Raw genomic sequence first — 502,500 nt, 5'->3', positions numbered from 1 at the left:
TATATATATATATATATATATATATATATATATATATATATATATATATATATATGTATATATATATATATATATGTGTGTATATATATATATATATATATATATATATATATATATATGTATGTATATATATATATATATATATATATATATATATATATATATTTGTGTGTGTGTGTGTGTGTGTGTGTGTGTGTGTGTGTGTGTGTGTGTGTGTGTGTGTGACGGGACTGAAGAGGATAAGGATCTCAAAATAAGGATTCAGACTGGATCAATGAATTATGTCTGAAAGTCTTAAAATGACACATAATGAAAGGGAATAGATATAAAATGACAAACTGATGCCATGACGCTAACCTACGAGCACCTGAAGTGACCTGACTCAACGGTTCTTCAACTCTTTCAGCCACGATACCCCCTGGCTCAACCCAAGTCAACCTCACACCCCCTCTCCAATATTAATACTTTTTTCACATTAAATTTCCTGCAAAAAGAAGGAAGAAAATGGCTACAAAGAATTACCACAGACTACACGTCTTATTTTTTCCCAGGATGATTTTCTGGATACCCCCCAAGGGCCTGTTTCTATACACCTGGCCTACGTGAACTTGAAGCAGCCTAAATTGACCTAAGTTGACCTAGGTGTGTGTGAATTAATGGAAGAGCTGAAATGAAGAGGAATGAAGGCAGGGAACACATGGGGAAGGGAATGACAGGCGTGGGGGAGAAGGGAGATGAAAAATATAAAGGGAGATAAGAACAGAAAGGGAGGAATCGGGAGAGATAGGGCGAAGAAAGGGAGCGTGGGTAGGGGTAGGGGGGGGAAGAGGGGAGAGGGGGAAGGAGAGAGATAAGGAGAATGAGATAGGACGCAAATGAGGACAGGTACACAAAGAGAGAGAGAGAGAGAGAGAGAGAGAGAGAGACACACACACACACACACACACACACACACACACACACACACACACACACACAAACAAGGGATGAAAGAACGAAAGAAAGGAGACGGGAAAACTGTGAGGCAGGAAGTAAAGAAGAGAACAGGAGGAAGGAAGGAAGGAAGTGTATGGAGGAAGGGAGGGAGGGAGGAAGGGGGGGAGGAAGGAAGGAAGGAAGGAAGGGAAGAAAGAAGGAAGGGAAGAAGGAAGGAAGGGAAGAAGGAAGGAAGGAAGGAAGGAAGGAAGGGAAGAAGGAAGGAAGGAAGGAAGGAAGGAAGGGAAGAAAGAAGGAAGGAAGGAAGGAAAGAAGGAAGGAAGGGAAGAAAGAAGGAAGGGAAGAAGGAAGGAAGGGAAGAAAGAAGGAAGGGAAGAAGGAAGGAAGGGAAGAAAGAAGGAAGGGAAAAAGGAAGGAAGGAAGGAAAGAAGGAAGGAAGGGAAGAAAGAAGGAAGGGAGGAAGGAAGGAAGGAAAGAAAATGGAAGCAAGAGGTGCGGGAAAGAGGGAATGTCACGGAAGGACAGGGAGGGGAGGGAGGGGAGGGGAGAGAGGGGAGGGAAGAGCAAGTGTGTCAAGGAAAGGAGGTCACGGGGGGCTGGGGGAGGGGAGGGAAGGAAATATGTAATGGAAGTTAGAAAAGATAGACGAAGGGAAAGGGGGAGGAAGGGGGAGGAGGAAGAAAGAGGGGAGAGGGAAGGGAAGGAGAAGAAAATGGGAGGATGAAAGAGAAAAGACAGGGAAGGGAGGGAGAAGAGGAGAAGAAAAAGGAAGGGTGAAAGAGAGAAGATACAATAGGGAGGGAGAAGAGGAGAGGAAAAGAAGGAAGAGAAAGAAAGGTGAATGGTGGAAGGAAGTCAAAGAAGGAAGGGGAGCTACAAAAGGGAGAGGAAAGGAAACTGGAAAAGGAAGGGAGGGGGAAGTTAATAAGGGCAGAGAGAGAAGGGGGAGGCAAGGAGGAGGGAGGGGCGAAAAAGAAGGGGAGAGAGGAGAGAAAGGAGGAAGGGAGTTAAGAAAGGGAAAAAAAGAAAAGGAGAGTGAAAGGGAAGTGAGAGAGGGAAGGAGGGAGAGGGATGGAGAGAGGGTATATAAGGAACAATCAAGAGAAGGAATAAGGAAGAGGAAAGAGAAACAGGAAAGAGGAAACAGAAGGAAGGAAGGAAGGAAGGAGGGAAGGAAGGCAAGAATTGGGAAGAAACAGGAGGAGGAAGACCGAGGCACATTTTAATTTATTGGAGGGAAATTAGGAGGGAAAACAGAAGGGAGGGGAAAGAAGAATGGAAAGCACAAAGGGAAGGAAGCCAGGAAAGAAGGGAGGGAGAGAGGGGAAGCGAGGGAGGGAGGGAAGGGAGAAAAGGAAGAACCAGGAAGAACCAGGAAAGAAGGGAGAGACAGGAATGGAGAGGCGATGGGCAGCCGTGTCAGAGGTAACGTTATCTTATGGGAAGGAGGGAAGTAATGATGGAAGGAAGCAAGCAAGCAAGCAAGCATGCAAGCAAACAACAAGGAAGGAAGGAAGGAAGGAAGGAAGAATGGAAGCAAAGAAGGAAATGGAGAATTAACGGAAGGAAAGATGAGTTAAAGAAAGGCAGGATGGGTTAAAGAAAGGCAGGATGAAAGAAAGAATGGAGGGAGGAAAAGACGTAAAGGAAGAGGGAAGGACGGAAGTGAGGAAGACGAGACAGGAAGGGAGCAATAGACGTAGAGGGAAAGGAAGGATGGAAAAGAAGGAAACAAGAAAGGACAAGGGGAAGAAGACAGAGCTGAAGGAAGGCACAGAAGGAAACAGAGGGAGAGGGATATAAAATAAGGCAGGAAGAGAAAGTAGGAGGGAAGGAAAGGAGGGAGAGAGAAGTGAAGTAAGGTGGAGCGATATGGAGGGAGGAAAGGATGCAAAGGTAAAATGGAGGGATGAAGGGAGGAAAGGAAGGGCAGGTAAAGTGGAGGGATGGAGGGAGGAAAGAAACAGCATGTAAGGTGGAAGGATGGAGGGAGGAAAGGAAGGGTAGGTAAGGTGGAGGGATGGAGGGAGGAAAGAAACAGCATGTAAGGTGGAAGGATGGAGGGAGGAAAGGAAGGGTAGGTAAGGTGGAGGGATGGAGAGAGGAAAAGAAGGGTAGGTAAGGTGGAGGGATGGAGGGAGGAAAGGAAGGGCAGGTAAGGTGGAGGGATGGAGGGAGGAAAGGAAGGGCAGGTAAGGTGGAGGGATGGAGGGAGGAAAGGAAGGGCAGGTAAGGTGGAGGGATGGAGGGAGGAAAGGAAGGGCAGGTAAGGTGGAGAGATGGAAGGAGGGATGGAAAAGCATTTAAGGTGGATGGATGGAGGGAGGAAAGGAAGGGCAGGTAAGGTGGAAGGATGGAGGGAGGAAAGGAAGGGCAGGTAAGGTGGAGGGATGGAGGGAGGAAAGGAAGGGCAGGTAAGGTGGATGGATGAAGGGAGGAAAGGAAGGGCAGGTAAGGTGGATGGATGGAAAGAGGAAAGGAAGGGCAGGTAAGGTGGATGGATGAAGGGAGGAAAGGAAGGGCAGGTAAGGTGGAGGGATGAAGGAAGGAAAGGAAGGGAAGGTAAGGTGGATGGATGGAGGGAGGAAAGGAAGGGCAGGTAAGGTGGAGGGACGGAGGGAGGAAAGGAAGGGCAGGTAAGGTGGATGGATGGAGGGAGGAAAGGAAGGGCAGGTAAGGTGGGGGCAGGTGTGATGAGGGAAGGTGAGGGGCAGTGTCAGTATAATGTTATCTCATCCCCACCTCAGCCTACGACCGCCCTACCTGTCAAGAGTCATCACCTGGCTGGGGGGGAGGGGAGGGTAAGATGGTGGGGTGGTGGGGTAAGATGGTGGGGTGGAGGAAGAGAGTTATTATGGTGGGATGGTGGGGAAGGTGTAAAATGGTGAGTGGATGGGGACGGGTTACATGATGTGGTGGAGGGGAGGGGTAAGATGGAGGAAAAGATGCAAGATGTAGGAAAGGGGAACTAAGAGAAAGTAAAGGAGGTGGAGGGGACAGGACCAAGAAAAGGAGGGATAGGAAGGAAGAGGAGAGGTAAGAGGGGCTGGACTGGCGGAAGAGAAATTTAAGGTGGTGTGTGGAAAGCAAGGGGTGAAGGAAGGAAGGAAGACAGGAAGAAGCAAGGTGGGGGGGGAAATATACAGGGAAGATAACGAGGAAGGAAAATTGAGAATAAGAATGAAGGAAGAAGGAACAGTTAGTAGAAGAGGAAAGGAGGGAAGAAGGGATGGAAAATAAAGGAGAAACAAAGAGGAAGAAGCAATGAGGGAAGAAGGGAGAGATGTAGAGATATAAGGTCGAGGGAAGGGGTGCCGAATTGTGACGAGAAAGGAAGGAAAAAGGAAACATGAGAAAGGCAATACGCGACGGGGAATGACAGACGAAGATAAAAGGGACGTGGGAATCGAGTGAAGAAAGACTGGAAGAAAGAAAGACTGGAAGAATGGACGAAGAAAGACTGGAAGAAAGGAAGATAGACTGGAAGACACAAAGATAAAAGACTGGAAAAAAGGAAGGGAGAATAGAAGACAGAAATGAGGGAGGCAGGCAGATATGAGAGATATATTTATAAGAAGGGAAAGGGGAAAAAGCAGGATAGAAACAAGGAAAGAATATAAACAGACTAGGATGATATTGGTATGGGATGGAGGGAAAAGACGGGATGGAAGAGTGGGGAGGAAGAGGGAAGACAGATATGTTAAGGGGAAGGAAGAGAGGAAGACAAGATGAGCGAGAGACACAAGGAAGATGAAGAGATAAAGACGAGACCTGAATGGGAAGGAAGAAGGAAGGGCGAACACCAGGAAGGAAGGGGAGGTAGCAGAAATAACTCAGATTTTGTGTGACAGAAAGGGAAAAAACAGGAAAAACTTGGAAGGTAAGCAAGTGAAGAAGAGTGTGGGAAGAAGGCGACGTTATTATGAGAAGGAAGGAAGAAGGGAAGAAAGGAAGGAAGGCAGGAAGGAAGGTGGGAGGAGGGAGGGAAGGAGCGCAGAAATTGAAGAGACGTGATAGGAGATTGTGTGTGTGTGTGTGTGTGTGTGTGTGTGTGTGTGTGTGTGTGTGTGTGTGTGTGTGTGTGTGTGTGTGTGTGTGTGTGTGTGTGTGTGTGTGTGTGTGTGTAAATAATAACAACTCCCCTTCACTCCTTCCTTCACTCTGTGCTTACCTTACAAAAACCCCTTCAAATATATGCTGATTTAGCCTATACATGAAAACCTGTGATACATACGGTATTGAACGAAGCTTTTGAAAGAGGACTGACAAACATAAAGGGCAGTCAATAATACATTCTCTTCACAAAGTACTCAGTTATTCAAAGCAAAGAAGATATAACATTATTTTATTATATTTAGCACAACTGGACCCTCGACTTGGCGTTACACTGCACGAAAAATCTGGTCTCTCTCTCTCTCTCTATCTATCTATCTATCTCTAGGCCCTGATATAACCCTCTCATGGTCGCTATATCTATAATTTCGTTCCAGCTAAAGGCAGACGATTTTATTCAGCTGTGAGTGACTTATTCTTACTCCTACCAGACGATTTTCCTCAAGACAGTCTCCTTGTAGTGAAGGGGAGAAGGAAGGCTATTATAACCCCTCAATACAGAAATACCTCTCTGATGTTAAGTATAAGAAGACAGTAGCAGGAAAGGTAACACAGTAAAATAAAAATGGATGATGATGATGATGATGATGATGATGATGATGATGATGATAATGATGATGACGATGATGATGATGATGATAGTAATAATAATAATAATAGGCCTAATAATAATACGATAAAAATAATAATAATGATAATAATAGGCCTAATAATAATAATAAATAATAATAATAATAATAATAAATAAGAGACATCACCGTGCTGAAAAGGTGACCTAAGAGAGGTAAGGAACACAGCAAAACAAACAAACTTATTCGCGTCCTCTCGCCAGTAAAATCTGACCTAGCGGAATGAAGAGTGCACTTGTGGGAAGGAGAGTGCTCTGAAAGAAGGGAGAGTGAGCAGAATGCGTGAGTGAGTCAGCAGAAGGAAAGGAGAGTCAGCAGAAAGGAGAATGCGATGAAAGAAAGAAAAGTCAGCAGGAAGAAAGGAGAGTCAGCGGAGAGAAAGGATAAACAGAAAGAAACGGATCAGCAGAAAGAAAGGAGAGTAAACAGAACGGAAGGAGAATCAGCAAAAAGAAGGAGAGTCAGAAAAAAAGGAGTGCGCAGAAAGAAAAGTCAGCATAAAGAAAGGAGTCAGCAGAAAGGAAAGAGAGTCAGCAGAAAGAAAGGAGTCAGCAGAAAGAAAGGAGAGTCAGCAGAAAGAGTCAGCAGAAAGAAAGGAGTCAGCAGAATGAAAGGAGAGTCAGCAGAATGAAAGGAGAGTGCGCAGGAAGGAGAGACAGCAGAATGAAAGGAGAGTGCTCTGGATGGAAGAATGCGCAGTGGGGAAGAAAATATGCATGGAAGGGAAGGAGAGAAAGTGAATGCACAGATAAGAAAGAGGATGGGAGTGTGCACGGAAGAGGAGGGATGGATAGCGCACAGGAGGGAAGTAGAGAAGGAGAGTGCACAGAAGGAAGGAGAGTGCACAGAGAGGAAGCAGCAAGGGAGTGCACAAAAGGGAAGGAAAGTGCTCGGACGACAGGAAGGAGGAAAGGAGAATGCACAAGAAAAAGTGTACAGAAAGTGTGCACAGACCAGGAAGGGGTGCGCTGAAGTAGAAAAGGGAAACGGAGGAGGAGGAGGAGGGAACACTGACGAAAAAGGTATAGGGAGAGGGGAAGGAGAACGAGAGAGAAGGTAGAAGGAAAGAATAAAAGACAGGGTGGGAAGGACAGAGAGACCGCAATGAAGAAAGACAAGAATAAATAAGTGAAGGAGAGGGGAAGGAGGGAGTATAAAGGAAAGCAAACAACAACAGCCCTAACAATCCTTTCAAGGCTGTTTGTTAAAGAAGATTATGATATACTTTTTATGAGTCGTAAGCAAGAACGTCCCCCCCTACCCACCAATCCCTCCAGCCCAGGCCAGCAGTAAAAGCTAAGCAGGACCGCCTAACAGCAGAGAAAAAGTCATGGAAATTTCATAGGATAGAATGAACTGGAAACTGTATTCTTCGCTACCTTAATCTGTAGGAGAAAAATAGTAGTAACTGCATATGTTGTGGTGTTACTGTACCCTCCCTGATCTGAATAAGAGGAAAACAGTCACATAGATTTTGGTGTTTTGCATCCATGAATGTGTTAGCTGGGGAGAAGCCAAATACTTATACAGAAAGACTTTTAAATATTATTACAGTATCGCAGTCTGCCACATTCCCGGGCAACTTGTTCTCTATGTTTACAATACTACCGAAGAAAATGCTTTGCCTTATTTGAGCGGACACGTTTGCTGATAATTATTAGGCCTACCCCTGATGTAATTCAACCAGTTTATTTTTCATATACTGTACTTCTTAGTGTTATATTACCATGTCCTGTGTGTGTGTGTGTGTGTGTGTGTGTGTGTGTGTGTGTGTGTGTGTGTGTGTGTGTGTGTGTGTGTGTGTGTGTGTGTGTGTGTGTGTGTGTGTGTGTGTGTGTGTGTGTGTGTGTGTGTGTGCGCGCGCGCGCGCTTCAATAAACTGAGGACTGTTCCTTATATGGTTTGTTCCATGGGTATATAATGCGAGTACTTCTGTCATCCTTCACTGTACTCCTTATTTTCCACATCCTTTAAGTAATATCGTGACCAAAACTGAACACAGTACTCACGGTGTGGCCATAATAAGACTGTACAAAGCGGGGTTGACACTCTCTGATTTGAATTCGAATACTTTGCTCATGAACTCACACTCTACTTGGTGTTTTCATTCGTTATTATTCCCAAATCCATTTTTTGGCTTAACATTCTCAAGGCGCCTGGTGTCTTGTGATCAGAACGTCCAAACTGGTATGACAGACAGGTTCAATTCCCCAACAGGTGACTTAAGGCTTTTCGGCCCTGTAATGATACCAAAAGGGGCACGCTGGTCATGTACACTAAGATATACTGGACTAACTACCTTTGCCTCGGGCCCCTACACCTCGAAGTGGGCTTAAACAGGATTGGCTCTTAAATTGAATACTATTTGTAGTGCATTATTTTTACTCATAATTCTTATTTTTCTTTTTTCTGTGTTCGACTTTTGGCATAGACTTAACAACTTGTTCCCCAAATCCCAGAGTCCTCCTACATTACATACACCTTCACTTGTCACCATTTCGGCGCTAACACCCACCATCCATACCGAACACATGCTAAGGCTGTCTCATAAAGGACTGGTGTATTGGTATGGGCGGGGTGGGGGGGAAAGGGGTTATAACATGTCGGCGACTCCTACAAAAGATCAGTAAAGTCTGCTTTCAACTAAATTAAATCCTTAAACTGTTCCCTGCCGCAGCCGAGATTCGAACCCGCGTCCAATGGAACAGCAGACAACCTCTATACTGAGTGGGCGGTGAGAACAGCAGACTACCTCTAGACTGAGTGGGCGGTGGGAACAGCAGACTACCTCTAGACTGAGTGGGCGGTGGGAAAAGCAGACTACCTCTAGACTGAGTGGGCGGTGGGAACAGCAGACTACCTCTAGACTGAGTGGGCGGTGGGAACAGCAGACTACCTCTAGACTGAGTGGGCGGTGGAAACAGCAGACTACCTCTAGACTGAGTGGGCGGTGGGAACAGCAGACTACCTCTAGACTGAGTGGGCGGTGGGAACAGCAGACTACCTCTAGACTGAGTCGACCACCGCCTCCCCCAAGACGTTTGAGTCCCATTGAACAGTTTATCATGCTCTCTCTGAATGATTAATCGTTGTATGGTGTGTTGGCGCTATGGTCGATTTTTGTATCATCAGATTTAGATATTTAGCAACACAAGCACTCACCAACACCACCGGTATAAATAACGAAAAGAACAGGACCCAAAACTGAACCTTACGCGTATGTCAATTCGCTTGTAACACTTAACCAATCCGGTCTTTTCCTATCAACCCCTTGAATCCTGTGGCGTTAGTTTTATTCTTTCTTCCTACAGACAATTTATTCACCTTTAGCATGGCCTCTCGTACGGAGTGGTTCAATGAAGGCCATATGTATCTAAAATCCTCCGGCTCATCAGTATCCCAAGCTGACAAAAAAAAATCGTCTGGTGATAGCAAGAATATAAGAATTTGTTACCGGACTGAAGGGGTTAATTATAAGTCTTTCCTTACGTTCCTTGAGACAATCATCGTTACTCTTAGCTAACTGTTATTTAAAACATGAAATTTAAGATTCCTGAGATGTCTTTTGCGGGATCTATGCGTTCTGGAATGCGTGAAAAAAAAAAAAAAAAAAAAAAGTTAAGAAGAGGGTGGAAAAACGATTGATAGTTCCGGAATCCAAAGTGTAAGTGTGAGATGAAACTGTTTTGTTCTGTGTGTTTATGGTTTCCAGCAAATTCCATTCTACTATTTTTTTAATAATGCGGTTACTCTTGCTTGTTTCAAAAATTAGTTACACTGCCACTCTAATAATGTGTTGAAAATCTGAGTTGAAGGAAGGGAGGGAGAGAGGGAAGTAAGAAAGAAAGGCAGGGCGGTAGGAAGGTTGTAGGGAGCAGGGTTGGACAGAGTGAGTGAGATGAGACAAGCCTAGTGATGGAGGGAAGGTGAGTGACACGTGTAGCCTGCCAACCCACGTCTATACGTCTGTCACTAGCTTCCTCTCAACCCTCTCCCCATTCCCCTCCTCTCTCTCTCTCTCTCTCTCTCACACACACACACACACACACACACACACACACACCTTCCCTCACTACAGATCATTCTAAAATAGATAAGCCAAATCGCAAGATCAAAACTATAAAAATTTTGTAAGTCCTGAGGGTGTTATTCTTATCCCTTCAGCCCCAGCATATCATATATTGCTCTTGCTATCTACAAACGATTTTATTCAGCAAGAGAATTTTTTCCCATGTAGAGGGATCAGATATAACCATTTATTTTATCCCTTCGCTACGAGGCTGTTCGATGCTGAGTAAAATCGTCTCGAGGCAGCATGATCAACACAAGACGCCATGGTTGTGAAGCAGTTAAACAGGAAAAAGTCATCTGGCAATAGAAAGAATAAGGTAAAAAAAATTATATAAACAAATGATGACTAAAGAACTACCTAATAAAACACAGTAACATTGTGCACCCTCACCCCACTATAGTCAGCCCTAAAAGTTTTCTGTCACGCTCCCGGTTGCTACGACACTGGTTTCTCTTCGAACCTCCTCCACCCAGAGATAAATGCTGCGGCCTGACCACTCCCAGTAAGCTGTGGAGTGGAAGGGAAAAAAATAAAAATAGGGCCAACGGCGTGAGAGGTACAAGCACATGGATACTGTACATTATTCATTTTCATTCATTCATTGCCAGACGCCATGTATCCCAAACGGGGTGGCCAACGGCTTAGAGCTAATTGTTTTACAGGGAGGGGCACTAATCCTCCACCAACCCCACCTGACACGTAGGGATGCCAACAGCATCTGGTGTTCCCAGGCGGTCACCCATCCAAGTACTAACCAGACCCAACGTTGCTTAACTTCGCTGATCGGACGGGAAGCGGTGTACTCAACGTGGTATGGCCGTACATTATAAACATTCATATATACATCCACATACATACATACACACACATATACACACACATATACACAGGTACGTAAATGCATCCTGTTCGTACACGATATATGCATACAAATATCCGTACGTACATGCATGCGTACATACATACATACACATGAGATTGTTATCGCTCACTTAATTACCTGCACTTCCACCTGTCCCTTGTCTCACCCTGCCTGCCCCACCATGACTCATCCCCTGCCTGTCTCACCCTGTCTACCCTCTGCCTCTTTACCTCATCACTACCTCATTCCCCTCCTCCTGCCTCATCCCCTCCGCCTACTGCCTCATCCCCTCCGCCTACTGCCTCATTCCCCTCTCCTGCCTCCTGACTCTTTCCCTTCCCCTGCTCCTGCCTCACTTCCCTCCCTTGCCTCATCTCCCCCCCCCCTCCTGCCTAACTTTTCTCCTCCTCCTTCACTCTCCTCCTCCTACCCCACTCTCCCCTTCCTACTTCACCTCCCTCCTCCTGCCTCACCTTTCACCCCTGCCTCACCTCTCCTGGCACCACTCACTCACCGACTCCCCACACACGAGGTCACAGGCCCTTGATATACCCGACGCGATACAGAATTAATAATATTCCGGTAAGAACATCAGTGAAGGTCTGGGGTCACATTTAACACCTGCGACCCCCTTACATCTGCATAAATTTATTCTTGTTATCTCCACATGATTTTCTTTCAACTAGGAGACTTTGGGAACTGGTGTGGATAGACAGAGCATTCATTAACCCTCTGAATCTGTGACACCTCTTCCTTAGCGATTTATTTTTTGGATACGGCAGGTTCCTATCCTTCTGTACGTCACTTCTGCAGAGTACGGCGATACTGGAAGGATTTATGTAACACAGAGGAAGGTAGTCAGGTGAAATAAGCAAAATAAGTCACTTAGGAGAAGGTGTCAGGGAGCTTCCTCAATCAACGAAAATATGGGTCTGGTAGATACGCCTCTCGTGCTGATGGGGTTTATTAAGACTTCATCAAACCTCTCCAATTCCCCAAAAAGTCTGGCCAAAGGTGAATATAATTTTTACGAGATGGCAAAAATGAAAAGAAAAAAGACATCCCCGGACTCACTGGGTTAACCCCTTCACTACGAGAGATCCTTCGTAAGTTGAATTAGAATCGTCTGGAGGTAGTGTAAAATGAGAAATACGTCATCATAGTGAAGCGGTTTATTTCACTCCTAAGACTCTATGTGCCAGCTGTTATCAAAGTCCCAAACTATACAAGAGATTAGACTTTCTCAAAATTACATACAGCTAACTATACAAGAGATCAGACTTTCTCACTTATATATAGTTGATAATGGCTGGAATTCCCTGGCTCAGACTTCAGGTGTAAGAGATGCATGGGAGATTATATAGTTTCTTTATAAACCTGTTCATTTACAAGTAAGTCTCCTAAAGCGTAACACACAGACTGCAGAAAAAGAGTACAGTCAACCCACATGGTGCTCCTGAGATAGCGAGCAAAAATAATCACTCATCATTAAGGCGAAGAAGAAATTATCGTCATCATCATCATCAATCATTATCAACACTACCACCACCACTAACGTCATTATCCTCATCAGTTATTATTATCATCATCATCATCATCATCATCATCGTCATCAATCATTATCATCATCGTCATCAATTATTATCATCATCATCATCTTTATCATGACCTTATTCCCACCTGATGACGGGATGAGACAGGATCCAGAAATATGTACATGAGATAAAATTGTGTGTACTATATCCTCTGAAGACAGATGAGACAATAATAAACCAAGAGAATTTACCAGCAATACTAAACAAGATCACACAGAGACAATGGCTGTGCGTAAGATGGTGAAAACAGAATATTGTGAGAGCGTACGAGGACAGGAAGATGCACGGAGCGCCTCATCTTCTCCTACCCATCACATCCTCTCCCCTACTTCCTTCCTTCCCCCTCCTCCTTCTCTTCCTCCTCCTCCTCTTCTTTTCTTGTTCTTCCTCCTCCTCCTCCTCTGCCACCAAGCCCTCAGTATTAAGAAATGGAAAGAAAGAAAATCACACATAGCAGTACCAGGACACACATCGACCGTATACAACATAACACACAGTACTGTCGTCAATGGCTCTTTACTCCTTCCGTAGTTGGTTTTGTTCCCTCTACCGCCACACGACTGGACTCAACTGACGAGACTGAGGAGAGGGAGAGCGAGAACGAGCTGAGGGGTAAAGAGGAATGACCTATACGTGAGGGAATAAACTACCTGGTACCAACAAGAGTAACAACACAAATCAATACCCCATCTACTCTAACCTGGCCGAAAAGTGACACCCCCCCCATCTTGAATGCTAAGTTGTAACAGGCGATGAACACCAAAAACATAATGCTAGTCACGAAGAAGTGCTATGGGTATGATACAGAGCTAGGCCAAGTTAAGGTGAAAGGAGTGTACGTGATGAAAGTGTCGGTGTTAAACCAGCCCGTCTCTCCCACCTCACGTATTGAACACACTATCCGCAACCCCTTCAGTACTATCACGTCTCTCTCTCTCCCTCTCTCTCTCACACACACACACACCTAACATACTGAACACACCACCTTGTGCAACCATCACATCTCTCTCTCTCTCTCCTAACATACTGAACACACCACAAGTCACCCTTTCTCCAACCATCTCTCTCTCTCCTTACATATTGAACACGCCACCAGTCACCCTTTCTCCAACCATCGCTCTCTCTCTCTCTCTCTCTCTCTCTCACACACACACACACACACACACACACACACACACACACAAACACCTAACATACTGAACACACCACCTTCTGCAACCACCATATCTCTCTCTCTCTCTCTCATACTTTCATGTGTGGGAATGAAGAAAAAAGCAACAGAGCAGAAACAAGAACGAAAGGAAGAGGAAGAGACGAAAACATAAAATACTGAAAGAGTAAGACAAGGATAGCAAAGAAAAATGGACGAACAAAGAAGACGAGAAGGAGGAGAAAGAGGAAGATGCAACAGAGGAAGAGAGAGAGAGAGGGAGAGGGAGAGAGAGAGAGGAGGAGGAGGAGGAGAGTGGAGAGGAAAGAAAAATGAGGAAAGTACGCGAAACAGGAAGCGGAAGAGAGAGGAGGGAGAAAGAGGAGAGAATTTAAAGGGGAGGTAAGCACTACGGGAGGGGAGGGGAGGGAAGACGGAGGGCTGGAGGGAGGGAGGGAAGGAGAAGTGAGCAGGCAGGGAGATTAAGAGAGAGAGAGAGAGAGTCACTACACACAATAACCAGCTAATACTAACAAAACCAAGCGGAGAATTGCCCGAGGGGGGGGGGGAATTTCATGGATGGAAGGAATTTATCTCTAAGCAAAAAAAAAAAAAAAATTATTATTATTATAACAAGTCGCTGCCAAGTACTGGCATGCAATACAAAGTGCCCTACCGGATGATAAGCATACATATGTACTGTGTATACAATGTGGGTGTGACAGCAAAACGTATGTACAGCCATTCAGTGATCTCCCCAGACAACACTGAGCGGACACGAATGTACTGTAGCTATGGCTGTTATGTATGACAGCACCCGACCTCGTCTAAGCCCCACGTGTGACCTTGACAGGGAGTAGACGGCTGGTTGTTGCGCGCGACACACCGTCATGGTATGGGAAACAATTATGTGGAGCTATATCAAAATCTGTCCATGCATGTGCAAGTTAAGAAGCGGACAAGAAATTCGGACGGACTGACGGACTGACGGAACGGCGCAAACCTACTGTATACTCCCCGACTACTACTGCTACCACTACTACGACTAATAATAATAATAATAATAATAATAAAGTACAGTATATAATTAGTGCGTGTTCCTTGTTCTGACTTGTGAATATGTCTCTGCACGCAACAAACTTCTCTGAACGTAAACTTTGCAGTGCTTGATGGTGCTGGAAGGAATTTTGATAAGAAGGGGAGAGAAAAGGAGAGCCTCTTGGATAAAGGAACAAGGAGTACAGGGAGATAAATTTATACAGTATACTCTTCCTCCATCTGACACCATAAGAGGAGTAAAAATGGGTATGGGCTGCGGAAAAGAAGAAAAAGAAGGACAAGGAGAAAATGGGAGGAGAAGAAGACCCAGAGTAAACGGAGTGGCCCAGAAGATACGGAGTGAGAGGAAGAGACAGACAGGGAATAAGATGAAAAGATGACACTGGCAGATTTGCTGGAAGTGAATGGAACAAGGAAAGAATTTATATATCTGAGTGGAGAGAGTTGGGAGAAGCCTGTAGTCCACTGGCCCAGGCTGTTCATGATGATGATGATGATGATGGTTACTACTACTACTACTACTGCCACATAAAACCCAGGCAATAAGGGTATCGGCTGAGTACTATGGCCACTCAGGAGGGGAGAGTAACATGGAAGGAAAGAAAGGCAGAGAAAAAACAGGATAGGAAAATGGAGAGAAAGGAAAGATGTTAGTGTGAGGCAGATGGGGAGTAAAGATTAAGGGCAGATAATGAAAGGGTAAATGAGGAGACAGAGAGACACGGGAGGAGAGGGGGGGAAGAGGAGAGGTAGGGTGAGGTGGAGACTGTGGTGGTGGGGACTGGGGAGAAGTAGCTGAGATGGTGGTGGTATTGGTGCGATGCAGTGATTGTACTACTACTACTACTACTAGTAGTAGTAGTAGTAGCAGTGGTGGTGGTGGTGGTGGTGGTGCTGGTGGTACTTGTCAGATGTGGTTGACGGTGATGGTGATGTGGTGGTATTTATAGGATGTAGTAGGTGGTGGTGGTGGTATTAGTGAGCTGTAGCGGTGGTGGTGGATGCTGTTGTAGTTGCTGTGGTAGTGGTGGTGAGAGGTGGTACTGGGTGGTGTTGTTGGTGGTGGTGACAGTAAAAGGGAGTACAAAGGCAAACTGCAACAGCCTTAGTGGTCCTTTCGAGGCAAAAAGATGAGTGATTGCGGAGGGGCAGGGGGTGTGGTGAGAGGAGTGGTGATAGGGGTGTGGTGAGAGAGGGTGTGGTAAGAGGGGGTGTGGTAAGAGGGGGTGTGGTGAGAGGAGATATGGTGAGAAGGGATGTGGTGAGAAGGGGTGTGGTGAGAGGAGACGTGGTGAGAGAGGGTGTGGTGAGAAAGGGTGCGGTGAGAGGGGGAGTGGTGAGAGGGGATGGGGTGAGAGTGGGTGTGGTGAGAGGGGGAGTGGTGAGAGGGAGTGTGGTGAGAGGGAGTGGAGGTGAGAGGGGATGGGGTGCGACGGGGTGTGGTGAGGAAGTGTGGTGAGAGGGGGAGTGGTGAGAGGGGATGGGGTGAGAGGGGATGGGGTGAGTGGGGGTGTGGTGAGAGGGGGTGTGGTGAGAGGGGGAGTGGTGAGAGGGGGTGGGGTGAGAGGGGGTGTGGTGAGAGGGAGTGTAGTGAGGGGATGGGAGTGAGGGAGTGTGGTGAGAGGGAGTGGAGGTGAGAGGGGGTGTGGTGAGTGAGAGGGGGTGTGGTGAGTGAGAGGGGGTGTGGTGAGTGAGAGGGAGTGTGGTGAGAGGGAGTGCGGTGAGAGGGAGTGCGGTGTGAGGGGGTTTGGTGAGAGGGGATGTGGTACAATGTGTGGTGAGAGGGGGTGCGGTGTGAGGGGGGTGTAGTGAGACGGGGTGTGGTGAGAGAGGGTGGAGGTGAGAGGGGGTGTGGTGAGAGGGCGTGGAGGTGAGAGGGGGTGGGAGTGAGAGTGGGTGTGGTGAGAGGGGGTGGGAGTGAGAGTGGGTGTGGCGAGAGGGGATGGGGGTGAGAGGGGGTGGGGGTGAGAGGGAGTGTGGTGAGAAGGGGTGTGGTGAGGAGTGTGGTGAGAGGGGGTGTGGTGAGAGAGGGTGTGGTGAGATGGGGTGGGGGTGAGGGGGGATGTGGTGAGATGGGGTGTGGGTGAGGGGGTGTGGTGAGTGGGTATGGTGAGAGAGGTTGGGGTGAGAGGGGTTGGGGTGAGAGGGGGTGGGAGTATGAGGGGTGTGGTAAGGAGTGTGGTGAGAGTGGGTGTGGTGAGGAGTGTGGTGAGAAGGGGTGAGGATGAGAGGGGGTGAGGGTGAGAGGGGGATGGGGATGACAGGGGGATGGGGATGACAGGGGGGTGGGGGATGTGAGAGGAGTGAGAGAATATAAGCTGTGAGGGGCAGGGCTGGGTCACGTTTTGAGAGAGAGAGAGAGAGAGAGAGAGAGAGAAATCATCTGGTTAGGAAAAAAATCGTCTTCATGGTTTAATCTTAACTCTTTCACCCTAAGGACGGTATAGATTCCAATCCTACTTATCCCAGACGATTATATTCAGCTTAGGAAAACCCACTGGTATTGAAGGGGTTTAGGAAGTCTATTATCCAACCCCTCTAGTCCCTCCTAAGCTGAGTAAAATCGTCCGGAGAGAATATGGATAAAAACAGAAGAGAAGTGAGGTTGATGGGTACAAGGAAAGGCGGAAAATGGAAGAGAAACTGTGAAGAAGGGAAGGGAAAAAGTGGGAAGGGAAGACATGGAATAGGAAGGAAAAAGAAGGGAAGGGTAGGGAAGGGAAGAGAAAGGAAGGGATGGGAAGGGATGGGATGGGATGGGAAGGGATGGGGAAAATAGGAAGGGAAGGGAAGGGAAGGTAAGGTAAGGGAAGGGAAGGGAAGGGAAGGGAAGGGAAGAGATGAGATGAGATGAGATGGGATGGGATGAGATGGGAAGGGAAGGGAGGGGGAGGGAAGGCAAGGGAAGGAGAAATAAGTGATAAAAATGGAGAATTAGGAGAGAACAGGATATAGAAATGAAAGTGAGGGGTGAATGGAGGGGAAATGAGGGAGAGGGGAAAACTCTGAGAAATCTTGGGAGGGAGGGAGGGAGGGAGAGAGAGAGAGAGAGAGAGAGAGAGAGAGAGACCTGGGGAAGAGGAAGGGGAGACATTCAGGATAGCTGGGAAGGCAAAGAGGGGGAAGAGAGAAAGAGGTGGGAGATAAGGAAAGAAAGAGGGAAGGAGAGACGACCGGAAAGAAGTAAAGGAGAGTGAGGGGAGGAGAGGGATGGCAAGGAGGGGAAAAAGAGGTAGGGAAAATATGATGAGGGGGACAGAGTTTGTGGGATGAGGAGAGGAAGAGAGGAGGATTACGAGAGAGAGAGAGGTGAGGGGAAGGGTATGTAGGCTATGACTGAGAGGGATGAGGGATGATGGGAGGAGGAGGAGGAGGAGGTTGAGAATCCATAAGAGAGAGGTAGGGGCGGGGAGGAAGAGGAACAGGGGAGACGGGAAGGCTAAGAGGGAGAGGAATGAAAGAGGAGGTAGGGAATATACAAGTGAGATGGGGAGCGGGAAGAGGAGAAGGGAGAGGTAGGACGACGGAGTTGAGAGAGAGAGAGAGAGAGAGAGAGAGAGAGCAAAGAGGGAGGGGGAGGGGAGGGAGGCTAAGACAATAAAGGGAAGGGGTCGGTATGTGAAGGAGGGAGAAAGAGGGGAGAAAGAGAGACGAGGGGATGGGTAGGAAGGCTAAGACAGAGAGTGTTAGAGGGGAAGGGAGACAGGAGAGGAAGGGAGGGGTTAGTGGGGAGAAGCGGGATGGGGAGGTGGGAATGCCTAGAGAGAGAGAGAGAGAGAGAGAGACTGTGCGAGGCGTTGGGAAGAGAGCCTAAGGGTGACACTCCCCTCTCCCTCTTCCTCTCCCTCTCGCTCTTCCTCTCCCACCACGTCTCCCTCTCCCTCTCGCACCCCGTCTCCCCCTCCCCCTGGCCTCCATTATTCCAGAGGCCACCAAGAACACGACACCCCCTTCCAAACTTTAATACCACACCTTGCCGGAAGTCCACCATACCGGAATAAACTACCACCACCCAGCCCACTACACCATCATACCACTTAGATGCAATACCAGTGTCACCAGCCTTACAATTACCAGCTGGAATTATCGGTTAGATGTGAAGCTTGGACTTTGCTGGAAGGACATAAGTAGTGGGTGAGAAGAGATGAAGCGAGTTATCTGAGAGAAGCGTGTGGAGTTATGTGGATGGACAGATGAGGAAGTTTGGAAGTGTTGTGGTGCTGATGTAGATGTGCTGGCCACTGAGAGAGAATGAAGACAGAGATAGATTAAGAAAATGGATGGCAGTGACAGGAGGGAAAGGGGGAGAGGTAGACCGAGGATGAGGTGAAGAGGCGGCACTTGTGACAAAGACTGTCCGTATTTTTCAAATGCCCGTTAGAAAGGGGAAAGTGAGGAATGAACGGAACAAAAACAGCAAGAAATAACATGTGAAATCGCATTAACATTTTCAATCCAGTATTATACTGACGAGCATGCTACTGGCATTGACACCATATATACCTGAGTATATTGCGACAGGTAGACCAAAAAAACTGTGGTCTGTCTCCCCATTATTTCTACGGATTTTATATATATATATATATATATATATATATATATATATATATATATATATATATATATATTCACACACACAAGTATATGCTCATTTCCTGACTTCGCATCCTGTGGTGAGTGGCCCCGATGAAAGGACCCTCATGCGTCCTGCCCCTACACGGTAACGAGCCCTCTTCCCACAACATACCACCTTCCTTTACACACGCTGACACCATATCTCCTATCTCCTGCTCCTCGAACCCACCTCACTCAAACAGTGAGAGCTCTTGAAATAAGTTAACTTAGGTGTGCCAGTGAAGTGACGTGGAGACAGATGAGCAAATGAATGGAATTATGATGAATTTGGTGGAGGTGTTGTGGGGAAAGAAAAAAAAAAAAACACTGAGGTGGTTTGGCCACCTAGCGCGCTTGGAGTGAGAGAGACTGAAGACCAACTCAACGTTTTTTTTTACTTTTCCGCACCCATCTCATACCACAATCCCCACGAATCCTTTCGTTTGTCTACCCATTCCTCTACGTCACTCATAGGTATTGCCAAGTTAACTTATTTCAATAACTCTCACTCTTCGTCCCCTCAAGAATCGTTCATGTTTGATTACTGCACATCAGTGCTGGAACTACTGTCATGCAATGTGTACTCCACTCTCTCACTTAAATTCCTTTATCTCGTCAGTGCTCTTAATATTCCTGACAACTTCTTTCTTTGCTGCACCTTTTTTCGATTCATTTTCCATAAAACAGTCTCTTGACAACACTGCTTAAATACATGAACACCCGCACATCTTCATTTCGATTTCATCCAGTATCAGCTTACAGTACAGTTTGTTATTATCTCTCAAACACTATGAATATGCTTTTCTCTACATTCAACTTGTTTTTTCACACACACTACAACAGTTTTCTGCCAGACTCCAGCTTCACTTCCATTTCTGGTATTAGCGTTGCATCATCCGCAAAACATTAGAACAGATAATTCCACATCATTACTGCCTCTCTTAAAGAACACTCCCCTACCATGTGCGCTCGCCTTCACCTCTTCTACTCCATCTACATAAAAACAAGTAGGTGACATGACGACTCTTTTTCAGTCTATTAATATGCTGAATCTCCCACAACACACCATTCGCTTTCACAAATGCTACTGCTCCATCATACGTACTCTGGACAGCGCTGAGCAATCTCCCATCTATACCCATACGCGCCCCAGTCCCCTTCACAGTGCCTGACGATCTACTGCGTCACATGCCTGCTTCAAATCCATACCGTAAATACTACAAATGTTATTGAAGCTGATGGTGCAGCTTGTAATGCAAATGCATGTTCATTTTTACTGCCCTGATCTGACGTTTCCCTTTATACTGTGAGACCTGGACGAAAATGACTGAAAATTTCTTGCCAAGGGTGTATAAGACGAGACGATAATCGCCGTACCTGATCTATTTAGTTTCTTCCGGACTGCTGACCCATTTTCAGTGAGAGGCGTAATTTGGAAATTACTGTTATACAAAAGCGATATTTTCCGTATGAAGAAACAACAAAAGCTAAGTAAACTGGACGAAATAATTCGCAATGAAGATGATAGATTGTAACTTTGTCTACACCAGGGGTTCCCAACCTGGGGTAAATTACCCCAAGTGGGGTAATTTGGTCTTTTGTGAAGGGTAATGGGGGAGGTAACAAAAAAAAAAAAAAAAAAAAAAATCTAAAAATCATACCAGTTATGATAGACTTTCAGACCTATACTAAAATTCAGAGATGAATGTTTAAAGTCATGTTTATTTGGTATCAGTGTTAATAATAAAAATAAATTACTCCTTGCAATAACTCTCTTGGTTTTAGCCTAACCTTTAAGTCCTATATTCAAACTAAAATCTAGGCATCAAAATGTTAAGCAGCTAAAATGCAATTGTGGAAACATAAGCAATGAGGGGTAATGAGTGAAGGGAGGTGTGGAAAATGGGGTAATGGGTAAATAAAGGTTGGGAACCCCTGGTCTACACTGTTCTGTTCTTTATATCACGTACACGACTAAGGCCACGAAATGAACAAAACCAGTCTGGCACTGTTTTACGGAGAAATGAGCAGTAGCAGCATTGGATGAAATTATTACCACAAACTAATATTCATTTCAAAGATGCAAACAGATTCTGCCTGACTGGAACCCTATTCCGGTATGAATCTTGCCAGTACAGACAATGTAAGCGAGTTTAATTTCCTGCACAGAAGAGATCACCATACTGTAAAATCACAACCCACCAGCAACAACTTTAGGCCACACCTCACCATCCACCTGATCTCTGGATCGCATTTATAAATTCTACTAGAGTAACGCTGTTTAAACTGCTAGAATATTTTGTTTTCATTTTACAGACACCAGACACAGCACGGTCGAATCTGGGTGACTATCAAAGTAAAATAGAAAAAAAAAAATGAATACGTAGCCACCTGGTATGGAGGCTTGTTTATGATAGAAATTGGTCAGGAGACGTTATAAATGCCACCACTTGTGCCCGGCTGGCATTAGGAAGAGAACTATGGATGATAAAACTTAACATTCTGATAAACTACAACACGTTTTCTCACCTGAGCGACGCCACCTTAAATAACTGAGTCGTTCCCAATAGGACTGAGGCTGCGTTATACGATTTTCACTTTAACTTGACCCAAAATTTCGTCCATTGCAGCTTATATCACGTAGAGACAATGACACGGCTCTACATTCTTTCTACGGCACTTTTATGTGACATGCAATATTTTCTGTTAATCTGCTGTTACAAGTCAGCATTAAGGATGAACAGACGGCAATCTTAGGCCAAGATAGTGTAAAAGCAGTGTAGTGTCTACCCATCTAAGCATCGCTGCACTTACGCACTCACACACCAACACTTTTTAAATGTGTCGTAGATTTAGAGCATATCCTCCGTACGATACTTTCATCTCTTCACTTCCTATGGCGCCAACTCATCAGAATTACATGTTTTTGTATTTTACTGTGTGTGTGTGTGTGTGTGTGTGTGTGTGTGTGTGTTGAGGAAGCGTATGTCTGAATATACAGAAAGAGGGGGAGTGTTGCTAGAACTGAAGTTAGATTGAGGAGGAATAATGAAGTTACATGAAGTAAAATAGCAGATCATGAATGGATACAGCACACCCGTATGGTTTCACATCTACGTACTTTATCGTGCTTAAACAGTGCAAGAGACTGCTTATTTATACTTTAACTTTACACTCATACACCTACCACACAGCTTACACCTAAATTATAGTAACTGTAAAAAAAAAAAAAAAAAAAAATACGATTTCTGATACTAATTCTCACACTCATTTGAAAGCAGTTAAACGTTATAGACTTGTTTTAGATAGCTAACCGTGATAGATACTCATTTGAAAGTAGTTACTCGTTATAGACATGTTTGATATACTTGGTCGTTATGGCGAATTGTTTACCGTTAAAATAAATGAAAAAATGGATATGGACTCAGGTTTCAGCTACCACAACCATCGTACGACAAGTTCTCCATATCTATCTCCTACGTCCGCCACTCCGCTATCTCCCGGGATATCCGTAGTTTCGGGAGGGCTCATTGCTTACTACACACACACACACACACAGTGAAAGGCCACTCATGAGACGTATTTATTAGATGTGTCCCCTTCATTCCGGTGACCTGTTTTTATTTATTTATTTATTCATTTTTTCACTGCCTTCATACGGTTTCACTTAGAAGACTTATCGTACTGAAGGGTTAGATACAGCCTTCATTACCCTATACCGAGATCATTCCTGAGTTGAATAAAATCGTCTGAAGGAAGTAGTTAAGATCCATGACGCCATTTTAGGATATAAATTACTATCAATATATAATTCTGTGTTGTATTTTTCACATTATTTACGCTAGATTCGCTGTTTACGCTAGACTGGCTGTGAAGTGTTTGGTAGCTTTCAACCCCTTGCAACCCCAGTGGCGCATTTTTATATCTCATTCTCGTTGCTACCAGACACCTTCACGTAATTTAGGAGAGGCCATTGGTAAAGCAAGAGTTAATGGAAATAGTCTACATGCTCCAGTTCGAGAAGACTATCCAATGGTGAAAATAATCGTCCGGAGAATGCAAGGATAACATGAGAAATAGTGTCACTGGATTAAAGTATTAAACACACACACACACACACACACACACACACACACACACACTGGCAACTTCGGGTGTAAAATGTTAGGCAATAGGGACCTGGGTTGGAAATTCGACTGATGCTTCTGTTCAAGGGGAAGACTGGGACTAGGCAAAGAATAACCGTTTCCCTTAATCTCCCACGTGTTGTCGATAGGCACAAATACATATCTCCGCCCTGCTCACCCACCAGAACAATTAGGGATCTGGATGTAACTACGATTGTTGCGGATCGTGTTGAAGGGAATGACTGAGACTTGAAAAAAAGCAAGAAAAAAAATACTTTGACTTGGGTTCCTCGTGCAGCTGATATGCTAAATTTACCCATTTTTCTTTGCCATAACATTACCTATACTCGTTTCACCTTTACTTGGCCCAAATTGTCGTCCTTTAGCAGCCTATTTCATGCAGCTCAGGGACAAAACTAGACAGTGCTAAGACTCGACATTCTTTCCACAACACTTCTTCCTGACTAGCATCGTTTTCTATGTACTGCTAAAACTCAAGACGTGAAGATGGGGAGATGGGAATTTTTGGCCAAGTTAAAGTAAAGTAAAAGGAGCATAGTATTAATAGTAACTGTGGTTTGAATATTATTAACATTCTATCATTAACCCATTAACCCTTTTAATAAGATGTCTGTTATAATTATTGCTACCAACGGGCGATTTTATTTACCTTGCCAGATTTTTCGGACTGAAGGACACAGATGCAGCTTTCATTAATCCCTTCAATTAAAAAACAACTGTACGTTAATTAAAATCGTCTGATGTTAGAATAAACCAAAAAAAAAACAAAATATCCGTCACCACAATGAAGAGATTGATCAGCCCTTCACCACGATGACGTCCTTATTCATTTTTAATAGTCCTGCTGTCACCATGATATTTTTACTCAAGTTGGGAAGGCTGTCGCAGTGTAGGGGTTGTGAAGGCTGTATATCACTCCTTATTTTGAAGTGGACACCAAGTTAACCCTTTCAGTTCGATGTTCTACTTCACTATCTTCGTGATCTCTCGAGGCCCATTTTTACTAAGCTTGTAGTGAAGGAGCCAATGAATGTTTTATCTAACTCTTCCAGGCTGAAAATTCCTCCGAGGCAGAGTAAAATCATCTGAAACTATGATGAATTAGAGGGGCACTCAGTGAAGAGCATCTCTCCGAAAAGGACAACGAAATATCCAAACCACTCTTCAGGGTTAGGGTTTTTCATAATTGATTAGGGTTTCACAAAAGCGTTTTCCGGATCCAGAATCTGTAGTACAATCTGGATCGGTCACAAAAGTTAATCGATTGTTCCCCTGGATATGGGCTATCTACCCATCAAATTTGGTCCAAAAGTATCTTTAGATTTTTGAGTACCGGTAATCCTGCTGACAGACAAACTAACAAACAAACAGAGGTGAAAACATTCTCTTCTTGTCGGAGAGAATAAACAATAAAAATAAGCCATCGGACTGAAGTGGTTAGAAGTGTGTACGTGGCAGCAATAAATTATAAAAATGTAATCAAACTGAAAGGGCTAATCGTTCACGCACTTTTCCAAGGCGGAAGAACTATACCGGTACTCTATTTTTAACGAGGAAATATTACCGTCTCATCCCCTTCACTTCTGAGGTGAAACAACAGATGAACACCAGAATACGATGCTAGTCACAAAGAAGTGCTAAGGAAGGGATGTGAGGCAGCAGCACTTTCTCCTCCAGCAGCTAAGCTACGGAAAATAAGCCGCCACAGGTTGAAAATATCCACCTAGTTAGAGTGACTGAACAATGTAAACATACAGTGTGGCGTGTTTACCCTTGAGAGGCAACAGAGAAATCAGCGCCATAATGAATACTCTAAACCCTTGCAATCCGATGGCATACGGTTGGGAGGTTAAATGATCTCCAGTGTTTTTCTGTCCACACAATATCTCAAAAAGTTGCGACGAAATTATGTGCAAGGGGTAGCCTATTGGTCAAGGATTAACCCCTTTACTATTGCAGATGCTGGCAAAAATCGTCTGGCGGTGGTTTGAATAAAATGAACAAAATACGCCGTGGAATAGGATGCATTAAAATGATCCTCATTTCCATCCAGTAATGAGAATGAATGGCTATGTAGGCAAGTACCACAATAACAACGCCTGCTCGTCAAAGGAAGAGAGTGCGTGTGTGTCTGTGTGTGCCTGTGCATGTGCATGAGCGCCCGTGTGTCTGTGTGTGCATCCGTGTTTGTCTGTGTGCGTGTGTACATGTGCATGTCCGCGTGAGTGTGCGTGTGTGTGGGATCGATGGTCTGCAACAAGCGTGACTAATTTGACGCTGGAATGTTGTAAAGCTCGACTGCCCTCGCTTAGCCCCCCCCCCCAAAAGGAGGCACAGGCACACCTCATCCCGCTCAGCACGCCCCCTCCCCCCAGGCAGGCGCAGGCACATCCCCCCGCTTGCCCCTCCCTCAAACCATGCACAGGCACACTTCGCCCCACAAACATGAACAGTCAAGCACACCTCAGCCCGCTCAGGTCCCCTTCCCCACAAGCAGGCACACGTACACCTCAGCCCGCTCAGCACACCGCCCCCCCCCCCTCCAGGCAGGCACAGGCACACCTCACCAAATCGTTTTTTCCCCCTTCAATCTCACAATCTATTTTTCACTACTTTTGCTGCAGACAGACTATTTTATTTAACAAAAACTTTTATTCTTTCTTTCCAATGACACACCTCACAGATCCTCACACATCCCACCCTCACGCACCTCACTCACCTTACCCCTTTACACCTTACTCTCAACAGCTGATCACTCACCTCACCTCTCCAAACATCACTTTATCTTCGTCCCTCTCCACTTTAGTTTCAATGGCCATCAACAGGTACATTAACCTACTGCAGTTTAAACACTTCAGTCCCATCGCTTGTATTTCATTCTTGTCATCTTGTAGTTATTCAGGAAAGCTCTCTCGTACTGAATGGGTTAATGATGGCTAAATTTAACTCATCCTGCTCAAAAAATCTCCCCTAGCCTGAGTAAAATCTTCTGGTCCAATTTTTTCGAGTAATGGTGCCCTAAACCCTACACTAGGCTGGCTTTTTTTTTTTTTTCCCCCTTGCTCCTACCAGACGATTTTATTCAACTTCGCAGCGTAGTAAAAATACCAGGTTGTATCTCCCTTTACTACAAGGTGTGTTTCCCACGATAAATAATACCTTTTGAAGGTACCTAGATTAAAATAGCAAGGCCGACATCGAGTTGAACGGGTTAACATCCAGTAACTAGCCGGGGCAGGAACACAACATCTCTTTCATGTGTCAGCTTAACTCCCTCACTACGGTGTTGTATGATGAATTTAAGCCAGCTAATTCATAACCATTGTACGCAACGTCGGTGGGGCTTTTCACTATGGAGAGGTTAGAAATAGGCTTCATTAACCACTTCAGTTTAAATGATCTTTCCTAAGCTTAGTAACATTGCTGATTGGTAGTAATAACAAGCACGGCAAAACTGTAGCCCCATTCCTCAGCAGGGCACTCTACAAAACCTACAGGCTCACAGTAAACGCAAATGATACTATAGGCTGCTCTAAAACGAAATCCGCGACAACAGCACAGTTAGCCCTTAAGCTGTTTTCTGTGTGGTTGCTAAGTAATGTTTTTCGTTAGAACCATCTTCCTTTTCCACATCTTTTGACAATAAACTACGACCAGCCCACCCACACTTCGCTGTGGGGTGAGGAAAGTATAAAAGACGTCCTCTGGTTGAAGGGGTACTGACACACACACACACACACACACACACACACACACACACACACACACACGGTTGAGCTGACTCTTTATAATGTCAGCTCAACTTAAATAGCCACGAATATCGACCGCGGCAAGTCTAAACAACACATTACCTACTTACATACTTACACCTGTGATGAAAACAAACCTTGAGCCCTAATCGTTTCACAAGGCACACGGTTAATTGGAGTGCCCGGTGATTATTATTATTATTATTATTATTATTATCATCATTATTATTACTATTCTGCCCTAATTTTATGCTTGTTTTGTTAGCTCTATACATGTAGGATATAATAGTGCCGTGTGATTACTAATGCATATTGCCAGATTTTTTTTCCTAGTTCCTGTTCCGCGAGAAATTTTTAAAACCACTGAATTCTAAGGCGTATTTTTTCCATTTTATTCATAATTTTTTCATTTTATTCATGCTATCTCCAGACGCCTCTCTTCACCCCAGGAGAAAGGAGATTTAGAACAATAAGGTATAGCAAAATCCTCCAGTAATCCCTTTGCTGGTAAATGTCTCCTCTAAATGAAATAAAAGTGTGTGGATGTAACTAGAATATAAAAAATGTACTCGTCGTAAAGGGGTTAAAATTTTCACTTTGTCGGTGTGTCTCAAACATTGATATTCAGCTTCACAGGGCGTATTCCCCCCCTCCCTCCCGAACTAGCCACTATGGGGGTAGAGAGAGAGAGAGTAACTTACCCTACTAACCTACACATGCCATCCAGCCCATCCTACCTACACCTCCATCGTTACCCACACTCTGGCACTCACATACTAGGAAGCAACACTAACACTCTCAGTTTCATTAAATCTTATTCTCAACATACAACTATCTTCTTCAACTCAGGGAAGCGCAAATCAGACTTTACCCAGGTCCACTCTGATTACCTCTTGTTGGTCATATTCCTGTGCTTTAACTGGTGATTATATACAACCTGGAAAAAAATACTGAACTAATGTGTTAATGGAGGCTCTATGTAACCTCTTCAGTTCGAGAAATCAATCTTACAATTCATAAAATCGCCCGTAGATATCTAACATATAAACAATAAAATAAAAATAAAAATAAGTCACTGGAATAAAGGTGTTACGGTGCTATGTTGTGAGACTGAAAGTGTTAAGGGGTTATAAATATTTCCCCCCCCCCCTCATCACGATGCTCTCTCTCTCTTCAAAGATTTATTTAGTCTAAAAGACAACTTGGATTATTGAGGTTTGACAATTTTTTGCTATTCACTACAATGACGCCCCTTACACAATTCTTACTAACACACACACACACACACACACACACACACACACACACACACACACACACACACACACACACACGAACACATCAGTCCCTTCTCTTATCAATTCCTTCCTTCATCAATCCCTTCCCTCATCAATCCCATCCCTCATCAATCCCATCCCTCATCAATTCCATCCCTCATCAATCCTATCCTTCATCAATCCCATCCCTCATCAACCCCTTCCATCATCAATCCCTTCACTACTGACAGGTTCACAACAATAGCACACAAGGTAGTCGGTCTGAAGGGCTATTAAAAATGTTCTATACGTCGGCTGTAAAATGAGTGATGTGGACACGAGTGCTCTATAATTTGTGTTAGTTTACCTGGAAAAATAAACACAACACTTCACAACACCGCAAATATAACACCACACAACACTATACTACACACAACACAAGAGATGATCACACCACACAACGCAGCACAGCACAACACAGGACCACACCACACAACGCAGCCTTACACAACACTACACTATAGGACGTTACACTGCAACACACACAACACAAACACATCTCTATCACGTTGAATTTATTATGATGTTTATGTGGCGAGCGTATTTTTAACCAGCTATTAATACTGTAGCCACTTATTGCGCTGGTTTATTGCCAATATCTGTTATTTACCATTACACCTCCTCATACCCCCACACCCTACTCTCTCTCTCTCTCTCTCTCTCTCTCTCTCTCTCTCCTCCATATATAACTGATTTTCTTTGGCTGATCCAGGTTTGTTTTGGTATGTTTCAAGACTGTCACTAGGACCATCAATGTATCACAAATTATTTTTGTCAACATTCACGAAATTCAGTGGCTGATGTTAATGAGTTTAGCAGCAAGCCTCAAATACTATGAAGTAGTTACACTAAATTTATATATTAAGGATATACAGGGCACGGCAAGCATACATACTGTACATACATATATATATATATATATATATATATATATATATATATATATATATATATATATATATATATATATATATATATATACTATGTACTGTATACACATACATACATACACAAATACATACATACATATGAATGTAACACAGAATAAGGTGTCACATTCCACACAGTAATAAAAATGTCTCACTGAACGCACACACGGCAAAGAAAGGGTGAATAATACTGGTTAGTGGAAATAAAGACAGGGTCACATTGTAGCTATAACTTGTTTTACAGTGTTGTTGGCTGCTGTAATAAACACATGCTTTACTCTGAACTAAATTGCCAAGTAGCAGCAGAGCTCTCAAAATTTCAACAAAACACTTTCCAAGATCCGCCAGAATGTGTGTGTGTGTGTGTGTGTGTGTGTGTGTGTGTGTGTGTGTGTGTGTGTGTGTTTTGTGTGTGTGTTTTGTGTGTGTGTGTTTTGTGTGTGTGTGTGTTTTGTGTGTGTGTGTGTGTGTGTGTGTGTGTGTGTGTGTGTGTGTGTGTGTGTGTGTGTGTGTGTGTGTGTGTGTGTGTGTGTGTGTGTGTGTGTGTGTGTGTGTTTTGTGTGTGTGTTTTGTGTGTGTGTGTGTGTGTGTTTTGTGTGTGTGTTTTGTGTGTGTGTGTGTGTGTGTTTTGTGTGTGTGTGTGTGTTTGTGTGTGTGTGTGTGTGTGTGTGTGTGTGTGTGTGTGTGTGTGTGTGTGTGTGTGTGTGTGTATGTGTGTGTGTGTGTGTGTGTGTGTGTGCACTGACCTAGCAACAGCCAGACGACTTAATTCCGTAAAGTGTGTGGCCACGAACAAATCGCCTCATCATCCAGTCCTCTGCCATCAGGAGGTCCTTCCCCCATCCCACACGACTCTCACTCACCCCTACGCCGTCCCCACACCTTCATTATTTTAGTCTCTGTGTATCTAACGAAACTCACCAGGAAATTGCATATTTATATTACTAAGCGTTCTATGGACTAACTTGCAATCTGTCATGAACCTGTATTATTCAAAATTACCAATAAAACACAGATGGATATATAGACAGATAGACAGATAAAGAGACAGATAGACAGATATAGTAGATAAAGATACTGGAGGTAGGAAGAACAAAGTGAAAAGTACGTAATGGGAGGGAAGAGGTTGAACCATTAACAGTATTTTCTTTGACGTGTAAATAACCAATAACTCTTGACTTTCAGGTGTAAATAACCAATAACCCTTAACTTTCAGAGGTGTCAATAACCAATAACCTTAACACAACCACATTACGGCCTCGTCCATAACCAGTTCCATATTTACTAACTTTCTTGAGCTTGTGTGTACGACTGCTTGTTTATACGTATCCCTTCACGCATACGGCAACGATAATTATACACCACACAGTAACCAAATACGCTACACAGTGACCACACACGCTTCACAGTGACCATACACATTACAGCCAAACTACAGTGAATATTACACCAAAAAATACAAGGACAAAACTACTTAAAATTATTGTAGGCTATTTTCGATGATTTTAGGTTGCTGTGGAGACCTGTTCATGGTGTACATCTGTTAAAGGTACTACTGTCAAGATTATGAGGCTTCCATATTTGAATAAAATTGTCTGGCCTTCGCTGAGGAAAATGCTTGAGTTGTCCAGTTCATGAAGAGGCTTAAAAAATTGATAAATGGGTACCCAGAGAGAGAGAGAGAGAGAGAGAGAGAGAGAGATCCATATTCTTGTCAGTTAAGGAAGCTCCCTAGCACCTCTTCCTTAGCGATTTATATTTTGGATATGGCTGGTTAATATCCTTTTGTCCGTTACTTATGCAGTGTATGGCGATGTCTGAAGGATTTCTATTACACAGTATAGGACCGGAGGGTGAAATGAGCAAAACAAGTCGCTCGGGAAAAGGTGTTACGGTGCTTCCTTAACTGACGACCACACGGGCCTGAATTGCTCAGTCCAAAAATTTAAAGCGTGACCAGTTGCCAATCCCTGAGTCGCATTGTACAAGCAGTAAACTCTAACCATCCCCTACTCACTAAACCACAAGACTATACTCCTTTTACTCTAACTTGGCCCAGGTTGTCGTCCTTCAGCAGTTTATTTCACACAGCTCAGGGGCAGAAAAAAGACAACACTGTGGCTCTACATCCTTTTCACAGCACTTCTTCGTGACTAGTATCATGTCCTAGTGTTAATCTACTGTTACAACTCGGCACTAAAGGGAGAGACACGGCAATTTTAGGCCAAGTTAGGGTAAAATGATTATAGTAAAGAGATCCTAGTGCAGAATATTTCCTTGGCAATGTTATAATACACCAATGCACACTATTTCCCCGGCAACAGTGCAATACATCAACACAATATTACCCCGGCAACAGTGTAATACATCAACACAATATTACCCCGGCAACAGTGCAATACATCAACACAATATTACCCCAGCAACAGTGTAATACATCAACACAATATTACCCCGGCAACAGTGCAATACATCAACACAATATTACCCCAGCAACAGTGTAATACATCAACACAATATTACCCCGGCAACAGTGTAATACATCAACACAATATTACCCCAGCAACAGTGCAATACATCAACACAATATTACCCCGGCAACAGTGCAATACATCAACACAATATTACCCCAGCAACAGTGTAATACATCAACACAATATTACCCCGGCAACAGTGCAACACATTAACACAATATTACCCCAGCAACAGTGTAATACATCAACACAATATTACCCCGGCAACAGTGTAATACATCAGCACAATATTACCCCAGCAACAGTGTAATACATCAACACAATATTACCACGGCAACAGTGCAACACATTAACACACTATTACCCCAGCAACAGTGTAATACATCAACACAATATTACCCCGGCACCAGTGTAATACATCAGCACAATATTACCCCGGCAACAGTGCAACACATTAACACAATTACCCCGCAACAGTGCAACACATAAACACAATATTACCCCGGCAACAGTGCAACACATAAATACAATATTACCCTGGCAACAGTGCAATACATTAACACAATTACCCCGCAACAGTGCAATATATCAACACAATATTACCACAGCAACTGCAACACTCGTGCAATAACACACAATATTACCCTGGCAACAGTGCAATACCAGGTGCAAATAGAGATGGCGGTAAGGTCATTAGGGCGCGACACTATCAGTCAGGGGGTGCAAGGCGCCTCCCCCCCGGCACCATGTAAACAAACTTAATGTGCTCTCATGGAAGCTTTGTCAGGCCGTCAAGTGGCGCTATCTTGATGCCGCCGCCTTATCAGTCAAACGGGGTAATTTGATGCACTACCGCTACGCTCACAATGTACGCCCTAATTACATGCACGCTACATCATAGTACAAGTTACGCCACGGGCCTTGCTTGGATAATTAGGGGCCTTGAAAGTTGCTCTGTACAGCCAGAATGTCCTTGCCCAATTTATGCTTGTTGCCTGATTTTCTGCGCTAAATACATACTCTTACAGTGCATTCACTAATTACATGCTGTGTAGCTACAAGTTATAGTACAAACGTTACCGTACTTGGATAATCATAGTAGGTTGCTCAGTAGTTTTCTATTTCCTTCGTTACGTTAAGACAAAATTATATATAATACGTAAAAGCCAATTCACTGCAGAAAGAAAGAGGGTAATAATCTTACTGTAGAACAAGCACAGCAAAACTGTAAAGCCCCACTCCACAGCAGGAGACCGCCAGGGGTCGGCCCACTGTGGGGACGGCCGTCTGGGGTCCGGTGGGTAGGGGTAGGGGCTCTACCTAAACATAGTCTGGCTGGAAGCGTACTATTATGAAAAATTTTATGTTCCTAGGTTAATATATATATATATATATATATATATATATATAAAACCATGCATACCGGCGTTGCCCGAGTCTCCTAGCTCCCTCTCCCTTGGGGAGCAGCCTCTGGGGGTCCTACCCTGCCTAAAACCTGGTCTGGATGGAGGTCTAAGAGTGTACGGGTATAAAAATTGTTCCTAGGTTAAAAACTGGCATTGCTCCCCCATCCCTTAAGGAGGGGGGGGGGGTTATAAACTTGGTTTGGATGGAAATATACAAGTATTCAGAACGTCATTTTCTAGGTGGGAAAAAAAATCTGGTAAGGCATACAGTACCATCGTTGTCCGAAACCCCTAGGGCCGTCCCTTCATATGGAGTAGCCGTCGGTGATCACACTGCCTAATACTTGGTCTTGTTTGAGGTCTACCACGGTGCATGATTTCGCTTTCCTAGGTAAAATGATTATTACCGAACAAGCCGGCACTGACTGGGACACCCTGGGACTGTCCCCCCGTGGAGGGGGGGGGTGTCTCAAGTGTCCCACGTCCTGGTGAAGGTCTACCACTGTGTAAAAGTTCGATATCCTAGGACATCCTAGACGCTCCCTGATTTTTCACCAAAAACACCGACGAATTAGTTAACACCGTCATAAAGAACATTCGCCTAAGCAAGAACATGGTTTTATTCAACAACTTAACTAAGCAGTTTCCTCTGGACCACCGATAATCAGCCAAACTCCCCGACCGGGTTAATGTATGGCCCGGCCTGCACTACGGGTGCAGGAAATCTTTAACGAACGAACGAACGAGCTCCCTGTTTGCCAGAAAACGCGTTCTGTTAGAACAACCTTCTCTTCCTCCATTCTGGAGAAATATAAACTGTGCATTGCTCACTCTTTGGAGTAGGAAAACTAATAATACAATACTGTTTGAAATATGGGAGATTTAAAGTAAAGCCTGATGCTGACATTATGGAAACTGGAAGATATTTGATATATTCTGCCGGGCAATGTTTTTTTCCAGCTGGATACAACAGTCTAACAGCAGCCAAAGTACCGTACAATACCTAAATTACCGGTTCGTCGTACCGTATAAAGGGTTAATACTAAGTTGAGCTACTGTAAATACCTGTAATTAGGTTTTGGAAAAATCCCACCAATCTGGTCAGTTTCAATGTTTATTACATAAGGGGTAAGGCAAAAAAAAAATCTGCACCCAAATTTTCACACACATGCCTCAAGCTGATCTGCCATTCTGAAATTTTGTGTGCAGGTAGCTGAGGCCAAGACGATTAGATCAGAGCATAGTCGAGCCAATTCGTGTGAGTCCAGCCATATCAAACATTTGTTGTATCTAAATCTGTTTGATGAAAAGTGGCATGAATTTACCCAAGACTCCATGACTGATGAATTACTGTCGTTTATCGTTTGTCAAAGCAAGACAAAAACAGGTGACGGTGAAACTGAAGGATATATTTTTGACTGCAGAGTGGCCTTTTTTTTTTTTTTTTTTTAACACCATAACCCTCAAAAATTTAAGCTAGTGCCACGCAGGATCACGTCACTGTTGAAGGAAAAGAGTTAAGGTTTTTCGCGTTAAGTACCTTGAGAACAACGCCAAATTCCACGTTCCTACCTTCAAGGCAAACGACTTTACCTCGCTGTATAAACTGCTATAATATCAACACCAGATTAATACAGAGCAATTTGTACAGCGTCAATAGGTTTCCCCGCTGTGTTCTAGTTGGTACAGGAGGCTTTGTACTACTTGTGCTTACGTTACTGAGGCAAAAATGTTAGTAGTACACAAGGATGCATTAAAGTGTAAGAATCACAATAAAATTCCCACCGAAAATGTACCGATACTACCACGAAGTCTCCCATACACAAGACTACGGGCCTCCATGTTTTCACTTCTGTGCCCCTCCTCTTACCGGAAGTGTGTCGTGGATGCCGGTACCTCCCCCCCTCTGAACACCAGCACCCCTTTATCCCCCCCTCCCTTTGGACACCAGCACCCCTTTACCCCCCCTCCCTTTGGACACCAGCACCCCTTTACCCCCCCTCCCTTTGGACACCAGCACCCCTTTACCCCCCCTCCCTTTGAACACCAGCACCCCTTTACCCCCCCTTCCTTTGGACACCAGCACCCCTTTACCCCCCTCCCTTTGGACACCAGCACCCCTTTACCCCCCCTCCCTTTGGACACCAGCACCCCTTTACCCCCCTCCCTTTGGACACCAGCACCCCTTTACCCCCCTCCCTTTGGACATCAGCACCCCTTTACCCTCCTTCCTTTGGACACCAGCACCCCTTTACAAGCCCCTCCTGAGTGACAATAATACTTTTCACAAATAATACACACCAAACCCCAGGCCTTAAAAATGTTGACCCGTGTTACCCATACTTTCCCACATACACACCAACCTCAGCCACACACACACACACACACACACACACACACACACACACACACTAAAAATAAAATATACAAGTACTCTCCTCCCTCCCTCTCTGCTCTCTTATTTATTTCCAACTTGTCACTATTCGACGATTTTATTCAGCTTAGTAGAAATTGTTCTGACTGAAGGGATTGAACCTGCCTCGTTCAACATCTCTGCTTCGGTGACATCATAATCTGAACAAAATCGCAGGGGGGGGGGAACAAAACAACCACAGACGCCACTGGACTGAAGGGGTTCACGAGTACGATGCATGTCAGTGAATGGAGACCTGCCTTGACCCTCGCCATCATCACAACCACGCCAGAGTGAATGTCAGTGCTAAACAATACTGCTTCGAAAAATTACAAAAACGTATGGAAACTTGTTCATGTATATAAAAGAAAGATTATTTTTTTTACACTGGTGATCTTTTGTAATACTTTGTTACTACTACACTACTTTATTCAATTTAGAAAAGACTTACTGAATGATTGGGATACAGTCATCAGTAACCCCACCACTGCAAGGGGTCAGTACACAGGATCGCCAGATGGTAGCATGAAAACAAGCACGAAAGCAGGCCTACAAAACGCGGGAGCTTCAGGGAGCTTTGATGAATGCCTTTGATGTGGGGTGGTGTGGAGGGGTGATTTTGTGTAACTGTGTGGTGTGAGAGGGTGGTGTGGTGTATGTGAGAAGGTAGTGTGATGTGGTGTGGTGTGGCGTGTGGGAAGGTGTGCAGGTGTGGTGTGGTGTGGTGTTACAGGGTGGTGTGGTGTGGTGTGTGTGGGGGTGGTGTGATGTGGTGTGTGAAAGGGTGGTGTGATGTGGTGTGTGAGAAGGTGGTGTGATGTGGTGTGTGAGAGGGTGGTGTCGTGTGGTGTGTGAGAGGGTGATGTGGTGTGGTGTGTGAGGGGATGGTGTGGTGTGGTGTGTGAGGGGATGGTGTGGTGTGGTGTGTGAGGGGATGGTGTGGTGTGGTGTGTGAGAGGGTGGTGTGTGAGAGGGTGGTGTGAGTAGGTGTGACGTAGGTAAGGTAAGTATAATAAAACCAGTAGGCCTACCCTCACTAATTCATTAAGTACCAGTAGCCTATGCGCGCACGCACACACACACACACACACACACACACACACACACAGGAAAAAACAGCTAAATCTCTCTCTCCCTCTCCCTCTCTTGCTTGTCGACATTGCTGCTTGTAACTACTCTCTTCCCCCACCCCCTCACCCTCCTCCCCACCTCAACACTTTCCCCCCTCCCCTCCCCCAAACCTTCCTCACATCACTCCCACACCTTCCTACCTCTCCCCACCCCCACACCTTCCTATCCCTCCCCTCCCCTACCCCTTCCTCCTCTCTTCTCCCCACCCTCACACCTTCCTACCCCGCATCTTCCTGTCCTCTCCTCCCCTCCCCATCCCAACCCCACACATTCATTCCCCTCCCCTCCCCTTTCCTCTCCTATACTTTCCTCCCCCTCCACGCTCCCTCATCTTCCTCCCCTCCCCATTACTATTCCTTTCCCCATCCCCACCCCAACATCTTGCTCCCTTTCTCTCCCCTGCCACACACCTTCCTCCCCCTCTCCAACACATCTTCCCTCTCCAACACTTTCCTCCCCAACCTCAACCCTTCCTCACCTCCTCCACCCCCAACACTCTTTCCCCTGTCTGAGACCTCCCCCCCCCCACATCCTCTTCCTCCCCTCTCTCACGCCTCCCTCCCCACCCTCACACCATCTAATTAATCTCCCCTCCTTTCTCTCCTTACTCCTCCCCTCCTCCCAGATTACTCCTCCCTCCCTCCCTCTCCCCTGTTTACCCCTCCCTCCCTCTTTCTGTTTACCCCTCCCTCCCTCTTTCTGTTTACCCCTCCCTCCCTCTTTCTGTTTACCCCTCCCTCCCTCTTTCTGTTTACCCCTCCCTCCCTCTTTCTGTTTACCCCTCCCTCCCTCTTTCTGTTTACCCCTCCCTCCCTCTTTCTGTTTACCCCTCCCTCCCTCTCCCCTGTTTACCCCTCCCTCCCTCTTTCTGTTTACCCCTCCCTCCCTCTCTTCCCTTTACTCCTCCCTTCCTCCCTCACTTTCCCCTGTTTACTCCTCCCTCCCTCCCTCCTGTTTACTCCCTCCCTCCCTCTCTCCTGTCTACCCCTCCCTCCCTTCCTCCTGTCTACTCCTCCCCCCCTCCCTTCCTCCTGTCTACTCCTCCCTCCCTCCCTCCCTTCCTCCTGTTTACTCCTCTCTCCCTCCCTTCCTCCTGTTTACTCCCCCCCCTCTCTCTCTCCTGTTAACTCCTCCCTCCCTTCCCCTCCCCTCTTTACTCCTCCCTCCCTTCCCCTCCCCTCTTTATTCCTCCCTCCCTCTCTCTCCTGTTTACTCCTCCCTCCATCCTTTTGTTTACTCCTCCCTTCCTATTCTCAACCACTGAGCTACACTGTTTGAGAGAGAGAGAGAGAGAGAGAATTATTTTTACCAGAAGACGCCATACTTTACTCCATCTCCAAACACTTTTATTTAACTTAAGATCAATATTTCTAGAATAGGAAGTTACAGTAGATACAGCCTTTCCAGTCCTCGTCACCATTACGGGGCTTCCCTTACATGAATTAAATCGCTTGTTGGTAAAAAATACGCATTATATGAAGACGTTATTGTGGTGAAGGGGTTAAGGGACAATATGGAAAAATAAATCGCTGAGGAAAAGGTCTTAAGATGTCGCCTAAGTCTCCTAGAATAAGGTATTAAGTTCGTAGGGTAACGGCGTGAGAGGAGAAGAGAGGGAAAGGGAGAAGTGAGGAGAGAGAGCAGTGAGAGGAGAGGAGAAGAGAGGAGAGGAAAGGAGACGAGAGGAGATAGTGAGAGGAGAGGAGAGAATCAGTGGAAGGAGAGGAGGCAGTGAGAGGAGAGGAGGCAGTGAGAGGAGGAGGCAGTGAGAGGAGAGGAGGCAGTGAGAGGAGGAGGCAGTGAGAGGAGGAGGCAGAGAAGAGAGGAGGCAGTGAGAGGAGAGGAGGCAGTGAGAGGAGACGAGGCAGTGAGAGGAGACGAGGCAGTGAGAGGAGGAGGCAGAGAGGAGAGGAGGCAGTGAGAGGAGAGAAGGCAGTGAGAGGAGAGAAGGCAGTGAGAGGAGAGAAGGCAGTGAGAGGTGAGAAGGCAGTGAGAGGAGAGGAGGCAGTGAGAGGTGAGAAGGCAGTGAGAGGAGAGAAGGCAGTGAGAGGAGAGAAGGCAGTGAGAGGAGAGAAGGCAGTGAGAGGTGAGAAGGCAGTGAGAGGAGAGAAGGCAGTGAGAGGAGAGGAGGCAGTGAGAGGAAAGGAGGCAGTGAGAGGTGAGAAGGCAGTGAGAGGTGAGGAGGCAGTGAGAGGTGAGAAGGCAGTGAGAGGAAAGGAGGCAGTGAGAGGTGAGAAGGCAGTGAGAGGTGAGAAGGCAGTGAGAGGAAAGGAGGCAGTGAGAGGTGAGGAGGCAGTGAGAGGTGAGGAGGCAGTGAAAGGTGAGGAGAGGACGCAGTGAGAGGAGAGAAGGCAGTGAGAGGTGAGAAGGCAGTGAGAGGTGAGGAGAGGAGGCAGTGAGAGGTGAGGAGAGGAGGCAGTGAGAGGTGAGGAGAGGAGGCAGTGAGAGGTGAGGAGAGGAGGCAGTGAGAGGAGAGAAGGCAGTGAGAGGTGAGGAGAGAAGGCAGTGAGAGGTGAGGAGAGGAGGCAGTGAGAGGTGAGGAGGCAGTGAGAGATGAGGAGAGGAGGCAGTGAGAGGAGAGGAGGCAGTGAGAGGTGAGGAGAGGAGGCAGTGAGAGGAGAGGAGGCAGTGAGAGGTGAGGAGAGGAGGCAGTGAGAGGTGAGGAGAGGAGGCAGTGAGAGGAGAGGAGGCAGTGAGAGGTGAGGAGAGGAGGCAGTGAGAGGTGAGGAGGCAGTGAGAGAAGAGGAGGCAGTGAGAGGAGAGGAGGCAGTGACAGGAGAGGAGGCAGTGAGAGGAAAGGAGGCACTGAGAGGAGAGGAGGCACTGAGAGGAGAGGAGGCACTGAGAGGAGAGGAGGCAGTGAGAGGAGAGGAGGCAGTGAGAGGAGAGGAGGCAGTGAGAGGAGAGGAGGCAGTGAGAGGAGAGGAGAGGAGGCAGTGAGAGGAGAGGAGAGGAGGCAGTGAGAGGAGAGGAGGCAGTGAGAGGAGAGGAGAGGAGGCAGTGAGAGGAGAGGAGAGGAGGCAGTGAGAGGAGAGGAGAGGAGGCAGTGAGAGGACAGGAGAGGAGGCAGTGAGAGGACAGGAGAGGAGGCAGTGAGAGGACAGGAGAGGAGGCAGTGAGAGGAGAGGAGAGGAGGCAGTGAGAGGAGAGGAGAGGAGGCAGTGAGAGGAGAGGAGAGGAGGCAGTGAGAGGAGAGGAGAGGAGGCAGTGAGAGGAGAGGAGAGGAGGCAGTGAGAGGAGAGGAGAGGAGGCAGTGAGAGGAGAGGAGAGGAGGCAGTGAGAGGAGATGAGAGGAGGCAGTGAGAGGAGAGGAGAGGATAGGAGGCAGTGAGAGGAGAGGAGAGGAGGCAGTGAGAGGAGAGGAGAGGAGAGGAGGCAGTGAGAGGAGAGGAGAGGAGGCAGTGAGAGGAGAGGAGAGGAGGCAGTGAGAGGAGAGGAGAGGAGGCAGTGAGAGGAGAGGAGAGGAGGCAGTGAGAGGAGAGGAGAGGAGGCAGTGAGAGGAGAGGAGAGGAGGCAGTGAGAGGAGAGGAGAGGAGGCAGTGAGAGGAGAGGAGAGGAGGCAGTGAGAGGAGAGGAGAGGAGGCAGTGAGAGGAGAGGAGAGGAGGCAGTGAGAGGAGAGGAGAGGAGGCAGTGAGAGGAGAGGAGGAGGCAATGAATAACAGAAAAGGCAGTGGAAGGAGAGAGGGCAGTGAGAGGAGAGGAGGCACTGACAGGAAAGGAGAGGAGAAGAGGTAGTGAGAGGAGAGGCTGGTGTGTGAGGGTGGGAGGCAGTGTGTGGCCGTTACCATTAAGTTTACCCCACCACTGACTCCGGCAAGAACAGCATTATGCAAACTGTTTACCCCAGAACACATTTATAGAGGCACACCCACAGCTTACTGCCCTCGCTTGCAACTAGGATGGCGCTGGCTTTGCTCACGTTAGGGTGGCTTAGGTTGGGCTTGAAATACAGTACTGGTGTAGGGGTTTATCTCTTCTCTGACACTGCATCCTGTGAGTGTGAGGGATGGCTTTAAAACAGGATCTCCATGCGTTTCTGTCTTTACCCAGCAACGACCCTTCTTCCTCCCACACTTCCCCCCCTCCCTATATAGCCTCCTCTCACACTGCACCTTTCCACGTCATTCTCAGTCTCCCCCTCCTCCTCCTCGTCCCAGCCACCCAGCTCTCTGCCCCTCCATTCACTCCACATGACCATTTGCTGCTTAACTGTCCCCCAAACTCTTTACAAATTCCCTCCACTCTTTTCTCTTCCCTCTTTTTAAATATTCCATTCTCTCTTCATTCGTTCCGTGTGGCTCCTTAACTGCTCCTTGCACACTCTTTTCTGCACATCCTCTGCTGCTACTCACTTGAAATAAGATAGTACCGAGAAGCACCCTCATCTGTGTGGCGCTCGAACCCACCTCGCCACTGCAGGCATAAAAGATATGTAGCCGTCATTTTAATATGACTTTTCACATCCACACACCCCGACCGACAGAAGTGTGTGTGGGAGTGAATTTATGCTCTTGCGGTCACGATGATTGATAAGTCTTGCACATATTAACGAGAGAGAGAGAGAGAGAAATAAAAATAAATCGCCTGAGGAAGTTAACCCCCTTCATCCCAGTCTCCAGTTAATTATATCACTGATTTACTCAGGCCATTTCTTGACAACTAAATCCAGCCTTACGGAGACCTCTTGAAATGAAAGAGTATAGGACGGCTATAACATCTATCCTCTCCAGGCCTAACACACTCTTCAAAGGTGAATAAACTTGTAAAAGGATAAAAAAAAGAGTTACAAAGATCACAGCAGCAACATTCCACATCAGCAGCACCCATCTGTGTCCACCATACTCTGTGTCTCTGGTTCGCTACACGTATGGGATCCACTAACATCCAGACAATCGAAGCCCCTGTAGTATCGACTCTGGGATTAGTTTTCCACGAACGAGCAGGAAAGGAGAGAACAGAATTATTACTTGTCTCTTGTTAAAAAGAAGAAAAAATGCTACGGCGCGCGGGGCGACTTATGATCTAAGTTTGTGAAACCAAGGCCAGATATCTAGGCTGCCTTGAATGAACGGATGTAGCAAGTGAGGCAAGGACAGAGATAACAGTATTGTGGTACTTACAGACACCCTGAGTGGCACACAGCCTTGCAAACATACCTGAAGAAACAAATAGAACAGGCATTAGAGGACATGATACCAGTCACACACACACACACACACACACACACACACACACACACACACACACACACACACACACACACACAATTATAGAGTATAATATTTCTGTAGGTATATACAAGTATTGATTTATTATAAAGAAATTATATACATTATAAATTATACACTGGGTACCCCTTACATAATGCTCCTCTTTCATTCCAGCAGGTGCTTTCTCGTGCGGTGTGGGGACAGCGTTATTAATGTCTAACTTGTGTCATAATTAATTTCTTACTCCCACTTCCACATCCACACCCACATCGGCAGACTGAGACGTCCCCACAACACATAATGATAACATCAGGTAAGTGGCTAGTCAAGCGCTATTAACGGGCCTCCCACTATACCTAAATTCAGAGGATGACATGAAAGAAAGAGGTGGTAAATGCAAAGAAGAAAAATTATCCGCTGTGGGATCGATACAGGAGACGTGAGAGTGACGAGGCGGCTGCAAGATACAAACAAGCTCAAAACGAATATATATAAACAGGAGATACGAACAAACTAATTCTAAGAGGGACATAGTAGTCGAGAAGCTGAAATACGTACGGTAACTTCTTTTATAACCCCGTCAATAGCAAGAGAATATATGACAAAAATGAAAGAACAGCAGGTAAAAGTGTGAATAAAAAAAAATAAAAAAAAAAGTTAACATGGAGCAACACCCGCGTCCTACAAATGATTTAAAAGGCCGAACATTTTTTTACTCTGCCTTGCGCCCTTGACCTTCGCCCATTCTCAGAACTGAATTAGCTGCGCCATCATTGCCTTACACTGAACCCTTCCCAAGTGTGGTGTAAATTGGGCAAAAACCGCTTAAGTTGACCTTGCCATAGATCTTGACCTGTGATACTATTAAAAAAAAAAAAAAAAAAAAAAAAAGCCGATCCTCAACCCTTCCACCAAGTTTTGTCTAAATCAGATCTAAGCCGCATTAGTATTAGTTCACACACACACACACACACACACACACACACACACACACACACCACAGTCTGTATGACCTTCCCCTCACCAGACAGTCTGGACGTTGATGAAGAGCCGGGAGAACGATTTCTCTCTCTCTCTCTCTCTCTCTCTCTCTCTCTCTCTCTCTCTCTCTCTCTCTCTCTCTCCACGGTGTGCGTGTGCCTATATCTCTCTATAAATAATCATGCCTGCGTGCGCGCACACACAAACACACTCTATAGGCCTAAATATGTATTGGTATGTATATGGCTCAGTTATATGATATAGCTGTATGGAAGAGTAAACGATCCACTACCCTCAAAGACGATGCAACCACAATACAAAATCTTAATAATTACCCTCTTCACTTCGGTCCAAGCTATTTGGATCTTATTCTTACTATTTTCAGATGTTTTTATTCAGTAGAGGAGAAACTTCGAAATAGAAGGATAATATTATGGCTGTTACTAACCTCTCCACTTTATGAGGTAGGCAACATCATCTGCTGGCAGCCTTAGTGCAATGAAACAAAGGCCAGGTAATGAAATATATGTCACGGTAGAGAGGACGTTAACGAGTGATACTTTCCTTCCAAAATTATCATACTCTAGGCCGGAATATGTCTGCCATTCATCTATCCACGTATATTTTCAATTTTGTATATCCGAGCACCACGGTCCACATTCGCCTACAAACTGATCATATCTCTCCTAACTATGGCTTCTTTTCGGAGGACGGACAAGGAGTACATAGCAACTGTCTCTTGATCTTTCAGCTTAAAGAATTCTTAAGAGAGGAAATTTGTCAGACGTTATTTTGTTTTGCAGGAGTGACAAGGAAACGAGAATGGGGAGTCGTCTCATATCTATTGCTCTCTCTCAAAATAAATAAATAAATAAATATAATGAAAAATAAAAGCTGAATTAAGTCAGAAAGCTCACTGTACGTCTGTCTGTGAATCCGAGCCCTTCCATCTTCGGCTGGAGGGACTGACGATGGTGGTTTGTATGGCGAGGGACAGAGTATGAAACTTCTCTTTTACTGTCGCTATTTCAGTCTCCTCCACCACATGCAACAACTACCCAATAACTAAAGGACCAGAAAAAAAAAAAAAAAAAAAAAAAAAAACAATTGTGTTCGTATTCTCGCCAGCTTAGCCGACTTCAAAACACCCCTTCCTGAGTGATATATTTTGTACTTTTCTCCCTAATATTCTGTTGCATATTATGTACCTGTATCATTTTAACCGACACACACCTCATTAAATACAAATGAATGTTAACGTACAATATATTCAAATAAACTGGTAAGGGTTATATTTCAAGGCATGACAGGGACTTAGAAAAAAACTGATTGTCTGTCTTACCTACAGCCAAAGGACGTGTTTCTCATTATCATTGCTCTCTACACGTACTTATTTTTCAGTTACAGGTGATTACCCGCTATGGGATCAATGAAGGATATATTTGACTGTCTTCTTTAACCTGAGAAAAATCGTCTGGAGGTGGCAAGAAACAGAAAATGAGGACCCCTGGCTGAAGTGCAGTGAATACTTGATGGGCATAAAATTACTGTACTGTACTGTATGCCATTTTCTTCTTTTCCATGTTAGTTGAAATGTGGCTTGAAGTGTCCCTAGAGTTAGGCTACGTTCCAACCATATTTCTCTCTCTCTCTCTCATCAACTACATCATATAAAAAGTCGGTGATCTACTATCTAGCTCTACCTCTCTGTAAATACTGGATAGAGCAGTAATGTGTGTGTGTGTGTGTGTGTGTGTGTGTGTGTGTGTGTGTGTGTGTGTGAGAGAGAGAGAGAGAGAGATTTGAAGCCAAGTTAAAGCGAGAAGAGTACAGTCAGCTCTCGCCTCTGCCATATCCTCATCATCGTACGGGGCTCTCAACCTCCTCTTTATTTATTCTGAAAACCACACCTTTATTTCTCTCACGTTTACCTGTATAGAGATTTTTATGATGCATATTATTTAACCTCTGAACTCTTATTACTATTTCTTTATTCCAATTACCTTTACAAAATTTTTGTGAAAATTTGATATGAAAAACGATGTGAAAATTTTGATGTGAAAAATTTTATGTAAAAATTTTGATATGAAAATTTGATGTAAAAAATTATGTGAAAAATTGATGAGAAAAATTTGATGTGAAAATTTTGATGAGAATATTGGTGAAAATTTCTGGCGCGAAAAATTTCTGATAGAGGAACAGCTGTTAGTAACCCCATGAGTCCCTATGGTCCTTCTGAAGCTGCATCAAATGGTGTGGTGGCAGCAGCAATACGCAAAGAGGTCCTCGGGATGAAGGCGTTAATTAAGCTCAAGAATATTTAGATGCACTGAAGTAACATCGGTGAGAGATGTGCTTGTGACTCTTTTATGATGTCGCGATGGGCCTAAAGCCTTGTACACACCGAGATACAAAGTCTAGAGACAGTCGAGCGACTATGTATCTCTACTGTTGCGAGACAATCCAGATGCAGACGGGCGACAGTCCAGAGACACACTGGAGACAAGGCAACTTTGTCTCTGGATTGTCTAGAGACTGTTGCGAGACGGTCGCCAGACATTTCTGCTACTTTCTCGTTGGACTGTTGCTAGACAATTGAGAGGCAGAGGCATATATATATATATATATATATATATATATATATATATATATATATATATATATATATATATATATATATATATATATATATATATATATATATATATATATATATATATATATATATATATATATATATACACACAGAGAAAGAAAGAAAGAGAGAGAGAGAGAGAGAGAGATAATGAATAATTGCCAAAACCAACAGTGGAATCACTCCATCCATCCTTCATTCAGTCCTATGTTGCCCAATGAGGAGCGTAGGAGCCCGGGGCTAGGCAAGTTGGTCCTGATATTTAAGATGAGTGACCAGCCTCACTCATCCCTGAGTGGCATTACGTGAGCAATAAACCCCAACCACCCCTTGGATATAAACCTTCACCGGCTCAATCCGATTGGAATGCCGTAATTACCCACTAAAGGACTAGGCACCAAAATTTGGTTATATGGTTACCACTCAGCGTATTAAATTGTTTCCTGGTGTACAGGAAACCATTTGGCTTGTCACTCAGTGCTGAGTCACCCACAGGTAGAAGTAAGAGGAAAGAATGAAGGAAAGACAAAAGAGGGAGTGTAAAGTATCCCGTAGGCAGAAGGACGAGGAAACAATGAAGGAAAGAAAGACAAGAGGATGGAAGAAAAGAAGGATCGAGGAGGGGAAAGCGTAGAAACCCAAGAGCAGCACTACATCGAGTGAGTGGATGGCGAGCGCCCCTACTTACCACTAGTGGAATCACTAAAGCTAATCATTATGTCATGACTGAACCATATACGTACACATAATTTTTCAACGACGTATGTAAAACGTGTAAATATTCCATAATTATTATTATGACAGACCCATATACATACAGTATAATCTTTCAACGATGATGTATAACTTTTATGCAAAATTAGAGTATATAAATATACTCTAATTATTCAGGACAGAACCATATACACATAATTATTCAATGTATGTACAACTTTTATGCATAAATAATGTTAAAATATGTGAATACTGACGCCTCACAACAGGAGGCGTGCATGCGTAAATGCGAACCTAAAAAAAAAAAAAAAAAAAAAAAAAAAAACCGTCATCTGTTGCCAAGTCCCTCCGCACCGAGCAACTTGTATCTTTATCTCTTTTCTATCGCTACTTTAATGGTCACTGCTCCTCTGAACTGTCTGCTTGCATTCCTCCACCTCTACGACGGGCGCGTAGCACCCGTCTGGCAGCAAACTCTCATCCTTTTTCTGTCCAACTATCTAATGCAAGAGTTAACCGTTACTCCCAGTCTTTCATTTATGCACCAGGTCAGCTCTGGAACTGTCTCCCTCTGTCTGTATTTCCTGCTGCCTATGATCTCCAGTCTTTCAAACGCAGTGTGTCCAGACATCTCAAAGTGATCGGATCTTGAATTTGGCTCTATATTGTATTTTGTTTTTCTCTTGGAGGGAACTGTTACTGCGGGCTCATGGCCTTTGGTTCCTTCTTCCTCGCATAAAAAAAAAAAAAAATCTAGTGGGAGACAAGATACAACCGAAATTTTGTCTCTGGACTGTCGCGCGACTGTCAGGCGACAGATTTAGATTTTCCTGAGACAGTCGCGCAACAGTCTAGTGACATTGTCGCGCGACTTTTGCTGGATAAAGTATCTTGGTGTGTACGTGACCCAGAGAATGTCTAGCGACTGTTGCGAGAAAAATTTAGATTTTTCTGAGACAGATGCGAGACAGTCCAGAGACCACGTTGAGCGACTTTGTATCTTGGTGTGTACAAGGCTTAAGAGTACTGAACGAGTATAAGACAGGCAGAGCAAGGAAAACACTATGGATCTCTGAGTTAACATATTAGATCACAAGACAAGGATAACATGAAAGGAGCCTCACACCCGCCTACTACACCCGTCTCCCAATACTGACAGGAACAAGCCAGAAGGAGCAAATGCAGTTTAGAAATTGGCCAGGACTTTAAGTAAGGGTGAATATAAAGAAGAAAACTACACATTACCCTAACACCTGAAGAAAGGCTCACCAACCCCTTCTTGCTGCCTCCAGACGATTTTCACATAGCTTAAGAGTGACGTTACGGACAAGAGAATTTACAGAGGCATTGGTAAACCTCTTAAACCGTCTGATGGTACCATGGATATAAGGTAAAACAAATTCTGGAGCTGAAGGGTTAACCACTTCACTACGATGATGTACCGGTGTTGGATTAGTGTATGTTTGGAACCTCCCGATGATCTGATTCACCCCAGAAAATGATCTCTCGCATTTAAGCAGGTAATTATGATGGTTACGACTAATTCTCCCGTTTGAAAAATAACGAATGGAAAAGGAGTCCTGGGATTGAAGATGCTAATGCTACACTACTTTGATGTCACGCTGCCCCCCCTGTAACTAGTAAAAGTATTAGCTAGGATTTACACCTATGAACTGCACGACGGCAACCAAGATAATCATTAAATTCTTCTCTTAATTTTGCCCCTAAATTACGACCCGATGTAGTCTGTGTACAACCAGGACAAGGAGGAGACGGACTGAGCTCACTAGTCTGACCGGCTCGACAGGTAAAATCAGGATCTCTCAGCAACGAGACGGATGCGCTAACCAGCACACCTCTGGCACCCCCACGCGCACGTCGAGAGAGAGAGAGAGAGAGAGAGAGAGAGAGAGAGCGGACGGGGGTGGGGGGTGCAACGCTCTCTACTACGTTATTATTTGTTGGGCGAGGTTTATCCCCCCCCCCTTGTCCCAGTTCACCCAGTATTACAACTGGGGACCTGGATGTAAAATTAGACTGTTGCGGGTCATTTTATAAGGGTAGATTGGAAGCGGGTTATAAGGGTAGACTGGGAAAGGGTTATAAGGGTAGACTGGGAAAGGGTTATAAGGGTAGATTGGAAACGAGTAATAATATAAGGGTAGATTGGGTAAGGGTCGTTATAAGGGTAGGCTGAGAGTCGTCTACCTAGCTAACCCTCATGTAGCCGTAGACAGTTATAAATCTAACTCCCTTTTTCTTCTTTTATTCTATTATCTTATACTGTATACCGAATAGTGTTTATAAATGGGCAGGAAATTGTCGTTCTATCGGACCACTTATGAAAGAAATAGGTAGGAAAATGCTAGGATGCCGTTGCTAGAGAGAGAGAGAGAGAGAGAGAGAGAGAGAAACTGGGAATAAACCAAGGGATGTGAAAAGAAATGAACTGGAGATGAAGAGAAAAGGAAAATAAAGAAAAAGCAAAGAAGGAGATAGAAAATGAAAGGAAAAGGAGGTGAGGAGACACTGTAAGAAGGATGACATAAAAACCACCCGGGGACACGAATCAATTTTAGCTACCTTCCACTCGATCAAGAAAGAAGTCAGCCAAACAGTTAAATAAAACCACTAGACCCGTTATGCTTGACTTTCTCCAATTAAAAAAAAAAACAAAAAAAACAAAACAAAGACTCCTAATACATCGTCACCTAGAATTTAACCACCCCTTCAAATAAAGCTGTTGAAGCCATTACCGTACGTTGACACCCAGCCATAACGGACGCCTCTCAGAATACCAGGACATATTTCATCCATCAATTCATATTCAGTTTGGAGAAAATTATTCAGATTTGAGAGTATGCAGACAGACTGGACCCAACAACGTTTTCCGCTCAATTGAACACGACCGCCGCCCTGGGATGTTTTTAGGGAGGTGAGGTTACCGCGCTAAAGCCTTCAATGACTGTTTAAACAAAATCACAGACGTCACATTTTAAAAAGGCACAGTAGGCAATATGCTCATGTACAACTTCCAACTCACCACCTCTTCATTACGAGGACGTCATCTGTATTTTAAATCGTGTTATCTCCAAACGATTTCCTTCAGCTTGCCTCTCCAAACTAGAAGATTTAGATGTATCCTTCATTACTCCTTCATTACGAGAGGGTTCCCTAAGTTGGATGAAATAGGTGATAGGCAGGGTAAAATTAAAATACATTATCGTGCTAAAATTCAGTAGTTCATAAAATTTGTACTAATGATTATTTTGTGCATTATAATGGAAACACATTGCCTCTACAAAAGCATAAAACACTAATGTGAAAGTCTACGTAGAAACTTTCAGGTTAGCCTACATCAAACGAATATCATCGAGCAACAAACCGGTACCGAGAGCCTGAGTATTATTGCAAACAGAATCTTTGTTCATGTTTTGTCTCTAGGCACATTTGGCAGTGAACCCGGTGGACTACAGGGTGAAGCTGCCCTTCTCCTACAGTCCACGATCCTCCTTTCTGGGGACAGGGAAAGAAGTGAGAGGCATTTGTATAACCAGGTTGTTCCGTTGTCAGGTTATATCGGTGCTACCGTATGAAGGCGTCCCTCTAAGCCTAACAGAATCGCTAACGGATTCCTTGATAAACATTCCCCAAGATGAAGTGCGAGGGACTTGGCACGCTGGAGCCAGAGGAGAAGTTTTCGTCCGTCCGCGTCCTACAGGCCGAAGTTATGGACCGATTTTGACGGCTGATGTTACCAACAAGTCCTCTCCAAATGACGGTGTGCCCTCGTGGGAGTGGTCGACACGCCCAGAGAACGTCCAAGGTCACAGTGACTAAAACCAAGGTCAAGGCCACAGCGCTTGCGTCTTTATTTACAAGAGTACTGATATAGTATTATCATTCGGAAGGGCGTTCAGAATACAGTAATTTACTCCCTCATCGCAATTTTTATACAACCCACCAATAATTAATCAATGAATAAAAAATATATATGCGCCTCTGTCGCTACCTCATTAAGTGGCAGGAAGGTAGATTGGGAGGGGGGGAGGGAGGGATGGAGAGAGGCAGGCAGGTAGCTACGTGTGGAAGTAGGGTGGACACGTAGGTAGGCAGACAGGGAGGTACGTAGGAACGTCGGCAGGGAGTTTGGAATGAAGGTCGGTAGGCAGGGAGACAAAGAGGCAGGTAGGCTGGTAGGAAGATGGGTAAGCAGGCAGACAGGGATGGAGGAAGGAGAGGAAACAGGCAGGGAGGAGGTTATGCAGGTAAACTGGAAGGAAGACAGGCAAAGAGGCCCATTAGGTAAGCAGGCAGACAGGGAGGGAGGGAGGAAGGGAAATAGGCAGGGAGGAGGTTATGCAGGTAAACAGGGAGGGAGGAAGGAAAGGAAACAGACAGGGAGGAGGTTATGCAGGTAAGCAGGAATGAAGAGAGGCAGAGAGGCTCATTAGATAGAAAGGTAAGTAAGGAGGTTGGTAAGAAGGAAAATGAAAGAAGTGCAGTTTAATCTTTTATATGTTAAAGGATTAACTTACAAAATACCTCCCAGTGACGGAATTACATAGTCTAAAAGAGTTGATTACAGAACCTGAGATGAATGCATAATAATCCCATGTACACGGCAGAAATTTATACGAGATTTCGTCTTCGGGACCCTAGCGTACCAACACAAATATAGTATGAAGTAGTTTTCTGAAATATAGTATGAAGTAGTTTTCTGTTTACCATGATTTTTTCTGAGTGGCATTTGCCACAGAAAATATTTTTCTCCCTCTGTCTTTGTTAGATATTGGCCAGCTCATGCTGCCCTTGTTGTTAAATGCGTTTTCTTACTTGGTTTCTTGTTTAATTGTTTCAGACACTTCTACCCTTCAGAATTAACCGATACCGACCAAACTTGGAAACAATGACCAGCCTAGATCTAGTTGTGTCTGCAAGGCTTTGGTTGCTAGGCAACTACTTGCCTAGAACGGCCGAAAAACCGCTTTTTTCGTACTTTTCACATTCTGATATGTAGACGCATTACTAAAGGCCGTAGAAAGCTCTGACTTCTTAAGACGTAATATTGAGGTCATTCCCTATTGGAAGTGTGTCATCCATTTCCCCCTCTCTCCTCTGGTTTTCGAGTGGCAACCCTGAGAAGACTGGCCTCAGCGACCCTAGCAACCAGAACCGGTTTTCAAAAATGCCTCCCTTGTTCCCCAGTGGCACGATGGAACTGAGTGAAACTTTGCATGCTTTTAGACACTGACTAATATTACAACTTTCTATGGTACACCTATGTGCTACATCGGCCAGGTCAGGGGTCAAAAGGTCAACAAATGCGAAAACGGTGAAAACAGCTAAAATCACGACTATGCTAGCGACTTCACTTTTATCTCCTGCTCCCTAGACATGGTGGTTTGGGCATATGGAGAGAATGGATAATGAGCGATTGGTGAAAAAGATAACTAGATCTGATGTGAGAGGTGTAAGACTGAGAGGAAGACCACGAATAGGATGGATGGACAGTGTGAAGAGAGCGCTGGATGCGAGAGGGATGTCTGTTGAGCAAGGAAGAGTGGCTGTGCGTGACAGAAATAAATGGAGAGAAATTGTGAATGAATAAGTGATGACGCAGCCCTGAGGGGATATTCTCCCGCATTTGGTCTGATCAGCTAGTCAGGTCAGGTGCGGGTACGGGGATGGGTCTGTTATGATGTGGCAGGGGTAAACCAGTTCTGCTGTCGGGCCCTGCTGTGGATGTCACTGCTTGCATTGCGCAGTTGACCCTTGTGCGGTGTGATGCGGTGAGGATCTGTCCGTTCTCCCCTTTGGGGCTAAGATGCGAATGAATGTGTTTGAATGGATGAGTAAATGGAGAGTGAGTCGTCCTGTCTCGGCTACCTCCCTTTCCTTGGGGGAAGCAGCCTAGGTATATAGATAGATAGATTCCGTGTTCACATTCATTTCCCATCCATTTCCTAGAAATGGTACTCTTCCCTCACATTGTTTCATTTCCCACCCTTTTCCCAGTCTTTGCACTTCTCCTCCTTCACTTTGTTTCACTTCGCACCATCTTCGTACACCTGGCACTTCTTTCTCACCTTGAATTTCCATAGCTAGTGTTCAGTTTCATATCCCACTTAGCAATTTTTTCCTTTAGCCAGTGTTCAGTCTCATTTCCGCCTTCTCCTAGACCTAGCTTTTTTTTTTTTTTTTTTTTTTTTTTTTTTGACCACCATACTTCACTTCCCGCCCTTTTCCTTCAGCTGGCACTTCTCACCTTGTTTTTCCTCCCCCACCCCAACTCGTCCCTCCCATCACTCCATTTCCGCTTTCCACCTCTCTTCTCATGTAATTTGACGTGCGTATCAAAGACGCTCCTCCTTCCTTTCCTGGTCTGTCCCTGTGAAACTGACTGCACAAACACACACACACACACACACACACACACACACACACACACACACACACACACAGGGGGGGATTAGATTTAAAAATATATATATATATATATATATATATATATATATATATATATATATATATATATATATATATATATATATATAAGGTTTGCTTTTCATAATTAAGGTAATCGATAAGATCAATTTTCTCTTCTCTCCCCTGACACTCAGATAATATTAATAAATGTCTTTCGTAAGTAAACAAACAGTGTAACTCCCCAATCCAAGTGCTGGGGCTCCTCTGGTCTTTTTCGTACCCGCCATTTACTATTCAAACATCATTATCAAATATCCAGTGATAAAAATAAACTTCGTGACTTATTTAACGGAGAGAAATGCCAGATTCCATTTTCAGGGCTTTCAGGGTGAGGGCTGGGTTGAATTTCCTCTCACCAACAGCCTCGTGATGCAGAATTCCCTCAGTGTAGAATGGCCGATTTCCTATACAGTTTTCCCGCCTCCCATTCCGTTATCGAGACATTCTTCGCTTTCGTTTCCATACAAAAGCATCGATCGCTGTGTAGAAAAGTATCTGTGCGTCGGAAAAGGAAGCAGTTTACAGATTTTCACAGTCTTTTTCACTACTCGGGCCAATCTGTGTGTGTGTGTGTGTGTGTGTGTGTGTGTGTGTGTGTGTGTGTGTGTGTGTGTGTGTGTGTGTGTGTATCAATATCACACAAACGGGTACTTATGGACTAGGTTTGGCGGGTAATACATCTACAGTAGGTATAAGCTGTTTGACTCAAACTTCCTTTAAACGTCAAGCCATTTCTCCTTTTCGCAGAGTTGACCTGGAACTCCAATGCCTATTCAATATATCCTGGAATCTAATTGCTGGAACACTTATTGGCGTACTTGCTACAGCTTTTTAACATTTCGAATATAAATGGAAAAAGGTAATTTCTCTCTTCCGGGGATAAAGTAAGCCTTTGTGACTGTTTCCCTCGCCGCTTCACCTGGGCGGCAAGGATTCTGTTGCCTAAGGTTCAATCCCACATTTCATCATGTGGGACCACCACACAAAATACCTCACCTATACCACTACTTCACTGTTGTCCCGTACACTACTCGTCCTTAATACTGCAACTATGACACCTCTTGTTTATCTTACTAGCTCTGATCCCAGTACTTCTTCTTCCCTGGAAACAGCCTCTATTCTCAAGTTATTACAACTCAAGAACTTTTTGACAATCATTCCAACTACTAACAATCTCTCTCTCTCTCATAATTCTTCCCCCTTCCCCTCCTCCTCAACATTCCACGCCAGGAACGTTTAGCCACCAAATGCAACCCTCTATCCTACAGTCCAGGACCCGTATTCATAAACTTTCCTAATCCTAGGTTGTGTATAAGACTGCTTACATATGTTTGTCTTCACTCATATCAAACTAAACACTTCACAGTAAACTAAGAGTGATTGTTTAAGAGAAAAAAAGGAAAACAAAGCGATCTACGAAAATAACTACTGTGGAGACTTGTTTACAGTAAAAACTGCTAGATGCCTTTGTAAATACGTCCTTGTAATTAAGAACAGTACAATGTAACCTAGACTTGCACTTCTGAAAAAATACAATAAAATAAATATGTACGACCATCACGTATCTCCGTCCAGCATTTGGCTAAGTTACCCGGTATGCTAACAAGTCTCTCCCACCCTTGAGGAGGACGATTTCGAGACTGCCGAACGGAGACATAGGCATATACCGGGTAAAGCAAACATCAATCGTAGTATATCTCCCCTTTCAGACATTTAAGCACCATAATAATTTCATGACACTGAACTGGCCGCTTCCTTAGTCGCTGCCTCTTCCTTACCACGTTAACCAACCAAACCTCCCTCCTCATTTTCCACTTCTACAGCCACTTATAGCGATGATAAAGGCAAGCGCACGAACTAAGCATATAAACATACATACATACATCATCTAAGTGGGCGTCTACACGTGTACTGGAACAAGTGCTGGAAACATGTAAAAACACAATAACGAACAAGATGCAAACATGCTGGAAACAGCGGCGTCCAGATCATGTTGGCAACATCATGATGAAGTCTCGGCTGCCTCGTATGGACACATCCTATCACCTCAGCTGCCTGTATGTATGAAGCTGCACTGTAACATGTTTGCATACATCTGTTCCAATACTGCTGCATACAGGTACCCAAACATGTTGCCAGCTGTGCTGTCAACACATGTTCGTGTACACGTGTGGACGCACTAATCCTGTGTTGTCCCATGTGGTGCATAGGAGGACGGGGACTAGGCAAGTTGGTCCTGACATTTAAGATGAGAGTGACCAGCCTCACTCATCCTTGAGTTGGCAGTACGTGAGCAATAACCCCAACCATCCCTCGGATATAAACCAACTCAGGCTCAATCCGGTTGGAGCGCCTTAATTACCCATTAAACCACCAGGCGCCATAGTCTGGTTATATGGTTACCACCCACCGTAGTAAATGGCTTCCTGGTGTACAGGAAACAATTTGGCTTGCCACTCAGTGTAGAGTCACTCGTAGATAAAAGGAAGAGGAAAGAATGAAGGAAGGAAAGACAGACGAGGAAGGAAGGAAAGAAGGAAGGGAGAAAGGAAAGGGCAGCCACCAGAGAGCAGCACTACATCTAGTGGATGGTGAGCGCCCCCACCTACCACTACGAACTAAACATTAACATTATTAGAACGGTTACCATATTGTCCTTAAGTGAGCCCCATACCTCTCCAAATTAGCTGTCGGTTGAGAGGTAAACAAATTACCTGAAAGCGGAGTGGACCTAAGATATACAGGAAGATTTCTATCTCATGCCGAATCTCATGTGTGGCATTGTTGCTAGGTTGACAATAAAAAAAAAAAATGCCTGCACAAAATACAATAAACGCACAGGTAATTCTCAACTCCTTCACAACGATGGCATTCCATTTATTACTCTTGCTATCCCAACATTTTATGAAACTATGGAAAAACATTTCGAGCTGAAGTGGTTAAACATACCCCTCATTAACGTGTACAGTACGAGAGGTCTCCGATGTTGAATTCAATCGTCTGACGGTAGTGATTAAAATTTGAAATACATGATCATTACAGTAGTTCCTTTACAGTCTCGAGCTGTCAACACCTAATGAGATTCGAATAAATTATACCGGTAGTGGGTTTGTTTTTATCTGATGGATCTTAGCCACGTCCATAACTTTGATTCTTGGTCGCATCTGCATCACCTTCAACGAGACCCGGTTATAAGATAGGCATACGTCTCCTTGGTTACTAGTCAAAACAACTTCAAACTGACCACACTGCTATCAACTGAGCTGAAAGGGATTAGGGATCTCTGTCAGGTTAGAACAAATGTGCTATAACCAGCATGTTTCCAGAGAATTGAAAGAACTATCTCCCTTCACTTGTTTGGAACCCCAGAAACGTAAAAGGAATCAGACTGTACACAGCTAAAATCCTGTTATGGTAGTGTATATCACAAACTCCCTGTCTTGATATCATGCCTCACTACTGAAGATGCTGGAGGAAAAATCGAGCCATAAACCGGAGCCTCACGAATCACTGGCTCCAGCTGGCCGCGCCGAAAACGATATTAGGCTATAAAATGACTACCACATTTATCTTCCCAACAGCGACCCCATATCTTTCCCTTCCCGCTGGACCTGACCTAAACCTTTATTATTACTGCTCACTTAGGTCTTCTTTTTATCTACCACCCTTAGATATAATACCAGTGAAGCTTCGAAAGGCTCAATCAACTCAGCTTAGCGGAAAATTTCATCTTTTTGCTGCAATTTCACGTAGCTCAATGACAGAAGATAATATTACTGCTCTACGTCATTTCCATTGCACTTCGTCATGACCTGTACAGTATTCGAGTGTTTATCTCGTTACACCTCACCATTAAACTGTACGATAAATTGAAATAGAAAAAGTAACGTGAAGAAAGAAAAGCAACTCAAAATGCTAACCTGGCCTAAAACCTACAGTATTACTGGCTGATCATGTATTTACCTATCAGCATTACGCATGGTTACGGCGAAGTTTCGAAAATGCTACAAAAGCTTAGGAGACGGTGACATACGGAACAAGTTTATTTTCGCTGCTACCTAACGATTTAATTCAGCTTAGGATGGATCTCACATTAAAAGTGAAGGCTACATCAAATCCCTCCACTTCGAAAACCCCTAAGCTGAATCAAATCTTTTGGTGGCGGCAATATATTGATATATACATCACAATGAAGTGGTTCGGTACTGACTTAGGTCTCCCCCAGTCATTTAAGATTCGGCGTCCTTTCACTGTCAAACCAAATTACGGTAACTCTTGAAATACAATCCATCCACACCTGCCTCTCGCGTAGCTTGGAAAGTGAGCTTAATGGAATGGTTATTCTTGAAGCCAACTTAAGTACTAAATCCTTCAGGCTGATAACGTCTTTACTACCTTCGTGCTGCCTCTGGGCATCGTTTAGCTTGGGACAGACTTCCGAATCGGAGGCGTTTGAAAAAAACCTTCATTACCCACTTCACTAAGGGGTGCTCCCTTAGGCTGAATAAAATCGTCCATCAGTGGCAATAATATATGTACTGTCTTTGGCTGAGGGTGTTAAATATGCTCCGGTGGCAAACCTACAACCTCTCACTCTACCAGATGTTAATAATATGCTTACATGATTACCTCTCGCTTTAATCTGTTCCTGCCACTGAGATGTAACCCATCTGAACTGACAACCCGTACAGAGACTGATTATTAAACGCTTATGTCCCCACTCACCAAGTTATATTAACTGCCAACGTTACTGTGACTGCTATAATCCTTAATAATTCGGTAATAAATTATTACTGTACATAACACCAACCAGAATTACTATTATTTCACTATCGATTTGTTTTATCTACCGTTTCTAAAAACATTTTAAAAATTCTGTAACCCACTAAGTAATGTGCTGAAAAAGGATGTTTACCTCCGTCCTACATGCAAGGTCAATTGGGGTAAAAGAAAAAGGTAAAATGATAATACTGTCGTCTCATATAAACCACAAAAGGAAGGCTATATTACAACAGTTTGAGGGGTAGAACTGGTGTAGAGATTGCCCTGCCAACAGTACAGATGATGGGATGGTTTAAAGAGAGTGAAGGGTAGGCAGGAGACATGGCTGGTGTGCGCAGGGCAGTGGGGGGCAGGCAGGCAAGCAGGCACGCGGACAAACACACATACACAGGCATCCACTAAACTCCATACCAGTTTCGTTGATGGAGTGGTGTTGGAGGAGTGTTGGAGGGAGGCGGAGGAGAAGCGGAGGCACGTAGAGGCTCCCAGGCGCGGGTACAAGCCAACACTGCGCAGGAACAAGTCGACAGGCACACAGGGGGGAAGATGGGACGAAGAAAGTGAGACTTGGCTCTCTCTGGCTACCATGTTGGGGAGAGGGCACGGTCCCACGCCCCCATGGTCTTACCTGGAGGGGCGGGCAGCGAGAGTGTGGGCAGCGTGGGCGTGCGGGCGGACTAGCGGGCGTGACGGGACCACTAGCGGGTTAAGGGAAGGAGGGCATGAGGGAGGGCTACCACGGTCTACTGACGACTGACTCCTCGCGCCGCCCTCACCGCGATCAATGTCCCGCGCAGCCGCTACAGCCCCCTCCCCTCCTCCCTTCCCTCCCGTCCCCTTCCCTGTCCTACACTCCTTTCCTCCACTTCACACTCCACTCGCCTCACTCCACTCAACACATAACTCGCTCCACTCACCACTCCACATACTCCGCCACATACTAACCTCGGAAGTGTTTCCCTCACAGTGTGCATCCAAGGAGAACACCAAGAAGTTACTAATTTATTATGTTTCATGAAAAATAAACGTAATATATCGCCTATCAACGTTTCATTCTTATAAGCTTATTTTTCCCCGTTTACTTGGCGCGATAGTAACACCACGTCATTTATAGGGCCGTATTCTTTTTGAAACAAGGCACTGTGACACTTTTTCCAACCGATTCTGCATTTTACACTATGATATCCTATTGCATGCTACCAACCAGAATTATGTCGTTATCAAAAATATATCAATAACATACAGGGTTATTAAGTCATCTGCAACATAAATCGCTATGGAGGAAATGCTAGGAGGTTCCTCTGAGCCAAGAAGATACGGCTCTCCCTCGACCCGGTAAATTTTCAAATGACATCTTTCAGATACAACCGATGTAGTCGTGCTAAACTCATCTGACAAGTGAGATCATGCCAACTAGGTAATGAAACAAATACGAATGGTTATAGGAGGCCATAAATATGCTTCGTTTTGTGCAACTACAGCTGTTCACAAACGACCTGTATTAAAGCCTCAGTAATCGCTTTCATCTCTTGTACAACCTTTTCACTGACAGGCTAGTGGCAGCATTAACCCTCTCATATTGGTGTTCTGTCTAGTAATTATTCTAGGTAACCCCAGAGGTTTTATTCAGCGAGTCACCCGAGTGTTGATACCGTCACCATTAACCCTGTCATGGAGGAAGCAACTGTAGCACTGCCCTCCAGCTAACCCTAAACGATTTTATTCAGCCAAATGATTCATAAAAGCCTGAGTGTTAACCATATAGCTACTGGAAAAAAACAAAATACCTGCTGCCAACTTACATGCCAAGGAACGTACTACACCTGCTTTTGGAGATTTTGCAACACATATCATTTTTGTATTTATTCTGTACATTAAACCTCGCAATCCTGGCCGGGTGAATGACCCCGACGTGATCATCAGTGACAGTAAACATAACCCATACTTGCAAGGGTGAGTTTTGTTTACAGGCCTCAATATCCTCTTATTGGTTACTGACGCAAACTGTCAGTGTTAAAACGATATAAATAACAAAGAAGAGACAGGAAGGAGCACTCAGGGAGGGAATGCAACATCCGCACCCGACATAATTACTATTTAAGGGCCGAATATTTGACCCTGTGACTCTGACCTATTGTTCTTAAAATCGAATCCCTCCGTCCTTGTCTTACCCTCAAGCCTTCCATCAACTTTACTCTAAATCGGATCAAAGCTTTTCAAGCTGACAGTACCATGTAACCCAGACTCTTTACCTTGCTCTGTACTCCTGTCCTTTAAGTGAGAATTCTTACAATCGAATCCTATTGTCCTCGCCTTACCCTTAAGCTTTCCATCAAGTTGGGCCTATATAGGATCAGAACTGTTTGTGCTGACCTTACCCTGTGAACCTGACCGCTGATAGTTCTTAAAATCGGATTCCTTCGCCCTTGCCTTACCTTCAATCATTTCACCAAGTTTGGCCTAAATCGAACAAAAACTGTGTTAACCGTGCCATGTGATCCTGACATCTGATCTTGCCCTGTGATTCTAGCCTTCGAGTGATTTTCCTAAAAATCGAATCATTTCATCCTTACCTTACCTTACACCCACCTCCCCAAATTGGCCTGTATCAGATAAAACCTGTTTAAGTTGACCTTTCCATGTGACCTTGACCTTTGGCCTATTGTTGAAAAGGTAAACCTTTTGGCCAACCTTCAACCCTTCCACCAAGTGTGACTGAAATTGGATTAAAACTCAGAAATGTTTTCTTCACACACACACACACACACACACACACACACACACACACACACACACACACACACACACACACAATGTTGAGTAAAACAACATCCCTCTCTCTTCACGAGCGCGGGTGTGAATACTCAACTGCAAAAGGCAGAAAATAAACCGCTGACGAAATGGCTTTACGAAATCTTACAAGTTACTTAAAACAAGATCTAACCTGTGTGGCTTTGTACCCTCCTTTGCGCGTCACATTTGTTTTCCTTGGCACGTATTTTGCTTCACAGAGTTCATAACACCTCTTCCTTGCCGAATTATTCTTCCTACTACACCTTGACATCCTCCGGCTCTTACAGCTACTGAGCCAGGTAAAACTGACCGCGTTGGCCTCAATAAAACACTGGAGAAGATGCCACCATGAGAAGGTTAAGATTTTCAACTATGATGCTGATGAATAAATGGCAAAGGAAGAAATGCTACGAAGTCTCCTACGTGGCAACGAGATTACGACTTAATATCATCATCACAGTCATCACCATCACCATCATCATCGTCATCATCTTGCTCCCAGTGTAAACCAAGGGCTGGGAAAAACCTAGGGTGAAGAAAAGTCGAAAACTATCATCGGAGTCCCTCGCTATCATCGGAGTCCCTCATGGCCTTTGGTTCCTTCTTCCTCGCATTAAAAAAAAAAAAAAAAAAAAAAAAAAAACTCGGCCACACCTCAGTTCTCGCAACTTCATCTTATAAGCAAAACCATGTACACACTAACGCCTGATAAAGTACCTCTCGAAACAAGTGTAAGACAGAGACATCCCTCTGACTGCCAAGTGACATGAGTTGTGCATTCCTTGTCATGTCAGTCCCCACGTATATCTCATCCACCCACTTCCATCTCTCTCTCTCTCTCCTGACTTTGATGTATATGTTTTACCAAAGAACATCCATCAGGTCTCACAATTTCTTACCCTATCCTATCGACACAGCTCATAGTTATTTCTACTCTAGACCTTTCATAACTCATGCCTTGGCCGTGTACGTAGTCAGGGGGAAAAGCTCGTCTATATTTCCACTGCGTTTACTTCATGCAGTAAGTAAAGATATGTCCCTTAAGATTCTCCCTGACGCACCATGTCTGGGAAAATCATGTATGGGCAGAGAGCATACCACGCCACTCCCAGCTTAGGAATATTAGCCAGGAGAGGAAGATATGAAAGAAAAGGTGAAACATTTACCGAACTTTTGTCCCCGAATGTGAATACTGTTCAACACTAAAGCTCCTATGACTCACTGTCAGAGAATGAAATTAGTTGCCTATTGCTGTAATAGACTCCTACAGTTCTCCTTATCATAAGATGGTAATTTTCGCTTGAATAAAATAATGTAGCTTTAACTGGAATAGAAAACTGGAGTTGTCTCGATCATGAGCGGGTTGAATGAGCAGTAAAATATTACGACAGCCTCATGCTGTACTATATTGGTGCAACCCTTGTACTGAGTGTCGTGTCTTACATCTCACAAGGGTTACCTTTCCTCCCGCTATTTTCCACTTCCCTTTCTAACTTCTGCCCATCAGTGCATCAAGACACTGAAAATCAAGCACTACTTTAAATCTCAATATTTCCCACTACATCGCATCATGTCACTGCCTCTGTCAACAACCATCATTTCACACTTCATACACATTCGCAGCTTTACCTATTAGTCCAGCTGCGCAATGTGGTTTGCACAGTCTGGATGTGTCTCTACACTGGTCTTTCAAGAATGGCATATTTTCTGTTTAGTATAAGGCGGCGGCAATATGACGTTTCCACTCTCTGGTGAAGAGCTCATCTTCTGTGCATTAAGTGACTGTGGTTTTAAACAGCAAAGAAAAATATATGAAACCGTAGGATATGTAGCAAACTGGAACATCAAGTTGTGCACATCACGTCTGTTCGCACAGACAGGTTACAACTCACTTCACCTGCACACACCCAAAACAGGGTGTTGGAGCCACTTCGCTCAGTTAGGCTGCCAATCAAAACTGAGTGTGTACAGACTCTTAGATACATTTGCAAAGTTCTGAACCAGGCTAAGTTGCCATTCATAGTTAGCGAGTAACACTGCATCAGTTGCGTACATCAAAAATATTTAATATATCATCATCCCTTAACATTTCAACTCTTGTTTGAACCTCTCTGAACACTATTTATTCACTATTTATATACTGTATACACATAAATAAATTACCTATTTATCTATGTATCTATCTGTATACATATTATATAAACCATGGGAACATAACACAGCCTTGCCTCACTCCATCCCTGATACTGAAACACTTACTGTACTCAAACATCTGACAATCACTGACAATAAAACACTGTAAGTAGGCACCTCCGGCAGTCTTTTTTTTTTTTTCTCAGGAAGATGGGGGAAAGAAGAGAGCAGAGGGAAGGAATAATAAGAAAGAGGAAGGAAGGGGGAGTAGACAGCTGGTGGGCTAACCACCATGCTTCTGTTTTGTTTGATTATGGTGTTATTTTGGCATACATATGTATACCTACGTATACATATATAAACCTATAGTGTGTGAGTGTGTGTGTGTGTGTGTGTGTGTGTGTGTGTGTGTGTGTGTGTGTGTGTGTGTGTGTGTGTGTGTGTGTGTGTGTGTGTGTGTGTGTGTGTGTGTGTGTGTGTGAGTTGAACTAGCTAGCTAGGTGAGGGTTTGGTTGGGTTGTTTGGGTTTAGGTCGTTATTAGGTGGTTTATCGTCTTAGGAGATTGAGTAGTATGGGTAAAAATCGGTGAGTCACTTGTCAATTATAGTTGAGGTTGGGTAGATAAGGGTATAGTTTGGGTATCTAGGTTAGGGTGGTGGACTACTTAGTGATTTTAAGTCTTAATATATGGGGAGAGGGTCCCTTGTTATTACAGATAGACTAGACTATTTTTAGTCGTAATATATGGGGTGTGGGTCCCTTGTTATTACGGATAGACTGCTAGGGAACCATCTGTGAAAATTAAAGTTGTTTTCTTCGATGTTATTTCTCAACAAATTGTAAATATTACTGCTATAGGTTTCATCCCCCCCCCCCCCCGGATTTTCTTAGCTTGTTTATGAAGTCTAATGTTTAGGGGTAAAGTTTTGGTAGTTTGATGTACTTGCTCGGTGTTGAGTGTATAGGGATAGTATTGGTTTGTGGCGAATCTAAGGGCCTTGTTTTGGACTACCTGTAACTATTTTAGTTGGTTTTTGCTAAGTGTATGTGTAGGTATGGGGGGATATTCTAGTATTGGCAGTACTAATGCTTTCACGAGGTGTACTTTAATTTTAGTTGGCATGTCTTTGAATCGATATAAGCGACCAAGGGCTCCTAATGCCTTTTGTTCTCTGTCTTTTGTACTGGAAAGGTACCCTCTACAGCTGAATTTGAAGCCTAACATTTTACCTTCTTCCTTAAATTCCGTGATTTCTTCGTTAATAGTGAGGGGTTCTTTTTTGGTATTTCCTAGTTGTATTACGGTAAATTTATTAATATTGGTCCGGATTTTCCATTGGGCTTCATGTGTATTGATTTTTTCTGCCTCGTTTTTTGTTCTAATATTCATTATGTTTCTGGATGGGCCTGGGTAGTGTGTGATTTCTGTGATATCATCGGCAAAGCTGATATTGATGCCGTGTGTTGATGGAGGGGTATCGTTTGTGTAAATAGTGAATAAGGTTGGGGATAATACACTTCCTTGAGGAACTCTACAATTTAGGTTGAAGGTAGGGCCTAAATGGTTGTTTATTTTAATTTTTGCTTTCCTATCATCAAGGAAGTCGCAAAGTAGTTTTTCTGTGGTTGGTGGAGGACTGAGTCTAAGTATTTTATATTTTAGCCCAAGATGCCATACCCTGTCAAAGGCTTTAGAAATGTCCCTACGAACTACTTGGCATTGGCCTTTGTTTGCTTTATAGACTGATACGGTATGTGTTCGGTGGCGATGGCAACTGCATGAGTTGTACCTCTATTAAATCTAAAACCATATTGATGTTCATGGTAGAGGTTATTGTATTCTACGTGAGATCTAAGTCTTTTGTTAATAATATTCTCGAGAAATTTACCGGGAACTTCTAATAGTGATATTGGTCTACAATTTACGACCTGATGGGGGTTATTTTTCTTTTTAGGTATAAGTTTCAGGGTGGCACTTTTAAATTTATCGGAAAATAGCCTGCAGAAACGGCGGCGTTGAAGATTTGGGCTAGTTTAATTTTAGCAATACTGGGTAGATTAGTCAGAATTGTTTTATTAAAACCAGTTTCTCCTGGGCATGTCTTTTTCATTTGACTAATGATTGCGGTAATTTCTGCTTCAGTAATAGGGGTGGTGGATATGGTTTCTGAGTCTAGTCTGGAAGGGTCAGCAATATGACAGGGTGATAGCCTGTCAAGATTAGTGTTGAGGATTCTCTGATATTGAGGTCTTGTATGTCATGATCTTGGTCCTTGTTTTTCCTCTGGAATATAGATTCCCAGTATTGTCTGTGTACAGCCTCTTTTCCATGGGGGAAGTGTTGTCTGGAACCGTTTGAGTCTAGAATATAGTGAGGGTCAGGATTATGGTTGCCAGAGAGAGCTTTGATTTTTCTCCAAAATGTAGAGGGATCTTTATAAGTGTTGGCTGTATTGTTGATGACGTTGGCCCAATGTGTGTTTTGTTCTGTGATGAGAGTGGTATGGAGTAGTGTCTGGAGTGATTTGTATCGACTGTAGTGTGCTGGTGTCCATCCGTGTGTTTGGGAGTGTGTTCTGAGGGCACTGAACTGGTTAATTATGTTTTGTGTCTCCCTGCTGAGTCTGGGGTGTGGTTGGTCTCTAAGTGGTAGTGGGGATGTTAATGTGTACAGCCATGTGAATTTTTGAATACCAGTTGTCTAGAGCCAGGTCTGTTTCTTCTAGTGTACGTTTGTTTACATTAGGGAAGTTTAAAAATGACGTATATAATTCTTCTTTGAATCTTTCCCAATTTACCAGGGCAAAGTTAGGTCTAGGTTGGGCTGGAACATGAATGGGTGTAGTAGAGATGGTGGATATTACTGGGGTACGGTCACTAGTAGTGAGGGGGCCAGGTGTGAAGAGTCTGTTATGGTATGTGTTATGATCACTTAGTGCTATGTCTGGGGTAGTGCTAGAGCTGTGGGAATGAAAAGCGGGAAAATGAGGGCCTAAGTGTTTCAATGTGGTGTCTGAAATGAGTCTAGCAAGTTGTGTACCTACGATGTTTGTGTTTCTATTACCCAGAAGATGGTGTTTTGCATTTAGATCCCCTATTAGGTAAACAGGAATGTTTCTTTTAAAAAGATTAAGGAAAACTGGGGTAGGTAAATAAAGCCGGCTGGAAGGAAGATAAACAGTGGCTATTATGATTTTACCGGTGTGTTGGAATTTCTGCAGCAATCATGTCTGAAATTAAATGGTCTAGTATTTTGTGAGTTATGTTGTTCTTTATGGCTATAGCTGAGCCATCCATTGGTCGGTTATATGAGTTTCTTTTGTGGGTGGTGTATCCTGGGATTTTTAGTGTAGAGTGTGCTGAAATTCCATGGCTGTTTATTAGTATTATGTCAGGATCAATGGTTCTGTAGGTTTTTATGAGGTCTAGGTTTCTACCTGACCAGTTGAATACATTATGTTGCAGGATTTTCATTTTTGGATCTTTGTGATCTATTATTGTGAGGTAGGGTGGTTTTGTTACGGTTTTCTAGGCTGTGTAGGAGGAATTTCTCTTCCTCATTATTGGCCATTCTGATGAAGTCTTGAATATTATTGTATTTTTCAGAGATGGCTCTGATCTCCTCCAATGCTGCATCTTGTTGTAGTGTTTTTTGTTGCTTTTTTACCATGGCTTTGTTCTCTTTGCAACCTCTAGTTATTTCTCTGATGTAAATTTTCTTGGGTTTCCATATGGATGGCAGTAATATCACCTCTGTTTGTCTGCTTCGTTTTTTTCTTTTTCTAGGAAGTCTAGTTCTTATTCTGATGAATCATTTTCCTGGATGTCTACGGCGGTAGCACCCTCTAACATGTTGGTGTTTGAGGTAAGGGATTCTGTTGTGTGGAGTGATAACGATTCTAAAGGGTGTAATGTGGGTGTGGGGACTGTGATGTGGTCCTCGTTTGCTGTAGAGGTGGTATCTATCGTTGTGAGTGATGCTTGTTGAGGAGGGGGAGGTGAGGGAGTGGTGTTAGCAAGAGTGTTTACAGATGGGAGGGTGAGACGGTTGGTAGCTATTGATGGTAGGAGTGCTTGCATGATTTTTCCTGAGGGGGGGTTAGAAGGCAGTTATATATTAGGGGGACTATTGAGTTTACAGCTTTCTTCAAAGGTTGAATTGAAGCTGCCTGTATTAGCAAGTTCAGTAAGATAAGCATTCATAATGAGCACCATGTACTTAGACATGTTGGTGTTCTGATACAGGGTACTGGTAAAGCTGTAGTTATGGATTTGGGGGGAGCTGTTGGGATTAGATTGGCGAGTAGCCTGAGCATAGGTGATGCCAGGGAGGGTTGCGAAGTCCTGGGGGATGGCCATTTTGTTTCCTTTCTCTTCTGGCATTTGATGGCCAAAGTGCGATGATGCTCTCCACAATTTATACATTTTTTTCTTGGAAAGGTACAGTTTTTCAAGATATGCTCTGTGGAGCAGCACTCGAGTATATTTTAAAGTCTTTTGGTTTGGGGCAGTTTTTAGTGTTGTGTGAATCTAGAGCATAACATTTAAAGCAGGGAGAGATGTTGACATACTTTTCTGCCTCAATTTGTTGACTATTAATGCATAAGTGATATAGTTTGATGCCCTCCAGAGCCTTCTGAGCCATTTTGATGTCGTCATATTGTACTTTGAGAAGGTTGTTCTTGCCAAATTTTATCTTTATGACCTTGGCCCAGGTATTGTTCCTCATAATTTCTGTGGCTATTTCTTCTTCAGAATGGCAGTAAATTATATCATCAATTTTGGAGCAGATAATTCTCCGTTGGCCTTGACTTCGGGAGGGAGAACTGCTGTAAATCCATGTTGCTCTAGAGGTGTTTTTAATTTGTCTGAGATTAGTTCATCAGAGTCAAATTCAGAGGGGGTAGACACTATAATAGCTTCCCTGGAAGAGTGGATAGCGTTGATCTTGATGTTGAAGGGAGCTACTAACTCAAGGAGTTTTAGCTTGGTTGCACTGTCCTGAGGGGACTGGTGGTTGATCTTAACTTTTCCCATTATGCAAGGAGTGTATATAAACTTAAAGGTGGTCCATCCTACCTAAAAAATTCTGGGCTTGGTAAACCTAAGCTCCTACCCCCCCCTCTAAAGGGAGTGAACACTTGTAAGTTCAAAGGAGCACTCAGAATTCCAATTCCTAACAGAGAAAAACCCACCCTGGCGTCAGCTAAACCACCCCCTAACGGGGCTCCCTCGTACTTATAGCCACGGGGTTCAGCGTCGCTTTCACCAGGGCATCTACTGGACGGGCCTAACGGGACCGAAGATCAGTGAAGTGTCAATTCAGGCGTTAATGGAATAAATGGGAAAAAATGGGGAAAGTGATTCCCAAACTATTGAATGTGATGAAGATCCAGCAAATAGACTGCTAGAGGAATATGGCAGGTCTCACCTAAAAATCAGCCATGGTGGGCGGGCTGACAAACGGACAGGCTAACGGCAGTGGCCACAAAATGGAGTCCGAGAGAGAGCAGCGTCTGCACGGTACGAGACCCCGAGATGAGATCGAGATCAGATCTGTCAGCCAGATCAATGCCAGTTGATCGAGATGAGGCGGTCGACTTGGTGGCACTTGCCACCACCAATTCTCCTGTGTACTTCCATGTGCTCTTATATGATCGCAAACTGTTGAGATTACCTCGACAACATATACAGACTTAATCACAACCATAACCACTACAAAACAATTACTTATTATCCTACACTCCAAAAGCTGTCATACCAATATCCATGCACTAAGCAATGTGTGTGTGTGTGTGTGTGTGTGTGTGTGTGTGTGTGTGTGTGTGTGTGTGTGTGTGTGCGGGGGGGGGGCAAAAACTTGACGTTCTCAGAGGATCAGATAATAGGTATGACAAATTACCTGGTAGAAAACTGCTGTTCTACTTGTGGAAATATGGTCTTCAAACAGTGCATAGGAATACCCATGGGAACAGATCCAGCCCCATCCATGGAAAATCTATACTTATATAGTTATGAATTCAGGTGGATGGAACGAATGTCAAATGTTCAATATTCAGTAGCAAAGAAATTTAACAAAACTAGACGATTCATTGATGATCTAATATCCTTAAACAATGATGGAGAAATGAATGCAAAGACAAAAGAAATATATCTGGAAGCACTAGTATTAAATAAAGAAAACACCGACCACTGCCAAGCAAGCTTTTTGGAAATTAATATCAAAATAGAAAACAAAGTTATATCAACAAAACACTATGATAGAGATTATTATAAGCTTGAAACTGTATCATAGCCAAATTTGTCGGGAAACATACCTAGAGTTCCAGCGTACGTGTAGCTACGGGTAGCAAAGGCAAGTACAAATTTGGAAAACTTTACTCAAAGAATCCAACAGATCACAAGAAAATTCCTCAGTCAAGGATTTTTCAAAACAATTACGTAAGACATTAAAGAAAACGTATCATCGTCACTATAACTCCTTCAAACACCTGAAAGGAGAAATAAATAGTTTTACAAGAGAAATATTTGATTCTGCTACGGATACAATAGTATCCCAGGGCCGTCGACGGGCAGAGTGCTCATAGGATCCCCCCTGGCTCTGTGGCAGATTAAAACCGACTACAACAAAAATCAATTATACCTACCAATTTGGACTCAACTGGATGCTACTCAATCGACCATAACAACAACAAACTATTCCTCTAAAAAACAACGACCAGTTGCACCTACCAATTGAGACTCAAACTGGATGCGACTTAATCAACGATGACAACAAACCATTCCTACCAAACCGAACACCACTGGAAATGGCATACTTGTCCTATCTTTTCATGTGTGTGTGTGTGTGTGTGTGTGTGTGTGTGTGTGTGTGTAAGGGGGGAGGGAGTCACTTCTCCAGTGCCCGACAGTGGTATTCCTGGTCCTGCGGCTCAGTTGTCTTTCAGGACTCGTAAAACACAGCCTGAACGCGTATAGCAGATTTGTTCATCCATGTCAAGCGTGTGCAAACTGGTCGCTGCAGTAAACACAACTTATACTAGTACTCCTACACCGCATATACTTAAAAGCCTACGTTCCGTAATGTTCCTTTTACCTTATCACGCTTTTTCAGTAACCACTTATCGTAAACCCTTGCAGTCCTCACATGGTTTCTCCATTACCTGAAACAGATTTGATCCCAATCGTCCCTACCACGCCGGTGTCGTATGCACAGAGTGACTTATGCTGGAAGTCACCGTTCCGCTCAGTGCGCATGCGCCGAGTGGCCGTTTAGCTTCTATTTTGAAAGCATCCGCATGTTATCTCAATTTTTGTGCCATTTATCAACAACACTGTATGAAATACATGTGTCAGGAAGATGGATGTCTTATCGACCTGTATGTAACCATAGGTAGATATATGGATAAATATAAAGATATACCGGTATATGTATGTTGCAGGCAGATTGTGAAATTAGTCATTTCGTGAATTAAGATTAGTTTAGTTTAGGTTTATTTAGGTTAGGTTGATCTAGGATAAGGTTAGGTTAGGTTAACTTAGGCTTAACAGAGAAGGGAACGGTAACTTCCAGCAAAAAGTCACTCGTGCATATGACACCGGATACAGCCCTGTTCTTCACTCACCAAACCCCTTAATGTTTATCTTTTCTGTCGCTGTATAATACGTACAATATTCAACAAACTTTTTCCATGATCGTTTTGTGCTCATTTTTCACATTCACCTTTGTGTAATGCCTTTTTACTCCACAGGTACAATGCCATTCTTACGGTCTTTCAAACTTATTTTGGTACATTTTTAGGACCAACGTTTTTTTTTTAATGAAAATTTGTTTGTGTTCCAGTGCAAAATAGTGTTTTACTTAATTCTGATCTTCATTCTTTTGGGAAAATTCCCCCTTTGGAAATTTCAGTAAGAATTCCGAAAGTGGGTTTATCCGCCCAAATCAAGATTAATTAAAAACACACTATTTTGCATTATACTAACCCAACCTAACCTAAACTAACCTAACCCAACCCAACCCAAGCTAACCTAACCCAACCCACCTAACCTAATCCAACACAACCTAACCTAATTTGACCTGACCTACCTTTAAGGGTGTAGAATTGTTCCTTTATAATCGGAAACGGTGAATTTGCACTGGATCTTCCCCTTACTCTTCCGACTTTTCCTCCACCGGCCGCAGTAGGCCTACCACTGATGTCTACCTTCCCGATCTTTGTAGGGCAAATTACTCTTTACACTGTACTTCACTTGGCAAAACCCCGTGTTTTCTTAGTAGTTCAATAGATGCTTCGTTATTACTGTGGTAGTCCTTGACAATCTGCCAGTAATCCTTGCAACAACTGATACAAGCTTGGAAATCAACAACATGTTCTTCACTACCGGAGGCCATGACTATGACTGACTTTCAAATCTTGGGCGTCCCTGCGTCACCCACAAATACTTTAAGGTGATTGGCTGGTTTTACTTACGACTGTTGTGACTGGCTGGTTTCAAAAGTCCCTGCTGCTCAGGAACGTCTGATTGGCTGTTTTTAATACACACGAAAGTACCAGCCGAGTACACTCGAGTCCAGCCGACATAGACCGAGTGCACACGCCTGCACCAGCCAGTATGGCGCAACGTTCATCCGCTATTACTGTAGGCATTAGCCTAACCTGTCACTACATGACTACTCTTACAAAATTCTCTCCCCAGCTCAAACTAGGCTTAAAAGGTAAGTCTTAGTTAGAATAATTCAGGGACGTAATATAATGAAATTCGGTAGTTGGTTACTTCTAATGTAATACCCTTATTTTCGTAAATATTTCAAGAAGTCTTTCCAATGAACTTAATTTCTGTAAATGTTTACGTCTGTCACTGAAACACTCTCAAGCACTACACTACATGCCTGTTGATTTATACGTTGAGAAGTGTACATAAAACAACACTATGGCTTACTTAAACTACGTGTGTAGGACGCTGCTGTGTGCTGTGTGGTACGCACATTCATGAAAAATACTTTATAGGTTAGCACTGCAACCATTCCAGCGTTGTACCAGTCTATGCATTGCTATATACCACTATGACCGCTGGGCAACCATGAAAAACAGCCAATGTGAGTTACTTTAGAACAAAATGAATGGTCCTGATTTCCAGACTTTTGATCAACTCCCTGTCGCAGCAGTGATCTTGGGTTCGCAGGAAAGACAAGGAGGGTCTAGCATCCCCTTGTGTCTCTTATTCATGTACAAATAGATCTTAGTTACAATAGAAAAAAAAATATTGCGAACTATTTTGTTATGCAGGAGGAACAGTGTCCCAAATCTTCCCGTGTCTCTTGTCCTTCCGGAAAAAAAAAAAAAAAAAAAAAATACTGACGACTCGGAAGAAAATTTGATTATCCGGGTTACTGTCAAGGACGGAACAAAGCCGGCAGAACAAGGTCAGTGCGGCACACAAAATAAATAAATAAAGATAAAAAATAAACAGGTTGCACCCATTTTACCTGACTTTGAGAAACAATGATCAGCAACTAGACCTACTTTGATAAATATAAGAAACAAATCGGCAACGGTCACTGAATGAGTTACATATCTCGTGATGACTGTAGTGTCAATAAAAAGAATTACTGTTTACACTCAATGCTTTCAAACTGTTTTTCATTAGGTAACTTGTAAACAATCCTGGATGTTGAATTAATTAACACCACCTTCGGACGATTTTTAAATTACCGTGTGCTGAATCCATGAGAAGCTTCTTTTCTCAGCTTGTGTGTATGAGAAAGAGAGAGACAGCGAGAGAGAGAGAGAGAGGGAGAGGAGGGGGGGGTCTCAAACAGTTTTCTTTGTAATCGATTTTAACCAAACTTGGGGATGGGTTTGAGGTCAGCCAAGGTGATGACTTACTGCTTATGGGAACAACAGGTCAGTGGTAAAGATCGCAGGGTTAGGTCAAGGTTTGACTGAGGAAGGTCAGCTTCGGCAATTTTCATCCAATTTAGACCACATTTGTTGGAAGAACTGAGGGTACGGCAAGAACGAAGGAATTTCAATTTCAGAACAATTAGTGTAAGGCCAAGGTTAACAGGGCGAGTCAAACTTCTACTCTTGTATCTGTGTGCGAACTGTGTAACTAAAATAGTTTTGATGTGCTTTAGCCCAAACTTGGTGGAAGGGCTGCGAACAATGAATGAAGGTTACAATAAGTCCAGATCAATTTAAACGGCTTTTACCCGACACTGACCGATCTTGGAGGAAGCGTCCAGGGTACGGCAAGGATGAAGGGATCTGATTTTGAGAACTATCAGTCAGAGGTCAAAATCAAGGGGCTGGGGAGAAAAGTCAGGATTACACAGCACGGTCAACTTAAACAGTTTTGATCAGGTTTGGGCGAAACTTGCTGAAAGTGTTGAGGGTCAGGCAAAATGAAGTAATTCTTTTTTTAAAAGTCAGTCGAAGGTCAAAGCGACAGGGTGAAGTTAAATGTTGGACACGGGCGTTGCATTCTCAGTGTTCCATCTTTTAGTGACTCTGAAAAAGCCAGTTGTAGTGATGGGGACAGTAACAACGTCCATTAACCCACTTTTAACCTGGTTTTTATCCCAAAGTTGAAAAAAATTGAAAGTAGCAAGGATATATTTATAATGTCATCGGACTGAAATGATTAATCAATAGACTTCTTTACTCCAGGATACTGCATCTTCCGCGGATCTCAGCATTTCTTTATCCTATCCCATGTACGCATCGCACATTTATTTTGTAAGATATATTTACACTGCTCTCAATCAACACTGCATACTGGCGATATACTGTGTCTCAGCTCCCTTCCCATCCCCGAAAGGCGGATGGTGGACTGTAGAAAAACAACTTCAGTCTGATTCCACCGGGTTCACGTCAAGATAAGCCTTGAACAACCACTACAACAGCAGCTATGTCTCGCACTATTTGTTCCTGAACGAATCATCACAATGTTATATCCATTCAGTCGTCTTGCAACCCGTTAACCCAGTTTCCGGTGATGCCTACACAGCAACAAACACATTTCTCCGTGTGCTGCCCTAATCACCACTTCCTTTACAAATTTCTCTCTTTATGTCGTTCCAATAATAATAATAATAATAATGATAATAGTAATAATAATAAACTTTTCATCTTCAAATCTTATTAATTTACTAGCACATCACGGTGTGTAGCCTACTCTCATCAGCCATCACTACATTAATCTGCATTTATATTCAATGTCGCTCACAAACATTTGTAAACTGAGCCAGTGTGCAGAATTTCCACTCACAATTAATTCATAAACAGATGAGCAGTGCTGCATCATTTGCATATTTAAGATTTGAAATGTTTCATCACTCACCATCCCTCACTATCTTCACTTGTTTGCTTTCTTTTTATAATTACCATAATAACCTTCTCTCTCTCTCTCTCTCTCTCTCTCTCTCTCTCTCTCTCTCTCTCTATTTATATATATATATATATATATATATATATATATATATCCAACTGTCGTAGTGTCATCATAAAACGTTACAACATTCAGCAGCTTTCCTTCCACACCATATAATCGGAAAAACCTAACACCTTCGATCATCCCTACCTCTTCATCTTGTCACAGGTTTTCACCAGATCCATAATGAGTAACCAGTTCATTTGAGCAAGCTTTCTTCACAATCTACCGTACTGCAAGTATTTCATCCAAACATCTGCTATCATATCGAAAACTACCCTTTTCACCATCCAACAGCTGCTACCAGTAGTATACGTCATTCCTCAACCGTGACTCTTTCCTAGACCTTACAATATTTGACAAAAATTTTCCATGATAAATTTCGTACTTCCTTTGATCACATTTACTTTTATTAAAGGATACAAAGAGGCTTTTCCGACACCAATGGTACAACTCTACCCATCCAGACTTTTTATAATTACCGGCATGCATTTCATTGCATTCCCTCCACTACACTTTATAATTTCTGCATATGTCACTTCCAACACCTTCTGCCTTCCTATTCCTCGACTCTCCATCAAATTTTCCGCATCAGCAACTATAACCTTCGTGGACAGTACATTCATTCTTACTGCACCGTTGATCTCTCATCATTCACATTTTTCAGTTTTTAATAATAACATATCCATCTCTCCTTTATTCCTCTGTCATTTGTAACCATCCTTTCATTTTAAATCTGTTCATCCAACATCCATCCTTATTTGGCCCACCAGAAGCGTAAGGGCTTGGGGATGGGACATTTAATCTAGACATTAACCCTTTCAATACTTTTTTTTTTTTTCTTTTTTTTCAGATTATCTTTACTACCACCAGTCGATTTTTATCAAACATTGGAAGGGATTTAATCCCCGAGCTAGGCAACTATGGCCCTATAGCTCCGCTTGGTTACAGGTGCGCGCTACCACTCCCGGCACGGCAGTCCCGGGAGAGGCTCGAACTCACGACCCCCCGGCCTCGAGCTCGATGCTCTACCTCTGAGCCACCGTGCCCCTTAAACATTGGAAGGATTGCAATTACCGAAGGCAGTAAGGCTATGAGTAATCCATCCAGTTCAAAAAGTGTCCTCTAAAATGAATAAAATCGTATGGAAACGGGAAGAATAAACTACAGAATACGTCACAGGACTGAAGGGGTTAAAGGCGAGAATGAACAGTCGCCATAATTGAGCGGTGTTTTGTATTAATCACTAAACCCCAACCATTCTTCGGACTTGAACCCTTACGCGCCATATCTGATTGAAGCACCTATGCCCACTAAACCAACAGGCGTCCAGATTATCCGATTTTCGTTATAATTTTGTGGAGGAGGCACCGAGAGACGCAAGTTCCATTAACTTGTAAAGTCACTGTAGGTTGTAATACTCTTGGAAGAGGAGACTTGCTAGCGTTTCTTCCTCAGTGTCTTATTTTGCCAATGACACATTAGTATTGCCCTTTTTGTCGTGAATTATCTGCCGTATATTAGTATGGTCTGCATCAGTAACATATAAGGCTAATAACCTCTCTCAAGGTCAAATAATAATAATAATAATAATAATAATAATAACTCCAGTACTCTCTTCCAGCAGTCGATTTTTTTTTTTTTCCCTGAGAGTCATAGGAGTACGAAAGAACGAATGTGTAATGTTTGTTGTTATGGTCCCAGGCTTGCTTGACGTGAACCCAGTGGACTGTGGCCTTAAGCTGTCCTCCTGCAATCCACCATCCTTCTTTCGAGGGATGGGGAGGGCGCTGAGGGACGTTTGTATAACTGGGCAGTGGAGCCTCTTGGTTTAATGAAATATCCTCGGCCAACAAGAATATAGCTCAATATCCATGTTAATATATTCCTGTATTTGATGCATATATCCATACTGAAGCTATAACTGTTTGCCTTTTCGTCCTTAACCCTCTGTCAGTTCCCTTACTCAAGTTAAGGACTAGGGGAAAAAAAAAAAAAAGTGTCTAATTTCTCCTTCACTACAATGACTGCTTATTTTTACCAGGCCACCACAAAACGATTTAATTCTATTTTGGAAGGATTTCTTGTAGTGAAATGTGTAATGAGGTTTATATCTAATCCCTCCAGTTTTAAAAGCCTTAAAAAAAAAAAAAAAATGGTGGTAGAAAGTGAACTATAACAATCACACCAAAACTGTGCAGCCCCACTCCATAGCATGTGACTCAATGAAACCTAGAGACTTAGAGCAAACACAGATAATATTACAGGAAGCTCTAAAAAGATGCGTATAATAATAATAAATTTAATTCTAAAACAGTTTTCTGTAACGGGACACTCTCCGTCGCGTTGCTAGACAAAGCTTTCTCTCAAAACCTCCTCTATCCTCCTCATCTCCCTGGAAAAAGGATGCGCCTTGCCCCATTCCTCGCACATGCTGTGGAATGACGGAAGAGAGTAATCCTAATGAAACAATGAATCAATCATAAGGTCTCCAGGAACAACAGCATGAAGACGTTTACTCTTGACTCAGATGGCGAAGTCTGGCATGAGCCGAGTAGGCATTCGAAGGGAAAAGCATGACGTAGCTGTGACGTCTACCCATCCACTACCTCCACTCTTCTACCCTCCCTCCCCCTTCCCCCCTTCCTCGCCTCCCTCCTCCCTCTCCCCCGCCCTCCCCCTCGCTCTCTCTCACACTCTAACATGCATCATACATACGAAATGCAGCCATGCACATGTTACCTTTCAATAGTGGCAGATAACTAGAAAGTACATGCTAAGTATGGTAGGGTGGTTTATGCAAACGACTGTGATCGCTGTTCAAGCGTGTTTGGCCGTTTCTTAAGTGGTGTATGATTTTTGTTGTGGAATTATATATCAAATGAATATTTTATACGACCCTCTTTTCCACAGGTTACGTTGGAGGTTTGATGGGATGGGGCAGCTGAGGCTTGGTCATTTACATGAGGTTGGGTAGGGGTAGGAAAGGGGTAAGGGTGAGAATAGGGCGGGGATTCACGAATAATGTAGGGTACACGTACGTAAAAGGATATGCAACTGGATTTTATATAATTAATAAATCAAAACATCAGGAGGGGAGGGTCGATAGGAATAGGGAAACGATGGTTATGGGCATGTGTTGGTCAATGTAGCCAATGATAGCAAGCAGAGATATGATGGGTGGACATTTAAGCGAACAACTGGGCGTAAGTTTTAATCCTCATCACTACTGAGGAACAAATCGTCCTCGTCATCGCTCTCGATGGTGATGATGACGGGATCCACACCGTCACGTATATTATCCGAGAACCAGTATCCGTCCTCGAAGGGTCTGGATCGTCTTATCGCACCTGCCCACACCTCCTTTGTTGTAGCCTGGCCTGCAGATCTGCCTGGGTGAACTGTTGTAACGAGGAGCGCACACGTCATTTCATATAGGCCCACACCTGCTCGATGGCAGTGAGCTTAGGATGAGCGGGTGGCAGGTGGACGACCTCATGACCCCATGCGTGATTGATGTTGTGAATCGTGTACTGCAGTTCTGGCCGGTTCTGCTTGCAGATCACCAGCAGCGCAGGGCGTGTGGTGGGGATGGTATCCTGCAGCACTCCAGCCATTTCACAAACTACGCTTTGTTGGTGGCAGTGGTGGGGCGGCGACTCTCCTCCGTCAGCTGGCAATGATAAGGTACATTGTCCATCACCGGCACCGGTGGCTCAGCCAGCGGAGGAACAGGTTGCTGTTCATTTCGCCATGGTAGTTGCTGCTTTTGTTTTTGGCAGGGAAGCACAAGAATGCATTATCCACAAAATTTCGATGTGCCACCTGCTACTACCACAAAGCGCTCCCCTTCTCCAGGCAGCACCTGACGGCTGTAGGTGGCGCTGGTGGCAGGCTGTGAGGTGTCCACCCAGTCCTTGCTCTGGTGCATCCTGGTGGCGAATCACGTCTCATCCACGTAAACCACCTGTCTCCCCTTCTCCCGATGTCACTGTGCCTGATGCTGTCAGACACTAAGCGTATTCTTCACATCACATCTTCACCTCATATCCTGGCTGGCACATGAGGGTCAATGAAATGCGGGTGCTCAGGATTGCCTGGAATCTGTTCCTTGACATGATTTTCTTAAAGATGGGGGTGAACAACAAGGGGGCAGTGGAGCAATAATTTTCCAGATTTGTCTTCTTATTTACCCCCACCAGTACCACAACCATTAAAACAAAAAAAAATTCTGGGACAGTTAGAGGATTCCATTAAAAAATATGTGAATGCTTTGCTGCAACTTTCCCAATGACACGGAAAGCCTGATAGGCATTTGTAACCTCGACAATGTCTGTCACAAGACTAACTGGCATGAAGTTATAGAAAAAAAAAAAAAAAAAAAAACTCCTTCCACACTGACTCCCTTGTAAGTGACGCCTCTAAGCAACTTGCATTTGCATCATCAGTAAATGGATGGAGTTTGGGAGTGAAGGAACTCCCATCCTTCCACTCCCACGTCTCATACTGTCTTCATCAGGCGGCGGGGGTGCAGGTGCTGATGAAACAGAGGCAGGTGTACCAGGAAGCAGTGTGGTGGTTGGTGGTGTGGCAGTAGGTGTAGCAGGTGTGGCGGCAGTCATAGTTCCAGGTTGACCTTTGACCTGAGGCTGACGCGCACAAAGGAACTGTTTCCCCTTCCCTGTCCCTTTCCTCATTTGAAGGGTAGAAGAGAGGGGGGATGGCCAGCTGTAGACAGTGGCAAGGAGGGAGGGCAGGACTGGGGTGAGGGTGAGAAGGGAGAGGAGCTAATCGCTCCAATCCCCGAGGGCCCCGCAAACATCAGGTAGCTGGCACCACTCACACTAACCCTAGCTCATTTCCCTCTGCCTGGCATTGATAACCAGTGCTTCACTACAACCTCTCCTTCCACTGCTTCTTCTGCATCACTACTCTTCTCATACAGGCAATGACAAGCTCCTGATGATGGAGTAACACTCGTTGCACTAGCACTGCAAATGGCATGATATGTGGGTTTGCGTGATGTGGGAACTACAGTACTGACTTGTCCCTATTTGAGCTAGATTCATCAGATAACATAGTCACGGTCTATAACACTGTCGTCGATCGCTGATGCATCACTATCAGTTATTTCATCACTTGGAAGTTCATCCAACTTCGACTGAAAGTCGGGAGTATGCAAAAGATCCTTATCAGCATGGCACGACATAGTGACACTCGAGTTTATTGGGAGACTAAGGACACGGGGACCAGTGATTCCAGCGAAGCCTCGACCCCCTCCTGTTCATGGGAGGGGAGGAGGGGTGTCTACCTTCTCATTTTCTGTCATACAACTGGGGCTGACTCAAATAATTTCACACAAACGTGCACAAAACTGTGTCGGTATATAAACGGACTCAGCATTTGGGCTACTATGAGTTAGTCCATATATATACAGACTCCGCATTTTGGAACACTATAGGTTTGTCCGTATAAATACGGACATGGCATGGAATGGGTTATCATTTTTTAAAATTCCATTTTAAGCCAAACTTTGAAGAAGAATTGGGGATCTCATTGTGATCACTTACGTAGTCATATCCCAAGGTCAGATGAAGAAGACCTGAAGAAGATGCAGATTTACAACCAGATCTAGAGTGCCTGCAGCAGAGTACAGTGCAACCATCTTGGAATGAGGTTTCAAGGTTCAGCCCTGTGACCATGAGCTGCTGGAGTCAGTGGGACCTTCTTCATTTCAACGACGGACTACTGGAACGTCAGTGGGAGACACCCAATAGCCTCAACAAGTATTGGCAAAGAAAATGAGGTCTGGGATCTCAGATGAGTCTCATAACCAGATCACTAGTGGGCACCTGGGAGTGAAGAAAACTCAAAGTTGGCTGCGACAGAAGTTCTACTGGACTGGCATGTGGCAGGTGTTGAAGAGTGCTGTCGGGCCTTTGATGTATGCTGTGCCAAGGCCGTCTTAATATACAGGCCCGGAGGAGAGACTGATGACGTCACAGGCGGTGGCCACAAATTCCCTCTGCCTTTGCCTCTCATGCGTACACATTTAATATTTGATTACTTATATATGGCGATTATTATTTATTTTTGATTATTAGTGTTAATACTAATATTAGTTATTATTATTTATTATTATGACAAACATTAAAAATTACGGTTCCCGAATTTAAGGCCTAAAACACTGTAAAGACTAGATGTGTTCAGATGCAAATTTTATACGATATGAGGATACCTGTCTGTGTAAAGATTATTTATCACTGTACAAACTGAAAGTAACTGTTTTACTTGCACGATAAAATAATACACACAAATCCGGGTTGGCAACAACGTCGTTGGCCCACCTTTTGTGCACCTGGATTTTGAATAAGCCCACTTGAATAAACCCAATATTATGTCTACTGTTTTTAATCCATCTATTAACATAAAATCCGCATGAATTCCCGGGGAATTTGAAAAATAAGGTGTAAATAACCTACACAAAGGTAAAAAACTGAATTGCTGAAGAAAGCAGAAACAGAACACCAAAGGAAGAAAATATAGACACCATATGTACATACATAATCAACCAATATTGTATAGGTTAAGCTTCTGGCTACCACTGCATTGCATCGCATATATAATGTGCCTTTTTTTCTTAGGCTAGGTATAGGTAAATATAGCTATATAATTATATAAGCATATTGCTATATAACTATATTCCAATCATCGGTAATGTTTTTTTTTTCTCTCCTCTCCTTGTTAGGTAAGATTAGATTAGTTTATTATCCATCTAACAGCTTCTGCCATAAAACAGTGCAACAACTTTACCTAACTGTAATGGAGACTAAATTAATTTTACACAAAATAATGGGTATTAGTTTAGAGACTTGCCCAACAGCAATTTTACCGAACTGATATTTGTCATTTAAACAATAAGTTTCTTGTATCATATTTTCATTTCTATTTATGCTCTAACCGGCGCAAATCTCTTCAAGTCCCTCTCCTCAAACTATGGGAAACATGAGTATCAATAAAATAGACCTCGGCCTGGCTAAAATTCATATATAGCTAACAATTCTTGTCATCATTTAGGCATAAGATTTAGGCAAAGGCATTACACTTGGCTTTGGGCAGACCCATACACATTTCTTGGCCTAGATAGGCCTATGCACATTTTTCCTGGCCTGGGCTTGGCCTATGCACATTTTTCATGGCATGAGCTAGGCCTATACATTTCTTCCTGCCTAGACAAGGCCCATAAATGTTTTTGCTTGGCCTGGGCTGGGCTTATAAATGTTTCTTCTTACCCTAGGCTAGGCCTATAGTTTTCGGTTGATATCCTTGTTACCTAGATATATCACTGAATACATAGAATTAAAAAAATAAATCAAGCTACCAGTGAGTAGCCTAGGTTATTTTATATGAAATGAAGGCATCAGTAACCAAATTAACATCTCAATACGACTGTGATCCACCAAAATATATTATGCACAGTTAATAAAGAACACTGAGAAACTTAGGCTGTTGTAATTTCGTTGCCTAACGTATTACGAGAACCAAGATATCCACTGTTGACAGTCCGATACCTCTAATTTCTCATTTAAAATGCTTTCAGGTAATAGCAATGATGCTTGTCATGCATTCTAGTATGGCTATACATATTTAATAATACGTGTATGGCTTACCGTGAACGAAATCCAGATGGGAGAGAGGAAAAATTTGAAATAAGTGGGTGAATTGCAGGTGTGCCTCACTGTTTATAACGTGGCGGGCGGCCTGGCGGAATAATACAATGGCCACCGATTGTGACGTCACAGTCAGATATTGGCGGGAGACCCGGGCCTGTTCAAATCAAGACGGCCTTGGCTGTGCCAAGAAGGGACCCAAGAAATGTAGTTGTACCCCTGTTCTGTTGTACCAGGTCGGAGCACCGATGGAAAGAGTCACGGTGGACGTTGCTGGACATCTGGCACTCACTGAAAGAGGAAGCCATTATATATGTGTCGCCATGGACTGTTTCACAAAGTGGCCAAAAGCCTATGCCATTCCCGATCAAGAGGCCGCTACTGTGGCTCAGGCGTTGGCTGACGAGTTTTTCTGTCGTTCTGGGATGCCACAATAGCTAGCTTCTGTACATTCAGACCAGGGTACAAACTTCGAGTCTATTGGGTTCCGTGTGTGCTGCAAGTTACTGGATATCAAGAAGACCAAGACGACCCAACTAAGGCATGAGTCAGATGACATGGTGAAGTTCAACTGGACCTTGGGAAAAGAACTGGCCAAGTACTGCACAGAGGGACAAACAGACTGGGACCAGAAATTACCTGCGTTGCTGATGGCATATTGGTCTGCATCCCACGAGTCTACCGGCTACACCCCTGCAAAACTGATGCTGGTCCATGAGATATGTTAACCCGTTGACTTGTTAACGGGAAGACTACCTGGTGAAGAGCTGCCTACAGACACCTCTAGCTATCTTTGAGAAAGGCTGACTGAGGTACATCATCAAGTATGAAGAGCTCTTCAGTTTTCAGGAGAGGTGATGAAGTGCAATTATGATGCCAAAGCAAGTGAGGTGAGCTTCAAGGATGGTGACAGCGTTTGGTAATACAATCCTCGATGGAAGAAGGGACAGTCACCGAGGGGTCAGAGCCTGTGGGACAGGTCTTACGCTGCATTGGACCGCCTATCAGGCATAACGTACCGGATTCGGGGAGGCAGGAATTCTCGCCCAAAGGTGGTACACAAGAATCGTCTGTGGCAGTACCATGGGCCAGACCAGTACGGCTGGGATGTATCCGAGGAATCATGCTCACCCTCAGCCAAGGATGTTGAGGAGGGCCACGAAGTACAAGAGGATGGTGACAGTTTCCCAAGGGAAGAAGTGAATCAGGAAGAGGACCATTAAGACTTTCCAGGAGTGGACTGTGCTGAGGAACAGGGATGTTGTCAGAGGCTGCATAGGAGAAGACCTGAGAAGTTGAAGGATTATTTTGTGTAGAATTAAATATTTTGTTTGGTTTCAGGATTATGTTTGTATACATTGCGTAGTTTTGTCAGGACGACAAGGGACTAGGGAGCAGGTAGTGTTGAGAAGCGGGTTTTGCTAGATAGGAAGTACTGGAAGGTTCTCAGTATTTCTTGTATTTTTCATTACATGTCAGAGTTGCCAGTTAGCCTGCTATTTGTGAAGAGGTATTTTGTAAAGGTATGCATTAAATTTTGTGCCCTTATTCTCATTAATGTTTTATTTACATGATTGTTTAATTATGTAATTTTATCTCAATTTCTATGCAAAGCATTGAGTGTTATGTAATGTAAGAAAACTCTGGCATGTTTTGGTTGTCTCCGAGTTGGTAACTGTTGCTCCTTCAAGAGTGTACAAGAACTCTGGAGAAGCAAGGAAGGCCATTTAAGGAGGAGGAAGAGCCTTGGGCAGTCAGTTTCCATTCAGTTCAGTGTCAGTGCAGATTGTACAGCTCCGGTACTTGTGAAAACAGTGAAGTTGGCAAGAACTGTGTAATTATTTGAAAAATAAAGACAGCGAACTTAAGGAGCCAATATTTATTTACCAAGTCTGCACCAATTTTGTTGAAGCACACCGAAAGGCTGACCTTAGAAAGAACAACTCATTGGACAACGTCCTTCCTATACTGAACTACTGCTGTTGGAGCCTGTGACAGTGTGGGACGCGAGTGTAACAATAACAAAAATTGTACAGGTGTGTGTGTGTGTGTGCGTTCCACTGCAAGATCGTGCAAGCAGAGTAAAGGAAGAGTTCTGAGCAAATGTGGAAGCATGCATGGAAAAGTCTGAGAGGAATGAGAGAGCGTTCTTGGTTGGAGGTATGAATGGAAGTGTAGGGAATGTGAAGGTGGGTGGAACAGCTGGTTAGTGGGTTTGTAGGTGCAGAAGTGGATGAGGATGGCAGTGCTCTAGTGGCCATTTGTGCGGTGACGGGGTTGGTAATAGGCAATACTCTCTTTATGCACAAAATGATCCACAGGTATACATAGTGAATGATGAGAAGGGTGGGTGGTAAACTGAAAGAACAGAAGGCAGTGATTGTTTATGTGTGTGTGTGGATGACAGAATGAGAAGGTATGTAATGAATGCAAGAGCATACAGAGGCTGAGGGAGTGGACCTTCTGACTACCTCTTGGTGGTGGTGAAAGTCAGGGTTCAAGTACAATGGATGAATACAAGAAGGGAAGGACAGGAGGAAGTAGTCCATACAAGGAGGGTAGAAAAGTTGAAAAAGGATGGAAAAAAGGCATAATATAGGACAGAAGTGGAGGAGCGATTGGGTAATTATTATTTGGAGCAGATGGGGGAGGTGGAAGGTGTGTTCATGATATTCACAGAAAAAATCTATGCAGCATGTGAGGTGGTGCGAAGGGTGAAGAGAAGACGAAAGGGGATGCAAGGAACAGCATGGTGGAATGAAGAGGTGAGACAAGTTGTGGTGCAAAAGATGAAAGCATATAGTGAGTGAATGGGAAGCAGAGACAGGAAGGAAGATGAGAGACGGAAGAGAGAGTTATATGCAGAGAAGATGAGAGAGGTGAAAAGATTAGCGAGGGGGAGTAAGAAGAAAGTGGATGAGGAATTTGGAAGGAATTCGAATGTAAATTGGAGGGAATGTAAGAAAATGTTCTGGAAGGAGGGAATGAGAGTTAGACAGGGTGATAAAGAAGTTAGTAGGGAGTGAAAGATTAAAATGGTAGATTGATGGTGGAGAAGGGAGAAAAGGTGAGCAGATGGAGAGAACACTTTAAGTAACTGTTACACATAGAGAATGAAAGTAATGCGAGTATAAGTGGCTGGGGAATTGCTGGGAGAAGGAGGGAGGTGAGAAGGGAGGGAGAGATCAGTAGGATGGAAGTAATGAAAATAATGAAGGTCAAAATGGGGAAAACCCCAGGAAGTGATGAAGTGTGAGGTGAAATGATGAAGCGTGGGGAAAAGATAGTAGTTGAATGGATATGGAAGATGTGCAGATTGGCCAGGGAAGAAAGGTAGAGTCCTGGAGGATTGAAGTCAGGCATCCCTGTACAAAGGGAATGGGGAAAAAGAAATGTGTGGTATCATAGGGGCATTTGTCTTCTTAATGTAATAGGAAAAGTGTATGGTAGGATACTTATTGACAGAGTTAGGGAAATAACAGAGGAATTAGTTGGAGAAGAACAGGAGGTTTTAGGAAGGGAAAAGATTGTGTAGATCAGATATTCATTCTTAAGTCTTTAGTGGAAAAGTTTCTAGAGAAGGAAAAGAAGTGGTATGCGGCCCTCGTGGATTTGAAAAAAGCATATGACAGAGTGACAAGGAATGTGGAAAATATTCAGAACATATGGAGTAAATGGGAGGTTGATGAATGCCGTGAAGAGTATTATGACGGTGATAAGGCTGCAGTGCGTGTGGATAGTGAACTGGGTAAATTTTTCTATTTGAAGGTTGGGTTGAAACAGAGATGTGTCGTCTCCATGGCTGTTCAGTCTGTACATGGAAGGGCTTATAAAAGAGATACTAGGTAGTGCAGAAAATGTTGGAGTGGCCCTAGCGAGAGAGGGTAGTGTTTCGAAACTCCCTGTACTATTGTTTGCAGATGATACTGTGTTGTTAAGTAAAGACGAAAAGGAGCTGCAAGGCTTGGAGGATAAGTTTGAGAGAGTGTGTAAGAAACGGAATTTAAAGGTGAATGTAGGGAAGAGTAGGCTAAAGTTATGGTCTTCGAGTGAGGTGAAGTCAGTGAATGTATTGTGAGACTGGATGATGAGGAAATGGGAAATGTGAGTACGTTTAAGTACTTGGGTAGTGTGATGAGTAAGGATGGAAGTTTGGAGGGTAGTGCTTGAAAGGGTACAAGGAAGAAAGGTTGTTGGTTCCTCGAAGGCAGTGATAAGAAACAGGGAAGTGAGCATGGAAGTGAAAAAAGTTATTACATGACAGTATTGAAATACCATCTCTGACGGATGGAAGTGGAGCTTGGACGTAGCTGGAGGGACAAGTCAAGAATGAGAGCGGTGGAAATGAGTTATTTGAGAGGAACCTGTGAGTCACATGGAGAGACAGACTGACAAACGAGGATGTGAAGGAGCGTTGTGGTGTGGATGTGGATGTGATAGGAAGCACTAGGAGAAACACATCGAAGTGGTTTGGCCATGTGGAGAGGATGGAGAGTGAGAGACTGACGAGGAGAGTGTATGTGAGGTGGAGGGGAAGAGAGGGAGGGGAAGGCCAATGATGAGATGGAGGGATGGAGTGGAGAGGTATATGAGAGACGGGTGTGAACTGGGAACAGGGGAGTGAAATGGAGGGGGACAGGGTGAGGTAGAGGCGATTTCTTTGTGGCCACCCCACATAAGGGATTAAAGCGTCTGGCAATAGATAGATAGATAGATTATTATTATTATTATTATTATTATTATTGTTGTTGTTGTTGTTGCTGTTGTTGTTACGCAGCGTATTCTGGGTCCAACTCCTTGTTCTCGGATACGGGCACGGACTTGGGTTCTTTTGTTCAGGACCGGGCTAGAGCATGCAAACAAGGGATCGGGCTCAAACACAGACTAGCCACTCTTACACGTATATTACCTTACAAACAAATACAGTGGACTTTACACAAAGAGTACATGAGGCAACACTATATATGGGCACAAGTATAGTGTATCTCGCAACACCATGTATCAAACGGGGACAAGTATTCCACAGAGTTATGGCACTATAAGTTATCACAGGTATCACACAGGGGTCGTGACATTACAACTGGGGCACAAGTATTACACAGGGGTGTGAAGTACAGCATTACACAGAATGTAACACGAAGGGTCAATAATGCTATGGAGGGGTCATAAGTGTTACACAGGGGTCGTGACCTTACAACCGGGGCACAAGTATTATACACGGGTGTGGGGCACATAGTATGTAACGCACAGGGTCAATGATATTATGGACAGGGTACAAATACTAGACAGGGTATATACCACTGAGCTCTATAATATGTAGAGGCTTTCTCATGGCTAACAGAGCGTAACTGATGTAGCCGCCGCCAGGGCGGCGCTGGTGTAGCGGCAGGCATGTTACACCTCGCCTGATCCCCACGGTTTTTGAACTGTGTTCGCTGGGTTTTTGAAAGCAGCCGATGATTCCGCAATATATAGTGCCATGGTCAGCTGTGCAGCTTCTGGATGCAAAAATGGATACAGGAATTCATCAGAGAGAGATGGCATTATATTTCACAAGTAATAAACACATCTTGTTGCTAATTCTGTAAGATTATTGCCCCCTGGGGTGGCGTGGGAAGATTCTTTCCCGGTATCCCTGCATGAATGAGGCCACTAAAACGGGCCCATTTATCTCCTGTCTTTCTCTCCATGTCCTCTTCTCTTCTGCTCACACTCTCTTGTAGATATTTCCATGTTTCTTCCGGCCTTTATCAATCTAGACATTCGGTTTCATGACATGGATAGTGCCATAAAGAGTAAGCTCTGCACTGCAGCAACCTATGACGTTGAAGAGAGTGGGGCGGAGGGACGTTGGTTACAAGATTGTGACAACGTGAGTTAACTTTTACCTGGTCGTGGTGTAGTGGTATGCTGCCTGGCTCTCACCTGAGAGTCCCGGGTTCGATTCCCGGCATATCGGTAATTTCTCTGATAACCTATGACGTTGTTTTTTCCTCAGTGGCTAAATGTACCCGATATAATTCGTTGATGTAGGCAAAAAAAAATATATATATATATAATCCATATATGTTTTTGTATTATAAGCAAAAAGTCTCTTTTTTTAATAATCACTGCTTAGTGGAAATGAAGTATTTGAATTTGAATTTGTGTCGGTGTTTCAATATGGCCATCAAAATCACACGCCCGCAGCAGAGATAGCCTCTCCGTATTATAGAGCTCAGTGGTATATACACACAGAGTCCGTGATACTATAAGGGGGTCATAAGTATTACACAGGGGAACGACATTGGACGGGGAGAATAGAGTTCACTCAGGGTTTATAGCACTGTGGATGGGACACAGGTGTTGCACAGAGTCATTAACACCACTGGTGGGGCGCTGAGACTACGTCGCAGGTAGGTACAGGTAACGGCCCGGTGTGGGATGAGGGCCGTCAGGGGTGCGCTCCCGATAGGAGTGCTGGTCTCGGGTGGAGCACCACTCCCAGTGTAAGCTGGAGGGCAATGTGGTGGGTGGCCCTTTCCTGGCGGGGGCCCTAGGAATGTGGTGGCCCTGGGGACTGGGGCCAAACAGGGCTAAGAGGCGTGCTGCATGGCACCTACCCTTGGCTGTGGTGGGAGTCCTGGAGGAGGGTCTGGGCTGGTCTGGGCCTGGGGTTGGCTGTGGGGTGCCCCTCAAAGTATGAGGGCTGCGGTCCCGCCGGGAGGGGAAGGCCGTCAGGGGTTGGATGCGGCCGTTTGCCCTTGGAAAGTCCGTCAGCTGCTGGGGACATCGGGGACTGGGTTGCAGGGACAGGACACCCAGACTCACAACAGGTCCGCTCCAGACACTCTCCAACAGGAGTCCTGTTGGGGAGCAATCTCCGCCCTTTGTAGAGGAGGGGGAGCAGGAGGGGCATCTCGCTCGGCCTCTGGAGGGACAGGCTGAGCCAGAGACTGTACCCTCATAGGAAGCCTATGGGGTAGTGGAGGAGACACGACAGGTGGTCTGTCCCGCAGCCTGGCTGGTCCGATGGACTCTACCAGAACTCCACTCTGGGGCAGTGGAAGGAGGTCCGGTGGACTTCCCTTCCACCTGGCAGGTCCAATGGACTTTACCCAGGCTCCCTCACGGGGTAGTGGACGAAGGAGATCCAGTGAACTCTCCCTTGGTCCGATAGGTCCAATGGACTCTGTTGGAAGACCACTCGTCCCGGGGACAACAGGAGAAGGAAGTCCGGTGGACTTTCTGGCTCCCACAGCAAGTCCGATGGACTCTACCACTCTCCTGCTGCCAGGGGAAAGTTGCAGCTGGGGGACGACCGGTGGTCTCTCCCCCGGTAGCAGGTCCTTGGGACTGCAGGTGAAGATCATCTGGCTGATGGTCCGAGTCACCTGCTCCCAAAGGTGGGTGGCGGAAGGAGATCCGGTGGACGCTCCTTCTACAGCAGGTCCAATGGACTCTACTGTGCCGCTGCTCCCCTGGGGAAAAATAGGGCTTTGAGGACCGGTGGTCTCTCTACTTCTTTTAGTGGCAGGTCCGGTGGACTCTGCTACTGAGGGCCTATTTGTGACTGTATTGGAGCAAGTCCCATCCCGAGTCTGGTGAGTGTTGTCCTTGTCAGAGGGTAATGCACCTATAGTCTGACAGATCGAAACGTAGGGTTTTGGTGGAGTCACCCCCTCCCTGCACTGTTGCCACGTTTCCGAGCTGACCTCTCCATCAGCGATGACCTTGACACTGTTTCCCTCTTGTGATCTCCGTTTTTCTAATACCCCATATACCCCTGCCACCAACACCCCCTATACCCCTACCCCCAACAACACCCCCATCAACAACACCCGCTATACCTCCACCACCAACACCTCCTATAAATATAGACCCCCACCATCAACACCTGTATAATAATTAGCCGTTGATAATTGCTATACTTTTATTGAGAGCATACATTCTACCCTATTGCTCAAACTCCCTAATCTTACAATCCCATCTGTCTTAATCCTTCCCACTGCCTTCGTTCCTAAATCCCTTAATTGATCTATTTTTAACCTAAGTGTCCCCACACCTTTTAAACCATTTACCTCTCTGTCACTATTCTCCACCATATGTATCAACTTGTATTATATTGTGTATAGAACTTTCATACTGTATGCTGTACTACTGTATAATGTATAAGAATACCCACTGTTTAGTGGAAATAAAGTTTTATTATTATTATTATTATTTCTCTCTCTCTCTCTCTCTCGCTAGATTTTGTTATGTGTCATCCATGGTTTTTTACTTCCATTTTTATGTATGGATTATAATTTTGACTTTATTTCCGCACCACCCTTGAGGTAAAAGTCACGGCGCGTTTTTTATAGAGGTTTCCCCAATAGGCCTAAATCCTGTAGGGTGTTGGTGACCTCCCACAGCGTACACACAAACACGTGTCGCGTGAGTGCTGCCACCCCAGAGCTGTTTGATATATTTATTTTAATTATGAAAGGATCGCCTCTTCCCACTTTTATCCCTTCAAATTTTCTTGCAATTATACTTGCTAAATTAATTAGCAATGTTAGAAGTGTTGGGGAAGTAAATAATAATTAGAATATTTTTAGAGCAACACTGCCAAATTTTTATGCCACGTTTCTCTATTATCGTATAATATAGTATGCAGAATAGTTTTATTCTTCCTTGATACATGTCAGCACTTTCATTACAGTTATATTAGTATGAGTTATGTTTATGTATCATTCCTACTACACAAACCACAGGCGTTATACATCGTAGGGTTAGGAAACATGGCAATAGTGTAGGGAGGGGGTGACTCCACCCAAACCCTATGTTACGAGGAGGAACACTATAGCTGATGAACTTCCCGTGGGTCTGGATGGGTGGAAGAGGGGCATAAGGTAGCTAGGGAATGGGCCGGTGTACTGCGGGACACCTGTAAGCCTCGCCGTGGCCTCCTCTTGGGGTGGGTGTCACCTCCCTGTGTCCTCCTCTTGGGGTGGTGGTGTCGGGGTCACTCCGTCGGGTGGGTATTTCAAATATTATTATTATTATTATTATTATTTACATCACCACCACTGCCAATCCTGCCGCCACTGCCAGTTTGGTGCAACAACTATCATCTTCACTGATGCAGTGCCACCTTCCAATGACCCATTACCACGCAGAGATACGCAGGCTCGGATGGTGTGTGTGTGTTCTTACCTAATTGTTCTTACCTAATTGTATCTTTACAGGAATGAGTCAAGCTCGTACTGTTCCGTGTCTTAAACCATATTTATCGTACATATCCTTAAATTTGCGAATTGTTTTGGCATACACTATTTCATTCGGTAGTGCATTCCACTGGTCAATTGCTCTGTTTTGGGAAACTGAATTTCCTTACGTCTTTATCACCTCTCTTCTTATGCAGTTTTTTGCAGTGTCCTCTTGCTGATGCTCCCCCTTAGGTTAAGTAATCATTTATGTCTATTTCCTCCTTCCCTGATATGCATTTATATAGCAATATCATGTCACCTCTTTTCCTTCTCTCCTGTAGTGTTGGTAGATTCAGTTTATTTAGTCTTTCTTCGTAGCTTAGATCCCTTAAGCTTGGTATCCATCTTGTAGCGGCCCTTTGAACTTTTTCAATCTTGTCTATGTGTTTTTTGAGATAAGAACTCCAGACTACTGATGCATACTCCAGGGTTGGTCTGATGAATGATGTTATTATCCTTCTTAGCATGTCTTCATTTATGTATGTGAATGCTGTTCTCATATTTGCAAGCAGTGTATACGTGTTCCGTACCTTCTCACTGATGTGGTCAGCCGGAGATAGTCTGATATTGATAATCACACCTAGGTCCTTCTCTCTTTCTGATGTGTGTAGGGTTTTATTTCCTAACGTATAAATCCAATCAGGTCTTTTTCCACTTTTACCAAACTTGATTACATGACACTTGTCCACATTAAATTCCATTTGCCATGTATTACTCCATTCATGAAGTTTATTTAATTCTTCTTGTAGCTCTTTACAAGAGTCTGTTAAGTAATTCTCCTTTGTATTTTTGCATCATCTGCAAACATACTTAGATAGCTTTCATTTCCAGTGTTACTGTCTATATCATTTATATACACTAAAAACATGATTGGTGCCAGCACTGAGCCCTGTGGTACACCACTAGTCACTTCTTTCCATGATGAGTAATTTCCCCTTAGTACTGTTCTCATTTCTCTTTTTATGAGAAAATCTTGCATCCAACAATACAGTTTGCCTCGAATTCCTCCTTGATGGTACAGTTTCCATAAAAGTCTTTGGTGTGGTAGTGTGTCAAATGCTTTCTTGACATCTAAATAGATACTGTCCACCCATCCTTCTCTTTCCTGTATTGTGTCTGTTACTCTGTCATAGTAGCTCAACAGATTAGTAACACATGATTTTCCTTTTCTGAAACCAAACTGTCTTTCTGTTATCATATTGTGATCTTCTAGATGATTTACCCAAGCTTTTCTTATAAGCTTTTCCAATACCTTGCTTACAACACTGGTCAGTGATACTGTTCGGTAGTTGAGTGGATTTTGTCTATTCCCTTTCTTGAATAAGGGGACTATGTTTGCTTTCTTCCAAATATCAGGTAGTTTACCTTGACTCAAAGGATTTCTTGAAAATTAAAAATAATGGTTCACTTAACTCCCTTGCACATTCTCGTAGCACCCAACATGAAATTTCATCAGGACCATTTGCTTTTCCTCTGTCTAATTTACTTAACTCCTCCTGTATTACTTTTTCTGATATTTGTATATCTGGTAGTACGTGTAGACATGCATGTTCCTCATAGTCCCTCTCAAAATTTTTTTCTTCTGTAAAAACTGATTGGAAATTCTTATATAGCGCTTCACAAATATCTTTCTCTTGTGTATAGGTGATTCCCTCGTCCGTAATGGATTGTATTATATCTTCTACTTTGGTTTTGCTTCTGATGTAACTGTAAAATAGCTTCGGTTGATCACTACTTTTATTTATGATATCCTCCTCAAACTGTTTTTGGGATTCCCTCCTTATTCTTGTATAATCGTTTCTTGCCTGTTTGTAATTATTATACGCCCTTTCACTATTGTGTCTTCTGTATCTATTCCACAACAAATCTCTTTTTTCTTTTGATTTTTTACATTCTGTATTGAACCATTTCTTTATTTTCTTTTCTGCTTCTTTGTGCTGTGGGATGTACTTCTGGACTCCTATTTCATAAAATTCAGAGAATTTTTTATATACAGCATTTAAATCTTGTCCTCTAAGCTCCTTTTCCCAATCAATTTCTAAGAAGTACTTCTTTAGGTCAGAGAAAATGAACCAAGTACAGTACAGGCCATTTTGTGTGTGTGTGTGTGTGTGTGTGTGTGTGTGCCACCCCTTCCCCCCTATTTTCAGCAGACTCATGATTGCATATAAAAAAGAAAGTCATAGCTTTTTCGTCATCAGATAAGCGATTCATTGCATACCAGTTCAACGTATAACAAGTGATATTCCCCCGAGCTAGACCTTCACAATTATAGCCATGCTAGGGTGACGTGAGAGCTCTACCTCTCCTAGCTAGGCAGCTACCCGGGCGTGGCGCGAACTCTCAACCTCGCGGTTTCGGGTCAAGCGCTCTACCACTGAGCCACCTGCTCCCCAATGTATATCAAGGGTCTGCTGTACTGGGGGAGGGGGGCAGGTACCTGTATATCTATCTATACTCTATAGCCAGATGCCACAGTCCCATAAGGTGTGGCCATTTATCTTTTATAGTTGTTTTATGAGGAGAGGGAATTAACCCCCAGCCTACCCACTTGTTGACATGTAGGGAACAAAGGCGGGCAGGCGGTAGCGATAGCCGTATTGGCCGAAAACAGTACCGTTGGTAGTGATTGCGTTACAACTTCAGAAAAGTACTGGTAGTAGCAATGTTGGTACTTCCTAGCGGTACTTTTTTATAAACTATGTGAGTCTTCCCTTACCAACCCTATACAAAAATCTTTGTATGAGAATAGTTAGGGCTTAAAGGTTTAAATAAAAACTTTAAAAAAGTATTACATCTTATATTACAAAATTTGTTACTCACCAGTGCACCACTTTCCACATATTCCTTTTTACAACCTCTGTATTTCTGTTCTATTATTTATTTCCTATCACAAATACACGCATTTCAAAGTGATCATCGCTTAATCCTGCTCGTTTTGGTTTCAGGAAGTCTTTTCCTATCGAGAACAGTCGCTCAACTGCAGCACTGGAGGGAGAGGGAGCGAGGGAGGAGGAGGAAAAGAAGGGGAAGATGGAGAAGAGTGTAATGGGCGAGAAGAGGAGACGCAGACGCTGAGGTAGCAGGAAAAAAAGGGAAGAGAATGGGAACAGGAGGCTCAGGAGCAAAAAGGGACCGGAGAAGGAGAAGGGGAGGGCGAGAATAAGGTCGATGGCAAAAGGGAGAGTGGTGAGAAGGAGGGAAGAGGAAGACGAATGGGATAGGACATACGAGTAAATTAAAGAGGGAGAGAAATTGGTAACACTGGGTGTTATGCAGCGTATTCTGACCCTGACTCCTTGGGTTCAGATACAGTCCGGGCCTTGGGTTCTTTGTTCTCGACCGGGCCAGAGTATGCAGACAATGAGGTGAGGCTCAAACACAAACTGATCAAATGCACACGTGTATTAAGCGAGGAACAAAATACAAAAATTACAGACAACGATATACACAACAGTGCATGACCAATCCTACACAGTCCAAATATATGAAACAATAGAGTAACATAGGTCACACTTACATTAACTATCACCACGGTACAATACACATATGACACTTACTGTACAGTACACTGGATATGTCTCGTTAGAACACACGTAAGGGTGAGGGCACAATAGAACCTGTAACCCAGTCTATCTCAGCATGAACACATACGCGTGACATGGACAGGGATATTATCTCACTTCACAGTACACTCGCGTGACGACGCAACGTTATATCACTCATAGTACACTCGCGTGACATAGACGGGATATAGGCTGCCTTAAACTGCACTCGCGTGACATGAGTGTGAGGGTAGGCTATATCATTTGTAATACACTCGCGTGACATGGACGGGAGGTGACACCATTTCACAGTATTCTCCCGTAGCAGGAACGCACCAAAATATTACTCTCAGGACACTCGCGTGACATAGGCCTAGATGGGATATCACCATGGGATACGGTATATTGCACACAATAGCCTACGAGGTGGGGACACAACTCTTGTACATCTGCTGGGTTAATTGTGTATTGCAGGAGGGGAAGGGGAGACACACACGAGACAGCCAGGATTGGTGACCCTGTACCAATGATAGTACTCAACACAGACTCTCCCCTGGGTTCTCAATTTAGTACATGCTGAGGCCGGGATATCACTTAGGGTAACGGGGGGGAAATCACTTTCCACAGGGGTGTATACCAACACAAGGGGGGTGGAACACTGACAGGGGGCATAGGCACAGTTCAGAGCACTTGTACTTACAGGTACAGGCGATGAGTGTTGCTGGGACGCACCTGGACCCACTAAGCTGGCAGCCGCAGATGGCAGCCGGGAGTATGGGGGGGGGGGGGCCGTCAGGAGTGCATTCCCGATGGGAGTCACTATCGGGGTCGCCTGGAGTCCAGGTGGAGCTGAAGGGTAGAGTGATGTGCAGCCCTTTTCTGGTGGGGGCCCTCGGAGAATGGTGGCCCTCGGGACTAGGGCTGAACATGGCCAGGAGGCGCGCAGCACGGTCCCTGCCCTTAGTCGTGGTGGGCGTCCTAAGGGCGGACCTGACCAGGTCCGAGCCAAGGGTTGACCGCAGGACTATCGTCACCTCCCTGGAGCTGCGGTCTCGCCTATGGAGGGGGCCGTCAGGGGATAGCTGCAGCCGCCTGCACTATGGGAAGTCCGGCAGCTGCAATGGGTGTCAGGGGTGGCTCGCTAGCGCCTGGAACTGTGGTCTCGCCTAGGGGAGGAGGCCATCAAGGGGGGTCTGCGCCCACACACTCTGGGGGAGTCCGTCAGCGGCTGTAGGCGACGAAGGTGATGCCGCAGCGACAAAATGCCTGGCCTTGAAGTGGTCTCGCCCTGTCTGGTCTCTGGCGGGGTTCCTGTGGGGGATCAGGAGGGGAGGGGAGAGGGGCACCTCGCTCTGCCACAGAAAGGGTGGGCTAAGCAAGAGGCATTGCCCTTGAAGGGAACCTCCGGAGTCACGGAGGAAGAACGACCAGTGTTCTGCTCCACTACTTGGCGGGTCTGATGGTCCCTGCCGGAGCTCCGTGCCAGGGCGCAAGAGGGAGGTCCGGAGGACCCCCCTTCGGCCAGGCAGATCCGGTGGATACTGCCTAGGCTCCTGCCCAGGGTAGCAGCCGAAGGAGATCTGGTGGACACTCCATCGGGTGACCGCTCGTCCTGGGGACGACCAGAGGGAGAGGCCTGTAGGGTCTCCTGGCGGGCGCTGTAGGTCCGGTGGACACTGCCTTCCTACCGTCAGGGAATGGTGCAGCTGGGAGACGACCGGTGGTCTGCCCTCCAAGGGTAGATCCAGTGGATGCTACCCCTGGGCCCACCACCCTCCTGGGGAGTACCAGCGAAGATCGTGTGGGTGATGTGCCGACATGCTGGCTCCCGGAGGTGGGTGGCAGAAGGAGGAGAACCGTTGGTCAATCCTCCTACAGTAGATCCAGAGGACACCACTGTGCTGCTGCTCCCCTGGGGTAAAGTAGGACGCAGGGCTCCAGTGGAGTCCCCTCCTCTTCTAGAGGCAGATCCGGTGGACACTGCATCCGAGGGTCTACTTGGGACTTGACTGTTGCAAGTCCCACCCCGATCCTGGCGAATGCTTGGTCCGTCGGAGTGTAACGCACTCACACTGAATACTGGCTGGTGGTCCGGCTGCATGGAAGAGGGGTGTCGGGTCATGGGGGATGTATGTTGTTTCTGCTCGGAGTGCGGAAATACCTTCCAATTGTCTCCTTGTGGGGTGGGGGTTACCTCCCTATGCCCTCCTCCTTGAGTGGTGGTGTCGGGCTCGCTCTCCCAAGCAGGTATTTCACTGGGAGGGAGCGGGGAATGTGAAAGGTATGGGCCTGATGGAAGGGGGAGAGAGAGATAGGTATGAAAAAAGGAAGCAAAAATAAAAGGTAGAGGAAAGGAGAAGTGAGAGTGCAATGGGAGATGGTGCAAAAACGGTCTGGGGAGAGTAAAAAGGGGGGGGGGGAGAGGAAAAGAATGGAAGAGGCTGGGACAGAAATGGGGGGAGGAAAACGGAAAGGAAAGGGCAGAGATGGGTCGTGACTGAAACCGGGATGCAGTGTGTGATGGGGGGGGGGGAAGGAAGAGGAAAAAGCGGGAGACGCAAAAGTGGGGGTATGGGAGCAGTAGTAGTGGTAGTAGTAGTAGTTGTTGTTGTAGTAGTGGTAGTAGTAGTAGTTGTTGTTGTAGTAGTAGTAGTAGTAGTAATGATGATAATAATAATAATATTAATAATAATATTAATAATAATAATAATCATCATCATCATCATCATAATAATAATAATAGTAGTAATAGTAGTACAAGAAGCAGCAGCAGCAATAGTCGTTATTTTTGTTGCTGTTACTGTTCCCCCAAGTCGCATATGAATGTGAAACAAATAGAATGCAGACTGAAGCTGCCCATCTGCGATTCACCATCCTATCTTCGGAGGACAGGGAGGGAGCTGAGGGACGTTTGTGTAACTAGACAACTCTGTACCACCACATGAAGAGGAGTAAAAATGGTGTAAAAATGAAGTGGGAAAGAGAAATAGTGAGGCGTAGGAGAGGGACAGTGGGATAGAGTATAAGAGGAAAACATAGAGCGGACAGAAAAGGCAGTGAAAAAGGGACAGGGAGAGGAAAAATGGGAGAGGGATGACTGTGAGGATGAGGGGATTAATCCCAGAGCTAGATCTCATCAGATCATATAGCCCTGCTAGGGTTACAGGAGCGCGCTACCCCTCCCAGCACAGCAGCCACCAGGCGGGGCGTGAACTTGCAACCTCACGATTACGAGCCCAACACCCTACCACCGAGCTATCGCGCTACCCGACTGTGGAAGGAATATGAGAACAGGAGATGGATCAAAGTGAGGGTGGGAGAGGAATGAATGTGAGGGTGGGAGAGGAATGAATGTGAGGGTGGGAGGGGGATGAAAGTGAGGGTGGGAGAGGGATGAAAGTGAGGATGGGAGAGGATGAAAGGGAGGTTGGGCCAGGGGTGAGAGTGAGAGTGGGAGAGGGATGAAAGTGAGGGTGGGAGAGGGATGAAAGTGAGAGTGGGAGAGGGATGAAAGTGAGGGTGGGAGAGGGATGAAGGTGAGGGTGGGAGAGGGATGAAAGTGAGCGTGGGAGAGGGAGGAAAGTGAAGGTAGGAGAGAGATGAAAGTGAGGGTGGGAGGGGGATGATATTGAGGGTGGGAGAGGGATGTAAGTGAGGGTGGGAAAGGAAGAGGGATGGGAGAGAGGGAGGGATGAAGGAGAGGAAGGGGGGAGAGAGAAGCAAAGAGAAGACGAGGAAAACAGTGAGTAGGAGAGGGACGTGGAAGAGAGGTGAAAGGAATGGAAGTGGAAGAATAATAAAGAGGGAATCATCAAGGAAATGGAATAATAACATAAATAGGGAATCATCATCATCTAATCATGTGTCGCCCCAAGAGGAGGGAAAGAGCCCCGGGCTAAGCGAGTTGGTCCTGACATTTAAGATGAGAATGACCTGCCACATTCATCCCTGAGTGGTATTACATGAGCAATAAACCCCAAACACCTCTTCGATATACACCGACACAGGCTCAATCTGGATGGAGTGCCTTTGTTACCCAATAAGCCACCAGGCTCCATAGTTTGGTTATATGGTTACCACCCAGCCTAGTTAATAGTTTCCTGGTGTAAAGGAAACTATGTAGCTTGTCACTCAGTGTAAAGTCACATGTAGACAGAAGGAAGAGGAAAGAAGGGCATAAGAGGAAGGAAGGAAGAGAGGAAAGGGCAGCCACCAAAGAGCAGCACTACATCGAGTGAGTGGATGTTGAGTTCCTCCACCTACCACTATAAAGATGGAATTGATCAGGAAAACACAGCAGGAAAGGGAGAGAGAGAGAGAGGAATAATCAGTGTCAAACTTCACAAGATAACTGTCTCTTCTCAGAACTCAAAATTCGCTGCAAATTAATGAGGCTGTTAGAGAGCAAATATAACAATTTTAAAAAGAAGTCTAAATTTTTTCTTCTGTGCATTTTCTAAAATTGCACAATCTCACCACAAAGTACCACTTATCGCTACCACTAAGGAAATGACTAAAGTACTTGCGGTACCAGTAGTAGTACCAACCCATAAAAGTATTGTTGGCATTAATAGCGGTACTAAAAATGCACCACCGGTACTTGTACTGGCAGTACTGCCCACCTTTGGTAGGGAACACATATGGGTTGGTTATATGGTAACCGCCCAGTGTTGTACAGTCACTACTCGTTTTACGATCGGGTTAAGTCAGGTCATACTTTATCGTATACCGATTTTATTGTAAATCGAGAGATTGAAACACGTTATAAAAGGGGTGTTACGTCAACTCAGCTTCCCAAAGTCATCTACCCAAGACTGAAATAAAAATGACAACCCACCTTAATCACTTCCTGTGTCGGTCCAAGTCGTCTCCAAGACCATAACAAACACTATCACACCAATACAGGTGGCGTTACTCACATACAGCAAATTGTTGCAACAACACAACAATCACACTTGCGTAACATTGGCCCTGTGCTACACAATGTATAGGCCTACTGTAGTACAATGCTTGGCTGGGAGGTGACAATAGCAGGGGGGGGGGGGGCACACGTGAACGAGTGGAAAAGACAGGGCTTTGAAGGGATGGCGGGACCGCAACTGAACCAAAACAATGCTCTGCATGCTGGGGCCACTATCTTGTCAGAGACAAGTGACTGCTGCCTTGCGTGTGCCTGGCACTTCGTACAAAATTTTCTGAGGGCAATATTGTTATGGCAGGAAATTCATCGGAAATGGGATTTTGGGGTGGAACTTTTCTGTTATCGCTGTAGCGAATTATTGTAAACCAAATCAACGTAAAACGAGTAGTGACTGCATATGGTTTCCTGACTTACAGGAAACCATTAGGCTTGTCAAAGTAAAACCACCTGAAAAGAAAAAAAAAAAGCGTGAAAAGGTGACAGGAGAGATGGAAGAAATAGGAAGGACGGAGGGAGGACACAGAAAAAGAATAATAAAGGTGATGGAAGAATTAGGCAGCACAACATCATGTGAGTGGATACTAATATTATACGTACAATTAAAACAGGCCATTAAATTGTCTGATCAACCATACTACATTTTATTTCCTTAGAAATACAGTATGCTATAATCTTTGGTCTGTTATGTTAGTGAAATCAATCTTCATTCTTCTCTGGTGGAGGTCCACATGGCTGTACCATTTTCTCCATCATGCTGAAACGAACCCTGGCTTTGGTTTCATTTTCTCCAATAGCTATCATGTTCAGCATGTCAAAGTGACCCATGTAAGAGGCATAGGTGTCCCTCTGTTGGTTGACGCACCACTCAAATTGTGCTGTGTCTGCATGACCTGCAATAATGTTGCATGTATTCATTACACCTGATTATCATCAATAATTATATTATACTGTGGTTATTACATCCAAATACTGTATAGTATACATAAATTGTATTTGTTAGCATAATAAGTTTTCTTTGGAAGGGATTACTTTTGTAGGCTCAAAGACTTTTTTTTTTTTTTTTTTTTTTTTTTATGTGACCGACTCTGGGCATAGGCTTCACAGCCGGCTTTCAAGGCCCAGTAGTCCACCTATACGTACCGCACACCTCTACATGTCACCACTTCGGCGCTAACACCCACCGTCCCTATTGAATACATGCAAGGGCTGTCTCATACAGGACTGGTGTATTGGTATTAGCGGGGGTATTTTTATGTCATGTCGGCATGTCTTCTGGTAGATCAGTAAAGCCTGATTTAATGAAATTCAAATCCTTAAACTGTTCCCTGCCCCAGCGGGATCTGAACTCGTATCCGTTAGGACTGCAGACCAACTCTCTACCGATTGGGCCACCACCTTTTAAAAATAAATATATAAATATAAATACATAAATAAAGATACTTTCAATGTACAGAGGGGCCTGTGGCACCCAATACAGTACATTAAAATGTAAATGACTAATCCTGTCTCTTAAGGAAAAAACAACAGCATTGCTGGCTTTCATCCTTCGGTTCTTTCTTCTCTCCACTAAAATCTATTAATCTATTCATCTGTCAATAGCTAGATGCCTTAATCCCCTAAGGAGTGGCCAGAAACAAATCACCTCCACGTCACCCTGACCCCTGCCATTTCGCTGCCCTCTCACCAGCTCACACTGCCCTCTCTCATATACCTCTCCACTGCATCCCTCCATCTCATCCTTGGTATCCCCCTCCCTCCCCCCCCTCCAACTCACTCATATTCACTCTCCCCGTTTGTCTCTCGCTTTCCATCCTCTTCATATGACCAAACCACCTCAGTGTATTTCTCCTAACACTTTCTATCACATCCACATCCACACCACAATGCTCTTTCACTTCCTCATTGTCAGTCTGTCACTCCATGTATCTCCAAATGCTCCTCTCAAATAATCCATTTCCACTGCTCTCACTCTTGACTTGTGTCCTTCCAACAAGGTCCAAGCTTCATTTCCATATGTTAGAATTGGTATCACAATACAGTACCATCATGCAGCAACTTTTTTACTTCCATGCTCATTTCCCTATTTCTTATCACTGTTTTCAAAGAACCAGCAACCTTTCTTCCCTGTTGTACCCTTTCGAGCACTTATCCTCTAAACTTCCATCTTTACTCATCACAATACCAAAATACTGAAATGCACTCACATTTTCATTTCCTCACTATCAAGCCTCACTGTGTATTCAGTAACTTCATTTCTCTCGAAGACCACAAAATAAATACAGTACAGTACATGAATAAATGAATAAATAAATATTTATTTAACATTCATATACAGTATACAGCAAATCCTTGCTCTAACTGACAGATTGAAGAAATGGCAGTCTGGTAACTAACTGTCCATTAGTTCCAAATGTAGCCAAAAGTCTCAACATGGTAGACCCTCGATTTAACGGACCTCAGTAGACTGGATATCGGACTTAATAGAAATTACGAAGGCAACCGGATTCCCGTCAACTATAACAAACAATGTCCATTATATGAGGTGCAATAGGTAGCAATACATGTGTTTCTTATCCATTTTACCGCGACCTGCCCTGCAGTTGCCCTCTCCCCATCGTGACTGCTGAGTTGGAATGACAGACTATCATAATACTCTACTACAGGTTATCCCTTAATTCACGCGAACTTTTTTCACGCGATTTCGGTTATCCACGAATTTTTCGTACAATAATTAAAACAAAATTATAGTATTCAAATAAGTAATTTCAATATACAAGAGAAATAAATAAAATATAAAAAATGCCTACCTGCTGTCCGTGTGCACACATATATGTATGTGTGTGTCTGTATGTGTGTGTGGGAGCCTGGGAGATCGGTCTACCACGCACCACACAGTCAGTTTGAATCCGACGGTCGAACCATGCATGACTTGCAAATCGTTATTTGTGGCTTATTTTTCTGCCTTCCAGTAATTGCTTGCCTTGTCTGTCAACATGGGGCATAAGCATAGTGCTAGTGATGCATGTGGTAACACACCAAAACTGACTCGTAAAGTGATGTTGCTGACAGAGAAAGTTAAAGTGTTGGACAAACTTCAGGGAGGAATGTCGGCGACAATCCTCCATCAGGACGATTCCCCGTCATTTATTTACATACCAGTTTATTTAGAAAGTACAGTACACTAGTTTTTTACTTATATGAGTTATAAAATCCCCCTGAAAATTAGTTATTAAAGTATTAATTAATCAATAATAAGTATATTAATAGAATGACGGGGAATTGTCCATGTTTTGATGGTGAATTGACTTGATGGTGAATTGTCTCAGAACCGTATGTTTGGGGTGAGTCAACTGTTCATACAATAAAGAAGGAGAACGTAGCATACAGGAGACAGTGAGGGCTAGTGCACCAGACTGCTAAAGTGTCTCCACCTACACCTGTGAATTGTCTTGTAACCGCATGTTTGGGGTGAATGAGTCAACTGTTCATACAACAAAGAAGGCAGAATGTAGCATACGGGAGGCAGTGAGGGCTAGTGCACCAGACTGCTGAAGTGTCTCCACCTACGCCTGTGCTTGTCAGGTTTCAGTTTTAAATTTGTTACATTTTTGTTGTTTTTAATACTTTATGCTAGTTTATAAGGTGTATGTAGTGCATAAACAGTATTATTCAGATGTAATATACGTATAGACATGCGTAATTATGTGCACACAAGGGCAAGGGCAGAACATATACGCGAATTTACCACATACGCGAAGGGTCTGGGAAGCTAACCCTCGCGTGAATTAAGGGCTTACCTGTAGTCATGAAGATAAGTTATGACTATCTCTATCTAAAGCTATGACTATCTCTATCTATTGCCAAACGCCTTAATCCCGTAAGGGGTGGCCACAAACAAATCGCTCATGTCACCCTGTCCCCTGCCATTTCATTGCCCTGCTCCCAGCTCACACCTCCCTCTCTCATATACCTCTCCACTTCATCCCTCCATTTCATACTTGGCCTCCCCCTCCCTCTCGCCCCCTCCACCTCACTGGCATACATTCGCCTCATCAGTCTCTCATTCTCCATCCTCTCCACATGGCCAAACCACCTCAAGCTGTTTCTCCTAACACTTCCTATCACATCCACATCCACACCACAATGCTCCTTCACTTCCTCATTTGTCAGTCTGTCTCTCCATATGACTCCACATGCCCCTCTTAAATAACTTATTTCCACTGCTCTCACTCTTGACTTCTGTCCCTCGAACAAGGTCCAAGCTCCACTTCCATATGTTAGAGTTGGTATCACAATACTGTCATGTAGTAGCTTTTGCACTTCTATGCTCACTTCGCTGTTTCTTATCACTGCTTTCAAGGAACCAGCAACTTTTCTTCCTTGTTGTACCATTTCAAGCACTTCACCCTCTAAACTTCCATCCTTACTAATCACAATACCCAAGTACTTAAATGCACTCACATTCTCCATTTCCAACTCATCCAACCTCACCGTACATTCACTGACTTCGCTTCTCTCGAAAACCAAAACTTTACTTTTCCCTACATTCACCTTTAGATTCTGTTTCTTACACACTCTCCCAAACTCATTCACCAAGCCTTGCAGCTCTCCTACGTCTTCATTTAACAACACTGTATTATCTGCAAACAGGGAGCTTCCAAACACTGCCCTCTCTCACTATGGCCGCTCCAACATCCACTGCCATACCTTGTATCTCTTTTATTACCCCATCCATATACAGATTGAACAACCAAGGAGACATGACACATTCTTGTTTCAATCCAACCTTCAAACAGAAAAATTCACTCAGTTCACTATCCACACGCACTGCAGCCTTAGCACCCTCATACATACTCTTCACAGCCTTCAACAACTTCTTATCTACTCCATATATTCTTAATACTTTCCACAATCCTTGCCTATCCACCATGTCATATGCTTTCTACAAATCCATGAAGGCCACATACAACTTCTTTCCCTTCTCTAGAAACTTTTCCACTAAAGATCTAAGAATGAATATTTGATCTACACAACCTCTTCCCTTCCTAAAACCTCCCTGTTCTTCTCCAATTAATTCCTCTGTTATTTCCCTAACTCTGTCAATAAGTATCCTACCATACACTTTTCCTATTACAATAAGAAGACAAATGCCCATATGATTAGCACATACTTCTTTTTCCCCTTTTCCTTTGTACAGGGGAATAATTATACCAGACTTCCAATCCTCAGGAACTCTACCTTCCTCCCAGGCCAATCTGCACATCTTCCACATCCACTCTACTACTATCTCTTCCCCATGCTTCAGCATTTCACCACACACTCCATCAATTCCTGGGGCTTTTCGCACTTTAACTTTCTTCATTGCTTCCACAACTTCTATCCTACTGATTTCCTCTCTTCTCACATCCCTCCTTCTCCCAGCCATTACCCAGCCACTTATAGTTCTTCAGTGGACATTTATGCCAGGAGGAGGTTGGTGATAGCTAATACCCTCTTCAGGCACAAAGTGATCCACAGGTATACATGGCGAGTGATGAGAAGGGTGGGTGGTGAACTGAATGAACGGAAGGCAATGATTGATTATGTGTGTGTGCATGAAAGGCTGAGAAGGTGTGTGATAGATGCAAGAGTATATAGAGGCTGGGGGAGTGGACTTTCATAACATCACTTGGCGGTGGTCAGAATTAAAGTCCAAATAAAATGAAGAAACAGAAGGAGGAAAGGACAGGAGGGAGAAGTACATTAAAGGAGAGTAGAAAAGTTACAAGAGGACAGAAAAATGGCAGAATATAAGAGGGAAGTGGAGGAGTGACTGGGTAAATATAGATTGGAGTAGATGGGGGACATGGAAGGTGTGTGCAAGATATTCATAGAAGAAATCTGTGCAGCATGTGAGGTGGTGTGTGGGGTGAAGAGAAAACGAAAGGGGGTGCAGGAAACAGCATGGTGGACTGAAGACGTGTGAGAGGTTGTGACAAAAAAGAAGAAAGCATACAGGGAGTGGATGAGAAACAGGCATGGAAGAGGCTGAGACGGAAGAGAGTTATATGCAGAGAGGAAGAAAGAGGTGAAAAGATTAGTAAGAGAGAGTCTGAAGTGAGTGGATGAGGAATTTGGAAGGAACTTTAGTGTAAAGTGGAGAGAATGTAAGAAAATGTTCCGGAAAGAGGTAAACAAAGTTAGACAGGGTGCCACAGAAGTTAGCTGGGAAGTGAAAGATAAATATGGTTGATTACTAGTGGAGAAGGAAGAAAAAGTGAGCAGATGGAGAGAACACTTTAAGGAACTGTTGAACATATATATATATATATATATATATATATATATATAATATATATATATATATATATATATATATATATATATATATATATATATATATATACCTGTATATCTATCTTTCTATCTATATATTATGTGGTAGGTGGGGGTGCTCACCATCCACTCACTCGATGTAGTGCTGCTCTCGGGTGTCTGCCCTTTCCTCTCCTCCAATTTTCTTTCATTTTATCCTCTTCTGTCTTTCCTTCTTTTCGTTCTTTCCTCATCCTTCTGCCTACAAGTGACTTTACACTCCTTCTTCTGTCTTTCTTTCCTTCATTCTTTCCTCTCCCTTCTACTTGTGGGTGACTCTACACTGAGTGACAAGGCAAATGGTTTCCTGTACACCAGGAAACCATTTACTATGCTGGGTGGTAACCATATAACCAAATTTTGGCACTTGGTGGTTTAGTGGGTAATTACAGCACTCCAATCGAATTGAGCTGTCAAGGCTTATTTCCAAGGGGTGGTTGGGGTTTACTGCTTACATAATGCCACTCAGGAATGTATGAGGCTGGTCACTCTCATCTTAAATGTCAGGACCAACTTGCCTAGCCCCAGGCTCTTGCACTCCTCATGGGGCAAAGCAGGATTGGATGATGAATGAATGAATGAATTACAGTATATATATATATACACAGTAAATCCTCATTTTTTGTGGCTTGGATGTTCCGCCAAAACCTCGCGAACCGTGAAATGTCGAATTGTGAAGTTAAGAAGCAATGGGAAAAATAAAGGTGTGTTCCGGAGGGACACATACCGACCCTATCAGAAAGTACTAGAACACCAAATAGGCTCTACCCAAAATTAAATGAAGAGTGTTTGTTACTGATGAAACAGCGTAATACAATATACATATGCCTGAAAAGACATTACAACTGTTATAAAGAGCTGCAACACCAAAAATCCTTACCAGAAATAAAGTGAAGGCTGGTTTGAGTGGCAAATGACGGTGTGTTGAGAGTGGATGGGCTAGTTCCCGATGTCACTAACCAAGGAAAAGCTGCTACTTTTCACCAGATTACTTATTTTTCAGTATCAAAGTAGGTCAACTAAACCCGTCATTTTATGTGCCCTCTTTGTCATTAAAAGACAGGGAGAAATTATAAGAAGTTTAATTTACTCACTGCTACAAGGAAGAGAGGCTGTAATATAGTCAAACAGAATAAAAAATTGGTGGGCTGAAGCTACCATCTCTGTATTGGTACGGTTATTATTCTTTCCTTCCATAAATACAGATAAGCTATATTTTACATCCATTTCAGGTATTTGTCCAACAAAACAAAAATAAATAGTGTTATGAGAAACATGTAACGATTCTTTGTTAACCCGTAAAGTACACAATTTGCTCAGCAGGTCTGTCCCTCCAGCCGCAAAACAGGGTCGATTTTTCGACTGTCATCAAGGTAAAAATTTTTCTTCCACATTTCAAGAGACTGCATTTACACACCTGAAAATGTATGTTTCAGCCAGACTGACCAAATAGTTATAGCACAATCACTCATCAAAGATGCAAAAAAGTTATCAATCACCCATGGGTGAAAATAGAAAACGTACAGTAAATGCATTATTTACGGAAAATAATTACCGGTATATATACATAACTAATGTCAATGTGAAGTGTTCCCTAGGCATGAAATGTCAGTCTGGTATACGCCCATAGCAACAAAACAAGCCAGCCGAAAAGTGGAGGTGAAGCTTGTGTGGCTGGAGGGGGAAGGAGGATGGAGAGATAGGGGAGGAGGGATAGGGGAGGAGGGAGGGGGGAGGAGGGAGAGGGGAGAAGGGTTGCTATGCACACACACCGCTGTAGGGGGTATGTTGGGGTATGGTTGGTTGGGAGGGGACAATGTGGAGATGACGCAATGGGGCTGAGGGAGGTAAAGTGACAGTGGTGGGGGGGGGGGGTTCCTTCTCCCCCACCTTAGGAGGCCAATCACACCATACCAACCCAGACACTCTAGCTCTCATTGGTCTGATCCCATATACGTCACCAAAGGGGCAGAGTTACTCTCCCCCAGTTTTTTGTGTGTCTTTATCAATCGTGCAGGAGAGGCTGGCGTGTCAAATTACACAAAAGACGTGTTAAGTGGGGTTGGTGGAGGATTAGTGCCCATCCCTGTAAAACAATTAACTCTAAGCCCTTGACCACCCCGTTTGGGATACATGGCGTCTGGCAATGAATGAATGAATGAATGATCGTGCGGCATAGGTCTTTAAGGGTTAAGAAATAGTAGCACGACACGGCTGAAGATCGTACCTTAAGATCACAAACAATAACGAACTCACGTGTGTCTACTGCCCAGCTGGACCTGCTGTGTATTCACGACACAGCTGAAGATCATACGTTACGATCATAAACAATAACAAACTCACATGTGTCTACTGCCCCGTTGGACCTGCTGTATAAAGATCATGGGAAACTGTTGCTGTTGCAGTGAAAAATGGACATTGCCTAGACTAAGCATTGGTACGCATCATCTGCTGAGTGTCGGCTGCCGGCTGGGAGCATCGAATTGTGGGAAAATTCGTGAATTGTGAAACAACTCAGAAACTTTTTCTTGCACGAAAAACGAGGCATCGAAGTACAACGTGTCCAAATACGAGGACTTACTGTACATACACATATATAATATATACATATATACACAGTAGGTACCCACAGTATGCGAGTATATGGGCAACAGCGGATGCCGCATACTAGGAATTCGTGTACTCTGAATACATAAACTTATGGGAAAAATTACATATGGATGGCACCCCCCTTCATGGGCAACCCTTAGAGACTCCTTTCAGGCCTAAGTATTGTACTGTACAGGGAAACTATCTAAGACATATTACCTAAGATAAAGTAAACCAACAAGATTATGGCTTTACTAAGTCAGCAAGGATATGGCTTAACTAAACCAACAAGAATATGGTGGCTCACCTTAACCCAAAAGGGCAACAGGTGAATTGTCTCCTGCACCACTTGGTTTCGAGACAATGTGGCATCAAGTCAATTCGCCGTCACAACAATAACAAGACAATTTGCCACCATTAATGAAGACAGCTATGGGTGATGCTAGAATAATTCAAAGGCGACTACAGCGAGGAAGAAACAAGTTAATTTAACCACCAGTGATAAAGAGTAGATACTTGTCTATGAGCCATTTCCTGGGGAGGATCAAGAAGATGATGCAGTGTCTGAGGTGTTAGAAATAGACTTTGAGGGGTTTATGAACGAAGCGAGTGCATTAGCTAGTGCAAGTGTCGAAAGTGCTGGTGATAAGAGTGGTGAGGAAGGTGGTGTGTCGAGTGGTGCAGGAGAGAATTCGCCATCAAGTCAATTCACCATCAGACAATTCCCTATCAAAACATGGACGATTCCCTGTCAGGACAATTCGCACCCTGGACAATTCCCCGTCATTCTATAAATACAGTATACTTATTATTAATTAATTAATACTTTAATAACCATCAAAGTCTATGTTCAATAGCGTAGGTTTTGGATATTATTTATTAGCTGCACCTTTAGTCAATACAGTATTGACTAAAGGTGCACTACTAAATAATATCCAAAGCCTATGTTATTGCTATTGAACGCTGACTTTTACAGATCCCCCTGAAATATAGTTATTAAAGTATTGATTAATTAATAATAAGTATACTGACGGGGACTCGTCCATGTTTTGACGGGGAATTGTCTGATGGCGAATAGACTTGACGGCAAATTGTCCCGGAACCCTAGCATGCAACTCCTGCACCACTCAACACACCACCTTCCTCACCATTCTAGTCACCAGCACTTTCGACACTTTCACTAGCTAATGCACTCACTTCATTCATAAACCCTTCAAAGTCTATTTCTGACACCTCAGACACTGCATCATCCTCTTGATTCTCCCCAGGAAATGGCTCATGGACAAGTATCCACTCTCCATCACTGGTGGTTGGCGCTTCTTGGGGTGGCAATGTCGCGTGCTCTGGGTAACCCCGGATTTGGGCCACTCCTCGCTGCCCGTCTCACTTACGAGTTCAATTCGCGAACTAATAAAAAACACACTAAAATTTGAAAAAAATAGGTCCTCGCGTACAATGAGGATCGCGTACTCTGAACTCGCGTACTGTGGGTGTGGCCTGTGCATATATATATATATATATATATATATATATATATAGTATATACAGTGTGTATATATATATATATATATATCGTTTCGTTTCGTTTTTAAAGGCTCCAACATGCTTGCATGTGTCAGCCTTGGTCACCTAATGGCGGCTCTCCACGCTGCACGATCCATTGCAGCCTCCCTGTTCAGTCCCTTAACCCTAAGGTCACACTTAATGACCTCGTCCCATGTCTTTCTCGGTCTACCCCTCATAACCCCACCCCCAATATTAACACTTCTCACCTTCCTCACCCAATTATCATCCCCCATCCTCTCCATATGTCCAAACCACCTCAATCTACCTCTCCTCATCACAACACCAATACACTCCAGTCCCATCCTACCTCTCAACTCTTCCATTGTAAACCCAGCCCCTCCAGGCCTTGGACGCAGGGACGCACTGCACATCCACCTAATCATTGTCATTTCTGTACGTCTGAGCCGGCGAATGTCTTCCTCCTTCACTGCCCAGGTCTCACTGCCATACAGCATTACACTCCTAACACATGCTGCATACAAAGACCCCTTAGCACATAGGGAGAGCCCTCTCAATGTCAGGAGAGGCAAGAGCTCCCTAAACTTCTTCCAACCACTTCTCACCCTAGCCACAGAGCTAGCTCCAGCCCCACCTCCAGCACAAAACTTGTCTCCCAAATAACAAAACTCTTCCACACACTCAAGAGATTCACCAGCAAGTTCAATCCTTTCACGTCTGACGATCTCCACCTGCTCACCCCGGCACGCCGTACACATAAAATCAGCATTATCTCGCAGTCTACCTCTGATACCACTACATCTCTTATGCACCCACTTATCACACACACCGCATAAGATGGAATTACTTCCACGCCCTTGTGGCAAACTGCACATGGCCACTCTCCCTCGTCTTTGACAGTACCGCCACCAACCCTAGATATCATCACTTTTGTTTTATCTGCATTTACCCTTAAACCCTTTTCCCCCATACCATCTCTCCACTTCCTAAACCTTTCCTCCACCTCCCTTTCATTCTCTGCGATCAACACCAAATCATCAGCATACAACAACTCCCACGGGAGTCCGTTTCTAAAGTCACGTGAAAGGGCTTCAAGTACCATGATAAACAACATGGGACTCAAGACTGACCCCTGATGCACACCAACATTCACGGAAAACTCATCACTCAAATCTCCATTCACTCTCACCTGGGTGTGAGCACCCACATACATGGCCATAACCACCCTAACCAGCCACTCCTCCAAGCCAAGCTTTCTCATTGCCCACTTCACCACCTCTCTAGGGACTCTGTCAAAGGCCTTTTCCAAATCAACAAAAACAAAATAAAGATCCCTTCTCCTACCAATATATTTTTCCTGAAGCTGTCGAACAATGAATATGGCATCAGTGGTCCCCCTACCTGGCATAAACCCAAATTGCATCTCATCAATATTCACTCTTTCTCTAATCATACCTTCTAAAACTCTCTCCATTACCTTCATTATCTGATCTAAAAGCTTTATACCTCTATAATTTCCTCTTTCCAGGGCATCACCCTTCCCTTTATACACATTTACAATTACACTCTTCAGCCAATCATCTGGGACAACACACTCATAAATAATCCTATTTATCAGGTCAGTGACTAAACTCACCCCTATATCGCCTGAGGCCTTCAACATTTCGGCAGTCAACCCAGACACACCTGCTGCCTTCCCCACCCTCATCCTGCCTATTGCCTCACTCACAGTAGCAGTATCAATCAAAGGCCAAGGGCCAGACACTGGATCTGCTGGCTCCAAACCTTCCCTGTCCCAGTCAAACTCCTCATTCAACAACCGGTTATAATGCTCTCTCCATGCATCTTTAATATCCTCACTGTTCACCACTACCCTTCCTTCATCATTCTTCACACACTGCTCACCTATGATATCCTGATTATCCCTCTTCACCTGACCTGCCACCCTAAATATATTTTTCCTTTCCCCATGATTTAGGTTATCAAGTAATTGTCTCTGTGACTCAGACTTTGCCCTGTATACCTCTCTCCTAGCCCTACGCTTGGCAGCCAAATATTCCTCTTTGCTACCACCCTTCTTCCATTCCCAGAAAAGCCTTCTTTTCTCCTTAATTGCAGCTTCTACACCCTCATCCCACCACCAAGTTACTTTATGTCTTGGTGGTCCTCTTGTCCAGCCGCATGTTACATCAGTAACTCTCAAGAAATTGTTCTTGAGGGCTCTGTACTGTTCATTAACACCTCTGTCTACAGCTCCCTGTTCAGCCACCACTCTCCTCAACTCGCTATAGGAGGCATCCCTTACTACTTGGTTTTTCAGCTTCCATATTTTCCTCCTAGGTACATAAGTCCTCTTTTTCATCACTTGTTCTTTAAGCACCATATCACAAATCAATAGTTTGTGCTGCTGCACACACTCCTCACTTCCTAAAACTTTAACATCCCTCACTAACCTTCTATCGGCCCTCCTAACCAGAAAATAATCTATCTGACTGCTATTTCCCCCAGACTCATACGTAATTAACCTACTGTCTCTTTTCCTAAAATATGTGTTGCACACAATCATGCCCGTTGCCTCCCCAAACTCGAGTATCCTTTCCCCTTCTGCATTCCTTAGACCATATGCACATCCCCCATGCACTCCTTCATAACCTTGTGCTGCTTCACCTACATGACCATTTAAGTCCCCTCCCAAAATCACTATCTCATCATCCCGCATACCACCCACTACACGTATTAAATCATCCCAAAATCTATCTTTCTCTGATTCATCCAATCCTGCCTGTGGAGCATATGCCGATATAATCACAGCCATCTTTCTTCCCAACAGAATTTTCACTACCAATATCCTATCGCTTACTCTCAAAACATTCATAACATATTCCACCCATTTCTCCGCAACCATCACACCAACACCTCCATATCCGTCTGTCCCCCCCTGCCAAAACAACTTATAGCAACAGTCCTTCCCAACAATCTTTCTGGCTGATCCACCCCTGTACCGGACTTCCTGCAAACACGCCACATATACATATATATATATATATATATATATATATATATATATATACTGTATACATATACACCATACAGATAGATAGATAGATAGATAGGGAGAAAGGCAGATACAGATATAGTAAACTCTCAAGAATCCAGCGCAATTCAGCCAACCCCTATGCTAAATAAGGCAAAATGCCAGATATTGCATTGTGCCTCCCATCGGCTCAACATCTGACGTCGAGCCAGGGACTGTTTTACTATCCTCCTCCACCCTATATCCTAAACTCTTTCCTACAATAGTACCCACTAGTAAAAGATTAAAATCAAGCATAAAATACAATACTGATGCAGTACACACATGTGCACTAATTTCTGCTCAGGGAAGAGGGGAGGGGGAGGATGAAACAAGCTCCACCCGCTTCTACCCCAGCTCCAAACCCTCCCGCATAATCCAACCCCCCCCCCCACCTGTCATTCTTAACTGGCAGTTACATGTCAAGCTGACTTCATACTTAAAACTCTTGGCCACCCTAAACACCAGGATATGTAAAAATATATAATCGTTTCGGTTTTAAAGGCTCCAACATGCTTGCATGCATTGGCCTTGGTCACCTTATGACAGCTCTCCATGCCGCTCAATCTCTGGCAGCTTCCCTATTCATTCCATTATCCCTGAGGTCATGCTTAATACCTTCATCCCATGTCTTTTTCAGACTGCCTCTCACAACCCTACCCTTAATATTAACACTACTTACTTTCTGCATCAAATTATCATCCCCCATCCTCTCCACATGCCCAACCCATCTCAGTCTGCCTCTCCTCATCACAACACCAAAACAATCCAGTCCCATCCTACTGCTCAACTCTTCCACCGTAAACCTAGCCCCCTCAGGCCTCGCACACGGGGACACATTGCACATCCACCTAATCATTGTCATTTCTGTACATTTGTGCCTGCAAATATCCTCTTCCTTTACTGCTCAGGTCTCACTACCATACAGCAATACACTCCTAACACATACTGCATACAAAGATCTAATATACAAAGATATAACCAACATGCTGTGTGTGTGTGTGCGTGCATGCGTGCGTGTGTGTGTGTGTGTGTGAACAAAATAAACAGCGAGCCCAACTCATGAAGCCTGTGGTGGCCATTGTTTATGATACTGTCTTAGTCTCAGTTTTATAATGCAGTGATACGAAACAGGAAAGTGAGCATGGAAGTGAAAAAGCTACTACATGACAGTATTGTGATATCAACTCTAACATATGGAAGTGAAGCTTGGACCTTGTTGGAGGGACAGAAGTCAAGAGTGAGTGCAGTGGAAATGAGTTATTTGAGAGGAGTGTTATGGTGTGGATGTGGATGTGATAGGAAGCATTAGGAGAAACACATTAAGGTGGTTTGGCCATGTGGAGAGGATGGAGAGTGAGAGACTGATGAGGAGAGTGTAAGTTAGGTGGAGGGGGGGAAATGGAGGGGGAGGGCAAAGATGAGATGGAGGGATAGAGTGGAGAGGTATATGAGAGAGAGGGGTGTAAGCTGGAAGCTGGGCAGTGAAATGGCGGGGGACACAGCACATGGAGGCGATTTGTTTGTGGCCACCCCTTACGGGATTAAGGCGTCTGGCAATAGACAGATAGAAAGAATTTCTTGGTGTAGGGTGTTGACAGTTATATTATATAGTATTTTTATTTTTGCATGTTCTAATATTTTATGTTTGTGTAATATTAGTGTGACCAGGAAATTAAAGTGTGAAGTCAGATTGAGATGTAACTGCCACTTAAGAATGATGGGTGGAGGGGGGTCATTGGGTTCAGGTATGCGGGAGGGTTGGGAGCCTGCACAGAGACGGGTGGAGCTCATTTCGTCCACCCTCCTCCCCTCTTCCCTGAGTATACAGGGGTAGGAAGGGGACTCCCCTGAACAGAAATTAGTGCTCATGCGTGTACATGCAGTATGGTGATACAGTACATAATACAATCATTATCATACTCACCTACTGTTGGCACTGTCACAAAAGCCAAAAAGTCAGTCATCACAGACAACTAGGGTACCTTTCACAAAGCTACAGCAATGAGTGAGGAACAGGGAGGGTGATGGTTGGCTTGGCATGTCGGGTGGGCTGCTTTGCAATGCATTGTGATTGGCTGATGTGTGTTGCTGTGCTGTGGGGTCTACCTGTGGGCTGGTCGGGTCCTGTATCTGAGCCAGATGATACACAATACTGCTGAAAAATGCATAGTACTGCCGACTGCTTCTCATTTTGGCGCTGGGTATTGTTTTAACAAAGTCGAGCAAACAGCACTGGATACTGCGCTGGGCCGGATATTGTGACAATGAATAATTGAGGGTTTACTGTATACCGTATAGATACAGACAGACTAATATACAAGGTCTGTCTGAAAAGAAAATGAACTTTTCAAAAAACAAATTTATTGCTTTCCTCTCAACTTATTAAGATTTGTGTCCTTCAAAATATTCCCCTCCACTGCTCATACGGCATTCCCGATGTTTTTTTTCCAGTTCTGGAACGCACCCTGGAATGTGTTTTCTGTGATGGTGCACAGTTCTTGCAACAAATTTTCTCCTAACTCTTTTCTTGTCTGATGTCAAGGACTTTTCAAGGTTGGGGGGGGAGGGGAGTCCAAAGGGGGCACATCTGGAGAGTAAGGCAACTGAGGGACAACAGTTGTCTCATGCTTTGCCAAAAAGTCAAGAACAGGGAGCAATATGTGAGAAGGTATCATGGTGCAGCATCCCAGTTTTGTTTGTCCATGCCTCAGGCCTCTTCCTTCTCATTGTCTCCTTCAAACACTTCAGGATATCCAAGTAAAACTCTTTACTGACTGTCTGACCACAGGGAACAAACTCATGATGAATGACCCCCTTCCAATAAAAAAAAGGTGATCAACATCACTTTCACATCTGAATGACTCTGATGTGCTTTTTTTGGTCATGGTGATGTTCTTAATACCTTTCATGTGGAAGGTATTAAGAATATATGGAGTGGAGGGGAAACTGTTGAGTGCTGTGAAGAGTATGTATGAAGGAGATAGGGTTACGGTGCGAGTGGATGGTAAGCTGAGTGAGTTCTTTGATCTCAATGTGGGACTGAAACAGGGTTGTGTGATGTCTCCATGGCTGTTTAATATATACATGGATGGGGCTGTAGAGGAGGTGCAAGGTAGGGCAGTGGATGAGGGGGTGGCTCTAATAAATGAGGGTGAGATTTGGAAGATTCCAGTGTTGCTGTTTGCTAATGATACAGTATTGTTGAGTGAAGATGAATGGGAGTTGCAAGGTTTGGTGAATGAATTTGGGACAGTGTGTAGGAAGAGAAATCTGAAAGTTAATGTAAACATGAGTAAAGTTATGGTGTTTGAGAGGAATGAAGTCACAGAGTGTACAGTGAGGTTGGATGGTGAGGATATGGAGAATGTGAGTGCATTCAAGTAGTTGGGTAGTGTGATGAGTAAGGGCGGAACGTTGGGGGATGAAGTGCATGAAAAGGTACAGCAGGGAAGGAAGGTTGTTGGTTCATTGAAAGCAGTGATGAGAAACAGGGAGGTGAGTATGGAAGTTAAGAAGTCACTGCATGACAGTATTGTGATCCCTACCCTGACGTACGGAAGCGAGGTGTGGACCTTGCAAGAGGGGAACAAGTCAAGGGTGAGGGCAGTGGAAAAGAGTTACTTGAGAGGAGCATGTGGAGTGACATGGATGGTCAGGTTGATGAATGAAGAAGTGAAGGAACGTTGTGGGGTGGATGTGGATGTGGTTGAGAAGATTAGGAGAAATACACCAAGGTGGTTTGGAGATGTGAAGAGAATGGAGAATGAAAGACTGACTAGGAGGGTGTATGTAGGTAAGGTGGAGGGAGGGAGGGAGAGGGAGGGGTAGACCGAGGATGAGGTGGAGGGATGGAGTTGAGAGGTATATGAGGGAGGGGGGAGTGAGTTGGGGGGAGGGTAGTCAAATGGTGGGTGACAGAGCGACTCGGTGGCGTTTTGTCTGCGGCCACCCTTTGCAGGATTAGGGCGTCAGGCTATAGATAGATAGATAGATGTTCCATCCTGCTGCAATGACTGTCTTTTCATACCCATCACCTGTTATGACATGTTTCATAAAGTTTTCATCAACATTCAAACAATCAAACAGTTCCTGACTGACTCTGACAGTTCTCTTTTGGTTCATCTGTCAACAGACGCAACACAAATTTTGCGGCACCACAATGCATCTTTTATTTTTCAGTTTTAATAATGTGGCACAAGCATTTACAGATGCTTACTTCTTCAGAAACTTCATGTCCAGTCAGGCAAAGATTTTCATGGATTACAGCGCACACTTTCTCAAGGTGACTGTCGTCCATTGATGTGGAAGGCTGTCTAAATTTGGGATTATCTTCAGTGGATGTTCTTCCCGATTTGAACCACTGGAATCACTTGTGACATTGCATACAGCTCAAACAGTCCTCCCCATAAGCCTGTTGCAACATCTGAAAAGTCTTCTTAAAAGGTTTTACCAATCTGAAACAGTTTCACACAAAAACATTGCTCTTCAAGATCCTTCATTGTTCAACTTGAACCATATCCCCAAGTGAACTAAACACACATTGCTCTTCAAGATCCTTCATTGTTTAACTTAAAACATATCACCATGTGAACTAAACACATGTTCACTCAAGAATGTGTACCTCAATAACTACATGACCTTACATGATGCAGCTAGTGTTAGACTACAGCTCAAAGTCACCACTACACAGCACTTCTGACATAAGTACACTGCTCCAGCTCATTAGCGTGCTATTTAAAAAGTTTGTCTTCTTTTTGGACAAACCTTGTAAATACAGACAGACAGATATAGATAACTAGGGTGATAGACAGACAGACAGAGATATACATACAGTATAACCTAAAATAACAGTGTATACATCAACCCATTAAACGATACAATCATGAGCAAAAGTTCACTGAAAGTCTTCTGCCAGCACTGTGTCCTGCCTTCAATATTCTTCACTCCTTTCCAAACAACAGAGTATCTCCTGATACACTTTTGTTGTGATTTGTATTGCTATCACATAAAAATCTAATAATCTTTTTTGTGCTTTGTATTGCTATGACATGGAAATGGTTTATGTGACAGCTTCTACCATCACAGCTGGCAGAGAAGTGTTGGTTTCATGCCTGGACGCATGATATAAAGTACTACCTACCTGTACCAATGTATTTGGACTGCAAGTGCTCTAGCTGTGAGTGAATGTTGTAACGATCCCCCATCTTTCACTCCTGTCGTCTGAAAAAAATAAAAATAAAATAATAATAATAATAATAATCATGACATCTGCAAAGTGTACCACAATAAACCTCATTAAAAATTTTATGCAACTACTGACTGCTGTTGCTGAAGTTGCTTAAACCCAGTCTGACTGGCTAAATACACCTGTCGACCACAGGTATGCAACTGCTTGTGTGGGTCCATCCAATAGGTACAGTACAGTTCAGTACACATACAATGTAGGGATCCAGCACTCCCTTGTGGTAAACAGTGCCTCACTGGGGTCAGACCAGGGTCCTTCCCTTAGCAAGGTGCAAAGAAATTAAATATGAGATGGTTTGGCTCCCAAGTGGATGCCACAGCCAATCCACCCTGAGTGCACAGAACCTTCACATATGGGCATCACTTACTGCTTATAAGTCATATAAATAAAGTCATTCACAACATGGTACTATATATGCTGTATACATAAAGCACTACGTACAAGTAGTATGCTTAATTTCATGTCCTAACCTAAACTAAGGCAATGTCAGCACTGAATCTGAAAGCTGGCTAAGCCAATTTTCAGTCATACCAAGCACTGTCATTAACTGATGCCAAGGATGAGCTAAAATTAAACTGCATATAAAATCATATGAAAATTCCTAAGATTTTGTGAAAGTAAGAGCCATTAATACTCTTCTTCCCCGAGATATTCCCCTGGCTTGTTGATAAGCCAGTGTTCCACAGGGTAAGCAGAGATGCTGTCTTCTGTGGTGCAACACATTTTCACTGCATTCAAAAAGTTGCTTTTATTTGTTTATTGCCTACCTAACTTTCTGTTTGAATGACTGGGCTTCTCCTTTCTTGGATTACTTTTATGCTCATTTATAAGGCTACTTATGCTCTTTAAGTGTGTTGATTAGATTATTCCTGACATACACATTCAACATTTTGTGAGAAAATTCAAGTAAATTAGTTAGGCGAGTATAAGTAAGTCAGTAATGTGAGTATAAGTGGTTGGGGAATGGATGGGAGAAGGAGGGATGTGAGAAGAGAGGAAGAAATCAGTAGAGCAGAAGTTGTGGAAGCAATGAAGAAAGTTAAAATGCGGAAAGCCCCAGGAATTGATGGAGTGTGTGGTGAAATGCTGCAGCATGGTGGAGAGATAGTAGTAGAATGGATATGGAAGATGTGCAGATTGGCCTGGGAGGAAGGTAGAGTCCAGGAGGATTGGAAGTCAGGTATAATTATTCCCCTGTACAAAGGAAAAGGGGAAAAAGATGTGTGTGGTAATCACAGGGGCATTTGTCTTTTTAGTGTAATCGGAAAAGTATAAGTAAGGATACTTAATGACAGAGTTAGGGAAATAACAGAGGAATTAGATGGAGAAGAACAGGGAGGTGTTAGAAACAGAAGAAGTTGTGTATATCAGATATTCATTCTTAAATCTTTAATGGAAAAGTTTCTCGAGAAGGGAAAGAAGTTGTATGTGGCCTTCATGATTTGGAGAAAGCATATGACAGGGTGGATAGACATAGACTGTGGAAAGTATTAAGAATATATGGAGTACAGTGGGGCACCAATTTTCGCGCCTAATTGGGTCCAAAAATATTGCGCGAAAGTGGAATTAGCGAAAGTTGGGGCATTGTCTTTATGGTAAAAAGGCTAATTGGTTCCCGGTTATCCTAAAGTAACATCAGATTTTCATTTTCACTTGCAATGCAGTACATCAAATCACTATTGTACATTGCATTGTGAGATACAAACAATAAAAACTGTACAGTACACATTATATGAGGAGAAACATACCACAGAGACCAGGTTACTCTCTTTTAGCCTTGGCCTTTCCTCCCGACTTTGAATGTCCCGGCCACTTTTTATCACCACCACTGCCTCCCGGCCCTCCCCCCACACCACCAGGCTCTCCCCCCACACCACCAGGCCCTTTCCCCACACTACCAGGTATAGTAGAGGCCACTGAACCGTGAGAATCCAACACAATGGAGCTAGCACGCTCGTACACAATGGCGGGAATGGGTGGACAGAATGTTGACATGACGTCATTCAAGATGGCGGTGGGTTGCGGGGGGGCGATGCAGGAAATTCAAAGTTCAAAATATTGTCCCAAACCCAAAATTTGTGCGCGAAAATCGATTTTTTTCAAGCGAAAGTGGAAGTTAGGGAATATTTGGTGCATGCCGCGAAAGTGGATTCCGCGAATCCTGCTGTAGCGAAAGTTGGTGCACTACTGTATATGGGAAATTGTTGAATGCCGTGAAGTGTATGTATGAGGGTGCAAAGGCTGCAGTGCGTGTGGACAGTGAACTGAGTGAATTTTTCTGTTTGAAGGTCGGATTGAAACATAGATGTGTCATGTCTCCATGGTTGTTCAATCTGTATATGGTTGGGGTTAAGGTATGGTAGTGGATGTTGGAGCAGCCTAATGAGAGAGAGCAGTGTTTGGAAACTCCCTGTACTGTAGTTTGCAGACGACTGAGTTGTTAAGTGAAGAAAGAGGGGAGCCGCAAGGCTTGGTGGATGAGTTTGGGATAGTGTGTAAGAAACGGAATCTTAGGGTGAATGTAGAAAAGAGTAAAGTTATGGTCTTTGAGAGAAATGAAGTCACTGAATGTATAGTGAGGTTGGATGAGGAGGAAATGGAAAATGTGAGTGCATTTAAGTTCTTGGGTTGTGTGATGAGTAAGGATGGAAGTTTAGAGGGTGAAGTGCTTGAAGGGGTACAACAAGGAAGAAGGATTGCTGGTTCCTTGAAACCAGTGATAAGAAACAGGGAAGTGAGCACAGAAGTGAAAAAGTTATGGCATGACATTATTGTGACACCAAGCCTAACATATGGAAGTGAAGTTTACAAGTTGTTGGAAGGACAGATGTCAAGAGTGAGAGCTGTGGAAATCAGTTATTTGAGAGGAGCGTATGGAGTCACATGGACAGACAGACTGACAAATGAGGAAGTGAAGGAGCGATGTGGTGTGGATGTGATAAGAAGCAAAAGGAGAAACACACTGAGGTGGTTTGGCCATGTGGAGAGGATGGAAAGTGAGAGACTGACAAGGAGAGTGTATGTGAGTAAGGTGGAGGGAGGGAGAGGGAGGGGAAGGCCAAGGATGAGATGGAGGGATGGAGTGGAGAGGTATATGAGAGAGGGGTGCGTGAGCTGGGAGCAGGGCAGCGAAATGGCAGGGGACAGGGTGACATGGAGGCGATTTGTTTGTGGGCACCCCTTACGGGACTAACGTGTCTGGGTATGAATAGACAGGTACTGGTAGACAGTTAGGTATGATCTATGTCATCTGAAACCATGCAGGGAGTCCATAATCTGGTCATGATTTTCTAGATGTTCGACTATCCTGTCTACAATCATTCCTTCTAAGAGTTTTACTGTGGTAGAGGTCAGGTTAATTGGATAGAGGTCAGGTTAACCGGACGGTAATTTTGAAGACATTCCTGATCCTCTCACTTAAAGATTGGGGTCACATCTGCTAGCTTCCTGACTTCTGGTACTTCCCCTGTTTCCAGCAACTTGATGACTTCTGCAAGGAAATGAGCTACCTGGTCATGCATATCTTTACAAATTCTTGGAAGGATTTTATCTAGACCAGGTGACTTGTAAATATTTAGCTCATCAATTCTTCCTGCCTCCTCCTCCAGTGTAAATCTGATGATGATGAAATCTTCACTCTCATGGGCCAGTACTGGTTGTGATATGCCATGAGTATCTTCTAATGTAAACACCAAAGGAAAATAGTTATTTAAAGCGTCTGCCATATTTAAGCCTGATTTTTACATAACACCTGACTGATCCTGAAAGGTTTCCTACTGTTTACATGGCTGAAGAACTCTTTAGGACTCTCTTTCCATTATGATGTCACCCTGATTTCTTCATTTCTTTTGGTCAGCTTTATCAAAGATATCATTCTTTTACATAGTCTTGATGGACTCCAAATCATTCTTTTCCTAGCTACTTTTGGCCTTCTTGTGTGCAGTCTTTGTCATTGCTGTGGCTATTTCATTACTAAACCATTTTGTTTGAAATAATCTTGGCTCTGTGGCCTTACAGGGTATACCCACACCTCCTTTGTAAATGTGCTAAGTACTGTACATAATGTCATCTGTGATGGATGTTAACACAAGAGAAATTTATCTGAATTCCTACACTTAACTATGAACTTTCAGTATTAATTTCAGTAAAATTCCAAAAATTTACCAAATTTGTTTTGTTCACCTGTGTTGAATAATCTCTTGAAGTTATATGTCCCAAATGTAAGAGGTTTGTCCAAAAAGAAACCAAACTTTTAAAACAGCACACTACATAGCCGGCATAAAGCGACCGCAGTGGAAGTGTTGTATGGTAGCAACTTTGAGCTTGAGTCTAACACTAGTCGGATCAATCCACATCATTTAGTCACGGAGGTACACGCACTTGGGTGAATGTGTTTACTGCACCTGGGAAATTTTCTTCTAGCTCTTCTGTCGTCTGAAATCGGTGCCCTTTAAGGGTTGATTTCAACTTTGGGAGGGGGAGGGGGGGGAGGAAAGTCTGCAGGGCACAAATCTAGAGAGTAGGACAGCTTGGAGAAGATAGTTATCTCTTGTTTAACCAAAAAGTCATAGATAAGGAGCAAAGAGTGAGCAGGTGCATGGTCATGGTATAGCATCCAGGTTTTGTTTGTCCACGCCTCAGGCCTCCTCCTTCGCACTGCCTCCCTCAAACACCTCAGAACATCCAAGTAAAATTCTATATTGAATGTCTGACCATGTGGAACAAACGAATGTTGAATGATGCCCTTGCATTAAAAATAAAAGATGATCAACAGCACCTTCACAGCTGTGCAACTCTGATGTGCGTTTTGGTCATGGTGACAGTGTTCCAACCCACTGCAATGACTGCCTTTTTGTTTCAACATCGTAGCTGTACACACACGTTTCATCACCTGGTATGACAATTTTCAGGAAGTCTTCATAAGCATTTGAACAATCAAACAGCTCATGACTGACTCTAACATGGTTCTTTTTTTTTGCTCGTCTGTCTGCAGATGTGGCACAAATTTTAAAGCAACACAATGCATCTTCTGTTTTTCTGTCAAAATCATGTGGCATGAACTTTTACAGATGCCCACTTCTTTGGAAACTTCATGGACAGTCAGGCGACGACCTTCACCGATCACGGCGTGCACTTTCGCAACATGATTGTTATCTCCTGACGTGGAAGGCCTTCCAGATTTGGGATCGTCTTCAAAGAAAGTTATTCCTGATTTGAACTGCTGGAGCCACTTGTGAAATTGTGTAAAGCTCAAACAATCCTCCTAATTAGCCTCTTGCAACAGATGAAATGGCTCCATAACAGTTTTTCCCAATTTGAAACAGAATTTCAAGCAAACACATTGGTCACTGAGATCCTTCAATGTTCAACTTGCAACAAATTGCCAAGTGCACTAAACACACCCTCACTCAAGTGCATGTACCTCGATGACTAAGTGACTTGGCGTGATGTGGTCAGTGTTAGACTAAAGCTCAAAGTCGCTGCTACACAGCGCTCCCATTGTGATCATTTATGCCAGCTAGTTGGTGTGCTATTTAATGTGTGTGTGTGTGTGTGTGTGTGTGTGTGTGTGTGTGTGTGTGTGTGTGTGTGTGTGTGTGTGTGTGTACGCGAGACTCTAGGAATAGGCTTCACAGCCTGCTCCCAAGGCCCAGTAGTTTTACTACATACCATACACCTCTACATTTCTTGGACGGATCTCATACCTCTGTCCCACACTGGAGAAGCAAAATCAAAGGTAGGACAAATATCACCAACAATCTCATGAGAGCTACTGATTTAGTGTGTTAAAGGACAAGTGGTCCTCCTAGACTTAAGAAAACATTGTGGTGGGATGAGGGTGTAGGAGTCGCAGTTAAGGAGAAAAGAAGACTTTTCCAGGAATGGAAAGGTGGTGGAAACAGACAGGAATACTTGGTTGCCAAATGCAGGGCTAGAAAGGAGGTATACAGGGCAAAATCTGAGTCTCAGAAACTTTTGCTGGATAATCTAAATAGCACTAAAAAGAATAATATGTTATATAAAGTGGCAAATCACATGAAAGGGGAAACTGGGATATCACACGAGCAGCGTGTGATGAAAGACTGAAGGAAAGGTAGTGCTGGATTGTGAGGGTGTTACAGACACCTGGAGAGAGCAATATAACCGTTTGCTGAATGTGGAGTTTGACTGGAACAGGGAAGGTTTGGGGTCAACAGATCAAGTGTTTGTCCTTGGCTTTTGATTGATGTTGCTACTGTATGCAGGCCAACAGGCAGGGTGCTGCTGGGGAAGGTAGCAGGTGTGTCCGAGTTGACTGCTGGAATGCTGAAGACCTCGGGGGACATTGGAGTGAGTTTAGTTATTGATCTGATTAGTCTATCTATCTATTTATAGCCAGGCGCCATAATCCTGTAAGGAATGGCCATATGTCTTGAGTTATTTGTTTTACAGGAAGGGGCACTAAACCTCTGCCAATCCACTTGTTAACACATAGGGAACACAGATGGGTACAAACATTTACTGTATATGAATGTATTGTCCCATGTGGCTGGCTGGAGAATGTGGCTGTTAGATAAAAACATCCTTCCATCCATCATCCAGACCTATGTTGCTCCAAGAGGAGCATGGGTGCCCAGAACTAGGCAACTTGGTCCTGACATTTACAGCTACATCTAGGAAGTCTGCTAAATTAGGTACTGCCTAGATAGCCTGGAAAAATTTATGACTTTTACCACACATAATGCAATCACACATGGAGGTTCACTGATATAAAAAAAAAAAAAAAAAAAGCAATCCTTTCACCAACTCAGGTAATAATGATGATGACAGAAATAACAAAGTTTTAGAAGCACTCCAATCTATCAGGGCACAGATTTACAAACAAACTTATGATAAATCATCTCTCATAAATAAGATATGATTAGATATTTTGCAGGAAGAACAAGAGACATGTGAAGATCATGCACTCTCCTCACCTTGCCTTTACTATAAACTAAATATGTATGTTATGACTGAGATTTGATCCTATGCTTATTTTTTAATTCAGACCCTAGAATAAAACCACCAACAAGCTATCACAGGACACTGGTTATAAGTACCCGTGCTGGCACCTAGATGCCGAGATTCCCTTGTTACAATCTGCATACAATACCGGTAACTACATATGACAGATGTAAATCATCAATAGTCAGTCAACAGCTATACAAGAACAGTCTGGTAAACATTAAAAAATGTACATAAAACAATATAATTCACATGATTACCCATCTATTAAATATTAAATTACAGGAATAACAATATTGCACTATATCACGGTAAACAACACAAAAAAAAACCTGGCTAGATAGTAAATATATATAGTACATTACCTATCACTAATTTTAAAAGATCTGTAAATATACAATTACCTGGCCTGATACCATGTTTCCTTGGACTTTTTGTGTAAATATATTTTTTACTTAACATGCAATATACTTTTGTGTTATTTAAAAACTGAAGGATCCATATGAGGCCCCCCTCCACTGGGGGAACAGGGAAGTACGGTACCCCTGTCCCTCAGTTAGTAACGTCACTGCGTCTCAGTGCTGGCTACTAATTTTGTTAATTATAGAGGGATGACTCATCAATACACCTCTGCTTGAGGAAGAAGCATTGGGTTTTAGGTAAAACTGCAGGAGAGCTCCCATGCATAAAAGTACTTTTTCTCATCATCATCATCATCATATGGACCTCCTTTCCCACCCTAGGGCAGGGTGAGGAGTAGCAATGTCCAGACAGCACAAACTTGCCCAATCCAAATAGGCCACACTGCCATTCACTCATCATTCAAGCCCACGGAATCCTGGCTGTCCCGGATACGCCAAAAACATTCACCACATTCTGCAGCTTCACACAAACGTATCCGATTGAGTAAATCCGGACGCTGCCATGCTCACAAGGGGTGCCAAAATCCCTGATCATGCACTTCTCCTCACAACATTCATCCAGCCAGCTCAGTCTCTTGTCAGTTCCCTACCCTCACCGACTTCCAAACCTCTCTTCCTCGACCACTCTTCCACCATATCTCTCCACCTTCTCCTTGGCCTACCTCGCCTCCTCCCTCCTTCAAATTCGCTCAGGTATACCTTTTCACCACTCTATTGTTATCCATTCTTTCCACATGACCATACCATCTCAGGACACTCTCTTCGATTCTGGTGTCCACCAACTTCCTCACTCCACACCTGTCACGAATCACATTATTTAGCATCCTATCCACCCTCTGTACTCCACATACATTCCTCAGCAGTCCCATCTTCACTGCTCTTACTCTTGACTTTTCATTTTCATGCCACACCATAGTCTCGCATCCATATGTTAAAAATGGCACTAACACTCCCTCATGTAAGCCTCGTGCTGCTGCGACACTCAAGCCTCTGTTTCTTATCAAGGCCTACATTGCACCAGCTACTTTTCTTCCTTGTGTCACTCTACTTTCAACTTCTTTTCCACATTTTCCTCTCTTTTCAGTCACTGTACCCAAGTATTTGAACTCTCTCACCAATTCCAGTCTCTCTCCATTCACTGTAACACCACACTGGGAGTCACCTTCTCTCTCAATAACCATCACTTTACTCTTCTCTACATTTACTCTCAAGGCACAACACTCACAGACATCAGCAAAACTCTGCACTAGCTTATCAAGTTCTTGTTCAGTACTTGCAAGCAGTACTACATCACCAGCATACAACAAATCTGAGATATTCCATCTATCACCACTAATTACCAACGCCATCCCTCTCTCCATTACTCGTGTTTTTACTTCTTTCATCATCCCAACCATATATATATTGAACAACCATGGGGACATCACACAACCTTGTCGCATGCCCACAACGATCGTGAACCATTCACTTAGATGCCCACTAACCCTTACACATGCTTCGCAACCATCATAAAAACTCTTGACAGCACCTAACAGCTTACCCTCTACACCATACTGTCACGAATCAAATTCGCGACATTTCCCTTTTGTGAGAAGCCACGAACTATTAGTAGAAAACTCACTGTTTATCGTTCAGTTAACCGCTCATTCGGACGGAAGCTCTGTCAAATCAATTTTGCATTGTCATACGTGATCGTCTTTGTGTGAGACATTAGTGCTTCCGCTGAGCGATTTGTTTTGGGCGCGTTTCGCTCACTCGACCGTTAAAAAATGCGGCCTACTGCTCCCTTTGTCTTTCCCACGACTTACTCAGTCGAGCGTTTGTGGTGACGGAGAGGGGTTCTGTGCTCGAGAAGTGAGAGAGAGAGGTCAGCTGCACCCACACTCCACTATGGTCCTTTCACCGCAAGAAGTCCGTTCAGGGTGGGGCCCACCTGGTGAATCACCTCTAGCAATGCTGCCAAATCAACCGTAGTACATGCCTCTCTCTCTCTTATTTCCTATCTATGTGCTATTTGAAATTGTTTTTTATATTCTGTATATAGTAAAGGAAGCTATATAATACACTGAGTATCACTTTTTAGAATTATAACAACGATTTGAATGAATTCTATGACACGTGGCAGTGCTTTTTCCCATGTTGCCACGCCGTAGAATTGCCAATTTGACCACCAATTATCGAATTATCACCTACCCCCATCCCACCTGTTTCTCTCTCCCTCTCTCTCTCTATCTCTCTCTCTCTCTCTCTCTCTCTCGTCAATATAACAGAAATTTCAGATGACGAAGAAAATTATGATTAAAGATCAGAGAGAGGATTAGGCCGACAGGGGAAACCTCTTAAAAATAAAACGCGCCTAGACTTTTACCTCATAAGTGGTGTGGGAAAAAAATTGGAAATAAATAATATATATACAATATATATACAGTAATCACTCCAATATCCGACGTAATAGAGCCATAGGTAGGTCCGGATATTGGTTCTGTCTGGATATTGGGCCATGGACCCTAACTCAGAGAAACACCTATACAATTCCCTCTGGACATGCATAGCACCTATTTAAGACCCAAATCACACCAATAAGGCACATAAATGACAGAAATAAATGCAAAAGAAACATAAAATGAGGGTTTAGAAGTAGGTTCATACAATAATAAACATTCTGGTGACTGGCTCCTAGACTGGTACTTATGGACCCTAACCTAGCCTAACTCAGAAAAACACCTTCCTACTGCACATGCATAGCTCCTAACACCTTATTCACACCAAGAAAGGACATTAAAGAGTGAAATGAGGTAAGTATAGTATGGAAAAAAGTACAGTATGAAACATTCTTATGTCCGGATAGTGGGGGCTCTCCCTATGTGCTAAGGGGTCTTTGTATGCAGCATGTGTTAGGAGTGTAATGCTGTATGGCAGTGAGACCTGGGCAGTGAAGGAGGAAGACATTCGCCGGCTCAGACGTACAGAAATGACAATGATTAGGTGGATGTGCAGTGCGTCCCTGCGTCCAAGGCCTGGAGGGGCTGGGTTTACAATGGAAGAGTTGAGAGGTAGGATGGGACTGGAGTGTATTGGTGTTGTGATGAGGAGAGGTAGATTGAGGTGGTTTGGACATGTGGAGAGGATGGGGGATGATAGTTGGGTGAGGAAGGTGAGAAGTGTTAATATTGGGGGTGGGGTTATGAGGGGTAGACCGAGAAAGACATGGGACGAGGTCATTAAGTGTGACCTTAGGGTTAAGGGACTGAACAGGGAGGCTGCAATGGATCGTGCAGCATGGAGAGCCGCCATTAGGTGACCAAGGCCGACACATGCAAGCATGTTGGAGCCTTTAAAAACGAAAACGAAAACGAAAACGAATATAAATATATATATAGAGAGAGAGAGAGAGAGAGAGAGAGAAACAGGTGTGATGGGGGTAGGTAGTGATAATCCGATAATTGGTGGTCAAATTGGCAACGTCGCACTCGGGGGAATTCCAAATTCTGCCACACCCTGAACGGACATCTTGCGGTGAAAGGACCATAGTACAGTCTCCAGACTCCCACCTTAGTTGGTGATACATCGCATTCATCGACCAGTATTTCCTTTTTGTATTTCCCTAGTCTTAAGAGTTTAATTAAGGTGTTTTTCCTAGGCGTAAGAATTTAGCTCGTGAGTGAGTGAGTGAGTGAGATCTCATTAATATGATTTTGAATTGTAACGTTAAATTTATTTTGTAATCAATAAATTTAACAGTTCTTTTTCTTGAGCTTAATGTAAAGTAAACTCTTGTTTCATTTCTCCATAATTAAGCTTATTTCCCATATAGCTCCTAGCTTGCATAAACGTTTTGCTATTCATAACTGGTACTTAGGCCAGTTTTGTGTATTAAGCTTAAAATCCGTTGTGCCACCTAGGAGTTAACCCTTTAACCGCGGGTATTGTTTTGGTCTGACTGTCCTCTCCCGCGGGGGTTTCAGCCAAATGTAAACAAACCTTTAAACCTTAATAACTCTGCACAGAATAAAGCTAGAGAAAAAAATAAAGTACCATTAGAAAGTACTAACCTTCAGCTTTCCATTGATGTAGGTTTCATGACTTTGTTGACTTTCACAGGACGGGCAGTGCCGTTAGAAGTGAGGGGTGTAAAATCACTATTTTTCGCTCACACACCATTACCAAATGCCAACCTCATTCTAATAATAATACTATAAACATATGTGAACACTGCACATACGATAAACACCCACTCTGTGTTCAATGAGGCAGGTAAAAGGCACTGTAATTACCCGCACTTCACTGCCACATCAGCAGTGTTGTAATCACTATTTTTCGCTCACACACCATTACCAAATGCCAACCTCATTCTGATAATAATACTATAAACATATATGAACACTGCACATACGATAAACACCCACTCTGTGTTCACTGAGGCAGGTAAAAGGCACTGTAATTGCCCACACTTCACTGCCACATCAGCGGTGTTGTAATCACTATTTTTCGCTCACACACCATTACCAAATGCCAATCACATTCTGATAATAATACTGTAAACATATATGAACACTGCACATACGATAAACACCCACTCTGTGTTCACTGAGACAGGTAAAAGGCACTGTAATTGCCTGCACTTCACTGCCACATCAGCATGTGTTGTCACTCACACAGCTGGACAGATACTGATGCGTGCTTGGTCAGGGGTGGGGTGGGGAGCCCAGAGGGTAGGAGGTGGGGCCCCAGGGGGGGGGAAGAGGGAGGTGGGGGTCGGCTGGAGTGAAAGAACTTAATAGCTACTCTCCCTTGAAACAATTGGCGCACGGAAAAAACGCGGGGTATTCAAAATATTCACAAACATTCGAGAATGACACCCGCGGTTTGGTCCAGTTTTTGCAACGTCATTCTGGAATGACACCTGCGGTTAAAGGGTTAAGCATCAGCAAGAACCTGATACTATTATTAGTATTAGTTATTTATTGTCAGGGGTGAAGTAACTTTCTCCAGAGGCTAACAGTACTAATTCAGCATTTGTGAGTAATTAGTCTCTGCTGTGTACTGTCGAGAAAGTTTATAAATTCTCGTTCTTAGAGAATCGTTGCTTGATTTAGCAAGACAATCATTTTCCCTGCTCTTTAATCTATCTATCTATCTATATACCTAGGCTGCTTTCCCCAAGGAAAGGGAGGTAGCCGAGACAGGACGACTCACTCTCCATTTACTCATCCATTCAAACACATTCATTCGCATCTTAGCCCCAAAGGGGAGAACGGACAGATCCTCACCGCATCACACCGCACAAGGGTCAACTGCGCAATGCAAGCAGTGACATCCACAGCAGGGCCCGACAGCAGAACTGGTTTACCCCTGCCACATCATAACAGACCCATCCCCTTACCCGCACCTGACCTTATTATCAATTAAATATTATTATCAATTAAATAATAATTTACCATTATATTTTAAAAACCCCGTGATATCATAAAAAACCCCGTGACAATTGGCGACCTCATTCCAGGATATTAACTCCTAGCTCTAAAGCTATTCACGAGATAGTACTCACTCGTTCATATTTAGGAATTTATCATTAAAGTTTATAGGCACAAGCTTACTGGTGTTTACCGTTAATTTAGCAGGTGAATTTTTGTTTTATCAATCCATAGAGTACTTAACTCTATTTAGTTTATTCTTGGTAACGCCAGACGATTTTATTCGCTCCTGGGAAGTCGCCGTACCCATTGTGTTTATTATTGAGTCTTCCCAGTCATTTGCATTTTTGCTCTAATCTTTGCCAGTTAACTAGATAAGACTGGTCACCACTAGCTTGTGTCTGTATTCTTTATTTGTGTTATTAGCATTCGTTTGCAAAGCAGTCAGTACTCAGTTTCGGTTTGCTTAGTAAATTAGCGCCATGGCTACCACTGTATTTTTACAGGAAGCCAAAGAAATGGGTCTTTTGGACCCAACCGAAATTAAAGAGTATATACTCTCACAGCATAATCAGGAGCAGCAGCGCGAGAATGATGCCCGTGAAGAGCGTAAGATTCAGTGCAAATACAAGCGAGAACAGCGTGAGGAACGCGAAAAGGAGCGCGAACACGAGCAGAAACAACGCGAGCTCGAGTTAGAAAAAGAGCGACAACAGCGCGAACAAGAGCAAAAACAGCGCGAACTCGACTTAGAACACATGCGGGAACAACGTGAATATGAACGTGCCGAACGTGAGGCACGAGAAAAACATGAACTTGAAATGCTGAAGCTCAAGCGAGATTCCTTGGCTTCAGATACATCTGGTGCAGTTGGTCAAAGCTCCACGAGCGTTCTCCCTGCACATGTCCTGGCGACCCCACGCATCAAGCTTCCTTCATACAAGGAAAGCGAGCGAATCGAGCCGTACATAGCTCGTTTTGAGGACATGGCAGACATGTATCAACTGGATGAGGCAGCTAAGCGGATCTAATTTCTTAGTTTATTTGAGGGCCCTGCCCTCGATATTCTCCACAGAATTCGTGGAGACAATCTCACGTATGAGATGATGAAAGCTGCACTCATTAAGGCGTATGGTCTCACAGTAGACGACGCCAAAGTTCAGTTCATGCGAGCTCGTCTCCAAGACAAGGAGACAGCTGTTCAGTTCCTTGATCGTCTCACAGCTTACTTAAATGAGTGGATGGAGAAAGATGAAACTCCTTCCACGCGTGAGGGGATAATTGACCTTATGATGCGTACACAGCTAGAAAGGTCATGGCCTGCTGAGCTCATAGCACAGCTTAAGATCTGCCAGGTGAAAGATGCCAGCTAAATGGCAGAAAAGGCTGACGCATTCTTTACTGCATACGGGTATCAAACTCGTAAGCAAAACACCTGGAACAGAAAACCTGATAAATCTGGGAAATCGTCTCAGACTGAATCCCAGCACCAAGGCCGTTCTCAGAGTAATGGCCAAGGTCCAACCAAACCGCAGAAGGACCAGGGGCAAAACACTCAGAAACCTGAGTGGAAGAGGTACAACAAGTACCCTAACCAGCAGCAGTATCAGCCACGCAATCGACCGTCGGGACAAACTTTTTCATCACCAGCTCAAAAGAGGCAGGAAGCGAATGCAGCCTTCATTCCTCAGCAGCAGCATGGTGGCCACGTCCCTACCAGTATGGGTACTCCCCCACAGTTCGCTAGTCCCACAGTGACAGTGAACCCCCCTCCACAGATGGCCAATGTTCCATCTTCCCAACATAATCCTCAAGGCACAATGTTTGCCGCATCAGTTCAGCAGCCTCATGAGTGGCTAGCTGCTTCCTCCACAGGCCCTCCCACAGGTGACAGTACCTTCCTTGTTCAGCAAGGGTTTGTGGGAGACATTCCTGTGAAGGTCCTGAGAGATAATGGTTCCTCAGGTTGCTCTGTCAAGCAGAGTCTAGTTCGGCATGAGCAGTACACAGGTCGACAGATCCATGCAAACCTTATTGATGGATCAGTGAGATTGTTCCCTGAGGCACGTATCCAGGTGGCATCTCCATTTTATACTGGTACGACACTTGCAGTTGTCATGCCAGAACATCTATTTGACCTCATCATTGGCAATATTCACGGAGTCAAGGATAGTTGCTCCGATGATGACGCTACTCAGACTTCAGCTGCTACGGTAACACGAGCCATGGCTGAGGCTCCAGACTGTGTCACCCCAGTGATCACTGAATCGTCGCAAGATCTGATGTGTAGTCAACTTGTTGTGCAAGAACAACATTCTGACCTGACACTTGCTGCCGTGCGGAACAAACAAAAGGGTCGAGTGATTAAGTATTCACGGGGAGGTCGAGCCAAGTTCCTTCGCAAACAAGGACGGCTCTACCGTGAGTCACAAACACCCGAGGGCGAGGTTCGACAGCAGTTTGTCGTCCCCGCCAAGTACCGCCAAGCAGTGTTAGAATGGGGTCATTGTTCAGCCTCAGGAGGTCACATGGGCAAAAGGAAGACCCAGGGCCGTATCCGAGCTGACTTTTTCTGGCCAGGGATGGGACGAGACATAGATAGTTTTGTCCGTTCCTGTAGTGTGTGTCAAAGTAACACCACTAATCAGGGACATGTCCTTCCTGTGCCGTTCATAACCACACCCGTAATCTCTGAGACAGTTGAGAGACAGGGTAGTGGTGAAGTGGGTGCAGACCTGACGTCTCGCCCATTGGCCCCATAGGACACAGTATGTCCAGGGCCTGTACATACATATTATGTACCGTAAGTTAAGGGGGAAGTTTGAGAGAGAATTCCGCAGAGGCGACTCGAGGCTATGGAAGACCTGAGTTTGCACAAGGATTCTCAGCTCCCCGATACTAATATAAGTACTGTAGGTTAAGGGGGAAGATCGAGAGAGAACTCCGCAGAGGCCACTCGAGGCCAAGGAAGACCCGAGTTTGCACAAGGATTCTCAGCTCCCCGATACTAATATAAGTACTGTAGGTTAAGGGAGAAGTGAGAACTCCGCAGAGGCGACTCGAGGCTATGGAAGACCCGAGTTTGCACAAGGATTCTCAGCTCCCCGATATTAATATAAGTACTGTAGGTTAAGGCACAGGTTGAGGACCATGTGCAGTTCGAGGCTATGGAAGACCCGAGTTTGCCCAGGGATTCTCAACTTGCCGACCATAATTGTGTGCTATAATTAATGGCGACCTCGAATGTACGTCGTAGCACTGACTGCTAGGCAGAGAGAGTAATTGTAACATAATAAAATTTTGTCTCATTGACACTTTTGATGCTCCACCTCAATTGATTTTGCAGGTACAGCAATGGGCGTAGCAGTTTTGCTGTGCGGGCCAGCTGATCATCTGCCGCACGCTGCCGCCTCTTCTCCTCTGCCTTCGTCGTCGCCATATTATTATTTACTGTGTTATTTTACACGTAGGTACAGTTACACTACAACTGTCACACCTACATCGTGTATTACATACACCACGCTACACAACAATTAGTTGTCAGTGTAAATGTAGCGAATTTTCGCTCAGTTTGACCTGAGTACAGGATTTTCACTGTCGTCACAGAGTTTTTCCCTCAAACTTGCTTCTATTAACGTAAATACGAGTTTTTTTTCGTTCACTGGCGACTGCGACTTTCTCCTGTAGCAGGATAGCACACACACCACAGTGTGAATCTTGTGTGACTGAGTTAGGATGTGTACATATATATATATATCCACAAATTTTTTCCCATAAGGAAAAAATTTAATTTTGTAGGGGCGTAATATCACGAATCAAATTCGCGACATTTCCCTTTTGTGAGAAGCCACGAACTATTAGTGGAAAACTCACTGTTTATCGTTCAGTTAACCGCTCATTCGGACGGAAGCGCTGTCAAATCAATTTTGCATTGTCATACGTGATCGTCTCTGTGTGAGACATTAGCGCTTCCGCTGAGCGATTTGTTTTGGGCGCGTTTTGCTCACTCGACCGTTAAAAAATGCGGCCTACTGCTCCCTTTGTCTTTCCCACGACTTACTCAGTCGAGCGTTTGTGGTGACGGAGAGGGGTTCTGTGCTCCAGAAGTGAGAGAGAGAGGTCAGCAGCACCCAGACTCCACTAGTACAGTCTCCAGACTCCCACCTTAGTTGGTGATACATCGCATTCATCGACCAATATTTCCTTTTTGTATTTCCCTAGTCTTAAGAGTTTAATTAAGGTGTTTTTCCTAGGCGTAAGAATTTAGCTCGTAAGTGAGTGAGTGAGTGCGATCTCATTAATTTGATTTTGAATTGTAACGTTAAATTTATTTTGTAATCAATAAATTTAACAGTTCTTTTTCTTGAGCTTAATGTAAAGTAAACTCTTGTTTCATTTCTCCATAATTAAGCTTATTTCCCATATAGCTCCTAGCTTGCATAAACGTTTTGCTATTCATAACTGGTACTTAGGCCAGTTTTGTGTATTAAGCTTAAAATCCGTTGTGCCACCTAGGAGTTAAGCATCAGCAAGAACCTGATATTATTATTAGTATTAGTTACTTATTGTCAGGGGTGAAGTAACTTTCTCCAGAGGCTAACAGTACTAATTCAGCATTTGTGAGTAATTAGTCTCTGCTGTGTACTGTCGAGAAAGTTTATAAATTCTCGTTCTTAGAGAATCGTTGCTTGATTTAGCAAGACAATCATTGTCCCTGCTCTTTAATATTATTGAATATTATTATCAATTAAATAATAATTTACCATTATATTTTAAAAACCCCGTGATATCATAAAAAACCCCGTGACACATACATGTGCAAAACTTTCCACAATCCCTCTTTGTCTACTTTGTCGTATGCTTTTTCCGGATCCATGAATGCCATAAACACCTTATGGTCCTTCTCACAAGCCTTCTCTGCTATCTGTCTCACTGCAAATACTTGATCCACACATTCTCTGCCATGCCTGAAGCCACCCTGTTCATCACTCACTAGGACTTCTGATATCTCTCTTACTTTCTTACCTTCCCTACCACACTCAATAAACTTATGCCATGATAATTCTTGCACTCACTTCGCTCACCATTATTTTTGTACAAGGGTACAATCACAGCCTTTTTCCACTCTGCAGGCATAGTTTCACTCATCCATGCCTTCTTATTTATCTCCAACAAGCACTTCATTCGACTCTCTCCACTATACTTAAGCATCTCTGCATACACCTCATCAACCCCAGCTGCCTTCCCATTTTTCAGCCGTTTCAGAGCACTCTTCACCTGTGCGAGTGTCACGTCTCCTGGCACTGCATTCCTTCTCTGCACCCCCCCGAAACCAATCATGTTTACAGCAGCTCTGCTCTCTCTATTCTCATTCATCAGGCTTTCAAAATATTCTTTCCATCTGGTCCTTACTTCATCTCCAGGGGTTAATAACCTACCACCTGCATCGTTCACACCATCACATTTCTTTCCACTTTCACTTCTACATTCCTGCACCTCTTTCCAGAATAACTTCCTATTATCAGAGTAGAGTAGTTCGCATTCATTTTTCTTCCCAGATCACCATTTACCTCCTCCTTTTTCCACTTCACTAGTCTCTTTACCTGCTTCTTGCTCTCGATATACTCAGTTCTTATTTCAACTGAACCCCTATCCTGTAACCACATTAGCCACTTCTTCCTCTTTCCCTCCACCACTCTCTTAACCTCCTCATCCCACCATGCTGTACCCTTCTTTTTTGTTGATACTCTTGCCACACCACACATCACTCTAACATTCCTAACTAAGCAATCCCTATATGCATTCCACAGGCTGTTCAGATCCAATTCATTGTTTCTAACTCTTGTCCTCTACTTTGGTCCTGTACTCATCTGCCATTTCTTTGATCCTCAGCTTCTCAACTTTTAGTCTTTCTCCCTGACTGCTCCTCTCTCTCTTGATCCACCTCGCTCCTCTCAGCTTGATCTTGCATACCACGATCATATGATCTGACAGACCTCCACATCGTCCTCTCTCAGCCCTTGTATCAGCAACCATTCCCATCATCGACCTCTCTACGAGCACGTAATCAATCAGGCTTCTTTCAACACAATCCCCGTTTCCTCTATACCATGTATATTTATGTGCATCTTTATGTTTGAAATACAAATTACAAATGCACAACCTCCTATCCTGACACATATCCTTTAGTCGATTCCCATTATCATTTTCTCCTGGTACTCCATAACAACCCATTATGTCATCCTCAGGACCAGTGCCTACTCTTCCATTCATATCCCCCACCACAATCATTTTATAGCTCCTGGGCATTTCTCCCACTACTTCATCCAGCTCATCCCAAAACCTGTCTTTCTTTCTCTCACTCCTGTCCTCACACAGTGCATATGCTACAACCACTGCCACTTTCACCTCAAACTTGAACCTGACCGGTACATACACCTCGAGCTGACACATTTGTAGTCTCTCACTCCACTCTGCCACCCTCATTCAGTTCAGTTGATAGGTGAGGAGTATTGCCTTTTCATCGGCACTCCTCTTGTCAATTCATTTTTCTAGTTTATTACTTTCTTGTATTTAGCTCGTGTTTTGCTCGTCTTTTTTTTTTCTTTTTTTATTCTTTGCTATTTGTTAACGTATTCCTCTTTCTTTCCTTAATTTCTCTCTTTTCCTCCATATATGATATAAATAGTCTTTTGTTCTTCCTATATTTTCATCAACAAAGCAACTCCTTCCTTGCATCTTCCTCTCCCATTCATTCCTAATCTTACACATTTCACACCCTCCCACTCCTCCACTTCGCACCCTTTCAATTTCGTTTCACTCAATGCCATCACAGCATACCGTGCACTCTTGAACACATTCACCACTTCCACCCTCTTGCTCTCCTCATTCACACCTCTCACATGCCACATGGCCACGCACGTCTGCCCATTTGGTTGGGGCCCTGGGCAGGTATTGGGCACTCCAAGGCTCTCTGAAATGACTGCCATGATCAAGTGATTTTGGATAGGGGAATCTGGGGGACACTTAACCCTGCCAGAAACCCCAGTTATATGGTTACCACCCAGCATAGTAAATGGTTTCCTGGGTACAGGAAACCAATTGGCTTGTCACTCAGTGTAGAGCTCATATGGCATCACTCTACATTGAGTGAGTGGATGATGTAATTATCATTGTGATACCTTTAGAAACTTTTGGAAATGCAAAATTTTTTAAGTTATCAACTGTACAACTGCCAGTTTTACATGCACACTGTGGCAAATGGTCACCCACCAGGTTGGACTTTCAGGCTGATTCAGCTCCAATGTCAGTCTGTCAATAATTAGTCCCTACTAACCTAACCTAATTCAGCCAAACCTAATTTACCCTAACCTAGCCTACCTGCATGATCTGGGGAAAAATGAGTTTTGGGTCTGAACTGGCCCAATGCCCTCTATAAAATGCTACTGCTAATGTCAACATAACAAACTTCATGCCCTTGAGTAACATGCTATTTTCACTGACTTTGGGTGTCATGAAAGAATTATACAATCTTGTGTAACATAAATGGTATTTCTGTAGACTCTGGGTAAATGAATTTACAATTACGAAAGATAATGTCATAAAATTTTCAGTAAATTTTTAGTTTTGGACATCTCGGGATTTCAAAGAGCAAACAATGTTTTTCTGGTGGTTTCCAATGTGATTTGAACAATTTTGACTTTCATTTCTATAAAAAAAATCACTAGTTTTTGTGATTTTCCTCCAATCCCACCTAGGGGTTTTGCTAGGGGAAAATCACAAAAACTAGCAATTTCCAATAGGGTACATATAAAGGTCAAAATTTTTAAAATACATAAAAACCATTGGAAAAATAGAGTCTGCATGTCTAGCCTAAATCCCTGACCTAGCCTAACCTAACCTTCCCCCGTTAAGGAAAGTACCCTTAAAAATCAGACATTTGATAATTATACTTTTTTCTCTTTTTTGTTTTCAGACTGGGGGTGCTATGGCCACAAAATCAGATAAGGTTATTATCTTTGAAGCGACACAGATTTTTACAGTTTTTACAGATCACCTGAACTGCTAGAACACCACGAAGACTTAAAAACTCAATACTGTAGCTTCCAATTTGTCTGCATAATCTCTGCAATATTTGGCAAATAATTAGAAGTAATCACTCTCACACTCGGAGCACAAAGACGCCATCCTGATACTGAAATTAAAAATCAGGAGCGAAATGACAGCCAGTTACGCTGACCTATGATTGGTGGGGATGAAAACAAAAGCGCCAATCAGCTGCTACAAAAAAAGAAGAAAAGAAAAAAAAGTGGTCTGTCATTGTGCATGTCAGGCACTAGCGCATGCCTACTACAGTCGTTCTATTTTATCAAGGCAGTTTGGGTCGGGCTCTCTGGGACCTCACTCTGTTAGCTCTGTTGCCACATTGTCACCACACACGTGCACTCTCTCTCTCTCTCTCTCTCTCATATTATATATTAACTACTACTAATTGTATTTTCTTAATTTTTTCTCGTTTTCGACTTTTTTTCCACACCACCCAAGGTAAAAGTCTATAGGTGCGTTTTTTTTTTTTTTTTTTTTTTTTTCTTCTTCTTAAATAGCTTCCATGGCGGGAGACTGACCGAGTATGACCCACTCACGCAGGGCTGTCCCTCGTGTCACCACCTGACAACATCTCAAAGACATCGCTGACAAGTCTTATGAGATGTATACTATACTACAGCTTTTTTATTGAATTACATCTATACAGAGTGTTTAAAATTCATTTATAAGTAGTTACTAGCTTAAAATAGGAGAGTGAGAGAGAGAGAGGTGAACACAAATAATTACACGTGTGTCGGCGGCGATGTGACGACAGAGCTAACAATGTGAGGTCCCAGAGAGCCCGACCCAAACTGCCTTGATAAAATAGAACGACTATAGTGACTATTAATGAACATACAAATGCACAGGAGCTCTCTCACGGCATGTCGAAGATCTTGACAGGCTAACTTCTGAAATGCGGAAAAAATTTGTAAATTCATTTATGACGCCATTATTCACTACCGACTGCGTGTCCAACGTTCAAAATACTCGATCCAGGTAAGATCTCAAGATTAGGGAGGGTTACTATTTGAAATTCCCTACGTCCAAAACTAATTCCAAATTTTCATCATATGTTAGTGGGAGCTCTCCTGTAGTTTGACCGCATTTTATTTATACCTACATTGTGACCTGTGCGTACAACGTTATAGTTACGAAAATTTAAGTTAGGTTTGGAAAAATAGGCACTGATAGGTGTAATTTCGTAAAACAATGGCGTTCTAAGATGACGTCCATCCGTCTTCATGCACCACAAGATACTGTTCGTAAACATATTTGTCTCTGTTGGTGGAATGTAATTCCGAAATAATACCACTGGCATTATCACAAACACCCAGCAATTTTCCCTACCTAACGCAAACCTATCAGGAACTGTTCAATTCCCATTACCAAATTATTATTCAGTAGAACTTTGGAAAACCGCGTCCTCCTCAGCCGAAATCGGCGTCGTTTGTTTTGGTTACCTCGGTGGTTCTTCATAAAATCTACAGGTGTGAAGAATAATAAATTACGGAGTCTTTATATACAAAAAAAAAAAAAAATGCACATTTAATTATCAAAGGAGTTATGGAGTTATGTTCTACTTTAGTGCTTAATTACCATTGATTAAGAACCAGCAGCCCGTCTTTATGCAATCTACAGGGGTGCTGCAGCTGCCAATCAGCTGAGTGGAAATCGGAGGAATTCTGTTGAAATAATCACTATGGCCTCTCTGATTGCTCGATCTCTGGTACAGAGCACCCGTCGTGGTGTGCAGGTTACCTCGGTCAGGTTCGCTGCCAAAGGAAGTGAGTATTGTGGATCATAACTGTGTAGAGAATGTTCTCGGTTAAGGCCGGTGGAAGACAGTGCATTGTTTTGCTTGCACTTGTTTATGTAATTTCGGCTGGTGTAACTGATGATTGATGTTTATTATAACTCTTGATGACTCATACAATCCAGAGCATTCTGCATATTGTGCGTTGACACCCTAGTGCGATTTTGCTTGATGGCAAGCTTTCTGTGTAGTACAAAGTATTATAGACTATCTTGCTATTTTAGCTTGCGTCAATTTTGATTATGTAGTATGTAGATCTACCGCATGAAGAGAGGTGTAAAGCCCTTGGCCTGCAGACATTGGAAGACTGAAGGAAAAGGGGGGACATGATCAAGGTGTTGCACCAGGTTCTTCAAATTTAGTGGCACCAGGGGTAAATTTTTACAAGACAATACACCCCCCAGGTAGTGCAATATATTTTTCTGGTAGTTTTTGATGTGATTCAAGTGTTTCTGACCTTCATTTTTGTCGGAAATGCCTCATTTTCCCTCTTTTCCAATCATGAACTTTGATTGGACAAGTAGGTGAAAATAAGCATTTTCTGAAGAAAATGAAAAAACAACTGAACTCGCATCAAAAACCACCAGAAAAATATACTGCACCACCCGTTAACGTAATCGAAGACCAAACGAAACAAAACCAACCTAACGTAACCTTACTGAACACAGTAAAACTAACCAAACCTAACCCAACATACCTAACTTATCCTAGGGGAGTACTTAATGTAACTTCACCAAACACACTAAACCTAACCATACCTAACCTATCCAAGGGGAATACTACTACTTCTTAGGTTGAAGGGTAGAGAAGTAATGAAGCTTATACACCCTCCCCTGGTGGAGGTGGTACACCAGGAAGTGGGGCCTTGCATCGATGACTATGCACTGGTGATCAAGCAGGATCTTGAAGCAAGCGGGGGAGGCTCATCTCAGCAGCGGGGATCACAAGCGACAAATTTGACCTGTGACGCGGAGGAACCACACCATGAGGCGCAGCATCTTGGCTTTGAGGTCCTCCGGTAGCCCAACACCTGCTAGCAGAATAGGGAGCGTGAAGTCATGAACACCAGAGGCAATCAAGGCTGAACATAGGAAGGTTCTGGCAGAGAAGAATCTTAGGTACCAAAAGACAAAGTGGAGGATGGTCTCGTCTGTGTCACCACACCATGGACATGAAGGAGTAGGGGAGAGGCCTATCCTGTGCAGGTGTACATTGAGGGCAGTGTGGCCAAGCCGTAGTCGGACCAATGCAGTGTCCAGGTCACGAATGGGGGAGCAAGCCCAAGGTTGTGGGGTGGATGTAGAGCGATATGCAGAGAGGCTAGTGTTGCGGAGTAAATCAGGGATGGCAGCGTTCCATGAGTTGAAGAGGTTGCAAAAGGTGTGTGATGAGAAGGAGGAAAAGTCAAGAGGACAGGATTCAATGTCTGTCATGTCATGTGCCATTGTGGCTGCAGCATCAACTACGGTATTTCCATGGACGCCAGGGTGAGAAGGGACCCACTGAAAATGTATTGTAAAACCTTGATCATGGAGAAAAAGAAAAACAGAGTGACTGTCGAAGACAAGTTTGTGATGAGAGGATGGGCGCCTGGAGCACAGTAGGGCAAGGGAAGACTGAGAATCGGAAGAAATGACAACTTTCAGGGGGGGAAATGAATCTCTGACAAATTCCAAGGCGCCCAGGATGGCAAAAAGCTCAGCAGCAAGGATAGGGTGAAGCCTGTCTAGTTTCCACGTTTTTCACAGAGAAAGGCAAGGGACAAAGATTGCTGCTGTCGTGGAGGGAGGGGAGGGGACATGAGAGCTCCTAGGGGAATATGTTAACATAACCTCACCAAACACACCAAACCTAACCCAACATACCTAACCTATCCTAGGGGAATGCTTACCCTAGAGATATGATTGTCTAGGACGAGGGTCATCAGGCAATAACATCGTGGTTCCAGAACCTTTGAATCCAGTGGTTTATGAATAATGTAATCTGCCAAGCCAGAAGGTGTGTGTTGTCCAAAAAAGTTCCTTTGTAGTCAGACACACAAAAACTACACTGTACCCGTTTCTAGGTTTTTGCGTACTTTTTGTACCGACCACAGTATCACTGATGTCAGTCTTTTCTAAATTTACATGGTTCCTGACAGTCTCGGCAACAAACTCCCGAAGGTAATACACTGTCTCTTCTAAGAAACACAATAGCCTCCTCAGAGTCCGAGTGGAAACGCTTAATCACTCGTAAATAATCAATATCACACCCGGGACGCACAGGACGTCTTTCTTCTTCGGAGGCCATAGCGAGAAGGATTTGAATTTTCCATCCAGAATGAATCAAAGACTGCGCTTCAAATTCATTGGTAGAATACCATCACGTGACCTAAAATGGGCTTATAAGTGGGTGATACAGATCTAAAAGACGTATGCGCAGTTGAAGGGAAGAGAAACACACGTACGAACTTACGCGTTTTTTACCCGGAGTGGCCGAGTGAAGGTCCAAGGTAGTTTTTAATTTTAAATTAAATTCACACTCTCTGAAAATATCAGTTTCAGAATGGGGTTATGGGGGTTCATTATGATCCTTAGGGACTATACTATAAGTTAATGGTGCTAAAATTCCTGAACTGCGTATTGTCCACTTGTAAAATAATACCGCACTGGCCTGAGGGGGCACAGTTTCAGACTGGCTGTGCCAGACCACTGGAGAACCACACTCAAGGGAAATTGGTTTTCAGTACGTACACTACACGAGTGGAACCAGTTACCAGAAGTAGTAACTGCACCATCTATAGTCATCTTTAAATCTAGATATGACAAACATAAAAGGTTATGAGCAATGGAAGGCTGGCACAATAAATTAGAGGTGGGGACCCCACTAACCAATACTAGGTAAGCAATACTAGGTACGGTAGTGGATATTATTTTACAAGTTGCCAATATGCAGTTTAAGGATATTAACACCATAAATGCATAGTATATTACATGAGAATGCTAATGAACCCCCATAACCCCATCCGGAAATCAATATATACAGACATAATGAGTTTAATTAAAATTTCCTAAAAAGCCATACCTTGGATGTTGACTCTGACAGTCCATGTAAAAAATGCGTGTGTTCGTACGTGTGTTTATCCCTCCGTCGACTGCACGTGCGTCTGCTAGGTCTGTTTCTCCCATTCATGGGCATTATTGTACCAGTCAGTTTGAAGCGCGGTCTTTGATATTTTCTGGGTGGAAAATTCAAATCCTTCTCGCTCTGGCTTCCGATGAGGTAGGACGTAATCTGAGCATCGGGTGTAATATTGATCATTTGTGCGTTATTAAACGTTTCCACTCAGAACCGGAGGAAGCTGTTGAGTTATTGAGAACACATGGTGTATTTTTTCTGGTAGTTTTTGATGACATTTAAGTGATTTTGACCTTCATTTTTGTCAGAAATGCTTCATTTTGCCTCTTTTTCCAATCATGAACTTTGACTGGATGAAGGTGAAATGAAGCATTTTCCTCAGAAAGCAAAGGCAAAAATCACTCATTTTGCATCAAAAACCACCAGAAAAATATACTGCACAACCTGGACGTCGTATCTCTAAAGTAATCATTCCGCTGCAGCACTTTAGGTTTGGCTAGTTTAAGCCTGTTCGGTTATATTAACTGGTTATGCAGTATATTTTTGCAGTTTTTTTTTTTTTTTTTGTGATTTCAATTATTTTTGCCTTTGTTTCCTGTCGGTTAGGTTAGGTTAGGTTTGGTTAGTTTAGGTCTGTTTGGTTAGATGAACCGGTTGTGCAGTATACTGGTATTTTTGTGGTGGTTTTTGATGCGATTTGAGTGATTTTTGCTTTCGTTTTCTGTCAGTTAGGTGAGGTCTTTGGTTAGGTTAGTTTATGTCTGTTTGGTTAGGTTAACTGGTTGTGCAGTATATTTTTCTGGTGGTTTTTGATCCGATTTTAGTGATTTTTGTCTTCGTTTTCTGTCGAAAATGCTTCATTTTCACATCATCCAGTCAAAGTTCATGATTGGAAAGGAGGCAAAATGAAGCATTTCCGACAAAAATGAAGGTCAAAATCACTCAAATGTCATCAAAAACTGCCAGAAAAACAGCACAACCTGGGGGGTGTATTGGCAACTTGTAAAAATATACCTGACAGTGACGTGGTATTTCCAGATTTCCTATTGGAATGAAGTATTGACAGGATCCTTTTTTTTATAGATTAGCATACTGTTATGTAGTAAGAATTTTTAAAGCATTTATAAAAATGTAAATAGAAGGTTCCATTATTGTACCTAATATATACTGTATCTTATATTTTACAGAATATGAAGTGATCTAATTTAATCGCCAAGCGCCATTTTACTAACTTGTATGATATTTAAATGGATGTCTCCTGTGTGATGTACCGGTATATAAATATTTGCTTTATGATCTCACCTACCTTCGCCATCTCATGTTCCTGTGACAATTGTGCCATGTTTAACAAACTCTCAATGCACAATAGTTTTGGAACAAGTTTTATGCAATGCACGTTTTAGTTTGGTAGGGGGATGAATATAGTTTTGAATGGTGAGTTGCTTGAGGAGGTAGAGTGTTTTAAATATCTAAGGTCACATGTTGCTGTGGATGGAAGAATAGATGCAGAAGTGAAGTTTAGAATAAATGAAGTAGGAAAGGTGCTGGGAGGAATGAAAAAAGTGTTTAGGTGTCGTTCGCTTAGAATGGATGTAAAGAGAAGGTTGTATGAGGGTGTTGTGGTACCGACTGCGTTATATGGGGCTGAAACATGGAATATGGGTGTAGCAGAGAGGAAAAGTTTGAATGTAATGGAGATGAGGTGTCTGAGGAGTATGTGTGGAGTGACGCATATGGATCGAGTGCAAAATGATGAAGTGCGAAGGAGAACTGGAGTTGTTCGGGAGATGGCTGGCAGAGTTGAGCAGAGGGTGTTGCGATGGTTTGGGCTTATGGAGAGAATGGATAATGAGCGATTGGTGAAAAAGATAACTAGATCTGATGTGAGAGGTGTAAGGCTGAGAGGAAGACCACGAATAGGATGGATGGACATTGTGAAGAGAGCACTGGATGTGAGAGGGATGTCTGTTGAGGAAGGAAGAGTGGCTGTGCGTGACAGAAATAAATGGAGAGAAATTGTGAATGAATAAGTGATGACGCAGCCCTGGGGGGATATTCTCCCGCATTTGGTCTGATCAGCTAGTCAGGTCAGGTGCGGGTAAGGGGATGGGTCTGTTATGATGTGGCAGGGGTAAACCAGCTCTGCTGTCGGGCCCTGCCGCGGATGTCACTGATTGCATTGCGCAGTTGACCCTGGTGTGGTGCGGTGAGGATCTGTCCATTCTCCCCTTGGGGCTAAGATGCAAATGAATGTGTTTGAATGGATGAGTAAGTGGAGAGTGTGTCGTCCTGTCTCGGCTACCTCCCTTTCTGGGGGAAGCAGCCTAGGTATATAGATAGATAGATAGACATTTTAGTTTGCACACTGTTAAGCAGGTTATATCTAATTATTGGGAGGTCTGGGGGCTAAGCCCCGCAGTTAGGCTTCCACTGCTAATTGGGGGTGTCTAGGGGCAAAGCCCCCCCCAATTAAGTGACATGTTTTTCTAGATAGGTATCTGCTGAAATGTAATTGTGTACATAGGAGTATGTTTGGTGCATTGGTGTGTCCAGCATGATTGGCAGTAAACACCCTGTTGCAGGTGCCATTCAGGTGGCTTTCTTTAATACCACAAATTATATAACTATATTTTGCATGTTCTCTTTTTCTTTAGTTGGAAATTAAATGTTAATTACCTGCATTGTGTCTAATACTAAAATTATTTTGGTTAAGAATGTTATTGGTTTGAAGAAAACAGCATGAATCCCTGTGTCACTGTCATTCATATTTACCAAATTTTGTTACCTGTGGTGTATGCACAGGGGTAAATGTATGCTTTAAGCAATAGAAAACCTTATCATTTCAGTGCATATTCCTCCAGTTTGTTTTCTGTATATTTCTGACTGTTTTCAGGTTGGCTATTGACCTTTTCTTGATGAATTTCTTTTCCCTGTTATCATCATCACGTTCCTTAAGCCATACCTACAATTGTTTGTTTCTGGTGTAATGGAAGAATCTTACTCATCATACTCAAAGGTGGACTTAGTTTTCCATTCCTAACTGGAGGTTAGGTCAAGTTATAAGGTACAGTTAAGCTAGGTACACTTAGGTTAGGACAGTCCATTCCATCATTATATACACTGACAAATCACACAACAGCTGCAACAGTGCATCATAAATAAAAACAACAGAGTAACAGATTTAACCCGAGGCATTCCGATAACATGGATATGTTGCAGCGTTTTGTCATGGTGAATCCTGATAACATATCCATACATTTTGCAATTGCAAGGTCCATCATTTCCACAATATTCAAATTTTGCGCGTGATTTTTGGTACTTAGACGTGGGACAGCATCCTCTACCTGCCGCCAGATGGGGACACTGGCTTACACCATGTGACCCCCACACACACACACACACACACACACACACACACACCATTGTCTCAGCAATTCACCTGTTACCAGTGACCTGGCCACTAAAGACATGTTGTACCATGGTATGAAATTCAAAGTGAGAGTAGTTCCCCAACTGATGACGATGTGAAAGACAAACATTACATGGCGCCAGAGGAAGAAACAAGCAGAAGTGATGAGGAGGTAACATCGCCAAGGAAGGTGTGGTATGTTGATGTGTTCAATGAGTGAAACAACGCTTATATCGCCTATGTTATTTTGTGAAAACCAGTATATTCTTGTACTACATATAAATTTGTACCAAATGAACAAATATCTACCTATTCTGAGTGGTTTGCAACAGTTGCCCTACCATAGAAAACACAACACTCGCAGCGTGGCTTCAGAGAACACAGCACCAGGTGTTTAAAGGGTCACCTGTTTAGGCCACTTCTAAGCTCAGGTGAGCACTTTTTTGGTCATTTTCCAATGTTTCTCACAAAAAGCTAGGCTGAGGTTTGAGCCAAAAAAAAAAAGGTTTTCCATAATCTGCTGGGATGGAGGGGGGTCACTGGTGAAAAATCGGTCGGAACGCAGTGGGTTAACATGAAACGTTTGTATAATTATGGCGAAAATGTTTAAATTGGAAAGAAAAGGGAACTGTACTTTGTTTTTGTTGCTTTGGAGAGGGCCTTTGACAGAGTTCCTAGAGAGGTGGGGAGGTGGGCAATGAAAAAGCTTGGGATTGAGGAGTGGCTGGTTAGGGATGCTATGGCCATTATGTGGGTGCTCACACACAAGTAATGGTGAATGGAGATTTGAGTGATGAGTTTTCCATGAATGTTGGTGTGCATCGGGGGTCAGTCTTGATCCCCTTGTTGTTTAGCATGGTACTTGAAGCCCTCTCACGTGACTTCAGAAATGGACTCCCATGGGAGATGTTGTACAGTAAAATTCCAATTATTTGGTAGATCCGATATTTAGGCAGTTTTGAGAAATAGTCCCATTTACAAAAGTCTTTGATTGTTTGGCAAATGATTGGAATCATCTTGGCAGTCCAAGAAGTGTTATCTGTGACTTGTAGGCCTACTGTTTCATTACATTTTTATATGTTCGCTATTTTCTATATTTTTCATATTCAGGTATAGTACTGTATTAATTACAATATTTGCACCTTATCATTCAGTAGAGTAACTACCCCCCCAAATTAGTGAGGGTCACATTCCAAACCTTCTCGCTAATTTTGGAAATTCGCTATTTCTTGACACTGTCCTGAAAATGACATTTGTGCTGTAATTGAGTTGCCCATGAACCACTGAAACTGTAATGCATTAGCTACCCATAAATAAACATTGCTTGTTAAATCTGTTTCCCCTGTTGTTTTTAGCCGTGTAGCTATGACAGCTCTTGTTTGATTCCACAGCATAATGGTGGTATGAACTGTACTAAGTGTTTAACTAAACCTAACCTAACCGAGTTTAACTGTACCTAATAATTTACCCAAACCTAACCTAACCTAAAGTCAGAAAAATACATAAAATAAACTGGAGGAATATGAATTGGTATTATAAGGTCTTTCTGATGAAAGTTAAACATACATTTAGCACTGATTCTTTTCTTCGTTTTTGTGTTTAATGTGAGAGTATTGATGGAAACAGTAATGTATTCCATTAACCTCTTAATAACCCCTGGTGCTGAACAACCCTTTACAGGCTGAATTTGATCAGAGCACTGAACCCACTAAACCAGCTGGCATCATTTGGTTGTCCCCCAACATAGTATATAAATTGTGTCATAGTTTACAGGAAATCATTTGACTTGTCATTCACAGACCCACCCCTAAATCAGCACAACATTGAGTGGATGGTGGGTACCACCACATATAACAAATACCATTTTGCAAATTATTGTTTAAACACTTGTGAAAAAGACCTTATGACAGTAGCCATAAAATATTCTAGTTTCCCTGCTCTTCTGGAGTTTTTTCTTTGCTGAGTAAAATGTCAGTTGCCAGAATAAACATGAACCTAATTTGGCTTATGGTAATGAGTGTTGATTCTAGGTTGTCATTACAATTATGACTGCTAGACGTTGCTTTTATCATCATTCAGAACTCCATTCTCAGCTGAAAGTAGGGTCCAGAGAGCCAGAAAAAACCTGATAGTGGTACTAATCAGAATTTGCCCAACTGAATAGGCCACACTTCACTCACCATTCAAACCCCTGGATTCAAGGCTAAGTCTAGACTTATTCCACACGTAGTGTTATGTTTGCCTACCCAACAGTCAATCCGATGACTGTCATATTAAAGAGGTGTGCCAAACCCTGGTCATACACTTGTCTGCACAAAATTCATCCAGCCAACTTGATCCCTTGTCAGTTCCCTAGCATCATCAGCTTGCATCCTTCTGCCTTACACTCATTTGCCATATCTATCCACTTTCTTTTTGGCCCACTGAGCTTCCTCCCACCTTTAAATTTGCCCAGAGATTCACTTCTCACCTCTCTATTCACATCCATTCTTTCCATATGCCCATACCATCTAAGTGCACACTCCATGACTGTAGTGTACAGTATATCCTTCAGTGCTGGGCAGGTGCGCAAACACTTGCGCAAAGCGCAATTGCGCACCCTTGCGCTCCAGTGAATATCGTTTGTGCATTGCGCACCGCATGAGACCATGTGCAATATTGCGCTTGCACACATGAAAAGGCAGGTGCGCAAGTGCAAACTTGGTTGCGCCTGCACAACTAAATTTGCACTTGCGCACCTGCCCTGTGGATTGCGCACTGCGCAATCCAAGGGACACGTGGTCTTACAAGGGACTCGTGGTCTTGGAAGCTTCCCGCATGGTTGGACAATGGATGGGGGAGGCTCGGGTGGGTCGCGAGGGTGGGTTGGTGGGGGGAGGCGGGAGGGAAGGAGGGTAATAGCATAAAATGCTTCAACAGAGATAATGTATCTTAATATTTTTTAAATAATTATTAGTAGTAAATAATAATAAATATACTGTACATTATTTATTAAGAGTAGCATATGCAATTCCTTAAAAAAATCATGAAAACATATTATTTAAATCAAATATGTTTTCATGATTTATTTTTTGTAAGGAATTACATATGCTATTGTATATCTGTATTGATTTATTAAATAAATTGTCTTGCAAATATGCAGATAAAAGCAAAACTGGCAACATCACAGCCTTTGTTTCCCTGTCCCACTCCGCACCTCATTCACTCTGTTTGAACTTCCACAAGTTAACAAGTAACGACGCCTTGTTCCAGTCTTACCGCCTTAGTCACTTAGTGTGCAGAGTGAATCATTTTATTACACTGGATATGCACAGTCGAGGTCTGAGTTACAGGAAAATGAAAATAATAATAAAATAATAAAAATTAAAAATAATAGAATATAATAATAATAAATCTAAAGGTGAATGTAGGGAAGAGTAAAGTTATGCTCTTGGAGAGAAGTGATGCCAGTGAATGTACAGTGAGGTTGGATGAGGAGGGAATGGAAAATGTGTGTTTAAGTGCTTGGGTAGTGTGATGAGTTGATGACTGATGAGCAAGGATGGAAGTTTAGAGGGTGAAGTGCTTGAAAGGGTACAACAAGGAAGAAAGGTTCCTGGTTCCCTGAAAGTAGTGATAAGAAACAGGGAAGTGAGCATGGAAGTGAAAAAGTTACTACATGACAGTAATGTGCGATACCAACTCTAATGTATGGAAGTGAAGCTTGTTGGAGGGACAGAAGTCAAGAGTGAGAGCTGTGGAAACAAATGAGTTACTTGAGAGGAGCATGTGGAGTTACATGGAGAGACAGACAAATGAAATGAGGAAGTGAAGGATCGTTGTAGTGTGGATCTGGATGTGAGAAAGCGTTAGGAGAAACACATTGAGGTGGTTTGGCCATGTGGAGAGGATGGCGAGTGAGAGACTGATGAGGAGAGTGTATGTGAGTGAAGTGGAGGGGGGGAGAGGGAGGGGGAGGCCAAGGATGAGATGGAAGGATGGAGTGGAGAAGTATATGAGAGAGAGGGGTGTGAGCTGGGAGCAGGGCAGTGAAATGGCGGGGGACAAGGTGACTTGGAGGCGATTTGTTGCTTGTTTGTGGCCAGTTGCCACCCCTTCGGGATTAAAGCGTCTGGCACTGGCAATAGATAGAATAATAATAAATAAAAGTATGCTAATTTATTTAAATATCCCAATATATATTTTACAGTAATTCCCACAAATATATGCAAATGATTTGCGTTAGCGCTTTGCGACATTGTGCAAGCTAAATATTAGATTGCGCATTGCGCAAATTACAAATAATAGAAAATAATAATAATAATAAATAAAAGTGAGTATGCTATTTTATTTATATATCTCAATATTTTACAGTAATTCCCACAAATATACGCAAATGGTTTGCGCCTGTGCAAGGTTGTGAACCGTGGATTTCGCGTCGCGCTTCCGCAAGGTCCTTCTTCGTTTGCGCTGCCCACCACTGATATCCATATTCCACATTTTTCACAGGTCTCATTATTTTTTATCATAACCTCTCTTTGCACTCAACACACATTCTTCAGCAGCCTCATATGCACTGCTCTTATGCTTTCCACACCGTAGTCTGTCAAGGAACTGAAATCGTTTGATAAACTGCATACATATAGCAAAATAGGCCCATGGTAAGGAAAGGATTTTGTTATATCAGATACATAATGCATGCCATTACTTCAGCTTCAGCAGCAAAAGAGCATCATATGTAGATCATGTAGCAGTAGAATACCACGTATAGTAGTACAGCTGTAATAAATTGATGTTATAACGTGTTTTATTTTAATCTGCACAGTGATGGCAGATCCTGTGGAGCATGCCACGGGTCTGGAGAAGCAGGAGTTGATGGCCAAAGCTGCTGGGAATGAAGTAAGTAATTTCTGTTGTCATTTTTTTTTAAATACAGGTATACCCCAGTTTAACAATGCAAGTGGTTAAGTAAAAGCACATCGTTAGGCGGAGTAGATTTAACATGTAAAGTGTATAGGGATGTGTTTTTGAGCCTTGGGTCCCCCCCCCCCCTCCCAAGCCTAGTCCCAAACCCACCCAAATGAGTCCAAAAACAAGTTTAAAACCAATCAAATGGCCTTACAGTTGTAAAAGAAGCTAACCTAAGCCTAACACCTGTAAGTCGCTAAAACCAACAAATAAAATCTGAAAATCATCAAATACTGTATAAGTCTGGAATAAAATTACTAAAGTGTACCCCAAAATGACAATGTTCACCCCACCTATGGCTAAAACTTGTTAATCTAAGTCTCAAAACAGTTTATAAAACAACCTAAACATGCAGTTTGTCAAAAATATAATCAAAATCGGTAAAATAAATAAAAACATCATTAAACTGGGGTTTGGTCATATTTAGGCAGGGGATGGTGGTATTTCTACCCCCATCACTAAGCTGCGATATCACATCTAGGGGTATCGTATATCGAGGTACAGTGTACAGTTTTCTCACTTCTAACGAGTCAGCGGGTGGTGTGCTTGGTGAAATATGGCACCACTGTGTTTGTTTACATCATAGTAATAGTAGGTGAATGGGCAGACGCGGCAGAGCTTTCCCTCCGCTACAGTATCTAGTACCCACAGAAACAATGTTGTGTCAAGTCACACTCTGTCTACAAATACAAGTGTTTACCAAATACAAGTGTTTACCACATATGTATAGTGGAAGGTAGAGAGAAAAACCAATTGTAATGCCATTGGCTCCCATTGTTTCTCTGACAGATGACTGTGAGGTGAGGTGGAACGGAGGGGAGGGGGAACAGGTGGTGGGGACGCATGTATCGAAACTTTGTCGTGTTTCGTTTAGAAAGATAAAGGGTGTGATTATACAGATGTTCTGAGGTAATCTGTAGCTCCGTATGCATTGACGTGTATTGGATGTTGGAGTCTAAAGCTCATCATACAATGTGGTGAACAACTAGTTGAGCATAAATGTTAGAAGGTGTGATGTCTGGTGTCTTGAAACCTGGTTCACCTGAGACTAGTGAGTGTGCGACTCAACTGCTGTAACATTTTTGTGGCTGAACCATGGTGGCCATAAATGATTCATGATTATTCATGTGACACAACAGTCATGCCATGTTGTGCATCATCCAGTCTGTTCTATTGTGAGGAAAAGCAGTCATTGTATTCGCAAACCATGGTATAAGTAGATGTCCTGTTGCATAGGATTATAGCTACTTGAGTGTTAGACAGTTATTGGCTTGTGCGAAAATGTGCAATCATCATACTGATGGATCATGCGGAGGTAATGAGATACTGTATTTGCATAATGAATGCATAGCTTGTATTATAATAATTAAAATAAAGGTGTTAGTGGTGTTCAGTCCAAAAATGATGTCACTTTCTTCGAGGTTCTGTTTCATTAGTCTGTATAGTTGACCCAACATCCACAAACATTTACCATCGCCTATTGTACTCTCTTTAATACATTCATACATTAGTTTTCATACACGTATTACATATTCAGGCCCTCCTTAGCTCCAGACGCATTACTGTATACTATTTAATTGTGTCAACACTCTCACACTGTTCATCCAGAGGGAGCACTATTCCCATTACCATGCATGTCTGTTCGTTGTCTGCCATTATAACACAAGGTTTTAGTATGTGGCCTCGGCTACACAAAACATATCGGTGGCATGGTGTTGCTGGGAGAGTGTAAAATTGCGTATAGTCTACGTGTGTTTGTGCAGGGAGTCTTGTAATACACTTCACCGACTTATTCACACTCCTGGCAAAATAGCAGCCAAAGTCGTGGTTTTGGTGACTATACTGACTGACCATTGAACACTCTTTCACCTCCCAGCAGTCTGAATGAGGTCCTGTTTTCAATTAACAGCAACATCAAGTAATAAAGTGAACAATGCAATTTTATATATGTAAAGTAAGGAGTGTTTGATGCACAGTGTCATCATACAGGCATATATAGTATAACACAACTAAGGATAAGTTGGACCTATGGTAGGATAAAGGTTGAGTGCTGCTGGAGCGTCCAAGTAAACGTAACCAACACTGGTGCACCAGCACTTGGATGGTAAAGCCCAAGCACCTCGCTTTAGGAAAAATACCCCTGGTTTCTGAAGCTACAACACGTCATCCATTAGATTTACACAAGGCTGCAATCTCGTCGTAGTGATGTGATATAATAAGGAAGTCAATATCAGGTCTCGTTACCCATTAAACGAGGAAGGTCCAGAATTTGTGTGTGTGTGAGGGAGAGAGAGAGGGAGAAATAGCATCTCTCTCTCTCTCTCCTTATGTTTTATATATATATATATCTATATCTATCTATCTACATATATATATATATATATATATATATACAGGTAACTCGCACGGAACACGTGGGTTTCGTTCCTACCGTGCCGTGTTAGGTGCGAAATCGCGTACAGTATATTTAAACTACTCCGTATTTTGCTCCCTAGACCCCCCAAATGTGTTGTTTTGCTGTTATCAGTCACTGGTAATCACTAGAAAGCACTTTAAGTGGTTAGAAGGTTTATTTAATGTTATAACTCACAAATACAGTACTCCAGAGCAAAACTTCAACACACAAATACTGTACGTAAACACAAGGAAACATTCCGACGCCGATCATAGGTAATCATATAAATCAGGTTAACTGGTACCAGTGCTTTAACTTACAAGTACATAAGGAGAACAGTACATATTTAACTTAGAAGTGCAGTACTGTGATATCGAATGATTTCAGTACATAATGTGTTAAAAAAAAAAAAAAAAAAAAAAAAAATTATGAATACATTTTCACCATTTTGATATATATTTATGGTAGTTTCGAGTTATTTTTTACTTTATCGTTGTGTCCATGCTTGGAAAAGGGAGCGAAAGAATTGAATTTTCAGTCCTAAATGAGAAAACTGCACGTCCTCCAAGGCTAGACTCTGCCACAGGAGAATAAAGTGGAGGGTCAGTCCGATTAGCAATAAGGAAGTTGTGTCACAACTTCCAGCTCCCGCACCACGAGAATGGCTAAAAATAGAATCGTAATGCAGTTTCAGAACTAACAATAAGTCTAATTATTACGAATACAGATACAAAGCAGAAATAAATACGTTTACAGACGGGGAAAACGTACTTCTTCCGTCATAACATGTTCATCTTTCTCTATCATTTTACTTTCATCTTTATCATTTTACCTTGTTATTTTCGCAATATATATTGCTGTCTCGTAAACAGGGTGGTTGTTTGTGTTTTGCAAGGGAGGAAAAAGATTGTATTTTCTGTCTGGGTCGAGATAATGGGTGTACCTATGCGTGGTTAGGCATGGCCACGAGCGAAAAAATCGTACACCCACTCATCACGATAGCAGGTGGTGAACTGACAGATGATACATGAGAGGGTGAAGTCAAGATCAGTCTCATGTCCCAGATTTTCGTTCACTTCCCGAAAGTTTATTCACAGTTTTCTACAAGTTGCATTGCATCAAATGATCCAAACCATTACAGCAAACCTGAGCAAATAGGTAAAGATACCAAGACAAAAATGTAGTTTTCTTTTATTATAAGTCTTTAACGAACAAACAAAAAAGGCAATATTCCGACGCCGATCATGGGTAATCATATAAATCAGGTTAACTGGTTACAAGGCTTTATTTAATGCTTTAATTGCTTACAAGTACATACCAGAACAGTAAATATTTAACTTACAAATACAGTACTGTAGAAAAGCAGTACAGTAAGAGTTTAACGAACAAACAAAAAAGGCAATATTCCGACGCCGATCATGGGTAATCATATAATTCGGGTTAACTGGTTACAAGGCTTTATTTAATGATTTAACTTTATTTAAGTGCTTACAAGTACAGTACATACGAGAACAGTAAATATTTAACTTACAAATACTGTACAGTATTGTGGAAAAAACGAACAAATAAAAAAGGCAATATTATGACGCCTATCAGGTAAACTGGTTATAAGACTTTATTTCTTGCTTTAACGTTATTTAATAGTACTTTAAGTTGCACATAAACTTACCAGAACAGTACAGTACTGTAAATATTTAACTTACAAATACTGTGCTACTGTACTCGGGAATGTCTCACTCACTGAATAATTTCCTGCCTAGATCGTCACGTAATCAAAACAAACCGCGCGCTGCGGTGACGTTCGAGGATTTGATCTTTCAAAGGCCTCTCCTGCGTTAATTTGTAGTTTTCATAATGGTTTTTTAATCTTACATTGTCTTATATGTATCCCAGCCCTTACCGTGTATAATTGCAAGCGCGTTCCGTGAGATCTTGTTCCGTGCGAGTTACCTGTATATATTTTATATATCCATCCATCATCCAATTCTACGCTGCCCCATGAGGAGCGTAGAAGCCCGGGGCTAGGTGATTTGGTCCTGACATTTAAGATGAGAGTGACCAACCTCACTCATCCCTGAGTGGCATTACATGACCAATAACCCCAACCACTCCTTGGTTATTAACCTTCACCGGCTCAGTCCGATTGGAGTTCTGTAATTACCCACTAAACCACCAGGCGCCATAATTTGGTTATATAGTTACCACCCAGCTTAGTAAATGGTTTCCTGGTGTACAGGAGACCATTAGGCTTGTCACTCAGTGTAGAGTCACCCATAGGCAGAAGGAAGAGGAAAGGATGAACAAAAGAAAGACAAAAGAGGGAGTGTGTGTGTGTATATATATATATATGACAGTGTGGGCATAACAAGTCTCCTTGTTTACAGACTGTTTGAGAGAGAGAGAGAGAGAGGTCTGTTTCTCTCCTTTTCCCTATATATATATATATATATATATATATATATATATATATATACAGTACAATCCCAGTTAACCGGGTGGCTTGGGGAATTTACCTTCCCGGTTACAGATTTTTCCCGTATTTCTGATTTTCAAGTCAAATCTATACAAAGGCTATCACAGCAGTAAATACAGTTCAGGTACTCACCAGTCACATTAGGGGTTACACTAAGAGATTCCGCCTGAAAAACTGCTTTGTAAACACACACCATGGTCATAACGCACGTGTGCAATGGCTAGCAACTAGCAGTACTGCAAATTACACCATTCCATTGTTTACCGAATTACTGTATTCATTATATGTACTGTACTCATAAAAAGTGAAAAATAAAATATAGAAATAAAAGCTTGAACATTTATTAGTGAACTGATGATGTGTTGAGACTGCACTGTAGAATTATCACAACACCTGTGCCCCCACGTGAGTTTGTTTACGTTTCCGACTGTTCTTCTTCTTCCCTTCCTGACCTCCATCACTCCACCCCTCACCCGAAACTCAGCTGTTTTGCAGAAAATTAAATAAATGATGTACGTATGAAATGCAGGCATATTATTTATTTATTTTTCTTCCAACAAAGTAAACTTTCATTCCTATTAACATTTATATTCAGCCATTAGTATTTTATAATGTTCGCCTTTTTCAAGTCTGTTGCATATGTCCAGCTTCTTTTTCAAGGTAAGCACGATACGCTTACGTTTAGTTTGCACTTTAGGCATTTTGGAGTGTACAAATTACCGTCTATCAGAGGAACAATAGCAAGAGACCTTGTTTACTGTCTGGTGGCAAAACGCAGACTGGTGATTTTTGGAAGGTGTGGAGGATGACTGAATTCAAGTAGGGGAAAGAGAGGGAGAGGAGGGGTGGTTAAGAGGATTTGCTAGGGATTTACATCAGCCGGAAATGCCTTCACCTCGCTTTGTCTGACTTCCCCCAGCCTTGTGTGACACAAACGGCGGTTTGGCGGTCCATTCAAATTGGCGCACAGTTATAACTTACTGACATTTTTAACAGCCATTGAATTTTCCCGTTGTTCTGAGTATTCCGTTTGTCTGGATACCGGATTGCTGGGATTGTACTGTATATATATATATCAAACACACACACACACACACACACACAAATTCTGGCCCTTGTATAAAGGGTAACGAAACCTGATACTGACTTCTTTATCATATCACTATGATGAGATTGCAGCCTTATCAATGGTCTTGTGTAAATCTACTGGATGACGTGTTGTAGCTTCAGAAACCAGGGGTATTTTTCCTAAAGCGAGGTGCTTGGGCTTTACCATCCAAGTGTTGGTTACGTTTACTTGGACGCTCCAGCAGCACTCAACCTTTATCCTACCATAGGTCCAACTTATCCTTAGTTGTGTTATACTATATATGCCTGTATGATGACACTGTGCATCAAACATTCCTTACTTTACATATATAAAATTGCATTGTTCACTTTATTACTTGATGTTGCTGTTAATTGAAAACAGGACCTCATTCAGACTGCTGGGAGGTGAAAGAGTGTTCAATGGTCAGTCAGTATAGTCACCAAAACCACGACTTTGGCTGCTATTTTGCTAGAAGTGTGAATAAGTCGGGGAAGTGTATTACAAGACTCCCTGCACAAACACACGTAGACTATACGCAATTTTACACTCTCCCAGCAACACCATGCCACCGACATGTTTTGTGTAGCCGTGGCCACATACTAAAACCTTGTGTTATAATGGCAGACAACGAACAGACATGCATGGTAATGGGAATAGTGCTCCCTCTGGATGAACAGTGTGTGAGTGTTGACACGATTAAATAATATAATGCGTCTGGAGCTAAGGAGGGCCTGAATGTGTAATATGTGTATGAAAACTAATGTATGAATGTATTAAAAAGAGTATAATATACGATGATCAATGTGTATGGATGTTGTGTCACAACTATCCAGACTAATGAAACAGCCCCTCGAAGAAAGCGGCATCATTTCTGGACTGGACATATTATTTCAATAATTATAATACAACATATGCATTCATTATGCAAATACAGTATCTCATTACCTCCGCATGATCCATCAGTATGATGACTGCACAACATTTTCGCACAACAGGCCAATAGCCGTCTAAGACTCAAAGTAGCTATAATCCTATGCAACAGGGCACCTACTTATACCATGATTTGCGAACATAATGATTGTTTTTCCTCACAATAAAACAGACTGGATGATGCATAACATGGCATGACCGTTGTGTCACATGCATAATCGTGAATCATTTATGGCCACCATGGTTCAGCCACAAAAATGTTACAGTAGTTGAGTCGCACACTCATTGGTCTAGGGTGAACCACGTTTCGAGACATCAGACATCACACCTTCTAACATTTATGCTCAACTACAGTTGTTCACCACATTGTATGACGAGCTTTAAGACTCCAACATTCATCCAATACATGTCATTGCATACGGAGCTACAGATTACCTCAGAACATCTGTATAATCACACCCTTCATCTTTCTAAACGAAACACGACAAAGTTACGATACATGCGTCCCCACCACCTGTCCCCCCCTCCCCTCCGTTCCACCTCACCTCACAGTCATCTCCTGTTAGAGAAACAATGGGAGCCAATGGCATTACTATTTGTTTTTCTCTCTAACTTCCACTATACATATGTGGTAAACACTTGTATCTGTAGACAGTGTGACGACACAACACTGTTTCTGTGGGTACTAGATACTGTAGCGGAGGGGAAGCTCTGCCGGGTCTGCCCGTTCACTTAATATTACTGCGATGTAAACAAACACAGTGGTGCCACATTTCACCAAGCACACCACCTGTTGTACTCGTCAGAAGTGGAGGTAACTATACCCGAATGTATGTCTGTAATACAGTTGTTAATGTGCCATCAGGAATGTAAGGGTCCAGGGATAAGTTACTCCTTACTTTTAACATTTCAGCACCAAGAAATGTCTCCTTCCTTTTTCTTTTCCATTCCTGTGTGTGTGTGTGTGTGTGTGTGTGTGTGTGTGTGTGTGTGTGTGTGTGTGTAGTAATCCCTCGAATATCAGTTGTATAATAGAGTCATGGTTGTTCAGTCTGTATAGCTATGGATAGGATTATAAAAGAGATACACTACAAGGTAGGGCAGTGGATGTTGGAGTGGCCCTAATGAGAGAGGACAGTGTTTGGAAACTCCCTGTACTGTTGTTTGCAGATAATACTATGTTGTTAAGTGAAGACAAAGGGGAGCCACAAGGCTTGGTGGATGAGTTTGGGAGTGTGTGTAAGAAATGGAATCTAAAGGTGAATGTAGGGAAGAGTAAAGTTATGGTTTTTGAGAGAAGTCAAATCTATGAATGTACAGTGAGGTTGGATGAGGACGATGAGGAAAACGTGAGTGCGTTTAAGTCATTGGGTACTGTGATGAGTAAGGATGGAAGTTTGGAGGGTGAAGTGCTTGAAAGGGTACAGAAAGGAAGAAAGGTTGCTGGTTCCTTGATAACAGTAAAGGTTTTTTTTGCACTGAATTGGGCTTTGTGTATCGAAGTGTGTAAAATTCAGCATGTACTGTGTATAATGAGATGACTATCTATCTATCTATTGCCAGACGCCTCAATCCCGTACTGGGTGGCCACAAACAAATTGCCTCCACGTCACCCTGTCTCCCGCCATTTCACTGCCCTGCTTCCAACTCACACTCCCCTCTCTCATACAGTATACCTCTCCACCCCATCCCTTCATCTCATCCTCGGCCTCCCCTTCCCTCTCCCCCCCTCCACCTCACATACACTCTCCTCATCAGTCTCTCACCCTCCATCCTCTCCACATGGCCAAACCACCTCAGTGTGTTCCTCCTAATGCTTCCTGTCACATCCACATCCACACCACAACACTCCTTAATATCCTCATTTGTTAGCCTGTCTCTCAGTGTGACTCCACAGGCTCCACTGCTCTCATTCTTGACTTGTGTCCTTCCAACAACGTCCAAGCTTCACTTCCATACATTAGAGTTGGTATCACAGTACTGTCATGTAGTAACTTTTTCACTTCCATGCTCACTTCCCTGTTTCTTATAACTGCCTTCAAGGAACCGGCAACCTTTCTTCCTTGTTGTACCCGTTCAAGCACTTCACCCTCCAAACTTCCATCCTTACTCATCACACTACCCAAGTACTTAAACGTACTCACATTCTCCATTTCCTCCTCATCCAACCTCACTGTACATTCACTGACTTAACCTCTCTCAAAGACCATCACTCAACTCTTCCCTGCACCCACCCCCAGATTCCACCTCCCACACACTCCCCCAAACTCATCCACGAAGCCCTGCAGCTCCCCTTCATCCTCACCCAACAACACAGTATCATCTACAAACAACAGTACAGGGAGTTTCCAAACACTACCGTCTCTAACCAGGGCCACTCCAACATCCACCCCATCCATACACAGATTGAACAGACATGCAGACTGTCAGACATGACACATCCTTGCCCCAACCCAACCCTCAAAGAGAAAAATTCACTCAGCTCACCATCCACACGCACTGCCGCCCCAGCACCATCACACATACTCCCCACAGCACCCAATAACCTCTTATCCACTCCACATATTCCCAACACTTTCCACAATACCCGACCATCCACCCTGCCACATGCTTTCCCCAAACCCACGAAAGCCACACACAACCTCCTTCCCCTCTCTAGAAACTCCTCCACCAAAGATCCAAGAACGAACATCTGATATACCCAACCTCTCCCCTTCCCAAAGCCTCCCTGTTCCTCTCCAACCAACTCCCCCGTTCCCTTCCCAACTCTGTCAACAAGCATCCCACCACACACCCCTACCACCACACTAAGAAGACAAACGCCCTATGATTACCACACACTTCCCCCTCCCCTCCTCCTTTGTACAAGGGAACAACTACACCCGACTGCCAATCCTCCGGGACTCCACCCCCCTCCCAGGCCAATCTGCACATCCACTCCACCACCATCCTCCCCCCCCCTCCACGCTTCAGCACCTCACCACACACTCCACCAACTCGCGGGGCTTTTCCCAATTTGACCCTCTTTACTGCCTCCACAACCCCCACCCCACTGATTTCCTCCTGTCTTCTCACCTCCCTAAGTTTGCCAACTATTTTAGAGCTAGGGAGAGAGTGATCAGTTGCTGTTTCCTGAGTGGCATTATCTAACAAATACCAACAATCCATCAGATGTAAACTCATATGAGCCAGTTGTGTTTGGAGTACCTTTACCCACTAGATTACTAGGGATCCAACTGCTTTCCCTTAAGTGGCAGGAGGCTACATGAACAACAGTCTTAATAGTCCCTGTGATGAAAACTCTGATGAGCCACATCTTGGTGGGGTACCTTAACCAATAGGAGCCCCCACAAACTCCTGAAAGTTGCCAGTGTTTGCCGAATCACTAAATAGCGTGGGGTCACTTCCTGCTCAGAGTTGGTGTACCTTCCTTTAAAAAAATTCCTATTGGGATTATTACTCATGCATAAAGCTTTATACCAGTATTATTTTCATCTTAGATATCTTACTGATATTCTAAACGAGATTTACTCTGAAAAGTTCTCCATAGAGTTTACTAAAAGGCATTAAAGCTTATTGAGTGTCTTTGCATTCAGCACATTTTTATCAAGTGTTATGAATTGCAGTTGTTGGAAAAATTTATCATACAGTTTCCAAAGATCGTAATCTTTCATTTGGCAAATCCTGACATGATTCTATCCATTATACACTTAGTAATGGTAAGAATAGACGAGTTGTCGGTTCTGGGTAAACATGGCCAGTGCACTCTGCCATGTACTGAAAAACTTACAGTATATGTATCTTTTAATTTAATTTATCATTTGCACTGAACAAGACGTGATAACTTTAATTCTTTGCGGCTGGAGGGAAGGAGCCGCCATGTTGGCGATGACGTCAGCATTCACACTGCAGACGACGCTCCAATCCATCACACGTTACTTTACCAATAACAGAGATGATAGTTGTACCTACATGGCCACCGTAGATCCAAACTACCCCCTTCAGGTATGTTGTGAAGGAATATTTTTTATGGTGTAAATAGGTTGTACCTGTTAGGTAAGTAAATTGTGGTGAAATCGTCCAGACGTAGCTTACAGTACAGCTACACCATTCCCGAACGGTGCTCGTACCTCATGAGGTGGAAAGTGTTAAATGTATGCCGTACAGTATCAGTCGTATGAGTTTATGATGGTATTATGCTCATATTTAATATCTGACCTCTTCATTATTAGTTTTCTGAAGGAAAAAAAAAAAAAAACACAGTTTCAGTGACTCAACTACAGTACCTCAGGGGAGTGTGATGAAATACCAAATTGGCGGTCATTTACCGAATCATCACCGAACTGGCACTTTTTAATTGGTAAGTGTTATAGATTTTATCACCATAGAGGTTCATACTCACCTAATTATTCGAAATCTGGTCAAATTTTTCTACTTAATTTTACCTTTTAAAAAATCCGGATTCACAGCGAAAACACGCTAAAATTAGTGAAAGTGTTTCTCCTTTAGCTGAACAGCTTGCCTTGGCAGACTTCTGCTTTGTATAATTATTAATTTAACATACAAATGCACTTATTTGCACTTTAAATCAGTATCTGTGCAAAACAGAAGTCTGTCAAGGCATGTTGGCGATCTAAAGTAGAAACACCTGCTAACCTTAGCACGTTTTCACTCTGACTCCTAATATTCAATTAATAATTAAATAAAGCATAGGTTTTTTTACTGAATTTAAGATAATTAGGTGTGTACGAACCTATCTGGTGGAGAATATAATATTTTCACAACAGTAAAGACTGCATTCCAGCACTGGGAACTTCTGATGATCAGCCAGCCACCACAGCACTGGGAACTTCTGATGATCAGCCAGCCACCACTGTTTCCGTTTATTGTTATTGGCTGGTATACAGAGGAATAATTTCCCTACTGTGCTTTTGTCAGTGCACTTACACATTGGAACGAAACATTAGCAATTATTCCTCTTGTCACTGGACATTCTTAGAGGTCAGAAATAAACACAGTGTATCCTGGCTAAACGTTAACAAAGCAGACTATGCTGCCTCAGTGTGAGTAATGACATCACGACCAATCACCGGCCGTTTCAGTGTCACGTGATTTTTCGGCTACTTTATCTATTATTTTTTCATATTTCTGCACGTTTTTATTGGAAATAATGGTTGACATAGTTATTTTCTGAGTATCTTTTACCCATACAAGTATCTAACTTCAAAAAAATTTTGACCGGAAACTCATCTATTGTAGGCCTACTCCCGAAATCTTACGTGGCCGAGATCAGCGACCTGAATTTTTAAAGGTGTGGTATTCCTCTTTCTTTGAGAAAACGTCTCATTTCTGCTAAAATCTATTTTTCCACATATATTTTAGCTGCGCAGTTGACCACGGCCCTATATTTTCCGGATTTATCGGCTGATTTCAAAAGATGCGAGCATCAGGTGTGGTGTATACTGTACACATCATCAGTGCCACCCTGGACCCCTGGCGGTAGGCACACAAACTACGCCATGCTGCCCATGAGAAAGCGCCTCCATATGAGTGCAGTGAGTTCATACAATCTTCGATTGTTTAAATACCATATTTCCTTCATTTGCTATGTAAGATACAATTTTGTTATACCCATTTACCATTTTTTCCTTACAAATGTACATTCGTCACTTAAAAACACGACAGTGATCAATACTCGGGCAACATAATGTTCGTATGTAGGCTGTCCCTAAACTGAGATGGACGCAACCTTCCGTTTCTTTTATATTTTGATAAAGAAGTCATTTTTTCTCCAGTATTATATGTAGATAAATCAATAAATATCCTGTTTTCAGTAAAGTAACAAAAATTGTATAACAGAGAGTAATTCAAGTTGACCCCACTGTTGCACTTTACATTAAGTTAGCTGGCGAGAGGTGGCATCTTTTTCCAGTTTGTGGGGGCTACCATTAGACTGCTGTGGGGAAAATGGAGCTTATGCGTTGTGTGACATGTTTCCTTGTCTGTACTGTATTGTGGTCTTGAAGGCACTTAGAGATTTTGTTCCTTGGATTGAGGGTATGAATGGTAATTAATGGCCAGGGTTATTTGCTGTATTATTGTAGTCCTCTGCACATAAATGTGTATAGTAATGATCTTTGTACTTTTGATTTCAGAATCCCTTTGACATGCGGGTGTACAAGCGCGTAAGTGGTGACAAAAGCAACCCAACAGTTGTTACTTCCTTTTACGAGAAGCGACTGGTTGGCTGTGTCTGTGAGGAGGATGCCACCTGTATCAACTGGATGTGGTTAGAGAAGGGGGAAACAAAGAGGTGTGAGTGTGGTTATTGGTTCCAGCTAGCAGATGCTAAACCAATGGTCTAACTAAAGTATTTTGTTATGTATTTACAGTGAGAATAAGGTGTTTGAAGTTACAGTTTAGATTCATGGTGCAGTTGACTACCATTCCTAACCAGCAGAACCCTATTATTGTACATAATCTCCTGTGCTGTTCAGGGAAACACTGATTTCAGTGAGGTTTGGAAAAACTGTGGCCCCCATAAATTCTGTGGTTTCCCTTCTTAGATATATGTATTTATAAATGTGGTAAATAAAAGATTCAATAAAAGTTGTTTTTTACTAACTACAGAGATTTATTTCGTTAACTGACCTGTTCAAATTTTAATTTTATTCCCTGCTATTTAATCAAGTGTGAGGATTACATAAGCTACTTCTGTTTTTTCATTTTTCTGTCATCCCTTCAGTGATCATATCCTTCTGATGTACCACTGATAATGCTGTATTCCTTTCAGTGATAACTGTCAAAGTGGTACTCTGATGAACCTGTTTTCATTGCACTTGCACACTGCAAGTCATGATTATACATACTGTATTAATAATGGTGTTACAGTAAACCCTCAGTAATACATACGTACATCATCTAATCCTGTATTGCTTCATGAGGAATGTAAGAGCCTGGGACTAGCAAGCTGGTCCTAGCATTTAAGATTAGAGTGACCAGCCTCACACATCCCTGAGTTGCATTATGTGAGCAATAAACCCCAACCACCTGTTGGATGTAAACCTGTACTTAATTACCCACTAAACCACCAGATGTCACAGTTTGGGTACATATTTACCACTCAGCATAGTAAGCAGTTTCCTGGTGTACAGGAAACCATTTAGCTTGTCACTCACTGTACAGTCACCCACAGAAAGAAGAAAAAGGAAAGAAAGACAGAAGAGGAAGGAAGAGAGGAAAGGGCCATCACTCGAGAGCAGCATTACATCGAGTGAGTGGGTGGTGAGTGCCACCACCTACCCTTGGTAATATCAGACTTATTTGGGGGAAGAGGCTGACAGTTTTCATATATATATATATAAGTAATCCCTCCACTATCAGATGTAATAAAGCCAAAGGCATGTCTGGAAAGTGGTCCCATCCGGAAAGTGGGCCCCTGGCACCTGGACTGGTACTTAAGGACCCTAACCCAGCCTAACTTTGAAAGCCACCTAAATAACTCCCTACCGGACATGCATAACACCTATTTAAACCTATTTATGACCTTATTCACACCAATAATGGACATAAAGCATGAAATAAATGAAAAGGAACCAAAGAATGAGGAATTAGAAGTGACTGTACCTCAGCCAGGGTACTTACAGCATGTCTGTGGCCGCCTTCTCTTGGGTTTTGGCAGTGGTGAAAATGCTCTTCAAGCAATTACAGTAATCCAGTGTTGTGCTGCACTTACAGTAATTCTTTGCACTGTGAGTTATAACTGTTTAACACTGCACAATGTTAACTGCACCATGCCAGTTTTAACTGCCAGTTTGCACTCCACAGTTAATCCTTTGCACTCTAAATTCCAATTTCTTAACATTGCACAACTGTAAATTCCCGTGTGGTCTAGTGGCGAGGTATTGCAGTTTATTCACTGTTTATTCACAAAAAATGAGCACATGTGGCTTCCATTGTGATAAGCATCTACTCGTGATCAAAGTTAGGCAGTAACTGTTGGGAGTGTTGTGACGGGGAAACAGAGTTGCCAGATCACAACAGCCACATTAACAAACTCCTCAATTTTCATTACCAAATTTAACTTTACCAAAGTCGTAAAGCTAGCATTTATTCTTCACTAATTATATATACAAGTGTAAATAAATGTAATCACTCTCCTTATAATTAACAGCATGTTGATTATTTTCACACTATGTAGGCTAGCAGATTAATCAGAGAGAGCAGACAATCCACCATCTCCATCCTGTGTATCCTCATACATGTGAAAAATCCGTTTGGTAATCCATTATTCTGATTCGTTACTAAATGAATTTTTCATTATGAAATTGGTCCACATTTGGTAATGAAAATTACCAAATGGCAACCCTGACAGGGGAGGGAGGAAGGAAGGGGTGAAGGGTCCGTGGTGTAACAGCTGTTCGGCGTCGTGTGGCAATTTCAAATTAGGGTGGGGAAAAAAACGGATTTTGGGGGGATTTTTTTCTTTTTTTGGCAACTTTTGGGTTCCAAAGGTCCAGGCCCAATGTCCGGTAAGTGGGGTGTCCGGAAAAAGGGCATCTGGATAATACAGAGATTGAGATATATATATATATACAGTACAATCCCTGCTATCCGGTATCCAGACAAACTGAATACTCAGATAAACGGGAAAATTCAAGGGCTGGTAAAAATGTCAGTGTTATAACTGTGCGCCAATTTGAATTGACCGCCAAACCGCCATTTTATCGTGTCACGGGAGGCTGGGTGAAGTCGGACTGCGTGAGGTGAAGGCATTTCTGGCTAATATAAATCCCTAGTAAATCCTCTTAACCAGCCCTCCACTTCCCTTTTTCCCCTACTTGAATGCAGTCATCCTCCACAATTTCCACAAATCACCAGACTGCTTTTTACCACCAGACAGTAAACAAGCTCTCTTGCTGTTGTGTTGCTCTGATGGACGGTAATTTCAACACTCCAAAATGCCTAAAGAGCAAACTAAACGTATGCCTGTCGTGCTTACCTTGAAACAGAAGCTGGACATATGCAACAGATTTGAAAAAGGCGAACATTATAAAACACTGATGACTGAATATAATGTAGGAAATTTAACGATTTATGATATCAAGGCCTAGGCATCCAAGCTTAATGAATTATTCATGAAAAGCGAGACAAGTAAGTCCATTGAAAAAAGGCATACTCTTCATCATTCGAGTGGTTTTGCTTAGAAAGATCTAGGGGAGCACCTATTTCTGGTCCTCTTATAAAAGAAAAAGCAGGAGTTTCACAGTAAATAAATAGACAAGTCGAGTGTGATTTCAGTATTGGATGGTTAAAATGTTTCAAAGACAGGCATGGAATTTGTAAACCAGACATCTCGGGAGAGAGCAAATCAACAAACAGCAAATGCCGGTGTTTTTATTCCTAACGGACCGACTCTAACTTGCACCACATAAATTCATCTTAGAACGCATGTGTGCTGGCAGAGATGAAAAAAAAATGTTAATAGGAATGAAGGTTTACTTTGTTGGAAGAAAAAAAAAAAATATGCTTGCACTTATGTAAATCATGTACTGTATTTTATTTTGTGCAAAACAGCTGATTGGCGGGTGAAGGGTGGAATGGTGGCGGTCAGTCTGGGCCGGGATCGTAAACAAAACTCACGTGGGGACACAGGCGTCGTGATAAATCACCAATAAATATTCAGGATTTTATTTCTTTAGTTTTCCATTTTTATGAGTACAGTACATACAACAAATTATTTGGTAGTTATGAGAATGGACTTGTGCACTTTGCAGAACTGCAAAGCATGGCATACACATGCATTATGACCATGGTGTGTGTTTACGAGGCAATTTTTCAAGTGGAATCTCTTAGTGTGCCCCCTGATGTGAGTGGTGAGTAACTGAATTGTATTTACTGCTGTGATACTTATCGCCTTTCTATAGATTTGAATAGCAGAATTACGGGAAGAATCTGTAACCGGGAAGGTAAATTCCCCAAGCCGCCCGGTTAACTGGGATTGTACTGTATATATAGATATATATATATATATATATATACATCATCATCCATCATCCAATCCTACATTGCCCCACGAGGGGCGTAGGAACCTGGGGCTAGGGAAGTTGGTCCTGACTTTTAAGATGAAAGTGACCAACCTCACTCATCCCTGAGTGGCATTAAGTGAGCAATAAACCCCAACCACCCCCTGGATATAAACCTTCATCGGCTCAATCTGACTGGAGCGCTGTATTTACCCACTAAACCACCAGGTGCCAAAAACATGGTTATATGGCCACCACCTAGCATAGTAAATGGTTTCCTGGTGTACAGGAAACCATTAGGCTTGTCACTCAGTGTAGAGTCACCTACAGGCAGAAGGACGAGGAAAGAATGAAGGAAAGAAAGACAAAGTGGATGGAAGGAAAGAAGGCTGGAGGAGAGGAGAGGGCAGACACCCGAGAGCAGCACTACATGAAGTGGGTGGATGGTGAGCGCCCTCGCCTACCACAATATATATAATATATACATATATATATATATATATATATATATATATATATATATATACATTGTCTATCTATCTATTGCCAGATGCCTCAATCCCGCTTGGGGTGGCCACAAACAAATCGCCTCCATGTCGCCCTGTCCACCGCTATTTCACTGCCCTGCTCCCAACTCACACCCCCCTCTCCCATATACCTCTCCACCCTAACCCTCCATCTCATCCTCGGCCTCCCCCTCCCTCTTCCCCCCTCCACCTCACTCACATACACTCTCTTCGTCAGTCTTTCACCCTCCATCCTCTCCACACGGCCAAACCATGTCAGTGTGTTCCTCATAACGCTTCCTATCACATCCACATCCACACCACAACGCTCCTTTATATCCTCATTCGTCAGCCTGTCTCTCCACGTGACTCCACAGGCTCCTCTTAAATAACTCATTTCCATTGCTTTCACTCTTGACTTCTGTCCTTCCAACAACGTCCAAGCTTCACTTCCATACGTTAGAGTTGGTATCACAATACTGTCATGTGGTAACTTTTTCACTTCCATGCTCACTTCCCTGTTTCTTATCACTGCTTTCAAAGAACCAGCAACCTTTCTTCCCTGTTGTACCCTTTCAAGCACTTCACCCTCCAAACTTCCATCCTTACTCATCACACTACCCAAGTACTTAAACGTACTCACATTTTCCAATTCCTCACCATCCAACCTCGCTGTACATTCACTGACTTCACCTCTCTCAAAGACCATCCCTTTACTCTTCCCTACATTCACCTTTAGATTCCGTTTCTTACTCTCCCAAACTCATCCACCAAGCCTTGCAGCTCCCCTTCGTCTTCACTCAACAACACAGTATCATCTGCAAACAGTACAGGGAGTTTCCAAACACTATCCTCTCTCACCAGGGCCACTCCAACATCCACTACCCTACCTTGTACCTATTTTATTACCCCATCCATGTTCAAATTGAACAACCATGGAGACATGACACATCCCTGTTTCAACCAAACTTTCAAAGAGAAAAATTCACTTAGTTCACCATCCACACGCACTGCAGCCTTAGCACCATCATACATACTCTTCACAGCATTCAACAACTTCCCATCTACTCCATATATTCTTAATACTTTCCACAATCCTTGTCTATCCACCCTGTCATATGCTTTCTCCAAATCCATGAAAGCCACATACAACTTCTTTCCCTTCTCTAGAAACTTTTCCACTAAAGATCTAAGAATGAATATCTGATCTACACAACCTCTTCCCTTCGGAAAGCCTCCCTGTTCTTCTCCAACTAAATCCTCTGTTCTTTCTCTAACTCTGTCAATAAGTATCCTACCATACACTTTTCCTATTATACTAAGAAGACAAATGCCCCTATGATTACCACATACTTCTTTTTCCCCTTTTCCTTTGTACAAGGGAATAATTATACCTGACTTCCAATCCTCCGGAACTCTACCTTCCTCCCAGGCCAATCTGCACATCTTCCACATCCATTCTACTACTATCTCTCCCCCATGCTTCAGCATTTCACCACACACACCATCAATTCCTGGGGCTTTCCCCAATTTAACTTTCTACATTGCTTCAACAACTTCTATCCTACTGATTTCTTCCAGTCTTCTCACCTCCCTCCTCCCAGCCATTCCCCAGCCACTTATACTCACATTACTTCCATCCTCTATGTTCAACAATTCCTTAAAGTGTTCTCTCCATCTCCTCACATTTTCTCCCTTCTCCACTAGTAATCTACCATTTTTATCTTTCACTCCCCTGCTAACCTCACTTCCATCCTGTCTTACTCTGTTCACCTCTTTCCAGAACATTTTCTTACAGTCCCTCCACTTTACATTCAAATTCCTTCCAAATTCCTCATCCACTCTCTTCTTACTCTCTCTTACTAATCTTTTCACCTCTCTCTTTCTTTCTACATATAACTCTCTCTTCTGCCTCTCAACTTCTTCCACGCCCCTATTTCTCATCCATTCATTGTATGCTTTCTTCTTTTGTGCCACAGCCTGTCTCACCTCTTCAGTCCACCACGCTGTTCCTTGCACCCCCCTCCGTCTTCTCTTCCTGCCACACACCACATCACATGCTGCACATATATCTTTTGTAAATATCCTGCACACACCTTCCACGTCCCCCATCTGCTCCAATTCATATTTGCCCAATCGTTCCTCCACTTCTCTCTTATACTCTGCCTTTTTCTCATCTTCTTGTAACCTTTCCACTCTCCTTGCAACTACTCCTTCCTCTCGTCTTCCCTTCTTCTATTTCTCCATCTTACTTGGATCCTAATTCTGGCCACCACCAAGTAGTGGTCAGAATGTCCACTCCCCCAGCCTCTATATCTTGCATCCATTACACATCTTTGCATCCTTTCATCCACACACACATAATCAATCATTGCTTTCCTTTCATTCAGTTCACCACCCACCCTTCTCATCACTCGCCATGTATACCTGTGGATCATTTTATGCCTGAAGAGGGTATTGGCTATCACCAACCCCCTCCCAGCACAAATGTCCACTAATGCACTGCCATTCTCATTTATCTAAGCGGGCACATCCCACTCACCAACTATTCCATCCACCTTCACATTTTGTACTTTACCATTCATATCACCGATCAAAAACACTCTCTCATTCCTTCCAAACTATTCCATGCACACTTCCACATTTGTCCAGAACTCTTCTCTCACTCTGCTAGCACGATCTTGCGTTGGCACATACACACACAGAATCGCCCACATTTGTATTCCAACTTTCAACCTTACCCACGCAATCCTTGACCCAAGTGATCCATACTGTCTTATGCTCTTCTTCCATCTTTTACTCACAATTATACATACTCCTTCCTTTGCCCTCTCATTCTCACCTACTCCTGCACATATACCCCATCCATACTCCCATTCTCTCACACTTTCTCCTCTCCATTTTGTTTGTTATTCCACATATATCCACTTTCGCACCCTCAAGCATCTGGACAATCTCCCTCTCTTTCACCTCATCATTCGTTCCTCTTACATATATATATATATATATATATATATATACAGTATATAAATCATCATCGTCATCCGGGCCTCCATACTCCTCTCCCACCCTAGGGCAGGCTGTGGAGTAACAACGTCCATACAGCCCAAATTTCCCCCAATACAATGGGCCACACTTCTATTCACTCATCATTCAAGCCCCTGGAATCCTGGCTTTATTGGATATGCCAAAAATTTTTACCATGTTCTGTAGCTTCACGTAAATGTATCTGATAGAGTCAGTCTGGATACTGCCACGTTAAAAAGGGGTGCCAGATCCCTGATCAATGTGCATCTCCTCACAACATTCATCCAGCCAGCTCGATCTGTTGTCAGTTCCCTAGCCTCACCGACTTGCAAACCTCTCTTCCTTACACACTCATCCACCATATCCTTCCACCTTCTCCTTGGCCGACTTTGCCTCCTTCCTTCTTCAGATTTGCCCAGATATACCTTTTTCACCACTACATTGTTATCCATTCTCTCCACATGACCATACAATCTCAGTACACTCTCTTTGATTCTGGTGTCCACAGACTTCCTCACTCCACATCTTTCACGAATCACATTATTTCGTATCCTATCCACTCCGCACTCCACATACATTCCTCAGCAGTCCCATCTCCACTGCTGTTACTCTTGACTTTCCGTTTTCATGCCACAGTGTCTCACTTCCATATGTTAAAGTTAGTACTAACACTCCTTCATGTAAGCCTCGTGCAGCTGCAACACTCAAGCCTCTTTCTTTTCAAGGCCTTCATTGCACCAGCTACTTTTCTTCCTTGTGTCACTCTACTTTCCACTTCTTTTGCACATTTTTCTCTCTTTTCAATCACTATACCCAGGTACTTGAACTCTCTCACCAATTCGTCTCTCCATTCACTGTAACATTGCACTGGGAGTCACTTTCTCAATAGCCATCACTTAACTCTTTTCTGCATTTACTGGAGGCTCCCTGGTCCAGCATTGATTGAAGAAGTTTATTTGATGAAGTTTGTAAGCTCAAGTGTCAACAAAACTCACATTTAACACATTAATAATCATTCTTATATACAGTACATGATGATGATGGGAGGCATTATACTTCGTCTTCGCTTAGAGATAGTTGCTTCGTCACAAATCAGCTCATAGCGGTTTCACAAATGATTGTATTATGCCCAAGCAGACACAAGGCCGATCACCCTCCCATTTTTTGTGCCTGTTATTATGTGTAATACATGCATTGACTGACTGCTTGATTGTGTACCTGTGAAAAATGGGGGCAAATGGGGAAAAGTGGGGTGAGAAGGGGGACTTTGGGTGAATGTCCAGAACCAAATTCCATTTTTCCCATAAGTTTAGTTATTTCTATGGTGCGGGATTGTTCCAGAACCAATTACCCGCGCCTTAGACGACTTGACTGTGTGTGTGTGTGTGTGTGTGTATATATATATATATATATATATATATATATATATATATATATACTGTATTGTATATACATATATATATGAAATACCACCCGTGACGAAACACCACCAGAATGTCATGCCCCCCACCCCAGGGGGAGACCACGGAGGCGCTTCGAGGGCGCGCGCACTACCCAGGCAGTATGAGCCTATGTCCCCTACTACCTTGCACCATTATTCCCTGCAACAGACCCAACCAGGAGTACTCAGTGCGAGGGCATTACCCTCCAGCCAGACCAGCCCTCGCCAGGTTAGGGGTGGGGCTGAATATTTAGTCCCAGACAGCGCCCGAGTGACGGCCACTAGCCACACAAGTGGAGAGATGGCCACTAGCTGCATCTGCCCCCCCCTCTGCAGGGACCAGTGATGGCCACTAGCTGCTCCCCTCCTGCAGCTGCCACAGGGAGCGAGACCTTGGTGACGGTCATTAGCTGCACCAGCAGGCAGGTGACGACCACTAGCCGCACTGTGTCTGCCATCCCCTCTCCTCCCAGGACCTCAGTGACGGCCATTAACTGCACCAGTGAGCAGGTGACGGCCACTAGCTGCACTCAGCTTACAATCCACCTGAACAAGGCCCTGGCAATGGACACTAGCCGCGCTGGAGGATGGGCAATGGACACTAGCCGCACCTCCCCTTACAGGACCTCAGTGATGGCCACTAGCCACACCTAGGAACAGGTGACAGCCATTAGCCGCACCTCGCCCTCAGTCCTACCACGAAGTCGGGCCCCGGTGACGGCCATTAGCCGCACTGATGGAAGAGGGACGGCCACAAGCCAACCGACCCCTGTTGCCCTTGGGACCTGAAGGCAGCCACTAGCCGCATCAGGGAGAGACCACCTACCATCCTTTTCTCACCCCCTGTGACTTCCCTTCAGAGGACGTCCCTTGCTCAGCCCATCCTTCTTGTGGCCAAGTGGGATGCCCCTCCTGTTCTCCCCACAGAGGCAGCCCCTAGCAGGAACTACCCTGTCTGGAGGAGGTCTGGCAAGGCCCCGTTGTGACCCCGGGAATGAAAGCAGTCCAGCCGGCGCCAAGGCAAGACCACCTGCTGTTGGATTCCTGGAGGAAAGGACGCTGCAGCCCACACCTGACGGTGACCCAACGAGGGAGACCCCCAGTCCTCGAACTCCCTGAGGCGCCCCTAGAACTCCTGGGCGCGACCTCCCCAGCTCCAAAGGACGACGACTCTCTCTCCAGGGTGGGCGCAGACAAGCGCGCCTGCCCTCCCTATTTGGTCGCAGCCCTAGGAACCAAACGCCCCACTGAGGCCCCACCAGAGAAGGGTCTCTCTCCTCGCTGCCCAGCAGCCCACTCCAGATGACGCAGACCCTGAGGACAGTCCCGTATCCTCTGAGGGAAGACACACCTGACCGACACATGTAAGAACCCAGGATTTCAGCAGCCCTGTATAAACCCTTCTGTCCCAAGACTGACTTTGTACTCAGTGTATTGTGTCTGTCATATCTACATTGTTTCTAGTGGTTGGTGAATTTAAGATACATGTGTAAGGTTGTTTGACCAGAGTTTTTATGCCCTGTTCCTCTTGTAGCATATTCCAGTTCCGGTCTCAAAAGAGAACCCTGGCACCCCGGCTCAACAGCTAGTGTTCTTGGGGCAAGGAGTTGACCTAAAAGCACCTAGAATAACAATATATACATATATATACAGTACATCCCCACAATATGCGAGGACCTATTTTTTTTAAATTTTCATTTAAGTGAATTTTTTATTAGTGCGCGAATTGAACTCCTTGTAAGCGAGACAGACAGCGAAGAGTGGCCCAAATCCGGAGTTTCCCTGAGTATATGATGTTGCCCCCCCCAAGAAGAGATAACAGGTAAAGGTCTATCTATCTATCTATCTATCTATCTATTGCCAGATGCCATCATCCTGTAGGGGATGGCCATTTGACTTTGATTTATTGGTTTTACGGGGAGGGGCACTAATCCTCCACCAACCCACTTGTTGACACGTAGGGAGCACATACGGGTTGGTTATATTGTTACCACTCAATGTTGTAAATGGTTTCTTGGCTTACAGGAAACCATTTGGCTTGGCACTCAATGTAAAGTCACCTGTAAAGGAAAGAAGAGCAATAAGAAGTGATAGGAAAGATGGGAGATATAGGAAGAGAGGAGGGCAGGCTCAGAAAAAGAATGATAAAAGCTAAGGAAGAAGTAGGCAGCACTACATCAAGTGAGCGGATGATGGTCACCACCACCTAACACCAATGATTTACCTAGTAAAGCCATGATCTTGTAGGTTTATCTTAGGTAATATGTCTTAGATAGTTTCCCTGTATAGTACAATACTTAGGTCTGAAAGGCATCTCAAGGGTTGCCCATGAAGGGGGCTGCCACCCATATGTAATTTTTCCCATAAGTTTATGTATTCACAGTACGCGAATTCCTAGTACGCGACGTCCTCTGCCACCTATATAGGCACATAATAGCATACTAGGGGGAAGTAGTGTATATATATATATATATATATATATATTATACAGTATACATACAATATTAGCAAGAAATTACTGAGGAGATTATTCACTGTAAGGCTTCATATGCACACCAAAAAGAAACATTCGCAAAAATGAGGCCCAACGCTATAAGTCTGGAGGTGAATCAGGGAGCAAAAGCATGACTATGACATTCGCTGTAAAGAGGTATAAGTAAAAATTTCAACGTACGCTACTTTAAGGTTGTAGGGTATAGTACGGCCTGTATCTAAATATTTTTACTCTATATAAGTGTATTAACCCCTAAAGTACACAATTCGCTCAGCAGGTTTGTCCCTCCAGCCGCTAAACAGGGTTGATTTTTTTACTTCCACCAAGGTAAAAAATTTTCTAATACATTTCAAGAGACTGAATTTACACACCTGAAAATGTATGTTTCTGCCAGATTGACCAAATGGTTATCGAACAATTGCCCGTCAAAGACGCAAAAAAGTTATCAATCCCCCATGGGCGAAAATAGAAAATGTACAGAAAATGCATTATTTACAGTAAATAATTATATATACACAGCTAATGTCAATGAGAAGTGTTCCCTAGGCATGAAATGTCAGTGTGGTATACGCCCATAACAACAAAACAAGCCAGGCGAAAAGTGAAGGTGGAGTGTGTATGACTGGAGGGGGGAGGACGATGGAGGGATAGGGGAGGAGGGAGAGGGGAGAAGGGTTGCTATGCACACACACTGCTGTAGGGGGTATGTTAGGGTATGGTTCGTTGGGAGGGGACAATGTGGAGATGACGCAATGGGGCTGAGGGAGATAAAGTGACAGTGGGGGGGATTCCTTCTCCCCCACCTTAGGAGGCCAATCACGCCATACCACCCCAGACACTCTAGCTCTCATTGGTCTGATCCCATATACGTCACCAAAGGGGCGGAGTTACCCTCCCCCAGTTTTTGTATGTCTTTATAGATTGTACGAGATAGGCTAGCGTGTCAAATTACGCAAAAGCACGATCGTGCAGCATCGGTCTTGAGGGGTTAATAAAGTTGTATAAATAAAGTGGTAGGAAAGAAAATGAAAACATTCAAGGACCTAGCAGCTTTTGTCCAGGACTTTCAAGCTAAAACAAATTCATACTTGCCGCTATGCTTGGAGAAAGCTTATGACAAAATAGATAGGCAAGGTATGTGGAAGGTATTAAGAGTATATGGAGTGGATGAGAAATTGTTGAATGCTGTGAAGAGTATGTACGAAGGAGCTAGGGCTACGGTGCGAGTGGATGGTGAGCTGAATGAGTTCTTTGATCTCAATGTGGGACTGAAACAGGGTTGTGTGATGTCTCCATGGCTGTTTAATATATACCTGGATGGGGTTGTAAAGGAGGTGCAGGGTAGGGCAGTGGATGTGGGGGTGGCTCTAATAAATGAGGGTGAGATCTGGAAGATTCCGGTGTTGCTGTTTGCTGATGATACAGTATTGTTGAGTGAAGATGAATGGGAGTTGCAAGGTTTGGTGAATGAATTTGGGACAGTGTGTAGGAGGAGGAAGCTGAAAGTTAATGTAAACAAAAGTAAAGTTATGGTGTTTGAGAGGAATGAAGTCACAGAATGTACAGCAAGGTTGGATGGTGAGGATATGGAAAGTGTGGGTGCATTCAAGTATTTGGGTAGTGTGATGAGTAAGGATGGAACTTTGAGGGATGAAGTGCATGAAAGGGTACAGCAGGGAAGGAAGGTTGTTGGTGCACTGAAAGCAGTGATGAGAAATAGGGAGGTGAGTATGGAAGTTAAGAAATCACCGCATGATAGTATTGTGATCCCTACCCTGACGTATGGAAGCGAGGCGTGGACCTTGCAAGAGGGGAACAAGTCAAGAGTGAGAGCAGTGGAAATGAGTTACTTGAGAGGAGCATGTGAAGTGACATGGAGGGACAGGTTGACGAATGAAGAAGGAACGTTGTGGGGTGGATGTGGATGTGGTTGAGAAGTTTAGGAGAAATAAACTGAGGTGGTTTATACATGTGGAGAGAATGGACAATGAAAGACTGACTACGAGGGTGTATGTAGGTGAGGTGGAGGGAGGGAGAGGGAGGGGTAGACTGAGGATGAGGTGGAGGGATGGAGTTGAGAGGTATATGAGGGAGGGGGGGGAGAGTTGGGGGGGAGGGTAGTCAAATGGTGTGTGACAGAGTGACTTGGAGGCGTTTTGTCTGCACCCACCCTTTGCAGGATTAGGGTGTCGGGCTATAGATAGATAGATAGATGCTATGCTGGTATAGTGAGGTCTTGGTTGGGTTTTCATTTTCTTTCCTCCTGTTACTATACATTAAAAACGTACTATTATAACCATTAGCCATCTCTCTCTCTCTCTCTCTCTCTCTCTCTCTCTATGCATAGAGAGAGAGAGAGAGAGAGCCAAATTCAAGATCCGATCATTTCGAGATGCCTGGACACTGTGTTTGAAAGACTGGAGATGATAGGAAGCAGGAAATACAGACAGAGGGAGACAGTTCCAGAGTTGACCTGTTGCATACAGGAAGGACTGGGAGTAACGGTTAACTCTTGCATTAGAGAGTTGGACAGAAAAGGGATGAGAGTTTGCTGCTACACAGGTGCTACGTGTCCGTCATAGAGGTGGAGGAATGCAAGCAGACAGTTCAGAGGAGCAGTGACCAGTGAAGTAGCGACAGAAAAGAGATAAAGAAACAACAGTGCGGCGAAGAGACAGAGGTTGAAGGGAATCAGTAAGAGGAGGAAGTTAATGAGACAAAAAGCGTTTGACTCCACCCTATTGAGAAGAGCTGTATGTCGGGAACCTCCTCACACATGCGAGTTGTACTCCACACAGGGGCGGATAAAACCCGTGTATAGAGTCAACAATTGTGCAGGGGTAAAGAAGGAACGGAGTCGGCTTAGCACACCTAATCACTTGGAAGCAGATTTCACAAGTGATGTAATATGATCTTTCCAAGATAAGTTCCGAGTGAATGAAACCCCAAGCATGTTCAAGGATGATACCGGATTAAACTGAATATTATTAAACATTAGTGGGTATTCCTGTGGAAGATTTTGTCGGGTTGATAGGTGTAAGAACTGATTCTTTGATGCATTAAAAACAACAAAATTATTTTTACCTCAGTCAGAGATACGAGCCAGGTCAGACATTAGGAGTGCCATAGCCTCATTCCTTGTTTGCTGAAGTAACTGTTGAGATGGACATTGTGGGAACCAAATGGAAACGTGAAGGGTGGAATCATCAGCGTACGAGTGGATAGGGTTAGATGTACAGTTTAGAAGGTCATTGATGAATAAAAGGAAGAGAGTTGGTGATAGGACAGAGCCCTGAGGAACACCACTGTTGATAGATCTAGGAGAAGAACGATGGCCGTCTACAACAGCGGGTATAGAATGACCAGAAAGGAAGCTATAGATGAGGGCACAGATAGAAGGTTAGAAACCATAAAAGGGCAGTTTGGAAATTAAAGATTTATGCCAAACCTGCGCACTCCTGCTGCATGATTGGTTGGTTTCAGTTTCATAACTGATGTATCATATTTACAAAAAACAATTGTATGTTATATTCCAATTCTCATAAATGCTGTTTTGCATTGTCATTGTACTATACAAACAGACATGAAACGAGTATGTACAGTATCTGTGTTTCACCCAAACTGACAATGAATCTGAGGCAGTTGAATTTGAACTGAAATATTTATTGTTGAAAAAGGTACAGAGTTGTTGCATCTCCAATAAATAAATAAATATACTGTATATACCTACCGATATGCAGTATATACTTACGGATAATATGGGTGAAGGTATCGAAGCAATGGAATAGGTGTGATCCATAATAAAGTATTGCGAGACAAGACAACTTGTTTTTCCCGCCTGGCCGTCTCTCGTGTGCCCTCCTCCTCTGTAGGGACTGTTCCATTTGCCTTCCCACTTCCACCACATTACCATTGACAAAACCTCTAATTTACTTAGAATGGTACTATTGTCTAATGTAACAAGTGCCTAAGTATTAAGATATCTTTTATTTGCATTTACCCAGCCAAATGCATTAATTTTTAAAAAAATATAAGGAGATGCAACAACTCTGTACCTTTTACAACAATAAATAATTCAAATTCAACTTCCTCAAATTCATTGACTGTTTGGGTGAAGCACAGATTCTGTACATACTCGTTTCATGTCTGTTTGTATAGTACAATGACTACAAAACAGCATTTATGAGAATTGGATTATGAAGTATAATTATTTTTTGCAAATATGATACTTCAGGTATGAAATTGAAACCAACCAATCATGTGGCAGGAGTGCGCAGGTGCCACATTCATGAAAGTGGACCATCAGCTGGAAAAAAATAAGAGTATGGGGGACCTGAAGGAACCTCTGTTCCAAGTGTCTCTAAGGACTGCCACCAAGTCTATACACCAGAATCAGGGGGGATACCTGGGAGGTGAGTTTACATCTACAGTAATCCCCCCAATATCCGATGTAATAGAGCCAAAGGCATGTCCGGAAAGTGGTCCTGTCCGGATATTGGGCCCCAGCCTCCTGGACTTGTACTTATGGACCCTAACTCAGAAAAACACTATACAACTCCCTCTGGACATGCACTGCACCTATTTAAGACCCAAATCACACCAATAAGGGACATAAAAGACTGAAATAAATGCAAAAGAACCATAAAATGAGGTTTTAGAGGTGAGTTTATACAATATTAAACATTTTGGATACTTACAACAAGTCCCTGGCTCCTGGACTGGTAGTTATGGACCCTAACCTAGCCTTACTCAGAAAAACACCTCCCTACTGCACATGCATAGCACCTAAGACACTATTCACATCAATAAGGGACATAAAAGAGTGAAAATGATGTGTTAGAGGTAAGTATGGAAAATACAGTACAATATGAAACATTCTGGGTACTTACAACAAGTCCCTGGCCATCTCGATGAATAACCCGCCTCCTCTCAGACTCTGACAGTAAGAAGGAGTTCCTGAAACACTTGCAGTACACTGTTCATGAAGTCTTGCACTGAACTTAGTCATTTGCAATCAGAATTCCATTCTCTTAACACTGTGTACTCTTGTCTTACTTGCGCTCCATTGTACCTTAATGAAATAAGTGTTGCACTCTGCACTTAAAGTCTTTCCACTCATAAAACCATATTCTAAACGTAACACACTCTGGTTAATTTACGTTACACTGAAAGTCAATTAAATCTTTGTCTTTTCACTCAGAATTCTAATTCCTTAACACTATGCACTGTTTTTTTTCACTGCACAACACTGTAAATTCCCGTGTGGTCTAGTGGAGAAGTTCTAGGCGTCTAATCACTGTCAGAGTCTGAGAGTAGCTCTTGCAGGTGACCTAGGGGTGCGTCGCTGGGTCGTGGTGATGGCGTACCCACTGCAGACGACTCTGAAGAGATGCACAAACTCACATCAAGTGGTAACTCCACCGTGCCTGATGTGCTGGGCTGTGGCTCGGAGCATGAGGGTCTGTCTTGGGGAGCCAAAGGAGTGGAGCCAGGGCTGGGCACAGCAGGGTTCACGGGCCTGAAAAAGCTGTCAATGGTTGATTGATGCAAGGAACGATGATTTTGATGATTAATGATGCGCTGCCTGAAAGCGCGCACTTCCTCCACAAGTCCCAAGGGCCCCATCTCCCTGTCGCAGTCCGGGTGCTCCAGGTAGTCCAGAACGAACTCTAGGTGTTCCCGGAGTGCGCTCAGCTTGGGGATGGCAAGAGTAGTGTCATGCTGAGAGGACTCCACATCATCGTCATCGTCCTCGTCGGAATCTTCAAGCTGGGTACTGACACCCGCAACTGAAGATGCGATATCGATATCAATGTCTGATACCCAGGATCACCCTCGTCATCATCCAACCACTCACGCACTTCGTCCACATCAACATCGTCTCCGTGCGCACGTGGACGTGCATGGAAGTCATCCACGTCAAAACCTAGGAAATCGTGCTCCACATCCGTTCCGAGAAGCAGAAGAGACCAACCATTTTCTAGAGTCTTGACAGGGATTTCCTTCCATGCACTAGCCCAGCTGTAAATGGCAGACTTGATGTTGTAGCGGCGAAGGTTTTCCAAAGTCTGCTGTCCTCGTGTGTCCCATCCCTCCCTGAGCTTGTCCTCGTCCTTGAGAACAACCATCACCTCGTCCAGGAACTTCTGTCGGTACAGCCTCTTCGTTGCCATGATCACTCCTTGGTCCATTGGTTGGATGAGAGCAGTAGTATTAGGTGGCAGAAACATGCACCTAACACGGCCATTCTCAGCCACCAAGTCCTTGTCGCACAGGTGGGCAGGTGCATTGTCGAGGAGAAGGAGGGCCTTTACCTGGTTGCGTGGGATTCCCAGTTTCTCTGTCTGGTAATGGATGACCACCTTGACGAAATGGTGGTGGAACCAGTCTTTGAAGATCTGGGCAGTGAACCATGCCTTCAAGGAATGGTACCAGATGACAGGAAGGACATCCATTACCCCACAAAGACACTGAGTCTGTTTTGTACGGCCAACAATAACGGGCTTAAGCCGGTGCATGCCGTTAGCATTGGCACAACACAAAGCAGATATCCGTTGCTTGCAGAGCTTGCGGCTAGGTACACGCTTCTCCGTCTCCTTGGCTAGAGTGTTCGTAGGCAAAGAGCAATAGAATAAGCCAGTTTCGTCAGCATTGTAGACTTGACTGAGAGTGAGGCCCTCCCTGTCGATCAAGCGCTTCACCTTGTGCCGAAACTTGTCTACTCCATCCTCATTGGCGTCCAAAGCTTCGCCATGAGACTTACGGTTGATAAGGCCATGTCGTAACTTGAACGCGAAGAGCCAACCTTCGGATGCCTTGAAGTCTAGGGCATCGTGAAGCCTTGCAAACTTCTCAGCAGCAGCCTTCAGCTCTGTGCCACGCACCATCACACCAGCAGCACATTGCTGTCGATACCAAATCAACGAGGAGCGGTTGACTTCTGCATGCTTGGGAGTAAACATCACCTTCCTCTCCACGTTGCGTTTGCTTTTCGACGAGAAGTCAGCCATGTACTGCATGAGTTTGTCTCGGGATCTCTCGATATCAAACAAAGTAGATCGGGCCAGGTTTAATTCACAAAGGATGCGTGAGGAAGACCATCCCGCATCCACCTTGTCCAATATCTCCCTCTTCTTCTCCAGAGTCAAAACCACTCTCTTCCTCTTCTCATGTGGCGGGGCCATCATCATACACACTAACAAGAGGCACGAGAGCAGCAGGAGAGCCTGCGGCAGGTAAGGCACCACCACAAAAGCGAGCACGTGGGCGGCCATGACGACGAGCGTGCTCACACAACAAGAGATGGGCGCTAAGTGGGGAGGATGCAGGGGCACTCTAGCAGACGTCGGCGGAACGACGCACCAAAACACAGCTGGCCCGTGCCGCGTGCACCAAAAGGGAGAGACTATGGCTCTAGTTCCGAAGGTGGGGACAGATGTTAGTGTGCGTTGTTCCCAAAGTGGGATATCAGGGAGGTTAGAAGGGACCTGAGAAAATCAGGACAGCCAGTTGGTTTATTGTTGTTGCCAGGATCTCCTTTCCAGGTGTAGGGGGAAGGGGACTGAAGGGTTGTGTAAGAGAGAACACAATGGATGGGGTCACTCCGGGGGTCATAGTATCTTGCAGTGGTCAGTCTTGGTCAGGAATACGTCGTGGCTTTTCCGGTGTTGAACTGTGTCGAGCCAGCTCAGTAGTGGAGGAGGGATGTCGTGGTTGTTCTGAAGCTGCACTGTGTCGAGCCAGTTCTGTGAGTAAGGAGTGACGTCATGGCTGCTCTGCAACAGAACTGCGTTGAGCCAGTTCAGTAGGTGAAGAGGAATGTCATAGCCACTCTGGAGCTGAACCACGTCGAGTAAGTTCAGTAGGTGAGGAGGAATGTCATGGCTGCTCTGGAACTTTATTGCGTCGAGCTGGTTCAGTAGGGACATCACGTAGGTCTCAGCTCAGGATACATCGTGGTCATTCAGTAGCAGAACTGTGTCGAGCCAGTTCTGGTGAGACGTTGCATTGAGCCAACTTCTGGTCAGAGAAATATTGAGCCTTCCTTGGAATACCGCCTCGAGCCAGTGCTAGACTGATGAGCACTGACTGTTCGCAGTACTTGGGACTCTGGCTGCGATGATTGGGTTGCAACTCGGGGCAAGAGAGGCACCCAGTGGCAGCATAAACATGGTCTTTACACCTTTCTTGCTCTGTCGCTCGCATGGCAGTTATTCTGGTAGTGGAGCAAAGCTGCCTCCCATCCCTGAGACAATCTTCTGTGGTGGTAGCTGGAGTGGGAACTGCGGTAGGTAGCCCCATCCCAGGCATTTCAAAAACCACTGGCACTTTTTTTTTTTTTTTAATAATTATAGGATATTCATTGCTGATTACCACATCTTTGTTATATACTTCGTCCTGCGTACATATCCCAACCATTCTAATCCTTTTTTAGAGATTCAGCTTCGTCAACTTCCCTGTCTCTTTCTCATACCCTCTGCCACCTTGGGATATCTTTATTAGACCAAGATCATTACATTACTGCACTGTATAGAACCGCACATTATACATTAAGTAAAAACTCCTCCTCCGGAGGCTGTGGCTCCTACTTCTGTGGTCTCATGCAGTACAGTACAGTCATCCCTTGGTTTCTGCATATAATTCAGTGCCACACATGTCATGTGATAACAAAAACTCACAATAACGAAGACCCAGAACCTATGGGATTTATCCTAATGGGTTCCAGGCACCCAAGATCCAACCTCATTTTTCACTTTTACAACAATTTAGACCCACTAAATGAATCCATGTTATGGTAAATACCACAAACATACATAGGCATGGTTAGGTTAATATAAGTTATGAGAAAGCCACAGTAAGGAAGAATATTTAATCTGTTGCTGAGTACACATACCTTTTCATACCCTCAACCTGCCACTCACCTTGCCCCTAACTGTAGACTTCATGTAAATGTATGGTTTAGCTTAAGCAGCTGAAAGACCATTCCAATTCCTACAGTTTGTTTTCATATTATTCTGATTACAGTATATTTATGGTGGTAAATGACTGCTTCATGGTCATTTTATTTCACTATTGCTTTTATCTATGTTGTTTTCCTAAAGTATTGTTTCTTCAGTGTAATGGCAGACACTTACTTAAAGCTACTTAACTGTACCAAAATTCATCTGGTTTTCCATTTCATCATGTCTGGTTACATTACCATTGGTTAATTTGGGCAAGGGTTAGTTATTTTTGGTTAGGTTAAGTTAGATAATAATTTCTGTCAGGTAAGGTTAGGTTATGAATATGTATGGTTAGGGGAGGGTAGTCAAATGGTGGGTGACAGAGTGACTTGGAGGCGTTTTGTCTGCAGCCACCCTTTGTGGGATTAGGGCGTCGGGCTACAGATAGATAGACAGATAGATAGGACAGTAATAATGAATTTTTGTTCATTTGAATAGGTTTGAGTAAGACTGCCATTATGCCTGGGAAACAAACTCAAGTGATTAAGAACAAACACTGATAAGAACTGGGAAAACAAAATCCGCAGTAAACAATCATTTACCAGCGTGAAAATGATTAGACAAACTAGAAAACAACCAGGGAGATGAGGAAGTGTATCAACATGACGTTTCAGCGGCTCAAACTAATGAGGAAGTCTGTGACTGTGACCTGGGTGAGCAATGGGCTTGGTCATAACCAAAAGTTGGTCATATCATCAACATTTGTATACCGCAACTGTGCTTTCAAAATCATTTCAGTGGTTTATCCATAGTTTTTTTTTTTTTTTTTTAAATTATGCACATCAGTGTTTAACAGGATGATGAGGAAATGGAAAATGTGTGTGCATTTAAGTACTTGGGTAGTGTGATGAGTTCTAAGGATGGAAGTTTGGAGGATGAAGTGCTTGAAAGGGTACAAGCAAGAAAGGTTGCTGGTTCTTTGAATGCAGCAATAAGAAATAGGGAAATGTGCATGGAAGTAAAGAAGTTACTGCATGATAGTACTATTGTGATACCAACTCTAACATATGGACATGAAGCTTGGACCTTGTAGGAAGGACACAAGTCAAGAGTGAGAGCCATGGAAATGAGTTATTTGAGAGGAACATGTGGGGTGTGCCTGCTGAGATAGATGAGAATGGCAGTGCGTTAGTGGACATTTGTGCTGGGAGGGGGTTGGTGATAGCCAATACCCTCTTCAGGCATAAAATGATCCACAAGTACACATGGCGAGTGATGAGAAGGGTGAGTGGTGAACTGAATGAAAGGAAGGCAATGATTGATTATGTGTATATGGATGAAAGGATGCGAAGATGTGTAATGGATGCAAGAGCTTATAGAGGTTGGGGGAGTGGACTTTCTGACCACTAATTGGTGGTGGCCAGAATTAGGATCCAAGTAAGATGGGGGAATAGAAGAAGGGAAAGACGAGAGGAAGGAGTAGTTGCAAGGAGAGTGGAAAGGTTACAAGAGGATGAGAAAAAGGCAGAGTATAAGAGAGAAGTGGAGGAACGATTGGGCAAATATGAATTGGAGCAGATGGGGGACGTGGAAGGTGGGTGCAGGATATTTACAGAAGAAATATGTGCAGCATGTGATGTGGTGTGTGGGAGAAAGAGAAGACGGAGGGGGGTGCAAGGAACAGCGTGGTGGACTGAAGAGGTGAGACAGGCTGCGGCACAAAAGAAGAAAGCATACAATGAATGGATGAGAAATAGGGGCGTGGAAGAAGTTGAGAGGTGGAAGAGAGAGTGATATGTAGAAAGAAAGAGAGAGGTAAAAAGATTAGTAAGAGAGAGTAAGAAGAGAGTGGATGAGGAATTTGGAAGGAATTTGAGTGTAAAGTGGAGGGACTGTAAGAAAATGTTCTGGAAAGAGGTGAAGAGAGTAAGACAGAATGGAAGTGAGGTTAGCAGGGAAGTGAAAGATAAAAATGGTAGATTACTAGTGGAGAAGGGAGAAAAAGTGAGCAGATGGAGAGAACATTTTAAGGAATTGTTGGACATAGAGGATGGAAGTAATGCGAGTATAAGTGGCTGGGGAATGGCTGGGAGAAGGAGGGAGGTGAGAAGACAGGAAGAAATCAGTAGGATAGAAGTTGTGGAAGCAATGAAGAAAGTTAAATTGGGGAAAGCCCCAGGAACTGATGAAGTGTGTGGTGAAATGCTGAAGCATGGGGGAGAGATAGTAGTAGAATGGATGTGGAAGATGTGTAGATTGGCCTGGGAGGAAGGTAGAGTCCCGGAGGATTGGAAGTCAGATATAATTATTCCCTTGTACAAAGGAAAAGGGGAAAAAGAAGTGTGGTAATCATAGGGGCATTTGTCTTCTTAGTATAATAGGAAAAGTGTATGGTAGGATACTTATTGACAGAGTTAGAGAAAGAACAGAGGAAGTAGTTGGAGAAGAACAGGGAGGCTTTAGGAAGGGAAGAGGTGGTGTAGATCAGATATTCATTCTTAGATCTTTAGTAGAAAAGTTTCTAGAGAAGGGAAAGAAGTTGTATGCGGCTTTCATGGATTTGGAAAAAGCATATGACAGGGTGGATAGACAAGGATTGTGGAATAGACAAGGATTAAGAATATATGGAGTAGATGGGAAGTAGCTGAATGCTGCGAAGAATATGTACAATGGTGCTAAGGCTGCAGTGCGTGTGGATGGTGAACTAAGTGAATTTTTCTCTTTGAAGCTTGGGTTGAAACAGGGATGTGTCATGTCTCCATTGATGTTCAATCTGTACATGGATGGGGTAATAAAAGAGGTACAAGGTAGGGTAGTGGATGTTGGAGTGGCCCTGGTGAGAAAGGATAGTGTTTGTAAACTCCCTGTACTGTTGTTTGCAGATGATACTGTGTTGTTGAGTGAAGACGAAGGGGAGCTGCAAGGCTTGGTGGATGAGTTTGGGAAAGTGTGTAAGAAACGGAATCTAAAGGTGAATGTAGGGAAGAGTAAAGTGATGGTCTTTGAGAGAGGTGAAGTCAGTGAATGTACAGCGAGGCTGGATGAGGAGGAAATGGAAAATGTGAGTACATTTAAGTACTTGGGTAGTGTGATGAGTAAGGATGGAGGTTTTGAGGGTGAAGTGCGTGAAAGGGTACAGCAGGGAAGAAAGGTTGCTGGTTCTTTGAAAGCTGTGATAAGAAACAGGGAAGTGAGCATGGAAGTGAAAAAGTTACTACAAGACAGTATTGTGATACTAACTCTAACGTATGGAAGTGAAGCTTGGACATTGTTGGAAGGAGAGAAGTCAAGAGTGAGAGCAGCGGAAATGAGTTATTTAAGAGGAGCCTGTGGAGTCACATGGAGAGACAGGCTGACGAATGAGGATATAAAGGAACGTTGTGGTGTGGATGTGGATGTGATAGGAAGCATTATGAGGAACACACTGAGGTGGTTTGGCCGTGTGGAGAGGATGGAGGGTGTAAGACTGACGACGAGAGTGTATGTGAGTGAGGTGGAGGGGGGAAGAGGGAGGGGGAGGCTGAGGATGAGATGGAGGGATGGGGTGGAGAGGTATATGAGAGAGGGGGGGGGGTGAGTTGGGAGCAGGGCAGTGAAATGGCAGGGGACAGGGCGACATGGAGGCGATTTGTTTGTGGCCACCCCAAACGGGATTGAGGTGTCTGGCAATAGATAGATAGATAGGTAGATAGATAGACAGATATATATATATATATATATATATTAGGGAAAGAGTTCAAATACCTGGGTACAGTGATAGAAAAGAGAGGATATGTGCAAAAGAAGTGGAAAGTTGAGTGACAGAAGGAAGGAAAGTAGCTGGTGCAATGAAGGCTTTGATAAGAAACAGAGGCTGGAGTGTTGCAGCTGCACGAGGTTTACATGAAGGAGTGTTAGTGCCAACTTTAACATATGGATATGAGACTATTGTGTGGCATGAAAATGAAAAGTCAAGAATGAGAGTAGTGGAGATGAGACTTGTGAGGAAAGTATATGGAGTAAAGAGAGTGGATAGAAGAAGAAATAATGTGATTCATGAAAGATGTGGAGTGAGGAAGTCTGTGGACACCAGAATCGAAGAGAGTGTACTGAGATGGTATGGTCATGTGGAGAAAATGGATAACAATAAAGTGGTGAAAAGGGTATATCTGAGCGAACTTGAAGGAGGGAGGACGCGAGGTAGGCCAAGGAGAAGTTGGAGGGATATGATGGATGAATGTGTGAGGAAGAGAGGTTTGGAAGTCGATGAGGCCAGGGGACTGACAAGAGATCGAGCTGGCTGGATGAATATTGTGAGGAGATGCACATGATCTGGGATTTGGCACCTCTTTTTAATGTGACAGCGTCTGGATTGACTCTATCGGATACGTTTATGTGAAGCTACTGTATGTGGTGAATGTTTTGGGCGTATCAGACAGAGCCAGGATTCCGGGGGCTTGAATGGCGAGTGAATGGAAGCGTGGCCCATTGGATTGGGCATATTTGGGCTGTCTAGATGCTGCTACTCCTCATCCTGCCCTAGGGTGGGAAAAGAGGTCCGGATGATGATGATGATGATGATGATATATCTCTCTCTCTCTCTCTCTCTATATATATATATATATACAATAAAAGTCTTACAATCCAAATGGCAGGGGACAGAGGGTCTTTTGGACTAGTTTTTTTTTTTTACTATTGGAAGGGACCTCTGAAAAGATTAGAAATGTGCACATGATCATTAAATATCACTTAAAATAATATGGGTTATTGATTTACTCACCGAAAATGTATTGAACTGTACAGTAGGATCTCACCAATAATGACTTCAACAATAACGTTTTCGGCAATAATGGTAGGTTAGAACAGATACCCAGTTTCTATAATAACGTTTGGATTCACTTGAATAACGGTTGTGTCGTGAATGCCAAGTTGTTCTACCGCAAATATGTCCATGACAAGATGAGGAATGAGACAAACAAACAAGAAGAGATGAAGGAAATCACCAAAAATGTAAGCAGTAGTGAGAAGGAGATGGAGAATCCTCCCCTCACCACCTCCCCTGACTTGCCCGCCACTGTCCCCTCCACCTCCACTGCCCTACCTGACTCACAATCTGCCTCCCCCTCCACCTCCACAGTCCCAGATGACTCACCTGCTTCACCTGGCATACCTTCAACCCCCAACATAGTGACTGTTGCTGCATTCTGGAAGAAATATAACATTCAACAGGCCGTAAATTTCTTCGTCAATGCCTGGAATAATACAACATTGGCAACCATTAAACATGCCTGGTCAGCACTCCAGCCACAACTCAAGTCTGCTCAGACAGAGAGAGAGCGGCCATCAGTATTAATGACAAATGATTGGACTTGTAAATCAGATTTCATGAAAATACCAAAAACAGTATCACGATTGAGTGAATGCCTGCCATCAGTCACTCATCACTCACTCTCTTTCACAAAGCTAGCCAGCCGAGGAAGAACAACAGAGAAGGGTTGGGTAGATGATGACACTGATGACATTGGGGACTTTCCTGAAGATTTTGACTTTATGGTGTTTGATGAAGTGTTGATGGAAGTGGGTGACCCTGGTGTGAGAGGCAGGAGTGGGGACGAGGCCAGCAAAGGGTCAGGGGGTACGCTGCAGTAGCGTCCATGTGCAAACCTTGAAACAATCATCATACCAAATACCTCAAAACTCCTTTAAGGTGAGTTTTATATTACTCATGATGATTTAATAACTAATCTTATTATTTCAGCAAAAAAAAAGTAATGACAGGAGGCCTCCAGGTGGGAAAAGTGAATAAAAGTCCTGGAGTTGCAGCACCAATAAACTCTTTATACATGTATTTTAATGTCACGCAAATAACGTTTTCATTCATAACGGCATTTTTCTGGCACCAACTAGACGTTATTGGCGAGATCCTACTGTAGATGAATAGTTGCAAGCAGGTACATCCACATCAAAGGGCAAATCCAAGCCAGATAAATCCTTAGATAAAGCCAGAAAAAGCAGAAAAAACCCCAGAAAATTTGGAAAAGTTTCACCTTGAAACATTCAGAGTATTGGGATATTCGGATTATTGGTGGTCGCATTGGAGAACTTTTACTGTATATATATATATATATATATATACAAATATATATATATATATATATATATATATATATATATATATATATACATATATAAAAATAAAATAATTTGGTTTTACGCCAGGTATCCCCAAAGGGCTAAGGCGTTGCCCCCGGGTAGAGGACTTTTGGATTGGAGCGTGTAGCATTTTATGACCGGATGCCCTTCCTGATGTCTACCAATGACCCTTGGGTGGATTCGATCCTCCGACCCTTAGGTCAGAGCAGAGCGCTCTAACCCACTGAGCCACGGCTGATATATATATATATATATATATATATAAACAGCTATGCAGCACTTAGCATCCACGATATGTTCTAAAAAATAAGATGTTAACCCTATCAGGTTTCTGGGCCAGGCAGACTATGTCTGTGGTCGAGTCAGCAGCTCTCGCACTCACCTACATCTTCGCGCCGCAATATTTTTCTTTGATTGCTTTGCATAAATGCACTTTTCATGACTGACTGTTTGTTTTGGTGTCACTTTAAAGCTGAACAGTTGTACTTTATTGTAGTATATTAAAAAAAAAAAAAAATGAAAAGTCAAAATGATGAGTTGAAGTTAGACTAAATCCAAAAATTTTATACCTTGCTGTAGAAAAATATTTGCCAAGAATAAAGTAATAAAGAGACAATGCCAAGAGTCAGATCAGCTCTGCAGTACCCGCCACACATAGAGCAACCATTCTGTGACGTCGCGTTCGAGTCTGTTATGAAGCATAAACATGATTTATGGTGCATATTTCACATAAGTATCATCAAATGACACATAAACATGTCATTGGAATCCCTGAGGTTGGATTTGAAATGACACGAAAATGCATCATTGGAATCTCAAATGGTTGAGTGATCTGGACATTAACCCCTAAAGTACTACGCTCGTCAATCGAGCTTTCTGCGCAATTTCTTAAAAGGACGAGCAACGCCGATCGTACAACATCCACAAAAAACTGGCGGCAGCTGGCTCCACCCCAGCTGTGATGTAGGTTTTTTTTTTTTTTTTTTTTTTTTTTTTTTTAAATAACAGAACGGAGGAAGGAAAAACAAATGAGTAAAAAAAAAAATAATCCATACACCAGATTACTGGTGTCCTCTGTTCATAAAATATCTGTAACAGTTAGACTTGAACAGTTGTGGGTTGAAATTTGGAGGAAAACAACTCTGGGGAAGCGAGTTCCAGAGAGATGCAGTTCGGGGAATGAAAGAATTCTGATAGGTAGAAGTTCTGCAATATGGCTGAGTGACTTTCCAGTCATGAGCACTACCAGATGCCCGTGTAGCATGAGGGAAGGCATGGAGAGGTGGCACCATGGACGCAACTTCGTCTGAGCATTTGCCAAAAAAATATCTGTAAAATAATGCAAGGGAGGCAACATCCTTCTTACTTGCAGGGGAGGTAGTTTATATGTAATGGCAGGGTTGTTAATGATTCTAACAGCTTTGCTCTGAATTTTGTCTAGTTGTCTTAATGCAGCCTCTCCACAACCATTCCACAAGGGTGAGCAATATTCAAGCTGAGAGCGCACATGACTCTTATAAATTACAGCTAACTGCTCATCGGCGAAGAAGTTACGGACTCTGTACAATAATCCAAGTTTCTTTGACGCAGTTTTAGCAAGTGATCTGACATGAGAGGTCCAGCTGAGGGCACTGTTAAGTGAGACGCCAAGAATTTCAATACTTTTGGAGATGGGAATATTAGTAACACTGAAGGTAATGTATGAATCTGGCAATATCTGTCTATTAGTAAATGGTATATATTTAGTTTTACTAGCATTAAAAGAGACAAGGTTGTTTTGTCCCCATTCATTGATTGTAGATAGATCTTGATTTATGGCGATGGCTGTACTGAGTTGAGAGGTGGAGATATTAGACTTTGTAAATGGATGTCTGAGTGTGAATGAACTATGTAGTGTTGAGTCATGTGCATATGAGTGAATAGGATTATAGGTGACAGATAAGAGATCATTAATATGAACCAGAAATAGGGTTGGCACCAGAACTGATCCCTGCGGCACGCCGGCGTTAACTGAGTGGAACTTGGCTTCTAACCAATTAGAACTAAGTGTTGGACACACCGGAGGGGGGTCCCAGGCCCATACCCAGGCAGTGGGGGATGTACCCCCCACCTCCCTCTCGCCATGTCTCTCTACCCCACTTCCTTGTTACTACCCCACCTACCACCATTCTTACCACCACCACCACCGCTCCTCCTGCATCCCCCTCATGTCCCCCCCCCCATCATCTGGGGGGAAGGTATTTCTTCCCTATCCTCCCTCCATGTCCCTGTAATCCACTGGGGCCCTTCCTTTGTGTCTGGTGGTGGTCTCCTCCCTCCATGTCCCTGTACTCCACTGGGACCCTTCCCTTGTGTCTTGTGGTGGTCTCCTTCCATCCCTCCATCCCAATACACCCCCTCCTGGCCTTACCACCTCCCACCACCCCCTAGCACGCAATATCTTTACCTCCCAGGCCTCAAATATTTTGTGTATTTTTTATGCTCTATGGCGCGTGTTTTTGAATCATTACCTGTAATTTATTCGTGTCTTTGCATACAGATATGCACACCACAGTTATTTTAGCTGCCTTTATTTGACACCCACTTGAAAAAGAAATTTTATTTTATGCCGACACATGCATGCATGTTGGAGCCTTCAAAAACAAAGTGAAACGAAAACTAGCTCGATTTGACAACTCAGAGGGGAGGGGAGGGGGGAGAGAAGGTTAGGCGAGGGGAGGGGAGGGAAGGAGAGGAGGGGAGGGAAGGGAAGGGGAGGGAGGAGACTGGAGGTATGGGGTGGGGAGAGGAGGGGAGGATAATTTTTACTATTTATCATATTTTTCTTAGGGGGGGGGGCAGTTCATGACCATTTTCCCTAGCTAGATTTGACAGCTCAGCAGGGAGGGGAAAGGGGGAGAGGAGGTTAGGTGAGGGGAGAGGAGGGGAAGGAAGGGAAGGGAAGGGAAGGGGAGGGAGGGGATTGGAGGTATGGGGAGAGGAGAGGAGAGGAGGGGAGGATAATTTTTACTCTTTATCATATTTATTTGGGGTGTCTGTCACCATTTTATTTTTCCTAAGCACATTACAATGGTTTATAACATCTGTACACACCAAAAAAAAATTTATTTTGGTGATTTTTGTACGTATTTTTGTGAAGAAAACAGGTGTGAGCGGCATATTTTCTTTCTCGCTGGGGCCGTGACAGGTAACTATTATCAACTTTGATAGGCCACAGCTTGGTAACTACTGGGTCTAGAAGGGTGGGGTTTGCATTTCAGGTGTGTAAATTCAAGCTCTATAAATTGGGCATAAAACTTTTAACCTTTGACAGTCGAAAAATAGACCTGTTTTTATGTCCTGGGGGGTAGTCGAAGCTGGAGAATTGCATACCCTAGGGGTTAAGCGACCACCATAACTTGTGCACTGAATATTGTATACAGTACTGTATACTACTGGGCAGCCAGCTGGCCTCTCCAGTCACACACTGGTAACAGAACTTAATCCACCAGCTGAGCAAAAATGGCCTATATATACAGGTAAAGTATATGGTGTATACTGAACTGTGCTGTAAATTATTTTAAAAGTACAGTACAGTATAAAAAGGCCCAAATTAAGACAGTAATACAATATGTAATTTTTATGTAAATCTGATGCAAGGATACACAAGAACACACGAAAACGGCAGTAAACATGCGACTAGATACGGCTGCCTGTGGCTGGTGTTGATGACAGTTATACGGTAAACTTTATACTGCTTGTTAGTAAACTTTTTACTGCTTTTATGAAAGAAGGGAAAAAAAGAAAAATATTAAGACATACAAACAGTATTAGAGTATATCTGTATAGGTTATACATGCGTATCGTACAGCCGGCAGTGTAATGGCTTTGTTTTGGGATGATGGTTGGCCATCACACACGAACACTGATTTGCGCCTGCATACACTTGCTATGTCCTGTTCTTCAGATTTATTTATTTTTTCTATTATATTCTTATGGGTCCCCAGAGATTTAAGCAAATGGATGCTGTGTGGCAGGACGTTAAGCAATGCATGACTATATACACACACACACACACATATATATATATATATATATATATATATATATATATATTTTTTTATGTGACCGACTCTGGGCATAGGCTTCACAGCCTGCTTTCAAGGCCCAGTAGTCCTCCTACGTACCGCACACCTCTACATGTCACCACTTCGACGCTAACACCCACCATCCATACTGAATACATGCTAGGGCTGTCTCATACAGGACTAGTGTATTGGTATATATATATATATATATATATATATATATACAGTATATACTGTATATGTGTATATATTATTCGCTTATGAAAACTAAATTAACTGTCATCACCCAGTCTCTTTCTCTTTTTGCTCTCTTGCTCCTCTGAGGTGACCAGAACAACACCAGGAGATTTACCAGAACTTGTATCTCTTATGCCAGCCACAGTCACCTGCAATTACAGAAACGATATTACATTAACTCTGAGTCCAATTCTTTTTTCATCATATTCTTGCTACATGACAATTTTATTCAGCTGTGGACAGACTTTTCAAACTGGAAAAGCTTGATATATACTCTACCCCTGATAAACCTTATGTATACATGAGCTCTTCCCTTAGTTAATGAAAATTACTCCACAGCAGCAAGAGTAAACTAAACAAAATGTCACCTGGATTCAAGTGATTTAAGTGTATGATAGTGTATGAAAGCTTAAAAACAGAGTGAAATATCAAGGGGAAAGAATGAGTAAATAAATTGTTGTTACCAGCCTGCATCTAACATTGGTGGACTCAATCTGTAAAATGCATTACTATGTTTCTTTTTCCTCTCCTTCCAGCTGTGTGAAAAATTAAACAAATAAACTTCATTTAATACGAGTTTCACCCTCTTCCTATCATGGAGAACATGATGAAGTCTAAGTACTCTGATATAAAAGCAATATCACTAAGTGTTTACTCATAATGGAGGTAAGTTTATTTTATTTTTTTTTGTTCATTTGTATATAAAGTCTCCAACTTGCTTGTACGTGTTGGCCTTCATCACGTAATGGCAACTCTCCACACTGATTGATCTCTGATGGCCTCTCTGTTCGGTCCCTTATCCCTGAGGTCACACTGTATGACCTCATCCCAAGTCTTCTTTATTTGGGGAGTCTGCCTCTCACAGCTCTGCCATCAACATTCATAACCTTCACCTTCTGTACCCAGTAGGAGCCCCCACAAACTCCTGAAAGTTGCCAGTGTTCGCCGGATCACTAAGTAGTGTGGGATCACTATCCGCTCAGAGTAGGTGTACCTTCCTATACAAAAATTCCTATTGAGATTATTTCTCATGCATAAAGCATTATACCAGTATTATTTTCATCTTAGATATTTTACTGATGTTTTAAAAGGGATTTACCCTGAAAAGTCCTCCACAGAGTTTACTAAACGCCATTAAAGCTTACTGTGTGATTTTGCATTCAGCACATTTTTATCAACTGTTATGAATCTCAGTTGTTGGAAAAATTTATCGTACAGTTTCCAAAGATCGTAATCTTTCATTTGGCAAATCCTGACATGATCCTATCCATTTTACACTTAATAATAGTAAGAATTGTACGGCCGAAATCTTACGTGGCCAAGATCAGTGACCCGAATTTTTAAGGGCATGGTTTTCCTCTTGCTTTGAGAAAACGTCTCAGTTCTGCTACAGTCTATTTTTCGACATGTACTTTAGCTGCGCAGTTTACCACGTCGCTATATTTTCCGTATTTATTGGCTGATTTCAAAAGGCGCGAGCGTCAGGTGTGGTGTATACACATCATCAGAACCGCCCTGGGCCCCTGGTGGCGGGCACACAAACTATGCCACCCTACCCATGAGAAAGCGCCTCCGTATGAGCTGAGTGAGTTCATACAATCTTCGAATGTTTAAGCACCATATTTCCACCATTTGCTATGTATGATACAGTTTCGTTATAACCATTTACCATTTTTCCTTACAAATGTACATTCACTACTTAAAAACATGACATTGATTAATACTCAGGCAACATAATACTCGCATGTAGGCTGTCCCTAAACTGAGATGGACGCAACCTTCCGTTTCTATTATATTTTGATAAAGAAGCCATTTTTTCTCCAGTATTATATGTAGATAAATCAATTAATATCCTATTTTCAGTAAAGTAACACAAAAATTGTATAACAGAGGGTAATTCAAGTTGACCCCACTTTTGCACTTTACATTAAGTTATCTGGCAAGAGGTGGCATCTTTTTCCAATTTGTGGGGGCTCCCGTTGCCACCCTCCATCCTCTCCACATGCCCTCACCATCCCAAGCTACTCCTTCTCATCATGACACTGATATATTCAAGTTTCATCCTTCCTCTCAACTCTTCACTCACAATCCCAACTCTTTCAGGCGTATTATTCAAGGATGCACTAGACATCCATCTAATCATCATCTCTGCATGCCTAGGTCTATGAACATCCTCCTCCTTCACTGCCAAAGTCTCACTACTACTCTAAATCAGTGCTGCCAACCTCTAAAATTTCTTCATCCTACGCAGACACTGAAAATGCCCTACATTTCACTTCATCACCCTACGGCTCAGGATGAAAATATTACTCTATAAGTTGGTAGTTTATATATATATATATATATACATATATGCGCATATATAAGTAATCCCTCTAATATCCGAATGCCCAATATCCGAACATCCCCACTAACCGGACATAATCGTCCTGCGATCCAATATTCCCAAAATGGGCCAAAAACCGCAAAAAATTTGAAAAAAATCTGACTTTTTTCCCTCCAGTAATTTGAAATTGCCACCTGGTGCCAAACAGCTGTTACACCATGGTCCCTTCACCCCTTCCTTCCTCCCCCCTCTCCCCTCCCCTGTCAGGGTTGCCATTTGGTATTTTTCATTACCAAGTGTGGGCCAATTTGGTAATGAAAAATTCGTTTGGTAATGAATCAGAATAATGCATTACCAAATGGATTTTTCACATGTATGAGGATACACAGGATGGAGATGGTGGATTGTTTGCTCTCTCTGATTAATCTTCTATCCTACATAGCGTGAAAATAATCAACATGGTGTTAATTATAAGGAGAGTGATTACATGTATTTCCACTTGTATATATAATTAGTGAAGAATAAATGCTAGCTTTACGAATTTGGTAATAAAAATTTAAATTTGGTAATGAAAGTTGAGGAGATTGGTAATGTGGCCATTGCAATCTGGCAACTCTGTTACCCTGCCATCATCAACAGTCACAGCCAAACTCCGATCGAGAGCAGATGCTCATAGCAGTGCAAGCCACAGGTGCTTGTTTTTTGTGAATAAACAGTGAATAAACTGCAATACCTCGCCACTAGAACACACGGGAATTTACAGTGTTGTGCAGTGTTAAGAAATTAGAATTTAGAGTGCAGAGGATTAATTGTGGACTGCAAACTGGCAGTTCAAACCAGTCCAGGAGCCAGGGACTTGTAAGTACCCAGAATGTTTAATATTGTATAAACTCACCTCTAAAACCTCATTTTATGGTTCTTTTGCTTTTATTTCAGTCTTTTATGTCCCTTATTGGTGTGATTTGGATCTTAAATGGGTGCAATGCATGTCCAGAGGGAGTTGTATAGGTGTTTTTCTGAGTTAGGGTCCATAAGTACAAGTCCAGGAGGCTGGGGCCCAATATCCGGACAGGATCACTATCCGGACATGCCTTTGGCTCTATTACGTCGGATATTGGAGGGATTACTTATAAATATATATATATATATATATATATATATACAGGTAAGCCCTTAATTCACGCGAACTTTTTTCACGCGATTTCAGTTATCCATGAATTTTTCGTACAATAATTCAAACATAAAATTATAGTATTCAAATAAATAATTTTAATATACAAGAGAAATAAATAAAATATAAAAATGCCTACCTGCTGCCCGTGTGCATACATGTATGTGTGTGTGTGTGTATGTGGGAGGTCGGTCTACCACGCACCACACAGTCAGTTTGAATCCGACGGTCAAACCATGCGTGACTCACGAATCGTTATTTGTGGCTTAATTTTCGGCCTTCCAGTGATTGCTTGCCTTGTCTGCCACCATGGGGCCTAAGCGTAGTGCTAGTACCGTAACACACCAAAACAGACTTGTAAAGTGATGTTGCTGACAGAGAAAGTTAAAGTGTTGGACAAACTTAAGGGAGGAATGTCGGCGACAATTCTCTGTCAGGACGATTCCCAGTCATTTATTTACATACCAGTTTATTTAGCAAGTACAGTACACTAGTTTTTTACTTATATGAGTTATAAAATCCCCCTGAAAATTAGTTATTAAAGTATTAATTAATCAATAATAAGTATATTTATAGAATGACAGGGAATCGTCCATGTTTTGATGGTGAATTGACTTCATGGTGAATTGTCTCTGAACCGTGTGTTTGGGGTGAGTCAACTGTTCTTACAATAAAGAAGGCAGAACGTAGCATACGGGAGGCAGTGAGGGCTGGTGAACCAGACTGTGATAAAGTGTCTCCACCTACGCCTGTTAACTGGCTTGGAACCGTATGTTTGGGGTGAATGAGTCAACTGTTTGGACAATAAAGAAGGCAGAATGTAGCATATGGGAGGCAGTGAGGGCTTGTGCACCAGACTGCTCAAGCGTTTCCACCTATGCCTGTGCTTGTCAGGTTTCAGTGTTAAATTTCTTACATTTTTGTTGTTTTTCATACTTCATGCTAGTTTATAAGGTGTATGTAGTGCATAAACAGTATTATTAAGATGTAATATACTTAGTAGACATGCGTAACTATGTGCACACAAGGGCAGAACGTATACGCGAATTTACCACATACGCGAAGGGTCTGGGAACGTAAACCTCGCGTGAATTAAGGGCTTACCTGTACGTGTATATATATATATATATATATATATATATATATATATATATATATATATATGTATATATATACAAACACACACATACAGGGTGTCCCCAAAAAATGTAATCACTCTTTGACTGCCCATTACTCACGCAATTTTTTTTGTTTCTGGTGCAACTAACTTGAAATAATGGCAGACGTACGACTAACTTTTGACGAAAGAAAATTTGTCGTAAAGTGCTACTGGAAGTAAGCTTCAAACTTATCTCTGATGCGAGCAACAGTGCACCGCGTTGGTGAATATCTGTGAAACTGTCTTCTGAATTGTCTTTGCACTTTCGTGACGTTTTCATACTTCCAGTAGCACTTTATGACAAATTTTCTTTCTTCAAAAGTTAGTCATACGTCTGCCATTATTTCACGTTAGTTGCACCTGAAACAAACAAAAACTGTATTGGTAATGGGCAGTCAAAGAGTGAGTACATTTTTTGGGGACACCCTGTATATATACAGTACCCTCGCGTCCAGTACAGTATTTTTGTCAAACAGTACTGCTGTATTGGACTAAATACGTACTGGACAAACAACAGACCTTACGGGGAAAATGAATACTGTCAGACAGGCCTTGAAAAGGTCCCCCCAAAATTCAACATTTTGACACAACTAAGATTTTACCAACCTTTAAGGTGAGTGGTGATGGGCTTGAGGGGGAAGGGGGAGGGGTTTCCAAGGCTGTAGCAGGTCCTACTGACCCCCTGGAGGACAGCCTTCAGGATCTTCAGGAGGCCTCTCTGCCTCAACCTCCTTTATAGTCACACACTGGCACATCGTCATTTTCATCATCAGGGGGAAGTGCAATATTGCAATTTGACTGGCATACGTCACAAGTCACGAGGAAAGCGTACTGGACTGGCGCGGCAGTATGAGGGAAAAGTTCCTCGGTTTTGGCCATCGTCCCGCACCCGGGCGGGTAATAGTATTGGACACAACAAGACAATACTAGAGAAGAACTCCTCGGATTTGGCCCACTTTGCATGGCTGATCCGTACTAGCCCAACAAATCAGTATTTCAGTAATAAATTATTTTATTTTTTTGCCAAACGTACTGGACGAAAATAGTACTGGACAAATGCGTACTGGACGGGAGAGTACTGAATATATATGATGGCATACAGCTATTATGGTTTTTGTTTAGTGCAGGACTAGACCAACACCTTATCTTCCTGTAAAAATAATTTTAAAATGTAGTGAGTGTGTGCACTGAAATACCAGCCGTGGCAACTGGGGACACAACACCACCCCCAGGAGGTGACTACGGAGGGGTTCCAAGGGCACATGCACCATCCATGCAATATGGGCATACGTCCAATACAGCCACTGCCCCTTCTCCACGGAGCATGCCTGACACAAACACCGCACGTTACCCTCCTGCTGAGCCAGCCCTCACCAGGATCGGGATGGAGCTGAGAAATCAGTTCCTGGCAGCACCCCAGTGACGGCCTGTAGCCGCACAGCAAAAAAGACGGCCTATAGCTGAGCAGGGACTGTGATGGCCTGTAGCCGTGCCACATTGGAGACAGCCTATAGCTGCTCCAGTGCTGCCCACCCCCCCTCCCCCTGACGGCCTGCAGCCGCACTCGGGGAGAGAAAGGTACCCCTCCCTCTGCTTCTGCAGTTGCCTTGAGGAGCACAACACCGGTGACGGCCTGTAACTGCACCAGTAGACAGGAGATGGCCCGTAGCTGTTCCCCGCCTACACGTCGCTCCTCATACAGGACTCCGGCGACAGCCTGTAACTGCACCAGTAGACAGGAGACGGCCTGTAGCCACACTTCGTCCACAGTCCCATCAGGAAGTTGGGCCCCGGTGACGCCCGGTAGCCGCACCGACAGGGAAGGGACGGTCTGCAGCCACTCCACTCGTTACCCACAGGACCTCGGTGACGGCCTGTAGCCGCGCCAGGGAGAGACGCCTAACAAGTCTTTCACCCCCTGTGACTTCGCAACCTGAGGGCGACCCTTGCTCAACCTGCCTCTCCTGTGGCCAAGTGGGTCGTACCTCCAGCTTTCCCAACAGAGGCAGCCCCCAGAAGGAGAACCTCTGCCTAGGGGACTTGTGGAGAGGCCCTGTGTTGTCCCCGGGAGTGCACACCATCCAACCAGCGCCCAAGGGAGACAAGAACCTGCTGGACTCCAGCCAGAGGCGACGCCGCAGTATTACCTTGACAGCGGCCTGACAGGAGAGAGGCTGCAGATGACATATCCTCGATGGCACCCCCAGATCCTCGAAGTGCGACCTCTCTGGTCCTAGGTGACGACCACTTCCTCCCCAAGGCAGGCGCCAACAGGAGCGCCTGCTTGAGTTGTTCAGCTCCAGCCCAAAGGGCCAGACTCCACTACCCAGCCCCGCCAGTGAGGGGCCCTTCACCATGCCCGACCGCAGTCCACGACGGGCGACGACACCCCTGCGGATAGTCCCGTGGCCCTTGAAGGAAGGGACACCTGACAGGACTCTGCCAACACCTGCAAGTCCCAGGCCCACTCCGCCCAGCCAGAGTCCTCGCCCCTCTCCCGCCATACAGTGACTGCTCCAGCAAGTGTGAACATAGTGACCGTACCTTAAACAGTGAAGACCGCGAGTGCTGAAGGCAGTGTTCTAGTAGTTACACCTGAGACGGTGCATACCTGCCAATCTACAGTGTCTAAAATAATGCTCTACCACTACACAATGTTTAACAGGATGCTAGTACCAAGATTGTGTGATACGCAGCCCTAGACTAAAATTGTGTACAAATCCAACTCAGTTATTACACAGTGTCTGTCCTACATCCTCGTGATTGCAAGTATCCTGCGAGATACGTACATCATACCCGCCAGTCCGAGTCCTGTCTAACACTCCCTGACATTGTACAGTGTATCGTGTATTTCTGTTCGTACTGTTCTGGAGAATATAGTAATAAACGTGTAAGGTCGTTGCCCAGAGTTTTTATGCCCTGTTCCTCTCGTGGTGTATCCTAGCTCCGGTCTAGACAAAGGACCTGGCTATACCATAGGTGTTTCTAGGATGGGAGGCCGGCCTAAAAACAACTAGCATAACATGCACTGTGTGAGCACCCCCGTCTTGGGGAAGTCAGCTAGGTATATGTATATGTATATGTATGTGGGCAAGCAGCTGATGTGGTGTCAGCTGCCAGATTCACTCATTAGTCATCATTTAACCAGTTTTTCTAGAGGGTAAGAGAGAATATTAAAAACTACTACCCTTTTTGAACATATTTCCTTTCCGTTTACGTATATAATTTACCTTTTGCTGCAAAGTAAATATAACTATAGTAGCCGCAGCGAGAAATGAACGCTGTGGTGGGGCAGGCGGGATGACCTGGGATTCCCCCACTGTTGCCATATTCACATGTCACCGACCAAAGAGGTAGGATGTCACCGACCATCGGCCACCGCTGCAGCCCCGCTCCATGATCCTTACCCTGTGTCTCTGGCTTTCTCTTTCTCTCTCGGTTTCTATATAAACTGGTGTATTTCCGAAACTAATTATGAAATTATTATGACTTTTGTTCCACACCACCACTGAGGTAAAAATCAAGGAGAGTTTTCTGTATAAAGGTTTCCCCCCCCCTTGTCTGAGGGCAGGTCAGTTCTGGCGAGTGTATAATTATAGGTCAGGCGGAGGTATCGGCAAGGCCGCACTCCCCCGCTCATATGCCACATTTAGGAGGGGGGGGGGGGAACCTTTATACAGAAAACTCTCCTTGATTTTTACCTCAGTGGTGGTGTGGAACAAAAGTCATAATAATTTCATAATTAGTTTCGGAAATACACCAGTTTATATAGAAACCGAGAGAGAAAGAGAAAGCCAGAGACACAGGGTAAGGATCATGGAGCAGGGCTGCAGCGGTGGCCGATGGTCGGTGACATCCTACCTCTATGGTCGGTGACATGTGAATATGGCAACAGTGGGGGAATCCCAGGTCATCCTGCCTGCCCCACCACAGCGTTCATTTCTCGCTGCGGCTACTATAATACCAAAAATTCAAAATTACCCTACGTTTTGCTCAGTTTCTGTAAAATTGCCCTACGACCCTACAATCCATGATATGCTGCTTAACCCTTCACCTGCGGGGATGGCTGGACCGCACTGTGCCCCTCCCACAGGGATAGCAGGAAATCTAGACAATACATGATAAATTAGCTACTTCCAGGTCAATGGAAGTATCACATAGCCTTTTCCCTTTTTTTTCATATATTGTTTAGTATGAGAATAGGTCATAAGAGACATTTCAATGGGTAATGAACAGGGAAAATTAGCAACCAAGTGCACATGGGGTGTTGCCAGGTGATAAATTAGCTACTTCATGGCCAATGGCAGTAACAAGTAGCCTGTTCCCTTTTTTTAAAATATATTTTTTAGTATGAGAATATGGCATACTGTAGGGCACATTTCAATAGAAAAAGCGAATGGAAAAAACCTGCCAGGAGTTGTGTTGCACAGCCAGGCTGCAGCTAGGCGGGGGAGGCAGTAAAGGAGGGGAGGTGGGGAGGCGAGGCAAACACAGAAAAATGGCTAAATTGGTAACACTGGATGTGAGTACTAGCGGTATTAGCAGTGCTACCTATAGCTACACACTGGCAGTACTGACAGATGATACAAGACTGAACCTGAAAGCCTGGGAGATTTAAAAAATCCCCCGATCACAGAAGTGACGCTCCGCGGGATGGTACTTGTGTAACGAGTGTCACAGTAGTGACGGCCCGCAGGTAAGGGGTTAATCGCCCTACGGTTGGCAACACTGCTCTAAATAGCATTACACTGCTAACACATGCTCCATATAAAGACTCCTTAGAACCACGGGAGGGGTGCAACTAAATACAGAATCAGCAGCCATTTACTGAACTGGCACTTTTAATTGGAAAATATTATCATTTTTATGAACACACAGGCTCATACACACCTAATTATCAGAAATCCGGTCAAAATTTTGTTTCATTTAACTATTAATAAAAAATAAAAATCAGGACTTAGAGCACCGACGCGCTAAGGTTAGTGGATGTTTCACCTTCGGTTTGTCATATCATCTTGACTGATTTCTATTTTGCATAAAAATTGAAAATTAATGCATCTGCAGACATATTTTAACATATATCATCAGGCTGGTAATTATCCATTCTTATTATCAAATATAAAATTTTCCAAATTTCCGGGGGAAGGTGTCGGCCATATTCTCAGCAGTAGTGCAATCTCTGGAATATTTTCTTGTGTCTGGAATAAATTCTGACATTTAAGCAGATGATGTTCTTTGTATTATTTTGAGAGTTTATGTTACAAAAACTGTACTACAAGCAGGTAAAGATAGTACACTTAGTGTTGGTTGTGAGACAGGTAGAGAAACTCAAACTTTGTTCTTTGGAGTCTCCAGAGACTTGTCACACCTAACGTCCTCTCTCTCTCTCTCTCTTAGAAATATACATGTTGATGCATCCTTCAATACCTGTGGCAATTTATTAGATCATAAGTAAATCACCATTTTTCCCGGTGGGTATCACTGTGGTAATGGCACTTTCATTTTGACATTTACAACTTGCTGTCAGACCTCTTGAGCCAAACCTGACAAGCATAACAGACAGGCACGATATATATACTGTACTGTGTATATATATATATATATATACAGTATATATATATATATATATATATATATATATGTGTATACAGTATATATATAAATCATCTATCTATCTATCTATCCAGATGCCATAATCCCGTAAGGAGTGGCCACTGGCCTTTGAGTTATTTGTTTTAAGGGGAGGGGAACTAATGTATATATATATATATATATATATATATATATATATATATATATATATATATACAGGTACATATATATATATATATATATATAACGGCCATGCCACGTTGAGTACACCGCTTCCCGTCCGATCAGCGAAGTTAAGCAACGTTGGGTCTGGTTAGTACTTGGATGGGTGACCGCCTGGGAACACCAGATGCTGTTGGCATCCCTACGTGTCAAGTGGGGTTGGTGGAGGATTAGTGTCCCTCCCTGTAAAACAATTAACTCTAAGCGCTTGACCACCCCGTTTGGGATACATGGCGTCTGGCAATGGATGGATGGATGGATATATATATATATGTATATATATAAAAACTACTACCTTTTTTTAACATATTTCCTTTCCGTTTATATAATTTACCTTTTGCTGCAAAGTAAATATAACTCATACCAAAAATTCAGAATTACCCTACGTTTTGCTCAGTTTCTGTAAAATTGCCCTACGACCCTACAATATATATATATATAGATATATATATATATATATATATATATATATATATATATATATATATATATATATATATACAGTAATCACTCCAATATCCGGAGTAATAGAGCCATCGGTAGGTTCGGTAATTGGTTTTGTCTGGATATTGGGCCCCAGCTTATGGACTTGTACTTATGGACCCTAACTCAGAGAAACACCTATACAACTCCCTCTGGACATGCATAGCACCTATTTAACACCCAAATCACACCAATAAGGCACATAAATGACTGAAATAAATGCAAAAGAAACATAAAATGAGGGTTTAGAAGTATGTTCATACATTAATAAACATTCTGGTATTTATGGACCCTAACCTAGCCTAACTCTGAAAAACACATTCCTACTGCACATGCATGAGGTAAGTATAGTATGGAAAAAAGTACAGTATGAAACATTCTGGCTACTTACAGCAAGTCCCTGGCCACCTCGATGAATAACCGCCTCCTCTCGGACTCTGACAGTAAGAACGATTTTCTGAAGCACTTGCACTACACTCTTCCTGAAGTCTTGCACTGAACTTAGTCAATAACACACAGAAGTCCGTTCTCTTCACAGTGTTCACTTTAGTCCAAATAATCTTCCATTTTAATTTAGTGTTGCACATTAACTTTTCCCAAGTTTTTTTTATTTTCCAAAGCCAAAACAAAGAAGGTTAGTTACGTTAAATTTCTTTTCTACTGAGTCTTTTCTCTCACTTGAAAACCTTAACACAACACACCGTTTTTTTCACTGCACAACACTCAAAATTCCCGTGTGGTCTAGTGGAGAAGTTCTTGCTGTTTATTCACTGTCAGAGTCCGAGAGTATCACTGGCAGGCAACCAAGGGGTGCATCGCTGGGTCGTGGTGATGGCGTATCGACTGCAGAAGACTCTGAGGAAAGCCGCAAACTCACGTCGAGGGGTGACTCCACTGTAGCTGATGTGCTGGGCTGTGGCTCGGAGCATGAGGGCCTGTCTTGGGGAGGCAACGGAGTGGAGCCAGGGCTTGGCACAGCGGGGGTCACGGGCCTGAAAAAACTGTCAATCGTTGACTGATGCAAGGACCGACGATTCTGGCGATTGATGATGCGCTGCCTGAAAGCACGCACTTCCTCCACGAGTACCAAGGGCCCCATCTCCCTGTCGCAGTCTGGGTGTTCCAGGTAGTCTAGGATGAACTCTAGATGTTCCCGGAGTGCTCAGCTTGGGGATGGCTGGAGTAGTGTCCTGCTGAGAGGAGTCCGCATCATCATCGCCTTCGTTGTCGGAATCTTCAAGTTCGGGACTGACACCAGCAACCGAAGACGCGATCTCGATATCAGACAACGTCTGATACCCAGGATCGCCCTCGTCGTCGTCCAACCACTCACGTACATCGTCCACATCAACAACGTCGCCGTGCGTACGTAGCCGTGCATGGAAATCATCCACGTCAAAGCCCAGAAAATCATACTCCACATCTGTTCCGAGAAGCAGACGAGACCAACCATTTTCAAGAGTTTTCACAGGGACTTCCTTCCATGCACTAGCCCAGTTGTACAGCGCAGACTCGATGTTGTAGCGGCGAAGGTTTTCCAAAGTCCGCTTGCCTCAAGTGTCACGTCCTTCCCTGCGCTCGTCCTCGTCCTCGAGAATAACCATCACCTCGTCCAGGAACTTCCGCCGGTACAGGCGCTTTGTTGCCACGATCACTCCTTGGTCCATGGGTTGAATGAGAGCAGTCGTATTAGGTGGCAGAAACATGCACCTAATACGGCCATTCTCAGCAACCAAGTCCTTGTCGCACGGGTGGGCAGGTGCATTGTCGAGGAGAAGGAGAGCCTTTACCTGGTCGCGAGGGATTCCCACTGTCTTCGTCTGGTACTGGATGACCTCCTTGACGAAGTGACGGTGAAACCAGTCTTTGAAAATCACAGCTGTGAACCATGCTTTCAAAGAATGGTGCCATACGACAGGAAGGACATCCATCACCCCACGAAGGCACCGAGGCTGCTTTGCACGGCCAACAACAACGGGCTTAAGCCGGTGCATGCCGTTAGCACTGGCACAACACAAAGCAGATATCCGTTCCTTAGAAAGCTTGCGGCCAGGTACACGCTTCTCCGTCTCCTCAGCTAGAGTGTTCGTTGGCAGCGAGCGATAGAATAGGCCAGTTTCGTCTGCGTTATAGACTTGACCGAGAGTGAGGCCCTCCCTGTCGATCAAGCCTTTCACCTTGTGCCGAAACTCGTCAACTCCATCCTCATTAGCGTCCAATGCTTCGCCATGTGTTTTACGGTTAGTAAGGCCATGTCGCAACTTGAACGCGAAGAGCCAACCCTCGGAGGCCTTGAAGTCTAGGGCGTCGTGAAGCCTTGCAAACTTCTCAGCAGCAGCCTTCAGCTCCGTTCCACGTACCATCACACCAGCTGCACGTTGCTGTCGGTACCAAATCAACGTGGAGCGGTCGATTTCTGCAAACTTGGGGGTAAACATAACCTTCCTTTCCATGTTGCGTTTCCTTCTTGACGAGAAGTCAGCCGTGTACTGCATGAGTTTGTCTCGGGAACGTTTGATATCGAACAAAGACGACCGGGCCAGGTTATACTCGCGGAGAATGCGTGAAGAAGACCAACCCGCATCAACTTTCTCCAATATCTCCCTCTTCTTTTCCAGAGTCAACACCACTCTCTTCCTTTTCTCAGGTGGCGGGGCCATCATCACACACACTAAGAGGAGGGCCGAGAGCAGCAGGAGGCCTTGCAGCAAGTATGGCACCACCACAAAAGCGAGCACGTGGGCAGCCATTGCGAAGAGCGTAGGTCCAGTCGCGGTGAGAGACAGGCGGGAAGTGGGGAGGATGCAGCGGCGCTCTATCGGACGTCGGAGGAATGACGAACCAAAAGAATGCTCTCTCGCGGCGTGCGCGGCAAGTTCGAATTACGGACGGCAAAAAATCATTTTTTTTTTTTTTTTTGGGTTTTCAGACCATTTTGGGAATGTTGGATCCCAGGACGATAAGGTCCGGGTAGTGGGGATGTTCGGTTATTGGGCGTCCGGATATTAGAGTGATTACTGTATATATATATATATATATATATATATATATATATATATATATATATATATATATATATATATATATAAAGCAGCCCCCCGCGAAAGGCAAATTCCGCGGATACTCAAGTCATCATCACAATATGGCATATTATTTCCACATAAGCTAAGCACATTCCTGAAAAAATTAAAACATACTTTAAAATATTCATTCATTGCCAGAGGCCATGTATCCCAAACGGGGTGGCCACGGGCTTAGAGTTAATTGTTTTACAGGGAGGGGCACTAATCCTCCACCAACCCCACTTGACACGTAGGGAGAACGTTATGCCAACAGCATCTGGTGTTCCCAGGCGGTCACCCATCCAAGTACTAACCAGACCCAACGTTGCTTATACAAATACATATTAACACTCACCAAAAGACTGTGTGTTCTCTTCATAACCTTCGTACAATGATGACAATTACTGTATGACAATGATGATTGCTGTACAGATGACGATGACTGCTGTATGATGTCGACGATGATTGTAGTGCAGTTCCTACAGTGCCTGTGTGGTGAGGCGATGCGATGTGTGGCGGCACTATAGATAAGCTGTGAGTGTTGTCTGACCCTTCTGACAGGATGCCAGATAACACCTTACACTCTCTATTTGGCCTAGAAGGATTGCGTTTATCCTTTACTTGTTTCTTGGGAGTCATTTTTCACTTACACAATGAAAGTACAGCAGAGTTGTAAACATGAGAAGGGCGATGACAACGTAATTAGTGAACTGACTGGCATTTACAATAAGACTGGTGGAGTGGCGGGAATGCCTGTGGGGACGGGTATACTAACTGTAATGACAAAAGATAAGCACAATGCATGCCAATTTCAAATTAAGTTACAGTGTATAATCAGTATTAAAATAAGTTTGATCCGCAGAAACTTAAATCCACTGATGCAAATTCCTCAGATAACAAGGGCCTATCTATCTACTGCCAGACGCCTCAATCCTGTACGGGATGGCCACAAACAAATTGCCTCCATGTCACCCTGTCCCCCGCCATTTCACTATCCTGCTCCCAGCTCACATCCCTCTTTCTCATATACCTCTCCACTCCATCCCTCCATCTCATCCTTGGCCACCCTCTCCCCCTCCACCTTACTCACATACAGTCTCCTCATTAGTCTCTCACTCTCCATCCTCTCCACATGGCCAAACCACCTCAATGTGTTTCTCCTAACGCTTCCTATCACATCTATATTCACACCACAACAATCCTTCACTTCTTCATTTGTCAATCTGTCTCTCCATGTGACTCCACATGCTCCTCTCAAATAACTCATTTCCACAGCTCTCACTCTTTACTTGTGTCCCTCCAACAAGGTCTAAGCTTCGCTTCCATACGTTAGAGTTGGTATATCAATACTGTCATGTAATAACTTTTTGACTTCCATGCTCACTTCCCTGTTTTCTTATCACTACTTTCAAGGTACCAGCAACCTTTCTTCATTGTTGTACCCTTTCAAGCACTTCACCCTCTAAACTTCCATCCTTACTCATCACACTACCCAAGTACTTAAATGCACTCACATTCTCCATTTCCTCCTCATCCAACCTTGTACATTCACTGACTTCACCTCTCTCGAAGATCATAACTTTACTCTTCCCTACATTCACCTTTAGATTCTGTTTCTTACACACTCTCCCAAACTCATCCACCAAGCCTTGCAGCTCCCCTACGTCTTCACATAACAACACAATATCATCTGCAAACAACAATACAGGGAGCTTCCAAACACTGCCCTCTTTCATTAGGGCAACTCGAACATCCAATACCCTACCTTGTATCTCCCTTATAACCCATCCATATACAAACTGAACAACCATGGAGACATGACACATCCCTGTTTCAATCCAACTTTCGAATAGAAAAATTCACTCAGTTTACTATCCACATGCACTGCAGCCTTAGCACCCTCATACATACTCTTCATGGCACTCAACAACTTCCCTTCTACTCCACATATTCTTAATACTTTCCACAATCCTTGTCTATCCACCCTGTCATATGCTTTCTCCAAATCCATGAAGGCTGCATACAACTTCTTTCTCTTCTCTAGAAACTTTTCCACTAGAGATCTAAGAATGAATATCTGATCTACATGACATCTTTCCTCCCTAAAACCTCCTTAATTCCTCTATTATTTCCCTAACTCTGTCAATAAGTATCCTACCATACACTTTTCCTATTACACTAAGAAGACAAATGCCCATATGATCAGCACATACTTCTTTTTCCCCTTTTCCTTTGTACAGGGGAATAATTATACCTGACTTCCAATCCTGCGGGACTCTACCTTCCTCCCAGGCCAATCTGCACATCTTCCACATCCATTCTACTACTCTCTCTCCCCCATGTTTCAGCATTTCACCACACACTCCATCAATTCCTGGGGCCTTCCCCATTTTAACTTTCTTCATCGCTTCCACAACTTCTAGCCTACTGATTTCTTTCTCTCTTCTCACATCCCTCCGTCACCTGGCCGTTCCTCATCCACTTATACTCGCATCACTTTCATTCTCTATGTTCAACAATTCGTTCAAGTGTTCTCTCCATCTACTCACTTTTTCTCCCTTCACCACTAGTAATCTACCATTTTTATCTTTCACTCCCCATCTAACTTCTTTGGGACCCTGTCTAACTCTCTCTACCTCTTTCCAAAACATTTTTCTTACATTCCCTCCAGTTTACACTAAAATTCCTTCCAAATTCCTCATCCTCTCTCTTCTTACTCTCTCTTACTAATCTTTTCACCTCTCTCTTCCTCTCTACATACAACTCTCTCTTCCATCTCTCAACTTCTTCCATCCTCCTGTTTCTCATCCACTCATTATATGCTTTCTTCTTTTGTGCCACAGCCTGTCTCACCTCTTCATTCTACCATGCTGTTCCCTGCACCCCCCTTTCATCTTCTCTTCACCCCACATACCACCTCACACGTTGCACAGATTTCGTTTCGTTTTCGTTTCGTTTTTAAAGGCTCCAACATGCTTGCATGTGTTGGCCTTGGTCACCTAATGGCGGCTCTCCACGCTGCACGATCCATTGCAGCCTCCCTGTTCAGTCCCTTAACCCTAAGGTCACACTTAATGACCTCGTCCCATGTCTTTCTCGGTCTACCCCTCACAACCCCACCCCCAATATTAACACTTCTCACCTTCCTCACTCAATTATCATCCCCCATCCTCTCCACATGTCCAAACCACCTCAATCTACCTCTCCTCATCACAACACCAATACACTCCAGTTCCATCCTACCTCTCAACTCTTCCATTGTAAACCCAACACCTCCAGGCCTTGGACGCAGGGACGCACTGCACATCCACCTAATCATTGTCATTTCAGTACGTCTGAGCCGGCGAATGTCTTCCTCCTTCACTGCCCAGGTCTCACTACCATACAGCATTACACTCCTAACACATGCTGCATACAAAGACCCCTTAGCACGTAGGGAGAGCCCTCTCAATGTCAGGAGAGGCAAGAGCTCCCTGAACTTCTTCCAACCACTTCTCACCCTAGCCACAGAGCTAGCTCCAGCCCCACCTCCAGCACACAACATGTCTCCCAAATAACAAAGCTCTTCCACACACTCAAGAGATTCACCAGCAAGTTCAATCCTTTCACGTCTGACGATCTCCACCTGCTCACCCCGGCACGCCGTACACATAAAATCAGCATTATCTCGCAGTCTACCTCTGATACCACTACATCTGTTATGCACCCATTTATCACACACACTGCACAAGATGGAATTACTTCCCACGCCCTTGTGGCAAACTGCACATGGCCACTCTCCCTCGTCTTTGACAGTACCGCCACCAACCCTAGATATCATCAATTTTGTTTTATCTGCATTTACCCTTAAACCCTTTTGCCCCACACACAACTTCCACGTCCTCCCAACTACTCCAATCCATATTAACCCAATTGCTCCTCCACTTCCCTCTTATATTCTGCCCTTTTTCCATCCTCTTGTAACCTTTCTACCCTCCTTGTATGAGTTACTTCCTTCTGTCCTTCCCTTCTTCTATTTCTGCATTTCACCACCACCCAGTGGCAGTCAAAGAGTCCACTCCCCCATCCTCTATATACTCTTGCATCCCTTACACACCTTCTCATCCTTTCATCCACACATACATAATCAATCATTGCCTTCCGTTCATTCAGGTCAATATCCACCCTTCTCGTCAACTGCCACATATACCTGTAGATCATTTTGTGCCTGGAGGGTATTGGCTATCACCAACCACCTCCCAGCACAAATGTCCACTAAAGCACTTCCATTCTCATCCTCTGCAGGCACAACCCACTCACCAACTACTCCATCCACCTTCACACTCCCTACTTTTCCATCCATATCTCCAATCAAAAACACTCTCTCGTTCCTTTCAAACTTTTCCATGCACACTTCCACATTTGTCCAGAACTCTTCTCTCATTCTGCTTGCACAATCTTGCACTGGCGCATACACATACACAATCGCCCACATTTGTAGTCCAACTTTCAATCTTACCCACACAATCCTTGAGCCAACTGATCCATACTCTCTTATACTCTCCTTCTATCTGTTACTAACTGTTACAAGGGTCTACTGTATACTGTGTACACAGATGTGTATATATATATATAAGTAATCCCTCCACTATCCAACGTAATAGAGCCAAAGGCATGTCCGGAAAGTGGTCCTGTCCGGGTAGTGGGCACCAGCCTCCTGGACTGGTACTTATGGACCCTAACCAGCCTAACTTTGAAGGCCACCTAAATAACTCCCTACCGGACATGCATAACACCTATTTAAGACCCTATTCACACCAATAATGGACATAAAGCATGAAATAAATGAAAAGGAACCAAAGAATGAGGAATCAGAAGTGACTGTACCTCAGCCAGGGTACTTACATCACGTTTGTGGCTGCCTTTCTAAGGTTTTGGCAGTGGTGAAAACGCTCTTGAAGCACGTACAGTAATCCAGTGTTGTGCTGCACTTAATTCTTTGCACTGTGAGTTATAATTGTTTAACACTGCACATTGTTCTTAACTGCACCACTGCAGTTTTAACCGCCAGTTTAAACTGCCAATTTGCACTCCAAAGTTGATCCATTGCACTCTAAGTTCAAATATCTTAACACTGCACAACACTGTAAATTCCCATGTGGTCTAGAGGCGAGGTATTGCAGTATATTCACTGTTTATTCACAAAAAACGAGTACGTGTGGCTTCCAGTGCGATAAGCATCTATTCACAATCGAAGTTAGGGAGTAACTGTTGATGTCGGAGAAACAGAGTTGCCAGATCGCAACGGCCACATTACCAATCTCCTCAACTTTCATTACCAAATTTAACTTTTCATCACCAAATTCGTAAAGCTAGCATTTATTCTTCGCTAATTATATATACAAGTGGAAATACATGTAGCAGATTAATTAGGGAGAGCAAACAATCCACCACCTCCATCCTGTGTATCCTCATACGTGTGAAAAATCCGTTTGGTAATGCATTATTCTGATTCATTACCAAACGAATTTTTCATTACCAAATAGGCCCACATTTGGTAATGAAAAATAACAAACGGCAACCCTGACAGGGAAGGGGGAAGGGGGGAGGAAGGAAGGGGTGAAGGGGCCATGGTGTAAGCAGCTGTTTGGCGCTGTGCGGTAATTTCAAATTACGGGTGGGAAAAAATTAGGATTTTTTGAGGATTTTTTTCTTTTTTTGGCCATTTTTCAGTTCCGATGGTCCAGGCCCACAATGTCCGGTAAGTGGGCATCCGGAATGTACAGGGATTACTGTATGTATAAATGTATGTATATATATATATATATATATATATATATATATATATATGGTGGTAGGTGGTGGCGACCATCATCCACTCACTTGATGTAGTGCTGCCTACTTCTTCCTTAGCCTTTATCATTCTTTTTCTGTGCCTCCCCTCCTCTCTTCCTATTTCTCCCATCTTTCCTGTCACTTCTTATTGCTTTTCTTTCCTTTACAGGTGGCTTTACATTGAGTGACAAGCCAAATGGTTTCCTGTAAGCCAGGAAACCATTTACAACGCTGGGTGGTAACCATATAAGCAAACCATACGTGCTCCCTACATGTGAACAAGTGGGTTGGTGGAGGGTTAGTGCCCCTCCCCTTAAAACAAATAACTCAAAGTCAAATGACCACCCCTTAAGGGATTATGGTGTCTGGCAATAGATAGATAGATGGACAGATATATATATATATATATATATACAGTAACCCCTCCAATATCCAGATCAATAGAGCCATCGGTAGGTTTGGATATTGGTTTCGTCCGGATATTGGGCCCAAGCTTATGGACTTGTACTTATGGACCCTAACTCAGAGAAACACCTATACAACTCCCTCCGGACATGCATAGCACCTATTTAACACCCAGATCACACCAATAAGGCACATAAATGACAGAAATAAATGCAAAAGAAACATAAAATGTGGGTTTAGAAGTATGTTCATACATTAATAAACATTCTGGTACTTATGGATTCTAACCGAACCTAACTCTGAAAAACACATTCCTACTGCACATGCATGAGGTAAGTATAGTATGGAAAGAAGTACAGTATGACACATTCTGGTAAGTATAGTATGGAAAAAAGTACAATATGAAACATTCTGGTAAATATAGTATGGAAAATAGTACAACATGAAACATTCTGGCTACTTACAGCAAGTCCCTGGCCACCTCGATGAATAACCGCCTCCTCTCGGACTCAGACAGTAAGAACGATTTCCTGAAGCACTTGCACTACACTCTTCCTGAAGTCTTGCACTGAACTTAGTCACTAACACACAGAAGTCCGTTCTTTTCACAGTGTTCACTTTAGTCCAAATAATGTTCCATTTTACTTTAAGTGTTGCACATTAACTTTTCCCAAGTTTTTTTAATTTTCCAAAGCCAAAACAAAGAAGGTTAGTTTTGTTAAATTTCTTTTCTACTGAGTCTTTTCTCCCAACTTGAAAACCTTAACACAACACACCGTTTTTTTCACTGCACAACACTCAAAATTCCCGTGTGGTCTAGTGGAGAAGTTCTTGCTGTTTATTCACTGTCAGAGTCCGAGAGTATCACTGGCAGGCGACCAAGGGGTGCATCGGTGGGTCGTGGTGATGGCGTACCGACTACAGAAGACTCTGAAGATAGCCGCAAACTCACATCAAGCGGTGACTCCACTGTAGCTGATGTGCTGGGCTGTGGCTCGGAGCATGAGGGCCTGTCTTGGGGAGGCAACGGAGTGGAACCAGGGCTTGGCACAGCGGGGGTCACGGGCCTGAAAAAACTGTCAATCGTTGACTGACGCAAGGACCGACGATTCTGGCGATTGATGATGCGCTGCCGGAAAGCACGCACTTCCTCCACGAGTCCCAAGGGCTCCATCTCCCTGTCGCAGTCCGGGTGTTCCAGGTAGTCTAGGACGAACTCTAGATGTTCCCGGAGTGCGCTCAGCTTGGGGATGGCTGGAGTAGTGTCCTGCTGAGAGGAGTCCGCATCATCATCGCCTTCGTCGTCGGAATCTTCAAGTTCGGGACTGACACCAGCAACCGAAGACGCGATCTCGATATCAGACAACGTCTGATACCCAGGATCGCCCTTGTCGTCGTCCAATCACTCACGAACATCGTCCACATCAACATCGTCGCCGTGCGTACGTAGCCGTGCATGGAAGTCATCCACGTCAAACCCTAGGAAATCGTACTCCACATCTGTTCCGAGAAGCAGACGAGACCAACCATTTTCAAGAGTTTTCACAGGGAATTCCTTCCATGCACTAGCCCAGTTGTACAGCGCAGACTTGATGTTGTGGCGGCGAAGGTTTTCCAAAGTCTGCTTGCCTCGAGTGTCACGTCCTTCCCTGCGCTCGTCCTCGTCCTCGAGGACAACCATCACCTCGTCCAGGAGCTTCCGACGGTACAGGCGCTTTGTTGCCACGATCACTCCTTGGTCCATTGGTTGAATGAGAGCAGTCGTATTAGGTGGCAGAAACATGCACCTAATACGGCCATTTTCAGCAACCAAGTCCTTGTCGCACTGGTGGGCAGGTGCATTGTCGAGGAGAAGGAGAGCCTTTACCTGGTCGCGAGGAATTCCCAGTGTCTTCGTCTGGTAATGGATGACCTCCTTGACAAAGTGATGGTGAAACCAGTCTTTGAAAATCACAGCTGTGAACCATGCTTTCAAAGAATGGTACCATACGACAGGAAGGACATCCATCACCCCATGAAGGCACCGAGGCTGCTTTGCACGGCCAACAATAACGGGCTTAAGCCGGTGCATGCCGTTAGCATTGGCACAACACAAAGCAGATATCTGTTCCTTAGAAAGCTTGCGACCAGGTACACGCTTCTCCATCTCATCGGCTAGAGTGTTCGTTGGCACCGAGCGATAGAATAGGCCAGTTTCGTCAGCGTTATAGACTTGACCGAGAGTGAGGCCCTCCCTGTCGATCAAGCCTTTCACCTTGTGCCGAAACTCGTCCACTCCATCCTCGTTAGCGTCCAATGCTTCGCCATGTGCTTTACGGTTAGTAAGGCCATGTCGTAACTTGAACGCGAAGAGCCAACCCTCGGATGCCTTGAAGTCAAGGGCGTCGTGAAGCCTTGCAAACTTCTCAGCTGCAGCCTTCAGCTCCGTTCCACGTACCATCACACCAGCTGCACGTTGCTGTCGATACCAAATCAACGTGGAGCGGTCGATCTCTGCATACTTGGGGGTAAACATAACCTTCCTCTCCACGTTGCGTTTGCTTCTCGACGAGAAGTCAGCCGTGTGCTGCATGAGCTTGTCTCGGGAACGCTTGATATCGAACAAAGTCGACCGGGCCAGGTTGAACTCGCGGAGAATGCGTGAGGAAGACCAACCCGCATCAACCTTCTCCAATATCTCCCGTTTCTTCTCCAGAGTCAACACCACTCTCTTCCTTTTCTCAGGAGGCGGGGCCATCATCAAACACACTAAGAGTAGGGCAGAGAGCAGCAGGAGGCCTTGCAGCAAGTACGGCACCACCACAAAAGCGAGCACGTGGGCAGCCATTGCGAACAGCGTAGGTCTTGTCGCGGTGAGAGACAGGCGGGAAGTGGGGAGGATGCAGCGGCGCTCTATCGGACGTCGGAGGAATGACGAACCAAAACAATGCTCTCACGCGGCGCGCGCGCGGCAACTTCAAATTACGGACGGCAAAAAAAAAAAAAAAATCGATTTTTTTTTTTTTTTTTTTTTTTTTTTTTTTGTGTATGTTTGATCCCAGGACGATAAGGTTCGGTTAGTGGGGATGTTCGGTTATTGGGCGTCCAGATATTAGAGTCATTACTGTATATATATATATATATATATATATACAGTACATCCCCCTAGTACGTGAGCATATGGGCGGCAGAGGACGTCGCGTACTAGGAATTCGTGTACTGTGAATACATAAACTTATAGGAAAAATTACATACAGGTGCCACCCCCCTTCATGGGCAACCCTTGAGACACCTTTCAGACCTAAGTATTGTACTATACAGGGAAACTACCTAAGACATATTACCTAAGATAAAGTAAAGCAACAAGATTATGGCTTTACTAGGTAAATCAACAAGGATATGGCTTAACTAAACCAACAAGAATAAGGCTGCTTACCTTTACCCAAGAGGACAACAGGCGTGATGGAGGTAAGAAGAGGATCCGAGGCAGGATGAGGCACCTAGCGTGCATCTCCTGCATCATCCACCACACCACCTTCCTCACCACTTTCATCACCAGCTCTTTCGATACTTTCACTAGCTAATGCACTCACTTCGTTCATAAACCTTTCAAAGTCTATTTCTGACACCTCAGGCATCGAATCAGTCTCTTGATCCTCCTTAGGCTATGGCTCTTCTGATGTTGAAGGGAGTGATTCCTCACTTTGTTCAAGCCGAAGGTAATGGGTGATGAGTGTTTGCTTGCGTCTGTTTACTTCCTGGTTGTACTTGTCGGTGTAGTAGCGGAAGGTTTGTCCAGTGAAGACATCACCTCCTCCACTCACAACTGAGAGCGTTCGATGTCCTTGAATTCTTCCTTGAATTTATCAAGGGCACATAGTACCCGGCTGATCTCCATCGTGAACAAATCTTCACTCTCCATCACTGGTGTTGCTGGCTTTTCTGCTGCGATCTCCTGCTCTGCATTGGCCCTATCCACTCACTGCACGATTTCCTGGAGATCCTGCTCTGCTGCTGCCGAATGTAAACCCCTGATCTCCTCCAGCAAGATGGCCTGAAACCCAGGCACAGCTTGCGCACTTGTGAGAGTGGCTGCCTTGGCAGTAGCCAGGGACTGAAAGTCGCTTCCCAGTGCAATTTCACACAGGTGCGGTACGAGGAGATGCCAAGCATGGTTAATTGTTGCAGTGGTTATATCTCCCCAAGAGGACAGCAAGAGTGTGATGGCATCCTTGAGGTTGAATGACCGCCAAAAAGCCATAATAGTCTTCTCAGGAGTTGAAGTTGGTTGTATGGGTGCTGTGCGTGGTGAGGGTGAAGCGGGTGGCGAGTCCAAACCATCCTCGGCATCCATGACATCACTCCCAACTGTGTTCAAGGCAAGAATTGCCTGCAGGTCCTCACAGCTGTTGGTCTTGCTGCGGAGGTGATCGGTGGTATAGCTGCTTGACCGTTGCAATCATCTCCTGGTCTAGCGGCTGGATGAGAGAGGTCGTTCTTGGGGGCAGAAAAACGATCTTGCATTCCTTGCTGAGGTCTGCTAGCCAGGTTGGATGACTTGGGGCATTATCAAGGAAGAGAAGCACCTTGAAGGGGATGCCAAGTTCCTGTTATTTTGCCTTGGCATCAGGGATGAAATGCCGCAACAGCCACTCAGAAATGATGCTACTTGTCATCCAACCATTGGAGTTGCCATACCAATATACCCCGCTGTCATATATGCAGTGCAGATTCTTGTAACATCTGGAGTGTGCTGCAGTATACACCACAACAGGCTGCATCTTGTGCGAGCCTGATAAGTTCACGACAAACATGGCTGTTATCCTGCTCTTGTCGATTTTTCTGCCCCGGGCCTGGCGCTGGTGCTTACTAATATAAGTACACTTCGGCATAGCCTTGTAGTATACGGCTGTTTCATCAATGTTATAAATTTGGTCCCTGCTGTAGCCGCCCTCGTTGATTATCCCCTTTAGGATGGCTGGATGATCCCTGGCCGCCATTTCATCCGCTGATGCACGCTCCCCCATGAGGCAAATGTGACATAGCTCCTTCCTCTTCGGAAAGTGGCAAAGCCATCCCATGGAGGCTTTAAATGGTTTCTTTACAGCAAGCTTCAGAGCTGCAGCTTTGTAGAAAATCTTGGCCTGGTCCCTGATGTAGCGCCCGTTCAGTGGAATTCCTTCCTTCTCCTTCCTCAGGATAAATGTAGCCAGGTACCGCTCCTTAAGAATTATAGCCTGGTTGGTCAGCCTGCTTCTCCCATCCAATGCCGCCGTCCCATATGTCTTCACAGTCTTCTTTATGGCCTCCCTGTTAGCCCATATAGTTTGCACGGACGATTCTGCCAAGCCTAGTTCCTTGCCAATGGCCGTGTTACCCTTCCCACTCTCCTTCCTAATGACTTGCATCTTCATGGCATGGGTGATGTACTTCTTCCTGGAGGAGGGGGCTGACATCCTGGTTCACAGAAAAAATAGCCTCAGAGTACACGAGGACGTATCTGGAACAGCGAGTGTACCCTCTTTGCACGTGTGTTTCCTCCGCTGGGACTCTCACCTCACCACCCTCCAAGTGGTGCATATGGGCATCACGTGAAGAGCGAACAGCATCAACGTCACAAGGTGGGCGGAGTGTAAGGAACCATTGTCGCTTCTTGGGGGGGCAATGTCGGGTACCTGGGGTAACCCCAGATTTGGGGCCACTCTTCGCCCCCCCTCTCGCTTACAAGAAGTTCAATTTGTGTACTTTAAAAAAAAAAAAAAAAAAAAAAAAAAGGTCCTCGCGTATAACGGGGATCACATACTCGGACCTCGCATACTGTGGGGATATACTATACAGTATATATATACAGTAATCTCTCCACTATCCGACGTAATAGAGCCAAAGGCATGTCTGGAAAGTGGTCCTGTCCGGATAGTGGTCACCTGCCTACTGGACTGGTACTTCAGGGCCCCTAATCCAGCCTAACTTTGAAAGCCACCTAAATAACTGCCTACCGGACATTCATAGCACCTATTTAAGACCCTATTCACACCAATAATGGACATAAAGCATGAAATAAATGAAAAGGAACCCAAGAATGAGGAATTAGAAGTGACTGTACCACAGCCAGGGTATTTACAGCATGTCTATGGCCACCTTCTTAAGGCTTTGGCAGTGGTGAAAATGCTCTTGAAGCATGTACAGCAATCCAGTGTTGTGGTGCACTTACGGTAATTCTTTACACTGTGAGTTATAACTGTTTAACACTGCACATTGTTGACTGCACCATGCCAGTTTTAACCACCAATTTCAACGGCCAGGTTTGCAATCAATCAATCAATCAGTCATTTCCTGTGGCACCCTCGGGGATGCATAGGGCCTCGATGAACTCACACCACCACATCCTATCTTGTGCTAACTCCTCAAGATCTCCCCAACACTCATCTCCAGCTTCCCGTCTCATTGTCCTCACCCACGTCTCTTTTGGCCTTCCTCTACCTCTCCTACCAAGTGCCACCCACCCTGGTGTACCTCGTACTATTCCCTGTCTCCTATACACATGTCCTAGCCACTTCCATCGTGAGAATCTAACATATTCATCGATCGGCTGCACTCCCGTTATTTCTCTAATTCTACTATTTGGTATCCTTTCCCACCACTTAACTCCTAATATTCTTCTAAGTGCTTTATTTTCAAACACCAAGAATTTATTCTCCATAGTCACTGTGCTGTACCAAGACTCGTGTCCATAAATTAAGATACTCCCAACCATTACCTTATAAAGTTTGATTTTTGTATGCACAGAAAAATTTTTATTATTCCAAATATTTTTAAGCATTCCCATTGCCTGATTAGCCTTCTTTAACCTTTCCTCGAATTCAAAGTTCAAAGAACCATCCTTGGCTAAATAGGTACCTAAATATATAAACCTATCAACTTGCTTTACAACCATACCTCCAATTACACATTCCTGCGCATTTTCCATATTCATATTGATTATTTCAGTTTTTCCACAATTAATAACCAAACCCACCTTGCGACCTTCACTCACCAAACAGTCCAACACTCTCTGCATCTCTCCTGGCCCATCACAAATCAAAACTATATCATCTGCATAATCTAAATCCAAAAGTTTCTTGTTCTCTCCCCAAAGTATACCTGCACCGGTTTCTGTTCCAACGCGTTTCATAATGTAATCAATGACCAATATAAATAGTAAAGGCGATAGAACACCACCTTGAATTACTCCGGACTTGACTTCAAACGAATCACTCGGACAACCATCAACCATCACTTTACAAAATGTGTCCTCATGCATGTTCATAATGACCCTCACAAACTCCTCTGGTATTCCATAATGTCTCATGATCTTCCCCATAGTCTCTCTCGAAACACTATCAAAAGCCTTTTCAAAATCAACAAAACAAAGACTTAACGGTACTCTCATTTCATTAACTTGCTGCATCAAATGCCTAACTATAAAGATCTGATCATTGCAACCACGTCCCTTTCTAAAACCAGCCTGTTCATCCCTCAGAATACCCTCAACCACCAGCTCCAACCTATTTAACAACACTCTACTGAAAACTTTCAAAGCTATCGGTGACAAAGAGATTCCCCTTCAATTACCACATTCACTCAGGTCTCCCTTCTTCGGAACTTTAACAATTACACCATTCTTCCAAACTGATGGTACTAACCCCGTCACCCATATCTTATTGAATAGCTTGGTCAAGATCATTATTAATCTATCCCCCTCCACTTTAAACATTTCCGGAAATAAACCATCCTCCCCTGGTGCCTTATTATTCTTTAACTGTTTTACTGCTTTCTCCACTTCTGCAAGCCTCAACTCTCCTGTTTCTATATTTAAATCTTCCTGAGTAGACGGTATATCCTCTTCTGGTGGTATTGGTCTATTAAGAACTGTCTCAAAATGCTCTTTCCATCTATTTTTAATATCTCCATCTTTGGTCAATAAATTTCCTTCCCTGTCTCTAACTGGTATTTCCTTGCGTTTACCTGCATTACCACTCAGTTCTCTAATCGATTCAAATGCTATTCTTTGACTCTGTCCATCATTTTTGTTTATTAAGATTTCAGTCTCTGCAACCTTTTCATCCACACATCTTCTTTTATCTCTCCTAGCTAACCTTCTTACTTCTGAATTCAAACTCCAGTACGCAGCTCTTGCTAATTCAATCTCTCGTTCATCAACGCATTGCATCTCGCTCCTCAATTTAGCCTCACCTCTCTTTTTTATCATATCCCACGTTTCCTTTGATATCCATTTCTTTCTCCTGAATCTATGTCTCCTTCCAATCGTACATTCAGCAGTCTCATGCAAAACTTTGTTCACATCCTCCCACATCTCATCTACACTTCTCTCCCCCTCTTCCAACGTTTCCAACACCAAAAACCTATTTCTGCATTCTAATCTGAATTCCTCCTTTTCTTCTCCTTCCCTTCTAAGCTTAACAATATCGTATCTACCAACACCAGATTTTTCCTTCTTCTGATTTTTAAGTTTAAACCTTATTTTTGCAATGCTGAGTTGATGGTCACTACCAATATCCGCTCCCCGTTTAATATGAACATCTAGCAGAGAAGTTCTATGCCTCCTACTGATTGCGATGTGATCAATCTGATTTTTATATTTTCCACACGGCGACACCCAAGTTGTCTTGTGTATATTGCAATGCTGAAAGAGTGTGCCCCCGATGACTAAGTCATTTGCTAGACAGAAGCTTCCAAACCTCACTCCGTTTTCACTCATCCTACAACCAACTCCCATCTTACCCATACATACCTCAAATCCCTCATTTGAACAGCCCATTACTGCATTAAAGTCTCCAACACAGATCAAAACATCATGTCTAGGTACCCTTCCTACTCCTTCTTGCAACTTTTCATAAAATGTGTCTTTCCTTTCATCGAGTGCATCATTAGTAGGTGCATAACACACAAACAGACTGATGTTGCCATGATTTGATTTAAACCGTGCGTATAACAATCGCTCATCTATAGGATCCCACTCACATAAAGCCTTATATTTGCCTTACAACCCAGCAACAATCCTACTCCCTGATAAAGCATTCCGTCCTGTCGGCCAGATATCAATAAACGTATACCATCCTCCAAATCCAACTTATCGACTCCAGTTAATCTAGTTTCTGTCGGAGCACAAGTATCAAGTCCGTAATTTTGAAAAACCTTCACTAACTCATCGATTTTACCGTCATGATTTAGCGTTCTCACATTCCAGTTACCAATTTTAATTGTATTTTTTGCATTAACAAAGGAATTAGATTGTAATTGAGGTAACCGTGAGATTCTTAGCACCCCCTGCCCATTTAAGGGCTGCACGGGACTGGGGGCCATTATTGTTCTTTCAGAGTCCATCAAGGTTTCTTTGGCTAACTTCCTGAACACCTCGCCATTGTGTTGCAGTCGCAGTAGGCAGCTAACTTGCCTGATTGCCCACACCCGAAAGACCCAGCTATGCTGTAGCCAGTCACGTGCCGGCATGCTTCCCAGCCATTTCACTCTCAAGGAGTTCCTCTGCCTGAGAAAGCAACCACCCCCCTGCTCCCGAGGGCTTTTGATCTGTGTAGGTAGAGGGCGATCACTCCCTCACTAGCCATATACAGTGTATATACAGCGTATAGGCTACACTCACCAGGTTTGCACTCCACAGTTAATCCTTTGCGCTCTATATTCTAATTTCTTAACACTGCACAACACTGTAAATTCCCGTGTGTTCTAGTGGTGAGGTATTGCAGTAATTCACGGGGGGGGGGGAAAAAAAAAAAAAAAAAGTATGTTTGGCATCCACTATGATAAACATACACTCACCATCGAAGTTAAGCAGTCACTGTTGTTGATGGGGAAACACAGTTGCCAGATTGCAACAGCCACATTACCAAACCCCTCGATTTTCATTACCAAATTTAACTCTTCATTACCAAATTCGTAAAGCTAGCATTTATTCTTCACTAATTATATATACAAGTGGAAATACATGTATTCACTCTCCTTATAATTAACAGCATATTGATTATTTTCATGCTATGTAGGCTTGCAGATTAATCAGAGAGAGCAGACAATCCACCATCACGTGTATCCTCATACACGTGAAAAATCCATTTGGTAATGTATTATTCTGATTCATTACCAAACGAATTTTTCATTACCAAATTGGCCCACATTTGGTAATGAAAAATACCAAATGGCAACCCTGACAGGGGAGGGGGGAGGGGGGAGGGGGGAGGGGGGAGGGAGGAGGGAGGAGGAAGGAAGGGGTGAAGGGGCCATGGTGTACCAGCTGCTTGGCACCACGCGGCAATTTCAAATTATCGGGGGGGAAAAAAGTTGGATTTTTTTTAAATTTTTTGCGATTTCTGGGCAATTTTGGGAATATAGGTCCCTGGACCAAAATGTCCGGTGAGTGGGGTGTCTGGAAAGTGGGTGTCCGGATAGTATAGGGATTACTTATATATACAGTAACCCCTCCAATATCCGGATCAATAGAGCCATAGGCAGGTCCGGATAGTGGTCCTGTCCGGATATTGGGCCCCAGCTTATGGACTAGTACTTACGGACCCTAACTCTGAAAAACACCTATACAACTCCCTCTGGACATGCATAGCACCTATTTAAGACCCAAATCACACCAATAAGGGACATAAAAGACTGAAATAAATGCAAAAGAACCATAAAATGAGGTTTTAGAGGTGAGTTTATACAATATTAAACATTCTGGGTACTTACAAGTCCCTTGGTCTTGGACTGGTTTGAACCGCCAGTTTGCAGTCCACAGTTATTCCTCTGCACTCTAAATTCTAATTTCTTAACACTGCACAACACTGTAAATTCCTGTGTGTTCTAGTGGCAAGGTATTGCAGTTTATTCACTGTTTATTCACAAAAAACAAGCACCTGTGGCTTGCACTGTTATGAGTATCTGCTCTCCATCGGAGTTAAGCTGTGACTGTTGATGTTGGTGGGGTAACAGAGTTGCCAGATCGCAACAGCCACATTACCAATCTCCTCAACTTTCATTGTCAAATATAACTTTTCATTACCAAATTCGTAAAGCTAGCATATATTCTTCACTAATTATATATACAAGTGGAAATACATGTAATCACTCTCCTTATAACTAACACCATGTTGATTATTTTCACACTATGTAGGGTAGCAGATTAATCAGAGAGAGCAAACAATCCACCATCTCCATCCTGTGTATCCTCATACATGTGAAAAATCCATTTGGTAATGCATTATTCTAATGCATTACCAAACGAATTTTTCATTACCAAATTGGCCCACACTTGGTAATGAAAAATACCAAATGGCAACCTGACAGGGGAGGGGGCAGGGGGAGGAAGGAAGGGGTGAAGGGACCATGGTGTAACAGCTGTTTGGCGCCAGGCGGGAATTTCAAATTATGGGAGGGAAAAAAAGTCAGATTTTTTCGAATTTTTTGCGGTTTTTGGCCCATTTTGGGAATATTGGATCCCAGGAGGATTATGTCCGGTTAGTGGGGATGTTCGGATATTGGGCGTTCGGATATTAGAGGGATTACTGTATATATATATATATATATATATAATATTATATTATATATATATATATATATATATATATATATATATATATATATATTATATTATATATATATATATATATATATATATATATATATATATATACAGTAAACCCTCATTATATGATGGGGTTCCGTTCCTGAAAACCCCATCGTAAAGCAATCCATCGTATAGCAATCCCATTATAACATGGAGTCAATGGGATACGTTCCCAGACCTGCCTAAATTCTCACATACACACACCTTAGCACTCACATACATGAAATATCCTTATGTTTAAACATTTAAAGTAACACATTAATAGTGAATAAAGAGAAAAAAGCATGAAAACTACAGTATACAGTAGATCTTACCTTTACTGAAGCAAGCAACGGTTGTTTATGTGGTTCCCAGATAATTCGCCGTGAAGTCGACAATTCATCGTCATAATATGGACGTTCCTCGTCAGGACAATTCCCCGTCATTCTATAAATATACTTATTACTGATTAACTGATACTTTAATAACTAATTCTCAGGGGGATCTATCAAAGTCTATTTTCATTCAATAGCACTGGCTTTGGATATCATTTGTAAGTTGTACTTTTAGACAATATTTAACTTGTTTCTACCTTGCTGTAGTTGACTTTGAATTATGTTCTAGCATCACCCACAGCTGTTTTCATTAATTTCCATTGGTACTACAACATCCAGGGTATATTTTAAAACGACTTTGAAGAGGTACAAGTACAGTACTAAAAAACTAGTGTACTTCCTAAATAAATTGATGTGAAAATATACGACAGGGAATCATCCTGACGATGAAAAGTCCCGATGGCGAATTGTCTTGTTATTGTTGTGATGGCGAAATATCCCGAAACATTTATATAGACGTACCATGAAGATTATTTGTATAATTCCAAAGTATGTCGATCGTTCACTTAAGGTAATTAGGCATTTATATAAATGCCAATGTCTTGTATGTAGCCTTAAGCGATGATGAAGGATCGATCATAAATCAGCTGATTTACGTTTCAATATATTATTATTTTTCATTTAATGCCCATGATTTGATGCCATATTTTACATTTACTATATAAACAATAAACCACCATCACTTTTATAACTTACATAATTAAAAAACTAGTGTACTTGCTAAATAAACTGATACGTAAATAAATGATGGGGAATCGTCCTGACGGCGAATTGTCCCGACTCGGCCTCACAGTCACAGGGACTCACAGCCCTCACTCATCAATGTCAGAACTGCCTGGCTGGGCAGGGCTAGCTAATGAGGCTGGACCGGTGGACAAGTGTGTGTGGTCTAATGCCGACAGTGTGAGGACGTTTTTGTTGCGTTTGCACATTCTCTGTTCACTGAGCCGCGGATGATCCATCGTTGTTGCAAATCATTCCCATTGTATAGTGGGCATAGGATACTAAAATTTTGACACTGTATAAGCGAAATATCATACAAAGAGGCATCGTATAATGAGGGTTTACTGTATATATACAGTATAAATATATATATATATATATATATATATACAGTATACACAGTATATGTGTGTGTGTGTGTGTGTGTGTGTGTGTGTGTGTGTGTGTGTTTTGAATAGGATTTAAGTAATTTCATTATAATCTCAGCTCAAGCATCTTTAACTGAGAAATGAAGCATAGTCAAGGCAATTAACTGAAGTACATATTAAGTTTAAATTAGTAGTGTTAATCTGTTTTGTATACAAGTATACATAATTTTGAAATATTAAAATTGGTCATTTTTGGATGGAAAAGCAGTACTTTACTTTCAAATATCTATCTCTATCTCTCTCTCTCTCTCTCTATATATATATATACACAGTATTACCTCGATATAACGGACTTCAATAGACCGGAATTCGCTTTTATCAGACTCGAGGAGCTACCGGACTAAATTCCTATATACAGTATCGGAAAATGTCCGATTAAGCCAGATGCAGTTTGGACTGCTCGACCACTTCAGCTATGTTCACCAAAATAAGGGAAATAAAAGACATGTTTATCAGAGTACAGCACAGTATTATTATATTTATTATACCACTTGATTAATGTAGAGAAGGTATAGTACAGTACAGTACCATAATGGTGGTCAAGAGTTTGAAAACCATTGGTGCAATCAGGACTAATGCCTGATGTATCGGAAAAAGTCTGGATTAGCAGGGGGAATTCCGGGTGTCGCTTTTATCGGAATTTTGCTTTTTTCGGAATCGTTTAGGCCCCAATTAGTCCGTTATAGTGAGGTCTTACTGTATATATATATATATATATATACAGTAACCTCTCAAGTAACGCGAGGGTTAGGTTCCTGGAGAGGTCGCATAAGTTAAAAACGCGTTAAACATAATTTTCCCATGTGAAACAATGGTAATATTGGGGGTTACGTTCTTGGACTCTGGGAAAGTCTACCCATTTGGGGAGTTATGCTACTCTAAACTTAAAAAATACTCCCTCCAATATCCGAACACCCCCCCCCCCCCACTAACCGGACATAATCGTCCTGCGATCCAATATTCCCAAAATGGGCCAAAAACCGCAAAAAATTCGAAAAAAATCTGACTTTTTTCCCCACCCGTAATTTGAAATTGCCGCCTGGCGCCGAACAGGTGTTACACCATAGTCCCTTCACCCCTTCCTTCCTCCCCCCTCCCCCCTCCCCTGTCAGGGTTGCCATTTGGTATTTTTCATTACCAAGTGTGGGCCAATTTGGTAATGAAAAATTCGTTTGGTAATGAATCAGAATAATGCATTACCAAATGGATTTTTCACATGTATGAGGATACACAGGATGGAGATGGTGGATTGTTTGCTCTCTCTGATTAATCTGCTACCCTACATAGCGTGAAAATAATCAACATGCTGTTAATTATAAGGAGAGTGATTACATGTATTTCCACTTGTATATATAATTAGTGAAGAATAAATGCTAGCTTTACGAATCTGGTAATGAAAAGTTAAATTTGGTAATGAAAGCTCAGCAGATTGGTAATGTGGCCGTTGCGATCTGGCAACTCTGTTACCCCGCCATCATCAACAGTCACAGTCTAACTCCGATCGAGAGCAGATGCTCATAGCAAAGCAAGCCACAGGTGCTTGTTTTTTGTGAATAAACAGTGAATAAACTAAAATACCTCGCCACTAGAACACACAGGAATTTACAGTGTTGTGCAGTGTTAAGAAATTAGAATTTAGAGTGCAGAGGATTAACTGTGGACTGCAAACTGGCAGTTCAAACCAGTCCAGGAGCCAGGGACTTGTAAGTACCCAGAATGTTTAATATTGTATAAACTCACCTCTAAAACCTCATTTTATGGTTCTTTTGCATTTATTTCAGTCTTTTATGTCCCTTATTGGTGTGATTTGGGTCTAAAATAGGTGCAATGCATGTCCAGAGGGAGTTGTATAGGTGTTTCTCTGAGTTAGGGTCCATAAGTACAAGTCCATAGGCTGGGGCCCCATATCCGGACAGGACCACTATCCGGACCTGCCTATGGCTCTATTACGTCGGATATTGGAGGGATTACTGTATTAATTTGAAAGAAAATCCACGTAAAAAATAAAAACAGTATATCTGGGGAGAAATAAACAACATTTGAGCCCTTGTTGGGCCGAAGTGTTGTTTACTTCTCCCCAAATATGTACTGTACATACTGTTTTTGTTTTTTACGTGGATTCTCTTTCATGGCAATGTGAAAGTTCCTCAACATTATTAATGCATTAGTAGGTCATAAAAACACTACAGTAAAAGCAACATTTTCATTACAATAAGTAGGTCACAAACAATAACAACACACTGCCTCACTTCATCTATGCATCACTTATCGTCAGCTGCTGTCCCTCCTCACCCCGGCTACCCCACCTCCTGCTGCTCCCCACCCTAAATTTGTTGTCCCTCCTCGCTCTGCTGTCCTTCCTCTTCCTCTGACTCCCATGCTACTGGTGATGAAGATAACTCCCTTTAGTTTTGTGTCTTCTTCATAAAGAACTGCTCTATCTTGGTCTGAGTGGTTTTCTTCTTTCTGTTCTGCAGTATCATGTTGTAACAATTTAGATCTACCACCACTTTCCTGGCGAAATTTTGTCCGAAAATGAGCCAAATTGCTCAGAATGGGGCCAAACTTCATTTTTGAATATTATAGTTCGAATAAAACCAGTGTAAGCAACAGGCAAATAAAAAATTGTACAGTATTTATGCATAAACTGCCACAAACGATCTATCAGCTCGGGACTGTCCAAGGAATGCACGGCTAATTTGAAACTATCATGTACATGTGAAGTCGCGTTAAATCGAGAAACCCTTGTTAGTTAAACATGTCTCCTTTACTATTTGCTCGTGTTAGAACAAAAACGCAATTTTTAAACTCGCGTTAGTTGAGAGGTTACTGTGTATATATATATATATATATATATATATATATATATAAGCAACGTTGGGTCTGGTTAGTACTTGGATGGGTGACCGCCTGGGAACACCAGATGCTGTTGGCATCCCTACATCAAGTGGGGTTGGTGGAGGATTAGTGCCCCTCCCTGTAAAACAATTAACTCTAAGCCCTTGGCCACCCTGTCTGGGATACATGGCGTCTGGCAATGAATGAATGAATATATATATATATATATATATATATACACAGTACAGTCAAGTTGCCCAAGGTGCGGGTAATTGGTTCTGGAACAATCCCGTGCCACAGAAAACTGTGCCATAGAAAAAACTAAACTTATGGGAAAAATGGAATTTAGCTCTGGACGTTCGCCGAAAGTCCCCCTTCTCACCCCACTTTTCCCCATTTGCCCCCACTTTACACAGGTACACAATCAAGCAATCAGTCAATGTACCGTATTTCGCGGCATGTAAGACGCAGCATTGTGAAAGACGCACCCTAATTCTGGCAGGGCAGTTCTGTGAAAAAAAAGTTTGCCCCAACCAAGACTGCAGTAAGGTTTCTTGATAAGAGCCATTACCACACAGATACACACTCACCTTTCAGAATCTATTCATTACTGATCATCAGCCTTTGGTTTCTTTTTTTTTTATATACAAAGAATGGTACAGGAAGAGAAAACAATGCCCCTTCTTGACAAAACGTAACTGATATGAGCCACTATCACTTAGATACACATTCACCTTTCAGAATCTATTCAGTACTGCTCATCATCCTTTAGTTTCTTCTTTTATGTACAAAGAATTATACAAGAAAAGAGAAAAGAAAACAAAACCCCGTCTTAACAAAACGTGACTTCAAACCACAAGGCCATCTCAACTTTGTTGATAAATATGTATCAGTAAACTGATATAAACACTGTTTTTAATATTTTATGAATTTAAAACCACAAATGAAGTCAATAAATTCTATTCTTTCATTCAATGACGAAAACATGAAGTACAATGAATGTTCACATCAGTTCATTTATCCTAAAAGAACCCCGTCATATTCCACACCTGTTACGGAATTTCCTCAAATTGCCTTGACTCAAGCACAATATCAGACTACTACCATCATTAATCATGCACTCTAACTAACCTGTAATTACCTCCACAAATAATATAAAAAGGTAGCACTAGTAAATGCACAAATTACAATGTTTCACAACCAAAGTTCAATATAGCAAGGCTGCTTGGGAACAGGATAGACAGCTGTTTTTACTCTCTTCTCTCAGTATCACTCCATCACTGTCAGCTATGTTTGCCTTGCAGCATCAACAATTAAAAATGCATGCTTCACTGATCATAATTTACTATAAACATTCATTTCAAAACATACTAAGTATGGTGAAAACATCCATTGTTACACCTTAGTAACACTGCTGCCTCCCAGTCGCTAGACAGCAGTCTCTACCCCTTCCTCTCAGTATCACTTCCTCACTGTCTGCGATGTTTTCCTTGCAGCATCAACAGTTAAAAATACGTTCTTCACTGATCACAATTTACTAAAAACAGACATTCATCTCAAAACATGTCGAGAATGGTGAAACTATCCCTTAGCAACACTGCTGCATACCAAGCGCTAGACAACTGTCTCTACCCTCTTCTCCCAGTATCACTCCCTTACTGTCAGCTGTTTTCCTTGCAGCATCAACAATTAAAAATGCATATTTCTCTTATCAGAATTTGCTAAAAATAGACATCCATCTCAAAACATTCGAGTACTGTGAAAACATCCATTTGTGGTCTTAACACTGCTGCCTCCTAGTCACTATGGTACACACACACACGCACACATGTACACACCACATGCAACATTCGCTCGCCTCTGAAACATTTACATCAGTCAGTTTTGGAGTACCCAGTGGCTTTATTATATGCCAAACACATCAAAATGTATTTGGTTGTTCAATATAAATATCATCACTTAAGGACATGAAACATCTCAAACAATTTATTCATCCAAACATCATCAGTGCAAGACTAAAGGTGTACAGCACCATTGATCCTAAATTTTCCTTGGTTGCATCTGTCATGATCACCTAAAACTTATATTCACTTCATATTACTGACATGGTGAAAATTTCACTCGTCTTCAAATCCTGAGAATTCATCACTACTTTCCCCAAGTCCTGAAGCATCACTGGAAGTCATCATCACTGTTTCACTGTCACTCTCATACAGTAAATGGTCCTCAGTACCATCCACTGAATTGCTTATACCACACTTCATACGACTTTAACTTGGCACTCGTTTTAACTGAGCACAGGCGATATTCACACTTGGGGCATTTGATACAGCCCACATTAACCTCCTCAGTACATGTTTCCTGAACTGAATAAAATCATATGGCGAGCATGAATAAACTACTGTACCCTATAAAATACATTGCTGGGCTGAAGGGATTATAATAAGCGGATTATCAGTTCCCTAGCCTGACTCTTCCCACTCTTACTTCCTTAACTAAACCCACACCAAACTCTCACCTACACCTTAGGATTCTGGTCGTTTCGGCCGTAACGTCCAAAATGGCAAACGACTTTACAACCTAACCTAACCTAACCTAACCAATTTGGACGTTACGGCCTAAATGATCGCCATTGCCGATCATGAGAGCTTTGCTTAAGCAGCAGAGATGCAGAGAGTGAACGTTGTCAATCATTCTGATCGCTTCGTCTGCTAAGAATACAGCAGAAATGGCGGACTCTGATATGAATGCCCGTCAGGAACGCTATTTCAGATATTGTATCAGTTATGTTACTCAGTGAATTTTATCCTATTTTCATAACAAAATACTGTAATTGGGTGTGCCCTGAGTTGCATAGACATTGCTGAAGTACTTCACTTGGTTGAAAAAGTGAAGCTGTAACTTCAGGCAGTATTGTTTAACGTTACAACTGTTTTTCCTGTTTTTCGCTATTGGTATAATAAGACTGTTCACTTTTATGATACTCTTGTCAGGCATGAAACAAAATGTCACTAAGAGAAGCCAACCATGTGAGGGTGATTGAATTTCCATATGCGACAAAAATCAATTCTGATGACTTGTCAGGTTCGCTTGCCAGCATCTCTCCAGTATGACTGCTTTGCTAGTTAGTAAGTGGATGCCAAGCAAAGTGGTTATGATTGCCTTTCAGAAGGTTAGCAGACAGTTCACCAGTGAGCATGCTAGCTTGCTAGAGTAGGGTGTACGCTAGACGCTAACCTGTTAAGTTGCTAAACTGCTAAACCCCTTGACGGTATTGGCCAGTTGAGCTGAAAACAAACAGTGAATGCTTTGTATTCTTGATCTTGCGTGTTTCAATATCTGCTGCATATATACACTCACAAAATGTCACAAAAGTAACTGACCTAATTAGGGTTACTGAATTTCCATACGTGACGAAAGTCTGTTTTGATGACTTGGCAGTTTCACTAGCCAGCATCTCTCCAGTATGATTGCTTTGCTAGTTAGTGAATGGATGGCAAGCAAAGTGGTCATGATTGCCTTTCAGAAGGTTAGCAGACAGTTCACCAGTGATCGTTTACGTTAGCTTGCTGGAATAATGTGGATGCTAAACTGCTAAACCGCTAAATATCTTCACAATGTTAACCAGTTGAGCTGTAAACAAACCCGCGAAAGTTTTGTGTGTTTCTGATCTCGAGTGTTTCTTAAATCTGCTGCATATACACACTAGTGTATATTATTTTTAAAAATCAAATCAAATCTGCATACTGTAGAAAACTCCTGTGGTTGCTAAGCAGTGAGATGATCATCTTTATGAGTTTCTTCTCAATGGAGCCAAACTAACCTGCCTCAGTCTAGCGTGCAGGACGCATGGGGGTATTTTAATGTAACTTTGAGACAAAAAAGTGCGTCTTACATGCCGCAAAATACGGTATGTATTACACGTAACAACGGGCACAAAAAACGGGAGGGTGATCAGCCTTGTGTCTCCTTGGGCACAATACAGTCCAGAGAGAGAGAGAGAGAGAGAAAGAGAGATCACAGACAGATAGACTGATAGATATGTATATATACTGTACATAATTATGTTGGACTAATTTATACCAAAATTCGCTACTTTTGAGGCCTGTTTCCGCTACTTTTGGTCACAAGAATCTGGCAACCCTGGCATGTAAGTGGTAGATTACCCATGAGGATGAAGTAAGGACAAGGTGGAAAGAATATTTTGAAAGCCTGATGAATGGAAACAGGGAAAGCAGAGCCACTGTAAACATGATTGGTTGTGAGGGTGTGCAGAGAATGAATGCAGTGATAGGAAACATGACACTTGCACAAATGAAGAATGCTGTGAAACAGCTGGAAAATGGGAAAGCAGCTGGGGTTGATGAGGTGTATGCAGAAATGATTAAGTGTAGTGGAAAGAGTGGAATGGAATGCTTGCTGGAGTTATGTAGGAAGGCATGGATGAGTGGAACTGTGCCAGAAGAGTGGAAAAAGGCTGTAATTGTATTCCTGTACCAAAATAAAGGTGAGTGAGGTGAGTGCAAGAATTATTGTGGCATAAGTTTATTGAGAGAGGTGAAGTCAGTGAATGTACAGCGAGGTTGGATGGTGAGGAATTGGAAAATGTGAGTACGTTTAAGTACTTGGGTAGTGTGATGAGTAAGGATGGAGGTTTGGAGGGTGAAGTGCTTGAAAGGGTACAGCAGGGAAGAAAGGCTGCTGGTTCTTTGAAAGCAGTGATAAGAAACAGGGAGGTGAGCATGGAAGTGAAAAAGTTACTACATGACAGTATTGTGATACCAACTCTAACGTACGGAAGTGAAGCTTGGACGTTGTTGGAAGGACACAAGTCAAGAGTGAGAGCAGTGGAAATGAGTTATTTAAGAGGAGCCTGTGGAGTCACATGGAGAGAGGCTGACGAATGAGGATATAAAGGAGCGTTGTGGTGTTGATGTGGATGTGATAGGAAGCGTTATGAGGAACATACTGAGGTGGTTTGGCCATGTGGAGAGGATGGAGGGTGAAAGACTGACGAAGAGAGTGTATGTGAGTGAGGTGGAGGGGGAAAGAGGGAGGGGGAGGCCGAGGATGAGATGGAGGGATGGGGTGGAGAGGCATATGAGAGAGGGGGGTGTGAGTTGGGAGCAGGGGAATGAAATGGCGGGGGACAGGGCAACTTGGAGGCGATTTGTTTGTGGCCACCCCAAACGGGATTGAGGCGTCTGGCAATAGATAGATAGATAGATAAGTTTATTGACTGTGACAGGGAAGGTATATGGAAGAATTATTACAAAGAAAGTAGGAAAGATACCAGAAGTCCTGGTGAGTGATGAACAGAGTGGCTTTAGGAGTGGCAGAGGATATGTGGATCAAATATTTAAAGTGAGACAGATGGTGGAGAAGGCTTGTGAGATGGACTATAATAAGGTGTTTATGGCATTTATGGATCTGGAAAAAGAATATGACAAAGCAGACAGAGAAGGATTGAGAAAGATTTTGTGCATGTGCAATGTAGATGGTAAGCTGCTAGGTACCATTTGCAGTTTTTATGACAATAGCGAGGCACGTTTAAGGGCAAATGGGCATCTAAGTGAATGGGTCACGATCAGTGTGGGCATGCAACAAGGTTGTGTGATATTCCCATGGTTGTTCAATATATGTATGGATGGGGTGACGAGAGAAGCAAAAACATGAGTAACCGAGAGGGGGATGGCTTTGGTCATGAACTGTCATGGATGAAATATCTAAAATTTCTTGTATGCTGACGATGCAGTACTACTTGCAAATACTGAACAAGAATTCGGTAGACTAGTGCAGAGTTTTGCTGATGTCTGCGAGTGTCGTGTCTTGAGAGTAAATGTAGAAAAAAGTAAAGTGACAGGTATTGAGAGAGAAGGTGACTCCCAGTGTGATGTTACAGTGAAAGGAGAGAGACTGGAATTGGTGCGAGAGTTCAAATACCTGGGTACAGTGATAGAAAAGAGAGGAAAATGTTCAAAAGAAGTGGAAAGTAGAGTGACACAAAGAAGGAAAGTAGCTGGTGGAATAAAGGCCTTGATAAGAAACGGGTTTGAGTGTTGCAGCTGCACGAGGCTTAGATGAAGGAGTGTTAGGGCCAGCTCTAACATATGGATGTGAGACTATGGTGTGGCATGAGAATATCAAGAGTGAGAACAGTGGAGATGGGACTGGTGAGGAATGTATGTGGAGTACAGACAGTGGATCAGATATGAAATAATGTTATTTGTGAAAGATGTGGAGTGAGGAGGTCTGTGGACACCAGAATCGAAGAGTGTCCTGAGATGGTATGGTCATGTGGAGAGAATGGGTCACAATAAAGTGGTGAAAAAGGTATTTCTGCTTGAATTTGAAGGAGAGAGGAGGCGAGGTAGGCCAAGGAGATGGTGGAAGGATATGGTGGATAAATGTGTGAGGAAGAGAGGTTTGGAAGTCGGTGGGGCTGGGGGACTGACAAAGAGATCGATCTGGCTGGATGAATATTGTGAGGAGAAACGCATGAGCAGGGATTTGGCACCCTTTTTTAACGTGACTCTATCGTATATGTTTATGTGAAGCTACAGTATGTGGTGAATATTTTTGGCATATCAGATAGAGCCAGGATTCCTGGGGCTTGAATGGTAAGTGAATGGAAGTGTGGCCCATTGGACTGGGCAAATTTAGGCTGTCTGGACTTAGCTACTCCTCACCCTGCCCTAGGGTGGGAAAGGAGGTCCAGATGATGATGATGATGATGATGATGATGATGATGATGATGATGATGATGATATGTACAAAGATATACAGTAAAACCTCGATATGACGGACTTCAATAGACCAGAATTCACTTTTATCGGAATCGAGGAGCTACCAGACCAAATTCTTATATGCCAGAAAAAGTCTGATAAAGCCAGAAGCAGTCCAGACTGCCTGACCACTTCAGCTATGTTCACCACAATAAGGTAAATAAAAGACATGTTTATCAGTGTACAGTACAGTACAGTTTTATATATTATACCATCTGATTACTGTAATGAAGGTATAATACAGTACAGTACTGCAATGGTAATGAAAACAGTTTAAAAACCGTTAGTGTGATCCAGACTGATGTCTGATAAATTGGAAAAAGTCCTGGATAGCAGGGGAAAGTCCGGATGTCGCTTTTATCGGAATTTCGCTTTTTTCGGGATGCGTTGGGCCCCAATTAGTCAGTTATAGTGAGGTCTTACTGTATACCAATATGTGTAGCCCAGATTTTGACTGAAAATAGGTTTAACTCCCCTGCCTCACAGTGTTGCATAAGGCCTCCTACTGGGCTTTTGGTCTACACCACTCTCATAAAATTATCTCCCAGGCATTATGGTCATCATCCACTTCCTACCTATACACTTGATTAAAATAAAAATCACAAATACAGTAACTACATACTTCATATGTACCTAAACTGTACTGTACCTGGAAATTCACCGAGGATTGCTTTTTGTGCGGTGCCTTCATTAGTGTGGCAACCCTAGTATGGCCAGCCCAGTGAAGTGACAGTCTAAGTGTGGGACAATGACCCCATGTCTCTCCCAGTGCTGCAACCACCTGAGATGACCCTGTGTTCTCTATCTTGGTTGTCATTTGGTTGGTCACAACTACCTGGAAATGTGAAGTACGGTAAATGATTATAAAGCTTCATTGGATATGAGCAATCACAAACCTGTGGTGGCATTATTAGACATGCCAAAGATATGAGATAAATGCATTCTGAAGCATGTGAAAATATACCATACAAACAGGGACTTAAGGATCTGCAGTAAACTGTGAGATGATGGTAATGTGAGATTAAATACTGTACCTTTTTTTTTTTTTTAATAACAGAACAGAGGAAAGAAAAACAAATCAATAAAAAAAAAAAAAATCCATACACCAGATTACTGGCATCCTCCATTCATAAAATATCTGGTAACAGCTAGACTTGAACAGCTGAAGGCTGAAGTTTGGGGGGAACCAACGCCGGGAAGCGAGTTCCAGAGAGATGCAGTTCGGGGAATAAAAGAATTCTGATAGCCAGAAGTTCTGCAATATGGCTGTGTGGCATTCCAGTCATCAGCTGAAGGACCAGAGAGAAGTGCTAAATGATCTGAAAGCATGGTAACTGAAGCTGCACCATTAATCAAGGAAGAGTACTATAAGAATGAAGGGTGACCATTGTTAACCCTTTGAGATGCAAATGACTATTTCGATCGTCATTTCAAATCCAACCTCAGAGATTCGGATGATGCTTTTAATCGTCATTTTCAGAAACTTTTGTAAAATATTCACCATAAATCGTATTTACGCATCATAACAAAAAGGCTCGAGCATGATGTCACGGAATGGTTGCACTATGTGTGGCGGAACTGCACAGCTGGTCTGACTCATGGCTTTGTTTCTTTATAACTTTATTCTTGGTGGAAATAGGGGCGTGGAAGAAGTTGAGAGGCAGAAGAGAGAGTTATATGTAGAAAGAAAGAGAGAGGTGAAAAGATTAGTAAGAGAGAGTATGAAGAGAGTGGATGAGGAATTTGGAAGGAATTTGAGTGTAAAGTGGAGGGACTGTAAGAAAATGTTCTGGAAAGAGGTGAAAAGAGTAAGACAGGGTGGAAGTGAAGTTAGCAGGGGAGTGAAAGATAAAAATGGTAGATTACTAGTGGAGAAGGGAGAAAAAGTGAGCAGATGGAGAGAACACTTTAACAAATTGTTGAACATAGAGGATGGAAGTAATGCGAGTATAAGTGGCTGGGGAATGGCTGGGAGAAGGAGGGAGGTGAGAAGACAGGAAGAAATCAGTAGGATAGAAGTTGTGGAAGCAATGAAGAAAGTTAAATCGGGGAAAGCCCCAGGAATTGATGGAGTGTGTGGTGAAATGCTGAAGCATGGGGGAGAGATAGTAGTAGAATGGATGTGGAAGATGTGCAGATTGGCCTGGGAGGAAGGTAGAGTCCCAGAGGATTGGAAGTCAGGTATAATTATTCCCTTGTACAAAGGAAAAGGGAAAAAGAAGTGTGTGGTAATCATAGGGGCATTTGTCTTCTTAGTATAATAGGAAAAGTGTATGGTAGGATACTTATTGACAGAGTTAGAGAAAGAACAGAGAAATTAGTTGGAGAAGAACAGGGAGGCTTTAGGAAGGGAAGAAGTTGTGGAGATCAGATATTCATTCTTAGATCTTTAGTGGAAAAGTTTCTAGAGAAGTGAAAGAAGTTGTATGCGGCTTTCATGGATTTGGAGAAAGCATATGACAGGGTGGATAGACAAGGATTGTGGAAAGTGTTAAGAATATATGGAGTAGATGGGAAGTTGTTGAATGCTGTGAAGAGTATGTACGATGGTGCGAAGGCTGCAGTGCGTGTGGATGGTGAATTAAGTGAATTTTTCTCTTTGAAAGTTGGGTTGAAACAGGGATGTGTCATGTCTCCATGGATGTTCAATCTGTACATGGATGGGGTAATAAAAGAGGTACAAGGTAGGGTAGTGGATGTTGGAGTGGCCCTGGTGAGAGAGGATAGTGTTTGGAAACTCCCTGAACTGTTGTTTGCAGATGATACTGTATTGTTGAGTGAAGATGAAGGGGAGCTGCAAGGCTTGGTGGATGAGTTTGGGAGAGTAAGAAATGGAATCTAAAGGTGAATGTAGGGAAGAGTAAAGTGATGGTCTTTGAGAGAGGTGAAGTCAGTGAATGTACAGCGAGGTTGGATGGTGAGGAATTGGAAAATGTGAGTAAATTTAAGTACTTGGGTAGTGTGATGAGTAAGGATGGAGGTTTGGAGGGTGAAGTGCTTGAAAGGGTACAGCAGGGAAGATGGGTTGCTGGTTCTTTGAAAGCAGTGATAAGAAACAGGGAAGTGAGCATGGAAGTGAAAAAGTTACCACATGACAGTATTGTGATACCAACTCTAATGTATGGAAGTGAAGCTTGGACATTGTTGGAAGGACACAAGTCAAGAGTGAGAGCAGTGGAAATGAGTTATTTAAGAGGAGCCTGTGGAGTCACATGGAGAGACAGGCTGACGAATGAGGATATAAAGGAGCGTTGTGGTGTGGATGTGGATGTGATAGGAAGCGTTAGGAGGAACACACTGAGGTGGTTTGGCCATGTGGAGAGGATGGAGGGTGAAAGACTGACGAAGAGAGTGTATGTGAGTGAGGTGGAGGGGGGAAGAGGGAGGAGGAGGCCAGGGATGAGATGGAGGGATGGGGTGGAGAGGTATATGAGAGAGGGGGGGGTGTGAGTTGGGAGCAGGGCAGTAAAATGGCGGGGGACAGGGCGACTTGGAGGCGATTTGTTTGTGGCCACCCCAAACGGGATTGAAGCGTCTGGCAATAGATAGATAGATATTTTTCTACAGCGAGGTATAAATTTTTTTTTTTTTTGCCTAACTTCAACTCGTCACTTTGACTTTTTATTTTCTTTGTTTTCCTTTTATGAACACACTATGATAAAGTACAACTATTCAGATTCAAAATAACACCACAACCAGCATCCTATCATAAAAAGTGTATTTATACTGACCGATCAAAGAAAAACATTGCCAAGCAAATATGCGGCAGAGACCAAAATAAAATTGTGCATCTCTTTCCTTTTGCTTTACTGCACAATGAAATGCAAAAATTACTATAATCTATATATCATTGTAAAGGTAATTTATTGTATATTTGCATGGTTTAAACCAAATTTACATATCTTCACTCATTATTTTTTTGCTGAATATTTTTCTACGGCAAGGTACAGTATAAAATTTGTGCTTTTTGCCTAACTTCAACTTATCATTTGACATTTTATTTTCTTTGTTCTCCTTTTTTGAACATACTACAGTAAAGTACAACTATTCAGCTTTAAAATGACACCAAAACCAACATTCTATCATGAAAAGTGTATTTACACAGAGCGATCAAAGTAAAATATCGGGCAGCAAAGATGTGGGACAGCATGAGTGACCGACTCTTGCACAGACATAATCTGCCTGGCCCAGAAACCTGATAGGGTTAATTTGCTTCATTTTGTAGGGGAAATCTTACATACAGCAGTAATACAAATGGATGAAAAGGACACTGAAAGTAGGACCATAATATGTTTAAGAAGCAGGCAGCTGTATGGATGGAGTATTTGTATATGAATAATATGGCAAAAACTTCTGCAATCAGCATTTATAAACTAAGAGAAAGATGCAGCTAATGAAAAAGGACCACCTGTACAGATTATAGATAGCGATATGATACCTGGTGAACAAAATTAGTACAGGTAATCATGTAGGCATTAATGCCATATGTACTACTTATAGATATGTAATAATTAAAGGCACTAGCATATATCTCATAGCACAATAGGCACCACTTGTACAACATACATGTCTGTGCTCAGATAAAGACATACACATCCTCTAGCCAGAATGCATACACAGAATATATAGTAAACACTTTCCAGATGACAGAGAATCCCATTATGCAGCAAACACGAAGGGTAATTACCGTATTTCGCGGCATGTAAGACGCAGCATTGTGAAAGATGCACCCTAATTCTGGCAGGGCAGTTCTGTGAAAAAAAAGTTTGCCCCAACCAAGACTGCAGTAAGGTTTCTTGATAAGAGCCATTACCACACAGATACACACTCACCTTTCATAATCTATTCATTACTGATCATCAGCCTTTGGTTTCTTTTTTTTATATACAAAGAATGGTACAGGAAAAGAAAACAATGCCCCTTCTTGACAAAACGTAACTGATATGAGCCACTATCACTTAGATACACACTCACCTTTCAGAATCTATTCAGTACTGCTCAACATCCTTTAGTTTCTTCTTTTATGTACGAAGAATTATACAGAAAAAGAGAAAAGAAAACAAAACCCCGTCTTAACAAAACGTGACTTCAAACCACTTTGTTGATAAATATGTATCAGTAAACTGATATAAACACTGTTTTTAATATTTTATGAATTTAAAACCACAAATGAAGTCAATAAACTCTGTTCTTTCATTCACTGACGAAAACATAAAGTACAATGAATGTTCACATCAGTTCATTTATCCTAAAAGAACCCCGTCATATTCCACACCTGTTACGGAATTTCCTCACATTGCCTTGACTCAAGCACAATATCAGACTACTACCATCATTAATCGTGCACTCTAACTAACCTGTAATTACCTCCACAAATAATATAAAAAGGTAGCACTTGTAAATACACAAATTACAATGTTTCACAACCAAAGTTCAATATAGCAAGGCTGCTTGGGAACAGAATAGACAGCTGTTTTTACTCTTCTCTCAGTATCACTCTTTCACTGTCAGCTATGTTTGCCTTGCAGCATCAACAATTAAAAATGCATGCTTCACTGATCATAATTTATTATAAACATTCATTTCAAAACATACTGAGTATGGTGAAAACATCCATTGTTACACCTTAGTAACACTGCTGCCTCCCAGTCGCTAGACAGCAGTCTCTACCCCTTCCTCTCAGTATCACTTCCTCACTGTCTGCGATGTTTCCCTTGCGGCATCAACAGTTAAAAATACGTTCTTCACTGATCACAATTTACTAAAAACAGACATTCATCTCAAATCATGTCGAGAATGGTGAAACTATCCCTTAGCAACACTGCAGCATACCAAGCGCTAAACAACTGTCTCTACCCTCTTCTCCCAGTATCACTCCCTTACTGTCAGCTGTTTTCCTTGCAGCATCAACAATTAAAAATGCATATTTCTCTTATCAGAATTTGCTAAAAACAGACATCCATCTCAAAACATTTGAGTACTGTGAAAACATCCATTTGAGGTCTTAACACTGCTGCCTCCTAGTCACTATGGTACACAAACACACGCACACATGTGCACACCACATGCAACATTCGCTCGCCTCTGAAACATTTACATCATTCAGTTTTGGAGTACCCAGTGGCTTTATTATATGCCAAACACATCAAAATGTATTTGGTTGTTCAATATAAATATCATCACTTAAGGACATGAAACATCTCAAACTATTTATTCATCCAAACATCATCAGTGCAAGACTAAAGGTGTACAGCACCATTGATCCTAAATTTTCCTTGGTTGCATCTGTCATGGTCACCTAAAACTTATATTCACTTCATATTACTGACATGGTGAAAATTTCACTCGTCTTCAAATCCTGAGAATTCATCACTACTTTCCCCAAGTCCTGAAGCATCACTGGAAGTCATCACCACGGTCATCATCACTGTTTCACTGTCACTGTCATACACACACTTCATACAACTTTAACTTGGCAATCGTTTTAACTGAGCACAGGCGATATTCAGACTTGGGGCATTTGATACAGCTCACATTAACCTCCTCAGTACATGTTTGCTGAACTGAATAAAATCATATGGCGAGCATGAATAAACTATACCCTATAAAGTACATTGCAGGGCTGAAGGGATTATAATAAGCGGATTATCAGTTCCCTAGCCTGACTCTTCCCACTCCTACTTCCTTAACTACACCCACACCAAACTCTCACCCATACCTTAGGATTCTGGTCGTTTCGGCCGTAACGTCCAAAATGGCAAACGACTTTACAACCTAACCTAACCTAACCTAACCAATTTGGACGTTACGGCCTAAATGATCGCCATTGCCGATCATGAGAGCTTTACTTAGGCAGCAGAGATGCTTCGTCTGCTTAGAATACAGCAGAAATGGCGGACGCTGATATGAATGCCCGTCAGGAACGCTATTTCAGATATTGTATCAGTTATGCTACTCAGTGAATTTTATCCTATTTTCATAACAAAATACTGTAATTGGGTGTGCCCTGAGTTGCATAGACATTGCTGAAGTACTTCACTTGGCTGAAAAAGTGAAGCTGTAACTTCAGGCAGTACTGTTTAACGTTACAACTGTTTTTCCTGTTTTTCGCTATTGGTATAATAAGACTGTTCACTTCTATGATACTCTTGTCAGGCATGAAACAAAATGTCACTAAGAGAAGCCAACCATATGAGGGTGACTGAATTTCCATATGCGACAAAAATCAATTCTGATGACTTGTCAGGTTCGCTTGCCAGCATCTCTCCAGTATGACTGCTTTGCTAGTTAGTAAGTGGATGGCAAGCAAAGTGGTTATGATTGCCTTTCAGAAGGTTAGCAGACAGTTCACCAGTGAGCATGCTAGCTTGCTAGAGTAGGGTGTACGCTAGACGCTAACCTGCTAAGTTGCTAAACCGCTAAACCCCTTGACGGTATTGGCCAGTTGAGCTGAAAACAAACAGTGAATGATTTGTGTTCTTGAACTTGCGTGTTTTAATATCTGCTGCATATATACACTCACAAAATGTCACAAAAGTAACTGACCTAATTAGGGTTACTGAATTTCCATACGTGACGAAAGTCTGTTTTGATGACTTGGCAGTTTCACTAGCCAGCATCTCTCCAGTATGATTGCTTTGCTAGTTAGTGAATGGATGGCAAGCAAAGTGGTCATGATTGCCTTTCAGAAGGTTAGCAGACAGTTCACCAGTGATCATGTACGTTAGCTTGCTGGAATAGTGTGGATGCTAAACTGCTAAACCGCTAAATATCTTCACGATGTTAGCCAGTTGAGCTGTAAACAAACCCGCGAAAGTTTTGTGTGTTTCTGATCTCGCGTGTTTCTTAAATCTGCTGCATATACACACTAGTGTATATTATTTTAACAAATCAAATCAAATCTGCATACTGTAGAAAACTCCTGTGGTTGCTAAGCAGTGAGATGATCATCTTTATGAGTTTCTTCTCAATGGAACCAAACTAACCTGCCTCAGTCTAGCGTGCAGGACGCATGGGGATATTTTAATGAAACTTTGAGACAAAAAAGTGCGTCTTACATGCCGCGAAATATGGTAGTGAAAGCCAGTTAGCCCATGTGGCGGAAAAATACTAGACATTACACCTATCCCCACCAAGCAGTATATATTCCTGGAAGTCAAGTATAGGAGTCAGATAGCCAGAGAGAAGGACACAAGGCAGAAGGAAGCATAGGAGATAGGGCAGTATAGGAGGTTAGCCGTCATGGTACGTTACTCTGTCCAGCACACCAACGATAACTGTGTCACAATAAAGCCCCGTAATTCAAGAGTGTCTATCCCTCACCTATGATACAAGAGAGACAGAGGGGCAGGAGAGACGGAGAAAATACCTAAACTCACAACAAGCTATCCAATGCCTCACAAATTTATATTGGTAGCATGATTCCCCATATCATCCACATTATCGACACTGCTGTTTATCTATCTACCAGGCTACCTTCATACCTCCCTACCTTATCCTATTGAAAATCAGGGTTAAGTGTGGGGCAAAAATGTTTACCATTTTCCATAGATGAGGGCAGCTTTAGAGACAATGTGCAATCATTAAAAAAAAAAAAAAAAAAAAAAAAAAAAACCCTGCTTCCATATAATGCAGTAGTGTTTGGTGAATACAAAGACAGAGATAATTTGGAACAACTGCCTGGAACAAAACTCAATGCACACTTGATACAAAAAATTATCAAGCAGGATGAGTTCAATTAATACGATACTGTACCCTAAATGATCATTACAACTCATGATGCTCCTAGGTCATTAATCCACAGTTGTCTGAATGTGCACCAGCCAACAGTACTGAATAGGAATGATTAATTGATATACATGGTATCTTTCAGAAATAAAAAATAAAGTTTATTAATGTGGGGTAGAGTCACCAGGGACTTTGCAATACCCATCATCTGTGGTCTCAGCTTGTTTCACACAATGCGTGCACATACACTGTACTGTTTCTACTGACTGTACAGAGGAAAGAACAGTTTTGACAGGGACAGAGACCACATACATGATTAAATAGGGGGAGGCAGTAGCTCAGTCGGTAGAGAGGTGGCCTGCAATCTTACCAGACCCAGGTTCAAATCCCCACTGGGGCAGGGAACAGTTTAAGGATTTGAATTTAATAAAAACAGACTTTACTGATTTACTAGAAGACCCGCCGACATGTCGTAAAAATACCCCTGCTAATACCAATACACCAGTCCTGTATGAGACAGCCCTAGCATGTATTCAATATGGACGGTGGGTGTTAATGAAGAAGTGGTGACATGTAGAGGTGTATGGTAGGTAGGAGAACTACTGAGCCTTGGGAGCAGGCTGTGAAGCCTATGCCCAGAGTCGGACACACACACAAAAGAGCTGGATGTGTAAAACATACACTCTTGTACTACTATTTTGTGAAGAATGCATAGAAAATTGCAGCAGGGTTAAAAGGTATAAGCAATGGTGACAGTGAATCTGGCAGAAATGTAGGTAACACTACAATGATGTGACAACTTCACTGCCTGACAGGTCCTTAATAATGTACAGTATGTATATAAGTGTGTGTGTGTGTGTGTGTGTGTGTGTGTGTGTGTGTGTGTGTGTGTGTGTGTTTTCTTACCTAACTGTATTTTTACAGGAAAGAATCAAGCTCGTACTGTCCCATGTATTAATCCATTTTTATCATACATATCCTTAACCCTTTGAGATTCTGATGACGCAATTTTGCTTCATCATAAATCCAATCACTGAGATTCTGATGACTCGAATTCCAGTCATACAAAACAATATTTATATTTTTTTTGCATGTTTTCCATGCCCTATCTGGCCTTGTTCCACATACACTATCCTGTTTATCCTTTTCCAACTACAGTGAGTCTTTGCTATATGAAAGAGATAGGGACCAAAAATTCGAAATTTCGTATATCGGAACGATTTTCCCCACTGAAATATACATATAAATGGGGGGATGCGTCCCAGGACCCCCTCGGACCCCCACCTAAACTTTACCCCCCTTATTAAGAAGTAACAAATACCTGTATACAATTGTAGAGAAGGAGGTGGCCATATTCTTGTACATCTTTTTCTTCATCACAGTCCCAACAGTGGAAACAGCAAGGCCTAAAGCACACCCAATCTCTGAGACTCCCTGCCCCTCCTCATGGGGTCTTATAATTTCCAATTTCCTTTCCAGAATTAGAGTACGGTGCTGCTGCTTCTTTGCAGCGGGCTCCCCCAGTGATGGAGATAATGCAAGGCGCTTGGGAGGCATGGCAAAACAATACGAAAAGGTGAAGGGCTGCGAAAATATCCTCACATACAGCAAAGCTGTGAGGAGAGGAGGGACGTGGACTAAACTGAGAAGCGCGCGAAAATTTGTTTACCAGAGAGGGGTTAGTTTGTTTTCCTCAGCAAGCGAGCACAGCGCTATGCACCGCGCCCATTTTGAATTTTTCATACGGTATTCCATTAACCCCTTCATAGCTGCCGGCCTTGAACAACACTTCACTGTTTCAGTGTCAGTGATGTTGAGTTAGGGCGTTATAAAAAACTGCAAACAATTACGAGAAGGGAACGAAGGTCACTGGTGTGTTTACATGACCCTACTCTACCATCCCATCAGTCAGGCGTTCTCTTCACTCCAGATGTATTTGCTGATGTTTACATGCTTATATTACATGCGCCCTAATTTTGAGTAAGTTTCTTTCAGCAAGAAAACATAATTTACCACCCTCAAAATAGTCAGAAAAATATAGAAGACACTCTAGAGGAATATGAACTGAATTGGTAAGGTCTTTAGGCTGTATGCTTACATGAAAAATTATGGGTTTTACAATTTTAAGAGATGATATGGAACAAAAATGTTTGCTAATCAGAAACAAAATTACTTTTTCGTCCCACATGTTCTCGTAGGTTAGCATTCAGTTCCACATTCTTCGTTCGGTATCACTCTTCCCAATATATCTCGGACCGACTGAGCACAGTTATTTCTGCTCCTTAGAGTTAGTGTACATTTACTGCTCATTCTTTTGTTTGTTCTTATGTGTATGTGTGAAAGAGAGAGGACTGATACAAACAACAATGTATTTCATTATCACTTTCATAGCTGCTGGCCCTGAACAACGCCTTACTGTACTGGTGTCAGTGATGTTGAGTTAGGGTGAGCTATAAAAAACTGAGAGCAATTATGGGAAGAGAATGAGGGTCACTGGTGTGTTTACACGACCCTACTCTACCACCTCAAGCAGTCTGGCGTTCACAGTTCACTTCGTCCCAGATGTTTTCGCCAATGTTTATATGCTGATGTAACACTCATCCTAATTTTATTCATTCTTGCACGAATCATAGAAAATCACAGGATGGGTTTAAGGGAAAAAATAATAATAAAAAAAAGAAAAGCCAGGTGTGCCAGATGAAAAAATGGTCCCAAGGCCGACCACAGGAGCACGCAAATATCTGAACCCACAGCCAATGAAGGGGCTAAACATACGTTTTACTTTAAGCAGTAAAAGCACCTACCAAATCAGTTCTTCCTGATAGTCTGTTAAATTTCTCAGATTATTTCTGGGTTGGTAAATACAGTAAACGTTTCTTATTAAATCGGTTTCCCCGTCATTCTTAGCTGTTCTGGTGTGACAACTCTTGTTTATTTTGTTAACATAATGGAGGAAAGAACTGTTCTTCCCTAAGTGTTTAACTAAACCTGGCTTAAATAAGCATATCTGTACCTAATAATTTCAACCTAACCTAACCTCCAGTTGAGAAATAGGGAAATGATATCCACGTTTGTGCACGATGAGTTTCTCCCACTGCGCTGGAAACGATCGTAGGAGAAAGTGACGATAATAACTGAGAGGAAATTTTTCAGCAAGAAAAAGTAATTTGCCCAAATGAAAGTTGTCATAAAATTACAGAAACAAGCTGGAGGATTATGAATTGAAATGGTAAAGTCTTTCTGCTGCTTCAAGTGTACAATGAAAGACACAAGTATCTTCCCAAAGTCTGACGAATATAGCGTGGAAAAATTGAACCATTTGAAACATGCAATAGTAGGAACAGGGTTTTCATTGTATTTTGCCTGGTGTAAATTTTCTTCAGACTGAACTGGGATTATAGCTGTGTTTTTCATTGTACATTTACCGGTAAATAAATCAATCTAACAGTACTTGTGTTTTTTTCCCACCAGATTAATCGTGATTTCAGACTATTCAGGCACTTCTTCACACCATATAGTCTGGATAATCGGGCTATCTTTGTATTTCCTTTCGTATCGAGTATCGATTTTCGTATCATCAAGACAGATATTTTCGTATCGTGGAATTTGTCCTATATTAATCGCTTTCATACCATCGAAAGTTCGTACTTCGGGTTTTCATATTTCGTGGTTCACTGTATTTGTTTTCACAGCGATGACTACATCAGATAGATATGCATAATAAATATGTTTTTACCATGAATAATATCAGTATTACCAACATGGATATTTGCCAGTGTGACAGCGAGAGCTTTCGCTTTTCTCTGTGAAAGCTAACATAAATTGCCATAACCCATACTGTATATCAATAGAAAGAGAATTCACTGTAGACTGAAATGGTGCTATGAAATTTCACGTAACTCTAATACTTTTTTTTTTTTTTTTTTTTTTTCCATAGAAGGGTGTGCGATTTTTCCTTTTTGGCTAACCTCTACTTGTCCTATTGGCCTTTTAGCTATTGTATTTACCATTTTCAACCACAGTGCGATAAAGAGAGACTATTCTGCTTTAAAACGGTATCACATTCATTAGTCTACCATACAAAGTTAGTGCACAGTGGCCGGTTAAGTACAAATATCACTGCGTGATGGCATGCTCCATGAGCGCCTGGCTGAATCTGGCACAGACAATTAGCGGACGGCCGAAAGTCTTAAAGGATTAAATTATGAATAGTTTCGGCACACACTATTTCTTTCGGTAGTACAGTCCACTGATCAACTACCCTATTTGGGAAACTGAATTTCCTTACGTTTTTATCGCCTCTCTTTTTATGTACAGTACCCTCGCGTCCAACACGCGTTAGTCCAGCACGATTCAGGTCCAACACGGTGAGCACTTAATTAGTATTATTAATACAATTTAATTACTGCAACACGAGTGTGTTAGCATAACACGCACAGAGCTCCGAGAAGTGGGCGAAATCCGCAGAGTTCACTCTAGCACGATCACCCCCGGTCCAACACGGTCATACTGGACATTCCCATGATGATGATAGCCAATGAAAAACTTCTGATCAAGTAGCCTTCCCCGCCTGCTATCGTGACGTGATCGTGATGCCGCCCAATTAAAAACGCTTCTGGTGTCACGTGATGTTTTGTTTACATTTCTCCCGCCACAGCGCTACTCAGTCGCATAATTGCATTGGAAGGTGCTTTTTTCTTGCTGCATTTTCTGCCCTTGTTACTGCATTTTACCCTGCTCACGATGCCTAGAAAGCCTTCTGAGAACCCCAAGAAGCGTCGGCACCTCCCTCAGGCCACCAAGCTAGAAAGCATCGAGAGGAAGAAGAAAGGGGAGAGGAAAGTTGACATTGCCAAGGCCTACGACATGAATGAAGCCAACGTGATTATAATAAAAAACTTAAGACAAGATCCTGCCAGCCGAAGGCTATCACATGGCACTTCATACCAGGTTTGCCGAGAAAACGATGGTAAATCGGAACGGTAACGTGGTAAAATTGCCGACGATACCACGGGTATTTGGAATTCATCTGGATGGATTCCTGCCGAGCATACGACGGGGAAGACAGTGTGACCAAAACCCAGGTGACTCGACAGAGAATGTATCGTACTACAGCATTGAACATTTAGTCTGACACTGAATACATATTAATATTTTAGAATAAATATCAATCGTTTTGAAACCCTTCTCATCGGCGTGCGTACCAGTTTATAAACAAAGTTGCTTCTCCTTATTCTCTACGGAGTCAGTGACAGCGATCACTTTTCACAGTCACGAGACGGGGCTCTGGCAACAGTGTGAGAAGAATGCACTTTGCCGAGGATTACAGTGCTAGGACAGGCAGAAGCAGGACCTTCCATGGCTGTGGACGAAGATAGTGATTCTGAGTGTGATTTCGAAGGATTTATGAGGAAGGTTTGATTTCGAAGGATTTATGAGGGAGGTTGAGGAGAAGCAACAGCCATTACCCGCTAGTGACGCCAGCAGCCATCCTCCGGGGACCCAGTAGGACTAACTACAGCCTTGGATACCACCTTCCATTCCCAGCAAGCCCACCAACACTATCCTAAAAGGTTAGTTATCATTCATAGCACAGTACCATTTATTATAATTACAATAGTACCAATATATGTATAGGTATATGGTAGGTATTTAGGGTGACTTTTCCGAGGGTTGCTGACATAATTCATTTTTCCCCATAAGCTCTATTGTTAGTCCAACACGTTTTTGGTCCAACACGTGACCCATGCATGACAATATTACCGTGCTGGACGCAAGGGTACTGTAGTTTTTTGCAGTGTCCTCTTGCTGATGTTTCCCCATAGGTGATATATTCATTTATGCCTATTTTCTCTTTCCCTGAGATGCATATATATATATATAGCATAATCATGTCTCCTCTTTTCTTTCTCTCCTGTAGTGTTGGTAGATTCCATTTTTCTAGTTTTTCTTTGTAGCTTAGATCCCTAAAGCTGGGTACCCATCTTGTAGCTGCCCTTTGTACTTTTTTAATCTTATCTTTGTGTTTTTTGAGGTAAGGATTCCAGACTACTGATACTTACTCCAGGGTTGATCTGATGAATGATGTTATTATCTTTCTTGGCATGTCTTCATGTATATATGTGAATGCTATTCTCATATTAGTAAGTAGTGTATACATGTTATGTACCTTCTCACTCATGTGATCAGCCAGAGATAGTTTGTTATTGATAATCACTCCTAGGTCCTTCTCCCTTTCTGTTATGTAGGACTGAACTTCCTAACTTATAATCCAAATCTGGTCTTTTTTACTTTTACCAAACTTCATAACATGACACTTGTCCACATTAAATTCCATTTGCCATTTATTGCTCCATTCATGAAGTTTATTTCATTCTTCTTGTAGCTCTCTGCAAGATTCTGTTAGTAATTTTCCTTTGTATTTTTGCATCATCGGCAAACATATTCAGATAGCTTTCATTTCCAATGTTACTGTCTATGTAATTTATATATACTTAAAACATAGTTGGTGCCAGCACAGAGCCCTGTGGAACTCCACTAGTCACTTCCATCCATGATGAGTAATTTCCCCTCAGTACTGTTCTCATTTCCCTTTTTCTGAGAAAATCCTGCATCCAACTGTACAGGTTACCTTGGATATCTCCTTGATGGTACAGTTTCCATAAAAGTCTTTGGTGTGATACTCTGTCAAATGCTTTCTTGAAATCTAAATACTGCAGATACTGTCCACCCTCTTTTCTGTAACTCTTTCCATCCATCGATCCATCCATCATCCAATCCTCTGTTGCCCCATGAGAAGTGAAGGAGCCCGGGGTTAGGCAAGTTGGTCCTGACATTTAAGATGAGAATGACCAGCCTCACTCATCCCTGAGTGGCATTACATGAGCATCCCCAACCACCCTTTTGATATAAACCTACACAGGCACAAACCAACTGAAGCATCTTAACCACTAAACCACAAGGCACAAGAAGTTGGTTATATGGTTACCACCCAGCATAGTAAATGGTTTCCTAGTGTACAGGAAACCATTCGACTTGTCACTCAGTGTAGAGTTGTCCATAAGCAGAAGGAAGGAGGAAGAACAAAGAAAAGTAAGACAGAAGTGGGAGTGTAAAGTCACCTGTAGGCAGAAGTGGAAAGAATGAAGGAAAGAATGACAGAAGAGGAAGGGAGGACGAGAAGAAAGGGAAGACACCCAAAGCAGCACTACATCAAGTGAGTGGATGATGAGTGCCCCCATCTATCATAGTAGCTTAATAGATTAGTAGTACAGTGGCTAAGGATCAAATTTTGACAGAATTGTGCACTTTTTGACAAAAGCAAGGAACTTGGCACAGATGTAGCCCATGGTATGTAGATTAATTTTAAGCTAGGTACCCATTGCTATCACCATGGTAACCAGCCGCAGTCTTGAATTTTAAGTTGGCCGCCTTTATGATCTGAAACTTACAATATCTTAGTTAACTGCCACCATTAAAGCATGATCTTAGTGTCTAAACATACATTTTCAACACACTGGAATCCATTTCTGGCATTAAAAAGAAAAATTATATGACGCTAAACAACAATATGCATGGATAAACTCAAAATTAGCTATATTTAATTTACAACACTGGCAATATATGCATTGTCAAGATCCTGCTACCCCAGGCCACACAGTCAAATGTACACAGCCTTCACCTCAAGAATGGTTAATTGTCACTGGATCTATTTGCAGAGTTCAGTACACTGAAGGGTGGATGAGTGGCATTTACATTTTCCCCTGCACCCTTTTCTGCAGCTACAGTGAACCAGTTCATAGCATGATGCTGATGTGTCAAGTAGGTCTGTCAAGAATGGCTTCCATCCAGAACCTTCTTCAATCCACCCCCTGAGTCCGGGGCAAGAGAGAAGTGGATCAGGTACTAGAGCTTGAGACATATGTACCCTGCTTGGTACACAGCCCTCTTTATGTGCTGTCATAATGCTACCTTCATTGGCGGAGTATGTTCCATTGTTCTGGAGCCCTGCGCAAACAACTGTTTCCATGCTTCGTTCACTTTGCTGAGTGCACAGGTCCGGCTGTACATTATAACGATGAAACTCTCAGTTTCACTGAGGACATGTGTATCAACATCATTGGGTCTTGTTGATAAAGCAAAGAAAGTGTCCGTTACAGTGGGACATGCACACCAAGCTAACCAGGCAGACTTCTTGCCACGACCAAGGAAACATGACACTGTGTCACACCCACTAAGGGCATGAAATATGTACCCTAAGAGCCTTTGCTTTTAAGCCCAGCTTGTTCACAATCTCATAGATAGCAATATGACAAAATTTTGCATCAACACCAAAACTAATCCACAACTCATTTACTCCAAGGGAGTGGAAGTGTCCTACAGCCAAAACCACCACATCTATGTCTACTGTGCGGATAGCCAACTTCTGTAGTCCTTGTTTTGCACAATGTGCCACATGCAACATGATGCGTGTGTCTGCCTCTTCATGTGTGCAAGGCTGTAGCTGGGCTACATCACGCAGTGCACTCTGATCACTAGCAACAAAAATCTTGCCCTGTGTACTCAGAACCATCTTTCTATTGGTGTTGTATGTTCTCACACACTCTGACAAATACTGGAACAGTTCCTCTTTGTTCTGGTGCAATCTGAGGAAACTTTCCCAGTTTCTTGGGATAGGTGATTCTGGAAGCACACACCTTTGACTGGACCCGCTCTGCAACCTGCGATCACGTGTGGACTGCTTCAGACTTCCAGGTAAGTATCCGTCCCATACAAGGTCAATTCTGCTGACAGATTCCACTTGGGAAGCAAGGTAGGGAGTGAATATCTGGTGGGTGTAATCTTCAAAAGTGCAGCTGCCACGTGGCTTCAGCATATGAATAATAACAGCACCATCAAGCACCTTTGTCTCAACATTAGGAGTATGTTGTGACAAGGGAGACAGCTTTTCCAGGCATTACAGTAAATCTGACTTACTTCCTTGTCGGAGTTGGCCTATATCCGAAATGGATGATGGAAATTCCAGGTTCTCATGTTCAAAGAACTTGTCAAGGTCCCCTTGTCTGGCTTGACATGCAATGTAAAGCCTGAAAAACAGGGTGCAGTTTGTTTTCATGGATGCAAATTGTTCCTTGCTTTGTGACAACTGCTTTGCATGTAGTGAGCTGAAGGGCAGCAATTTGTTCATTGTCACAATGTCGCCCAGTGGCTTATTTGGCTTGCTTCGAAGACCTTCATCAACATACCTGCAGTACTGCTTCTTGCCTACATCTTCAGTGGTATATACTGTTTTCACGACATCAGTGTTCATGATGAATTTTGTGTCAAGGGTGATCATGTCCCCACTGTCTTCAAGGAAAGAGTTTCCCATCTCCTCCAATGTAGACATCAAAGAGCGGATGTCTTTGGCAAAAGTATTCTGGATACTACTGTGTTGCTTGTGGTGTGCTGCTGATTTTTTCTGACTGGATGGAAGTTTTCTTCAAACTCAAGCACAAGATGGGAGATCTCTGGTCCTGCCACCATCCATCTCTCAAGAGCCTGTGGATTCTCTGTCAAACCGACAGCACTTCCCTCCCCCTTAATGAGATCATTGAGTTGTTCATGGCATTGGTTCATTGTCATGGCAGAGAAGACATTCTGTTTTGTGCACAACAAACTGGCCATCCATAAATTCCTTGTAGACACCAGGATGTGTTTTTTCAAGGTTGACCACATCTGAAACGTGCACAGGAAGCCATCTGTTGTCGTTGGTGTGGTCGAGTGCAAAGAGCCATGGGAGAATCTGCAGCAAACACTGGATATATAGCTTGAAGTTCCATTCCCGGATTGAATGGATGAACTGTAAAACCATCAGTTCCAGTTCCTACCTTGGAGTGAACTGCCATCTGAAAAAATGTAGGTGAGGCATCTGAAACATTAGCCATTGTGATAGTGTACACGAGCTCAACATATTCTGGTACTCTAATAGGCTTATAGCACACACTTGTAAAAGACACACAATTAGGTATACCGACATATATACTGATATTATAGATATGTTTGTATGCTAACAATCTGGGGGGTCCACAAGATGGATTTGATCAAAACAGCTTCATCTGATGATAAAAAGCATCCCAGAAATGGATTATCTGACCTTGCAAATATAAAATTAGAAAACAAGATCATGTTTATATGTTATCTACAAGCTGAGATACTGCACATCAAGGAATTTTATGGCACCCATTTTAAAATTCAAGATGGCGGCCGGTTACCATGGCGATAGCGATGGGTACCTAGATTGAATTTAACGTACATACCATGAGCTACATATATGCCAAGTTTCATACTTTTGTCAAGAAGTGCACATTTTTTTCCCTTACCCGCTGTACTATAGTAACACATGCTTTTCGCTTTCTAAAACCAAACTGCCTTTCTCTTTCATACTGTGTTCTTCTGGATGGTTTACCCAAACTTTTCTTATCAGCTTTTCCAGTATCTTACTTACAACACTGGTCAGTAGTAGTAGTAGTAGATGTTCCCTAGGCAGTCTGGCCGAACAGCCCCGAGTCCCTTAGGAAGGCCATGGCCAAGACTGGGCTTTCCCACAGAGCTCTCAAAGAGTGTATATTGTGTTGTTGGCGTAGGTGATTGTGTGCAATGCAGTCTTCCATAATGTGCTTAATAGTATGAGGTGCTGTGCTGCATCCTGGACAGGCATCAGCAATGGAGTCATCCAGCCTCTTCTGGTAGCTTAAGAGGGCTGGATGGTGCCCACATCTCAGCCTGGCCAGGTAGACCCTGTCCTCACGAGGAAAATAGGATTCAGAAGGGTGGATGTCAGGAGGCCGTGCATGCAGCTGTGTGTTGTCTTTAAGTGACTGAATGGAGCGGCGAGTGATCTGAGTGTGGATATGCTTCTGGAAGCTGGTCTGAGGTGGGCGAGGGGGAAGAGATGACAGTATTTGTGTATGGTATCGTGTGCTGGGTGTTGTTTTGATGTTCCATGGTGTGGGTGGATGTGCTGCCACGTACTGTAGTGGATGTTGTGGGTTTGTGGAGGCTGCAGCAAGAAACTGGGTGCCTCTCATGTCTAGGTGATCCTTGACTTTGAGGACTTTGGTTTCTTGTTGTAGGTGGTCTGTGGGTGTAGTAGCTGTGCAGCCTGTGATCATTTTTAGGGCCTTGTTCTCTATGGTCTGTAGAGTGTTGTAGTGTGTTTTGGTCAGGTTAGAAGCCCAGGCAGGGCTTGCATAATTCATCACTGAATGTATGTATTGTTTGTATACTGTGGTGGTGGTTTCTTTGTTGTGTCCGAATGTTGTATGGGCAAGTGACCTCAAAGCACTGAGTCTTGGTGTTATTTTATTTTTAATGTTTGTGATGTGTTGTTTAAATGACATTGATGTATTGTATGTTACACCAAGGATTCTGGGTGTGTGTGTGTGTATGGTAGGGAGGGGTGTTGTTTATGTTGAGGTGTGGGATGTGACTGTGTTCTGCTGTCCAGTTTGTGAGAAGTCACTGTAGATTTGGCTGGGGCTATTTTGAGCCTGTTTGTGGTGAACCATTTGTGTAGTGTGTTGAGGTAAGGTTGAATGATGTGTGCAGCTGTTTGCATTTTGGTACGTACATGTAAGTGCTATATCATCTGCATAGGAAGCTATGTGTATCTGTGGAGTGTGGGGTATGGGTATGTCGTGCATGTATAGGTTAAAGAGTGTACGGGACAAAACAGATCCTTGTGGGACGCCATTTGTGAAGTTTCTGATGTTAGAAGACTGACCAGCAAATGTTACATGTGCACATCTGCCTGCTAAGTAGTTTGCCAGCCATCTTTTTGTGTTATTGTGCATGTTTGTGTTGAGTATTTTGTTTGTGAGGTTGTGGCAGGGGATGGCATCAAAAGCTTTGCATGTATAATGTGACTAGAAGCGTTCTGTGTGGTGGCCTAGCTGAATTTATGCTATCAAAAACTCTCTGTGTAAGGTCTGTGAGAAGGGTGTTTGTGGAATGTTGTGGCCTAAAGCCATGTTGTGACTGGGCTAGGGGAATGTGAGGTGTGACTAGTTGTAGTACCAGTCGTTCAGTGACTTTAGAGGGGGTGCAGAGGAGTGTGATCGGGCGATGTGAGGAGGGTAACGTGGAGTCTTTGTTGGGTTTAGGGATAATGATGATATTGCCATGCTTCCAGATGTTGGGTATTATGTTATGTGAGTAGCTGTAGTCTGATATGTTGGTGAGTGCTTGTATGCCTTGTGGTCCTAGGTGTTTAAGGGGAATGTTGCTTATGTTGTCTGGTCCACAGGCAGATGAGTGCTAGAGGCTGTTAATGATGTGCTTCGTCTAGTTGTAAGTGAAAGGTGCGTAGTCTGGGTCTGTGGGGAACAGTCTCTTACGTCGGATGATATGTCGGTCTTCGGGATGGGGGTTTAGATGGCTGACTTGTGAAAAGTGATTGATGAGAGTGTTTGCTTGTTGTTTGTTTGAGGGTATGGTGTCTGTTGTTGAGATGGCAGCGTGTGATTGTGTGGTGTTGCTGTTGGAAAGTGTGATGCTGTTTAGTGTTTTGTAGAGTTTACTGATGTTTGTTTTGTGGTCAAGTGTTTGGAGGAAATTTTTCCAGTTTAGTGTTTGCTGTTCTGATATTGTTTATCTGAGTGTTGAGTTCTTGTATTTGTTGTATGGTGTCTTGTGTATGGGGTGTTGGGGAGTGTCGCAGAGTGCCCCGTTGTCTGTTGAGGCCTTGAATTTCTGGTGTGAAGTTGGGGTTGTGTTTCTTTCTGTTGCCTCTAGGGATGTGTCTTTTGTCTGCGTTTTGTATGATTGTATTGAAAGTGTTCACAGCGGTGTTGATGTCTGTGATGGGTGTACTGTTTAGTGTTTCGAAATGTTGTTCTGTTTCAGTTACAAAGGCCTCCCAGTTGGCTCTCTTATAATTAGTGTATGTGTGTTTGTGGCCAGCTGGGGTGATTCTGGTTTTGGTAGTGATGATGACTGGGAGGTGATCAGAACCTAGGGTTTTGACCACTCTCCATGATGTTGTGGGGGCGAGGTTTGGGGAGCAGAAGGTGATGTCTGGAGATGATGGGAGGAAGACGGCTTGGTGTGGGATATGTTTATGTTGGTCTAGATGGTTTAGTATGAAGAGATGATCTGTCTGAGATTGTAGTACCAGCCCTCTGTCTGTGTCAGGGTTGTTGACATGCCAGGCCGACGACTTGGCGTTGAAATCACCACCCAGGATGATGTTGGGTATGTTAGTGATGTGGTGTATCTGTGGAGAATAATTGTATGGTACTGTGGGGGATGATTGGGGAGGAATGTATGTGTTAGCGATTGTTATGTGCGTATTTTAATTGATTGTATTTCTATTGTGGTGTCATATGGGGGAAGAAGTGACTGTGTGTGCACTGGTATCTGCAAAGTTGATGGATTTGTGTACCAGGGTGATGAGTCCACCGCCACCGCCGTCGGCCCGGTCTTGTCGAATGGTGGTGAAGTTATGAAATGTCGGTGTTTTCCATGCTCTGTGTAGTTTTGTTTCTTGTAAGATGGCAATATGTATGCTCTGTTGTTTGATGAATTGTGTGAGTTCATGTATTTTGGTCTTTATGCCATCTAAGTTTAACTGAAGGATGTTTATGTTGTGTGTGCGATGTGCGTTGGCTGCTGCTGCACGGGGTGGAGGTGGTGTGGGTGGAGGGGAAGGGGTAAGAGGAGGTTGTGATGGAGGTAAGGGTTGAGGTGGATTAAGATGGGTTGGAATGGGAGGAATTGGGGGACTGGATGGTGTGGGAAGGGTCGGTGGGTTTGGCTGTGGAGGTGTGAAGAAAGTAGGAGTAGGATTGGAAGAGGGGTTGATGGGTGGGGGGAAGGAGCATAAGGAGCAGGTCCAGGTGTTTGTGTAATGTTTTCTGGATGCAAGTGTTGTGCAGGTGTAATGGGTCCAGTTCTTACAGGAATTGCACTGAACTGAACCCTTTGTCTGTCGGCTCGACGTGATAGGTTTTGAGCATGTTGGACATATGTATTTGTTGGTGGGTCCTGGATTGCTCTCAATGTCCCCGGCTAGAAGAAGTCGTCGAGAAATGACAGCCAGGGAGTCATTTCTCGGTGTAGAAAAAACGGTGTTGTGTGTGTTGCGTTGGAAGGTGTGGTACTTGCCCGGGCGACCGAAGCCACTCCCAGGTACTCGAGCCCCGTGAGGGGCCGGGGGGGTTTGCAGTGGTTTGGCCCCCATGCTGTCCTCCTCTTCTCTTCGACAGCCTCTGGGGGGTAGACCAACGACAAAGATGCCACCGCTCCAGGTCCACACTGGTCAGTGATACTGGTCGGCAGTTGTGTGGATTCTGTTTATTCCCTTTCTTCAGTAGGGGAACAATGTTTGCTTTCTTCCAAATATCAGGTAGTTTACCTTGACCTAAGGATTCCTTGAATATTAAATATGATGATCTGCTTAACTCTTCTGCACATTCACATAGCACCCAACCTGAAATTTCATCAGGACCATTTGCTTTTCCTTTGTCTAATTTACTTAACTCTTCCTGTACTACTTTTTCTGATATTTGTATATCTGGTAATATGTGTGGACATGTATGTTCCACATCATCTGTTTCAAAATTATTTTCTTCTGTAAAAACTGATTGGAAATTTTTATTTAGTGCTTCATAAATACCTTTTCTCTTGTGTACAGATAATCCCCTCCTCATAATGGACTGTATTTTATCTTTAATTTTGGTTTTGCTTTGGATGTAACTGTAAAATAGCTTAGGATGATCACTACTTTTATTTATCAAGTCTTTCTCAAGCTGTCTTTGAGCTTCCCTGCTTATCCTTCTGATAGTTGTTATATGCCCTCTCACTACTGTGTCTTCTGTATCTGTTCCACAGCAAATCTTTTCTCTTTTGATTTTTTATTTTCTGTATTAAACCATTTCTTTATTTTTACTTCTATTTCTTTGTGCTGAGGGATGTAATTTTGGACTCCTATTTCATAAATGTCACAGGATTTTCTATATATAACATTTAAATCTTGTCCTCTAAGCTCCTTTCCCCAATCTATTTCTAAGAAGTACTGTACTTCTGCACATCATGGTAATTGTCCCTTTTGTAGTTTAGACTCTTTTTGTCCATCCATCCATCCATCATCCAATCCTACATTGCCCCATGAGGAGCATAGGAGCCCGGGGCTAGGCAGTTGGTCTCGACATTTAAGATGAGAGTGACCAGCCTCACTCATCCCTGAGTGGCATTACATGAGCAATTAACCTCAACCACCCCCTTTGTAACTCTCATTACTGGTAACTATGTCATATGCAATCATGAAACTGAAAGTTAACCCATGGACTGCACAAATATCTTTTTTTCTCCCACCCCGCGGTGCACAAAAAATGAAGAAAAAAGTTTTTTATTTTTGTTTATTATAAACTTGAAGATAAACATCCAGGCCATCATCTGGTGAAAAAAAAAAAATCTCTCTCTCTGTCTTTGTGTAGGGCCATGCTAAGCTTAAGTAGAGGAGTAGTGGAAAAAAAAAAAAAATTGTTTATTATAAACTTCAAGATAAACATCCAGGGCATCATCTGGTGAAAAGAAAAAAATATCTCTCCGTCTTTGCATAAGTTTGCGTAGTGGTGGAGTAGTTAACGGTGATGCAAGGCCAGCACAGCCTGAGTCGTGGCTCGCCAACGCGACGCTACCCAGCTTGAGCTGTGGCTCACAATCCATGGGTTAATATTGCAAGGTCACTTTTGCCAAATGGAGGGTGATACATTATATTGTCAATATAATTTTCTTACCTAGTAAATATAAAATCTAGTACTGTACTGATGGATCATCAAGTCCTCATTTTCTGGTGTTTTCCTTTACATGCTGTGTTAGGAAAAACTCCTGCACATAATCCAAGAGGTTTTGATTCCAACACCTTTCATGGCGTCTTGCATCTAGAGTATTCCAATTTGTGTAAAAGTCTCCTGTTAATATAATTCTTTTAGAATCGTCTTCCATTCTGTGTAGTAATGTTCTTAAACTCTGAATTGTACTTTCTGCCTGGTTTTCATATTCGCCTCTTTCCCAAGTGTTTGCTTTGGGTGGCATGTACAAATCTGCCACTAATTTCCCTTCAGATGTGTTATCTCTACTGCAATCAGTTCTGCTTGTGAGGGTATATCTACTTCTATTTCTTTGACTAGTAGATTTTTCTTTGTTAAGTGTATAATTCCTCCTCCTTTTCTTAAATTTCTGTCTTCTCCATATATTGTATTCCACTAAGTTTAGGGTATTGTTTGATATCTTTGTGGTTAATTTTGTATCAGAGCAAGAAGCAAGTAAAGAGACTAGTGAAGAGGAAAAAGGAGGTAAAGGAAGATCTAGGAAAAAAAATGAATGCAAACTTCTCTAAAAATAGGAAGTTATTCTGGAAAGAGGTGCAGAAATGTAGAAGTGACAGGGAAAGTAATGTGAAAGTGTGAAAGATGTAAGTGGTAGATTACTAACCCATGGGGATGATGTAAGGACCAGATGGAAAGAATATTTTGAAAACCTGATGAATGGTAATATAGAAAGCAGGGCCACTGTACACATGATTGGTTTTGGGGGTGTGCAGAGAATGAATGCAGTGAATGACACTAGCACAGGTGAAGAACACTGCAAAATGGCTGAAAAATGTGAATGAAGCTGGGGTTGATGAGGTGTATGCAAAGATGATTAAGTGCTAGTTGGAGATATGTAAAAAGGCATGGATGAGTGAAACTGTGCCAGCAAGTGGAAAAAGCTGTGACTGTACCCCTGTACAAAAATAAAGGTGAGTGAAGTGAGTGCAAGAATTATTGTGGTATAAGTTTACTGAGTGTGGTAGGGAAGTTATATGGAAGAATTATTATAGAGAAAGTAAAAGAGATATCAGAAGTCCTGGTGGGTGATGAAGAGGGTGGCTTTAGGAGTGGCAGACGATGTGTGGATCAAATATTTGCGGTGAGACAGATAGTGGAGAAGGCTTGTGAGAAGGACTATAAGGAGTTTATGGCATTCACGGATCTGGAAAATGCATATGACAAAGTAGACAGAGAAGGACTGTGGAAGGTTTTTTGGACCTGGAAAAAGCATATGACAAAGAAGACAGAGAAGGATAGTGGAAGCTTTTGCGCATGTACAGTGTAGATGGTAAGCTGCTAGGTACTGTCAAGAGTTTTTATGATGGTAGTGATGATGCATGGGTAAGGGTAAATGGACATTTAAGTGAATGGTTCACAATTGGTGTGGACGTGCGAGAAGGTTGTGTGATGTCCCCATGGTTGTTCAATATATATACGGATGGGGTGATGAAAGAAATAAAAACATGAGTAATGGAGAGGGAGATGGCATTGATAACTAATGGTGATGGATGGAATATCTCAAATTTCTTGTATGCTGATGATGCAGTACTACTTGCAAATACCGGACAAGAACTTCGTGGACCAGTGCAGAGTTTTGCTGATGGCTGTGAGTGTCGTGCCTTGAGAGTTAATGCAGAAAAGAGTAAAGTGATGGTTACTGAGAAAGAAGGTGACTCCCAGTGTAATTTCACAGTGAAAGGCGAGACTGGAATTGGTGAGAGAGTTCAAATACCTGGGTACAGTGGTAGAAAAGAGAGGAAAATGTGCAAAAGAAGTGGAAAGTAGAGTGAAACAAGGAAGGAAAGTAGCTGGTGCAATGAAGGCCTTGAGAAGAAACAGGCTTGAGTGTTGCAGCTGCACGAGGTTTACATGAAGAAGTGTTAGTGCCAACTCTAACATATGGATGTAAGACTATAGTGTGGCATGAAAATGAAAAGTCAAGAATGAGAACGGTGGACATGGGACTGGTGAGGAATACATGTGGAGTACAGAGAGTGGATGGAATACGAAATAATGTGATTCATGAAAGATGTGGAGTGAGGAAGTCTGTAGACACCAGAATCAAAAAGAGTGTACTGAGATGGTATGGTCATATGGAGCGAATAACAACAATAGAGTGGTAAAAAAGGTATATCCGAGTGAATCTGAAGAAGGGAGGAAGCGAGGTAGGCCAAGGAGAAGGTGGAGGGATATGGTGGGATATGAGGAAGAGATGTTTGGAAGTCGGTGAGGCTAAGAGACTGACAAGAGATCGAGCTGGCTGGATGAATATTGTGAGGAGAAGCGCATGATCGGGGATTTGGCACCCCTTTTTATCGTGACAGCATCCGGACTGACTCTGCTGGATATGTATATGTGAAGCTACAGTAAGTGGTGAATGTTTTTGGTGTATCAGATAGAGCCAGGATTCCGGGGAGTTAAATGGTGAGTGAATGGAAGTGTGGCCTATTGGACTGGGCAAATTTTGGCTGTCTGGAAGTTGCTACTCCTCATCCTGCCCTAGGGTGGGAAAGGAGGTCCGGATGATGATGATGATGATGACAGGTAAATAATATGTGATTCCATTTCTTTGGTATAGTCTTTCATCTTTATTAATTTAGACACCATTCTATCTACATCTGAGTACATCAACTTAATCATCTTCTTTACATACTTGCCACAGCATGAGTCTACTACCTTCCTTCTTTTTATTCCTTGTTGGTTATGTACCACTTTTGTACCTGCAATCCAATTACTTTGTAAGCACTTCTCTTCCTCTGATATTTCCTCGTTCTTTGTTTTTGCTTCCTCCCGCTCCTCCTTTAGTATTCCCAATTCCTCTTTAGTTAGGCATTTTTTTATCCATACTTTTTTAAATTCCTCTTTTTCCATGAGTTCGTTTGCATATTTTAATATGCAATAAGGTTACAAGAGGTTAATATGTAATAAGGTTACAAGTGGATGAGAAAAAGGCAAAGTATAAGAGAGAAGTGGAGGAACGATTGGGCAAATATGAATTGGAGCAGATGGGAGACGTGGAAGGTGTGTGTAAGATATTTACAGAAGAAATATGTACAGCATGTGATGTGGTGTGTGGGAGGAAGAGAAGACGGAGGGGGGTGCAAGGAACAGCGTGGTGGACTGAAGAGGATGAGAAATAGGGGCATGGAAGAAGTTGAGAGGCGGAAGAGAGAGTTATATGTGGAAAGAGAGAGGTGAAAAGATTAGTAAGAGAGAGTAAGAAGAGAGTGGATGAGGAATTTGGAAGGAATTTGAGTGTAAAGTGGAGGGACTGTAAGAAAATGTTCTGGAAAGAAGTGAAAAGAGTAAGACAGGGTGGAAGTGAAGTTAGCAGGGGAGTGAAAGATAAAAATGGTAGATTACTAGTGGAGAAGGGAGAAAAAGTGAACAGATGGAGAGAACACTTTAAGGAATTGTTGAACATAGAGGATGGAAGTAATGTGAGTATAAGTGGCTAGGGAATCGCTGGGGAATGGCTGGGAGAAGGAGGGAGGTGAGAAGACAGGAAGAAATCAGTAGGATAGAAGTTGTGGAAGAAATGAAGAAAGTTAAATCGGGGAAAGCCCCAGGAATTGATGGAGTGTGTGGTGAAATGCTGAAGCATGGGAGAGAGATAGTAGTAGAATGGATGTGGAAGATGTGCAGATTGGCCTGGGAGGAAGGTAGAGACCCGGAGGATTGGAAGTCAGGTATAATTATTCCCTTGTACAAAGGAAAAGGGGAAAAAGAAGTGTGTGGTAATCATAGGGGCATTTGTCTTCTTAGTATAACAGGAAAAGTGTATGGTAGGATACTTATAGACAGAGTTAGAGAAAGAACAGAGAAATTAGTTGGAGAAGAACAGGGAGGCTTTAGGAAGGGAAGAGGTTGTGTAGATCAGATATTCATTCTTAGATCTTTAGTGGAAAAGTTTCTAGAGAAGGGAAAGAAGTTGTATGCGGCTTTCAGGGATTTGGAGAAAGCATATGACAGGGTGGATAGACAAGGATTGTGGAAAGTGTTAAGAATATATGGAGTAGATGGGAAGTTGTTGAATGCTGTGAACAGTATGTATGATGGTGCGAAGGCTGCAGTGTGTGTGGATGGTGAACTAAGTGAATTTTTCTCTTTGAAAGTTGGTTTGAAACAGGGATGTGTCATGTCTCCATGGTTGTTCAATCTGTACATGGATGGGGTAATAAAAGAGGTACAAGGTAGGGTAGTGGATGTTGGAGTGGCCCTGGTGAGAGAGGATAGTGTCTGGAAACTCCCTGTACTGTTGTTTGCAGATGATACTGTGTTGTTGAGTGAAGACGAAGGGGAGCTGCAAGGCTTGGTGGATGAGTCTGAGAGAGTGTGTAAGAAATGGAATCTAAAGGTGAATGTACGGAAGAGTAAAGTGATGGTCTTTGAGAGAGGTGAAGTTAGTGAATGTACAGTGAGGTTGGATGGTGAGGAATTGGAAAATGTGAGTACGTTTAAGTACTTGGGTAGTGTGATGAGTAAGGATGGAGGTTTGGAGGGTGAAGTGCTTGAAAGGGTACAGCAGAGAAGAAAGATTGCTGGTTCTTTGAAAGCAGTGATAAGAAACAGGGAAGTGAGCATGGAAGTGAAAAAGTTATTACATGACAGTATTGTGATACCAACTCTAACGTACGTAAGTGAAGCTTGGACATTGTTGGAAGGACACAAGTCAAGAGTGAAAGCAGTGGAAATGAGTTATTTAAGAGGAACCTGTGGAGTCACGTGGAGAGACAGGCTGACGAATGAGGATATAAAGAAGCGTTGTGGTGTGGATGTGGATGTGATAGGAAGCGTTATGAGGAACACACTGAGGTGGTTTGGCCATGTGGAGAGGATGGAGGGTGAAAGACTGACGAAGAGAGTGTATGTGAGTGAGGTGGAGGGGGGAAGAGGGAGGGGGAGGCCGAGGATGAGATGGAGGGATGGGGTGGAGAGGTATATGAGAGAGGGGGGTGTGAGTTGGGAGCAGGGCAGTGAAATGGCGGGGGACAGGGCGACTTGGAGGCAATTTGTTTGTGGCCACCCCAAACGGGATTGAGGCGTCTGGCAATAGATAGATAGAATATTTCCTCCACAGTGTTCACACGCTGGATGGTTACTTTGAGAGGCCTTGACTTATTTCACTTATATTTTCCTAGCCTTTTTTGTTCCTCTATGTCTTTATCACAGATTTCCTCTCATACTTCCTTTCAATATGCTCATTACATTTGCCATCTCCTTTTTGTCTCTCAAAATTTTGTTTCGTATTTCTCCTTCATCTATACCAGTGGTTACCAAAGATTTGATGATATCTGCTGAATCTTTGACCAGTTTGGGGTTGTTTTCAATTATTTTTTTCACTTAAATTCTATTTTTTTTTTCTTCAACTTTTGTTTCTAAGTCTTCCCTTACTTTCACCATTTCAGCATATGTAGTTTCTACTTCATCTTTGCAACTTATCATTTCGTTCACCTGGGTTATCTTCTCTTCAATATCACTGCTTTGGTCTATCAGACTGCTTGTTTGCCTAACTGTCTCTCTATCATTTCTGAACTCCTCCATAATACAGGTAAGCCCTTAATTCACGTGAGGGTTAGGTTCCCAGACCCTTCGTGTATGTGGTAAATTCGCGTATATGTTCTGCCCTTGTGTGCACATAATTACGCATGTCTATTAAGTATAATACATCTGAATAATATTGTTTATGCACTACATACACCTTATAAACTAGCATAAAGTATGAAAAACAACAAAAATGTAAGAAATTTAACACTGAAACCTGACAAGCACAGGCGTAGGTGGAGACACTTCAGCAGCCTGGTGCACAAGTCCTCACTGCCTCCCATATGCTACATTCTGCCTTCTTTATTGTATGAACAGTTGACTCATTCACCCCAAACATGCGGTTCCAAGACAATTCACAGGCGTAGGTGGAGACACTTTAGCAGTCTGGAGCACTACCCCTCACTGTCTCCCGTATGCTAAGTTCTCCTTCTTTATTGAATGAACAGTTGACTCACCCCAAACATACGGTTCTGAAACATTTCACCATCAAGTCTATTCACTGTCAAAACATGGACAATTCCCCATCATTCTATTAATATACTTATTATTGATTAATTAATACTTTAATAATTAATTTTCAGGGGGATTTTATAACTCATATAAGTAAAAAACTAGTGTACTGTACTTGCTAAATAAACTGGCATGTAAATAAATGACGGGGAATCGTCCTGATGGAGAATTGTCGCCGACATTCCTCCCTGAAGTTTGTCCAACACTTTAACTTTCTCTGTCAGCAACATCACTTTACTAGTCCGTTTTGGTGTGTTACCACATGCATCACTAGCACTATGCTTAGGCCCCATGTTGGCAGACAAGGTAAGCAATCACTGGAAGGTAGAAAAATAAGCCACAAATAACGACTGGCCAGTCATGCACGGTTCGACCGTCGGATTCAAACTGACTGTGGTGCGTGGTAGACCAACCTCCCACACACACATACACACACACACACACACATATGTATGCACACGGGCAGTAGGTAGGCATTTTTATATTTTATTTATTTCTCTTGTATATTAATATTATTTATCTGATTATTATAATTTTGTTTTAATTATTGTACGAAAAATTCGTGGATAACCGAAATCGCGTGAAAAAAGTTCGCGTGAATTAAGGGCTTACCTGTACTCTCCTGGCTGACAACTGTACTCGCCATTTCACTAATATTCCTCCTCAGTGAAACTACCTCAACTGACAGCTCATCTATTGTTGTGTCTTTTTTGTTTTAATTCCTTTACTAATAGGTGGTGGCGCTCACCATCCATTCACTCGATGTAATGCTGCTGTTGGGTGTCAGCCCTTTTCTCTCCTTCCATCCTCTTCTGTCTTTCCGTCATTCTTTCCTCGTCCTTCTGCCTACGGGTGACTTTACACTCCCTCTTCTTTCTTTCTTCCCTTCATTCTTTCCTCTTCCTTCTGCCTATGGGTGACTCTACACTAAGTGACAAGCCAAATGGTTTCCTGTAGACCAGGAAACCATTTGCTATGCTGGGTGGTAACCACATAACCAAATTTTGGCGCCTGGTGGTTTAGTGGGTAATTACGGTGCTCCAATCCGATTGAGCTGCTGAAGGTTTATATCCAAGGGGTGGTTGGGGGTTATTGCTCAATTAATGCCACTAAGAGATAAGTGAGGCTGGTCACTCTCATCTTATGTCAGGACCAACTTGCCTAGCCCCGGGCTCCTACACTCCTCATGGGGCAACGTAAGACTGGATGATGGATGGACTAATTTTTCATTTTCTTCCTTCTGAATGTATAATTGCTTCTTAATTTTATCTAATTCACTCTGAAAAATTTTCTCCAGTTCATTCACTTCCTCTACTAATTTATTGTATGTTTCCATTTCAACCAGTTCTGGGTAGAAATCATCATCCTGTTTTCTACCTTTATCCCTTTTCTTAACTCCTTCCATATTCACTTTATCAAAGATGGTGCTCATATTGTCGTAATTTTCACTTAGAAAGATAAATTCTACTTACTAGTTTGCATCTCCCTGCTACCCACCTGGTGACAGACGACATCCAGCTGATGATGCGTTGTATCAGCAGATTCATGCACTAAATTAGATGTACAGTACTCTACTATTTGGACAACACTTTTGCTTATACTTGCTCTACTATATTAGAACATCATTTAGTTTAACCTAATACAGAGCTAGACTAATATAAAGAAACTATTTAGATGTGGTCAGTTGTGGCCAAGGGTGGCCAGCGCGGAACGAGGTGACATGACGTGCTGCTTCTTCTGGTGTGTGTGTGTGTGTGTGTGTGTGTGTGAACATAATAAACAGCGAGAGCCCAGTGCATGAGGCCTGGGGTGGCAGTTGTTTATGATATTGTTTTAGTCAACCTTTATAATGCAGTAAAATCTTGCTGCAGTGTGTTGATAGTTATACATTTTTACATGTCCTAGTGTTTTATGTTTGTGTAATAGCAGTGTGATCAAGAGTTTTAAGTATGACACCAGCTTGAGATGTAACTATCAGTTAAGAATGACTGGTGGGGGGAGGATTGGGGTATGTGGGAGGATTGGGGTATGTGGGAGGATTGGGGTATATGGGAGAATTTGGAGCTGGGGTAGGGGCGGGTGGAGCTCGTTTTGTCCACCCCCTTCCCCTCTTCCCTGGGTATACAGGGGTAGGAAGAGGGCACCCCTGGGCAGAAATCAGTGCTCATGAGTGTACATATAGTACAATAATACAGTACATAATATAATCATTATCATACACACCTAGTGTTGGGACCGCCACAAAAGCCACACTCAGTAATTATGCAGAACTAAGGTACATTTCACAGCACAACAGCAACAGGTGAGGCACAGTGGAGGGCGATGGTTGGCCTGGCACATCAGGCGGGCTGCTCAGCAATGTACTGTGATTGGCTCGTGTGTGTTACTGTGCTGCAGGGTCTGCCTGCAGGCCGATTGGGTCCCGTGTCTGAGCCAGATGATACACATTACCGCCAAAAAATGCACAGGACCACTGCTTGCTTTCTGTTTCAGCGCCGGATATTGCTTTAACAAAGCAGGGCAAACAGTGCCGAATACTGCGATGACGGATAACTGAGACTTTACTGCATAGCCGACGTATTGTTTGGTGGGCTTCATGGTATTAGTTAAATTTGATCTAATATATCAGGGTTCATTACAGTATAGTGAAGGTTTACTGCACATCATATCAGTCTAAATTTCAGTTATAGGGGTCTCTCCTACACTTAACAAAATCATGTGGCCAAAGCAAAAATAAGTTTAAGGCAGTCTCCTACTGAAGGGGGTATTTCTAGAAGTGCACTCTAAACTATGTAAAGCATTCACTTTGCTTGTGTAGCCAAAGAGAATAGTACTGTACTTTATATAATAGAATCTTATGAAGGCTGAAACATTTATATGAGCTAACTGGACATGGAAATTGCCTACTGGATGGCAATATTCATCATAGAAACACAACAAAGATTACTATCTATCTATCTATTGCCAGACACCTTAATCCCATAAGGGGTGGCCACAAACAAATAGCCTCCATGTTGCCTTTCCCCCCATTTCATTGCCCTGCTCCCAGCTCACACACCTCTCTCTCATATACCTTTCCACTCCATCCCTCCACCTCATCCTTGGCCTCCCCCGCCCTCTACCCCCTTCCACCTCACTCACATACACTCTCCTCTTCACTCTCTCGCTCTCCATCCTCTCCACATGGCCAAACCACCTCAGTGTGTTTCTCCTAACACTTCCTATCACATCCACATCCACACCACAATGCTCCTTCACTTCCTCATATGTTAGTCTGTATCTCCAAGTGACTCCACATGCTCCTCTCAAAAAACTCATTTCAACTGCCTTCACTCTTGACTTGTGTCCCTCCAAAAAGGTCCAAGCTTCACTTCCATACATTAGCCCTGGTATCACAAAACTGTTATGAACTAACTTTTTTACTTCCATACCCCCTCTAAACGTCCATCCTTACTCATCACACTACCCAAGTACTTAAATGCACTCACAGTTTCCATTTCCTTCTCATCCAACCTCTGTTCATTCAGTGACTTCATTTCTCTCGAAGACAATAACTTTACTCTTCCCTATGTTCGCCTTTAGATTCCGTTTCTTACACACTCTCCCAAACTTATTCACCAAGCCTCGCAGCTCCCCACTGTCTTCACTTAATAACACAGTACTGTATCATCTGTGAACAAAGTACAGGGAGTTTCCACACACTGCCCTCTCTCATTAGGGCCGATCCAACATCCACCGCCCTACCTTGTATCTCTTTTATAACCTAATCCATATACAGACTGAACAACCATGGAGACATGATGCATCCCTTTTTCAATCCAACCTTCAAATAAAAAAATTTACTCAATTAACTGTCCACACGCACTGCAGCCTTAGCACCCTTGTACATACTCTTCATGGCATTCAACAACTTCCCATTTGCTCCATTTTTCTTAATACTTTTCACAATCTTTGTCTATCCACCTTGTCATATGGTTTCTTCAAATCCATGAAGGCTGCATACAACTTCTTTCCCTTCTCTAGAAACTTTTCCACTAAAGACCTAAGAATGAATCTCTGATCTACAAAACCTCTTCCCTTTCTAAAACTTCCCTGTTCTTCTCCAACTAATTCCTCTGTTACTTCCCTAACTGTCATTAAGTATCCTACCATATACTTTTCCTATTACACTAAGAAGACAAATGCCCCTATGATTACCACACACTTCTTTTTCCCCTTTTCCTTTGTACAACAGAATAATTATACCTGACTACCAATCCTTCAGGACTTTACCTTCCTCCCAGGCCAATCTGTACATCTTCCACATCTATGTTACTACTATCTCTTCCCCATGCTTCAGCATCTCACCACACACTCCATCAATTCCTGGGGTTTTCCCCATTTTGACTTTCTTCACTGCTTCCACAACTTCCAGCCTACTGATTTTCTCTCTTCTCACATCCCTTCTTCTCCCAGCCATTCCCCAGCCACTTATACTCACATTACTTTCATTCTCTATGTTAAACAATTCCTTAAAGTGTTCTCTCCATCTGCTCACTTTTCTCCCTTCTCCACTAGTAACCAGTTTCATCTTTCACTACCCGACTAGCTTATTTAACACACTGACTAACTCTCTTTACCTCTTTCCAGAACATATCCTTACATTCCCTCCAATTTACACTCAAATTCCTTCCAAATTCCTCATCCACTCTCTTTGTACTAATCTTTTATCCTATCTCTTCCTCTCTACATGCAATTGTCTCTTCTGTCTCTCAACTTCCTCCACACACCTGTTTCTCATCCACTCACTATATGCTTTTTTCTTTTTTGCCACAGCCAGTCTCACCTCTTCAGTCCACACATTCCCTCCAATTTACTCAAATTCCTTCCAAATTCGTCATCCACTCTCTTCTTACTAACCTTTTATCCTATCTCTTCCTCTCTACCTATAACTCTCTCGTCTGTCTCTCAACTTCCTCCACACCTGCTTCTCATTCTTTTGTACCACAGCTTGTCTCACCTCTTCATTCCACCATGCTGTTTCTTGCATTCCGTTTTGTCTTCTCTTCACCCCACACACCACCTCACATGCTGCACAGATTTCTTCGGTGAATATCTTGCACACACCTTCCACCCCCTCCCCCATGTGGTCCAAATCATATTTACCCAATTGCTCCTCCACTTCTCTCTCATATTCTGCCTTTTTTCCATCCTCTTGTAACTTTTCCACCCTCCTTGAAAGAACTACTTCCTCCTGTCCTTCCTATCCTCTATTCCAGAACTTCATTTCAATCTTGACTCTTACCACCACCAAGTGGTGGTCAGAAAGTCCACTCCCCCAACCTCTATATGTTCTTGCATCCATTACACACCTTCTCATTCTATCATCCACACACATAATCAATTATTGCCTTCCGTTCATTCAGTTCACCACCCGCCCTTCTCATCACTCGCCACGTATAACTGTGGATCATTTTGTGTCTGAAGAGAGTATTGGCTATCACCAACCCCCTACTGGCACAAATGTCCACTAGAGCACTGCCACTCTCATCCACTTCTGCAGGCAAACCCCACTCAACCACTACTCCATCCATCTTCACATTCCCTACTTTTCCATTCATACCTCCAATCAAAAACACCCTCTCATTCCTTTCAAACTTTTCCATGCACAAAGATTACGATGTAGTTAACACAACCCTCTATAGTACTGTAGTAATACGCAGAATGGCTGAAAATACCTTTATTTTCCTAATACTACTTAGCAAAAATGAAATGACAGTACATCACAACTAACCGCCAAATTGTGTGTCCTGGCTTGCTGTATGAGGCAGTGAGTCATGTTGCATAGTAATCCTGTTCTTGCCACACTGTTTGAGAAGTCGTGACGGAAGTGGAATGCAACAGAATCGATGACAATAAGACGGATGTTGGGATGCGACTTCAGGAGTGTGGGCAGGTGTCGGATGACTGCTAACACTTCAATGTAACTGTGACATCTGTAATATAAATAATTCTGCACATTCACAATATCATCTGTAACAAGATACATTTTAACTCCTTACCTATTAAGATTTATATTTTATGTTGGCCATTATTAGTTTCATTCAGTTTCAAGAGAACATCCCTGATTAACAATTAAACCAACCTTTTGCAACACTGATGACTAATTAAGTTTTTTTTATGGACATATAATTTCATTTGACTAATAATTAGTATGTTAGGGAGGTCCGGAGCTAATGTGGCCGAATCTTGATATGACTGATGATTGACTACTGTAGATTAATGTGATAAATCTCAATCAGTCTTATTACTAGAGCAGTAACTATACTATAGTCTGGCGAAGTCCTCATAAAGATATTCAACTTACGAAGGACTTCTCAGATTCAATGTGCCGAATCATCAAAGCATTCTTTAACCCTCACTACAGCATACATTGTAATGACATACCAAGGTCATGCATAATTAATGTATAAATATCATACCAAGGTCATGCATGATTACTGTATAAATATCATACCAAGTTCATGCATGATTATCATAAAATGTCAAACCAATCATATTCACTAAAGTGGCAATGTCTTCAAGTGCTTTAACCCATAACCGCTGGCTGACGTCTATAGCCACCACGTTTCAGGGCAAAGAGTGCTGCCAGCTGACAGCATATACTGCACTAACCTTCCTGCCACCCTTTAACCCCTTAACCACGGGCTTGTTTTGCTTTTTCTTGCAGCTCCCGCAGGCATATTCGCGCTCCGACAGACTCTCTAAAAATATTTGCCAAAAATCAGTTATTAGTCCTAGAATATTAAAATCAAATATGCTTATGGCACATACCTTCAGCTTTCTCCTGGGGTGTTTGTTGAGCCTTCGTCGAGTACTGTAGGACTTGTGGAGACCTCTGAAGTTGGGTAACGAAGTCTCCACTTTACACTTCCCGACAACCCGTAATATGATTACCACAGCCTGATATTATCACTAGAAACACTATTCTATGATTCTCAAATAGTTTGGAATCCATACTGGAAAAAAAAAAAAAAAAAAAAAAAAAAAAAAAAAACAACTGTGAAAGCAATGAAAAGTACGAGGGCGTATGACCTTCCCACTTCTGATCGTTCGCCGCTGGTGTTCTGTCATTTATTATTCAAAAAAACACTCACAGTTTATATTTCTATTACTATATAACACTTATATATATCTACTGTCTTTATCCATAAGTTTCCTTCAGTAATAGTAGTTTATTGTCATTGTAGGAATTCAATTTCTCTTTCAGTAAAATACATAGCATTCACTTTCTCGTCCCTTATACTAGCATTGAGAGTGAATGTCACTTTCACCTTCACTCTCATAACTCATAGTATTCAGACATGCTAAAGTGAAACTTTCACTTTCATTACTCCTAGTATATATACTCGTATTCTTATAATACTACTCATTTACATTTCTCTTTATGTTCTCTATTCTATTTATATTATTTACATTTCTATTTTATTTACACTGTGTTTTGCACTGTCACTTGAAGTAACTTATAAAACTATTTTCCACTGTTCACTTATATTTACATTCATTGCTTTCACTTGCTGTTTACACATTATTTACAATTCCTCTTGCACTGTTTTACTCAACAGAAAGATCGTAGTCACTCTCTGTCAATTGTCAGCCCTTTACCTCTTTCCACATGAGGTTTAGTAGGGGGTAAAGGTCACAGGGCCCTTTGCATGGAGCTAAAAAGCGGCGGAAGTTAGCAGGAGCGAATCTGACATACTTTCACCTTGAAAGACGACAGTAAACTGATAGTGGTGGGCTGGGGTGGCCTACCTAGGGAGAATGCATTACTGCCAATGTCAGCCTCTTGGGAGCTGCTAATATATAGCTATGAAATGACTGGCAGGAAATCTAGACAATACATTATAAATTAGGTAGTTCCAGGTGAATGTAAATATCACTTAGGCTTCTCCCTTCCCTCCTTATATGTATTTTTATTACAAGAATAGATTATATGGCATATTTCAAGGGGAAATAAACGGCGAAAATTAGAGAACGAGTGCACGTGAGGTGTTGTCAGGTGATAATTAGCCAATTCCAGGTGCATGGCACTCTCATTTACCTTATTTCTTTTTGGTATATATTATTTGGTAAAAGAATAGGGCATAGGGCTTATTTCAATGAACAAAATCAGTGGAAAATTCCAGGGAAGATTTACTTAGCATAGAATACAGTGTGGTGGCCTGCAATAATTAGGTAGTTCCAGGTGAATGTAAATGTCACTTACGCTTCTCCCTTCCCTCCTTATATATATTTTTAGTACGAGAATAGATTATACGGCATATTTCAAGGGGAAATAAACAGCGAAAACTAGCGAACAAGTGCACGTGAGGTGTTGTCAGGTGATAATTAGCCAATTCCAGGTGTATGGCACTCTCACTTACCTTATTTCTTTTTGGTATATATTATTTGGTATAAGAATAGGGCATAGGGCTTATTTCAATGGATGAAATCAGTGGAAAATTCCAGGGAAGATTTACTTAGCGTAGAACGGCCGGGCAGGCGAGAGGAGAGGGTAATGGAGGGAAGGTAGGGAGGGGAGTCAAGAACGGGGAGAAATGGCTAAATTGTCAACAATGGATGGGAGTACAGATGAGATTAGGAGTGCTGACTAGTGTTGGACATTGGCAGTACTGATAGATGATACAAGCTATCATTTGAAAGCCCGGGCGAATTCAAAATAACACAGAATCGCAAAAGTGATGCCCCGCAGTAAGATCCCTTGCTCCCAAGCGTCACGAAAGTGACGCCCCGTGGTTAAGGGGTTAAACTCGCAACCATTTTCTATGATACCTGGGTAGGTAGGACCCCCAGGTACCCACGGCTGTGCAGTTCAGTCTGTACACGGAAGTAGTAGCATGAGGAGCCATGTCTTCTTCTTCGTCATCGTCCCAATCCGAAGCACCCGATGAAGGGCCAATCGCCTCATCGACCCCCTGCGAAGTTCTGCCCTTAGTGCCGGGGAAAGAGCTAAATGATAGTGCTATTGGACGTGCCTTGGATGACACCGTGTCCTCACAAACACTCAGCAAGGGCACGTCCTCGAAGGAGAGGAAGAGCTACCACATGGAGAATGGAGAGTGACCTTTCTCGCCCTCCGACCCCCATCCACTCTCCATCGCCAGAGAAGACTCTGAAACTCCTTTACGAAGAGGGATGGGGATATGAAAGTGATGAATTCGCTGAGGAGGAGGTGATTGATGACCCAGAACATCAGGACCAAGGAGCTAGCGGTCATCAGCAGAACAAACGCTGAAGAGCCCTCTCTCCCACACTCTCACCACCTGCTCGCCGACATCTCGCCCTACAATGATCCCCAACACCTCAGCCTAGCACCTCAAGGGCTGATTCTCCACAACTGGGCCCTTCGGGAGTGGTATTTCCCACATGGGCCACACGTGGAGATACTCAGCACCGAGCATCTCCCCAGGCAAGTTCCATGTCAAGTGAGTCATCACCCGCTTACTCCCCCACCTCTTCCTCTCCTTCCCCCCCCATCCCCTGCCTGTGGGCATGCATGAGTGATGAAAAAAACGTCCTGCAACTGCCAGACGGCCAGTTTTACCACGTGTGGTTAGAATCAATACCTTTGTGTGGGAAGATGGTGCTGGTTTTGAGCCGTCTGTGGTGGTATTCAATGTGGAGGGAGCAGGTGTGCAGGAGGATGAGTTTTCCCCCAGGCCCTGACTATTAGCAGTTAGTTCAGGGCCATTTTCACAACTGCTATCATGCAATACCTGGTGGAGGAAATCAGTATCCACTGGGCCATGTGTGTGCGGTGCTTGGACATGGCTGCCAGAGAGAGCATGCGCATGCATGACTGGCAACCTGTGGAGGTGGGGGAGATGTTTATGTGGCTAGCCCTTACCATGTAAGAAAACATGTGCTCCATGACTACTGGTTGGTTGATGAACTCGTGGGCACACCTGTCTTTGGTGAGCACATGGCCCATGACAGGTACCTGGCCATCCTAAGGTTCCTTCATTTCAAGAGAAATTACGGGCCTGCACCGAACGACAGGTTATGGATAATAAGACCAGTCTTAAAAATGCCCAAGGAGTCATTTTCCAGGGTTTTTCGTCCGTTTCAGAAAGTGGATATTGACGAGTTGCTAGAGTTATTCAGGGGCAGGCTGGCATTTATTCAGTAGGTGCCATCGAAGCATCACTGCTTTGGCCTCAAAATTCTTTGTCCTTTGTGACTGCAAAACTGGATATGTGCTAGATGTGATAGTTTATTCGACAACAGACGTTGATACACCTAGTGACGATCATCGTGGGTTCTTGGCATCTGTCATGAAAGTGCTCATGGAAAGGTATTTTAACAGGCACCACATTCTGTATACCAATAATTATTACACTGCCCCGGTGTTGACCAAGTATTTGCTTGACCACGATACTGGATCCTGTGGAACTGGAAGGGCCAACAGAAAGAATTTCCCTGTACAGTAGACCCTTGTTATCCATGGATTTTGCATCCGTAGATTTAAGTTTCTACAGATCAAACTTATTTTAATTCTGTACTATACACTGTAAGTTGGTCTGAAATTGGCACGCATCACACTTCTTTTGTCACTACAGTTAGCATACCCGCAACCATGGGCATTCCCGCCACTCCATCAGTCTTATTGTAATCACCAGTCAGTTCACTACTTACGTCGTCGTCGCCCTTTTCGTGTTTACAACTCTACTGTACTTTCATTGTGTAAGTTAAAAATGGCTCCCAAGAAACAAGTAAAAGATAACAGCAATCCTTCTAAGCCAAAGAGAGAGCGTAAGGTGCTATCATCATTATTATACATCAATCATCATCATCTATACAGCAATCATCACCGTCATACAGCAATCGTCATCATTGTACAAAGGTTATGAAGAAAACACAGTCTTTTGATGAGTGTTAATATGTATTTGTAATATTTTAAAGTATGTTTTTATTTTTTCATGAATGTGCTTAGCTTACGTGGAAATAATATACCATTTTGTGATGATGAGTATCCACGGAATTTGCCTTCCACAGGGGTCTCTGGAACCTAACCTCCGTGGATAACAAGGGTCTACCGTATTTCCAGAAAATACTGAGAAAGAAGCCCTTCTGACCAAGAAATGTGGCAACATCTTAGCCCTTCTCTGGCATGACAAGAGATGGATAATGTTGTCTACAGTACTGTACATAAGGGTGCGTTAAGGGAAACTGGAAAAACAGACTACAGGACCAGGAAACTCATGATAAAGCCAGATGTTGTCAACAAATATATCAACAAAAAGCTTGCTGATAAACTGGACATGCAAATTGGTGATGTTTACTGCCTACGTAAGTCCTGCAGGTGGTACAAGAAGGCATTTTTACACCTTCTTGATATCGCTGTCCTGAACAGTTACATATTGTTCAAGGAAATCATCAGGAAACCTGTCTCCATGAGAGTTTGAGAGAGAGCTTGCAAGTGAACTCCTTGATGAATATTCAACTCCAAACGTGCCAGGTGCTAGGCGGGGCAGCGGACAGGCTTAGCTGTGCTGAGTATTTACGGCGCCACAGGCTGGTACAGAATGGTCGTACCACAGCAGGCCGTCAAGCCTACAGGCAGTGCCACGTCTGTCACATGACCAGTGCTGTCCCCCAGCACGAAAAGAGACCTTATACCAATGTGCAGAATGCAAGGTCCCCCTATGCCCTAAATGTTTTTCCGAGTATCACTCCAAGCATGAATACTGAGCAGGTGTGTGGGAAAGTGTAAACAGTGTACAGGAATGCACAAATGTGTGTATTTCTATAAATAAGTGAAATGTTGGATATTATAAGCGATTTATAGTAAGTGCTATATCATGTGTATTTTATAATAAGTTCTACAAGTGTTACTGTTTATTGGATATTGGTGAAAAAGTTATTAGAAATACCTTGAGACAGCCTACCTGTTACCTGAAAGAAAACCACTTGTGAGTGTGCCAGATCCAAGTAAGATGGAGAAACAGAAGAAGGGAAGGACAGGAGGAAGAAGTAGTTGCAAGGAGAGTGGAAAGGTTACAAGAGGATGAGAAAAAAGCAGAATATAAGAGAGAAGTGGAGGAACGATTGGGTAAATATGAACTAAAGCAGTTGGGGGACGTGGAAGGTGTGTGCAAGATATTCACAGAAGAAATATGTGCAGCATGTGAGGTGGTGTGTGGGGTGAAGAGAAGACAGAAGGGGGTGCAAGGAACAGCATGGTAGAATGAAGAGGTGAGACAGGCTGTGACACAAAAGAAGAAAGCATACAACGAATGGATGAGAAATAGGGGAGTGGAAGAAGTTGAGAGGCGGAAGAGAGAGTTATATGCAGAAAGGAAGAGAGAAGTGAAAAGATTAGTAAGTGAGAGTAAGAAGAGAGTGGATGAGGAATTTGGAAGGAACTTAAGTGTAAAGTGGAGGGACTGTAAGAAAATGTTTTGGAAAGAGGTGAAAAGAGTAAGACAGGGTGGCAGTGAAGTTTGTAGGTGAGTGAAAGATAAAAATGGTAGATTACTAGTGAAGAAGGGAAAAAAAAGTGAGCAGATGGAGAGAACACTTTAAGGAATTGTTGAACATAGAGAATGGAAGTAATGTAAGTATAAGTGGCTGGGGAATGGCTGGGAGATGGAGGGAGGTGAGAAGACAGGAAGAAATCAGTTGGATAGAAGTTGTGGAAGCAATGAAGAAAGTCAAATTGGGGAAAGCCCCAGGAATTGATGGAGTGTGTGGTGAAATGTTGCAGCATGGGGGAGAGATAGTAGTAGAATGGATGTGGAAGATGTGCAGACTGGCCTCGGAGGAAGGCAGAGTCCTGGAGGATTGGAAGTCAGGTATAATTATTCCCTTGTACAAAGGAAAAAGGGAAAAAGAAGTGTGTGGTAATCATAGGGGCATTTGTCTTCTTAGGGTAATAAGAAATGTGTACGGTAGGATACTTATTGACAGAGTTAGGGAAATAACAGAGGAATTAGTTGGAGAAGAACAGGGAGGCTTTAGGAAGGGAAGAGGTTGTGTAGATCAGATATTCATTCTTAGAGCTTTAATGGAAAAGTTTCTAGAGAAGGGAAAGAAGTTGTAAGTGGCCTTCATGGATTTGGAGAAAGCATGTGACAGGGTGGATAGACAAGGATTGTGGAAAGTATTAAGAATATATGGAGTAGCTGGGACGTTGTTGAATCCTGTGAAGAGTATGTTTGATGGTGCTAAGGCTGCAGTGCATGTGGATGGTGAACTGAGTGAAATTTTCTCTTTGAAGGTTGGGTTGAAACAGGGATGCGTCATATCTCCATGGTTGTTCAATCTGTACATGGATGGGGTAATAAAAGAGATACAAGGTAAGGCAGTGGATGTTGGAGTGGCCTAGTGAGAGAGGGTAGTGTTTGGAAACTCCCTGTATTGTTGTTTGCAGATGATACTGTGTTGTTAAGTGAAGACAAAGGGGAGCTGCAAGGCTTGGTGGATGAGTTTGGGAGAGTGTGTAAGAAACGGAATCTAAAAGTGAATGTCTCTCTCATCTCATCAGCTGTTTGAGTGTCCACTGCAGGACCGGCCTATCCCAACCGAAGTGGGGACGATACAGCCAATGTATCTCTACCAAGTGGCTTAGGCTGTCTGGTAGAGATTGTATGTACGGTGAGAAGTGCTTGTAAGTGTAATTGTAGTGTTGGAGTGGCTTTGGATGTGTGTGTAGTCTGTGAACCAAGTGTAATCGGCCTGGGCAAGCCGACTGGGTGCAATCATACTTTATAGTATGCGACACTGGTTCAACCACAGCACCCCTTATATCCGCCAAGCAGTACGTGGCATGAAGAATGCGCCCAAAGTTTATTACCCTGGCAGGGCGCGAACCCTTGTTCTTCAGTGTACGAAAACGCACACTTTACAAAGGTGAATGTAGGGAAGAGTAAAGTGATGGTCTTTGAGAGAGGTGAAGTCAGTGAATGTACAGTGAGGTTGGATGGTGAGGAAATGGAAAAATGTGAGTACATTTGAGTACTCGGGGAGTGTGATGAGTAAGGATGGAAGTTTGGAGGGTGAAGTGCATGAAAGGGTACAACAAGGATGAAAGGTTGCTGGTTCCTTGAAAGCAGTGATAAGAAACAGGGAAGTGAGCATGGAAGTGAAAAAGTTACTACATGACAGTATTGTGATAACTCTAACATATGGATGTGAAGCTTGGACGTTGTTGGAAGGACACAAGTCAAGAGTGAGAGCAATGGAAATGAGTTATTTAAGAGGAGCTTGTGAAGTCACAAGGAGGGACAGGCTGACAAATGAGGATATAAAGAAGCATTGTGGTGTGAATGTGGATGTGATAGGATGTGTTAGGAGGAACACACTGAGGTGGTTTGGCCATGTGGAGAGGATGGAGGGTGAGAGACTGAAGAGGAGAGTGTATGTGAGTGAGGTGGAGGGGGGGAGAGGGAGGGGAAGGCTGAGGATTGAGATGGAGGGATGGAGTGGAGAGGTATATGAGAAAAGGGAGTGCGAGTTGGAAGCAGGGCAGTGAAATGGCGGGGGACAGGACGACGTGGAGGAGATTTGTTTGTGGCCACCCCGTACAGGATTAAGGCGTCTGGCAATAGATAGATAGATGGATAGAGTGGGCCAGAAAGAAAAATACCTGGTTGGCTGTAACAAAATTATTTCACTTGAAACTCAGGAAAAATGTGATTAATATGAGCATCAGTGTATTCTACCTGTTACCTGAAAGAAAACAACTTGCAAGCAGGCCAGAAAGAAAATAACGTGGTTGGCTATAACAAAAATTTTTCACTCGATACTCAGGGAAATTGTGCTGAATATGAGCATCAGTGTATCCTACCTGTTACCTGAAAGAAAACCACTTGTGAGGAGGCCACAAAGAAAATTACCTGGTTGGCTATAACTAAAATATTTCACTCGATACTCAGGGAAATTGTGCTGAATATGAGCATCAGTGTATTTGTGATGTAATGTAAGTTGTGCATAACATTATAAGATTTTCATGATGCTCCTGATTAGTATAAATCAGTTTGAATTATAGTACAAGTAATTACCTCATACTCAACAATAATGCATGAAACAGCCACAGCATTTACTTGTCAAAGTGCAATCATCCGTAAACATGATGTCAAGAGCAATTATAAGTGTCCTTGTAAAGGGAAATTATTGTAACTGATGGAAGAAGTGCATTCAGAAAAAAGAAGAGATATTTCCTTTCCCACACACCTGCCGGGCATATTGGCACTTTGAAACGGGTGGAAAACTCTTTGGGGACAGGGTGATGACTCATCCTTACAATGGTGAGTATGGAGAAGTTGAAAAATGAGTGGAATTTTCCACATTCCATCCATGGACACCCGGGCAGTGTTACAATCACCACTCCAGTCAGTGCTGCCAATGCTAGTCACCGAGGCCAAGGCCATGGCCAGTTGCGTGCGGTCGGATCAGCCCCGCCAAATGTGAAAAACCACTCATCCTTACTCATTGATGGGACCACCTAGAGACCTCGGGATACCTTCTTTGGAAAGAAGAAGAGTTGTTGAGCCTTATGAGGTTTTATTTACTTTTCTAGCTATAATATTTTGGCAGATATTATGGTTTGAAGTATGGGTATTTTTGCCAAAATCTCGGAAATCCCCTGTAAGGAGGTATGGGCGACGGCTGGGAACCCTCAGCGGCTAGGGGTTAAACATATTTATCATCATCATCATCTGGACCTCTTTTCCAATCCATGGATGGGGTGAGGTAGGGTCCAGAAAGCAAGAAAAATACTTGATAGAATAAGATACCAAGCAAAGTCTGCCCAATTAAATGGGTCACACTCCCATTCACTCACCACTGAAGTCCTCGCAATCCCAACTCCATATCACAGACATAGACATCCAAACTTATGCACTTCATACCGCCAGTCAGCTAGAGTAAATCCAATGACTACCACTTCACCGGGAAAGAAGAGGGATGCCAAACTAATGCAGCAAATCAACAGGGGAAAGCTGATTAATATTGGTATCAGAACTGGGGTGGAAAAATCTGCTATAATCAGTATCGTGTTGGTATTGACTTATTCTTACAAGTATTATGCCAATAAATGCATAGCAGTAAATTTTATAACAGTTATTTTGAAAACAGAAAAACCACACTTGTAAGCAGCTGCTGATGAGAGATGGTCATTTGATACTGACAAAACCAATATCAAGTGCATCATGAACGATGGTGGGAACTACTGATTGTCCACATTCTACTTACCAGTTATTAGTATTTTGATCACAAATTCAATCTCTTTTCATAATTCTGAGTTATTCATTGCTGACCTGGACTGTAATGTATCACAACTGAACAGTACACTGTAAAGAATGTGAGATGTAGACAACACTTCAGTACTGTAGAGGTGAGGCGTTTTCAAATGGAGGTGGGTCTGATGATGATTTTTTTTTGTCCCTGCTGTGACATCATCATGACTGAGGAGATACTATTGAAACAAATATGGTAACTGCATAAGAGAAACAAGTCTTGAAAGTCACAGAGAAAGCCCTAAGGACAAAATACTGGCATTTCATGGAAGAATGGATACTGGCTTGATATGAACAAAATATATCTAACAATTATACATACATCACAGACAGCAGGCACATATGGGTGGGGGGTCTTGGGGGCATATGCCCCCTCCCCCTTCATTTTTAGGACATCAATGATTACTTGTGATAAAAGAACAATGTTATCTACCACATCAGTGCAATAAATATCTTCACATTATTGTTATCAAAATTCATTCTAATGATTAAAACAAGTAAACTGAGAGTGCTGTCTGATCTGAATGTTTAAATGGACTAACGGGCAATCAAGTATTAATGTTATTATGAAGGACGGGGAACTGAATTGCTATTCTTGATGATTTAGCCCAGTAAAGTGAAGAGTACAAAGAAGACTATTCATGTATATACTCTGCAGTGATCCCTTGGTTATTGCACACTTGGTTACGGTTTTCATTGTTACTGCTAGATGAAAATCTGCACTTCAGCAGTTATCATGCAATTTCTGGCTAAAAACTTTGTTATCGTGCACCTAAGCTGGTTTCTGCCAACAATGGTGGTGCAAAATCTGTAGTCTCCGAAGGTTTCGAGTAATTCAAAGATGAGATCCTACTCAAAGAGTTAATTCCAGGCAGTGAAGACCATTAAACTCTCCATCCCTAGCCTTAGAACCCCTTACCTAAACAGGTCTCTATATGGTATGTTTCTTTCTCATTGTACCCTTTTTATCATTTACTATTAGCCTAACCATGGTCAACTCCCCAGCCTCATCACTCACCGCAGGTCACCTTGGCTTGCCACAGCTCTTCCCATGTTCAAACTCATTCAGATATACTGAACCCTTTTCACTGCTCTATTTATACCAATTCTCTCCACAAAACCATTTCACCTAAGCACACAATTTTCAACTCTGGAGTCCACAGACTATCTTATTTCACATTTTTCATAAATCACATAATTCCTCATCCTCACTGAATGGAAACATTAGGGGACAAAAATCCCTCCATCTGCTTTCACACAAAACCCCATGGGACTTTTTCAAAAACCTAACACAAGTATGCCCAATAAAGATGAAACGGGGTTTATATGATAATTATGATTATAATCATCGTGACTGTTGTTGGCTTTGTTGTTCTTGCTGCTGTTGTTGCAGCCCCAGGCTCATCTGAACATGAAACCATTGAACTGCAGGTTAAAGTTGCCCTGTTCCTGCAGTCCATCCTCCTCCTTTTGGGGTATGGAAAGTGAGCTGAATGTCATTTGCTGTATAACTAGGCAGCGGAACTGTCCGGGAACATTGGTGCTACTTCATGACGACACCCCTCGGTAGTCGTACCATGATAATTAAAGACTGGAACATGCTTACCCATCCTTAAATCATTGTCCCAACCTATTTTTTTTTTTTTTTTTTCTACCAAAGGATGTAGGGTTCAGAACACAAGAAAAAATTAATGAGCCAAACTCTCATTAACCCACCACTCAAGCCCCCAGAATCCTGACTCCACCATTCAAAACCCCCAAATCCTGATTTCACCATACTGTTGTAACCATCCACACTTAGGCACTTTGTATTAATTACACTCATCACCGGCAATAAACATGAACACAGGTACTCCCCCAACACCACACTTAACCCCTTCGTGCAAAATAATGCAAAATAAGTCAAAATGGTGTTAGGCTGACGTGTAACAGGTGTTGGTCTGAAGGAATGCCAATTAGGCAATTTTGGACAAATTTAATCCATCCATCCATCCATCATCCAATCCTACATTGCCCCATGAGGAGCGTAGGAGCCCGGGGCTAGGCAGTTGGTCTCGACATTTAAGATGAGAGTGACCAGCCTCACTCATCCCTGAGTGGCATTACATGAGCAATCAACCCGAACCACCCCTTGGATATAAACCTTCACCAGCTCAATCCGACTGAAGTGCAATAAATACCCACTAAACCACCAGGTGCCAAAATTTGGCTATATGGTTACCACCCAGCATAGTAAATGGTTTCCTGGTGTACAGGTCACCAAAAATTCAGTTTTAGCATGAAGTGCGTCAATCTTTGGTACGTCATAGGGGAGGGTGTGTTTTTTAAAGGCCAACACTCTCATACAGTCAGCTTTCTCTTGGCTTTCAGTGCACGTAGGGGTGGAGGGATTTTTGGCGATTTACCTGAAAACTATTAAGTATATTGGAATTCCGAAAACACCACATGAAAGCTCGTGAAATTCTGCATCAAGACATATGCTTAGCTCTTGCATGGTGTGGGCAAAATTTTGCACAAGGGTATTGGGAAGTTATTTTCACTGCTGAAAAACATCATTCTCACTGCGTTTTGGTATTTCACTTATCAGTTTTGCGTGTTTTTATCAGCTTATCATATAGCATAAACATCAGCAAAGATGATGCTATGCATTTATACCCATATAACCAATTTCTGGGGCAAATAAAATCCATGGGAATGTTTTCCTTTAGGCCCCGGCCCAAGCTGCCCTCGCGGCATTTTCTCTGATCATGTCCCACAAACTTACAGAACTTACGGTGTGCGAGGGGGTTAACAATGTTCATGTGCCACACCCACCCACCATTAAGATCCTTGGAGTGACATATGGCACTGGACTCACCTTCCAGGATCATGTACAAGGCATGACTCTGCACCACCAGACTCTGTGCACTCCGGGCAATTATACGGCCAGACTTCAGGCAACGAGAAGAAACACTCTCCTTACTCCATACACAATACATTAGATGAATGATGTCCTATGCCTCCCCAGCATGGGCTCCCATCCTATCTAATACCTACTACAACACCTTACAGATCAAAAAGAACAATGCTCTATGCATCACCACTGGCTGCACCAAAACCATGCCCACAGCTCACTTACACTCTGAAACAAAGTCCTCCCCATCAGCAACTACCTTCACATGAAGGGCACACAATTCTATGCAGCAACCTGTTCCATTACATAACACCCCTGTCATTACATGGCAGACACACAACACACCTAGGCACATAAAACAATCACCACACAAACATTATGAAACCCTCTACAACAATATCCCACCTCCAGATAATCCAACACTAGCAATGAAAAAACATCTACATACTCACTTCACCTGCAGGATAAAATAAAACACCATACTACAAATCCCCTCTCCTGACATCCACCCATCAGAGGTGTCCTTAAAGAGAGATCATCAAGTACACCTAGCTAGGCTTCGAGCAGGACATCACCCAGCCCTCCTCAGCTACCAGCTTAGAGATGAGTTGAGTGGAATCACAAAATGACACATGTCCAGCTTATTGATTAGGCACACACAATATAGCACACATAATGGAGCTCTGCACAGGACACACCACACTAAGGTGCAGACACAACTTCAATGGTGTAAGGAACCTATGAGACAACCCCATAGGGGCAGTTATTTACCTGCAGTTGACAGATCTGTCAGAACAGGTTTCACTGGGGTTATGCAACAACAACAAAAACAACAATCACATCAAATATGCTGCATATATCACTAAAACTGTAAAAAGTCTCCAGCTTTAAGTTTGGTGGCTGCAGCTTCTACCTATTCTTCAGACTAGTGTAATGCCATCTGGGGGTAGATATTTAAGAGGAAGCTGTAGTTTGTCATTTCACATGTTGACATGTTTCCACCCTGATGAGGTTCCTTGATGACATTACAGTACTTGTACAGATTAATAATGAGCCACTCCAATACAATTTCCATATGCAATGATCAGTCTACACTCAAAAGCATTCCACACCAATATTTGAGCACGAAGCACTGGCTGGGGTGGATCACCTGTCACTGACAAAGTGTGTGGTGTTCCACTGACTAACGGATCAGTTATCTTCTAGACCCCCACAATACTGAATGGGTACAGTAGGGCTACCCATCTTCGTCAGGTATGTGCAGTCTAGAAGCTGCAATGCACACACTTATAAACTGCATTACAGACGGAGAACAAAATGTACCATACCCAGTAACTCTTGCACTGCCATACAAGTAAAGCCAGACTAACAATTAGAGGATCTGAGGATACTTGTCAAAATTCTTTGTTTCATACTGAATGACAGTGGGCAGGTAAGAATGCACCACCCCTCTCTCTCTCTCTCTCTCTTGTTTTAATGCTTTTAATGCACACACAGCACCAAATACATACATTACTTTTTTTCTTTTTTTTTTTTCCAATTTTAATGTGATTTCTTAGACTTACTGCATACAGTGCAATCAAACTTCCTTTGGAAACTGCAACTTGAAGCATACAATGTCTTGAATCATTAAGCAAATTTGGGTGTTCCTGAAGACCTGCAAGTTATGAGATAGGATATACAGTATACTGGTTTTATGACATGTCTGATGTTCACATATAATGCGGTATCTAACAGAGACAGTATAATGTGCTATCTACCAGAGAGAGAGAGAGAGAGAAGCAGGAAAATGGAGCAAAATTTTTGTCCAATAAACAACTAGCTGGAAATACTAATAAAGTCTTTATAGTATGAGGCATTGTTATTAACATGAATAAGAGATGCATGAGACTAATTCATGTTAATGCTCCTGCATAAAGCTATGAAGATGGAACAATAAATTCTTAAATGAAGAAATAAAAGCTAGACAGACTCAACACTACTACCTTAGTCCTCCTTCCCATGTAAACTAAGGATGAACAGATTAAAGATAAAGCTCTGATCTCTGCCGATGTGCCATGACAGGGAAAAAAAAAAAAAAAAAAAAAAAATGTACAGTAATCCTTCAATTATCCGGACGTCCAGTATCCGAATGATCCATTACCCTGATGCTGTGATCAGGTCATCTGAAACCATTAAACATAAATTTTTCCATTTTATCCAGACAAAATGCTTGCGTCCAGGTGAAAATTATGGCCGTGCGAACATTTTCACTTGCCCAGGCTAGAATAGCCCAGTGGTGCCACAATGTCTGGCTTGGTAGTTCACCCAGCGTCAGCTAGAGACTCCCTCGGCAGTTCCCACTGTGTGCACATGTGCGTCTATGTACATTTGTGTGCATATTTATGAGTGACGGAAAGATTGTATGTATATATTAGCAACATGTGTGTGTGTGTGTGTGTGTGTGTGTGTGTGTGTGTGTGTGTGTGTGTGTGTGTGTGTGTGTGTGTGTGAGAGAGAGAGAGAGAGAGAGAGAGAGAGAGAGAGAGAGATGAAAGTGAAAGCAAAAGTGAATGTGAACATGCAAGTGAATGTGAAGGTGAAAGTGAATGCAAAAGTGAATGTGAAGGTGAAACTAATGGTGGAAGTGAAAGTAAGAGAAGGGAAGGCAAAAGTGAAGGTGAGTGAATGTAATAGTAAAGGTAAACATGAAAGTGAGAAAGTAAAGATGCAAGTGAAGGTGAAGGTGAAACTGAAACTGAAAGTAATAGTGAAATAAAGTGTAAAGGTGAAGGTGAAAGTGAGCATGAAAGTGAATATTAAAGTGAATATGAATGTCAAAGTGAACGTGAAAAACGTAGTTTTTTTTTTTTTTTTATGCAAGGAAGAAGGAACCAAAGGCCATGAGCCTGCAGTAACAGTTCCCTCCAAGAGAAAAACAAAATACAATAGAGAGCCAAATTCAAGATCCGATCATTTTGAGATGCCTGGACACAATGCGTTTGAAAGACTGGAGATCATAGGCAGCAGGAAATACAGATAGAGGGAGACAGTCCCAGAGCTGACCTGTTGCATAAATGAAAGACTGGGAGTAACGGTTAACTCTTGCATTAGAGAGTTGGACAGAAAAGGGATGAGAGTTTGTTGCCAGACGGGTGCTACGCGCCCGTCGTAGAGGTGGAGGAATGCAAGCAGACAGTTCAGAGGAGCAGTGACCATTAAAGTAGCGATAGAAAAGAGATAAAGATGCAACAGTGCGGCGAAGAGACAGAGGTTGAAGGGAGTCAGTAAGAGGAGGAGAGTTAATGAGACGAAAAGCCTTTGACTCCACCCTATTGAGAAGAGCTGTATGTGGGGAGCCTCCCCACACATGAGAGTTGTACTCCACACAGGGGCAGATAAAACCCCTGTATAGAGTCAACAATTATGCAGGGGTAAAGAAAGAGCGGAGTCGGCTTAGCACACCCAATCTCTTGGAAGCAGATTTTACAAGAGATGTAATATGATCTTTCCAAGATAAGTCCCGAGTAAATGAAACCCCAAGCATGTTCAAGGATGATGCAGGATTAAGTTGAATATTATTAAACATTAATGGGTATACCTGTGGAAGATTTTGTCGGGTTGATAGGTGTAAGAACTGAGTCTTAGATGCATTAAAGACAACCATATTATTTTTACCCCAGTCAGAGATACGAGCCAAGTCAGACATTAGGTGTGCCATAGCCTAATCCCTTGTTTCTTGAAGTAACTGTTGAGATGGGTGTTGCGGGAACCTAATGGAAAGGTGAAGGGTGGAGTCATCAGCGTATGGGTGGATAGGGTTAGATGTACAGCTTAGAAGATCATTGATGAATAAAAGGAAGAGAGTTGGTGATAGGACAGAGCCCTGAGGAACACCACTGTTGATAGATCTAGAAGAAGAACGATGGCCGTCCACAACAGCGGCTATAGAACGACCAGAAAAGAAGCTAGCGATGAAGGCACAGATAGAAGGATAGAAACCGTAGGAGGGCAGTTTGGAAATTAAAGATTTATGCCAGACTCGATCGAAAGCCTTTGAGATGTCAAGTGCAATGGCAAAGCTTTCGCCAAAGTCCCGAAAGGAGGATGACCAGGAGTCTGAAAGGTAGGTGAGAAGATCGCCAGTGGAGCGTCCCTGACGGAACCCATACTGACGATCGGAAAGAAGGTTGTGATAGGAAAGATACCTTAAAATTTTTCTATTAAGAATTGACTCGAAAACTTTTGAAATACAGGACGTTAAAGCAATTGGACGATAGTTGGAGGGTTGGGAGTGGTCACCCTTCTTTGGGACTGGCTGAATGAGAGCAAACTTCCAGCAAGAAGGAAAGGTACAAGTTGACAGACAAAGGCGAAAGAGTTTGCCTAGGCAGGGTGTAAGCACAGAAGCACAGTTCTTGAGAACAACAGGAGGGACCCCATCAGGCCCATATGCCTTGTTAGTGCTGAGGCCAGTGATGGCTGAAAATACATCAACTGAAGAAATTTTAATGTCAGCCATGAAGAAGTCAGAGGGGAGAAGTGATGGAGGAACAGCACCGGAATCGTCTAAGGTGGAATTGGAGGAGAAAGTCTGTGCGAAGAGATCTGCTTTATCAGTAGAAGAAATAGCTACAGAACCATCAGAGTAGAAAAGAGGAGGGAAGGATGATGAGGTAAAGTTGTTAGAAAGATTTTTGGCAAGGTGCCAGAAGGAGCGGGAAGAATTCGAGTTGGAGAGTTGAGAGCATTTAGTATGGATGAAATTATTTTTAGTAGAACGAAGAACAGACTTAGCACGATTCCGGGCGGAAATGTAAAGATGATGTGATTCAGGGGTGGGATGGCTCCGGTACCTTTTGTAGGCCTTCTCCTTGTTGCGGACAGTATTAGAACATGCGTGATTAAACCAAGGACTTTCTTGCGTTAGTCAAAGGATATGAGAAAGGAATGTATGCTTCCATGCCCGAGAGAATAACCTCCGTAATGCACAAGGCACACTCAGATGGCTCACGGCCATGGAAGCAATAATCATTCCAGGGAAAATCAAAGAAGTACTGCCTGAGGGCTTCCCAGTCCGCGGCTCCAAAATGCCAGAGACGACGTTTCCCTGGAGGGTCCACAGGCCGTACCGAAGTGATAGGACAGGTTAAGGTAATAAGGTAGTGATCGGAGGAGCCCAACGGAGAGAAAAGATTAACAGAATAAGCAGAAGGATTAGTTGTGAGGAAGAGGTCAAGTATGTTGGAGCTCTCTCCAAGGCGGTCAGGGATACGGGTAGGGTGCTGTACAAGCTGCTCTAGGTCATTAAGGATAGAAAAGATGTAGGCTTGTTCACCAGGTGGATCCGTGAAAGGAGAGGAGAGCCAAAGGTGGTGGTGAACATTGAAATCTCCAAGAATGGAGATTTCAGAGAAAGGAGAAATGGACAGAATGTGTTCCATAGTAGAAGTAAGATAGTCGAAGAATTTTTGATAGTCAGTAGAATTAGGGGATAAGTAAACAGCACAGATATATTTAGTCAGAGAATGACAGGAAAGCCGAAGCCAGAGTGTGGAGAATTCAGAAGAATCAAGTTCAGGAACACGAGAGCAAGATAAGTCGTTGCGTATGTATACACAACAGCCACCTTTGGCTTTGAAATGAGTATAGAGAAAGTAGGAGGATACAGAAAAGGGTTTGCTGTCAGTTGCCTCAGACAGCTGAGTCTCCGTTAGAAAAAGAAGGTGAGGTTTAGAGGAGGAGAGGTGGTGCTCAACAGAGCGAAAGTTAGATGAAAGGCCGCGAATGTTGCAGAAATGAAGAAGAAGAGAGTCAGACAGTGGTTCCAAGCACCTTGAGTCGTCACCGGGAGAGGGGCAGATGGCGGGGCATTTATGGTCCCCCCCCTGGGGACTCCGAGGCTTGATTAATCGACGCCATTTTGGTGAATTTTGAATAGGAAGTGTAGTGTGTACTGTGCATGTAGTTTGGTGAAGACAGTTAGAGAAATTTGTACTGGAGAGCATGCTGGCCTACTCTCTGTGTAACTGAGACACTGAAAAAGTTCAGCAAAGGGGGATGGTCAGGAACTAGTCCTGAGGGCTGATGAAACGGGGGCTCCAGCACTCGCTGTCATCAGCTTTCCATCCACCTCGGGAGTACTGCCCTGCTCGACTGGTGCTACAGTCTACTCCACATAAAAAAAATGAACAGGAAAGTGAAGATGAAGATGATGACGAAGACAAAAATATGTGAACTAAAAATGAAAGTGGAAGCACCCAGTACAGGTGAAGAGAGAGAGATAGAGAGAGAGAGAGAGAGAATAAATACAGGAATGAGATGGGCAAGTGTAGCTGTCACCAAGCTCCAAGCATCTCACTTCACTTCCATTTAGTAGTCTGGGCACGAATCAGACAGACGCAGTCCCGAAAAGATGGCAATGGGCATGCCGATGTCGACCATTCGATGGGCCTGCTTGACCATGGAAACTGCTTGGCTGTGGTTAATAGGACTGCTTGACCAGATAGAGTAGTGTAAAACAACAGGAACAAGTTAGGTTATGTGCGAAGGGGGGCCAGGGGAGAAGTCCATTATCTGAACGGATCCACTTTCCATACATGCTTTGGGTTCTATTATGTCGGGTAAAAGAGGGATTACTGTATAAAAATCGGCAATCCTTCCTGTCTAATAGAAAATTCTTCCTGAATTAACTGTACATATGAGTCCATAACTTCCTTAAAATCATACCTGTAGTAATGTATCCCCTTCAGGATAGACTCAACAGTGAAGGTGTTCACTTCTGAATCATCAGAACTAATGGTGTGTATGTGCTGCACTGCATGTAAAGCCATATCTGAGGAAATTTAAGATGAATTCAGATGAGTAAATCCATTATCTACTTCATGATGGGTTTCATGAATTGTAATAAACCACTTGAGAAGTAACAGTGATTTACTGTACAAATAGGATTCCCGTGCCTGAGTTTTATGTGTGTATACATGTATGAAAGCATATGGTACAATAACTAACTAGCACACACAAAACATGGTAGGCTGCTCTATGATACATGTTCAAACCATATTTGTGGGTCATGACAGGAAACTGATCTGCAGATCCAAGGACACCATATACTGAAACTGTTGAAGAGGCCCACTAAATGCTAAACAGAGGGGTATAGGTGTGGGAAACTTTTTTTTTTTTTTTTTTTAAGTGTAGGGTGAGAAGTACATGTGGTAAGGTGCTTGTTGCAGGGACTGTTCCTGAGTAAAAGAATCTGTATACATAACTGAGTGAGGCTTAAGGGTGCAAATATGTAAGAATGCTGGTCTGGTATGTTTACAAACTCATTAGAGAAATCATGGTAGAATGTGAGGATTTTATTACTATCAACTGCATTGTGCTCACTGGCACTGATACTTGGATTCACTTCCACCAATCAATTCTTAAACTGCTCCCTAAATTCCAGTACCAGGGTAGCATTAACTGATGTAAGTACTGCTGTGTTTCTGTATATGTAGGGTGGAGTCGCCTTGGATCGTACTACTAGTGGAAAAATGTTTGTATAAAATCTGAAAAATTATGGAAACAAAAAGCAATACCAGTCAACGAAACTTTTGGTAGCTGCGCCTCTTTAGAACTACTGCTGAGATAAATGTAACATACTGAAAAAAACAGAAAGGGGTAGCATTTTGCATGCACCATCACTTGGAGGTGAGAGTCCATAGAGATCCACAAATATCATCAAAATAATATTAAGCAGGCACATAACACATAAATCAAGGAAAATTTTTCTTGCATTTGCTATGCTAATTTCTTGGAGGCCGGGAAGAAAATATTGGATGGAAAAATCATGTTTCTAAATCATACTCCTGGACATTAATGAACAATGAACTAAGAAAGACAGGAAATTTTGTTAAGCTAGCAAAATCTGTCAGTTCTTGTCTGGTAAGTTTTGGGAGAATTCCTCTTACCTAACTGCCTGTAATTACTCCCTACTCTGCAACAGATGAGAATACAAAGGTGTCCTTTTGCCCTGACCAATTGCAGAACTTGAGATATGTCTTCATTCACAACAGGCTTCTCTTTCATCTGTGTCAGTAAATTTTCGTTTATTCATTTGTTCTGTTTCATTTATAAACACTCCAACCTGCTTGCATGCATCAGCCTTGATCACCTAACTGCAGCTCTCCATCATGCTTAATCTCTGGAAGCTTCCCTATTCAGGCCCTTATTCCTGAGGTCACACTCTTTGACCTCGTCCCAGGTCTTTCTCGGACTGCGTCTTGCAATCATGCCCACACCATTCACACTTTTCATTTTCTGCAACCAGCAGTCATCTCCCATCCTCTCCATATGTCCAAACCCAAACCATCTCAATCTACCTCTCCTCATCAAAACACCAATATACTCCAGTCCCACCTCTCCTCTTAACTCTTCCATAATAAACCTAGTCTCCCCAGGCCTGGCATTCTGGGATGAACTACGCATCGACCTAATCATTGTAATTTCCGTACATTTGAGCCTGCAAATATCCTCCTACTTTGCTACCCAGGTCTCATTACCATACAGCATTACACTCCTAACACATGCTGGATATAAAGATCCCTTAGCATGGAGGGAGAGCACTCTCAATGTCAGGAGAGGCAACAGCCACAGAGCTAGCTTTAGTCCCACCTCCAGCACACAGCATGTCTCCCAAGTAATAAAACTCTTCCACACACCCAAGAGACTCACCAGCAAGATCAATCCTAAATTGCCTGACAATCTCCACATGTTCTCCCCGACATGCCGCACACATAAAATCAGTATTATCTTGCAGTCTACCTCTGATACCACATCTCTCATGCACCCACCTATCACAAACAGGGCACAAGATGGAATTACTTCCCATGTCCTCGTGTCCATTCTCCCTCTTTTCTTTTTTACAGAACTGCTACCAACCCTAGATACTATCACCTTTGTTTTATCTGCATTTACTCCCATGCCCTTCTACCCCATACAATCTCTCCACTTCCTAAATCTTTCCTCTGCCTTCCTTTCATTCTCTGCAATCAACACCAAATCATCAGCATACAACATCTCCCATGGGATTCAATTTCTGAAGTCACATGAGAGGACTTCAAAAACCATGATAAACAATAATGGGATCAAGACTGACACCTGATGCATGACACTCATGGAAAACTCATTACTCAAATCTCCATTTATTCTCATCTGGGTGCAAGCACATCACATACATAGCCATAACCATTCCAAGCAGCCACTCCTTGATCCTAAGTTTTCTCATTGACCACTTCACCACCTCCCTTGGAACCCTGTCAAAGGCCCTCTCCAAATCAACAAAGATGAAGTACAGATCCCTTTTCTTTCCTACATATTTTTCCTGACGCTGTCGAACAGGGAATATGGCATTAGTGGTCCCTCTTGCTGGCATAAACCCAAACTGAATCTCATCAATATTCACTCTTTTTCTAATTATACTATCTAGAACTCTCTCCATTACCTTCATTATCTGGTTCAAAAGTTTTATGCCTCTATAATTTCCTCTTTCTAGGGCATCACCCTTTCCCTTGCACATATTTACAATCACAATCTTTGGCCAATCATCTGGGATAACACACTCATATATATTTGTATTTATCAGATCAGCAACTAACACCACTCCTGTATCTCCTGAGGCCTTTGGCATATTCAGCAGTCAACCCAGACATACCGGTCCCCTTCACCACCTGCATCCTGCCTATTCCCTTGCACACAGTAGCAACATCAATCAAAGGCCATGGGTAAGACACTAGATCTGCTGATTCCAAAGCTTCCCTGTTCCAGTCGAACTCCTTATTCAGCAACCGATTATAATGCTCTTTCCAGGCGTCTTTAATAACCTCACTGTTCATCGCTACCTTTTCTTCATCATTCTCCGCACACTGCTCACCTATGACATCTCTGTTTTCCCTCTTCATGTGGTTTGCCACCTTAAACATCATATTCTTCCTTTCCACACCATACAGGTTATCCAGTAAAAGTCTCTGAGACTCAGATTTTGCCCTGTATACATATTTTCTAGCTTTATGCTTGACAACCAAGTGTTCCTCATTGTTTAAGTTACAGGGAATAAGGGTGTGTGTGTAGCAGCATCAATTATTGATATGTGACACGATGCTTAAAGAGCAAATGATGAAAAAGAAGACTTACGTACCTAGGAGGATGGAAGCTGGAAAACCATGTAGTAACAGTTGCTTTCTATAGCAAGATGAGGAGAGTGGTGGCTGAACAGGAAGCTGTTGACAGAGGCGTTGATGAACAGTACAGAGACCTCAAGAACAACCTTTTGAGAGTTACTGATGCATTATGTAGTTGGACAAGAGGCCCACCAAGACATACAGTAACTTGGTGGTGGAATGAGGGTGAAGAAGCTGCTGTAGAGGAGAAAAGATGGCTTTCCCAGGAATGGAAGAAAGGTGGTAAGAAAGAGGAATACTTGGCTGCCAAGCGTAGGACTAGAAGAGAGGTATGCAGGGCAAAGTCTGAGTCACAAAGACTTTTACTTGAAAACCTAAACTGTGTGGAAAGGAAGAATATGATATTTAAGGTGGCAAATCAGGTGAAGAGGGATAATCGGGATATTATACGTGAGCAGTGTGTGAAGACTGATGAAGGAAAGGTAGTGGTGAACAGTGGGGATTTTAAGATGCATGGAGAAAGCATTATAGCCGGCTGTTAAGCGAGGCGTTTGACAGGGACAGGGAAGGTTTGGAGCCAGCAGATCCAGTGTTTGGCCCCTGGCCTTTGATTGACACTGCTACTGTGAGTGAGGCAAAAGGCAGGATGCAGGTGGGGAAGGCAGCAGGTGTGTCTGGATTTACTGCTAAAATGTTGAAGGCCTCAGGAAATATAGAAGTGAGGTTAGTCACTGACCTGATAAATATGATTATACATGTATTGTCCCAGATGACTGCCAGAAGAGTGTAACTGTAAATGTGTACAAGCAGAAGGGTGATGCACTGGAAAGAGGAAATTAGAGGCATAAAGCTTTCAGATCAGATAATGATGGCAATGGAGGGAGTTCTAGAAGGTATGATTAGAGAATGAGTGAATTTTGATGAGATGCAGTTTGGGTTTATACCAGGATGGGGGACCACTGATGCCATATTCATTGTTCAACAGCTTCAGGAAAAATATATAGGAAAGAAAAGGGAACTATACATTGTTTTTAGTTGATTTGGAGAAGGCCTTTGAGTCTCAAGAGAGGTGGTGAAGTGGGCAATGAGAAAGCTTGGGACGGAGGAGTGGCTGGTTAGGGTGGTTATGGCAATGTATGTGGGTGTTTGCACCTAAGTAAAAGTGACTGGAGATTTGAGTGAAAAATTTTCCGTGAATGTTGGTGTGCACCAAGGGTCAATTTTGAGTCCCTTGCTTATCACGGTACTTGAAGCCCTCTCACATGACTTCAGAAACGGACTCCTGTGGGAGATGTTGTATGCTGATGATTTGGTGTTGACTGCAGAGAATGAAAGGAAGGTGGAGGAAAGATTTAGGAAATGGAGAGATGGTATGGGGCATAAGGGCTTCAGAGTAAATGCAGATAAAACAAAAGCGATGATATCTAGGGTGTGTGATAAGGGGGTGCATAAGAGATGTAGTGGTATTAGAGGTAGACTGCAAGATAATGCTGATTTTATGTGTACAGTGTGTCAGGGGAGAACATGTGGAGATGGTCAAATGTGAAAGGATTAAACTTGCTGGTGAGTCTCTTGAGTGTGTGAAAGTTTTATTATTTGGGAGACATGTTATGTGCTGGAGGTGGGGCTGGAGCTCTGTGGCCAGGGTGAGAAGTGGTTGGAACAAGTTCAGGGAGCTGTTGCCTCCCCTGACACTGAGAGAGCTCTCACTACATGGTAGGGGATCTTTGTATGCAGCATGTGTTAGGAGTGTAATACTATATAGTAGCGAGACCTAGGCAATAAAGGAAGAGTATATTCGCAGGCTCAAACGTACAAAAATGACAATGATTAGGTGGATGTGCAATGCATCCCGGCATTCAAGGCCTGGGGGGGATGGGTTTACAATGGAGGAGTTGAGAGGTAGGATGGGACTGGAGTGTATTGGTGTTGTGATGAGGAGAGGTAGATTGAGGTGGTCTGGGCATGTGGTGAGGATGAGGAAGGTTAACTGGGTGCAGAAGGTGAGAAGCATTAATATTAAGGGCTGGGTTGCAAGGGGTAGACCAAAAAAGATGTGGGATGAGGTCATTAAGTGTGACCTCAGGGTCAAGGGATTGAACTGGGAGGCTGCCACAGATCAAGCAGCATGGACAGCCACCATTAGGTGACCAAGGTGGAGGCATGCAAGCATGTTGGAGCCTTCATAAAATGAATACAAAAATGTTACCAACCCTTTTCCATTCCCAGAAAATACTTTTCTCCTTAACTGCAGCTTCTACATCCTCATTCCACCTCCATGTTACTTTGTCTTAGGAGGCCCCTTGTCCATCTACACACTAATCAGTAACTCTCAGGAGATCGTCCTTGAAAGCTCCGTACTGTTCATTAACATTTCTGTCAACATCTCCCTGGTTAGGCACCACTCTATTCATCTCGCTATAGAAGGCATTCCTTACTGCTTGATTTTTCAACTTAAATATTTTCCTCCTAGGTACAAAGGTCTTCTTCTTCAACACCCATCCCTTTAGCACCACATCACATAGTAATTTGTGTTGTTGCACACACTTTGTCCCCTATAACTTAACATCCCTCACCAACCTCCTATCAGTCCTCCTGACCAGGAAATACTGTAGTCTACTGACTACTACTTCCCCCAGTCTCGTATATAATAAACCTACACTCTCTTTTCCTAAAATGTGTGTTACACACAATCATTTTCATTGGTTGTTCAAACTCGACTATCCTTTTCCCTTCCACAATCCTTGTACCATATGCGCATTCCCTGTGCACCCCTTCATATCCTTGAGCTGCTTCACCCACATGACCATTTAATCCCCTCCCAAAACTACAATTTCATCACCACTTACCACACGTGTTAAGTGATCCTAGACTCGACCTTTTTCTACATCATCCATGCCAGCCTGTGGAGCACATACTGATACAGAATAAATGACTCGTCAGCCTACCCAACAATATTTTCACTACTACAATCCTTCTTTTACTCTCATTACATGCATGATATATTCCTCCCATTTTTCCTTAACCAGCACACACACACATTACTATATCCATTTGCCCTTCCCTGCCAAAATATCTTATACTGACAATCCCTCACAGCAATCATCCTGGCTGATCCTCCCCAATACCTGACCTGTTCACAGCCAACATCCACCCATCTCCTACTCAGTGCCTTGACCACCTCTTCCACTCTACCCTTCACACTACCCACATTTCAAGATGCCACTTGGATCTCCTTGGGTGATTTAGTATTGTCAGACTTCTGCTTTTTCAAATTTTTTGTCATATCATTAAAATTACATAGGTGGAATGACACCACTGACCCCACCCAGCTGCACAGTCCAAAGTCCAGGCATGGGATCTTGGACCCTTAGCCCACCAGCAGTGACAATGGCTGTAGCAGTGGCCTCAAGCAATCCTGCCAAGACAGCTACAGGGACACCCTCCAAGCGTGCCATGGCACAGTTACTGCCCCACCATTATACATCTACTGATAGGGCTGCCTCCTGGGGTGCTACTCCCGGGTTCGGGTCCCTCTCTTTTGGAAGGAAGTGCCATCCTGCAAACCACAACACCCTGTACCCTCTAGCACGGATCAGAGCCCCATCCCATTCTGCTCCCCCAGAACTATACTGGCAGGGCCTGTGTCATGCCTTCCCTCAATAGGTCTGCCACAAGGTGGCAGGGGAAAAGTTTTCTGGCCACATGCCTTTGCTGGCATCAACATCTGGGACATAGTAGGATACACTGCTTGATATATATAGCACATGATATAGAGAAAAGCGTTTAAGAGAGTACAGGTTGTCCCTGCTATAATGATGATGTGTGTTTGGGAAAACTCATCATTGAGCCGGAGTATTGCTAAACAAGAACATTATAACACAGAAAGTACAGGGATGCATTTGGGAGCCTTGGGATTTCCCCCCCCCAACCAAGTCCCAAACCCACCCAAATGAGTCCAAAAACAGTTCATCCAAACCCCGAAACTGCTTTAAAATACACTAAACTAAGCCACCAAAAATTAAATTTAAAAATCATCAAAAATGTCTGGAAAAAATCAAACTTAGCAAACTGTACCCCAAAATAACAGCATTCACCCCACCTATGAATAAAACATATTACTAAGTCTAAAAACAGTTTATAAATCAAAGTAAACACAAAATTTAAGTCTAAAATATAGTCAAAATCGGTATTTAAAAAAAAAAAAAAAATATATCAGGTAACCGGGAATTGGCTATCATTAGGAGGGGAAGGGTGTTAATTTTTTTACCTAGCTAAGGTGAGGTATCACATAAAAGGGGATCGTATAACAGGGTATACCTGTATGCTGGTCAACTCTTCATGTTAGTGTCACAATGAAAAGGTCAGCAAAGAGGGATGGTCATGATATTCTGAAGGGTAGTGAAACAGGAGCTCCAGCTCTCCCAGTCACCAGCATTCCCATTCCCCTTGGAAGTACCACCCTGACTGACTGGTGTTACAGCCAATTATCTGTCAAAGTACTGTACATGATTTAACTCTCTTTCTTCCCTAGGCAGGTACATTTTATTTCGGTGTTTTAGTGCACTACATTACCTATATTTAAATATGTATTATTTTATAATAAATAAGTAACCATGGAACTTCTTACAACTAAACAAAGAAAATCACAAACACAAGTTAGTGTGGGTGTGATGCACCATTTATGGGTGCAATGTACCATGCACTCCTAAATCATGTATAGATCGTATGTCCACTATATTACAGTATAACCAATGCCACAACTTTTATGCTTGTTTTTATTGTGCCTTATTACCAATACCCACCATCTGTAACCATATCACTATGATATAGATTAGTTTAAAAACATGTGGAACATAAACATCCAGTATGAACAAAACATTACATCAGGTGAGGGATCTTATCCCCAACTTTCAGGGAGTACACTGTAGCAACAGGCGAACAGGGCATGTACTCCCAAGGCGGATGGAATGGGGACGATAAGGAGTGCTGGAGTTTCCGTTTCATCAGCCCTTGGGAGTAGCTTCTTATCATCCCCCTTTGCTGAACTTTTTCAACGTTTAAGTAACACACAGAGTAGGCTAGCATACTATCCTATACAATTACCTATAAGTGTCAACAGCAAACTATGTGCACAATACACACCACTCTCCTTATTCCAAATTTAAAAATGGCATCTCCATGATCAGCCTCTGAGTCTGGGAGGAGGGAGGAGGGACCATAAAAGCCCCACCATCCACTCCTCTCCCAGTGATGGCCAAGACAGATGCATGGAACCACTGTCTGACTCGCTTCGCATTCACTTCTGCAACATTCGTGGCCTTTTCTCTAATCTTCTCTCTGCTGAACATCTCTCTTCCTCTAAGCCTCACCTTCTCTTCCTTACTGAGACTCAGTTATCTGAGGTGACTGATGGCAAACCCTTCTCTGTATCCTCCTACTTTCTCTATACTCATTTCAAAGCCAAATGTGACTGTTACATATACTCAACAACTTATCTTGCTCCCATGTTCCTGAACTTGAATCTTCTTAATTCTCTATTCTCTGGCTTCGGCTTTCCTGTCATTCTCTGGCTAAATACATCTCAGTTGTGTACCTATCCCCTAATTCTACTGATTAAGGAAAATTCTTTGATTATCTTACTTCTCAGATGTAATACATCCTATTAATTTCTACTTTCTCTAAAATCTCCATTCTAAATGATTTCAATGTTCACCACCACCTTTGGCTCTCCTCTCCATTCAATAATCCTCCTGGTGAATAAGCTTATATCTTTTCTAACCTTACTGACCTAGAACAGCTTGTACAACATCCTACCCATATCCCTGACTGCCTTGGAGGGAGTTCCAACACACTTGACCTTTTCCTTACAATTACTTCTTCTGTTTACGCTGTTACTCTTTTCTCTCAATTGGGCTTCTCTGATCATAACCTTACCATCTTGACCTGTCCTACCATTCCAGTAAGGCCAGTGGACCCTCCCAAGCAGTGGAGGCTGTGGCACTTTGGAACTGCTGATTGGGAGGCCCTCAGGTAGTACTTCTTTGATTTTCCCTGTAATGATTATTGCTCCCATGGCCAAGAGCCATCTGCGCGTGCTTCATGCACCGTGGAGGTTATTCTCTCAGGCCTGGAAGCACACATTCCTTTCTCTTATCCTGTCACTAATGGGGGGGAGGGAAAAGTTTAATCATGCTTGTTCTAATGCTGTCCACAACAAGCAGAGGGCCCATAAAAGGTACCAGTCAGCCCATCCCAGAATCTCATCTTTTTTATGTCTCTGCCTGGAAACATGCTAAGTTTGTCCTTTGCTCTGCTAAAAACAATTTCATTCATACTACATGTTCTGACTTCTCTAACTCAAATTCTTTCTGCTATTCCTGGCACCTTGCCAAAAACCTTTCTAACACCTTTACATCATCATCCTTCCCACCTCTATTCCACTCTGATGGATCTGTACTTTTTTTTATCGACTGATATGCTCAGTTTTTCTCCTCCAATTCTACATTAGATAATCTAATAAGTTTTGGTGAAAGTTTTTAAGGTCTTCAAGCAGCTAGTAACAGATCTTGCTCAAGGCAGGAGATGTGGACTTTGTAAAAACTGATCAACCCAGATCCTATCTATCTATCTCTATCTATTGCCAGGTGACTTAATTCCATTAGAAGTGGCCACAAACAAATCGCCTCCATGTTGCCATGTTCCTTGCCATTTCACTGCCCTGCTCCCAGCTCACACCCCGCTCTCTCATATACCTCTTCGCTCCAACTCATCCTTGGCCTCCCCCTCCCTCTACCCCCCTTCCACCTCACTCACATAAACTTTCTTCATCGGTCTCTCACTCTCCATCCCCTCCACATGGCCAAACCACCTCAGTGCGTGTCTCCTAATGCTTCCTATCACATCCACATTCGCACCACAACACTCCTTCACTTCCTCATAAGTCAGTCTGTCTCTCCATGTGACTCCACAGGCTCCTCTTAAATAACTCATTTCCATTGCTCTCAATCTTGACTTGTGTCCCTCCAACAAGGTCCAAGCTTCACTTCATTATGTTAAAGTTGGCATCATAATACTACCATGTACTAACTTTTTCACTTCCATGCTCACTTCCCTGTTTCTTATCACTGCTTTCAAGGAACCAGCAACCTTTCTTCCTTGTTGTACCCTTTCAAGCACATTATCCTCTAAACGTCCATCCTTACTCATCAAACTACCCAAGTACTTAAACGCATTCACATTTTCCATTTCCTCCTCATCCAACCTCACTTTACATTCAGTGACTTCACTTCTCTCGAAAACCATCACTATACTCTTCCCTACATTCACCTTTAGATTCCGTTTCTTACACACTCTCCCAAACTCATCCATAAATCTTTGCAGCTCCCCTTTGTCTTCACTTAACAACACAGTATCATCTGCATGCAACAGTACGGGGAGCTTCCAAACACTACCCTCTTTCATTAAGGCCGCTCCAACATCCACTGCCCTACCTTGTACAGTAAACCCTTGATATAATGAACCCTCTTATAGTGAACTACGAATATAACGACCCACCATTTCTAGAGCAAACTCCCACCGGATATAGCGACCTAAGGTCGCTATATCCGGCAGAAGTTCGCTCCTTGGCATGGAAAGTGTACTGTAACAGTACTACATTACATTATAGGCATTGTATTTACAGTATATGTACAACTTCATACAGGATGGTACTTAATCTACATGTACTGTATAACTACATAAACCATTGAATTCTTCTTGTGAAACTTCATAGAGTAAGTTGTGGTTGCGCATGTAGGACCAAACGACTCCACGGATATAGCGACCTTGGATTGGTAATCCCTCGGTTAATAACGACCATCGGATGTAGCAAACTTTCGGATACAACTACCCACCCCTCCCCCCAGTTAGTTCATTATATCAAGGGTTTACTGTATCTCTTTTATAACCCCATCCTTATACAGACTGAACAACAATGGAGACGAGACATATCCCTGTTTCAAACCAACCTTCAAGTAGAAAAATTAACTCAGTTTACTATCCACATGCATTGCAGCCTTAGCACCCTCATACATACTCTTCACAGCATTCAACAACTTCCCATCTACTCCATATATTCTTAACACTTTCCACAATCCTTGTCTATCCACCGTGTCATATGCTTTTTCCAAATCCATGAAAGCCGCATACAACCCCTTTCCTTTCTATAGAATCTTTTCCACCAAAGATATAAGAATGAATATCTGATCTTCACAACCTCTTCCCTTCTTAAAACCTCCCTGTTCTTCTCCAACTAATTCCTCTGTTATTTTCCTAACTCAGTCAATAAGTATCCTACCACATACATTTCCTATTACACTAAAAAGACAAATGCCCCTATGATTACCACACACTTTTTTTTCCCCTTCTCCTTTGTAAAGGGGAATAATTATAGCTGACTTCCAGTTCTCTGGGACTCTACCTTCCTCCCAGGCCAATCTGCACATCTTCCACATCCATTCTACTACTATCCTCCATGCTTCAGCATTTCACCACACACTCCATCAATTCCTGGGGCTTTCCTCATTTTGACTTTCTTCATTGCTTCCACAACATCCATCCTACTGATTTCTTCCTCTCTTCTCACCTCCATCTCCCAGCCATTCCCTAACCATTTATATTCGCGTTACTTTCATTCTATACGTTCAACATCTCCTTAAAGTGTTCCCTCCATCTGCTTGCTTTTTTTCTCTTCTCCACTAGTAATCTACCACTGTCATTTTTCATTCCCCGACTAGCTTCTTTAACACCTGGTCTAATTCTCTTTACCTCATTTCAGAACATTTTCTTACATTCCCTCCACTTTACACTCAAATTCCTTCCAAATTCCTCATCCACTCTCTTCTTTCTCTCTTACTAATCTTTTCGCCTCTCTTCCTCTCTACATATAACTATCTCTTCTGTCTCTCAACTTCTTCCACATCCTTGTTTCTCATCCACTTGCTATATGCTTTCTTCTTTTGTGCCACAGCCTCTCTCTCCTCTTCATTCTACCATGCTGTTCCCTGCACCCCCTTTTGTCTTCTCTTCACCCCACACACCACCTCACGTGCTGCACAGATTTCTTCTGTGAATGTCTTGCATACACCTTGCACGTCCATCTGTTCCAATCCATATTTATCCAATCGCTCCTCCACTTCTCTCTTATGTTCTGCATTATTTCCATCCTTTTGTAACCTTTCCACCCTCCTTGTATGAACTACTTCCTCCTGTCCTTCCCTTCTTCTATTTCTCCATTGCATTTGGACCTTGATTCTCATCACCACTACTTCCACTCCCCGAACCTCTTTATGCTCTTGCATCCATTACACACCTTCTCATCCTATCATCCACACACACAAAATCAATCACTGCCTTCCGTTCATTCTGTTCACCACCACCCTTCTCGTCACTCGCCGCCTACACTTATGGATCATTTTGTGTCTGAAGAGGGTATTGGCTATCACCAACCCCCTCCCAGCACAAATGTCCACTAAAGCACTGCCATTCTCATCTATCTCGCAGGCACACCCTACTCACCAACTACTCCATCCACCTTCACATTCCCTACTTTTCCATTTATATCTCCAATCAAAAACACTCTCTCATTCCTTTAAAACTTTTCCGTGCATGCTTCCACATTTGTCCAGAACTCTTCTCTCACTCTGCTTGAACGATCTTGCAATGGCATATACATGCGCACAAAAGCCCACATTTGTAGTACAACTTTCAATCTTACTTATACAATCATTGAGTCAACAGATCCATACTCGCTTATAGTCTCCTTCCATCTGTTACTCACAACAATATGCACTCCTTCTTTTGCCCCCTTATTCTCACCTACTCCTGCACATATACCCCATCCATACTCCCATTTTCTCTCACTCTCACCTCACCATTTATTTTCTGTTAATCCACATACACCCACTTTTGTGCCCTCAAGCACCTGGACAATCTCTCTCTCTCTCATCTCATCATTTGCACCCCTTATATTCCATGTCACAATTCGTACCATTTCCTTTGTTCAGTCCTTAGCTGTCACCTGTTGGTCAGTGGTCTGAGGCTTCTTATTCGTATTTTTAGTTACTTGTTCTCCAGAAAGGGGCATTAACCTCCGCCAACGCGCTTGTTGTCACAAAGGGAACACACATTGACTGGTTATAAGGTTATCACCCAGCACTGTAAATGCTTTCCAAGTTTTACAGGAAATTATTTGGCTTGCCACTCAATGTAGAGCTACCCTATAAACAGAATACCACTACACTAAGTGGGTGGATGATGGGCATTCCCATCTATCAGATCCTGCCCTAAGCTAATATAATCTTTATTCATTCTGACTGTGAAGGAATAGTTAGAACTGTAAACATGGAATCTAATGGACAAGACAGTAAAAAAAAAAAAAAAAAAAAAAAAAAAAAAAAAAACTGACAAATTAGTATCCTTAGGATTGTCAGTTATTTCTGAAGATGGGGATGTTAGGGACCAACAGGGTCCTACAGGAGTGCAACCGAGATGGGATACAGTATAATGTTCTCAAAACTTGGAGAGATCTCCTCACTGGGGGTCATATGACATGAAACAGCACAAGAATTTTTTGCCTGGCCCCAGTCTGTGGAAACTTTTCATTCACTGACAGGCTGTGTGTCGAAACAGTGGAAGAAAGAACTACACTTGGACACGCTGCTAGACAATATGTGATCCCACAAGGCATGCCTGAGAGTTTGTCTTTTGTCATCTACAGAATCGCTTCACTAAACACCACTCTGTTCTAGAGCTGAGTCATTTCTGCACTTATTGGCTAGTAGTAGGAGTGAATCAGTTGGAATCGAGAGTGGTCAAAAGGGGCAAGTCCAACCTGTCAAAAACTGTCACTTTCTGTTTTAAACAACAAATAAGATTAATTCACTAAACTATCTATCTATCTATCTATTGCCAGATGCCATATTCCCCTACGGGGTGGCCATTTGACTTTGAGTTATTTGTTTTACGGGGAGGCGCACTAACCCTCCACCAACCCACTTGTTGACACGTAGGGAGCACGTATACTGTAGTTTGGTTATATGGTTACCACCCAGTGTTGTAAATGGTTTCCTGGCTTACAGGAAACCATTTGGCTTGTCACTCAATGTAAAGCCACCTGTAAAGGAAAGAAAAGCATTAAGAAGTGACAGGAAAGATGGGAGAAAGGGGAAGACAGGCACAGAAAAAGAATGATAAAGGCTAAGGAAGAAGTAGGCAGCACTACATAAAGTGAGTGGATGATGGTCGCCACCACCTATTTAAAAGATTAATTAAAATGTTAAAAATATTAATACCAACCTTTAAGCCTGCCAGTGGTGAAGCTACCCTCAGTGTCAACAAAAAGCACCTGGCCCCCTAGCCCTCCTACAGTGGACGGCAACTGCACTGACACACACACCTGAAGGCTGGTACAGTGGGTTTTGTTAAAGGAATCCTTATCTATATACTGATTTACCTTATACAGGGTGTCCAAGGATGACTGTGCCAAATTTCAGGAGGTTGTTCATAGGCTCTTATGGCTGAATAATGAATCATATACAGATCTGTTTATACATTCTGGGTGTACGAAACTTTCAGTGTAAAAGACTATACAATTCAGGGTCAGTGTATACTTATACACATAAATATAAAAATACATATAAATGGAGAGAGAGAGAGAGGTATATACAGGCATACAATGGCTTAATGATGCAGTTGGTTAAGTAAAAACCCATCGCTAGGTGGGGTATCATGTCTCGAGATATATTTAACGTGTAAAGTACAGTATAGGGATACGTTTTTGAGCCTTGGGTTTCCCCCCCAACCAAGTCCTAAACCCACCCAAATGAGTCCTAAAAGAAGTTTAAAGCAAATCTCAATGGCATAACAGCTGTAAAAGAAGCAAACCTAAGCCTAAAACCAGTGCTCATCTCATCTGCACCCAGTCAAGGTCACTGGAGAATGCAATCTCTGACTTGTATTCAAACTCGGTGGAAAAGAAGCAGCAGCATTGTATACAATCCCACCATCAGAGGGTCCCGGGACAATTAAATAAATATCTGTTATGAACATAAATAATGTATGAATGATGCAAAATTGTCCCAGGTGCTCACTGTCGTGACAGAGAATCACTGATGTTTTGACAGGGATGGTCTTTTTAACGGCCCCTCTTTATGTCATTTTTGTTATTGTTCTTGTTGCTGAGCTCCTTTATATTCTTCTCTCCTATTTTCCAAAATTTATTTAGAAATTCCTTTGTATTTTCAAAGCGTTTTCCCTTAAACAACCTGAAGGTAAACATATGATTTAACAATTGATGTTGCAATCGGGGTAGCCTTTTCAACGGCCCCTCTTTATGTCGTTTTAGCTACTGTTCTGGTTGCTGAGCTCCTTCATTTCCTTCTCACTTATCTTCCAACATTTATTCAGAAACTTCTTTGTATTTTCAAAGTGTTTTTCCTTGAACAGCCCGAATGTAAACACATGATTTATCGGTCACAGTTTTCGTTAATGTATGAAATATTTACTCACTAAGGCTTGCATAACTGGTAAATTTTTACAAGTGGACAATACACCCCCCAGGTAGTGCAATATATTTTTCTGGCAGTTTTTGATGCGATTCGAATGTTACAGACCTTCATTTTTGTCGGAAATGCCTCATTTCCTCTCTTTTCCAATCATGGACTTTGATTGGACAAGTAGGTGAAATTAAGCATTTTCCGAAAAAAATGAAGTAAAAAACAACTTGAATCACATAAAAAACCACCAGAAAAATATACTTCACCACCGGGTAACATAACGGAACAGACGAAACCTAACCACCTAACCATACAGACCTAACGCAGCCTAACCAAACAGACCTAACATAACCTCACCCAACACACTAAACCTAACCAAACCTAACCTATCCTAGGGGAATGCTTACCCTAGAGATACGATGGTCCAGGACGAGGGTCATCTGGGTCATTGTCGTCTTCCGGGGGTAGGCCACTTCAAACACGTGATAATAATGTCGTGGTTCCAGAACTTCTGAATCCAGTGGTTTATGAACAATGTAATTTGCCAAGCAGGAAGGTGTGTGTTGTCCAAAAAAGTTCCTTTGTTGTCAGAAACACAAAAACTACACTGGACCCGTTTCTTGGTTTTTGCGTACTTTTTGTACCGACCACTGCATCATTGATATTTGTCTTTTCTATATTTACACGGTTCCTGACACTCTCGGCAATAAACTCCCGAAGGTAATACACTGTGCCTTCTAAAAAACTCAATAGCCTCCTCAGGTTCCAAATGGAAACGCTTAATCACCCGTAAATAATCAATATCACACCCGGGACACACAGCATGTCTTTCGTCTTCAGAGGCTATACCGAGAAGGATTTGAATTTTCCATCCAGAATGAAACAAAGACCATGCTTCAAATTCACTGGTAGAATACCATCACGTGACCTAAAGTAGGCCTATGAGTGAGGGATACAGACCTACGAGATGCATGCGCAGTCGAAGGGAAGAGAAACACACGTACGAACGCATGCATTTTTTTACCCGGAGTGGCAGTGAAGATTCGTTAGTTTTTTTTTGGAATTTTAAATTAAATTCATTATCTCTGAAAATATCAATTTCCGAATGGGGTTATCGGGGTTCATTATCATCCTTAGGGAATATACTATACGTTAATGGTGCTAATATTCCTGAATGCGCACTGTCCACTTGTAAAATGATACTGCATAACTATTAATATTTATTTAAAATTATTATTATGTAATCCATGATAGGTTGGATGACAGTTCATTGGTCAAACATGAAATATTCTTTGTTGAGTCACCTAGCAGTCCATACTGTTTTGTACCTCATCTGATGGTCGAGAATCCGTACTCCAAATGACAGTGTTCACTCCACCTATGGCTAAAACACATTAGCCTAAGTCTAAAAACAGTTTATAAATCAACTTAAACACAAAATTTAACCCGCCCCGTGCCAGCAACATACGGTACATGTACGTCAGCCCCTATATGTGTGGACAGTGCCAGTGACGTACATGTATGTCGGCAATTTGATATACTGTACTATAAACTGATAAACATGTCTTTAATTTACCTTATTGTGGTGAACATAGCTGAAGTGGTCAGGCAGTCCGGGTTGCTTCTGGCTTTATCAGACTCTTTCCGATATATAGGAATATAGTCCAGTAGCTCCTCGAGTCCGATAAAAACGAATTCTGGTCCATTGAAGTCCGTTACATCGAGGTTTTACTGTATATACAGTATATATATAAGGCCTTTAGAATACAGTAATCCCTCCAATATCCGACGTAATAGAGCCATAGGCAGGTCCGGATAGTGGTCCTGTCCGGATATTGGGCCCCAGCCTCCTGGACTTGTACTTATGGACCCTAACTCAGAGAAACACCTATACAACTCCCTCTGGACATGAATTGCACCTATTTAAGACCCAAATCGCACCAATAAGGGACATAAAAGACTGAAATAAATGCAAAAGAACCATAAAATGAGGTTTTAAAGGTGAGTTTATACCATATTAAACATTCTGGGTACTTACAAGTCCCTTGCTCCTGGACTGGTTTGAACCGCCAGTTTGCAGTCCACAGTTAATCCTCTGCACTCTAAATTCTCATTTCTTAACACTGCACAACACCGTAAATTCCCGTGTGTTCTAGTGGCGAGGTATTGCAATTTATTCACTGTTTATTCACAAAAAACAAGCACCTGTGGCTTGCACTGCTATGAGCATCTGCTCTCGATCGGAGTTAGACTGTGACTGTTGATGATGGTGGGGTAACAGAGTTGCCAGATCGCAATGGCCACATTACCAATCTCCTCAACTTTCATTACCAAATTTAACTTTTCATTACCAAATTCGTAAAGCTAGCATTTATTCTTCACTAATTATATATCTATCTATCTATCTACTGCCAGACGCCTCAATCCCGTTTGGGGTGGCCACAAACAAATCGCCTCCAAGTCGCCCTGTCCCCCGCCATTTCACTCCCCTGCTCCCAACTCACACCCCCCTCTCTCATATACCTCTCCACCCCATCCCTCCATCTCATCCTCGGCCTCCCCCTCCCTCTTCCCCCCTCCACCTCACTCACATACACTCTCTTCGTCAAGTGGAAATACATGTAATCACTCTCCTTATAATTAACACAATGTTGATTATTTTCACACTATGTAGGGTAGCAGATTAATCAGAGAGAGCAAACAATCCACCATCTCCATCCTGTGTATCCTCATACATGTGAAAAATCCATTTTGTAATGCATTATTCTGATTCATTACCAAACAAATTTTTCATTACCAAATTGGCCCACACTTGGTAATGAAAAATACCAAATGGCAACCCTGACAGGGGAGGGGGGAGGGGGAGGAAGGAAGGGGTGAAGGGACCATGGTGTAACAGCTGTTCAGTGCCAGGCGGGAATTTCAAATTACGGGAGGGAAAAAAAGTCAGATTTTTTTCGAATTTTTTGTGTTTTTTGGCCCATTTTGGGAATACTGGATCCCAGGACGATTATGTCCGGTTAGTGGGGATGTTCGGATATTGGGCGTTCGGATATTAGAGGGATTACTGTACAAAGGGCGAACTCAACAAAAGATAATTTTGAGAAAAATGGATTTACAGTTTATGTACGTGTATCAAGGCATATGTGAGGGTTTGGTATAACATATCATACACCAAAATGTTCCTCTGGACATTCTGAATATATTGCAAGGAAAAATGGAAAAAAATTACATCAGTGACTTTTTATTGATGATCATAATGGGTATATTGTCAAACATTAATGAAATAAGTGATAGTTATATTTTGGTGGTATTTACGAAAATTGTTTCTGTGCTTGCCCTTCTCTCTTCCTATTTCTCCCATCTTTCCTGTCACTTCTTATTGATTTTTTTTCCTGTACAGGTGGCTTTACATTGAGTGACAAGCCAAATGGTTCCCTGTAAGCCAGGAAACCATTTACAACGCTGGGTGATAACCATATAACCAAACCTTACGTGCTCCCTACGTGTCAACAAGTGGGTTGGTGGAGGGTTAGTGCCCCTCCCTGTAAAACAAATAACTCAAAGTCAAATGGCCACCCCTTACAGGATTATGGCATCTGGCAATAGATAGATAGACAGATAGATAGACACAAAAAACAATGTATTCCATAAGTAATAAGAAAAATCTTGGTATCATCATTTGCCACCATCACAAAACTGATTTAATACACACAAAACGTAGCTATTTTTAGCTTTTTACACACAGACACACACACAGATACGACGTAAGACTTTCACAAGCTTGTGTGCTGATCTTACACAATCACTTGAAACAGTAAGAATATCCACCATCTAGGAGACAAAGTTGAGCATGAGTAGTCTGAAAATAGGGGGGGGGGGGGAATTGGAATTTGCTAATAATCAAAGAAATCGCTGTCCGGGTCATCAGTATTATGCCCAACGAAGGCCCCTACTACCCCCTCTTGTTCTCTCAATAAGTTCTCATAGAATGCCATGTACTGTGGGTTGCTGGTACTGACGAACTGCATTAAGTCTTTTAAATCCTTTAGCTTTTCAGCAGAGATTTTCACAGGAACTGGATAGTTGGAGAGAATTGGTATAGTAGACAGATTGAAGGAGTCTTTACTACGTTTTTTCTCAAGGCACACTTTGACTGATGGCTGAATAGTATCTTCATACAGCTTAAACATAGTTAACCCTAGTTTGTAGTCCTTGGAGAATTCAAAAACCCTTGCTTGTGAAAAACCTGTGTCCTTTAAGTTGGTCCATGCACAAGAGGCCTGCAGTATGTCGTAGTTTTTGAAGTCAGCCTGCTGCATCCTCACAACATCGAACGGATTTTTCCGACGTGCTTCCTTGATTTTTTCAATGTAGTGTTCTGGTGTGTAGATAGGTATCTGCCTTATTTTCTGCTCAATGTTTCCAATTCCCTGTCACATGGGAGATATGAGTGGCCAGGAATCATAAAGTAGTGCTTAATGAAATCAAAGCGGTTTGAGTGAATATTTCTAAGACATGTTGCCACAATATTTCGGTTTTTGTTTTAGCCTGCACAATTATCTGAGAAGATTACTAATTTTCTGATGCATGGAGGTATTTTGTGTTCTAAGTAATAGTTCAGACAAGAGGCAATCTCACAAGATCCTCTTTTGGCCTCTGTTTCTGTCCACACAAACATACAACTTTTACGTGTTTTCACATTATGCACTCCAAAATTGTATGTCCACAACTTTCTCTTATAATACTGTAAACCTGAACTTAGCTTAGGAGTTGGCAGTGTCTGTTGAAAATCAATGCATATGCAAGCAAGATCATTGTCTGTATCATCAGCATAGTCCTTCATGATTCTTTGGCCTGTTGTCGCGCTGCTCAGATGAAACTTTTTCACTTCCATAAGTTCCCTGATTCTGTCATCGTCCCGCCCAGTTACTAGTCCTTGCAACTCATTGTTCATTCTGTCACACTTGTTACAGGTATCACTTGAAGGAGGTTGAAAACCAATCTTGTAATCGTTATTAAACACCTTACGGTAATAATGCTCTTTCATAATGTTTTCTTCACCTTTATGTTCTGCCCTCATCCACTCCACATAACCGTCATAAAGTACTTTTATGTTAAGGCCAGGTGGTAGATACCTCCAGTGAGGGCTCTTTGCACGCGAGTAATGACTGGTAACTGTGCTGAGATTTTCAATGTGTTCTTTCACTAGAGCATGTTTATTCACTGGAACCATGTTACCTGATTCCTTATGGCCTCGCTTATCAGAGTCAACTGTACCACTTCTCGATACTTTGTCTAATGCAACTCGAACCCTTTTCTCAGAAATTCCATGAATGTGCAGGAACGCAGTAAGACACACCTGAATAATGTCACTGCCGCACTTCACAGTGTAAACTTTTCGACACAATGTTCTACATGGACGTTCCTTTACTAGACTTCTTTTCACATTCTTTCTCTCAACTCGGCTAGCAAGATAGCAGTCTGTGCATTATAATCTGCCAAGGCCCAATAACTATCAAAGATAACCTGGATATTCTCCTGGCAGACTTTTATGAAACATTTATCATTACATTTGCAAGCTTCACCGATTGTTTTGGGGGCCACTACAACACCGTGGCGTGTTGTATACTATTGACAAGTTATTTTCCACTTGTCACTTAGTCTCTTTCGCTTTCTACTGGTTGTCGGCTGTTGCTGATGACTTTCCTCACTGTCAGGACTCATGATGGGTATATAATGCTTGAAAAAAAACAGCAGACAGCAACAAGAGACTGTGACAGTCCGCAGCTACTGACAGCTGGCAGCAACTGACGCTGATGTCAGTTGCTGCTGATTGGGTAAGACAGGGGTGTGGCGTGGGAGCGATGCTGATTGGTTCTCCTGTTCACCAGGCGAGGGACCTTACGGTCGGTTTTGCCTTACAGGTCCTTGCCTATCCCATACAGTACACTTCACCCTTTCTCTTCCTACCAATAACTCAATTTCGAGAAATTGTCGAGTTCGCCCTTTGTATTCTAAACGCCTCATATATATTTTTTCATTCATTGCCAGACACCATGTATCCCAAACGGGGTGGCCAAGGGCTTGAGTTAATTGTTTTACAGGGAGGGGCGCTAATCCTCCACCAACCCCACTTGACACGTAGGGATGAATATTGCGAGGATTCGAACCAGCGCTTGCAACTGCGTGAGTACAGCAGCTTACCAAGTGAGCCATATATATATATATATATATATATATATATGTATTAAGCAATGTTGGGTCTGGTTAGTACTTGGATGGGTGACCGCCTGGGAACACCAGATGCTGTTGGCATAGCGTTCTCCCTAAGTGTCAAGTGGGGTTGGTGGAGGATTAGTGCCCCTCTCTGTAAAACAATTAACTCTAAGCCCTTGGCCACCCCATTTGGGATACATGGCATCTGGCAATGAATATATATATATATATATATATATATATATATATATATATATATATATATATATATATATATATATATATATATATATATATATATATATATATATATATATATATATATATATATATATATATATATATATATATACAGTATATATATATACAGTATACATATATATATATATATATATATATATATATATATATATATATATATATACAATATATATATATACAATATATATATATATATATATATATATATATATATATATATATATATATATATATATATATATATATATACATATATATATATATATATATATATATATATATATATATATATATATACAGTATATATATATATATATATATATATATATATATATATATATATATATATATATATATATATATACATATATACATACAGTATATATATATATATATATATATATATATATATATATATATATATATATATATATTATGTCTGTCTATCTATCTATCTATTGCCAGACGCCTCAATCCCATTTGGAGTGGCCACAAACAGATCGCCTCCACGTCGCCCTGTCCCCCGCCATTTCACTGCCCTGCTCCCAACTCACACCCCCCTCTCTCATATACCTCTCCACCCCATCCCTCCATCTCATCCTTGGCCTCCCCCTCCCTCTTCCCCCCCTCCAACTCACTCACATACACTCTCTTCGTCAGTCTTTCACTCTCCATCCTCTCCACATGCCCAAACCACCTCAGTGTGTTCCTCATAACGCTTCCTATCACATCCACAGCCACACCACAACTCTCCTTTATATCCTCATTCGTCAGTCTGTCTCTCCATGTGACTCCACAGGCTCCTCTTAAATAACTCATTTCCACTGCTCTCACTCTTGACTTGTGTCCTTCCAGCAACGTCCGAGCTTCACTTCCATATGTTAGAGTTAGTATCACAACACTGTCATGCAGTAACCTTTTCACTTCCATGCTCATTTCCCTGCTTCTTATCACTGCTTTCAAAGAACCAGCAACCTTTCTTCCCTGCTGCACCCATTCAAGCACTTCACCCTCCAAACCTCCATCCTAACTCATCACACTACCCAAATACTTAAACATACTCACATTTTCCAATTCCTCACCATTCAACCTCGCTGTACATTCACTGACTTCACCTCTCTCAAAGACCATCACTTTACCCTTCCCTACATTCACCTTTAGATTCCATTTCTTACACACTCTCCCAAACTCATCCACGATGCCTTGCAGCTCCCCTTCGTCTTCACTAAAAAACACCGTATCATCTGCAAACAACAGTACAGGGAGTTTCCAAACACTACCCTCTCTCACCAGGGCCACTCCAACATCCACTACCCTACCTTGTACCTCTTTTATTACCCCATCCATGTACAACTTCTTTCCCTTCTCTAGAAACTTTTCCACTAAAGATCTAAGAATGAATATCTGATCTACACATTCCTGTTTCAACCCAACCTTCAGAGAGAAAAATTCACTCAGTTCACCATCCACATGCACTGCAGCCTTAGCAACATCATGCATACTCTTCACAGCATTCAGCAACTTCCCATCTACTCCATATATTCTCAATACTTTCCACAATCCTTGTCTATCTACCCTGTCATGTGCTTTCTCCAAATCCAGGAAAGCCGCATACAACTTCTTTCCCTTCTCTAGAAACTTTTCCACTAAAGATCTAAGAATGAATATATGATCTACACAACCTCTTCCCTTCCTAAAGCCTCCCTGTTCTTCTCCAACTAATTCCTCTGTTCTTTCTCTAACTCTGTCAATAAGTATCCTACCATACACTTTTCCTATTATACTAAGAAGACAAATGCCCCTATGATTACCACAAGCTTCTTTTTCCCCTTTGCCTTTGTACAAGACAATAATTATACTTGACTTCCAATCCTCTGGGACTCTACCTTCCTCCCAGGCCAATCTGCACATTTTCCACATCCATTCTACTACTCTCTCTCCCCCATGCTTCAGCATTTCACCAAACACTCCATCAATTCCTGGGACTTTCCCCAATTTAACTTTCTTCATTGCTTCCACAACTTCTATCCTACTGATTTCTTCCTGTCTTCTCACCTCCCTCCTTCTCCCAGTCACTAATACTCGCATCACTTCCATCCTCTGTGTTCAATAATTCCTTAAAGTGTTCTCTCCATCTGCTCACTTTTTCTCCCTTCTCCACTAGTAATCTACCATTTTTATCTTTCACTCCCCTGCTAACTTCACTTTCACCCTGTCTTACTTTTTTCACCTCTTTCCAGAACATTTTCTTACAGTCCCTCCACTTTACACTTAAGTTCCATCCAAATTCCTCATCTGCTGTCTTCTTACTCTCTCTTACTAATCTTTTCATCTCTCTCTTTCTTTCTACATATAACTCTCTCTTCCGCCTCTCAACTTCTTCCACGCCCCTATTTCTCATCCATTCATTGTATGCTTTCTTCTTTTGTGTCACAGCCTGTCTCACCTCTTCATTCCACCACACTGTTCCTTGCACATCCCTCCGTCTTCTCTTCATCCCACACACCACATCACATGCTGAATTACAACATATAATTGAGCGTTTGCAGAACAGCTACCTCCTACTACATGTCTATCATTCTTTTTTGTAACTGTCCCCCTCTCTTTCTATTGATCCCATCATTTCTGTCACTCTTTATTACTCTTCTTTCCACTTAAGGTAGCTCTGCACTGAGTGACAAGCAAAATGGTTTCTTGTCGCTTAAGAAACCATTTACAGTGCTGGGTGGTAATCATACAGCCAAATAACAGGGTAACATGATGCCTTCTATGTGCTCCTGTTAACCGGGAGGAGAGACTCAAATGCAGCATCTATCCAGGAACCAAACCTTCGCACTGATCCCCATGCCTTGCTGTAGTAAGGCACTGTCTGTGACATGGGAACATCAGTTCACTGCACGGAACAGCCCTGGAGGGGCAGTTGCTTGTCTGCGTTTGATGGATCTGCTCAATCAAACAGACTGTGGTAGCACAACAACAACACTAACAACTGAATAATCTTCCTGTAATGGTTTATGGTGGCAGTACTGTGATGTTTTTAATGGTTATGAATTTTAGGTAAGACAATTTTTTATTTAGGTAGGTTAGGCAGTAGCACAAGAGTAACCCTGGGTGGCTGCCTGACATATCCCCAATGAACCTATGTTATAATGCTCGTGATTTATGACATTTCAAGATCCAATCAGGTTTTCCCAAACACAACCTGATCACATGCTGAGGGGTGTCTGTACTGGACTTAGTAGGTCTTGTTGTTTACAGCACTATTCCATGTCTTCTTTTATGTACTTTACTTATACAGATACACCGACCTCTACAAACACCATGTCATCGTAATGAGATGTCAATTTTTTATAGCCAAAAATGGAAGCTCAACAGCTCTGTGAAATATATTCCTACTAAACCCTTGTCATTATTGTACAGTACAGTATATCAAAATATGATCACTCATATGGCATGTTTTCCTGGAACTTTATCCAGTCATATAATGAGGACCTCTATAACAAATATAATTTCAAAAGTTTTCTGATTCCTCTATGTGCACAGTAAACAGTCCTGTGAATACTCAATTGAGAACCTACCACATTTGTGTCTTGCCAATCCCTGGGGTGCCTGAGATTTCAGTAATTGCTCGGAGAGGCACACCTCCCCCTAGCAAGCTGTCAATGGCCTCACAGAAAGTCACAATGTGTGTCACATCATTTTCTTCCTGGAAACAACAGAATATGTGATTATACAAGGATAATATAGATATATAAATTTCATAAAATGTTTGGGAAGGATATATTAACGAACAGTGTTAGTATGTTATATCTAAAGTTTAGGATGATAACAGTTAAGCAATAAAATGTTCCCTACACCAAACTGTATATTAAAATCATTACTTAAGTATGGTATATTACACTTCCTAAGCAAAATCAGATTCACAGTCCTAAAGGCTTCTTCCCTTTATGCAGCAGTAAATTGAGAGCTAATATACATCTTTCAAAACTACCTACTGTAGGAATGAAAATAGTGAACATCTTATGTAATTAGGCTCCTCCCTCCCCATCTCTAACACAGAACTGGAAGCATGCTTTAATTCCATCCATTCATCATCCAATCCTACATTGCCCCATGAGGAGCGTAGAAGCCTGGGGCTGGGCAGTTGGTCCTAACATTTAAGATGAGAGTGACCAGCCTCACTCATCCCTCAGTGGCATTACGTGAGCAATAAACCCCAACCATCCCTTGGATATAAACCTTCACCGGCTCAATCCGACTGGAGCACAGTAATTACCTACTAAACCACCAGGTGCCAAAATTTGGTTATATGGTTACCACCCAGCACAGTAAATGGTTTCCTGGTGTGTACAGGAAACCATCTGGTTTGTCAATAATGTGTACAGACACCCACAGGCAGAAGGAAGAGGAAAGAATGAAGGAGGGAAAGACAGTCGAGGGAGTGTAAAGTCATCCACAGGCAGAAGGACGAGGAAAGAATGAAGGAAAGAAAGACAGAAGATGATGGAAGGAAAGAAGGATCGATGAGAGGAAAGGGCAGACACCCGAGAGCAGCACTACATCAAGTGAGTGGATGGTGGGCGCCCCCACCTACCACAAAGCATGCTTTAATTGTCCAGTAATTAACTTTTATAATGATGGTCCCCCAACAAACCTCACGCACTGGACCTGAGCACTGTCACTGTCTTCTTACTTTTTTTTTTTTTTTAATAACCCGCCCCGTCCCGGAGACGTGAATTCATGTCCTCACATGATGTGCACTCATATCCCGGAGACGTAAATTAACGCGGCAACATTGCAAGGACATTGCAAGGTCCCTAATTTGCACAATTTTCAATTTTCACGAGTGATTTTTGGCACGTATACACGGGACACCTTCCTCTACAAGATGCCAGGCAGGGACAATGCCTTACCCAGCATGACCTCCTCCCCCCCCCCCTGCATGACCTTTTCTCAGCAATTCACCTGTTATCAGTGACCTGGCCAGTAAAGCCATGTCATGCCACAGTACGAAATTCAGGGCCAGAGTGATTCCCCAATCGATGACATTGCGGAGGGCAAACATTAGAGGAAGAAACAGTCAGAAATGATGATCAGGTAATGTGGCAAAAAAAGGTCAGGAATGGTGATGAGTTAGTGAGTGAAACAGTGCTTATAATGCCTATATTACCATTTGAAAACCAATATACTCTCGTACTATATATAAATTTGTACCAAATAAATAAATAAATACTGCTTATGAGTGGTGTAAAATAGTTATCCTCCCATAGAACTCATTTTCTTTGCAGCCAGCCTGATAGAAAACCCTGTAAGGTAAGGAGGTACTCCTACCTGGATCGAGTATTTTAAACCTCAGGTGAGCGATTTCTCTATGAATTTTCGATGTTTCTCACCAAAAGCGGATGTTTGGGGGGGGGGGGGAAGTCCAAAAATGTCGGGACTGGGGCGTACCACTGCCCAGAAAACGTCGGGATGGGGCGGGTTAAATGAAAGGAAGAAGGAACAAAGGGCCATAAGCCTACAAGATTGTTCACGCCAAGAAAAAACAAAAATAAGATAACAGACAGCCAAATTAATTATCTGTTCATTTTGAGATGCCTGGCCAAACTGCATTTGAAAGACTAGTGATCATAGGCAGCAGGAAATACAGTTGGATGGAGCCAGAGCCAGAGTTTGACTTATTGCATACAGAAGGACTAAGAGCAATGGTTAACTTTTGCTTTACAGAGTTGGACAGATGAGGAATGAGAGTTTGTTGCTTGACAGGTGCTATGTACCCACTGCAGTGGTGGAAGGATGCAAGCAGACAGTTCAGAGAAGCAGTGATCGTTGAAGTACTGACAAAAAGAGATAAAGGTGCAACAGTGTGGCAAGGGGACAGAGGTTGAGGGGAGCAAGGAAGAGGAGAGCTACTAAGACAAAAAGGCTGTGACTCCACCTTGCTGAGAAGAGCTGCAAGTGGAGAGCCTCCCCAAAAGCGTGTTGTGCTCTACACATGGGTGAATAAAACCCATGTATAAAGTCAACAGCTGTGCAGGGGTAAAAACGGTAAGGAGTTAGTTTAGCACACGTAATCTCTCGGAAGCAGATTTTATGAGAGGTAATATGATCTTTCGGAGATAAATCCCGTGAGAATGAAACCCCAAGTATGTTTCAAGATGATGCAGAAATGAGTTGGGATTCTTAAAAATTAGAGGACACTCCTGCCGAAGATTTTGTCAGGTTGAATGACGTAAGAACTGAGTTTCTGAAGCATTAAAAACAACAAGATTACTTTTACCCCAATCAAAGATATGAGCCAAGTCAGCCATTAGGTGTGCCATAGCCTCATCCTTCGTTTGTTGAAATAACTGCTGAGACGGAAGCTGTGGGAAACGAAAGGAAAGATGAAGGGTGGCATCATCAGCGCATGAGTGAACTGGATTAGATATACAACTTAGGAGGTCATTCATGAATAGAAGGAAGGGAGCTGATGATAGGAGAGCCATGAGGAACACAACTATTTATAGCTCAAGGAGAAGAACGGTGGCTGTCTACAACAGCAGCTACTGTATAGAATGACCAGAAAGGAAGGTAGAGATGAAGGCACAAGGATAGAAACCTCAAGGCAGTTTGGAAATTATGATTTATGCCAGACTCCTTTGAAAACTTTCGATATGTCAAGTGCAATGGCAAAGCTTTTGCCAAAATCCCGAAAGGAGGATGACCAGGAGTCTGAAAGGTAGGTGAGAAGATTACCAGTGGAGCATCCCTTGTGGAACTCACAAAGAGGATTGAAAAGAAGTTTGTGAGAGGAAAAATGCTTTAAATCTTTCTGCTGAGAACTGACTCAAAAACTTTTGAAATACAGGATGTTAAAGCAACTGGGTGATAGTTAGAGGGCTGGGAAAGGTCACCCTTCTTTCGGAGAGGATGAATGAGAGCAAACTTCCAGCAAAAAGGAAAGGTACAAGTTGATGGACAAAGGGAACAGAGTTTACCTAGGCAGGGTGTAAGTAGAGAAGAACAGTTCTTGAGGACAACAGGAGGAACCCCAACCGGTTTGTATGCCTTGTTAGTATTGAAGCCAATGATGGTAGAAAATACATCAACTGATGCCATGAGGAAGTCTGAGGGGGAAAAGTGATGGAGGAACAGCACCGGAATCATCTAAGGTGCAATTGGAGGAGAAAGTCTGAGCACAGAGTACTGCTTTATCAGTAGAAGAAATAGCTACAGAGTCAACAGTGTAAAAGAGGGAAGGATGATTAGGTAAAGTTGTTAGAAACGTTTTTTGGCAAGGTGCCAGAAGGAGCGGGAAGAATATGAGTTGGAGAGTTCTGAGCATTTAATACGAATGATATTATTTTCAGCAGAGCACAGAACAGACTTAACATGATTCTTGCCAGAAACATACAAGAGATTTGACAATGGGGTGGGTTGGCTCTGGTACTTTTGTGGCCTTGTCCTTGATGTGGACAGCATTTGAACAAGAATGATTAATCCAAGCTTTTTTTGCAATAGTCACTGTATATGAGAATGGAATGTATGCTTCTATGGCCAAGAGAATACCTCCATAATGTGTAAGGCACACTCAGATGGCTCTTGGCCATGGAAGCAATAATCATTCATGGGAAAATCAAAGTACCGTAACTTCCTGGCACTGAGGCACAAGTGCCACCTGAGTCATATGTTATGAGAATTAATTTTTCCAAAATAATTGAGATAAAATGGATTTCTGGAGTGAACTGCATCTTTTAGTGGTTTGTTCATATGTGCGTTTGTGCTCAGGCGGGCTCAGACTCTTGACATCAGCCAAGATGTGAGGGCACACTGTTTGTTGCTGGCATATTCCACATGTTTCATTCATTTATACCCAACTCAAAGAAGATGTCTGCTCTCAGAACCAAGGCAAAGAGTTGCCCAAGCTAAGAGGAGATTGAAAAAGCTTCAATCAACAGCCACTGTAGGACACTCAACATCTTCTAACAATAAGTGAGGTGGTGCCTCATGATACCCCCACCTCCGTGTAGCTAATATTCAGTAAACCGAGGGGACAAGGTGACATATGAACATAAACACTTGTATTTATCTAATGTTTGAAAAGAAATGGTATGATCAACTAACTACAACAGCTCTACAGACACAACAAAAACTTTACACTTCGATCAAAAGTACATTATCAACTAAATTACAGTGTAGGAAAAGTTCTGAGTAGATTTGATTTTTTATTTTTATTTTTTAACTGAAAGGCAAGAGCTTCTTTTGTAGGCTGGATACAGCTCTATGTGTACTACAGCTGTTTCTAAAAATATATATATATATATATATATATATATATTGTAACAAAAGAAGTTTTCACATATTATTGATTTCTGACCTACAAACCCTTTGAAATAGACTGCTCATCTTACCCAAAAATTTTTGTAAACATAGACCCACTTATAAGTCGAAGGTTAAAGGTCAAAGTTTACAGGACAAGATAAAAAAAAAAAACCTACAGCGAAAACTTATTATTCAATCACAATGAAAACTGGTACACAACTACACTAAGATGTATGCTACATCACATAAAAATTTCAAAGAGATCTATCAATATTTAGATTTCACACTTAAAATGCCCTTTTAATCCCATAAGGGGATGACCATAAACAAATCATCCCCATGTCACCCTGTCCTTTGTCATCTAGTTGCCCTCTCTCCAACTCACACACCCCTCTCTCTCTCAAATATCTCTCCAACCATCACTCCATTCATCCTTGGTCTTCCCCTTCAACTCCCCCCCCCCTCCATCTCACTCACATACGCTCACTCCTCTTGTCAGTCTCTCATCATTCATCCTCACCACACGGCCAAACCTATCTATCTATTGCCAGACGCGTCAATCCCGTTTGGGGTGGCCACAACCAAATCGCCTCCACATCGCCCTGTCCCCCGCCATTTCACTACCCTGATCGCAACTCACACCCCCCTCTCTCATATACCTCTCCACCTCATCCCTCCATCTCATCCTCAGCCTCCCCCTCCCTCTTCCCCCCTCCACCTCACTCACATACACTCTCTTCGTCAGTCTTTCACCCTCCATCCTCTCTACATGGCCAAACCACCTCAGTGTATTCCTCCTAACGCTTCCTATCACATCCACAGCCACACCACAACTCTCCTTTATATCCTCATTTGTCAGCCTGTCTCTCCATGTGACTCCACAGGCTCCTCTTAAATAACTCATTTCCACTGCTCTCACTCTTGACTTGTGTCCTTCCAGCAATGTCCAAGCTTCACTTCCATACGTTAGAGTTGGTATCACAATACTGTCATGTAGTAACTTTTTCACTTCCATGCTCACTTCCCTGCTTCTTATCAATGCTTTCAAGGAACCAGCAACCTTTCTTCCCTGCTGTACCCTTTCAAGCACTTCACCCTCCAAACCTCCATCCTTACTCATCACACTACCCAAGTACTTAAACATACTCACATTTTCCAATTCCTCACCATCCAACCTCACTGTACATTCACTGACTTCATCTCTCTCAAAGACTATCACTTTACTCTTCCCTACATTCACCTTTAGATTCCGTGTCTTACACACTCTCCCAAACTCATCCACCAAGCCTTGCAGCTCTCCTTCGTCTTCACTCAACAACACCGTATCATCTGCAAACAACAGTACAGGGAGTTTCCAAACACTACCCTCTCTCACCAGGGCCACACCAACATCCACTACCCTACCTTGTACCTCTTTTATTACCCCATCCATGTACAGATTGAACAACCATGGAGACATGACACATCCCTGTTTCAACCCAACCTTCAAAGAGAAAAACTCACTCAGTTCACCATCCACACACACTGCAGCCTTAGCACCATCATACATTCTCTTCACAGCATTCAACAACTTCCCACCTACTCCATATATTCTTAATACTTTCCACAATCCTTGTCTATCCACCCTGTCATATGCTTTCTCGAAATCCATGAAAGCCGCATACAACTTCTTTCCATTCTCTAGAAACTTTTCCACTAAAGATCTAAGAATGAATATCGATCTACACAACCTCTTCCCTTCCTAAAGCCTCCCTGTTCTTCTCCAACTAATTCCTCTGTTCTTTCTCTAACTCTGTCAATAAGTATCCTACCATACACTTTTCCTATTATACTAAGAAGAAAGATGCCCCTATGACTACCACACACTTCTTTTTCCCCTTTTCCTTTGTACAAGGGAATAATTATACCTGACTTCCAATCCTCCGGGACTCTACCTTCCTCCCAGGCCAATCTGCACATTTTCCACATCCATTCTACTACTATCTCTCCCCCATACTTTAGCATTTCACCACACACTCCATCAATTCCTGGGGCCTTCCCCAATTTAACTTTCTTCATTGCTTCCACAACTTCTATCCTACTGATTTCTTCCTGTCTTCTCACCTCCCTCCTTCTCCCAGCCATTCCCCAGCCACTTATACTCGCATTACTTCCATCCTCTGTGTTCAACAATTCCTTACAGTGTTCTCTCCATCTGCTCACTTTTTCTCCCTTCTCCACTAGTAATCTACCATTTTTATCTTTCACTCCCCTGCTAACTTCACTTCCACCCTGTTTTACTCTTTTCACCTCTTTCCAGAACATTTTCTTACAGTCCCTCCACTTTACACTCAAGTCCTTCCAAATTCCTCATCCACTCTCTTCTTACTCTCTCTTACTAATCTTTTCACCTCTCTCTTTCTTTCTACATATAACTCTCTCTTCCGCCTCTCAACTTCTTCCACGCCCCTATTTCTCATCCATTCATTGTATGCTTTCTTCTTTTGTGCCACAGCCTGTCTCACCTCTTCATTCCACCATGCTGTTCCTTGCACACCCCTACGTCTTCTCTTCATCCCACACACCACATCACATGCTGCACATATTTCTTCTGTAAATATCCTGCACACAACTTCCACATCCCCCACCTGCTCCAATTCATATTAGCCCAATCGTTCCTCCACTTCTCTCTTATACTCTGCCTTTTTCTCATCCTCTTGTAACCTTTCCACTCTCCTTACACATACTCCTTCTTCCCGTCCTACCCTTCTTCTATTTCTCCATCCTAATTGGACCTTGATTCTGGCCACCACCAAGTAGTGGTCAGAAAGTCCACTCCCCCAACCTCTATAAGCTCCTGCATCCATTACACATTTTCGCATCCTTTCATCCACACACATATAATCAATCATTGCCTTCCTTTCATTCAGTTCACCACCCACCCTTCTCATCACTCGCCATGTATACCTGTGGGTCATTTTGTGCCTGAAGAGGGTATTGGCTATCACCAACCCCCTCCCAGCACAAATGTCCACTAACGCACTGCCATTCTCATCTATCTCAGCAGGCACACCCCACTCACCAACTATTCCATCCACCTTCACATTCCCTACTTTACCATTCATATCACCGATCAAAAACACTCTCTCATTCCTTACAAACTTTTCCATGCACACGTCCACATTTGTCCAGAACTCTTCTCTCACTCTGCTTGCATGATCTTGCGTTGGCACATACACACACACAATCGCCCACATTTGTATTCCAACTTTCAATCTTACCCACACAATCCTTGACCCAACTGCCCCATACTATCTTATGCTCTTCTTCCATCTTTTACTCACAACTATACATACTCCTTCTTTTGCCAAACCATCTCAGAATAATTCTCCTAATACTTTTTACCACATTCACATCAATGCCATACCTATCCTTTATGTTCTCATTCGACTGCTGTCTCTCCACATAACTTCCCATGCACTTTTAAGATAATTTATTTCCACTGCTCTCACTCATGACTTTCATCCTTCCAAGAGGGCCCAAGCTTTACATCCATGCAACAAAGTTGGATCACAATACTGTGGTGCAGTGATTTTTTTTTTTTTTTTTAAATAATAAACTTACACACGCACCTACTCTTTACCAACACTTTAAATGAAGTAGCAACCTGTCTTCCCTGCTGTACCTTTTCATGCAGTTCATGATCTAATCTTTCATCCTTACTCATCACATAACCTAAATACTAGTAAGCATTGGCATATTCATCACTTGATCATCTAGCATCCATACTCCCTACTTCCTTCTCTCAACAACCGTACTTTTACTCTTAGTTATGTCTACTTTTAAATTTCGTTTTTACACACACTTCCAAACTCATTCGCCAAGCCCCATAGGAGAAGGCTGTAGCACCAACCAATTAGGGTGGTACTCCCAAGGGCAATGGGGATGCTGGTGATAGGGAGAGCTTGAGCTCCTGTTTCACTAGCTACTTAACCATCCTTCTTTGCTGACCTTTTCAATGTGACACTAGCATGGACAGTAGACCAGCATACTCTCCCAAACACTTCCCCTAACTATCTCATACACTACACCACATGTGCTTAACATAGTACACAATATACCCCACTATGTCACAGGGGTTGACGCCAGCAAGGGCAGGAGACCAGAAAACTTTGCCCTCGCAACCAAGTGGCGAACCTTTTGAAGGAAGGCGTGACAAGGGCTCCGCCAGCACAGATTGTGGGGCCGGGGTGAGATGGGGCTCGAAACCATGCTAGAAGGTACAGGGCATTACGGTTCCCAGGCTGCTGCTTCCGACCAACTGAAAGGGGCCCAAACCTGGGAGTAGTGCCCCAGGAGGCTGCTCTCTCAATGAGTGTATAATGGTGGGGCAGTTACAGTGCCAAGGCACGCTTGGGGGTGTCCCTGTGGCTGTCCTGGCAGGGTGCACTGAGGCTACTACCATAGCCACCGGTCATGGCTGGTGGGCTAGGGGTCCCAAATCCATTGCCTGGACCTGGGACTGTGCAGTGGGTGGGACCTGTGGCATGCCTCTCCCATTCTTATTTTACTGACTATGACCAAGCTAAAGAATGTAATTCAAAGCAACCCTGAGGACATTAAATCACCCAGGGGGATCAGAGTGGCTTCATGGAATGTCAGAAGTTTGAGGGATAAAGTGGGAAAAATGGTTGAGGTAATAAGTAGGAGGTGGGTGGACGTGGGATGTGTGCAAGAAGTCCAATATAGGGGTGGATCGGCCAGGAAGATTGCTGGGAGGCATTGTTGCTATAAGTTGTTTTGGCAGGGTAGGACAGATGGATATGGGGGTGTGGGGGTGTGGGGGTGTTAGCTAGGGAGGAATGGTTGGAATATGTCATGAATGTTAGAAAAATAAGTGATAGGATAACAATAGTGAAAATTTTGTTCGGTAGGTTGGTGTTTGCAATCGGATTGGCATATGCTCCACAGGCAGGCTTGGATGACATAAAGAAGGATAGATTTTGGGATGACATAATACATGTAGTAAGTGGTATAGGGGATGAGGCGACTGTAGTATTAGAGGAGGATTTAACTGGTCATGTAGGTGAAGCAGCTCAAGGATATGAAGGAGTATATGGGGAATGTGCATATGGTACAAGAAATGAGGAAGGGGAAAGGACACTTGAGTTTGGGGAGGCAATGAACATGATTTTGTGCAACACACATTATAGGAAAAGAGTAGGTTGATTATGTACAAGTCTGGGGGAAATAGCAGACAGACAGACTATTTCCTGGTCAGGAGGGCTGATAGATTAGTGAGGGATGTTAAAGTTATAGGGAGTGATGAGTCTGTGCAGCAACAAAAATGACTGACATATGACATGGTGCTTAAGGAGCAGGTGATGGAAAAGAGGACCTATGCACCTAGGAAGAAAATATGGAAGTTGAAAAACCAAGCAGTATAAGGGATGCCTTCTATAGCAAGATGCAGAGAGTGATGGCTGAACAGGGAGATGTTGACAGTGTGTTAATGGACAGTACAGAACCCTCAAGACCAACCTCTTGGGAGTTACTGATTCAGTATGTAGATGGATAAGAGGCCCACCAAGACATAAAGTGACCTGGTGGTGGGATGCGGGTGTAGAAGTTGCAGTTAAGGAGAAAAGAAAGCTTTTCCGGGAATGGAAGAAGGGTGATAACAAAGAGGAATACTTGACTGCCAAGTGTAGGGTTAGAAAAGAGGTTTACAGGACGAAGTCTGAGTTACAGAGACTTATAACCTAAATTGTGTGGAAGGGAAGAATATGATTTTTAGGGTGGCAAATCAGATGAAGAGGGAAAATAGGGATACCATAGGTGAGCAGTGTGTGAAGTACGAAGAAGGAAGGGTAGTGGTGAACAGTGGAGATATTAAAGACACATGGAGAGAGCATTATAGCTGGTTGTTGAATGAGGAGTTTGACTGGGACAGGGAAGGTTTGGAGCCTGAAATTCCAGTGTTTGGCCCATTGCCTTTGATTGACGCTGCTACTGCAAGCAGGGCAATAGGCAGGATGCAGGTGCAGAAGGCAGAAGATGTGTCTGGACTGACTGCTAAGATGTTGACAGCCTCAGGAGATATATGAGTAAGGTTAGTCACTGACCTGGTAAATATGACTATATATGATTATGTTGTCCCGGATGATTGCCTGAAGAGTGTACTGTAATTGTAAATGCATACAAAGGGAAGGGTGATGCCGTGGAAAGAGGAAATCATATAGGCATAAAGCTTTTAGACCTGTTAATGAAGGTAATGAAGAGAGTTCTAGAAGGTATGATTAAAGAAAGAGTGAATATTGATGAGATGCAGTTTGGGTTTATGCCAGGCAAAGGAGCCACTGATGCCATATTCAATGTTTGACAGCTTCAGGAAAAATATATAGGAAAGAAAAGGGAACTGTGCTTTGTTTTTGTTGATTTGGAGAAGGCCTTTGACAGAGTCCCTAGAGAGGTGGACAAGTGGGCAATGAGAAAGCCTGGGATCGGAGAGTGGCTAGTTGGGGTTGTTATGGCCATGTATATCGGTGCTCACACCCAGGTATGGGTGAATGGAGATTTGTGTGATGAGTTTTCCATGAATGCTGGTGTGCATCAGGGGTCAGTTTTGAGCCCTTTGTTGTTTATCATGGTACTTGATGTCCTCTCATGTGACTTCAGGAATGGACTCCCAGTGGAGATGTTGTATGCCGATGATTTGCTGTTGGTTGCAGAGAATAAAAGGGAAGCACAGGAAAGATTTAGGAAGTGGAGAGATGGTATGGGGCACAAGAGATTATGAGTAAATGCAGATAAAACAAAAATGATGGTACCTAGGGCTGGGGGTAGTACTGTCAAAGAAGAGGGAGAGTGACCATGTGCAATCTGTCACAAGGGCTTAAGAGTAAATGCAGATAAAACAAAAAGTGATGGTATCTAGGGCTGAGGGTGGTACTGTCAAAGAAGACGGAGAGTGGCCATGGGTGATCTGTCACATGGGCGTGGGAAGTAATTCCATCTTGTGCAGTGTTTGTGATAAGTGGGAACGTAAGAGATGTAGTGGTATTAGAGGTAGGCTGCAAGGTAATGTTGATTTCATGTGTGCGGTGTGTCTGGTACAGCATGTGGAGATCACCAGGCGTGAAAGGATTGGTCTTGCTGGTGAGCCTCTTGAGTGTGTGGATGAGTTTTGTTATCTGGGAAACATGTTATGTGCTGGAGGTGGAGCAGGAGTTAGCTGTGTGGCTAGAGTGAGGAGTGGTTGGAAGAAGTTCAGGGAGCTGTTGCCTCTCCTGACAGTGAGAGGGCTCTCTCTCTGTGCTATGGGATCTTTGTATGAGGGACTTTGTTGGAAGGACACAAGTCAAGAGTGAGAACAGTGGAAATAAGTTATTTCAGAGGAACATGTCGAGTTACATGGAGAAACAGATTTACAAATGAGGAAGCAAAGGAGCATTGTGGTGTGGATGTGGATCTGATAGAAAGCATTAGGAAAAATACACTGAGGTGGTTTGGCCATCTGGAGAGGATGAAGAGTGAAAGACCAACAAGGATAGTGTATGTGAGTGAGGTGGAGGGGGGGAGAGGAAAGGGGAAGCTGAGGATGAGATGGCGGGATGGAGTGGAGAGGCATAAGAGAGAGGGGGGTGTAAGCTAAGGGGAAGGGCAGTGACATGGCAGAGAACAGGGCAACAAGCAGGTGATTTGTTTGTGGCCACCCCTTACAGGATTAACCCCTACACCGCGGGCATGTTTACCAATGTTTTGCGTGTGCCGCGGGGTTATTCGGGCTCCAACAGACTCTCAAAAAATATTTGCCAAAAATCAGTTATTAGTCCTAGAATATCAAAATTACATATGCTTATGGCACATACCTTCAGCTTTCTCCTGGAATGTTTGCTGAGCCTTCGTTGGTTACCGTAGGACTTGTGGAGACCTCTGAAGTTGGGTAACGAAGTCTCCACTTTACACTTCCTGACAACCCGTAATATGATTACCACAGCCAGATATTAACACTATAAAGACTACTCTATGATTTTCAAGTAGTTTGGGATCCATATTCCAAAAAAAAAAAAACACTGTGAAAGCAATGAAAATTATGAGCGCGTCTTACCGTCGCACTTGCGCTAGTTTGCTCTTGGTACTCTGTCATTTATTATTCATAAAACCCCTCACACTTTATATTTCTATTACTATATAACCCTTATATATATCTACAGTCTTTATCTATAAGTTTCCTTCAGTAGTATTAGTTTATTGTCACTGTAGGGATTCAATTTCTTTCAGTAAAATACGTAGCATTCACTTTCTCATCCTGTATTTTTTTTTTTTTTTTTATAAATAACAGAACGGAGGAAGGAAAAACAAATGGGTAAAAAAAAATAATCCATACACCAGATTACTGGTGTCCTCTGTTCATAAAATATCTGTAACAGTTAGACTTGAACAGTTGTGGGTTGAAATTTGGAGGAAAACAACTCTGGGGAAGCGAGTTCCAGAGAGATGCAGTTCGGGGAATGAAAGAATTCTGATAGGCAGAAGTTCTGCAATATGGTTGAGTGACATTCCAGTCATGAGCGCTACCAGATGCCCGTGTAGCACGAGGGAAGGCATGGAGAGGTGGCATCATGGACGCAACTTCGTCTGAGCATTTGCCAAAAAAATATCTATAAAATAATGCAAGGGAGGCAACATTCCTTCTTACTTGCAGGGGAGGTAGTTTATATGTAATAGCAGGGTTGTTAATGATTCTAACGGCTTTGCTCTGAATTTTGTCTAGTTGTCTTAATGCAACCTCTCAACAAACATTCCACAAGGGTGAGCAATATTCAAGCTGAGAGCGCACATGACTCTTATAAATTATAGCTAACTGCTCATCGGGAAGAAGTTACGGACTCTGTACAATAATCCAAGTTTCTTTGAGGCGGTTTTAGCAAGTGATCTGACATGAGAGGTCCAGCTGAGGGCACTGTTAAGTGAGACACCAAGAATTTCAATACTTTTGGAGATGGGAATATTAGTAGCACTGAAGGTAATGTACGAATCTGGCAATATCTGTCTATTAGTAAACTGTATATATTTAGTTTTACTAGCATTAAAAGAGACAAGGTTGTTTTGTCCCCATTCACTGATTGTAGATAGATCTTGATTTATGGAGATGGCTGTACTGAGTTGAGAGGTAGAGATATTAGACTTTGTAAATGGATATCTGAGTGTGAATGAACTATGTAGTGTTGAGTCATCTGTGTAATACTAGCATTGAGAGTGAATGTCACTTTCAATTTCACTCTCATAACTCATAGTATTCAGACATGCTAGAGTGAAACTTTCACTTTCATTACTCCTAGGGTATATACTTGTATTCTTATAATCTATCTATCTATCTATTGCCAGACGCCTCAATCCCGTTTGGGGTGGCCACAAACAAATCGCCTCCAAGTCGCCCTGTCCCCCACCATTTCACTCCCCTGCTCCCAACTCACACCCCTCTCTCTCATATACCTCTCCACCCCATCTCTCCATCTCATCCTCGGCCTCCCCCTCCCTCTTTCCCCCTCCACCTCACTCACATACACTCTCTTTGTCAATCTTTCACCCTCCATCCTCTCCAAATGGCCAAACCACCTCAGTATGTTCCTCATAACGCTTCCTATCACATCCACATCCACACCACAATGCTCCTTTATATCCTCATTCGTCAGCCTGTCTCTCCATGTGACTCCACAGGCTCCTCTTAAATAACTCATTTCCACGGCTCTCACTCTTGACTTGTGTCCTTCCAACAACGTCCAAGCTTCACTTCCGTACGTCAGAGTTGGTATCACAATACTGTCATGTAGTAACTTTTTCACTTCCATGCTCACTTCCCTGTTTCTTATCACTGCTTTCAAAGAATCAGCAACCTTTCTTCCCTGCTTTACCCTTTCAAGCACTTCACCCTCCAAACCTCCATCCTTACTCATCACACTACCCAAGTACTTAAACGTACTCACATTTTCCAATTCCTCACCATCCAACCTCGCTGTACATTCACTGACTTCACCTCTCTCAAAGACCATCACTTTACTCTTCCCTACATTCACCTTTAGATTCCGTTTCTTACACACTCTCTCAAACTCATCCACCAAGCCTTACAGCTCCCCTTCGTCTTCACTCAACAACACAGTATCATCTGCAAACAACAGTACAGGGAGTTTCCAAACACTATCCTCTCTCACCAGGGCCACTCCAACATCCACTACCCTACCTTGTACCTCTTTTATTACCCCATCCATGTACAGATTGAACAACCATGGAGACATGACACATTCCTGTTTCAACCCAACTTTCAAAGAGAAAAATTCACTTAGTTCAACATCCACACGCACCGCAGCCTTTGCACCATCGTACATACTCTTCACAGCATTCAACAACTTCCCATCTACTCCATATATTCTTAACACTTTCCACAATCCTAGTCTATCCACCCTGTCATATGCTTTCTCCAAATCCATGAAAGCCGCATACAACTTCTTTCCATTCTCTAGAAACTTTTCCACTAAAGATCTGAGAATGAATATCTGATCTACACAACCTCTTCCCTTCCTAAAGCCTCCCTGTTCTTCTCCAACTAATTTCTCTGTTCTTTCTCTAACTCTGTCAATAAGTATCCTACCATACACTTTTCCTATTATACTAAGAAGACAAATGCCCCTATGATTACCACACACTTCTTTTTCCCCTTTTCCTCTGTACAAGGGAATAATTATACCTGACTTCCAATCCTCCGGGACTCTACCTTCCTCCCAGGCCAATTTGCACATCTTCCACATCCATTCTACTACTATCTCTCCCCCATGCTTCAGCATTTCACCACACACCCCATCAATTCCTGGGGCTTTTCCTGATTTAACTTTCTTCATTGCTTCCACAACTTCTATCCTACTGATTTCTTCCTGTCTTCTCACCTCCCTCCTTCTCCCAGCCATTCCCCAGCCACTTATACTGTACTCGCATTACTTCCATCCTCCACGTTCAACAATTCCTTAAAGTGTTCTCTCCATCTGCTCACTTTTTCTCCCTTCTCCACTAGTAATCTACCATGTTTATCTTTCACTCCCCTGCTAACTACCCTTCCACCCTGTCTTACTCTTTTCACCTCTTTCCAGAACATTTTCTTACAGTCCCTCCACTTTACACTCAAATTCCTTCCAAATTCCTCATCCACTCTCTTCTTACTCTCTCTTACTAATCTTTTCACCTCTCTCTTTCATTCTACATATAACTCTCTCTTCCGCCTCTCAACTTCTTCCACGCCCCTATTTCTCATCCATTCATTGTATGCTTCCTTCTTTTGTGCCACAGCCCGTTTCACCTCTTCAGTCCACCACGCTGTTCCTTGCACCCCCCTCCGTCTTCTCTTCCTTCCACACACCACATCACATGCTGCACATATTTCTTCTGTAAATATTCTACACACACCTTCCACGTCCCCCATCTGCTCCAATTCATATTTGCCCAATCGTTCCTCCACTTCTCTCTTATACTCTGCCTTTTTCTCATCCTCTTGTAACCTTTCCACTCTCCTTGCAACTACTCCTTCCTCTCGTCTTTCCCTTCTTCTATTCCTCCATCTTACTTGAACTTTAATTCTGGCCACCACCAAGTAGTGGTCAGAAAGTCCACTCTCCCAACCTCTATAAACTCTTGCATCCAATATACATCTTCGCATCCTTTCATCCACACACACATAATCAATCATTGCCTTCCTTTCACTCAGTTCACCACCCACCCTTCTCATCACTCACCATGTATACCTGTGGATCATTTTATGCCTGAAGAGGGTATTGGCTATCACCAACCCCCTCCCAGCACAAATGTCCACTAATGCACTCCCATTCTCATCTACCTCAGCAGGCACTCCCCACTCACCAACTATTCCATCCACCTTCACATTCCCAACTTTACCATTCATATCACCAATCAAAAACACTCTCTCATTCCTTCCAAATTTTTCCATTAGTCCAGAACTCTTCTCTCACTCTTCTAGCACGATCTTGCGTTGGCGCATACACACACACAATCGCCCACATTTGTATTCCAACTTTCAACTTTACCCACACAATCCTTGATCCAACTGATCCATACTGTCTTATGCTCCTCTTCCATCTTTTACTCACAACTATACATACTCCTTCCTTTGCCCTCTCATTCTCACCTACTCCTGCACATAAACCCCATCCATACTCCCATTCTCTCACACTTTCTCCTCTCCATTTTGTTTCAGTTATTCCACATACATCCACTTTCGCATCCTCAAGCACCTGGACAATCTCTCTCTTTCACCTCATCATTTGCTCCCCTTACATTCCAAGTTCCAATTGCAATGTCCTTTGTCCGGTCCTTGGTCGTCAACGTTTGGTCAGTCCTTGTCCGAGGCTTCTTATAATACTACTCATTTACATTTCTATTTACGTTCTCTAGTTTATTTACGTTATTTACATTTCTATTTTATTTACACTGTGTTATGCACTGTCACTTGAAGTAACTTATAAAACTATTTTCCACTGTTCACGTATATTTACATTCATTACTTTCACTTGCTGTTTACACATTATTTACACATTATTTACAATTCCATTTGCACTGTTTTACTCAATAGAAAGATCGTAGTCACTCTTTTATCAATTGTCGGCCCTTTACCTCTTTCCACACGAGGTTTAGTAGAGGGTAAAGGTCACAGAGCCCTTTGCATGGGGGTGAACAGGCCCTGAAGCTAGCAAGAGCGAACAGACGTACCCCCACACTGGAAGATGAGAGTGAACTGATAAGGGTGGGCCGGGGTGGTGGCCTACCTAGGGAAATCAATACTGCCAACGTTTAGCCTCATGACACAGCTAATTTTAGCAGTGAAATGACTGGCAGGAAATCTAGACAATACATTATAAATTAGGTAGTTCCAGGTGAATGTAAATATCACTTAGGCTTCTCCCTTCCCTCCTTATACAGTATGTATATTTATTACGAAAATAGATTATACAGCATATTTCAAGGGGAAATAAACAGCGAAAATTAGCAAACGAGTGCACGTGAGGTGTTGTCAGGTGATAATTAGCCAATTCCAGGTGTATGGCACTCTCACTTACCTTATTTCTTTCTTGTATATATTATTTGGTATAAGAATAGGGCATAGGCCTTATTTCAATGGATGAAATCAGTGAAAAATTCCAGGGAAGATTTACTTAGCGTAGCACGGCCGTGCAGGCGAGAGGATAGGGTAATGAAGGGGGAGTAGGGAGGGGAGTCAAGAACAGGGAGAAATGGCTAAATTGTCAACAATGGATGGGAGTACAGATGAGATTAGGAGTGCTGACTAGTGTTGGACATTGGCAGTACTGATAGATGATACAAGCCCCCACTTGAAAGCCCGGGTGAATTCAAAATAACACAGAATCACAAAAGCGACGCCCCGCGGTATGATCCCTTGCTCCCAAGCGTCACAAAAGTGACGCCTCGCGGTTAAGGGGTTAAGGAGTCTGGCAATAGACAGATAGACAGATTATGATGATCAATCGCATGCTTTCCCACACAATCATATACTGGGTCATTACTGTACTACTGGGTCTGTTGGACATTATGCTACACTGTCTTGCTAACACCTCAATGTACTACACACAAAAACACCGACAAAATATACAGACTGATGGTGGCAGGTGCTGGCAACTAACATCCACTCACTTGATGTAGTGCTGCCTACTTCTTCCTTCACCTTTATCATTCTTTTTCTGAATCTGTCCACTTCTCTTCTTAGTTCCTCGATCTTTCATGTCACTTTTTCTTACTCTTCTTTCCATTTCAGGCAGCTTTACATTAAGTGACACGCCAAATGGTTTCCTGTAATCCAGGACACCATTTACAATGCTTGATGGTAATCATATAACCAACACATACGTGTTCCTTATGTGTCAACAAGTGGGTTGGTGGAGGGTTAGTGCCCTTCCCCCGTAAAATAACTAGCTCAAAGTCAAATGGCCATCCCTTGTGGGATGATGGCGTCTGGCTATAGACAGATAGATCAAGTATCTGGAAGCTCATGGCACCTTTATCAGTATGACGATGTCATAAATCCATGACCTTGGGGAAGGGCAGGCTCATCAAGCTCGACTTAAATTTTCCATGTCTGTTTTAGATATTACATTACTATGTTTTGCAAACTAATTACTATTTCCCAAGTGGGTAAGCATTTGAGATTAACCCTAACCTGTTAATTTTACTTGCAGCTAAAAAGCATAAGGTTGAAAATAGAAAAATAGCTTTCTGTTACTTTCATTCCCTTATTTAAATAAATAAATAATACTGACAGCCAATCACCTGCAAGGACTGAAACATAGGTAGGTTTTAGCTGCAAAGTTCAGGTAAATGGACTACTGAAACTCAGGTAGGTTTCAGTTGGAAAGTACAGGTAAATGGACTGACTATAAAGCTGTATAACTTACCTCAATCATTTGAAGAACATCTTGTGGGTCATCAATGCTGGTAGCTGATGCAAGTTTCACCACTTCTGCACTCTCCTTCAAGCTCAGGCCTGTGACTGAGGACAAAGAAAACAAAGTGAAGAATTACCCTAATTCTATCAATGCCATGAATTTACTTGGGTATTCATCTCTCTGCCATTGCTACCAGGAGACACCCAAATAGGAGAGGGTTTCAAACCTCCGTCAATAACAAGAAGCATTAGTGGTCATGGGTGAGTCTCCTGAGTCACAGTGCCAAAGTGTTAGGTTTTATGAGCTCCAGAAATGTTTCAGTAGCCACAGAAATTGCTCCCAAGATTTTTAATGAAATGTCTGCATTTTTACTTCCTGCAGTTCCATGATTTCCTGCCTCTGAGTGCTTTCTTAAGTGCCATCTTTCTGTGTTGTGTACTTCATGTCATTCAAATCCAAATATCTACCTTCCTTTCTTGTGCTGGCTGTCATAGCATGGTTCTCTATTTCTCTTTCACATTCACTCACTCATTATGGGCTACCCTCATGTGATTCCACACTGACTGCCAAGTCAAATGTTTCTTGAAAACCTGGAAAATATGTACTGAACTATGCTAGGTGAAACCATATAAACAACCCACATGTTCTGTATGTATCGCAGAAGTGACAAAGTGGGTTTGTAGTGGGTTAATGACCTGCCCCTTAAAAAAAAAAAAAAAAAAAAAAAAAAAACTTGGGTCAACAACAGACAGCCAAAGACCAAGTAAAGGGCATTTTGAGGATGACAAAACAGAATATAAAGGGTGCAAATGATTAAGTGAAAGAAAGAATGACTATGCCAGCTGACTGAGAATAAATGGAGAGGTCAGTGTATGAGAGAATGACATTATGAACTGGGCGTGTGCTGATGTGGATAAGAAAGAGGTGGCGATAAAGGGTGTAGGAACTGCTGTGTTCGTACGTAAGATGGAAAGAGAGTACAGTGTATGGGAATACGAACCAGTTGGATCAAGTACTGTATCTGTGAGACTGAAAGTAGAGATACAAGCATGGGTACAATAGTTCCATGTGCCTATGCTCCAGGAGAGGATCAAACACCTAGAATAAAAGAGAAGTTCTGGAAAAATATAGAAGCATGCCTAGATAAGTTTGATTTTATTGAGTGTTTCTGATTGGTGATATGAATTGTGCGTGGGGGAAGGTGAGAACACACTGGATGATGATTTGGATGGGAATGTAGCATCTTGCTGGAAATATACCAGAATGGGACTGGTAAAAGCCAATATCTTCTCCAGGTGCAAGTTGATCCACAAGTTGTCACCATTCTTCCTTAACCCTGACCTGATCCATCTGACCAGGCAGTCAAGTTGACCACACTAAAGCAACTGCCCCTGTGGGGTTATCCCACAGGTTCCCTACACTGTTGATGTTCTGTAGGTATCTTAGTATAGCATAAGCTGAGCAGTGCTCCATTATGTATGTTATGTTATGTGGTCATATTTTACAGGCAGGGCATGTGTTGTCTGTGATTCCATCCAACCTAAATCTAAGCTGATAACTTGGGAGGGCTGGGTGAAGTCCTGATCCAAGCCTAGCTAGATGAACTCTTCTCGGCTCTACTTAATCCATCTGGTACACAAGTCTCCAGCCTCGACCACCCCACAGGAAGCAAAAACAGGCATATTTTTCAACTTTCTCAAAGGTTAAAAGTTTTATGCCCAATTTATAGAGCTTGAATTTACACATCTGAAAATGCAAACCCCATCCTCCTAGACCCAATAGTTACCGAGCTATAGCCCGTCAAATTTGAGAGTAGTTACCTGTTACGGCCCAGGCGAGAAAGTAAATACGCCACTCGCACCCGTTTTCTTCTAAAAAATATGCACAAAAATAACCAAAATCAATATTTTTTGGTATGTATAGATGTTATAGACCATTGTAAAGATTCTTAGAAAAAAATAAAATGGTTACAACCCCCCCCCCCAAAATGATAAATTCTGTAGGAAAAATTATCGTCCCCTCCTCATACCTCCCCTCCCCTTCCCTCCCCTCTTCTCCTCCCCCCTCCCCTCCCCTCCCCTCCGAGCTGTCAAATCTAGCTTGGGAAAATAAAATTTCTTTTTTGAGTAGGAAATTCGAATAAAGACAGGTAAATATTTATGTATGTCAGGAAAAAGGGCACAATATAAATAAATATCATTATTTGTAGCAGCATAATAGCCTAAATTATTTTTACTTACTTTTCCTGCAGGTAGAGCTGAAACTATAAACATGTGATAAGGAGTGTTACCATAAGTTCAGACATATAAAATGTACAAAGAAATACATAAGAATGAAGAAAATATGCTATAATCTTTGACAGGTACACAATTATATCCATAGGCAGGTAAAGTGAACAGGTAACAAGCATTCCCCCCCCCAAAAAAAAAAAATCAAACATAATGTAATTGTGGTGTGCATATCTGAATGCAAAGACATGAATTAAGTACAGGTAATGATTCAAAACATGTGCCATAAAGTGTAAAAAATTATGCAAAATATTCGAGGCTGGTGGGGGGAGGGAGGATAAAGATACTCTGTGCTAGGGGGTGGTGGGTGTTTAGGCCAGGAGAGAGTGTACAGGGATGGAGTGATGGGAGGAGACCACCACCAGACACAAACGAAGGGCCCCAGTGGAGTACTGGGACGTGAAGGGAAGGTAGTGGGGAAATATCCTCCCCTCAGGTGACTGGAGGGAGGGATATGGGGGGGAGGATCTACATCGGAGGGGTGGAGAATGCATGAGGAGGGTCTGGGAGGGGTGGTGGTGGTAAGAACGGAGGGAGGTAGGATAGTAACAACATACAGTAGTAGGGTAGAGGGATGCGGTAAGAGGGAGGTGGGGGTACATCCCCCACCACCTGGGTATGGGTCTTGGTCCTCCCTCCCACATGTCCAACACTTAGTTCTGATTGGTCAGAAGCCATCTACGCCACACCCAGGGTGGAGCAAGCTGCCACCAGTTTTTTGTGGAAGTTGCACGATCGACATTCCTCGTCCATTTAAAACATTGTGAAATAACGTTGATCGTCGAGCTTAGTATTTTAAGGGTTAAGGATACCTCTGATGGATGGACATCAGGAGGGCAGCTTATAATATAGTGTTCTGACTGAGGCGTTGCACTGTCCTGCACATGAAGTAGGTATGTAAGAGTTTCTTCACTGTCAGTGCATATATAGTGATATACTGTACAGGATGGGTGGAAGTTGGCTGGATGCCAAGCAATGATCAACTGTGTGAATGGATGGTCAAATGAGAATATTTGTGCTTGATACTAAAGTGTAGAGGGAACTGGCAGTGGCTTGTCTGATCACTACAGGGTAGTGCTAAAAATAAAGGTGCAAAAACCATTCAACTTATCATGCCATTTATGTCCCAGTGCCTAATGCAAATGTTTTAAAACTTTCTGGCAGAAAGGTTTATTATCCACTTCACTTTGAAGTCATACATTCCAGCCTCCTTATATGACATCTCATCATGTAATAAATCACTACAATGATAATCAGAAAGTTATACCCTGTCTCGGTATGACGTCAGAAAATTAGTCGCCATTTCACTAGAACGATATTTTTAACAACTGCCTTCGAACATCTCGTGCGGACACAGTAACGCCCACAAGCCAAGATGGCTACCCAGCGCTTACATTGGCTGTGATTGTTGCCTTTCATTCTATTTTGTGCATCCTGAAACACCACTCATATCACCAAATAGCAGAGCAAGTGCTTAACAAATAGTACAGTATGCAATATTAAGTGCAGTATGAATTATTATAAAGTGCAGTATGCAATATTATTAAGGAAGAAAGGTTGCTGGTTCCTTGAAGGCAGTGATAATAAACAGGGAAGTGAACATGGAAGTGAAAAAGTTGTTAAATGACAGTACTGTGATACTAATTCTAACGTATGGAAGTGAAGCTTGGACGTTGTTGGAGGGACACAAGTCAAGAGTGAGAGCAGTGGAAATGAGATATTTGAGAGAAGCCTGACAGACTGATAAATGAGGATGTGAAGGAGCATTGTGGTGTGGATGTGGATGTGATAGGAAGCATTAGAAGAAACACACCGAGGTGGTTTGGACATGCGGAGAGGATGGAGGGTGAGAGACTGACAAGGAAAGTGTGTGTGAGTGAGGTGGAGGAGGAGAGAGGGAAGGGAAGGCTGAGGATGAGATGGAGGGATGGAGTGGAGAGCTATATGAGAGAGGGGGGTGTGAATTGGGAGCAGGGCAGTGAAATGGCGGGGGACAGGATGACGTGGAGGTGATTTGTTTGTGGCCACCCCGTATGAGATTAAGGTGTCTGGCAAATAGATAGATAGATAGATAGATATCTTTTGTGTATGAAATACTGAAACATGACTTGGAAATCGTGTCAGCCATATGTAACCATCATCTCCAAAACAAGCCTCTAATCAGCTGACTGAGCCAAGATGCCTACCCAGTGTTTACACTAGCGTGATCATTGCCTTTCATTATATTTTGTGCATGAAAGGCCACTAAAACGCAACTGTTATTGCCAAATAACAATGCAAATGTTTGACAAATACTGCAGTGTGCAACATTAAGTGTAGTGACCAAATTTTGGTGCCTGGGGGTTTAGTGGGTAATTATGGCGCTCCAATCGGATTGAGCCAGTGAAGGTTTATATCCAAGGGGTGGTTGGGGTTTACTGCTCACGTAATGCCACTCAGGGATGAGTTAGGCTGGTCACTCTCATCTTAAATGTCAGGACCAACTTGCCTAGCCTCGGGCTCCTACACTCCTCATGGGGCAATGTAGGACTGGATGATGGATGGATGGATGGATACCTTTTTCAATGTGAAATACTGAAACCTGTGACTTGGAAATCATGTCAACCTTACATACAGAGCCTCCCCATAACAGGCTTCTAATCAACTGACTGAGGTAGGATGGCCACCCAGTGTTTACTGTACTTTTTTTTTTTTTTTTTTTTTTTTTTTATGTGTCCGACTCTGGGCATAGGCTTCACAGCCTGCTATCAAGGCCCAGCAGTCCTCCTACATACCATACACCTCTACATGTCACCACTTCGGCGCTAACACCCACCGTCCATATTGAATACATGCTAGGGCTGTCTCATACAGGACTGGTGTATTGGTATTAGCGGGGGTATTTTTACGACATGTCGGCGGGTCTTCTGGTAGATCAGTAAAGCCTGATTTGCTGTGACAGTCTGCCATTTGTTTTATTTTGTGTATGAAAAGCCACTGAAACACCACTGCTATGGTCAAATAACAGCACAAGTACTTTAGAAATACTGCGGTGTGTAATATTAAGTGAAGTCATAACGTAACTTTTTGTGTGGAGTGAGCATCCAGGCCCTCCAACCGTCCTCCTAATAAAGGAGTTGGCAGAGGTTTAACTGCCATGTCGAGTACAAAAGGTTTAGAGTCATGACAATGTAGATATGTGAATGGGAACCTCCCAGATGGAACTCTTAAGTGCAGCATTTGGTGTAATAAGTAGGGGTTGCCACCAAAAGTTGGCCAAAAATTTGATTTGTATGACACTTTTAGTACATCAACTAAGTTAGTGCTAAATATTTCTTAGCAGGTTACCTTTTCAGAATTTGTCACTTTTAAGTGACACACTTGGGGATTAGTTGATTTCTGAGTGGCATATAGGTGGCACCAATATGAGATTTAACCAACATCTCCAACTAAACTTGAGGAAAGTAGCCTTTGCAATATGCCAATTAAAGATTACCAACTCTTGAATGCGGCTTATGGGGCCAACCCATTGCTGTGTGGGTCAAAGGTCACTGTCAAACAGCCACACCCACACAATTCATAACTTCAAACTTGACTATAATCATAGTTTTATATAGAAATCAAACTTTTGCCAAAGTCTTTGTTGGATCAAGAATAACCTTTTTCGTTCCTTAAGCCTGTGTGTTTGGTCCATTTCATAACATCTTTCAATCTCTCTGGGATGAGAAATATGAACAAGACCCCAATAAACGAGTAATAATACCTCTTTCACATTTCATCATTTATAAATTGAAAAGTCCACATGTGCATCCTTCATCCAGCAACTCCAGGATATGGTGGGGTTACGTCATATGGAGGATGCAGTGGCTGAACTACAATCTAAGCACAGAATGCGGGACAACAAGGATTTGCAGAAGTTTGTCATACATACTGAAGACACCTCCAAGCCAGTCTCTCTCAATGACCTGTCTGACAGACTGTAGAGCATCAGCACAAGAAAAGATGTAAGTGATGACATCAATGACAGCCTCCTTTGTGTCCCTTCAACTGGCAGGATAGGACACAAACAGTTCATTAAAGCCTGCATCAATGATCCCAGCCAATTTGAAAGCAGCATAAAGAAGATAAAGCTAAAAACTTTTGCTGATGGGGGTGCATCAAATTGCAAAATTCAAAACAAGAAGACAGCTAGCCTGAAAGATACAAGAGACCTAATAGGTAGGCTCCTGGTCCTTGCTATGAAGATGGAGCTTGATCTGCAACATGTTTTCCAGTATCCACTAACACCTGTCCCACTGATGATGAGCACCCCATACAAAGCTCTAGCAAAGACTCGTAAAAGTAAACTGCTGAACCAACTGAAGAAGACGAACAAGACAGATGATATGAATGGAGCCATGCCAGAAAGTATCGACTGCTGTATACTAGATGGCCAATTCCTGCTAAATGTTTTGCCACCAAACCTACCAACAACATATGGGGATTCTTATAAATGCGCTTCAGTTGCCACCTGGTAGAATTCACCTGATATTTGGTGATTACCCTAAACCATCCATGAAGGATGCTGGAAGGGACAGGAGTGGATTACAAAGAGGATATATCTCCTCTCAGGGCAACAACAAAAACGAATCCCAAGGGACATGAGTGAAGCTCTGAAGTCAAGGTCCTTCAAGAAACAGTTGCCCCTCAGACAAGGTCCTGAAACAGATGCCCCTCAGTCAAGGTCCTTCAAGAAACAGATGCCCCAGTCAAGGTCCTTCAAGAAACAGTTGCCCCTCAGTCAAGGTTTTTCAAGAAACAGTTGTCCCTCAGTCAAGGTCCTTCAAGAAACAGTTGCTGCTCAGTCAAGGTTCTTCAAGAAACAGTTGCCCTTCAGTCAAGGTCCTTCAAGAAACAGTTGCCCCTCAGTCAAGGTCCTTCAAGATACAGTTGCCCTTCATTCTTGCTGATGAATGGCAGAACCCTGCATATGTGCCAATTCTTGGAAGCTGCCACCTGTACCTTGATGTTCCAGGGGCATGTTACCACTTTAGTATAAATGATGGGGATATAAGAGAAGAAGTTGTTGAGGATTTGAAAACAAATCACCAGGAAGCACACACAAAAATTTTACTGCATGCATAAGCAGCTGCTGACCCAGACCATAACACTGTCATATGGGCACCAGATACAGACACTGCAGTCATCCTCATCTACCACTCTGAAAGGATCCGTGAAGCCCTCTGGATGGATGTTGGAACAACTTTAACAAATAACATGCGTTTTATCAACATCACCGTCTTATCCAAGAAAATAGGGCCATCCCTCTGCAGATCACTTCCAGGGTTCCATGCCTTTACAGTTTCTGATTACACATCAGCCCTTGTTCGTAAAGAAAAAACAAGACCATATGAGAGGTTGACCAAGTCTTCAGCTGTGCAAGCTGCATTTGCTGAAATGGCACACAGCCACTTGTCTGCTGATGGTCAAACAACTCTACTGAGATACACAGCATCCATCTATGGGACAGCTAAGGATGGAGTGTCCCTTGACCCCTAAAGCCCTATCATCATCTATCGATGTGTTCAGGCCTTGGTATGTAAAGTCCTAATATCATCGATCAAACACAAGCTACCAAAAACTGGCACGAGTTATCCCCACCTCTTTGATGACATATGAGTATATGGTGCCAAGCCAATGGAAAGTACAATATCTGGTGGTGTCTGGCCTGACGGGTCCCCCTAGATGTGGTGGGGAGGACCGCCCCCCTCCCATGCCATCTCCACCTCCCTCTGCCCCACTGGATCCTGCCCTCTGAGTCCCCTCCTACCCAAACTACTCCCCATACACCCTCAAGACCATATTGGCTGTGTGTGACAAGCATATTCCCTCCCTTTCCTCCCCCCCCTCCTGATGTTCCCACACATTCCCTCCACCTCCCTATTCCCCCTTATTTTTCAAGGACGTCCCATTCTCGCTCATAGTGAGAAGTGACTTTCTTTAATGTTATACAGTTGATTGTGTGGTAACCATGAGACATATGAGTGTGAAATATACATTTTCTGGTGTGTAAAATCAAGCTCTTCAAATCTATAAGACCAAAATTTACTTTGGTGCATTTTTTCTCTCTCTCTATACACGAGAGCCAACAATTTTTATGTTAGACATTCTTTGACAGTCAATAATGCAGTAAATGTTAGTCATATGAGAGTGAAATACAGTACACATTTTCTGGTGTGTAAAATCAAGCTTTTGATATCTATTACACCAAAATTTACCTTGGTGAAGGTTGAAAAATCGGACCCGAAATGCAGTTCTGGGGTCAGACAGGATGGGAGAATTGCGGTCTTTAGGGGTTAATGAATACAAGTACCAAAATTTTGTCAGTTGCTATGGTCCAAAGATGAGGGAGAAGAATCCAATGGTCAAACTCAAAGAGACTGATACAAGTTCACTTCCTCCATGTCAATCAGAGCTGAAGCTTCATATATGCTGTGCTGCATTTGTGGCAAAGATGTGGGCAGCAGCTGACCAGCTTACCCTGAATCAGGACCCTGATGTTGAAAATAGGTGGAATTTGATTAATGGTGACTATAAAGCAATCTGGTCTGAGGGCCCACAACTCCTAGATGCCCTAGTGCTTGAGGACAACAGACATAAGAAGGATGGTGATGAGTCAGATGAAATGATACCTGGATCATCATCATCTGATGAGAAGAATGGTTCAGAGGAAGAAGATTGAGGTCAACTAGATCAGTATGAACTTCACATGAGTGAGAGTAATGACTATGTACGCTAAAAACTTCCGGTTTAGAATGTTTAATCATCACTTACTACTTGCAAATGAATACACTAGCACTTTAATGTTTTGTTGTAATAGTATGTAGATTATAATGCTCAGGGTGCCAAAGCAAGGATGTAATGATTTAGATTTTGAAGTTTCTGAATTATTCAATACTGTCAATGGTATTGCAGTAATAGTTGCCACTTGCATACCTGTTTTTTAATCATTTCTGTACTCATACGACTGTGCAAAGAAAGCATGTTCAATGAACTGAAAACAAATAACTTTTCCTGAAAATTCCCCAGGCCTCTGAATGTTTAGACTCAGAAGGGTATTTCTGGTGTCCTGAGTACTGTACCTGTATTGGTACATGTGCTCCAAATTGTGCCTTCAATGATAGACTGGCATGGCCCACATCAGTGTGACATTTGACCCACTCAGAAATGGTTTAGTCCCCAAAAATCACTCTTAAAATTTGGTAATCTTTAACTGGCATATTGCAAAGGCCACTTTTGCCAAGTTTGGTTGGTGTACTCGAGATGTTGGTAAAATCTCATATTGGCGCCACCCATGTGCCACTCAGAAATGAACTTGTCCCCAAATGTGTCACTTAAGGGTGATAAATTCTGAAAAGGTAACCTACTAAGAAACATTTGGCCTTAATCTGGCTGATGTACTAAAAGTGTCATACAAAATGAATTTTTGACCAACTTTCAGTGGCGCCTCCTTGTTACTGCACCAAATGATGCACTTACGAGTTCCTCTTTTGGGGATTATCAGTCACATATCTACATTATCAGGACCACAAAACTTTTGTACTCAAGATGTCACCTAAACCTCTGCTAGCTCCCACAATATCCAGCGGTATTAACTCCTAGCTCTAAAGCTATCCACGAGATAATACGCACTCGTTCATATTTAGGTATTTATCATTAAAGTTTATAGGCACAAGTTTACTGGTGGTTACCGTTGATTTAGCAAGTGAATTTTGCTTTATTAATCCATAGAGTACTTAACTCTATTTAGTACTTTATTTTTGGTAACGCCAGATGATTTTATTCGCTCCTGGGAAGCCGCCGTACCCATTGCGTTAATTATTGAGTCTTCCCAGTCATTTGCATTTTTGCTTTAATCTTTGCCAGTTAACTAGATAAGACTGGTCACCACTAGCTTGTGTCTGTACTCTTTACTTGTGTTTATTAGTATTCGTTTGCGAAGCAGCAGTCAGTACTCAGTTTCGGCTTGCTTAGTAAATTAGCGTCATGGCTACCACTGTATTTTTACAGGAAGCCAAAGAAATGGGTCTTACAGACCCAACTGAAATTAAAGAGTACATACTCTCACGGCATAATATGGACCAGCAGCGCGAGAATGATGCTGTGAAGAGCGTAAGATTCAGCGCGAATACGAGCGAGAACGGCGTGAGGAACGCGAAATGGAGCGCGAATACGAGCGTGAACAACGAGACAGAGAACGAGAACACGAACGTGCCGAGCGAGAAGCACGCGAAAAACATGAACTTGAAGTGCCGAAGCTCAAGCGAGATTCCTTGGCTTCAGACACATCTGGTGCAGTTAATCCAAGCTCCACTAGCGCTCTTCCTACACATGTCCTGGCGACCCCACGCATCAAGCTTCCTTCATACAAGGAAAGCGAGTGAATTGAGCCGTACATAGCTTGTTTTGAGGACATGACAGACATGTATCAACTCGATGAGGCAGCTAAGCGGATCCAATTTCTTAGTTTATTTGAGGGCCCTGCCCTCAATATTCTCCACAGAATTCGTGGAGACAATCTCACATATGAGATGATGAAAGCTGCACTCATTAAGGCGTATGGTCTCACAGCAGACGACGCCAAAGTTCAGTTCATGCGAGCTCGTCTCCAAGACAAGAAGACAGCTGTTCAGTTCCTCGACCGTCTCACTGCTTACTTAAATGAGTGGATAGAGAAAGATGAAACTCCTTCCACGCGTGAGGGGATAATTGACCTTATGCTGCGAACACAGCTAGAGAGGTCGTGGCCTGCTGAGCTCATAGCACAGCTTAAGATCTGCCAAGTGAAAGATGCCAGCCAAAAGGCAGAAAAGGCTGACGCATTCTTTACTGCATACAGTTATCAAACTCGTAAGCAAAACACCTGGAACAACAGAAAACCTGATAAGTCTGGGAAGCCGTCTCAGACTGAACCCCAGCAACAAGGCCATTGTCAGAATAATGGCCAAGGTCCAAAACTGCAGTGGAAGGACCAGGGGCAAAACACTCAGAAACCTGAGTGGAAGAGGTACAACAAGTACCCTAACCAGCAGCAGTATCAGCCACGCAACCGAGCGTCGGGACAAACTTTTTCACCACCAGCTCAAAAGAGGCAGGAAGCGAACGCAGCCTTCATTCCTCAGCAGCAGCACGGTGGTCACGTCCCTACCAGTATGGGTACTCCCCCACAGTTCACTAGTCCCACAGTGACAGTGAACCCCCCTCCACAGATGGCCAATGTTCCATCTCCACAGGCAGTGAGTACAAACCCTCAAGTATATAATTCTCAAGGCACAATGTTTGCCGCATCAATTCAGCAGCCTCATGAGTGGCTAGCTGCTTCCTCCACAGGCCCTCCCACAGGTGACAGTACCTTCCTTGTTCAGCCAGGGTTTGTGGGAGGCATTCCTGTGAAGGTCCTGAGAGATAATGGATCCTCAGGTTGCTCTGTCAAGCAGAGTCTAGTTCGGCCTGAGCAGTATACAGGTCGACAGATCCATGCAAGCCTTATTGATGGATCAGTGAGATTGTTCCCTGGGGCATGTATCCAGGTGGCATCTCCATTTTATACTGGTACGACACTTGCAGTTGTCATGCCAGAACCTTTATTTGACCTCATAGTAGGCAACATTCCCGGTGTCAAGGATAGTTGCACCGAACATGACGCTACTCAGACTTCGGCTGTGGTAACACGAGCCATGGCTGAGGCTCCAGACTGTCACCCCAGTGATCATTGAATTGCCGCAAGATCTGATGTGTAGTCAACTTGTTGTACAACAATAACATTCTGACCCGACACTTGCTGCCGTGCGGAACAAACAAAAGGGTCGAGTGATTAAGTATTCACGGGGAGGTCGAGCCAAGTTCCTTCGCAAACAAGGACGGCTCTACCGTGAGTCACGAACACCCGAGGGCGAGGTTCGACTGCAGTTTGTCGTTCCCGCCAAGTACCGCCAAGCAGTGTTACAATGGGGTCATTGTTCAGCCTCAGGAGGTCACATGGGCAAAAGGAAGACCCAGGGCCGTATCCGAGCTGACTTTTTCTGGCCAGGGATGGGACGAGACATAGATAGTTTTGTGCGTTCCTGCAGTGTGTGTCAAAGTAACACCACTAATCAGGGACATGTCCTTCCTGTGCCGTTCATAACCACACCCGTAATCTCTGAGAGAGTTGAGAGACAGGGTAGTGGTGAAGTGAGTGCAGACCTGACATCTCGCCCATTGGCCCCACAGGACACAGTATGTCCAGGGCCTGTACATATATATTATGTACCGTAAGTTAAGGGAAGTTCAAGAGAGAACTCCACAGAGGCGACTCGAGGCTATGGAAGACCCGAGTTTGCACAAGGATTCTCAGCTCCCCGATACTAATATAAGTACTGTAGGTTAAGGGGGGAAGTTCGAGAGAGAACTCCGCAGAGGCGACTCGAGGCTATGGAAGACCCGAGTTTGCACAAGGATTCTCAGCTCCCCGATATTAATATAAGTATTGCACAAGGATTCTCAGCTCCCCGATATTAATATAAGTATTGCACAAGGATTCTCAGCTCCCCGATATTAATATAAGTATTGCACAAGGATTCTCAGCTCCCCGATATTAATATAAGTACTGTAGGTTAAGAGGGATAATGGCGACCTCGAATGTACGTCGTAGCACTGACTGCTAGGCAGAGAGAGTAATTGTAACATAATAAAATTTTTGTCTCATTGACATTTTTGATGCTCCACCTCAATTGATTTTGCAGGTACAGTAATGGGCGTAGCAGTTTTGCTGTGCGGGCCAGCTGATCGTCTGCCGCACGCTGCCGCCTCTTCTCCTCCGCCTTCGTCGTCGCCATGTTATTATATTTACTATGTCATTTTACATGTAGGTACAGTTACACTACAACTGTCACACCTACACCATGTATTACATACACCACACTACACAACAATTAGTTGTCAGTGTAAATGTAGCAAACTTTCGCTCAGTTTGACCTGAGTACAGGATTTTCACTGTCGTCACGGAGTTTTTTCCCTCAAGCTTGCTTCTATTAACGTAAATATAAGTTTTTTTTCGCTCACTGGCGACTGCGACTTTCTCCTGTAGCAGGATAGTACACACACCACAGTGTGAATCTTGTGTGACTGAGCTAGGATTTATATGTATGCATATTGAAATCTTTTTTCTGAAGGAAAAAAAGATTTGATTTTGATGGGGCATAATGTCACGAGTCGGCTAGTGACACTGGCTTTTGTGGGAAACCGCGAACTCAAGTGGAATCCCAGTTTATCGTTCAGTTAACCGCTCATTCGGACGGAAGCTTTGTCAAATCAATTTTTCATTGTCATATGTGATCGTCTTTGTGTGAGACATTAGCGCTTCCGCTGAGCAATTTGTTTTGGGCGCGTTTCGCTCACTCGACTGTTAAAAAATGTTGCCTAGCGCTCTCTTTTTCCCACGAGTTTAGTCAGTCAAGTGTCTGTTGTGACGGAGAGAGGTCCTGTGCTCCAGAAGTGAGAGGTCAACCCAGACTCCACTAGACTACAGTTCTCCAGACTCCCACCCTTCGTTGGTGATACACAGCGTTCATTGACCAGTATTTCTTTTCGTTTTCCTAGTCTTAAGAGTTTAGTTAAGGTGTTTTTCCTAGGCGTAAGAATTTAGCTTTTGAGTGAGTGAGTGAGTGAGTGCGATCTCATTAATTTGATATTGAAATGTACGTTAAATTTATTTTGTAATCAATAAATTTAACAGTTCTTTTTCTTGAGCTTAATGTAATGTAAAGTCGTGTTTCATTTCTCCATAATTAAGCTTATTTCCCATATAGCTTCTAGCTTGCATAAACGTTTGCCATTCATAACTGGTACTTAGGCCAGTCTTATGTATTAAGCTTAAAATCCGTTGTGCCTCCTAGGAGTTAAGCATCAGCAAGAACCTGATACTATTATTAGTACAGTATTAGTTATTTATTGTCAGGGGTGAAGTAACTTTCTCCAGAGGCTAACAGTACTAATAAACAGCAATTGAGTAATTAGTCTCTGCTGTGTACTGTTGAGAAAGTTTATAAATTCTCGTTCTTAGAGAATCGTGCGAAGCAAGCCAGCGTAAAGTAATCGTTGCTTGATTTAGCAAGACAATCATTGTCCCTGCTCTGCAATATTATTGAACATTATCATCAATTAAACTGCCAACGGCCATACCACGTTGAGTACACCGCTTCCCGTCCGATCAGCGAAGTTAAGCAACGTTGGGTCTGGTTAGTACTTGGATGGGTGACCGCCTGGGAACACCAGAGCTGTTGGCATAATGTTCTCCATACGTGTCAAGTGGGGTTGGTAGAGGATTAGTGCCCCTCCCTGTAAAACAATTAACTCTAAGCCCTTGGCCACCCTGTTTGGGATACATGGCGTCTGGCAATGAATGATGAATCTTAATAATTGCATATATAAAAAAAAAACCGTGACAATGACGTACACTGATGACAATTGCTGTATGACGATGACGACTGCTGTAGAGATGATGATGATTGCTGTATGATGACGATGTTGATTGTAGTGCAGTTCCTACGGTGCCAATGTGGTGAGGTGACGAGATGTGTGGCGGCACTGCAGGTAAGCTCTGAGTCTTGTCTGACCCTTCTGACAGGATGCCAGATAACATCTTACACTCTCTATTTGGCTTAGAAGGATTGCTTTTATCCTTTACTTGTTTCTTGGAAGCCATTTTTCATTTAAACAATGAAATACAGTAGAGTTGTAAACACAAGAAGGACGACGACGACATAAGTAACGAACTGATTGGTGTTTACGATAAGACCGGCAGAGTGGCGGGAATGCCCATGGGTGTGGGTATGCTAACTGTAGCTACAAAATAAGTGCAAGCTGCGCACCAATTTCATTTAAAATTACAGTGTATAGAACAGTACTAAAATAAGTTTGATCCGCAGACACTTAAATCTGCAGATGCAAATTCGGCAGATAAGAAGGGTCTACTGTAGTCCATTGTTTACAACCAGTGATAGTGAGTTCGTGGGGTTCACCAATAAAGACCAAAACAACGGAAGCATTAAACTGAACTAAACAAGAGTAGAAGTGTGGTGAAAATGGCTGAGAAGAATGCCCAGGAATTAAAACAGGCATAAGCAACAACTAGTGAATTACAGGAACAGACCTCAGAATAGGAGATGGAGATAAAAGAGTTGAAAACCAAATTAGAGAGTGTCTGCTCACATAGTGCTGGCTAGGAGAGAAAGGTGTCAGAATTAAAAGTGATCAATGAATCAGCCACAAATGAAATAAAATGGCTTAAATGGGAAAATAAGAGGATGGAGGAAGGAAAGAACAAGATGAAATGTAAACCTGACGAACATGAATCTAAAACTACGATACATGAGGAACTTATCAAGGAAATCCAAGAAGAACACAATGGATGGAAGAAACCTCAACAGGAAGATAAAATAAGCCTTAAAGAGACTTTAGAACAACAGAGAAAGGAAAACCATGAAAAGGTGGAGAAGAAGTGGTGAAGGTACTAAAAAGGAGAGAATCTTCGGCTAGGAATGTAGCAGATAAGAAAAAAGGTGTGATAATTTCAGGATTAAAAGAAAAACCTGTCAATAAGATCAGAAAAGAAAAGAGAAGAACTGAGAAGGGCTAAAGAGATAATACCCTTAGTTACAGACAGTGACAATGAAGCTCAAGAAGAGATTGAAGTGTTGAGGCTTGGAAGATATGAGGAGGGAGGGGCGCAGCCACTAAAAGTGAAGTTTCAGTCACAACTTACAGTAAATGAGATTATTAACAAGACATGGAAACTAGCAGATAAGGAGAGGTTCAAGAATGTTTGGATAGTGAGAGATGCAAATGAGGAAGAAAGAGCTAAAATAAAGGAGAGAGTCAAGGAAGCTATGGAAAAAACTGAACACGAGAACAGAGGAAAAGAAGACAGAGTTCTTTTGGACAGCTATGGATCTGAAATTGAGGAAGTGGTACCAACAGAGAAAGGAAGGCAGAAGGACAGAATGAAAAAATAATGCAAAAAGATTGAAAGTGGCATATGAAAATGTGGATGGCGTAACCTTGGCAAGGCTAGAAATCAACAACTTCTTGAGGGTAAAGGAGCCAGATATGTGCTTTGCAGAGACCAAATTAAGAGAGGATATTGATTTCCAAGTGGGAGATGGTAAATACATATTAGGGAGAAGAGATAGAAAAGAAAAAATGGGAGGAGGAGTGATGATAGCAGTGAAGAACAGCATATGTGGATGATGTGGAACTAGGAGATGGTAGGGCAAAAGTGATAAATATGGAACCAGAAACCTGAGGGAAAGGCAGGAGTGACATGGCAGTAGCATATGAACCCCCTACGACAAGGGCATGGAATGAGGATGAATACCAGAAGTTGTCTGACATGGTTAGACACCTACAGAAAATGACTGAGAAAAGCAACAATATAATCCTGGTAGATGATGATAATTGTAAAGAGGTGAACTGGGAAGAGTAGGACTCAGGAGGTAGTGAAGATTAGTGGGGAAGTATAATGTTAATTATAGTAACAAATAATGTAATGACCCAGTGGGTCAAAGAAGAGACAAGATTCAGAGATGATGACACATTAATAAGACTATATTTACTGCTAACCAAAAACCTGACACAACTCAAAATCTGAAATATCTATGTCCTGTAGGTAAGTGATCATGTAATGGCTGAGTTCCAAATGACAGAAAGGAATGTGGTGATGAGATGAGCAATACAGGCATGAAAGAGAGAACTTTGGGAAAGCAAACTTTACAGGACTGAGACAATTTTTTGAAGAAGCAGATTGGAGAGAATTCAGAGAAACAAGAAAGACACAGATGTGGGATATTTTTCTACGCTTTTACAATTCGTTACAGGGGTTGGCGCCAGCAAGGGCATGTGGCCAGAAAACTTTGCCCCCGCTACCTAGTTGCGGACTTCTGGGGGGGAGGCGTGGCGGGGGTTCCACCGGCATAGATCATGGGTCCAGGGTGAGATGGGGCTCGGGCCTGTGCTAGAGGGTACAGGGCATTGCGGTTCCCAGGCTGCCGCTTCCGCTCAATAGAGAGGAGCCCGAACCTGGGAGTAGCGCCCCAGGAGGCTGCCCTATCAGTGGGTGTATAATGGCGGGATAGTTGCAGTGCCAAGACGCGCTTGGAGGGTGTCCCTGCAGCTGTCCTGGCAGGGTGCCCCGAGGCCACTACCACAGCCACTGGTAAGCTGGTGGGCTAGGGGTCCCAGATCCATTGCCTGGACCTGGGACTGTGCAGTGAGTGGGACCTGTGCTGTGTCTGTCCCCATTTATTAATATTGAAGATGACAAAACAAAATAAGTTTCAAAGCAAGCCTGAGGACAGTAAATCACCCATGGGGATGAGGGTGGGTTCATGGAATGTGGGAAGTTTGAGGGGAAGAGCAGGGGAAGTCGTTGAGGCATTCAGTAGGAGGTGGGTGGATGTGGCGTGTTTGCAGGAAGTCTGGTACAGGGGTGGATCAGCCAGAAAGATTGTTGGGAAGGACTGTTGCTATAAGTTGTTTTGGCAGGGGGGGACAGACGGATATGGAGGTGTTGGTGTGATGGTTGCAGAGAAATGGGTGGAATATGTTATGAATGTTTTGAGAGTAAGCGATAGGATATTGGTAGTGAAAATTCTGTTGGGAAGAAAGATAGCTGTGATTATATCGGCATATGCTCCACAGGCAGGATTAGATGAATCAGAGAAAGATAGATTTTGGGATGATTTAATACGTGTAGTGGGTGCTATGCGGGATGATGAGATAGTGATTTTGGGAGGGGACTTAAATAAATGAATTTGGGACAGTGTGTAGGAGGAGGAAGCTGAAAGTTAATGTAAACAAAAGTAGTTATGGTCTTTGAGAGGAATGAAGTCACAGAGTGTGCAGTGAGGTTGAATGGTGAGGATATGGAGAATGTGAGTGCATTCAAGTACTTGGGTAGTGTGATGAGTAAGGATGGAACTTTGGGGGATGAAGTACGTGAAAGGGTACAGCAGGGAAGAAAGGTTGTTGGTACACTGAAAGCAGTGATGAGAAATAGGGAGGTGAGTATGGAAGTTAAGAAGTCACTGCATGATGGTATTGTGATCCCTACCCTGACGTATGGAAGTGAGGCGTGGACCTTGCAAGAGGGGAACAAGTAAAGAGTGAGAGCAGTGGAAATGAGTTACTTGGGAGGAGCATGTGGAGTGACGTGGAGGGACAGGTTGACGAATGAAGAAGTGAAGGAACGTTGTGGGGTAGATGTGGATGTGGTTGAAAAGATTAGGAGAAATACACTGAGGTGGTTTGGACATGTGGAGAGAATGGAGAATGAAAGACTGACTAAGAGGGTGTATGTAGGTGAGGTGGAGGGAGGGAGAGGGAGGGGTAGACCGAGGATGAGGTGGAGGGATGGAGTTGAGAGGTATATGAGGGAGGGGGAGGTGAGTTGGGGGGAGGGTAGTCAAATGGTGGGTGACAGAGTGACTTGGAGGCGTTTTGTCTGCGGCCACCCTTTGCGGGATTAGGGCGTCGGGCTATGGATAGATAGATAGAGACTTAAATGGTCATGTAGGTGAAGCAGCACAAGGTTATGAAGGAGTGCATGGGGGATGTGCATATGGTCTAAGGAATGCAGAAGGGGAAAGGATACTCGAGTTTGGGGAGGCAACGGACATGATTGTGTGCAACACATATTTTATGAAAAGAGACAGTAGGTTAATTACGTATGAGTCTGGGGGAAATAGCAGTCAGATAGATTATTTTCTGGTTAGGAGGGCCAATAGGAGGTTAGTAAGGGATGTTAAAGTTATAGGAAGTGAGGAGTGTGTGCAGCAGCACAAACTATTGATTTGTGATATGGTGCTCAAAGAACGAGTGATGAAAAAGAGGACTTATGTACCTAAGAGGAAAATATGGAAGCTGAAAAACCAAGTAGTAAGGGATGCCTTCTATAGCGAGCTGAGGAGAGTGGTGGCTGAACAGGGAGCTGTAGACAAAGGCGTTAATGAACAGTACAGAGCCCTCAAGAACAATTTCTTGAGTTACTGACGTAACATGCGGCTGGACAAGAGGACCACCAAGACATAAAGTAACTTGGTGGTGGGATGAGGGTGTAGAAGCTGCAATTAAGGAGAAAAGAAGGCTTTTCCGGGAATGGAAGAAGGGTGGTAGCAAAGAGGAATATTTGGCTGCCAAGCGTAGGGCTAGGAGTGAGGTATACAGGGCAAAGTCTGAGTCACAGAGACAATTACTTGATAACCTAAATCATGAGGAAAGGAAAAATATATTTAGGGTGGCAGGTCAGGTGAAGAGGGATAATCGGGATATCATAGGTGAGCAGTGTGTGACAAATGATGAAGGAAGGGTAGTGGTGAACAGTCAGGATATTAAAGATGCATGGAGAGAGCATTATAACCGGTTGTTGAATGAGGAGTTTGACTGGGACAGGGAAGGTTTGGAGCCAGCAGATCCAGTGTCTGGCCCTTGGCCTTTGATTGATACTGCTACTGTGAGTGAGGCAATAGGCAGGATGAGGGTGGGGAAGGCAGCAGGTGTGTCTGGGTTGACTGCCGAAATGTTGAAGGCCTCAGGCGATACAGGAGTGAGTTTAGTCACTGACCTGATAAATAGGATTATTTATGAGTGTGTTGTCCCAGATGATTGGTTGAAGAGTGTAATTGTAAATGTGTATAAAGGGAAGGGTGATGCACTGGAAAGAGGAAATTATAGAGGTATAAAGCTTTTAGATCAAATAATGAAGGTAATGGAGAGAGTTTTAGAAGGTATGATTAGAGAAAGAGTGAATATTGATGAGATGCAGTTTGGGTTTATGCCAGGTAGGGGGACCACTGATGCCATATTCATTGTTCGACAGCTTCAGGAAAAATATATTGGTAGGAGAAGGGATCTTTATTTTGTTTTTGTTGATTTGAAAAAGGCCTTTGACAGAGTCCCTAGAGAGGTGGTGAAGTGGGCAATGAGAAAGCTTGGCTTGGAGGAGTGGCTGGTTAGGGTGGTTATGGCCATGTATGTGGGTGCTCACACCCAGGTGAGAGTGAATGGAGATTTGAGTGATGAGTTTTCCGTGAATGCTGGTGTGCATCAGGGGTCAGTCTTGAGTCCCATGTTGTTTATCATGGTACTTGAAGCCCTTTCACGTGACTTTAGAAACGGACTCCCGTGGGAGTTGTTGTATGCTGATGATTTGGTGTTGATTGCAGAGAATGAAAGGGAGGTGGAGGAAAGGTTTAGGAAGTGGAGAGATGGTATGGGGCAAAAGGGTTCAAGGGTAAATGCGGATAAAACAAAAGTGATGATATCTAGGGTTGGTGGCGGTACTGTCAAAGACGAGGGAGAGTGGCCATGTGCAGTTTGCCACAAGGGCGTGGGAAGTAATTCCATCTTGTGCGGTGTTTGTGATAAATGGGTGCATAAGAGATGTAGTGGTATCAGAGGTAGACTGCGAGATAATGCTGATTTTATGTGTACGGCGTGCCGGGGTGAGCAGGTGGAGATCATCAGACGTGAAAGGATTGAACTTGCTGGTGAATCTCTTGAGTGTATGGAAGAGTTTTGTTATTTGGGAGACATGTTGTGTGCTGGAGGTGGGGCTGGAGCTAGCTCTGTGGCCAGGGTGAGAAGTGGTTGGAAGAAGTTCAGGGAGCTCTTGCCTCTCCTGACATTGAGAGGGCTCTCCCTACGTGCTAAGGGGTCTTTGTATGCAGCATGTGTTAGGAGTGTAATGCTGTATGGCAGTGAGACCTGGGCAGTGAAGGAGGAAGACATTCGCCGGCTCAGACGTACAGAAATGACAGTGATTAGGTGGATGTGCAGTGCGTCCCTGCGTCCAAGGCCTGGAGGGGCTGGGTTTACAATGGAAGAGTTGAGAGGTAGGATGGGACTGGAGTGTATTGGTGTTGTGATGAGGAGAGGTAGATTGAGGTGGTTTGGACATGTGGAGAGGATGGGGGATGATAATTGGGTGAGGAAGGTGAGAAGTGTTAATATTGGGGGTGGGGTTATGAGGGGTAGACCGAGAAAGACATGGGACGAGGTCATTAAGTGTGACCTTAGGGTTGAGGGACTGAACAGGGAGGCTGCAATGGATCGTGCAGCGTGGAGAGCCGCCATTAGGTGACCAAGGCCGACACATGCAAGCATGTTGGAGCCTTTAAAAACGAAACGAAACGAAACGAAACGAAACGAAAAATATGTGCCAAAAGCAAGTGGGAAAGTGAACTGGTAAAAGGATTGGTTCAACAGGAAGTGTATGATAGTTAAAAAAGAAAGGGATATGGCATGGAACAAATGGAGAAAGACTGACAATGAGAGAACAAAGGAAGAGTACAAAAGAACTAGAAATGAATATACTGTACAAAAATCCATCATGAGGAAGAAAGAAATTTTGAAAGATATATAACTGACAAATGTATGGAAGAACTTAAAATGTTTTATAAGTCTGTTAACAGCAAACTGAAACACAAGGAAGAAATCAATCAGCTGAAAGTGGACGAAAGGTCTACAAAGATACAGTAATACAAGCAGAAATAATTAACAAAAGTTTACAATCGGTTTTCACTAAAGAAAGTAATTTTATGGAAGGGGAGGTTGTGACTGTAAATGCAGTGTTAAAAGATACAAAAGTGGAAGTCCAGGAAGAGTATAAATTACTGGAAACTTAAAATGTAAGGAAGGCCCCAGGGCCTGACAGGATCTGTAACTGGATACTAAAGGAATGCAGAGAACAACTGGTGGACAAGCTTCATGGATTAATTGTATGTTCCCTGGAAGAAGGGAAAGTGTCCCCGGAATGGAAGAGGGCCAATGTGGTATCAGTTTACAAAGGAGGGAATAAGGAAGATCCCTGACCAGCATAGATGCATACTTGTGAGAGAGAATCCTGAAAGAGAGATGGATAAAATATCTGGAGGAGAAGGACATGAGGAAGAACCCCAGAATTATAAACCAGTGTCCCTGACCTGTATGGTCGCAAAATTGCGAGAGAGAATCCTGAAAGAGAGATGGATAAAATATCTGGAGGAGATGGACATTTTGCAGCTTGGATTCAGAAATGGAAGGTCATGTGTCTCAAATTTGTTGAGCTTCTACTCAAGGGCAATTGATGTGCTACAGGAGATAGATAGTTGGGTGGATTGTGTGTACTTAGATCTGGAGAAAGCCTCTGACAAGGTATCCCACAAGTGACTTATGTGGAAATTAGAGTATATAGAAGGACTAAATAGAAACCTCTTGGAGTGGATGAGAGACATCATGAGAGACAGGCAGATGAGGACAGTAATAAAAGACAAGATGTCTGGGTGGAGGGAAGTAACAAGTGGAGTCCTGTAGGGCTTGGTACTGGTGCCTGTAATGTTCCTGATTTATATAAACGATATGGTGGATGGAATGAACAGTTATGAAAGTCTGTTCGCACATGATGCAAAGATCATGAGAAAAGCAGAAGTGGAAGAAGACTGTAAAATGCTGCAGGAAAACCTGGACAGGATTTACGACTGAAGCTGTGTAAGGGAAATGAATATCTATCTATCTATCTATTGCCAGACGCCTTAATCCCGCACAGGGTGGCCACAAACAAATCGCCTCCACGTCGCCCTGTCCCCTGCCATTTCTCTGCCCTGCTCCCAACCCACACCCCCCTCTCTCATATACCTCTCCACTCCATCCCTCCACCTCATCCTCGGCCTCCCCCTCCCTCCCCCCCTTCCACCTAACTCACATACACTCTCCTTGTCAGTCTCTCACCCTCCATCCTCTCCACATGGCCAAACCACCTCAGTGTGTTCCTCCTAATGCTTCCTATCACATCCACATGAATTTCAAGGCCCTCCCCCAAAAAAAGCAAAATATTGGAAATGGGTAAAAGTACCAAGAGGCCATCCCTAAATTACTTGATGGGAAAGGAACTGATCATAAAAGGGAGAGAGGAGAGGACCTGGGAGTGTTGTTTCAGGATAATTTGTCACCCGAAGAACAAATTAACAAGACTGTCAGAGAGACATATAGGCTCTTGACAAATATAAGAGTGGCATTCCATTACACAGATGAGATGATGAAAAATGATAGTGCCTATGTTTCTCCCCAGGTTGGAATATGCAGCAGTGGTGTGGTCCCCACATAAAAAGAACAACATAAGATCGAGAGAATACAAAGAACAGCAACCAAAATGGTCCCCAGCCTAGCTGATCTATCATACAAAGAAAGACTAGAAAAGCTGGGTCTGCCTTCTGCAGAAGAAAGAAGAGAGAGGGGCAACATGACTGCAGTGTTCAGGGCCATGATGAGTGTAGACAAAACTGACAAAGAAGATCTGTTTGTCTGGGATATGGGAGGAACAAGAGGACATGGAAAGAGATTGAAAAAGACAAGTTGCATATCAAGAAATATGGTTTTCCATATACAGTAATCCCTCATTTATCTGGACATAATAGAGCTAAAGGCATGTCTGGATAGTGACAACATCCGGATGATGAACATTATTCCCCTACCATACCCAGACCCTACCTAAACCCACATCCAACCTTTACCTAACCTATTTGTACAGTACCTATGGTTTATTTGGCATGTTTTCTGGTCATTCTGGCATAGACATCAAAACACATACAAGAATATCCAAAATAATGCTCAACACCAAGAAAACCATGCTGAAAAAACACTGAAAACCAAGACACACCCTAAACACTACTGTATGTACAGTACCCCTCCTTATTTTGGCAGTGTTTTCCGGTCATTCTGCCATATTTTAATATCAAATCATACGTAAGATTATCTAATTTTCAACACCAAAATAACCATCAAAAAAACAAAAAAACTACTTATACACCACTGTATGTACACTCGCTCCAAAAAGTATCAGTGCACTGTAGGTCCGTTGCCATCCGGAATGATTCGAACGTGTGGCAGTGACAGCCCGTTAATACCCGTATAAATTGTAACATTTACAGCCATTCCCTACTCATTATGAAGGACACAAGAGGTATCTGATATAGCAGTCATCTATCGTTTGGGATGCCTGCATGTTGGAGAACAGAACAGCAATCTCCAGTTTCCTCTGGTCCCTGTGTCATAATGTTTAACACATATTCTGCACTGATACTTTCTGGAGCGAGTGTACAGTACCCCTCCTAATTTTGGCACTGTTTTTGGGTCAGTCTGCCATATTTAGACATAAAACATAAATAGGAATATCCAAAGTAATGCTAAACACCAAGAAAACCATTAAAAAAAAAAAAAAACACTGAAAACCAAAAAACACCCGATCTATGCACGACCACATGTACAGTCTATCTATCTATTGCCAGACGCCTTAATCCCATTCAGGGTGGCCACAAACAAACCGCCTCCACGTCACCCTGTCCCCTGCCATTTCGCTGCCCTGCTCCCAACTCACACCCCCCTCTCTCATATACCTCTCCACTCCATCCCTCCATCTCATCCTCAGTCTTCCCCTCCCTCTCCCCCTCTCCACCTCACTCACATACACTCTCCTCGTCAGTCAGTATGTACAGTACCCCTCCTAATTTTGGCACTGTTTTCAGGTCAATCTGCCATATTTAGACATCAACACACACATAGAAATATCCAAAGCAATGCTAAACACCACGGACACCATGAAAAAAACACTGAAAACCAAAAAACACACAACCTATACAACCTATACAGTACTGCATGTACAGTACCCCTCCTAATTTTGGCACTGTTTTTTGGTCATTCTGCCACATTCAGACGTCAAAACACACACAGGATTACCCATATTAAAGCTAAACACCAAGAAAACCATGAAAAAAAAAAAAAAAATTGAAAACCAAAAAACACCCAACCTATACACTACTGTATGTACAGTACCCTTTCTAATTTTGGCCCTGTTTTCCAGTCATTCTGCCATATTGAGACATCAAAACACAAATAGGATTATCCATATTGACAATGCATAACCAACAAAAATCTAAAAAAAAAAAACCTGACGATGGTTTGAAAATCTGTGTCTGTGACAAGTGATTGCTCCCAGGGCTCAAACAAATTCCATTGGCAAATATGTCAACAGATGTTAGTTATATTGGTATAAATGGTATACCATCATCTTTGCAGGTGTTTATATTATAAAATAAGCTAATAAAAATACATAAAACTGATCAGTAAAAGTACATAAATGCAGCAATAATAAAGTGTTCAGGAGTAAAACTTACCTTCATATAAGTTCCCACAATCCTAGCGCAAAATTCTGGCTACACCTTCCAAGAGTTAAGCATATGTCTAGATGCAGAATTTCATGAGCTTTCCTGTGGTCACTTCGGAATTTTGATACGACTAATAGCAGTCGAATAATTCGCAAAAAATTTTGAAAATGCACAAGTCACTGTTATCACCATGGAGAAGGGTAGGGACGAAGAGAGTGAGGGGGAGAGCCGGTAGGGTATGGAGGAGGGATGGGAGGGAAGGAGAAGCGAGACTGTGGGCAGGATTCTCCCCCTTCTGTCAACAGGCGGATGGGTGCTTTACCATACATTTACTTGTGGCCTGTGGTCTATTAGATGCTGAGTGGCCAGGCAGAAACACAACTACAGGCGACTTTCGACATTCGGTAATGAGGGAGACGGCCACTTTGCCAAACATGTATTTGTGGCAGGGATGTGTACAGATATTTTAACACCACTTGCAGGTTACAGTTATTACTCTGGTGCTGGAGGTTCGTTGGGAGTGATAGGATGAGTGGGCGACTTTGACCATTCAATACAAGGGTGGATGGATATTTTAGCTCTGGTTGTGGGTTATGGACTACTTCCCGCTCACAGCTCAAGCTCAGTGGCCATGATACTGAATGTTTGAACATGTCGGCTGGCTGGCCAAAGTTCTCGGGGACTTTTACGTCTGGATAATAGCACTTTTTTTTTTTTTTTTTTTTTTTTTTTTTTTTTTAAATGTGTCCGACTCTGGGCATGGGCTTCGCAGCCTGCTCTCAAGGCCCAGTAGTCCTCCTACATGCCATACACCTCTACATGTCACCACTTCGGTGCTAACACCCATTGTCCATATTGAATACATGCTAGGGCTGTTTCATATAGGACTGGTGCATCAGTATTAGCAGGGGTATCGACATATCGGTGGGTCTTCTGGTAGATCAGTAAAGCCTGATTTTATGAAATTCAAATCCTTGAACTGTTCCTGCCCCAGTGGGGATTTGAACCAGAGTCTGGTAGGACTGCAGGCCACCTCTCCACCGATTGAGCCACCGCCTCCCCCACATTACATTCGGATAATGGATTAACAGAGCCATGGTCCAGCATCTGGATAATGAACACGTCCGGATAAATGAGGGGCTAGCCTACTGTAGATGCACTGACCTGTGGAACAGCCTGGACAAAGAGATTGTCTAGTCTAAAAACTTAAAAGAGTTTGCAGCTTAGTTTGACCGGCTTAGACACGGAGACGAGACCCCACAAGCATAGCTCATTTCCTGTATATTACAACTAGGTAAATACTGTATAGCTAGGTAAACACACACACACACACACACACACACACACACACACACACATGCTGATCAAACATAAAACCTGCTATTGTTTTGCAAATCACGGGTGTAAAGAGGCTGGTCTTGATTAACATGTGACGCAGATACTAAAAAATAAATTAAATACAGTATTCTTGTTCTGTTAGAAACTGTTTATCATCTAAATGCTTGTACTTGGCTATGAACTTGTTTTGCCCACAGTAACACTATGTGAAACACTGCTGTAGCAGGTGGTAGCTTCCTCCAAAAGTCTTCACTGAAGACTTTAACCACACTAGCCAGGATAGCTATCTCTATGTATTATACAGCAGACTTATGGTCTATAATCACATTTTTAATTATACAATCAGTATAACCCCTTACAAAACACCAATGTGAAAGGAAGGCAATGATTGATTATGTGTGTGTGGATGAAAGGATGCGAAGATGTGTCATGGATGCAAGAGCTTGTAGAGGTTGGGGAAGTGGACTTTCTGACCACTACTTGGTGGTGGCCAGAATTAAGATTCAAGTAAGATGGAGGAATAGAAGAAGGGAAAGACGAGAAGAAGGAGTAGTTGCAAGGAGAGTGGAAAGGTTACAAGAGGATGAGAAAAAGACAGAGTATAAGAGAGAACTGGAGGAACGATTGGGCAAATATGAATTGGAGCAGATGGGAGACGTGGAAGGTGTGTGTAGGATATTTACAGAAGAAATATGTGCAGCATGTGATGTGGTGAGCGGAAGGAAGAGAAGACGGAGGGGGGTGCAAGGAACAGCGTGGTGGACTGAAGAGGTGAGACAGGCTGTGGCACAAAAGAAGAATGCATACAATGAATGGATGAGAAATAGGGGCGTGGAAGAAGTTTAGAGGCGGAAGAGAGAGATATGTGTAGAAAAAAAGAGAGAGGTGAAAAGATTAGTAAGAGAGAGTAAGAAGAGAGTGGATGAGGAATTTGGAAGGAATCTGAGTGTAAAGTGGAGGGACTGTAAGAAAATGTTCTGGAAAGAGGTGAAAAGAGTAAGACAGGGTGGAAGTGAAGTTAGCAGGGGAGTGAAAGATAAAAATGGTAGATTACTAGTGGAGAAGGGAGAAAAAGTGAGCAGATGGAGAGAACACTTTAAGGAATTGTTGAACATAGAGGATGGAAGTAATGCGAGTATAAGTGGCTGGGGAATGGCTGGGAGAAGGAGGGAGGTGAGAAGACAGGAAGAAATCAGTAGGACAGAAGTTGTGGAAGCAATGAAGAAAGTTAAATCGGGGAAAGCCCCAGGAATTGATGGAGTGTATGGTGAAATGCTGAAGCATGGGGGAGAGATAGTAGTAGAATGGATGTGGAAGATGTGCAGATTGGCCTGGGAGGAAGGTAGAGTCCCGGAGGATTGGAAGTCAGGTATAATTATTCCCTTGTACAAAGGAAAAGGGGAAAAAGGAGTGTGTGGTAATCATAGGGGCATTTGTCTTCTTAGTATAATAGGAAAAGTGTATGGTAGGATACTTATTGACAGAGTTAGAGAAAGAACAGAGAAATTAGTTGGAGAAGAACAGGGAGGCTTTAGGAAGGGAAGAGGTTGTGTAGATCAGATATTCATTCTTAGATCTTTAGTGGAAAAGTTTCTAGAGAAGGGAGAGAAGTTGTATGCGGCTTTCATGGATTTGGAGAAAGCATATGACAGGGTGGATAGACAAGGATTGTGCAAAGTGTTAAGAATATATGGAGTAGATGGGAAGTTGTTGAATGCTGTGAAGAGTATGTACAATGGTGCGAAGGCTGCAGTGCATGTGGATGGTGAACTAAGTGAATTTTTCTCTTTGAAAGTTGGGTTGAAACAGGGATGTGTCATGTCTCCATGGTTGTTCAATCTGTACATGGATGGGGTAATAAAAGAGGTACAAGGTAGGGTAGTGGATGTTGGTGTGGCCCTGGTGAAAGAGGATAGTGTTTGGAAACTCCCTGTACTGTTGTTTCCAGATGATACTGTGTTGTTGAGTGAAGACGAAGGGGAGCTGCAAGGCTTGGTGGATGAGTTTGGGAAAGTATGTAAGAAACGGAATCTAAAGGTGAATGTAGGGAAGAGTAAAGTTATGGTTTCTGAGAGAGGTGAAGTCAGTGAATGTACAGCGAGGTTGGATGGTGAGGAATTGGAAAATGTGAGTACGTTTAACCTGCGCCGTCCCGAGGACGTACTTCCACGTCCTCACGTTTTGTCACAGCTAATCCCAAGGACGTACTTCAACGTCCTGCAATTGCAAGGTTCATAATTTCCACAATTTTCAATTTTCGCGAGTCATTTTTGGTACGTATACACGCGACACCTTCCTCAAAAAGATGCCAGGCAGAGACAATGCCTTACCCAGCATGACCTCCTCCCCCCCCCCTGCATGCCCTTTTCTCAGCAATTCACCTGTTATCAGTGACCTGGCCAGTATAGCCATGTCATGCCACGGTACGAAATTCAGGGCCAGAGTGATTCCCCAATCAATGACAATGTGGAGGACAAACTTTACATAGCATTAGAGGAAGAAACAGTTAGAAATGATGATCAGGTAATGTGGCAAAAAAAGGTCAGGTATTAGTGAGTGAACCAATGCTTATAATGCCTATATTACTGCTTGAAAACCAATATACTCTTGTACTACATATAAATTCGTAACAGTAAATAAATAAATACCGTTTATGAGTGGTGTGAAATAGTTATCCTTCCATAGAACTCGTTTCCTTTGGTGCCAGCCTGATAGAAAACCCAGTAAGGTAAGGAGGCTCTCCTACCTGTAATGAGTATTTTAAACCTCAGGTGAGCGATTTCTCTATGAATTTTCGATGTTTCTCTCCAAAAGCGAAAGTTTTAGCAAAAAAAAAAAAGGTCGAAAATTGCCTGGGATTGGGGGGTACCAGTGGTCGAAAAGTGGCCGGGACGGGGCGGGTTAAGTACTTGGGTAGTGTGATGAGTAAGGATGGAGGTTTGGAGGGTGAAGTGCTTGAAAGGGTAAAGCAGGGAAGAAAGGTTGCTGGTTCTTTGAATGCAGTGATAAGAAACAGGGAAGTGAGCATGGAAGTGAAAAAGTTACTACATGACAGTATTGTGATACCAACTCTAACGTATGGAAGTGAAGCTTGGACGTTGCTGGAAGGACACAAGTCAAGAGTGAGAGCAGTGGAAATGAGTTATTTAAGAGGAGCCTGTGGAGTCACATGGAGTGACAGGCTGACGAATGAGGATATAAAGGAGCGTTGTGGTGTGGATGTGGATGTGATAGGAAGCGTTATGAGGAACACACTGAGGTGGTTTGGCCATGTGGAGAGGATGGAGGGTGAAAGACTGACGAAGAGAGTGTATGTAAGTGAGGTGGAGGGGGGAAGAGGGAGGGGGGAGGCCGAGGATGAGATGGAGGGATGGGGTGAAGAGGTATATGAGAAAGGGGGGTGTGAGTTGGGAGCAGGGGAGTGAAATGGCGGGGGACAGGGCGACTTGGAGGCGATTCGTTTGTGGCCACCCCAAACGGGATTGAGGTGTCTGGCAATAGATAGATGATAGAAAATACTGAGAAATTCTTTTTCCATCAACCTTCTCACAGAGTTTACCTGGAGGCAATTCAAGATAATTCCTGGAAATTATAACCAATACATGTGCTACAAACAATTTAGGGAGGATCTTGATGGTATTTTGGCTGAGATTTATTTGCTGCTCTGTTATCAGCAAATTGGCCATCCAAAAGCTTCTAAAATTCTTGTCTACTTATCTCTGCAAAGCATTACTGTATTTTCAAAGATGCTGGACATCTAACCATAAGCAGTTTCATGTTCATAATGACCTCTATTTTCATTGCTGTGACTAAACTACTAATGCCCCAAATGGTACCAAGAATGTAATTTTAGTCACCCTTCGCTTAAATTAATGGCTTTTGAGTGTTCATTTGTATTTATGCATCAAGTCCTTAGGTCTGATGCCTCAACTTGTTATTATCACTTACCCAACATGTTCATTCATGTAATGATCCACTGTTAATTCTGAAAGTTGTAATAGGCTAGATGGAGGCCATGGAGGTTACTGTATTTGTCCACAGAGCCACAGAATGAAAATAGTTGGGTATCACTGTTTTAAAATGCATTCTGGCTAATGCCAAATGGTTGGACTGTAAAGGTTAGACTCTCATGGTCAAAATTAGAACTACAGTAAAACCTCAATATAAGAGACTTTAATAGTCCAGAATTCGGTTTTATTGGAATCAAGGAGCTATCAGACTAAATTCTTATACTGTATATCAGAAAAAGTCTAATAAAGCCACAAGCAGTCCGGACTGCCTGACCACTTCAGGTATGTTCACCACAATAAGGTAAATAAATGACATGTTTATTAGTGTGCTGTACAGTATTATTATACAGTATATATATTATACCATATGATTACTGTAGTGAATGTATAATACAGTACAGTACTGCAATGGTAGGGAAATCAGTTTAAAAACCGTCGGTGCGATCTGGACTAATGTTGGATATATCGGAAAAAGTCCAGTTCAGCATGGGGAAATCCGGATGTCGCTTTTATCGAAATTTCGCTTTTTTCAGAATGGCTTGGGTCCCAATTAGCCCGATATTGTGAGGTTTACCTGTACTGTAGCACACTGCAATGAATACAGTACAGTACTGTTATCTTTAGATGTTATGCAAAATAAACACTAACAAGATACTGCATGAATTAGTTCTACACTCCCAGAAAGTGCAACAATTACAGTATTTGGGCATGGTATGAAAAAACAAGGAACAATATTGTACTGTACTGAGGAATGCTTATAACTTTACCTGAGCTAAGTTCTGCTGGCTGAAGGTGTTGAACATCATCAGTGAAGACAAAGTCTAAGTCCTGCAATCTGCTTATCAGCACAGCTGGGAGACCAAGATCACTGAGAGGACGGCTGGTATTCATTATTGCTTGGAGGTTTTGTACTATAATTCTTCTGGAAATATCAACATTCAATTAACAATCCATCAAAATAATAAACAACAAAAATAAATTTGTTAAAAGTGAATGATTTCATGCAACATTACAGCAGTAATACTGTATTTCCATAATTTAGAGAATAGGAGAGGTTAAGAAATATGCTTTTTTCCCTTGGTTTTTTATGTGATCCATGATATTTTCAGCTTCATTTCTGATGCTGATAAATTACTGTATCCTGTTTTCAGTTTTCACCCACCCATTTCCCACTGGGTCCACCATTATCAATAGGAGCTGGGGGAGAGGGGCTTATCTCAAAAACTGTTAATTTCCAATACAAATTAAGACAAAAATTGCATGAATCATACAAAATAAATATGAGAAAAAACAAATTTTACCACCACGTAGACTAGTTTATGGAGTGAAACTTAATATTTAACAAATTACCATGATCTACATATTTATCATTAAATCATAAGTATAATTTTGAATATAAAGCTCCAACATGTTTGCATATGTCAGCCTTGGTCAGCTAATAGCAGCTTTCTTAACTGCTCAGTCACAAGCAACCTCTCTACATGTATTCAGTCCCATATCCCTGGGGTCACACTGTATGACTGTCCTAATGGTCATTTTCGATCTGCCTCTCACAACTCTACCCTCAACATTCATAACTCTTACCCTCTGTACCCAGTTGTTATCTTCCATCCTCTCTACATGCCCAAACCATCTCAAATACCCATTCTCATCACATCAATAACATTGTGTACAGTACTGTATTGTATGCATGTCTCATCATTCCTTCCAATCTTATATATCCTCCTCCTCTACTGCTCAGGTCTCACTACCGTACAGCATTACTCTCCTAATACATGCTGCATACAAGGACCCCTAAGCACAGATGGAGAGCCCTTTGTGTCATGAAGGGCAATAATTCCCAAAACTTCTTCCAACCACTCCTTACCCTTGCTACCGAGATAGTTTGAACCCCACTTCCAGCATATATGTCTCCCAAATCCTCCACAAACTCAAGACTCTCCAGCAAGATTAATCCTTCCCCACCTCTCTTCTTCTGTATGCTCACATTTACATGCTGAAAATTCAAAATCAACATTATTTGCATCCTACTTCTAATACCGACTCCGCTCTTTCTTTACCCCTGCACAATTGTTGACTCTATACAGGGGTTTTATCCGCCCCTGTGTGGAGTACAACTCTCATGTGTGGGGAGGCTCCCCACATACAGCTCTTCTCAATAGGGTGGAGTTAAAGGCTTTTCGTCTCATTAACTCTCCTCCTCTTACTGACTCTCTTCAACCACTGTCTCTTCGCCACACTGTTGCATCTTTATCTCTTTTCTATCGCTACTTTAATGGTCACTGCTCCTCTGAACTGTCTGCTTGCATTCCTCCACCTCTACGACGGGCGCGTAGCACCCGTCTGGCAGCAAACTCTCATCCCTTTTCTGTCCAACTCTCTAATGCAAGAGTTAACCATTACTCCCAGTCTTTCATTTATGCAACAGGTCAGCTCAGGAACTGTCTCCCTCTGTCTGTATTTCCTGCTGCCTATGATCTCCAGTCTTTCGAATGCAGTGTGTCCAGGCATCTCAAAATGATCGGATCTTGAATTTGGCTCTCTATTGTATTTTGTTTTTCTCTTGGAGGGAACTGTCACTGCGGGCTCATGGCCTTTGGTTCCTTCTTTCTCGCATTAAAAAAAAAAAAAAACTACATCTCTCATGCACCCATTCATCACGAACAGTGCACAAAATGAAGTTATTTCCCACACTCTTGTGGCATACTGCACAAGACCATATTCCTGCCATCACAGTACCAACACCTGCTCTAGGTATCAATATTTTTATTTTATCCAAGTTTACTCTCAAGCCCTTTGTGCCCAATTCCATCCGTCCATTTCCTAAATCTTGTAAATGAAAATGCTGCTGAGTGTGATCAGTGTGGGACATGAACACAAGTAGTCACCAAATGCAGTGATATCTCTCCTAAAGTTTTTAAATTATCAGCAGATTTCTCAAACATCAGTTATTCCTGCACTCACTAAGCATAAGCCCACTGATACTCACAGGACCCCTAAAGGAGCCTCCTATGACAGTAATACCATACCCTCTGACAATGACGATGATTCTACCAGTCATGATTAAACCCATTTATCTAAGGCTGGGGGTGGTACTGTCAAAGAAGAGGGAGAGTGGCCATGTGCAATTTGTCACAAGGGAATAGGAAGTAATTCCATCTCGTGCAGTGTTTGTGATAAGTGGGTGCATAAGTGATGTGGTGGTATTAGAGGTATACTGTGAGATAATGTTGATTTCATGTGTGCAGTGGGTCAGGGAGAGTATGTGGAGATTGCCAGGCGTGAAAGGACTGAACTTGAGGGTGAGTCTCTTGAGTGTGTGGATGAGTTTTGTTATCTGGGAGACATGTTATGTGCTGGAGGTGGAGCTGGAGCTAGCTTTGTGGCCAGAGTGAGGAATGGTTGGAAGAAGTTCAGGGGGCTGTTGCCTCTCCTGACACTGAGAGGGCTCTCCCTCCATGCTAAAGGATCTGTATGTAGAATGTGTTAGGAGTGTAATGCTATATGGTGGTGAGACCTGGGCAGTAAAGGAAGAGGATATTCACAGGCTCAAACATACAGAAATGGCAATGACTAGGTGGATGTGCGGTGCACCCTTGAATGCAAGGCCTGTGGGGGGCTAGGTTTACGATGGAAGAGATGACAGGTAGGATGGGACTGAAGTGTATTGGTACTGTGATAAGGAGAGGTAGATTGAGATGGTCTGGGCATGTGGAGAGGATGGGGGATGATAACTGGGTGCAGAAAGTGAGAAGTGTTAATGTTGGGGGTATGGCAGAGAGAGGCAAACCAAAAAAGACCGAGGATGAGGTCACTGAGTGTGATCTCAGGGTTAAAGGACTGAATAGGGAGGCTGCCAGAGATCGAGCAGCACAGAGAGACACCATTAGGTGACCAAGCATGCAAGCATGTTGAAGCCTTCAAAAATGAGAACAAAAAAGAGCAAAGACATTTGTCAGTACAGTACTGTACTATTTAGATTTATCAAGGACATGAAACTCAGTAAACCCCTAATTAACATGGTACTGTACAAGCTCTTCAAAATGATGTCAAACTTCTCAAAGCTTCCCTTACCACTCCTCAACACTTGTTTCTTCCCTATCAAGCTCACCAGAGTTTCAGAAATTGATTCATGAAGTAGACGAGGCCACAGAACATGAAAAAAGACTCAAATCCATTGTTATTAGAGACCTGGGTAATGACATTACAGCTCTTCAGGTCAAATATAATGATGTACTTGCCTATCTTTTCCCAAGTAAGCAAATCACACTGCATGAGATCATTCCGACCATGGTACTGTACAAGCTCTTCAAAATGATGTCAAACTTCTCAAAGCTTCCCTTACCACTCCTCAACACTTGTTTCTTCCCTATCAAGCTCACCAGAGTTTCAGAAATTGATTCATGAAGTAGACGAGGCCACAGAACATGAAAAAAGACTCAAATCCATTGTTATTAGAGACCTGGGTAATGACATTACAGCTCTTCAGGTCAAATACAATGATGTACTTGCCTATCTTTTCCCAAGTAAGCAAATCACACTGCATGAGATCATTCCGACCAGACCAAATCTCATCCAAGCAAAATTCTTGACCCTACCTTTAGATGGGAAATTCTTGGTAACCCCCAAAATCTCAGACAATCTGCTTTTTCCAATGCATTCATCAAAAAAGATCTTACTTTTAAACAGATGGAACCACTGAAAAGTTATGACACCACTTCCTCTTCTTCTTCTTCCCAGCCAGCATCCAACTTCCAAATTGCCAGTCAAATAATTCATGTTCCAGTATTCATCATCATCCAGACCTCCTTTCCCACCCTAAGGCAGAGTGAGGAGCAGCAATGTCCAGACAGCCAAAATCTGCCCAAATCAATGGGCCACACTTCCACTCACTCATCATTCAAGCCCTCAAAATCCTGGTTCCATCGGATGGGCCAAAAAAGCTTTCACCATGTTTTGTAGCTTCACATATACCTATCTGACAGAGCCAAACCAAATGCTGCCATGTTAAAAAGGGGGCCAAATCCCTGGTTATGCACTCCTCCACACAAAATTCATCCATCCAGCTCAATCTCTTGTTAGTACCTTAGCCTCGCCAACTTCCATACCTTTCTTCCTCACACACACATCCACCATATCCCTCCATCTTCTTCTTGGCCTACCTCGCTCAGATATACCTTCTTACCACTCTATTGTCACCCATTCTTTCCACATGACCATACCATCACAGTACACTCACTTCGATTCTAGTGTCCACAGCCTCATCCTGCATCTTTCACGAATCACAATATTCCGAATCCTATCCACTCTCTGTACTCCACATACATTCCTCAGCAGTCCCATCTCCACTGCTCTTACTTTCATTTTCATGCCACACCATTGTCTCATATCCGTGTGTTAAAGTTGGCACTAACACTCCTTCATGTAAGCCTCGTGCAGCTGCAACACTCAAGCCTCTGTTTCTTATGAAGGCCTTCATTGCACCAGCTACTTTCCTTTCTTGTGTCATTCTACTGTCCACTTCTTTTGCGTATTTTCCTCTCTTTTCTATGACTGTACCCAGGTATTTGAACTCTCTCACCAATTCCAGTCTCTCTTCATTCACTGTAACATCGCAATACCCAGGTATTTGAACTCTCTCACCAATTCCAGTCTCTCTTCATTCACTGTAACATCGCAATGGGAGTCACCTGCTCTCTAAATAACCATTCTACATTTACTCTCAAGGCACGATGCTCACAGGCATCTAGAAAAACACTGCACTAGTCTACCAAGCTCTTGTCTGGTACTTGCAAGTAGCACTGCATCATCAGCGGAGTAGACTGTAGCACCAGTCGAGCAGGGCAGTACTCCCGAGGTGGATGGAAAGCTGATGACAGGGAGTGCTGGAGCTCCCGTTTCATCAGCCCTCAGGACTAGTTCCTGACCATCCCCCTTTGCTGAACTTTTTCAGTGTCTCAGTTACACAGAGAGTAGGCCAGCATGCTCTCCAGTACAAATTTCTCTAACTATCTTCACCAAACTACATGCACAGTACACACTACACTTCCTTTTCAAAAATCAACAAAAATGGCGTCTTTCAATCAAGTCTCGGAGTCCCCAGGGGGGGGGACCATAAATGCCCCCGCCATCTGCCCCTCTCCCAGTGACGACTCGAGGTGCCTGGAACCACTGTCTGACTCTCTTCTTCTTCATTTCTGCAACATTCGCGGCCTTTCATCTAACTTTCGCTCTGTTGAGCACCACCTCTCCTCCTCTAAACCTCACCTTCTTTTTCTGACGGAGACTCAGCTGTCTGAGGCAACCGACAGCAAACCCTTTTCTGTATCCTCCTACTTTCTCTATACTCATTTCAAAGCCAAAGGTGGCTGTTGTGTATACATACGCAACGACTTATCTTGCTCTCGTGTTCCTGAACTTGATTCTTCTGAATTCTCCACACTCTGGCTTCGGCTTTCCTGTCATTCTCTGACTAAATATATCTGTGCTGTTTACTTATCCTAATTCTACTGACTATCAAAAATTCTTCGACTATCTTACTTCTACGATGGAACACATTCTGTCCATTTCTCCTTTCTCTGAAATCTCCATTCTTGGAGATTTCAATGTTCACCACCACCTTTGGCTCTCCTCTCCTTTCATGGATCCACCTGGTGAACAAGCCTACATCTTTTCTATCCTTAATGACCTAGAGCAGCTTGTACAGCACCCTACCCGAATCCCTGACCGCCTTGGAGAGAGCTCCAACATACTTGACCTCTTCCTCACAACTAATCCTTCTGCTTACTCTGTTAATCTTTTCTCTCCGTTGGGCTCCTCCGATCACAACCTTATTACCTTAACCTGTCCTATCACTCCAGTACGGCCTGTGGACCCTCCAGGGAAACGTCGTCTTTGGCATTTTGGAGCCGCGAACTGGGAGGCCCTCAGGCAGTACTTCTTTGATTTTCCCTGGAATGATTATTGCTTCCATGGCCGGGAGCCATCTGAGTGTGCCTCGCGCATTACGGAGGTTATTCTCTCGGGCATGGAAGCATACATTCCTTTCTCATATCCTTTGACTAACGCAAGAAAGCCTTGGTTTAATCACGCTTGTTCTAATGCTGTCCGCAACAAGGAGAGGGCCTACAAAAGGTACCGGAGCCAACCCACCCCTGAATCACATCATCTTTACGTTTCTGCCCGGAATCGTGCTAAGTCTGTTCTTCGCTCTACTAAAAATAATTTCATCCATACTAAATGCTCTCAACTCTCCAACTCGAATTCTTCCCGCTCCTTCTGGCACCTTGCCAAAAATCTTTCTAACAACTTTACCTCATCATCCTTCCCTCCTCTTTTCTACTCTGATGGTTCTGTAGCTATTTCTTCTACTGATAAAGCAGATCTCTTCGCACAGACTTTCTCCTCCAATTCCACCTTAGACGATTCCGGTGCTGTTCCTCCATCACTTCTCCCCTCTGACTTCCTCATGGCTGACATTAAAATTTCTTCAGTTGATGTATTTTCTACCATCACTGGCCTCAGTACTAACAAGGCATATGGGCCTGATGGGGTCCCTCCTGTTGTTCTCAAGAACTGTGCTTCTGTGCTTACACCCTGCCTAGGCAAACTCTTTCGCCTTTGTCTGTCAACTTGTACCTTTCCTTCTTGCTGGAAGTTTGCTCTCATTCAGCCAGTCCCAAAGAAGGGTGACCACTCCCAACCCTCCAACTATCGTCCAATTGCTTTAACGTCCTGTATTTCAAAAGTTTCGAGTCAATTCTTAATAGAAAAATTTTAAGGCATCTTTCCTATCACAACCTTCTTTCCGATCGTCAGTATGGGTTCCGTCAGGGACGCTCCACTGGCGATCTTCTCACCTACCTTTCAGACTCCTGGTCATCCTCCTTTCGGGACTTTGGCGAAAGCTTTGCCATTGCACTTGACATCTCAAAGGCTTTCGATCGAGTCTGGCATAAATCTTTAATTTCCAAACTGCCCTCTTACGGTTTCTATCCTTCTATCTGTGCCTTCATCGCTAGCTTCCTTTCTGGTCGTTCTATAGCCGCTGTTGTAGACGGCCATCGTTCTTCTCCTAGATCTATCAACAGTGGTGTTCCTCAGGGCTCTGTCCTATCACCAACTCTCTTCCTTTTATTCATCAATGATCTTCTAAGCTGTACATCTAACCCTATCCACTCATACGCTGATGACTCCACCCTTCACCTTTCCATTCGGTTCCCGCAACGCCCATCTCAACAGTTACTTCAAGAAACAAGGGATGAGGCTATGGCACACCCTAATGTCTGACTTGGCTCGTATCGCTGACTGGGGTAAAAACAATATGGTTGTCTTTAATGCATCTAAGACTCAGTTCTTACACCTATCAACCCGACAAAATCTTCCACAGGTATACCCATTGATGTTTGATAATGTTCAGCTTAATCCTGCATCATCCTTGAACATGCTTGGGGTTTCATTTACTCGGGACTTATCTTGGAAAGATCATATTACATCTCTTGTAAAATCTGCTTCCAAGAGACTGGGTGTGCTAAGCCGACTCCGCTCTTTCTTTACCCCTGCACAATTGTTGACTCTATACAGAGGTTTTATCCGCCCCTGTGTGGAGTACAACTCTCATGTGTGGGGAGCCTCCCCACATACAGCTCTTCTCAATAGGGTGGAGTCAAAGGCTTTTCGTCTCATTAACTCTCCTCCTCTTACTGACTCCCTTCAACCTCTGTCTCTTCACCGCACTGTTGCATCTTTATCTCTTTTCTATCGCTACTTTAATGGTCACTGCTCCTCTGAACTGTCTGCTTGCATTCCTCCACCTCTACGACGGGCGCGTAGCACCCGTCTGGCAGTAAACTCTCATCCCTTTTCTGTCCAACTCTCTAATGCAAGAGTTAACCGTTACTCCCAGTCTTTCATTTATGCAACAGGTCAGCTCTGGAACTGTCTCCCTCTGTCTGTATTTCCTGCTGCCTATGATCTCCAGTCTTTCAAACGCAGTGTGTCCAGGCATCTCAAAATGATCGGATCTTGAATTTGGCTCTCTATTGTATTTTGTTTTTCTCTTGGAAGGGACTGTTACTGCGGGCCACGGCCTTTGGTTCCTTCTTCCTCGCATAAAAAAAAAAAAAAAAAAAGCATACAACAAATTTGATATATTCCATCCATCACCATTCATTACTGACACCATCCCCCTCTCCATTACTTGTGTTTTTACTTCTCTCATCGCCCCATCCACATACAGGTGGCCCTCCACATTTGCAGATTTAACTTTTGCGGGTCTCGCAGATTTGTGGATTGCCCCTCTGTGGAACCAAGATTCTATTCGCGGCCACAAAGTGTTGCAGGGCAGACGCTTGCAGGTCATTTCATCCCAAATCAGGCCCACACCAAACGAACTCTGAATTTAATGGGTATGGTTGTAAGAAGGTGTAAATATGTAGCTGATGACTTGCCCACACTCACATGGATGTGTGTGAGATGCACTGAGTCACGGGAGTCTGTGGAAGTCACCAGGTACATATTTACCCTAACTTAGTACAGCCATACCCAATCAAAACTTATTTGTTATTACACTTTTTTATACAAGTGGTCTGTTACTATTTGTGGTATTTTATGCTTCTTTCAGGTCCCAGATATGGTTTATTAGGTACACCATGTGCACACTTACTTGGGGGGGGGGGGGATTTGCAGCTGTAGAGGCATTTATGGGAGGGCGCACCAAACATTCATGGAAATTCTACATTCGCGGGGATCTGTTTCCCCTAACCCCTGCAAATGTGGAGGGCTGCCTGTATATACTGAACAACCAAGGGGACATCACGCAACCTTGTCGCATGCCTACACTGACTGTGAACCATTCACTTAGATGCTCATTTACCATTACACATGCCTCACTACCATCATAAAAACTCTTGATGGCACCTAGCAGCTTACCATCTACACCTTACATGCACAAATCCTTCCACAATCCTTCTCTGTCTACTTTGTCATATAATTTTTCCTGATCCATAAACGCTATAAACTCCTTATTGTCCTTCTCACATGCCTTCTCCACTATCTGTCTCACTGCAAATACTTGATTCACACATCCTCTGCCACTCCTAAAGCCATCCTGTTCGTCATTTACTAGGACTTCTGATATCTCTCTAACTTTATAATAATTCTTCCATGTATGGCACTTTCCCTACAACACTCAACAGACTTATGCTTCGATAATTCTTGCAGTCACTTCGCTCAACTTTATTTTTGTACTGGGGTACAATCACTGCCTTTTTTCACTCTACTGGCACAGTTTCACTCATCCATGCATTCTTACATATCTCCAACAAGTACTTCATTCCACTCTCCCCACTACACTTAATTATCTCTGCATACACCTCATCAACTCCGACTGCTTTCCCATTTTTCAGCCACCTCACAGCGTTCTTCACCTCTGCGAGTGTCACGTTTCCTGGCATTACATTCCTTCTCTGTATACTCCCAAAACCTATCATGGTAAGTCACTTAGCTCTCTCCATTTCCATGCAACAGACTTTCAAAATATTCTTTCCTTCTAGTCCTTACTTCATTCCCATGGGTTAATAATCTACCACTTACATCCTTCACACTTTCACAGTTCCTTACTTCTACATTTCTGAACCTCTTTCCAGAATAACTTCCTATTTTCAGAGTGCGTGCATTCATTTTTCTTCCTACATCATCATTTACCTCCTCCTTTTTTCTCTTCACTAGTATCTATGTGCTTCTTGCTCTCAATATATTCAGTTCTTATTTCAACTGAACCCCTGTCGTGTATCACTCTAGCCACTTCCTCTTTTCCTCCACTGCTCTCTTAATTTCTTCATCCCACCATGCCGTACCGTTCTTCTTTGTTGTTACTCTTGCCACACCGTACACTGCTTTTGCATTCCTAACACAGCAATTGCTATACCTGTATGTATTCCACAGAGTGTCCAGATCCATTTCATTTCAATTCACTGATTGTAATTCCTCCCCTACTTTGGCCCTGTATTCATCTGCTATTTCTTTGATCCTCAGCTTCTCGACTTTCAATGTCTCTTCCTGACTGTTCCTCTCTCTCTCTTGGCCAACCTCACTCCATCCAGGTTGATATTGCAGACCACAATCATATGATCTGACAAACCTCCACATTGGCCTCTCGGCTTGATCTTGCATACCACAATCATATGATCTGAGAAGCCACATCATCCTCTCACTGCCCTCGTACCAGCAGCACTACCCAGCATCGATTTCTCTATGAGCACCTAATCAATCAGGTTCCTTTCAACACAATTGCCATTCCCTCAATACCACACAAATTTATGAGCATCCTTGTGTTTTGAAATAAGAATTACAAATGCACAGTATCGATGTCTCATTTGAACAAAGTACCAAAAACTCCCCACCTCACCCATCTGCTTCACGGTCATCATCATCCTGCCCTCCTATTTCTCCCCCCAGAACCACCCCTTCCTCTCTATCTACCATTTTTTTTCTTCTAAGACTTTGCCCTGAAGAATGTTAATAATCTAGCCAACAAAGTATTTTTTGTGCATGATTTTTGGCAAAACCATGGTAATCATACCGGTATTTTTGTCGTTAATGAAACTTGGCTTCTACCCCAGATTTCTGACTCTCTTCTTAACATTCATCATTAATCCATATTTTGTAATGATCCTTATTATTAGCCCTAATCATGGTGTCTACATTTATTGAAAAAACTCAATAAATGCTGTGCCCTGGACCAGTACTGACAAACCCCGGTTTCCTAATATTTTACCTATCTTCTTGCCTATTTTCAATCTCTGTTTGTTAGCAGTATTCTAATCCCCTTCCAGTTCATTTGATGAGAACACTGCTCTAATAAATTTCATTCAAGAGTCTACCCTGGGCAAAACGGTTATCATCATGAGTGACTTTAACCTTCTTTCCAGATCCTACTATAGATTCAACCAATTGTCAACCAAAGTACAGTAACCCCTCAATTATCTGGATGTCTCGTATCCGGACATGCTCCATATCTGAACATAGGCCTTGGCTCTATTATGGCCGCATGCGGATAATAGACCCTAACTCACTAGCTGAGCAAAAATGGCCATCCACCTCCTCATCAAACAAAGTCACCCAGCCAGCCAGCCAAATTCTCTGGCCACAAGCGGGTAACAGACCCTAACCCACCAGCTGAGTAAAAATGGTCATCCGCCTCCTTATCGAAAGGTTAAAGTCACCCGGCTGGCTAGCCGGCCTCTTGAGCCACGCGTGCTGGTAATAAGCCCTAACCCATCCGCTGAGCAAAAATGGCCATCTGCCTCCCTACCGAATGGTCAAAGTTGCCTGGCTAGCTGGTTGAGACATGGCAACACTGTGTTCAGTGGTGGGTACTGCACGTCCCCACTCACTGCCTAGCTCCAGCAGGTGGAGGAGGATGAGTTTTCCAACACTTATTAAGTGATTACATCAGCCACTAGACCACACAAGATTACTGTATGCCAGCTATTGTACAGATTAGCCAGTTATGATGCCTGTCTGCCATTCACTGGGTGGTAAGTACAGTACAGTACAATACTGTAGCTATGGGGTGCTTTCAAAGCTAGTATTCCGCTAGATGGCTCCACTGTTGCAGTAAACACATTCCCCGCACTGTTTAAAAAGCATATTTTTCATTGTGTAAATATCTATACTGTTGTGTGAAAATGTGGATCATGGTAATGTCATATGCCGAAATATAAATAATACAAATAGAACTCGTATATATAACGTATCGTGAAGTGTTTACATTTATCATAAACGGAAATTAAAATATCATTGATGGCATGTGATGGCAACCCGTCCTTCCAGTGACCCTATATTATTTAATTTCTGCTACATTTAGTGCAAATTTGGTTCTTAATACATTGTCTGTTCAGACTGTAAAGTACGCCTAGTGGGTATCTAGACTCATCCAGTTTCTATGTGGGCAGAAATTTAATGTTGAGTAAATACTGGCATTCAACATTTTGCTCGCTTCCTTCACGCATGCGCACCACAAGACAGTCCCGTGTTTAAGTTTTTTTCACGAGGGATGTCAAGTTTCCATGAAAAATTTTATTTCGATGACGTGTAATGTCACGGATTCACTCAGAGTAGAAACAAGCTAAATTCATAACATTCGTCATTGGTTCGTAAGTGACTATGTACAGGCAGTGTGTTTCACTGAGCGATATCTTTGTGTGATTGTCATTCCCACATATTGCCTCTCTAGCTGTTAACTAAGCTACGCCCATTTCTCATGTCCCTGTACCCGACGTTGGTTACATTACTGTCGTAAACGGACACACCCACAAACACATATAGTTCAGTAAGGTGAGTTCCTGACTGTTGAGCTGAGAGAGAGAGACCTTCCCCTGCAGCTTCCTTGCACCATGAGTGAGTCATATATGTATCATTGTAGCTTTTTGTAAATAAAGTGTTACAGTGAAGTTTTGTCTTTTTCTGTTGAGAACTAGTGGTTATTTTAATTTTTACATTTCACCAAGTGCCTACCAAATAAATACCTTAAGGTCATCTTATCTTCAATATCTCACACACATTGCCCCCTCTTGGCAAGTCTCTAATGGTATGGTCATGTGAGAACTGTCTCCAGGCCACCTGTCCACACACATATGTTTGTAAGCTCTTCCACTGACTGAGTCAGTAGCTTGTGCACATACCAGTCCTCTTGACCTGGATGCAATCTCACTCGGGGTAGACATTTAAGAGGATACAGTAGTATTTACTCATCATGTGTTCTCACGTTTGCATGTGTGTGTATATATAATATATACATATACATTATATATATATATATATATATATATATATATATAAAATCGTGAATGCTGAACTTGACTCCGTGTGAATCTTGTGGATCACTTGGAGGCGATGTCTTGGCTTGTGTACCTTCCACAGTCGTCTGTCCTCGGTGAGACCGGGCAAAGAATGACGCGTAAACGATCTTGGTTTTGGGACGGTTCCTCAGACCGGATCATTTTTGATGGTGAATGCCAGTATTTACTCAACATTAAATTTCTGCCCACATAGAGACTGGATGAGTCAAGATACCCACTAGGCATACTTTACACTCTGAACAAACTATGTATTAAGAATCTAACTTGCACTAAATGTAGCAGAAATTAAATAATGTAGGACCACTGAAATGGCGAATTGCCATCACATGCCATCAGTGATATTTTAATTTCAGTTTATGATAAATATAAACAATTCATGATACGTTATATATACGTGTTCTGTTTGTATTATTTATATTACGGCATATGACATTACCATGATTCACAATTTCACAGAACAGTGTAAATATTTAACAAATAAAATTATGCTTTTTAAACAGCGCGGGAATGTGTTTACTGCTACAGTGGAGCCATCTGACGGAATACTAGGCTTTTCAGAAGCACCCCATTAAAATTCTTCTTGCAACCTTCGTCTTCTTCACTGATTTTTTTTGTGGATTTTTGTTGTTTATACATTGTTTTCTAAGTGTCTAGCATTATATCAGATATTCCCATGTGTGTTTTGATGTCTAAATAACTGAAAGACCGAAGAGTACTGTGAAAATTAGGAGGGATACGGTACATATGGGTAGGGTCTGAGTGGTATTGTTCCATATCCAGACATCATCTGTATCCTAACATACCAATGGCTCTATTACATTAGATAACTGAGAGATTGCTGTATTACCAACTGTGACGCATTGTTTCCTGTTTTTTTTATTTTTTACCACCGCAGCCCTGCATTATACAGTATATCTGAACCAACCTTTATCACCTACAGCAACATACTGGATCCTGTGCTGACTACTGATCATGATGGGATTACTGTAATGGAGTAAAAATGTTTCCCCATTTTCCACTATGTGGTTGCTCACGTTAACTTCATTGACCTGGAACGCATCTCTGGCTTTTCTTAAGTATCTTATGGGGAAAACTGCTTCGATATTCGACATACTCATTGACCAAACACTCCCACTGGTACACAACACTGCCGGAAATTGGGGTATGGGTGCAAAAATAACATTGACATTGTAGTCTCCACAGCAGACTCATGGTGTCTTAAGTTTGCTCCGAGCAAGTGCATTCATTTATGATTAAGTGTGGTCATGATACCTAAACAAAGACTTGGACCATCTGGGTGGGAATGATATTTGTAGACTTGTCTCCCATGGGGGGAAGACTGATTTCAAGCTGAGACTTCATCCTCACATCAAGGAAACTGTTGCCAAAGCAGGTGTTGCAACCAACATGCTAAAATGAACCATTTGTCGCTCCCCACTCTTCAAAAAATTTTTGCTTACCTCTGATATCAGACCGATATTCAACTTTGCCTCGTCTGTTCGGAACACTGATTTCCTAAGGACTCTTATCTAACCAGAATCTGTCCACTTTCAGTGGGCTGGACAAGCTGACAATCTCTCTCATCTATCTTATTCAGAAAGACTATCCAGTCCAAATCTCTTCTCTATGAATAGGAGGCTGTTGAGGTGTGACTTAATTCAGTTACAAAATTTTCCATAACCTTTCACCTATTAAACACCATAAGTTATTCATTCTGTCTCCCCCCTATAGTAAAAAATAAAAATAAAATAAAAAATATATAAGATTTTTGCCCCAACTGAAAAACAAATGCTTCTTCCCCTGCCATCATTCAGCACTGGAATTCTTTTCCTGCTGAAATAGTTAATGCACTGTCTCTAACTCTGTTTAAAATTAAACTTACTTAGATCATGATGCATAATGATATTTTAAGTTCAAAGCATTCTCTTCCCCAACCCAGTCTTAGCTATTCTACGGCTATTGTGTGGTGACTAGTAACATTTCCCTATCAAGCTTCATGCCCAACACACTCAACCAGCCATCTATGCACAAATATCTGTAGGTATAGTGAATTCAATAAACCCACCTTGGCTGGTGTATCATTTTTAGTAAACTAAGCCACTGGATCCCTAATGCATCATGTGGATCTGACTGGTGGCCCTACCAGGTGAGTAAACCAGTTGAACTACCCTCTCATTCTCTGCAATCAACACCAAACATCAGCATACAACACCTTCCATGGGAGTCCAGTTCTGACATCACATGAATGAACCTCAAGCACCATGATAAACAATATGGGGCTTAAAACTGACCCCTGATACATACCAACAGTCATGGAATATTCACCACTTAAACCTCCATTCACTCTCGGGTGCTAGTACCCTTGTATGTGGGTCATTCAACAAAGTTCTTGGTTTCACCCAAAAAACATCACAGAAGAAAAATTATTCTTGTATCATTTCTCACTATAGTCTCCCCTAAGTTCAATACACTTGGTCTACTGACATTCAAGTATTGTTAAACCATTACAGAAGAAGGTCGCACCTTGGGCCTCCAAATATGCCTAAACAGCATTGATGGCTTCATCACTCCAAAAATGGTGACCATGTATGAGGCTTTTCAGTTAGGGAAACAGGCAGAAGTCAGACAGGGCCAGGTCTGGTGAGTAAGGGGCATGAGGCAACAGTTCAAAGCCACATCTGGCTGCTTCAGCCACTGCCACCTGTGCCATGTGGACAGGGGAACTGTCCAGGCGCAACAGCATGCCAGAGCGCAGCTTTCTCCTCCATTTCTCTTGGAATGCTTCTTTCAATTGTCGTAATTCTGATGCAGAGTAGGCCCCATTAATGGTCTGACCCTTTTGCAACTAGACAATCATGAGAACTCCTTAAGTGTCCCAAAACACTGAGGCCATCACCCTGTTAACAGATGGCACTTCCTTGAATTTTTTGGGGGTGGAGAACCGTGATGTTTCCATTGCTTGCTTTGATTCTATAATTCAGGTTCAAAGTGGTGAATCCATGTCTCATCCTGGTAAACTTGCACCAAAACATATCCTAATCATGCATTATGAGCGTATGGTAATAATCACACAACTACGGGATTTTTATATACAGCCAGCGAAGTTCAGGGAGCTGTTGCCTCTTCTGACACTGAGAGGGCTCTCCCTCCATGCTAAGGGATCTTTGTATGTGGCATGTGTTAGGAGTGTAACGTTGTATGGTAGTGAGACCTGGGCAGTAAAGGAAGAGGATATTTGCAGGCTCAAACATACCGAAATGACAATGATTAGGTGGATGTGCAGTGTGTCCCTGAGTGCAAGGCCTGGGGTGGAGCCAGGTTTATGAGCGACGAGTTGAAAGATAGGATGGGACTGGAGTGTATAGGTGTTGAGATGAGGAAAGGTAGACTGAGATGGTTTCAGGAAGTGGAATGTTTTGGGGATAATAACTGGGTGCAGAAAGTGAAAAGTGTTAATGTTAGGGGTAGGGCTACGAGAGGCACGCACAAAAAGACCTGGGACGAGGTCATTGAGTGTGACTTTAGGGATAAGGGACTGAATAGGGAAGCTGCCAAAGATCGAGCAGCATGGACAGCCGCCATTAGGTGACCAAGGCTGACACATGCATGTTGGAGCCTTCAAAGCCAAAACCAAGCAAAACAGGTGACATCCATTAAAATATGATACAGTTTAACCCTTACACTGTGGGCATGTTTCCCAATGTTTTGCGTGTCCCGTGGGGTTATTCAGGCTCCGACAGACTCTCAAAAAATATTTGCCAAAAATCAGTTATTAGTCCTAGAATATTATAATTATATATGCATATGGCACATACCTTCAGCTTTCTCGTGGGATGTTTGTTGAGCCTTCGTCGATTACTGTAAGACTTGTGGAGACCTCTGAAGTAGGGTAAAGAAGTCTCCACTTTACACTTCCCGACAACCCGTAATATGATTACCACAGCCAGATATTAACACTATAAACACTACTCTATGATTATCAAGTAGTTTGGGATCCATACTCCAAAAAAAAAACACTGTGAAAGCAATGAAAATTACGAGCGTGTATGACCTTCCCACTTGTGCTAGTTCGCTGTTGGTATTCTGTCATTTATTATTCATGAAACCTCTCACACTTTATATTTCTATTACTATATAACACTTATATATATCTGGAGTCTTTATCCATAAGTTTCCTTCAGTAGTATTAGCTAATTGTCACTGAAGTCATTCAATTTTTCATTCAGTAAAATATGTAGAGAGCCACGGATTCACTTTCACTGTTATAACATCAAGTATTTGTACTCATATTCTTATATTACTAATTACTTACATTTCTATTTACATTTTCTATTGTATTTTCAATATTTACACTTCTATTTTTCTTACACTATGTTATTCACGTCACTTTCAGTAACTTAAAACTATATTACACTGTTCAATCATATGTACTGTACATCCATTGCTTTCACTTGCTATTTACACATTATTTTCACATTCCTTTCCTTTCCCACTTGCACTTTTAGAACTGCTTCTGGCTGTGGTAATCAAAGAAGCAGGTAACACAGAGGGGAACCTGGCACTCAGCGCACTGCCAAGAGGTGCGTTTGTGCTCAGGTGTGCGTCGGGTGGTATGTGCACATACCTGGCACCTGCGGATCGCAGCCTTCCTCTTGCCTGTGGCAGGCATTTGCACCAGTCTGTGCCGATCCATGTACGCCCTCTGCTCAAGTCTGTCGGGAAGTGTTACTGGATGGCACCTTGGAGTTGCTGCTGTCACCCTACCATATCTTTCAAGCAGCTGCTGAACACAAGTCCTGGTGAACAACCTCAGGGAGAAGGACTTGGGTGGCTTGACCTTCATCTTGTACAGGATGAAGGAGTTCAGCATCGTCATGTCTATGAGATGCAGAAAAACTTTCCTGTACCACCTAGTATTCTTCCTGAGGCAGTCGATCTCTTCAATCATCATGTCGGACTTGTCCACCAGCCGCATGTTGATATTGTAGTCTAACACAGCATCAGGTTTCCTCACAGGTTCACCTGTCCTACGGTCGACCTTCCCACTGTCTGTCATTTCCCCCTTATGTACGGTGGTGAGCATGTGCACGACCCTCTTGTCATGCCACCGTATTGCCAGCATCTTCTCAGATTTGCGTAGGTGCACGTCTCCTCGCTGCGAGGTTCCTGCCTCTGGGAATTTAGGGAAGTGGGCACGATTACTCTTCACAGTGCCGCAGGAGCCGATGCCGTGCTCTGAAAGGTATTTGGCAAGTTTCGGTGCTGTATAATAGTTGTCTGTATACAGCACATGATTCCCACCAAAATACCTTTCAAGGAGCACTCTCACTACACAGCCTCAGAAGCCAAGGGGGGGTGTTTCATCAAGATCGACAGTGCTGGCTGAATAAATGACGAAGTCAAGGATGTACCCCGTCTTACAGTCACACAGTACAAAGAACTTGATTCCAAAGCGATGGCATTTGCTTGGAATGTACTGCACAAACCTAAGACGTCCTCTGAACAAAACCAAGGATTCGTCAATGACAACCTTCTGAAAGGGATGGAAGAATGTCATAAACTTATCCTTCATTCTGCTCAGAATCTCCCGGATCTTCCAGAGTGGGTCGGTTTGGGAAGGTACATCGTTGTTGGCAAAGTGCAGGTTTCCCATGATGTTCCGGAAGCGATCTCTGGCCATGTACTTATTGAAGGTGGGTGAGGGTAGTAAGGGGTCCATGGACCAGTATTCTTCCAACTCATGCTTCTTTGAGTGTGGCATGAGAAGCATGAGGGCAAAGAAAACATACAGCTCCTGCACTCCCAGCATGGACCACTGTTGCATCTTGGCTGCACCTGTACCACTTGCAGCATGTTGTGATTCATACCTGTTGGTCTCATCACATATGTGCTGCATGACTTCGTCATCGAGGAAGGCCAAAAGGAAGTCCACACACTCAGCATCCTCGTCAAGAGTGAAGGCAGGATGTACTCCTGAGGAACTCTCATCAAAATCGAGATGTTCTGGGACAAAATCGGACCCTTCCGTCCACGCGAAGGCGTCCAGGATTCCCTGTCGTGGCGATGTAGGGTGGGTGAGGGTGGAGGGTGGCTGTGAGGCAGATTTATCACGTTCAAGGTCACTCGCACTGACCCTGGGTTGCTGTACAGCACTAGCAGCCCTTACTCTACTGGCAACTCTACTTTTACGGGTCAGGGATTTACCTCTTCCTCTACGGCCTGCCTTCAGTGTTGATGCCGGTGGTGACTCCAACGATGAAGACTCCAGAGATAATTCAGCAGAAGAAGAGGAAGAAATAAGTGAAGTGGGGCTTGGGGAACGGGGAGGTGAATCAACTCGGGACTCATGGCGGGCTGGGTCACGCGGGGCCATTGTTCCGAGGCTAACCCGACGCCTTTTCACTCCCTTCCCAAATTCCTTCCCTTGCTGCACTAACGGCTCCTTTCCCTTGGAGCTAGGGATAACTTGGGACACTGAAGCACTCGTACTAGTAGTTTCTGGCACAATTTCCTCACTCGGCTCATCACACGAATCCCCCGAAGGATCAAAATCACTATCCATCATCACCATTGATAATTCCGCTAGTTCACGTTCCACTGCAGAGTCACTTAGTCCTTTCCTGCTTCCCTCACGAGTTTTTCTGGGTGTAGAGGTCACGGGGCCCTTTGCAATGGGCGCAGAAGCGGCAGAAATGGCGGGGCACGAGTGCGACATGTTTTGACCACAGCAGAGGACAAGGAACTAAATGCCGCGGCTTATCTAAGAAGGCAAGGGTCGACAGTGACAATGGGGCTGACAGCTGCTAACTTACATGCTAATGAATTATTGGTAGAAAATCTCGGCAATACATAAAGAAATAGGTAGTTCCACGTGAATGTAAATGTCACTTAGGCTTCTCCCTTCCTTTCTGATATTTTTATTACAGAAATAGATTACAAGGCATAATTCAAAGGGGAAATTACCGTGGTAATGTAGCAAATGAATGCATGTGAGGTGTTGTCAGGTGATAATTAGCCAATTCCTGGTGTATACCACTATCACTTACCTTATTTTTTTTTGGTATATATTATTTTGTATAAGTATAGGGCATAGGGCTTATTTCAATGGATGAAATGTGTGGAAAAATCCGGGGGAGATTTGCTTAGCGCAGCGCGGCCGGGGAGGTGAGAGGACAGGGTAATAGAGGGGAGGTAGGAAGGGGAGTCAGGAATGGGGGAAAATCGCTAAAATGTCAACAATGGATGGGAGTACAGATGAGATTTGGAGTGCTGACTAGTGTTGGACATTGGCAGTACTGATAGATGATACAAGCCACCACTTGAAAGCCCGGGATAATTCAAAATAACACAGAATCACAAAAGTGACGCCCCGCGGTATGATCCATTGTGCCCGAGCGTCACGAAAGTGGCGCCCCGCAGTTAAGGGGTTAACAAAATAAAGCTCAGCCATTAAATTAAAACATTTCATATTCTGCAATATCTAAGATATACACAGTAAGAAGTACAATGATGAAGTCCCCTATTTCAATCCATCATCCAATCTTATGTCGCCCCATGAGGAGTGCAGGAACCCGGCGCTCGGCAAGTTGGTCCTGACATTTAAAATGAGAGTGACCTGCCTCACTCATCCCTGAATGGCATTATGTAAGCAATAAACCCCAACCACCCTTTAGATATAAACCTACACAGGCTCAATCCGATTGGAGCACCTTAGTTACCCACTAACCCACCAGGCATCATAATTTGGTTATATGGTTACCACCCAGCAAAGTAAATGGTTTCCTGGTGTACAGGAAACCATTTGGCTTGTCACTCAGTGTAGAATCACCCATAGGCAGAAGGAAGAGGAAAGAATGAAGGAAAGAATGACAGAAGAGGGTGTGTAAAGTTAACCGTAGACAAAAGAAAGAGGAAAGAATGAAGGAAATAAGACAGAAGAGGAAGGAAAGAAGAGAGGAAAGGGCAGACACCCAAAGCAGCACTACATTGATTAAGTGGATGGTGAGTGCCCCCACATTTTTAAAAGCCCACTGTATACGGCACTGGTAATCGATATACAGTACAGTGATCTCTCGGTTATTGCGCACTTGTGTTATACCAATTTCGTTATCGATGCCAGATGAAAATCGGTAGCTACTCCTGCTGTTACTGCACATTTTTCAGCTAAAAATATCATTACTGCACTTCTCAGCAGATTCTGCTGACAATGGTGTTGCAGTATCTGTGGTTTCTGATGGCTCTGATTCAAAGACGGGGCCTTACTCGATGAGTTAATCCCAGGCGGCACAGACCATTATCTCTCCATCCTTTAGCCTCAGAACACTTTACCTGAAGACTATCTCAGTTATCTCTTTGGTACATGTTTCATCCTTATCATGCACTTTTCATAATTCTCTACTATCTGAACCATGTGTTTCTGGTATGGCATTTATCATAAAAGCATGTATGTATACACTGGCAACTTGCTTCCCCAGATAAGCTTCCCCTCAAACTTCAACCTACAGCAGTTCAAGTCCAGTTGTTATATAGTGGTAGGTGGTGGCGATCATCATCCACTCACTTGATGTAGTGCTGCCTACTTCTTACTTAGCCTTTTTTTTTGTGTGTGTGTGTGCCTGCCCTCCTCTCTTCCTATTTCTCCCATCTTTCCTGTCACTTCTTATTGCTTTTCTTTCCTTTACAGGTGGCTTTACATTGAGTGACAAGCCAAACGGTTTCCTGTAATCCAAGAAACCATTTACAACGCTGGGTGTTAACCACATAACCAAACTATATGTGCTCCCTACGTGTCAACAAGTGGGTTGGTGGAGGGTTAGTGCCCCTCCCCATAAAACAAATAACTCAAAGTCAATGGACACCCCTTATGGGATTATGGCATCTAGCAATAGATAGATAGATAGCATGTATGTATTTAGTGGGTCTAAATTGTCATAGAAGGGAAAATTTGGGTTTACGAGTGGGACACTTGGTTTCCATCCATCCATCCATAGCCAGACGCCATGTTTCCCAAACGGGGTGGCCAATGGCTCAGAGTTAATTGTTTTACAGGGAGGGGCACTAATTCTCCACCAACCCCACTTGACGTAGGGATGCCAACAGCATCTGGTGTTCCCAGGCGGTCACCCATCCAAGTACTAACCAGACCCAACGTTGCTTAAATTAAGATAAATCTCACTGGTTCTGTGCTTTTGTTATCGCACAATTTTGCTGACACACTAGGCCTGGTTCCAATTACGCCTGATAACCAAGGAATCACTGTAATACTACCACTTGATTACCCGGACGCTCCGTACCCACACATGCTCCATATACAGACGTTAAGCCTTGGATAAATTTTTTCAGTATCCAGATTTATTAGTCTGTATCCGAACATAAAAGTTCCGACATCAGCAGCTGCGCGGCCGACAAGTTTAAAAAATCGATTGGGTGGCTCACCGGCCTCTCTGTTCATGCGCGGGTAATAGACCAAAACCCACAAGCTGAGCTAAAATGGCTGTCCGGATCCCTATCGAACAGTCAAAGTCCCCCGGTCACCCAGTTCACTCAGATGCTACCAGCCGCTCACGGGTAATGGACCGTAACCCACAGGCTGAGCCAAAATGATTGTCCAGATCCATGCAAGTAATACAGAGTAACACAGACCATAACCCACAAGCTGACTGCAAATGCCCATCTGGCTTGTCACCGAACGGTCCAAGTCCCCTGGCCGGCCAGACCAATGGGAACATACTGGTCTCGCGTAACACAGAACCTAACCCACCAGCAGAGAAAAAGTACCCATCTGTCTCCTCACCGAACAGTCAAAGTCTCCTGGGAGCTCTTGCTTCTTCACCCCCCCATCCCTCCTCCATCCCCCCTCATGCTCACCGCTGCCAGACTTATCTTCCTCCCCGTCCTCCCCCACCCTAGTGTCACTTGCCCGGCCTCCTACCCTTCCTGCATCACCACCAGGCAATTTATTTGAACACTATTGGTTGTATCAAAATTCTGAAAACACCCCAAGAAAGCTCATGGAATTCAGCATCTAAACATGTGCTTAGCTCTTGTATGGTTTGGGCAAAATTTTGTGCCAGGATGCTGGGAAGATATTTGATGGTATTTTTTCCACCAGAACAAGTTTATTCTCACTGCATTTCTGTACTTTTACTCATTACTTTTGCATGTGTTTATGACCGTAGATTAACTTATGGTATAAACACCAGCAAAGATGATGGTATGCAATTTATACCAATACTGTATAACCAACTGCCGGGGGCGGGAAAGTTTTTCTTTGTGCCGGGGAAGCAGCCATCACTCTGCTGTATCAGAATCTTTCTTGAAAACTTTTGGTTCCTGAGAGGGATACAAATACTTATTGCAACCATCGCCATCACTAATTTTTTTTTGTGAATTTTTGTTGTTTATGCATTGTTTTCTTAGTGTCTGGGATAGTGATTAAAAAAAAATAAATAAAAATAGTTCATGTTTTTTTACAAAAAAGAAAAAAAAAAGTTTTTTATAAGTTATGGGGCTGCGACAGGGATGTGTGATGTCGCCTTGGTTGTTTAATATTTATATGGATGGTGTTGTAAGAGAGGTGAATGCAAGTGTTTTAGGTGGAGGTCTGAGTCTGGTCAATGTCAATGGTGGAGAGTGGAATCTTAACCCCTTGAGACCGCAATAGTTTCAGCCAGGGTACCTCCCACAACTGCAATTCCGGGGTGTTTTGGCGACTTTCACCAAGGACAAATTGACTGTGCTCTGGCTAAAGAGGAAGAATTTACACACCTGACAACGCAATCCGTACCCTCGTAGGCCTAATGGTTACCGCACAATCGCGCGTCAAAGTTCAAAAAAAGTTTATGATAGTTAACCCTCGAAAACAATCGAAAACATGAAAATTTTGATAACTACCTATTTTTCTTATTGAAACAGGTCATTTCAAAGTGTTTTGTTACACCAACCATGAAAACGGATGTATGTAGGTGTGGGGAGATTACTAGACCGTGGGGAGATAAAGTAGGCTGTGGAGAGTAGGCCTATAGGTACGGGGGTTGGAAATAACAAGCTTTTCGCATGAAAAGAAAGCACATCATTGTGTTCTGTAACATCTACCATGAAAGCAGGTGTGTATGTAAGTGTAGGGAGATAACTAGTGTGGGGAGTAGGCCTACAAGGCCTTGGTGGTACTTGGGAAGAAAAATTTTGGCAACAACCAAATTCTCTTCTGGAAACTTCCATTTCAGTGGGATTTGTCATACCAACCATAAAAACAGGTGCGTATGTAGGTGCGGGGAGATAAAACAGGTGTGGGGAGTAGCCCTACAAGGCCTCAAAGTCATTCCAAAACTAACACAGACGCATATAAATATTTATAACCATCAAGGACATCAAAATAAAGTTGAATAATGCTATAAATGCATGCATAAGAAAGGGGAAAAAAAGCAATAATTTGTTTCCTATTTCTCTTTTTACTGTCCCAGCTTCTCGTTACACATTTATCACACCATTACAATTATCACCTTATCATTACACTTCATCATACTTATCATTACAGTTTTGGCAACAACCAAATTCTCTTGAAACTCTCCATTTCACTGGAATTTATCACACCAGCCATGAAAACAGGTGTGTTTGTATGTGTGGGGAGATGAAACAGGTGCGGGGAGTAGCCCTACATGGCCTCACAGTCTTTCGAAAACTAACACAGACGGACACTACTCACAGGTGCTAATCTGGGCAGGTAGGGAGAATGAAAAAAAATAAATAAATAAATAAGATGCGTCGTATGTAGTACAACATACAGCATTCTCCAACTACGTACGTACAGAAACTGGTAGGTACGAAGTGAGAAATGAACAGAGTGAGGTGTAAACATTTGGGAAGCAGTAGAAATAATATGAAACACATACGTACATCAGGCCTAACACTCAGGGGGCTTGTTGGGGGTTGGAAGGGTAGTGAGGGACAAGGAGGGAGACATGGGGTGGGGTTTGAGGGAGGGGACGAGGCTAACAGCGAGGGAGAAGGGGCAAGAGAGGGTGGGAAGGGATGCAGGTTGTTGTGGGAGGAGAGATGCAGTTGCGTGGAGGGGTGGGAGAGTGATGGGGGACAAGGAGGGCGTGAGGGAGTGGAGTAGAGGATGGCATGGAGGCGGCCGAGAGGGGGGTGCCCCCCACCGCCCAGGTTGGTCCGATCCCCCCTCACGCCGCCACATCAGGGGCGAGTTCTCATTGGCCTGAAGCCATGTACATCACATTCGGGGTGGAGCAAGTGCTCCACTGTTTTTTACAGGCCGCGTTCAATTGATGCGATTAGGCATTTTGGCATAAAACTCAAATTGCATCAATTGATGCGATTAGGACTTAAGGGGTTAAGCAGCTGCTGTTTGCAGATGATACTGCACTGGTGGCTGATTCAGAGGAGAGATTGAGACAGTTGGTAGAGGAGTTTGGAAGGGTGTGTGAAAGGAGGAAATTGAAAGTGAATGAGAATAAGGGTAAAGTGATGAAGTGTACGAGGTTGGTAGATGGTAGGGGGATGAATATAGTTTTGAATGGTGAGTTGCTTGAGGAGGTGGAGTGTTTTAAATATTTAGGGTCGCATGTTGCTATGGATGGAAGAATAGATGCAGAAGTGAAGTTTGGAATAAATGAAGTAGGAAAGGTGCTGGGAGGAATGAAAAAAGTGTTTAGGTATCCTTCGCTTAGAACAGATGTAAAGAGAAGGCTGTATGAGGGTGTCGTGGTACCGACTGCGTTATACGGGGCTGAAACATGGAATATGGGTGTAGCAGAGCGGAAAAGTTTGAAGGTAATGGAGATGAGGTGTCTGAGGAGTATGTGTGGAGTGACGTGTATGGATCAAGTGCGAAATGATGACGTGCGAAGGAGAACTGGAGTTGTTCGGGAGACGGCTGGTAGAGTTGAGCAGAGGGTGTTGCAATGGTTTGGGCATATGGACAGAATGGATAATGAGCGATTGGTGAAAAAGATAACTAGATCTGATGTGAGAGGTGTAAGGCTGAGAGGGAGACCACGAATAGGATGGATGGACAGTGTGAAGAGAGAGCTGGATGCGAGAGGGATGTCTGTTGAGCAAGGAAGAGTGGCTGTGCATGACAGAAATAAATGGAGAGAAATTGTGAATGAATAAATGATGACGCAGCCCTGAGGGGATATTCTCTCGCATTTGGTCTGATTAGCTAGTCAGGTCAGATGCGAGTAAGGGGATGGGTCCATTATGATGTGGCAGGGGTAAACCAGCTCTGCTGTCGGGCCCTGCTGCAGATGTCACTGATTGCACTGCGCAGTTGACCCTTGTGTGGTGTGGTGCGGTGAGGATCTGTCCCTTCTCCCCTTTGGGGCTAAGATGCGAATGACTGTGTTTGAATGGATGAGTAAATGGGGAGTGTGTCGTCCTCTCTTGGCTACCTCCATTTCCAGGGGGGAAGCAGCCTAGGTATATAGATAGATAGATAGATAGATAGATTGTTTTTTTTCCTATTTTCCTGGTATGAATATTTGATTATTCTCATACAATTTTCTATGCCAAAAGTTCATACATTTTGGGTCAGACATTTGTCAAACATTCTGACAGTCCTAGAAAGAGTATAAATACAATAAATACTTCCCCTGTAACCCATTCGAACTGTGCTGACAAGGTGTTTGTGTATTCCAAAATTTGCAAGAAGTTACCTAAGCTTCCAACTCCACTTTAGAGAAGGTAGCAGGGCCAGAAGTCAGGACTAGAACCTATGACGAGTCTGACCTTCAGGCTTGATAACTGACTGTGAAATTTCTTTACTCCTTTCTTAATTCTTGTTGTCATGACCATAATTATTTGATAATAAAGCTTCAGCCCAAGGCTCAAGCTGTACCAGTTTTTGTACAAAGGACCTCTACAGTAAGTACAACAAAAGTAAACAAGATCTTCATCATTCATAATGTATCAAAGACAGGGTAGGGAGCTACAACCTCAGTATTTTACCTTTTTTCTGTATACAGTATAATAAACACCAGATTAATAAGGACTAGGAAAGGTGTATAAATTAAAATACTTGTTTTGGCAGATTAACTTCTGCCAAGTAGAACAAACACAAAACAAAAAGTATTTTCAATTCTAGAGCTCCGATACTATTGAACACCTTGGGCCTTGCCTCTTTAATTCCAAATATTCTGAACTTGTGCACTCATCTGTAGCAGATTTCATCCTAATTATCATCAGGTTCTTCATCTGCTTTGTCACTGCCCTTGTCACTTATTTCCATGTCATCAGAAGCACTTACACGGCTATCCTCATAGTTGCTGTCACTAAGAGCAGAGGTTGAAAGATTGCTTTCTCACTTGCTACCTGAATGCTGGGGTCTCAAAGAATTCTAGTTTTGGGTTGACCTGTATTCATAGTGGAAAGAACATCATCTTCAGTTAGTTTCAAGTTATCAGCAATATAAATAAGCTTGGTAGCTCTGTCAGTTCGTTTCTCTTCAGTGAGTGTACATTTGCATGCTTGCTAAAGCTCCTCTCTACTGCAGAACTTGTTGGAGGTAAATTTAAAATACCTGTTGCTAATTTTGATAGTTGAGTTGAACCACAAAGGCCACACCACCAAGATGTCTCAGATGTGTGATTTACTGCAGTCCAAATGAGATTTGCCAAAAATCTTCTGATTGGATCGATAATCTGCCAGGTCACCAATAACTACAGAAACATCAGAACAGTATTTGGTATATTTTTAGCAATATCATGGATGATTTCGAAAGCATCTATGATTTCATTTCATTCATAAGCTAGATTGGCTTAAGGACCTCTTATATTGCTCTAAATTCCTGTAATAACCTTTAAAAGAAATATTTTTGCCTATTAAAAACAAAAAACAAAAACACTTTTTTTTTTTTTTTTGAAAAAAAAAAAAAAAAAAAAAATCTTTTTGCTTTGCATCCTTAGTCTAGGATCATACTGGATGTGTGTTTTGATGTCTAAGTACAGCTGAAAGACCGGAGAACACTGTCAAAATTAGAAGGGGTACTGCATATTATAGGTAGGATACTATTTGTGGATTTCTGTTGTTTATGCATTGTTTTCTTAATGTCTAGCATTAAAATGGATATTCCCATGTGTGTTCTGATGTCTAAAGACTGCTGAAAAACTGGAGAACACTGCCAAAATTAGGAGGGGTACTGTACATATAGGTTGGGCATTGGTAGTTGGTTGGGTACGGTAGAGGCAGGGTGCGGGTACAGTAGAGGATATTGCTCCGTATCCAAGTTCTGCCCATATTCTGGACATGCCTTTGGCTCTGTTATGTCAGGTAATTAAGGGATTACTGTATTTGCAAAACCACAACACCAGATTCCTATGAAATAATAATGCTAATCAATTTGCTGCACAGTTCTAAGTCAACTTTCTTCTGTGATGTTTTTTCTGCAAATTAAAACTAGGCAAGATATTGTGGGGTCTCTAATATGTACCTGTGCTGACGGTTTGCTAATGTTTCATCCATTAAAAGTGATGCGTTTTTGTTTCTTGGTGGTGCCTTATGGTCAAAGTCAATGTGCCTTTGTTTTTGTTGGTGTATTACGGTCCTGGTTCAGCCAGTCAGAGGACTGGAAGTTGGCCTGTCGCGAGTTATCAAATCTGAGACAAGGCAAGAAATGCTCTGCCGATGGGTTAGGGTAAAGTTAGAAATATGTCTTGGTTAGGCTCAAATGACACTGATCTAGGTTAGGTAAAGTGGAGTTTGGGTAGGCTAATGCCTAAAATAGCTTGAAATTAATTCATTTCTGTTTATTTTCACCATTAAGGAAAAAAGAAAAGCTATGATGGAATTAAGGCTTGCAAAGCCTTAACACATTACCTCGCCTTTTTTTATTAGCAGAAGAAAATTGACTTAAAACTGTGCAATGAATTATTCACACTATTATTACAGTGAGACAGAATGTGGCACAAAAGAAAAGGCATATACCGGTAGTGAGTGAATGAGAAACATGGGTGCGGAGGAAGTTGAGAGACAGAGAGTTATATTTACAAAGGAAGAGAGAGGTGAAAAGATCAGTAAGAGAAAGAATACAGTGGATGAGGAATTTTGAATGAATCTGAGTGTAATGTGTAGGGAATGTAAGAAAATGTTCTGGAAGAGATACTGGTAAAAAGAGCTAGACAGGGTGATAAAGGGGTAAGCCAGGGAGTGAAAGATAAAAATAGTAGACTGCTGGTGGACAAGGGAGAAAAAGCGAGAAGATGTAGAGAACACTTTAAGGAATAGTTGAACATAGAGAATGTAAGTAATGTGAGTATAAGTGGCAGGGGAATAGCTGGGAGGTGAGATGACAGGAAGGAGTCAGTAGGATGGAAGCAGTGGAAGTAATGAAGAAAGTCAAATGGGGAAAGCCTCAGGAACTGATGGAGTGTGTGGTGAAATGCTGAAGCATGGGGGAGAGATAGTAGCAAAATGGATATGGAAGATGTGCAGATTGGCCTGGGAGGAAGGTAGGGTCCTGGAGGATTGAAAGTCAGGTATAGTTATTCCCCTGTACAAATGAAAAGAGGGAAAAGAAGTGTGTTGTAATCATAGGGGCATTTGTCTTCTTAGTGTAATAAGCAAAGTATATGGTAGGATACTTATTGACAGAGTTAGGGAAAAACAGAGGAATTAGTTGGAGAAGAACAGGGAGGTTTCAGGAAGGGAAGAGGTTGTTTTAGATCAGATATTCAATCTTAGGTCTTTGGTGGAAAAGTTTCTAGAGAGAGGAAAGAAGCTGCGTGTGGCCTTCATGGATTTGGAGAAAGCATATGACAGGGTGGATAGACAAGGAATGTGGAAAGTATTAAGGATATATGGAGTAAAAAGGAAGTTGTTGAATGCTGTGAAGAGTATCTATGAGGAAGCTAAGGCTACACAGCGTGTAGATAGTGAACCGAGTGAATTTTTCTATTTGAATATTGGGCTGAAACATGGAAGTGTCATGTCCCCATGGTTGTTCAATCTGTAACTGGATTGGGGTTATAAAAAAATATACAAGGTAGGGCAGTGGGTGCTGGAGCAACCCTAATAAGAGAGGGAAGTGTTTGGAAACTCCTTGTACTGTTGTTTGCAGATGATACTGTATTGTTAAGTGAAGACGAAGGGGAACTGCAAGGCTTGGTGAATAAGTCTGGGAGTTTGTGTAAGAAATGGAAGCTAAAGGTGAATGTAGAAAAGATTACAATTATGGTCTTTGAGAGAAGTGAAGTCACTGAATAAAGAGTGAAGCTGGATGAGGAGGAAATGGAAAATATGAGTGCATTTAAATACTTGGGTAGTGTGCTGAGCAGAGATGGAAGTTTAAAGGGTGAAGTGCTTGTAAGGGTACAACAGGGAAGAAAGATTGCTGGTTCTTTGAATGCAGTGATAATGAACAGGGCAGTGATCATGGAAGTTATAAAGTCACTGCATGACAGTACTGTGATACCAACTCTAATGTATGGAGGTGAAGCTTGGACCTTGTTGGAAGGACACAAGTCAAGAGTGAGAGCGGTGGAAATGTGGGTATTATTTTAAAGTTGCCAATACGCAGTTCAGGAATTTTAGCACCATTAACGTATAGTATATTCCCTAAGGATCATAATGAACCCCCATAACCCCATTCAGAAATTTATATTTTCAGAGATACTGGTAGTGAATTTAATTTAAAATCCCAAAAAATACATACCTTGAATCTTCACTCGGCCAGTCCGTGTTAAAAATGTGTGCGTTCATACGTGTTTCTCTTCCCTTCGACTGCACATGCATCTCGTAGGTCTGTATCACCACCTCATAGGCCTACTTTAGGTCACCTGATGTTACTCTACCAATCAATTTGAACGGCGGTCTTTGATTCCTTGTGGATGGAAAATTCAAATCCTTCTCGGTATGGCCTCTGAAGAAGAAAGACATGCTGTGTGTCCCGGGTGTGATATTGATTATTAACGGGTGGCAGAGAAAAAGAATGATAAAGGCTAAGGAAGGAGTAGGCAGCACTCACTTGATGTAGTGCTGCCTACTTCTTCCTTAGCCTTTATCATTCTTTTTCTATGCCTGCTCTCCTCTCTTCCTATTTCTCCCATCTTTCCTGTCACTTCTTATTGCTTTTCTTTCCTTTATAGGTGGCTTTACATTGAGTGACAAGCCAAATGGTTTCCTGGAAGCCAAGAAACCATTTACAACGCTGGGTGGTAACCATATAACCAAACCATACGTGCTCCCTACGTTTCAACAAGTGGGTTGGTGGAGGGTTAGTGCCCCTCCCCATAAAACAAATAGTTCAAAGTCAAATAGCCACCCCTTACGGGATTATGGCGTCTGGCAATAGATAGCTAGAGATTGATATATAGATTAAGCATTTCCACTCGGAACCTGAGGAGACTACAGAGTTTCTTAGAAGACACGGTGTATTACCTTTGGAAGTTTATTGCCCAGACTGTCTGGAGCCGGGTAAATTTAGAAAAGGCAGACATCAGTGGTACTGTGGTCAGTACAACCTCGTCCTGGACCATCGTATCTCTAGGATATGCATTCCACTAGGATGGGTTAGGTATGTTGGGTTAGGTTTAGTGTGTTTGGTGAGGTTACGTTACATATTCCCCTAAGATGGGTTAGGTATGGTTAGGTTTAGTGTGTTTGGTGAGGTTACGTTACGTCTCTTTGGTTAGGTTTCGTCTGTTCCGTTATGTTAACCGGTGGTGCAGTATATTTTTCTGGCGGTTTTTGATGCGATTTGAGTTGTTTTTTACTTCATTTTTTTTGGAAAATGCTTGATTTCACCTACTGGTCCAATCAAAGTTCATGACTGGAAAAGAGGGGAAATGAGGCATTTCCGACAAAAATGAGGGTCAGAAACATTTGAATCGCATCAAAAACTACCAGAAAAATATATTGCAATACCCAAGCAACGTTGGGTCTGGTTAGTACTTGGATGGGTGACCGCCTGGGAACACCAGATGCTGTTGGCATAACGTTCTCCCTAAGTGTGAAGTGGGGTTGGTGGAGGATTAGTGCCCCTCCCTGTAAAACAATTAACTCTAAGCCTTGGCCACCCCGTTTGGGATACATGGCGTCTGGCAATGAATGAATGAAAAAAACCTGGGGGGTGTATTGGCAACTTGTAAATATTTACCGAAATGTGTTACCTGAGAGAAGCATGTGGAGTTACATGGAAAGACAGACTGACAAATGAGGAAGTGAACGTGCACTGTGGTGTGGATGTGATCTGCTGTGGATGTGATAGAAGCGTTGGAAGAAATACAATGAGGTGATTTGGCCATGTGGACAGGATGGAGAGCGAGAGACTAACGAGGAGAGTATACCGGCAGGCAAGTGAGGTGGACGCCGAGCATGAGATGGAGGGATGGAGTGGAGAGGTATATGAGAGAGGGGGGTGTGAGTTGGGAGCAATGCAATGAAGTGGCACTTGACAGGGTGACATGGAGACGATTTGTTTGTGGCCACTCCTTCCGGGATTGAGGCGTCTGGCAACAGACTGATAGACAGATTATTACAGTACCCGAATTTCAAATTGTGAAAACTCACTGTTGCCTGGGAGAACTGCGAGGTTAATGGTTTAAATTTCTCATGGGTATGATGATTGTTTAAACACTTACCTGATAAAATAAAAATGGATCACATCAAGACTTCATTGCAATAGGAAATCTGCAAATGATCAATGACTGCCAATAAATTTTATTTTGCATTAGAATCAACCTGTCCCCAGTAGGATGCTACTGCTGGTGTCAAAAACCACAACCTTACAGCTCTTTGTACCAGTATCATCATAGTTAACTTCCAAAGACCTTCTCTATCTATTTATCCAAGGAACTTGTATGTCTTAAACGAATTACACAATCATGAATCCTAACTCGTCACAAAATTTTCATCACTCGTCCATTGCTCTACGAAAAAGTCCTTGACATGACAAGACCCACTCTCCTGTCAGTCATAAGCCACATTTTTAAAAGCTTATCTAATTAACTGTCTACACTTGACGAATACTGTATGTCTGAGTGTAAACATTATTTAAATGATTATCATAGAAAGTGGAACATGTTATAAAAATATCAAATTACAGATTCACAAACAGCAAGATATACACCTACTGTAATTGCAGCAGTAATAAACTTTCTCTTACACGAATATTTGTTGTTGCTGTATACTTACTTGATGGTTTTTATTGGAAACAGGGATCGGAAAAGCCGCTGCTGAAGTAAGGCAGACAACTTCCCTCGCCACCACACTGTGTAAACCTCATTTGAAAGAACCCCTTGTTTACACCAGACTGATGACAGGGTGCTGGGTCAATTTATTTTTTCTTTGGTAAAAGTACGACTCTTTTTCTTGAAGCAGACGCCACCAATTCATTTCAAATTCCTCCAGTTTGTTTTATGTATTTTCTGAATATTTTCAGAGTGGTAAATTATCTTTCCCTGCTGAAAAAATTTCCCCGCCATTATCACGTTCAAGCCATTCCACTGAGCTCTATATTATGGACTCTATGGGGCTATCTCCGTAATAAGCGTGTGACTTTGGCCGCCTAATCAAAACCCTTCATATTTCCTTAAGCCTCAGCTCTTACACAAACTTTGGATTACATCAGATTGAAACTACTTGGGTTTATCTTGCAATATTTTCCCTGTACCATGCCCTTCACCAACAGATACTTTAACAAACACAGACTGGAAAAATACCTCCAATATGATGTGCTTGTCGCCCAGAAAATAGTTGTAGCGAAACGCTTACCTATTTTAATTTGTAAGGCAGGTATTAAGGTTTGATTTGTATGGTGGTGTTAAGGTTGTATGCTGGGTACCATGGGAGGATTCGTACTGCATCCTCCTGAGCTGCACTTTTTTCGTAGTAAATCTCAGTATTCTTTTTGAAATACCAGCGTGGCGGAATGAGCCCGACACCACCCCACAAGGAGACAAAGGAGGGGCTAACTTACCTGAGCGGATGTCCAGGCAACAACGACACATCTCCCTCGCGACCCGGCGCCCCTCTTCCGCGCAGCCAGACCACCCGGTAGCGTACGGAAAAAGTACACTACTCTCCAGCAGAGGAAGTGCTCGACAGAATCGGGGTGGGACTTGCAGTGGCAAGTTCCCTGACACACCCTCGGACGCCGAGTCTTATGGATCGGCTCCATATTTAAGTAAGGACTCACGAGGAGTCTCTAGGGTTGCTGTTCCCCTGCCTAGACTGAAGGAGAGTACACTCCGTCGGAGCTGCAGCGAAAGCCGAAAGAGTACATCCGGCCTCTTCCTCCCGACGTTACAGGCATAGGACCTTCCCAGACAGAAAGAGGGCACGCTCCGTCGGAGCTGTGGCGTTAGCCGAGAGTGTACGTCCGATCTCTTCCTCCTGACGTCCCCGGGACAGGTAACCCCAACCCGACAAAGGGAGGGCACGCTCCGTCGGAGCTGCGGCACTAGCTGAGAGTGTACGTCCGGCCTCTTCCTCCTGACGTCCCTGGGACAGGCAACCCCAACACAACAAAGGGAGGGCACGCTCTGTCAGAGCTGCGGCACTGGCCGAGAGTGTATGTCCAACCTCTTCCTCCCGACGTCTCCAGGGCAGGAGGCCCTAGCCCTACGACAGGAGTGCCTGGAGTGCCCTCGTACCCCTGTTCCACGTGGGAGCACAGGCAGTGCCCGACGGGGCTGCCTGACGGAAGGAGTCACCTCTGACTCGCCTCACCGCCCTGGTGTTAGAGCGAGGTGCCACTCCTTCCAGCTCTCTCCTTGGAGGGCTGGAGTTTCTTCCCCTACAGGTTCCCCTCCTGAGTCCAGACCAGACGAGATGCCCCCGAGGCCCAGAGTCCGGTCCCTGCAGCCTAGGTCACCCCAGATGCTGACGGGCTAGAGGCAGCAGTTCTCCCCTGTTGGCCTCCCCCTGCAGCAGAGGCCACAGTCCCCAGAGTCAGCGGGCCTCCCCAGGCACTTGCCAAGACTGAAGGGCCTCCCCTAATGCAGGCAGCCGCAGTTCTCTCCTGACAGCCACCCCGGACCGGGGTATAGGCCGCCTTACCTCAGCAGCACCCTACCCCCGGCCGACACTTGGGCCGGGTCTCCTCCAGGCCCTCCCTCGGACCCCGAAGACAACCAAGGGCTGACGGTGTGCTGCCCGACTTCTGGCCCTCTTTGGGCCCAGTCCCAAGAGCCCTGCCTCCTGCAGGACCAGTGCGGCGAGGAAGCCGCCCCAGACACTGCTCCATCACTCCCAGACAAGTGGCAACTCCAAGGGCCCTGCTGCCCTGCACAGCTCCCCTGACGGCCCGCCTTTCACGCCTGGCCGCCACTTGGAGCTCCCTGCATAGGCCCTCTCCTCCAAGGGCCGTGGCCTCCTCTCCGTCAGAACCGTGAATGACAGGTCTCGTGATCATATACCTCCCCAGTGTCGTGGACCCCCCCCTCTCCAGTGAACTACCAGTAAACCGTCCCCCTGTGTTCCTATCCCCATACACGGCACGTTCTTCTCCCCCCCTCCCCGACTATAGTGCCCCCTCCGTTAATGAATCGAGCCCCTGCGAATCACGAACGGAGTGTATAGCCCCAGCCCCGGATCGAGACCCCCCTCCCTCTCTCGGACAGTGACAGACAAGCCCGCATCATTCACTTAACACAGCAAGATCTCAGGGCCATATCCTCCCCCTCCTTTCTCCTCCCTGCCCACCGACCCGGTTCCCCAGAGAGTAACCCTCCCTATCCTCATTAAGCCCCTCTACCCCCTACGCCTCCAGTGTGACCTATGGTATTTTCTCGGCCTGTGTGACACGTTTATGGAAGCTAAGTTAGCTAGGGACTTCCGTATATGTCACGCGGAGATGATGTATTAGCTATGACCCGTCTATGTCACGCGAGCAAGATATAGGCTTAAGAACTGTCCCTGTGGGTATACTGAGTTGTGTTATATGTAAATCTGTCTGTGTTAATATACTACCTATATTGGTGACATATTGCTTGTGATATAGTGAGGGAAATAGCCCAGATGTGAGACGAAGATGCTGAACTAGATGGACAGTTATATATATATATATATATATCTATATCTATATATATATATATATATATATATATATATATATATATATATATATATATATCCACAAGTAAGGGAGACCTAACCCTAAAACTTATAGCGTCCAAATGGTTCAATGTCTTTTTGTAATGGAGGTTCATTCATCATTCATTCATCATCCAGTCCTGTGGTTCCCCATGAGAAGCGTAGGGGCCCGGGGCTAGGCAAGTTGGTCCTGACATTTAAGATGAGAGTGACCAGCCTCACTCATCCCTGAGTGGCATAACGTGAGCAATAAACCCCAACCACTCCTTGGATATAAACCTACACCGGCTTATTCCGATAACCCACCAGGTTATATGGTTATCACCCAGCGTAGTAAATGGTTTCCTGGTGTACAGGAAATCATTTGGCTTGTCACTCAGTGTAGAGTCGCCCGTAGGCAGAAGAAAGAGGAAAGAATGAAGGAAAGAAAGACAGAGGAGGGAGTGTAAAGTCTCCCGTAGGCAGAAGGAGGAGAAAAGAATTAAAGAAATAAAGACAGAATAGGAAGGAAGGAAACAAGAAAGGAAGAGAGGAAAGGGCAGACACCCGAAAGCTGCGCTTCATCGAGTGAGTGGATGGGGAGCGCCCCCACCTACCACTAAATGTAGTGGAGATAAAAGAAAATAACAATTATTGCTGGAATTTGCCTGATTTCTACATTTGGATGATTGTAACCAGATTTGTTATTACTTTAGAAGGTCCATCTTGCTTAAATTTTAGTCCTTTATACGCTCTTTCTATCACTTCGTTATTTAAAATCAGATCAACCATTCCTGAGAAGAAGAGGCTGAAAGTGGTGAAAATGATAGTTGAGAGAGAGAGAGAGAGAGAGAGAGAGAGAGAGAGAGAGAGAGAAAGGCTTAAAAAACAGTATAAGAGGTTTTCTCATCTGGCACATCGTCAAGTGATCAGTTCAGTTCAGTTGATAGGTGAGGAGTATTGCCTTTTCATCGGCACTCCTCTTGTCAATTAATTTTTCTAGTTTATTATTTTTCTTGTATTTAGTTCGTGTTTTGCTCGTGTGTCTTTTGTTTTATTTTGTTTTGTATTTTTTTTTTCTATTCTTTGCTATTTGTTAACGTATTCCTCTTTCTTTCCTTAATTTCTCTCTTTTCCTCCATATATTATATAAATAATCTTTTGTTTTTCCTATATTTTCTTCACTAAACAGTAATTGTCCTATTAAATTGTTTTCATTTTCTATATAAGGCTGTTGTAGGTGTTCTTCCTTATTCCTGTCTTCCTGATACAATGGGCACCATAATAAAAAGTGTTTTATGTTCTCTTCTGCTGCCCCGCACAAATCACATTTAATATTGCCCCCTGAAAATCTCTTCCTATCATTTAGTGGTAAATTATTTGTTCTACTTTTATATAATATTATGGATGCTATGGTATTATCATATATTTTTTTCTTCTTTTATATTTGATTTATAATTTTTATAAATTTCCAGACTCTTTTTTCATTTATTCCTTTCTTCCATTGAGATGAGTCCCAGTTCTTTACTTTTTCTTTGATGTCTTTAATACTAATATTTTACTGATTTATTTTCTAATCCTATTTCTCTCATGTATGTTTTTACTGTACATATCCACTGGTCTTTTCTACTTTCCATCTTTTCTTGCATTATTCTTTTAATTAAGTCATTTTTACCTTCTTCTAGTCCATATTTTAAGTACTTGATATAACCTTCCATTATTCTGCTCTGCATACATGATGCCCCTATTTCTCCTCTTAGTGTTGGTATCTGAGCATATCTTGGTGCCCCTAAGATGTATCGGTAAACGCTGTTTTCAATTCTTTGTAGTTCTTCTATTTCGTTTTTTGTAAATTCTAGTATATTTGCCCCGTATAGTATAGTTGGGAGTACCACACTTTTCCAGTAAGTTTTGCCTATTAGTACCTTATTGACACTTTGGGCTATAATTGTGTATGTGATGTTTGCCATCTTTTTAGCTTTTTCAATTATCCGTCTCTTGTGCACTCTAAAGCATCTTCTCTGGTCGTTTATTGTAATTCCTAAATATTTGGTTTCATTTGTTACCTCTATCTTATTTTTTCAGGTTTGTTTTTCATGTTAAAGATCAGGATTTTACTTTTTGTTTTATTTATATTTAGCCCGCACTCTTCTCCTACTGTAATCAAACTGTCTATTATTTTTTCTGCCTCTTCTATTGTATGAGCTAGTAGCAGCCCGTCATCTGCAAAGAACAGTGCTGCTATTTTAAATATTTCATCGTTATACCCTGTGCCTTCTTTTTCCAACCTGTTTATTATATAGTACGTTATCATTTTAAATATTGTGGTTGAGCTTGTGCATCCTTGCCTTATGCCACTATTAATCTTTATTTCTGTTTTATTTTCTTTGGCATATTCTATTGTTGTTCTGTCCCCCGTATAAGTGTCTGCTATTACCTCTATTATATCTTCTTGTACCTTGTACTCTTTTAGTATTTCAATCATTTTTTTCCTTTTTACTGAGTCATAAGCTTTTGCAAAGTCTACTGATATTACTACTAGACTCTTTTTCTGCTCATAAATTTTGTCTATACAATATTTTAAAATGAAAAGGTTATTTTCAATTCTTCCTCCTTCAGTAAATCCATTTTGTGTTTCCTTTATTTCATTATTATTCCTTAGATGCTCTTCTATTCTATCTTTTATGACAGTTGACATGAATAATTTATACGAGATGTTAGTTAACGCTATTGGTCTTATCTTAATTCGTTTGATTTTGGTCTGTTTACTTTTGGCACCATCATAGTTCTTGATTCTTTCCATTCTTTTGGTACCTTTCCTTTATCTATTATTTCGTTAAAACACACTGTCATTGTGTCCATTATCTTGTCACTTTTTATTAGGATTTTATATAATTCTGGTTTTAGCATGTCTGGTCCCGGTGCTTTCTTATTTTTTAGTTTCTTTATATTTTCTCTCAGTTGTATTGTTGTTACTACTGGTTTTTCCATGTATGATGTATTCTTGGTTATTGGTAATGCCATGTCCATATGTTCCCCTAATTGTTGCGTGATTGTTATTATTTGTTCATCTGTATTTTCATTATTTTGTCTTTTTATCTCGATTTTTCCAGCGTTATTTCTGCTGGCTATCCATTTGTACTCATTTTTTTTCACCTCATTCCACACCATATCTATTCCATTTTGTTGTCTGTTGTATATTTTTGACCAATATCTCTCTATTTCTGTTTTGATATTTTCTTTTTCTAACTCTTCCCCATTTTCGTTATATATCTTTAATTCCCTTTCTTCTTTTCCTTTTTTTCTTTCTTAATTTATTTATATTTTCCCATAATTTTTTGCTTCTATTTTCTCCATGGGTTATTTCTTTTGTTATTTTTACTTCATGAATGGTTATTGCCTCTTTTATTTCTAGCTGGACCTTTTTCTTTTGTTCATTATTTAAAACTTTATTCCTCTCTTTTTCTTCTTGTGTTTTAGCATTCCTTGTAAGTCTATTATAGTACTTTCGCTTTTTTATTCCCTCTCTAATACTTTTATTCATCCAAGGTTCTTCTTTTATTTGTCCAGTCTTATTTATCCTCCTTCTATATTTTGATGTAAGGTTTTTGTCAGCACTGTCTTTGATTATTTTATTCAACTTTTCCATATTACTTATGACCTCTGTTTGTATTCTCTGTTCTATTTCCTTTATATACTCCATAACTTTTCCTCCCTCTGTTTTGTAGTAGGTACTCTCTTCCCACCCTTTTTTCTTATGATTTTTATTCGATCTCCCTTAATCTTAAGTTTTATTTGTATTAAATTATGGTCTGATAGATCAAATATTTCTTTTTCCTCATCTATAATCATTTCCTGGTATACATCATAGAATTTAGCTGTTACTAGTGCAAAATCAATTACACTTTGTTGTTCGTTTTTGCTCCACGTCACTTCCCCTATACAGTCTAGATCATCATTTAACATTATCAAGTTGTACTTCTCCATCCATTCCAGTATCCTTTGTCCATTTTTATTTATACATTGTTTGCCTTTGAATCCTACATGTCCATTATAATCTCCTAATAGAATTATTGCTTTGTCTTCTAATTTATTTAAGTGTGTTTCAATTTCTTGCTGTAATGCTTTATTTTTGTTATCATCACTTACTGTGAAATATACTGTTATTATATGTATCTCTTTCCCATACACTTCTCCTTTCACATATAAATAATCTTTATTTATACCTTCTACCTTTTCCAGTGTAATCTTTTTATTTTCTTTATGTAGTAACATTATACCTCCTCCTTTCTTCTCTTCTTTTTCTCTCATGCTTTCATATACTTTCATATCGTCTATGAAAATGTTTCTTACTTTTAACTGTGTTTCTGTTAAGCACATTATTGTGTTCCCATCAATTATTTCTCTTAGTTCACTCATTTTTGCTTTTGTTAAACCTTGTATGTTTATAAGTTTTATAAGTACGTTCTCATTCTCATCCTTCTCCTTTTTTATACTCTTTTTCTTTCACTCTTCACCCTCTAGCCTAACAATTTTCCCCTTCTTTATTTTCCATGTTCCTCCGTTTTTCCGTTTTTCTGCCAGCTCATCTCTAAGTTTCTTGTTTTCTTCCCTTTCCTCTTTGGTCATATCTAATGCCACTCCTATTTTCTTTATTTCTGGTTTAGTGCTATCTTTCAGCGTCTTTGCTTTGGCTATAACTGCCCATTTCATCTTTTCGCTTCCTATTGTTACTAGAACTGGTCTAACCTTACCCTCAGTTTTCTTCCCCAGTCGGATTGTCTTTACTACTTCTATATTCTGTAATCCCATTTCTTCCACAATTATATCTGCACAGCTTTTGTCATCATCTTTTCTCTCTCTTTGCCTGTGTCTTTTTCTGATTCAGGGATATTGAACATTACTACATTTTCTTTCTCTTTTCCTCCTCTTTCTTTTCCCTCCATTTTATTCATCATTCTTTTCACTGCCATATCTACTAGCCTGTCTTCTTTTCTCTCCCATTCCCTTCCCATGCCCTTCATCTTTTCTACTGCCTGCTCTACCATTCTGTCTTCTTTTCTCTCCCATTTCTGCTCTAGGTCTTCTATCCTGTCACTCAATCTTTCATTTTCTTCTTTCACCTCTTCCATCTCTCTTTTGATCTTTCTGTTTTCTTCCCTGAGTTTTTTCACTTCCTCAAAGTTCTTCAGAACTTGAGGTTTGCATCTTGTGCAAATCCATGTTGTTCCCTCTTCTTGTTGTAGAACTTTATAATAGTCTCTGCTTACCTTGCCACATCCTGCATGGTACCAGACCTTACAAACTTCGCACTTCACTCCGTTATCTGTGTTCCTAACCATCTTTTTACACTTGCCACAGCCTTCGTCGTCCCTCATGCTTTCGCAGTCTTCGCATCTTTGTTCTCCATTTACTTCTCTTACTTCTGATGTTAGGGTACTGTTAAGGAAATGCGCGCTCCCGCCGCCAGACCCAGCACCCCACTACGGAGCTGCAGCTCCATCCCCACCTCAGGAAGACACCACAGTGGGCCAGGTTAGCGCGATGCCAGCCCGGAGCGAGACGGGCTCAGGTGCACCCCGACCTTGTGTCCCTCTTCCCCACAACCTGCCCAACCACGACGTCGCATGGATGCGAGACTACTACTCGGCCGGACCAGCCCTCGTCAGGATCGGGGTGGGACTGCTCCAGATTCAGTCCCAGGCAGCACCGCAGTAACGGCCACAGGACGTACCGGGGAGGGAACGGCCACTGTATGTCCCTCAGCTGTTTCCCCCTGCAGCACCGCGACGACGGCCACTGTATGCATCAGGGAAGGAATGGCCACTGTATGTCATTCTGCTGCATCCACGTCTGAAGCCCACCTCGGTGTGACTGCCACTGTATGCACACCAACAGGCAAAGATAGGAGGAGTGGAACCGCGACGACAACCGCTGTATGCGTCGGGGAGGGAACGGCCACTGTATGTCCCTCATCCACCTCCTCCTCCTCCTATGGGAGTAGCACCATGGTAACAGCCACTGGACGTACCAGGGAGGGAACGTCCACCGTACGTCCCACAGCTACTTCCCGTCAGGCAGGCAGACCCGTGGCAACGGCCACTGTACACACCAGGGAGGGAATGGCCACTGTATGTCCCTCATCTGCCTCTTCCTCCTTCAGGAACAGCACCGTGGCGATAGCCACTGTACGCGCCAGGACGGAACGGCCACTGTATGTCCTTCTGCTGCCATCCCAAGGGCCTGTGGAACCGCGACAACGGCCACTGTACACGTTGGGGAAGGGACAGCCACTATACGCCCTTCGTTCACAGTCCCGAGGGTTCTCCCGGAGGAGAAGGTCCCTTGTGTGGTCCACTCTCCACCCGGCGGCCGTGCAGGATGTCCTTCTGTCTCTCCCTCCAGGTGAGGTTCCCTGGAGGTGCTGCCATTCCAGTAGTGGTGGCGAGGCCCAGTCGCTGAAGGCAGGATCCATGCATTCCAGCCTGCCCCTGGATGACACAGGGTCCTGACGGATACCCCACGGACAAGGTGCTGCAGTCAACCCCTGATGGCACCCCAATCTAGAGGCGACCGCAGTCCCAGGCCTCCCAGGGCCAGTTCTCGGACCCCAGGGCGAGAGAGACCTGGCCCAACTCACCGTCAGCCCTCCACGCAGAGTATGAAGTGGCAGGCCCGACTCCTGACACTGTTTGGCCCCAGCCCCAAGGGCCCCTCACCAGGTCGAGGCCCTGACAAGAAAGGGCCTCCCTGCACCCCAGACCAGAAACGCGCCTGGGCTGTAACGCCCCCAAGAACCGTCCCATACCTACTGTAGGAGGGCTTACCTGTAGGGCTCCCTCCGACTCCCGGGTGCCATCTCGATTAAACCCGGACCTCGGCAGCCCAGTGACGACACAGTGAGATCCCAGTGTTGTGTCTGAGACTTAGCAGTGACAGTGCTCGTGTATTCTAGAAACAGTGAGACAGCAACACCACCAGTAAAGTGTCTCTAACCCAACGCACTCAGTGTGCTGTGTCAGTGCCTAAGCTCCCAGGACTAGAGCAATATGCAAGTGTGTGGCGTTACCTAAGTGCAGCAGACCAGTGTACTACGTAGAGACTGAGGAGATAGACTGTATGAACAGTGTTACCATACCTATGTAATATTCTCCTGCACCCTAACTCCAGTATAATCACAGCGTCTGTGTGATGTAATGTATTATTGTTATCTAGCCTGTCACTATACCCGTTCCATATCTAGTGCACTATTGTATGTATATTCTTTGTAAGGGAAATTGGATTAAGGCAATATATGTGCTAAGGTGTCCTGCCGAGTTTTTATGCCCTGTTCCTTTGTAAGTGTTCTAGTTCCGGTCTAGAAAAAGGACCCAGCTCAGTCGCTGGTGTCTTTAGGACGTGAAGTCGCCCTAAAAACATGCAGCATAACAGATATAAATAAGCCTAGATGCCGCATGACACACTGCTTTCGACACGCCTACGCGGCCGCCATCTTGGAGTGGTCAAGGCAGACGATGTTGTTCCTGACAATGGGCAAAACTGACCATTACTTACCTAGAAATGCCGCAACACTGTGCTGCTTTTGGGTGCAGAAAGCATCGGAATATATCTATGGTGGCACCGATAGCACGAGCGGCACAACTGTCTGGTTATGCAAGCGTCCCTCATCTACTTCCCTGTCCCCCGAAAGGAGAGTGGTAGGTTGCAGATGGGAAACTTAGGCCTGCAGCCCATAGAGTTCACGTTTCAGGTGAACCAGGAACCACCACCACCATCACAACAACAACAGCCACCACCATAACAACCACCACCACAACAGCCACCACCATAACAATAAAAAAAACCACCACAACAACAGAAACCACCACAACCACCACCACAACAGCAACAACAACAACAATTACCACAATAACCAACACCATAACAACAGCCACCACCATCACCACAACCACCACCATCACAACAACCACCACCACCACCACAACTGCAACAACCAACACAACAACCACCACCACAACTGCAACAACCAACACAACAACCACAACCACCACCACAACTACAACAAGCAACACAACAACCACCACCACCATCACCACCACCACCACAACAACAACAACAACAACAACCAACACAACCACCACCACCACAACAACAACAACAACCCCACCACCACAACAACAACTATCACAACAGCAACAACAACCAAAGCCACAACAATCATCACCACAACAACAACCACCACAACACAACCACAACAACCACCACAAGAATCCCCAACTCCACCACAACAGTAACCACCATCACCACAACCACAACAACAATAACCACTACCACAACAATAACTACCATCATCACTACCACAGCAATAACTATCATCACCACTATCACAACATCACCACCACCACAACTTAAATACCAACCTCCAGGGGAGACCACAAGGATGCGAGCGGATGGGATGATGAAACACCCACCCCAGGGGGAGACCACGGGGAGGCACGCAGAGCGCTTAGAGGGCTCAGGCCAGACGGTCCTATATCCCCCGCCACCATATGCCCCTCTTCCTGTTGAGCAAACCCAACTTGAGGTACACAGTGCTGGTACACTACTCTCCAGCCAGACTAGCCCTTGCCAGCATTGGGGTGGTACTCGTGCTTGCACAGTCCTCAGTAGGACCTCAGTAACGTCCACCGGACTTACCAGTGAATGAACGTCCACCGGACTTCCCGCACCTACAGACCCCGCAGGGAGCAGTGCAGCAGCAACGTTCACCGGACTTGCTGTAGGGGGAACATCCACCAGATTTTTCTCATCTGCCACCCACCACTGGAAGCAAGGGCGCAGTAATGTCCAACGGACTTACCACTGAAGGAACGTTCATTGGACTTCCCTCACCTGTTGTCCCAGGGAAGGGAGCACAGCTGTGGCAGCATCCACCGAACCTGCCATAGAGGGGACATCCACCGGATTTCCCTCGACTGCATCCCTCCCCTGGCAGCAGGACCACAGTAATGTCCACTGGACTTCCTGTACCTGCTGCCCCCGGGACGAGTGGAGCCACGGTAATGTCCACCGGACTTGCCAGGCAGAAGGAACGTCCACTGGACTTCCCTCATCCACTACCCCAGAGTGGAGCCACAGTAACCTCCACTGGACTTGCCAGGCAGAAGGAACGTCCACCAGACTTCCTTCATCCACTACCCCGGAGTGGAGCTACAGTAACGTCCACCAGACTTGCCAGGCAGAAGGAATGTCCACCGGACTTCCTTCCTCCACTACCCCAGAGGCTCCCGCCAAGGGCAGCGCCCCTGGCTCGGTCCACCCCTCCAGAGGCCGAGCGGGATGCCCCTCTCATTCCCCCCATACCTCTAGGGGTGGAGACTGCTCTCCAGTAGAGTCTCTAGGGGATAGCCTCTGGAGTGGCCCCACTGTGAACCTGGGAGTCCGCTCACTACAGCTGGCACCTCGATATCACCAGCTGCTGTCAGACTCCCAGAGTGAGAGCAGCCACAGGCAGCCCCCGATGGCCTCCATACTCTGACAAGACCACAGTCCCCAGCCTTTGAGGGATGCCCTGAGGACTCCAGACAAGGACCAGCCCTGACCCCCCCCGGCAAGACTCCCACTACCTCTAAGGGCAGGCACAGAGCCACGTGCCTGCTTGCCCTGTTCAGCCCCAGTCCCGAGGGCCACCACACTCCCTAGGGCCCCACCAGAAGGGGGCCGCCCACGACGTCGCCCCACAGCCCACACCGCAGACGATCCACCACGCAGCCAGAGACTTGTACCTCTTGAGAGAGCACACACCTGATGGTCTCCCCTCCCATGCATGGCTGTCACATACACCTGCCTGACCTCTCCTAGTCTGTTCCCATCCTTATGTACTAATACTGATTTGTATTGTGTTACATGTATTGTGTTAAGTGCTGCGTATCTTTTGTGTGGTAATATACGTGCAAGACTGGTTAGCCTGTATTTGAGTACTGTTCCTTTGTTGCATGCTCTTGACCCGGTCCTGAAAAAGAACCCAAGTCCGTGCCCGTGTTCTGAGGACAAGAAGTTGGACTCAGAGCACGCAGCATAACAACAACAATAACCACCATCACCACTACCACAACAATAACCACCACCACCACAACAACTACAATAACCACCACCATCACAACAACAATAACCACCATCACCACCTCCACCACAACAATAACTACCATCACCACCACTATCCCAACAATAACCACCATCACCACCACCACAGCAATAACCACCATCACCACCTCCACCACAACAATAACTACCATCACCACCACCATCACAACAATAACCACCATCACCACCACCACAACAATAACCACCATCACCAACTCCACCACAATATTCATATTCATAATCTGAATTCACTCTACTAGAAGCGCCACTATTATATGCTTGACCGTTCCAAGATGGCGGCCGCACAGACGCATCGCCGCTGTACTGAAGAATGGGCGATGCGGCATCTAGTTTTATTTATATCTATGGTAGAGAAATTGTAGTAGTGGATGTTAAGGAATGCCTAAGCCTTGCTAGGTATTTTCGATAGGTAGGGAAGCGAAATCAAGGTGAATTTAACGTAAAATAATGGAAGGCAGTCTTATTATAAACTATGTTTGAAGAAATGCTGTTTGTTCTTTTTGCCACACCGAGAGGTCTCTGGGATACAATAGGCAATGTCACTAAGTGATCATCTCATTAAAACTAGCCTTTTGTCCCTTTTAGCAGCCATAGACCCCCAAGTATTGTACCTTTTTGGAATCCCTGGGACAAGTGGAACCTAATCATGGGGTTTTCAAGTACCGTTGCCCCCCAAGACCCCCATGGGAGGCCCCAAAAGGCCTATAAATGGCTCCCTAAATAGCTCAGCACTCTAGTAGCCCTGAAGCCCTAATTTATCATACCTTTTGGAATCCTTAGGACTAATGGAACATATTTATGGGGTTTTTAAGTACCGTTGGCCCCCTATCCCCCCTATGGGGGACCCCAAATGGCCTCAAAATGACCCCCAAATAGTTCTTAGCCCTGGTCTTGTAGCCTGAGATTCCCAGGTATCATACCTTTTTGAAATCCTAGGGACTAATGGAACTTAGTCAGGGGCGTTTCAAGTACCCTTGGCAACCAGGCCCCAATGACGGCCCCCAAAAGGCCTATAAATGGCTCCCAAATAGCCATAACTCTGTCTGGCACGACTAGCCTTGTTATTTTGCATATATCAATACAAAGGCTGTGGCTGAATTGGTAGAGAGGCGGCCTGCAGTCCAAGTGGACCCAGGATCGAATCCCGGCGGGGGCAGGGAACAGTTGAAGGATTTGAATTTAATAAAAGCAGACTTTACTGATTGACCAGAAGACCCTCCTACATGTCGTAAAAGTACCCCGGCTAATACCAATGCACCAGTCCTGTATGAGACAGCCCTAGCATGTATTCAATATGGACGGTAGGTATTAGCGCCGAAGTGGTGATATGTGGAGGTGTAGGAGGGCTACTGGGCCTTGGGATAGCCTAGGCTACTGCCTTCAAGAAATAGGCCATGAAACCTTTGCCCAGAGTCGGACACATAAAAAAAAAAATAATAATAATAATCGTAGGCCTAGTAACTTGCTGACAGTTTTAAAATTGCCTTCTCTTTTTCTTCATTATTTAGTACGGTAATAACAATTTACTACCAGGTATCCCCTAAACAACTGCAGACTACTAATAAGTTAATAATAATATCTAAAATGTTGAATATTGTTGATACACTCAGGGATATAGTACTTTTTTCTCATTAATTTGAACCTGTATTTTTTCCCAATAAATATGGTAGTCTAGGTCTGATCATGGGCCTGTAACAGTTAGACATAGCAATTAAAGCTCTAATAATATAATGTCTGTTTTTTAGGTGCGGCTGCCAGACTTGAAAGTATGGAAAAAAGAAATGATTCACAGATCTCCATTACACACTTTTTTGTCAAAAGATGACAGTATTCAACTGCCTGAAAAATCCACTCTGGAAGCTGAGTCAAGCACATCAACAAAAGATCAAGCTACAGCCATGCCTTCCCCAAGCACGTCAAAGGGGACAGATACTCATGAAACGGGGAAAAAGCTATTTTCACTAGAATATGATGATGTGGGAATGTTTGACAGGTCAGAATTATCTGATGAGGACAAGATGTAGCTGATAAAAAAAAAAACACACATTTGCGCCCTGATAGCAAGTTCACTTACCCTGTGCGACAGCACAAATGTAAAAATCTAAAATTCAATTTATCCTGGCTGGATGATTTTTCGTGGCTTGCATATTCCAAGGTCAGGAACGGTGGACACTGCTTACCCTATGTGTTTTCTTTGCGCGCAAGCCCGATGGTAGAGGGTGTCAGTTTGGTGTTCTTGTTCAGAAACCATTTACAGACTTTCGAAAAGCTTTGGACGAAGATGGAGTGCTGCCTAACCATGAATTAAATGCATTCACAATCTGGCAGTAGCAGCTTACACTGATAGAAAGACATGGAGGAAAATCCTGGAGATCGTGTGGACGTCCAATTAGAAAAATAGCAACAGAACCAATATGAAAAGAATAAGGCTGCACCAAGAAGTATCATAGAATGTATTAGCTATGTGGGCCATCAAGGATTAGAGTTGCGCAGACACAAGGATGATTCTACAGCAGATCCTGTCACCAACAAGGGAAACTTTCAGGAACTGATCCAGTTTCGTGCAAAGACAGACGAGATACAAAGAACCTTCACACAAACATGCCACCAAAATGTAGCTTACCAGTACGTATCAAAAACCATTCAGAATAACATAATGGAGGTACTCAGTGACGTCAATCGGAAGTCAATAACATCAAACATCTGTAATGAACATTGCCCTTTCTTTAGCATCATTGCCGATGAGCTTACAGATGACATTACAAACAATCACATTCTGTCACTGTGCATCAGGTTCCTCAAGTACGATGGAGGGAACTTCTCAAACATTCAGGAGGGTCTGTTGGATTTCACCTTATCACCTTAACCTGTCCTATCACTCCGGTACGGCCTGTGGACCCTCCAGGGAAACGTCGCCTGTGGCATTTTGGAGCCGTGGATTGGGAGGCCCTCAGGCAGTATTTTTGATTTTCCCTGGGATGATTATTGCTTCCATGGCCGGGAGCCATCTGAGTGTGCCTTGCGCATTACGGAAGTTATTCTCTCGGGCATGGAAGCATACATTCCTTTCTCATATCCTCTGACTAACGCAAGAAAGCCTTGGTTTAATCACGCTTGTTCTAATGCTGTCCGCAACAAGAAGAGTGTCTACGAAAGGTACCAGAGCCAGCCCACCACTGAATCACATCATCTTTGCGTTTCTGCCCGGAATCGTGCTAAGTCTGTTCTTCGCTCTGCTAAAAATAATTTCATCCATACTAAATGCTCTCAACTCTCCAACTCGAATTCTTCCAGCTCCTTCTGGCACCTTGCCAAAAACCTTTCTAACAACTTTACCTCATCATCCTTCCCTCCTCTTTTCTACTCTGATGGTTCTGTAGCTATTTCTTCTACTGATAAAGCAGATCTCTTTGTTCAGACTTTCTCCTCCAATTCTACCTTAGACGATTCCAGTGCTATTCCTCCATCACTTCCCGCCTCTGACTTCCTCATGGCTGACATTAAAATTTCTTCAGCTGATGTATTTTCTGCCATCATTGGCCTCAATACTAACAAGGCATATGGGCCTGATGGAGTCCCCCCCTGTTGTTCTCAAAAACTGTGCTTCTGTGCTTACACCCTGCCTAGGCAAACTCTTTCGCATTTGTCTGTCAACTTGTACCTTTCCTTCTTGCTGGAAGTTTGCTCTCATTCAGACAGTCCCAAAGAAGGATGACCATTCCCAACCCTCCAACTATCGTCCAAATGCTTTAACGTCCTGTATTTCAAAAGTTTTCGAGTCAATTCTCAATAGAAAAATTTTAAGGCATCTTTCCTATCACAACCTTCTTTCTGATCGTCAGTACGGGCTCCGTCAGGGACGCTCCACTGGCGATCTTCTCACCTACCTTTCAGACTCCTGGTCATCCTCCTTTCGGGACTTTGGCGAAAGCTTTGCTATTGCACTTGACATCTCAAAGGCTTTTGATCGAGTCTGGCATAAATCTTTAATTTCCAAACTGCCCTCTTACGGTTTCTATCCTTCTATCTGTGCCTTCATCGCTAGCTTCCTTTCTGGTCGTTCTATAGCCGCTGTTGTAGACGGCCATCATTCTTCTCCTAGATCTATCAACAGTGGTGTTCCTCAGGGCTCTGTCCTATCACCAACTCTCTTCCTTTTATTCATCAATGACCTTCTAAGCTGTACATCTAACCCTATCCACTCATACGCTGATGACTCCACCCTTCACCTTTCCATTCGGTTCCCGCAACGCCCATCTCAGCAGTTACTTCAACAAACAAGGGATGAGGCTATGGCACACCTAATGTCTGACTTGGCTCGTATCTCTGACTGGGGTAAAAATAATCTTGTTGTTTTTAATGCATCTAAGACTCAGTTCTTACACCTATCAACCCATCAAAATCTTCCACAGGTATACCCACTAATGTTTAATAATATTCAGCTTAATCCTGCATCATCGTTGAACATGCTTGGGGTTTCATTTACTCGGGACTTATCTTGGAAAGATCGTATTACATCTCTTGTAAAATCTGCTTCCAAGAGATTGGGTGTGCTAAGCCGACTCCGTTCTTTCATTACCCCTGCACAATTGTTGACTCTATACAGGGGTTTTATCCGTCCCTGTGTGGAGTACAACTCTCATGTGTGGGGGGGCTCCCCACATACAGCTCTTCTCAATAGGGTGGGGTCAAAGGCTTTTCGTCTCATTAACTCCCTTCAACCACTGTCTCTTCGCCGCACTGTTGCATCATTATCTCTTTTCTATCGCTACTTTAATGGTCATTGCTCCTCTGAACTGTCTGCATGCATTCCTCCACCTCTACAACGGGCGCATAGCACCCGTCTAGCAGCAAACTCTCATCCCTTTTTCTCTCCAACTCTCTAATGCAAGAGTAAACCGTTATTCCCAGTCCTTCATTTATGCAACAGGTCAACTCTGGAACTGTCTCCCTCTGTCTGTATTTCCTGCTGCCTATGATCTCCAGTCTTTCAAATGCAGTGTGTCCAGGCATCTCAAAATGAATGGATCTTGAATTTGGCTCTCTCTTGTATTTTGTTTTTCTCTTGGAGGGAACTCTTATTGCGGGCTCATGGCCTTTGGTTCCTTCTTCCTCGCAAAAAGAAAAAAAAAAAAACCTACATGGAACGGGGCACAGCAGCCCATCTTGTCAAAGAGATTTTTTCGAAACTCATAGAATGTGGACTGAACCCTTCTAATGTCTGAGGACAGTCATATGACACTACCTCTGCAATGGCCTCTGATAACCAGGTTTATTTCGTAGAGAAGTCCCAAGAGCATTGTATACACCATGCAACAGTCATAAATTCAACTTAGTTTTTGCGTCCGCATCAAAATTGCCACAGATTCGGTAACTGCATCACCACTGTCAACGATACATACTTGTTTTTTAATGCATCACACAAACGCCAAGGTTTCTTTGAGAAAGTCATTGACATTATTCACCCAAGAGATGAGATGCAGCATTCACTACAGAAGAAGCTCAAGGGACTGTGCAAGACAAGATGGATTGAGGGATTTGAAGCTTTTGACACTTTCATTGACCTGGCACCGACAGTCATAATTACCTGTGACAGAAGTCAATCCTCACCTGTACCAAGACGACGATGAGATCCATGCCCTGATCAAGGATAAGTGGAATTGGGAGAATCGAAAACCAAGGCACAGGGAATATTAGGCAACTTTGGTAAGTTTGAGACCATTGTGTCACTAATTGTCCTGAAAAATGTTTTGGCACCTCTGAGGGAAATCACAATCAAGTTGCAGCAGCGAGATCTTGATATCAGGTCGGCATATTCTTTGTTGTCTTCTGTCAAAGAAGACATAGAGAAATTAAGAGCAGAAGTAGATGACCATTTTGATGGGTGGTATACAGAAATAAACAAGGTTGCTGAAATGCTTGGAAAAGAAGAAAGAATGCGCCGAGCTAAAGCCAACATAATATACAGGGCAACCCACCCAGCAGGGATGGATCCAGGGCGGGGAATGGGGGGATGCATTCCCCCCCCCCCACCGGCCATGCATCATTGAATAAAGAGGCAATTTCAACACTGAAATATCAGTATGTCGCGTCAAGTCTTTGGTTGAATCAGCGAATCAGACCCCCCCACCGAAAATTCCTGGATCCACCCCTGCCACCCAGCCAAGAATCCAAAGGAGTATTTTCAAACGGACAATTGTGATACCTTTCATTGATGATGTGAATGACCAGCTGGCATCACTCACAGTTGTATGTGCATTCATGTCATTAATACCATCAGTTATAGGAAAGATGGACTTGAAAGTGATTCCAGCTATTGTGGACCAGCTTTCTGAATATGAACCAGACATTCCCCGTTTGGGTAGTTTACAAACTGAGCTAGAGATCTGGCAAAGGAGGTAAAGGAATTGTGAGAACTGTCCACATACTGTGATTACAGCACTCAAATCTTGTTCTAAGGATTTCTTTCCCAATCTTCATGTGTTGCTTCAGCTTGGATGTATCATCCCTATCACTAGCTCTGAAGCAGAACGATCATTTTCTGCTCTTCGAAGGACAAGGACTGCATTACGATCAACCACGGGGGAAGACCGCCTGAGTGCCCTAGTATTACTTAATTCTAACCGCAGCATTCAAATCAATGTAGATGGTCATTCAACGCTTCAATCCTCAAAAAGCCACGCCGACTCTTTTCTACACTGTATAGCAAGTAGGTTTCCCAGCTGTGGTGAAATATTTACATGAATGGATCCATCCCCATAATTTTAATGAAGAAAATACTATATTTTATTGACATGTGCAGCTTTTCAGTTCCTTAAATGTATATTTTACCTACTGGTATTCCGGTTCCTTTGAAATCTAGTCCATTATCATATATTAACAAATACAATAAAACACGTCTGTGCCCATAAATTTTCACATTTCCAGCGACGATTATTATACTCTAAAATGCAAGGAAAATGCATCTGAGACTCTCAGTACCATTTATACTCTATTATTCCTTAATAATGATGAGGTGAAAGTGAGAGAGATTGTCCAGGTGCTTGAGGGTGCGAAAGTTGATGTATGCAGAATAACTGAAACTAAATGGAGAGGTGAGAGTGTGGGAGAATGGGAGTATGGATGGGGTGTATGTGCAGGAGTAGATGAGAATGAGAGGGCAAAACAAGGAGTATGTATAGTTGTGAGTAAAAGATGGAAGAAGAGCATAAGAGAGTATGGATCAGTTGGGTCAAGGATTGTGTGGGTTAGATTGAAAGTTGGAATACAAATGTGGGCGATTGTGTGTATGTATGCGCCAACGCAAGACCGTGCAAGCAGAGTGAGAGAAGAGTTCTGGACAAATGTGGAAGTGTGCATGGAAAAGTTTGGAAGGAATGAGAGAGTGTTTTTGATCGGTGATATGAATGAGTAAAAGATGGAAGAAAAGCATAAGACAGTATGGGAATGTGAAGGTGGATGGAATAGTTGGTGAGTGGGGTGTGCCTGCTGAGATAGATGAGAATGGCAGTGCGTTAGTGGACATTTGTGCTGGGAGGGGGTTGGTGATAGCCAATACAATCTTCAGACACAAAATGATCCACAGGTATACATGGTGAGTGATGAGAAGGGTGGGTGATGAACTGAATGAAAGGAAGGCAATGATTGATTATGTGTGTGTGGATGAAAGGATGCGAAAATATGTAATGGATGCAAGAGCTTATAGAGGTTGGGGGAGTGGATTTTCTGACCACTACTTGGTGGTGGCCAGAACCAAGATCCATTTAAGATGGAGAAATAGAAGAAAGGAAGGACGGGAAGAAGGAGTATTTGTAAGGAGAGTGGAAAGGTTACAAGAGGATGAGAAAAAGGCAGAGTATAAGAGAGAAGTGGAGGAACGATTGGGCAAATATGAACTGGAGCAGATGGGGGACGTGGAAGGTGTGTGCAGGATATTCACAGAAGAAATATGTGCAGCATGTGATGTGGTGTGTGGGATGAAGAGAAGACGGAGGGGGGTGCATGGAACAGTGTGGTGGACTTAAGAGGTGAAACAAGCAGTGGCACAAAAGAAGAAAGCATACAATGAATGGATGAGAAATAGGGGCGTGGAAGAAGTTGAGAGGCAGAAGAGAGAGTTATATGTAGAAAGAAAGAGAGAGGTGAAAAGTTTAGTAAGAGAGAGTAAGAAGAGAGTGGATGAGGAATTTGGAAGGAACTTGAGTGTAAAGTGGAGGGACTGTAAGAAAATGTTCTGGAAAGAGGTGAAAAGAGTAAGACAGGGTGGAAGTGAAGTTGGCAGGGGAGTGAAAGATAAAAATGGTAGATTACTAGTGGAGAAGGGAGAAAAAGTGAGCAGATGGAGAGAACACTTTAAGGAATTGTTGAACATAGAGGATGGAAGTAATGTGAGTATAAGTGGCTGGGGAATGGTTGGGAGAAGGAGGGAGGTGAGAAGACTGGAAAAAATCAGTAGGATAGAAGTTGTGGAAGCAATGTAGAAAGTTAAATTGGGGAAGGCCCCAGGAATTGATGGAGTGTGTGGTGAATTGCTGAAGTATGGGGGAGAGATAGTAGTAGAATGGATGTGGAAAATGTGCAGATTGGCCTGGGAGGAAGGTAGGGTCCCGGAGGATTGGAAGTCAGGTATAAATTATTCCCTTGTACATAAAAAAAAAAAAAAAGGGGGAAAAAGAAGTGTGTGGTAATCATAGGGGCATTTGTCTTCTTAGTATAATAGGAAAAGTGTATGGTAGGATAATTATTGACAGAATTAGAGAAAGAACAGAGGAATTAGTTGGAGAAGAACAGGGAGGCTTTAGGAAGGGAAGAGGTGGTGTAGATCAGATATTCATTCTTAGATCTTTAGTGGAAAAGTTTCTAGAGAAGGGAAAGAAGTTGTATGCGGCTTTCATGGATTTGGAGAAAGCATATGAGAGGGTGGATAGACAAGGATTGTGGAAAGTATTAAGAATATATGGAGTAGATGGAAAGTTGTTGAATGCTGTGAAGAGTATGTATGATGGTGCTACGGCTGCAGTGCGTGTGGATGGTGAACTGAGTGAATTTTTCTCTTTGAAGGTTGGGTAGAAACAGGGATGTGTCATGTCTCCATGGTTGTTCAATCTGTACATGGATGGGGTAATAAAAGAGGTACAAGGTAGGGTAGTGGGTATTGGAGTGGCCTTGGTGAGAGAGGGTAGTGTTTGGAAACTTCCTGTACTGTTGTTTGCAGATGATACTGTGCTGTTGAGTGAAGACGAAGGAGGGCTGCAAGGCTTGGTGGATGAGTTTGGGAGAGTGTGTAAGAAACGGAATCTAAAGGTGAATGTAAGGAGAGTAAAATGATGGTCTTTGAGAGAGGTGAAGTCAGTGAATGTACAGCGAGGTTGGATGGTGAGGAATTGGAAAATGTGAGTACGTTTAAGTACTTGGGTAGTGTGATGAGTAAGGATGGAGGTTTGGAGGGTGAAGTGCTTGAAAGGGTACAGCAGGGAAGAAAGGTTGCTGGTTCCTTGAAAGCAGTGATAAGAAGCAGGGAAGTGAGCTTGGAAGTGAAAAAGTTACTACATGACAGTATTGTGATACCAGCTCTAATGTATGGAAGTGAAGCTTGGACGTTGCTGGAAGGACACAAGTCAAGAGTGAGAGCAGTGGAAATGAGTTATTTAAAGAGGAGTCTGTGGAGTCACATGGAGAGACAGGCTGACAAATGAGGATATAAAGGAGCGTTGTGGTGTGGATGTGGATGTGATAGGAAGCGTTAGGAGGAATACACTGAGGTGGTTTGGCCATGTGGAGAGGATGGAGGGTGAATGACTGACGAAGAGTGTATGTGAGTGAGGTGGAGGGGGGAAGAGGGAGGCCGAGACTGAGATGGAGGGATGGGGTGGAGAGGTATATGAGAGAGGGGTGTGTGAGTTGGGAGCGGGGCAGTGAAATGGCGGGGGACAGGGCGACGTGGAGGCGATTTGTTTGTGACCACCCTGAACGGGATTGAAGCGTCTGGCAATAGATAGACAGATATTCCTTAATAAGCCACGAGATCTGTTTATGCAATAAAGCGTATCTTAGAGCATTAATTTTCACTTTCTAGCTAAGATTATTGTACAGTACAGTACTTTCAGATGCGAGGAAAATGCATACGAGACTCTCAGATGGATTTTTGTCCTGTTACTCCCTATGGTCTTTATCTTGTAAACAGATTTTTTAAAGGAAAGAGCATTGTCTTGCATATATTTATCATCATTTTTACTATATTGAATATCATTTTAATTGTCTAATATATCCCTCCATAGACCTCTAAATTGCCTCTAAAGCTGCAGAGGCTCGCTTCGCTCGCCACCCCTCATCCACCTTCACCCTTCCATCATGAACCTATAATGATTGGACCCCCCCCCCATACAAAAAATCCTGGCTCCGCCCCTGAACTTTTTGACGAGTTTAAGCCATACTTTTAAGCCGTACCTTCAATTGTTTCCGGTGCAATGGAAGAAACTTGACGTACCCAAAGGTGGATTTCGTTTCCCAATTTCCCAAGTGGAACTTAGGTTAGGTTAGGTTAAATTATTAGGTACAGTTAAGCTACGTTAGGTGAGGTTTAGTTAAACTGTCTTTGCTACAGAGGAACAGCTAAAAACAACGGTAAAACATAATTAACAAAGAAAGTTTATTGAGCACCCCAGAAATAATGAGAAAATATCAGGAAAAAGAAAAACTGACTTGGAAAGGTGCCTCTACTGCCTCAAATAAAGCGTATGTTTACCATGATAAATTTTCCAATCACATACAATATGGTATGGAGATGCCATAGGCATCGCCATACCAGTCGAGCAGGGCAGTACTCCCAAGGAGGATGGAAAGCTGATGACAGCGAGAGCTGGAGCTCCCGTTCATCAGCCCTCGGGACTAGTCCCTTTGCTGAACCTTTTCAGTGTCTCATTAACACAGAGAGTAGGACAACATGCTCTCTATTACAAGTTTCTCTATCATCATGCACAGTACACACTACACATCCTTTTCCAAAATAAAAAAAATTATGGCATCTCTAAACATAGCCTCGGGGTCCCCAGGGGGGGGAGACCATAAATGCCCCCACCATCCGCCCCTCTCACGGTGACGACTCGAGCGCCTGGAACCACTGTCTGACAGTCTCTTCTTCTTCATTTCTGCAACATTCGCGGCCTTTCCTCTAACTTTCGCTCTGTTGGGCACCACCTCTCCTCCTCTAAACCTCACCTTCTTTTCCTAACTGAGACTCAGCTGTCTGAGGCAACTGACAGCAAACCCTTTTCTGTATCCTCCTACTTCCTCTATACTCATTTCAAAGCCAAAGGTGGCTGTTGTGTATGTATATGCAACGACTTATCTTGCTCTCGTGTTCCTGAACTTGATTCTTCTGAATTCTTCTACACTCTGGCTTCGGCTTTCCTGTCATTCTCTGACTAAATATATTTCTGTGCTGTTTACTTATCCCCTAATTCTACAGACTATGAAATTTTTTTTTGACTATCTCACTTCAACAATGGAACACATTCTATCCATTTCTACTTTCTCTGTAATTTCCATTCTAGGAGATTTCAATGTTCACCATAACCTTTGGCTCTCCTCTCCTTTCACTGATCCACCTGGTGAACAAACCTACATATTTTCTACCCATAATGACCTAGAGCAGGCTGTACAGCACCCTACCTGTATCCCTGACTGCCTTGGAGAGAGCTCCAACATACTTGATCTCTTCCTTACAACTAATCCTTCTGCTTACACTGTTAATCTTTCCTCTCCATTGGGCTCCTCCATCACAACCTTATTACCTTAACCTGCCCTATCGCTCTGGTACGGCCTGTGGACCCTCCAAAAAAACGTTGACTGTAGCACTTTGGAGCTGTAGATTGGGAGGCCCGCAGGCAGTACTTCTTTGATTTTCCCTGGAATGATTATTGCTTCCATGGCCGGGAGCCATTTGAGTGTGCCTTGCGCATTACGGAGGTTATGCTCTCGGGCATGGAAGCATACATTCCTTTCTCATATCCTTTGACTAATGCAAGAAAGTCTTGGTTTAATCGCGCTTGTTCTAATGCTGTCCACAACAAGGAGAGGGCCTATAAAAGGTACCGGAGTCAACCCACCCCTGAATCACATCATCTTTACGTTTCTGCCCAGAATCGTGCTAAGTCTGTTCTTCGTTCTGCTAAAAATAATTTCATAAGTACTAAATGCTCTCAACTCTCCACCTCGAATTCTTTCCGCTACTTCTGGCACCTTGCCAAAAACCTAACAACTTTACCTCATCATCCTTCCCTCCTCTTTTCTACTGATGGTTCTGGAACTATTTTCTTCTACTGATAAAGCAGATCTCTTTGTTCAGACTTTCTCCTCCAATTCCACCTTAGACGATTCCGGTGCTGTTCCTCCATCACTCCCCCCCTCTGACTCCCTCATGGCTGACATTAAAATGTCTTCAGCTGATGTATTTTCTGCCATCACTGGCCTTAATACTAACGAGGCATTTGGGCCTGATGGAGTCCCTCCTGTTGTTCTCATGAACTGTGCTTCTGTGGTTACACCCTGCCTAGGAAAACACTTTTGCCTTTGCCTATCAACTTGTACCTTTCCTTTTTGCTGGAAGTTTGCTTTCATTCAGCCAGTCCCAAAGAAGGGTGACCATTCCCAACCCTCTAATTATCATCCAATTGCTTTAACATCCTGTATCCCAAAAGTTTTTGAGTCAATTCTCAATAGAAAAATCTTAAAGCATCTTTCCTATCACAACCTTCTTTCTGATCGTCAGTATGAGTTCCGTCAGGGACCCTCCACTGGCGATCTTCTCACCTACCTTTCAGACTCCTGGTCATCCTCCTTTCGGGACTTTGGCGAAAGCTTTGCCATTGCACTTGACATCTCAAAGGCTTTCGATCGAGTCTGGCACAGATCTTTAATTTCCAAACTGCCCTCTTACGGTTTCTATCCTTCTATGTGCCTTCATCTATAGCTCCCTATCTGATTGTTCTATAGCTGTTGTAGACGGCCATCGTTCTTCTAGTTCTGTCAACAGTGGTGTTCCTCAGGTCTCTGTCCTGTCACCAACTCTCTTCCTCTTATTCATCAATGACCTTCTACACTATACATCTAACCCTATCCACTCGTACGCTAATGACTCCACCTTTCACCTTTCCATTCGGTTCCCGCAACGTCCATCGTAGCAGTTACTTCAACAAACAAGGGATGAGGCTATGCCACATCTAATGTCTGACTTGGCTCGTGTCTCTGACTGGGGTAAAAATAAACCTGTTGTTTTTAATGCATCAAAGACTCAGTTCTTACACCTATCAACCCGACAAAATCTTCCACGAGAGTACCCACTAATGTTTAATAATATTATCTTGCATCATCCTTGACCTTGCTTGGGGTTTCATTCACTCGGGACTTGTCTTGGAAAGATCATATTACTGTACATCTCTTGTTAAATCTGCTTCCAAGTGATTAAGTGTGCTAGGCCTACTCCGTTTCTTCTTTACCCCTGCACAGTTGTTAACTTTATACACGGGTTTTATTCGCCCCTGTGTAGAGTACAACTCTCATGTGTGGGAAGGTTCCCCACATACAGCTGTTCTCAATAGGGTGGAGTTAAAGGCTTTTCGTGTCATTAACTCTCCTCTTCCTACTGGCTCCCTTCAACCTCTGTCTCTTTGCCCCATTGTTGCATCTTTATTTCTTCTATTGCTACTTCAATGATCACTGCTTCTCTGAACTGTCTGCTTGCGTCCCTCCACCTCTACGACGGGCACGTTGCACCCGTCTAGCAGTAAACTCTTATTCCTTTTCTGTCCAACTCTCTAATGCAAGAGTTAACCGTTACTCCCAGTCCTTCATTTATGCAACAGGTCAGCTCTGGAACTGTCCCCCTCTGTGTGTATTTCCTACTAGCTATGATCTCCAGTCTTTCAAACGCAGTGTGTCCAGACATCTTGAAATGATCGGATCTTGAATCTGGCTCTCTCTTGTATTTTGTTTTTCTCTTGGAAGGAAAAGTATTGCGGTCTCGTGGCCTTCGGTTCCTTCTTCCTAGCATACATATATATACATACATATCAGGCTTGGGTCCGAGTACATGGACTCGTACTCGTACTCGTACTTAAGTACACAATATAATGTACTTGTACTTGTACTCGGGTTTTAAATTTCCATAGTACTTGTACTTGTACTTGTACTCGGACTCAAAGTACTCGACAATTTTACGAGTACTTTCGAGTACAACCATGATATATAAAAGTGGTGAGGGTAACAATGGTGTGTCCTTGGAGAGGCCAGATGGCCTGGGTTGGTGAGTCACTGAGGTCGTGGTGTACAGCCACGCCCACTAGCTCCTGATAAGCTGTTTTTAATATGTTAGCACCTTGGTACTAATTGCAAGGAGTGAAAAACAGCTGCCTTGACATTATATACCTACATACACACAATAAACTGCTGAAAGCAGTTGAGGTTAAATCAGTAATATGTACTCGTACTTGGATTCGAGTACAGCACAAATGTACTCATACTTGGACTCGAGTTCAGCTATAAAACGGAGTACTTGTACTTGGATTCGTGATACCATAATGTAATTGTACTTGAACTCGAGTATAGAAAAATGTACTCGAACCCAAGCCTGATATATATATATATCCCCGAGTAAGAGATGCCATGAAGTCTCCATTGGCCTATGTCGAAAGCCACTTAGAATTCTACTTTAAATCACACGATGTCACAGTAATGCCTGTGATTACACAGCCACAAAAATAGCAAAGGTCTGCAATGATTATAACCTGACGACTTGTTACTGAAGGACTACAGTGGCTGTCTTTGTTCAGTCCGTGTTTACCGTAGAGCTTTTAACATTCAGGCTCCAATAACTCACATTTAGGTGAATAAAGTCGTCTGTCATCAGTTAGAACAGAACACTGGAGTTGTTCAGACAATGAAAGGGATAGCGGTAACGGAATTGTCTCCCAGGCTCTTAAGACTCATCCTTAGTTGAATAAAATCGTGTCACCAAAGTTAGTCACTATAAAAACTTACTCAGAGGCAAAGTATAACAAGCACCTTCCTCAAAGCTTGCTACGGCTCCCCATAACCCATTCATTATGATGACATTTTTATTCCTGTAACTTCAAGACGACATTAAGCCTAGGAGGCTTTTTGAACTGAAAGGGTTAGATAAAATGTCCAGAGTATTCTGTAAGAGCTTTATTGTTAGACAAAAATTTGGAACATTATTCTTCACAGCAGTGTATTTAATAGTGAGGTAGAACCAAATAAATAAATAAATAAATAAATAAATATATATATATATATATATATATATATATATATATATATATATGTATGTATGTGTGTATGTGTGTGTGTGTGTGTGTGTGTGTGTTATAACTGCACATTTTCAGCTTCAGATATACTGTATGTCCCCTAATGGCAAAACAAATTATTATCATTACTGCAAGAATTATACTCACTTATGGATATTGTGTTAATGTTCTGTGCAAATATAATTTACCCATCTGAACAGCTTTTGGCACAGTGAAATTAAGACATTATTATCGTTATTATTATTATCATTGTTAAGAAGTCAGATTTGCCAGCTAGGTGCTCAAGAAGCTTCTCGGCATTTCGTGTACGGTAGTTCCGGTATCGGTACGAGTCAGAGTTGCCAGTTTGCCTGCTGTTTGTGAGCGTAGTTAGTTCGTAAGTTATGTATTAATTTTTCTGCTATTTTTCTTTAAAATGTTCAATTTAAGTGATTGCTTGTTAAATTATGTAATTTAAGTTCGTATAGTAAAAGATTTAGGGTGTTGTGTAATGGAAGAAAATTCTGGCATGTTTTGATATTCCCGAGTTGGCAACTGTTGTCCTCGTAGAATGTAGACGTTTCTCGAACAATGCAAGCTTAAATAAGGATGGGGTAGACTCGGTAGAGACTTTTGAGTTCAGTTGGTTTTCAGTTCAGTTTGAGTGAAGTTCAGTCGGTTTTGGTTCAGTTTGCGAAGTGTTGCTGGCAAGGATTAGGTGTAATTACTGTCAGTGAGGATTATTTTTGGTACTTGTGAAAAACTGTGAAGTGTTGTCAAGCATTAAGTGTAATAACTGTGAAGTGTTGTTAAAAATTAAGTGTAATTGCAATCAGTAATGTGTGTATAGCTCCAGTGCTTGTGAGAGTAGTGAAGAGAAGAAAGCATTATTATTATTTTTTTTTACGTGTCCGACTCTGGGTAAAGGCTTCAAGGCCTATTTCTTGGGGGCAGTGACCTATCCCAAGGCCCAGTAGTCCTCCTACACCTTCACATGTCACCACTTCGGCGCTAATACCCACCATCCATATTGAATACAAGCTAGGACTGTCTCATACAGGACTGCATGGTGTATTGGTATTTGCGGGGGTATTTTCATGACATGTCGGCAGGTCATCTGGTAGATCAGGAAAGTTTGCTTTTAGGAAATTCAAATCCTTGAACTGTTCCCTGCCCCAGTCGGGATTCGATCCTGAGTCCATTAGGACTGCAGGCCACCTCTTTACCGATTCATTATTTGGAAAATAAAGACAGTGAACTTTAAGGAGCCAGTGTTTATTATCGCCTCAGCTGATCTTGTGTACTGTACACCTTAAGGCTGACTATAGGAAGAACAACTGGGCAACGTCCTTCCTATATTGGACTACTGCTGTTGGAGCCTGTGGCAGTGTGGGTTGAGGACATACCATCGGTGTCAGGAGTGAGGGATAATTTCAGTGCTGCAGTGAGTCTAACCTTCGACATGGAAGCAGAAGGTGTGAAGATCTCGAGCTGGGCTGGAGAAGGAAATTTCCCTGGCGACAATCGTGAAGCTAATACAGGGACAAACTAAAGAGCTCAGGAACGAACTCAAAGAACAGTTACAGGCCCAAAGTGAAGAACAGAAAGAGCTCAGAAACGAAATCAATGAACAATTACAGGAACTGAATGAAGAACAGAAGAAACTCAAAGAACTAGTACAGGAACTGAATGAAGAACAGAAGAAACTCAAAGAACTAGTACAGGAACTGAATGAAGAACAGAAGAAACTCAAAGAACTAGTACAGGAACTGAATGAAGAACAGAAGAAACTCAAAGAACTAGTACAGGAACGAGGTGAACTACTGAAGGCAAATAGGGAACTGCTAAAAGCACAACGTGAAGAACAAAAAGAACAATGTGAGCAACTTCAAGAGGCATCAGAGGGGCAACAGAGGGAAGTAAAACTGAGGGTCCAAGGACAGCCAGATGCATTTTCATGGGAGAAATCAAGGAAGAACAGCAATAGCTTAAGGAGGAAGTAGATGCCAAGCTAGAGATGCAGAAGTATAAGGTAAGCAATAATGTGACCGAGTGTAAACAGCATGTAGATGACCAGTTGAAGACAATTAGTGAGGAAATAGTGACGGAGTGCAAACAGCATGTGGACAACCAGCTGAAGATCAGCGAGGGAATAGTAATGGAGTGCAGACAGCATGTAGATAACCAGTTGAAGCATGTAGTTGACCATGTGCAGATAATTAGTGAGAAAATTGAGGCTGTAGAGAAATATTGCACTGTACAGGGGGCATATGAAAAGAGGGGACAGTGTATGGTGAATCTTGACGGATCCCAAGCATCTAAAGGTAGCATTACAGGGTTGAATAATCATAATGCAGAAGTTTTAAGTCCTGGCCTTAATTATGATGCCCCAGTTTTTAGGGCCCAAACCAGCGAAGTGCATGGCTATAATGGGGGTCCAGTTAAAAAGAAACCTCAAGAATTTGATGGTAGATTATCTTGGGAAGTGTACTGCGCACAGTTTGAGCTGCTTGCGGATCAGAGTGGTTGGGATGATAGGCAGGGGGCAGTGCAGCTTGCTACTAGCCTCAAGGGTGCTGCAGTGGAAATTCTGGGCCAGATGTCAGTGATGGAGAGGAACAGTTATCAGTCCCTAGTGAAGGCTGGTAATGAGAGGCAACAACTAGCCAGTTTTTCCCAAGAAGCCCCACCACTAAGGAAATGCGTAAGTACCTTGATGAATAGTGTGCGAGAACGCAGAAGAACAGACAACATGCAGAGTAGTAGGAATGGGAATCATAAGATGAAATGCTGCTGTACTGTAGTGACGGGGCTAGCATCAGATGATAGGGACCTGGGGAGGATGCAGATTTGCAACTGGTGCTGGATGGCTGCAGCGGAGTGCAGTGCAATCATCTTGGGAGCGGGTTTCTGGGTTAGGCCCTGCGACCGGGAGCTACTGGAGTCAGTGGGACCTTCTTTGTCTGAACAATGGACTGCAGGAGTGTCAGTGGGAGACACCCAGTGGCCTCAGCAAGTATTGGCAACTGGTGGTTCCGAAGAAAATGGGGTATAAGACCATGGATGAGTCCCATAACCAGATCACTAGTGAGCACCTGGGAGTGAAGACAACTCTAAGCCAGCTGCAATGCAAGTTCTGCATTGGCATGCGTCAGGATGTTTAAGAGTGATGTCGGGCCTGTGATGTGTGCTGTGCCAAGAAGGGACCCAAGAGACGTGGCTGCGCCCCTCTCCAGCTGTACCAACTGGGTGCCCCGATGGAAAGAGTCGCGGTGGACATTGCTGGACCTTTGCCACTCACTGAAGGTGGAAACCAGTATATGTGTGCCGCCATGGACTACTTCACAAAGTGGCCAGAAGCCTATGCTATCCCTGATCAAGAGGCTGCGACTGTTGCTCAGGTGTTTGTTAATCAGTTTTTCTGTCATTCTGGGATGCCACAAGAGCTACATTCAGACCAGGGTAGAAACTTCGAGTCTGCTGTGTTCCGTGACTGCTGCAAGTTATTGCATTTCAACAAGACCAGGATGACCCCACTAAGGCCAGTAAGATGGGATGGTGGAGAAATTCAACTGGACTTTAGGACACGAACTGGTCAAGTACTTCGTACAGGGACAAACAGAATGAGACCAGAAGTTACCTGCACTGCTGATGGCTTATCGTTCTGCATCCCATGAGTCTACCGGCTACCCTTCTGCAAAACTGATGTTGGGCAACGAGTTACACTTATTGACTTGCTAATGTGGAGACCACCTGGTGAAGAGTTGCTTACAGACACCACCAGCTATGCGAAGCACCTTCAGGAAAGGCTGGCTGAGATACATCATCAAGTTCGAGGAGCCCTCAAGTTTTTAGGAGAGGTGATGAAGTGCAAGTATGATGCCAAGGCAAGTGAGGTGAGCTTCAAGGATGGTGACCAAGTTTGGTTATACAATCCTCAGCAAAAGAAGGGACAGTCATCGAAGCTGCAAAGCCCATGGGACGGGCCTTTCACCGTGTTGGACCGCCTATCAGACGTAACATATCAGATTCAGGGAGGCAGGAAGTCTCGCCCAAAGGTGGTACACGTGAACTGTTTGTGGCAGTACCATAGGCCAGGGCAGTACCGCTGCGACATCTCCGAGGAATTGTGCTTATCTGCGGCCGAGGATGTTGAGGAGGACCAAGGAGCTGAAGTGCAAGAGGATGGTGACAGTTTCCCGAGGGAAGAAGTGAATCAGCAAGAGGACCAAGACCTTCCAGAATAAGTGGACTGTGTGGAGGAGCAAGGACGTCATCAGAAGCGGCACAGAAGAAGACCTGATAAGTTGAAGGATTATTTTGTATATGCTGTAGTTAGATGTTTCATTAGGATTAAGTTTTATGTTTGTATAGATTGTGTAGCTTTGTTGGGACGACAAAGAACTAGGGAGGGGGTAGTGTTATGAAGTGAGATTTGCCAGCTAGGTGCTCGAGAAGCTTCTTGGCGTTTCGTATACGGCAGCTCCGGTATCGGTATGAGTCAGATTTGCCAGTTTGCTTGCTGTTTCGTAAGTTATGCATTAATTTTTCTGCTCTTTTTCTTTAAAATGTTCAATTTAAGTGATTGCTTGTTAAATAATGTAATTTAAAATCGTATGGTAAATGATTTAGAGTGTTATGTAAGAAAATTCTGGCATGTTTTGATGTCCCCAAGTAGGCAACTGTTGTTCTCATAGAATGTAGACGTTTCTCAAACAATGCAAGCTTATACAAGGATGGAGTAGAGACTATTTTGAGTTCAGTTGGTTTTCAGTTCAGTTTGAGTGAAGTTCAGTCGGTTTTGGTTCAGCTTGTGAAGTGTTGCTGGCAAGGATTAGGTGTAATTACTGTCAGTGAAGATTATTTTTGGTACTTGTGAAAAACTGTGAAATGTTGTCAAGCATTAAGTGAAATAACTGCTAAGTGTTGTTAAACATTAAATGTAACTGCAATCAGTGATGTGTGTATAGCTTCAGTGCTTGTGAGAACAGTGAAGAGAAGTCGAAAAGCATTAAGTGGAAATATTTGGAAAATAAAGACAGTGAACTTTAAGGAGCCAGTGTTTATACTGATCTTGTGTACTGTACACCTTAAGGCTGACCATAGGAAGAACAACTAACTGGGCAACGTCCTTCCTATACTGGACTACTGCTGCTGGAGCCTGTGGCGGTGTGGGGGGGCGGACGTAACATTATTATTATTATTATTATTATTTTATTTTTATCAGTATTTCAAGAATGGCCTTACATGATGACCTTCCTAGGAAGAGGTATTACTGATGAAAAGAGCTCACAACAGAGACGATAACCTTCCAAGACAAACCTCCGCGACGAAAGAGAGAAGACCAAGGAAGATTCCCACCAAAAACAGCAGCAGGGTGCCCGCCATGTCAAAAATATTAAGGGGCCGAACTGGGGAAATAATGATAAGGGATATTAACATCATCGTCATCATAATCATCATCACAATCACCCCGCCTCTCTTCCTCGCCTGCAGTGGGGTGAGGTAAGGTAAGGACAGGCAGGAAAAGGAAAGACTATAATACTAGGACAGGGGTTGGGGAACACGGATAAATTATCCCAAATGGGGCAAATCTAAAAATCTGGGGGGGGGGGGGGATGCGTGCGGTATGAGAGGTAATGTGTGCGGTATATTACTGATTTTTCACGTAAATGATGTAAGTTTTGGTGAACAAGATGTAAAACCGTGTATCATGTTATCATGATATTTGTTGCTTAGCCGCCAAACATTTGATATGATTGTGTACACGTTTTTTTTTTTTTTTTTTTTTTTGAAGTCAGGGGGTAATTTCATTCTACTCAAATTTTTAGGTAATACCCTAAAAAGTTCCCCGACCCTTGTACCAGCGTAACTAAGCAACTTCACGCCATGTGAAATGGGCACCAGTCAAGATCCAGAATCTTGCCTCCACCTTAAAGATACATCTTTCTACATATGGCATCATAATTACCTTAAAGACAGGGCCAATTCGACAACTGCCAATTCAGAATGGGGTATCAAACCCTTGTCTCACACCTCTCCGTACGAAATTCATCCAACCCTCTTGGTCCCTTGCCAGTTTCTACCCTCGTCAACCTTCACACCTCTCTTACACACTCAGTTGCCATGCCCATCCACGTTCGTGGCCTACCACGCCTCCTCCCACCTTTAAACTCGCTCACATAATGCTTTTCATCACCCTGTTTATATCCATTTTCTCCATATGACTATACCATTTAAGATTTTAAGGACAATCGCTTCAACTCTTTTGTCCATGGACTTACACTACTTTCATGATTCACACTTTTTTTTTTTTTTTAATCCTGTCAACAATCCACATCCCATACACGTTTCTCAAGAATCCCATCTCCACTGCTGTAACTCTTGACTTCATTTTCATGCTACACCAGAGTCTCAAATCTATGTCAGTGTGGTTACACATACTCCATGCAATCCTCCTGCAGCTGCCACGCTCAGACTTGTGTTTTGTATCAAGGCCTTCATAGTACAAACCACTTTCCTTTCCCATGCCACTCTTCTTTCCATTTTCTTTGAACACTTAACTTCACTATTCTGTTCACTGCACCCTGGTACTTAAACTTTAAGTTCAAGTCTCTCTTCTTTCAACAGAACATCACATTGGGAGCCACCTTTTTCAGCAACCATCACTGTGGTCCTATCCACATTTCCTTTCAAGCAGTGCCCACAGACATCAACACAATAATGCACCAATCTGCAAAGTTCCTGTTCATCATTAGCCTGCAGCACAGCTTCATCTGCATACATCAGATTTAGATTACCCCACCCATTATCATTCATTACTCTTCTCATTCTCCTCTCTCTGTCCATCTATTGGGTTTTGACTGTTTCATAACTCCATCCATATAAATAATGGACTACCATCGGGATATAACGCTTCCTTGTCCTATATCAACACGTTAAACCACCCACTCGGACCTGCTTGTACACAAACTTCACAGTCATTATAAAAACACGTGTAACTGCATTCAGTGACTTTCCCTGCACACCGTGCATTTGCAAAACCTTTCATTAACTTGTCTATATTTACCTTGTATTATTTTTCTACATTCATATATGCAATAAATACCTTACAGACCTCTTCACATGCGTCTCTACTAACTGAATTATGGTGAGTAACTGAACCACATCCCGTACAACTTCCCATGCCCCCAAGTTTGTCACTCAACAAGCCTTCTGATACATTCCTTACTTTCTCTAGGATAATTCTTCCATATATTTTTCTTACAACACTGAACAGATTTATATTTTGATAATATTTGCACTCATTTCGGCCATCTTTATTTTTGTACAAGGGAACATTTACTGTCTTCCACTCTACTGGTATAGTTCAACTCATCCTTGCAAACTTTCTTTCCCAGCCTCTGCTCCTGATCATCTCTCCCATATCTCAACACTCGCTGCCATCCAATTTTTTTTTTTCAACCGTTTTACAGCATTCTTCACTTCTTGTCACATTTCCTGGCACGAAATTCCTTCTCTGCACACCACCAAACCCAATCCTACATACTTACAACTGGTCTTCTCTCACCATTCCCATTCATCAGTCATTCAAAATCTTCTTTTCCTCTGTCCCTCACTTTATTTGTTAGTATTTTTCCATTGCCATCCCTTACACTGTCACACAGTTAACACCCTAATTTTTACATTTTCTCACCTCATTCCAGAGTACTTTTTAATTTTCAGAATAGTTTACATTCATTTTTCTTCCAGTATCATTATTTACATCTCCTTCTCTCTCTCTCTCTCTCTCTCTCTCTCTCTCTCTCTTTACTAGACTACTCACAAGTTTATTACTCTTTCATTTGATCCCTTTTCTTTGTCTCCACTTTAGCCACTTCCTTGTCTTTTTCTCCACTGCCCTTTTCAGTCTCTGCATTCCACCAAGCTGTACCTTTCTTACTTGTTAACCACGCAACACCACGTACCGACTTACCAAACACTCCCTGTATGCACTCCACAAATTTTCCAGATTACTTCCTCGCAACTCAGTTTAAAACTCGTCTTTTGGCGTTACCTGATATTCAACTGCCACTGCTCTGTTTTTCAGTTTCCCCACTTCCAGCCTTCCACTATGATTTCTGCTCTCTCTCTCTCTCTCTCTCTCTCTCTCTCTCTCTCTCTCTTTTATCATACATACTACACTGATATGATCAGATAAATCTCTTCATCGTCCTCTCACCGTCGTCGTATCAGCAACACCCCAATTTAACTCTGACTACCAGCTCACAATCAGTCGAGCTCCTTTCATCGTTTTGGCAGTTTCTATGTACCTTGTATATTTCTGTACTTCTTTATGCTCAAAATATGAATTACAAATACATAGCCTCCTTTCCTGAAGCAAGTTTTTAAGCTGTCAGTTATCATTCCCCCTCCCCCCATACTCCGTACTGACCATTTGCATCATTCCACAAGGCTGGTGTCAACTTTGCACTCATCTCACCCCTCATAATTATATACTCTAACTCCTGGGCATCCGTCCTGTCAACTGGTCACAAGATCTGTCCTTTTCCTTCCTGACTCATTGCATTGTGCATACGCAACAATCATCGCCACTTTTACCCTCTCAAACTGGAACTAGACATCAATACACCTCGAACTGCCTTTCATTCTCCTCTGCCACTCATCATTCATCAGTAGACCAACTCCCTTCTTACAGTGCCCTTGTGTTGTTAGACATGACCTGACACACTTCGCACCCTTTCGTTATTGCTTCACATAACGCTATCACGACATACCTTGTATCCTTGAACACATTTACCACTTCCTTTCTCATACATTCATCATTCATATCTCCTAGATTCCAACAGGCCACACGAACCTGCTTAATACTATATAGTGCAGGTTCCAGATCCATGGTGTCCTGCTACATATCCAGCGAGTAAGAATAGTGTTAAGGGCGTGGGACTGCTAATCCCGGTCCACCCTCTCCCTTTTCATCACCAGGCCGCAGGGAATTCGGGGGACAATAACCATTCTCTTCAACCCCAGGGATTGATTATATGGTTACTACCCAGCGAAGTGATTTCCACGGTTACAGTAAACCATTTGGCTACTCACTCAGTGCAAAGTCACTTGGAGGTGGCGCTACATCGAATGAGGGGATGGTAAGCACCACCTCCCACCATACGCAAATCTTCACAACACTTTTGAAAAAAAAAAAAAAACTTTTTCTTCGTATTACTCTCTTATTCACTTTAGTTACTAATTGTTTGGTGACTGTATGAGTGAATACACAAGTACAACCAAGGCATTCTCAATACATCTTAACATTAAATTTTTAAATACTGCACCTGGTCTCTTTGCAGCCCCTCCCACGCACCGACTCGCAGCGGGCCAGAATCTCCTTTTCCAAGCGTCCATCAGGCCAGTGTCAATGAAGTGAAGGATGCTGGAGGTCGGAGTAAGCGGGAAAATAGTATATATATATATATATATATATATATATATATATACAGAGAGAGAGAGAGAGAGAGATAGAGAGAGAGAGAAAGAGAGAGATCGGCAAATGAAATATGGGTTAGAATAATGAAAGAGATTATATGAAAATGGGAGAAGTAACATCACCAACATCATCACCATCAACCCTTACAGGGAGCAGGAGGCAGCAAAGTCCTTTACATGGGGTAGGAGCAAGGTAAGAGCCTCCCACAATAATCTGATCAAATTTCATCGAGGTAGGGGGAATGGGAGCTCCTAAAAGTTCACTAGGAAAGATATTCGAATATCTGTCTTTGCTTTGACATAGAAAATTATTTTAAGACAATCTTGCTGAATCATTTTTTTCTCCAAAATTAGTCTAATTTTTTTTTATAATAATTCATAACAAACTGTAAAAAAAATATTGATAGGTTACTGATAAATATGTTATTGAATAATAAATAGAGCAAATTTTAATTCAAGATGATTATACTCAGACATAATGGGTCGAACTTTGACCTTGCCCTGTGACTTTGACCTTTTACTGACTATTCTCACAACTGAATGCCTTCGTTCCTGCCTGACCCTTAACACTTCCACCAAGCTTGGTTAAAATCAGATCAAAACTGCTCGAGTTGGCCTTGTCTTATCAGTGTTGTCAGACACTATGTGGGGATGGGCCAACGCCGTAAGCCTTAATAAGTGTAAGCCTTCGTTAACTCCCAAACAAGGACTTTTTTTTTTTTAGTACCTAGTCTTATTCCTCATGTTTGTACATACACAAAGCCTCTCCTAGTGTATATAAAACATAACTCTAACACGCTAAAACACAGTCGACAGAAATCCAAATTCCTCCATATTCTTTCTTTCGTTTTAGCTCTTTTAAGTTCTAAAATGACAAAGCCGATCACCTTGGTTTTTTTCACAGGGGTTTCACTCTCCACCGGGCCAGAAGCAAAGAAGATACTGTCCGAAAAAGGCCAAAGGTAATAGGTCGAGAAAGGGTCCACTTAGTTTTGACTTGAATTGGTTCAGTTTTGAGAACAAGTGGGCAACATTATTTTGAGGCGAGAACAATCAGTTAAAGATCGAGGTCACAGAGCTGGGTCAAAGTTCGGTCCAAGATCAGTCGCAAGGCGTGGGTGTTGAGCTCTCTCAGTGCTCCTCGTTATATATTTGTTCATCTCAAGAGGGGCTTTTCGAACTGGAGAAAGTTAGCCAGAGCCTTCGTTAATCCCTACACCATTACAACGCTCTTATGGCGAAAAACTTACAAAACCTTCAGGGTGTTCTTACATAGAAGGCTTTAAAAATCAGCAAAACAAGTATAAAATAATTGATAAAATGTATACAAATGTAGGTCTGGCAATGTGGAAAAACAGGAACAAGATCGAGGCAGCAAAATGACATGTAATCCCGTTCCTACATCTCTCTCTCTCCCTCTGTCTGTCTGTCTGTCTGTCTCTGTCTGTCTCTCTGTCTGTCTGTCTCTCTCTCTCTCTCTCTCTCTCTCTCTCTCTCTCTCTCTCTCTCTCTCCAGTACGTGCCATTATGGTGTAGGATGTGCACCTGAAAAGCATCATTATTATGGTTCAACTGTTAACATCCAATGCAGTACACAAAAGTATTTAAAAAAAAAAAAAATTACGTAGGGATATAATCACATGCCGCTCTTTTCTGATGGGTCTTAAAATCAAATCCTCCTATTCTTGCCTCACCCTCAACCCTTTCACAATGTTTGGTCGAAATAAAAAAAAAATTGTTGAAGTTAATCTTCCCCTAAGGCCTATGGTTAAAAAAAAAAAAAGTTTACTTCTTAGCTAACTTTTAAACCTTCCATGTTTGACTTAAATCACATCAAAACTGTTTGAGTTATTTTGTTAACATTTACACCCACGCATCACATTCTGACCTTGCCTTGTGAGCTTGACCTTTGCTCTCAAAACTGGAAAACTACTTTCTTGCCTTACTCTCAGCATTTCCCCCAAGTTTGGTCTAATTTGGATAAAAACTCGTTAAACTGACTTTGTTAAGCCAGTCAGACCTTGCCCTCTGACCTTGCCCTTTGACCAACTGCTCTAAAAAAAAAAAAAAAAAAAATAGGTATCAGTATGGGTTGTCCCACCACCCGTCCACCAAGTCTGGTAAAGATTGTATGAGCTATTTTGTTAAAAACGCACACACACACACGCCGCTAAAAACATAACACCCTCTCGTGCTTCGCTAGTGCGGGTTTTAAAATGTGGAGAAAATCAGGCCTGTGAAGTAGAATAAGGATTCCAAAGCTTTAATGGTGAGTGAATGTGTGTCTGATCCATTCCTTTAGGGCATGATGTTGATTAGCTATTTCCTGATGTAATTTGCTTCCTTGCTTTCTGGGTCCTACCTCACTCCCACTTCACTCCAGTGACGTATTTTGCATCCTATTTTTGCTACCACAGGACGAGTATAAGACGAGTATTTTAGAGTTGGAGCGATTTTTCAAAATGGTTGGTGGGGAAGCTCATCATCCACTCATTCGATGTAATGCTGCTCTTGGGTGCCAGCCCTTTCCTCTCTTCGTTCTTTCCATCCTTCCTCTTCTGTCTTTCTTTCCTTCATTCTTTCCTCTTCCTTCTACTTACGGGTTACTTAACACTCCCTCTTCTGTCTTTCTTTCCTTCACTCTTTCCTTTTCCTTCTGGCTATGGGTGACTCTACACTGAGTGACAGGCCAAATGGTTTCCTGTACACCAGAAAACCATTTACTACACTGGGTGGTAATCATATAACGAAATTATGGAGCCTGGTGGTTTAGTGGGTAATTAAGGCGCTCCAATCGGATAGAGCCTGTGTAGGTTTATATCCAACGGATGGTTGGGGTTTACTGCTCACATAATGCCACTCAGGGATGAGTGAGGCTAGTCAGTCTCATCTTAAATGTCAGGACCAACTTACCTAGCCCCTGGCTCCTACGCTCCTCATGGGGTGCCATAGGATTGGATGATGGATGGATGAAAAAGTTAGGTTTCATTAACGTCTTTAACACGAGAGATCTATAGCAGGTTTACTTTTAAAGACCACCAACCATGCAAGCACGTGTAGGGTTTCTCACCTGATGGCAGCTGTACATCTGCAGCAGTCTTGAACAGTTTCTCCGTTCAGTCCCATAGCGCTTAGTTCTTCAAGCATGACCTCACCCCACACCTTCCTCAGTGTACCTCTGGCCGTTCTTCCCTCTACATTCACGTCTGCGCCTCCTCTCAGCACCTCCAAACCATCACACTCTACCGGGTCACATCACTTTTCTAATACGTCTTAAACCAAAACCTCTCTCAGCGCATTATTTTCATGTCTGTTACTCAGTGAGATCATATCAATCCATCTCAGTATTCTTACTTCTCTGTGTTCTAGTTTGCATCTAACCTATTCCCTCACAGGCCAAGTCTCACTGCAGTAACATGATACTTTCAAACATGTTTTGTGGAGAGTACTGTACCCTTGCCATGAGAGGAGTACCCCTTCCTAGACAATGAGCAACATCCCTAAACCACTTCCATCCACTTCTCATTCTGGTAATGGAATAAGCCTCTGCTCCTTCTCCGGCACTTAGCGTATCTCTTTGGTAACAAAATTCTTCTGCCCATTTCAAATAAGTGTCTCCCCACTCAATTCCGTTTCTGTTACCCACAGCCCGGACACCTCTACATGGTGCAGCCTGAAAATTTTTAACATTCTGCAACCTGCCTCCAACACCATTTATTTTGTGAACCCATTTATTACAGACAGGGATTTAGTAGGATGGGGGAGGGCGTGGGGGTCGTACGTCCCCCTCACTTTCGGCAGACCAATGATTTCTTGCAATTAAAAAAAAAAAAAAAAAAAAACTCATTTATCAAAGTATTCGTATATATGAAATGAATTTTATCATAGAATAACTTCAATGAAAAGAGGGATTCGGCAATAAATTTGGAGGAATTTGGTAACGAGTCAACAATAATTCAAACTCGTGGTGATTCCCCTAGGAATCACATCCCTCCTTCTCCAATGTGCTGTTTCCGGCCATATATTACAAGTTACATGTAAGATAGAATTCTTTCGAATTTCCTTTACACACACGTCACAGGACCACGACATTACCATTCTCACATCTGTTGATTAATATAACTTGTGTTTTATCAGTATTACCAGTAACCTAAAGTTCCTTTGCTCCCATCCTATCCTTTCATCTCTCGAATCTCTCTCTGGCCTCTTGTTTGCTTTCGGCAGTCAAAACAAAATAATCAGATATAAAAGTTCCCAAGGTAGCCCACTTCCACGAAGACTATCTTGGCAATGGTTCAAATGCCAAGATGAACAGCAATGACAGCACTGAACCGTGATGCACACCAACACTGATCGAGAATTCCTCTCTTAGCTTCCATTCACTCTCGTAGTAGCTGCCTTTTCGTATAGTTTCATCATACAACTGACGACCCATTAATTAACACATAATTTTTTCATAGCCCATTTTATTACCTGTCTTGAGACTATGCCAAACTGCCTATTCCAAGTCCGCAACACCATAGTACAATTTTATGTTCTCTCCGAGATATGTTTCATGCAGCTGGTGTAGCATTTTTTTTCCTGACTCCGGGAATAGGCTTCACAGCCTGCTCTCAAGGCCCAGTAGTCCTCCCACATACCATACACCTCTACATGTCACCACATCGGTGCTAACACCCACCGTACATACTGAGTACATGCTAGGTCTGTCTCATAGAGGACCTGGTGTACTGGTATTAGCGGGGGTATTTTTATGACATGTCGGCTGGTCATCATGTAGATCACTGAAGTCTGATTCATGAAATTCAAATCCTTAAACTGTTCCCTGACCCAGCGAGGATTCGAACCTGGATCCATTAGGACTGCAGGCCACCTCTGTACCGATGCCGCCTCTGTCCTGTCAGTAAAATCAAAGGCATTTCTACCGCTGTCATGCGGTCTTTAACCCTTCCCATAACACCCATTATCTGATCTAACAGCTTAATCCTTCTGTAATTATCTTTCTCCACTGCATCGCATTTACCTGTATACACATTCACAATAACATTCTTCAGTCAGTTTTTAGGTACTGTGTCGTCCCATACAACTGCCGTTAACTCATCAGTTACCACTGTCACCCCTAACAGTATATTACCAGCAGTTTGGACATCTCAGCCAGTATTTTCAAGGTGTCAGCTGCTTTATCCAACATCCTCCTCCTGACTGCGCTTCTAATTACCTCCTCTTTAACCCATTTGCGCCGTGTCCTCGGTATAGGGCGCAACTGGGCATTTCCAAACGTTAATAAAGAAAGGATCCCTGGGGTAGGGACCTATCAGCTTTGCGACTATGAGCCGATAGGCGGAGGACAGTACGCTTAATACCCTTCCAGCACAATCCCTCAAAGAGGAACCATGGGAGCTAATGGGTTAATCTCAGTTGGTGGGTCTTGCACCGTTCAGCAGCACAAAACCCTCGTCCCCAGTCCTTATTCAGCAAACGGCTGTAGTGTTCCCTCCATTCTATCTTTATGTCTTCACTTGCAAGCATCTGACATCCGTGCATCATGCTTGACTGGTTACTCACACACAGTTTTCTAATTTCCCGAATCATTTGCTGTGACATCTTGAATGTCTAATTTCTCACATCGGGACTGATTAGCTGTTATATCTTTATGCCATAGCCTTTGCCCTATATACCTCATACACCTAGACCTACATTTGGCCGCCAAGTACAACTCTTCATCTCCACCTTTCTTCCATTCATTAAACGGCGTCCTTTTTTCTCTAACTGCTGCTTCCACTTCATCATCACACGCTGTCACCAAATGCCTAGGGTACTCCTTCATTCAGGTACAGGATATGTCAGTAGCCTTTAGGAGACTGTTTAGAGAGTTCCAGCATTCATTATCATACTGTATATATTACCTCCCTCACTCATTTTCTGCAGCTGTGCTTGAAAGGCTTTTTTTTTTTCTTTCTCTTTTTTTACTTCCAATGTAATCGCCACACTACTATACCCTAGTCGTCTGGATAATAACAAGACCCGCCAGTTGGACTTGCTCCCATATTTGTCAAACCTGCAACAACAGAGACTACATCCGTTCGACCTAGTCTTTAACATACAGTACAAACATAATATGTTTATCATTATAAGCACACTGGTTAATCACATAGCCATCATAATCACTGGTATATATACGTGCATACATACATATGCTTTCCACAACTACATCATTCCTTAAGCACTTAACGTTACCGCACACGTGATGGGTCAACTTAAGTGATGAGGGTCTATGGGTTCACAGGACACAGTGTGTGGTCGCTAATGTTACTGATCCCACAATAATGTCACACTCCTGGTCGTGCCAGATCACGGACCGTACCTGTTGACTCTCCAGACTCTCCCTCCAATCTGACCTGTAGCTCTACACTTTCTATGGTGTAAGCAACTCCTTACCGTGAGAGATGACAAACACGTCCTGAGTCTGGCCCTTTTATCTCGCAGCTTACAACTCCTCTCACCATGTGTTCACCATCACCACCCTGTGCTTCTACACCTTAATCAGCAGTAAATTTAACTCAGTTGATAATCAATGATCTATCCAAAAACATCTTAATCCATGTAAATCATGTCTTAACGATTGCAAGCCGTTTACTACATAATTATCAACTAAGTGTGCAGCGACAACATCCACGCTGCCCCCTAAGTTCATAAAATCGTCTGTTGGTAGCAAGACTGAAATAAAACACGTCATCGAACTGGATGAGTTAAGGTCGAGGGCGTAAATACGAAGAAAACAATAATTACAGCAAAATAACGAGATCACTAAATGGAAAAGACAATGAAAAAATGTGGCTGAGTAATTAAGCTTTGGGGTAGAAAAAACAATAAAAACCATGAAGTTGGATAATTAAGTCTGAGGAAGAGATTAAAACATAACACCATCCAGTATGTTAAGCCTTTCCATCCGATGACGTCATTTTTTTATTCTTGCCACGGCCAGACGACTCTATTCCGCTTACGAGAGATTTTCGAATAATAGAGGCTAGATATAGACTCGCTGTCGGTCTTTTCGAAGATGGAAATAATAATGATAATAATACTAGCAACAGTAATAATAATAATAATAATAATAATAAAATAATAATCAAAGGTGTTATCATAATAGTAATAACAATAATAATAATAATAATAATAATAATATTTTCGTGACCATCGTCGTCGTCAGTTTCACTCCCGCTCACAAGGGTAACGGATCCAAACATAAAAGCAGGAACAAGAAAGTACAAAAGTAGAGCTATCAACAAAGCGGCCAGTATACATGAACCACACATCCACCCACTCAGCATTCTTCAGAATTTTTGGCTCCATCCCACAAATCAAACAATCCACACAAAACTGCATTTCATAGTTCTGTAGGATAGACCCATTTCATTGACTGTCAGGTTAAGCGTGGGGCATGTGCATATCCGAACATTTTTCATTCATAGTTTTTTGTCCTTGGTCAATTCTTTTCCTTCCTCGACGTCCAGACTTCGCTTATTCAAGAGATTCACGTACAACTGGCCGCATTCCGCGTGCTTCAGGGACTGGAGAGTTTCAAGTGATGTGGCACCGCTGTGTTTATTTACATCCCGGGGATTCCCCGTGAATGAACTAAGACTGCCTTCGAGCTCCACCCAAAAAAGATCGGCAGCTACCAGTGCAAGTCTTTTTTGGCTAATTCTAGCTTTATACAGCGTATAAAAATCAATAGGTTATGAACCCTCATCAGGACAGGACATGTGTGACGAAGAAGAATTACATTCAAGAATGTGGGGATGTTCCAGGTGGGGGGGGGGGTCAGGGAAAGTTTAGTGCTAGACACTATCCTACTGTATTTAGGTCCTCTTAAACAGCGAAGCACTGGCAGTGATATATACGACAAAACAACCTGTATTCGGATCTCATTTTCATCCTTTTGCCAAACTTTGCCATGATGAAATATACCTTTGTGTGCTGATGTAATTAATGCCGACCGGCATGCATTAATTTATGCGACATGCATTAACCACTGATACAATATTCACACTGTGGAAACTGATTACCGTAGGTATTTTATTCACCCAGACGATGATAACAGTATGACTGGATCTGGTTTCAAACGCAGAGATGTGCTTTATATTAAATATGATGATTATAGAAAAGCTGTATTACATTATCAGTTATTTGCCTAAATACCATGTTCACCTGATCTGATGTCTCTATATTTCTATAAACTATAAGAAATGTCGATTTCTTGTCGATATGTATCAGTGAGATCACATGCTCGAATTATAACCCACCTAGAATGTACACAAATATAGCGGTGCCACATCCATTTAAGCACGCCAGCCTTTTTCGCACGCGGAATTGCCACCAATTGTACAATGTACAGTATACTATGATTATCTCTACTCATAGATCACGTACATTAATCCATCCACCTTCGTCTTGAGCTTCAATGCCTCACTTACTCGTGTCTGGCCTACCATTTTCATTACTTCTTTTACATCCCAATTGTCTATATGGCCATGTAAGCACACACTCTTTTTTCATCAACAGACTTCCCTTAGTGTACAATCTGTTACGAATCTTTTCATCAACAGACTTCCCTTAATGTACAGTCTGTTACGAATCCTTTCATCAACAGACTTCCCTTAGTGTATAATCTGTTACGAATCCTTTCATCAACAGACTTCCCTTAGTGCACAATCTGTTACGAATCCTTTCATCGACAGACCTCCCTTAGTGTACAGTGTTACGAATCCTTTCATCAACAGACTTCCCTTAGTGTACAATCTGTTACGAATCCTTTCATCAACAGACTTCCCTTAGTGCACAATCTGTTACGAATCTCTTCCTTTCTTATCTTACCCAGTCATGCAGCCCACATGCATTCTTTAACAGTTCCATTTCTACTGCTCTTACTCTTGACTTCTGATACTCGTGCAGTTCAAAATTCCAAGTCGCACAACCATAAGTTTATATCAGCACTAATACACCTTCATGCAGATCTCTTCCAGTCTTTGTATTCGGATCTCTACTGCATAGCATGACTTTCACAGCATCAGCCACCGTATTTCCTTGATCCATTTAGTTTCCAGCATTTTAAAGACATTTATCTCAGTTTCCTCTCACTTCATTACCTCTCTTCCTCTTACTCCCCCATTACAACAGTCTTTCTTCATTCACCCACACTATGAGTCGCTTTCCTTCAACAACCATCACCTTACTGATATACATTTACTTTCAGAACTCGCCGCTTAAGCAGCATTAAAAAAAAATCTGAACCTGTCCATAAAGTTTACGTTTATTACTTGCAAGCAAAACAACAACTTCATCTGCTTGCATCAGATGTGAAACACTGTATTCCATTTCTCACCATTTATTACCAGCTTCACTCCCATCTCCTCAGCCCGTACTTTCACTTCTCTCATATCTTAGTCCATATACTCTTACAGTGTACAATACTGTATACTGAAAGACCATGGTGAAATCACACATCCCGTCTCACCCAAATACTGATGCTGAATCACTGACTCAAACATCCGTCTTCCCTTACACAAGCTTCGCTACTGTTATAGACACTCTTCATAACAACTAGCCATAACAGTTTTCCTTCCACACCAAACATACGTATAGTACCACTTTCTCTACTTCTTTTTCATTCACTCTATCATATCGTTATGCTTTCTCCAAATCCACAAGTGGCATAATATCTTAGTTCTCACAGTCCTTCTTCACAGTGACTTCTACTTAAATCCTGACCTGGAGGGGACGACCACAAACATCGCCTCCATGTCACCCTGTTCTGCCTTTTGGCAGTTCATACCACACTCATGCATATACCCCTCAGGTTCATCACTCTGAGTTGCTGCTGCTATTTGATCAACACATCCCATCTAATATTTGCCAGAAGAAAATGAATAATACTTTACCATAGTGAAGAGGCTACGTTCGAGGACAGATTAAGAAAACTGTATGAAGTTCACTCAAAGAGCAACCTTTGTATACGGAATTATGAATGAATACTCGTATGTAATTACATGTAGTATGTCAACTTGGGAATGGAATAAATAATGTGAAAAAAAGAAAGGTGGAGCCCTCCTCCCAACTCAGTCTTTACTTTTCCTCTGTTCTTCCATTCCCTCGTTCTTCGTTTTATTATATTCCCTTCTCCTCGTCTCCCCCACCCCCTCCTCCCTTTCTTCCTATACTACCCTGATCCCTGCTCTCCTCTCTTCTTTTGTTCCTCCCTCCTTCCACCTCTACCCTTTCTTTCCCTTCCTCCCTCTCTCCTCTTCCCCCTCTTGTGCCCTCCCCTTCCCTCCCTCTCTCTCTCTCTCGTCCTGGTTCTTCCTCTGCACCTCTGTTCTTTCTTCATCTGTATTCCTTTTCTCTTCTCACGTCTACCTTTTCCTTTCCCACTCTCCTTCACTTTGTCTCTCCTGTGCCCGTTCTACCTTTATCTGTTTTCCCTTTACTGTACCCAGGAAATACCCTCGTTACAGGACAACATGCATCCTGATATCTGTGCCTTCCTATCCACTCTCTCCCTGTCTGCTCCTGCTGTACACACTCCCCCTCCCTCCTGTGCTTGCCCTTCCTCGTGTGCCCATTCACCCTCATTTCTTTCTCTTCTCCACTGGGTCTAGCTTTTTCTTTTTCTTTTTTCTGCCCCATACTCTTGTACATTTTCTCTCTCTTGTCTTTCCTTCGTCTCTCCTCTACTTTTTTTTTCTCTCTCTCCCCCCCTCTCTCCTTTACCGTGTTCTTTCTCTCCTCCCTCTTGTACTCGTTTTTCCCTGCTTCCCTCACACTCAGGGCTGCATTTTCCGTGACTTTCAAGGTTTCGCAACATTTCTTCCTCAGCCAGTTTCTCTGCTCACTGCATCTCAATATCCTCGTGTTACCGGTATGTGAATGATGCAAACTAAGTCGGTACTAGAATTATATAAAAACCATGACAGAAAATATCAAGGCGTCATAGACAAAACAAACCGCTAAGAAAAAGGTGTTACGAAGCCTTCAAATGAATGCGACCCTCAAGTCTGCCCCTTCTTCGGCCCGCTACCGTACTCACTCCATGGTGAAGGCCTGTCGGTATGGTGAGCCTCGCTGGAGTATCATGCCGAACCTGTGAAATTACAACGTCTTAACCCTTTCGCATTCTCTGGTCGCATTAATTACGTTGCTTAGCTGAAGGAAAACTCTAGTGGTCAAAGGACTGACTTCTATAGTGATTAACCCTTGCAGTGGTCTAATTCCATCACCTGAACAAAATAGTCTGAATACTATATCCAACTGCAACTATGGCAGATTTTTTTTTTTTTTTAGTTGTTCTTCCTCAAGACGATTCTATTAAACTTGGATAGACTTTACGAACAGGAGAATTTAGCTCTACCTTCTAATAACCCCTTTCACTAATAGATGCCTTTAAAAGTTTTATAAAATCTTCATTGAAATGGACGTCAGCAGACTGACGGGGTCCAAGGTCTAAGAATAGTTCGGTTCATTTCGAATTTACGTGCAGGGGACGGAGTGGGGTAACGCCACAGGACAAGAAAGAACACAGTCAGAACGTAGGCTATTGATTGTTACAGATTCCTCCTCCCTCCCGCTCTCTTTCTACGTTTCTACATAGAAAGAGAGGCAATCAATGCAATATTAAGAAAACCAATTACAAGTATTCTTACCAAAATCAACCTCGGTCATCAAAAACAATACTTCCAAATAATGGTAAAATCATTGCCTAAAACCCCTTACAATTTTCTCCGGCTCTTTAAAAATACATAGATAAAAAGTGCAGTATTATTAATAATGGTAAAAGACATGCACTAAACATCGTATATATATATCTCATCAGCTGTTCGAGTGTCCACTGCAGGACCGGCCTATCCCTACCGAAGTAGGGACGATACAGCCAATGTATCTCTACCAAGTGGCTTAGGCTGTCTGGCGGAGATTGTACGTAGGGTGAGAAATGCTTGTAAGTGTAATTGTCGTGTTGTTGTGGCTTTGGATGTGTGTGTAGTCCGTGAACCAAGTGTAATCGGCCCGCGCAAGCCGACTGGGTGCAAGCATACTTTATAGTATGCGACACTGGTTCAACCACAGCACCCCTGATGTCCGACAAGCAGTACGTGGCCAGAACACTCCCAAAGTTTATTATCCTGGCGGGCGTGAACCCTCGTTCTCCAGTGTACGAAAACGCACACTTTACCACTGTACCACAGAGGCTCATATATATATATATATATATATATATATATATATATATATATATATATATATATATATACAGTATATATATATATATATATATATATATATATATATATATATACACTGTATATATATATATATATATATAAATATATATATATATATATATATATATATATATATATATATCCCATAGGATCCCAGCGTTGCTGGGCCAGGCACTGTTCCGGGAGGGTCCTAAGCGCACCGCCCTCCGCCTATCGGCTCATAGTCGCGAAGCTCATAGGTCCCTACCCGGGGATTCTCTACTTTATTAAGGTTTGAAAATTCCCAGTTCTGTCCAACACTGGGGACACCGGGCTCCAATGGGTTAAATATATATATTGCTGGGAAGCTGGATTGCTATAGCCTATTTCACGGGAGAAAAGAAATTGCCGTTCGGCAACCCTCTTCCAAACTGTCCGATTTCGTGCATTCTTGTTGTGAGTAGCTAAATAATACCTGTATAGTGATGTTAAGAGCTGTCAAAAATATCAAAGTTACAGTAAACAAGGGTGAAGCACATAACATCATTACTTACAATTTGCGAGGCTGTAGGCAGTATAGGCCTACTGTAGGTGTGGTCATGTGCGAGCATCGTTGCGTCAGTCAGGCTGACTCGCATTTTCCGGTGCAGTCTGTCATCTGAGCAACTCCGCAGCACCAACATAATTGTTATCATCTATGTCATCGTTTCAGTCTCAGTAATTATTAAAAAATACTATAAAAGATTATGTCTACCTTCTCTTAATATGTCTACCTTCTCTTAATATAATAAGGAATATCATGATACTGGGAGACGTCTGTGTCATAATTTAATAAAAAGATGTTCGTCACTACTTTATTACGCGCATTACAACTGACAGGCGCCCCATGAAAATTAAATGTGTATGCTTACCTTTTGTTTATTCCATCAGCTGACTGCTAACAAGTACAGGGCAATGCAAGGAATTCAACAACTGTAACAAAAGCGTGTTGGGCATGTAGTGTGGTGGGACACATCAGTTCTGAGTGTCCAAAGAAGGAAAACGATGATAAGAAGAAGGCTGCTGAAGACCAGAAAGAAGCAAAAAACTAGTGGAGGCTGGTGTTAAGAGGCAACCACCAGCCAGCTTTTCCCAAGACGGAAGGGTAGACGGAAAAAAGTGTTGCCTAGTGATTGATTTGGCCTCAGAGCAGACTTTTGTGAGGCCTGATGTGTTATATCATCGGTATCTGCCTGAATCATCAGAACAACTGTGTGGCAAAACTGGGCACCACACAGAACTGAGGGGACCATTGGATGTCCGGATTGAAGTAGCAGGGCAAGAGGCTATCTACGTGGCTGACGTGGAGGATCCTTGCCTTCTGGGTCTGGACTATCTGACGTCCATGGGATGTGAGCTGGACTTCTGCTCCAAGAAGTTGAAGGTTCGAGGAAAGTTGGTTCCTGTCACAGCAGTGAGACATACCAATTCTGGTGGTGAGGTGAGTCTGCTCCACACTACAGTGATACCTCCCAAATCAGAACTATTCCAACTGTGCAAGGTGAGTGGCTCTTTTAACAGCTGTATTGGGGTAGTGGAACTTGACGTACGGTGCAAGACGAAGGCTGAAGTGATGGTGGAGAGAACTTTGGTGGAAACAGGTGCAGATAAAATGCCGGTTGTGGTGGCCAATTACTCCCGTGAGCCACAAAGATCATTGAGGGAGAAATTGTGGCACTATGCCTGGTGGTGGACTCTGAGTGGCAACAGAGGAAGGCCTGTAAAAGAAGCATAGTCAAAGAAGATGGGTACCTGCCAGACCACTTACAAGACCTATTTTCAAGGAGTTGCCTCACAAGTGCTGAAGTTGAGGCAGCTGCTGACGAAGTTAGCTGATGTCTTCTCCACTGGAGACCTAGACCTGGGATGCACCGATCTGGTGGAGCATAGTACACACACCGGGGATCACCGCCAGATTAAACAGCCAGCGCGGAGGATGGTGCCAGCCCAACGACAAGAAATGGAGATGGTGATGGATAATCTCCAAAGTCAAGGAGTGATAAAAAAGTCCAGCAGTCCTTGGGCATCAACAGTGGTTCTGGTAAGGAAAAAGCATGGTTCAGTAAGATGCTGTGTAGATTACCGAACCCTGAATGAAGTGACAGAAGGATGTATACCCTTCCCAAGAATTGATGACACACTGGATGCTCTGTCAGGTGCCAAGTGGTTCTCCACCCTAGACATGAAGGCAGGATATCATCAGGTCAAGGTTGCAGAGAAGGACAAGGAGAAAACAGCCTTTTCATACAGTCGGGGTTTATGGCAGTTTAAAGTGATGCCATTTGGTCTATGCAATGCCCCAGCTACTTTTGAGCATTTCATGGACTGCATACTTGAAGACCTGCACTGGCAGACAGCTCTCATCTATCTGGACGATGTTATTGTGTTTGGACGGACTTTCAACCAGGAATTAGAGAGGTTGTCGGAGGTGTTGAACAGGATCCGCACAGAGCACCTCAAGCTGAACCCCAAGAAGTGCTACCTGTTTCAGATGGAAGTAAAGTACCTGGGACACATTGTAGGTAAGGGGAGCGACTGTACTGACCCAGAGAAGGTGGCAGCTGTGGAAAACCGGCCAGTTCCAACTTGTGTGAAAGAGCTACGGAGTTTCCTGGGCTTGTGCACCTACTATCGGCGTTTTGTCAAAGGCTCTGCAACGATAGCTGCACCTCTGCTCAAGCTGCTGGGGAAAAGGCAGAAGTTTGCATGGACAGCAGAGACTCAGAAGGCTTTTGATGAATTCAAGGATGTAATGACAAGCTCTCCAGTATTGCTGTACCCAGACCAGACTCAGCCATTTATCTTTTACTGTGACGCTAATGACATGGTATTGGTGGAGTCCTATTACAGCAGATGGATGACCAGTAGTATGTGGTGGCATATTACAACAAGAAGCTCAGCCCACCAGAGCAGAACTCCTGTGTGGCCTTTAAGGAGCTCTTGGCGGTGATGAGCCTTGATTTCTTCCATCCCTACTTGTATGGGTCGTACTTTATCATCAGGACAGAATATGCAGCACTCAAGTGGCTGATGATGTTGAAGAATCTGGAAGGACAACTGGCACGCTGGCTTGGGAAGCTAGACCAACACAGTTATGAGGTGCAGCACCATCCTGGGCAGGTACATGGCAATGCATACATTCTGAGTCGTCGGCCTTGTGACCCAAAGTGCCAGCAGTGTGGTAAAAAAAGATCATAGTAAGAAATACAACCATACTGCAGTGACAGGGCCAGTGTCAGATGAAGAAAACCTGAAGAGGATGCAGATTTACTACCGGCGCTAGAGTGGCTGCAGTGGAGTACAGTGCGACCATCTTGGGAAGAAGTTTCCAGGTTAAGCCCTGTGACCAAGAGCTACTGGAGTCAGTGGGACCTTCTTCGTTTGAACAACGGACTACTAGAGTGTCAGTGGGAGACACCCAATGGTCTCAGCAAGTACAGGCAACTGGTGGTTCCGAAGAAGATGAGGTCTGGGATCTTGGATGAATCCCATAAACAGATCAGTAGTGGGCACCTGGGAGTGAAGAAAACTCTATGCTGGCTGTGACAGAGGTTCTACTGGACTGGCATGTGTCAAGATGTTGAAGAGTGGTGTCGGGCCTGTGACGTGCTGTGCCAAGAAGGGACCCAAGGAACGTCGTTGCGTCCCTCTTCGGCTGTACCAAGTGGGTGGACCAATGGAAAGTCATGGTGGACATTACTGGATCTCTGCCACTCATTGAAAGAGGAAACCGGTATATATGTGTCTCCATGGACTATTTCATAAAGTGGTAAGAATCCTGTGCCATCCCCGATCAAGAGGCTGTAACTGTTGCTTAGGTGTTGGTTGACCAGTTTTTCTGTCGTTTTGGGATGCCACAAGAGCTACATTCAGACCACGGTAGAAACTTCAAGTCTGCTGTGTTCCGTGAGTGCTGCAAGTTATTGGGGATCAAGAAGACCAGGACGACCCCACTAAGGCCACAGTCAGATGGGATGGTGGAGAAATTCAACTGGAGTTTAGGACAAGAACTGGCCAAGTACTGCACAGATGGACAAGCAGAATGGGACCAAAAATTTCCTGTGTTGCTGATGGCATACCGGTCTGCATCACATGAGTCTACCAGCTAAACCCCTGCAAAACTGATGTTGGGTCACAAGTTATACTTACCTGTTGACTTGTTAAAAGGAAGACTACCTGGTGAAGAGCTGACTACAGACACGTCCAGCTATACGAAGCATCTTCAGGAACGGTTGGCTGAGGTACATCATCAAGTGCGAGGAGCCCTCAAGTTTTCAGGAGAGGTGATGAAGTGAGAGTATGATGCCATGGCAAGTGAGGTGAGCTTCAAGGATGGTAACCAAGTTTGGTTATACAATCCTCAGCGAAAAACGGGAGTCACCGAAGCTGCAGAGACTATGGGATGGGCCTTACACTGTGTTGGACCACCCATCAGATGCTACATACCGGTTTCGAGGAGGCAGAAAATCTCGCCCAAAGGTGATACACATGAATCGTCTGTGACAGTACCATGGGCCGGACAGTATGGCTGGGACGTCTCCTAGGAATCGTGCTCTCCCGCAGCCAAGGATGTCGAGAAGGATCAAGGAGCTGAAGTGCAAGAGGATGGTGACAGTTTCTCAAGAGAAGAAGTGCGTCAGGAAGTGGACCAAGACATTCCTGGAGGAGTGTACTGTGTGGAAGAGCAGACGTCGTTGGAAACGGCATAGAAGAAGACCTGATAAGTTGAAGGATTATTTTGTGTATAATTTGATGTTTAGTTTGGATTAAGGACTATGTTTGTCTACACTGTAGTTCTGTCGGGATGACAAAAGGATTAGGGAGGGGGTAGTGCTGAGAAGCTGATTGCTAGCTAGATTGTTCTGGAGATTTCCCGACGTTTATCTTAGTTCTGGTAGGAGTCAGAGTTGCCAGTTACCTTGCTGTTTGTGAGTGTAGTTATTTTGTAAGTTATGCATTAATTTGTGTGCTCTTTGTCTCTATAATGTTATATATACATGTGATTGTTAAATTATGTAATTTAAGTTTGTATGCTAAATAATTTAGAGTGTTATGCAGTGCAGGTGAACTCTAGATGTTTTGATGTCTCCCAGGTGGTAACTGTTTTAACTGTTGCCCCGTCGAGTGTGTGCTAGAATCTTCGAGAGTAATGTGATGTTTAGATAAGGATGGGGAAGAGACTAAAGCAGGGTCAGTCGGTTTTCAGTTCAGTTTGAGTGTAGTTCTGTGTCAGTGCAGTGCAGTTTGTATATTTTTGGTACTTGTGAAAATAGTGAAGTGTTGTTGGCAAACAGTTAAGTGTTATTGCAGTTTGCATAACTTCGGTATTTGTGAAAACAGTGAAGTTGGCAAGCATTAAGTTAATTATTTCCAAAATAAAGACGGTGAGCTTTAAAAGCCAGTGTTTATTTACAACGCCTCTGGTCTTCTTGCACACCGAAAGGCTGCATCTAGGAAGAACAACTCACTGGGCAACGTCCTTCCTGTACTGTTGGAGCCTGTGGCAGAGTGGGATGGGGACGTAAAAAAAAAAAAAAAATATATATATATATATATATATATATATATATATATATATATATATATATATATATATATATATATATATATATATATATATATATATATATATATATATATATATATATATATATATATATATATATATATTCAAAAAGTTGAAATTAAGGACAGCAGGCAAAGAAGAGTGAATGAATTAAATGATAATCATATATACTACTCTCTTATATGCTGACGGGCCTGTTTTGACGGTAGAAAACGACGATGATTTTAAAAAGGTGGTGACTGATTCTGACAGGGTTTGCACAAGATGAACATCGAACGTGAATTTGAACAACAGAAAATTAATGATATGTAAAACAAATACCCCCATGGAATGGTGTAATCCTGTGGGGACAGGGGAAGTAGAATACTTCTCTCTTAATCTCTGCGTGTCGTAAGAGGCGACGAAAAAGGAAGGGGTGGTGGGAGCTGGGAATCCCACCGCCCTCTAGTGTCTTACAAACGCCAAATCTATCAGCGCCGACTCTGCCATCACAAAATCTATCAACACTGACTCTGCCATCACAGAATCTATCAACGCCGACTCTGCCATCACAGAATCTATCAACGCCGACTCTGCCATCACAGAATCTATCAACGCCGACTCTGCCATCACAGAATCTATCAACACCGACTCTATCACCATGGCTCTCCTACTTTCTGCCGGAGTGCCATACGAGTATAACCATTTTCTGGCTTGGTGCTTGTTCTTTATTACTCCTTCCTTCCTTGAGAGAAATAATTCTGGCAGGAGCACGGTACAGGTAGTCAGCGGAAGCATAGTGAACTGCAGGGTATAGATGGGAAGGAAAACTCTTGAAGAGGTTGATAGTTTTAAATAAATATGGCAAAATGAACTTAAGGTCAAGGAGAGATAAAGGGATCACAGTAGCCTACGTGGAGAACTTAGTTGTATTTGAGGGGCAGAATGGTTAGTACTGAGGTTAATAGAACCCTACGTGAAAGTTTTTTAGAGGTATCACTCACATGGAAGGGAAACTTGGGCTGAGAGTAAAAGAGCTTTTTATTTTTTTTATATTTTTTAAGAAGAGTTGCAGGCATAAGTAGGGTGGGTGTAAATAAGAGAAATCTGAGTGTATTTTGGAATGAATGAAAGAGGCAACAGGAGTGAGATGTGACATTACTTAATGGACAAAATGGAATACATGGAGACTGTTGGACATACACAAATAGCGTATGAAAGAGGCAGACCTTATTTGGTATGGAAGAAGACAGTGTAACTGTTACCTCTTCTGACACTGAGAGAACTTTTGTGCTTTACTCCAAGGGCAAACTGTATAGTGCATGTGTGAGAAAAGTAATATTGCTTAATGGTAGTGAAACCTGGGCAGTTAAAGGAGAGGATACTCGTACGTGTAGGCTTGACTACGTGTAGTACTTCTCTAGCGTACGTGACTCGATGGATGGGTAGTACTTCCCTGAATGCCAGAACTGCGAAAGAGCAGCTGAGATCGTCTGGAAATTGAAGGCATTGGTGCTGTGATGTGTTTGGGGATATTAAGATGGTTTGGACTTTTGCAGATAATGAAGAATGAAAACTGGGTGAAAAGATCTATGAATGTGGATATCAAGGGTTGAGTACTAAGGGGCAGACCTTAAGAAGACGTGGGATGAGGTTCTACAAAATAAAGAATTAAACAGATTTGCTGACAAACCTCGTATAGCACGGACAGCCGCCATCAAGTGAATAATTAAGTGCGAAATATGCAAGCAATTACAAAACCTCTCAAAACCACGAAATAAACTAAACAAGCTACACGACTAATTAGTTCAGACAGAAGCATGTACAAGTAAACACATGCACAGCTTAAATTCAAGAAATAAAGAATATGGAACCTGGTGAAGAAAACTGGTAAATATGGAACCTGGTGAAGAGGACAGTTTATGAAGAGGGAATCTGTTAGAGAAGTTTATGATAAATAAATTTTACTAATAGGAAACCCAATGGAGACGAAAATTTATGGCTAAGGAGTGAGATGCAGAAGAAAGATTATGCATATGGCGTTTGGAAAAGAAACTTTATGAATATGGCAACAGATTCTAAAGAAAGTTTATGACTAAGGCACTTGATAGAAATGAGTGTGGCGCCTGGATAACTGTATAAACAAACAATTTTAGTCACAGCTCAGACCCATGGAAGTTTGGGAATATAGAAATGGTTGTGAAGTGTTTGAGAGTTGTGTGAATAAAGATGAAAATAAAAACTTTAACAGGCCTATCCAATGACGGAATTTGTCTATTTTGTTCTAGTTACCACGAGGCAACCCTACTCGTCTTAGGACAGACCTCAAGTAGCGTAATGCTTGGGTTAATGAAGGTTAAGTTCGACATGACTCTGTAATAAAATCGTCTGGAGATAGGAAGAAGAAGAAGAAGAAGAAAAAAAAAAACTGGGGTGAAGGGGTTAATCAGGTTTTACAATGAATAAGTCAACAAGGTAGTGCACTAGTGTCAGGAATCGTGTACTTTTCACTTTATCTCCGTCAGCCCGCTGTCTTTATATTAAGTTTATCCTTGTTTCTTCTAGACAATATTATTCAACTTAGAGAAGACTTCGAATTTGTGGGTTTAGATACTGTATAGTCCTTAACACTCTCATTACGAGACTTCTTTTCCAAACTGAATGAAACTGTCTACAGATAGCAAGAAAAAATATGTATTTAAAAAAATTCGTTCCTGGTTCTCCCTGATAATTTTATTCAGCCTAGGGAAGACTTTTTGGCCTGGAGGGGTTAAATGCAGCCTACATCAACTCCCTCGCTACTAGATTTCCCCAGAGTTGAATAAAATCGTCTGGAGAGGGAAAGAATAAGTAAGTATAACAAGTAATGGGAGAGGTGTTAAGTGGTGTGGATAGGGTACCTGGTGGAGAAGAAGCGGTCCCCAACGAGACTCATTCTGCACGACCCGTGCAGACGCAAGTCTTCCTCCACAGCAGCCTCCAGCAACGATGCATCCTGTGGGTGGACACAGCTTTACACATACATACTACATGCATATATACATACACAACCACATTCATACGTTCTTACTTTTCCTGCTTACAGTACACACACACACACACACACACACACACACACACACACACACACACACACACACACACACAATTTTCATTAACCATAGCCTACATTCGAACTTAAAAAAAATTTAAAAAGTAAATTTAATTTATGCTGATCAGCATGGTACACAACAGCTGAAATTGACCTCCAGTTAGAAAGGACATTGGTCTGTTTATAACCGGAATGGTAGTGATGTTTCTAATCCGACATACAGGCACTATACTTGCAGGCAGTGAGGGATCAATCGTTAGCGACATCACAGAGATAAACTGCATTAATATTTGGCCAACATCAGAAGCTTTCATTAACCCCTTTTCTCCGGCGACATATATTACTGTATTCTTGTTATCTCCAGACCACTTTGTTATGCTTTAGAGACACCATCTGTTGCGTCGAGCTTAGGAACATTTTCTATTAACGTCTTCAAAACCCAATTTTTTCACCTAAAGCCAAATAAAATCGCCGGCGTAAAAAAAAAAATAAAAAGCATTATGTCATCGAATGGAATGTGTATAAAAGGTGATATTGGTTTTGTATTCGAAATTATTCTGTTCCATTTGTAGACTGCTTCACAGTATTCATAATTATCATTACCAGTGATACATCGCCATCATCATTCTGACACCACTGTCAGTTTAAATGTAATACTCTTAAATAATGGAAAACTTGAAATTCCTTCTGTTTGTACTGTAGTGTCACTGCCTCGAACTGTCTATACTCTTCATGTACTCAATAGACTTCTATAGACATGACCAATTTTTCACAAGGTCATTTATCAGCTTGTGTCTCAGTAGCTCTTGTATGCTACGTTGGTCTCTGAATGCAGACATACTGCTCTTGTGATGCTGGGACCTGCAGCAGGTAATTTACTTACCGATCTCTCAGTCCGAAAGCAAACTTGCTGAGCCCAGTTATCACTGAAGACAAGCGTTTAAGCATAACATCTCTGCATGCAGACTGCCTTGGCTGGGTCTAAGGTTGTCCTACTCACGGTTAGCAGTTTGATACTGTACGAGTATAATACTCGTTAGCGACCGGCATTTCTTGTATTTAGTTTTCTGGAATACATACAGCCACAGATAACACAGCGTTCTTTACCTGTGATTCGACTGTAGACACAAAAGGAGAATGAATGTATATATGGTAGTGAAAAGGGTACAGTTCATACAAGTGAGTCTGAATGCAGGAGGCGAGGAAGAAGATGGTGGATGGAAAAACCTATACCAATAAATCCCCCCCTCCTCTCTCTCTCTCTCTCTCTCTGCCCGGTACATATATCTTTTGACTCGGCGGTCGATGGAATGGCTGTAACTCACAGGCATTATGAAGGGCATTTTTGTGTTGATCGTTTGGCCTGTGAGGTGGAGCTAAGAAATTCGAAGAGGTTTTTTTTTTTTTTTATGCGAGGAAGAAGGAACCAAAGGCCATGAGCCCGCAGTAACAGTTCCCTCCAAGAGAAAAACAAAATACAATAGAGAGCCAAATTCAAGATCCGATCATTTTGAGATGCCTGGTCACACTGCGTTTGAAAGAATGGAGATCATAGGCAGCAGGAAATACAGACAGAGGGAGACAGTTCCAGAGCTGACCTGTTGCATAAATGAAAGACTGGGAGTAACGGTTAACTCTTGCATTAGAGAGTTGGACAGAAAAGGGATGAGAGTTTGCTGCCAGACGGGTGCTACGCGCCCGTCGTAGAGGTGGAGGAATGCAAGCAGACAGTTCAGAGGAGCAGTGACCATTAAAGTAGTGATAGAAAGGAGATAAAGATGCAACAGAGCGGCGAAGAGACAGAGGTTGAAGGGAGTCAGTAAGAGGAGGAGAGTTAATGAGACGAAAAGCCTTTGACTCCACCCTATTGAGAAGAGCTGTATGTGGGGAGCCTCCCCACACATGAGAGTTGTACTCCACATAGGGGCGGATAAAACCCCTGTATAGAGTCAACAATTGTGCAGGGGTAAAGAAAGAGCGGAGTCGGCTTAGCACACCCAATCACTTGGAAGCAGATTTTACAAGAGATGTAATATGATTTTTCCAAGATAAGTCCCGAGTAAATGAAACCCCAAGCATGTTCAAGGATGATGCAGGATTAAGCTGAATATTATTAAACATTAGTGGGTATACCTGTGGAAGATTTTGTCGGGTTGATAGGTGTAAGAACTGAGTCTTAGATGCATTAAAGACAACCATATTATTTTTACCCCAGTCAGAGATACGAGCCAAGTCAGACATTAGGTGTGCCATAGCCTCATCCCTTGTTTGTTGAAGTAACTGTTGAGATGGGCGTTGAGGGAACCGAATGGAAAGGTGAAGGGTGGAGTCATCAGCGTATGAGTGGATAGGGTTAGATGTACAGCTTAGAAGATCATTGATGAATAAAAGGAAGAGAGTTGGTGATAGGATAGAGCCCTGAGGAACACCAATGTTGATAGATCTAGGAGTAGAACGATGGCCGTCTACAACAGCGGCTATAGAACGACCAGAAAGGAAACTAGCGATGAAGGCACAGAGAGAAGGATAGAAACCGTAGGAGGGCAGTTTGGAAATTAAAGATTTATGCCAGACTCGATCGAAAGCCTTTGAGATGTCAAGTGCAATGGCAAAGCTTTCGCCAAAGTCCCGAAAGGAGGATGACCAGGAGTCTGAAAGGTAGGTGAAAAGATCGCCAGTGGAGCGTCCCTGACGGAACCCATACTGACGATCGGAAAGAAGGTTGTGATAGGAAAGATGCCTTAAAATTTTTCTATTAAGAATTGACTCGAAAACTTTTGAAATACAGGACGTTAAAGCAATTGGACGATAGTTGGAGGGTTGGGAGTGGTCACCCTTCTTAGGGACTGGTTGAATGAAAGCAAACTTCCAGTAAGAAGGAAACGTACAAGTTGACAGACAAAGGCGAAAGAGTTTACCTAGGCAGGGTGTAAGCAGAGAAGCACAGTTCTTGAGAACAACAGGAGGGACTCCATCAGGCCCATATGCCTTGTTAGTACTGAGGCCAGTGATGGTAGAAAATACATCAACTGAAGAAATTTTAATGTCAGCCATGAGGAAGTCAGAGGGGGGAAGTGATGGAGGAACAGCACCGGAATCGTCTAAGGTGGAATTGGAGGAGAAAGTCTGTGCGAAGAGATCTGCTTTATCAGTAGAAGAAATAGCTACAGAACCATCAGAGTAGAAAAGAGGAGGGAAGGATGATGAGGTAAAGTTGTTAGAAAGATTTTTGGCAAGGTGCCAGAAGGAGCGGGAAGAATTCGAGTTGGAGAGTTGAGAGCATTTATTATGGATGAAATTATTTTTAGTAGAGCGAAGAACAGACTTAGCACGATTCCGGGCAGAAACGTAAAGACGATGTGATTCAGGGGTGGGTTGGCTCCGGTACCTTTTGTAGGCCTTCTCCTTGTTGCGGACAGCATTAGAACAAGCGTGATTAAACCAAGGCTTTCTTGCGTTAGTCAAAGGATATGAGAATGGAATGTATGCTTCCATGCCCGAGAGAATAACCTCTGTAATGCGCAAGGCACACTCAGATGGCTCACGGCCATGGAAGCAATAATCATTCCAGGGAAAATCAAATAAGTACTGCCTGAGGGCCTCCCAGTCCGCGGCTCCAAAATGCCACAGACGACACTTCCCTGGAGGGTCCACAGGCCGTACCGGAGTGATAGGACAGGTTAAGGTAATAAGGTTGTGATCGGAGGAGCCCAACGGAGAGAAAAGATTAACAGAGTAAGCAGAAGGATTAGTTGTGAGGAAGAGGTCAAGTATGTTGGAGCTCTCTCCAAGGCGGTCAGGGATACGGGTAGGGTGCTGTACAAGCTGCTCTAGGTCATTAAGGATAGAAAAGATGTAGGCTTGTTCACCACGTGGATACGTGAAATAATGGGTGGACGGATGTGTGACCCATTTTCACTGGGGCATTTATTCATAAATCTTATTTTATTTCACTCTTGCTCCAGCCTCTGGATCCTTCTCACCCCATATGAGTGAAAAAGAGGATTAAGATGACCATGATCTCCTATCTGCGAGATCACGTGTCGCCAAGCACCTATATGGAAGTTCTTTTGTGTAATAAATGACGTTTCCAACGAAGTTCTGAGGTACGGCGTAAATTGGGACAGAGTGTATGCACATACCATTCAGGCATAATAGTACAGTACTATCACCATGGCCGGATATTCAAAACACTTAGGAGTATCTCTTTGCACCAGGATAATCAAATCTCGCAAGGGGAACAACCAGAAGTTTGTTATGAGGTGCCTAGATTTTAGTTATCATTCTTGAGACGCAGCTGCTCAGAAAGTACTATAACAGTACTTAGATTAATAAGAAATGTATCTAGTGTTAAAACAGTAAAGGGAGCAACACAGAAAACAATACTTGATACCTGAATGAATAAATAAAAATGCAAATAAATGACTATATTACTGACTTCCTATTCAGCTCATTTTATAAGAAAAGGGGAGGGGGGGGGAGACCCGGTGTCGTATGCACGGAGTGGCTCATGCAGGGAGTTACCGTTCCCTTCTCTATTTAGCCTAAATTAATCTAACCTAACCAAACCTAAACTAACCCAACCTAACATACTAGATCAACCCAACCTAAATAAATCTAAATTAAACTAACCTTAATTCACGAAATCACTGATTTCACAATCTGCCTGTAACATACATATGTATATTTATTTATATATATATCTACAGGTATATACCTACCTATAGTTACCTATGGGTCGATATGAAATGCGCGCTCCCGCTGCCAGACCCCCCCACCCCACTACAGAGCCGCAGCCCCACCCCCACCCCAGGAGGACACCACACTGGGCCAGGTGAGCACGACGCCAGCCCAAAGCGAGACAGGCTCATGTGCGCCCCGACCTTGTGTCCCTCTTACCCTCAACCTGCCCAATCACGACGTCGCAGGGATGTGAGACTACTTCTCGGCCTGACCAGCCCTCGTCAGGATCAGGGTGGGACTGCTCCAGATTCAGTCCCAGGCAGCACCGCAGTGCCGGCCACAGGACGTACCGGGGAGGGAACAGCCACTGTAAGTCCCTCGGCTGTTTCGCCCTGCAGCATCGCAGTAACGGCCACTGTACGTCCTTCTGCTGCAGCCACATCTGGAGCCCGCCTCAGTGTGACGGCCACTGTACGCACACCGACAGGCAAAGGTAGGGGGAGTGGAACCGTGACAATGGCCATTGTACGCGTCGGGGAGGGAACAGCCTTATACGTCCCTCATCCACCTCATCCTCCCCCTACGGGTGTAGCACCGCAATAACGGCCACTGGACGTACTGGGGAGGGAACGGCCACTGTAATCCCTCAGCTACTACCCGTCAGACAGGCAGACCCACGGCGACGGCCACTGTACGCGCCAGGGAGGGAATGGCCACTGTACGTCCCTCATCTGCCTCTTCCTCCTTTGGGTGCAGCACCGCGGCGATGGCCACTGTACATGCCAGGGAAGGTACGGCCACTGTATGTCCTTCTGCTGCTATCCCAAGGGCCTGTGGAACCATGACGACAGCCACTGTAGGCGTCAGGGAAGGGACAGCCACTGTACACCCTTCGTCCACAGTCCCGAGGGCTCTCCCAGAGGAGAAGGTCCCTTGTGCAGCCCACTCTCCAACCGGTAGCCGCGCGGAACGTCTTTCTGTCTCTCCCTCCAGGTGTGGTTCCCCGGAGGTGCTGCCGTTCCAGGAGTGGTGGCGAGGCCTGGTTGCTGAAGGCGGGATCCACACCCTCCAGCCTGCCCCTGGACGATGCCGGGTCCTGACGGACGCCCCACAGAGGAGATGCTGCAATCAACCCCTGACGGCACCCCAACCTAGAGGCGACCGCAGTCCCAGGCCTCCCAGGGCCAGTCCTTGGACCCCAGGGCAGGTCGGCCCAGGCCCCCAATCACTGTCGGCCCTCCACCCGGAGTAAGAAGCGGCAAGCCCGACTCCTGATGCTGTTTGGCCCCAGCCCCGAGGGCCCCTCACCAGGTCGAGGCCCTGACAAGAAAGGGCCTCCCTGCACCCCAGACCAGAAACGTGCCCAGGCTGTGACGCCCCCAAGAGCCGTCCCATGCCTACTGCAGGAGGCCTCATCTGTAGGGCTCTCTCTGACTCCTGGGCACCATCTCGAATAAGCCCAGACCTCGGCAGCCCAGTGAAAACACAGTGAAATCCCAGTGTTGTGTCTGAGACTTAGCAGTGACAGTGCTCAGGTATTCTAGAAACAGTGAGACAGGAACACCACCAGTAAAGTGTCTCTAACCCAACGTACTCAGTGTGCTGTGTCAGTGCCTAAGTTCCCAGGACTAGAGCAATATACAAGTGTGTGGCGATACCTAAGTGCAGCAGACCAGTGTACTACGTAGAGACTGAGGCGATAGACTGTATGAACAGTGTCACCATACCTAGTAATACGTAGAGACTGAGGAGATAGACTGTATGAACAGTGTCACCATACCTAGTAGTACGTAGAGACTGAGGAGATAGACTGTATGAACAGTGTCACCATACCTAGTAATACGTAGAGACTGAGGAGATAGACTGTATGAACAGTGTCACCAAACCTAGTAATACGTAGAGACTGAGGAGATAGACTGTATGAACAGTGTCACCATACCTAGTAATACGTAGAGACTGAGGAGATAGACTGTATGAACAGTGTCACCATACCTATGTAATATTCTCCTGTACCCTAACTCCGGTATAATCACAGTGTCTGTGTGACGTGATGTATTATTGTTAACTAGCCTGTCACACATCTAGTGCACTATTGTATGTATATTCTTTGTAAGGGAAATTGGATTAAGGCAATATATGTGTTAAGGTGTCTTGCCGAGTTTTTATGCCCTGCTCCTTTGTATGCGTTCTATTTCCGGTCAGAAAGAGGACCCCGCTCAGTTGCTGGTGTCTTTAGGACGAGAAGTCGGCCTAAAAACACCCAGCATAACACTAGTTCCGGTCTAGAAAGAGGACCCCGCTCAGTCGCTGGTGTCTTTACGACGGAAAGTCGACCTAAAAACATCCAGCGTAACACTTATTATTCTGTTACCCGTGGCCGTGATCCCGTAACCCATTGCATCCCAAGTTCTGTGACAGGTTGGATGCATTAAGCATGCTCCCAGGAGATGGCAGGTGATTTAGGGATTAGAGGTCGATGAAGGATTAGGGTTAAACCCTCTGGGAAATCTCAGGCTTTTCACACGTGAGTGTGAAATCACTTCCTTACTCTGACCATGTGTTTTTCACCTTCTGAGCCAGTCATGTGCATAATTATTTTTAAAAATAAGTCAAGAAAATGCCAATATTCTCTGAATACGGCTAAAATTTCCAAAACACTAAATTTAACGCTAAATACAGGAAAATCAACCAAAAACAGAAAATTTGGCATGAAAAGGCTAAATTTGGTCAGCCTGTTTGCTCCATGACCATAAATAATGGGAAATGAATGGAGCAGACTGTAGCACCAGTCGAGCAGGGCAGTACTCCCGAGGTGGATGGAAAGCTGATGACAGGGAGTGCTGGAGCTCCCGTTTCATCAGCCCTCAGGACTAGTTCCTGATCATCCCCCTTTGCTGAACTTTTTCAGTGTCTCAGTTACACAGAGAGTAGGCCAGCATGCTCTCCAGCACAAATTTCTCTAACTATCTACACCAAACTACATGCACAGTACACACTACACTTCCTATTCAAAATCCATTTAAAATGGCATCTCTTCACCAAGCCTCGGAGTCCCCAGGGGGGGGGGGACCATAAATGCCCCCATCATCTGCCCCTCTCCCGGTGACGACTCGAAGTGCCTGGAACCACTGTCTGACTCTCTTCTTCTTCATTTCTGCAACATTCGCGGCCTTTCCTCTAACTTTCGCTCTGTTGAGCACCACCTCTCCTCCTCTAAACCTCACCTTCTTTTTCTAACGGAGACTCAGCTGTCTGAGGCAACTGACAGCAAACCCTTTTCTGTATCCTCCTACTTTCTCTATACTCATTTCAAAGCCAAAGGTGGCTGCTGTGTATATATACGCAACGACTTATCTTGCTCTCGTGTTCTTGAACTCGATTCTTCTGAATTCTCTACACTCTGGCTTCGGCTTTCCTGTCATTCTCTGACTAAATATATCTGTGCTGTTTACTTATCCCCTAATTCTACTGACTATCAAAAATTCTTCAACTATCTTACTTCTACGATGGAACACATTCTATCCATTTCTCCTTTCTCTGAAATCTCCATTCTAGGAGATTTCAATGTTCACCACCACCTTTGGCTCTCCTCTCCTTTCACGGATCCACCTGGTGAACAAGCCTACATCTTCTCTATTCTTAATGACCTAGAGCAGCTTGTACAGCACTCTACCCGTATCCCTGACCGCCTTGGAGAGAGCCCCAACATACTTGACCTCTTCCTCACAACTAATCCTTCTGCTTACTCTGTTAATCTTTTCTCTCCGTTGGGCTCCTCCGATCACAACCTTATTACCTTAACCTGTCCTATCACTCCGGTACGGCCTGTGGACCCTCCAGGGAAACGTCGTTTGTGGCATTTTGGAGCCGCGGACTGGGAGGCCCTCAGGCAGTACTTATTTGATTTTCTCTGGAATGATTATTGCTTCCATGACCGTGAGCCATCTGAGTGTGCCTTGCGCATTACAGAGGTTATTCTCTCGGGCATGGAAGCATACATTCCTTTCTCATATCCTTTGACTAACGCAAGAAAGCCTTGGTTTAATCACGCTTGTTCTAATGCTGTCCGCAACAAGAAGAGGGCCTACAAAAGGTACCGGAGCCAACCCACCCCTGAATCACATCATCTTTACGTTTCTGCCCGGAATCGTGCTAAGTCTGTTCTTCGCTCTACTAAAAATAATTTCATCCATACTAAATGCTCTCAACTCTCCAACTCGAATTCTTCCCGCTCCTCCTGGCACCTTGCCAAAAATCTTTCTAACAACTTTACCTCATCATCCTTCCCTCCTCTCTTCTACTCTGATGGTTCTGTAGCTATTTCTTCTACTGATAAAGCAGATCTCTTCGCACAGACTTTCTCCTCCAATTCCACCTTAGACGATTCCAGTGCTGTTCCTCCATCTCTTCCCCCCTCTGACTTCCTCATGGCTGACATTAAAATTTCTTCAGTTGATGTATTTTCTGCCATTACTGGCCTCAGTACTAACAAGGCATGTGGGCCTGATGGGGTTCCTCCTGTTGTTCTCAAGAACTGTGCTTCTGTGCTTACACCCTGCCTAGGCAAACTCTTTCGCCTTTGTCTGTCAACTTGTACCTTTCCTTCTTGCTGGAAGTTTGCTCTCATTCAGCCAGTCCCAAAGAAGGGTGACCACTCCCAACCCTCCAACTATCGTCCAATTGCTTTAACGTCCTGTGTTTCAAAAGTTTTCGAGTCAATTCTCAATAGAAAAATTTAAGGCATCTTTCCTATCACAAGCTTCTTTCCGATCGTCAGTACAGGTTCCGTCAGGGACGCTCCACTGGCGATCTTCTCACCTACCTTTCAGACTCCTGGTCATCCTCCTTTCGGGACTTTGGCGAAAGCTCTGCCATTGCACTTGACATCTCAAAGGTTTTCGATCGAGTCTGGCATAAATCTTTAATTTCCAAACTGCCCTCCTACGGTTTCTATCCTTCTATCTGTGTCTTCATCGCTAGCTTCCTTTCTGGTCGTCCTATAGCCACTGTTGTAGACGGCCATCGTTCTTCTCCTAGATCTATCAACAGTGGTGTTCCTCAGGGCTCTATCCTATCACCTACTGTCTTCCTTTTATTCATCAATGATCTTCAAAGCTGTACATCTAACCCTATCCACTCATACACTGATGACTCCACCCTTCACCTTTCCATTCAATTCCCGCAACGCCCATCTCAACAGTTACTTCAACAAACAAGGGATGAGGCTATGGCACACCTAATGTCTGACTTGGCTCGTATCTCTGACTGGGGTAAAAATAATATGGTTGTTTTTAATGCATCTAAGACTCAGTTCTTACACCTATCAACCCGACAAAATCTTCCACAGGTATACCCACTAATGTTTAATAATACTCAGCTTAATCCTGCATCATCCTTGAACATGCTTGGGGTTTCATTTACTCGGGACTTATCTTGGAAAGATCATATTACATCTCTTGTAAAATCTGCTTCCAAGAGATTGGGTGTGCTAAGCCGACTCTGCTCTTTCTTTACCCCTGCACAATTGTTGACTCTATACAGGGGTTTTATCTGCCCCTGTGTGGAGTACAACTCTCATGTGTGGGGAGGCTCCCCATATACAGCTCTTCTCAATAGGGTGGAGCCAAAGGCTTTTCGTCTCATTAACTCTCCTCCTTTTACTGACTCCCTTAAACCTTTGTCTCTTCGCCGCACTGTTGCATCTTTATCTCTTTTCTATCGCTACTTTAATGGTCACTGCTCCTCTGAACTGTCTGCTTGCATTCCTCCACCTCTACGACGGGCGCGTAGCACCCGTCTGGCAGCAAACTCTCATCCCTTTTCTGTCCAACTCTCTAATGCAAGAGTTAACCGTTACTCCCAGTCTTTCATTTATGCAACAGGTCAGCTCTGGAACTGTCTCCCTCTGTCTGTATTTCCTGCTGCCTATGATCTCCAGTCTTTCAAACGCAGTGTGTCCAGGCATCTCAAAATGATCGGATCTTGAAATTGGCTCTCTATTGTATTTTGTTTTTCTCTTGGAGGGAACTGTAACTGCAGGCTCATGGCCTTTGGTTCCTTCTTCCTCACATAAAAAAAAAAAACTGCAAACAAGTGCACACATAATCTATCTATCTATCTATATACCTAGGCTGCTTCCCCCAAGGAAAGGGAGGTAGCCGAGACAGGACGACACACTCCCCATTTACTCATCCATTCAAACACATTCATTCACATCTTAGCCCCAAAGGGGAGAACGGACAGATCCTCACCGCACCACACTGCACAAGGGTCAACTGCGCAATGCAATCAGTGACATCCACAGCAGGGCCCGACAGCAGAACTGGTTTACCCCTGCCACATCATAACAGACCCATCCCCTTACCCGCACCTGACCTGACTAGCTGATCAGACCAAATGCAGGAGAATATCCCCTCAGGGCTGAATCATCACTTATTCATTCACAATTTCTCTCCATTTATTTCTATCACGCACAGCCACTCTTCCTTGCTCAACAGACATCCCTCTCGCATCCAGCGCTCTCTTCACACTGACCATCCATCCTATTCGTGGTCTTCCTTTCAGCCTTACACCTCTCACATCAGATCTAGTTATCTTTTTCACCAACTGCTCATTATCCATTCTCTCCATATGCCCAAACCATCGCAACACCCTCTGCTCAACTCTACCAGCCATCTCCCGAAGAACTCCAGTTCTCCTTCGCACTTCATCATTTCGCATCCGATCCATACGCGTCACTCCACACTTACTCCTCAGACACCTCATGTCCAATATATTCAAACTTTTCCTCTCTGCTACACCCATATTCCATGTTTCAGCCCCATATAACACAGTCGGTACCACAACACCCTCATACAGCCTTCTCTTTACATCCATTCTAAGCGAACGACATTTAAACACTTTTTTCATTCCTCCCAGCATCTTTCCTACTTCATTTATTCTAAACTTCACTTCTGCATCTATTCTTCCATCCACAGCAACATGTGACCCTAGATATTTAAAACAATCTACCTCCTCAAGCAACTCACCGTTCAAAACTATATTCATCCCCCTACCATCTATCAACCTCGTACACTTCATCACTTTACTCTTATTCTCACTTACTTTCAATTTCCTCCTTTCTCACACCCTTCCAAACTCCTCTACCAACTGTCTCAATCTCTCCTCTGAATCAGTCACCAGTGCAGTATCATCTGCAAACAGCAGCTGCTTCAGATTCCACTCTCCATCATCAACATTCACCAGACTCAGACCTCCACCTAAAACTCTTGCATTCACCTCCCTTACAACACCATCCATGTAAATATTAAACAACCAAGGCGACATCACTCATCCCTGTCGCAGCCCCACTCTCACGGGAAACCAATCACTCACAGCATTTCCCACTCTTACACACGCTCTACTATTTACATAAAAACTTTTCACCCCTTTTAGTAACCTACCATCAAGTCCATACAATCTTAAAACAGTCCACAAAGCCTCCCTATCAATTCTATCATACGCTTTCTCTAAATCCATAAATGCCCAAAACACATCCTTGCCTTTCGCTAAATACTTTTCACACACTTGTCTCACAGCAAACACCTGATCAACGCATCCCCTCCCTCTCCTAAAGCCACGCTGCTCATCACCAATCACTCCCTCTGTACCCTCTCTAACTCTCATAATTAACACTCTACCATACACCTTACCTACAACACTCAACAGACTTATACCCCTAAAGCTAGTACATTCATACTTATCACCCTTGCCTTTATACAACGGGACCACACAAGCACTTGCCCAGTCAACTGGCACCATACCTTTCTCAAGGCACACATTCAACAATCTTACTAACCAGTCAACAATAGTCACTCCACCACCCTTCAGGCATTCCACAGCACACCCATCCATACCTGCCGCTTTCCCTGTTTTCATCTCCTTTACTGCCTTCTCCACTTCCTCCTTCGTGATCAAAGAATCATTCAACTCTCCCAACACATTTATTCCTTGCACCCTTCCATCCGCCACAGTCTCAGCCACCCTTTCCTCCTCTATGTTTAACAATCTTTCAAAATCTCTGCCCATCTCTTCCTTACTGCATCCATCTCAATTAACATCCTTCCATCCTCTGCTTTTACTCGTTCTTCCTTTCCAGACTCTCCCTTTCGCACCCTTTTCACCTCCTTCCAAAACATTTTCTTATTCTGTTGAAAATTCTGTCAGCCGCCTACCCTACCTCTCATCTGCTGCCATTTTAGCATCATGCACAGCCCTTCTCGCTCTATTCCTCTTTTCCTTATACCTTTCATATGACATCCTTCCTCTGCAGCCACACTTCATATGCACCTCTCTTCCTTCTCAGCCACAGCCATACTTACTTCCTTGCACCACCATTCACTTCCTTTTCTTACACCACCACCCACACGTCTCACACCACACACCTCTTCTGCATGCCCCACCACAGCACTCTTAAACAACTGCCATTCCTCCTCCACGCTGCCATTTTCCCGATCTTTCATTGCGTTCCACTCATCTTTCAATTTCTCCTGATACTGTATCTTTTTCTCTCTTTTATCCAACTCACTCACTTTCAAAACCTCCCTGCCACACCTAACCCTCCTAGCTCTCACCCATCTCTTACCTACTCTTAACTTTCCCTCCACCAGGTAGTGGTCAGACATACCTCCACCCTCCCCTCTCAGAACTCTCACATCCAACAATCTTCCTATTACATTCCTAGACACAACCACATAGTCCATCAAAGCTCTATCAACAACCCTTCCACCCTCCTGTCTCACCCATGTATACTTATAAATATCTTTCTTCTCAAACAGCGTATTCCCAATCACCATCTCTCGCTCAACACACATCGCTATCATTCGTTCCCCATTTTCATTTCTTCCAGGCACACCATGCATACCAACTACGCCTTCAACTGCTACATTTCCCACTCTAGCATTCAGATCTCCCATCATTACCACATTCACATTCGCTCCAAAACTCTGCAGACACTCATCAACATCATTCCAGAACGACTCCCTCTCTTGTTCATCCCTTTCACTACCAGGCCCATATGCACTCACAAACATCCACAACTCACGTTCAAATTTCGCTTTCACCCACATCAGTCTCGATGACACCTCCTTCCATTCAATCACATTTCTGTCCTTCTGGACTCACTAACAAGGCCACACCTTCTCTTGCCCTTCCTCTATCAACACCTGACAATCTTCCAGTCACACTTCCAAACCTAGACTCACCTTTCCCTTTCATCTTCGTTTCACTCAGAGCTAACACATCCAACTTTCTTCTCACAAACATTCTTCCAATCTCCTCCCTTTTAGCCTCAATCGTACTACATCCACGCACATTCATAGACCCAATCTTCAGGGTACGGGGATAACTCCATCCCCCATCCCTTTCTCTGGCCTGTCTCTTTTTAGGAACTAAAAAACAGAGGAGGGGGTCCCTAGTTCCTTCACCCCGCCCCTTTTAGTCGCCTTTTACGACACGCAGGGAATACGGTGGCAGTATTCTTCCCAACAACCTGGCCGCAGAGTAGTAGTACCACCCCATAGTGCGGCCATGGTGTATCCCCCCCGCCACAGCCCCACCCGTTTCAAAGTCTAGCTCCGATTCGGAAATTTCAAGTTCCGATTCGGAAATCTCGCTCCGTTTCGGTATTCTTACGCATCGCATATAGAAACCAGTGGCACGTTGCTAGATACCACAAGTCAGTTAACTATTGTTCACGTACTACTGACGGTTTTTGAATAGTTTTAATTCTATGTTTGCACTAGGTGTTGCCTTTTTAATATATAAAGATGCAGCAATATGATATATTCCTCTATACATTACGTAGGATAATATCCAAGCATATAAAGATGAGTGAGAGAGTTTGCAGACGACGTTAAATACATGAATACCGAGTGTTTACATATTTTGTCCAGCTAACAGCTTAACACTAACAGTGCTCCAGTACCTGGCCCTGAAGCGATAGCAGGAAATCCCATAGTAGATAAGCACTCTATACAGGTTACTGTTTGTTGACAATCCTTAACTTAGACTTCTAACTGGAATATGAGGCCATCAATCTTGTGTCTTACCTCGCGGCAAAAGATGATGTCCAGCTTTCCATCTAATGTACTTTACTTTCACTTTATGAAAATATCCAGTTTCCTTACCACTGTCTCCTTCAGTGTATATTACAGTATGGCAAATCTTTTTATTAATGGGAAAACCACGTGAAATGAATAAACTGTACCTTACCTGGCAGTCGATGATTGTCGCTGGCAGACCAGTTAGCACTTCCGACCCTATTTTCCCATATTTTCCTTCTCAGATCTCTAGGGAATCGGAAAAGACGCATACGAGGTCCAGTTCTGTTTGTACATCCATATGCAGCACAACCAACCACATTTACAGGCAAAAAAGTACCAGCCGAACGGGATTGAGGCGTCTGGCAGTAGATAGAACACAGCACATCACGTCTTACTTAACCGACAGTCTGATTTGTCAACATTACCATTCGGCACTTATGACGGTTTTTACGGAAGCAGTCAAATACAATAGATGTGTAGAGATTTATATTTAAAATAAATCTTCATTTGTTCAAATAAGGTCTATAACTTATAACTGAAACATCTTGTTAGGCAATTAGTCACATTCCTCAGCAGGGGGCGAGATATACTCTACGATAAATATGCAGACAGGCTTCTTGACGTTGGACCCATCATGGCGCCCATGAAATCCAACCAATCAGCGAGCAACAGAAAATATTGGCTGTTCAGTCTCTCTTTCTGTAGGGTCTCTACTCAGCCCTTAAATTCCACATTGCTACAAGACCTTAGGCAAAGTACATCACGAGGTGTTATGAATCTCGTATGTCATTTAAAATGCCGAAGCTTCTTTTTCTTTGACCCCATCATACACAGCTCACATTTCCTTTCTTGTAAAATCCACTTAAAGATAAATATTAGGCGCACTAAGTCAACTCCATGTTTCTCCTCCCCCCCCCCAGCTCAACTGTTGACTGTACAGGGGCCCTATTCGCTTCCTGTCTGGAGTACAACTGGCATGTGTTGGGGGAGGGGGGCTCCCAACGTACAGCTCTTTTAAACAGAGTGGAGTCAAGGGCTTTTCTTGTCTTCAACTCGCCTCTCGTCACTGACTTTCTTCAACATCTCTCTTCGCTGCAGTGCCGTGTCTTGACCTCTTTACCATCAATGCTTCAGTGGCCACTGCTTTCCCGAATAACTGCTTACATCACTCCACTACAACGGGCACGTAGCATCCGTCTCGTCGTTCACTCACCCATTTTGTCTAGCTCTCTAATACAAGAGTTGGCCGTTACTCTCACTCATTCATTTATGCAACAGGTAACCTCTGGAAATGTCTTCCTTAGTCTGTATTTCTCTCTGCCTACGAACCTCAGGCTTAAGTACAATTTTCTCAGACATCTATAAATGAATGGAAAGAATCTGACTTTCTTTTGTTCTGTTTTTCTTGGGCAGAACAACTTTGCGGGAGTTTAGGCTTTGGTTCATTCTTCTTTGCATAGAAAAGAAAAAGTTAATATGGACTAACCTCTATATACGCAAATTTCTTCTTACGCACTGCCTCCACTCCCTCCTTGAAGCTGTAGACGAGTAGACCTTGCATATCTCGATGCAGCCCTCCCACCTTCCCAAACATGCTGTTTGGCTCAGAGTACTGTAGGAGAGAGAAACTGTTATAACGAGCGAGCGAGCGAGCGAGAGAGAGAGAATCCAGAAGCAAATAATAGCGCACAGTTTTTTCAGACATCAGGCACCCAGTAATGGATGATAAATTTCCTTGACAAGCTGTACTTGTAGTCTGAGCAGTTCATTGTCTTTAAGTCGCATTAAATGTTCTTTAAGGTTCACAACATTTGTGTGGCTGTCCAGTATTATGCGTATATGTTAGAGTCTTGCTATGAACCTCTCCTGGCATCTCGTTACTAGCGTTCAACATTTTTTTTTTTTTTTTACTGAAAATGAGCAGAGGAAGGAAAAACAGATTAAATGAAAATAATCCATTCACCCGATTACAGGTGTCCTCCCGTCATACAAAATCTGTAACAGTTAGATTTGAACTGGTGTAGGTTGAAGTTTTTTGGGGGAACTATTTTGGGGAACTGAGTTCCATAAAGATGCAGTCCGGGGAATAAAGAATTCTGATAAGCATAAGTTCTGCAATATGGCAGTGTGACAGTTCATTCATGAGCACTGCCAGATGCCCGTGTAGCACAGGGGAAGGTATGGAATAAAGAGTTCTGGTGGGCATAAGTTCTGCAATATGGCAGAGTGACAGTCCATTCATGAGCACTGTCAGATGACCGTGTAGCACGGGAAGGCATGTAGAGCTGGCACAATGGATGCAGCTTCGTCTGAGCATTTTGCATAAAAGTATCTGTAAAATAATGCAAGGAAGGTAACATTCCTTCTTACCTGAAGGGGAGGTGGTTCATTTATAATTGCAGGGTTATTAATAATTCTTACAGCTTTGTTCTGAATTTCGTCCAGTTGCTTTAGTGCAACTTCTCCACATCCACTCTACATGGGTGAACAATATTCCAGCTGAGAGCACACATGGGTCTTATAAATTATAGCTAACTGCTCATCAGTGTAGAAGTTTCGGATTCTGTATAATAATCAAAGTTTCTTTGAAGCGATTTTAGCAGTTGATCTAACATCAGAGGTCCAGCAGAGGGTACTGTTATGTGAAACATCGAGAATTTCAATACTTTCAGAGATAGGAATATTGGTAGCACTGAACATTCTATAAGAATCAGGCAACATCTGTCTATTAGTACATTATATATATATTTGGTTTTCCTAGCAGTAAATAAGACAGTGCTATTTTGTTTATATTCAGTGATCTTAGATAAGTCTTAATTTATGTAGACGGCTGTACTGAGTTACAAATATTAAACTTTGTGAATGGGTGTTTAAATTATAAAGGCACTGTGAAGCGCTGAGTCATCTACATATTAGTGAATAGGATTATGGGTGATAGATAAAGAGCTCATCAATATGAATTAGGAATAGGGATGGAGCTAGGACAGATCTCTGTGGCACGCCAGCAATGATCGAGTGCAAACTGGAATATACATCACCTACTTTTACGCTTACCTTTTTGTATCTGAGATATTAGGAAATCCTTGGAACAAAAGATGACAGGTCACAGGAAGGGAGTTTCGATAGCAGGGTACGGTGCCACACTGTCAAAAGCTTTAGAAATATCAAGGGCTACTGCATGTGCTTCTCCATGTTGGCTGACCGATGGATGGTATGTCAAGAGACTGAGTATATCAACTTCGGATCTTCCCTGGCGAAAAACGTAGTCTGTCTTTAAGTTGTTGGATTCAAATGCTTAACAATTTGCATATTAACTGCAATCTTAAATGCTTTAGCAAGTGATGTGATTGCTATTGGTCTGTAATGAGAGTGAGCAAAGGAACTTCCCTTTTTTTTTTTTTTTTTTTTGGGGGGGGAGGTTAGGTGAATATTGGCTTCTTTCCAAGAACAAGGGAATGAAGAAGTGCGTATGCATAGTCTGAATAATTTTGGTAGAACAGGAGCAAGTTCTGGGGAACGCTTTATCAGAACGATTGGAGGAATTCCATCTGGACCTGCAGCTTTGTTGGTTGGTAAACTGTCTAGGATGGCACGTATCTAGCCTGTGCCTTAAGTGGAGCAATTTCGAGAGAGGTTCTAGTACAGAGACATTCTTGCCGACTTCCTCTAAGGTAGAATTTCTGGCAAATATACTGACAAGGATGTTTGCTTTACCACGCGGGTCATATATAGTGTTAACATTTGAAGATTTTAGTGGAGGAATGGGTGATGACTTGTTAAAATTATTATTGAAAGTACTAAGAGCTGTCCGGAATATTATATTGCCATTAGGATTAAATAGTTTGGATGCTTGACTGTGGAGAAAGTTTGATTTAGCAAGATTTATTACTGCATTTGAATGGTTTCTAGCAGTTTTAAATTGACTGAGGGATTCAGATTTTTTTTATTCTAAGTAAAAGTTATATGCTAATGATTTCTGGGTCATTGCTTTGGCACAACTGCTGTCAAACCATTTTAAGGAGTCTGGCCTTATAGTAAATTTTTGACTGGGTATGAACAATTCCATACCAGCTTGTATTAAGTCATTAATGTGGGGCTGGGAAGAATTGATGTCACTGGAGAAAAAAGATAGCCATGGAATGTCAGGAAGATAATATCTGAAACCATTCCAGTCTGCCCTATCAAAGTGCCATCAGGTCACCCTGACAGGTTCAGAACGGGGAAGTTTGGGGCAACTGACTAATGAGGCTTTGATGAGATTGTGGTCGGAGGGTTCAAGCAGTACTTCTATCCTGTATTGATCCGCGTTGTTTGTCAGGAATAGGTCCCAGAGATACGCATCATGGTCAGGATTATCTGGTATTCTGGTTGGTTGTTTTACCAATGCGTGAGATTAAACGATTCTGCAAACAACTCTCATTCTAGACCAGTATCGTCAGTCCTGGCAGAATGCAATAACCATTCTACATTATGGACGCGAAAATCACTCAAAACGGTAATTTCAGTGGTAAGGGTGAGGTTAAAGTTGGTCAATTGTATGGATGATTTGGAGCCAATTACGCTGGGTTCAGAAGAAGCATTGAAGGAGAGAGAAATTATACAGACATGTTTGGTAATATTTAGGTACAGTAATTTAGTTTATATAATGAATAATAGGTGGTGAAGTTCAAATATTCAGAATTAATATAACAACAGGTGACACCCTGTTACGGAAGTTTGTGAGGAGCTGGTAAACTAAATGGGGATATGTTTGTAGTGAGAAAGATTTGGGTTTCTTGTGTCGCTTGATGATGACCAGGAGAGTCGTGTGCCGCCAGCCCTACCCCGCCGGTGGTGGCAATCTGAGGTACCACCAAATTTGCTGATGATAGTGCAATGGCCATTGCTAAGGGGGGGAGGGTTAGGAATAGAAGGTGTGATACCTAATGTGTATGCAGTGTGGTGTAGACAATTGGATATAGAGTTTTATGAGAGTATGCTGGATTAATGAAAACATTGAAAATGTTAAGCAAAGGGAGATGGCCAAGAACAGGTCTTGAAGGCTGGTGAAACGGGAGCTCCTGCTCTCCCTGTCATTAGTTTGCTATCCACCTCGGGAGTGCCGCCCTGTTCGACTGGTGCTACAGTCCTCCTGTCGCTTCCACAATAGCTTTGGCGTAAAAGCCAGCCATATGCAGTGTGTCAGTGCGGTTGACAGTGTCCTGTCCTGTGCTACTGTACGTTCACTTCCCATGTCTCACTTAACAATCACATCATTATGAAAAATGTGCTTAATTTCTGACAAAAACACAGGTCACGTTTTGGGTCAGGTGTCAGACACATATCGCCTCGACGTCACATTTGACCGAAAAATTTTCGTGGGACAGAGGCAGTCAAAAAAATCTCTAAGGCCAGTATACTATGCTTTAGGTGGGAAAAATGGTCATGATGATGATGATGATGGTGATAATTATGATGATGATGAAACACAAACACACACACACACACACACACACAGACACACACACACACACACACACAGACACACACACACACACACACACACACACACACACACACACACACACACACACACACACACAAACATGCCATAGGAGTTTCGGCTAATAAACACACGAGGTAATGGATTTCCTAAAAATTAGCTTAACAGACTTTCGGTCTATATGAAACTGTACTTAAGAATTTTTCAAACAAACTTCTGTTAATAAAAGGGTTAATGAAGACTGTAACTAACATCTCCAGTATGAAAAATGTCTTCTAAGCAGAATAAAATTGTATGGCAGTAGGATGAATATAATACAAATGTGGTAATCAGAGCAAAAGGGGCTAAGAAGGACTGTATCGAACCCATTCAATAGGAAGTTTCCCAAGCCGGATCACATCACCTGGAGGCTGGACGAAAAGAATGGAAACTAGAAAGCATTCAGAGAGCGCATACCTCCGCCAATGCCACTGCCATTAAAAAGGATATGGATCCGTAGATATAGGATCCGGATCCGGGTCCACCCCAAAATCTAATCAATTCTTTCTTGGTCCATGGCCCACCTTTCTACAAAATTTCATTGAAATTCATTGAGAACTTTTGGAAATATTGTGAGGAATACTCCGGATCCGGATCAGCCCCCAAATTTAATAATTTTTTCCTTGGCCCATGGCTTACCCTTCCACAAAATTTCTTCAGAATCCGTTTATAACTTTTTGAATAATCCTGCTAACAGATCCGCTCCAAAATTTTATCAATTCTTTCTTGGTCAATGGCCCACCCTTCCACACAATTTCATTGAAATTCATTGTGAACTTTTGGAGATATTGTGCGGATACTTCGGATCCGGATCCGGAATCGCCCCGAAATTTAATAATTTCTTCCTTGGCACATGGCACACCCTTCCACCAAATTTAATTAGAAGCCACTCATAACTTTTTGAGTAATCCTGCTAACAGACAGACAAACAAACAGACCAACCAACGCTGGGTAAAACGTAACCTCCTTGGCGGGGGTGAAAAGGGAGACATCCTTGGAGTGACGTGATTAATGGTGCACAACACAAAAATGTTCTTAAGCCAGATCAGAGAATCACACTATGTATGATAATATGTATGTGACCTGGTATGTGATGCTGCCCAAGGGAAAAGGGGGGAGACTGTTCCCTGTGTTCTCCATCCCTTGTGTACGCCACTGACCTGCAGCAGTCCCTAAGATCCATCCAAGAGCAGAACTCTTTCTTTTAAGGGAAAGTGAGAGCCAGAATTAATGCTAACTGATGTTGGCCAAGCAGCTATGAATTGGTGAAAGGAATGTCACATTCAAAGTATTGTAATGGATATGCATCTGTGTTAGAATCAGTATAAGTTACCGGTAAGTGCTGATAGGATGCCAACAAAATTATGCATACGCTTGTATATGTGAGGACATACTGCCAGCACTCACTAATTATTGTCCACCTCCACCAGCCAACAGCAGCTCATTAAAGTCTTTTTTTTTTTTTTTTTTAGTTTATGTGAGGAAGAAGGAACCAAAGGTAACGTGCCCGAATGTTGGAACGTTGCACCTGCAGATACTGTTCAGCAGATTATGGTTGTCACCCAGGCTAAGAGATGTACTTTCTCAGCTTTCTGCCCTCACTTGCCTCAGTATTAATAATGTGTACAAGTCTGACTGGGTCCCTCCTGTTGTTCTCAAGTACTATGTTTTTGTGCTGAAACTCTGCCCAGGTAAACTTACTTCGCCTATGTTTGTCGTTATGTATCTTTTATTCAGACTGTCTCGAAGAAGGGTGAACGTTTCCTGCTCTCTAGCCATCACCCAACTGCTTTATTATCCTGTATTTCTGAAGTTCTCAAATTTATTCGAACAAAATAATTTTTAACACCTTTCCTACCAAAATCTTTTTTCCGATCGCCAGCACGTGTTCCGCCAGGGACAATCCACTGGTTACATTCTCACCGTTCTTTCTGACTCTCGGTCATCTCCCTGTCGGGATTTTGGCGAAAGCTCTGCTGTTGTACTTGACACCTCTTAGGCTTTCGTCCGAGTTGGACATAAATCTCTGATTTCCAAACCGCCATCTAATGGTTACATCCACCTGTCTGTGCCTTCATCTCCAGCTTCCCTTTTGGTCGCCCTATAGCTGTTATTGTAGACAGCCACTGTTTCTCTCTAGAGCTAGCAACAGTGGTGTTCCTTAGGATTCTGTCCTGTCGCCAGCTCTCCTATTTCTCTTCATCAATGATCTTCTGAGCACCCTGCCCACTCATACGCCAATGAGTCCTACCTTCACTTCTCCATCTGTTTCTCACAGCGTCCATTACAACAGTTACATCAGCAGTCACAAGATGAGGCTATGGCACAACTAATTTCTGACGACTCGTAATTTTGATCGGGGTAAAGAAGCCTTGTTTTTCATGCATCAAAAACTCAGTTTTTATACTTTCTGACCCGGCAAAATCTTCTGCAGGAGTATCCTTCAATATTCAACAATATACTAGTTAATTTTTCATCATATCTCGATATCTTTGAGGTTTCATTTACATAACCTCTCTCGCAAAATCTGTTTCCAAGAGATTAGGTGTATTAAACCGGCTCCATGTCTTCTTTACCCCTACATGAAAGCTGACCCAGTACAGGGATCTCATTCGCCACTTTATGTGTGCAGTTCGCATGAGGGGCCGCTCCTCACACACAACTCTTCTAAACAGAATGGAGTCAAAGACTTTTCGTCTCATCAAATCCCCTCCTCCTACTGATTCCCTTCAACTTCCCTCCCTGTTCGCTACTCTGATACATCTTTATCTCCTTGCTATCATTACCGGTACTTAAGTAGGCATTACTCTTCTGAACTGTCTGCTCGCATCTCTTCTCCACACCATTACGACAGGTTCGTGGCACCCCTTTGGAAGCACACTCTTACCCTTTTCTCTCCAGCTTTCTGATGCCAGAGTTAATAGATACTCTCAGTCATTTAGTATACAATAGGTCAGTTCTGAAACTCTTACTCCTGTATTTTTCCTCTGCCTATGACCCCGGATCGTTTAAACGCAATGTGTCAAGGCTTCTTCAAATTACGAATCTCTGTCTCCCCTTCCCTCTCCTCTCTCCCCCTCCCCTTTCCGCCCACCCCCCCTCTCTCTCTCTTACTCTCTGAGGGAGCAACTTTGCGGGCTTCAAGCCGTTGGTTCTTCCTCTTCTGAAAAAAAAAAAAAAATTATAACTAGCTAACAAACTGTTTCAATTATCATTTGCAGGCATGGTACTGCAGGTTATGGTTGTCACTTGGCCTCACCACAACATTACTGAACTAGTCATTATATCTGGTTGATATGATGACTAGTTCAGTGGATTTTTATACTGTGTACATGGAGATTTTTTCTTTCAAATTATTCCTGTCGTGTACACAATATTATCGAGTGGTGGTGGGTGGTGGCACCACTTGATGTTGTGTTGCTTACTTCTTCCTTCTCCTTTCTCATTTTCTTTCGGTGTCTGCCCTCCTCTTTTCCTGTTTTTTCCATCCGTCCTGTCACTTTTTATGACACATCTTGCCACTTCAGGTGGCTCTACACTGATTACTAAGCCTAATGGTTTCCTGTAACACAGCAAATCCTTCACAACGCAGGGTGGTAACAATATAATCATATGACGGGGTGATTCGAAGCATGGTAGGGAGTCCCTGTTAACTGGTTGAAGAGACGCAAATGTGACACCCATCCGTGAACCAAACCTCCACACTCCTCCCTTGCCTGCCTCAAGAGAACATCGATTCACTGCACGAGACGGCCCTGCAAGGGTGGTTGCTAGCATGCGGTTGATGGGTTTGGTTAGTTAGAGAGACTATGGCTACTCTTTAACAACAACAACAACAACAACAACAACAACAATATGAGTCAAAAACAGCATTCAGTTTGCTTCTTCTATTTGTTGTTGCTGGAAACAGTCATCGTCGCTCCTTGGTACCCATACTGCCGGACGACTCCACTGCCCAGGTATGCAAACACCTCTCAGCTTCCTCCCTATCCCCTGAAAGAGGAATGGTGGAGAGCGGGAGGGGATCAGCTTCAGCCTGCAGTCTGCCGGGTTCAGGGTCAGATAAGCCTGGGGTTATAGCTACTACTACTACTGTTGCTACTACTACTACTACTACTACAATTACTGTTATTATACCGTACTGTGTGTTGTAATTTATTAGGCTCAGTTTGGATGTTTACAAAATGCTAGTGTGTGTCGTTGTTATCAGGCAAAATGATGGTTCAACATAGCATTCCCACAACACTTTAGGCAATGTGTGTTGAGATTTACAATGTGTGCTTCTATCCCCGACTAACATTTGTAATGTGCAGAGCACACTGAGATGTCTCTAGGCCATGGCGCAATGATCACTCCAAGGAAAGTCAGAGCAGCACTGTCCGAAAAATTTCCAGTCCACTGACTCACTTCTTGAGAGAGTCCAGAGATCTTACTGGAGTGACAGGACAAGTTACCTGGATAAGGCTGTGATCGGAGAAGCCCAAAGGATAAGAAAAGAAAAAAGTCAAAGTAAGAAGAAGTATTAGATGAAAAAAAGGTCAAGTATGGAGGAACTCTTCAAGGTGGTCAGGGGCACGAGTAGGATGCCGTGCACATTGGCGTTTATGGATGAGGCGGACATTAATACCGAATATGTCCAAAGACAGAGCCATTAATGGAGTAAAAACGCAAAATGGTTTGGCCTCTGCCTTACTAACGCAGCCTCTTTAAACTAGCCACTCCCTGTACTTGAGGCAATTTTCAGCATTTCAGAAACCCTACCTTGAAACAAATCATCCAAAACTCTATTTTCTCAAATAGGTCCAGAGCAGAAGGTACGTCTATTTACCTAAATCGATTCAGTCTGTACTGAAAACAATTTAGTCTTTTAAAAACATCTTTCATCCACACAGAATTGAATTCCTTAAAGAATTACTCCGTGGCCCTAATAGCATGATACATGGGCAGTAAACACAAAGAAATTAATAAACAGACAAGATGACTCACTTACAGCATTTCAGAACCTTCCTAGAAACTTTCTCCTTGGCAGCATTAGGCTGATACGTTCAAAGGAGAGGGCGCGTCTATCCTGACAAGTCCCTGTATCGTAAATACTGTCACTACTTTGTCAATAAAGAACCTCCTCCTTACAAAATTTAGTCTCTTCATTCAATAAAAAAGAACGCCAATCTTAAAAGTTGTCTCTGCCTTAAAGAAAAACGAACTCCTACCTTAAACAGTTCCTCCATAGCGCTGTTTGCTTGATACGTCCATAGCAGAGGGCGGTTCTGCACCATCTGCAACATAGACGTGACAGGCGGCGAGGTAAAGCGGACAGTGATGGAGGCGATCAGTTTACTGCTGTACGAGGCGATCATTATGACGCACACCATCCACCACCACCCAGACAACACACGCAGTACCTCAGTCTGGGGCTGTCTGATGCCTGTCGGGGTGAAGCGGCTGTTATTTTATTTATTTTTTTCACCTCATCCATCCCGTAAGTAAATCCGTCCCTATTCGTTTCGTCCCTACTAACCTAACCAAATTTAACCCAACCTAACCTAATGCCAACCTATTCTGACAGTAATACAATTTAGCCTATCCAACTGTAGCCCAAACTAATTACAGCCAACCTAACGTAACTAAATTTAATATATACAACCTAATCTGAACGACTTTGGGATGGATGGGTTTTGAGTCCGGATCGGCTTGGACCGGGCTGCTGACGTGGATCTGTTTGATGAGAGATTAAGTGGTGATGTAGTTATGACGAGAATAAGTACACATCGACCTCATAACCTTGGCGTCGTGCAGTACGGATAACCAGATTCCCAAGTTTCAAAACTATTCTGAGTTAAAATTAGATATTACTCTTGTTACACCGTAGGGTTCGTTGATACGTCGAGAATGATGCGTAGACAAGGCCGCTCAACACTTCAGGATTTTATTCCTTTCAGGCAAAGCTGCGGTACACCTGAAAAACACTGTGGCTTCTCTTTCTCACGCACCCTCCATCCTCACTCACTCTGTCCGTCATTCACTGACTGACTCACTGACTCCTGCTCATTAACTCTCTCTGTCACTGTCCGTTCGTCACTGACTAAGTGACTGACTCGGGGGGGGGGGGACGTTCCCTTAAATACCCCCTGACTCATCACCAGAACAGCACCGAGTATTCTGGAGCCTAAGAGAGAACTCCCATTATTTCACGCATTAATGCAAATTCTAGAGCCTAAAAGAGAAATCATACTTTCCCACATAATAACGCACTTATATTAATAATACACCATAAGAATACTGACAAGAACTAATTCCCAAGCTGAGATTGGAAGAAAATAAAACAGACGTCGAAATTTCCAGACTCCTCACATCTGCAGGTATAAACCACTAACCTAATCCTACAACACTTAATTTCTAGAATGTTCCTCGACATCAACCATTAACCTAGTCCTACCAGTACAACACTCGTAGCCCATTCTCGTTAGCTTACGGAGGCTGTCTTTCGCATCTTCCTTACCAATTTGTTTCTGCCTATGAGAAGTTAATATACTTTTGTATGCGACTTTAGCAGTTCATGTCAATAACAAAAAAACATAAATAACATACCGGGAAATATGAAGATGTAACGGCTGTTTCTTGATATCTAACCTACTCACTTCGATCCCTTGACATTTTTTGTAGCTAATTTTTGCTGTCTGCGGTCGATTTTACTCAGCTTTGGATGGACTTTGCAAAGTGGAAGGATTAGATTTACTGCTCTTTAACAAACATCCTCAGTATGAAAATTGTTCCCCAAAATGAATAGCATGGTGAGGTGGTAGAGAGAATAAAATATAAAAACACGTCAACGGAGTGAAAGGCAGAGCCGTGAAGGGAAAGGCAGAGCTGTGAAGGGAAAGGCAGAGCTGTGAAGGGAAAGGCAAGCCCCCTTCATTTTCTTCGGTGAAGTCAAAAACACGTAGCGAAGATAGACTGTGTATGGCCTCATATTACATATCATGTCTCACTGCACTTTGTAATCTAGGATACAAGTTTTTCATAAGTGTCCGTAAAAAATCAGGATCATATCCATATCTTGGAGTTTTAAGTTTTATGCATATGGCCATATTTTCACAAGTATTCTGCCTTCATATTGGGTACTGCAGTTAATTAGGGGACTTCCAAATAAAGTATAAGGAAGACAGCAGATCTAACAAAGGCATTAAAATCTTCCTTCCAAACACACGATCCAGCCACACAAGTTACCAATTTATCACGAGTTTAAAAGGATATTTTTTTTTACACAGTAAGTATATCAGTTCCCTTTCTTCATGGTCTCGTTACACGAAGGTCGGAATTGAATGCATTCTGCTCCAAATTATCGGATCCTGCTCGTCGGGGTAAAAGTTGGAAAAGGCTCACCCAGTTTCTCGCTATGGACATTTCGCTTCTCGTTGCCAGACACCATACAGGTGACAGTGGGAAACATATTGCCCAGAAAGAGATAATCTTCTTCCTGCTTTAATCCCGACCTACCGATAGGATAATTTGGCGTCAGATGTCCGATTCCTACCTCGGTGTGAATAGGCCCTTATACCTGCAATTGCACGCGGGGAAAAAAAAAAAAAAAAAAAAAAAAAAAAATGATGTCAACTGTACTCATGCGTAGCGCTTGTGCGGACTTGCTCTGAGCGACGAGTGATCCTAGTGAGTTGAGCAGGTGAAGGAGTAGTGAGAGAGGCCTGGGGGTGGTGTGGGTGTAGGGGTAGGGGTAGACGGGTGCTGTACTCCACACTGGCCGCGAGATTATGTACAGCACCACACCCACAACCACCCACGACACGGCCACTCCAACCCACACCTGCAACAGACACGTGTACACCTTTATTATGCGCGCGCACACACACACACACACACACACACACACACACACACACACACACACACACACACACCTGCGACACATACATATTACGGGCACGAGGTATGACAGAATTTTGATAATGATTGGCAAACTCAGTTTTACTGATCATTAAACATAAACTTTAGTTTTCTCCTGCACAGTGCCCTCCTCCTTCTGCATCCACACACTTGCTCCACTAATGGAAAACATTGATGGAACTCTTCTTGACGCTCTTCAGGACGCTCGTGATTTTAGATTGCTTGTCTTCGGTCATGTCCTTTCATGACGAACTTAAATTTAAGGAACAATCATAAGTCGAATGGTGCCAAGTCATGGGACTAAAGGATTTTTTTTTTCTTGACCAAAAACTACTGAGTAATGGGCTCTGCATGACCAGGTGCATTGTCGTGGTGCAGCAGTCACCACCCATTCTACTTCTCGCATCATATCGCATCATATGACCCTCACTGCCAAATGCAAACTTTCCAAAACTCCAGGTAGAGAGCTGAATGAACAGCACAATTTATCTTGGGAAAAATTTTACGAGCACAATGACTTCCACATAAAGAAATGCAAGAAGCATGACCACTGAGGTGGTTTGGCCATGTGGAGAGGATGGAGGGTGAAAGACTGACGAAGAGAGTGTATGTGAGTGAGGTGGAGGGGGAAAGAGGGAGGGGGAGGCCGAGGATGAGATGGAGAGATGGGGTGGAGAGGTATATGAGAGAGGGGGGTGTGAGTTGGGAGCAGGGGAGTGAAATGGCGGGGGACAGGGCGACTTGGAGGCGATTTGTTTGTGGCCACCCCAAACGGGATTGAGGCGTCTGGCAATAGATAGATAGATAGATGACCACTTACTCTGTGGCATCGGAGTGTTTCACTGAAAGTTCTTTCCTTGGCCTCTGGGTTATGCCCGTACACCCAAGTTTCACCTCCTGTTGTGACTGGATAAAAACGTTGGATCTGTTGCACATTAATCAATCAGGCAGGAGGAAGAAATGATACACTGCTCCATTAAGTTGTCTGTGAGGATGCTTGGAACAAACTTGACCGCGTACAAATCATGGGTGACGGATCACATGCGAGTAGCCTTGGCCTTGGCCTGGTTACGGTGTGCTGGTACATGGTATGCTATTATTTAATTAAGATAGGTTTTTAAGTGATGGGTGGGGCGCGGGGGCACCCATCATCCACTCACTCGCTGTAGTGTTGCCCTCATGTTACTCTGAAATGAGTAACACACCAAATGGTATCTTGTAACCCAGGAAACCATTTACTGAGTTGTATGGTAACCATATGCCTAAATGACACTTGATGATCAAGTGGGTTAAGATGCTCCAAACGGATGGAACCCGTAAGGGTTTCCATATGAGGAATGGTTAGAAATTATTGCTCACATAATACCTCTTAGGACCACGTGAGGCTGGTCACCCTTGCCTTTAATACAGGGAATAAGCAACCTAGCCCCGGGCCTCTGCGCTTCTGATGAGGCAAACTTGGACTGGACAGTAGATTGATGGATGGAAACTATTTTCTCTTATCAACAGTCAAAACTTTATTAAGGCAGATAACCACGATGGGTTTTAGATGTATGGAGGGGAGATTGTGCGACCTCCACCTGACTTAGCGTGGTACGGTATTGTGTTGTTACGTGATGTATGGCAGCTAAAAGAACAGTTGATGAACGACAGTCAGGGACGCGAAACATTGACTATTGACAACATGCTAGTGAGACTATTACTGCAACTCTTTTCCCTATCACACCTCGCGTTTACAACAAAATGCATAACGAGCAGTAGCGATCCTATTTGGAACGAGATTCTAACCCTTTCAATCCGCCTGAACAGCAGTGGTTAGCTTAGCACGATCTCACTTGGTCTTGACAACGGTTTTGAAAGAGAGTTTTGCAATATCTCATTACATTTTTCCTCAGTCACCACAGAGTCCAGCAAGATCTTATTAGCATATGTCAAAGCTTGGAGGAAGAATTTATCAGGATTTTAAAAATTTCTGACTCATTTTGTGACAGTTTCACAAGATCTCATTAGGTTTTAACACGGAGAGAGAGAGAGAGAGAGAGAGAGAGAGAGAGGCGTACCAGTGGACTGAAGGGCATGAGGAAGGTAAACAAATCCACGCTCTCCTGTGCAGCGGGAATCATGATGTCCCAGGGCTCGAAGTCAAAGGGTGTAGTGAAGTCTATGGCCTTCTCCCTCTCCTCGGTGATGGAGGTGGGTCCCAGCGCCATGTCCTGCTCCTGTTGGTGGAGGAAGGAAGGGTCAGAGTTAGAAGAAGACTTTGAATTAGAAAGAGTCTGCTAAGAATGAGATGAAGAAGATGAATTAAGAGAAGGCTGAGAACTAGAACGCTTATAATTACACTACGGGGCTTACAAAGAGAGAGGCTTACAGTTAGGAGGTGGGCTTACAGTTAGATGGAGGAAGGCTTACAGTTTGATGAAGGAGAGTCAGAATTAGAAAGAGGCCTAGAATTAGAAATGGGATTAGAACTGGAGGAAGAATGAATACATTTCATGACTGTTGACTGCACGGTTCATTTACTCTGTCTCTCTGTATCTGTCTGTCTGTCTGTCTGTCTCTCTGTCTGTCTGTCTGTCTGTCTCTCTCTCTCTCTCTCTCTCTCTCTCTCTCACGGGAAACTATGTGGCAGAACCAGAGAGGTGAGATTATTTGCCACAGTCCCCCCAGCCAAACAAGAATTATACTGTTAATGATTTCACGGGCGTTCCTGTTGTGTCATCGTCTACTACAGTTCCAACTATACTGCCTTCTGTGCTTATGGGCAGTGTGCCACCGAAAGTGAGTAGGCACTGTGTTGGCAAAGCAGACACCGGGACGTTAAACAAACTGAAATCCATGAAGACCTTCACGTACAATGTAAGAAGCCTAGCAGAAGATTACAAACTTGATACCTTAATGACTGAATTATGAAACAGTAGCTGGGATATTATAGGCCTGAACGAGATCCACAACAAAAGGAAAAAATGTATTCTGCTTCAAAACAGCAACCACCTATATTACTACAGAGGAAGGCAAAATGAAAGAGTCAGTGATGTAGGATTTCTAATTAACATAAATCTTGAAGAGAACAGCTTTGTGTCTGACAGAACAGCATGGACTGTAATGCAAAGATTCACTCTGAGTGTAATACAGGTACACGCACTCACTTCTCAAAGCAGAGGTGAAGAAATAGAAACATTCTATGAAGATGTCAGTCAAATTATGGAAGCAGAAACGACCAGATATACTACGAGTATACTCATGGGAGACCCCAGTGCGAAAGTTGGCAGATTTAAAAATGAACAAGTATGTATGTGAAAATTTAGAGTAGGCGGGAGGAATGACAGAGGTGAAATGGTGGTAAATTTTGCTGAAATGTATAACATGAGAATAATGAATACATTCTTTCACAAAAGAACAGAGAGAAAAATGGACTTGGAGAAGTCCAAATGGAGAAACAAACAATGAAATCGACTTCATTACACCAGAGAAGAATAACAAGAGCATGTCACAGTTATCAACAAAGTCAATACAGGAAGTGACCAAAGAATGGTGGGTTGCACAGCCAGAAGTGAAAGAAAGAAGATGATTAAAAATAAAAAGATATGTCCAATAAATGTAAGCACAAACAAAGCAGCTTTTCAGTTAGAAATAACGAACAGATTACAGGCTCTAAGTTATGCTGAATGTGACGATGAGTTGAATGATAGACTAACAAAAGTGCAAAGAAAATCAGTGGAGGTAGTAGGGAAAGCTAATACAACCAAAGCCGACAAGTATTCAAAAATGACCCACGAGTTCACGAAAAGGAGAAAGGAGATGAAAGTAAAAACAAAGATGAAACAGAAAGAGCAGAATTTAAAAATCTTATCAACAAAAGACAGAGAGAGGAGAAAGAAACACAATGCGTGATTAAAGAAACTGTCAAAAACGAAAAAAGACTAAAACAAGTCTGATGCAAAATAGTACTATGAAAGCAACAAATTATATCACCGAGACAAAAATGGTGAAGTCATCAGGTACAGAGAGAAGATGGTGAAGAGAGTTGAAGAATTTTACAAAGAACTGTATTTATCAAAGACAATAGTATCAACTTTGCACTTGACACGAGTGAGATACCAAAGGTAACACAAGATAAAGTAATCTTTTTGCTTAAAAGTATGAAAATAGGGAAGGCCCCAGAAGATGGAATAATAGCAGTTTTGCTCTTGGATGCAGGAGCAGAAGTTCAAAACTGACTCGCCCACTTACTTACCCAATGTATAAAGAAGAAAATTCCCAAAACATGGTGTAATGCATTATTTGTTTTGCTCGATAAGAAAGGCGACTCAAAAAGTCTTAATAACTACCACCCTATTAGCTTATTATCAGCTCTTTACAAACTCTTAACTAAAGTCCTTGCTGACAGAATGACAACAAAATAGCAACAGTTTTGGAAGAAAATCATCCTTGTGAACGGGCATCTGAAGCGGATGGTCGACTACTGATTATCTAAACACAATGAATCAGCTAACTGGGAAAACTACAGAATATAATGAACTATATGCTTAGGTTTTGTTGATTACGAAAACTCATTGGAGCACATAGCAGTAATAAATTCATTCCAGCAATAAGGATGAGAACATTATAAAACTGCTTGAAAGCATATATGAAGAGGGAACGGCTACAGATAAGTTACATTAAGAGTCAGAAAAATTAAGATTGGAAAAAGCGTGGGTCGTGGAGATACAATTTTACCAAAACTATTTACATCATGCCTTGAAAGCGTCAGAATGCTGGACTGGGGGAACAAAGGAGCAAACACAGATGGAGAAAACTTAAACCATTTAAGATTTGCAGATGGCATTGTCCTGATCTCAGAAACAGCAGAGACGTGACAGGAAATGCTAAATGGCATAAGTAAAGTAGGACTGGAGATGAACCGGAGAAAAACCGAGGTAATGATTAATCACAATAAACCAAAGAACGTCATCAATATAAAAGAAGTTCTTGAAGAAGTTGAGGAGCACAGTTTCTTTGGGCAAATAATAAAACTAATGAAAGACCATGATAAAGAAATAAAAAGAAGCATGACAACTGGATGGAATGCTTTTGGAAAACACAGGGGCATCACGAAGAGTAGCTTGCCAGTATATCTGAAACGAAAAGTAAATAACGAATGTATAATCCCGACTATGACTGGAACTGACAAAATCTATGGAAAACAAACTAATCTGTTCTCAAAGAGCAATGGATACGTCAGTGTTGGGAATATCTTTGTGAAACAGAAGGAGAGAAACTTTGGTGAGAGAGCAAACTAAAAACATTATAAAAGAACAGAAATGAAGGTGGGCAGGTATGCAGCAAGAATAAGCGATAACCAATGGAGCAAAAGGCTGACTGATTGGACTCGAGACTGCAAGCGTAGGAGAAAAAGGGGAGACAGGAGGTGGAGAGATGAGACAGAGAAGTTTGCAGGCTAAACCTGACTGAAATTGACTCTGTCAAGGAATTCGTGGAGAAGGTTGGGGGTAGGTCTTTGTTCAGCAGTGACTTGCAATGGCTGATGATATCTATCTATCTATCTATCTATCTATCTATCTATCTATATATATATATATATATATATATATATATATATATATATGTATATGTATGTATGTATGCATTCATATACATATATCTGTTCTGGGATCTGCGTAGGTACTAGCGTCAATTCATTCTGGGAGAGGGGTAGCAAAAAGGGTTAGAAGAAGAATTATTAGAGTTCGGGCCAATCAAGTCATTAACTTTTTTTCTCTCTCTCTCTCCTGTTACTGACGTCTGTTCTAGAGCCATACCCTACTGTTGGAGACGGGAAGAGATATGTTGGTGGAAAGTGGATGAGACTGAGGGCGATGGAGAGCAATGTGGGTGAGAAACAATGATAGGAGTTAAGATGAATGATTCTGAGAAGACAAACAACAACAACAACAAGGCGCCACATTCATATACCCAGCATATCAAATGTCATCGCACAGAGGAGGTTAAATCGTTTCGGGACATAAATCAGTGGGTTAAAGAGTCCCAGGTGTTGGAAAGGAACACCTTCACGTGGTGGCACCGATATAAACAAGTAGCTCGGTTGCTCGGAAATGGAAATGTCCCTCAACTCTTTTTTCCTTCCCTAAAGGGAGGATGGTGGCCTGTAGGAGCGGGGCAACTTCAACTCGCAGTCCACCGCCTTCATGTCCAGATGAGCCTACAACTACAATAAAAACAGCGACGACGACGACGACTACGACACCATCACCACCACCAAAAACAATGACAACAACGAGTTCCAAGTAAAGTCCCCTCTCTCACCTCTTCCTTTAGGGGTAATACTCTTGTAGGTTTAGGGAGAGGTTTTCTAACAACTCTTCTTCACCAATTTATTTTCCTATTTTTCGTTAACATCTTCAGTTTGATGACGTATATTTTATTTAATCCCTGCTTTACCTGGCCTTTTATAAAACTCAGGAGGAACTTTTCGAAGTGAAGAGCTTGTACTGTAAGAGGCTTCGGTTACCCTTACACTACGAGAGATTTCCCAAAAGCTGAATATAATGATGCTGTGGCGCTAAGACTAAACGGAAATATACGTTCTCGGGTTGTAGGCATTAATAATATCTTGTAGACATTTATGCGTTTCTACCTGTGCCATGAGCCTTAACGTATGTGAGGATGACATGCCCTTACTTCGCGTAGGACGTCTTACCCTCGCCTCACTCTGCCACCCACAACCATCTCTGCTCATCCCATCCACTCTTCTCCATCCTTTTTCTGCCCCACTTCTCAAGTATCAAACCATAAGGAAAAGTATGGCACTTAGCTTTATAACATGCCCATCTTCACCTGTCCTACCCTGCCCTACCACCCACCACCGTTGTGGTCCGACCCACCTATCCCATCTCCTCCTTTCTGGTCAGCCTCTCATTTCCTTTTTCATAACCTTTCTTACCAGCCTCCCTATAACACCCACCTTCACAGCATATACTTCTCCTATATCCCTCACTATCATACCCGCCCATTTTGTCCACTCCTACACCCAGACCACTCATTTCTGTTCTGATATACATAGTACCATAATAATGTGTTTTGCCGGGACGGGCTGAAACATAGAAGAATTATCCTCACATCTGGAAATTTGCATTTATGGTGGAAATGTAATCTCAGGGACTTGGCGTCATAACTCAAAAATCACAGCACCAATTGGTCTGATTTGTGGCACGTTTATTCACGGGCATGATCTGAATCTTGGCTTGATGGATCTGACCTAATCTGAAAGGACTGTCGTTGCCAGATATCGTTCTCAGCTAATCTACTTAGTCTAAGCCTTGGTGAAATTAATTTGAATGATACAAATGGGTCTAAGATGATGTGGGCAGATATGGCTGAACTTGAACTGATGTAATTAGGCCTGACTGGATGCAGAGGTAGTGAATGGACCTAACTGGACCTGAGTGGTCTGAGTGGATGCGAGAAGCCTCCATGGACCTACTTGGGCCTGAACTGAACTAATATGACCTGAATGGTCCTGAACAAACCTGAACTAACATTACCGATCCTGAATGAGTGCAGAAATGGACTGAATTGATTTAACTGACCTGAATAGACCGGACTTGAAGGGTCCTGAGTAAATATGAATGGCCTGACTGACCCAGATTGGAACTGACCTGAACTGACCCAGCCTTCGTGGATGTGAACGACTTGAATGAACCTCAGTGACTTGAGTGGGCCTCACAGGACCTAAATGGACCTAATTACACCTGAGTTGACCTGAGTGGATATGACCGGACCTGAACGGATCTGCCTAAACTGATCTGCCTGAGCCTGAATCGATGTGAACGACCTGATGGACGTACAGTATATGGGCTACATGGACAAATCCGATGCTGTCTCAACTGCTATGCTGATAGTTATGCTGGCTGAAAGTTATCATGGCTGACAGTTACGACAGCTGAAAGGTTATGTCGGCTGTAGGTTATGCCAGCTGAGAGTTACGTTGTTTGAAGAACATGCTAGTACGACGCAGGAACGCGGTCAACAGACGCACGTATTGATATCTACGTAGCTGGTGTAAATAATACCAAGTGAATATTAACCCCCCACTAAGAAGAACTGCTCTGGTAAGGAAGAGGTGTTGGAAAGCCTCCTACGCTGACGAGTATAGTGTTGCGTCAGAGGCAAAACTGGTCTGCCACAACACAGGCATCGAACTGGGGTTGTGCACATCGCCATCTCACTACAAGGAGGCGGTATCGTGCTCATACTAATGCTTCAATTGTATTTTTTTTTTTTTTTTTACGACACACTGGTTATTATTCTGGGGTACGGTTGCGGTCAGCAGTTTTGTTATGGTGCCTCGATACTGTGTCAGAACCTGATGAGATGTTCACCAAACTAACAAGTAACAGTCAAACGAGTAGGAAGAGTTGTAATTTCGCTTCATTACTAAGGAGTCCCACACGTGTAAAAGAATTGTTTACCTCAAAGCTACACATCGGGCCAGTAGGTTACTTCAGAACATTTTAAGTCCATTCAGACCTGTCAAATCCATTCAAGCCTCGTCAGGTGAAATCGTTGAGTTTATGGCTAATCAGTTTAGTGCAGGTCAGTGCAGGGCTGATCTAAGCCAGTAAGGTCTGTTCAGGCCATTTAGGTTCACCGAGGCCATTCACATATATTCATGTTCATGCAGGTCAGGTCAGGGCCATTCAGCCCCAAGGATAGCCAATTAGCCATTCAGACATAGTTACATGTGATGTAGGACATTCACATCAACAAGGTCCGGTTTAGGTCCAGGTATATCAGTAGCAGTCCGTTTAGGTCTATTCAGAGAAATAATTCACGCGTGTTCATATCCACTCAGGTCAGTTTAGATCATTCCAGTCACTGTGGTAATTTTAACCATGTTCAGAACTAAACAAACCAGTTCAGTTCAAGACAGAATGATTCATATTATGCATATTGTGTCTGTCAAAAATCAACCCACTCAGTACAAGGGTTAATATATGAAATACTGTATATATAAAAATAACTAAATAACTATAACTCTCTCTCTCTCTCTCTCTCTCTCTCTATATATATATATATATTATATTGTGTGGCCCAGTATGGTAGATAGAACTGTTTTGTTGAACCTCAAGCTCATTTAAACGTGCCTCCAGTGTACAGCAAGTTGAAGTTACCGTTTTTGTTGTAGTTCACCATCCTCCTCTCGGGGGATAGAGAGAACGTTGAGGTATGTTTGTATAACTGTACAGCGGAACTGGCCAGTCATACCTGTGCCTACAGATGAAGATGTCCCTCTCTAGCACCTCAGGAAAATATCCCACTAACACATACGAGGCAACCACCATGTATGGGTAATCACGCTCTAATACCATACGCAAAATCTCGGTCTGACAAGTTCATTGATTAAAGAAGTGTTAATATTCAGTTGAGTGAGATAAGTGGAAAAAGGCAGGTGGGGCGCGTTGAGGTAATGGTGGGCCAGGGGGCATAAAGGGAGAGTGGTAGGAGTGGTGCTTGCGCCGTGAAAAACGTCTCAGAAATTCGATGTAAGAGATCACAGAAACAACAGCGTAGGTGAAGGGATGGTGGTCGACAGTGGAACAGGACGAGGCGATACACCCAATGAAGATGGGTAATGTAGTCTGAACAGTACGGGCATAGTGAACGTTTTGCTAGACACATGAAACCTAGTACTCACTGCTCTCGTATACCGAGTGTATTACGATGAAGATTGTTGTTGCTGTTGTGGTTTTGGCCCCAGTCCATTTAAACATAAAACCGGTGAACTGCATGCTGAAGTTACCCTTCTCTTGCAGCATAACATAATGCTTTCGGGAGATGAAGGGAGTCGAGGGATGTTGGGTCACCTAGCAGGAGAGCTTCTCGGTTATATCGGTGCCACCGCGTGAAGTCATCCCCCTACAACGAGTACAAAAGAATGACAACACTAAAAGAATCACTCTTTAATGAAAAAGACTGCTAAAAAGGCTGTCTGAAATTCGAGAACTGTGAAATAATGCATGTGTACTAACATTCCTGTGCACCTCGCCAACCATGCCATTCCAGGAGCCGTCAGTGCTGATGGACCCCCACTGGTCGTCGTCTGGCAGCTTCAAAGTGTACCTGCGGACATTTTTT

At 43.1% G+C, this 502,500-nt stretch overlaps 5 protein-coding genes and 3 non-coding genes across 8 annotated transcripts in view; 3 read left to right on the top strand and 5 right to left on the bottom strand.

Annotated features, from left to right (window-relative positions):
• The window catches only part of LOC145411804 (regulator of G-protein signaling 7-like), a 344,883-nt gene extending 286,954 nt beyond the window's left edge, over positions 1-57,929 (bottom strand). The window contains exon 1 of the mRNA XM_080281748.1: positions 57,820-57,929. The gene's annotated coding sequence lies outside the window, so the exon portion shown is untranslated. The remainder of the gene's footprint in view (positions 1-57,819) is intronic.
• On the bottom strand, positions 10,457-10,575 carry LOC145412007 (5S ribosomal RNA). The gene has a single exon (XR_013899517.1). It is a non-coding gene; the product is annotated as a 5S ribosomal RNA (ribosomal RNA).
• A 41,835-nt stretch (positions 57,930-99,764) lies between the features above and the next one.
• On the bottom strand, positions 99,765-140,287 carry Sf3b5 (splicing factor 3b subunit 5). Its single transcript, XM_080281756.1, has 3 exons — positions 140,220-140,287; positions 117,821-117,900; positions 99,765-100,027 (listed from the first exon to the last, which is right to left on the bottom strand). Exons 2-3 carry the CDS (start codon positions 117,882-117,884, stop codon positions 99,834-99,836), a joined length of 258 nt encoding a protein of 85 aa, XP_080137882.1. The 5' UTR covers positions 117,885-117,900; positions 140,220-140,287; the 3' UTR covers positions 99,765-99,833.
• Positions 140,288-140,460: 173 nt separating this feature from the next.
• LOC145411806 (cytochrome c oxidase subunit 5B, mitochondrial-like) lies at positions 140,461-165,616 on the top strand. The gene is made up of 3 exons (XM_080281750.1): positions 140,461-140,617; positions 151,977-152,050; positions 165,163-165,616. The coding sequence occupies exons 1-3, from the start codon at positions 140,533-140,535 to the stop codon at positions 165,370-165,372; spliced, it is 369 nt and encodes a 122-aa protein (XP_080137876.1). The 5' UTR covers positions 140,461-140,532; the 3' UTR covers positions 165,373-165,616.
• Positions 165,617-195,913: 30,297 nt separating this feature from the next.
• Positions 195,914-372,298, bottom strand: LOC145411898 (DNA repair protein RAD51 homolog 3-like). Its single transcript, XM_080281870.1, has 8 exons — positions 372,175-372,298; positions 340,589-340,683; positions 321,413-321,540; positions 310,156-310,262; positions 295,388-295,493; positions 275,276-275,481; positions 239,518-239,699; positions 195,914-196,027 (listed from the first exon to the last, which is right to left on the bottom strand). The coding sequence occupies exons 1-8, from the start codon at positions 372,296-372,298 to the stop codon at positions 195,914-195,916; spliced, it is 1,062 nt and encodes a 353-aa protein (XP_080137996.1).
• On the top strand, positions 206,369-206,487 carry LOC145412003 (5S ribosomal RNA). Its single transcript, XR_013899514.1, has one exon. It is a non-coding gene; the product is annotated as a 5S ribosomal RNA (ribosomal RNA).
• On the top strand, positions 355,034-355,151 carry LOC145412001 (5S ribosomal RNA). The gene has a single exon (XR_013899512.1). It is a non-coding gene; the product is annotated as a 5S ribosomal RNA (ribosomal RNA).
• Positions 372,299-436,876: 64,578 nt separating the features above from the next.
• The window catches only part of LOC145411870 (glutamate receptor ionotropic, delta-2-like), an 86,642-nt gene continuing 21,018 nt past the window's right edge, over positions 436,877-502,500 (bottom strand). Inside the window, exons 4-13 of the mRNA XM_080281828.1 lie at positions 502,395-502,485; positions 494,424-494,582; positions 492,109-492,283; positions 489,672-489,886; positions 480,427-480,552; positions 463,985-464,079; positions 454,333-454,386; positions 443,096-443,193; positions 439,086-439,174; positions 436,877-437,008 (exon numbers count right to left, since the gene is read on the bottom strand). Coding sequence (XP_080137954.1) covers positions 436,877-437,008; positions 439,086-439,174; positions 443,096-443,193; positions 454,333-454,386; positions 463,985-464,079; positions 480,427-480,552; positions 489,672-489,886; positions 492,109-492,283; positions 494,424-494,582; positions 502,395-502,485 — 1,234 coding nt within the window. The remainder of the gene's footprint in view (positions 437,009-439,085; positions 439,175-443,095; positions 443,194-454,332; positions 454,387-463,984; positions 464,080-480,426; positions 480,553-489,671; positions 489,887-492,108; positions 492,284-494,423; positions 494,583-502,394; positions 502,486-502,500) is intronic.

The sequence above is a fragment of the Coenobita brevimanus genome, chromosome 91 (assembly GCF_032717465.1).
Source record: "Coenobita brevimanus isolate Jiangsu-jjx chromosome 91, ASM3271746v2, whole genome shotgun sequence".
NCBI classification, from domain to species: Eukaryota; Metazoa; Arthropoda; class Malacostraca; order Decapoda; family Coenobitidae; genus Coenobita; species Coenobita brevimanus.
The sequence above is the reverse complement of the archived record's forward strand: the minus strand, read 5'-3'. Positions and strand labels throughout refer to the sequence as shown.

Excerpts from the sequence above, each read along its gene's own strand:
- Sf3b5 (XM_080281756.1), bottom strand. The coding sequence starts at position 117,884 with ATGGGGGATCGTTACAACATTCACTCACAGCTAGAGCACTTGCAGTCC. Across the intron at positions 100,028-117,820 it reads GTCCAAATACATTGGTACAG|GTCATGCAGACACAGCACAA; the intron begins GTAGGTAGTACT and ends ACATTATTGCAG.
- LOC145411898 (XM_080281870.1), bottom strand. The coding sequence starts at position 372,298 with ATGAATACCAGCCGTCCTCTCAGTGATCTTGGTCTCCCAGCTGTGCTG. Across the intron at positions 310,263-321,412 it reads ATTGGCAAGACACAAATGTG|CCTTCAGGTGTGTGTGTCAG; the intron begins GTAGGTTCTCAA and ends CCACTGTACCAG. Across the intron at positions 275,482-295,387 it reads AAGGGGATACATTACTACAG|ATGTCACAGTTACATTGAAG; the intron begins GTATGATTTTAA and ends TTTATATTACAG.
- LOC145411806 (XM_080281750.1), top strand. The coding sequence starts at position 140,533 with ATGGCCTCTCTGATTGCTCGATCTCTGGTACAGAGCACCCGTCGTGGT. Across the intron at positions 140,618-151,976 it reads CAGGTTCGCTGCCAAAGGAA|TGATGGCAGATCCTGTGGAG; the intron begins GTGAGTATTGTG and ends TAATCTGCACAG. Across the intron at positions 152,051-165,162 it reads CCAAAGCTGCTGGGAATGAA|AATCCCTTTGACATGCGGGT; the intron begins GTAAGTAATTTC and ends TTTTGATTTCAG.